The sequence below is a fragment of the Poecilia mexicana genome, unplaced genomic scaffold (assembly GCF_051168715.1).
Source record: "Poecilia mexicana isolate PSO_F unplaced genomic scaffold, ASM5116871v1 scaffold_9, whole genome shotgun sequence".
NCBI lineage: Eukaryota > Metazoa > Chordata > Actinopteri > Cyprinodontiformes > Poeciliidae > Poecilia > Poecilia mexicana.
This window is the reverse complement of record NW_028263378.1, coordinates 22,219,336-22,662,107: the sequence shown is the minus strand read 5'-3', so window position 1 is coordinate 22,662,107 and position 442,772 is coordinate 22,219,336. Positions and strand designations below refer to the sequence as shown.

Genomic DNA, 442,772 nt, shown 5'->3' with positions numbered 1-442,772 from the left:
CACAATACCGATACCCTACAAGGTCTGTAGAGTAGTGAAAGAAAAAACAAGACCACATAATAATAAGAAAAACCCTCCGCACTTAACAGTAGGCAGAGGGATGTTTTCACTCATTTCAATCTCACTCTCACATGATCAAACATACCGTTATTTGCAAATTTACAAATCTTCACATTTTTACATTTGTGAAGTTAAGAAATAAAACATTCAACTTTTCATACCTCCTAAATCAAATGGCATGAACATAGTGTGTAACTTTATTGTAGAGACTTGGGAACTGAAAGACACCAGATTTATTTTATCCTTTCTTCATCCTCCTCATGGTATGTGGTGGCAAGATAAGTGTGGTTCTTCCTCCAGCCATGCAGACAGTGGCTAGAAGAAATGGTCAAAGTGTCCTGTTATAGCAAACTTTTATTTATTTAAAGTATACATTATTTTCTGTTCACAGCTATAGAAATGAGCTAGTTGCCATCATTTGTGGCTGTGTTACATAATATGAACTGCGCAGTCAGTCTCAGCATCAACAATCACACATTTTATTGAACCTCTAAGTGCATCGTTTTGATTCTGTTCGAAAAAGCAGAAAAAAACAGAGAGCGAAAGGAGATGAGACAAATCTATTCTTCTTGCTACAGCAACTGCATTAGGCAAGTTGGTTCAAAGAATCTCAGCTCTAAACCCAAGAGGAAGCTCATTCTTCCACTTCTTTCACTTTCCCACGATAAAGTAAGTGGTCCACCTGGCCAGCAGCAAAGCGCCGAAGATCACAGTGTAGCTGAGGAGAACGAACTTCAGGAGTTCCTTGAGTGTCCTGAGGAAGCGCACAAACAGGGGCTCCACGTCCAGGCGCTTCATCTTCTCATCTTGATCCATCCTACAACACAAATTTGATCTGGGACATCACATCAAAAAAATATTGATTAGAACAAAATGGAGCTAACAGTAAGATGAAAACACACATGAATTTACAAGAAAACATGATGGTAAAGAGAAAAATACAGCTTGCAGGGATCCTACATATTCTCACTCAAGTTTTCAAACCTCTAGATGTTTTGTGTAGTTTTGAAAACTGTAACATTAAGAAATGCACAAAAACTGACCTTGATTATATTTATTTTTTTTTACAGGAAATGTTCTTTTTACACTTCAATATTCTGATCAAGACTGATTCAAACAACTTCAAGCTGGATTAGTTTGAACTAAGTGATTTTTTTAAAATCTCACATACATTAAGTGACCTGACGCAATACGACAAAGTGTTAAAATAAATATATTTTCACGATGTATCCCTTAGGCACATCTTCAAAAAACAAACTAATGATGGCTGTAATCATTAAAATGCAAATAATGACGCTACCATTTAAATGCACATTTAAATTCAACATTCAACTCATGGCCACTTTAGATTAAAAATAATCTTTTAATTTTCTCTACTGAAAGGAAGAAGCGAATGAAAGTCCCGAGGCGGGTGGCTTGTATGACATGAGCAGCGGATCTGGTAAATTATGGTGAACTGTGATTTAAAAGTAACCAGAACCACATTAAAAACCAATTCTCAGACTCACATACAGCCACACAACACAGAGATGTGAGAACGTGAGTAAAGTGAGCTCTTTTCTCTCCATCAACAGTCTCTCAGCTGAGTTTTGTCATGACTGTAGAGAAGCTATGTTCTTTTTTTAACGCAAGTAAGACCCAGAGAGACAAAAGCATCTATTAAGAGTCTGAACTGCAGGGAGAAATGGTTGAACTCCCTAACCGATCACATTTCGTCTTGGGAACTTTTCACCTGGGAGGTATAAAACATAAATTAGAATAAAAAATAAAACCAAGATTTTTTTCATTTGATCTGAAGGATTAGCTTTCAGAGTTCTGAGCTTTACAGTAAGTTTCTCTGAGGCACAAGGTGTGGTTAATAATTTATGTTTAAATTGCACTCAAGTGGGTCCTATTGATCTGCTATGTTTGTGTGCAGTCATCAACTTGAGCATCGTTCATGTCTTCTTTTCAGATAGTATTAAGAAGAAAAACAAACTACCAAATACGAAGCGTCACAAAATATTTGTAGCCCAATATAAACTGTTAAATTAGCATTTACACAAACATAAATGCAATGTCTTGTACGATAGTTAGTACTGATCAACACTATTACGATGTCGGCCATGAAACATTTTTATTTGCGTCCCAGAAACTGCAGCAAAAGTCAAAGGTTAAATTTGTGTGGCAGAAAAATTCCTACCTTGGTGTTGCTGCAACAGGACAAAAAGCTGATCAGATGCTCCTGAGTCTCTTCTGAAGTTCAAAGTAGGTGTGTGCAATGTTGTGCGTCTTGAGCCCTTCTAGTAGAGGAGGAGCTAAAATCAGAAACTGATCACAAGCATCTAAATCTCCCAGGGTTGATATAGAGCCAGTTTACGTCTTCCATGCACCTGCTCCTCAAACAAAGAGAAGTGTAAGATTTTTTTTTGTGTGTGTGTGGAAAATCTAACCAAAGTAGCTTCCAAGGTTTCCAGCCCATCAACAGGAAGGAAAATTAACATCGACTCGACAAGTTTCCCAAAAATATCTCTCAGCAGGTCTCCCTTGGTGTACAGTGTAAGGCAGGCAGAAGGTATTGACTGATGCAGATATCAAACACCCTCCTGCAGCACAGTTATCCTCTACCGGAACATGGAGCAAATGGCCTCCTAATTAAATCAGCGTCCTGCTCTGTCAAATCACGAGCCGCCATGGGCTGAGCTCTCCAGACAGCGCAGGGCTATTATCGGCTGATCGGCAGGCCTGTTACTGCGCTAATTGCTCCTTCAGAGAGCAGGACCACGCCTGATGGATTCACTGTCTTGTAAAACAAAACAAAAAAATAAAACGATGAAAACAAAACACAAAACAGGACGAATGGCTAAATGCTTATTAATGTAGCAAAACTAATTCTAGTTGATTAAAGTTTTATTTACCCATCTTCATCAGAAAAAAGGAGATTGCAAAAACAAAAAAAACACTCAAGTTTTCTAAGCAAATCAAAGTGACTCTTTATTTGATTCTTTACAAGGCATACAAACATATATATACAGAGTATCTTTAGCTAAGCAGTCATGTAACAGTATAAATCCAGGGTTATCTCTGTTGTCCAGTTGCCATCAGCAAGCAAACTTATTACAGACAGATGTAAATTGCGCTTGAAGCCAAAAGTATTCACACATGACACTCCCTACACGTGGAAGTGGGGGTTGCTGTACGTGTGGGAGGCTCAGGGAATCTGAGATTCAGGTCTGTCCATGAGGGATTTGACCCAAGTGGTGCCGTTGATGAGTTTTGTAGTGGCTATGATGTACTCCATGCCGCTGTCTTCCATCTGAGAGAGGAAACGCAGAGCGGCTATTTCTGCGTACGTCACCCCGCCGAGGAAGAAAACCAGCGTGGTTCGGTTTTCCCCCTGTTGGCCTGCGGGAGGTTAGAAGAGAAGATGAACTCAAAGAGTGGAAAAGGATGGGGGAAAAAAAACTCTTATCAATCAACTTACTTTCAAAAGTGCTCATACCCATAGAAGAAGAATTTTTATGTTATTCTTTTTGCCAGTAAAAATCTTAAAAGTGTGGCGTACATTTGTTTTGAGCCCATTTATTCTGAAGCCCTGTGCAATCAATTGCCACCACCGGTTATCTAGTTAACACTTAAGAGTCCATTTGGAGACACAGTGAAAAGTGTGGAAGAAGATGCTCTGGTCAAATCAGAACAAAACACAACTTCCACCAAAGTACAAAACAAAACAAAAAAAACAGTCAGCAATTAAATTAAGGTTTCCTATTATCACCTCCATAACCAGCTGAAAGCGGGCATGTAGCAATGAGTCAGCCATCTAATTCCCAAACTCACACCTCCAATTAGCTCATTTTAAAGTGTCTAATTAAAATGTATTATTAAGATCTTCTGCTGCCTAAAATAAACCACTGAGAGAAAACACGCATATTTTGTAATCCATCTAGTGATCTGACATTGACGATAACTCGGTTGCATTGTCAGGTCCCAGACATCAATCTTCCACTGTTCAGCGTTCGCCTTCCCTAAAGCAAAGCCTGCGTCTTATCTACGCGGGGCAGACAGACGACTGTTTTCACTCTAGGATGAGCAGCGGCCCGGCAGCAGGATTAGCATTTCAGCACGATAACTCAAAGGTTCAACTCTGGGTGCTCAGTCGGGAAGGCGGTTTGCGTCGTACGAGGGTGAATTACCATGGTTACTTTTACTGAAACCGAAAAATACAGATTGTGTTCAAGATAAGAGACAAATGTGGGCGCAAACACAGCCTCTTGACAAGGTGGAGGTAGAAGAACAGCTCTTAAAGGGGCGGTATTGTGTATTTTTTCAGGCACATAGTGGGATTTTATAGCACAATTAGGTAACTATGTTGCCTTTAGCTATTATAAAAATGCTGTATATATCAAAGATGACTTAAAAAGACATTTGACTCCTTGAATTTGGCCTCTGTCTCTTTAAGAGTCTCCTGCTCTTTCCATCGTCACCTTCAGCACATCGTCACAACAATGCCTTTCTTCTTATGCCTTGTACATCCATTCTTAAGAGCACTGTACTGAGAAGAAACTCATATTATAAGATCAACAGTTCCACCAGATGTTTGCTAATTGCTGCTGCCGCTAGTCTGGAGGAGCCGAGCAGGGGAAACAAAGGGGAGGCGTGATCTCAGCTGGAGACTGCAAGGAGGAGCTTTGGGGAAATATGCAGCACTTTGTGAGCTGATTCAATGATTCTTCAAATGTGGATTAAAGAATCACAAAGACGCTCAAAGTAAATTTTTGATGAGGGAATGACATAATAACATAATGTAAAACTCAAAAAAGCACATTTTGTGTAATACAACCCATCAATGATCCAGACAGCTGGTTTCTCAAATCGGACAGTAAAAAGACACCCAGAGAAAGTTCAACTCCTCTTTAGCACTTACGTTTCTTATGAAGTCCAGATGGGAGCTGTTGTCTCTCCTCAAAGTGCGGGCCCGGGAGCATCTTTAGCACCTCTTCGATGCTGCGCCAGCCCGGCCTCGCCAGCACCTGAGTGAGCCGGATGCTGAGCGGAGCGTAGCCGCTGTACACGTACGAGATGTCGTTTGGGTTCTGTGGACGTAAGCAGAAAAATTGCTCAAGGGAAACCCTTTAAAACGGCATGATTTTAATCTTGAGCACTCGTTCATGGCCGACCTGCTCGTTGGCGTCCTCCATCCACAGCTTGAGGGTCTTTCTAATGGTAGGGTAGTTATTTCTGGAGCCTGTCTGTGGCTTCAGAAGACCCGCCTTCTCCAGGTTGTTCAGCGTTAGTATGTGTTCATAGCCATAAGTCTGAAAGACAAAGAATCATTTTTCTTTTAGCAAAACAGAATAAGGAAGAAAAAAGAAAAAAACAACTCCAAACCTTTTTCTTCTTAACCCCACCTGAAGTATCTCCCTCTTGTAGTAGTCGAGCACCTTCGGCTTGAGGCCGTTGTTGCACACTGACTGCATGGACACCAGGCGCAGAATCTTGATTAGTGGATCCTTCTGGGCGATGCAGTCTTCTATGTATGTGTTCACCTGGAAAGTAAGGGATTTCATTTAATTAAAATGATCGGAGTTAACTTATTTAAAGCATTAGGCTTAAAAACAAGCTCTTTTTTTTTTTTTACCTTGTCTGTGTCGACGCCCGTCATGAACTCCTGCTCCACTGTCAGGTTATCAAAAAAGGCCTCAGATGCTGAAACCAGGAAGTGTTTGATTTTATCATGTGCACACAGAAATTCTCAGAATATAGCATACACACGTTAAAAGATGATAAATAGAGATCATAGTGAGTGAAGTTGATGATACTTGATGGAAACTGGGTATATTTAGGTCGTTGCTTAGCTAGTAGTGGAAAAAGTCATATGTTTTAATGAACCTCCGGAGTAAAATACTCACTGGTTATGTCTTTAATCAGCTCAGCAACGGACGTGTGGTTGGCCAGCGAGCTCCGAGCTGCCTGCATGTGAGGCAGCTGAGACACAAACTGCTTTATCTCGCCCACCGTTTTAGCATTATGGCGCTCCTGGAAGGGAAAGACCACAAGGGAGTTTAAACGTAGAAAAAAATAAACTTTTTTAACAACTTGGTAAATGATTTTAGATAATGGAAGCTACTACCTCCAAAAAGGCAACCAAAACTAGAAGACACACCAAAAGATAAGAACTAAATGTATATATAAACATAAAAGTTCATAAGTTTTTAAAAGCTAGATAAGCAATTTTTTTTAAAGTTAATATTTTAATGCAGATGAATATACTGAAGAGTTGCAATGTTGTGAAATATTTGAAATATATTGTGATTTTTTTTTACTGTTTACTTGATAAGAACTCAGTAAATAGCTGGTATTGTTTTTTATAAGCTTTTGGGAAACTAAAGGAATGCCATCAGTGGTTACTGCATCTTCTTCATGTTAAAATGTCATATTTATACAAACCTCAGTTTACAGATCTTAAAAACACTCAATACTTTATGACTGAAAATCTGAGGATGGGCTAGAGAGTAAAGTTTGGAAATACAAGTATTTTTTTTCATACCATTCCAGATGCAGAGTATACTTAAATCAAATTTCGTACTTTTATAGACACACGTATTTTAGGTGAATTTTAAAACAACTCCAAAATAATAATAATAACAACAATAATAATAAAAACAGTAAAAACGGAAGCTAAAGACCAACCTCGAAGGCTGCAGATATAATTTTGGCCTTTTTGCTGAGCGCTGCGCCAACAGCGTTGAAGTTTTTGTCGCGGATTTCCGCGTACAGTTCCTCAGCGGAGTTCAGCTGCAACTTCTTGGGCTCCGTAGGCAAATCTTTGCTACCTTCACCTTGCTTCTTCTGTGCGAACTTCTCAGGAGGGAGCCTGACGTATCCTGTAAGATTTAGTAGAAAACTGCTATTATATGTAATTAGTCCAAGCTGAGGATGTATATCGCTTTATATTCTCCACAGTTAGGATAAAAAAATTTATATTCTGACCATTATTTATTCCATAGATCTCATCAATAAGTCCCTCGTAGGTGAGCTGCGTAGCGAGGGGGGTCAGCAGGTCAACATTACGGTCCAGGAGAAGAAGAGTATCAAACACCGGTAGAATCTGATTCTGAGTGCCAGCAAACTCCCTCTTCATCCGCAACATCATGTTGGCAACGTGCTGGGGGAAAAAAAAGCAGAGAACACCGTTTGTCAGGAGAAAGCATTCTGACGCACATCTGTCTGTACGCAGTCAGGTGTCTCAGTATCACACGGATCCTCACTTACACGCGCACAGTCTCCTTTCCCGAATATCTGAGGGATGGTACCATAGAGCGCCTGTAAGGTCATGAGGCCTTTGGCCGTGTGGTACAAACTCGTCTGGTCATTTTCCAGATAGCACTCCTAAACAAGAACAAATGCTTTTAAATGAACTTTACATAATCCATCTATTTTTAAGTAATCAGGAAGGTTTTTTTTTGCTGTTTTTTTTTTTTTTTTTTTTTGCTGTGGTTTATTACTGCACTGTGCATTCGGGTTCTACTCACCCTAAAAGCGCTTTCATACTCCATGGAAAGCAGGTCACCATCAAAAGGAATCAGGTCCAGGATATACTCATCGATGTTGACAAAGGAGCCCAGCACTCCCTGCTCCTTCAGCCGCTGTTCACACAGCATGCTCCGCCGGGGCACGAACAGGATGTGGAAGTCTCGTGCCGGATGCAGCTTGTCTTCACTACGGCGACGGAGGACGTAAATGTTGCATGGAGTAAAGTTTGCAACATACTCGAGAGGAAACACTTCAATGTTGTTTTACAAACCAACATGAACTCACCTAAATATATTTTGCGCAATGATGTCCATAAGCTCCAGCCTGGGGCGGACGAAGAAGATTATGTTTTTCACGTCAGCAGAGGGGAGTCTGCCGCTCTTCAGGGTAAACATCTTTTCCACTTCATGTTCCTAAAAACACAAATAGGACAAATTAAAACTGTGGCTGGTTATTAAAAAACGACCATTGTTAGATGGGACTTTTTTGTTGTTGTTTGTGTGTTGAATTTCATAAATTTATTTTGCAGAAGAGCCGCTTACCTTCAGCAGAGAGTACTGAGCTATCAGACCAAAAGGCCCCGTCAGATACTCATCCCAAACTATGGCCTGTAAGGCAAGAGAACAAAATATTACAATCATACGCATGAATATCACATTGTTTTTCATAATGCATTTGAACCCAGCTTTTTTGGGACTGAACTGAAAAATAAGAGATCCAATTTAAAGCAACCTTATAGACAAAACTTTGTCTAAATAAAGGTGCACATTTTTAAATGTTACTGTCAATATACTAAAACCAACACATGGTCAAAATTATATAAACAAGTCCGGTCATGTGCAACAAATATCTAACTTAAACACAAAGTGGCGCCATACTGGCTGGATATTTCCTACAGGAAATCGGAGATTTAATTCACATTGGTTGGATCCAGATTTATGAGTCAATTAATTTTTAATTGGGTCGAGTCATGGCCATTCCACAAGATTAATGTTAGCCTGCTTTGTCCTTTCAAGAGTCAGTTTTGAGACGTGTCTGTGATCATTGTCCTGATGGGACAAAGTAGCACATGTGTTATATGTACAGTGAGAAACTTGTGTCTATGTTGTCAGAGGAACCAATCTCTGTTCTGTTCTGTTTGTAAGCATCTTGGTCGGAAGCTATAGCAGAAAAATGTAACTACCACGTAATGAATTTGAGTGTATTCAGGCGAATTATACGCATGCATGCGAGATTTTTTTTAATTTTTTTTTTACCTTACTTCCTGCACATTTGTCCAAAAATTCTCGAAGCTCTTTTCGTGCCGCTTCTCTCAAAATGTTTAAATTAACTCTGCCGTATGAAAGGTGGGCAGCCATTTTCCCTTCAACAGCAACATGAAGTCAGGTGACGCTAGAGAGGTCACGTGACAAAATGCTTTACGATAACAAGATGGTTCGCACACCTTTCCAACATAGACAAAAATACATATGTACGTATTAATATTTCAATAATAATAATAATAATAATAATAATAATAATAATAATAATAATAATAATAATAATAATAATACAAAAGGTTAAATAGCTTAAATTTCATAGGCTTTCCACTGTAGCTTAATTAAGGATAAGTAAACTTTGTTAGCTTCATGCTGCAAATTTGTGTGACAATTGATAACGCAAAACAACCCCGTCCTTATTACAACTTTGTCACTGCACTACTGATGCAGTTTTACTTGAATTTATTAAGTATCTCAAACAAGAAAGTACGGTGGTGGAATGATCTTGCTACCTCAGTGGTCTTTGGTATTTTCTTTTGTTGTGGGTGTGGCACAGACGATAACCATCGAAAACGGACTCATATTCTATTGGACCCAGTTATTTCAAGTGCAAAAATAATTAATTAAGCGCTATGCTAAATTGTGTTGCGATTTCATTTAATGTGCTATTTAGAAACAGCCTGGATCATAGATTTGATCATTTTGTGATGTAATAAACAATAGGAACACTAGATGGCGTAGTGTGGCCGCTGTTAAATTTGACTAGGTTGTGAATCCTTCGCATTTAAGATTTCCTTATGATTCTAAATTGTTGGAGTAAAATAACATTACCCCAGCTTGTGTGAGCATAAATATGGCTTACAAGCTAATAAAGGAACCAGAAACATTTCAGGACATTTGATACGTGTGAAAATAAACTCAATAGGGTAATTAATACTTCTAAAATAAAACAGATGAACGATTCCTTCAGATAAAGTTCAGAAGAGCATATGTTTTTTTTTGTTTGTTTGTTTTATTTTATTATTTTTTTAAAAAAATATATGTATACATGCAGGACCAGTCCACAGTAAACCCATTTGCCAATGCGCAATGAAACTGACAGTGATTTATCAATAGCGCTGTCTGGATGGGGAGATAAATTTAGACAGTTCTAAAGAAAACTGGATCAGGTGGTGACTGCCCACTTAAGCATCATACTGTTATCACTTCAGATCCAGGGGTTTCCTTCCCACGGTACCAAGGGCTTTCCATCTTCCACGCAGGGTAGCCAGCTCCCCACGCACTGTGTTGATCCCCGGTGCGTGTGTGTGCAGCAGCAGGATAGCGGAACGCATCTCCTCCAAGCGCAGTGTATGACAAATAAACAAACGAAGCACTGGTCTCGGTGAGTGGCAGCATGCGCAATGACTAACAACTCTGTTGTTGGACCCCGGCAGTGCACAGAAATCTAGTCCGCATCATTCCCTGACAGCACTACGAAAGAGAGGGGAGACAGAGAGGCACGGCTGGATTCTCAGGTAGGCTCCACTCCACGATCTCATCGAAACATTGTATTTTCACCTTGTGAATTGCTTTTTTTTTTTTTTTTTTTTTTGGCATCAGAATTTGTTAAACGTGCCAGCTGAATGAATGCACCTCTTCATTCAGAAGAACAGCCAGGGAGAGGAACTGTGTATCACCTCTTAGGACGGAACATATTTCATTGCTTGTGTTAATTTAATAGTGGGGGGGAAAAAATCATTTGAGTAATAGATTTGTGAATGAGTGCGCTGTACTTTGTACTTTGTATGCATGTTGGGCGCCCCTGTTAAATCTGAGGCAGCAGCAGAGTAAATAAAATGAAAGCATCCTTACTCCCGTAGTGGTAGTGATGCTTATTGACTCCTTAATGGTTTGCAGAAGAAGTACTGTGATTTTGGACTAAGCTTATTCATAGCTGACAAGCTATGAACATTACACATGGTGTAGTAGGTTATGTTTTAACTCCATCCTCAGCATTGTTCACAGCAAGTACAGAGTATCCCCCTATCCCCCCCACCCCTCCCAAACAAAACTGCACTTCCTTGTTGCAGATCTAACATAAAAAAGCAGCACCGGTCAGATATTTTGGAGATTGAGTTGTTGCAGTCCCTGGGCGTTGCTGCAGGATTTTTTTTTTTCTTTTCTTTTGAAGCGCATGCTGGGGCTTCATGTGACTGCAGCCTGGAAAGAGAAAACATCTTTGAAGCTTACAAAAAAACAAAACAAAAAGAAAAACATCTGCTAAGAGCAGGGCAGCTCTAAACTCCAGCTGTGCCACTGGACAGGTGATTCTCTTGTTTACAGGTTGTGATCTGTTAGATTTGTAGATGTTTGCACAGCAGGGTCAGAGAGATCCAGTGTGGATTAGTGACACTGATACCATAATGAAAATAAGGTAAAGGGGTGGAGAGGGAAAAAAAATGCAAGTCTGCCTCCTCCACCATCTCCAATGTATAGACCTGAAGTACAGGGATAAATTGGGGGAGGGGAGAAAAGAGTGAATGAACAGTCGGAGACATATCTGCTGCTGCTGCCTTCCCTCACATGAGCAACCACGGTATGGTGAACGGCCGACACCCCTCTCTCCGTGTTTCTTTGTGTTTCTGCTAGGCTTTCGATGTTTTTGTTGGTAGAGGAAGGACTAGAGAACAAAAGAGAAATGTGGAACAAGTGAAAATCAGAGGCAGAGAGCTTCTTGGACACATGAGTGTTTTTTTGGGTAAAACATGAAAAAAGATGGAGGAATGTAGTAAGAACACCAGTGCACACCAACTGCATTATTTAAAGCCGGATGCTGTCGTACCCATAATCCCATGTCTTCAGAATGTCTTCCTCTCTTTTCAACTGTGCCAGCTGCAGCTGTGACCTGCTCTGCTTTGGAGATGTTAAATTTGGTGCAGGTACCATGAAAACACAGAACACAAATGCGCACACACACACACACACACACACACACACACGCACACACACACACACACACACACACACACACACACACACACACACACACGCACACAGACAAAAAAGCATTTCATCACTCCGACTGTCGTCTTTTGATTTTGCCGTTACCATGGTCACAGTTTGTAAAGGTGGGTGACTCTGTGTTCTGCGGCGGTCTTCACAGTCCATGTATGTCCACATCACGTGTCACGCTTTACATTTCTGTAGGTTTTTAATAGCGAACTCGTTAAGACGAGAGACGCATCATTCTGCCATTTGTGTCAGAGCTTCAGAAGGGAGTGGCTTCGCTTTCAAATTGTAATCAGAGACATGGATTGGGATCTATACACTGAGATTTTCTGACGACTAACCGTGCCTTAGCTGTGTGATAGTTTGGTAAAAGCAGAGATAATTGTTATGGGCTTTAAAACAAAATGTCAGCAACACTTGTCAGCTTTTTGCAGCGATTTCAAAATCTTACGGTTTACATTCAGAGTCAATTTTGACCCCCTTTTTTTCTCTAAGCATTTTTTTTAAAGCGTTCAGCAGTCTCCACACCAGAAATATTTACTATTTTCTTTTTTGTTTTACATGCATAATGCCACAAGTGACGGAAAACTAACATATGAGATCACTCCGATTGCCCCTTGTAATAAAGAGGTGACAGCATCATGATGTGGGCATGCACTTGCTGAGCAGGGTCATGGAAAGTGGCCAGCAAGATCCTCGAACCTTTCTCTATTATTTCTAAAGCCCTAGAGTATCACATGAAGTATAAAGTCAGTCTTCCTCATCTTTTTTTTTTTTGTTTAAATCAAAAGCTGTGCCAAACAAAGCATTTGCAATGCATTCTACAGTCTTTGGACCACAATACCGTTTCAACCTTTACCACTTACATGCACAAGAATATGCATTCAAGTATTGCACTGCACATCACTCTGATTGCACCATCTCTCTGTAGAAACATGGAAGTAGCAGCGTCATGCTGTGGGGATGCTTTTCTTCGTCAGAGACGGGGAAGCTGCTCAGAGTTGACGGGGACAATCGCATCCCCGTTGTTGTCCGCAGCTCTGTGTGAGCTGAGGGCTTCCCCTGTAAAAAAAAAAACACAACAAAATTCACAGAATCCTCTCTGCCAGTGCCAAACAACTTATTCTCCTATCAACTCTTTTTTGTTTGTTTCATTTATTGGATGAAACAAATAAATGACTGACGTTTGAAGAAACAAAACACACAATGGCAATCTGGCAAACAATTTATTCACTTAGCTTCAGAGAGAGGACCAGCAGTTTGACACCTTCTCTTCATCCGTTCGGTCACACACTGCTGTGGGGTTGTCTCCCATTTTTCCCAGACAGCCAATGTGGTTGTGTTGCACAGTGGAGTGGAAGTCAGATATGCAGGCACCTTTTTCCATCGTCTCTGCTCTCACATTTTAGCAGTAGACTCTGATCAACTCTGCTCCGTCATGGGCATCGACAGTTTGGAGAGTTCAAAACCCTAAGAGCGTGGAGATGCGGGATTGTTTGCTTAAAATGTCTCTGCCTTGACATTGCTACCAATGATGACATATAGCTTGTTTTTTCCTGTGAGGAAGATGCTGCCTCACACTGCCTCCACAAAAAGCTGCTTGGCAGAGGATTTGCGCTGTTTTTCATGGGTGCAACCCACATGCTCAACGCTGTTGCTCAACCCACAGATGCATTTTCCCTATAAACGTGGCACCATTTAAGAGGAAATAAACAGGCTTTTTTTTTTTTATCTTACGATACTATTGACCTTTATCCATTAACAGCTAGAGAAGAAGAGGTTCAGAGACAAAAGGGCAAGACATTCATTAAATGGTCCAGGGTTTGGATCCGAACCTGAAATAACTTTATCGAGGCTCCACATTTGGTGCACCTGCTCATGGAGTTATGAGAGGCCCCAAGAAATGAAAATGGCTTTCAAACTTAGAAGATGTATGACCAAGAAGCATTGCTGCCTGCAACGAAGAAAAACATCAACCAAAACCCAAATGTCCTTATTGGCAATGCGCCTCATCCTGTTTTGTCCCAAAAGCTGTACCAAAGCTTTTCAAAAGTCTCTAGTCTCTGGACCAGAGCAGTTGCCAACTGGGATGTGCTGAAAATGCCTCGGGGGAATTGTACCTGCTAGTTCATCTGCAGGCCTGGATGGAGAGTCGGATAACCCGCAGATAAAAATGTGCCAGCAGAGAATTCCCAAACCATGTGGAGTATCTCTACTCGGCATGTTGCAGTTTACTGGGGACAGCCGCTGAGTGTCTTTACAAGCAGCCTTTCTGATTTAAAGCTTCTGTCAGGCGCTTGTTTCCCAGAGATGGGAAGGGATCATGGGAGGGAATTAAAGGAGCTTGACTGACCAATGCATCAGCAAAGCAGTTCTCAGAGTCCCACCTCTTACCCCTCGGGGCATACAAGAGTGAATCACCATCAGCCTTGCAAGATGAGACTGGCTGCAGGCTCTTACTGGAGTGCAGTTAATTCACTGCTCCATGTCCTATTGCTTTTTTTTTTTTTTTCAGACATGCTCGAGTTCTAAAGAAAGGCTGCGACACAAGTACTTTGTGAATGACATAAAAACAGTCAAAGAAAATTAGGATCAGGGGACATTTCATCTGAAAAATTCAAGGCAAATCCCTTTGATTGCAGAGTACAGGGTTTGACATGGACTCACTGAGCATCGAATTGCTTCAGGAAAGGAAAACGCAGCACCTGGCCGTTGTGGGTCTGTTGATCAGAGCCAACATTTGTGGCCGGGTGGGTAGCAGCACGGTAGCTTGTCGGTCACTGGACAGTCTTTCCTGTTTGCTCTCCAGCGAGGCAGGTCCTGGAGCCGTGCCTACCTAGCGGATGTATCTGTGTGTATTTAAGCGCTACGGCTCTCTCACATTGTCGAGGTGAAGAGCCCTCACAGATGGTCCCGCAGATGGTTCCCGTCAACGGCATTGTGCGCACAAAACATTGATAATTTGTCAGCGCAAAGATCAAACAGACTACCGTACACACTGTAAAACGGAGTTTCTCAGTCTGCCGCGCTCTGTGACACACGCACACTCTCACACACACACACACACACTCTCACACACACACACACACACACACACACCTCTTTTAACCCGAACCCGCTTTTCGGTGCAGAAGGCTTGTACTAATGCTTTAACGAGGGAACTTACTCAGAGCGAAGGGCCATGTGGTTGAGGGCTGTAAATAATTCAGAAATGCTGAGTGATGTGTTCTTTCTGCAGTGGAGGGCTTTGTGTGGTGCATTACTTTACAGTCTTGCTTAGCACTGAGGCACACCACGTTACCATGTTGGCGTCTCACCATTTTTTTAATGGATGGAGCTTTGCCATGTCATAGGAAGTGGGTGGTTTCCTCGTGTTTTTTTGGCGCTTTCTACCCCGTCGCCTCCATCCCTCTCTCTGAGTGACTGATGTGTAAGCGTTAGACATCATAGGCTGAATCTGTGAAGATGGCTCTGAAGGCCACATTCCCATGACATTTACAGTGGTTATGTTCTGCATGCCCCACAGAAGTTTTGTGACAGATTGTGATTTACATCTAAATCTAACTTTTTTCCATATTTCGCCAGTATTTATAAAGGCAAGAAAAAAACAAAAACAATATTTCACTTTATTTTTTGTGATTCTGTGCCAATTTTCAATACTTATATTCTTTTTTTTGGAGGCAGTTAATTACATTTTGAATTGATGCATATGCCTATCCAACCACCAGTGCAATATAGGCAAATTTCTGAGGACAATTAAATTCTTAATCGTCATTATTTGAATAATAAATAATCTCCCTCTGACATTTTACAATAGGAAGTGTTGTATCCTGGATTGGTGCATCATTAGTCTACAGAAATTACTTAAATAATTTTCAAGTTTCAATTAAACACCCAGCTGACAGGATGTAGGTTTTCATTAAAAGTAAAATGAGTTGTCCATTTTAGCTGTCATTAATCATTGTCTCATGGCTGATCAGGATGTGTGACCTATAGAAACTACGAACAATTTAATATTGGTTTGCCATGTTTTATTAATATACCATAAAATGTCTACTTCCATGCTTTGTTACCAAAAGAGCTAAAGTATTTCACAACAAAACATCTTTTAATGACTTGTAGACATATTGCAAGAGTCATTGCTTTTTGTTAGGCAAATAAAGATGTGTTATGAACGAATTTATAAGAGAGCGAATATAGTACATAATGTTACATTGAGCAGTGCAAGTCTTATAGTAACTAATCTTTAAGAAGTACAGTAACCCTGTACATAACCTTTACTCTTGCAGAACTAAAAGCTGCTTATGTGTTTCTAGGTTGTTGTTTTCTCTTCTAGCGAGGAAAAGACGGCGTTTATCATGCAATGAAACCATAACGTTCACAGCAATTTGAAAAATCTGTTGCAGCACCCAGAATGTTGAATCACATAAAGTAGATATGCTGTGTTGACATGAATAAAAATCCTGGCATCAGTTTAACATCAGAAAACGAGTCGGAAGAAACTGCTGACGCGAACCTGCAGAGACCTTGGGTTTGCCAATTACGAGTGCTGCTGATGAATAATTGGGTTTTTCTGCTACAATGGAGCTTTAAAGTGACTTCAATTATACACAAAGTTTTACACCAGTGCATCAAGATACCAGTGTAGTTCTGGAAAAAGTGAGATTAAAGTGAAACCAATCATTTGAGATGAGTGTTATTCAGTTTTCATTAAGCTGTTCCAGAAACATCGTTGGTGGATGGTGAATTAGTGCTCTGCTGTTGTTATTGTCAAACCAGTTGAATGGTGAGGACTGTTTGCTCTTGGGCTCGCCTGAGTAAAAAGTGAGATGTAACAAGAACAAAAAAAAAAAGCGGGGAAAAAATGAAATGTATATGCCTAAGCCTTGAATGCAAAAAGCCACATGTGATTTTTTTTTTGTTGCTTTTTTGTTTTGATTTAGGTTCTCCAAGATCATTTTTGACTTTGCCACCATTTGATATACTGACAAGATTGTGCAAAGAGAAATTGGTTCTGAGATGGAAAACATGGGCATTAATATCTGAACATCATATGGGTACAGTACCGGAGTAAATAGTCAACAACATCGTTTAAAACATGGATGGGCTTCAGTTTGCTCCTCCAGTTTCAGATTATTTCTCCAACTGTTGTCTTTTTACTGCCTTCATTTCACATTTTCCTCAAACATCTCTTAAGTAAATTGTAGAGGTGTGCCGATCGATCGGCCACCGATCATAATCGGCCGATTTCCGTGAAAAAGTGTATGATCGGTGATCGACGATCACGGTTTCTTGTTAACGATCACACAAACCGATCACCTGCTTCTCATTTCGCAGCCTGCCTGTGCAGCTGGTCTCCTCTTTCCTTCACACTGCGCAAACGCGCAGCAACAAATCCTAAGCGATGTGGAACTATAACGCACTGAGTGAAAGGGGAAGTTTGCGTGTTGCGGTGGAAAATTAAAGCAGGTCAAAATGCATCAACACAACGAATCTAATATGGCATAAAACAATGCCATACTTGGCTACATCGAGGCTCACTGCAGTAAAAAAAAGACATACGGAGGATAGCAGGTAAAGCAGCGCACAGCTACAAACACTCACCCGGATTAGCATGACGGTCAGAAAAATAAACAAATAACCCGCAAAATTATTTAAGTCTTCGAGCTGCGATGTAAGACGCTGGTTCTGCTCTCGCTGTTGAACCGCTGCTACGCTACAGGTAGTAATATTTGACAGACGGAGCTTCGCTTCTGCTCCACCTGGTAGTGACTCTCACACCGACCCTCTGCTTAAAGCTGCAGCATCTAACTTAAAAAAATAAATAAATAAATAAAAAGTTTACATATGTATTAAAACTTTCGCTGTCCTAAAATGAGACAGATAATCTCTGAAAAAGAATCGATGTCCTCTGCCTCCTCCCTGTTCTGCATAATTACTCCGCTCGGTCGGAAACAGCCAATCAGAGCTAGCAGTAATCAGCTAGCCGCCATGCTATCAGGAAGTTTTCATTCAGTAACTCAGGATTGTTTATTGTAATGGATCCAGTATTTGCTTTTGAATGTTAAGTTTTATACTTGAATATTTAGGCAATGTTGAGAGGTTTTATTTTGACTTTTTACATTATTTAGCCTCTTCAGAGCTAAATAGTCTGTTAAAGATAGTATTACCGATAGCAGTACTATTTGCATAATGCCTGTTTTGTTTTGTTTTCTTGGAAAAAGTTATTAAAACAAGTTTTTGTCTAAATTAAGGTGAATTACATTATGTTTTTCCACATAATGTAACCGATAGTGCTTATGATTAAAAAAATAATAATTATGTGATTGGTATCGGTGATCAGCTGTGATCAGCCCTCATGAGTGATCGGAATCGGCAGGAAAAAACCCGATCGGCACATCTCTTGTAAATTGCTATTTCTAGGAGCATTTATTATTTATTGATAACATGAATGCATCCAAGCAGAACTCTTTGTTTTTGTCTTGAGGTGGCGGTTTGTGAAGGTGAGAATGAACGCAGGAGTCCAGTTTATGAAGAAAGTGAGAATGAAGTTAATGATGGAAGTGGCTCAAACAGTCGAGATCAGGCAGCACGGCAGAGACAAAAAGCACACAGCTAAATACCGTCAGCAACTCACACAAAGACTGAACATGGAGCAAAGTAGTCTCAGGACTATACAGTTCGACTGAGAACTACTGACAACAACCGACAAGCTACATATGACTAGGATCTGACAACAGACAAAGACAACAGGTGGACTTAAATGCACTGGGAGGGTGATCAGGGAACGAGACACACCTGGGAAACAATTAACAGAGAGGACAGGACAACACAGAGACCCACAGGGAACAGGATCACAACAAACACAGAAAAAACCCAAAAGTAAACACAGAAAACTCAAATCCTAACAGTTTTAGACAAATGACAGTAGAAAAGAGATGACGTCCCATCCCCCGTAAACCTCTCTGTCCATAATGATCCATGTCAGATCAATCCATCTATTCCCTGCTTCATCGGTGTCACCCTGCCTGATTTTTTCAGATCTCTTTGACTTCAGCAATGTCTCAAAATCGTTACGTTTCCTCTTGAGAAACAGGGAAGGATAATTCTACTCTAAAATGTTAAGCTGTCGCCATTTACATTCTGTTTCACTAATGAGTCATATATGTGCCACTGAGCGCCATATGACAAAATCTGTCTGTGCATGCACCCAACAAGACATAAAGAGGCAGAGCTTCACTTAACCAATCCGTCACAGATTGAATGGCACTCCTGCAGGACATCCACCTGAAGGAGTCATGGAAACAGTAACTATCAGTTCTGCATCCCAAACATCCGACTATACGGATGTTTAGTCAGAAGCACTTTTCCTCAGATCAGATAGACGATAGAGCAAACAAAAAGTGTACTTCTTGGTCAACATGCAAAACATAATGTGTGAAAACTACCTCTGCAAATTATCCTCATGGTGACTCATGGTGGTGACAGCGTCATGTTGTGGGGATGCTTTTCCTTCAGCAGGAACAGAGAGGCTTGACAGGGCTGAGATGAATGGAGCTCAACAGCCCTGAAAGAAAACCTTTTAGATGCTTCAGGACTTTAAAACTTGTGTTCACAGCTGCTATCTTCCTTTCTGACTGAAAGTCACTTTTTGCACCGAGGAACAGAAAAAACTTTCTTTCTGTGGATGCACAAAAGTGTAATTGCAGAGAAATAAAGTACTGAGTTCAGGTGGCTGAATACAAATGCATGCTCCACTTTTCAGAGTTTTCCATCTACTAATCCCTTTCCTTATCAACTATTCGCTTCCTGGGTGCTGGTCTGTCACATCTACTCCCAATAAAATGCATTAAAGTTTGTGGTTGTATATAATCTGGAGAGGTTGTGGGTTTTGAAAGGCACTGTGAATGTTGTAGTAGTTAAATCAGTTAATTTTTGGTGCCTGAAAACAAGACATAACAGGTTTTTAGGTGGCTTAAAAAAAATCATAATAAGACTCAAGCACCACATTGCCGTGGTGTGTATTTTGGGTTTGTTGCACAAGGTTTCATTGACCATTTTCCAAAACAGACATGTCTGAAAGCATCATAAAAAACCCACTGTCATATTTCTGAAAAAAAAAAAGACGGAAATAAACAGGAAAATATCCGCTGCTCTCCAGAGAGGAATCCACCAACAGCCGACTGAGTCATCTGCTACAGGCGGAAAACACGTACAAGATGACTATTAAACTAAGTCAGGATCCCGGATGACGCAGTTTAGCTGCATTTATGGTCTTGGTAGCTCAGGCGACGGAGTCTGAGGGCTGCAGTGATGTCATACCTGGAGAATAACGAGGCCCGATATGACAGCACAGTCAATTATAATTGGTTTTAAACCAATGCACCCTAAGCAGTACCTTCCCTCAATTGAAGCATTACATCTGATAATGATAGCTCTTTGGGGTGTTACAGACATTCAGAGACTTCAAACTGTCCCCTGCAAGCCAACGGGAACGGAAAGTCCACTTAACTAATGCGGAAACATCAACGATCTAAAAGAGAGCTCAAGCTAAGCTCACCTTAACTCTAAAGCGAGTCTCCCATCTGTCTTTCCCTAATTTGATCACATTAGACCACAGTGGGATAATTCATTTTGGCAGAAGAAGAAGAAGGGCCACTCTTGAGAGTCTTTAGTGTACTACAGTATGGTCAGAATAATGTGTCATCTGTCAAGACAGTGCTGGAAAAAATGATGAAAAGACTCAGTGAGTTACAGAGAAAACAGAAGAGGATACAAACAGCTAACTGTAGGTAGGCAGGTTTAAAAGAAATAAGCAAAATTAAGCTTGACACAATGGTAGAAGCAGATGTGAAATAAGACTAAGAAAAGCAAGACCAGACTGGACATTAAAGACTAAAACAGACCACAGAAACTAAGGACCATAATGTGAAGATAACCAGAACTTCACAAAATTTACTACCGGTGCCTCAATCAATAAACAAATGATAAAATCCAAAGTCAATGAAACCCAGATGATTCCCGTTTTACTGTTGACCATGCAGCAGCAGCAGCATCAGATGGAAAAGCCCCCACCCAGTGTCTATTGATAGCACATCTAATTAACTGCTTATCTGTGGGCCCCAGAGGCTGGCAGACGACAGATTACAAGTAAAAAGGTATGTTGCCTTGCATTATGTTAGATAATACAGACAGCTTTAGGAGAGAGACGTTGGCACAACTTCTGTTTTTTTGTTTTGTTTTTTGTTTTCCCCTCTTTTGCATTTTCTCCTGGGTTCAGTTTTAGAGTTTATTGCCTTGTAAAACTTAGGGAAACAGAAATCAATAGACATTTTTTCCCTTTCTCATCATTACATATTCTCTTGCTGTTGCTGTTTCGGTCTTTGCCAGTACGCAGTTTCTCTTATTGAAAAACAAAATTGTTTATATTTTTTGCTGATTGTCTCTAATTACAGAATAAAAAGAAATATGCTCAGGGTGCTCAAATATATGCGTACATCACCACTGACGTTAGGTCGAACCTCTATTGCGGAGAAACGACACACCTTTTACTGACCTCGACAATGCTAGCTGTACATTTGACCGCCCTCTTTTTCAAAAGTGGTAGAAATCATTAAAGTTGATTTGATTAGCACATAAAGCATCCTCCACAAATGTTCAAAATGGTGGAGCGATTTGTCACCTCAGCAGTTTAAAACCTCCCTGCTGTGTGATGTATGTTTGGAACCATTGTCTTGTTAAAACATCCAAGTTTTGCTTTGGGCAACACTTTATTTGACAACTTCTGTTGTCATGAAGTGTCATGTCATTCGGTAAATAATGACACTTTTAATGCAAACTTGACCAGCGTAATGGACTTTTAATGCAACTTTGCATTAAAAGTGTCATTATTTACCGAATGACATGGCAACAGAAGTCGTTCATGAAGACTTCTTCATGTTCACGGCAGGTGTTATGTCATGTTTATGACACTGTCGTGTCAGTCTTATGCACACACCTTCAAATAAAGTGGTACCAACGTTTTGTCCATATTTTGACAATCTAGCTGTTGGTTTGAGGTGATTTCAGCTCTCCGTCCACTTTGTGCAATGCACCTCTACAAATGGCAGCAGAGTAGCCCCTTAGCATGATGCCACCTCCACCATGCTTGATCGTTTTTTGTTTTTTTTTTATTTGCAACCTTTTTATTACTTATTACATACTTCTTATGACCAGAGCCAAATTAAGGAGCATTTTTCTTGTGTCTTACAATAAAGATTTTCTCGGAAGGCATTTGCCGTAACCCATGTGGATGGCCACAGATTTCAGTAGACCTTAAAAGTGTCACCCTCTTGTTCAGTGTTGTTGTTTAACCCAACTTACTTTGAACACCGACACTGCATCTTCCAGTTTAGCAACAGTTCGAATCCCAGGGATTTCTGTGCCGCTCTTAAACATCCTGACTCATTACACTACACCTAATAGTGACAGTTTGAGTCAGATGTCAAATAGTTGGTAGTATGTGTAGTGTGTTTGAAAGCATGTTTCAGTGCTGAGAAAACAGCTACTTAATGCACAATCTACCTTTTCACATGTTGAAAGTGGCCAAGCAGCCGTTCACAACCATGTCAAATTGATTTACGCCACAATGAAAGATTGTCTTCATTGCAACATCAAAAGCCCGAGTGTATGCAAACTTTTAAACAGCACTGTATGAAGAACAGCCTCCGTACCTAAAGAAATCATTAGTTTTTTCTGTACCCGAGGCCCAACAGAGGTTTTGAGTTCATCATGTTGATCTTGTTGGAGTTTGCTGGTCCTCTTTGAGTGTCAGTATTTCCCCTCAGGGCTCTGTCAGGCTGCAGCCTCCCTCTGCACACTGTCTGCCAGAGACTTCAGGCAGGCCTTTCACGAGGGCCACTTGCGCACATGCAGCAGACTTGCCATATTTCTGTTGATGTCTTCATATCATCCTCACTCCACCGCTCTGAGATTGAATTACAGTGCTGGTGTATCAAATGCACAGGCCACTCACTGTCTCCCACTGTAATCATTATAATCATTATCACTCTGCCCAGCCGGGTTTTGCAGCTCAAATAAAACGGCTGCAGCATCACGTTTTCTCATTTTTAGCTTAAATATTCCACCAGCAATTACGCCATTATGGGTGTCCAAACATCCTCTGTCTCCAGCGCTAATGCTCAATCCCAGATCCATATTTCTCATTGAAGAAAAAAAAAAAAAAGAAATTAAATTACAGGAGCTAATAAATATAGCTGTCAGCAACAGGGCTGACTGTATAACAGTGAAATTGAGTCACTCCTACTGTGTCTCTTTCTGTCATAAGCGTGGACTTGCAGACTGGAAGCAATTCTTGGTGTTTCAATTACAGCTGCTCAATTAATTGGCCATACCACGCTAATTTGCTCAACCTTGTCTCCACAGTCCTTACGCAATGCAAATAAATTTGAAAGACTTACACCACCGTCTCCTGTATTCTTTTTCCTTCTCTGGTTACTAATGCATCGTTGAAAGCGCTGCTCTTTTCACTGCATCCACAGCAGCCTGCCTCTGTCACAGCTACCTGAACCAAGCATACATGTAAGCATACCTTGAGCTTGCTGGAAGTAGCAAGTCCAAGATAACCAGCTACTGGGTTTGTAGCTCCCCATCCCCTCTCCGTGTTTTGGCTCAAGTCCTGTATTTCTGAGGAATTAATTTGTTTAAACCAGCTTGGCAGGATGAAATGGTACTAATTAGGCAGTGAATTTGGCAAGAGGAATTGGGCATGTGCTCCCACTGAAAGCTGCAATGTCTCTCGTTCTTGATGTGCAAATTTACAGACAACAAGCAGACTTTTTTTTTTTTTCCCTGAAAGCAGCACTTGATTTGAAGTTTTTGTTGTTGTTGATTTCAGTAGTTATCTGCTGTGGTCATCATGTGCTACCTTTTATGACTCCATCGCCGTTGCCTCTGGAGCGCTGACATTGAGTAAAAAGGGCTGTTTTTATGAGAAAGCATTGAGACGATAGTTAAGCAAAAGCTAAAAAAAAAAAAAAAAAGGTCTCGAGGAGAGTATTGCTTTAATTTGAAATAGTCTCTTTACATCTTCTTCATGAGATCAGTTCTGAATGCAGAACCCATTTATCTTCCCCCCCCCCTTCTCTGCAGTCGAGCAGCATGACCGACACAGTAATGAGCGGCGGTTCGGGTCGCTGGGTGTCCAACGACCGGCAGAGGAGCATGCGTCCGAGGTGATCCTACTTTTCACAATATTTACGCCTCTGTGCCTCCTCTGAGTGGCCACATCATGTTTAACCGTGTCATGCTTTGTTTCACCTGCATCTGTTTCTGCCGTGTGGTGTGTGGCACAGTGATAAAGAGCAGTAAGTAGTCTGGTTTTTCTATGTGCTTTGCACGTTTCCATTGTGTGTGTGTGTGTGTGTGTGTGTTGGGGGGGGGGGGGCTTTTTTATAAAGCAGCTATTTTTAAATATTTCCTGTCAGGGATTGATTTATAAATAGAGCACCCTCTACACTTACTGAAACTCCTGGTCAAGATGCATTACATTATAGAATAAATTATCCTTTTTATGGAAGTTTTCTCTTAGGAATAGCTAAAGTATATTCAGTGAGCAAAATCTCCACCATAAGATAATTAGTTGTTGCAAAATCAACTAATTTACCTTTTGAAGTTTGTCAGTCTGTCTCACAGCGTATAGCATTACGAATCTGGGACTTTATAACAAAGTGGTAAACTGGGTATGTTTATATCCAAAGTTGAGATTGATTAGTTTAATTTCTTTATTTATTACATTTTGTTTTGTCTTGTCTCTTAATGTGCATTTATATCTGTTCCTAGACCTTTTAATTCCCTTTGTGTTAAACTCAACTGTATGAAAAGGCTTCTATTCGAAAGGTTTAATTGATTGTGATTGTAATTCATGTTTTTGTTTCATTTATCTTACATTACGGTAATTTCATTTATACCTGTGTCAATGAATCTTTGGATTATGCTCAGATTGTCCAACATGCATCTGCTGGGCTTCTGTCCTGCTCTTCTAGGTCACACCTTTACCGATTGCTTCTCTGCTCCACAGAGCATTCAGGGTCTGAATTTGAATTTCAGAGTGCTGCATTATGATGCAGCATTGTATATTACAGATTTTGTCCAAGGTCAAGTCACCACCGCGGCCCTGGTCAGGATCTGGTCCGTTGTTGCCCTCAAAGCCTTATAGCCTGTGGGCTCACTGGACTTCTTCAAGAAGCAGCTGAGAAATCATCTGCTTTGACAGGCAGATGTCAAAGCAGATGTCAAAAGATTTTAGCTTTTTAGTTTAATTTTAAGTTTATTTTCATTTCTATATTTGTGTCATTTCTGCTATTTTGCTATAAAGCATAATGTGGTTTTTTTTTATTATCTTGAAAGGCTTATTGTAAATAAATGTTTTCATTTTACTTTCATAACGTTGTTCATGTTCCCTTGAGTATAAATAATAATAAATGATAATTAAGAAGTCAATCAAAATGGGAAAGACCACGGAACATGTCGCACCACTACGACAGGTGTGTGTGGTAACATTCAGATTGAAGGAGGTGTTTCCAAGAAAATAGTAGACTGTCTTGAGAAATTGGTCAAAGTGTTTCCTGTATGTATTCTCCAAAACTGTGAAGTGTTATAGGAGGAGACTCTATGCTGTACTTTTACTAAAAGAAGATATTAACAACAGTTATTTAAGTTAACCAATGTGGGATTTTCCCCAATCAAGAAGTGTACTCACATTGTAGGTTTGATTTTAAAAACTATTTCAGTGTGAGTTTGTGTTCAGGGTTTTTATACACCCTTACCAGAGATGTGTGTAAGTGTGGGGGTTGCTTTGTAAATGTGTGATTTGAACTGTAAAAACCTTAAGCTGAAGTAAACTTTAGATTTTTATGTGGCCAACAGGGGGAATTGGACGATGCAGTCTGGCTCTGGTCCTGGTCCAGACCTAACAGATGAGGAGAAGGAGATTATAAACAACGTGATTGCCCGCGCTGAGAAAATGGAGGCCATGGAGCAGGAGAGAATTGGGTGAGAATTGACAAAACATGCATTTAGTGTTTTTCTTTTCTGTGCCTGTGTTTTTCTTTTAGTCGGGTGCAAAGTTGAATAAAGCCTCAAAATGAGACGAACGAGTCGCATAATTGTAAACCCGGAATAATTACCAGCGGCATTGTGAGTCAGACTTAGCTGTGTTGATGCTGCAGGCGCCTGATAAACCGCCTGGATGACATGAAGAAGACGGTGTGTGGGGACGGTGTTTCTCGCTGCCTGCTGTGTGGGGAGCAGCTGGGCTCACCTGGGGTCAGCTCCGTCGTGTGTGAGGACTGCAAAAAGGTAGCAATTGTAAAAGCATAAATGAGCCAGCAGCTCCTCTCCTGAAATGTTCCGAAGATGAAAAAAATTGCCTAAGCTTTGCAGTCTTTAAATATGCATTCTTAACAGCAATACCTGAAAAAAAAAAAAAAACAAAAAAAACAGAGTAGCTGTCATCAATGTTCCCTTCTTATGTGCAGAACATGTGCACAAAATGTGGCACGCAGTGTGGCAGTCGAACTCGCCCTGTGTGGCTGTGCAAGATCTGCAGAGAACAGCGAGAGGTGAGAGCTGGTCGACAGAAGACAAAAAAACAAAGAAACGCACTGTTGGGCATCCAATGATGCATTGATTATTTTCCCCTGAGTTTTAACAACAAGGTCTCCTCAGGTATGGAAGAGGTCCGGCGCCTGGTTCTTCAAAGGCTTTCCGAAGCAGTTCCTGCCGTCGCCCATGCCGCTGTCTAAACCGAAGGAGACGGCTCCTCAGGAGGCAGCAGAGCCTCAGAAACCAACAGTGTCTGAGCCCAGGGACGCAGCAGCTCAACCCAAACCACCAGGTACAGACCCCTTCAGGGAGCGCCTTGATTATCAAAAGATCACTTATGAGAAATGCAGTTTTTTTTTATTTTATTTTTTTATCTTTTAGGTTCCCATCAGAGTCAGGCTTCAGCCTCTGAGGAGCAAGTTTCAGGCAAGTGTTTTCTTTTCTTTGTGATACTTATATAATGCTCATATACATGCATATAATATTACTTATATGGGGATAACGTTACATGTTATCCCTGTTTACATAAAAAAAGCAAAGACCTCTTATCACCATCTGGCTAAAATGCTCAGATCCTGCTTAAGTCCCCACCTATGAAAGAGTCATCATCTGCTCTGATTGATCGACTGATTGGTCAAATATTGTGGCACTGCTTATTTTATGTTGGAGTGTGAGGAATTATCTAATAGAGAGATAAAATACAAATAATCTGCATAGTCACTGAGAGTTTTTAGAAACCTCTGATTAGTAATCCATGACTTTCTGTTTCCATGGGGCTTAAACCTGCTGTGGCACAGAAGTCCATCTGTTCTACAGACTCAAGGTTGGATTAGGTCCTATATTTATCTTGCCACCACACATTGGCAAGTGGGTGGAATAGGAGAGAAAAATCTCTAAAAATCTTAGTTTTTCCTTAAATAGCCTAAAGAAAACCTATAGTGTTTTTTCGTACGCTGTTAAGCAAAGAGAGCATGAGAAATTGCACTGGGACCGTACAATGTATTCACAACAGGGGTGTCAACAATTTTATTATTTTCGACTTTGGTAAAAAAAAAAAAAAAAAAAAAAAATCTTCTTCTTCTATTTTTAATGCTAAGCAAATGTCCTCCGGTTAAAAGATGAGCTTTCCTAGATTTTTCAGTATATGCTTATGCTGCTGGAGCGAACATTAAACTGATGGAAAATTTTGTGATTGTGCCACATTTGCACAGAATATTTGTCATTATCCTGGTGTTGGGCTGGAAACTGAAGTGAGGTCACCCTCATAATCTAACAACTAAGCTGTTGTTTGGCAGCTGGAAACCTCCATTTTCTACCTGTTTGACTTTACTGAACACACTGTTCTTGTATTACAGCTCTTTTTTTTATTTTTTATTTTAAAAAGAATGGTCTGACCTTTCTGAGTCGCATAGATTTTGAACTAAATATCAGGAAATGTAGTTAAGATTCAATAAAAAAAAAAACAATGAAGTAGTTCTCCAGTTTAGCACTCAGTGGGAAGTTGTCCAATAAAAACCAACTTCAGTTTCATAACCTACCTGCTCTCTCAAGACAAAATGTCTCACAATACTTAAAATGTGCACAGCAATACCCACTCCCACATAACTGCACATGCAAATAAGGAATATAAAACTCAAACTTCGTCAGAAACCTATGTTTCTGACGCCCTCTGAAGTTTGATTCCCTGGGCGATGAGCCATATCGCCCCCATCAAAAACCACCTGCCACCACTTCTAGATCTCCAGTTTCCTCAAACAGATGTGTTGTTTTGCAATTATAATGAACTTCAAGGTGACTGAAAATGCAGCATTGTGCTAAATTAAACAACATATAGTGTTAAAAACTGAAATGATGCTTGCTGGGTTTCACTCAAAAAGGTAAAAAAAAAAAAGCAGCTGCACAGCTTGCCACTTTTATTTTAAGATGTGCTGAGTCATTGATAGATCTCATACATTCTGAGAGAAAACACACACACGCGCGCACACACACACACACACACACACACACACACACACGCACACACACAGAGGCACAAGCAAAGTATTTCTCTGATGCAGTCTGAAACAGAGAAATTTGTTTACAGCTGTAACCTATACTGTTAAGTGCCTGTCAACCAAAATAAATCACCAATCAAATTCCCTAACAACAGCATCCTCAGTGCATTACAAACCAAAAAAGACCAACATAAGGAGTCAAGCCTTTTTTTTTTATTATCGAGTTTCAAATGGCACATTTCTTTTTGCTTTCTTTAATGCACCACCTCTGTAGTGCAGTTGTTTCTACCATTTAACCCCATCTCACAGTGCTCTGTTTCCAATAGCCCAACCTTTTTTCTGATTCCCAAAGGTGGCAGGGCCACCCACTGTTGCTGTCGACAGGGATGAAGTCTTTCAATTAGCCGGTCAGGAGTTGCATGCTGGGATATGGAGCAAGCCTCCGTGTGATGCTGCCCTTACGGGTCAAACAGCTTAATTTCATTCTCAGTGGGATCTACCTGTGTTGTGTGATATACAGCAGAAAGATGAGGGATTGTCTCGCAGGCTGCTCGTTGCCCCTGCGTGTTGTTGTGTATGTAGGTCATCCCCTTTGCAACGTAAACCCTGCGGCATTGAAATCTCCGGGAAGACGTGGCAGTTTTACAGATTGCGCTGCAGCACAGGGATGAGGTGGGGTGAATTTGCATTTTTGGGAGTCTTTCTGTTTTCACTTGTACACACTTACTTCTAGGTGCGCAGATGCAGGCCCGCGCTGGTTACCCACCTGTGGCCCCCAAACCAGCTATGCGTATGGCTGCAGGGGGGGCTGGCCCTGAAGAGGCAGGTCAGGGAAGTCCGGTAGTGATGAAGAAGATGGTTCCGGTGCACAGCTCCAGGGCGCAACCTGCTGCTTCAGCCGCATTGTCCCAGCAGGGTGAGGAACAAAGTATTTATCTGTAGAGTTACAAGAGAATGTGTATTTCTTAGAACTTTTTCTACATTTTGTTGTGTAATTTCCAAAAAGAATAATGTTTTAAATTGTGATTATATGTGAGCGATTGACAAAACTCTCCCAATAGGCAGGGGGTAGGGCTAGGTTGTAACAATATTTGCAAACCTTTTGAATGTATAACTGTGAACCTACCACGACTTGGTCATCTACCTAAACTGACAGGCGAGGCAAGAAAAGCTTTATTAGGAGAAGCAGACAAAACCCCCATGTGGCTGCAGCTGCTGAGCCCAGGTTAGAGATTTATTGACAGGACAACTATTAGTAGTACACTCCATAAATCTGGTCTTCATAGAAGAACAGCAAGACGAAAAGTGATTGTTGAAAGCAAAGTCATATGACATCTGACATACAAGCCAACTGTTGCAGGAAACTAACGCTGCACATTACCCTGAATATGGTATCTTTGGGATATACATAGGGCTGCACAATATGGCTGAAAAATGTATCACGACATCAGGGTTTTGAATCAGTCAATATTGATAACTATTGATTCATTTTTTTGATTTAAAATATACAAATTACTGGAAAGCTGATGAAGTAGCCTCTTCTGTTTCATCAACAGTTTCCTTTCAAGCCCTTCTACTCATTTTCCACACCGCTGTCTTTTATTTTTAAGCAGTAATAAGCCACGGTGGCTCAACAGGTTGTTGCTCGGTAACCAAAGAGCGAATGAGTTAATTGATGCCACCAATCTCATTTAGGGTACGTTCACACTGCAACCTGAAGTGACCCAATTCCGATTTTTTTGACGTAATGCGACCTGTATCTGATCTTTTCACGGCAGTCTGAACAGCACAGGTCGGATTCTTTTTCGAATGTGAACCATATCCGACACATATCCGATTCAAATGCGACCTAATATTCAGGTCGCATTCATCCGAACTGAACGTCACTGATTCTCAACAAATCTCACTATTCTGCGTCCTAATACGCGCAAACGAGAAGAAAAACAACAACCATGACGGACTATATGAGGATTAAGTTGTTAATATGCTGCTCCGGCTGGTCAACAACTTCAAGCTCCACCGTTGGCAACCATGTTTACTTCCGCAAACATTGAGCACTTCTTCTTTTTATGGCGGTTGGCAGAACACTGAGAACGCTGACGCTATTGCGCCCTCTACTGCGCATGCGGGACACTTTTCAGGTTGTTTGCCGGTTCACACTACAGAACACATGAACGACCCCGGCAAAAAAATCGGAATTGCCAAAAAATTGGAATTGGGTCACTTCAGGCTGCAGTGTGAACGCACCTTTAGTCGGCCATGAGAGGCTAAGCAGCTAAAGTCTTTCCTCTGCGTAAATCCCCCCAGAATGCTGTCTGTATATGGGCGGTGATATGAAGTTAAAATTTAATCACAATATTTTGTGGTATTATTGTGACAACAATAAAGGTGACAATAAGAGCTATTTATCACTTTTTTAGGTAACTGAGTAATCACAGCCCCACAAACAGAGATAGTCTTAGGACACCAGGCACACAGAGAAGTGTGGTTTATATCTCTAGAATGTGTACAATAACTTACTCATATTTTCAAATGTATAGACTTTTATTGATACACCATTATTAAGAAAATAAACAAAACAAATAGTAAAAATAACAATCCTGGCAATAAAAAAACCCCTAAAACAGATGTTTTAGGGCTTTTAAAACATCATTAATTGGATTTTATTGTGACAATGACAAATCAAAATCTTATCATGAGAAGAAATTTATCACGATAAACAATAAATGATACGACAAATGCCCACCTTTACCTGTCCAGTTCTCAATTGGAGTTCAGAAAAATGACTAAGCATTCTTTCAGATGTGCTTTCTGTTGATATTGATCACCTGTCTATCACTATATATATATTGTTATTGATTTGCTATTGAGCAGAGAGGCATACGGCCAGCCCTAGCATCATGCTACGGAGACAGCATTGGCAGGGAAGCTGGTAGGAACTGATGTGGAGACGGTTTGACTTGAATTCAGGGCAATCCTGAAGTTTGTGTTTATAACTTGCCAAACTGTGGGGGTTTTGAATACTTTTGCAATGCGCCAGTCGCTGACTTGCTTTAGCTGTAGTGTCATTTCCCTTAATAGGTCCCGTGGCAGGAGATGTAGGTGGCTACGCCTCGGAGCAGAGAGCACCTCCTGCTGTAAGAGAGGACAGGAGGCAGCCGGCTGCCTACAGCACGCCCCCTCCACGACAGCAGCCTCCCCCGGCTGATGAGGAGGAGGAGGCCAACGACTACGACTCTGATGAAGCCAGTGAGTGCACCATCTGCGCCTCATTTCGTACAGCGTGGTGGCAGATGTGTTCAGTTTAGGTTAATTTTCTGTACAGATGACATGTGGGCTTTGCTACAGGTGAATAGGAAATATTTTTATTTATTTATTTTTACTGTAGCTGTAAAGAAGATGTCGTGTGCTGATCTTCTTTTGCTGGCATTATTTCCACGTTCATTGTGAACATCTGTCTTTAAATAATACATTTAATTTTCCTCCTAGTGAACAAATGGGAAATCACAACACAACATGTCGTCATGATATCAAAGAACTAAAGCCAAGGAGAATAATAACAACAACAGCTAAATCAGCAGTGATTCATAAATTATTCAGATATTTTCCATAAGCTCTATTTTAAGGAAAGAGAATGGTGCTAAGCCATCAATGGCTTTAGCCCGAAGCCATGAAAAGACTCCATTCTCTCTCTCTCAGGGGAGTTCTGTTTAATTTATTTTTATTTAGGTCCTGGTCTTTGGAACTGTGCAAATAATTTTGAATTCAACAGGGCTATCGGCTTATAAATCCCCTGAAGCTGGATCCTTTCCCTGGTGTAAAGAGGGAAGATGGCAGAAATAGCAATATTTTTATGGACCTAATCTCTGAGGGAACGGGATGGTTTGAATAGTTGGGTCCCAGGGTTCTGACAGGTTTCTGCAGTTCTCGTAAATATTGGACATAGAAATGTTTTGGTTAAAAAAGCGCAATAAAAGTAATACACATGATTTGGAGTAACAAAAGATGAATTTGCTGGTATTACAACAATCTAATATGTTCATATCTCACAGTTATGTTCTTTTCTAACAGAAGTTTAACAAATAGTTAATCATGGTTGGTATGTTGGGTTTTTGCCTGAGTCTTTGATGAGTCGGTCACTTGGCACCAACAATATCATTTGGATCACTATGACATTTTGTCCAAACAAAGTGGCACACATTACTGTGAAGAACATGGATGATTTCTGTTATTTTCTTATAAAATATAAACTGGGCTTCATACAGTTCTTCAAAGCCTGAAAACAGGACATATGATGACATAATATGATGGCAAAGTGAGAATTTGTCAAAGATCGGAATTATAATACTCAGCAATGCACACTTTCTTTTAATATAAAAGCATTTTCAAAAAACTCACTAATGTTTACCATACTCACTCTGTTGTGGACATAGTAAACAATGCAGTACGTTTAAACGCGTAAGCGTTTCAATTCTTAAATGTGAATTTAAGCATTTTTCCACACTTAACATCTGACACGAGCCACCTCAAGTCCTGCAGAGTTGCAACCAGATAACACAAGCTTGATTCCCTCCTCCAAGTCTCCAGCTCTCTGACAAGAAATAAAAACTCCTCCAAATAAAACCTGTGTGGGCAGCATAGGAATCTCTTATATGACTATATACCTTTTTTTTTTTTCTACTGCGAATCATCTTCTATAGGGGGTGGAGAAAACCCTGTAACTTATCAGGAATTATGAAGTGAAGATTAAAACTGGGTTAGATTTAGTTTTCGTCTTTATTGGTTTATCTTCCCCTTTAATCCACCAGATGAAACCTGTTATTTACACAGGAATGTCTATATTTATACTTTTAACCACTTGTGTGCAGACTTGCTGTCTCCTTCTTGTTTGATGCTATGTGCGGTCTGGGTCTCTTTCAGCAACTCTGGGCTCTCTTGAGTTTGGCCTCCTCTACGATCAGGAAAGCAACAGCCTCCAATGTAGCATCCTCAAAGGAAAGGTACGGTTGGCCTCGTTCTCGTGCACAAAGGGGCAATTTCAGTCAAGTGGTTTATGCTGAAAAGCTCCTGAATGGCACTTTAGCTTAATTGCTCTCTACGATTTGTGATCTGGTGAGCGAAATGCTTCGTTTCTCCTCAGGGCCTGAAGCCCATGGACTCTAATGGGCTCGCAGATCCTTATGTGAAGCTTCATCTGCTTCCTGGGGCTAGTAAGGTAAACGCATCAACTCGAGGCTTTCCCAGACATTCAAGGGCCCTATAAATCCTGGGAAGTCTGGAAAAGTCTGGAATTTGATTAAAGTATTAAGTGTTTGTATTCTCCTCCGATCCGTCCACTTTTGTACAAGTATCTACAGTTTAGCATTAAGCTTTTAAGTTTTAAACAACTGGTAATTTAAGTAGAGAAATATAGAAATTTATCAAGAAAATTATGTAGGAGTTCTGTTTTTCTTTTAAAATTTAGAACCTTAATTTCCTGTTGTTCCTTAATTACACTAAATGGGGGCGGATTTTAGACCTTTTTGCTCTGACAGGACCTATCTATGGTGGCTCAAGCCTGACACCTTGTGGTGGTTTGGGTGTAACAAAACTAAACCTGCAATGTAGATAATCGCTTCAAGAAAGTGTTAATTGCTTTTCTCAATCTACCTGCCATCCATCAGTCCAACAAGCTGCGTACGAAGACCCTGAGAAACACTCGCAACCCTGTGTGGAATGAAACGCTCACCTACCACGGCCTGACCGACGAGGACATGCAACGTAAAACCCTCAGGTGAATTTCTGCTCCCACACAGACACACTTGGGCCCACCGAGCAGCAACCTTCTGCATTAATTTACACGCTTCATCGATTTTCCCAGGCTCTCTGTCTGCGATGAAGACAAGTTTGGGCACAATGAGTTTATTGGCGAGACCCGGGTAGCGCTGAAGAAGTTGAAGATGAATCAGAAGAAGAACTTCAACGTCTGCCTAGAGAGGGTTGTGCCTGTGAGTTGAGCCAAATTTTAAAAGGAAAGACAAAAAGAAAGCTAAAGATTTCCTCTGCTTGTTTGAATCTTTTATCTGGCCTGTCATGATCTTGTTTTTCGACACAGACGAAGAGAACTGCGACTGCCGGAGGAGCAAGAGGGATTGCGCTCTACGAAGATGAGGCAAGGATTGTTCTGAAGCATGTCTAAACATGACCGAATCCCTCAGGAGTTTATGCAGATGTTAATATTCAGTCCTGCTCAACTATGTTCCCCCCACGTCTCCCCATGCTGTGTCTCAGCCAGGGAAGGAGGGCACGGATGCAGAGGAGCGCGGTCGTATTCTGATGTCCCTCATGTACAGCACCCAGCTGAATCGCCTCATCGTGGGGGTTGTACGCTGCGTTCACTTGGCTGCCATGGATGCTAATGGATACTCTGATCCATATGTCAAAATGTAGGTTGAGGCGGTGAAAAAAAATATATGTATATATATTTCTGCACTCTAATTAAACGACTCCAGTAAAGGCATAAATTACTTTGTGCACTATGTGTGTAATTTGCAGATGCCTGAAACCTGACATGGGGAAAAAGGGCAAGTGCAAAACACAAATCAAGAAGAGGACTTTAAACCCAGAGTTTAACGAGGTTAGAAAGCAAGAAAATTAAACGATCTTTTTCATCAAGTGAGTCAATTCATGCCTATTTGTAAAATGTTAAGAACTTTTTTTTTTTTTATGTTTCGATCATATTTTAGGAATTCAGCTTCGACATCAAACACAGTGAACTGGCCAAGAAGACATTAGACATCTCTGTGTGGGATTATGACATTGGGAAGTCCAACGATTACATAGGTGAATATCTGATCTACTTTGAAGGAAAAGTATTCGCACCCCCCTGAATTTCTGCACATTTTTCCTTGTTACAAACACCAGCTTCAATTGTGGCTTTCACTGTATGATTAGGGTTGATGTGCTGCTGGAAGGTGAACACCCAATCCCAGTTTTTGCAAATCTCTAAGCAAGTGTTCTGCACAGATACTCAGCATTTAGCTTCTTCCCATGAACTTTAATCAGTCGTCTTCTGAAGAAAAGCATCACCATATCATGATGCTGCCACTACCAAATTGCACTGGTAGGGGTGGGGAAAATGCAGAATGTTCAGTATTGTTTTGACCTGACCACTGCACCATCTTCCATCTTTTGAAACCTCTGATGCCTATGTAAAACAGCTGGATTTATACCGAGATTAAATTACGCACAGTTGACCTCTGTTTAGTAATTGTAGGACTTTTCAATACAGTTAGTTGCATTAGATTTCATTTAGGGGTATTCGATTAGAAAAGGGTTCTCATGGGTTAAATATCTTATATCATTTTCCTTGTACATCACAAGTACGCGCTCCTTTGTCACAGACTCTTTCACAAAGTAAAATCCAAATAAAATACATGGAAGTTTTTGGTTGTAGCATGGTAAAATGTTAAGGAAAAGGTTGAGGGATATGAACACTTTTGCAAAGCTCTACACATCACTGCTGTGATGCAGTAAAAGCTCTAATTCCTCACTCTCTGACAGGCGGCTGTCAGCTGGGCATCACCGCCAAAGGGGAGAGGCTGAAGCACTGGTACGAGTGTTTGAAGAACAAGGACAAGAGGATCGAGCGCTGGCACACCTTACTGAACGAGAACCACATCGTCAGCGATTAACCATACATACAGCATGGGCTCGCACCTAATCAGTTTGCATTCATGTCTTGTTGCACTTTTACAAATGTAGTTTTATTTATTTATTTTTTTTGCTGTTGTTGTTTTGTTTCCATATAGATTTTAATATAACCAAACACGCAGGCACTGTTTCTTCCTTCTCCCGTATAATCCCCTATTTTTTTATAGTAGCAGTTTGGTCACCTATACACAATTTGCTTCTGGCACAAATCACGTTGTGTAAATGAATCCGAAGTTTCAGTAACGCGACCCAAAGGAACTGTTATGAAAAAATGCTGCAACAACAACAACAACAAAAAAAGGCCTTCAGAAATGCTTCGTAGTGCCACATTCTTCATTGAAGTAAATGAAGCGTGAATTGCACTGGAACACATCAGGAAAAGCAATATGCTATGGCATGAGAACCATCGCCTGAGCCCACGAAGGCTTTCGAACTGGGCCCACAACTCAAATTCATGACGTAATTGCCATGTGAAACATATAGAGCTCTATAAGCATGCCAGGCCACAGCTGCACCTTAAAATAACTCGGCTGTATGGACATATTGTATATTTCCACAAAGAAATGTTTACATAATGATACATTGCTCAGGATAGGATAGACATCTGATACAACAGATGATTCATACGTGAGTGAACCATGAGCTAGAAAAATCTGTAATGAGTTGCTGTTAATTTGTGGTTTTTAAAAAATTAAAAAAAAAAAATATATATATATATATATATTCTAGCACACTTATATAGTTTGACAGGAGTTTTTCTGTAGTGTTATTCAAGACGTGTGTGCTATTTTACGTTTGTAGGGCGTAATAACTATGTGTTAAGAGAAACCGGGGAAAGCGATCCAAGATTCTGATCTTTCATTTAGTTTATTTGGGAAAAAAAAAGAATGAAGAGAAAACGAATAGAATAACGTCCTGCTACCTCTGCTCGCTCAAAGCTCGCGGTTCACTCTGACGCCTCAGAGGGTTTTTTTACTGCACTGTTTACATTGAATACACACGGTCAAGTCTGCTACATGTTTACAGAAGAGAGAAGACGGAGCAAGTCATGTCTAAAGTATGTGCAGTCTATACCTGCATGCACTGTGCTTGTGACTCTCATGTGCCTGGGGCATTCTTAGCCCGCTTTTACCCCGAACATGCCCCCTCTCCCCTCTCCTCCCTGTCTCGCTCTCTTCCACACCCTGATTATCCAAGGCTTAAGTGAGTGTTTGTTCACTAATTAAAGCAAATCAAGGAAAGCACACCTTACACAGTGGAATGACCTCTATTTATACAGTAAATTGTCTGCAAGTTATTCCAGTGTGACAACAAAGACAAAAAAAATTCTATGCATGGAAATGTCTTGTGATTCAAGATGTAAATATATATAGATAGATCACTATCTGTCTATATATACATTTACGCTTTGTTATAAATAACTACTATTGTACCTTCATTAATGTTTACAGTTTTCACCATGATTCCTACTGATGTGGAGGCCATACGCTGCATGACTACGATTACTATGGTTTAATCTGGATGAACCGGCTTGCTAGTACACACAGGATTGACAGAAAGTCAACTGAGCACGTCGACATAAGATGTCTGCGAGTAGCAGACTGACCTTAGCGTTTAACCGAGAGATCTTGTACATGCGCATTCGAAGCTTACCAGTGTCTTGTTTTCTCAGTAAAGAGCAATGCCCAGATATGGCAATGACCTAGTTCTACACTGTGCTACATCAACAACTGTGATCATGATGAGGTGATCATCAATCGCTTGTAAAAACATCGACAAAAAAAAACAAAAAACAAATAAAAGGCTTCTCTCCGAGCTAAAGTTATAGCCACCTCCTACCTGATTCTGACAGTTCTGTGGAATGTTCCTCAATCTCTGTATTTGTACATAGATAGTGCATGAAGTTGAAATCTGTATGTTTGCTAATAACTTTGCATGGAAAGGTTTTGCAGAAAGTTAAGTTTACACAGACAAATAAAACCTTAAGAAAATTGATATGTTCTTTTCTGATGTTTTTTTTTTTTTTTTTGCCTCTGCAAAGAATAGATCCATCAAATCGCAGCAGTTGCTGTAATATAATTATAGTTGCACGTTAAAAAGATTACTTGGATGCTACATAAGTAAATACATTTTCATCACAGTTGGTGTGGCCAAATTATGAAGCAGTTATCGTCAATGTAATGCATTCACAATAACGTTTCAGTGAGTGCTGTAACAGCACAGCTTTATTTGCCATCTTACATATTTAGAGTTTCCATCTAGTTGAGTTCATTCCAAACTCACAGCAATGCAATCTTGGCGTCCTGATACAATTTTGGGCCCCATTTAACTTAAAAGCAAATCAGGTTATGCTGTGTCCCAGTAACAGGACGCATACAAAAATAGTCCCATCTATAGGACTAATTAAGGCCTCGCACACGATTTCATATTTCACGGGAATGTGATCAGATGAGTGTCAAATTTCTCAAAATCCACGAACCAATAAGAACACATTTCATTCCCTGAGTTATGTCAGAGTTATAAGCATTTGCTAAGTAAAAAAAACAAAAAAAAACAAATCCCTCCTCAGATCTCAGTCATTGCAAAAGAATGTATGCATGCAGACGGTAACTTACACCTAAAGAACTTGCTCGCCCACACATTGGGATGGAAAGCGGATGGTTCCTTCGAGCTGTTTTCGTCTTACCATGGCTCGGTTTCTCCAAGACACAACACACACCTGGACCAGGTGTGTCCTGCCTCCGATCGAGTCCAGCCGACGGACACACGCTTCTCACCTTTCTGAGCCACGGCGCCAACGGTGCGCGCTTCTTGTATCTCACCAAATGGTCTGACGACCTGCGGCTGGCAGGCTGCGAAATCTATTCAAATCCAGATGTTGCCGCAGGATATCGGGCCTTTTGCGACAGGAATGAGACCTGGGATCAAGAACTTGTAAAGAAGTTTAGCATCAGTCTGTTGCTGTTCCCGGATGCTCCGTGCGCACTCGTACGTTCCGTGGTTCCCACACCGGAGCTCACCGGGCGGAGAAGGACTGATGAGACAGAGAGGAAAACCCGGAGGAAACGATCCTGGATATTCCCAGGCACGTTGTGGTGTGGCACTGGAAGCAAAGCGGCCGGATACGAACAATTGGGTGAGGATGTTGAATTTATTGATGCATTTAAACTTGGGTTGTTGTTTTTTTTTGTTTTTTAGCTTTTTCTGTTTGAGATATTACAGCTTTGTCTTCTGACTCTGGTCTGCTCTTGTTCCTTCTATGCACCACAAATCTGGAACAAACTTTCAGAAAACTGCAAAACAGCCGAAACATTGAGTTCCTTTAAATCTGCACTGAAACCCCAGCTGTTTAGAGTTACTTTTGAAACATAACCATGAAACATTAATCAATAATCTGATGTGTAAAATGTAATGTTGTTGACTGTGTGTTCTATGATTTAGCATTTTTCTATTTTTATCATAAAAAGCGCTTTAAAATGCCTTGTTGCTGAAACGTACTATACAAATAAAATTTGATTGATTGATGGACTGATTTGTTATGGTATATAGCCTACAGCTACATGTGTTCTGGGAGAATGGAAAAAATCTGGGAAGATTTTCCATTTATTTCATATGACTGCAATGAAGTGAGGAAAAAGAGTGCAAGGCAGCAGCACAGCTATTCTCCCCTTGCATTTTTTAAATTTTATTTCAAAATTTGTCACATTACGAAGGTAAATGGAGCTAAATACAGGGCAGTCCCAGCAGCAAGCCAATAAAAAGCGGCAAAAGACTTTATTCTGGGGTGGAGGTTCACCTTAAGGCATCTGGCCCAGTCAAAGTCCAGATATATGCAAAATTGGGAATCTGTGACAGCACTTGAAAATGAATGTCCACTGTCTCTCCATGTACATTCTTACTGAGCATGAGCTGATTTGAAAATACAAAAAGTAAAAAATTGACAAAATACACATTTTCTAGAGTCGCAGCTGTAATAAGACCACAAGATGGCAATAAGAAGTTCTGATTCAGAGGGTCTGAATACGAATGGACACCATCCATCCATCCATCCATCCATCCATCCATCCATCCATCCATCCATCCATCCATCCATCCATCCATCCATCCATCCATCCATCCATCTTTTAATAAAAGTTTTTAATCCTTAGACAAAAGGATGGGAAAAAATATGCACCAGGTAACATCTATCCTTTTCAAGTCCCAATGTGACAAAATCTGAAAAGGGCGTATGAGTATTTTGCAAGTCATGGTAGATGTTCCAATGTTTTAAAAGAGAAATCAAATATACATTATTGATGCATTTACCTCTGCAATATTTTTCTTTTCACCTTAGACATGTTGGGTTTATTTCAAAACCGCTGCCTCCCACCTCAAAATCAATTTGAATTAAAATCACATTAACTGAGCTTAAATCTTGAACTTTCTTCATGCAAACAGCCTTTGACATCAAGGTCCCGCTCTCGTTCGCAGGCATGTTCGAGAGAGCAGATAAGTGTTGCCGTGAACACGACCACTGCTCAGACATCATCCCAGCTTTCACAGTGAATTATGGAGTCTTCAACCCCAATTTCTTCACAGTCTCACACTGCGAGTGTGACCAAAGGTGAGACTCCGAATGCACCACTTAAAGTGAGTTCTGGATTTCATACATGTGTGCCTTCTGGGAAAACTCCTGCAAGCAGTAAATTACATCCCCTCATACTGCTCTGGCTGCACCTAGGGATGCTTTGAGGCGACATGTTGGAAGTTTTATGGTTTGACATCCTCATATTTCATTCAAAAATTTGAAACACGCTTAAGAAAATCTGGAGATGTTTTTTTTTTTATTATCAATTTAACTTCATGGCAACGTCTTCCAGGCAAAGTGTTTCTTTCAAGAGTGAACATGTTTTCTATAATGTCAGTCATTCAATGGGCATTCCTTTCTTTCCATCCATCCATCCCCCCCCCCCTTTTTTTTTGCAGTGATTGAGAATCCTGTTTTATTCTGAGATCACATATAATATTGAAATCTGCACCACATCATTCCTCTACTTTTTTTCATGTCAGTTTTCAAGATAGTAGATTATTATTCAGCTCAAGCAAGTACAAGCTCAGAAAAATAATAAAACAAGGCAGCGGTACGGAGCTCTTACATGGTATTTGAGTGACTGAATATTTTCTTAACCTTTGCCTGCTCTCCGTTTGTCAGGTTTCGACAGTGCCTTCTGGGCATGAACGACAGCATTTCAAGTATGGTGGGCTACAGCTTCTTCAACATCCTGAAGGTTCCCTGCTTTGAGCTGAAGCAGCTGAAGCACTGCACACAGATGTACTGGTGGGGGATGTAAGCGAGGCAGACACACTGATGCTGTTGCTTGGACTGCATATTTATAGGCAGAACATTTGTTTTTAAGAAAAACAGGAATTTTCTTCATGGAGATGTTGAACTAAGCCACATTTTTCTCTCAAACTTGCTAAATAAACTCTAAATAAAGATTTCAACCATGTTTTTGCTCTGTAGGCTTATCTTGGTGTCAAGGAGAGTAAAAAAAATTACAAATGTTTAACAGTCAAAGAAATAATGGTCAGAAAATGAACTCTTAAGCCTGAAGAATTTATTAGATTCTTTTTAGAATATAAAAAAAAAAATAAATAAATACAATTACATGGATTTCTAAAAATTATTTTGCTTCTTAATTGGTACATCAGGTGTTGGCTTTTAGGTGTCATATATTAATAATGTTTCTATGTTTTCCCAACACTACACACAGCACTATATAGCATTTTCCCCACACCTACTACAATAAATAACCAGAATTTAATTTCTTTTTTCTTTTTTTTTTTTTAGTAATAAAAAAAGGACAAAGATCAAATCTTTACAATGAGGTGGATGGTTGCAATTTCTTGGAAGCAATGTTCTATACTGTGGAACAAAATGTCAAGCAAGTAATTTCAAAAAGTACATTGATATCAGATAAAGGAACACACTGAACCATTTTGAGATACATCTTGTAGCATTACTGTTTTTCAGTAATGCTACTGAAAAACTCACTCTTGGGGTAAAAGTCTTCCTTATTGCCCTTTAATATCAAAACACTGCGGGGTTCTGTAATATTATCTGTCAGAGGCATTAGGAGGCACTGCGAACCACCTAAAGAGCCACAGAGCTGTAGTTTAGACAGAGAGTCTCTTTCCAGTGTGTGCAGTAGACATTTAAGTCATTACTGCCTGAGTTGTGGGTGCATTATCTTATGTTCCTCTGATTGTACTACCTTTCTTTCTCATTTCAAGAAGAACAGTAGAGACTTGTCTTATGTGTGGGTGTATATTGTGTAATGTTTGGTGGATTTTTACCCTTTCTGCTGCTGATATATGAAATAACAACAGAAGCTCCTCCACCAGAGGGCAGAAGAAACGTGGGTGTCAAAAATGCCTCATTTGCGTTGCAGTATGGTGGGTCTAAGTCCATATCCAGAGGTTATTAGTCCTCGAAGCAGCCAGCCCAGGTTTACCGCCTGCTGTTGCTGCATGTCTTCCTCCCTTCTCTCTTGAACATATCCTGTCTAAAAACAGCAAATAAAGACCACTAGAGCAGAAATTTGCATAGCAATCGGTCACTTTCAGAAACTGCAGTTTCCTTTATACATCCCTGACCAGTGATTGTAAGCTGTACACTCTAAAAAGTGTTTTTGGCTGTAGTTCATCTTATGGACTTATTTACATTAATTTAACTTAATTATTTTGCTTTTGCTATGACAACTTACTTTTTTGTGTTCATTTAACTCAAAACTTACAAATCTTTAACCTGAAGGAACTTTTCACTTTGACTTTACTTAAAACAATTGAGTTCAACGCCAGTTTTGTATCCTAAGTCTGACCAACTCAATTTATTATGATCATCCAACTCAATTCACTAAGTTCTTCCAACTCAATTTGCTAAGTTTTTATAACTTAATTCATAAGGGGGTTTAACATGACAAATTTAAGTCATTCTTACTCAAATCATTTATTTTGTTCTAATAAACATTTAAAATCTCTTTGATTTAATTCTACAGAAAGTCAACTCAAACTTTTAAGAAGTTCCAAACTAAATTTAAATAATCTTTTTACAGTGTCATCTAAATACACAAATCTTTTCCTTAAATGACCTTTTTCACTTTGACTTTACTTGAAATAATTCAGTGTCCCACGTCTGACACAATGACTCAAGCTTACAGGGACACATTCCCAGTAAGCGACTGTGGCTCTGTGGATAGAGCAGTCGCTTTGTAGTCAGAAGGTTGACGGTTCGACTCCAGCTTCCTCCTGCCGTATGTTAATGTGTCCCCTGGGTACTTAATCTCAAGTTGCCAACCAATCTGAGCATTAAATAAATGTGTTAATATGTGCTTTCAGTGGTCAAAAGTGCTATTTAAGTTTATTTACCATTTTTGAAGTAAACTAAATGATTTGAGTAAGACTGACTTAACAAATTGAGTTGGGTGATTATAATATATTGAATTGGTTAAACTTAATAAATTTAGTTGGATAAACTTAATTGAATTGCTTGTTACCTACAGAAGCAATTCAATTAAGTTGGTTCAACTTTTTTCTTTTTAGAGTGTATATTTTGATGCGATTTTAATGTTAAGCTGCATCACTGCTGCCGTAAGTTCATATTTTAACCTTAGTTTATTTTTAGTGTGGTGTGATTTGACTAGACATACAAAAATATCTTTGAAAAACAAGTACATTTGGCATTATTAGGATGAAAAAGGGAATTTATCCACCAAAGTGGTTCTGTTTCTAAATAAGTGGTGTTGCTTCTTTAGTTTTTTTTTTATCTGTCTAATTAGAACAATAATCAAATGCCAAATCAGCTCTGCACTAAGATCAACTACAGATTCACTTAAGAACTAGCTCTTGTAAAGCAGTGGAGCTGTTTAATTTGGGAAAACTTTGAAAATAATCAAGAATTTGAGTACCTGTACAGCTTTACCACATTTACATGAATTACTGTACCTTTAAATTAGTCAATTGGTAATAAATATTTTTCTTTGTACTTGAATATGACCAAAAATCCTAATTCATGTTTTTTGTCATTTTCATGCAATCTTTTATTTCATCACTTCACTCTGTGCGTGTTTTCTCTCCGTAGGTGCAAAAAGGCCAGTGAGGCTCCTTATGCCGTCTTCAAAAGCCCCCAACCTTTCAATAGCTCTGATGTTATAGGCAAACATGTTCACACAGACGGCAAGAATTTAACAAGCAGTAAAGATCAGCATTTATCTCAGAGGCCTGTGTCTAACCCTCAGAGGAAGGCGTCGCAATCTAAACATAGATGTGCCCTCAGAGACCCACCTAGAGGAGATACGTTTCACCGCAGAAGGACAAAGGGGAATGGATGCAAAAGGCAAGAAAAGCTCTCTGGAGAAGGACCTTCACAAAAACCCAAAACAGTCAAGAAGGTACATATTTCTACAAGGAAAAGAGGCGACAAAATGAAGAAAAGGAGAAAGGACTTTTCTGATGGTGCACAGAAAAGCAACATTCCACCAGCCATCCCTACAACTACCTCGACACAAATATCACCCAAAGCGATACCTTCGCATTTTCCAGCATTAACAAGGAGGATGAATTTTCAGGAAGACTCAACAAATGTCAAAGGAGTAACCAAACAAGCAAAAGATAAAAAGAAAGCCCCAAAGCACGGTAAATGCTGTGGATCCAGCATGTCTGTGAGTGGGGACATTCCTCGGCTGCACTGTAAAATCTGTGTAAAACAAACAGCAACTCCCACAACAACCGTTATGCCGACAAATACATATGCAGGGGGATTGACAGTCAATCATAAGAGAACACGTTTGAAATATAAAGCAGGAACATCCAGCCAGGAAACTCTAGCAACTGTTTGGAGTGCAGCTACGGTTGCAACCCCCATTACAAGAGAACAAAAGATGATGGCCTCTCTTCATAAAAAGGACAAACCACAAAAGCAGTTGGATTTCCATGTATTGTGGAAGCAGGCAGGTCAGCAGCCCTTGGGTCATACTACCACCCAAAGGATCTGTGGAGAGAACGTCCTGGTAAAAAACGATGAGAAACGTAATATGACAGGTGAGTGAATGCGGTTACCTTTGAAGCAAAAGGATGGCCTGCTCACATGCAGCGATTAGACCAACATCAGCTTCTGCTTCTCTTTGTGGTGAATATAAATATTGTTCAATTCTTATTTCTTTTCGGGAGCTTTTTGCACAATCTTCTTACTAAATCCCCAAATGACTCCTGAAATGCCATTTGACTGGTCGGCTTTTAACAGTCTAGGAAATTCAAATTAACTAGTTCATCTGTGAATATTTTATATTGGATTCAGTTGTGACATTACTATTTTATAAGTTCTGTTTTGACGTTTTCTTGTCTCTGTGGGAATTTTCAGTGAATAATGACATGACAGTTTCAGCTTTTTACTGGCAAATACTCATTTCTGGTTGTTTGGCCGAATGAAAACTACAACTAATATTTATTTCAAATGCTTTACTTTCAAAAATTACTTTCATTCTGACAAACAAGTCTTTTTGTAAATGCATATTCCAATTTACGTGTACATGTACATACATATACCCCCTAGTTTGTTTATTTGTTTAATATTTGTTTAAATGTTCTTGAGCAAGAACCTCTAGAGTTTCTGCAGCCGTCATCAGGCTTCTGGCCTAATTCTGGATAGATATTTGACAACTCTTCTTAGTTCTGCTAAACACTCTTGTCATTGTGAACAAACACCTAATTTTTATCTTTAACCAAATCTGTTATTAAAAATTCTTTGGCGCCATGTGGAAAGTTGCAAATATGTGTAATGCTTTAGGAAGTCACATTTGGAGCAGGCGCTTCTTTCTTGGACAACAACCTTTTCGTACATGCTAACGCTAAACTGGCTTTTCTATGTTCCAACATCATCCATTTTTTTATAAGACTTTGTGGTTTCTAGGCTGTTCCTGAACCTCCTAGGAAATTTCCTTTTGTATAGTTGAGTGAAAGTTTGGCTCAGATGGTCGAAACTTCGTTTAAAGATGTTTGTTCGTTTTGGCGTCGTCAGATAATGAGCTCCTGTGCCGAAGCCTCAAACATCTGGATGATTGTAAATTTAAAATTCCACCTTTGGCGAAGAAATATAATCTGACAAACATGGAGTCCAAGACAGCCTATCACTGTGACTGCACGAGCCGGTAAAAATGTTTCTTTCACATATTGCATGCTTTTATTCACATTCCTAAACTGTGATGTGTGACTTTATTGCTGCTTGTGAATTTGTCAAATCTAATACAAGACGAACAATCCTGCTTGGGTTTTTCTGATCCCGCAGTTTGGCAGTTCAAATCAAAAATGTAAAGAAACCAAGTCCTCCTCGCTCTCTCTTGAGGGAATTTGTCTCTCAAGACTGCTTTACTCTGCCAAAGGAGAATAAATGTAATCGGACGAAGAGGTATCAAGCCTTAAAGTTCTTGTCTAAGCAACGTATCTTGTCGGAAGCCTACACACAGATTGTCTGTACAACTAGTTATAAGACTGATTTCACTTGTTGATATTTTTTTATGTTTCCTTTCTAGATGTTCTGGAGGTTTCACTAAGGCCTCTGAACTACATCAAGCACTTAGGAAGAGAGAAGAAGAAAAAGACTCTGCTGCGATGAGATTTTCAACCAGTGGCAGGAAAAAAAGGATTCCTCTCCGTCTTCATAAGTATTGCCTAAGGCTGCAGATGAGAGCGGATATCATGGCACAGCTCAAATGAATATAGACTGAGCTGTGTGTGGTAACTAGGCTGCTTAAGAGCTTCATCATCTTTCATGGAGAACTACTTTTTGAAGATGATTTCATCTTCCACTACCAAAAGAAACAAGTTTTGACATGAATGTGCTTCATGCATTTCCCTTATTTTTCCCTGCTCACAGAAACGCCTTTTTTGGTTTATCATAAAAATAAATGACCCAATATTGTTGCACAAGTCTGAGAGTGTGCCTCCGGTAAAGGTTGATAATATGGAGGGTTGGAAAACTGCTAGTAGGTTATTTCTTGGTGGTGTGGTGCATCTTGTCAGTTGAAATCTTTAGCATGTTACTGTTCAATTGTGTGAAGTTTTATATGTCAATCCATCAGAATAAAGAGCGGCTTCAAAAACAATTCCTGGTTTCTGTACCTTGGAGAACCCGCTGCTGAGCAGATGTGTCCAGTGTGAATTTGTTAGTAGAAAATATGAAGGGCATACTATCTTTGATTAGCGCCTCTGATGTGTATGGAATGCCAGAGTGGCCTAATGACTTGAATTGGCAAAACATCAATGATTCGCAAACAACACATATTTTAAGCAGGAAAGAAAAAGTTAAAAGTTTTTGACCTCACTGGACATACATAGGCATATTGTCTGTGTTTGTCACATTTACTTATGTGTGGGGCCGTACACAGAGTCAGATACAGGCGACGGAGGAAAAAAAAACAACTCCAAAATATTCGTTTATAAATTAAATCTACAGTGGCGTGAAAAAATGCTTGCCTCCGTGCCTGATTTCCGATTATTCTGGATGTCTGTAAAACTTCCAAAACTCAGAACATTAAACCAATTTATATATTAACCAAAGACAACAAAAGTAAACCAGTTGTACATTCATATAGGAGAAAAAAAATTTCAGACATGGTCCTGCGGGTGGAAAGTAATTGTCCACTAATTCTACTAATTGGTTGGTCCACCCTAAATAGCAACAGTCTGCATTCATCATAATTCACTCTAATTCAGCCACATTGCAGGGTAACACAAGTGAACAAAAAGAAAACCAGGAATGGGGAAAAGAAAATTTTACACCAGTGCGTATTCTTTTCAATTATTTTATGGTTAAATAGGAATTATTAAGCTTTTTTTTCCAGCTTTTTTCACAACTCACGTCTGTTGAAATGTAAAAATCTATAAATTTTTCATTTTCATCAAAAAGTATTTTCTTAATTCAGAAAAAAAAATAAACAAAAATGAAAAGTCTCATACTGAGTCATGTGTATGAATAAGCTCATGAATTTTTGACAGCTAGACAGCTATTCTTCTGGCGCGATGCATGCTGGGAGCCGTCAGTTGGCCTTGGAAACATGGCCTGGTGACTCCCGTTATCTCCTCCAGGCTCTGACACAGCGGCTTGGCCGGGACCGGAGCTGTCTGCGAGGACGTTTTGAACGTGAAATGAGATCGCCAGAGATGCAGTTCGGGCCCTGAATGGACTGTTGTGCAAACAGCGACGCGGTAACTGGCTTTAGCGCGAGTGTCACGCCCACTGTGGTCGGTAACGTTAAAACGGTACCGTACGGTAAGCTAGCTCAGCTCCGGCTAGTTAAGGCAGCCAGGCAAAAGCAGCTGTTAGCTCGGCAGTGATGTAGTGTGGAGCGGGGGCTGCCGGTGCTGGTTGCTCGCTGTCGGGCTGTCGTGTGTTAGGTTCCTCCCAGCACCACAGTCTGCTCCGCCAGACTCCGCCGTCAGATAAGACTGCGACAGTTAAGGCAGTTATGTTGTTGTAGGTGGTTAGCAGGCTGTCTAGGGCGTTTCTGACTTTCTGTCACTGAATTTTTAATGTTTGCCTCTTTCGGCATCACTGTCGGAGGAGAGAGTGATGGGCTCCGGGGCTGTGGACTCGTCCCAGTGGCTTTCGGTGAAGGAGGAGACGATATTTCTCCATGACGGACTCATACGGGTCACGGATCTGGCCGAGCTGCCCAGTGAGATTGGAGTGTCGGAACAGGGAGACACTGAGCAGGAGGTAGGTGAAAGCCGTCTCTCTCAATAGCATGTACCACACACATTTATAAATAGAACCGTTCCCACGCAGAGGGTTTGGGGAGAGATCTTTAAGTTTATTATATTGCAAAATGATTTACGTTTGCTGCAAAACAGTCTCGGGGATCACAGCAGTACCGACGTTTGCAAGTTTTCTGCTTTGCTTGTTATTGATTCGCTGTCAGAGCCCAACTGTTTCCCTGCTGCTTTCAAAGTAAAAGCTTTACCGCAATCGCGAATGTCGTTGTGTAACATTAGTATTAAACTTACCAAGCATCTTACAATTCACTAAATCTTAGGAAGAACGGGTTATTTAGGTGTTAGTTCTTCGTAAAATCTTCAAAGGATTCATATAAAGTTAAAGAATAAATGGTGACTATTGTCTCCTATAAGAATGTAATACACATACAAAACACGTTTTAGCTTCACTTCATGTTTTACATGTTTCCTGTATTCCGCACCTAATACCTATTCAACTTAGTTACTTAGTTGAGAGTAGATGGATAGATGCAGATATTTATTATGTCCGCTAAAATGCCGACTTGATTTTCTTTTGAATCAAACCCGGATATTGTCGTAGGGTTAAATTCGTCTAACTTTGTAATGATGACTATTGAAACTTCTAGCTGCAGTAACAATGTATATTTACAGCCTCGATGTTTCAGTGTTCAAGCTTCTTTATATAAGCGCGAGCTTGTGCTGCCTTTCTTATTGTAAAGGACATGATGTCACATGATTATGAGCTGATGTCTGGTCTTTGTACGCTACCACTGGATTTATGTGGTAACAGGTCCAGCTTGAAATCCATACTTTCATCCATAAATAGATGAAAATATGGGAATGTACAAAGACAGTTGTTAACATGATATGCAACAAATGCTTTATAATTGTGCAATCAATTATCAACTTGCTGTTCAGCCCTTTACATGTTTAGCCTGTCATGTAATCGCCACATATTCTTATTTTTTCCTGAATTGGTCATTTAACTTGTGATTTAATTAACCTGTTTGTCATTTGTTTTCCTTAATTTCAATGTAATTCCAGTGTCATACTGAGCACTGTCTGCACTAACACACAGCTGACAACATGCTGTGATTTTTGTTCAATTTACATGAATGTCAGAACCATAGATGAGCTGTGTACCTGTTTGAAGCTTTCATGCAGATATATAGTTGCAGGTATTGTGGCCTTGTCCCATTGCATCGGTCTAGAACAGTGGTTCTCAAACTGTTAATTAGAAGTACCACTAAGTACCATGATAGTGTCAAGATAGTTTAATAATAGTTCTGTGGTAAAGCTACTTCTTCTGTTTGTTGTGTTTTGTTACAAGGAAGAACAACTTTTATTTCTTCTGCATGTTTTGTATAGAAATTTCCACAAATAGAAATTACAAGTAGGAAATATGAACAAGAAAACATCACAAGTCAGAGTTTATGAAACAGAAGTTTTTTCACCAGCCTGGACCTCAAAATTCACTACGGCGAGTTTAAAATGATGTTGAAAACTGCGATTTAAAGATGTTTTAGCACATTGGTTGAATTGAATCGGAAGCTTGGCCTAAGGTGGATTCTTATTTTAATAGCTGTTTGAGTTTATCTTTCCATTACAGTTCATTTACTTGTGAATAGTTTCTCATCTGAGTTCCACTAAAGCCAGCCCAAAGTAGAGCAGGTGGTACTTGAAAATACATGGGCTTACAACACTGTGCAGATATATTTATGACATCTCTTCTATTAAATTATTCAATATCCATGTAGCATACAACACGGTTTATACATCTGAGGTGGATATATTGGAGACAGAGCATTGTTAAAGGGGCAGTGCAGGATTACGTTTACATCAGAGCCAATTACAATGCATTTGTATGATATTTGATCAGCTCACAGATACAGCAGTTCAAAACTGTTCATGTGTAAGCTACATTCCTGTTCCTTTGTCGTTAAGAGATTGAAACAGGCTGTTCAGTAGGATGTGACTCATGGAGGACAAAAAAAAAAATAATAATATCGGTGGTTCGGTGGTTTATCCGTTTCATTTTATTATTGTGAAATTCACTGCATATCTTGCCCCAGTGTCTATCATTTCTAAGGCTGGCTTAGTAATTTAGTTCCGTTTTCGTAGGTGTTGTAATTCTGACTATTTTTATCTGACGCCTAAAACGAGTGGCAGCAGTGTTTTCCAGACCAGGGTGGAGAAGGGCCAGCATCCAGTGAAAGAGTGTTACTGTAACATAAGAAGCACTGCTGAAATTGAATCAATATAAATTGTGCCTGCTAAATGGTATAAATGGATTTTTTTTTTCTTCTGGCCTATGATTCGTGTGCTGCAGAATGTAATCAATATGTGAAATGCTGCCTAAGTGCACATGAGGCACATTGTTTCACTTTTGATATGTTATACCTAATGATCTTTGCTTTCTCTGACCATTAGACCAAGGGACTGTAGTCACAAGACTTTATTTCCTGGAAATGATTCATCACTTTAGTCTGTACAGGGAAAAAAATGCATTTAGAGATTAATTGTCTTAATTCTACAATGTTACGTTAATTGCGTTTACACCTACATATGAAAGATTTTTGAAACATTTATATAAAAAATAGTTTTGAAGCAAGAAGACGAGGCATACTTTACAACCCCAAAATATGCTGAATTTGTAAATTTGACACATTTATTTACAAATAATTGCTTTTTTTTTTTTTTTTTACTATTTTCCTGTAGGTTCATATGGTCTTTACATCTTCTCATCTTATCTTACTTAAACTCTAATTCTCTTCTTCAGATTCTTACTTTTGAGACAAAGAACCCCGTTGAGCTCGCAGAGCGTCTCCGTGCCGTCTGCGGGAATCAGAGCAATGCATACGCTCGTCTGCTGGAATACCGTCTCAACGCTCTGCGCGGCCTGTGGGCGGCGCAGCGGCAGCTGGCCCTGGAGGAGCAGCAGGACCGTGAGGGGACAGGAGGGGCCGATGAGGAGACCCTGGCCTTGCTCAAAAGGCAAGGTCTCCTCCAGCAACCTGAGCAAGCTCCTTTCACTTCCCGTGTCGCCCTACTGCTGGTCTTCCCCCTGCTGCAGTCCCAGACTCGCAGCGACCCAGCACTCTGCGGCGTGACGGCAGAAGTACTGCTAGCCTGCCTCCGGGATTGCCAGCCGCTCAGCCTCAGCAAAGAGCCTTCAGACTGTCTCAATGGCCTGGAGGGCTTGCTGTGCTCCTGGCTAGAAGATGAGCCCCAGGATTCGGGCCAGGCTCAGCCTAAGGCTCGTTCACAGATTCTTCACACACAGAGACAGCGGGAAAATGCGGCTGCTGCACTTGTGGCCCTTGCATGCGCCAGGTGAGTCAATAACATCTGTCCTCGTGGTCTTGAGGCCACATTTTTTTCCGTCTTCCTGATGGCTCATGTCAACACAGGTAGAACAACACAATCTGAAGGTTTATTTGATGCTATTTGTGTTGCACATTTCACCAATAAGGCAATTCAAAGTCCTTTACACCATAAAGACATAACTCTCCAACAAATTATGAAACTTTAATAGTCATTACATTTTGTCAAATTCCGTAATCAAAATCATCAAATGTATTGGTTGATGTTCCAGTTATTATAAATCAAAGGCAGCTCTAAACAAGAGTGTTTTTAGCCTTGATTTAAAGGGACTCAATGTTTCGACTGTTTTCCAGTTTTCTGGAAGTTTGTTCCAGGTTAGAGGAGCATTAAAACTTAAAGCTGATTCTCGATGAGCACAATTAAATATTACTTAGTAAGTTATTTAAACTTCCTTAGTTGTTTAAATAACAGAAGCTTATCATTAACTTCGCTCTGAAAAAATTTGGTTATTATTAGCAACATTTTCTAAAATTAGCATGTAACTTAATCCGATCAGTTCCTTTCCATTTGCAGATGCTGCATGAACAATAACACTTGATTAAAGTTTAAAAAACAAAACAATTCATATATTTTTCCTTTCTTTTTAAAATATGAGAGGAAATGTTAAATTAACCTTAAACATGTCCTAGTTTACGGTAAGGTATTTTTGGTATAAGCACACTTTTCTGCTCCCTGCAAACACAGCCCAGTGTTCAGAATGAAAGCTCTCTGTATCCTGCAACATGCTCTGTCGGCTGACCTCTAACACTGATTAACACCTAAAATGTTTCTCCCATTGCTGTAGTTTCGATTAGTATTGTATAAAAAACTCCAACAGTAAATGTGATTCGATGTATGTTTTCTTTTTTTTTTTTTTACACTAAAGAACAGAATGCCTGTTTACATTTGTGTCTAAACTCTTAGCAACTGTTGGTGACAACAAACAGAAGCCTGTCAAAACCAGAACGGTCCACTTTTTGTTTAGCCTCAGCTGAGGTTGAGAGCTGTTTAGTGTCTGCTTTTTGTTGTGTGGAACCATCTAGCAATGCTCCCTTTATTTAACCCGAGTTGGAGCTAATCAAAGGACAATCAGCTTTACTTTTCCTGAACTCTGGTTAGGAAGTCACTAATGTGTGAGGTTTAGGTAACCATGTGGGCTTCACTGCTATGTGGTTAATAAACTTTTTGCATTGCAAGATGTGGACATTTTAATTTTGGAAAAAAAAAGTTTGTATGTGAGCTGTGACATAGTTAAACTCGGAATCATAAACATATGCCAGAGTGGATCTTTTTTTTAAGAAGCTGGTTTTGTAGGCGTTTGGCCAAATGCTGTGTTGTTGCACATACAAATCAAATGGTGTAGTTTTGTTCCCAGCTGCTGTACATACATCATAGTAAAGATAATAGTAAAGATAAATGTTATTATAAGATAATACTTGGGGCTGACGTATTTTGTTTATATTAATGTAATGTTGCAGTTGCTACCTTTACACAGATATTCTTATAGTTTGATGAATTCCATGCTTGTGTTCAGTTAGGTTTGTGTAGTTATTGTTAATCACAAAGCATAAAGCAGGTTTATGCATTCAGCACTGATGAAATTCATTGTGGACTATAATATCTTTTTTATATTTGGGAAAAATTACTAAATAAAACAAGATATACAAAGGATTGAAAAGTATTCTGCATTGCTCTTACGCTTGTGTTTCATGTTGGGTCCTGATATTTATATCAAACTACCTCGTAGGGGCTCTTTGAAGACCTTCATTCACACAGTTCATCTGCTGCAAAAACAAAGAGACCTGGGCCATCTTCCTGTGTCAGATGTCCTTTACAGGTAGGGGGAAGCCATTTAGATTATCTGAAAAAAATTATTTATTTATCAAAATGTAACCACTGCATAACCTGTCCTGCCTGCACAAGACTTCTGCTCCTTGAGGGAGGTCCAGGGTCCCCATCCTGCCTCTTAGGGGGTAAGCACAGTGTGTCTTGGGGCTTTGAGGACATGCTGCCCACTCCTGACAATTCCACTGGAGGAGCAGAAAGTAAAGGTAAATATAATTTTGTGGCCATTTTCTGGCCCCTTGTACTTTTGAATTTTTGGGTCTGCCGATACAGATGGTAGCCAATTCCAATTTCTCCTTATATATACTGTAGAATGTTTTTTTTAGTTTTTCTTTCTGTCTGGATAAATCAAAAGTTGAACTGTCTTTACAACATGTTTGTTATAAGAGCTGTGCTTCTCTGCATTACTTGGAAATATGGCGAAATCCTTATATTGGCTTTTGGAAGCCATTCTGTGATTGATAATGATTTTTTTTGCATTAGAACCAGAAGTAACATTACCCAATATGTGTGAAAAAGAGCTGCTAATCGCATAGTTCTTCAGTTTTTAGTATTATTTTAAAAAAAAAAACCCAAAAGACATGACATTTTAAAATGTAGTCTGCATTGCATATTTGTGATATATACACAGATTGATCAATAACGCCCCTTTTCATTCTCGTTGTTTTCCTCTTGTCTTGCAGACACAGACCTAGGGCGCTGTCTAGCCACAGATGGTCTATATCTGTATACCACTAATTCTTCTGGGAGAGGACTAAGCAAGCTTGGCTCTGGTTTACATGGAACCTTGAGGTAATGTGACACTCATTCCACTGAATATTTTAGTAACACTTTATTTGAAGGAGGATGAGTAAGACTGACATGACACTGTCATAAACATGACATAACACCTGTCATGAACATGAATAAGCCTTCATGAATATTTATGACTGTTGTCATGAAGTGTCATTCGGTAAATTATGACACTTTTAATACAAAGTTGACATTATTCAAAATGTCGTTGTTATGACAACTTGACATTAACCAGGAAATCATTACTGATATAAATTTGTTATAAAAGTATTACTGATTGCACTTTAAAAATTAGGTAACTTTGTGTTATTAAAGATAAAGTTTAAACAGTAATGATTTCCTGGTTAATGTCAAGTTGTCATAACAAAGACATTTTGAATAATGTCAACTTTGTATTAAAAGTGTCATAATTTACCGAATGACGCTTTATGACAACAGTCATAAATATTCATGAAGGCTTATTCATGCTCATGACATGTTATGTCATGTTTATGAAAGTGTCTTGACAGTCTTATTCACCCCCCCTTCAAATAAAGTGTTACCCATATTTTCATCTACAGCAACATATTCACTTATCCATCACTGAAGGCAGTGATGTGGCCCGTTTATGTCCTGGATGTTTTATAGACCCCTATGTAAAGTGCACAGTCAAAAGTTGATTAATTTTAATGAGCTTGCTGTTGTAGCAAGCTAAGACTTCTTTCCTCTGGCATGTGTTTGGAACTCAAAGAGCCAGGTTTTCTTGTGTTTGCACAGAAGCTTAAAGAAAATCGGGGAAGCATAAAACAAGCACGTAATCAAATACTATTCTGGAAATACAGAGTGAAGTTGTTGCTTGATTCAGTCTGAGAAAACTAACTTGAGATGCAAAAAGACAAGGCCACAATGTTCCTTTTAAACCTAACAGTAGGGAATAATTGCAATAAACTTCATTGCCGCAGTCTTGCAGCAGGGCTGACAATTATCAACTCATGCTGTTCACTCGTCTATTGTAGCTGTTACCAGCATGATACAGCATGACGGATAGCTCACTGACGCTTTTCTCAAGAGCACAGTCGATACCTCGCCACAATTGGTTCTTATTAAATGAAGTGATTGTCTGTCAAATTAGTCACATTGACTGTACACATAAATAAATTGTGAAGTAAATGTTTTGACTGATTTTTAGTGATTTATTTGTTCATTTTCGGTAAATATTTAATTTTGCAGAGAACTTTTCTGGGATCTGTCACAGCTATCAGCAGGTTAAAAGTAGGATCACAAGTTGCCAGTAATTGCAGAGACACCAATAATTTCAGTTTTTATTTTTGAGTTAACTCTGCTGTCTCTTACACCAAACCGCGTAGAATAAATTAAATTAAAAGTGTGCCGTGCCTGACTCAATGTAGAATTATTAGTTCTCCGTAAGTAATAACAGAAAATAGACTGATGCAGAAGACTTAAATGGCACTTGCCACTGTGACAGAAATACTCTCACATTTGAAGGATGTGAGCTCAATGATGTGGTAGCGATGAAGATAAACTCATTCTATTTGTGGCAACAATGGGGAAAAAAACAACAACAAAAGAACAAGATAGTTTAATTTTAAACTGTAAAGCCATCCTATGTTTCTTTTTTCTAGGTGGGTTCTTGCAAAGCAAAAACATACTAAAACGATAAAAATTACTAATTGTGCAGTAATAAATGTTCAGGATTTTCTTCATAGTGTAGCGATAGAGCGGGTTTCCCACATAAGAAAGTTTTGGTCCTCGAAGTATTTGTCCTGGGTTTGATTTCTGACCCTTACACCATTGTTGCATGTGTTCCCCTCGTTCTCTCTCTGCCCATTTCCTTTCTGGTAGCTGTCACTATTGTTTATAACGTGTATTCAAAAGCCGTGAGATTTTTTTTACTTACTCAAACATTGTATCAGTACGGTGAAATTGTAATAACAACAGTAACATGTTTGCGCAGGGGTTTTGTGTATTGTCGAAATGAAGAGTTGGAGCCTGGCTGGGTTGTGTTCAGCAGCGGTCGTCTCCTCCACCGTCCTTCTTCCTTTGATGCCAAGCCTCATCAGCTGTGCCAGGTTGTTGATCCCTTCACTCTACAGGTACTGCCTACTTTCAGTCTATTGCAAAGCAAATTTCTAAATGTGTTGAACAAATGTTTTGTTTTGCAGTAATAAAAACATGTTAATATAATGTACAGTATCTGTTTGTCATGAATGTATTTTGTGAATGACCACGCTGAAGATAAAAGATGGAGAGTAACATAAGCAAATAGAAAATCGTAGATGTATCTGATACCATTCTATTCTTTTTATGTTCAGGTGTGCCAGATTGTCCCCATGCCAGCCCATCACTTCCCCGTGGGCAGCAGCATGACCACGCTCCATCTCTGCTCAGATGGAACTTATCTGTACTGGGTCTGGTCCCCAGCAAGTCTCAATGAAAAGACGCAGAAAGGCCACTCTGTCTTCATGGATGTTTTTCATCTGTCGGTGAGGTCTATATACCCTGCAGTATAACCTGAGCTGTTTCGTTTTGTTTTTTTCTTCTTCTTCAATTCATGTTGGTGTTCTTTATCCTCTCTGTGGCACAGACGCAGACAGGGTTGTGTGTTGCAGACATCCTGCAAGAGAGAGTTATTCTAACTCGCAAAGAGGGCGAGTCTTCCAAGTGCTTGAATGAACTTCTCTTGAGTCGAATGTCACGCTTCCGGGCCTCCCATTCTGCCACACTGGCTGCTCTCACAGGCTCTGCAATCACCAACACTGTCAAAGAGGAACAGTCTGGTAATAACAGATAATCTACTACAGTTGTCTAATACATAACAAAGGATGTAACATTTAGTTTTAATATTTTTTTCCCCCTATGACATATTGGCATCTAATTCTTCTGCAGCTGTAAACACTAGTTGTGGCCTCCCTCTGAAGACGCTGAGAAAGACCCCGATGTATGTGTGTGGCACCTACCTAGTGATGCTTGTTTCTCCTCCCGGTGTGTCTGGGAGTTCTGCCACTCGTTCCCTATTCGGAGGCACCAGCAGCCTGTCTTCTCTAAAAAGTAAGCACAAAACCTCAATTTGAGTTTTCTTTAGAAATGCAGAGATACTTTAAAAAAAAGTATATTATTATATTCAAACATTCACATAAATACTAATCAGGCATAATGTTATGACATTGGGTGGGACACATTACACACACACACACATTACGCAAAATGTTAGTTGCTTACCTGAGGTACTCATGACTTGACAATACACTATCTGAACAAGGCAGTGTGATTCTGTGGAGAAAGTTCTGCTGGGGAAACTTGGGTCCTGCCGTCCATGTTACTTTGAAATGTACTGCCTACCTAACTACAGCTGCAGGCCATGCACGCCCTTTCATAGTAGTGGTATCCTCGGATTTTTGTAGCCCGGTAGCAGAATGACAGGCCCTGCAGTAAGGCAAAAAAATATTCAGAAATGCTTTTTTACTCAGCAACAAGTTTGAGGTATTGACTTACTGTTAAATTACAGGAATTGAATAACCCACTCCTAGCATCTTGATTCCAGACAGCAGAGCACACATTCAGTGGTCTAGTAGAGACTGTATTTCAAGTTTTTTGATAGAAAAAGGGGACCAACTCACTCCTAGGCAGGTTTTCATAATGTTATGCTTGTTTGGCTTTTGGAGTACTTTTAAGCTTTGCTGCTGCTTGTACATGTTACCTTAAACACTAGCTTGCTTAAACTGTTGTTAGTTAGCATGACATGTTCTGTTTTTCATTTTAGTTTTAGCCTCCAGCCTGGTCTTCAACTTGGCTGACGGCCAGTTCAGCAGTCGTGCTGACCTCATTGATGCTCCTGGCAGTTCTCTTGGCAGGGGAGCCCAGGTAGCAGGGCTAGGTGGGTCCAAACGATGCCATTCATGAGTTGCGTTGTTACATTAGCGTGTCGTTACATCGGTTTCTCTGATGCTTTGTTTTAAAGGCGCATGCTATGATGCATTGAACAACTTGATCTGGACATGCTCCAGTGACTACATAGATCAGTGGTGCAATCCTGGGAACCAAGCCTTTCATCATGTGTGCCATAGGCTCGGTGTTAGCCATGTCATCAAGGAACCCAAAGGTAGACGCAGCGAGAACTGACACCACGTCATCTTTACGAAACCAGTTCAGAATTGTGTTCAATTGCAAAATTTGTTTTTTGACAGAGGAAACGGTGGCCACTGGAGAGGTGATCAACCAGCTACTTCATCATGTCGGTGCTATGTGTATCCACCAGCTGAACCTGCTGGCAGCCAGCAGCAACAGTCTGCCCCTGGAAGCGCTGCTGGGTAAACAGCATCCCATCGAAGCCCGTCACTTTGGCAGCATCTGTGACATTATGGAGAAGGCCATGGTCAATAGAGATACCTGCATTATCCGCTGCATTTTGGTAGTGTTCCAGGTACGCCACGGACCTAGATAGGTTAAGTTACGCAGCAAATGACTGTACATTTTCATTTCATGACAGATAAGAGGACTACCAGTTCTTTGTTTTTTAGCCATTTATCTGTTTGGTTGTCTTATCCAGGTGGTTTTCAGGTTCTTCAATCCCCTGTCGGAGCAGGATAGAGAGAGTGTGCGTCGATCTGGCCGGCTCCTGTGGCAGTTGCTCATGGCTCCAGTGGATCAGATAGGAACTGAGATACAGAGAGAAGTGTGTCTGGCTATCAGGTATGTCACACATGCCTCTTTTCAATGATTATTGTCATCTTTTTTCTTTAACAGTTCTTCTTGTTTTCTGCATATGTAGCTCAGGCCTGAACACTTTGTATCAAGGAGAGACGGAACTGAATAAACTACTGAAACTCGTTTTAACTGAAGGTGATTTTTTTTATTTTTTGGAAAAAATAAATAATTTAGTGGTTTTAATGGTGTATGATGGCATCAAGTCTCATTCTTTACGGGGAATACTCAGGTGAAAGAAACAGTGGCCTGTCTCAACTTCGTGACGTAATTCTCACCAACTTGGCTGAACAACTACAGAAGAATAGGTTTGGGAGTGAAGATGATGACCACTACAGGTAAATGATGGCTCTTACTCAACAAAATGCACTTTTAGTTGCAAGTTACATCTGTATGTTCTCATAGAAATCTTCTCATTCAAAATGTTTCAACTACTTATCTTTTTCAGACTAAACGATGAGCTTCTACATTATGTCCTCAAGACAGTTGTCCGCGAGTCCTGCCTCCTCATCACTAAATGTCAGACTGTTGCCAGAGATGACTTCCAGAAGCTGCTCTCCACTGTACCAGTATGAAAATCTGCTCAGCAGCTCTTAAATATCAACTATGCAGACAAGTCACATTCTGTTAAAGCTTACCATCTCACAATCTACCGATGGTTTTTACTCTTCACTCTCTCTTTTTTTTTTTCTTTTTTTTTTAGGTGGTCTCACCTTGTTTGCGCTACCTCATGGCTGTTCAAAATCACCTCCTCAGTAACACCATTCTTATCCGTCCAGATGAAAGTGATGACAGTGATAGCTCCCTGCAAGGGGAAACAATGAAGGTACAGGTAAACATCCCCTTTAACTACCCCTACCACCGTTCAATCTTTGTGTGTGTCTTTGCGAAATCAAGCAATGACGTAATGCAGTGGACGATTAAACTTGGTATGGATGCTACTTAAAAGGTTGTGCAGTGCACATATTTAATGTAGCATTACATAGTATTCAATGTTAGCTACATTTTGACCCAAATAACCTTTTCTAGAAATAATGGCGTTTTGGTGCACGCCTTCTACTTTACAAGAAGAATTCAGGGGTTCAAAGGAGTTGATAGAAGTGTAGTATTGGGGTGGGGGGAACCCCAATATGGAGAGATTACAATAAACAAAAGTGGATGAAATGTATGGATTTAGGATTTTGTGCTTTATTGAAAAATGTTGAGGCAGTGTTACGTAAGTCTGGGCTTATTCTGTGTTGTCCTCAGGAGCTGCAGAGCAGCATCTTGTCTCTAGCAACCAAAATCCTGGTGGGTTGTGATGAAGTATTGGAGACCCTGCAGCAGGTGACCACTGCTCTGATTAACAGTGACATCTCTGACAGAGAGACCAGGTGAGCTTTTATCTGCATCCTTTTCAATTGAATAGAGATGTACCTATCAGACTTTTTTGGCCAGTACAGATTTGTACTTATTTCTCTTGTAGGAATGTTATAAGAAGAGATAAGAACAGTGTTCAAAGTCGCCTTTCTGTTGTGTGCAGTCATTAATTATTTATAGTAGAAGCATAGTCAACACTTAGCTATGTGGGAGAAATAGCAGCCATTATTAAACAAGGTTGAGTGGAATGGAAAACAGCTAACACTGAATCATTTTACTAAAGTAACAGCTTCCACACAGAAGAATGTTGTTTTCAGTGGAAAATGATCAGGCGTTGTAGTTCACTGGTCAAAAGTCAGTTTCCCAGTGAACCTTAATTTTTGTAGTGTGTAAAGATTAGCACACTTTATCTTTCCACCTTTTTGTTTAGCCATTTAATCACAAAACACATTTTAGTAAAACACGAGTCAAGGTGTTATTTCTTTTCTAAACAAGCCATACTCAATAAATTATCTGTCATAGCAAGTTATAAAAACACCTTTGGGAGATTTTTTGTAAAATGTATATCTTTTTACTTTTTTATGTGATTACATTTTCCCTTCTTTTCCTTCCTTATTCAGGTTGAAGGGATTGGAGCAGGTGACCAAGGCGACCATGCTTGGGCACCTTTTACCAGTGCTACTCACCTCTCTGATGCATCCCACCTTGCAGACGCTCACCCTTGCTGATGCCCTCATGCCCCAGTTGGTGCAGCTAGTGCTTTATACCAGCCAGGTCAGTATGGCCAGTCTTTTAGAAATATTTTGTGACATATGATGAAAGGTCATAAAAATGCTAATTTATTTCTTTCAATTATTTTAGACTGCCTTGTTACTCAAGACTCAGTCTCTCCTTTTCACTGAGGATCCTCTACCTGTCGGTGGCTCTCTCGGGCAGGGAGCTAAAGCATGTACTGCTGATGACAAGTGAGTTTTCCAAAGCGGAACTACTATTAAAATAATAGTAATAATAATAAAACATTGTTTTTCTGTAAATGTTACATAAAATGTATTCATAACCCTTGAACCTCTTTTTATTGTATTTCATTACAGCCACAAATGTCAAAATATTTTAATAGGATTTCAGATGATATACAAACACAAAGTAGTACATAATCATGAAGTCAAAAGAAAATAAAACCTGGTTTTCAACAAAGTATGGATTTGTATTTTCTCTCTAGAGTAACCAGTTATCTTTAGAAGTTATCTAATTAGTAAATGTCTTGACAGGATAGCCAAATACGCCACAAATCTGGCAATTATGAAAGTGTTTCAAGAAAAATAAATAAATTGTTGATGGAAAGTCCTACTTTGTTATGAGCTGTGGCGAAAAGGAAGACGGAAGAATCATCCACTAATTTTGGATCATTTTAATTATTATAAAATGATCATCTGAGTACAAGAAAGGGTAAAACTTCAGTAGAAAACTGGTAGAAACATACTTCAAGCAAATGTAACGGAAGCAAAAGGTGACCTTACAAACTCAAAAAGGGGTGAATACAAAGACTCTATTGTGTAGATTCTTTTTATTTGTGAAAGTTTTGAGTTTGAAAACCATGTTTGATTTTTTTTTTTTTTTTTTCTCCACTTCATAAGTAGTCATTTGTGTTGGGCTGCCACGTAAGCCAACACAACCAACCAACCAAACCAACCAACAATGCAGGGTTGCGGTTGTAATCTTTCAACATGGCAAAACATTCGAGGAGAATGAATGCTTTTGCCATCCACTCTAACTGAATGATACAACTAGTTTACATCATAAAGCTTTCTGAACACCCCTGATTATTTGTGTCATTCAAATAAGAATTCTCGATGAGCGAGAAGAGGCCGGGTTCTTGACTGGACTGAAGATCCCTGCTCCGTGGGCTGCTGGGAAAACGGTCGAGACGATGCACCCTGTGAGGGATAATTACAAGTTCAAGGAGACGGTGCACATCCCGGGAGCTCGCTGCCTGTACCTGCGCTTCGATGCCCGCTGCTCCTCGCAGTACGACTATGACAAGGTAATAACTCTGTCAACTGTAAGTACAAGTAATCCTCATTCTTTGAGACTTCTGCACATATTCTGTGCAGTTAATTGTAACAGCCGTGCCTGTTTACACATTCAGTATGTTGTGTATTTTAGCTGGTTATCTATGCTGGTCCCAACACCAACAGTCGTAAAGTAACAGAGTATGGAGGAAACACTCTTGGGTATGGAAGTCGCAGTGTCTTAGGAACGGGTTGGCCTAAAGATCTTGTAAAGGTAATCTGAAATCTGAATCACAGATGTATAGTGAGCCTGTATTAGCCATTGTGTTTTAATAGGTTTTTTTTCTGTTTATCCTATTCAGGTTGAAGGCGATACTGTTACATTTTCCTTTGAAATGAGAAGTGGCCGTGAACACAACACTCCTGATAAAGCCATGTGGGGGTTCGCCTGTACAGTCAGAGCTCAGGTAACAAGTGGAAGTACTTCCACCTCCATATCCCCAGCTGATTATTCACACCCGCAGTGCGAACGTCACCCCTGAACACACCGTTTGTTCTTGTTCGACAGGAGTCCTCTGAGGATGTCTCTGGAGGCCTCCCCTTCCTTGCAGACCTCGCACTGGGTCTGTCAGTGCTGGCCTGCTCAATGCTCCGCATTCTTTACAACGGGCCAGAAGTGACGAGAGAAGAAGAAGCCTGCCAGGATTTGTTGTGCTCAAAGCTTTTGCAAAGGTGACGCAGCTACGCGGAAATGTTTCTCAAAATGTCCTCCGCTTACCGATTGAAGTGATACTGCAAAAGAACGTTTGGTGGAGATATGCGATACTTACAGACTTTTCTTGTTTTATTTTAGATGCCAATGGCAGGTGGAAGCAAACGGTGCCATTTCTCCAGCTCTCACGCCCAGCCCCTCACCACTGCCACTCACTATTGAGGAGGACCGGGAGTTTACCTACCCCTCTGATGTTCTCATCCCGCCTCCGGGCCTCATGCCCGGGTCCTACTTTGACCTGCCTCGTATCCGCCTTCCTCCAGGCATCATGAGCAGGCTGAGGGAAGTGTCTGGAAGGGCTCGACCACAGTTCCGCCCCAGCATCAAGTAAGGGAATCGTTCCATCACATGGAAAAGACGTATTGCCTCAGATTAAGCACCGAGCGGGAATTATTATGTTTTATTGTGGAAGCATTTTTTTCTAAAACACAGATTTTTTTCTCCTTCATGTTGTTTTGCGCCAGGGAGGTGATCCGTCCAGACGTCTTAGAAGAGGTTATTGTTTCCTGTGTCATTAAACATCTGAGTCTGGTGGATGCTCTCCAGTCACTTGTGAACTATCAGTACAGAGAAGATCACACAGAGGAATATGACCTAGTCTGCAAGATTATGGCTGAGACATTTAAAAAGATCAATGCAATGGAGCGTCAGCTGCAAGTGAGTCTGTAATTTGAAATTACTCACCGTGCTTTTGAGAAAATCCTCAAATATTTTCTTATGTCCTGCTTTGCTTTCAGAGTGTTGCAGAATTGGAACAGAAGTGGCAAAATGAGGTAGAAGAGGCTCAGCAAGGAAAACTGGAGAACAACACTCCTTTTTTTCACGACTATCACTTCTTTGAGGTATCATTCAGCTGTCCTGTCTACATTATGTTTAAGAGATTAGAAAATAGAAAACACCATAGTTGTTTTATTGCCATTGAAATTGTTTTTTTTTTCTTGCCAGAACAAAATGAAGGAACTGGAATTACTATGTTCCCTGAAGGAGGTTCCATTCGATTTCAGTGATTTAGAGAATGTTGTTCTAGCACTGAGGTACCTGGAACTGGTGCTTTTAAAATGCTTTAATCTTTTCATGTACAACCCATTGTGTTGATATTGTATAATTTGTTCTATTTTGCCTTTAATTTTTAAAAACTGTTTTTTTTACTGCATTAACTTTACACTTGCATGCAAAAAAAGTCAATTTATTCAAATGTGCTTGTAAAAAGTATTTACAATCATCGGAAGAGTTAACGGTGGTCTAGTCATGATGATTGCTCTGAAGTGAGCTTACTGTGCGGTATGATCAACAGACGTGATATTAGGGTACATTTATCCTACTAAATACCAAAATAACTGTTAATAATATACTGTTATACTACATTATATTACAGCTGTTAAGAATATGATATTTTGTTATGCTGTACTTCAGCGAATGAACGTTTAAATATCTTGACAAATACTGAAACCTTTGCATCTGATTCCAACACACAATGAGGAAAAAATCCCAATGAGTTTCATATTTATTTTTATATTTATTGGATATACTAAAATAATGGCCATTTTATAATGGCAGTTTTGGTAGTCATCACTAACTTTTCATGTATTCTCAAACAGGGAGAAGTTCTTCCAGGAAGTAAACACCACACTCATCAGAGGCATCGTCCCACTGGCTAAAACCAAAATGCTTGTAAAAAGTTTGATGAACCGCTCTGAGCTTCTTCTCCACGTTACCATCGCTCCACACTGCAGAAGCCTAACCACCACACCAGCTGGGACTCCAGGTCCAGGTATTCACTCATTTAATAAAAAAAACAAAAAAAAAAACAAAAAAAAACATATTTACAGAAAAGCAATTGGTGACATTTTCCTCAATCAAGCAACATTTTTCTCAAACTAAGTGTTTTTTTGTTTTTTTTGTTTGCATTTTGTTTGTGACAGCCTCCAAGTCGGTGTCAGATGCCAAGACAGTGATCCCCTTGGTCAAGCAGCCAGTCTTCTTACGCAGCATGTCTGCACCCTCCGACCTGGAGATGATTGCGAACCAAGATTTAGAGTTTACACATGCTCCACAAAGGTATCTAGTTTATTGGTAATTGGATTAGACATAAAGTACCACTAGGACTTCAAGTTGAATGTTTTACTCTTCTTATTTTTAGAAGGCGACACCACCCAACCAGTCATCGCAGCAGCTCATTCACCCTGCTGCAGTCTCTGGCCATTGAGGACGGCAGAGACAAGCCAACATACAGTGTGCTGCTGGGACAGCTATTTGCTTTCATTGGAACCACACCTGATCAGGCTGTAAGTTTTGGAGACATTATTATTGCCTGCCTCTTTGTTGGAAATATTTGTTACCCCCTCCAAGTGAGAAATTCATGTCGTGAATTCTGGTTTGCTCTCTCCGGTTGTGTAGGTGTCGAGCAGCAGCTTCCTGTCGGCTGCGCAGACACGCTGGAGACGAGGCAGCACGCGAAAGCAGGCACTCGTTCATATGAGAGAACTGCTAACTGCTGCTGTCAGAGTGGGTGGGGTAACACATCTGGTGGGACCTGTTACTATGGTGCTACAAGGTGGCCCAAGGTAAGAAAAGATGCCACGAAAATCTTAATGTTGTTTTCTAAGAAGAGTTTGCACAAAAACATGTTTTTCTCTACATATCTGTTTGTCTATCATTTGTTCAGGATCGAGGAGCTGACCTGTGGTGGAATGGTTGAGCAGGTCCAGGAAGCTTTCGGAGAGACCATGACCTCTGTAGTGTCACTATGTGCTCGCTACCCTATTGCTTGTGCCAACAGTATTGGCTTGCTTTGCACAATCCCCTACACCAGGCAAGTCAATCGACTTTGAAGGATCGGTCTGGCAAAACATCACTCGGTACAACGAGTCAGATTAACTTATCTGATCTGTCGCTGTAGGAGTGAGGAGCAGTGCCTTGTTCGAAGTGGACTTGTCCAGCTCATGGATAGACTTTGCAGTCTGAGTGGTCAGAGAGAATGCAGCTCAAATGAGAAGCAGACCAAAAAGCAGAAGGTGGCCACAATGGCTTGGGCTGCATTTCAGGTACTGGCCAACCGGTGCATCGAGTGGGAGAAAGTGGAAGGTTTGTGGTCTGCTCTCAAGTAAAGTATATTTTGTTATTGTGGTATGTTGTTTATTATAGGTCACCTTACTTGGTTTTCTCTTTTACAGGCGGTTCAACAGATGCAGTTCATTCTGGCCTGGCAAGGCAGGTTTCCAGCCTGCTGACCAATCACCTAGCCAGAGCAACAGAATGCTGTGGAAATCAGGCGGCTGGCAATGACGCTCTGCAGGATGTACTCAGTCTGCTCAATGATCTTTCCAGGTAGAGCGAAAGCACTCCATGCCTCTCTGTGTTATTATATATTCCTTCTGTATACTTATACATCCCTTTGTTTTTCATCCCAGGAGCCACATAGGGAAAGCCATCCTGAGCCAACCTGCCTGTGTTTCTAAGCTCTTGTCCTTACTGCTTGACCAGAGACCCTCTCCAAAGCTAGTTCTTATCATCTTGCAGCTATGCCGAGCTGCACTGCCTCTCATGAGTGTTGAGGACTGTGGAAACGTGGCTTTGCCCTCATGGAGTTTCTCAATAAACCCCCTAGACGCTGAGCAGCAGGATGCCAGTGACCCAGCATCACGTATTGCTGCTTTGCTTCTGGCTAAGCTGGCAGACTATGTAGTGCCAGGTTTGTGTCTCCGGCCACGAAGGACTTACTATATGTGCTCCTCCCTTTTCTTAAAACGATTTAAAAGTAATTATGATGTTGCTTTTTCCTTTCACATTTAAGGGTGTCAGACCCTCCTTTCTCCCAGCTCCTCTGAGCCAGACACCAGTCTATCCCGGGCCAGCTCCAAAGGAGCTCTCAAGACGGAGGATATCGGGGAAGAAGCAGAAGCAGTTGATGGCAAGCTGTCAATATTTATCCACAAAAGAGAGGATCAGTCATCCCATGAGGTTTTACAGCCTCTTCTTAGGTACTATTTCTTGTCGTCGACCAATTTCGATTTTTGTTGGCAAAATTAATATCAGTTTTTTCTGACTTGAATATTTTTCCACTCACTCCAAAATGCAGCAGTTCTGAGGGGCGACCTTTTCGACTGGGCACTGGGGCAAACATGGAAAAGGTGGTAAAGATGGACAGAGACATGACAAAGGCAAGAGTTTATATTTGTGTAAAATAAAATAAGTTGCTGTAACCATAAAAAAACAACATTCCTTCCTAAAGTATAAGTTTTCACGTCGCCATTTTATAACCACAAACATAAATGCATCCCTTCAACTTGGACAAGCTTTCATGATGAAGACAAGCATCACCACACTGCCACCACCATTCCATGGTGTTTCCATGGGGATGGTGTTTTAAAGGTGATGTGCTGCGTTATTATTGAAAAAGGAAGACTGGAATTTTTTATTGTTTAATGCTCCATTTTCCTGTCTGGCTTGTCGATTTAGATGGAAAGCAGTGTCTTAGTGGGATCACCATTGTTCCATGCTTTTCCATTTTTAGATGTTTAAAAGTTGTTTCATGTGTTGCTGAAAGGTTGGGATATTAATTTATAATATAAGCCTGCTTTTAGCCCTGCTTCCCTTAATACACACTTTATCTTTGACCAATTTGCTATATTCCTTGGTCCTTATGATGCTATTTGCTCACTAATGTTCTCTAGCAAACATTTTGGGCCTTAACAGGACAGATGGACTAATAAGGAGAGTACATTACAAACAGGTGGTGCTTATTTACTAATGAGAGGCTTGCACTGGATTTTATTAAGAGGTTTTAGAGTGAAGAGGGCTGAATACAAATGTAAGCCACACTTTTAATAGTTTTGTTTGCTGTAAAAAGGTAAAAACTATGCATAATTTTCCTTCTACTTTCCAGTAATGTTTCATTGTTTTGCTCCATCACAAACTCCCATTAAACTACATTGAAGTTTTTGATTGTAATATGACAAAATGTGTTCAAGAAGTATAAAAACCTATGCAAAGTACTGTACATACCTAAAACATGTCCATGCCTTCTATCAAAGCAAGTTTTCTAGTTGCTTCCTAAACTTTGTATTCGTACAATTTTTATTGCCGTAGAGTGGAAGCTGTGAGGTGATCACTGAAGAGGCATCGGCTGCCCTGAGGAAGGCCAACAAGTGGGCTCAGTCTGGACTGATAGTGAGCGTCGGTCCACCTGTGGAGACGATGGCTCAGGAGGCGGCAGGGGGCATTACAGCTGGCGACAAAAAGAAAACGGCACAGACCGCCGTTTGTAGGGACAGGAACGCTGAATTGGCCAGGTGCTACTTGTTTGATATGGTGATGAGATGTTCAAAAGAGCTCAGCTTTTACAATGTACAAAAGCAGGAAATATTATTTATATCGAATTTGTGACGGTTGGAGATTTTGTCCGTGGTTTAACATTTCTTTTTACAATCGCCGCACGACAGGTCCGACCCAGTCCGGCCATTCATCAGCGGTCACGTTGCAAACAGTATGGCTGCTGAGGTTATTGCCCTGCTGCACAGTCTGCTCACTGCTCCAGAATCCAACACTGCACAGATCTGGACAAGCACCGTCGAAAAAGTAGGACATAATCATTCTTTTCTATTTCACAGTTTCTATGCTTCATAGCGGTGCTGAACACTGTTCTTTCCAGCAACTGCTAACATAATGCTAGACCTTTACATATTATTGCAGTTTAAAGCTTTTTTATTTCTAAATAATGTTTTCCTTGTTTTTTTAGGTGCTTTCCAGAGCTCTGATGTTTATTCCTCAGCTGGGAAAGTATGCTGAGAGCATCTTGGAAAATGGTAGCAGCAGTGGCAGAAAACTAGCCAAACTGCAGGCCATCGGCAGACAAGCTGTTGCTGCTCTTTGTGCACTTGGGGGCTTCAAGGAGACGATTAAGATTGGTTCTGAAGTCCAGGTCAGTAAAACAAGACAAGTATTTTTCTTCATTATATCTATCTTGTGCTGTTCTGCTTCTTATTATATATCACCGTTAATAGTCAAATATGATTGTCAGCATTGTTACAGTCATTCATCTGGTTCACAGGTGGTAGGTAAAGGAGTTCTGGGTAGTGTGGGCATAGTAATGTCCATAAATGAGCAGGAGGGCATTGCTACTGTCAAATTTCCATCCTGTGAGTACAGAAGAGCTTGCAAAGCCTCAGACGTCCTTACAGTACCAATATCACGCCTCTGCACTCCCAGATCTGAGGTGAGAATTCCAGTCACATTACAGTTCTTATTACTATGCAAAATAAGAAAATGAAAGAAAATCTCTTATCCTCTTTTCTCCCTTTTCTGATCTCTACTAGGCTCTTCCCATCTATAAGCTCTCAATTACAGAAAAGGTGGTTCAAGCTGTGCAGTCTATGCTTCTGCCACAGGAGGGCAGTCTCTCCATTCATACGTCCCTACCAGCTACTGGAGATGGGTCCAGCCCAGTAATGGCTGCAGTGCGCCTGCTGGCTGAAATCAGAACTAGGTTAGGGAGCGCTATGATGGATATATTTGACTTGTTTTGGGAATTGTGACTGATGGAGCTCTGCTAACAGGCAGAAAGAGCTCTAAGAATTTGGAAAAATATGAATTATTTTCAAAATCTGCAAAGTTTATTATAGACATAAAAATAATAAATATTGGACAGAAAGTTCTTTTTAAAAAAATTGAATTTCATGTATTTCACCTTTAAAGTTTGCACTGTGAGATTGGTTCTCGAGTACATGGTATTTTGAAATATTTGCATATGAATATTTCATATTTTTTGTGTAAATATTTAATTAGCAAATGCAATAACATCTGCCCAACATCTATTTAGTGGAGAGTAATAAACACATCAATTTTATTTGAACTAAAGTAAGTGCTCCTACTATCATAAGGAAATTGGGAAACCCTATTTTGTTTAGATTGAAGTCTTATCCTTTAATGGTAATTGAGTAATTGAGGTCTTAATGCCTCTGACTTCACTTAAGAACTCTTTTTTTATTGCTTTTTGTGCAATAAAAATGTATATTAATTAAAGCTATTATTGATGTAACAATTAAATGACTTTTCATAGACAGTGATACCAACTATTTACACAAAAGATTTTTGTAAAAAAACAATTCTACCTATTTAAGCATCTGGATTATAAATATTTATATAAACCCTATTGCATTTAATTTTGTGTTTATCCTGTTGTTTTTTTTTGGTTTTGTATAAATTACCTTGAATTAAAAGAAACCCTTTTAATTTCCTTTCCCTTTCACCTTCAGTTTTGAACAAATATAAGAAAAAAATGAAACTTACTTGATGGTATTTGGCCTAAGCGTTTCCTATTTACAGCAGAATGATAGACGCAGTATCTGCAGCCAGATTCCTTTTCTGAGCATCCTAAATGGAGGAAAATGTATCTACTTGTAGACTTAAATTTTCATATAAAATATGACTGTTAAACAAGTTTATGTTTTTTCCTAGGGCATGTCTGGTGATGGCACAGCTCTTGGAGGATAGCTCCTTCTGTGAGGAGTTCATTCAGCAGTGTCCAGCTGCTGTGGAGGTTCTAAACCTAGTTGCCCAGGAGTGCAGCCCTGGTGAGCATATGAGGAGCATGTTAAAGAAAGCTTCTCACCACTGGTCTGTATTTGTCTGACAGGTGGCCTCTTTTCATCTCGTGCAGGAGAGCGTCTTTGTATGGTTGAGGCTCAGTGTGAGAGAGTAAGAATGCTGTACCGGGACTGTGCTCGGCCACCGCCTCCACCACTGCAGACAGACAGACGGCAGGTAGTTGGCAGTAACTTCCTACTTCATCTTTTTTTTTTTTTCCACAAGTAAGAGCACTTAACACATAAAAGATGTCACCTCTCACGTAACATGTCTCTGTTGTTGTTTTTGGATAGTCGACAATATATATGACTGCAGGAGAAAAAAAAATCTTATATTATTGTCAAAGAAAGTTTTATTACAACTTTAATTCATTTAATTTTTTTCCTTTTTGAGGAAAAAAAGGAACACAGTGAATGATGTTCATGTATTACGTATGTTTGGATATTATTTGTGATTTAGTAGCTCTACTTTTGACTGCCTAAATGATTTTGCTCCTTTCTTCTTTAATCTGCTCATTATGCTAGCCCAAGGAGATCACTTGGTGTCCATCCAGAGTGTTTCCTCCAGTCCGTGCTTGCTTGTTCTCCTCCCGGCTGACCTCCGTCACCTTCCTGGCTGATCCGAGCGCCGGAGGTGGTCTGCCCCGAGGAACTTTTATCTATGCCACCTCTCCTGTACCAGTTCAGGTATGAAGGTCTTAATAAAGTCAGATTGTCTTGCAGTTATTTTTGCCATGACAGAAGTATTGATAAAATTACTTATTACCATGCAAGTTAAGGATGTCAACAGTGTTGTTTTTTTCCTCTTTCTGTTGCTGTAGGCACCATCCTTTTACTGGGAGATAGAAGTTGTCTCCTATGGAGACTCTGAGGAGGACAGTGGGCCAATAGTGTCCTTTGGTTTTGCCACAGAGGCAGAGAAGAGAGACGGAGCATGGACCAACCCTGTAGGCACATGTCTGTTTCACAAGTAAGTGCAGCTATATATTACTTTTTTTTTTTATCACATAGTGTTCTGTAGGACTTGATTGCTGACTAACGTTTTTGCCTGTGTGTCTGTCTCCTGTCTGCGTGCAATGCGTCAGTAATGGTAGGGCGGTGCATTACAATGGCTCCAGTCTGCTACAGTGGAAAAGTGTCAGACTTGATGTGGTCCTACTTCCTGGTAAATATGTTTCTCATAATGTTTGAATTAAAGTCTCTGTTTTGTTGACATAAAGTTGCATACATTGCTTTTCCAAAAGTATTTTTTTACAAGCAAAATGTTAAAACATTCCCAATGTGTGGTTTTGATTTGGCTGTAATGTCAATGATAATCTTTAATTTGGGTAAATACAGGCGATGTGGCAGGAATTGGCTGGGAGCGCTCAGAGGGCACACCGCCCCCTCCTGGCCAGGCCCCTAAAGGAAGAGTCTACTTTACTTACTGTGGACAGCGGCTAAATCCTAGTCTTGAAGATGTAGCAGGTGGAATGTGGCCTCTTGTCCACATTCAGAAGAAGGTAAATCTATGCTAAGATTAAATTAAAAGCTGCTTCTCTAGTTTGATCTTATGCAGTATACATTTTTGATTCTCTCCATTTTTTTGCAGAATGCAAAGATCCGTGCCAACTTTGGAAGCCGGCCTTTTGCATATGCAGAAGGCCAAGCACACCGGAATGCAGCTGACTTATGTGTAGACCTAGCAGAGGAAATAAGTGCAAATTTTGAAGCGCTTCCCTTTGCCATGGCCTCAGACAGTGATAACGATGCAGGTGCAAGTGTCACTTCCGACTCTGGCTCTCATGGCCCCCCCTGTCGGATTGCAGCTGTTGCAGTTCCTCAGCAGCGTATGTCTCTTCCGATCGTTTCAGTGTTTTATCGAAAACGCACAGACTTCCATTTTTGTTTACATGTTGCTCCTGCTAATAATCAAGTTTTCTCTTTTGACTTTTTCTGTTTTTACAGAGTACAACAGTGATCTGTCGTGCCATTACAAGGTGGAGCTGAGCTATGAAAACCTGTTCACCTCTGGGCCTGACTCACACCCCCCACCTATTGCTGATGATGAGAGTGATGACGAGGATGATGACGATGTTCCAAGAGTGAGATTAGTCCTCAGCACCTTTATGCTGCGTTTTTCTCCTTTGTTTCTTCTTTTTTGTATTAAATTTGATTTGGGTTTGACTTTAGGAGGATCACTATGCTCTTCTGGTGAAGGCTTGGGAGACGAAAGTATTCCCTACTATTCGTAGGCGGTTCCGTAACGAGGCTGAGAGGAAATCGGGCTTGGATCAAATCAAGGGAGCCCTTCAGCTGGGTAAAGAAGATAAAGAGATTTAACTTAATTGGCACTTATGACTTAAATCACTGAATGCAGTATTTTAAATATACATATATATTTTACTGAACAGAAATGGAGAAATTGAGAATTTGACGGTAAATCACTGTCTTAAAATCCCATAAGGTTATTAGTTTTAGGTACATTAAATGGAACAGATTCTTTCTACTCAAACTAAATGCAAACAGTATTGTGTTTAACTAATTTTACGTATACGAATATATAATGTTTAATGAAAGTATGTTTTTCTGCTTCAATAACACAAATACACAAAAACACAACACCACTTTTTCCACCTGAGAAAAGGAGGGCAGACAGGAAGTACACACAAAATGAGAGCAATTCTTAGCAGTTCTTGTTGAATATCTACTCTCTCCTACCTTAGACATTGTTTGTGTAATTGACAATATTTCTGTGCGTTTCCCTGGAAACAGGCATGGTTGACATTGCAAGACAGACAGTGGAGTTCCTGTATGAGGAGAATGGTGGTATTCCTCGTGACCTCTACCTTCCTACTATTGAGGACATCAAAGATGAGGCCAACAAGTTCACTATTGACAAAGTCCGAAAAGGTACCGCATTACGTATTTAAAGATTTTTTAGCATCGCACAGTGGGACTAAACATCCTCGTAGTACTTCATCGCTTGTTTTGAGATGTAATGAAGCATTTACTGTTACTCACATTTGGTAAATGATTGTAATGTTATGTGACTAACATAACATACTTTATCCACAAAGGGTTGACTGTGGTGATCCGCTGTCCTGACAGCAATAACACCAACAGCACAACCGGAGGAACAGCGCTGCCCAAGTTCGCTATCCGTGGAATGTTGAAAACGTTCGGTTTGCACGGGGTTGTGCTGGATGTGGACTCCGTAAGTCTAATCATTTGTGGTGGGCTTTCTTGTTTTGGCCTCACAACAGATTTATTTGTAAACTAAAGCGTTTCATGCGTTTGTTCAGGTGAATGAACTGGTGCAGGTGGAGACGTACCTCCGCAGCGAAGGTGTGCTCGTCAGATACTGGTACCCCATTGAGATGCTCGAGCGTCCGCCAGCAGGTTCTCGACGCACTGCGGCTAACGGCCTGGTGTCTTTGGACAGCAGTAACATTCAGATTCATAGGTAACATAAATGCAAAGGGAATAAGTGTGATGCATCTGAATCAAAGATCTGGGTTTAATATCGGTGTCGCCACTTTTCTTTAGGGAACTCCTTCGATGCGAAAGCGCGCTCGCTCGGTTATACTGTCGCATGGCTCTGCTCAACATCTTCGCCCCCAAGAATCCCCACACTTTCACTCGTCTCTTCCACATCCCTGCGATCCGTGACATAACTCTGGAACACTTGCAGCTTCTGTCTAATCAGCTGCTGGCTCCACCTCTCCCTGGTGAGTGGAAGAATACATTTTAAAGAACCGTATTTCTTTGTTTGTCATGGGAATTTTTTAAGCTATGCTAAATTCTCTCTTCCTGCAGATGGCACCATCAGCTCCAGCTCCATTCTCTTGGCTCAGTCGGTGCTTCACAACCTCGAAGGTCAAAGTTGCTCTCCCACAGACCTGTTTTATCAGGGCAATGCTCAGCCCATCCGGGAGTGGTTGACCGTGGCCATCACTCGTGCCTTGCATCAAGGAGAAGAAAGTTTGCTGGAACTCACAAAACAGATTTGCTGTTTCCTGCAGGTCAGCTCTACAGCTGGTGAAATTATTAACTCATCTTCAACTTTCCATGTTTTCTCACATTATAACCACAAACCTAATAATGTACATTTAGCTTGAAGACTAATTGTCCAATTTGGTCTTTTTGATCCACATGTTTCTGTTCCCTAAAGGCTTGTGACAAATTGGTGACAGTAAAGTGAAGAAATGTGAAAAAGACCAAGGAGTATGAATGTTTTTGTAGTGAACTATATGCTTCTGGTTATCTACTCATTACTGCACACAAACTATCTCGTTGTATATTTTTCAGAATGCACCTGAGCAGTTTACATCTGAGGAGTTTCCTGTTCTGGAGTCAAAAGTTAGTATGGATGTTAGTTTTCCCGGAGCGGCGTTTGTGATCGTCTCCTGCAAAGAAAGTCAACTGGGCTGCCGCAAAGAGTGAGCCACATCAAACACACAACAGCAGACACTTACAACTGAGCTTCCTTGGCTTCACTTTTTATGTTTTTGAACTTATTTCTTATCTTGTCAAAACCTTTTAGCTCAAGCTTGTACAAGGCCCCATGGGCTCGAGTCATGGTTTATGGCCTGGGCCACAAAGTGCGAAGAAATGGCCAGCTGAATCTGATGGAGGCAGTGTGTTATCCTCTAGATGCCTCTCCTACCAACACAGGCCTTACGCCCCCTCCCACCACAAACCAGTACCCCTCTGTTATCATTCCCACTGACAAAGTGCACATCAAGCTGGGTGAGTGTTTTCATTACGAGGAAGAAATTCTTAAAGAATAAAAAGAAGCGCTTCTAAGCGAGTTCGACCTTGTTTTGGTTGTAGGAGTGTCACCCCCTCCTGGTGCTGTGCTGGTGCTCCACTCCTTACCACTAGAGTTTCCTCTGGCGATGGCGTTTGCAGAGCAGCTGTTGACGTGGAAGCTGGGGGAGAGCAGTGAGCGATCCGAGGATGAGTTGGACACTGTGCCCTCATCGGTGCTGCTGCAGGTGGTAGAACTGCTCGGTAGGTTTCCCTTTATTTCACCAAAATAAAAGCTACACATTGACCAAGGTAGTACATGCTTTCTTCTGTCATTGGTGACATTATATACTTTATGTGTTTAAAGTATTAATTTGGTAAGTAGCTTTTTTTCCTTTCTTGTTAAAGGGGCACTATTATGTAAACTCTGCTTTTTTGAGATTTACGTTCTAATGTTATTCTCTTATCTAAAACATACCTGGAGTGTTGTTTCGATTCTTTTACGTATGTTTGAGAAATCCTTTAATCTCCCGTGGCAACTATTCAGGGTACCTAAACGCTTGCTCTCACCAAGCTCTGCATTTTCCATGGAGCTTCTCCTTGGATCTGCAGTCTCTAAGCCAAGATTCTGCCTCACAGAGTAGCCCTCTCCTACGCCTACCCCACTCAGCTCCTTCAGACTAGCCAGCAGCAATCAGCAACCACCTGGTGGAACTGCACATCTGCTAAGCTAATCATATGAGCTACTCCTCAGTAGCATTGTCAAAGTTTAATGGAGAAATGTTGTCGTGATGACTTCCTAAAGGTGGAGTGTCGGTAATAGCAGGAGCATCTTAAAGAGACAGAGGCCCAATTTCAAGGCTTGCCAAATCAAATTTCGTTCAAGTCATGTTTGATATAAACAGCATTTCTATAACTACTGAGAGCAACATAGTTAAGTGATTGTGACGTTAAATATCACTGTGTGCCTGGAAATGCATAATACTTCGTCTTTAAACATATGCATTAAAATTTTCCAGATCAAATATTGATTCAAAGTTGCTAGACTTTATAAACTCCTCAAACACAAATGTCCTAAGATCGCAGTTTCTAACATTTCTGTCTTGTTTATAGGCGGATTGCTTTGGACTACTGATCTGGCTCCCTCCATCAAGGAGCTCATCTTTCACCTGTTGGCTGAACTTTTGCGGAAGATCCACCACTTGGAGCAGCGCAAGAGCCCCGCTGGCCTTTCCAGCTCCATTGCTCTGCTGCTGAACCCCTGCCTGGCAGTCCTAATGGCCCTGCAGACAGAGCTCCGAAAACTTTACGACAGGGAAACTCAGGGATGGGCGGCTGGATGCGCCGGAGGAGGATCGTCGTCTGGGGGCATAGCGTTGGCGCTGGGGGCAGAGCAGAGCCGGTTCTCCACCTACTTCCATGCCCTATTGGAAGTGTGTTTGGCTGTGGCGGAGGTGACGCTTCCTCTCAATGTCGGCAGCTCTTCGGTGGGACCCCTCTCCTCCACCAGCGCACCGAACCTCAGCGACTCCTCCTCGTCGTCTTCGTCGTCCCCGGGCCAGACGCCACAAAGCCCCAGTTTGCTTTCGAAGCGTAAGAAGGTGAAGATGAAGCGTGAGAGGGCAGCAGCTGCTGTGGCAGCAGCCGCCTCCGGAAAGAGAACAAGCGGAGGTGCGAGGCTGTCAGAAAGCGACAGCGCCCTCCTTAACATGGCGGGCAGCAAACCCGAGGACATGCTGTGGTTCCACCGCTGCCTCACCCTCCTGATGATTCTGAGACATCTCGCCAATAAGGACCCGCAGGGCTTAGGCGTAACCAGCGACGCCGTGACGGACGCTTGCCAAGCTCTAGTTGGTCCCACGTCTCATAGCCGCCTGCTGGTGCTCTCAGGTATTCCCACACACCTCGAGGAGGCGGTTGTTCGAAACGCCATCCGCAGGGCGTGCAACGCACACGGAGGTCTGTTCAAAGATGAAGTCTTCATTCCCGTGCAGGAAGAGGATCCCAAGAAGAAATCAGGAGCAGGGGTTTCAAGCCCACACGACGGCAAAGCTGCTCCAGAACCTGACCGACCTTTTTCTACCAATGGAGGTCCTGAGAGTCCCGACAGCTCCAGCAGTGTCACTCCAGCTTTAAGTGTGAGCGCTTCGGCTTCCACCAGCCAGACCTCCATTTGCAGCTCCTCTCAGGGGGTCTCTCGCACAGTCAGTGAACTTTCTGTTGATCAGGAGCTTTCAGCTGTACCCCCGCTCACGCCCGCAGCCGCTGCTTCGGCAGTGACATACCCCCAGCAGGCTCCTCAGGACTCTCAGACCGTCTCCAGTCAGGAAAGTCTAGACACGTCACTGTGCAGCACGGGAAGCCTGGGGAGTCTCGGCAGTTTGGGGGAGCCTCTGGACAACACAGAAACACCGTCTGCCTCGGATGGAGCCTCTATGCAGACAGTCACTTCCTTTGAGAGCACAACAGCTACAGCCAGGCCTATCAAGGGCTATGCTGTCATTGAGGTGAGGTGATTCTGTTGCAAAAACATTCACACCATTTGAACCAGTGATCTAAAACTTCATTCCTTGAGGGCCAGAGTCCTGCAACGTTTAGATGTGTTCTTTGTCCTGCACACATGGATGCCTCTGCTATAGAGTACATATATTACACTGTAATATTGGAGCAGGGTGTGCTGAGGAAGTCATCTACAAGTTGGAGTGCACCGGCCCTTTAGGATTGGAGTTTTAGCGTGCTGCCTTAAACGTTTTCAAATTTAGTTTCTAGAAATGAAATAAAACTAAATTTGCGTTTGGTTAAATATAGGTCCGCTCTCGAGCGAAGGTGGAAAAGATCCGTGCCAGTCTGTTCAACAGCGGTGACCTGATTGGTTTGTCCAGCCTGGAAGGTGAAGAGGAGCTGATGGAGTTAACCAACGAGGAGATCCTGACCGTTTCCAGTGTTAACCAAAGCCTGTTTGACACACAGGGAAGCTCTGCTCTAGAAGACTACTTTCTGGATAAGTCGATCAAAGGTTAGTGTTAAACATTAAAGTTTCACCGCTTTTATAGATTAACATTGTTTCTGTCAAATCTAATCTACCTCCCTTTTCCCAGGTGAAAAACTCATACCTGGAGCGAGAGACGTCCTGACCGATATTTTTAAAAGCTGTGTGCACTCCGAGCAAATGTTGAGCCTCACACCGGCCAAGCCCGTTAAGGTGTCTGATATTTTCCTCAGCAAAGAGCAGATTAACTCTCAGACTCCAGGGAACCTGCTGCACACTTTCTTTACCAACGTTCGACCTCCTAAAAAAGTGCTTGAAGACCAACTCACTCAGGTACTCAAGGAGAAACTTTACGGTTCTCTGTCATACCTTCAACCATCCAACTTCGTATTTGGCTGTCATAATACTTCAGATCTTAAAATTGCTTCTTTTCTTCACAAGCAGAGTACTGTAAAAAGTCAAAAATAATATTAGATTTATTTATTTTTTTTATTATTCATTCAGATTTTACGAAAGTATGGAACGCCCAAGCCGAATAAGAACAAGTACAACAAAGCAGGAAAAGAACAACATCAGGGTAAGGTTGTGAGCACCAAGAGACCCATCACAAAGCCTCTCACCAAGGAGAAATCAGTCCTCAACAGTGTTAGGTGAGTCATTTTCTTGCAAAACCTCATATGACACGTGTGTAAAAAAAAAAAAATTGACATCAAACTAAATATTTTTTACTTATTTCCAGAACTGCGCTGAGTGAGAAGAAAACTGTCCTAAAGCCAAAATCTCCTGAGAAATCGAGGCCAGATGAGAAAGACGTAGAAAAATCCCCCTCTAAAAAAACTGAAGGTTGGCAAAAAAAATCACATCTGTTGTGACTACACATAAATACATTCAACACATTAGAAAAATGACTCTTACTTCCATATACATAAAGTTTGAGATTATTATTTTTATTTGAATGATGTAATTCAAATGGTCTAAAAAGCTTTTCAGTAGAAATTAGACTTTCATCTAAATCAATTCTGTTTTCCAAACATTGTTTACAACTTCCAAAACCATTATATCTGACTCAGCTGAATGTTTTTTCTCTTTTCATTAGGTTGTAAAAATGTGGGACGGGGTTAAATTATTTTAAAGTAAAAGTAAGTCTGGTTTGACATAGTAGTTTATGAGCTCTTCTATCGTTTTGTTTAGTGCCAGAGGAAAAGTTCCTGACACTGGAAGGCTTCCATAAATTTACAGTCGATCGGGCAAAGCAAGACATCCGCAGTGTGTGGCGAGCCATTTTGGCTTGTGGTTATGACCTTCATTTTGAAAGGTGAGACTTAAAGAATCATCTCGTCCACTCGAAATGCTGTAATTGCCATCACAGCAGGAAAGATGTTCTTCAAAAAGTAGCTGTCAGTTTTGCCATTTGGTCTTCAACAACATTTTATCTTTGCAAACTAACTTTCCATGGGTTAGAAAAGCATCTTGAATGATCAGAATCTTAAAAAAAAAAAAAAAAAAAAGGTAATACAGCTGTTGCTTGTTTTCAGCTCCACATTTCATCAGATCCCATTATAGCAGTACATCTGTCCCAGTTAGAGATGCACCGACCAGAATAAGAATTAGGAGGTTCACATACTGCTAAAGTTTGTATAACTGTCTTAAAGTCTCGTGTTGTAAAAACATGTGTGTCTGGTTTTTTTTATGTAATGCTAAACCTGACTTTATATTGAAGGTGCACGTGTATAGACACTCGCCACGCCCAGAAGGCCTGTAGAAAGTGGAGCTTGGAAATGGATGTGGCGTTGGTGCAATATATCAACCGGTTGTGTCGTCACCTGGCTATCACTCCAGCCAGACTGCACCCCCACGAGGTCTACCTAGATCCCAGTGATGCTGCAGATCCCCGTGTGGCCTGTTTGCTCAGTAAGTCGCTTACTTGCCTTTTTTTTTTTTTCATTCTAAGCTTCTGCAGACGCTGCAGGTTCTTTGATAGAGTTAGCAGTTTTGAATCCCATGGAAAATAGTTTTAAATTATCTGGCTCCATCCTCTTATTAACTTTTCTGCCTTTTTTAACTTTAACTTTCTTTTATTTAAAAAGGCATGGAAGTTAATGTTTTTGTTTATGTACTTTTAGATTTTAGAAAATTGTTGGAGTTCCTAGTTTTGAAGCGCTTGATGCAAAATTTGCGTCAGTTTTCTCAATTTCTGACTTCTGATCGATGAGCAAGTTCATCTCTAAGAATAATTTCTAAAACATTCCTATCTGCCTCACACTTGTGTTTTATCACTCAGCTTTGTCTTTGTGATTCGGTGTTTACAGATGTGCCTGTGGAGAGCTTGCGCCTGCGCTTTGCTTTGCTGCAGTCCCTCAACAACACCCTGGAGAGTTTCTTTCTGCCACTAGTGGAGCTGAGACAGACGCACACATATCAGAACAGCATTGCGGCGCTGTTGTGTGAAGCAAAAGGTGAGCATCAACTCAGAAACAAATCTAGCAGGAATAAAAGCATTTGCACGAGATGCTGTGGTTGTAATATTTGAAGCTTGCTGAGCAAATAATGACCTACAGGCTTCATGCAAATAAACTGTTTCAAGTTGAGGCTGACTGATGTTAGAAATTATTGCAAGCTGAAACTTTTATTTTAGTGCTTGAAAAATGTAATCTTTGTACCTCCATCTGCTTCTGATAGGCCTAGTCTTCTACGACACCAAGGTCACCGTCATGAACCGAGTATTAAATGCTACAGTACAACGTACAGCTGACCATGCTGCTCCAGAGATTACACTGGACCCTCTAGAGATTGTTGGAGGTAGACTTTCCTCCACTTTTCGTCACAGGACATTGTGTTTTAACCTTCTGGATATTGTAACACTTCTCTCCCCCGCCCCTACAGGTGAAATTAGATCATCAGAAAACACCTACTTCTGCCAGGCAGCACGCCAGCTCTCCTGTGTGCCATCGTCTCAGCTCTGTGTGAAGCTGGCCAGCGGAGGAGACCCAACATACGCCTTCAACATCCGCTTCACTGGAGAGGAAGTTCATGGGACAAGTTAGTGTTTCCCTCATCATGCCCCCTTTTTTTTATTTTTCATGCCCCACTTTACTTTCATCTATTTTATTTATCACTGTTATGTTTTGTTTTTTTAAATACCTAACTGCTATTGTGATGACTGTGTCTATCCAGGCGGCTCCTTCAGGCATTTTCTGTGGCAAGTGTGTAAGGAGTTACAGAGCTCAGCACTTTCCCTGCTGCTTCCCTGTCCCAGTGCTGCAGCCAACCGGAACAAGGTATCATTTCATTTCCACATTACATTCATCTTCCCATCAATGCATTACCGTAGCTCTATTCAGTCAGGATTTACGGTACTTTGTGAATGTTTTTAAACCCCTTTTGACCTGTTACAACCACAATTTGTGTTTTATTGAGACCTTGCACTATAGAGAAATGCAGAGCAGTGTGTGATTGGGAAGAGGAATCAAAATGGGTAAAAGTGTCTTTTTCCAGATGTGGAAAGATGGTAGAGGCAATTTAAAAGAAAGCGCTTTGGAAAGCGGTTCTGTTGACTCATGAGGTCGAGTCTTTTGAGGCCACTTTGTGTCAGTCACATAAATTTCCAATAAAATGGACTGAAATTTGCAGCTGCAACGGGACACAATGTGTGAAAGTTAAAGGGCATGAATACAAGGCACCGCATCTTTTGATCTAGTATCATCATTGTCTCAGTTTTATGTAAAACTTATTGTAAAGAATATCATGAGAATGATGTTGTCATTGTGTAAATATTCCTAATCTTTCTTTGTTTGGCTTTTATCTCCAGGGGAAGTACATCCTGACTCCCTGCCCTATCAGCTATGCAGAAGAGCAGTTGTTGCACTTTTTCGGTCAGCTCCTCGGCATTGCCATCCGTGCAGACGTCCCCCTTCCTTTGGACCTGCTGGGATCGTTTTGGAAAGGCCTCGTTGGCGAGCCTCTCGACCCGGAGCAGGACTTGCAGGAAGCCGATGTGCTCACCTACAACTATGTCAAGAAATTTGCAAATGTGCGGAGCGTTTTCAATCACACCCAATCCAGCCAGAGTTCATGCTTGCGGGGATTTTGATTGCCGTTTTCCTTTTTCTTCCTCTCTTCAGGTGACCGATGAGAGCGAGCTGGAGGCCCTGTGCGCTGAGATCTCCTCGCAGCACCACTCAGGAGAAAGCCCGGAGTCGCCCAGCCGGCCCTGCTGCACTTTTACTTACTTCACGATGACGGGTGAAGAGGTGGAGCTTTGTCAGGGAGGACGCAGCCTCACTGTCAGGTACAGAGCAGCTCCTGGAGGTTCTGCCGTAGCTTAAAGTCACAGCCGCAGCACATTTGAGCGAGTTCTCGTTCTGTTTGCCCCGTTAAGCTGGGAGAACAAGGATGTGTACGCCCGGGCGGTGAGGAGCCTCCGCCTGAGGGAGCTGGAGAATGTGGAGTGTATGACAGCAGTGCGGGCAGGACTGGGATCCATCATTCCTATGCAGCTGCTTACCATGCTCAGCCCTCTGGAGATTGAACTGCGCACATGTGGCTTGCCTTACATTAACCTGGAGTTCCTCAAGGTGGTGCATATATATATATGATAGAAAACACTGATATCTTTTCAACCGTGTGAGCATTTTCCAACTTTACAGTCTATGAAAGCGGTGGTTTAATGATTTCCTTCTATCCTTGCTGTATTGTGTTTCTTAACTTTTACCTTAGTAAATCATCCCATTCTTCTGTTTTGTTTAGGCTCACACCATGTACCAAGTCGGTCTGATGGAGACCGACCAGCACATCGAGTTCTTCTGGACCGCCCTGGAGATGTTCACTCAGGAAGAGCTCTGCAAGTTCATCAAGTTCGCCTGCAACCAGGAGCGCATCCCGTTTACTTGCCCGTGCAAAGATGGCGGGCCCGACACAGCCCATGTTCCCCCGTACCCCATGAAAATCGCCCCTCCTGATGGAGCTGCAGGTAAAGGCCGACATGCTCCCTGCAGGGCCCTGACCGGGCTCAGGCGCTCCTACCCCTGCAGCTCTTGCACTGTATCAGATCTGTTGTCGCAGAAACTGCTGATAATGTTGAGAAAACTGTTCATCTTGTTCACTTCAGACAGACTTTGAACACGGACTTGATTTATATAATGAAGGAACATTGAGTATCTCTTTCTCCTTGTTGGATTTCACTTAAAGGGATTTAGATTCGAGTTTATCAAGTCGTGGTTATGATTCCTGATACATAAGATTGCTTCATCTTTTGAGCTTTTATCACTGTGACAGTTTGATTACGGTGCCCTGCAATAGCATTTATATCCCATGAACTTTTCCACGTCTCTTCACTTTACAACCTTAAACCTTTATGTATTTTATGTGATGCACTCACCAGTTTTGTCTTACCCATATTGTCTTTTAAAAATATCTTTCACCGGACTTTGGGGTCTTTCAAAACGTAAATATCCATCAACTCAGGCAGGCTTCTCTATTCCAAGCACAACGATGCTACTATCGTGTTTAACCACGAGGATTGTGTTCAGGATTCTCTAGTATCCGTTTTCCACCTCGTAGGCTGTGAGTAAAATAAAACCCATATCTCTGTTTCCTCTCCAGGTCAGCCAGACTCGCGCTACATTCGAGTGGAAACGTGCATGTTCATGGTGAAACTGCCACAGTACACTTCTTTGGATGTGATGCTGGAGAAGCTGCGCTACGCCATCCACTACCGCGAAGATCCTCTGAGTGGCTGAGGAGACCCTGAGAAGCCGACATTCCCGAGCAGCAGTACCCAACATCTCACCACCACCTCCTGCCCCTCATGGATCTTTCTCTGAGACCGACCGCAGGCCGACACTCGCTGCTTCGCCATTGAGCAGCGAAGCGAAACGCTTTTTATCTCGAAAGGAAACCGACATATTGTTTTCATCGCCATTTGCCTAAATTCTGCGTTTTGTTTCATTCAGGGAGGATGATTTTAATCGGCAGTGATGGCTACAAATACGTCTGATTTACTTTTTGTTGCACTGAGATTGTGGAGGGCATTGAAGTGAAACAGCTGTGAAAGAGTTTTGTTCTTGTATTCATTTTTTTTTTTTCTTGAGCCAGCTATGTAACTTTAACAAAAATCTATTAGCTACCTTCAGAACAGCACTTTACAGTTGCAAATCCTATAGCTGAGCGTTCAGGAAGTGGTTTCTATGGGAGTCGATGAAGCCCTGAAGGCCACAGTGAAAAGCCTCCACTCACAGCTCAATGCTACCTCCCCTCCGTGGGGGTGACGCTCTGACCCTCGCCTGTCGCTGTAGGAGCCTCTGTTGTGTGACAAGAACCAAAAGGGTTTTCGGTGATATGATTACGATCAATTGGAATCTGCTGACTTGTCACCGCGTCGTCTACTGTAGGAGCAGGTGTGAACAAGTGCTGTACAGGGCTTTACGTAGTTTTACTGCCTGTTTTAACAATACGGCCTGCTAATGGACAAACTCATTTATGCCTATGTATCGGAGAACCTCTAATAAAGAGTCTGAAGAGAGGGTTTTTCAGTCATGTAAAAAGTCATGTTAACCTAGTAGTCATATCCAATCTACACATGTATACTGGAGGGGTTGGCAGTGAGTAATCTTCAGTTTTGCCTTTCATTTATTTATTTTTCATGATTGAGGATGAGAGGTTTCTTTTTATTTCACCCATAACCAAATGTTTTTGCTGTGTTTAATAAAAAAAAGAAAAATTTAATAATCATCTAGTAAAATGTAAATAGACTGAGGTAATGTTTGCTGGCAGTTTTTACTCGCTTCTTCTCTTCACCTTCCGATTTCATTTTGAGTTTTGCACTACTCTTCCGAGAAAGGAATCTGAAAAACGCGACGACGTCCGTCTGGGTTTCCGGTTTGTTATGTTGCTGCTTTTTATGAATTTTGGGAATACCAGTAAATCTTGATCACCTTTGTCTTGTGCTCGGATGGTTTGAATTTCTTCTACACATGGTGAAACGCGTTCTCTTGTGTGAGTGAAATCGCCATTTTGCGTGGAGAAAACCACAGGACTGACTGCTGGTGCAGTGAAACTGCTTTTTTTTTTCTTCTTCTTTTTTGTTTGTTTTTACTTTTGCAGGATTTTGGGTTTTGGTTGGGCTCTTTTAAAGGGTGACGTACCGCTGCTAACAGGGTTGCTCTCTCTCTCCTCTTTCTCTCTGACTTCTCCTCTGGAGGGGTAACAATAGGTTACAAAAAGGACATATCCGTACAAAGAAATGTTTCGATGAAATGTGTGCTGTACATTTACTTGATATTTATTACAATTATTTATGGTTGCATTAACTTAACTTTTACTGTCTTACCTCTGCACATGAGAAACGTAACATATCTAAAATGGATTATACAGATGTAAAGAATCAAATGGCATTTGAGATTTCTGTGTCATAATAAAGAAATGTCTTCATGTACAAACAGTGTTTCTAATGTTTTTGTACGTTTAATCCCAGACAGATGCATATTAGGCAGTGATTGTTAATCACAGGTGACCAATATCGGGGCTAATTTTCTGCCTTTAACTTGTGACCCAATGACACAGTCTGGTTGCATCACAGCAGACTAAACCACACACCTGTCCCAGAGCGGCCAGTGCAGGGCCAGGCTGGATCCGACTGGATCCCCATGCGTCTTGTTTATGTCTTTATCAGCCCAAATGTTCTAGTTTCACCTTTTGTCACGTTACAATCACAAAGTTCAGTGTATTTTATTGGGATTTCATCCGACAGGTCAGCACAAAGTAGAGCATAAATCTGAAGTGAAAGAAAGACCATATGTGAATTTTAACAGTGTTGTGTGTGTGTGTGTGTTTGCATTCAGACCCCCGTGAGCCGATACGCTGCAGAACCACCTTCCACTGCACTCACAGTTGCAACTCTTTTTGACATATGTTTGAACAATTTCTTCTTGCAAAGTAGCTCAAGCTCATTCAGATCCAACCGAAATTATTTCTGAAAATCAATTATCAAGTTTTGCCACAGATATTTAGTTTAGTACAAATGTCTAGACTTTGACTAGGCCATTCCCATATGCTTTGATCCAAACCATCTCGCCATAGTTTTGTGTGTATGTTTAGGTCCATTGTCGCTTGAAGGTTAATGTCTGCCTTAGACACAAGCCTATTGCTGCTTTAAACACATTTTCCTCCAATGCCTCGATTCAGCTTCATTAATTCAACCACCAGTAACTCATATCATCGTATAAAAATGTGAACTGTGATTGAAAATTAATTTCTTTATTGATAAATGTTCACGTATTGAGGTTTGATTTTAATTTTTAAAAATTTCTGGAATACTTCAACAAAAAGTAACCTTATTTTTTTTCATTAAGCAAACGGTTTCGACAAAAAAAAAAGTGTTTTCTGGCTGGAGAAAAGCTGAGCACTTCCTTTTGATTGAAGTAACATCAGTGAGACATATTTTTCTATCAGTTCATTTGAATACTTTTTTCCAGACGGCAGAGTGACTCAAAAACTGCTGCAATCTTCTTCCTGAACGTCCCAGACAACTTTTTCAATCTTTCAGTCGTGTTTACACTCACTTTACAAGACGGAGGCAGTGATGGTGTTCTAATGACTGTGCACCTGATGCGATACCCGTGTGTGTGATTTTTAGCTATTTTAGCTAGTCCAAGTTTAATCCTCACCAAAAAAAAAAAACAATGTTCTATGAAATTGTATTTTCCATTAAATTTTAAGTATTTTCATTAGGATGAAAATACGTTACGTTAATTTATTTATTTAACGTAAATAATTTGAAAATCATTTGAAATTGACACCCATGAATATACTATGTTCGGCAACGAACAGGCCACTAGGGGGAGCTCTATTTTATTTTTGTTTTCAAGGTTTTTTTAATTAATCTGTCAATTGACCAATATTTCCCTGCTATTGTATTGTAAGCTAAATAAATAAATAGGACACACACACTCACACACACATGTCTGTCTGTCTATGTTTCATGTGTACTAGCTGAAGCTTATGGTAAGAGGCAGAAAACTGGGCAGTGTTTCACAAGTCTTTCACATTCAAGAACAAGAGGGCAGAGAAATGATAAGACAAAGAAATATAATTTATTAATGTGAGTACAAATAAACAAGCTGAATAACACAGAGGCATTATTACAAGCAAGGAGACAAAACGTATGCAAACTCAATGTGTCAGTTTTCTTTTATCTTATATCCACTAAAGCTGATGTTTATTTGTTTTTTTTATATTCTCACTATCTCATCTCATTTCAGTGTCAGTGCTCCTGAGAGTTTCAGTCTGGAATGATTCGATCTGTGGGGTACATGAATAACAGCATTTAGGGGCTGAGATTGGTGAAAGGATAGAGGGAGAGAGAGACTGAAACAGAAATGTCAGGAAGACCCAGGGTGGTCAGTGACACTAGATCATGCCGAGCTGCTTCTTCAGCCTCTGGAGCTGCTCCATGCTGATGTTGTTACCGCCGCACACAACCACCACCACTGGGCCCAAGTGCTGTGCCAGCTTGCCCTCGACTTGCAGCCTTTTGATAATGTCACTGTACACAGCTGCCAGAGCGGCACCGCAGGCTGGCTCCACCAAGATCTTTTCATCATCTGCAAAGAGAGGAAAAAATAGACAGATCAGTTTCATGGCTGATTTCTGAAGGTAAAGTCAGTATTTTACATGCACTGTACAAACAGACACTGTCTGACCCTACTAGCTGTATCAAGAATAGCGTAGATTCAGAAGTGTGCATACATTTCCTTAGTATTTGTTGGAATTGCTGCATGACTTGGGTCAGATGTTTTGTAGTCACTGACAATTCGGACGACTCGTTGGTATCCAGGTTTTAACTTCCTCCATGATGTTGATTCAATATTTTATCATATTGTTCTTTCCTGGCTGAGTCATCTGTTTTGGAAAGCACATCAGAACCCCCACCCTAGCAAAGCACTCCCACAACATGATACTCCTGTACTTCATGGTTGGGATGTTGTTCTCAGGCTTGCAAATTTCCCCACATCTATGGGGGAATTTTTCTGCCATAATCCAAGAGCACACGTGTTTGATCTGAGAGCGGGATTTCATGTCTTTTGTTCTCAAAACTTGTAACACTTTTGCTTACATGTTCATTTTGAAAGCAGGACTTCACGTGTTTCTTCTCAAAACTTGTAACGTTTGTACTCAAAAACGTCTCCTCGCTGTCTTTTCTGAGCAGTATAATGAGTGGACAAAAGAAAACCTTAAATGTCTTTGTGTGTGGCGTTTGTGGCGTCAGCTGTATGTTTTCCCATCTTCTGCCCAGATGCAGGTTTCACTCACCCAGAAAGTGTTCAACAGCTCTCACAGCCTCCTGGTCAGAGACCACTTCTGAGAAAACCGTGTGTTCCTTCACTAGTTTCATTGTCTGAGCCGACACCCTCAGCAGGCCCAGTGTGGTTGCAACACTGCGGGCGCCAAAAACATTAAATCAGTTGCGTCAGGAGAAGGAAAAAGGACTGGTGAACCAAGTGCGGTACCTTGTGATGGCAGGTAAAGTGACAAGCTCTCCAGCATTCATTGCTGCATTCAGGCTGTGTGCTCCTACGGTTTCCATGGCTACGATTGGCACGTCAGCCCAGTCGGCGCGGCGAAGTCCTTCCACCACTCCGTTCAGCAGGCCTCCGCCTCCCACCGACAGCACGATGGCTCCAGGCTTCTCCTTCAGATCGTGCTCCAGCTCCTTCACCAAAGACGTGTGTCCTTCCCTTCACAAAGCGAAGCTGCGATTTATACTAATGCGGACAATCTGTGGACAGTGCAGCCGGATTTACGCAGTGCAAATCGCTTATGAACTGCTCTAATGTCAAATAGTGTGCGGTGCTGTTTTCACGTATTTGTGGCTGCGTTTGACACCTATCGACATTCTAACTCCTGTCAACAAGAGGTTAATGTTAACTGTTATGGGGTTCCATTTGTGTCAAAAATAAGTAGAAGTCATATGTGAGATGTCGTTGGTCTATGTCGTTGCTATGTGACTTTGGTTGATGTATATGGACTTAGTGCTTTATGGATATGTCGATGTTGCATGTAGATGTTGCATATGTAGGTGATGCATATGTTAGATACTGCATATGTCTATGTTGCATATGTCTACGTTGCATGTCTGTGTTATATATGTCTATGTTGCATATGTCTACGTTGCATATGTCTGTGTTGCATATGTCTGTGTTGCATATTTCTGTGTTGCATATGTCTGTGTTGCATATGTCTGTGTTGCATATGTCTGTGTTGCATATGTCTGTGTTACATATGTCTGTGTTGCATATGTCTACGCAGAGAAACACAAAGTAAGTCAAAGGGAAATGACAGATGGTCTCAAAATTCTTTAACAGTTCTCTAACAGTTTTGCCCATTCTTTTTTGCAATGCGGCACAGGCTCAATCGGGTTGGATGGAGTTCCTACAGACTAGCGTCTTTCAGATCTTGCTATAAATTCTCATTTGGATTAAGTATGATTCCACCTCCTCCATGCTTCACTGTGAGCATGGTGTGTTCAGGACAACTTGGACATATGAATCACCTTCTTTTTATTTATTTATTTATTTGTGAAAATAAAATTTAAAAAAAAACAATGTCTCTTTTTTCCTTCCACTTCAAATATATGCACTGCTTTGTGCTGGGATCTTGCGTCAAATCCCAATAAATGCATTGCATATTTTAGCTTTAAATACTTTTGCTATGCTCAAAGAGCCTGACTGTGTCTCACCATATGAGCGGGTCGTCAAAGGGAGAGACAAATATCCAGCCTGGGTTGTTTGCCACAAGCTGCTGTCCATAACTAATGCTTTCATTCAGAGCCTGAAAGAGACGAGACACAACTCAGTTAAAATTACAAAAGCCTGTCAGGAAAAAAGAAATCTTTATTAATGTTCATAATTTCAACTTGTTTTATCCCCTGCTTTGGTTAGGTGTAATAATATATCCAGACATGATTTTTGAGCAACACTTTTCATCTTCTTCTGATACAAACTGCTTTCCTAAACACTGTTGTGAACAAAATAAAGTTTCAATCGGAACTACATTAGATTTTTACACACCGCTAAAAAAAAAAAATAATAATCTGATGATATTGACATGATCACAGCTGAGTAAACCAACCTCTCCATGAACGACAACAATTGCCCCCTGGTCCTTCAGCCTCTCCACCGTCTGGTTGGGGGTGATACTTGGAACCACGATGGTCGCAGGAACCCCGAGCCGTCGGGCAGAATAAGCAGCTGCCATACCAGCGTTTCCTCCTGTTGAGACCCGAATCCTCAAATATTTTTTTTGCCTCGTTTCTAGTGCAGATATCTTAGTGCACTTGAAGTAAGACAAAAAAAAACTTCAAGTCCTATTTCTCAGCGAGACGTAGGAGGTTGAATTACGTAAATAATTTCTTCATATTAATAAAAAAATATACTTTTTCCCCTGACAGATTATTTTGCTTAAGACATTTCCCCATGTTACAGGTGAAATAATTTGCCAGTGGAACTAATATTTTCATAAAACAAGCTCTTATTTCTTGTTGAAAAGTTGTTTGTAAGTTAATTTTGTCTTATTTCCAGTGTATTGAGATATTTCCACTAAAAACTAGACCCAAAAATACTTGGTGAGTACTTACCTGAACAGCAGACAAATCTCTCACACCCTCGCTCTGCCCACTAAAAAAAAATAAAAAATCAGTCAGCACAAGTTCACAACAAGTCTGTTTGTGCTGCCTGAACTGGTCCACACTGGTTACCTTTGCACTGGTTTCTTTATATATATATATATATATATATATATATATATATATATATAAACAACAACAGAAAATTACTTACTGTCTTACACAGATGACCGATGCCTCTGATCTTAAAGGAGAATGTAGGTTGGGACGAGTCCAGCTTGAGGTAAACGGAGGTACCAGCCGCCTTAGTGAGAGCAATGCTCTGCCTCACCGGAGTGGTCACGTGAAGAGGCTGCTGGTTCTTCATCTCACTGATTACAGACAGGAAGGGAAATGTTTCATCAGGACAAAGATGTGACTTTGTTTGCTATTTAACCCTTTAACTGGCGGGACCAAAATCACCAAACACGGCTGAAAAGGCATACCCAAATTAAATCAGCTGCTGTTCTTGAACAATTTGGAGTACATGCAAAAGCTTGGTCTCTTTATGAAGAAGACAAGCTAAATTTTCCATTTTTGCAGTCAAAAATACTCTAACTGTAAGTAGTTTGTAGCTATTACGTTTGTAACACAAAGAAAATTGAACAATTTTGCTTCAAAAAAATGTTTCATTTTTATTTCTTGTAAATACACATTGAGTGTTGAATACACGGACTGGAAAATACAATAAATCTGTTGAATAAAGTATTCTGCTCGTGGATTTCAAGAATGATCAAAATAGCACAAAAAATGTAATTTTGGACATACTTATTTTTGAGGATGTACAGGTGTTGTCCAAGTGTGCCATTCGGAGTCTCCATCTGGCATCTCCAAACACACAGTTGGACAATCACTGTCACCCCTCAGTGCTTCAACACTGGGGAGTCACAGTCCTCAGTGTGGACTGAGTACTCATTGATGAGCCATTATCGACCCCCCCCCCCCCCATTCTCGCTCTTCGATATGCTAACAACCTCATCAGCCCCCCCCCCCCCCACTTCCTCCTCCCATTCTCGCTCTTCGGTACGCTAACAACCTCATCACCCCCCCCCCACTTCCTCCCCCCATTCTCGCTCTTCGGTACGCTAACAACCTCATCACCCCCCCCCACTTCCTCCCCCCATTCTCGCTCTTCGGTACGCTAACAACCTCATCACCCCCCCCCCCCACTTCCTCCCCCCATTCTCGCTCTTCGGTACGCTAACAACCTCATCACCCCCCCCCACTTCCTCCCCCCATTCTCGCTCTTCGGTACGCTAACAACCTCATCACCCCCCCCCCCACTTCCTCCCCCCATTCTCGCTCTTCGGTACGCTAACAACCTCATCACCCCCCCCCACTTCCTCCCCCCATTCTCGCTCTTCGGTATGCTAACAACCTCCTCCCCCCATTCTCGCTCTTCGGTACGCTAACAACCTCATCACCCCCCCCCCCCCCACTTCCTCCCCCCATTCTCGCTCTTCGGTATGCTAACAACCTCATCACCCTCCCACTTCCTCCCCCCATTCTCGCTCTTCGGTATGCTAACAACCTCCTCCCCCTATTCTCGTTCGCTCTTCGATACGCTAACAACCTCATCACCCTCCCACTTCCTCCCCCCATTCTCGCTCTTCGATACGCTAACAACCGCACCCCCCCCCCACTTCCTCCCCCCATTCTCGCTCTTCGGTATGCTAACAACTTCCTACCCAACGATCCTCCCCCCATTCTCGCTCTTCGGTATGCTAACAACTTCCTACCCAACGTTCCTCCCCCCATTCTCGCTCTTCGGTATGCTCAACCCACCTGCTCCAAGTACACCTCGCTGCAGTAAACAGAAAGGGGCGGGGACGGACAACTGTCAGTCTCATACCTTATTTGGAAATGGGACCATTGCAATCCGGAAGTGAAGGGGGCGCTATTTCCTATACTTCCGTTTTTATTTTCTTTTGAAATCTGTGATATATTTTCACCTTTAGGAAGGAGTTTCACTCTCAGAATGTATTTGAACTTCTCTCTTTTATTTACTTCACGGCAGCTCACAGTTTTTAGCAACTTCTGTAGCTTTCGGTTTACTTCTAAATCTGCTCCTCAGTCGCATCTTTTCGGGCTTGCTACTGCCTCTAGTGGCGTGGGGGAGGTAACACAACTAATATAGTTGCATTACTAAATCAGAATACCACAAAGTCTTTATTACTTATTATTAATTCTGGCATTACTGGAACAGTAAAAGATAAATTATCTTATAAAACAACATATGTTTTTCATTTTCCTAAGGATGTAGAGCTAATTAAATGACAAACAATACTTTTATACATTATAAATAATATCTATATATCTCCATCAATTATAGAAGAAACAAAAGACATAAGGAGACATGAAAGACAACATGATCAACTATAATAAAAATACCATTCACAATGTATACGTAAGAAATTTAATTGAGCAAAAGTCAATAACAAACAAATGAATTAAATACAGCAGAATAACAACTGAGGTTGTTACAAACAGGGTTGTTAAACAGGTAGCAAAAATTCACATTTTTGTTTTTACAGTGCCATGTATATTATTGAGAGACTTTTTGTTGGTAGAGTCTTATTTATAAGAAAAAATAAGATGAAACTATTTAATCAATCAACGAGAAAATTTTCCTTCAACTCTAAAACGATAAATCATATTCAACTCCTCATCGGAGTGAGTTGTGAACTTCACAACTCACTCCCATGAGTTGTGAAGTTCTGCTGAAGAAATACATCCAGTTTTCACACGTTCTAACAACGTGTCGGCTTTCCTGTAAACAATAGTGATGAGTCACAGTCCTCATTGTGGACTGAGTGCTCATTGATGGGCCATTAGCGCCTCATTGATGACTCATTAGCGCCCCTCCCCCTTCTAACAACGTGTCTCTCCATGGCTCTTATTTGAGCCACGGAGAGACTTTTTCTGTCCTGTCTTTACTGGACAGAAAAAGTCCTGTAAACACAGTTACGCATAAGGACGCATGATGGCGCACAGAGCCTGACTTTGACGCAGCACAGGCGCACACATTGCGCATGGTTGCAGCTGGTGGATTCATGTAAAAAAAAAAAAAAAAAAAAAAAAGCCTCATATCCTTATGACAGGACAGATGTTGGCTACACATCGGTGGCTTTAGATTTAGTTTCGGATTTGACCAGTCAGAAATATTCCAGAAAGAATACAGGCATATCAAAATGAGCTCAAGTTGCTTTCTGGATATTATTGGCTCGGAAAAAGCCATTTCATAACCTTATTGCTCCCATCCACCCAAACCACCCTCGTGTCAGTCACTAGGGGGTGCTCTAGGCTAACATATAAAAGCGTCATAAGGGACACCAGCAGAGTTTAAAGAGGAGAAAAAGGCAAGAGAATTCAGACACACTAGATTTGTTCCACAGGTGGAACAAACCCAGTTAAGGGGTTAAGTCCACATGGAAACTTGGATCTTTTGATCCCCCCCACCCCTCCTCATTGCTCTCTGCTTTGAGAGTGCTTCAACTTACCTGAGCAGGACAGGGAATCAAGCAGGGGTTTGGATGTGATTTATCCTCAAAGCTCTTATATCTGGGCTTTGTGTATGTAAAATCAATATATACCTGCTTTAAGAGTGGGCTTACCAAAGGGGACACACCTCCATCCAATCATCTGAAGGCATTCTGAGAAGCGGACCCCTCCCCAGTCACTGCCAGGATGGGATGGGGTGAAGATCAACGAGTTTTCACCCAATGCGTTTTATCCCAGTCTTTTGAGCTGACAAAACCTGCCAATATCAGATGTATTCATTTAGACTTTCAAGCAATTTATTTTGTCCTAGCTTTGTTCACCACCCAAAAGGGGCCAAATGAAAGGACTCCTGCAGCCGGATCTTATTTAAAAAACGCTTTAACTCTTGCGTGAATCAGCATAATCATCATTTCCCCCACCTTTGAAGGGAACAACATGACAGTTTTACGGTTAAGCATTTGCATGTTGTCCCCCCTCTAAAGGAATTGTGCTCACAGCTGGCACTGCCAAAAGAGGCGAGACAATTTTAGCAGCTGCCAAAAGCAGCTTTCTGGGCCGGTCCTGGGTTGAGTGGACGGTTCAAACCTGAATGAGCCGGAGTTTCGGCTGATGAGCCGGACACAGGGCTGTAAAATCTGTCTACTTGGCGGGCTGAAAATATCTGTCCAAGCTGAAAGCAAATTTGTTTTAAACATGATGCAAGCAGTGTTGAGATTTACTCAGCTTTTCAGGGTTTTTTTTTTTTTTTTTTTTGTTGACATGGACTTGCAGTTGCCTTTTATCTGCCAAGGCCGGTTTATTTATCTTAAAGTGGAAAAAAAATATTCTATTTGAACTCTTGTATGTGTTACATAATGAAAAACCTGATTAACGTATGCTATTATTATTTACTTGACCTAATTCAACACATGTATCACTCTGTGTGAAAGAAAGCAACATTATTCTCTAAGCTAGAAACAAATCTAAGGCTTGAAAAAAGTAATTATTCTGGATTCTCTTTCTAAACCTTTTCTTGAAAGAATTGAGAAACCTGGTTCAGTCAAACACATTAAAGAGAAAAAGTGGATTGAGGTCTCAGAACCTGTCTTATCTATTGATCATCAATCAAGAATTCCTCTGATCAAAACTATGCTGCTTATTCAATTCTCTTATTCTTCCTTAAGGTGTGATTTTAACTAAGTTTAAGACATATAGCCTGAAAATTCTCCATTAGAATTTGTGAAATGTTTTCAGTTAATATGTGTATTTATGCATTTTCCTATTTTTAAATCAACAGCTACCATGACTGTCAGTCACCAGGTCGGAGGCTTCCTGGTTAAAGATTCTCACACCACCTCCTGGTGAGGATCTGCACTTGCAAGAAATATATGAATCTGGTTTCATGTACACTTTGGAGCCAGAACTGTGCATGGACTTACTAGCGATTTAACATTAGAGATGGCATCATGGTTAATGTGATGGTCAGCAATGTTTTATAACAAGAGGACATCCAGTCTGACTCATTTGGAGTCGCTCTGCGTGGAAATGTGCCTGTGTTGACTTTCTGATTTATGCACTGGCACAACAACTGAACAATTTTACATAAAATCATTAGGTGCATCTATTCAACAAAAATAGAGACCCAAAATGGCACCTTATTTATAATTTTTCCGGCAGTGTTTCCTGCAAGGCCAAAATGGCCACTTTATGGCCAGATCCTTGAACCACAAACCACAACTATGGTAATATTACTTTAAGTATACTCTATTTCCATGTAAGTAGCTGTAAATAATAATAATAAAAACTGCTTACATGCATCTTAGTGACCTACAGCAGCAATAAAATATCAGCTAGAAGCAAGTAAAACACAGTTATCATCTCGTTCATGCAGTGAGTTGTCTGTCCTCTACGCTGCAGAAAGATGAAGATTCACTACTTTCAGTAACTTAGATGACTGTTGGAAAATATTTGGTGGTGTAGTTGGAGGTGTGGAAGCTAACAATGGGACAGTGACATGTTGAAATGTGAAGTTTATGTATGTTCACGGTAGCGACAATAGCTTACACCCATTCGTTTGCTGAGACGACAGTCAATGTTGTCTGTAAGGCTTCACTTCTGAATAACCTTTTTCATTTTTCTAACTTCAGATTGTTAACAGATAAGCCAGTTGCTTCCCCAGTGCTGTTGCCGAGGTTTTTGTTGAGTTGTAGAAGACAGAGTTGGTAAGACTGTCAAATCATGAAAAAACTACAACAAAAGTCCTAAAACTGCAGATGTTGTTCAGTAGCAAAAAGATATTTACACAAATGTATTGTTTGTTTATCACATGTCATATTGTTACCTTGACATTCACCCACATCATCGCATTTCACATGTTCTCCTGTTATTGTGTCACGATCATAATAATGTATTTGTTGCAAACTAGCAAGCCCACCACAGACTGTGCTCCAGACTTTCTGCAGTGGTGTGTCATGCTTTTATTCCCCCCCTCCACCCCATTAAGTGCAAACTGGTAGCAGCACAAGTGGCAGGCTTGATTGAAATAAAGGGGGATAGTTCAGCTGATAAAAGTCCAACATGTCTGAGACAGAAGATAGAGTCTAGAGACCAAAAATCTCCAACACTGTGGCACTAACTCCTGCTTTTATAGAGGTACTAATGATCAGCTAATCAAATGCTTTTATGAGCAGCTCCTATGCTGCTACATTTCCTCTTGAATCTAATAGAAGCAGAAAGAAGATATTTCCTTACACACATTTTAAATGAATATCTGTTTAATAGTTAATAACAAAGTTCTGCTGTACACTTTAGGTTTCATTTAAAACATTTTTGAACCAACTCAGCTGACTGAAGTTCTGATATGAAAACCCACAGAGTTTTTCTTGTGACATAACAAACTCCTAATATCCAGCGTTATGCATAGCCTAATGGTTCATGCATGGGAACATAAAAGATTTCCCACTGAGCATGGACCAGCTTATGCAGCAAAGTTAGCGTTTGATTTGTTTCTTTCAAACAGCTGCACGTTTGTATATTTTACTAGTAAACTTAATTTCCAGTAATTTTACGTGCAATGCTGTCCAGTTGAATGGACACGTAAAAAAGAAAATGTCCCAGGGGATGATTGGAAAAGAAAATCACAACATAAATTCTGCGCAAAGAAAAAAAAAAGTTTCTCAAACAGTTTACAAAGAGTTGCTCATTCATCTGCACACCTAACCGATGCATTATGGCCTGATTTAGGAACTTTATCCTTCCTCTGTGCGCGCAGCAGATCCGCTGTGGCAAGAGGGGGAGAGAAGGAAGGAGAAAAAAGGAAAGGAAAAAAAAAAAGGAAAAAGATTTGACAACATGGCGCACTTTCCTTGACGAAAGTTTCTCCTGAACAGCGAATGCAGCTCAGTTTTTCGTGGACTTCATTTGGCGCTTATCGACCATCTTCTACGACGCAAAGAAGACTTTCTTTGGACAAACTTTGAAGCACTTCTTGTTGCACACAGACACACGCAAACACACACAAAAAAAACCTCGACACTAAATCTGCAGAGACTGGGATGGGATGAGACCGATAAGCCGTTATACAAACACACGCAGTCAGCCAGGATGGAGAAGCAAGCGACTCTGAAAGAAAAGGTAAACAGCTTTCCAGAACAATGGCTTTGCGCGTTTTTTTTCTCTCTCTCTCACTCTTTTCTTTTGGGTCCGTTTTATTGCTCCGTGTATATTTTTGCTCCGCATCCAGGGGAGAAAAATTCCAAAATGACCTCGTAAAAATCTATCGATTTTCCAGCCGTGCGTCCTGGGCTGCGCAGTGGACGTCTGGGGACTACTGGAGCAGACACTAAACAGCATGAAAGGGTTTTGTTTTATTATTAACAAAAAAAGGGCCAATCGTGCAAAAACACGTATTGTTGTCTTAGAAGCTTGCATTGCTTTCATAGTGTGTAGCAGAAAGTTGGTTCCCTCATAATCCCCTCGATCTGACCTCTCTGTCTGCATGATTAAGTCTGAGTGGAATTGAGTGGATCTCCGTGTGATCACGTTGGAAGTATGTGTGTGTTTTGTGCTCTGATGTGTGTGTGTGTGCATGTGTGTATGTGTGTGTGTGTGTGTGTGTATCCTGTGTTGGTGCAGGCTCTCATTATCTCTCCCATCTCCACCCTTCCTGCCAGTGCTGCCCACATACAGAAGGCAGCCCCCAGTGTGCTGCTGCAGATTCCTCGGGAAGGAGAAAGCTGCATGGGACCTCTGATCTATTATAGATCCCTCTCCTGACACTTCGCTGGGTGCATGTTGGCATGGGTGACGCCTGCAGAGCGGATGCCACTCACCCGCTGCGTATGTGTGTTTGCTCCAAGCCTTAAAGTCCACCATGGAAACAGCACAGAGCTTCCAGGTGACCTGCAGCTCTACTGAGGCGTTCACCAATGTTCACATGCTCGCCGTCCAGATAGACCAGCGAGCCCTTTGAGTAGCACCGATGCCGCATTGTGACTTTGCTTAACGTTGAACTCACTTGATCCACAGAGCTCTCATTTCAGCGGGTCCTCTCTCTCTCTGTGGGCCTCTGGAAGTAATTACCAAGCTTGCCCTATCCCACAATTCAGCTGGAGGAGGTGTGGTGAGAAAAGAGGTGCAGTGGACGCTGGCTCCAGAAATGAGAGGCCGAAGATGGATTTCTGGATTTAGTAACTCTCAGCGAACGTTTTAATGTTAACAACGCTAACCTACATTGTGCAATCAGTCGGTTATTGTGCCGTCGCTGGAGACCTAGAGTCAGGTTAGCTGCTCCTCCTGCTCGGAGAGGGACTGAGGCAGCAGGGATAAACGAAACGCAACAGCACAGGAGGACTCAGGTTGAGCCAGGAAGGAGGAAATTCGTCTGTGTCTTTATTGGGTTCAGTTTTACTCTGCCGATGCCTGTTTGAACAGCTGGGTCCAGATAAATACAGTTTAACAGATGTGAGCAGCAGAAGCACGTTGAAGTGAGCTGCAGTTTCAAGAAATTTTTAAAATGGGTATTTTTATTGCGCTACTATAATCTCACACAACGCTTCTTTTCATGAATCACATGGCAATACAGCATGGCATGGAGGAGATTAACCCATAGCTCTCTGCTGAGGTGTCCAGGAAGCCTGGGCTGCTTTCATGGCAATGTTTAGTTTGACTGCATTGTTAAGATAAGATAGGATAAGATATACTTTATTGTCCCCTAAGGGAAATTCATTGAGAGCAGAAGTGCAAGATACAGACAATAAGATACTGACATAAACGTACAGTACAGATCATAAGAATACAGTTTGGACCGATTTAAACGATTTAAAACATCAGTACCACCTAATAAAAGTGAATATATAAAATAAAAACGACTTGAAGGAGTGCCATAAAAGGCCTTCCCTGCCATCCTCTGAATGCAGCGTTTTGCTGATGGTAATAATTCGTAGTCACCGAACAGGATATGGGATTGTTGACTGGGGTGTCTCTCATGTTCCCCTTAAAAATGGTCTGTAAAGCATCTTAATTATTAGGTCAGGCAAGTTTATGATCCAATCAAGCACAGGGATACTGTGGCCTTCAAAGGAGGAATTTGTATTTTTGGAAAAATGAAACCAATATCTCCATAACCATGAAGTTTCCCACTTAGGGAAGATACTTTGGACATGGTTGAAAAGTGTCTTAAGTCATGAAGGTGACAGTCGTAATCCATGATTCGGATCTGTCTTTATGTGGTTCTGGGATGGACGGTGTCGTGAACTCTTCAAAATGCAGCCTGCGACAGACACCAGAAACTGGCTTGAGTAAACTGCTAGGGGGGAGATACAGAACACGCGCTCAAAGTATCACAGAAATGGTTCACCAGACACAAAATCAGCCTTCTTCATGAACACCGGAGAGAAAGTGCGTTGGTGAACGAAGCGAGCAAAAGAGAGAAACTGGGATGTGATGATCTCAAGAGATTGGACAAAGAAGAGTAGACAAAGACTTTTTTTACTTCAGTTTTGAGAAATGTTTTTTGGTGAAAACGTGTGTGGTGCCCTGACCGCAAAGGGGATTATTCAAATTATTGACCAGGGTGCCAATAATGGTGCTGGCTATGACGTAACGTAAAACAAACAACAAAAATTAAAGGTTTCTTAAATGTTCAGTGAAAGATTGTGCAACTTCAAAATCATGCTTATTGTAGCTTTATGTTTAGACGTTTTGCTAATTTTTACAGTTGATCACAATCAGTTTCTTGGCAACAAAGAGAAATATTTCATAACTAAAGTAATCTTAGACTCTTTTAAAGTCTGTTAAATTTATTTAGAGCAGGACATAACTCATTTGAAAAAAAACCCATTAATTTGTAGATGAAAAATGTCAGAATCTCCATGTTTCTATCAGCAACTTTAGAATGTCAATAGTTAAAATATAGAAACCACTGTTTTGTTTCATTAACACCTGAATATAAGTCTAGAATTTGGCTTTTTTTTTTAAAAATTTAACTGGAGATCTACATTTGATGCGAGACGAAAGGCTTAATTTGTGCGACTCTCTTTGACGCCATCCTTCATTAACATTCCCTCACACTTCAGCTGCTGTTTGTGTGTCAGTGGACAGCAGGCGTTTTGGCAGCCAGAGCTCAGCACTGGAATATCCAGGTTTATTTGGCTGCTTGTTGTGGTTTTACCAGAAGGCTCGTTGGAGCACAGCCTTTGTTAACAAAATTAGTTTCACCTGTGGTCCTGGGAAAGGGAAAAAAAACACAAAACCAAACAAAACAAAAAAAACCCTGCTATGTTCCTTGTTGGCACTTTTTCTAGTCAAGTTAATTCGTCTCTCTTTCTATTTCTCCAGTTTTCTGTCTTTGGTTCTCGGACAGCGGGAAGGCCCATTCGGTGCGTTGCCGTGGACGACGGGTCGAGGAGTGCACTAAGCAAGGCTGAGTTCATGGAGAAAGTGCGGCAGAGTAACGAGGCGTGTCAGAGGGGCGACTTCCAGGAGGCAGTGCATTTGTACGGCGATGCTTTGCAGGCCGACCCACAGAACTGCATCCTGTACAGTAATCGATCAGCAGCGTTCCTCAAGCTGGGCCAGCACCAAGCAGCTCTGGAGGATGCTGAAAAAGCCTGTGGGCTCAATCCCAAGTGGCCAAAGGTAAGGATTCCTGCTTCACTTCCCACCCCCCCAAAAATGTATTAGCAGGGGTGTGACCATACACTTATATCACGGTCCAGGACTAAACCGAGTTATTGGGTCATGGTTCAGTAGAAGTTTGGTACAATAGCAAAATGAAGCAAATGCAACGACCAAGTACTCGGTTTCTTTCACACTTCTAACAGGGAACTCTACGTTAGCAACAGCAAATAATGCCGAATTGTGTGGTACAGTTGATAAGCTGGTAATTTCTTTAAAATTAAAAACTGTCTGAAATTCTTATGCAGTTTAAGTGAAAGAGAAAGTAACAGTCCTGTAGTTGTGTGCACTGTATTATAAGTAACTCTGTTGTTACCTGACTAGCTTTTAGCAGTGCTCAAGAGAAATTCTGCTAAAAATAAAAGTAAACTACAGCCATAAGACTGACTTTAAATACAAACTACACTAAAAATGTGGTGAACAATCTGAGGACTCACTGTGTAACCCGAAGCAGAGAGAACCAAGAACAAGTTTTAGTCGCCATCTTTCTCTGAAGTCAGAACATGGTTCTAATGATGAAACAGAAGCTAACCTTGCTACTCTCTATTTGCTAATCAAACTAGTGGAATATGCTAACTGCTATCCTCAGTGACAAGCTAACTGCTGTTAGCAATTCTAGTTAGTGTAGTTCTGTTCTTATGTGCTAATAAACATATCCACTACCAGTACTACATGTGAAAATTATTTAATGAGATCAAAACCAGGACACAGCTTTACTACTAAAGCTAGCTGTACTTTTTAAATGAGCAGAAGTCATTGGATTTGAGATTGCCACTCAGATGTTCCACTTTTTGTCCAATTTTCACTTCAGTTTGTATCTTGAACATTTGTGATTCCAAATGAAAATTGAATGCAAAATTAAAGTACAACCTTCATCCAAACATGTATGGCCAGTGAGCAAGAACTGACTTTGTTTTCTCCTTTTACAAAAAGATCAAAGTGAAAAGTCACTAATATTTAACACTCACTGACCTGATGTTACAATGTTTGAACACTAGGAGTCACTTGTTAAAAACTAATTAGTATTTATTAAGTGTTTGACAATGCCTTGTAGGGTATTTATTGTTGCTTATTAAACTTTATTTGTAGCCGCAAATATTGCATGACGAGCTCTAAAGTTTAAAAAGTAACTTCAGATTTCAAGGGTTTAAAATAAATACAGAAGCAGCATGTCGTTATATAATTATTTGGCTGCCCATTCACTCTCCCCATATCACAGCTACCACCGTGTCATTGTTCTCTAATGATGAGAAAAAAGAAGATAAATAAAAAAAGTGGTTGATGGGAGTCCAGCCCACATTTCATTACCATCCATTCGTGCACCGTTTTGGCGTGGAGTGCTTTACATGTTAGCTTAATCAACTAATTTTCTGTTGGTTAACAAAATCCAATGAAAAAATATGTGTGAACCCTCTTAATAAGTGATGTACAGACCATAAGGTTCAGTACGACTATATGTACTACTACACCTCTATCTATTAACATTTATTTTCTGGGTGTCGTCTCATTAGAGCATATGTTTCAAGAATAAAAAATCTGTTAAGCTAAGTTAGACCTTTGACCTCCACATCTTTGAAAATTTGAGCTTCCCCACTACTGCTTAACAACCGGATTTCATAATACAAAGTTACGCTTCAAAAGAGTAGCTGATGGTCGTCACTTCTGAAAATCTGACCAACAATCATAGCTCCGCAGTTGCAGTAAATCAGTATTATGCTACAAGCTAATAGGTGTGTTTTCCTCAGAAGATCAAGTCGTTTTGTCTTCAGTTGCCAGTGTTTCAAATTCCAATCACATTTCCACTCCTCAGCTGCCGCTTTGTGACGGCTGATCAATACAAACTTTTCTGGGCTCTTGTCTTTGATCATGTCCGGGCCACGAGCACTAACCTGCCATGGATTTCACATTACTCACCCACAGAGACCACTGGAGCACCGATCCCTCTCAGTGATGGAAATGCATTGATTTCATGATTTAGCATGGAGGGATACTTTTTGTCTTTCAAAAGAGAGATTGATAGTAATGTGGTGGAGTGCTATTGATGATAATTTGTCGCTGCCAGTGATGCGTCGGGGGCCACCTCCTCTTTAAGCCGCCATTGTGTGTCTCCGGGAGCTCCGGTAGGTTTTCCTGTTCTCTGAAAAAGTGTTGAAACTGTTTCACTTTGAGTTAATTGAGAAATGTTGCAAACGCCAATCCAACGCTTTATTTCTGGCTGTGAATTTCTACTCGTGCGCTTAAATAAAATATGTCTCGGATATTTAAGAGAGATTTTATAACCCTCTTTTTTTTTTATTAGAGAGAACAAATTGTAATTGAAAACTGTAGCCAAAACAATTCAACTACTTTTTAAATATGCCATCCAAGTACAAAGAAGCCTTTGTGGTCTGACTGGGGGATGGTTGGCTTAATCTGGGTTGTGTAGCTGTGCTTTTCCTTGGATTTAGTGTCTGACAGCCTCAATGCTCGTTCAGAAGTTCGGATTATCGGGGTTGCTGTCAATGTATACCTTGACCCTCGTGTTTTACACTTTAACATGAGGCAAAGGGATTACCACGTCTCTGGTATTGGCATTTGTGCAGAGAGATGCTTAGGTTTCACAGCATGCGGTTTCTTGCATTAACACTAGGGGTCATTGTTGCACAGGAGAAGCAGTCAAATTAATTTCCTTTTTGTTTTTTTTTGTTTTTTTCCAAAGGTACATAAAACTAAATTGTCAGTGTGGTACAGATTTTATTTTTACTGCAGTAAATATTTTTAACACTTATGATGACTGAGGCAGGGATTTCTACAAGTTTCTAATTTTGACTTTTTCCACATCACTTAAGTCGGTGCTGCTTTTTGAATGATTTGTGCAGTTCTGCAATCTATTTGTCCCCTTAAATGGTTCTTCTGTTTCTGTTTTTTAGGTGATAAAATACAACCTATTGTAAGAAATTATAACCTTAATAAATACAAAAAGCAAATGAGATGATAAAAAACATTTGAATTTGATGGAAGTCCAGTCTTTTTTACACCACATTGCCCACTTATGTGTTTTTGTTTTTAGCCATTTAGAGACTGACTTGCTGTTTTGCTGTGGATCACTATTCTGCATTGCAAGAACTCTAAGGTTATAGTCACAAACTCGCATCATGCTTCCAGGCTTTTCTTGCTGAAGGGTGAATTCATGAATTACATCAAATCGCCTAGACCACAACACTACTACCATGTTTTACTGTATAATGACTTATGACTTTGTTTTTCAGAAATGCTATGTTGTTTTTACACCAAATGTAGTACTACACACTCTCACACACCTTACAAGAAGTTTCACTTTGTCAGTCCACATACTGTAATATTTTGCAAAACTCATGGGGGATCCTCAATGTTTGTTTTTTTTTTCCACAGATGGATCTCCCTGTTTTTTGTTTCTTTTTTGGTCTAAATTGGTTTTGGTCTTGAAGGTTTGTTATGGGCTAAATATCTGACCAGTTTTGTTCTATTGTTAAATCGTGAACACTTACATTAGCAGAGGCATCTGTGGCCTGAACCAGCTAGTAATTTATTGATTCTATAAGTTAGGAAGCACTCAGGCCGGGTGGTACCAAATGAAACTGAAAAATGTGATTAATCACAGGTAATTCATAATCAATCTTAGAGGGGTAATTATATTGTCACATGAGCTTGGTTGGTTCGGATAGGGCTTTTAAATTGAGAATTATGCGGTGCGTTTACTCACATTGTCTCCGTCTTAATTTAAAAAGTATTTTATGATGAAACATTTACGTATGACAAAGCAACAAAAGTCAAATAATTGAGAGCGGTAAATACTTTTTAACTGCGTCACGTCTCTGTGCATTAAGCTACATTCTGCATGAGTCGTCTATGAGAATCAATTAGTAACGTTGGTCTGGCTTGGCCTCTTGGAAAGCAAAGCCTGGATGTTGTGCAGTCCATCTGCTCTGCCTGGATGTTTAATGAAGAAACAGGGATTAAATCACAGGAGTGTGCTGGCATTCAGATCCTGCGCGAGTACATAATATCATCAATCATACCTCCCCGCGACTGCACTCCTGCGCTGGCCCATCAAACAGTGACAGGCGTGGCGCTGCCGCCCCGAGCACGAGCGAGCGGGCCCACCCTCCTGAAGCCCACAGCCAGCCTGTAAAGGAACTCCCCGTCTAATCTGTCACCTCTTTGTGCATTGACTGCCAGAAAACACATTCTGGAAGAAGAAGGAAAATGTGTGGTTAAATGACCCAAGACAGCTTTAGGCCCCTTTTGTGCCTCTCCTTCTGACTGAATATAAAAAGCTTAAATGGAACAAAATAGAGTGCTGTTTCACAGACAAGGGGCGCACACGTCTGTGTCTGCTCACACTCGGCCCTGCGTTGGATGGAAAATCTGTGGCGTATGACCGAGCTTCTCTTCCTGCGCCTGATTCATTTAGAGGTACAAAAGGAATGCTGCTCTTGCAGACTCTTGCACTTCGGCGTTTTGATTGATGTAAGAATCAGCCATTTATCTGTGGCGGCGGTGGCGGTGGCGGTGGTGGGGGGGAAGAAATCTCAGCCTTAGTTTGCTCTGAGTGCTGTGCTCTGTAATTCTTTGGTTTGCCTCAAGTGTCCTTAAGGTTCACATCAGTGATCAGGAGGACTGCGCTCTTTCTAGACTGAATCCCAGCGTCTTCGTCACCTCCGTCTGGTCCCTCCCTCTCGATGCTGCTGTTCCAGTGACAAGTTAAACAAACAGCCCTCTCTGCTATCAGGGCTGAGCATTGACAGGGGAGGTTCAAGGGACGCGGAATAAAAACCTGGCAGCGCGGCGCCAGGGGAAACATCACCATCATCTTCATAGCTTCTGATTATGGCCTATAATGGCGCTTATCAGGGGGCTTTCTGGCTTCTTAAATCTTCCTGCCAGAGTTGCAAATGAAAGCCACTAATAATAAGGGGCGAAACACCATCAGATTCTCAGATGAGGTTCCAACAGATTTTTTCAATGAATGCCATCATCTGGATCAATTTCTGTTTTACCCACCGTAAAATATCCATTTACATCCCAGCGGAGGGGCGCTGGGTTTAGCGGAGACAATGGCTGTTTGCACTGGAAAAGGTCACGGTGTGCGGAGCGTTGAAAGTGGACCTTAATTACATCAGCACCATATCCAGTAATTGTGCAGGGAGTGGGTGCTGACGCCCTGGTGGTGCATAAAGCCTCTGTTTCTTGGTCTGCCAAGTGATGCTGCTGGATATTGTTTTAAATGTAGGTTAAAAGCAGCATCGCTTTCAGTGGTCCTGAAAGTGCAGGACCAAAATTGTCAAGCACTTTCAGGTCACAATTTGCTTTAGTTTTTTTTTTTTTTTTTTTTCAAAAAATGCAAAAATAAACTTACAGTTTCATGTTTTAATACAACAAATAGTCAATTTACTTTGGCAGAGAATTGATAAATTATTGTAGGACCTTATTTTGTGTATTTTGGGTGAGAAAACGTTTATAGTTTGTGCTCAGCAACAAGAACAGGACATGGGACACTCTTCCTCTAAAGCACTTGCTGTGTGTAATCAAGTTTAAGAAACGAGCTCACTCAAATCTACTTTTCAGTAAAAGTTGATTGATTTCTGGGCTTCTGCTTATTATTACTAACTTAAAATGTAAAAAATGTGGTTAATACAATAGTAATACTTAGTGTTTAACATTTTAGGAAGATTTTGACGTTGGAAAAGTTTGTCTTTGGAAAAAGTGTCCATCTGCTTGTGGTGGGTGAGCCACATTTGTACAGTTCATGAACTGGGGCCATAAGCCTCATGAAATCATGAAAAGCGCTGCAAATGTCCCCACAGGCCACACTTCACACCGCTGATATGAGGAACCAGAAACAAACTGCATGTGTTTGACTGGACAAGCTTGTGTTTTAGCTGCTGTTGCCGGTTTTCTTCTTTCTACCCTCTGAGGTATAATGTCCGTCAGAGAACTAAAACATTTATCATCTCATCTCAGCATGTCTAAATAACACAACAGCTTTATGTCATTGATCACCCATCTGCATTTTTAAACATGTATTGAATATATCCTGCAAAAATATTTATATCTCTTGATCTCTTCCACATTTTCTAACGGTAACATTTCACATTTTGTGTTTATTGTATTCGCTGCATATTTTTAGATAGCTTTTCCACGTGTACGTTTATGTTTAGTCACCTTACTGCTGATTCCCCTAGAATAATATCCAGTGCAATCTTTTGCCTTCAGAAGTGATGTAATTAGAAAAGAGTCCAAATGTGTGTAATTTCATATCAGGATAAATACAGCTGCTCTCTAAAGGCCTCAGAGCTTTGCTATAAACATTTGTTGTAAACTGAAGACAAGGCAGGTTTATTTGCTTAACACCATCCATATCCAAGGCAGTCCAACGTATTTTACAGGGCAGGCAGGTGATGTTTTAGAGCTGCAGTATGCAACGTTTATAAACAATTTTATTGTATTTTTTTGCATAATTATTAAAACTGGCACTATGTTGTTAATGCATTGTATGTAGGGATGAGTATTAATATTTTTCCCTCCATTGCTCTCCCGTTGTAACTTTGAATTTTGACTTAAGTTTCAGAATTAAATCTGCATGTTTTGCATGTATGCATAGCCATAACTAATGCATGCATAAATATTGCAAGTACTTTAGGCAAATGTAGTCTGTCTTGGTGAATTATTTTGAAAATACGGATGTTGAACTCATACAGTTTCCTACGGTTGGAGCGGTGTGATTTCTGAAGATTGACTTTGGCGTCCGGCAAAAAGGCTGTATAATTTCTAATTTTGGCAGAAGGCTTTGCAGACGTGAGCCACACTGCGTTGCTCACATGTTTACATATTTACTGCAGAGGCTGCATCGTGGCATTAAAATGGGACTGACTAAGCATAGCAATGTTTTGGATGTAAAGTGAAAGCAAAAAGTGTGAAAATCTGGACCATACCTTAATATTAAAAACAACCTGGATTGCCTCAAGTGAAGGAGCTTAGGTAATTACAATCTTGTCCATCAATGGTAATTATGGTGCTTCCTGGGCATGCGGGAGTAAAAAAAGCTTAGTGAAAAAGCAGTCCGTTTACTGTTCGGTCCTCATCTGTGGTCATGGTTTAAGTCTTACGGACAATAGAACAGGGTGCCGAATACAAGCACCAATTTATTTCCTGTTAGAACTTAAACATATAGAAAAGACGAGGGTTCATGAGGAAGGTGAACGTTGAGCTACTAGTTCTCTGCATTAAAAGGAATTAGCCATCTTGGTTCATCCTACGGAGGAGAAGACTTGGAAAAACAATGCATCCCCTTTTTCTCCTGGAGATTCTTTGGATTCCCAGAATGAACTGGAGTGTTGCCTGGGAGAACGGCACCTGGATTTCCTTCCTGTGCCTGTTGCCCAATCTCAGATAACTGGAATATGATAGTAGACTTATTGGATAACTATCTATCATAGTTTTGAATTTTTTTAAAGGATTTTCTGGCACTTGTGACCTTTTATTGAACGATAATTTGACAAGAAAGACGTTGGAGAGAGGCGGGAAGACCAAATGAGCCAAGACCAGGAACTGAACCCAGCACAGAGTGTCTTAAAGGATTTAGCCTTTGTATAAGATGCACCTTCACCTTATCTGTAATGTAACATTTTTTGGGGGTGGAAATAACTAACACAAACTATGTTTCCCTTGTCTGGATGATATTGACGAAGTGGAGCCATTTTCAGATGTAGGAGAACAAACAGCCCTTCAGAGGAGGGCAGCACCTGCTGCTCCCTTAGTTGACATTAATGGCTGTCCAACAATCCGCTTTCAGTTTCCAATGTAACCATTTGCCACTTTAGTCAATTGGAGGTGAAAGTCCCGCTGTTTTAAAATTAGACACTCGTTACAGCATCAAGATATCTTGCAGCGCAACAACCACTTTGTCTAGACAGAAGGATATTACCTGCCAACGTTACTTCAAGCTGGATTGACACACATCTGTGGAGACAGAAACACAGCAGTGTCTTTCTTCTAGATGTATATGCTGCTTAAAGCAGTGAATAATACATCCTGTTACCCAAGGGACAGAGGTTTGTTCCTCCATGTGTCCTCAGCCTTTCCTCCACAACAAGTTGTTTACAGTGCATCACGAAAGGTTAGCCTCATCAAAACTTAAGAAAATGCTAATTTGTCGTGTATATTTAGCCAAAAAGAAAAAATAAAGTTTCCTGAAGGAAATATACTATTAACCAATCCTGAGTAAATTTTTTTCTGCACTTCAACTTATTCTGCAACAGTTTGCAACTGTTGCTCGAGGCAGAGCCACAACTCTGTTGCAAAGTTATTTACGTATTTGTAGCCACTTCAAAGTGCATCTCGTAGTGTGTGTGTCGAGAACCTGAGCAGCAGGAATTCTCACAAATCTACTCCTGGATAAACTTCATTACAGTCCTGTAATTAAAAAAAGAAGCTAAGGAATGACAACGCAAAGGCAAAAATCTCTATCTAAATCATCCTGTGGCACTGAAATGGGAAGAAATGAGACGAGCTTGACAGAGGTGGAGTGAAAATGATAGACTCATTATGATTTTATAGCTTAAAGAAATATGTTGGGCTTCAATAGCCTAGAAATTCCAGCATAAAGTCCCAGATTTAAATCCTTCCCTGCTGCGCGTGATAATGAAACTGCATATTATATTCTGTGATTAAAGTCATGTTCGAATTTAAGAGTGCAGAGAAGGAGAAAAGTCAGCTTACAACGTGCATGGAAAAATAAATCACCTTGGCCAAAAAATGTTATGGTATTCTATAATTTTCTGGTTCCATGTTTGACATTTTGAAAATACACTGTTATTCCCCACCGCCTCTCCTCTTGAAGAGGTGGGCTCTGGGATTTTTTTTTTTCTTCTTCTTCCTTTTTTTTTTTTTTTTTTTTAAAAAGAGGGAAAATCTTTCTGACAGCTTCAGTTTCCCACTGCTGCTCGGCTGTTTTTCACCAGAGCTTCCAGCGCTCACCATGGAGAGAGTGGAGTCATGAACCACTAATAAGAGGGTTCCGTTTTGCTGCAACCCAGCCGAGGCTTGACCTAATGAACAAATCAAATGAATGCCATTTAATTATAGGCCAGACGGACGAAGGGTTGGCGCTAGTGGGCACAAACCTGATATTATTTGTCTGGAAAATCTGTGAAATGAGCGGGAGCAGTTAAGTTCTGGCTTCCCCCCCCCCACTTCCCTCTACTTGCTAAGCAGTGCAGCACATGTGCGCTGGCCATGATGGAGGGAAAATGGCCACACACACACACACACACACACACACACACACACACACACACACGCACACACACACACACACTTGCGCACACGCAGAAGTCTGCTGTTTTGATTTGGACACCACTTCCTTCCAGCTCTGTCGGTCTTTACGCAGATGAGATGGAACTAATCCTGAGCTGAAGTTGTCAGTTTGCTCGGCCTTTCTGCGCTCCTCTCTCACATCAGAGCTCATCTTCTTTCCCTTTCCTTTTCCTGATCTGGTAGCATTTTGAGTTCTACAAAATGTAGAAATAATAATGCAGTACAAATAATAAACCTTTTATTATTTGAGCCTTGTAACTCCCTCTGTGTGAATCTTCCATGCAAGTTAAATTAATGTACATTCAATATTTCGGCTTCTGTGTTTTCATCACATTTTCACTTAAGCTCTAAATGCAAATATTAGCACACCAATGTGGTCCAAGTATCTATCTAGACAGTTTTGGTTAATTGTTTTTGGGGGAATTTTATCCAGTGGACCAACACAAAGTCTGGGATGTTGTGCAGCAGAAGATGAATGATCCAAAGTTTTACATTTAAGAGACTTGTATAAAACTACTTTTATAAGCCACTTAAACTGTAAATGGACTCAAACTGTATGTAATTACATTTTTGTAAATGCAACTGGTCTGTAAAGGCGTTGGAGGTAGAGTGGGGAACAAAGTAAGTCATGAGTGCCAGAGACTCAGCAGACAGTAAGGGGTAACGTGGAGAAGTTTAAAACAGAGTTAGATTATAACACAATCTCCCAAAGCTTTAACTCTCTGGAAAATACAAGAAGTTCTCTCTAAGACGTGGTCGCCCACCTAATCTGACAGGAACTAAGAGGCAATAAAGTTTTGCCTTGGAAACAAACACACACCACACTTTTTGGTTGAAATCTTTTTTTTTTTTTTTTTTTTTTTTTTTTTTTTGGTATTTTGAGCTAGTTCCCTTCCACTTTTATTAATCGCTACTTTGTGTCGGTCTGTCACCTAAAATCCCCCCCAAAAAACACAATGTGGTTGACGCTTGACAAAATGTGGAAAAGTTAACTGATTATGATTACTGCAGAGAGGAACTGTGTACAGGCTCTAATGTTTAGTCTGCAGACCAGGCTCAATATGTTACTAATGTTTGATGGAATTTCTTTTTTTCTTTTTTTCTTTTTTTTTGCTGTTTGAAAGGCTGATTTAAAATCCATCTTACCCAGGTTGTTGTTACAGAGGCCAAGTGGTTTTCCTCTCTGCCACCCAGGCGCCTCAGTAAATTGTAGTGTTTAGTAAAATGAAACTGGCTCTTGAGAAACGCCAGACGCGCAGGCAAAAAAAAAAAAAGGAAAATTAGCCTGTTGCATACCATCAGCTTTGTACAGTATATTTTCTTCATTGCTGAATTTTTAGGGTTGTTGTCAAACTGGCTTTTAGTTCTCACTGCAATTCTTCACATGATGTAATTTGATTGGATGTTTAGGTGACCTTTCTCTCACCGCACAGCAGTCTGTCTCCAGCTCGGTGGGAATGAGTCAGCGCTGATGTCATTGTGTTTATAATCTGTTAGGCTTCTCAGCACTCCATTAATACCTACCAGTTACCCCACACATTATTTCTGATAATCCCAACTCCCCCCCTAAGAATATTTGAGCCTGACTAATTTCGTAATATTTGCTCGCATTTAATGCACTCATTAAGTGCGTTAGCTTTGCGCAATCCTGTTTTTATTGTTGGACAATTGTGCAAGACCTGCTTCTGAGCATATTGAACGAGACGATTTCTTTGCCCCAAAAGAAACGAAGCGTGCAAAAGACGAAGCGAGTGGTCCAAACGAGAAACTTTCAATCATGTTTTTTTGAGCGTCGGCAACCACAAAGTGCTTTTTCTTCCAGAACAGCCAAATTGATTACCAGCCTAATAGCTTTTCTTCTGACTATTACACGGGCCGAAATGTCAAAAGACCCAGAGAAAGCGGCCTCATTGCCATGCTCATGGCATAACAGTCTGCTGCTGATAGTGGATCAGCTTTACAAGCTTGAGGAAATGAGGAAAACAATTACACTCTGCTCCTAGCACATGACCTCCTGGGTTATACACATGCTCCTTTTTTTTTTTTTTTTTTTTTTTCTTACAGGGCTTCATCTTGCTGTCAGCCTCATATTGTGTTGCCCCCTTCCACCTGGGAGCTAAGCGAGTCTCGGGCCCAGAGACCTGGATGTCTCCAGATTTAGCAGAGCCTGGCTCTGCTGCAGGGAGCCGCAGCATTCCCATTGGGGGAGACGAGGAAAGCAGTGCCCATTAGTATACGCTGCACAAAGCGTGATAAAATGAACAGCAGAGCTGAGATTTATTTTTGTGATCTCCTTCCATGGGCCTTTTGTCTTCACCTCTGAGCCCTGGGTGACTAGCACACCAGTGTCACTACTGGCAGCTGTGACTTTGACTTTTATTTCATTCCAGACACAGCATGCCCGAGATATCCATGTTTTCTGTATTGTAAATGTCCTTCTGTTTGGTAATATACAGTCGTTCCTGCAGTTCAGTTTGGCTGCACGTTGCCAAGACTTTTGCGCAGCGAGTTTTTTTTTTTTTTTTGGTTCTAGACTTTGATTCGAACCTCACAAACAAAGACTTGAGACATGTCTTGCTCTCGAGGTCCGGGAGTTCAGATTCTTGTAAAATGCTGTGATTATGTCACGAAGGAGACTGGTTCTGTATCCCTGAGGTATTTTAGTGCAAAATGTGCACATCAATAACAGAACAAAAGCATAAGACCTGGTTTAGGTCTTATGCTTTTTCTGCTTGGTCTTTAAATAAATGTTTTGAAGTCGTTTTGGTTAAATTACCTGTGATCTATTTTGCGTCTTTAATTTTTAACTGGTTGGAAAAGCTTTAAAGGACGGAGTTTAACTGGTAATATTATCATAAGATTACCAAGACCATAAATAAATAAATAAATAAATAAATAAATAAATAAATAAATAAACTGGGTTTCCCCAAAAACTAAAGTGCGGGTGTGTGTCTCTGTAATTCTTATTAGGGTTTTCCATACAGTCCTCCACTTCTTCTGATCGCGGGTTGTATATCTCTCACCTCCTTGAAGAGGTGTGAGGTTCGGTCTGGATTTACGCTTTAGTGGAAAGTAGTCCTGTCTTAGTTTGTGGTCTGGTTCGTTCGGCCCCTGTTCGTGATATAAATCCCCTTTGTGAATGAGTCATTTGCTCTGTCCCTCCCAGAGGAATGAAACAGTAAGGATGTAGGTGCCATTAATTTTGCTCCCAGGCGGCTGACCTTAGTAGCAACGCGGCAGTCTGAGTAATCGCCAAATAAATTCTCACTTTCAACAAATGAACAGATGGAAATAAATATATATATTTCAACCTCTTGTGTTGCAGTTTTAATTTTCTCTTTTAATATTGTGTTTATGTCTCACCTCGATATTTTTTGCTGCTTTGCTGCAGTTCAACTTTCCTAACGATGACTTTTTTAAAATTTAATTTAACTACAATGATCTCACTTTCCATGCAGGATGAAAAATCTGTTTCGTTACTTAAACAGAACAACCGCAGGCAAAAGTGTTTTACAAGAAATAAATTATTATCAGCATAAATGTGTTTAGGCGCTTGTGTTCAGCACCGCTAGACTTTTTCAAAACTCTGCAGGACGCCCATAAACAACGTAAGAGAGCAAAAAGGAAATGTCTCTTTATTATTGCGAGCAGTCGGCCCCACACTACGCTTCACGTCGGCGTACGCCAGATGTAAAATGTCAGTGTGGATTAACATAATTATATGTCTTTAAAAATTCCTAAGTGCTTTATTCAGAAGCAATCACTAGTCTGTCACTGGAAACAAAGGAATGTTTGTTAGTGTTACTCATATGGAACCAAAACATGAAACCTAATCAAGCTTTAGTTTAAGCATGACCTAATATTTGCCCTGTACTTGAATGCGACTTCATTTTTTCCCCCCCCTGCAATTATGGACTTAACTGGCATGTTGTATATGATTAATGATAGATGATTGCTTACACATAATGGATGTTTGGGAAGGCAGTTGAGGGCAAACAAAGCAATATGCACAATATTATGTTAACTTGCTTTGGTGATGATCGCAGATTCTGTCATGAGACGGTAAGCGGGAGCATTTAATATTCAAATCTCGCCTAGAAAATTATCATTTTTTTTTTTTTTATTTGTCTGAATTTCCTGCCGTGTAATGGCCAGCAGCCCGACGCTCCTTCACGTGAAGCGCTTCTTCAGAATCTCAAGGTTTGCTTTCAAGATCCCAAATTACTCACCGTGCCGGGTTATTGCAATTAGATGTTTCTGAATGTTTGCATCGCCATGTCTTACCTGGATACTTACCCCTAATTCTCCCTCCCCATAATGAGTTAGACAAGTAAACAACAGCAGCAGCAGCAGACGCTCCAGCAAGATTGAAATGCCCGGGGAGATGAATTAGCTACAAAACGTGGAATGCAGGTGGAGTATTTATGTGTGCAAAGCTGACAAATGACGGCGGGGTTTTGGATACAATCTCTGCTTTTTGACTAGAGGCTTAGCTGTTCCAGTCAGGTGATAAAATTGACTTGCACACACATTGAAATGGTTTGTTGTTTTTAATGGCTTGGCCAATTAAATGCACTGAGACTTGCTGATTTTGTTCCAGATTTTAGCATGAAGATGACCGCTAAGCCTTGTTGGATTGTTTTTGTCCTTTAAAATAATGCAAACACAAAAACAACAGTATGATATTTGCTCCATTTCAGATTTGTTTTGTTTGTGCTTGTCACACTTAAGTGTCTCAGATCCTTAAACCACCTTTATTTTATAGAAATAAAGGTTAAAACAGTTTTAACATGATGATTAGATTGATTATTACTTTTGGCAGTCCCAATTCCTAGTCCAATATTTCTTTAAAATCAATAAAATTAATGCCAGTTTTAGCTTTGAAAGCTGGGTAATTTTAAAGTGTAGTAATAATTATCTGTAAATACATTTGAAATAAGTATGTTGTTTAAAGCATTCCAGGTCCAGTGCAGTGTTGAGGGATCGAATGATGAGATTTTCTAACCAATTTTTTTTAGAAGATTTTTGCTACAAATTCCTTCTGCTGGTCACATTATTCCCTTGGCATGTAAAAGGCATAATTGACAGTGTTGTGATGTAGACAAAAGTTATTGTAAATTCAATGTGTTTTATTGCATTTGTGTAATGCTGCTGCATTTGAGAGGAATAGCAAACGGCAGCCTTTGCTTTGTTCAACCCCTGGAATCATAAACTCCACAATAATGTCATCTTCAAAGTCAGCAGGAGAAGGAATTAAGCCCCTTTTTTGTTAACCTATTTAGATGCAAAACTCACCTTATTATGTAGCGATACATATGCAAATGGTAAGCACCACTCAAGCTGAAATGGTTGCTTTTCCTGATTTCTCAGACATTAATTTTTATAGGTATGTGTTGACAGGAAACCCCCAAAATTTAAAAGGATTCTTCAAATGATATTTTTATATTTGCCATCATTTGCATAATCCAGTAACAATTCAGGCTTTTTTATTTATTTATTTATTTTTTACCGAGATATGGGTTTGAACAGATGGGGAATAGGATGCATTTCTGACTTCTTCTTTTAAAAAGGCAAATTGAACAAACCCAGATGCTAACTCACCAGGCCGTTCATTTTACTGGCAAATGACATCAAGAAAGTCAGAAGAAAAGACAACATTTCCATAATCATAATGAATTTATCAAGGCCTTATTACACCAATCAGCCTGTCACCATGGGCAACAAAAGTTAAACTGCAGTCTGCCACTTCACTGGATTTGCATCCCTTCTGAAAAACAAACTTTTGTTTAAAAAAAAATAGGGTTACTCAGTCTTTAATGTGTTCCTTTGAAAAGCAAAATGAAGAAAAAGTCAATAACTCTGAAAAAATCCATATTCCCATCAAAAATGAGAGAAAAACAGAAAGTGTTTTACCATTTGTTGCTAAACTCAAAACCTCTGCTATGCAACCTGCCTCTACTGGAGGCCAATGCCTCCTATTAGTACCACCAAAATAACATTTAACTTTTCTTTTTTTTTTTAGCATTTCATGTTACTCATGTGAAAATGTACAGTTGAAATCAGATATTTACACATATGATCATTATGTGAAAAGGAAGACACACTTTCTGACATTAAAAAGGAACAAGTGTTTCCAGTCAGCTAGGGATACCAAACATAATTTTTGTTTGATAAATGTAAAAATAATTAGACAAGTTTTACTTACTTCAAATTCCAAGATTCGTCTTTTCTCATATATAAAAGTACGTGCGTCATCAGGTTTGTAGCGGATCTGTTTTGGACTGAAGGGTTTACAATTTTCAGTGTGTGACTTCATCAGGGTGGGATGCATAACTCTTCCTGTGATATTACCTTGTTTTTTTTTCCTTCCTTTTCTAGATAATAATCAAATGAAGGGAAAGTTCAGTACTCGATACAGAGGCTGCAGCCGTCCCCCAGTGGGTCAAGTCATTATGAGCCAAATTAACAAGAAAAGAAATCCAACTTTTCTAATGTAAGCAGCCAGTAAATTAATCTTCATCAGCGTAGACAGAGCATCAGGATAGCATAGCATAAATTAGTGTAGTTATTGCATGTCATTTGCATAAGGACTGGTGTGACTTTCCAAGCTGTCACACACACACACACGCACACGCACACCCCCCCCCACACACACACACACACACACACACACACACACACACACACACACACACACACACACACACACACACACGTGGGATACATTCGACATCTTTACATTGTGATACTCATGCAACTTCGGTTTTGTCCAAAAAGTGTTTGTGGTAGCTTGGCTGAGCTAGAGATCATAAGAATATCAGATTGGGAGAAAGGTGATAAACAAGGCTTATTTACTAAAAGCTGCCAATCTTCATGCAGCATAGACCACAGCATGCAGTGCTAGACACAGTAGGTCTTGTGTGGACTAAAGCATCGTCTTAATGTGACGTAAAGTAAAATAAGGGCATGATATCTTCCAAACGAGAGCACCATGCATTGAGGCTTTACAAACAGAAAGATAAGCACTATCAAGAAGAGCCCTGCAATTTGTGTTGCACTGAAAATCACAGCATGCTGAAAGCCAGCAACACATTAGCAGCAAATGTCATAATAATGCTATTTAACTTAGAAGACCTATATTACTTAGAAAATAGCAATAGGGTTATTTTTAAAATGTTAGCCGGAGAGGAGAAAGACATATTTTAATTAGAACCATATTGAGGTTCACCAAAATATAAAAGCGCTGCTCCGATAAGCTCCAGGGCTACGGTGTTGTAAAACCACAGAAATGTCCACCTGGAATTTAGATTGAGTTATTTTTAATTTACACAGAAATTGCTGTTCAGCGTTGATTCTCTACACTTCACTATTAACTTTCTTTTGGCTCATTAGTGTTAAATCAGTTGTACTCATATTTTATATTCTATATATATATATATATATATATATATATATATATATATATATATATGACTGTTTTACTTTGTTTCACCTTCAGACATGCACTGCAGTGCTCATACAGGGCTTGTTGTGATATATATGGCTGTCAACTGGGGGCCCTTGGGCTAAAACCAGCCCACAAGCTCATTCTATCCGGCTAGTAAAGCGTTAAAATATTAATAGATTATGCTCCATCTGATAAAGGAATTGGTTACAGCCAGCTTAGACTCCAGTGCCTTAGCCAATCAGAACAACCGTTAATAACATGCAATTAGGTCCAACACAGACTCTGACATGCTGCAGCAAAAAGATTTAGTTGATGTATCAACTATTGAAATAATCTCTGTTTTTGGACTAAGTTACTTAATTAAAAGCAAAACGCCGTCTGGATGGTGGCAGTAAAATACCGTTTGTTTGTTTCTTCAATGAACAATGAGAACGAATGAATAAAAACTGTTTCAAGTTCTCAGTTATTTTCATTAAATATTTTGGGCATTTTATGGAGATGTTTCGGTTTAGCTTTCTGATCTGCTGAACAACAGATGGTTTTAGATTCTCACCAATAATAACATGAACAAGATCATCTTTTCTACTACCTAAATTAAAGTCCATCTGTCTTAATAATGCATCTTTTTATCATAAAATTAAACAATGATTTTGTGAAAACAGCCCATTTTTACAGAGCTTTTTCTCTCCCTCTCTGAAAATGTATTTATATCTGTATAAATAAAACCCAGTTAAAAAGAAATTCAGCATCTTTTACTCGTTTAGACAAATTCTTTCTTACCTCCGGTCTGTGTTTGGTTTCTCAACAACCTCAACTTATATTTAACTGTTATTTCAACGAGACTGAATAATTACTGGTGCGACATCTTATTTTCTGTTAGCATAAGAGGCTCTACTGCAAGCATCCATCTCTGTGCGTATTCTGTAGAGTAGATCCTTCACCCTAATTATTGGAGTTTGAAAAAATTGCCAACCTGTCAAAGACAGAACATGTTCTACTTTGCTCATGCAGCAAAGTTGCATAATGTCTCAATGCAGTTTTAATGATGAAGATTCTTCCAACACTCCTGTATCTTGTATTGGTTGCAGTAAGAGTCTGACTAAGTGGCCAAATATATTTTTGACATGTCGGATGTAGAGCCAGTCAAAGAGGGTCTTTGCAATATTGCTGTTGATACATTGATATTGCCCTCAAAATGAATTTTCATTATAATTTGCTTCGTTATTGAGCATCTCTTTTACTGTGGCATACATGATAATAATAATAATAATAATAATAATAAAGATTATCTTTAGATTTTTTTTCCACATTTCAGCCATTCACAGCTTTCTAAGACCTTGTCTGAAGGACACATGAAGTGCATCTAAGAAACAAAGCGGTGAAAATGCCCTCATCCATAATTGTGTACTGCTGAGCTGCAGAGCCTCGGTTTATTATTGATTCATTCGTTCCAATTAGCGGTCGGCACCTAACAATGTCGGTTAAATAATGCAAGTTTGTAAAAGCTAATATGAAATCTGTAAAAGGCGTATTCAGAGTGGACATTGTGGCGCAGCTGACTGCTGAGCATAACACGTTTGTTTGTTTGTTTGTAGTTTTATTTTCAGTTTAACTTTCTCTTCAGTACTGCAGTCAACCAAAGATGGCATGAATTACCTGCTCAGCTCTACTAAGAGGAAAAATAAAATAAAACCAAAAATGGAATGGAATTGCATAGAGGACAGCTCAGTCACACGCTGGACAATTATTTCTGTCCACTGAACATGAAGCCACAGCCATAATTAAATGAATATGACCAAAAAGTAAAATGGTTCAGTCAAAGCATATAGTTCCAAAACCAATTGACAAACTGGGAAAAATGAAATCTCTGATACATTACCCATCCAATCTGACTGAGCTTATGCTATTTTACAATTAAGACTGTGTCGAAATTTTAGTCTCCAGCTGTGCAAAGTGTGTGCAGACATTCTCTAAAACTTCTTTGTAGAACCTTAAAAAGCAAATGCTTACCACCCTTAAACGATTTTTAGTTTTGAAAATGCTGTAAAACAAGGTATCTTTTTAAATTTTAGTGAAATACATTAAAGTTTGAGTCTTAAACTTTCAAAATCCGTAGTAAAAGAAAAAGGATCTTTGAATTCTCTTGCTTATAATTATAATCGATGCATTTCTGATGTGGTTGCTTTCATAAGGTTCCCCATGTTTCCCTCCTGAATTATGTAACATCTTGCATGGCTCCATGGTGTAAAACCAGCTTTTTTTTATTCACTACTGCTAGTACAACATTTAATCTTGTTCATCCAGGATGTTTCTTTGATAAGATAAAGGGCACGGGCCTTTTCTTATTTGAATGGAGCATGAATTCTCTCGTGTGCCGTGTTGAAGTACTCGTGTAGAACGACCCGTTCGAAAATAAGGTCAGTACCTTCACGGTGTGCGCAGTCCTTGGGAAATTCATGTCCAACAATGAGCAGAAAACAGGAAAGTGGCCGGGAAGTTTGTCAACAAAGCTCGGAAATGACCTCCCCGGCGAGCCGGGGTCACGGTTGTAACTGCAAAAATAAAATTGCCTTGAGGAAGTTTTTCTTTTCATTTGATTATTTAAACCGAGAGCATTGTAGTTTAAGGATAAGCGCAGACTATCACTGGCAATTTGTAGCCCAGGATTTGTAGCCCGGGTCATTCAAGAATCATTTTAATCATTTTAAAATTCCACCTCGTTATAGGAACGTAAAGCTCCTTATCTCATGTTACATCACTTTGCGTCGCAGCTTTATTGAAACGTATTTACAAATAAAAACGCATATTGAGGATGAGAATATGCCTAATTACTTCCACAGTTTTGATGTAGTTGTAAATAGAATAAATTATGCATTGAGACTCAAGCATGTTTATTTATGATGCAATTTTCTTTTAATGTTATCCGTGTGCTTCAAATAATTGCGTATTTGCATCTGCGGTGGCACCACGACGACTGTCTCTTCCCAAGTAACACTCCTGGTGGCGCGCATTCGCTCATGCCACATGGGATTCAGCAGTCTCTCAGTCGGAGGAGTTGCACCTTGTTTGGGGCTATTTGTGGAAATGCTACGTTTTCATTTCAGGAAAAAAATAGGTCAGCAAATCTTTAGACTGTTCCTTTGTTTTTAAAACACCTTAGTCAGAATTCACGATTAAAAACAATCATTGCTAACGATCATTTACCGCCATTCATTTCTCTGAATGAGCCGTCTGCGTTTTGTGGCGCAGCGTTTGACTTTCAGCCACCAGATTACTGAAGCAACAAAGTCAGTAACTCTTCAAAGCAATTGACATTTATAGTGAGGCATAATTAAAGAGGATGCATTTGTGACTGTGCAGAGCCTCCGGGGAATAAAAATGCCTTTCTGGTGACATGTTTGATTAATAAATAGCCACGTTTAGAAACGGATGAGATCTGCAGAGGTCAGCAGCCTCTCATCCGGGTTGAAGGCAGTAGCCACATGAGATGAGCAAGACATTTGCTTTTACATTCGCGGATTTTGTTGCCCTTAACCAATATTCCATTATATTGTGTTGTAGAAATCAACGAGAATCTACACATGGATGTTGAACCAACAAGGCCTGGTTGCCCTTCATTAGGCAACAGGGCTAATTGTTCAACATTTCCAAAAATGATAGTCGTATTTTATGTTTTCATTGCTTTTTACTTTACAAAAATTCAATATGGTTTTTATGCTAAAAAATTGCAACTATTTTCCTACAGTTCCTGGTTAAAAAGCCTTGAGAATATGCTAGAGTAACCTGTGTTTCCTCTCGAGTTCCTGTGTCCCTCACTAGTGTCTGTGTACTGCACCTTTCCATTTCCAACAAGAAATACAAATTGTTCAGGTTTGCGGTATAGTTTTGGTGTTGAAACTAAAGGGGCATCATCCATTTCACAGTCTAAGGATTACAACTGGCAAGCTACAAACAACATGTCAATAAAGCTATAAATACTGCATGTTGGCTACCTTAGCAGATACCCTGACTAATTGTCCAGTTAATATTGCTTGCCATCCTCTAAACCAAACTGCGGTTCTCAAGGATCGGTGTTCTGCAACTTTTGTGTGTCCCGTGTCATACTGACTGAAATTAAATGGGCAGATTGCCTCACTAGCATGCAGTAAAGCTCTGCTGTGCTCTGCTAATGAGCTAATATTGGAGCCAGGTGTGCAGAAGCAGAGAGACATCTAAGAATTGCAGGAGATCGTCCTTAAAGAGTGGACTGATCTACACTAGAATGGCCAAAAAATTAAAAATTATTTCTTGTGGCTAAAGAAAATTTAAAATAGCCAAGTTTGTCATCCCTGGAGAAAGCTTAGTAGCCTATCTTCATCCAGTTTACCTGTAGTGTACAGCAAGAGGTAAGGGAAGCAGCATCTTACTCTAGGCTTTATATAGCCCAAAAAAACTCCAGTCACACTATTAACACCTCTTAAAAAGACTTAAAAGGGGCATCTGCCAGAAAATAGTGTTATTTTATAGCATAATCAAGTAACTGTAACCTCCAGTTGTTATAAAAATGACATAACTTAAAACAGGTTTGACTTGGCAATCCGACACCCTGAAAATGGCCTCTGTACCTTTAAGAAGCTCCTGTTCTTTCCGACACTCTGCCTTCAGCACGTCGTCACAGCAGTGCTTCTCATGACGCCGTTTACACTCCTCATCAGGAGCGATGGACTGAGAAACTCAGTATGATAAACTCAGCAGATGCACCGTTCCACCGTTGCTGATTGATTTTGTAATGGTATATTTACCTTCATGCCTTGAGTAACACACATACGAACACAATAATTGTTTCAAGTAAAAGCAGTGTATGCCAAACACTTTAGTTTTACATTTTTATTGCAATTAAGCTACTGTATTTTTTATCACACCTTGATAATCACTTACCAGCCCAATGCAATATTCAAATAACGACCAATGGTTATAGTGGCATGTAATCAGGAATGACCTGTACTTGTTCGGCAGGGCGAGGGGTGGTGGAGTTGTATTTTCAGTGCTCACGAAGCACTGCTGTGGACTATTGGATATTTTGATAGAAAATTGATTCCCTTTTATTGTCTTGCTGCACCCAGACATGCCCATCCTGCTGTCCATCCTTGCAATAAAAAGGATAAAAGCTTTTTATTGCATTCCTTTCACTCTGGACATTGTTGATGAATTGCAGCTCTGTGTTTTATTGCTCTGCCGTTTCTCATCTTTATCTCCGCTGCTGTGTTCTGGTCAGTTCTCTGAACCATTCACTACCATCTCAGAGAGATGATTCCATTATGACAGGCAGAATTTAATCCATCTGCGTTCTGTCTGTCTGTCTGTGTATGTGTGGGAGTTTGTGTGTTTGTTTGTTTTCTCTAAGCTGAGGAGGAAAAAATAAAACCCAGACAGACGTGGACAACACAGGTTTGCTTTAAGGTGAGCTTAATAGATGTCATTTTTCTCCCCTCACAGCAAATACCCTGTGGGAAGTCACCTTTTTGAAGCAGACATTTTCACTCTGTGATTGCTGCTGGCATTTTCTTGGGGGGGGGGGATCAGATGTTTATCTGTCTGTGTTGGTGGTTTGCCTGTTAATTTGTTTTACTGTCTGAAATGACTCAGCTGCTTTTATATGGATTATAAAAATGTGCAGTGATGATTGCTGAACTGGCTGACAGTTTATTGAGCCCATTCTTCTCTCTGTCATTTTTATGCGACTGTTTCAGAATCCGTAAACCGTAGTGGAACAGATAAATGAGGCTACGCGGTCTGAAAATACAAAACCAAAGATGAAAAGCTTGGCGCAGACGACGGTCACGACAAACCGACTCCGAAACATCTCCGCTTCCGCGAGACTCTGGTTTAAAAAAAATAAAAAGCACAAGCTTCTCATGAAAGCCTCCCATAAAAGTCACTGAATGTTTCCACTAAATCGTTATGGTGTCATTAGCGGGAATAACCCGCTTGTGGTTGTTCCCAAAATAATTCAAGAATTAATAAGGCATCGGGAATAACTCTCCAGTGTCAATATTTTTCCCCCAAGTATGGTCACCTCTGGCTCCAAAAAAATGCCAGAAATGACAACAACTAAATTACAAACTCAAGGCTTCTAAACAGAAGTCCACAAATCAATAGACCACATCAAACCGTCTAAAAGGACAACCTAGCCACCTTGCAACAGCTGGAGAGATTTACAAGACTCGAGAGACTTCAGAGTCCGATCAATCTCATGAAGGCCTCATGTTGTCATACTGGGTGCTTTAATTTAGCGTTTTAAGACTCTCTTAGATGCCAGATTTATTCAACCTCCCGTTTTTATTGAGGAAACGCCCATTACCCATAACTATATCAATATAAAGGACCTCCATATTTTAGCAGACCCAATGATGGTTTATAGCAGGGTAAAGTTTTCAATATAAAATTTCTTTAAAATGTTCTCTCTCTCTCTCTTAATATATATATATATATATATATATATATATATATATATATATATATATATATATATATATATATATATATATATATATATATATATTATATTCTGAGTTTGCATGTCCCACCATTTCTTAAAACAAAGGCAGATCTTCTTCACACATACCGTCTCTGCATTGGTGCAGTTTGCTGACATTTATATAAGGCATTATGTGTGCATTTCTGGGAAGGTCATTTTAACATGGAAAAAAAGAAAAAAGCAACCTATTATGCTGCTGACTTTACAAAGAAAAAAACAAAAACAAAAAACAAAAACCGTCGTGTCACCGGGAGTGAAGTCATTTCGTCTCTTCTGATTACGTCTGCCTAATATTGTTGTTCTAATCCAAGAAATTGTGATTTAAAAGCCCATTGCAACTTAATAATATAGATTACTTGTGACTCTAACATGTTCCAACAGATCATGTGATTTGTCAAACTCTCATGATTGATTTCTTTAAAGAAGAGTCGTCCCTATTGCTGAGGCACACTGAGAAATCTGTCTGCTCCCAGTCTCCTTCATCTAATTAAAATATATATGAAAAACCCTCTTTTCTTTTTATTCTGATGTGTTTTGGTAAAGAATATGTGAATTATCATCTGAAACATTTTTATCTCCAGTCAGTCCTCCTGTTTTTTCTTTTTTTTTTATCTCAGAAGGAATCGTGGTGCCAGTCTGCAGCGTAATTAGCTTATTTTAGCAAAGCCATTCTGACATGATTCCTCCACTCAGATGTTTTTCTCAGTGTTTTGTAAAGTCTCGCTCTGACATTTTCATTGGGATTTTAATTAACACAAATGTTATCACGGAGTGTAAAATGTATATAGTTCAATCTCTACTGTGTGCGTGTGTGTTTGTACTGAGAACACTATGCATTATGAAGCAAACATAGGTCCAATTCTCAATCGTCATGCGTATGTAGTTTGTATATACTTTGTGTACTTTCTGTATAAACATGAGGTACAAAAAGGGTTGCCATGATCTTCACAGTTGAAAACATCATAAAGTTCCTTCTGATCCTTCCTAATGTGATACCAGAGAGTAAAAAAGTGATGCATGCTCCATAAATTGAGAGAAAACACCAATCACTTGTCTGCATTTTGCTGCACACTGTCAATCAGCTGACTAAAAGAAGGCAGCTAAATGTTTTACTAGCTTACAAGAAGGAGACATTTGGCAAGAAAATATATTTAGTTACTAAAAGAATTCCCACCCATCAGCTTTATTAGGGTGATGCTGCATTAAAACCATAGTTGGCTCAAAACGGGATAAACAGCAAACTGCTGGCTGGTTGCCTACGCGGATAGCCCGGCTCATTAGCCTGCTAATGTCAGCTTGTTGTTTTACTCCAAATAGCAGAACAGCATCTGGTGATAGTCTTCTGAGCAACACGAATTGACCAACTATCAAAATAAAAAAAGACAATAAATAAATGTTCTAGATAACAGCATGTTGTAATTACTATGCTACGAGGATTTAGCTTCAATATAGGGTTAAGTGTTCAATCAATTTTAAATCCTGATACTTTAAGTTCAAGTTTTCCCTCAGATTAGAGGATTTGCCACACTTCAAGTGATAAGAGATTTTATTTCTTGTCTAATTCACCCTATACGTGCATCTTGACGGGCTGTAATAAGTAAAAAGGAAAAATGTCTGATACAGCTGTCTGAACCTCTTCTTTGATCCTTCCACCAGAAGAAGGGAAGGTGGGTTTCATTGTCTTATACAAGGAGGATTTTATTGGATGTGGCAGACTAATAAAGAGCCTGACTTTAGAGTTGAGGTGAGGGGTCAAAGCCAGCGATAAGGGGGTAGAAGAGGAGGCATGAGGTTGTTTACGTGTGCCTGTCTGCGTGAGGAAGTAGGGGATGCAGGATCTGTCTCATATTCCACAAATCCTCAAGGGACCGAAGGGAGAACCAGACTGGGATTAGAGCAGCCCAGCGCTGTGTTCCTGTCACTCACCAAGAAAGGCATCTCGTGTTGGAAGTGTCTAAGATGGATGTGCAGTGTACTGGAAGACCAAGGGTGATGATGAAAAAGACACAGCACTGTTATCACTGAGGAGAAATCATTTACAGATGACACATTATAAGAACGACGGAGCGAACCATAACATTTTACAGAGCAACATCAGTCTGCTGTGACACGAGTGAACTGGAAATAAAATCAAAGTGTCACTTTATGAATTCGGCATGCATCAAAATGCATCACATTTTAGTTAAATATTACAAAACCAGCATTATTTGAAGAGAGGCTGTGTGTTTACTTGACAGCTTGCTTAAATATGTTCTGGTTGTCGGTAAATTCTAATATAATATTAAACAGCTCTGAAATTGTTTAATGTCTGAATTGCATTAGCATTTTTCTGCTCATCCATTATGCACACGACTTTTTAATAGTGATTCAAGGCTATCATCCCACTCTCATTAAATCACATTAGTACCGTTGCATTGACAAGATCTGAGTTTCGAAAAACAGCCGCAGCTACAATTGACCCAGAAGAGCTCATTTTCCTTTCAAGAGAAGGGGGGAAATGAATCTCTTTGTTACTCTATTGTGTGGTAACCCACTTTTTAAAAAAAGAAAAAGAAAATCCTTTTTGGAAATTCATGTACATCTATTCAAATGGGCGGTAGGTATCATTAAACTTGACCACTAATGTACACTCGGTGTAGCAGCTGAAAAAGGTTGGTAGAAGTGACGACGTTGTGTTTGACAGCGGATAGCATAACAAGACACTTAAGACAAAGTTACTGATAGTTTGCAGTGAAAGTCTGGAGCCCTAACGTGAGCACATGGAGTGAGTCACAGTTTGAACACTTAAGAAACAAGGAGGCCACCCAGGGGTTTTAAAGTGCTCTGTGGTGAGCGACCAGTCTGTCTGTAATTTACTAGCATGATAAATGACCAATTGTGAGACAAACTGCAAATGGAAACAATAAAATTCTTGAAACATTTCAGTAGATGTTTTCCAGGCACACAGTGCCAGCTATTGCACAATCACGCAACTAGGTTACTTTAAGTTGACATAAAAATGCTGTGTATGTATACATGTATAACATGATTTAAAAGAAATTTGGCTTGAAATCGGGCCTCTGTCTCTTCCCAACACTCTGCCTTCAGCACGTCATCACAACAACATTTCTACTTTAAACCATCAACATCGTCCTCAGGAGCGTTACACTTAGAAATAGTTTGAATGATGAGCTCATCAGATGCACAGTTCCACCAGGTGTTTGCTAATTGCTGCTGCCACTAGTCTGAAGGAGCTGAGCGGAGGATTTGCAGAGGAGGGGGGGATGCTCTGTAATAATGTGCAAACTTGGCTTGGAGACATGCATGCTTCAAGGAGGAGCTGTGTGGAAAAGGTGGTGCTTGGTGAGACCAAGCGTTTAGGTGCCCCAAAAATGGCTGCCGCAGGAGATTAAAGGACTCTTCAACCATGCATGAAAGAATTGGAGCAATATTCCAAGTATGTCTTTGATGAAGGAACAACATAATAATAACATGTGAAGATCAACAAAAGTTGATTTTACGTAATACTTTTCCCCTTTCATTTCTCGTCTGCTTCTGACCAGCATTGTCACTCTGCATATGTGTATCAGCGTCACTCCTATTTGTCCCAGCAAGACACACAGTGGTTGTGCAAATCTCTTTTTTTCTAAACATAATTTATTTGAAGGTTGAACTGTTGCTGCAGACATTTTATTTTTTACTTATGATGCCTTTTTTGACCCTGAATAGTAACTTCAAGCTATTGACACATGCAGTGGATGAAAGGGAATTTAAAATACTTTATTTTAAAATATTGATACATATGATGATGTCTGATGTTTTTTTTTCTTTTCTCCCAAACCACTGTAAAATAAAGTATTGATGAATTTTATGCTCACAAACTACACCAATGGTTATCTCTGTGGTCAGACTTTTTCCTCCTTGCTTAAGCTATCTAACTTCATCTGACAGGTTTGGTTTCCTCCTTCCCTGCAATGCAAGATTCCAATTATTATAAGCAATTGGCAATAAGTGTTTCCAATGGAATAGCAGATGAGGAGAAATCCATCCTCTAAATAGTTGATCTCCATTGCAGAAATGCTCTCTATGTTGCTTTTTGCACAAGTGGTCACACATCCACTCAACTGTATTAAACATTGCAAAATAGCTTTTTTTTAATTTTTTTTTTTTTATCGGAAATATTCTCTGTGTACACACACATAGCAACAAGCGTTAAAATAAAAAAGAATGATGGGCTTTAAATTTACGAAGCCCTAAAATGAGTTTCCCATTTATACAAGCATGTATTTTTTTTTATGTTTGTTGGAAGACACAGTCCTTATTGGCCTTATATGAGACTCATTTTAATAGCATTTAAAGGCATTAACCGCACCGCTCCGTCTCCAGCGTTGGCAATATATATATATATTATCAGTCCCTTGTGGTATGAGGGCTGCTGCTGGTTCGGCGGGCTACGGCCATGTGTTGGGTTACACTAATTGCAATTCCTCTCCAGGTTTTGTGACATTTTCATTCGAGCGGCTCTCCCATGACGGCCTCTTTATTTTGAAAAAGTAGTTTTACATTGCCATGCATTATTCACAACACAGGTGTAGCTCTGACCTTCAGCGACATCGGCTCGCGTGGCGTGCTCCATCACACGGCCCGCTGGATGTAGTCAGATACGTGGCGGTAGGAGCGCAAACAGATCCTCTGGGATTGGGAGCTTTCTCCTGTTTACGCTGTTGTTTTGGATCCAAATCCTCCCGTCTGGATCCCGTCTACTCAAACGAGGTTTCATTGCCGTACGCATGCAGTCGTATTTATTAGGTGAAGCGTTGTCTGTATTCATGGTGAATTTCACCGTTGTTGTTGCGTCTTTCTGTGAACTCCCACCCAGGGACATGGCCATCAGTGTCACAGCTGCCCACCCAATTAGCGGCATTTGTTCTGTAATTGCTTGTTTTGTTATCTGGTAATGAATATCAGCGAACAAATGAGAAGTGTCATCATTTTTGGGTCTGTTTGGAAGATTTATTAAACGTAATTTCTTCTGGCATGGAGGAGGACTGTCTGCTTCCTCGCTCAGGAGCCTCTTCAGTCAGATGGAGGTCCCAGGGGATATTGTTTACCTCAATAAACACCTCACTATATTTGTTTGTTTATTTTATTTTTTTATTGTTGTTATTCTGTGTGGAAGGAGAACTACCAAGTGGTGGACTAAGAGCCATTTTTCTCTAAAGACTCATTTCTGTTTGTGGAAAAGGGACATGAGAAGGGCGTAATCATTAATGTTTCATAACCTAATCTTGCTTCCTTATCCGTGTTTTGCTATGCGGCGATATTAGCTCTGTGCCTCCTGGCCTGCATTCACGCAGTTCTCTGAAGGAAGGTGTGGCGGTGAAAGTCAATGATGCCGGTCAGAAGATAAATTTGAGTACTCCTGCAATTTAAGATCTTATTTGTCATATCTTCCCCGACCAACAAAGTCACCTCCCTCTGCCCCGAGCAACATTGAATCAGTTCTCCTGAACCATCCATCACCACAGTGTTGCATCCTGGTCAATAGGGGTCGCTTCCAAGCAGTTACCTGTTAACAGAGCTAATGGGGGGGGTCTGTATTTGCATAAGACTGAGTAAAGAGCTGGATCGCGTACAAGCAGGGCGGAGTCTCGCTCTCGTCGAACAAATGAGACCATTCATCACAGCTTTGTTTGGCTGTATGCTCCCTCTCATGAACAATTAATGTGCTGCAGACGTTTGAGTGCTTTTCTGCTCCCCCTTTATCTTAGCTTCTTCCTCCCTTTGTCTCACTTTTGGGGTCTGTCTCTCTTAATCGCTAACTGTGCCATGAATTGTTACGACGAGTACGTTAAGTCGGTGTTTTTCAACCCTGGTCTTCAGGGCACACACTGCCCTGTACGACTCAGATGTTTCCCTAATTTCAGACATCTAATTCAGATGATTGCAGTTCAACAAAAGCCTGTTAATTAGCCATAAATTAAAATGATGTGTGGGAAACATCTAACACATGCAGGGCAATGTGCCTTAAGGACCAAGGTAGGGAAACACTGCCTTAAGTAGTTTTGACCTCTGTTACCTTTGGTTTGAAACTGCAGTTTTTCTTTTAGAATCAAGAGGTTTCACCACGTAAGGCCTTTTGATTTCTTTTTCTCTGTCTTGGAGGTTTGAAAAGATAGTTTTCTGACTTTTCAAAACAAAAACAGATTCTTTTTTTTCAATCCCTTTATGTCTTTGAGTGACAGAAACCGCAACATACCTCAACTTTTTTGCTTTGTTTCAGCCACCTTGGTCTGAAGCTGTCAGTGAGTCTTTCACATTTTCAGTGCACTGTCATCGGACCAGTTCACATTCCAATTGTCCCGTCTCAACCAGAAAATTCACATTTTGATGGATTCCGTCTGCATTTGAGGTTTACTTTGCTTTTTATTGCTGTTGATGTGCAAGCTAAAAGAAACAACTAGAAGCTACTTGCATACTTTTACTCTATTTTCTACAGTTTGGTTAGATCGGGATTAGTCAGTCAATGGGACAACAGCTGAAGAACTACTTCCTGTCTTAGTTCAAAATAAGACTCTTGAGGAAAGAGGAAAATATAATTCAAGCAAAAAGGCAACTAGTTAGTATTTGCACAGAGACAGTTTGCTGAGTAATATTGCATTTTATTTTTATACAGTACAAAATTTTTTACACCTGTTCCAGCTGTAAAAGAGTTTCAATGATTTTCACAAATATGACGTCTTCCTCGGCTAGCAAGTGTTTAGGGGAGACAGATGTAAATAATAATAATAAAATAAAGGCTCATGTCACAAAATAAAAATATTTAAAGATAAAAATGTAATGATTTTGTTGCATATATTAGCATTTTTAAATTTCTTTAAAAGTGTAACTGTAACGACTTAAGATATATGCCTATAAAGATTAGTGCTTGGATGTATCAGACAAAGCGCTTTATGGAGGCCATTTAAGCTGACATTTAAGTGTAATATCATATTTGCTGTAGAGTGCAGGAAGAATTATTTGCATAAAACAAATTCCAGAAAAAAATACATAATGATTGATATTGGTCTATTTAAAAAACTATTTTGCCCTAAATGTTCTCATACAGCGGACCCCCACTTTATTTGTGTTTCTTTATTAGCGGATACATTTTTCTTGGTGCTGATTGGCTGGACCCCTAAAGGCAGGGATGAGGATGACTGTAGGCACAGTGTTAGCCTCTAAGGTAGCGCCAAAATGTTTTCCACTGTGCGCATTAGTGAAGATTTAGGCGTATTTGGTGTTTGAGCTGTTAAAATAGACAATTTTGAGCATTTATAGTTGGCAAACACAGACACGTGCAAATAGCAAGCACACCAGATAGAACATTATGTTAAGCCTGATTCATGCCTGCTAGTCTGTTTTGTTCATGATATCAAAAGGTTATCAAGATTAGCATTTCATAAAAAAACTAAAGCTTTTAGGCCATTTTTCCAGTGAATCTTTTATTTCTCTATTTCTTAGACTTTTTTTATTTTTATGTCTGATCAATATATATGGTTGGATATTTACTGAAGCAATTTGGTTTAAGTGCCTGGTTGTCTTAGGATCCACATAGCCTGAAGACCACCTGGGAATAGATGCCAATAAGGATGTCCGTATAAACCAGGCAACACTTCATGTTAACAAAACGCATCCATTAGGACGTTTGCAGTCTTTTGTATAAGAGACTATCTAATGTTAAGGGCTTTTACTCTGGAGACCTTTTTGTCTGTTCACATATTAAATAGCAGACATAAGTCTGAGTAAATGGTGGCCATGTTTTCATTCCCCATCTTGGCTAAGATCTGACAAACAGTCCTATAAATAATAAATTACAGCAGGAATAAACAAACATTTTTACTTGAGTTTTTCTTTCTGACTCAAATAATCCATATTATGTAGCTATGAGATATACCCCAAGCTTTATTTCAAAGGAACTGACAATTGGGTATTTTGTTTTATGATGTAAATTGCTCTAGAATATATCTAGAAATATTAGTGAATAGTAAAAATAATAAAACTATTATTTACAGCATACAACCTGCAGGTGCTTCTCAGTAATTTAGAAAACCACAGAACGATCCAAATGATTCATTACACAGATTTAGCTTCTTAGAAAATGTTCATATTACATAATAGTGCTAATAAAAGCTCATTTTATGTTACGGTCAGCACCACCCATGTACATGTTCAAAAATATAGTACCAAAAATGGTTTGTTTTGTCAACATATGGTTTCTGTTTGTTTAATTAGACTCCTGCAAGTAATGCAAGTAACTACTTATCATTTATTTTAATATGCACTTCTAAATTAACTCCAAACGTACAGTAAAAAATCAACACAATAGAATTAGCCTTTTCTGGTTATCTTGATGTTTCTCTCTTTCTCTTTTTTTTTAAGACTTTGGCCCCCACCTTCCCCTTCTAAACCTCTTCAAGGCAGAGTGGTGAAACATGCATTCAGAGACCTTGGGAATTCACACACATCTGTGCCTTTTCTTTTGCACACATGGTTAAACACATTGTGCAGATACAGATCAGAGAACGAAGCGTTTAACAAACAACCGACACCAGGCGTTTGAGTTCAACCGTTTCAATTTTGGCACAAGGAGCATTACAGCATTAAGCTTTATTGATATTTAGACAACGTTTTATAGCGTCTGAGCTTCAGTTCCACTACAGGTACTGAGAGACTATTAGGAGTTGCTACAGTGGGAGGGAAAAAAAAAAAAGTGTGTTACTTGAGGCGTTGCAGCGAGAATCTCACTGCAATAATAAAAAAAAAAAAAGATAAAAAAAAATCCTAGATTTGTTTCACAAAAGAAAGCAATTGATTTAAATGTCAGGGTGCATCTCGCCCCTCCCCCTGTTCGGCTTTATTGGATATTGTCGCCGAGATTGTGTGCGGCGAGTGTTCCTAGGAGACTCAGTCAAGCTTGGAGATCCTTGCAGAAGGCTGGCGTAAGGGACTGTGGGAGGAAGGGAGACATGGTGCTAACATCAATAATTCACACAGCGATTGCTAGGGAAACAGGATGTGAAGGTATACAAGTAAGACCGATGCGAAAAAATGAGCCGCTGCAACATCATGCAAATGAATCAAATCCAAGCTCTGCCAACCATTTGCAAAGCCTTTCTACTACAGCGTGAATGCATTGAGGCCATCAGAATGTCTAATGATTACATTGATTTCTATGAAGCCGTTTTCCCCACTTGAGTCCCGCAAGAAGAGATTTTAATTTACTGGTGGTGCCGAGGCTCCTGGCGTTATAAACCTCACGGTCTGGAGAGGAATAGAAAGGCGCAGCTCGGCTGAAAGAGCACCGGACTATTTCCCAAGTCCGCTTATTAGATTTCCAATCATAGCCTGTGGTGCAGTGGCATTACCACCATAAAACACCTCTTTGCAATGTAGCCATCTGGGCAGAAATTGCTAGTGCTCAGTGGAAACTTAAGTGTTTCCCTAACATTGATTTCTGTTGAGATGGGAGTGAGAGAAATGGAGTTTAGACTATTATTAAAACAGAGGCACAGAGGAATTCATACGAAGTGCACACATTAGCTGCAGCTTCTGCAGCCGCCACCACAGGTGCTGAGTGGGCTTTATGAAGCATTCCCTGTTGTGTTTTTGGCTGTTCATTTTCACCGCCAGGAGCTGGTCCCTGTTATGGATATAGGCTTAATCCATTATTCCGCTGATTGCCAACGTGATTTCTGTGACACCCTTCCCCAGGCTTGGGTCAATTACAAATCAAGCCTACAAACGCATTGGTTATTTATGGAGAGTCCGTGATCAGATGAAGAGCAATAAGTCGGATGATTACCTTTTCGATAACCGGCATATCTGATTAACACCCGATTCAATATTGTGGTGATGAAAGCGAGATTTCTTATATTTTTTTTTATTTTATTTCATAGTGTAACATTAGATTACCTTTATCTGACATTCGGTGCAGCAGTGTCTGGCTGCTTTTTCATCTCATCCCCACTCCCTCGTGGTCCTCTCCCTCCCCTCCAGCCCCGCCACAATTTTCTCATTAGTGATTTAGAGCAGAGTTTCCATTTCCAGCCTATTGACTGTGCCGTTGGAAGCGGAGAGCCCATTACATAAGTTGCTCCCACTAATTGTTTCCAGTCATAATGAAGTTCCTTACAGTGGAGGACCGGTACTTAAGGAGCATAAGGTCATTGGCACATACAGTGAATTGCTGTGAGTACAACACATCTAATGTTTCCTCACAGTCCCTCACCTCGTGATTCTGTTGTTGTGTTCTTGCGTTGGTGAAAGATTTTAGCAGCCGTCCGTGGTTGTATTAATTAAACATACATTCGCTCAGCAAAGCCAAATTTAATTAGTTTTTTTTTTCCTTTCTTACATTTCTGTCTGTAGCCCAGATCCAACAGGGGAAGTATGTAATATCGATGCAGGATGTTTGTTAGAGCCCAAAGCTCAGAGTCGATGATTAGATTAGAGTCGGCCTGCGTGACACGAGTTCCATTTTCTGTCCGTCCTATTAGAGGAGTTAAAGTATTACCAGTCAATCACAGCCTTTTTCTTGCTCCGGACGGCTTCTCCTCAACTCCAAAAAGAAAATAGCCCAGCGTATCATTAATCGTACATCTGTCTGTATTTATGAACAGCCAGTTGTTTATTACCATGTCCCCAAATTTAGATTTTTATCCCGTGTGTGGCATCGGAACAACTGCACACTTTTTTTAATTAGGGATATCCTGATTAAGATTTCTTTTCTCTCCCTGATGGCGTTCCGAGTCATTTAAGATTAGGCATTTGCCTGTAATGATTCCTATTCTGAAGCTACAATGAATAAAATCAATGTAATCGCTGCCAATTTAGATTTTCTTCCAACTAGAGTTGTCAAAGTTATCAATATAATCCATACTTTTTTTTTGACACTGGTGGCCTTTATTGATGGTTACCAAACAGGAAATGGGAGGAGAGCAGAAAAGACATTCAGCAAAGGTCTCCAGGTCAAGAATCAAATCCAAGATGGGAGCATTGAGAAGTATTGCTGCTAGAGTTGGGGCACCCACTCTGCAGCTAACACAGGCAACATCCCATAAAAAGTATATTTAAAATTCTCCTTTGTGTGAAAATAATTTGAAAACAGTTAAGTAAATTGCAATACAGTTTTTGCAGCAGTGCTGCAGACGTCCACATGCTTGGCCCCTCCTCTCCATTGGTGAGGTTCCCCCAGCATGACAATCAAACGTTTTACATTTGAAACTTCTGTAAAACAGAAAGCACATCTGGAAGAGAGCAACATTACTTAGTCAAATAACAAACTAACTACTTCTGGCATTCTGAGTATCCAGAAGACAACGCTGCGAGGAGATCCTTTTAAGTCCACCTCTATGGATCCGGCTTGTTTTTCTAGCACGTCCCCTGGTGGCTCGTTTGTTTTGAGAGCTGGAAAATGTGGAGGTTAAGTAAACTCCTTAAACTTGCTCAATCCTGAACAGTTTTTGCTTGTGGGGAAGGCGCATCATTCCGCAGGAAGAGACCACGGTCATCAGGGAATACCATTTCACGTTTGAATGGTCCTCAGCTTTGGCAGCACAATATGCTACAGAGTGCAATGCTCTGTATTCTGACACCTTTGTGCCACAAACACCATTACCTTCTGCAGCACTTTGAGTCGCTTGTCCGTTGAACAAGACCACACAGTCACAGTGATGCTGTCACTGGTTCTGCACGGTTACTTGGACCATTTTGATACATACATTGTAACCCAGGAAAATCTAAAGGTTTTTGAGGAGTTCTGACCCAGACATCTACCCATCATCCATCTTATCCATGGACCATAATAAACTTACTAAAAATTTTCTCAGTGTCTCCTCAGCTTATGAAATGCTTCGACTTCGAGGCCCAAATTCTTATGTGCTGCCTAATTTATCCTGTCAGTGGTCATAATGTTGCGCCTGGTTGGTGTAGAGCCAACATCAGCTAACATGATGATGATGTTACTACAGTGGTGCCAAGGTATTCCTCAGCAACAGTGTGCTAATATTTTAAATAAGCAATGACAAGATCAATGCACTGTGAAAATTTTTTAATTTAGAAGTAGTTTAGCGTGACTTCACATAAAGCATGAAGTTAATTGATTTTTTTTAAGGATTACACAGAGCTGCAAATCAAGATGGACAAAAATACAGCCAGTCTTTTTCAGAGCTCTTAGAGATGAGTTTAGATTTAATTATATTTTTTTATGTTCTATTGCGATTACTTGTTAAATCCTATTAATTCACACATTTAAATTTGATTTTTTGCTAACAAAGGATTATTCCTGTTTTATTACCAAATATACCACCAATGTGTGTAAATTCATGCTGACACATCCTGTTGTTATGGGTGCTCTCATAATTTTTTTGCTTTATTTTAGTGGACACCAACGTGTAGGAGGTCGTTAAGCAGCAGTCCTCGCCACAGAGAGGGTCTTGAATGAACAATAACTGCAATTTGAATTACCAACATTAAGCCTTTTAAAATGGCAGTAAGAGCAGAATGATGTACTTGGTTGTACATCTCTGGTTTTTCAGAAAATATCTGAATAAATACTCTTAGCCATCTTTAGATTTGGTAGTATAGGAAAATATTCCTGCTGGAATCAGGTTTAGCACCTTATTCAAAAATGCGGGCGGGCAACACATAGACGATCAATCCTCCATTTAGCAGCGTTACACTGGAGCCCAGCAAGCCCTCGTACAGTACACTGTCTTTTCATTTGACATGCATGAGTGCCACATGATCAACCACTTACAACATTAGCCTCTGTGTTGTTTCAAACACAAAGCCGCTGCAGTGTGAAATGGAGAGGAATGACACAGGTAGGAGGCAGAGTTCTGACTAAAATGACTCTTAAACATGGCAAAACACACTTGGCTCAAGTCAGCTGTTAAGTATAAGCTTATTCTACTTTATCTTATTGTGGGTAATGAATCTCCACCACAGAGCTCAGGGTGTAACCTGCTTCATTATTGATGCACTCTCTCTCTCGCCACTACATTTGCCCACGCGGAGCAAGACATGTCATATGACTATTGATATATGATTGAAATCATACACCATGTTATGGTCTAAGGACCTCATAATATTATAATGCATATATCAGCATGCCATTTCTAATCTCAGCATGGCCACAGGCTGGAAGCTGGCAAGCCGCAGTGCTCCGCTTAGAAGATGCAGTGCTTCAACGTCCTTCTGCAGCGATTAAATCCAGCTTTTTGTCTTAGAAATGGACAGGGTCATAGTTTCATCCATCCTGCACCCTCCTCTGGTTCTCTTCATTCCTTCTCCTTCCTTTACATACAGCCTTATCCATTTCTGCAAAAATGATAAAACTGCACTTGCACCCCTGCACGAGTAAATAACCAAGCCGATGAATTATTGATGAACCGCTGGCCCCTCTCCCCCAGAAACCCTTTTCCATTCTTTTATTTAAGGCTCTCAGTTGCAGATTTCCTTGCAGTGTGTGCACCAGTACTTGTGGACGCGTTTTCACGTTTCCTGTGCTCCGCATGTGCACAGAAACTGAAGCCATGACGTGAAGACGTTAACCTCTAGTGCAGGGGTCGGCAACCTTTTCCATTTAAAGAGTCACTTTTGCCTCCGCTGCTACAGAGTGACGCTAACCTAGAGCCACAGAAAACTATTTTATAAACGTATACAACATAAAATGTCTTATGAAAGCGAACAAAATGAAACTAAAAATTATGTCTATTTTCAGATTTTAAACAAAATTAATCCTCACAGAAGAAAAAAATCATTTTCTATAAAAATGGAAAATGAAGAAAGATAGGTAGCATAGCTGAAAGCTACTTATTTTAAAAGTTTGCTATAGATATTTTATGCAGACTTTGTATAAGAACTTACAGAAAAACTAAAACAGCTGTTTATTCTTGCGTCCATAATCAAAAACATTTCCCGTTTGTTTTTGTAGAAGCCATGTGTGTCTTTGGAGCTGCAGGTTGCAGAGTCCAGCTCTAGTCTTTCTCTATCTGTGTATAAAACTTGTATGATTGATTTGAATTGAAATGTGCTGTGAGACATTTTGCCTGCTTATAGATTTCTGCTTCTTTTGCTTTCGTGCTTCACTTAAATGTTTCGAATTTTAATTTTAGACAAATTAGAAGGCGCTTGTCTTGTTACATATGGCATAAAACTAACAAAGCACACCACCAGTCAAGCCTTTGCTGCGGATGTGGTGACCTTGGGTTGCCTTGACAACTTCCCTAAACAATAAAACTATAATTTCTGCTAAACACCAGAAAATATTGAAGGAGAATATCTGGCCATCAGTCATTGTGACCTTAAGCTCAAAGTCACACAGGTTATTCAGTAACTTGATTCCATTCATTTCAGCTCATATAAGTACTTTATTCATCCCAAAGGCAAATTTTAATACTCATACTTGTTCTCAATTTAAATCTGATGAAGATGTGTCGAGCCATCCATGTTCAAACCTTTACGATGTTACTGAAATAGGATTTGCAGCAACGTAATAGACCCCTCAAACACTTTATGGCAGTCATTGTTTCCAAAGGGTGATGCAACCAGTTAGGTTTAAGAGAATTTACTTTCTCACATAGGATTCTGTTGGTTTGGATAGATTAATCCTTTAATTAATAAAACTCATTTAAAATTTTTGGGGAGGCTGTAGTCCTGAACTCGATTCTCGTTATCAGACCATTTGCTGCGTGTCTTCCCTTCTTTCTCCTCCCAATTTTGTGTCAATTTACGGTTACATAATGCCACCAGAGCCTAGAAAAAAAAAAACTGACACCAAAGCAAAACCCAAAAAATCTGAGGGTATGTACTTTTTTACAGCCCTGTAACTGTGATTAAAAAAAACTTCTATCGTAGTTTTCCAGAATACAAAGATTTTAATTGAAGTTTGTTTTGCACTGTTACTCACTTTGACTGTTAACAGGAAGCCAAGATTAACTTTAGTTTTGGCTCCACTTAGTGCTTTCCCTTTGTGCACAAATGCTTTGATGGCAAATAATTTGCCAGTTTTGCAGAATGCAGTGTTAAAATGCTGGCTTTTTGGCTTTAAGCATCATTTACAGATAAAGTAGTTTTGACAGGATGTTTTGGAGGCTTTTTGCAGCCTCGTCTTATGCGTGTGCACCCTTTCACTGGAAGCAGAACTGAACAAAAATAGAGGGCAGCATGCTGAGAAAGATGATCAAAAAGCTGATGCAAATGCTGACTGTAATTTAGGACGATGAAAGAGCAGCATTGTGTTGAGTAATTCTCTGAGGCTGATATCAGTGCGGGCCGTTTTGCTCGCCTGGTGATGCAACTGCAGAACTGTTTCAGCAACATCTTTACACTCTCTAGCATATGTGCATGGAGAATCACGTGGACTGCTCACTGTACATCCTATGGATTCAAGATGTTGCCCTCTGTTTATGTAACTTTTATATGTTGAATTGTGTTGATAAATCCATTCAAAAAATTAGCTTTTATAGATTAATCAAGCAACGTGTAGACTCCAGAATGTATTTTGATTGGGTTTTTTACAGGCTGTTGTGGACTCTGATGTCAGTGCTCTGAAATTTTTCTGCTGGTGTTTCTGCCACTTCTTAACTTGCTTTATGGTGATAAATTTTCCAAAGCCTTACTATGTTCTGGATTGTGATCCAGAAACCCAAATCGGTTTAAAAGACAAATTCAGAGTAAAGAGTTGGAAGTTTGTTCAGTTTCGCATGGGATAAATTTAATAAGCATCTTACTTTACTGTCTGGAACCGGGTTGTTTGCTCACTCAGAACTGAATTGGACTTCAGTGAATGGAGTTACCGAAGACCCATTCTTTACCGCAGCTAGAGCAAATCTTAGCAGACAGACAGTCGTTGGTTCTGGCCAGCAAGGTTCCTGTAAGGTTGGAAAGGTCTTGGGTCGGTCCATTTTCGACGATTTCTCACTCTTGATTCAAAAGTCAAACTATTATCAGGCCAAAAAGGGTCATGATTTGTATGGTTATGGTGGTGAGGATGAACGCTGAGACCCAGATGATGTTTTAATAAGGAGAAGCTCAAAACAGTCCAATGCAGGCGGCCTGGCAGAGAGAATAGCACACAGCTAATTACCGGTAGCAACCGATAGAGGACTGAAAAACGAGAGCTGACGCCGACACAGGACTTAACCAGTTCTACTGTGACGACAGACAGACTGACGCTGACAAAGACGAGGACCCGACAAAAGACAGAGACAACAGGTGGACTTAAATACACACGGGGGTAATCAGGTAACTAGACACACCTGGGACTCAATCAACGGGGAAGACGCAGAAACAGCAGAGACTCAGGACAGAAACTGAACACAGAAAAACCGTAAAATAAATACACAGAAACACGGATCATGACAACAAAAAGTTAACTTGCTGAGTTAAGCTTGAGCTTCTCCCAGACATTTCACATCTTTTGATGCAACACAATAACGGCACACGCTAGACTGGAGCCAGGAGATTATGAGCAAGAGTGAATGTGTAACTGTGGGAGTCTGGTCGGGGCGTTTGCAAGGTACTGAAAGAAACCAGTAAAAAGTGTATGAAAGTCGAGATCTGAAGCATTAGTATGCACTAGAGGCATATGCTTTGATGCATAAACGAGGACGATGTGATTCCTTCACTTTTTGCTTGATTCTCAGCTGCTGCCTCCACCAACGAGCACAAGACTTAGTTTTTCTTTTATGGTAATTTTTTTAGTGACATTTAATTGATACTTAAATTAAAGTTTACACCAATGAGTTTTTAAGCATAACGAGGGAATAATAATGAATAATTCAGCAGGTCAGACCTAAAGAAAATCGGTATTGGCCAGCAAAAGAATGATAGGTGCATCGTTATCCTCGTGGTGTCGCAAACACAAAAGCTGCAGTTATTCAGATTAACAAACGTGGAGCAGAAGCTCACGGCATCAGAAATCCTTTTCTACCTGAATTTGACAAAGCCTGTCCAGACAGAGACTGCAAACAGAGCAATAAGAGGAAAGAAGGAAAGCTTGTGCTTCTTGCTAACATTATAATAATCTCACACTGGATATGTTAAAGTAGCCGCTCTGCATCCTTATCATATTCTCCTCATATCAACTTGTGGCATTTAGGACGCAGCTTAAATATCATCTTTAGGCTCTGCTAAAGACTGTGTGACATCATCAGCTCAATTGTTGCCAGGATACTAACCTAACACCCAGTGCAATCATGGTGATCTCGAGGGATATGAGCCCCACCTCTCTGTCGCTTTGCTGCACTTCCAGCTTCTCAGCAGTTTGTCAGCTGCTTCCACTTGAGAAGATAAAACACTGGACCTGTTCCATTATATATTACAGAGACAAACAGCTATTACTTCCTTTCTCCATTAGAATACGACATGATTTAGCAGAAACTGGTAGAAAGACAGTGGAAGCTTAAGACGGGATGCTTAGAGGCAAATGACTGATACACAATCTAAGAAACACAGCAACAGAGCGTGATGAACTACATAAATGTAGTACTTTAGAAATCGTCACGAACAGAACCTTCAAGGAGGGAAGCATAGCGAAGAGTTTCTAGAGAGATCTTCAGTCAAAGACAAATAGTTGCAGAGACTAAACTGGAGACATTTAACTTGTATCTGCCTCAGGGTCCAGTTGTATTCTGCAATGACTTTTAAACTTCAGGATTTTGACATTTTTTGTATCTTTTGTAGGGTGATGCTTTATAAACACATATATATGCTATATATGCAGCATTTGATGTGTAGGCTCAGTTTTCTGCTGGCTTAATTACTGCTGTAGTGAATGGATATGGAAAATGATCTTGAAATGTCTTATTGAACTTTACAATTCAACAAGATATTACATTTGGCCATATGAAGAGCCACCACGATCTAAGCATTTTTATATGTAATATTAACTTATTTACTATATAAACTTGATTTTCAGTATTTTATGTTTATGCTGAAGCATAAATGGGTTTTAGTACATTGCTGTATCTCCAGTTAAGAATGTTTTGTTTTTTTATTTATTTATGATTTATATTGTCCAACAGGATTAAAGGCATTAAGCCATTTGTTTAAATTAATCTCATTAGTTATTAATACTTGTTTCAGTTTGAAATGTAATTATTAATTTGTGATAATTTTCCAAATTGTACACATTATTTTGTCTATATTTCCTGACCTGTCTACTGTTCTTCTAAAGGCAGATGGCTGCAACATATTTTATCTAAAAGATTGCTGAAAACAAATGGATGCTACAGTTTTTTTTTTTTTTGAAAACAGTTTATTTTAAACTCCACAATCATGCACTATTTTGTGTCGGTCTGCTGCATAAACACCTAATAAAATCCATTTGAAAAAGTTCAAATGACATTAATATGTTTGCCTGACACAGTAATGGTTGACTCCGCTGCACTTCTCTATTGTGGGAAGAATAATGTTGAACAAACTGCTTAAGATGATGGATATTATCTAAGAAAGTAAAGATCTTTACTGCAACAACCACTATAATGAATCCTTTATGATTAAATCAATGCATAAACTAGCTTTTCACATTATACAATTTAAGTTCTGTGATTTTTTTTTTTTTTTCACTTAATTTTTAAAGCTTTCTTAAGAGTGTGGTCACTGTGTAGCAAATGTTTTCCCCAGGCTAAAAGAACGTTTTTACAATTAAATAAACTGAACCATTTTCTCTTAGTTGGTATTTTTCTCTTGATTAAGCTTTGCTGGAATTAGGAACAAATTTATTTAAACTTATCTCAAAACGGCAACGATGGAGTACTCCAGGGCTATAATAATATCTCTACGTTTGTGGTATTCATATTCGTAATTGAATTTTCCTTCTCTACCAATAATGCATTTCAGAGTAATGCATAGCGACAGCATTTGAAATTCATTATCTCCACGATAAACACATTTTTATTTTTTGCATACATATTAAACTATTGTGCACCAAACGGCGCGCTGCCTACCCGAGGTCCTCTCTGCGCTTTGCTTCATTTGCATGTTGCCTGGTATTTGTTTTAGCCTGAGAGAGCGTTGACGTGGGATAATGCGATGCACATGAAGACAGACACCCTCACGCCTGGCAGCTCCTCCGTATCCATCCGTCTGTCATGTTAACAACTTTAAATGCTGGCGCTTAGAATCTCTTTCATGAAGGGTAAAGAGTCCTGTGCTGGTTCCCCCGTGGTGCTGTGGCTGAGAGCGGTGAACCAGAATGTCTGTTTAATTATTTAAAATATCAGCGAATTAAATCACTTTTTTTTATTATTTTTTTTAATGTAGCTTTTGATTTGGATTGGCTCGTCCTGTAACGTATTGGCCTTTATGCCCTGCAGACTGCCTTGTGCTGCAGCATTTTGATTAGTCATTAAGTTTTATTACTCTGATAATTTATTCAAACTTCTGCTTCTGCACACTGACAGAATATTCCTCTTCACATGTGCTCTGAGCAGCTCATTTATCATTTTCCTTTCACTTCCTTTCATTTCTTTTCATTTCCCACTCTGTCACAAACTCCCATAGTTTCTGGCTTCCTGTAACTTCCTGGAGGTGTGTTTGCCACCAGGTTCACACACTGTGTTTTTGTCTTTTCAGTTCTCTTCCACTTGTTCATTTCAAGCCGCTTCTCACCTTCCTCCCCTTTTCCACTCATTGTTCCTCATCTGAATGTCTTGGCTACCTTTCCCTTCATCCTCCTGCTCTTTTACCAGCTGGTATAAAAATAAACAGTGGGTGGTGAAGGGGGAGGGGGATGTTTGGCAACGCGGCTCTGTTTTAGTAGCTTGTAGACAGCGCAGCGCTGCCTGCCTCTCCAGATGCTCCGAATCACGCCGTCCGCGCTCCCCTTGCTTGTTCAGACCGCTCGCAGCTGCCACTGAAAGGCTGGGACTTCGCAGACGCTCGGTCGGCATTTCTTGCACAAAATTATGCTGCATTACTGCCGTTTCAGCACACAAGGCTCCTGCTCAGCACACTCTTTTAAAGGCTGCACTTGACACATTTGAATGAGATAATGAATGAAGCAAAAGTAGGAGCACAGATGGGGCCTTTAATGTTTCAGTGCTTCACAAACACGACTCAGTCTCTAAAAACGCAGATAAGTTGCAAAGGATCCTCTCACTTTGACGTTTGTTCAACCATATGGTCCTTACTTTGGGTCCAGAGAGAGCTCCTTTGAGGGAGGGGGCGGGTCAGTTTAGCACACCAATTAATCCTGCCACTCATCAGGAACTTTATGGTGGATTTTACTGTGCGCTAATTGGTCTTTAGCAGTGACAGTGCCAAGGAAACATGGTGAACTGTAGCATTAGCATGTCACGGTGTTGGACAGAATAGAAGTTGCTAATGCAGTCTTTTCAGCAGCGGGAGAGGCGTGCTGTCAATACCGTCTCAGCCGATTCTATTAAATTTATTCATTCATACTTTCTTCTTTACAAATTTCCTCTTTCCCGGGTGCCTTTCTTCATCCCCTTCTCCTCCGCCCTCTCTTTTATTGTCACCCAGCCAGCCCTCTGGCTGTGCGCCTCACAGTTGCCATGGTAATGATATAGTTTCTCATCTCTGTAATGTGATGTCTTATTAGCTTTCATTGGGACGTGTGTCACTGTTTTATTTCACGCATCATTTGGTGAGTCTTGCGGTGGAAGTTGAAGTGAGCAGCGAGCGCGTGCCGAAACGACGACGGCACGCAATGTGTGAGCGAGGGCCTGGGAGGAGAGGAGGGAGACAAAACCGGGCGAGGGGAGAGTGAGGGAGATATGTGGGGCAGCGCCTCTCTAGCTGCGTTACAGTTTTATTCCTGGTTCGCGCTACAAAGAGAAGATAAGTTGCGGTATGAGTCGGACTGTGAAAGGCGTCGTCGTCCCAGGAGATCTCTGCACGTCTCTCTGTGCTCTCTGAGGCTGGATTTTCAGGGAGGGGTTTTCAGCTGTTACCCAGCAGGAGGCACTGTGTGTGCTTTCAAGCTTCCACTCAGAGACCACTGTCGTCGTAATGCAGTGCTTTTTCTATCTTCTTGTGTCTTGAAAGGCTTCTTTGACCATGTTTCAGATGATGTAGAATACAGATTTTTTTTTTTTTTGGGCGGGAGGTGGAGGGGTTCAGAAGTCAGTGTGGCAGATCCGCTATAAAGTGCATTGAAAGAGTATTTCCTAAGTCCCTTTGAACCTTTTTTTTTTTTTTTTTTTTTTTACATTTTGTCACAAACAACTACAGATTTCGATGTATTTCATAGAAAACGTATGTAGTAGACCGACAGAGTAGTGAAGTGGAAACAAAAGAATGAATGGTTTTGGAAATAAAAATCTGAAAGGGGAAAGTGTGTGTTGAAAGCCCCCGGTTCAATACAACAGCAACAGCTTTGCACATCTACAAACATCCAGTTTTACACGTTGCATTATTGGGAAAACACTCCCAAGCTTTAATTTAGGTCTGAACTTTAGCAGATCATCATAACTTGTCTCGAAAGTTAAGACCTTTGTTGTTAGAAAACGGATTAATTTGCCTCTAGTGTTGGTGCTATTTGCAAAGAAAAGGGAAAACGTCATACCAGAAAAAGAACATATTTTGCTCCATCATTTAATCACTGATACTGTGTTTCTTATTGAAAAATAGATATTTTATAGCATGAGTGCCAGTATTTTAAAGTGGTACAATCAGAAATGTTTATAAGTTGTTTATATCAACTTTACTACGTTCTACATGCACACAGCCAGATTGGATGCAACATTCTGAGAGAATGATCTTATTTCTTTTGACAAGAGAACTTGGAAAATCTGGCCTCCGCCATTAATTATGGTCATGGGGTTTTTGTCACAGATTTCTGTCACATCTAGAGTTCTACTTTAAATCAATAATACATATTTAAGTTTGAATCTACAACATGACAAAAGTTGCATGAATACTTTTGCATGGCAAAGTAATAAAGTGTTCCATGTTTGTTGCTTTTCTAAATTTGCACAGACTGACAGCTGAAGCTTGATAATCCCTTGCATTTGCAGGGAAGGTCTGTGTATTTGTTGAGATGGGCACTTATATGTTGCCATTGTGCTCTGTGTTTACTTCCCCGCTCTCTCTCTCTTTTTTCTCCTCTGTGTACATTTATAAACCATGCTTTGAATGCGTGTGATAGAAAGCTTTGGGAAGGGTGCTGCGATCGATAGTTGATCAATATTAGCCCAGATGCTACTGTCAAACACATCAATAGAGTTTCTCCAACGGTACTTTGTATCCCTCAGTGTATATTAGCTGCCTTATGTCAGCCCGAAGGGCTTCAAAAATGACCTTTTGTGCTTCATCTGTCCCTTCTGTGCAGATGTGACCCACCGACAGTGGCTTTGTTTTAAGATGTGGCAGTGGTGACCTGTACGATTGTGAATATTGAACCATCTATTGAGATGGTAATCCCACGTCAGCGGTTGCCCTGATTTGCACAGAATTGCTCCATTTGGTGAATTTTTTTTCCTCTCCTTTTATTCATACAAAAGTGGGTCCTGAGTGTTAAATAAAGGGAGCTCATGACACCATTTGGTTTCAATAAATCCAGTCTATATTGTAAAGAATACGTCAACAGTGTGGGATAATTCAGCCCATGTTTGAAAAGTCCATATATTATGGTTTTTATGTTTGTTTAATTTTAAGGGTGGTCTAAATGCCAAAAAAAGCACAGAATATGTTTTGTTCTGTGTGTTTTGAGAATTAGAAAAAAGGTTTCATTTATTTCAAACAATGTCCTAAAGAACATGTCAGATTTTTGGGTGAACTAGACATGATCATATCCAGTCCAGACTCATTAAACACTGTAAAAGAGCCCTTTTTAAAAATTTTTTTAAGCTATTAGGAAGCTTTGAAGCAAATGCCAACATTTTTTAAGTTTTAAATTAGCCATGGTGTTAACTAATATTAACAACACAAAATGGTGATAATGCATTTCTCCGTTTTATTCAGTCAAAAATGACTGCAGTGTTTTTGCACATTGCTATTGTATAGTTTGTTGGACTAGTTTAATAAGATAGAAACTGTCAAATGTGCTAATGAACAGTTTGTACTTGTTACTTTACATGAGTTTTTATGCTAAGCGGCCATATTGGATCTTCAGCTTGTCTTTGGAAAGTCAGTGGTCTTTCCAATGTGCGACTCTGACTTCAGGGTTTCTAAACCTCTGCGTTTCCATTAGTCATGTCCATCTACTCAAAATAACAACTGAATAGCTACTTCCTTCATTATTTCAAAATAAGAGTCTCATACATAGATGGTGTCAAGTTTAAAACTTACCCATTCACGATAGCAGCTAACATTACATGCTGATATTTAATAGATCGTCTCATGCTTGATAAGACGAGCATAAGACGTACGGCACAAGATTGTGTCACAACTATCGTGATAACGGAAATTGATATGAAAAATTTAAGTTTTCTGTTGCAGGTGCTAAAGCTGGCTTTCTATCACACCACTTTTATTGCAAAAATAATTTGAAACATTCACTTATCAATGTTGAACCAAACATAAAGATTAATTTGATGACGTGCACGAGAACGGTCGGGGAAAATAAACTCGAGCGTCTCGTCTTCCCAGCTCGTCTTTCCAGTTGAGTATCTGAACAAATGTCTCAATGACGGTAAAGTCTATCACCAAAAGGAATCACTTCACCTTTTCAACTTTGTGCATCTTCCCAAGAATCACAACAGAAGGTATAATTTACAGCATCTCGACCCACCAGCCAGCTGTGACGAAGAACCGCTTTGAAGTTTCCTTCGAGTGTCTCCTAATAACGCTCTTAGAAACCTTCTTTCGGCTCCGTCTGTGAGGACGCAGGTGACAGAAATATTAATGCCTACCACATGTGTTTTTGATCAGACCCAAAACACACAAAAAAGGTTAAACCTGTCTGTGCAGCGCCGCGTGAGCCAGGTGAAGGCTTGAGTCTCTGCTCTGGAGGTGTGCTCCTTTTTTGATGTATCCTCAGCAGGCTCATTGAGGAGGGATGATGTGCTTTGGATGGCATCTGTTGTGTTTCCTTCTCCTCCGGGCTCCAAGCCAGGCATGTGTTTGTCAGACGCCAGCGCTGCTAAGATGGAGGCTTCTAATATGTCTTGACATGCGCTCTGCTCACTCCTCCTCACCGGACCATTTGTAGTATTTTGAGACGTCGACAGGTTATAATTTGGATCTATGGTCATCACAGTACAAATTAAATGTTGCCATACTCAATGAATCATATTTAAGATTTTTTTTGTTTTTTTTGTTTTCCAATTTCACAGCCAAAGACCTTATCAGCAGAACTACATCATTTGGGTTATTATGTTTTTTTATTCAAAAGATATTTTAGAAATTGACTTTTATAAATGTAAAAATATTTTGATAATATTGGCTGTGATATTGCAAATTTGAGTTTCTTCAAGAATCCATAAAGACCTTCTGGTTTTTTTTTATGTTACTGTAAATTCATAAAACTTCATTCTTTGGCATTTTCTAAGACATCTGACACTTTCATGTAACAGCTAAAGAAATAGAGTAAACTAAAATATATAAAAAAAATAGCAATATGAAAAGCAAGTTCACTAGTAAGCCATCATTTACAAGTCCAAAGATATATTTTTTGTTAAAAAACCAAAACAAAACAACTGAAAATGTATACCAAATAGAAGAAGAACTAACTCAACAACAAGCTTTTGTTTCTACACGTCGCAGGATTTTGTGGAGTTTGTTACACATCTCAGGAGCTTGAACACTATTTCTTCCTTTAGGTTCGTTTCTACCAAGTTAGTCTCCTGCGACACTGAGAGCTTTAGATGTTCATGCCTGATAAGTAACTCTAACTCTGGAAACTTTTCTGAAAGACGATGAACTGTTTTGGGCCGAGTACTCAGACTCAGACAGTACTCAAGCAGCTAGATTTTTATTTTTTTACAGATTGGTAAAAGCACCACGACAATATGTGTGTGTGTGTGTGTGTGTGTGTATGTATGTATGTATATCAGTGATTCTTGAGAATAGGGACAAAACAGGTCCTATGGATAAAGCACCAAATTTGAATAAAATATACACAAAATATTTTTTTTTCTAATATCTGACTAAACTAACCTGGGTCATGTGAGCACAACAATGTATATTTTTCTCGTGTTTGCTGAATATTTTTTTATTTTAAACATGGTAGTCGGTGGATGATGCCTGTAAAATCCCTTGTCCAGGAGCAGAATTCAACACATTATAACAATTAATGTTTAAAATTAAAATTAATGAATTTTTAAAACAATTAAAGAAATACTAAAATTATATATTATGACAATTAAGTATAAGTAGTCATATAAATAATTATAAAAGTATCGATAAATTGAATTAAAAATAATTTTTATATATTTTCCAACTCCGTTGAAATTTGTCCCTAGTTTTTGTCAACACCGTCAGACATGAAAAGAATGTAAAAAAAAAAATCAGGCATTATTGGGGGGCACCAGAACTTCTGAGGACCCCATAACGTCATCTTTTCTCTTCCTTTGCTAAGAGGGCTAGTTAGCTTTGGTTAGCTTATGTTATTCTTTAGTTTTTTCTTCTGATCCATAACTGACAATTTACAAAACTTTGATGAAATTTTGTGAAATAAAAGCTTAATTTTAGTATACTGTAAAGATTTCATGGACCTGATGAGCTACAATATGGCCTTCTTCAGAATAATATCATATAAATTGAGGTAGTTTGGCATTTTGTCAGCTCCGTCAGATGTCAACTCCATCAGAGTTTTTGTGATTCTTTCAGTGAAATTGTTATCAAATCTCACTTAATTGTGCAACTAATTCATTTTAATGTATTTTACATGAATTGCATTACTTCACATGTATCAAGTTTTTCATTTTACTCACTAGTTTGTCACCACCTTCAGTTCTGTGTCAACTCCGTCATGCACTGTCAACTCCGTCAGATGGACATTTTGTTGTTTTTTGTTTTAAATAATATTTATTTTGTTTCTTGAGAAGCATTTGTCTGTAAAATGAGTAAAAATATCACTAATGGGATATTTTAAAAATCATTTTATATTTATTTTTGTCAGATGGTGATGACAAAGTTCTGGGTCAGGTCTCTTAAAAATGTAATTTTTTTTTTAAAATTGCAACTGGGAGCCTGCACCATATCAGCTTTACATTTCCTAAACATTATTTGTCATATTTGCATACATAAGGTTGAGAAATAATTAAAAAAAAATATGGGAAAATTAAAATCCATTTTGTCCCTATTCTCAAGAATCACTGATGTATATGTGTGTATATATGTATAAAAAAGTACATTTTGACATGTGGTGACACTTATTTAAGGGTATTTAGGGTTTGAAAAAAAACAAAACAAGAAAAACAAGAACGTCCTGGATTCAAATCCAGGTTGGGACCTTCATCATCTGCAAAGCCTGCTAGTTGTTATGCATCCAGATGAATGACTTCACAAAAGCAAAAAAGACAAGTTTTTCCGAGCAAAAACAACTCCAGTGAGTTATTTAGAGGACAGAAATTATAAGCATCAAACCTAAAACCAAATCTGTACACCTTGTACTAGGGTTGACACCTTTCAGAAATCAAAATAAGGGACGACCCCCCACGATGCGTGTCCCCCGACTCTCATGGGGTGGATCGTCCGTTGCAGTGATAGACATTCTTTTATGGCGGTGTTTTTTGTCTTTAAGAAGTGATCCATAGAGCAATCATTCATGCATCGTTGGTTAGAGTACCCCAAAATTGTACGCCAATCAGAGTAGTATACTTTAAATATGCTTAATTAAGCCAGTGTAAAAAGTATTTAGTAAACCACTGAGTAACTGATCATAACACCTGATTTAATATTCAAAATGTGTCCTCAGACAACTAAAAGTATAAAAGTTATGTGAACATTCTGATATTTTACAGAGTATTACCAAAATATTTATATAAATAAGGAGTTGGATTTGGAGGCTGGTTCTAGACCAGATTTACCACAAGGGCCAGGTTAGTCAGTGTTTTTTCATGGCAACACTTGAAAAAGAATAAAACGAAAAACAAAACAGAGCAATATTTCATCATTTGATATAATAAGTAAGCCAAAGAGCCACTTTGTCTCCAGATTCCAGACTCCAACTTTTACAAAGTAAACTTGCCAGCTCCTTAAAATCTTACATTTAAATGTTAAACAATTTAAATAGTTTAATTTATGTGTGCTGAAAACATTAAATCAAATTTAGTGGCATTGATAATCTCAATAAACAAATACTACATTTAAATATCTGTGGTCAGTGTTAAAATATCAGCATTTATGGGGCCCCTAGGGGCCTTCTGGAGCCACTGACTTATTTTGGATTAAACAGAAGTGCAAATAATTTATATTCATTTTAATTGTATTTTTTGATGAGTTGTTTTTAAGACTATATTGTGGATTTAAATAGCATTTCACTGACGCTGTTTTCCTGTAACATATAATTACCGAGTAATATTTTTATTTTTCCTGTCTACTTAGCATGTTTAATACAAAAACACGGTGGACCACCTCAGCGCCCCGACCACCTTAGCAAGTTTTCTGGGGGAAACCCTGCTGTATTACTGCTGTATTATAAATGGACCCAAGTGCACCAGGTGAGAGACATGAAAAAACGAATAATCAAACTTACAAAAATGGAGAAAAAAAATCCAGGGAACAAATAAAATGAAAAACAAAGGCAAACTGGAGACACGGAAAGATCACAAGGAAACCAGGGAGAAATGAGAAAAGTGACGAGATGAACCAGCAACTAACGACTAACAATGAGGTGCTTAAATACTGGAGAGGTTGTGAACTTGACAAAAGACCTGGGATGATCAATCAATCCATTTTCTTACACCACTGTCCCTAGTGGGGTCAGGAGAGGTGCTGGTGCCTATCTCTAGCAGGAGGCGGGGTACACCCTGGACACGTCGCCAGCAACACAGAGACAGACAGGACAAAACAACCATGCATGCACACATCCATACCTAAGAATGGGTTTACAGAAATCAATTAACCCAACAGTCATGCTTTTGGACTTTGGGAGGAAGCCGGAGTACCCGGAGAGAACCTATGCATGCATTGGGAGAACATGTAAACTCCATGCAGAAAGACCTGGGGCTGGGAATTGAAGCCAGGACCTTCTTGCTGCAAGGCAACAGGGCTACCAAGTGCACCACTGTGCAGGACCTGGGCTGATGAGCAGGTGTGAGTGGAGGGAGTGGAAGCCGACTGTGAAGGGATAGAGAAAGTGGCAAAGGAAAGGGGGGTAGATTACACAAGGGGAAACAACCAATATACAAACACAAAGGAGTAAGGAGACTAAAGGAACCTAATTAAACTAAAATAAAGGAAAATAACTAGAAACAAGAAATAAACATAATTAGAATTACCAATGAAGAACAGATGTGGTTTTCCACAGAAACGGAATTAAATGGAAACAACTAAGGAACACCAAAAGAATCTGAGGAGGATGCTGGCGAACAGCAGCCTTGAAGGGTGCTGGAAGCGGAGCAAGTATCATGGTGGACGTTGGCGGCAGAGCGGGAACCTTGGGGATGCTGGAGATGTGTCCCATCCTGACCGAGCTTCTGAACCTTGTAGCAGGTCCTGTCGACCTCCCAGCCGACCTCCTGAGCCTGGCTGGGAGGCCGATGGGACCTGCGACACTGGCAGTCGAGCAAATACCTGCCGGCGGCAGAGCAGGAACCGGAAGTCCAATGGGACCCAAGACAAGATTCCGGAGGCCGACAGGACACGCAACAAAACCCTGGGAGACCAACAAGACTCACCACGAAGCCCTGGAAGTCAGTCGGGAAACCGACAGGACTCACCACGAAGCCCTGGAAGTCAGTCGGGAAACCGACAGGACTCACCACGAAGCCCTGGAAGTCAGTCGGGAAACCGACAGGACTCACCACGAAGCCCTGGAAGTCAGTCGGGAAACCGACAGGACTCACCACGAAGCCCTGGAAGTCAGTCGGGAAACCGACAGGACTCACCACGAAGCCCTGGAAGTCAGTCGGGAAACCGACAGGACTCACCACGAAGCCCTGGAAGTCAGTCGGGAAACCGACAGGACTCACCACGAAGCCCTGGAAGTCAGTCGGGAAACCGACAGGACTCACCACGAAGCCCTGGAAGTCAGTCGGGAAACCGACAGGACTCACCACGAAGCCCTGGAAGTCAGTCGGGAAACCGACAGGACTCACCACGAAGCCCTGGAAGTCAGTCGGGAAACCGACAGGACTCACCACGAAGCCCTGGAAGTCAGTCGGGAAACCGACAGGACTCACCACGAAGCCCTGGAAGTCAGTCGGGAAACCGACAGGACTCACCACGAAGCCCTGGAAGTCAGTCGGGAAACCGACAGGACTCACAACGAAGCTCTGGAAGTCAGTCGGGAAACCGACAGGACTCACCACGAAGCCCTGGAAGTCAGTCGGGAAACCGACAGGACTCACCACGAAGCTCTGGAAGTCAGTCGGGAAACCGACAGGACTCACCACGAAGCCCTGGAAGTCAGTCGGGAAACCGACAGGACTCACCACGAAGCTCTGGAAGTCAGTCGGGAAACCGACAGGACTCACCACGAAGCCCTGGAAGTCAGTCGGGAAACCGACAGGACTCACAACAAATCTCTGGAGATCAGCCCCCAAGTGTGAAGCTCCCCTGACACCGCAGTCCTGCTGTCCTCAAAGCTTTTCTGCCACCGACAATCAAGCATAAAGTGTGGAGGCCTCATGACACTTCTTTATTTAGAAGTATCATAGTTCAATCCAGTACCTGAGATTGTCAGTTTTGTACATTTTCACCAGTGTATTGGAGAAGCCTCTGACCGCACGTCTGAAAACAGATGGCTGCTCCTCTGGCTGGTCTGAAACCGACTCTGGCTGGTCTGAAACCGAGTCTGGCTGGTCTGAAACTGACTGGCTGTCTTCATGGGTTTCCTCTTCAGATGGCTGCTGGTTCTGCTGCTCCTGTCTGTTCCTCAGCCTATGATTCAGCTTTTTCACTTGAAGCTCCAGGTCAGTGTTTATACGCTCCAAGACGGTTTTTTCCTGCTCAAAGGTGATGCTTCTCTGCTGCAGGATGACCTTCAGGGAGTTGTTTTCCTCCTCCAAGATGTTGTTTGCCTGGCTGAGGTAGTTGTTTTCCTCCGCCAGTTGGGTGTGCATCCGCTCCAAGATGGTGTTGTTCCGCCCCAGGGTGGTGTTGTTCCGCTCCAGGGTGGTGTTGTTCCGCTCCAGGGCGATGCTTCTCAGCTCCAAGGTGATGCTTCTCTCCTCCAAGGCGGTACTTCTCTGCTCCAGGGTGGCGTTCTCCCGCTCCAGGGCAGCATTTGTCAGCTCCAAGGCGGCCTTTAATTGCTCCAAGATGGTGTTTCTCTCTTCCAAGGCAGTGTTTCTCTGTTCCAGGGCCGTCTTCTCCTGGTCCAGGGTGGCGTTTGTCAGCTCAAAGGCAGCATTCTCCAGCTCTAGGTCGGTGTTTTTCTGCTCCAGAGAAGTGCTTACCAGCTTCAGGGTGGCATTCTCCTCCTCCAGGGTGGTGTTTTTCTTTTCCACAGTAATCCATTTCTTCTCCAGGGTGGTGTTCTCCCGCTCCAGAGTGGCATTATCCTGCTCCAGGGCAGCATTTGTCAGCTCCAAGGCAGTCTTTATTTGCTCCAAGGTGGTGTTTCTCTGCTCTAAGGCAGTGTTTCTCTCTTCCAGGGCGGTACTTTTCTGTTCCAGGTCGGTCTTCTCCTGCTCCAGGGTGGCGTTTGTCAGCTCAAAGGCAGCATTCTCCAGCTCTAGGGTGGTGTTTCTCTGCTCCAGAGAATTCCTTACCATCTTCAGGGTGGCATTCTCCTTCAGTGTGGTGTTTTTCTTTTCCACAGTAATCCATTTCTGCTCCAGGGCGGTGTTCTCCCGCTCCAGAGCGGCATTATCCTGCTCCAGGGCAGCATTTGTCAGCTCCAAGGCGGTCTTTATTTGCTCCAAGGTGGTGTTTCTCTGCTCTAAGGCAGTGTTTCTCTCTTCCAGGGCGGTACTTCTCTGTTCCAGGTCGGTCTTCTCCTGCTCCAGTGTGGCGTTTGTCAGCTCAAAGGCAGCATTGAGCTGCTCTAGGTCGGTGTTTTTCTGCTCCAGAGCAGTGCTTTCCAGCTTCAGGGTAGCGTTCTCCTCCTCCAGGGTGGTGTTTTTATTTTCCACAGTAATCCATTTTTGCTCCAGGCTGGCGTTCTCCATCTTCAGGGAAGCATTCTCCTGCTCTAGGTCGATGTTTTTCTGCTCCAAGGCAGTATTTTCCTGTCCCAGGGTGGTGCATTTCTGCTGCAGGGTGGTGTTTATCTGCTCCAGGGTGGTATTTTTCTGCTGCAGGGTGGCGTTTTTCTGCTCCATGGTGGTGTTTTTCTGCCTCAGGACAGTGCATTTCTGCTCCAGGACAGCGCTCATCTGCTCCAAGGACGTCTTTTCCTTCTCCAGGGCGGTGGTTTTCTGCTCCAGGATAGCATTTGCTTTGATCAGAGTCGCTCTCTCAACTGACATCCTACTGACTTCTTTCAAGATGTCTTCGAGCTTCTGTGTATGTTTATACAACGTTTGTTGTGGTGCCTCCTTCTGGGAATCAGAAGATGACCCCAGACTGCTCTGACTCATTGTTATTCTTTGTCTAGCCAGATCCAAAAGCTGCTCGATGTTATATTTTTTTGTCTGTTAGAATTTGCCTTTGTATCTTGAAAAGGTTTCGCATTGAATCTCTTCTTGGGAGACAATCCTTCTACTTGCTCTCAATACTCTTTGTGACATCAATTTGTGTGATGTCACAAAATGATGTCACAACCTCAGCAGAACAACTAGAAAACTGCTGAAGTTTGAATAAAAACAAACTTTATGGCTGAATGTTAGTCTATGGGCCAGAGGCCAAAATTTGACATTTTTGTCCATTTCAGGGTGGCAAAGTCTATCGATATTTTTTGAAAAGATACATATATCTAGTTAATATTTTGGTATGATAGCCCTTCCAAAATGGTAGCTGAGTCATAGTTATCAGCTCATGAAGTACTAACCCCTTTGGAAAAATTCTGCTTCTTGAGACTGGTGTATGTCTGGTTTAGGCTCATGGTATGGGCATTTGTCAAAGGTCTATAATATGGTATGTGGCATCTTCTTAAAGGGGACACTCTTGGCTTTCATTTAAACCAGGTTTTGAGTCTCTCTGACCAACACAGAGGTCACTAGAGCTCGTTAAACCAAAAATAATACACATTTTCCACACCTTTTGACCAAACTAGATGCATTTCTTTTATCCCAGTGGTATCCAGGGACATCAGGGACACATCTGTACTTAGCTTCACCCATCTTCTCATTAAATCTGACTCCAGCTTTTCAACTGAAGTTAAAAAAAAACTTAAAATGGTTGAACTTTATTTATTTTGGAGCATCATAGTTAGGTAGGGTGATAACAAATATAAATGCAACACTTTCCTGAACTTTGCAAGATTTGTGAAATTTGTGTATTCTTATACTTCAACTGTTGCATCTATCTTAAGGAAAGCTAATAAAATGTAGAAACAGTAAGTACTGGATTCGTTAGGACAGGTTTATAGGAACTGTTTGATGTAGAAAAATCAGGCATATTTGAAATAAAATTCCTCATTTACATTTATTGTTTACTCTATAGCGCCCTCCAGAGGCCTTTTTTCACCTCCTTCACCATCCTGGTCTAAGGTAATGCTCAGGTTCTCGACTGTTCATATTTGCAGGTTTATCTCATGATCCCTTGGTGACTTGTACCCAATTACAATGAGCATGAGCTAGCATTAGCATTGCAGCACGGTTCTGAAGCTAATAGCTACTACAGAATGTTCGAAAAGTAGCAATTAGGACTTCTGTTTCCATCGTTGTGGGATTTTATGATCCACCTCCTCCCTGTTCTGCATAATTACTCCGCTCAGTCAGAAACAGCCAATCAGAGCTAGCAGTAATCAGCTAGCCGCCATGCTATCAGGAAGTTTTCATTCAGTAAATCTGGATTGTTTATTGTAATGGAACCTGTTTTTGCCTTTGAATGTTAAGTTTTATACTTGAACTTCTTGGCAATGTTGAGATGTTTTATTTTGGCTCTTTGTATTATTTAGCCTCTTCAGAGCCTTCATATGTTATCAGTCTGTTAAAGATAGTATTATCAATAGCCGTACAATTTGCACAATGCCTCTTTTGTTTAGTTTTCTTCTTGGAAAAAGTTATTAAAAACAAGTTTTTGTCTAAATTAAGGTGAATTCATGGTTCCTTTTTCCATATAATGTAACCGGTAGGGTTTATGATAAAAAAAAAAAAAAATAATTATGTGATCGGTATCGGTGATTGGTATCGGTGATCGGCCCTCATGGGTGATCGGTATCGGCAGGAAAAAACCTGATCGGCACATCTCTATAAATAACCCATCGAATGTAAAAAATGTTTTAAAATGTTATGTGGTATATCGTGAAAGAAAGTATTTTAGATGTGAAGCATTTAGTCACCAATAAATGTAGATCTGAATCTGTTGCTACACTTGGGTTTCTGATATGATCTATGAAAACAATAACTTCAGTTTTTCTTTTTACATTAATCTGATCTGGCGCTCTGGTCCATAAATCATTTTGACAATATATGAACATAATGCAACAAAACGTGTTGGTGTTGTGTGACGCAAGTACAAAATGTTGGTAAGAGGTGGGATGTGATTAATATGGTTACCGAATTATTTAGAGGCTATGTAATAAATCGTCATTTGAAACCTTTCTAAATTTGGTGTCAGTGCTGAGATGTGGCTAAAACCTTGCTCGTTGCTGAAGTAACCATTTTTCCCAATGATTGTTGCAAAAGATTTCGGGCTGGGCATGGACCTGTAGTGACCTATTGCCAGGCATACACTTTGGGCTGATTTAAAGGTCACTGTAGTTTCTCAGGCTCGAGGAAAATTGATTTTCAGTCATGATCAATTTCCTTCAGACACACAACCAAGTTAAGATCAAATTAAAATCTAAAATAGAAAACAATCAAAAGGCAAACTGCAAGATGAGGCCTTTATAGCTGAGTAAAGTAAGCTTAATAAACAACATATGTCTTGAGATGTTTTTAGATGAGTTTGTAGATCCAGAGAATACAATTTTCTAACTTAGTTAAAATGTGACATGTTCCATTAAAGCAACAACATGAGGTAAATGTGAGCTCAGCTTTGACCTGCCTTTTTAAATGACCTCCTGTTCTAATGATCCACAATAATTTTTGACTAAGAATTATATGTTCCAAGCGTAGTCTTTCTGTCATGTGACATAAAACCATTTATTATTCCTCAAACCCTTCTATAGAAGAACTCTCGTTTGGACCGAGCCCCCTCTGGCCGCTTGGAGAACTGCACCCCGAACCTTGCTGCTTGGCCACGAAACAAAACTGCAACATCAAGATAATTTCTGCGTGTTTTCATGCTGAGCAGAAATTAATTGAGCCGTGTGTGTCCACCGCCGAGCTCTCCTCTCCGCTCTGCTCCGAAGAAGCAGATTTAGGTCAGGGAGATTTGGGTTGGTGGAGAAGCTGGAGAGCTTGTTCGAGAGCATAAAAGCTGCCCTGAACACCAGCTGGATGGACTGATAGCGCCACAGAGCCATTTATCCTCTTTAGAGTACTTTGTGGATCTGCATAGCAAGAAGCACCTCTGCCTCTGCTGCTCCTTCTGAGGTGACCGTGGTACACATCTACTCCACTGTTTACTTCTTTCAGCCACAATCACATCATAAGAACAGTAAATGTCTTGCAGTCAGGGCTTTTGGTCATAAAGGTGCGTCAAAACAAATTAGAATAATGTATTAAGTTATGTTATTATGATTAAACTTATCTTATTAAGTGTGCCTTGTAAAATTTTGATATTCATTACACAGAGTGATACAGGGAATTTTATTTCTGTCGACTGCGATATAGCTTGGAGCTAATGAGATGGATACAGAAATGTTATGACAGGCTTTTGGCGCTCTCGGCAGGGAGGGAAGCACACCGGAGGTGAAGAACTGCAGCCCTGTAAAACGAAGCCCATTCAAGATTTTAAGGGAGATTTACAAGGTGTGGACTGCTGCTGCAGTCAGAGTTTCAAGAGTTTCATTCCTTACGTCGGGGCGATTCTTGATTTTATTTTTAAAGTTCAAATTGTCCGAGAGACAAATTTCGATGTTTTCATTTACTGCAAGCCATAATCATTCAGATAAACATGGAATTGCAATCAGTCCATTTAATATATGGCTTTCAGTTTTTTAATCCAAATCACTTGAATACATTTTTTTATTGATGTTCTACTTTATTGAGATGCAACGCACCTTTATAAGATTTAGGGTTTTTTTTCTCTCTCTCTAAGTAGCTCAGCAGTCCCTTTGCTCTAACCTTTCTGTGTCTGTGCAGTCTAGACGTTTTCCACTGCGTGATCCAGGTTTCGTGCTCAGAAACAGAACCCTTACGCTTCACTAGCAGCTCGTTGGTGTGAACCGATGAAGCCAGTGAAGTTCGTATTGGCAGCTCTTTGCAGCCGTAATTCCCCTGCCAGATTTGCGAAGAGAAAGGCACCTTTTCTTTTTCACATCGGTATCTGCCACACAGTAAACGCTGAGAAGTCCTGGCTTTGTTACCTTGCGGCTATTTTTGCTCAAATTTGCCCGGTTAGTTTTCAGCATTTCCGATAAAGCCAACTAAATAGAAATGCACGAGTCCTTAAAAAGAATAACATTGATGAGAAAATCCCCCTCTTTATTCCTAAATCCTCTTTTTGTTAAGATGTCATTTACTGTAGTAATCGTGCCTCAAGCACCACTTCTGATTATCCTGTTGTGGAGCCCTCTTTCTGAGTGGAAGGTGAAAATGAACATTCCCACCTCTCAATTAAAGCTGTGGCACCAAACGGTGCATTTGATTTTTATCGCAGAGCGTTAATAAGTTTTGTGTCTGTGATAATGAGCGCATAATCCACGCTTAGTGCAGAAAGCTGACCGGCAGTGTTTCACTGTGGATTATGAAGCCCAGACAGTGATTTACACTCGATTGTTAGGGTGGCACTTTTATCTTGGCAGCGTAACTCGCAACAGAAGCCAACGACTTCATCATAAACTGAAGTTTCCTGTGTATTGTCGGACCTAAATATGCACTTTTTCTATCAGGCTTATTCAGGATTCAGCTAATTCTGAAAACCCACAAACTTAGCTAAGTTTGTTTTTTTGTTTTTTTTTTTACTTTGTATGGGTGTTTTGATCATTGTCTTGTTTTGAACAGTTTTCATTTAGTTTATGAAGGATGGGATTGTTTGCTCTTGTGCATTATGTCAATTTGCTCATCTCCAAATGGACCGCACACCGTGTGTAGTCGGTGTGATGAAACACAATGGATGATTGATCCACGCGGAGGATTCGCACATCTGCTGTACTCCACAGGGGGAGTTTTTTTTTTTTTTTTTTGTGGGACGCCCAGCTCCTTTCAGCAGCTCTGAGATGTGGGAAGCTGCAGTCGGGTCACAGTTTGGAAACGGCAATTCTCAAACACAGCTTTCTGCGGCATTGCGTCATATCTGGGCCTTTTTCTCAAACCACATCAAACGTTTCTAAAGGGGGAGGCCTTCTGTGTGGTAAACGCTGGTTGTTCACATGGCCTCCGGTTGATCCAAATCATCGTTTTCCCTGCCTTGATGTTTCCTGGCACCTGCGGACTCCACATGTGACCTAAATTAGATGCGATGATTGAAAGTTTAACACGTTTTTTTTTTTTTTTAAAGTGAGAAGCTGGAGCGCTGGTTAAGAAGAACCAAATAAACAACAGCCCTGCAGCACAATGGTGCAGCTTTGATGGCAGAACAGAAGTCCCGGCATGGAGGGGCTCATAGCAAACAAACAAGCAAACAGAGGAATCTGGTTCAGCTGCTGGTGCAGCTCAGTACAAATTCACACTGTGCCCTATAGACAGATGCCCATTCAGAGTGTTGTATTTGCAATTATATGCTTCGGATTCACACTAATGTTGCTGTGATCCACCATAAGTCATCGCTATAGGCTGGAAGGTGACCTCCATCACACTATTGTGGACCTGCTTTGTCTTTCAGTGACATACGACAAACTGCGTCAGGTGGCCAAAGCTCCTGCGTCAGCTTGCTCTGTGTCACAACATATTGAGTTTGATCAGAAAGAATGTGGCAGTTGTTTATTTTTTTTTTTTGTAGAAATTTGCAGAAACACCATTTGCATTTGTGTAATACGGATGTGAAATGACATACATTTGTACCGCAAATTTTCTTTTTCCATTCGTCAAGCACACGTACCACACAAATGCAGCGTTTTAAACTTGGAACACATGAAAAGCGTTTGTGCTGAACTTCGAGTAACAACACCAACGCAAACGAGAGGATGAGGACTCAAGACTGCGCTTGAAGTCTACCAACTGAAAACATTAAGCGTTAAAATTTTGGTTATGTTTCTGCAATAACGGAGCAAAAATGCGCATCAAGCAAAAGCTTAATCTCAACACTTATTCAGCTCGCCTTAATGAAGTCGAGCCGAAAGTAAACATGATCAGTACTGCAGAAAAACCGGCTCAAGTCTAAATCCAGATGCCTGAAGCATTTGACCATAAAAGTCTTAATAGCAGCAGACATGTGACCACACACTGCTACCGAGAGGAATACCTTAGTCCCACCGGATTCACTTGTGTGGTGCATTTAAGAACAAATCGTACAATGAATTCTCTACATTCATCTAAGACTTGTCGGCAGCGTTATGATACATTGACCATTTGTGAATGGCTTTGTTGTTCCATAATTGTCTTATTTAAAAATCAAATTTAGTCTTTCCCACTTTTTAAAATGTCAGAACATCTTGATGAACATCATGAGTTATTGACTGAAACTTTATTTTGTTGAATAGAAATGTCCTCTTTTTTTTTTTCTTTTTTTTTTTGAGTGGAACGCTGCGGTGCTTCTGAGCCAAAACTAGTGAAGATAAAGCCACGTTCTTTCAGAGCAATCATGGACGTGGTTGATATAAATCTTAATTTCTTCACAACCTACTGATCGCAAACCACCTCTGCATCTATGAGTGTTTTTAGTTCAACCTGTTGCTGCTGAGGTTTGGTGCATTCGGTTTTTGGTTTGATCACCAGCTGATTTCTTCGTGCACCTCAAAGTCACAAACAAACTAAAGCAGTGAAGGAAAGATATGGATGCCGGTTCCAGTGTCCGTCCTTTGGACATCATCTGATTGCAACAGGCCTAAACCGACGGGCTCAGTTTTAGACGGACTGAGGCATCAGTAAGGATCTCGGATTCCCTCCCTTCTGACTTTCATCATCAGCAGCTTGACTGCTTCACTTTTGAGAGCAGCCTGACAGTAAACGCTCTAATCATCTTTTTCTTCAGCCGTTACATCATTTCTGCACAACAAAAAGCAGAGACGTTCAACAGCCGCAGACCCCTGGAGAGGAGATCAGTGTGGCAGGGTAATGAGTGTGACCGTTCCCTCTGTACATTTTTGTCTTTAGATGTGACAGGCTGACACATCCACCGACAAATTCGTTTTTTGGGGGAGGGAAACTTGCTAACCATTAGACAGCCTTGAGTGTTTTCAGCAACATTCTGAGCAGCAATTGATCTACGACACTTTTTAATCACTATGTGCATCCTTATATTACTTTCCTTTGAGTTATATGTCGCAGGAAAGCTGCATGAAGTGATCAAAAAGAAGGGTTTTTTTTTTATCTCGTGCTCTAGTCAGCTGGTGATAGAGCTGTTGCGATGTGATGAATGCTAAGCCAATTCAGACAAACTGTTGAGTCACAGAGGAGTGTGTCAGCACCGAGGCCTTCTATCTGTTTCTGGCCAAGATGTAATTCATACCAGAGGGAGGGTGTGGGAAATGGGGGGCGGTGATGGATGAGGGCCGTGCAAGAGAAGGACGAGGCATGAAATAGAATGAGGATGAAGGACAGAGAAGTCCTGGCCAGCCCGAGGAGGGGAGAGGAGAGGGTGAGACAGAGATGGAGAGACTGGGAGTGTGGCGAGAATGAGGGTCAGAGAGTCACTAACCCGCTCTCAAAATTTGCTGATGTTTGCTGCTCGGCGCAGCACTGTGATATCTCGCTTAAATTTACATTTACTCAGACAATATGAGGTGAGAGTCTTCTTTCTCAGCTGTTTGACCTGTCAAGGCCAATGTGTCAGGGAAGGACAGAATGTGGGGGGGAGAAAAAGACAACAACAACAACCTTCTGATAAAATCACAACAGTCTGGTTGCAGAGTCTGTTTGAGTTTATAACACAGCGCCTTAGGAAAGTAGTCAAAGCCTTGGGTTTGATGTGAAAGAACAGCATGAACTGTGGCTTGCGTTTGCCTTCTCAACCTCTTTACTCTGTCACCCTCATATAAAATGCATTGTAATCAGCTGCCTTCAGAAGTACAAAGAGTAAGCCAGTGTGTAATTTAACCCCTGTGTGTTCCAGCTGTTTGAAGGCTTTTGTTAGAGAACATTAGTGTATCATGAAGATTGAGAAACAAAAGAGACGGAGCAGAAGCAGGTATCCCTACTTTTATCATCTTTTAACATCTCATGGATCAATGTTCAAGTCATCTGAAAATTATAGGAGTATAAAATCTGTGATCCACCCAAGGCAAGGCTGTCCATCTGAATCAACTGGCCAGGCAAGGGGAGCATTAGTTCAGGTGCAACAAAAAGCCCTTTTGAAACTCCGGAAAAGCTACAGAGAGCCACAACTCTGTCTTTTTATAGGGCAGCTGTCGCTCTTGCACGCATCAAGTTTGATTTTATTGAAAAATGGCAAGAAAAAAAAAACCTTTTGAGCGTTTGAGGTTATAAGGCAAAGCAAACGTGTCGCAAAAGTTGCTCCGGTCAGGCAAAATTGTTTTTGAGCCGTTTCTCTTATAAAGAAAAAAAAAACATTTCCGGGGGAATATTGTACAAAAGCCTCCCTTTTATACAATATTTAATACTTGCTACAAATTTAAGTATTTCCGCCCGCACTGTGCTCTGCCATGCTGCAGAAGAACGTCTGCGACGGTGGATGAAGAGGTTGCCACCACGCTGAGATAGAAAAACCCAGCAGGTGGCTTGATTAGCAATTATTTATTTTCCATCTTATTTCGAGACTTTAGCTCAATCAGATCCTCTGCAGCGTTATAGTAATGTAAATGTAATTACTTCACCGTTCATATTTAAGCCTCAGAAGAACCCTCCATCCGCTGTGTGGCTTTTCAGCTTCGTTCCTAATGACCTTCCAAATGGTTATCTGTACTGGGAGCCCTGCTGCGGAGCTGCGATTTACTGCTGAATTGTGAATAAATGAAGCTTTCGTTCCGGCTGCGAGCTGTCATGATGTGTTTGAGAAATGCGGGATTGTATTCACGCTTGCACACATGCTTTCATACAGTACTCTGTGCCACCCCGCTATCTCACACACACACACACACACACACACACACACACACACACGCACACACGCACACACACACACGGAGTGAAGAGAACAACAAACAGACTCATCCGTCATTGGGTCATGATGATGGAGGCAGCTTAAAGGTGTCCTTCCTATACCTTACTGTCCATTTGTTGCTTTCTTTCTTGTCCATTAGTTTTGCTTCCCCCCCCTCTCCTCCCTCCTCTGTGCGTCCACTGCTGTCTCTCTTCCGGACCGTTCTGGTGTGGCCTGACCTTCTTTGGGTCATCTTCCTGTCTGCAGCGGGCCGGTAGGGGAGAGGGGCCGGCTGTTCTCGGGGCCAGCCAGATGGCCGGGTCTAGTCCAGGACCGGGGCAAAGCCCACCGGCCAAACTGGTAGCAGACAGGAGCCCTGCGGGGAGCAGTTTCCCCAACGCTGCTGCGCCTCAACATGGTCAAAAACTGCTAATTATCCTCTGGCAGACAGGTGAAGGAAGGGTCCTGGATTTAATGTTAAGGTTCTGGCATAAATTTCGAGTCGCGGGCGATGATGATTGCTTCCGATGTTCTTTTGTTAGCGGGTCTTGTCTGACAGGAGGCTTCCCTGGAAACGGGTGAAGATGATTCGAGTAGAAAAGTCAAACCGATGACAAGGAGGTTTGACAGCAGGGGAGAAGAGCTGGTGGGGTTGAGAGGCAGCATGTGTGAAGAGTTTGATAGGAAATGACTGGAGTGGCTCCTATTCTTGGAGTGGAGTCAAACCTCACCCCACCACTCCCCCTACATCTTCCTGCTTCTGCTACATCAGCTGCTGAGTTTCAGCGTGATGCGCATCAGTAGCAGGAGCGCCATTTATTCCTTAAAGAACTCCCTGTAACTTGTGGATGTTCACCCAGCGATCCATTCATCTGCCGTACCGTGTAAAAGCTTCTCACCCCTTAAGCAATTTGTCATGTTACATCTACAAACACCAGTGTATTCTATTGACCTTTTATGTGATAGACCGTCACAAATTAGCACATAATGGAGAACTGGCAATTTGAACTTTAAAAAAAAAAAAAAAGTGAAAAATGTTCTTGGGAATGAATTAACGCTCCTCTACTTGGTTACCTCTAAAAAAAACCCCATTGCGACAAATTGACTTCAGATGTCACATAGTTAGTGGATAAGATACAGATGTTAAAAGTAATTCTGTGCACATAAATACAGTGGCAAATGCTTTACAATTTTGTCAGAGGCCATTAGAGGAACAAACCACATTATGAAAACGACAGAGCAAGTGGGTAAAAGGTTTTTGAGGAGTTTAAATCAGCGTTTCATTACAAATCTATATGACAATGTAAAGTGCACAAGTCGTGTAGGGGAAACGTCAAACATGTGGAAAAATCATGTTTGAGTCCAAAATGTAGCTCTTGACCAAAGTTTAAAACGCTGTTTGGTAGAAAATGAACACGATGATCCCTGTTACACCGTTCCCAAGGTAATACATGGTGGTGGTGGGATCGTGCTTTGGGACTGCTGACCCTCAGCAGGAAGCTGGTCAGAGTTGTTAAGACGGGAAACCTATGAGGGGATTCAGTGGACATGAGACGTTTTAGCTGCAACGAAGTAGTTCAGATTAGAGTACATGTCAGAATGGCCCAGTCAAAGTCCAGACTTAAACACAGCTCAGAATCTGTGATAACACATACGATTTTGGTGTTCAGAGACATTTTCCATCTAACCTAGCTGAGTTTAGGATATTTAGCCAAAAATGGGTAAAGACATAACAACTAAGCACGCCCCTGTTTAGCTCTATCATGAAATAGTCCATACAATACCGTAAGGTTTGCGGTTTTAATATGAAGAAACGAGTCAAAGGGGCGTTAATACTTTTGCGGTTCATTGTATCATCCTGTAAGGTAACCCTAGTGCTGCTTGACTCGGCCGCTCTCCAATCACCGCCTGCATTCAAATGAGCTCATCTTGCTGACAAGTTACAGCGGCGGCCGTTATCTGAGTGGTCATGTTGAGGGAGACCAATTAATCCTGGCGGGGCAACAAACGACGCTGCTCTCCTGCAGCGCAGCTCCCCGCATTTCTGCCCCATACGTCAGGCGCCGAGATGAAAGAAAGGTCTGCCTGTGCGACATTGCTAATTTAAGGGATTATCACCTGTTCCACCAAAGGCACATTAATCCTAATCCTGTTTTAACCCCTTTGATCTGAAGTCAGAGTGATTTAAGGGGTGGACTGACCTAATCCCCCTCACAACATCCACCAGAAACGTACAGGTGCCTGATTTGCTTTGTGAAAAGTCCAACCGTTCTCCCGTTGCTTCCTTTAGCATTCTGTTTGTTAGCCCGCACAGGGACTGAGTTATTAGCAAATCCTTTTGTGCATCACTTCTTTCATGCCACTTCAAGAGTTGTAAATTCTTAGTTGATGTGCTCTCTAAGGATTAGATTAGTATGGGTAGGAAAAGCTGTCATTGACATAATAAGCCTCGAGTATTAAAGTATTATAGTGTGGTAACTGATGAGAAAAAAAAAATTACTGAAGCAAATTCAGGCAGCCTCTGCTGCAGTCTGGTTTTAGTTAAGCTTTGCTTATTTTTTCTTTTCGTAATCAGTATTTTTTTTTTCCTTCCTTTAATTACTGCACCGAACGGAAAAGAGAAGCTTACAGAAGACCTTTAAAGGAAGATAAATATTTGCAGTTATTTGCTGTTAATTGTTGTCTGTTCGGGAGATAATCTGTCATAAATTGTCCTTTTAATGCTTTAATGTGCTTGTTATGATTACCAGATTGTGGCGTGCGACTCGAGTGTGCGTGTGCATATGTGAGGGGGTGTAACACATGGAGACGTTTGATACGAGAGGGAAAGCAAACAGAGACTGTGGGAGAATGTTAGATAGACTTGGTGTGGTGATGACGGTGGGAAGAAAGGTAATTGAAAAAAGAGAGGAGTACGTTTGGTTTTGGGGCTTTTTCTAAATGAGGGACTGGAGATGGGTGGGTCAGACCGCAGTGTGTGTGCGTGCGTGTGTGTGTGTTTGTGTGTGTGTGCATTTGTGAAATCAGATAGACACAAACACATGCGAATTCATTGTCCTGTTTCCATCTTTGTGTTTAGCGTATAGAGCTCGGAAGGACCACACAGGATCTGTGCCTCATGCGTCGGAGTATGTGGCAACGCTATCATTATTGATCCTGCCGCAGACGTCAAACCCCAGCGCCTATGTAGCTGCCTCTCTGATTGAAACAGCATGCTGGAGCCCGTTTCATCCGTGTCCAAAACCGCTGAATTATTAAACACAACTCTGAAGCAGAGGTCCCTCGCTTTGCCTAATGTCGTAACACAAATCTACTGTAAAGCGCCTCAAGGGGATAAACAGGCCTTTCTTCATTAGTGTGATTGGGAGAAGAAAAGGAAAGAGGCGAAAATTAGGGGGGGAGAGGACTTAAGAGAATGAGGGGATTTTAATCATCTGTCTTAATCACTCACGGTGGTGTGAAGAGTTGCTGATTAAACTGCGAGAAAAAGGACTTTCAGAGATGTTTCTTATATTCGGATCCTTTCCTTTGATACATAATATCAAAATGGGAGATGAAGTGGGCTGTTTAGATAGTCCAGATAGTGTGGAGAGAGAAACTCTCCAGAGCCAGTGACCTATTCACAACTGTTCATCATGTTGTTTCTCTTGTCATTTTTTTAACCCAAGCATTACATAGTACTACTACCTTTTTTGTATTTTCTACTTATAATAACACAAGACGTTTTACTGTCGCTTCTCTTTATTCTGAAGATTGAATATTCAGTTCCCAGTATGGCTGCTGGTCATATAGCATGTAGTGACCGTGGCTGATTCACCGATCTGTTTGTATACATGGTGGTAAACATCTCTTAAGGGAGTTAGGCCCATGAAGATACCTGTAGCAGAAGTAAATTACAATTTATTATTGATCAAACAAGAAGTTTGTTTCTGTCAGGAAATAAAACAAATAATGCAAAAGGAGCATCTTTTTTATTTTTTATTTTTAAAGACTAGTTTTCATTAGATAATGGTTTATTGGAAATTATTTATGCCCTGCTCAATAACCAATGGAAATCTTTTTTTTTGCCCACATTACAATAATTAAATCTTTCTTATCCTTGCTGAGCAGCTTTCTGCATGTTTCCACTGGTATTTTGATTATTTATCTTTGACAATTATCCATCACCTTAATCTTCAGCTCTCTCTGCAACACAGATGCACAATGTTCACTAAAACTCTGTATTAACACACACACTGAGGAAAATTAAAACATTTTTTTTCCTGTAACCGCTTTCTTATTTGCTGTGTATCATCCATATTGGATTTTGAAATCATTAGCCATGAGAAATCTGACTTTACGACTCTCAGTTTCAACTTCAGGTGGCATTCGTTGATTTTTTTTTTTTCATCTTGAGTAATTTGGATTAATAACTTGTAAGTGGAAACATGTTTGTTTGTACCAAAGGGTAAGATCTGAATACAGCTAGTCTTAGATTTGTGTTGACTACAGGAAAGTCAAATATGAAAGTCATTGGGATTACCTCTCCATTTAAAAAAAAAAATGATATATTGAATTGAAATTAAACTCATATTGCTCCCAGCCTGAGCTGTCAGAATCAATTATACATGTTACTCTCACTATTACAGTGATTACATTACTTGTTCTGGACAAGAACAAATAACATATTTCCTAAGAAAGACGATGAAGCTAACAGAACTGAAAATAACATCTGTCTGCTGCACATTAAGTGCCAAACCTGAAACAGCTGATGTCTAAACAGGTTTTTTTTTGCAGAGCATTGGTTTTCAAAATTGGGTTTGCAATCCCACTGTGGTTTGTGTGTGAGGTCAATGTAATATTATCCTCCGAAGTTAAATTAGATAAAAAGTCACTGTGACTTGTTTAGGCTGTAAATGTCAGATTTTAAACAAAGCTTAAGGTCGAGCCTGTCGCACCGTCATTTTACCTTTGTTTAATGCTTGTTGTTAAACTAGCCTCTGTTATTTTGTAGCTCAGAAGCCAGACTTTTACCTCCTTCAGGCCTTTCAGGCTCAAATGGTTCCTGTTTCTGGGATCTTTTTGGATTTTAACATGACCCAACAACTTTCTTTCTGACCTTTCCTTCCTCTTCTTCTCCTGCTCTTCGCTTGTTCCGAAGCTTCTTGCTCAGACTTTTTCTGTGTCAGATGTAGATGTTTGGTGAAACACATGGTAGCGTGTTTATGGGCCTAGCTGTGCGCCGAGTCCTGCGACTTCACCGTTTCAAAAACAGAATCTCTCATATGGTTAGAACTGCATAAACATCCCGGTGCTGCTTGTATTTCTTCGTGTTTTATCTGATACTCTCTATATGGAAGCCGCACAGTTGGCAGTCAGGAGGGAGGATGAAGACAACTTTGTTGTCATGGTTACAGTAATAAGGGCTGCTTTAAGACAGCCACTGCGGTGCACGTTCCAATGACCCATCCAGCCCTTTCGCTCCGTAACGTCACACAACTTCCTACTTGGTTCCCAACAGGCGAAACTCATAATTACTGCAGTTACCGCAGGGCTTTGTCACACTAACGTAAACACACACTGTTTTTCATTTTACTGGAAGGAATTATGCTGTTTTTCCTTTTTTTATTATTATTATTTTTTTTTTTTTCGTTGAGGGACCTTTCCATTTTCCTCTTTCTGTATTTATTTGGAAACATTTTTTGGGGACATTTCTCTTTTAGTGAGATTGAGAGAATGGCAAATTCCCACTTGGGGGAAGCTGCGAATTGCATTTACAAAAAAAAAAAAAATATATATATATATATATTTTGGGCTTGAGCACAAGGACCACTGCCAGGTTTTGTGCTCTGGTGAGCAAATGTTTAGCTTTGCTCGATCTGTGTCCCTGCTGTAATGTGATTTCTTCCCAGTTTGTGATCTTGAATGTGATGCGACATGAAATGAGAGGTTGCTGCTCATATTGCTGAGCATGCACTCTGCTGATCAATGGGGGGCCAAACAGAGAGCGCTGTGAAGGTGTTAAAAGCATATATTCTTTACACAAACAGCTTCTGTCATTCAGTCCAAATTCATCCCACAGTTTGGATATGTTTGTTTAACGGGCAGGACTCTCCTGTGAACGGCTCAGTTCAGCCTGAGTGGGTGTTTTGCCTTCACTCTGCCCCGACATTAGTCGACTCTTAAGATGAATTATTCTGCTCCCCGTGGACAAAACCCAGAAAACAAATACCGTTTTGAATAGTTTTTCCGAGCCTCTAACATCAACCTTTGCTCGGGGCACGTTGGGTGGCCCGCGCATGTGACCTTCTCATAGTGTGGCCCCGTAACCCCCATCCATCCCTATTAGAGGGCACTCATCAGGGACAGCAGCCAGAGTGACACACTCCCAGCTGGGTTTCCCAGGAGAAAATAATGTGGAGGGCAGGGAACGATCCCAGCGGTGCGCTGAGGTTTGTGTGTGTGCGTGTTTGTTCTCTGCAGATAGGACTCTGTGACTCTGAGATATGCACAGGCTCATTAATTAGAAGCTCTCATTATCCCCCCTCAGGCTCCAGACACTTAATCAACACCAAGCTCCCGCTAAGACACAAACATACATGCACACACACACACACACACACACACACACACACACACACACACACCCCCACACACACACACACACACACACACACAAAGAGTCGTCCATCTCGCATATTCCACAGCAGGCTAAATTCTGACACAACATCATCCACCAAAACAGCTTTGTTAAAAGAGGTGAATGAATGAATGCTGATGAGGGTTATTTGTTTTCAGTGATGTACAGAAACAGAGTGGTGGGTGTCATTGCTGTTTAACACTTTTATTGTTACGGTGTTGTTAAGCGCTTCAAAACAGATTCATCCAGCTGCCATGTCTTTTTATGGATGTAATCTATCAAATATTCTAAATTACATTCCCGTGTTATAAATGTTTCGCCTGACAAAAATGTTTATTAGTGTTTAAAGCATACTAATTTATTACTCGTGGCCTTCGTGATGTTTTTTTTTTTTTTTTTTACTGTTTTTGCCATACCTGTTAAAGAACAAATATGAAGTTTTACAGTCATGTTATTGTTGTCCTGCTGGCGGCTCCACCTGCACTGCACAGCCGCGTGCACACAGACTTGGCAGGAGTTTTGCGCTGGACACCTTTCCTAATGCAACCCCATAAAAATGTGAAATACAGTGTATCCCAGACATCCTATAAAAACGCCTATGTACCTAATTTAATAGTTCAAACACCAGATATGCCATAATATGCATTAATACAAACAGTGGAAACAATCTTTGCAATAAAGCAGGAGCTAACATCAATGGTCTTCCTTAGCTCTGCTCTTTGGGGTAAAGTTAATCAGCGCCAAGGGAAATGAATGGTGCTCCTGGATCGGCTGCTTTGCAAACATCAGTTAGTATGTCAAGTACCAATCCCGTTCGAACATTTTAGACATGCTGTAAAATAACAAATTCACACATAGTCAAATTTTTTGCTACACTCCACAGAAAAAGCCACAAAAACCAAACCGCAAACAGGTGGAGGCCCACTGGATGAATAAATAGCAATCTGGTATTCCATTTGTTTTCATAGCAGATAGCTAATTTTTTAAAAAACATTTCTCTAAAACCGAAAAGCTCTGGCATTTGGACGGTGATCCAACGTGTAACTGCAGAGCACATGCACAAATATTTTACACAATCTCAACAGTACTGCAGCGACACAGTTGTTGAGTGATACAGGTATGCTGGTGCCAGAACTCTGTTCTTTGAAAGAGATTTTTGTCCCACTATAGTCAGTGCCCAGAGTGATCAGAGTGAAGAGTTTACCCTTGGTTGGGTCCTGGTTTGCTAGGTCTCCATCCTGCTGCTTTCAGAAAGTAATTCCCCTAATCTTTGCTAAACAAAATGGCATTCAGATCTTCATAGGACGTCAAGTCTTTAACTATGCTTTGGAGCGTATGTCGGCGTTTTACTGTGTGAACGTAACCATCCAATTTTAAGTGAGGACACGGGTGTAGATGTTTCTGCTGTGAAATTTATTGCCTTGAAACTCCAGTGCTTGTAATTAAAAGGCCATTGTTTATTCTAACAGAGGACAGATAGCACACAAAGACACCCCAGTGTCATGACTTCGAAAGCGAGGGCCTGTGTAGTAATTAATTATGCCTCCAACATTCACGAGAGCAACTAGAGTGAGCTGCTCTTCAGTCAGGTTTTTAAAAGCGTTGAGTATTTATTTATTTATTTATTTATTTTCCCCCTCACGAACATCCTCTGTCGTCGCACACAGTTTTCCTTGACGTTTATCCTTTTGGTCAACTGTGCTGTACTGGATTTATGCAAGCTCCCAAACAAGGACATGCTCTGCAGGTGGAAGAAGCATTACGTGGCGACGGGCCTTACACGGCTCCGGCTTTTGTAATATTGCAGCTGCTCGGCGCACAGCAAAGCCGCCTTCAAAGAGCGGCTCACTCATCAGGCTCCGATCAGAACCTTCGGAGGAGACATTTTTGAGGGCGTGATTGGCACGAACAAGAAAAGGAAGCACAAACTCTCGAACGGCTCCAACTTGTGGGAAATGAAAGAGGCCGTTTTTTGTTTCCCTCTGAAGGCTGGAGTCTGATTTCCTGTGCGGCTGTGATTGGGAAAGCAGAGGCACGCACAGGGAGCCCGCTGCTGTATGGAGATGCCAGATGACAGGCTTCGCTACGAAGAGAGGCTGTTGCTTAACGGCGGCGCTGAAGTGGCCCGTGATTGGCCCTCTAAACGCCTTCTACGAAGCAACTTCTTGTGTAAACCTATTTTAGACGTTAGCAGTGTGTGGTTAAAAGAAAATTGTAGTGAGATGCTTTGCATGTCGTGAGAGCCCTTTTTTTTTGTTTTTTACATTAACTTTTAGATAAAATAGCATTTTAAGAGAATAAAAAAGCTGTGAAGCTACTGTAACATTAACCCCGCCCCTCCCCTCCCTCTGTGCGCTTTAAGCACCGTGTCAGCTGTGTGTGCATAGGTGTTGTCAAACATTTGTTCCTGTTCATCCATGTGGATCACCAAGTGGACACTCTGTGCACAGCAGGAGTTTGTCCATAAGGCCATATGGCATCCTGCCCCCTCCTCCCACTCATTTTTTGTCATCCGCCTGACCCCAGTGTGCACTGTGGGACCACGCTGACCCCTGAGATAGTCAAGCTTATTGACCAGCCCACAGCTCCATAGAGTCCATTACCTAAACCAATTTAAATCACAAGCCCATTGTTGAAGCTTCTGTATCGACCATTTCCCTAATTCACTTTAATATAGAGTATAAGCTCTTATGAATAGAAACGTTCTGTTTCCTGAAAATATCCTGAACTTTCCCACCTTTTGTCATATTATCACTGTAAATATTTTTTAAATGATTTTTTTTTTATTGTGATATACTAATACAAACTTAACCCATGCATGTTTTCGTTTTTGTTTTTTCAGAAAAATAAATATGCAATCTGTGTAGATGTTTTGCTTTGAAAAAAAAATTAAAAAAACATCTAGCAGTGCAATTGAGACTGCGGGTATTTTGGTTTACACGTCGACCAGTTTTGCGCATCTAGAGATTGAAGATTTTTCCCAATCTTCTTCACAGAATATCTCAAGCGCCATCAGATCAGGTAGAGAGCGTCTGTAAACGTCAGCTCGCATCATGATGCAGATATGATCAAGCTTAGGGATATGTGGAGCCGGTGCTAGTTTTGAACCAGACGTAGCGTTTTGCAACAATTCTACCGCATGTTTCTACATCTGTACTCCATGAACTTGGTACTTTCTCTTGCATGTTTATAACGTGGCCCTGCTCCAGCCCACCTGACTCATGGTGGAATGCTGCCTATGACTTTTCTTTAAACAATAGGTTTCCTGTTCCCGCCTTTTCATAGATACCAGATTTGCAGAGTTGGAGCTGAATAGTTGTTCTCTAAGCAGATCCTCACTGTGGATCTTCGCAGCTTTTCCAGAATTCCCACGCACCTTTATTCATGTTCTCTGTAAGCTCAGCTGGATGACCATGTATTGGACGGTGTACAGCTGTGTCATACTCTGTCCTTGTCCAAATGATACGTTGAACAGTGCTTTATGAAATAGACTACATTTTTATTTTTTGCCAGGTTAAAGTTCTTCACAACTTTCTCCCAGACCTGTGCGTTCCTTGGTCTCCATGATGCTTTGTTCACCATGTTCTCCAACAAGGCCTTCGCAGAACCATTGTGAAGGTGCCTTCTACCAATTTATGTCAGTGATTCATAAATTCTCTCTGACAATTTATGAATCGGGTTCCGAAAGCTTGAGGTGCACTTAATTTGATTTAGGGATACTAGCGTAAGGTTTGATTTAATACGTTATGCGTGCCTTTAAAAAGTGATCTTGAGGGTTGAGTGTATATTATTACTTGCAAAAATAAAAATTTAAAACCCTTTCTCACTCTTTAGTTCACTTTATGGCTTTGCATCACTTTATTTTCATTGCCCTTGAAAATATTCAAAGAAAATACATTTAAGTTTGTGGTTGCAATGTGTCAAAGTGATGGGTTATGAATACCTTTTCAGGGCGCTGTATGCAACGCAGCTATTTATTTCCAGTAACTGAGGTCCCGACCACTTGACGTAAAAACTAATGAAAACTATTTTCACTCTGTAACTGTGGTATCGATCTTGGCCAACAGGCTCTTTCCAGATCAACCTTGTGCTCTGTTTTCAATTCTGTTCAGCCCGCAAAAAAAAAAAAAAAGTTTCTTTTTAAGCGTGTCAGAGCTTTGCTCTCTCCAGCCAAACAATGTCTAATAAAAATCCCTGGCAACGTTTTGCATCTGATGGCAGTGTACGGTAAAATATTGCACTGTAAACTGAGTGTGACAGCAGCTCTCAGCAGAAAGAAACGGGAGAAAAAAAAAACTGCATGTTTTTTTTTTTTATGCGTGTCTTCAGCATCCAAGGTTCTCCCTCTTGTGTGAGTTGTGCTTTTTGTGCATGAATTCAATCAGTTTTCACAAAAAGTAACCAAGGGCAGTAGCTTCCATTGATGGAGACCATGGCAGTGTTGCAGTGCAGCATGGGAGATCAGCCCTGTGTATATATTTTAAGTTACTTATACTGGAAATGGGCATTGCAGTATATAGAGCAGATTCCACTTCTACATTTGTCTGCTTGTTTTTTGACTGTGATAGTCCAACTCATGAACCTCCACATGAAACAGAAACTCAAAGCTACTAGCAACAGCAGCAATTCTCCATCATGTTTACCTTGATAGAAGGAAGACACTTCATTGGATACAAAATACAATGAAGTACTTGCAGTAAGGTGGACTGTAGAAAAAACAGCAGACTACTAAAAGGGACCCTCTTTAGAAATATTGTTGCTTAAAATAAGAATCTCAAGTTAAGAGGTCGATAGTTAATTGATTGAATTGAATTCATGCACTAACCATCGACCTCTTAACTTGAGATTCTTATTTTAAGCATCACTTGAAAATCTCAAGTGGTGTTTAAAATAAAAATAGTGCAGAACTCTGGATTGTTATGGATTTTCTCTAATCCAGTGACTCAGCTGTACCTTTATGTTTCTTTGTTGGCCAGAGCTGCACAAGTTTGTCTTAATTTTCAACGGTAATACATTTTACATACAAGTGTCTTTCACAGCACTCAAGATCACTTTGCAAAGAGAGTTCAACTCGCTTTGTTTCATGCTGTGACACTGGGGTTTGAGCATTTTCCAGTTTATAATCACCTTCAGCCTCGGTGGGTTCTGGGTTGAACATCCAAACCAGATTAATTTTCCCTGACGGTTGCACTTTGAGTCGGGTTAAAATTTGGACACAAGTGGGCAGAATATGTAAAACAGATGAACACTAAGGTAGTGAACTGGAACCTGCTTTCAACCTTTACATTTATGAACTTTGGTATTTGCATATGATCTCTGTATCAAGACTAATATTAAATATAACCAAATATTAGGCCAAAATTTTTTGCCAGCGGTTCATTGATGACAAAAAACAAAAATCAAGTCGAGTCAATTCATTTATTGGTAAATGTGATAAATATCACCTGTAATTTAGCTTGACATGGAGCTCAAAAGGGACAAGACAATTAATACACAAACATAAAAAGTGTTCTCAAAAAAAGTAACCAATTACATAAATGAATAAACAGATAAAATATGCATCAATAAAGACCCTGAATAAGATCAAACTTACTAAGGAAAGCAGATAATGAGGGTTTATAAGTGTTCAGGGCTCCCACCGCCTGAGGATATGTACCACTTAGGAATGGATTTGATCTGAACCCAATGTTTTTTAAACTTTTGTGCTTGATGGAAATAAAATAAAAAAATATTGGCAGAGGTAGATGGGCCTTTTGCTATATTTAAGCCATTTCTTTGGAAGACGTGTTGTATTTGTCATGTTTGGAAGATCTTGGTCTATAATTTTGATGCCCTTTTGTTAACTCTTTTGCAAAATTACGAGTTGGTACATGGTTTCCAAAGCCAGAAATCAGCTTTCTTCACAGAGCGGTTCATTTTTTTTTTTTTTTTTTTACAATTTGAAAGACACTAATTTTATTATTATTTTTAGAAAAGTCAGCAAACATCTCCTTGGTCTTAAAGATGTTGATACTTTTAAGTATTTTTTTTTACACTCAACGTTGATTTATCCCCATGATGAGTATTAGTAAACCTCGGTCCAACACTATAAATGCCTTGTGGATTTAATGTCATACAAGGTGTTCATTTAAAAGCACATAGAACAAACTCCAACTGGACTAAACCAAGTTTTAAGCTGAAGTTTTTTTTTTTACGACATTGTACGCATCTACACACCATTCCTTTGTCAGTCTGCTGTAATCCACAGCCAGTCTCCAGCCTGGGCGGCTCCATCAGCACATTGCGTAAACGTAAGGCGCACTTTTTGGCAACTTAGGATGCCGTCGGCGCTATGACCCTGCTTCCTTCCATCTCCACAGCTCGGCTCCTCTGCTCAAAGTCTGTAAACTGCGAGGCTGGAGGAGCTCAGGGGAGGAAGTCACCAAATAGCTGTAGTTCCAATTTGTTACTGTTGCAGGAATCAGGGTTTCCTTCCAGTAGAGCCTCACAGAAATTCCAGGGATTTTTTGTTTTTTTTCTTTTTCTTCTTCTCGTGTGTGAGGCTGTACAATCTCCTTCCCTTGAATCTCACCGCCTGTCTCCACCGGGCTCAGTTTTAACTCTTCCTCCACTTCTACTTCCAAAAGTGTGCATCTACAGCCGGCGGGGGAACGGAATTTGATCACTGTGATGAATATTTCTGCATTTTACGCACGCGTGTCGTCTTCCCATCGTTTTCCTTGGATCGGGCAGGAAGATTCCACTTTATGCGAGCGGCGTTGGACTGACTGTGCAGCCTAGTTTGACGGAACAACCTCGTTTTGAAAAGTTGAAGAATAATCACTCTCTACACACCGTCTGGATCGGTTCTAGGGGGCGCCGAACCCGAGCGCGGCTGAGGAGGGGAGTGGGTTTAACGCGCCGCTCCACTTTGGATTTACGCGTAGAAACCTTTCACCTAAATATCACCAGTCCACTCTAACCGGGTCTGTGATTTACATTTTCTCAAGTGTGGATGTAACCCGAGGTGTGATTTGTGTTGACTGTGCTGTCGCCCAACCTGAGATAAAAAAAGAAGGGGAAAAAAAGAGAGAGAAAACTGCCGCAAAGCTGAGACTCGTTCACACACCATCATGCACCACTTCTTGGGAAAAATTTGCTGCAAAATCGAGGGAAGTGGAGCGGCAGCATGACTTGCGCTCTGGATTTCTCTGAGCCTACATTCCGTTCTCACACAGCCTGATATCTTAATGCTGTTCCATTTTGGTTTACAAATATGATGAAATGGCAGCCCCGGAAGAAGGTGAGTGATGCTGTTTCTAGTTCTGGTCGTAGATAATCTTCCTCAGGTTAATCACAAGTTGGAAAGACAAGGATCAGAGCAGAAACCAGAGCGCTGCTTCTCTAAACTCCTCCTCACCGTATGGAAAGCAGTTTATAGAATAAGTTTCAGTTTAACATTTTTTTTAAACCAATTAGTGTTGCCACAGGGTGAAATGCTTTTTTCCCTCTTCACCTAATTTGATACCTAAAATTAATTGCCCATAACATGTGGTTTGAAATTGATGATCCTGTTTTATTGAATGTGTTCGCCCTTTACACTCTGACCTGTACGCAAATGTTTTGTCTGTCCTGCACCGCTGTTTATCACCGGAGAGCCAGTCTAATCTGTGCTAATCAAGCCATCAGTGATTAATGCGTTTGGAAGGGAGCTTGTGGCACTGTTGGCATACAGCCTGCACTGAGGAAACCAATGTCCAAATTGAAGAATAACTTAAGAAGTTATAGAAATAAGAAATAAGCTGAAGAAGTCCCGCCATTTTCACACCTAAAAGTTTTACAACGAGCTGACACCCACTCTTTATTTTAATTCCTCGACAGCTTATTATTATTGCGTGCCTTGGCCTCACTGTTACCTATGGTTTGGCTTCTCCCCCCCCACCTTTCAAGTGTTCTTGTTTTTGCTGTCTTCTGTTTCTCGACTTTTTTTTAAAGCCCTAGAGTATTACAGCATGGAAAATATCTGAAAATCATCTGGGGTCTGTAAAAGGGGGGTGGGATAGTAGCACAAAAATGCTTATGTTCTGCCTTTCTACCACTAGGGGGCACCTGTCTGACAAGGAATAGTCCTCAGCTTAAAAGGGAGGAAGCACTAAACTGGTCACAAGAGGAAAAAAAATACATGCATGAGTAACTCCTTTTGTTCATTTGTCAGCCCGTTTATGTATTATTGTAACTCCTCTTGTTACCAAGCTCTGTGTTAAGCACCAAGTATAAACACTGGCCCAGTTTTTCTTTTCTCTTTTACTGCTCAGCAGTAGCATGATGGTGATGGTCTGACTTTTTTAAAGCGTGGGGCAACAAAAATAGACCACTATTAACTTATTACAGAAACAGAGCAGTCACTTTTGAACTACAGTACTCCGCTGTTTCTCCCAAAATAATCTCTTTACGTTGCATGTTCAACATCAAGCGTGATTAACGCACATAATCTGATCCTAAAGAGATGAGATAAAAGCCAGTTATTAGAAACCGAGCTTCTCCATGCCACATTATCAACAGAGAAAGTATAACTGTGAGCGTGTCTTAATAATTTCTCCAGCTGTGCTCTTCCAGAGTCATCCATGAGACCCCCCTTTGAGGGCTAAATGCCTTTCCTCGCTGCAGGAGCTGGGTTTTTTTCTTAAGCCTCGCTGCAGTGTGCTCAACTTGAAAATATCTTGAAAGTAACACAGTGTTTTATCCACGGAGCATTTCTGATCAACTTTACTGAACAGAGCTTATCAGAAAGCGCATATTGGTGGCTGTCGTCTAGGCAGGGACAGGACTGTGAAAATTTATCACAGAATTTTTTGATTTCTGTTTATGTTTATTGTTGCATTTAAATGTTTCGCATCAAACACTTTTAATGCCAAACAAATATACCCGGTGTAAGTATAAAAAACAGATTAATATGAGGATTTCAAATAAGAATTGAATTTATTAAGGTGAGAAACACAACCCAAACCAAGTTGGTTGGGGTTTAATGAAGTTAAGGGGTTTTCAGGCAAGAGTGAACTGTTGTAGGTCACGCTTCAGCTTCGCAGTCAGATTTATTTCTGGACTTTGACTAGACCACTTGAGTCATTGAGAGGTCAGATCTGCTAATTTGCTTCAGATAATTCTCTTGCTGCTTAACTCAAAGGTTCTTCAGCTTTAATCAACAAACTCCTGGCTGGATATTTTCCTTAGGTAGAGGGAGCCAATTATTGCGATTTATCCAGATCTTGAAGCCCCGTTGCTCCAGATCATCACTCTACCATCACTATGTTTGAATTAGTGATGCTCTTTTTTGTGAAACTCTTTGTATTTGGGGTTATTAAGATGTCTTTGGCAAATGTGAGATGGACCTTTGTGGTTATTTGTGGTTAGCAATGTGTGTTTTTTTTATGATGGAACTCCGACAGATTTCCTTTTTCTCCAGTCATTTTCTTATTGCTGCATCTTATCTGAGGAAAATGAGGCCTGCAGTGCACTTCTGTGCACCGCAACCCAATGCTAGTATAAGTATAAGCACAAATGCAAAAAAATATGGCCAGGCAACAATCAATATTTGAAATTGTTTGTCGTGCAAATTGTGTTTGCATGCATATTTGTGTACATCTGACCTTGTCACTTAGTCCTGATATCTTGTTCATAGCCATGGATGCTGAATAGAAACATTTTCCTCAAGCCTGAAATAAAAAGAAAAATACCCATTGTGCTCCACATTCTAAATAAGCCATTCTTTTAAAGCCCTGGGCTCCAGGTACAAAATGCACAAAATAACAATTCACAAAAGATCTTTGATTTTTTTTTTTCCTATTGTTACTTCTTCTTTATTAGCTTTTTAATATGTCTCCACACTGCACTTGTGGACTGGTCTGAATCGATAGGAGGTGTTGGAGAATCATATTGATTCAGCCTGAGTGTCCAGTCCACCTCCTCATAATGGATTACACAAATGAGTCAAAATTCCAATTGTCGAACGTCAAACAGATGAGAGCAATTCTCCTAATGCTGCTGGCAGAAGCCTTGTCTGTTCTGGAAGTAGAACAAGAATTAAAGTGTATGATTTACCGACTTTTCAATAAATTCTAAGCAGCTGTGATTACCAAGAAAGGCAGTTTCTTGGGGTAAAACTGTAGAGGAGAGGCTGTGTGCTGTTGCCATAGACAGAGGTTTGGGAGAGATTATGCTCAGTGTTCCTGTTTTTGAGCTTTGTACAACTCACTTAAACTGTTCTGTTTTAAGAGGTGTGCATTGCTTTGCAAAAGCATTCAAGCCCCTTGCACATGGACAAATGGATAAATGTCCATGAATTTCACTGGAATTTATGATGAACCAGCAAAAAGTAATGTGTAATTGTTGATGGGAACAAAAAGGATGTATAGTTTGTAACATATTTTGCTATTCAAAATATGTAAGTGTGCCATGCATTTTTATCTACTCTTCTGTTCTCCTGATTACTAACTCAGTGTCTTGTTGAACCACTTCTCTTTACTAGTACAGGCCCAGATCTTTGATTATTTTTCCATTAGCTGTTCACATCTTTAACCATCTTTCCTTGCAAATGTAATGCAAGCTCAGTCAAACTGGACTGAGTTTGACTCAGTCCAGTCAATGCACAGACATTTGTCTGTGCATTTAGACACAGACAAATGTCTGTGTCTAAATGCACAGACATTTAGAATGCCCTAAATGTCTGTGCATTTAGGGCATTCTAAGACTTAAATATGCTTTCATCCAAACCAGTGATGTCCAAAGTCAGTCCTCTAGACACGGTGCTCTGGATGTTTTAGATACTTCCATGGCTCCACGCACATTGAATAAGTTGTTTGCAGTCTTCTGTAGAACTTAGTAACATGCTAAGGAGCTAATTTAACCAATGAAATCAGATACGTCTAAAACATGGAGGGCACCAGACCATGAGAATCGTAACTCTGGCTGTAAGAACCCCCCCCCCCTCCAGTGCATGATACCACCACCATTTTCCCCTGTATGGATGGGATGTTCAGGATTGATGTCCACAACATAAGACTGTAATTTTGAGCCTCTGAGTTGATTCTCAGATTATTTATCTCATCAAATACAAATGCATGGCACACTTTTAATGTTTTTTTTTTCTTTGTCTTTTTTTACAAAAAAAACTTTTAAAACCTTGCATTCTTTTTTTTGTCCACTTCAATGATAAGTACTTTAAGTTGGACTGTTGAATAATATCTAAATTGAATATTTGAAGCTTGTGGTTGTAACAACATAAAATGTAAATTATTGGAAGGGGTTTACATACTTTTTCAAAGCATTGTATATGTTATTAGGACACTTAAGTATGTATTTAGTTGCAGTAGAAAATTCCTCGTCTGCGTACCCGAAGCTGTCCTGACTAAAGTTAATTTCTGGCTTCGTCTGTTTTCATTTTGTCAGTGGAAATCATTGCAAGCTGCTTTTTCTCTGCTGTTTGAAATCTTAAGATTGAGGTTTACCGTGTTTTCAAATCCTTACCTCAATGCTATGATGAGGCAAATTGCTAAAAAGCCATTTATGCATGGAGCGATCTCGTATTACAAATTCAGTCTCTGTCTTCGCTTTGGGGTTCCATGCAAGCCACTCAAAAGAAAGTTTGCTTTTTTTTGTGGTCATGCCAGATGTTTTTGTTGACACAATTGACATAGCATCTTCTCACCTGAGAGAAACAGGATGGACAACTCGGGTTTCTCTAGCCAGACTTTCTGGGAATGTTTTACCATCAGTGGTTGCATACTTATATCTCTGAGAGCGTTCACTGGCATATTACCTTAGGATTTTTATTATTTTTTTTAACGCCGCTTCTCTTTGATTTTTTTTTCTTTTTTTTTTTTACTATGAAGGGGGGTTTATCACTACCTCCGATGCTCCATCAGTCCCTGTGACGTCTTACTGCTAGCAGCAGCACAACAGGTTTTGGAATGCATTTACAACAGGAAGAGAGAGCTGACTGTGAAGCGCGTTGCTGGAGGAAACACATCTGAGGAAAGGAGAATGCTGGCAAAGCTGTCCCCTGAGGGAGGGAGGACAAACCAACGGGAAGCTAAGAGAGTTCTGTCCAAAGAGTGAGATGTGTCGGGTAACAAATTAATGGGGGCCTAGATTGTAGGATTGCAGGAAATGGGGAGTTAGTTAGGTGGATATTGCAGAGAAGAAATGGGATTGCCGTAAAGCTGGAGAGACTGATAGAATTTGAGATGGTTGGACTTCTAGTAAGGGAAAATGGAGAAGTGTTTGAGGCTCAGGGAGTAAGATGGTGCAGGTGATAGAGATTTGGATTTCAGGAGTGAGGGACCCTAGAGGGATGCAGTCGGGATAATTAATGATGGGGAGTGATAGCACCTGCTGTTCCTGATGCTGCACAGTATTTACGGCCCGGCGTGCCAAGTGGAACGGGATTGTGGACGCGTAGCCGCCCCCCTGGGCCACTCTCTCCGGGCATGAAGCGGTAGGGCGGTGGGAGGGCGGAGGATTGGGTCAGGTAAAGAGGGCAGTAAGGTGGGGTGGGGTGGCAGCATGGGGAACATTAACTCAGCAATTCAGCAAAAAAAAATAAAAAAAAATTATGTGCTGTACTGTTAATCCCACACCATTGGCTCCCTGTGGGAAAGCTGGACAGGGATGTAGGACAAAAAGAAGAGCTTCCTGTAAAGCTAGGCTTCTCTCTCTCTCTCTCTGTATTGTTCACATTCAGTCATATGCCCACCAAAACACTCCTGGGAGCCCGCTGTCAAAATACAGCAGGACAGACTGTAGTGACTAGGCCATTCTGTGCTCATTTATCCTTATTCGTGGTGCTTGCACTGTACAGGTTGAAATGGATTTTTGGAAAGAAGATAAATACAAAAATTGATTTATGCGCATAGTCGTTTTCTTTGTGATGTTCTCCACCAGGCCTATATGCTCAGATTTTTTTATTTGCTACATATTTCCTTTTCCTCTGAGTGCTTTTCTTTCAGCAAATGAACCCGAGCTGGAGTTTATTGAGGTCACTGTTCCAGAGGTATGGTCAGCTTCTCCTGAGGCTTGGGAGGTGCCGGCCCTTAGGTGTTTCTGGATTGAATGTAGCAAACCTGACTTGACGGACCACATGAATTGGAACACATTTCCTTGTTCCATGAGGTGGAAAAGTCGTCTTTAAGATTTAAGCACTGTTCTTTTTTTTTTTTTCTGGTTAAGCTTCTGTATTATGTACTCAGTCTTCCATACAGCGAGGAGAAGCAGCGTGTCAGACTGAAGATGGATATAGCATGTATGGAATGAGGATTGCCAGCGGCAATAAAGCCACATCTCTTCAGCATATGGTCTGAAAAACATGCATACTTTTCCTTGTTTCACAACATTTATCAGCGTCCAGCTGCCAAAACCGCACTTCCTACATTCCTGTGTAACTCCACACTGGACTGTTTCCAGTGGCCCAGACGTTGTATCAGCTCTGGCCCGGCAGCTGTTTCTCCAGCCAAGGCCAGAGCGTTTTGTGACAGACGCTCATCTCTGGTGTGCTCTGAAGACGGACTCTGATCCAGCCTGGGTGGAGTCGTGAAGAGCACCACTAATACCCCCCCCCCCCACCCCCGCCTTACTCTGATGCTTCCAAATCCCACTAATGCCGTCTATTCTTTTGTCAGAGATGGGATTCAAAAGCCCTTCTTTGAAGGATCAATTTTCCAGGAGTGTGTCCATAGATAGCTGTTGCCAGGACTGACTGTTCCTTTCCACGGATTGATGCTCAGATGGGACACCCACGTGGTGAGCGTCTTGTCACGGAGGAAATTAGTTATGATTGTCAAGCAAACATTAACACACTGCTACATTAAGTGTGGCGCCTTCTTGCGTTAAGATGATGTTTCTCTTTTTTGCTATCTTGTGATAAATATATAGAAAAGGTTTAAATATGGAGCTATGAAAATCATGTCTTAGAAGAACACGCGTCACTTTCCACTCCTTTCTATATAGGCTGTGTGTGTTGGGATCAAGAGTCTGGAATACACAGTTTTGTGATGCAACAGGATCAGGTTACCGTACTTTTCATATAAAAGGATTGTCTGACCATCTAATAGGGATGGCCAATCGTTGTACGTTTATTGCTATGGTGAATTTTTGTTAAATCATTTTAAGATTTTTTTTTTGTGACAACAATAAGTCTACATCAGAGGTCCACAAATCCAGACCTCGAGGGCCGGTGCCCTGCAACGTTTAGTTATTAATCCAACGCACTAAAAGTATTATTGGGGGTTATGTTTGCTGTTTACTCAATTGCAGGTTTCACGTGACCTACAATAAGTATTATTCAAAAATATGATTGAAATCAATATAGTATTTATCCAGTGTTTGTGTTTGCCTGGCTCTGTCTACAGAGATGCTCAGTAGCAAATGCTGAGGTCCTTGGAACTTGGAACAGATTATTTTAGTCCTTCTCAATATCGCTGTGGCCCAGCTGGCTCTACTTCGCTTCACCTTTTTTTTTTTTTTTTTTTTTTTTTTTTGCCACACTGAACATGATGTGGGTAGAAAACTGCTTGCTGTAAAATCCAGCACAAAGGAATGAGAAGCATCCCAGAGTACAACTATAGACTTGTGAGATGGGGTGAATTTCTGTCAGGCTTATTCTGTGATGTTTATGGTATCCATATGTTCGTAGCTGCCAAGCTGTGCCCACCAGGAGTGTTTTCTTATCCACAGCGGGCCTGTTTCCTGGGGGAGATTCATGATTTCATCATACTTAACAAGTCATACAGACAAGTGGTGACTGACAGGCACACTTAGATGGATTCAATAATGAGAACTGCAACAACAACCCGCTCTGGTCCAACCCCCACATCCCTCATTCACAAATGAGTGCATGCCTCATAGATTTTATATATTTAACCAATATTTGTGCTGTAGGATAATAGAGATCAGCATTACTGTGGGCCCTCAGTTCAAACCAACCATGTTCCCTGCTGTAGAGCACGTTTTGGCTCATTGTGCTTAAAAACGCATCCTCTAATACGTTTAAAATTGTCCTTTTTTTTTTTTCCCCTGAGTTGCTGTTTTATCCCCTGAAGTCATCTCTATTCTAGTGTCAGGCTGAACATAATTGATGGAAGCAGTCAGCGATAGTGAAACGCTTCCTCCTCTGTCCATCAGCCGACCCTCTTCCCTCCTCCACCGCTCTTATCTTCCTGTGAGTGGGGTCAGAGGTCACATTAGAGCATGTAGAGAGTTCTCCAGTTGACTCTGGGAAATTTTAATGCTCGGTCCCTCTCTTTCCAGTTTGAGGTTGAAGGATGTTACAAGGGCCATCCAGACAAGTACAACACAAAGCCTTTAATTGACGTTTTCCACTCGCCACAGTGACGGGTGATGCTTACGTTAAAATGTAGGAGCACCAGTTTAAAATACAGTGAAAAACTTACATTTTCTTCCATTTTAAATACAAGAATCATTCATATTTTAATAAGATTATTTAAATAAGTATATCCCGTCGTTGATAAAGTTCACCTAAACGGTTATTTGTAATCAGAAGTGGCCTTTGTGTTGACTCTGAGGGTCCATTGGCACCAGCCCTGAGTAGTCCGCTTTGATCGAAAGTTAGTTTGTCTAGGAAGTCTGGTTCGTTTGGTGGAGTGAGAATGTGCAATCAAAATCTGATGCAGAATAAAGAGGTGAACTCGGATCGGCCTTAAAACCAAGGTCTTGATTCGTGAAGGTGGACAGTCTGATGAAAGAGTTTGGTTCATTTGACACAATTTCAGTGTGAAAGTGAACCGCACCAGCTGAAAATGCACAAAATATGAATATTTAGGTCCCTAAATGTAAGAAAAAGTACTGAACTGTCAGGTGTGAAAGCACACACTCAGTTGCACACACTCAAGCAGCTGCGTTCATCAATTGTGATCATCGACGAGATAAATGAGCACGTTTCTGCTATGAATATTATTCTTTCCTCTGGAATAAAAACAAAATCAATATATGATTTTGTTTCAGCTTCAAAGACAAGTATAAAGAAATGGCGGCACATAATCACTCCTTAGAACAACTTGGCAGAACGTTGCCGCTGTGCTGCGGCAACGTTGCAAAATTATCCTCGCCTTTTTTGCACTGGGCAGTAGATTTCAGCTTTATCTTCTTTGTCTTTCTCTGAACTATGTTATCTCATTGAGTTGCTGAAAAAGGCTCCAGCTATTATAGCAGTGTTCGCCAAGCACAACACGGCCTTGTTTTCTCTGTAATAATAGAATTTAGTTGTCCTATCAAGTATGGGATCAAGTTCTGGTTCAGCTCAGATCCGAGAGTACTGAACCAGCGAACTGGAGCTTGGACATGTTGTATTTTACACATACAAAATGTTTCTGGTTTGTAGCTGCTGAGCTGCACAGGTTTCCCAGCAGTGCCCCGGAGACATCATTGTAGCACAGCTACGCTGGCTGGCATGCGGACATGCGAGATTCTCCTCGCCTGGTTCTCTCCACGAACATGACTGTGAGTGTCTATCAGGCTCCGACCAGCTGCCTCAGCCTTAACATACGTGCCTTCATCCAATCCTTTAAGCACTGCAGCTGAACTTCCACAACAACTTCCTACCTTGAAGGAATTGGGTTTCATTTTCTCCCAGACAACTGGGACGGAGTAATATTTATAGCATTGCAGAGCACACAAGCTTCAACGGTGATCATGAGATTCACGTTACCTCCTCGAGTGCTCTGCAGCAGAACCGGTGCTGGTTCGAGCTAAGCTGTTGACACTTATCGGCATCAGATCTATTTCCTCGGCTCCTGCCACCCAGTTCCCTCATTACTCCGCGCTATGGATTGTGTTGCTGCTCCGAGCTAACAGAGCTTGGGCCCCAGGCGGAGCAGGTGCTGGCTGCCGTGATGGCAGCACACAGCACATGGGCACACTCTTGGGAGAAGGGTTGGCTGCGTGCGACTCTCGGGGAAATGGCAGACCGGTGTTGTTTGATGGAGAAAGAAAAGCTGTTGTGCTGGTTGTCCTCTGTGGTTGAGCAAGCAGGTATTCAAAATTAAAGCATGCCTGTGTGTGTCGGTGTGTTCGCAGTCCTGAAGGAACAATTTAAAGCTGTTAAGTTCTTGTTGACTTCCAGCCTCTTCACAACGCTGGAGTTTTTTTTTTTTTTCCCCTGCCATTTAATCCTTTGAAGTGCATCTTTAGGCACTGGAGTTGAATTCCCATTGCTGTTTCTGTTTCATATTTAAATAAAAAAAATATATAAATAAAAATAGGCAACAAAAATCTAGCTTCCATACAAAAACTGCAAAAGTTTTCGAAATAGCCATATTTAACTCTATATGGGAATGAAACCATGATTGGGATCTTACCAGACATCTGAAAAAAAAGAACTGAACTGAATCAAGTTATTTTCTAGTCACACCGGCTTTTCAAAGCAGTATAAACATATTCCTACAGTCAGATGTGCAGTATGACTGGAGACATAACTCCCAGCCTGATGATTACCAGTCGATTCCAGAGATTAATGTAATAGTTAAAGAACTCTGAATATCACCAACTCAGAAAAATGTTTCTCATAAAGTACAATAAGATGTTTTAATCCATAACTTTTTATGTTTTAAGCTCATTTGGATAATATGGACATTCCTTTCCAGGAAAGTGAAAATAAGAATATGGAAAAATATTTTTATTTTTAGACTTTATTCCAACTTCCATTGTCTAAATGTTGTGTCCTTAAATCCTTCATCATGTGCCTACTTCTGTTGTCCCTTCCTTCCTACCCTTTTCTCTCCTTTTGTCCTTCCTTTCTTCTGCCATCTTTCCTTTTCTCTCCATCTTTTGTACTTCATATTCTGTTTCTTGTCATCGTTCTGTGCGCCCTCATGTCATTCCTTCCTAACTTGTACCAGTACTTCTTTCCGTCCTTTCTGTTTCCAACTTATTACATCGTTCTGTTCCTGTCCAACTTTCCTTTTTCCTATTATTCTTTCCTTGTTTGCTCCCTTATCTCCATCTTCTCTGCCATCTCTTCTTCCTTGACTTCTTTCTTGTGAGCTCACTGCCTTCCCACTTTACTTACGTCATGTCCTTTCTTCCTACTTTCTTTTCCATTAATACCTTATATTTTATCCTCTTTCTTCTGTTTCCTAAGTTCTTTCCTCCCGTCGTCTTAGTGCCTTTTTTCCCAAGTGCCTTTTCTTCCTCTTCTGTCCTGTCATTCTTGTTTTCCATTTTTTTCTGTTTCATTTCTGTCTTCGGTTCCTTCCTTGTCTCCTACCTATTTCCCATCTGTTCTTTCTTTTTCTAAATACATTGACATAAAACCCCAACAACTTATAGAACAAAAAACCTTATACTTTAGGCATCTTATAGGAATGTTTGTCCTAAAAACCTTACAGGTGATTTGGAAATCCATATTTAAAGTCTGCATCGTTCAGAAAAATAATTTTGTTGTGAACATTAGCATCCTCTCCCAGAAATTTTACATGGAAAATGTCAGGGCATTTTAAACATATTAAACAGCTTTAAGTAAATATAATGATTGCTTCATTGAAATCCTCAAAACATAAACAACTACACAGGTTTGTTCTCAGCCCAAATGTTACAGTCCTGAATCTATCCTGTTGATAAATGTGTTTCTTATTAATAACTCTGCGTTTACCAGTGTGGTCTGACCCAATCAATATTCATCCCTTTATAAAGCAAAAAATAGCAAATAGCAGATGCATAGATGACGACCCTTTTCTCCCCCCACTGTTTGTTGAGGAAAATACAACTGACTTGGCATTTGTCATGTTTTTTTTTATTTTTTTATCAGAGTTGCAGTCAAATCTACACAGTGTTTTGATGGTGCTCTTGTTATTCCACAAGAAAAAAAAGAACGTTGAACAATAGCAGAAATTGTCTACACTATTTTCGGGGGGCGCTGCTGCTGTGCGCTGCAAACATACACAACAGAAATTTTTTATTGAAAATGTAGTTTGCTAATCTTCTGAGCCATGTGTGGCAAACAGACAGATGGACTGGCGGCTTGACAGATAATAGAGCTGTGAATGTGGCAGACTATTCTCCTTCTGCGACACCTCTTTGACTGCTATCACAGCCACTTGTCCCAGTTCCCATAAAAAAAGAGCTCCAGTCGGTTCCCCGTCCCCGTTTCCTGTAGTGACGGAAATTGTCGCACCAGTGCTGGACCCGTTCCACCCAGACTTTCTCAAAACAACCTTGCACGGGATATTTTTCCACACCTCCTCCCGCCATTCACATGCCAAGTTGTTGCAATCAGACAGCATCTCTAAGGAGTGCCCTGTTTAGGAAATTAGGGTCAAGCGGTCCTGTTGGAGGGTCTGCCTCTTTTCTCGGCTTGTGTGGCTGTGAATCCTGGGGGATTTGCCATCGGATTTTAATCGGAGGTTCTTGAGATGACAGGCTGTCTTGAAAGCTGATTAGAATATGGCTCGAGATAATTAACCAAAGCTCCCCCCCCCCCCCCCCCGTTCCATCTATCTTTGTGTAATCTAATTACAGATGGTAGTTTTCCAGTTCATATTAAATGAAATGTAACTGTTCCCATGAGGCGTTGCTGCACACCTTCCTCCTCCTCCTGGTCCCATCATCGTCACAAAGCTGTGCCAGAGCTAACAGATGGACCATTAGGGCCAGTCGAGGAGTTTTATCTGTGTTTGTGGCTTATTTCATCTGGTGCCGTAAAATTTCTCAAGTGTTTGTTAAATGTGCTGAAAATAGTGTTTCATGTGATTTCCTTCTGTAGGGGTTTTGGTGCTTGCATGCAACAGTCAAGAGTTTGACTATGGCCGGTGTCCATAACCGGATTTAGAAAAGCTTGACTCTTTACTAATTTTGGCTGATTCCAACTTCCTTTATTTTTTATCCTGCCTTCTTACTGTGTACGTTCATTAATTATTTACAATAGGAGCAGAGACAGTGTCGACGAGTAGCTGCGAAGCAGGTTTTGCATATAAACAAAGACGAAACGATCGCAGAGTTCACATTTTATACGCCTTATTGTCTTGAGTTCACTTGCAAAGGTATAAAAATAAAATTCCCGGGGACACATGCAGTGCTAACTGAGTGTTGGGAGAGTGGGCACACCGTGTCGACTCCCGGTCTCAGGAGATTCGCTGCATGTCTTCCCCTTCTCTGTCCACCCTCTTTCCTGTCAAACCACAGTTCATTAAAGGTCACTGGTGCCAAAAATTCTTAAAAAATAAAATCGTGTGTATCCCTGGTCCGAGCCACTTCTACTGGCTCTGGTCGATGTGCAGAAGCAGTGGCTCTGCTCTGAGTCCCTCCTGTATGACCAAGTTTCTCACCCGACTTTTTAAAGTCGCAATGTTACAAAATGAACGTCTTCCTTTCACCAAGCTTCGCATAGCTCTCTGCTACTCTGACGTCATTTTAATAACTTCTCTGCCGCTGAAAAAAGCTTCCGTCAGTAACGACTTCCGCACCGAAGAGTGGTGTTATTAATGCAATATAGTGCCACTTGCATATCATACTGTACGGTGTGCTTACCAATCGGAAATAGATTGTATTTTTAATTTGTGTCTGGTTGTACACACATCAGGCCAAAAATCATCCCACAACAGACGGCAGTCGTACTCAGTGTTCATGTGTAAATAACCCTTCCTCTATGCTTTAATTATCCTGGACAGACAAGTCCACTGTTGCTACATCTTGTAACTGAGCCATGTTATTACCCTAAGAAAGCACAAGCTCCAGACCGTTTTAGTTAGAGAAAGGACTTGAATCATAATTATGAACAGATGGTAACCCTCTGTTACTTTTTACTGTCGCCCGGCTTTCCACTGGCCTTATTCTTCTGGCTTCTTTCCAAATCCCTTCTATCTTTGTTCCAAACTTCCCGGAACGAAGCAAACTTCTTCATGCTGACGTGCCCTTTTGTTTCTGCTTGTTGAATATCTGAGCAGCTCTTGTCGTGCAGGCTGATTGGAAAGATCAAGAGCTGCTCCTCGATGCAGTCTCTTTGTATAAGAGAAGTTAAAGGCCAAAAATGCAATTCAAGCACTTCTTTCCATCATCAGAGATGACACTCATATTGGCGCCAACATCATGCTTCCCCCGTCATCTCGCCTCCCCACCCCCCTTCTTTTCTCTCTGCTGAAATTCAAACCCTCATCTGTCTTTGCACATCCTCTGTTCTCCATCTCTACGTCTCTGTCTCTTAGGAAGAAACAGCCCTTAGCTGTAAATTGGCCCATTTCTCACTTTTCATTTGCGAAAGTTGCGGCAGGTAAAAAGTGAGTGGTGCAGGGGGGGAGAAGGTGCTAGCCAAGCACGCTGGTTGAAGTGTGAATTCATTAGCGTTCCTGGTTCGCTGAAACAAAGCAGAGAGGTTCCTCATTCTGCACCGCATTTCACTGTCAACCCGTCGGTTCGCGTACAGCAGCATCTCCTATACAGGGCCATGAAATTAAACAGAAGCAGGAATTTAACACTGAACACTCGGCAGCACAGCAGGCTCAACAGTTTCCCAAGTGAAGAAAAATATCAGGACATTTCCATTATCCCGCGCTGGTGTAAGCCCGTAAAAGCATAAAATTAGATATCTGTGGAGCATAAAATTAATTCTGAGACCTCCTCAAAAGGTCAAATGATATTTTCAAACTAAAGCCACGATTAGCTCCTTGTTTGACATACAGTGTTAATACTCGGTAATAAGTTAGCCTGTGTGGAATTGCTATGGCCACTCACTCTAATCCAGCTTTGAAGTCTTTTAATTCTGTTGTGACCTACTAAGGATTACTGATGAATTTTCCATATTGTTCTGACGCATGCACGTAACATTTGAAACATGGCTGGATATGCCACTTTGGGAGTCTGGGTGTTTTCTCCCCAGTTCCCACTTTCTAATGTCACAGATTAGAAAATTCAGCCCTTATCAGCCATTTACAGTTATGTCCTTGTCCTTCCTGCTGTCTGGGCATGAGACAGCAGTCACTGCAAAGCCAAGATTTTACAGCGACTTTAGATTGTCTTCAGTGTCTGATATTACCAAATAGCGGGGTAAGCACTGCTAGCATTATTTGAACAACTGTCTGGGTGTATTTACAAGAAAAATTCAGATTCTTTCCTTAGTTCTGTTTTCCAAAAGGCTGCTTCCGTTTCCAAATCTAGTACATGATGAGAGATGGGCCATGGCAGAGGATGTAAACTCAAAAGGATAAAACAGAGCAAATACAGGGTAACATTGTAAGTCTTCCTGTTAGCTGCTTTTAGTCTTGCTCTCTCCCACACCCCTCATGTCTTACATGATGTAGAAAATAGTTTCCTGTAAAATGACCTCAATGATGCTGAACAACCTTGAATCCTCTTGATTCAAGGTTGGAAAGCAAAAGAAGATTCAAATACTTTTGGTGCACCATGACTATTTGTTGTCTTCTGTACTGACAATTCCCCTCCGTGTTTCCGTCACTTCACTTTCTGATTTGCTACATGTTCTTATTTGGGGACACCACACACTCCACAATATTGGACCGAGACAATCCAACGAGTCGAATATCCCCGATAAGTATGGCTAACTTGACTACCAATAAGTAGATCGTTACCCTAACTATGAAATTTCCACAAGGATTTGATCATTTCCAAATCCAGGATGATCCACAAAAAGACAGAGTTTGAAAGCCCAAAAGGGGTAAAAAGAGAGCAACTCTGCGTTCTCTTTGCTTTCCTGTTATCTGCTTGAAAAATGACTCTCTGTCGCTCTCAGGCAGCCTGGATGAATTGTCTTGATAGGGTGTATAAAGTAGTTTTTTATTTTCTTCCACAAATATAGTCATGACGTGCTTCCTTTGACTTTGTTTTAAATACCTCACTGATACTGAGAGCTTGATTATTTTTAACATAGAAAGAGCATCTAGACTGAAGGCTATTGCTGGCAATTGAGTTGTTATGGCGCCTTGACCAGAGCAACGTTGGATTCTTTTGCTTTCCAAGATAATATGTTTAAATATTATGATGATGATTTGATATTCCGGTTTGGCAGTATGCGTGGTTTCCCTCCAGTCATCTCTTTCCGTGCTCAAAGATTAAAAAAAGGAAAGTGCATCAGCCAATTGCAGTTATATCTCTGTCCTGCCACAGACTCCCCGCTGTCTGTCTGCAGCCCTCCCCTCAGCCAAAAGCAACACACCCTCCCTTCTTCTGGCAGCCCAATTTGTCAAGATCACTCATTCAGATTGGTGTCGTTTCGAGTGGGAGCCGCTGTCTGCCTTTACAGAGGGATGATTATGGTAAAAGCAGATGAAAAGGCAAAATGCAGATCATCCTTAATCTCTTTCTGAGGAGTTGTACCTCCTTTAGCTTTTCTTCAAGGTCCCTTCTATTTCCTACTGACCTCCCATTGATTTCTTTCAGGCTCGATCCCTTTCCTACACGCTCGTCTTTTATTTCTGACCACGTGGGTAGCCGTCTCCTTCAGATGACGCAGCACTGACCCCATGTTAATATTCATGCTAATAGAAGCTTTCATGAATTTGTGTACATGAATATTGCATGACTGGTTTTCATCTACAAGCTCCCACCAATTTAGTCTCTTTCCTCTGCTTAATTGAAAACCATTATTACTAACTGCAGTCAGGATTTGTTCTTCAGAAAGCGTTTTTTTTTCTTTCTTTTTTTTCTTTCTCAGATTGTGCCGTTCTGATCTATCAAACTCACTGTGCCCCTGCAGCCAAGTCCAAAGCCCGCTTTTCAAATGGACACCAATCAAAAGGATTCTGAAATAGGCAGAGCGCAGGGTTGGGAAATGAGGTTAAGTGTGCTGACTGACCGACCTTCAACACTGCAACGCCCTCCATATCAGAACCTGACAGCCCGTGAGAGCATGGAAGGAGAAAGCTCGGTGGGATGACTTGTAATTGGACTGGGAGACTAGAGGCTAGATGAAGCATTTAAGGCTCTGACTTGTCTATTTGCAGGGCCTGAAGCGTGTGAAATGACAGGTTCACCTCTGCGGTTTCTAACAACTGCTTACTTTTGACCACAATAAAGAACACGCATGTCTGAGAGTGTCTCCGTGTTAACGTGCATATTTCACAAAGCAGACTTGTTCTGCTGCATTTGCACCTGTCATCCATCCATGTGCATGTGATGCTTTTGGTTAAAAGAGAAAAGAAAAGGAAAGAAAAGAGAAGAAAAGGAAAGAGATGTTTGAAAACTCTTCCAAAACTGAAGATTCTTTTAAAGAGTCTTTGTGTGTCCTTGACAGAGTTTTAGAAAGACTGTGGCACCACATTATTATTTTATGACATGAAGATTTGCAGAAACCACAAGAAGGATCTATTTTATTATTGTTATTTCTTTTTTACATACATTCCTTCTTCTGCCAAGATTTTTCCCTGAACCTGGGGCCATTTAATGTTAGCCATGTGCTCTAGCAAGTAATCAGTCAGAGTAAAGGGTAAAAAAAAAATGAAGAAAACAAAACAAGCTCTTGTTATTTTAGGTGAATCTCTTGCTGTTCACAGATTGATTGTCTTGGCTGTGGGTCAGTTTGGCTTTTTACCAGTCTATATTCCCATACACTTTGCTTTTTTGTCCCAAACTACTTCCATTATGCACCCTTACATTTTGGATACATACACAATGCTGTACATCTGCAGTAAAATCATTGTGGATTTGTTTATCTTTGTGGCTGGGTGTTTTATATTGAATTATTGAGATGGAAAGACATAAAATGCTCAAATATTATTTGATTGGGTTCTTATTATTACTGATATTTATTGTTGTTTGTTACAAGGGTGCACCAATTGCAGTCTTTTTATAAAACGTGATTTGCCGAGTCCGACTTTGCCCAACAATTTTTCGTTTTCCTGAAATGTCGCTAAACATAGCAAGAATGTCGCTGAGTTTGCAACAGTGAAGTGGGAAGATGACCCAACATTTTGTTTCTTTTTCTTGTCACTGTAGGGTTTAAAGTGGGGGGGGGGAGAAAGGTTTGCAGAAACCAGGGGTCAGAAATTGACCACAAATCTCTCATCTGTGCATCTCTTAAAAAAAGTGAATTAAAAATAACTCGAGTAATAGTATTAATTTTGGTGGTAGAGGATTGTAAAACAGAGATTTTAGGCAGAAAATATCAACGCTGAGTTAATCATTTCACACTCTGCATTTTTTATTTTTCCTTTTTTTTTTTTTTCTGCTGCTGCTGATGAAAAATTCAGTGCAGTGTCTTTGGGGTGCTATTTTAAACAGCCCTCTCCCTTTCTATCTGATCTTTTGCTGCTACTTGGGGACGTGGGGGATTGAGCGGAGTGTGCCGAGACTCTTTGGAAACAAGGTCCTCCATGTTGCCCCTGGTCACAGTCTCCCTTTCAAGCAGCTAATTTTATGCACCCCTCATCATGACTGTGGAGCAGAGAATGAGAGAGACAGAGAGATAGTATCTCCAGGATGGTGCCAAAATAAGAAGAGGAAATTGAGTGGAAACTTTTGCTATGCATGAAAATCATCAGGGGAAAGTGTTTTCTCCCGCTCTATCTTCTTTCCACAGTTTATTATTTTCCCCAATTCTCACTGTTGTCACTTTGCCTCTCTGCTTCACATTTTAAGTGCTGGGGCTTGTGCATGTAGATACATTCATCGGATGAGGTAGATAGACGATGCATGATATGTGGATAAAATACAGTCACCTCAATGTGACCGCAGTGACTTTCTGTTTGGATTACCAAATTATTATGACAGGAAAAAAATATTATTAGTTTGTTTGTTTGCTCTTTTTAAGGTCAGACGTTGTCATAAACTTCTGTAGTGTTTGGTACGCCTCTAAAACTGTATTACCCGACTTGCTTAGGTGTTTTGGGTATCCTTCCAGAATCTTCCCACAATAGTTTGATGTAATTTTGGCCAATTTCTTTTCACAGAAATGGTGTAACTGAGTTAGGTTTGTTCACTTTCCCCTCTAAGCCGCTAACTTCGAATTTTATGAGAGATGAAGATCAAGATTGTTACGGTGACTCCAAATCATTGACTCTGATGTCCTTAAGCCACTTTGTGACTAATTTGATGGAAGATCTAGGGTCACTGTTTATTTGAAAGAGCTTTCTGCAGCCAAGCTTTGGCTTCCTGACTGACGTATTAAAATGTCGCAATGATATTTCTACATAATGTGCTTTTCCTCATGCTACAATCTATTTTGTGAAGTACACCATTCCCTCCTGTGGCAGCTGCCTCCACCACACTTCAAAGTTGAGGGTCAGTGTTAGTTTCAACCTGCAGGAGAAGTCTCCAACGATAAATGTTTTTATCATTAAGTTTATGTTTGAACTGTAGTCTTGCTCTCTAAATTGCTTTTGGAGTGATGCATAATTTAACTGATGTACAAATGAATATAGCATCTTCAAGGATCTTGACATTGGACCAGATTTGTTGAAGTGCACAATTTTTTTTTCCTGATTTATTCACTGATTTCTTTTGCTTTTCCTTTGATGCCAGGCTGTAGCTAAGCTTAAAATACATCCACAGGTGTTCTTCCAGTTTCTCAAATGATGCGAATTAAAATACCATAAGCTCTCAAAGCCATAACACTGTCAACTAGACTTTCCTGAACTGACACAGAGAGAAAAGGGTTATGTCTTCTTATACAGAGGAGGTAAATGTCAAGTTTCAGCTATCTGTGCAAATGTAAATGTGCTTCACATATGTATATTGATTTCCTGAGTGTGAAAGCACATGTCTTTCACGGTTTCCTGAAATATCAGAGGTTTAATTTAATTAGCGTTTCTCTGTTACAAACCCGTCATCTTATTTTCAAACTCCTCATGCTCGGATGCCACAATTTCTTTGTCAAAAGTGACATGTTTTTATTTCCTACATTGACCTTGAGTATGTTCTCATAAAATATTTACACTTGCACAGTATTTTTCAGGCTGAAAGTTCTGAGCAAATTATTTTACACGAGATTAAAAAAAAGTACATTCACCTTGCTCCCTCGCCCTTTTACCTCATCTCCCTATTTCTCTTCCTTCTGTTTTCTCCCACATAACACTGCAGTGCTGGCAGATTTGTAGTCAGGCCTCAGGAATAGAAATGAGATGCATGGTGGCACTGTGTCAAAGAGCAGCAGATTGAACATTAGCCTGAATCGTCGAGCAAATGTTTTCAGATTTTTTTTTATTTTTTTCTAATTCAAATTAGCCTGGGATATTGGCTTGGGAGCCAAGAGGGTGCAGTGAGAGCTCTGCAGTGGACACCTGCTCTATTAACCTCACATGATGTGTTTGGGTGTGATTGCATGAATTATCTCAAGACTGAGAGCATTCTCTCTCTCTCTCTGTGTGTGTGTGTGTGTGTGTGCTACTTGTGCTTTCCTCTGTGTTTGCATTTGTGACCCAAGAGAGCATGGAAATAGAGAACAGAAAGTTAGATTTAGCTGCCTTTAGCAACTTATTAGTTGCTAAACGAAGGATGTCTGCTTGGTGTTTGTTTTCCCATAAGCCGCACTTCCCCCCCCCCCTCCTCCTTTTCTTTTCAGTCTCACACTTAGTCACACAGAGACTCAGAACCTGTGTGGAGGGAGGGGTCTTCCACTCTGAAATCAGACAGGGTTATTTATGGTGCATGTGCCTGGAGTTGGTGTTTGACTTATTGCAGGGGTCACAGGATGTGGGTGGATTTAGATGCTGCTTTATCACTCTCACATCGCCATTCTTAAGCAAGTCACGTCCAACCCTGTCACGGTGCTGGGTCACCTCCAGTATCTGCATCTGTATCTATGTGTGTTTACTTGTGCATGTATACCTTACACTGTATACTGTGTATACTCCATGATACCACTGGATAGTATTGACTGGGACCACGCACACGCGCGCGCGCGCACACACGCACACACACAACCTTTATTTTGATGTTGAGGGCACGCAAAGTTAGTGTCCCAATAATTCAGTCTCAGCAAGTTTCTGACAGTTGATTAATTGCGGAACAAATAAGGGGTCATTGCTCACATTTAAAGCACATTTTAGTTTTCAGCTGATTTAGGTTGATGGTACACAATAACAAAAAACGGCATCAAAACATACAGAGATGTCAATAATTCATAATTCCCTTCATTTTGGTTAAATATAACTACAGGCCTGAGACAGATGCATTAGAGAGGTTTCCCATTATTTGTGCTATTAACTTTTTTTCTACATATGCAATTGTAACATATTCTCAAGACACACATATTAGAAAATTGTTTTTTTCCTGTATGTGACAAACTTTGTTTTTATTGCCTCCTATTCCCTGATTGCAATCCATGTTTGTTTTTCCTGATGACATCACCATGAATGTCTGTTTTCCTATTCGACATCCCAACAGAAACAAATACAGTGAAACGAAAGTCTGAGTCCAGCTCCATGTTGACAAGGATGTCAAGAGTCAATGTAGACATCTCCCACAGATTTTTCAGACATCTTGTTGAATTTGTGCTACAAAGAGATAAGGGTGTTTTAAAAGCCAAAAAGTTACTAGCAAGTAATAAAGTGGCTTGTTTCCAGTGCACGTATATAAAACTAATATGCTTTTCTTTTGCCTGGATGATATCGATGAACCAAAGTCGATGCTGGAGGAAGCTATTTTCTGGAGGGCGACTGTAGATGTTATATCTATTCACAGTAAAGCAATGAAATGACTAAGAAATGGGAAGCATCTTCCTCATCAGCGCCTCTCCACCGGCCTACATCGTCGTGGTAACCTGTTTTCCGTACGGGTTGAATGGGTGGTGGTATCTCCACCAGCACCATCAGTACTTTTAAATCAGATATACAGCTTAACATCTAAATATCAGTTTCACATTAGAGCCAGTGCTTTGTCAGATGGATTGTTTGCTGCTACCGCAACTTTTGCATCCATCTGTATTTGGAGAGGTTGCTCTGAAGGTGGCCAAAAACAAAACACAAGTCTCTTATTTTCAGATGTACATCCCTCATATGTACTTTGAGCTTTAAATAAACGATCCCACCGACTGTCTTCCCCGAGAGACGGACATTCGGGACATTGTAGTTTACTTCAGGTCAGTGCTAAGATTTAGCTTTTGCCCAGCCTGCCTCTCCAAGCACAAAACATACCTTGTGCTATTACTTGGTGCCTTCTCAGTATCTGACCATGAAGCTCTTCTTTCAATATCAGCAATCCGTTTTCTTTCACACATCATTAAAGGTTATCTGATATCCACTGAAAACCAGAATAATAATAAAAAAATGCATTCTCTGGCGCAAGAGAGAGAGAGGCTAATGCCCAGATGTTGTCCAGTAGAAGAATTTTAGAAAAGAAAATAAAGCATCTTTTTAAGGAAATTTATTCTTTAGCAAGGAAAACAGCATAGTGGCGTTTTGTACCAACAACTGTATCCTAACTACTTCATTGCACATCTGCTGTTGTGCAGACTGTGTTCAATTTTTCCAGTGTACAGCATGTTGGCTCCAGCCTCTCTCTACGTCCTTGGCTGTGCTGACAGTGGCTGCCCTGTTCTGCTTTTAACCTCAATCTAAAGCCATGACTGATGGGACTCGGCAACCTCCTGCCTGCATCACCTCTCACAGATGATATATGTTTGTAGAGAGATTTACCTTTTCTACCCTGTGTGTTTGTGGGAGGGTTTTTTTCGTTTTTGTCTGTCAGAGTGTGGGCGTGTTGGATCCTTGATTTTGACCTACACTTGAGCATAGAGTGTCGTGACCTGTATTTCTTGCGGTGGGATTTGTCTTTGTGTAAATTAACCAGGGAAGAACAAGTGTCCTCGGCTTTCTACTGCACGCGTCTCCTCACTAAGTCTCGGCTGACTAGCTATCATGCCAGCCGGGTATTAAATGTTTAATGCTTGTGGATGTAGGAGATTGCCTTCTACTTGTCCTGATTAAATATTTAGAAGTGTCTGAACAGAAAGTAAGCCAACATTGGTAAGGGACCCCAAATGTGGTGTCAGAACATAACTGACTGCCAGCTGTCTATTCTGTGACGACTGTGAAACGACCGGGACCTCCTCCGAGGAACACTGGTGGCAAAACGCAGAATTGGAGGTGAGAGGGGAGGTTATATTTATCTCTCTCCTCCCTCATGTATAGTGAGCCACATTTGTTCCCTGTGCAGCTCTGTGCCCGTTCATATTGAGAGCATTTCTTTGTCCTCCTTGAATATCGGGGTGAGTGGACAAGGATAAAGTTTAGATGCCATATTTAGAAGTCAGCAGACATCTGTGTACTATGCATATGTTCGTTTACCATAATGGGAAAACACAAATGTTTCCCCGTTTAATAATTATGAAACAGATTAAAAAATGAGCATCAAAAAAAAAAAAATGTTTCTTATAGGAAAGTCCTCCAAAGAAAATAGACAGAGTTTATGTCAGTTTCCATCTGGAAAAGTCTGCAAGGCAGAAGTACAAAGACGGTCTTTTGGATTAATGTTGTAGAATCAAGGAGCTTTTTAAAAAGTCTGATTCGTTTACCTGACATTATGTCCACTCTTGAAGTGAACTGAAGTGAGTTTTCCCCATGTACTGATAATGTCTTGCAGTAAATGTTGAGCTCACTATATAAATAAATTAGGACCGAATGTTTGAAAGCCCAGTTATGGTTCCTTGGCTCTTTAGAAGATCAAGCACATCCAACCCCTCCCCAAATAAATTATTTGTTACTCAGTTTGCTTTTTAAAGTATTTTCTGTAAAAAAAAAAAAAAAAAAAAATACAGAAAATACATGTGTTCTTTTCTCAAGCTGATCTTTCATGTGTTTAAATTATTTTTGATATATACTGATTAAACCAAATTTTTCTTTGTAAGCTTTTATTTTCAGCGTGACACACCCAGTACAATGCTTTGCAAAGGTTTTCATGTCATAATGATTTTGCAAGCTGTTGTATGTTCTCACTCAACAAGATCTTCAGCTTTTGTCACGTTGCTCACTTTGCACTCTTTGCAACCAGCTTCTGTTGTAGAACAAAATCTGTGGGAGCCTCTCAGATTTTCCGGTGAGTTGTTTGTCACGTCCTCCAACCACGTCCTTGAGCGGTGAAGGACAACAGAATCCAATCTTGACATTGGGATCGTCCACGGAGACACCTGGTTGCACCACAAACCACTTCGTAACGCTGGCTCACTGCGATTTCATTGTTCTTAGAGGCTCACATCAAAACATGGACTCTGAAAATTACTCTGAAGGGAAGACATGAAGCATTCTTTTGAGGTTACAATGCACTGATCTCGCTGGCACGTTCCCCAGTTTACACTCCCATTCACATGTCCACAAGGCAAGGAGAATCCAATGGCATGTCACCCAACACAGCTAAAAGTCTGCAGCTGGGGAGATAAAAGGGAGGGAGGCAAATCCCGTCCAACTGGAGCGCATTCTTCCTGGTCAAGAGAGAAAGACAAAACTTCAAGAACAGTATGTCTGACTTAGCCTGTCTTCTTGCCTGGCTTGTTGGAAGAGCCACAAAGAGACAGAGGATTGATCAGAGGCGGGAGAAAACCTTCACATTAGCAGCCTGAAGGCAGGGGAGCAACCTTCTGCTCCACAGTCAGATCTACTTCTCTCAGAGGATGAAAGCAGACTCTGATAAAATGATGGCTGCATGAGTTCAATAAGGCCACATGGTGAAAGCTGGGCTCACAGTTTGGCATACACTTGAGCAATCACCGCTACATTGGTGGTTGCATGGTCCCATATTTACTGGCCCCACACTAAGTCGTTGCTCAGCAAATAGCTGTAGTTTATGGACAGACATGCCTTTGGCCCCACTGCGTGTTTGCTAAAAAGCAGATGTGACTTTAATTGGCTGCATAAAAACAGAACTTTGGAGATTTTAAGGAGTAACTTGTTGTGGTGTGACAAAATAAGCACATTTTACAACTGTCTGCACCCACTGTCTATTCTTTACAGTATTCCAGAGGTTTGCGGTGAGGCTGTAATGCTATTTTCATTGTATGGTTCTGGTCTTGCTCTGGTACTTGTGAGTTTGTTGTGTTAGTCCTCTCAGGAATGTTTCTGCTTTTCATTAGCCGGACTGCATCAGAGAGTCTGACCCGTGATTTAAGGAGTCACGGGCATCTGCAGCTCTGTTGCAGCTCTCTAATTATACTGTTCTGTATCACAGATCATTAGCTATCCTGTGATACTTAGTCATCCACTGAAGAATTTCGGCTTAGGTCAGCAGCACATGTGTCTGTTCAGCAGGAGTCGATTTAAGAGTGAGGATACCGTTGTCAAGGCATAAAAAGATTTCAAAACTGATCAACTTTCTCATCATTTTGTTTCTAAGATTTAAATTCCTTTTTAAAGAAGAAGCTGGCAGAGCTGTTCTTGATCTTTTGAAGCAGTCGTGCAGTTCCCTTCCCCCACCTGTTGCTGCTGGTCAATGCTACACTTTTAGCTCGTGGTCATAAGATCGGTGTTTACTTCTCCCGGTAGGAATTTTGGATTTGAAGGAATGGATGGATGGAAAGTTTACTTTAAAAAAGTGCAGAAGAATAATCTTGATTGACTGTTGCTATGAGTATTTTAGTTGGATTCATTTGCAAATACATCTGGCGCATTAAATGCGCAGGATGCATTCAATTATCTGTGAATGCGGCCTGGATTTCACCAAATATGTATTGAAAGGTTGTTAGCGGTGGTGATCTTCTCAACAGGAGGAGGGGCCACCAATCTGCTTTAGGCTCTGTACAACCTTGGGCCATCCCTGCTCTCTCTATCTCTCTCCATATGTGTTGGCGTATATAAAACTAATTACCAATTCATAAGTATCACAGATCGTTCTCTAACCGTAACATTCAAAATGTTATCGTAGCAGCAGTAGGACACTTGGGTGTTTTAACTCAAGGTCATTGTACCGTTAGAATCCCATAGAAGCTCAGCTGCTTCTGAAGATGGGGGAGATTTTTCCTGTGGCAAATCAGTTTAAACCTACAAATGTGGGTTTTAAATTTTTCACATAAAAAAAAAAAAAAAAAAAAAACACCAATAAGATAATTTTATACTTTTTCGTGGCAACACATCTGATTTCTTCACACATGGAGCCAAACAGGGACATTGTTCCCAGTGCTGATGGAACCATGCTGGGCAGATCGGTGGTTGAGGTATGAAGAAGCTCTAACAGACCCTGTTATGGCTGAATGATTTACCTATAATCCGATTGAGGAAGACGGGATGGGGGGGTGGAGAGAGGAGCTTGATGGGTGGTATCAAGACCTAACAACCACACACCCAGTGTGCACACACCTGCCGCTCCACTGTATCCGAGTGTTATAGCTGATTAGCAGCAGTAATTACAATTTCTAAATATATCAGATTCACTATCTCGCAGGATTTGTAGAAATGCAGATTATAAAATGTTTTTTTTTTTGTTGTCGTTCTGGCTCTACTATCCAACGTGGGCCGTAGCTGGAAATCCAGAGATGAGCTGTACCAGCCCTTTAAGTCCACCAGATTTATGTCTTAACACTCGCAAACGTTTTCAGCTTGTCTGCTTCACAGTCGGGCTTATTATGTGTTGTTGAAGAGGTAGAACAAGGTGTATGCCTGTATTGAGAAGACCACATTCATGTTCAGTGATAAATGTTTAATATAAATCAACAAAAGAGCTATTCAGAGCTTGAAATTCAGCCAAAAACCACACACACACACACACGCACACACACACACACACACACACACCCACACACACACACACACACACAAAACCCCAGCATGTTCAGGACTCCCAGATGGTGAAACGAGGAGAAAGCGGCTTCTCCCGATTAAATGCAAGGAACCACCGGTGGAAAACATGAGTGGCAGAAGCAATCCGCTAAAGCAATCTGCAGCAGCCCGTCCAACCTTGAAGGAAGCGTACAATAGCTTGAGCCGTTCCCTTAGCATTAGCAGTCTTGTGTGGGATGCTGTATAATCTACCTGCCAGATTAAGATGACATGGTCATTGTCTAGAAGGGGGAATTGAATTATGGTGTGTGAAAGGGGTTTAAATGTGATTATGCAGGGAGAACTCTTCCAGCATGTGTGAGATGTGCAAAGTCAGAGCCTCGGTGCACCGACTGCTCCCAACTCCTTTTCGTGCACACCTTCCCGCTCGTGCGCGCACACACAGTGGGAGCTACTTTGCATACCCGCGAACACAAAAATATGCAAATCATGACGGCTACACATGCAAATGTCCACAAGAACGCACTTGGCCTACATTCATACACCAGTCTGCATCGCCTCCATGCTGCCTTCATTTATGAAGAGATCATGCTTTTCCTCTTGTTTTATAAGCAGTTCATCTTCTCTCCAAGACTGTGTTTACTGCCCTGGAATGTGTTCACGACGCTGGAGCCTGGCCTCGCTTGTGTTCCTCTGACATGATATTGTAGTTTAATCCGTAGCACGATTGGCTTAACCACACCGTAGCGCGTTCAGAAGATGTATCTGCACAGTTTAACCACTGCTAATCTCCTTCTGACCGCCCAGTTCTCTTAATGCTCACTCCTAAACTGCATCATCTTTGTTTCATCTTGTTCCTCGGGCGCTGGGCATGCGTGGGTGTACCTGTACGTCCCCGTGTTCTGAAGTGTTGTGTTTATGGGTCACAGGTGGCTAATGTGGCTAATGACTGTACATGAGTTTGTGTGCGGGAGTGGGTTCTCATCCCCCGTGACGTTTTTACTCGGGACGTTGCTGCGCATGTGCCGAACCTGCCCGACAAGACGAGGAGCAGCAGCCGCAGCCTGCCATTTATCTTCATTGATCATCAGGTGATAGGATGCAGAAAGGTTTCATGACAATGCTGATGGGATCGATTAATCATATTTTTCGGGATGTGGTCTCAACATTCAGAGCTTGTCTCATATGCCCATATGTACACTGGCTCTCTGACATGTACGCTCCCAGGGGATGGTTGTGGTGTAAAAAAAAAAAAAAAAAGTGATAAATCATTTCAAATCTTTTTCTACATGATGGGAGATATAACGACAAACAAATCGGTTAGACTGGGAAGAAGGTGCAATAATTTCTTTACATTATGTCCTCACTCTTAAACTATGGTAATAATGAGTGGATTTCGATTCAGTTTTACTGCCGTCTTTAGCTGGAGTCGACCAGTTCAAGAGCATCTTGCCTTTGCAAAATTTGCCCTTTCTGTTTTTCAAAAATCTTTGAAATCTTTCACGCTGTGTGAACACATCGTTTGTCCACTGCTCCGTTCAGGCAATCCTACAGATTTTCTCTGTCAAGATGTAGGTCTGGACTGTGACCAGGCCATTCAATAACATTAATTTCCTTTTCATTAAGTCATTCTTATGTGGATTTAGACACATGCCTGCACCCAAAGTGGAGGTAAAAATTGAAATCCTTCTTCATTTTGATTTTTTTTTTTTTCCAGAAACGCCTTAAGGTTTTGGGTGAAAATGGACTAGTTTTGAGGTTGTCCATCATTTCATCAATCCTCTTTGATAACAATCCATATTCTATCAGAGGAAAAGTAACCCTACGGCATGACGCTGCCTCTACCATAAGGTACATAGATGTGACGTTCTTTTAATGATGTTCAATGTCGTAAACTTACTGCAACCTTACTACTTCTACTGTGATGCCTTTATATGATGAGATCCCTCTGATCCATTGTGACCTCTTTGCAAAGACTTAAGTCAAATGAGGCAAATGTGGAGAAGTCAGGATAATCCATCAATGATATTTTTCTGTCGTCTGAATCAATATAATTTATGATTGGTATGAATGTAAGGACACTTGAATACCTCGAAAGGTATTAGCTTCATGGTTTGCGCACTAATGCAACCATGTCATTGCACTAACCAAACACCTGTAGATTTATGTGTAACAATAAAGGTGGAAAAACGCTTAGAAGGATTTACTCTGATTTCCATTAAAAAAAAAAACACAGTATTTTAGCAAGTACTTGAACTCTTTGGAGGGCAACTCTATACGTGCTTACATATCAGTTGATGCAGGGTGGATTAGAGTTAGCAGATGGACTGCACTTGCATTAGCCAACAGGGTGCTAGCACAGACGGAGTCAATCTGTTGTGCAGGGCTGAGACCAGGTTGTTGCTCACTGGGGTAGAGCCAGACCAGGACACACTGTCTGGGCCTCGGCAGCAGCAGGGGGTCCGAGAGGGGGGCCGCTCTCCTGAAGGCTGACGAGAAATAAAGCACAGGTGGGAATATAAAAAAAAATATCTGGTGTCCGGTTACTGGCTTTTTCGCTACTCCTGTGTCAAATGTTGGGTTGGGGTGAAATGCGGCTGAAATTGGATGATACACTGCAGCGTTCTCCTCTGCTGATGTTGGGGAAGAGGATATGACTAAAACATAAAAAGCGTTGGAGGAGGCAGAAGTGGAGTGAGTAGAGAGAGGGCACACTGAGTGAGCTTACTAATCAAAAATTGCTTTTGAGTGTTTTGGATTCAATTAGCGCTCCTGATGTAGCCGCGTTTTTTTCTTTTTCTCTTTGTTCTCTGCCTTCTTGCTTGGTTATCACAGCCCCGTGCTCTCTGCAGGGGGTCTGGCTGCAGGGGTTTCCTTGATAATATGTGTTTGTCAGCCAATCATCAGATTACCTGCTGAAATAGACTGCTCAATGTTTTGTGGAGATTTTTCTTTACTTCTCTACTAATCCTTTGAAAATTGGTACATCAAAGGGAATATTTAGAACCAGTAGCAATTGAACTAAAGTTATTATACTACAATGTTTCTTTTATCTGCTTTTTTTTTTCTTTTTTATGAATCCAAATCCCATCTGCATTATCCATTCTCTTGTGTTCCTTTGAATTTGTACTAGGAAGTTGTATTTTTATAGTTCTCAGTGAGAAACGCAGCAAGGAAGCCTCCTGAAGTCGAAATTCTGACTCATGAAGTCAGATTTCTCCAAGCAGCCCTGCAAAATCAATGCAACACAGACAAAACATGATAAAATGTTATTAGTTATAACTTATAACAGCCTCTCTGAGGATGTTTTTGTAGTATTTAAACACAAAAATGGAGCAAAACACTTTGTATTGCTACTTGTTGTTAGCAACACAACAATTAGCCAATCCGACTGCTTCTCCAGTTAGCATCTGGAACATGCTGTATTTCAATTTTATGTCATTTCTAAATTTGAGCTCTGATTTATTTTGAGGCAAATCATACAAATTAGACTGACATGTTGCTCACAGGATGTGTGAACAGGTTGGTTGAACCGTCAACATCTAAATGTAAATGTCGATCAGTTGATGTGTGGCAGGATCTGTTTCGTGATCTCCAAAATGTTTTAGTTCTTTACCTACATGGTTTTATTTTACTTTGTATGTCTTTAAAACGAAAAAAAAAATAAATAAAAAATTGGTAGTGGTCATTGGTGCGACTAGTCTCTACTGTTTTTCAGGCTTTGAAGCAGGACACTGTTATAACAAGAACTCCTCTGAGAGAAAACATAAGTTAAAAGATGGAGAGTCAAGGAGGCATATTTTTCCTCTTTTTTTTCTTTTCCTGCCCCCATTACATGTCATCACCCCAAACTAATCATGTCCTGGAAATTGAGCCTGAGAAATACTGCTGAGCTTGGCTTTAACTCCGTTTCTCTCCCCCTCCCCCTTTTCGTCGGTCCTCTCTGTTTCATTCTTTCTCCCTCCCTCTCATCGTTTCCCCTCTTTATCTCAGTGAGATCTGTAATTCCCTCTCACTCCATCCATATCTGTGCCTACCTCTAACACTCTGCTCCTCTTTACTTTATTTTTTTTTTCATTCCTTTTGCCCCGTCTCGCTTTTCTTGCCTCCTTTAGTTTTTATCTCTTTTTTTCCCCCTGTTAACCACTGAGGCAGGGAACGGGGTCCTCTGCTTCTCGACACCGAATTGGTTGCTCTCCAACAAAGAAGTGGATTTTTCAATTAAACTGTCTGTCATTAGAAAGACAGCTATGGTACACCTCTCTTGTTCCTTGGTTTTTTTTCCCCTGATCCTACCTAAAGTTACTCGCACACGGTGCCTCGCCAAACTATTCAGACTAAGCCTGGGCCAGTTACTGGTATTAAGATTAACCTACGGTGGATTCAGAACTGATAGTCTTTGTGTTTCTCCCACAGTTTAAAGTTCATTCACCAAGATGCTGGAGGAAATCCTTTTTCGGAAATATTTGTGTCAAATCTTTGGGTTTTACACATCAACAGCAATATGTAAAGCTACATATAAGAATTTCACTATGCCAAATTCACACCATTTGAACCTTTTCAAGGTTTATGTTGCAGGCATTTGTCTATTTTTTCTGTTTTTATGTGATATACCAACCCAAAGTAGTAAATAATTGTGCCATTGAAGGAAATTTGTATGTTGAGAAGGATATGTTGTAAAAACAAAAATATGGAGAAAGAAAAGGATGACCAAAGAAACTAACTTGGGTCCACTGATTGCAGGATGACAATTCTAGATTTCCACCTAGAGCAGGAAGTAAAGTTAACCAAATTCCAAAGATAGCTAAATATAAATGTGAATCTGTGCCAAGTATTTGAAATTCCTGTTCACATATCTACTTCACATCGGATCTGACCAAGGTCCAGCTGTTTTGCAAAGAGTGGGAAAACTATATCACTTTCTGAATGCGAGAAACTTCTAAAGACTTTTGATTGTAATAGTTTCAGAAAAGGTGCAAAATATCCACCATTCAGAGGGGGATTTATGAACATAAAAGCTTACTGCTCCTCTCAGATTTTATTTCTGAAACAATGTGTAAAAAAAAACAAAAAACAAACAAAATCCAATAAATTGTGTTGAGCTTTGAGGTGTTAACCAGATGCAAAGCTCCGTTGTCGGAGAGCAGGGCGCCAGCAAACCTCCTTATATTGACTTTCACAGTCACATGGTGAGAGTCTGCGGCGCTAAGATGCTTACTGAACTGGGGGAACCCCTCTCTGGTAATTACATTGGTTTAATAGTACCAAGAATGCTATCTCCTCATGACAGGTGGTCACAAGATGTGTGGTGGGATAAATCACTGCATGAATTACTTAAGGTGGTGGGTTGGCCTTTTGGCTAAATCAGGAAGCGCAGCCCCGTTTTTTTAAGGGCAGGAGTGATAAGCAACTGAAATGTGACAGGATGGAGTACAAATGATTTAACCGTGATACAGCTGTGAGGGGAGGAGTCCTCCAATCATTGTGTTTGGTTGTTATCTTTCAGGGAAAAAACACAAATCAGTCATGTCTCACGCGGATGACTTTAAACATATGGGCCCTGGGGATAGACATCACAGAGATTGCGTATCTGGACTATCCCCCAGGGGTGAGAGAAAAAAATATGCTTTTACCCTATAACACAGTAGTTTCATACATATTTGATCCTCTCTTGGTTGTGATTACCACCATCTCTCTCCACTTTCAGCCCGTGTTGCAGTGGAAGCGTCTGTTGTGGTTGTTTGTGTGCGTTTATATGCACGGTTTGTTGTAAGAAGGGGGCCGGCTTTATTAGATTTGGAAGAGGCAGCACAATTTGTCTGACATGTTGAGGCAGAAGATTATGGAGAGGGTGGGGGGGTGGACACAAAATGTATTCACTATTACATCCTCCTCTCACAGCTGTAGCAATTGATTTTTTTTTTTTTTTTATAAGTACACAGTGAAGCCAGCGGAGCAACGGTCGCTGGGAAAGGGAGGTGTGGAGAAGTGCCATTATCAGGCAGGAGAGCCGAGTGCACGAATGTAAAAAAAAAAAAAAACTGCGAATGAAAAGAGGATAAACAGCAATAATCTGTTTTTATGGATGGAAGTGTGTCTAAAGTCATTTGGGGGGGGGGGGAGAAGCCGCTGTGTATGAGTTTCTCCGCTGCTCGAGCTCATTGTCCTTCACCACATTGCTCGGCCTAAGCCTGGCCTCGGGGTCAGATTACTCGCAAAATGCCTCCTAGCATTCCCAGGATTCCCTCAGTCTGGGCTTATCGTTCTCGCACACATTCAGCAGCGACAGCGGTGAGCACGGCCAATGTCTTGGCACTGGAGAGTCCGTGTGTGACGCCTGCCAGTTGACAGCGTGGAGGGGAAACTGCGCTCATGCCGTATGGATCGGCTACCTTAAAAACCTCCGCAGCACTGCAATAAACATCCTGAGCAAAATGGATTGAAAATATTTAATTATTCCTCTCCTTGATGAGCAGGGCGCACGTCAGTGCCGCTCCTCCTCGTTGGCCATTGATGAGGGTGAACTTTAAATGAAAGCGCCGGTCAATGTCAGCTCGTTAATGTCGTCCGCTGGCAATAAATGGTTTTTTAATGGTTAGTCAATTTTCCCACTTTTGCGTGCAGTCCTCGTATGAAATGATTAGCGACGCATGGCTGTGTTAGGAGACAGAACATCAATCAAACCCGAGGCAAAGACGGGCTGGTGCCACATGTGTCTGACAGGGTGGTAGGCGGCGATGATGGTAGCTTGCAGGAAGACGTCAGCCAATAGGAAGAAGCTGAACGTTCTGGAAAGTCCAGACTTGTCTCGATGAGGAACATGCAATATGGAAATGTTGATGTATATTTTTCGAAATGATCCAAATCCGTTTACAGATGCCAATTTTACCTATCGATGAGACAAGATAGAGAAGTCGATTTAAAAGGTCATCTCTGCGTTCGTTTTGTCCTTGTTTTATAACATATTGGTGAAATCCTGTTTTGTCTGCACAGCTTACAAACTCGGTGATTGTGAAGCGATTATGATGTGATCAGTGCGTCTCGAAGAACGCTGATCAATAAGTGATCCACCAAGACGTCTGCGGTCACACCGCTGGTTGAGCGAGGCTGGGGATTTGTGATTTACTTAATATATTTTTGAATCTTTATTTTCTTTGTAAGCAAGAAAGTTGCCAGCTTTTAAAGGTGTAATGTAGATACATGCACATAATGTGAAATGAAATATGAGAATCTAGCAAGAGGCTCAGCCAGCTAATCAGTGGATGAGATGTGTGCAAATTTGTATTGTTTTTTCTTTTATAAATAGTTGTGAATAAATATTACAAATATCTCCGTGGCATAAAAAACAATAACAACTAAGCCTTGAGTAGCTGGCAGAGTCAATTTGAGAAGATGAAGTCCCTTATAGTCCCCTTGTGGCACTGGGCCTGCTGAAATTCTTAATCTTTGCGAAATATTCTGAACTCACTCATCTCTGTTCCTTTTATCTGAAAGTTGACAGGGTTTCTTTTAGGCCACATTATCCTCCCTCAGGTTTTATGCCATCACAGCACAGGGCCACGTAAACACATGTGCCACAAAGCATGTGTCAGGCCTTTAACGGTTGATGTAACGCCTGTGTTGTGGTCCCTCCCGCCCCCTCTTCCTGCATGGGCAAAGTCCCTCAGATGTCAACCTGTGGCTCTCTGTGAACCGTGAAGCCTATCATGTGAGTGTAAGAACAGAAGAAAACCCCTCTCTCAGCTCTCGCTTTGATCTGCCTGGAAAACTCAAACCGGCTCCTGTCATACAGCGCCAGAGTGTGTGTGACTTTCACACAGTGTGCCTACCTTGACGGGGAATTGAAACTGACTCGGTAAAGGAACGTGACCCTCCCGGGCTTCAGAACAAAGCACCCGTGTTAGTAAACACATGCATAAACTGCATTCTTTGGAGCAGGGGGTAACAGATCCCACACATTCGCAGCCTGTGAGCGAGGGCAAATATTTTCAGCATCCCACAAGCTTTACAAGGCTTTGGAGAAACATTCCCGAAATACCATCTTTCCAATCTATCCATGGCAACAAGTGGCTCCCTGCTTCCTGTTTTTAGGCCTTGTGAAACTCTTCCTACTGTGTGTGTGTGTGTGTGTGTGTGTGTGTGTGTGTGTGTGTGTGTGTGCGTGGGTGTCCATGTGTATATGTGTGCATGCATATATACATATATGCATGCATATATGTATATATATATATATATATATATATATATATAAAATGAAAAACAGTTTTTACACACACCTGCAGTTTGTGTTAGTTTCATATGTTTTATATTGAAAGAAACTGATGTTATTTTTTGTAAATATTATGAATAATTGTCATTTTGGTCCGTCTGATGTCATTTTCAAATATTAAATAATTCATCATTCATTCAGCTGCTTAGTACCTCAGTAGACTTTTTACCATATACGTTTTTACTCTAGTAAAACGGATAGCTACTTTTTACTTTTATTTGATTACAAATATGTTCAACTATCACTACTATTACTTGAGTACAATTATTGGTAATAATTGGAAATAAAAGGAGTTGTTGGTGAAAAAAAATAATTAAACACAAAAGCATCCACAAGGAAAATGAAAAACAACATATATTTTTAAAAACAGTAAAATTTAAATTACGTGCTTAAAAATATAATTTGTTGGAAGTAGGCTGGAAAAATTAAAATGAATATCAAATAAATAAAACATGAGGTAAAGTTTTCCTTTTTTAAATTAATTGGCACATTTGAAGTGTATGGATTTATTTATAAGGCCATTTATATATTTCTTTTTTTTAAATTATGTCAGTTTTGGGCTTCCATACATTACATTCGTAGTACTGTTTGTTTAATGGGTTTAATGGTGTTAAATTCACCTGTATGGTTAAATTGCAAATATTAACCACATAGTGTTCGACAACAGTATCAGTCTTGACGAATACGATTTGCCTCACCTTTACAGAATTCGGCGTGTGTAAAGGTCAGAGGTCAGATCATGGGTGGACAGTTCGATGTCGCACTTTGTGTGCCTCCATAGGAATAGCGTTACCTTAATGCGTTCTCAATTACAGCCCTTCCCTCCTCCGAGCCCTCAGCTTAACCTTATCTGAGATAGCCATGAACCATAACTGATATAATCATAGCAGCCCCTGTGTGGATGTGTTACCAGCACATTATCAGACATAGTAAATCAGTTTATGGATTAATCAAATTTAGCCTCCCCATCCTTAAACGGCGCTCCCCATCCTCCCTCCACCCGATGCGCCTTGGTGTCCCTCCTGCAGAGGAATCAGCTGAGCGCTCTGCCTATTTCCCAGGCACTCAGGTGTGGGTACGCGTCTGCTCTCAGTTAATAAGGAAGTAATGGCTTCATATCTGCTCCCATGCTAATTGAATTAAATCAGTTTCATGCTGTTATTATTAGGTACGTAGAGCCCCGGTGTCCGAATAGAGCCTCCGCTTTTTCCCGTAGACAGAAACGTCGGTATTCCGGGAGAGATGTTTGTCCATCTGCGCTTGACGCTGGAAATGCTCATCTCGGACGATCAAAAGTTCCTGGAGAGAGGCTTTTATTGTTAAATATTGAGGAATATGGAACTGATTTATTTATTTTTTCTGCTCTATTAATAATGTGGAAAACGTGAACTGAAGGCTTTGCTGTTAAAATGTTGAGGTAATTACAGATTTTTCTTTAATAGGGACATGAATTTTTCACACAGATGTAATTAGAAGCCAGAATTAAAACCAGCCATCGCCTCTCATCTTTTTGTGTTTTAATGATAAAGCAGCGATAGACATGAAGAACAATGGAGGCAGACAGCAATAGCACACAACCAGGCGCCTAATTAGGTATTTCTGTAGCCAGCAGCCGTGGATAATGAAGGAAACAGTGGTTGGTGGGACTGACAGTGTTTTTGCTGTTTTTCTCCCTTTAACACGGCAATCCTCTTGGTCTAAATACCACTGAGATAAATTAGACCAAGTAAATGATGGTAATTGCCTTTTTCAGATTACATTTCTAACCTGTGCACCTTCTTTCCTCCTCCTCTCTGGAAACGTCAGTTCTCCTCGCCGCAGCTGCTGTCGGCTGACAAGTTGTGTTACTCAAATGCACTTTTACTTTATTGAACTTAAGCAATCTCTCTATTTTGCCATTGAATGGTTGTCATTTCACCAACTCCCCTTGATAGAAGAAGTCATCATTCTCTGTCAGAGCACAACTGCAAAGTGGCCCAAAGTGACACCTTTGGTGCTGTGCGCTCCTCCGTGAACTGCACGTTTCTGTGCTCCACGTCTAATATTTTACGCCTTCGAGACATTGGCTGGCATTTTGTCGCTTTTAAACCACAAACTTTGATTTAACTCTTAAGGACTTCATGTTATTAAAAGAAATAAAAAAATATATTAATTATAAAAAAAATCAGTTAGGTCATTTTTTCCCCCTCTGATATTCCTTAATAAAATTCCAGCTGCCTTTAAAAGTCACCTGCTTTTGAGTCCAGGATTATTTAGACATTTTTTCATATGTACATCAATAATAATTTTTTCTGGTCCTGATAGAAAACAAGATTTTCGTCTCTGAAAAAAGAGCAATGAAAAAGTATTGGATATAAAACATTTTTACCTATTTGTGTCAAAAAAGTATGTGCCAAAACGTCAAACACCTCATATAATTGCTGACCAAAATGTTTGCATGTGTGCATACGTCCACTGTTGTTTCAGAGGTGATCTCCATGTCTTTGAGGTTGGGAAGCCTCTCTGCCATCACCCTAATTTTAGCTCCTTGCACCGATTCTCCATCAGTTTAAGTCGTTACTCTGACTGGCCCGCTCTTAAGTGTTGCCAAAGGTTTACTGTGACAACACTCATACACGCTATTTGAAATATCTATAAGAGTTTCTCGCATATAAGATGGCAAAATAAACACCATTTAGCTTGTGGCTGTAACTTAACAAAATATAAAGAGGCTTAAGACGAACAAGTACCGCAAGGCGCTATATCTGTGTATGGTGTTGCATCTGTAACACCCACACCGTCGTGATGATATTTTCCTTCTTTTTGAGGCAAACAAAGCTACAGAGGCGCTCGCGAAGACAAAGCGAAGTGATGGATACAGTAAAGAACAGAGATGTAATGCTGGATGAAAATATAAGCAAAACGTGAGAGCAGGGAGGAACTGAGAGAGACGAGAGAGGCAGGGATGAATAACAGCTTGACAGGTGGAATAAAAAAGAAAAAAAATAAGCCGCAGAGGGCGTTTGGAGCTGTACGTTAGGAGTGTGTGCAGGGTGGTGCAGCACTGCGTTTGGGTCATACATCACACTAATACAGCAGGAGGACATAGCCTAGCGCAGCGCTATGCAGAGCAGGGGGGAGAATAATGTGCTGCGCTTGCACCCGCTCAATCTGATTGAAACACACAGCACAAGACGATACATTTACTCCCCCCCCCACGGACACTTTATAAATCTACTCTTGGCCCGTATATTCTGCTAGATAATCCCCGAAAATAGAAATGGAAGACAGACATAGGGTCTCCATCACGGCGAGGCCAGCGTCTCTCATCAGCGTGTGGCGGATAGTTTTGTGTTGAGGCGCAGAGCCGCTCTGTCGAGCCAAGATGCATTTCAGGTAGGTGTGCAATTAAAAGATGATTAGGCCATTACAGAAACTGAATTTGGCTTGTTGGAACACATTAATAAGGCAGGTTTATTAATTCATAAAGCAAAAGAAGGAGAGATTAATAACCCAAGAGAGCGTCCTTATTTTCTTCCGCGTGTTGTAAATGCCAAGCTAATTTTTGTCAGCAGATCTTTGCCCGACTTTATTTTCCACTTGAAGCTTGACGTATGGATACGAGGGCTCAAAATTAAGGGTGTGAAGCCTTAAAAGCTACTGAAAAGGAACTAAATGTAATTATTGTACGTGGCAGTGATCTTCAGTGTTCTTGCTCTCTGCATGAAATAATCTTGAATTATTTAGGTGATAATAACTGGGGCCTGGCTCTGTGCTCCTCTCTCTGTGCGTGCTTTTGATCACTGAAGCAAGATTCAAAGCAATCCTGAGGAGAGCCCAGAGTCTCTCCTTCAAGCATCTGACATTTACATTACCCGCCGTGGTCTTTCCTCAGCCTTTATAATTAGCACCATTGCTGCAGTGCTGCAAAGCGGGTGGGAAAATACACCGCTGCAAAGACGGTGTAACAGGAGCTATGTGCTATCAGGTATGCTGTCACTCTTGGCGCCTATGCAAGGCAGGTGAAACATAACGACATGCATCTGATAAGCAGTGTTGTTGTGACATTCATGCATTGAGTGCGAGATCGCAATCCCATCTGGGGTGTATCTAATTGGCCGGTGGTGGAGGTCTTGAAGCATGCCAAGTGCTTACATTATCATTAGGATAGAGCCGGGACGTTTTAGAGTCCTCACCTCTCGCCTTCTTCTGGGACCTGGTGTGTGGGCTGAGCGAAGCGTGAACCCTCTGTTGCTGTGCCAGTTGGACTTTACAAGGTGATTTAATTAAGAGGCTCAGTTCTGGGTTTTTGAACTGAAGTTCTGCTAAGTGACTATAAACAGTGAATTGTTTACTTGAAGTAGGTAACTCCTCTCTTCGTCTCGTGAGAGTTTGATTTTACGAGTTCCAAATTGGAAAAACAAACTAGGACTCTCCGTGTGAAGCCAGGATCCCGGCCGCGGAGCTGACAGAGCAATCCCAGGTTTGGTATCCAACCTGGCTGTCTGGATGCAGTCAGACTTTCCACTTTACTAAACTTTTAGCACTTCCTGGTTTAACTAGTGGCACGTAAAATGCTGTTAAACATAGTGAAGATGTTCCTCTTTTGTACGAAACGGGGGGAAATGCTTCGTTATCAGCATGTATTGCTCATGGTAGAAATAGAAAGTCATGCCGTTTTCCAGCTTGCAACTTGAACATTCACAAGGTGGGTGTGGCACGATTCCAAGCTCTGTCTGCAAAGACGAATCAGACAGAATACAATTTAGGATTATAAAATAGTATGGAATAAGTCGTAGCAATTGGTTGATGTTGTAGGTAGTTCTTTTTAATTTATTTAGAAATTTATTGGAGTTGATAAAAATGTCTTTTGCATGGGAAATTGTACACCTGGAATAAAGATATTAAATGAACGAACATGCATTAAATTAGGGTTATGTCCCACAATCAGTGTTTAAGGCGAGGAAGACAGAATGTATCTTATATAAATGTCAGTAGAAACTAAAGAATTGATTTGGTCTTTTGTGGGGGGGAAATAGTTGCAAACATCTCTAGTTAAAGTCTGCCTTGACTAGAGACTTTGAGTAGGTTTGGATTCAGACAAGATAATGGTCCAATAAGAATTATGGGTCTGCATGTGAGATAGCAACTGCTTATGGCCTTTTAACACAACCCATTCATAAATCTAGAGGAAGCCTTTAATGCTGGAAACCAACCAGATGATGCCAAACTCATTAAGAGGGGGGGATGCTTTGAAGGACTCTGAGCTTTGTGTGGAAGGCCTTTTAAGACCAAGAGGTCACTGTTGAGAGAGAATCCCCTCCACAAATAGGGATCCAGTCACCATGGAGTTCACTATGGCTGTTGTCTTTAAAGGGAGTTGGAGGGCTTGAGGTCGAGGAAGGGGTTAATAGGCTGAGGTATAGATGTGGAGCCTAGTGTTTACCTGGAAACTATTTTCATTCGCATCCCGGTCTGGTTTTCGACTGCGTAAGTTCAAGGGCCTAGTGTGAGCAAACTTTCACAGGGGTCGAAATTCGGCTTCAGGAGACATGAGAGGGTCCCCGAGGCAGTGAACTGGTACTTCAGAACATTGAAGTGTTTGACAGGGCAGCTGTAATTGCTCCCCGGAGACCAAAAAGAGTCAGTGTCGTCAAATTGAGCACGTTTGAAAGGGATTCTCTCCTTATAATAGGGAATGAGATGCTTCGTGGGAGACGAGAGAGACAGGAAAAGATACGTATTCATTTGTATTGACAAACAAACATGTGGAGAGATTGGCTCAGATGTCTTTGTGGGTCATCTGGGGTGTAAGACTCCATTTACTGATTCAGCTGTTTCCTATTCGAATCCTCATTTATATCAGTGGTTGTGCATTGAAAAACATGAGCATGACGGCAGGCTTGGGGGACCCCTGGGGCCGGCCCTGACGCTCCGTTAGCAGCATGTGGTGTGATGTTCAAAGGATCCTCCAGTTATGAGTCCCGTTGAAAGACAAGTGCTTGGGCTGATTCCCGGGGATGGCTGTCTGCTAGGTCATGAAGGCAGCTTTTGTCGTCAGCAAACGGGAGAATATGGGACTCGCCGTTTTTGAGGATAACTCTCCATCAGTTGTTCTTCAAGACGATTATGGTTATATTGTAGCACTTGCAATGATTCCTTCTGTGTGCGGTTTTGCCTGGAGGCGGTGATGGATGCACCTCTGTAATAGACAAGTGTGTTGCAAAGCACTTACTCCTGTTTGTCTGGTTTCACTGCATGTTTCTTTATGACTGACAGGCAGAGGCAGCTGCAGAAACCGGGTTCCAGCATCTGCTGTTGTAAAATTGAGCCTGTGTGTGTGTGTGTGTGTGTGTGTGTGTGTGTGTTTGTGTGTGTGTGTTTTTGTTGAAGGGTTATGGTGTCCAGGTCAGAGAGGTCAACACTTGTGCACAGGATGCGTCTCTGATGCCTGAGTTTGTTTTTTTTTTTCACTCTTACATATTTCATTAAGCACAATATAGTAGCTTTACAACCATTGCAATTAGTCAACCAACTCTTGCTGTGTATTAGATATATTCTGCATTAATATGACCAGACCTTCATGGGTGACTGCATGCAAAAAAAAAAAAAAAAAAAAAGATCCCTCTCTATAAACAAAGCCGGTGTCCCCATGGGAGGAACCCAGCTGTTGACCCATGATGAACTCCTGACCAGAACTGCCACATCCTCCTGACTTGGTTCAGTGACACCCCGGATTGGGACGGACAGACAACAAATGTCAGAGACAAACCGACAGTATGACCCAGACAGGCTGGAATGCAAAGCGGGGGATCCACGAAGCTTATGCTGCCTGTCAGAGAAGTCTGGTCAAAGAGATACGCGTCGGTTTCCTTTTCATGTTTCAGACCGCGCTGCCGCTGGAACGGATTTGATGTCGCAAGCAAATAATTTACTTATTGTATAGAATGTAGGTAAATAAATAAAAATATTTTTCAGGTATTGATTTTAGTTCGGCTCAGAGAGAGCGCAGAGTGATAGACTGCCGGTGCTAATCTCATTCCGTGTGTCGTTCTGAGCTGGCTCCCTCTGAACTAGCTTTGTGGTTTATCCTTTCATTCTCCCTCGTACTTTAAAACGAACACACGTAATATTATTCAGAAACGGAGGCAAATTAAAAATCCAAGGTTCCCTGAATTTTTTTTATTTTTTATTTTTTTGTCAGTAAGCAACTGTGCAGACGCTAAAGCAGACGCTGCATCAAGGCCATTTGATGTTTACCTATAAATTAAACGTTTTGGGATCATTTTAATGGATTTTGTTTTCCCTCTGCAAATCATTTCCAATTTAACTTATTGCAAACTGGATAAATCAGATCATCTTTGGCCATGTGTTCTCACAACATTTTTCTTTAATGTTTAAAGCTCCGTTGCGATACTAGCACTACTTGCTATGACAAATAAATAGAAATTTTTACTAGAACTAAAAACTTTCTTCCTCAGTTTGTCTGTCTCAGAAGCTTAATGCCGAAGCTTAACTTTCACTTGTGTGGTGAACACTCCTCTTTCTGAATAACACTGCATCTATTCCAGGAAATTTGGATCTGTACCTTCACATTGACCAGAACCAGATCCTGCATGTTTTATGACTAACAAAGGTTAAAAGCTGAAAGGATAAAACAGAGCAGCTTTGCTGTACTCCGTTTAGCCTTACTGTTTTTTAAGTCTTACTCTCTTACAGGCTTCATGAAATATAAATCTGTCAACATGTCATAGAAAATACTGTTTCCTTTTAAACAAACCTCTTATGTCATTGTGCTTCTTCTGACCTAATTTCCAACACCTTACTGATCCTGAAATCTTCATCCTTGTCCCTCAGCAACAACTCCCCCTCTGAAGAGTGGTGCATTCAGTGATATGAAAAGACGGAGACCCCGACCGGCCAATTCCCAGTCAGGGATGATCAAGAAAATAAATCTCTTGATTCTATACATACTTTCAAAACATTTTGTTTTTTAAATGATGGACAGTGCAATAAAAGCATTGCGTATATACTTGTTAACAACCAGAAAAAAGCTGGCTAACTTCCAAATGATTATTTTGACTACCATTTCATTTGGTGTTTTTGAGTATTACTGGTGTCGTAAGGCCTTACAGTTCCTGTACACCCCCCACCTGGTTAACTTTGTTCCTGTTCAATCACAGGTAGCAGTGCTTCAAGGGTTGTCTCTGGAAGCCTTCACCCTCCCAGGAACTCTAGACAGCTGTGGGGGCATTCATCTTCCTTTCCCCTTCACTTACCTCTTTTGTTTGTCCTGGTTTCCATAGATGAGTACCCCTTCTCCCCCCTCCCCCACCCTCTTCTCATGTGAAGCTAAGTGCCACCGCTTCTTTCGACCTGCCAGCTCCAAATTGGCAGCCTGACCTTCTTTTTCTTCCTCGGGGCGTCTGCACAAAGCCATACCTCTACCAGGGGGGGAAATGCAATTAAGAAGTGACATAAACACTGAGCGCTCGTTGTAGCTGTTCTCAGGAAGAAGGAGAGAGTAAGGCAGCTGCCACTGTGACATGTTTGCATAGAAAGTGCTCTATTAATTGGACTTCGTGCATTGCAAAGTGACACGAGGGTGAGCTGCCCCGATAGAGACGGGATATGACTTGATGTCACTGGATGAGCCAATCGACAGAAAAGAGGTGTCGTACTTTATGGATGGTCTCTGGCCTTATTTTTTGATTTGTTGTTGGCAGATTGTTGCGTTGCTGAACAACAGGCGCTACCAAGCAACGTAAAGTTTAATTCTGCATTCAATTTGTCTTCGAACCAGAACTTTGCATGTGGGAATAATGATGTAGTCAAGTTGTTGAGTGCATTCTAGTTAAAAGTTGGAAACCCAGTGGATAATTTACTGTGCTCCTAACTACTAGGGCTCATGGCCTTGTGCCACGAGATCTCATGGTGACAAAACCCATCACAAATTAAAGTCTGACTCGTGAAGTTATATCCAGCTGACGTCAACGTTCAACTTTGTTTGGTGAGTTGAGGGTAAGGTGTCATTATGATCTCCAGCCATAGAGACATGAGTTTAAATTTGACACTCTGAATCCGTGTTTGAGAATCCTACTATTAAGAAAGGAAGGAAATACTTCCTGTGTTGACCAAAGTTTTGTTGATCAAATCGAAGCATTTGGATGCGAAAAACCAGAACAGTGACAGACAAGATACATTTTCTTAGTGCACTTAGGCTAACTGTTAGCCACCAGTTATGCTAAAGGTGGCAGACAAGATATTTGCAACAATCAATTAACGTTACATAAAATTGGAAGGCAGGATGTGAAAGATGAGTTTAACGGAGAATACTAAAGGGATATTTCACAGCTTTACGTAGGCTGAAATATTTACTCTTCCACACCCGAACCTCATATTTCTCCATTGAGCAAAGTTTCTTTAAAATCTGTTTTAGATTTGTCAAACGTTTACTGTATTTGCGGAAACATGAAAGGAATATATGTTGACTGTTTGACATTAAAGCCACTCAATGTATAGAGGTAATAATTAGATCATTTTTCCTGGCGTAACCATAAAAAAATTGATTCTGTTTGGCAATACAAACCAAAATGCCAATTTTTCTCTCAAATCCATGAATGCAGAAACGAATGAAAAATGTTTACCAAAAAAGACTGGAAAGTGCAATGTACATCTCTGGTTTTATGTAAACAATGAGCATTTATTGGACCCAAGTTTCAGTGCATCATATGTCCAGCAGCCATATTGAATCAGAGCTTGAGTTTAGCTGTGGATCTCTGACTTCCCACTATAGTCTTTCTATATGTATAACATGGAACCACAACATAGTTTCCCAATACAACATCAGTACAGCATTTACATTATTTATCTACAATATTCAGCTTTTGTCTCTTGAAAGGGCAGAGTTTCAATTGAAACTGACTGCCTTCCAAACTATGGCATCTTCTGACTAGCACATACTACAAACTAGCTTTAAATTGTTTTCTTCACAAGACGCTTTTGTTAATTGTGTGTGTGTGATATGGAAAACATTGCTCACTTGTGAAAACTGCTTTGTCATATGATGTCATATTTTCCTGTCAGTGTGTTATTGTTTTGTTTCCTGACATATTGTCGTCTCTGGTGTTTCTGTATTGTTTTTTTTCCCTGAGCCACCAATTGGCTGAAACCTGTGATTAAAGGCATTTAGAACAATACAAAATCCTCTCACACCACAGCAAATGTGGTGAAGCTTATGTAAGTCAGAGAGTAGCTTGCTGTGTAAGTGGAAGTAGCATGAATCTGCCGCTTGTTTTCATTACACCTCATACTATTCATTAGGCACGACATTCATGGTTTATCTGACCTGAGCAGCTGGTAAATACCTGTAGATGAATATATAAATTATGTTCCAAGGTTTATAGTCTCTGTTTTTTTTTCCAATTTGAACTGTCCGTGCCTTGCAGCTTTTATTTTTATTTATTTTTTTACTATGGCAAGCCCATTAAACCAACTACAGAGGGAAGAATGTTGCTTAATTGTCAGCTGAGGTGTGTGACATTTGGAGCAGCACATCAGATTTGGTCCAAAGTATAAAAGGTGTTGTGAGAGACTGAGTAATTACTCTGGTTTCTCCCGGCAACCGGTTTAATAAGACGGCTTGGTGATTGAGGCGCATCACATAATTGGGCAGAAAAACGGCCACGTATCAAAGCATGTGTGCGGTGGGGGGGGAGCACAAAGTTTCACACCACTTACACATTTATGATATCGCATCTTTTTTGTGATGTTTGCATTAGAATGGCTATTGCTCTCTAACATTGCTTCAGGGTGGGCTTTATATTTGGTGTTTAAGTCCAGCGATTATAACCATGTCTTACAGATAAGCTCAAATATATTCATACCCCTGGCTGTCTTAACTTGGTTAAGACAGCCAGAGCTGAAGAGAGAATCTTCAGCTCTCTCTTCAGAGAGAGCTGAAGATTAGGGTGATGGCAGAGAGGCTTTTCAACCTCAAAGAGTGGGAGCTCATCGTCACATAGATCATCAGAACATTAGTGGAAAGATGCAAAAGGTTACTCAAGAAGAGTTTGATTGCTGTAAAGCCAGCACATTTTTTTGTCCAGTAATAATTTAGGCATATGTAAAATGTATAATTTGTAAGTTCTTTATTTCTACCTTTTATAAAACGGTTACAAAAACTAACCGCTTCTTTTGATTTTCTATCAGAAACAAAGTTCTTAGTTGAATAAAACTAATTTCATATCCATAGCTGCCAGAAGCATGAATAATCTAAGATTAAACTGAACTTGTAATATTAGGGTTTATAGCCAACGTGGAAAAGTCTGGAATATGGAAAATGTATCTGTGTCCAGGTTTTATTCCCTAATACGACATTAAAAAGTTATATCTGGCCCTCCATCTGCTTGTTCATCCATTCCTTTCACTATTCATCTGTGTGGCCGTCCATTTTTCTTCCTGTCATGTCCTTTTTTTTTTTTTTCCAGTTTTAAAATTCATAGCTTCACTGGTTTAGAAACTTACCCAAATAAATTCCCAAGAACTCTGCATAAATCTGGAATCTCAAGTTGAAAGTAGGAATCCTGAAGAAACAACTTTAAAGCAGGAACTGCGAGTCACACAGTTTGGTGTCGCGATTTTAGCTCCGATTCTAAAAATAAGTCATTATTAGTCCATGAGATTCGGTGAGTCATTATCAGGAGTGATCTACGTGTTTGCTTAGCCTTGTAAACAGCCAGATGCTCCATCCTGCCTGTGCTTACCATGTTTGTACAGTAGATGAGTGGGCTCCCTGGCCCTCTTCTCGAGGTTGTTTAGCTTTCAGACCCCTGACAGGAGGGGCAGGGGAGTAGGGAAATACCCTTGGGGCAACATGAAGCACGACAGGTTGAATGAAATTCTCTCTGAACACTCCAAAGCTCTCTTCATCTCTGCAAGCTCTGGGGAAAAAAAAAAAAAAGCAGCTGAAAGAGGGTTAAAACAGGATGCTTAATCTAGTAGCATTGAAAGCAGGAGCAGTGGACTTTTTTTTTTTTCCCCTTTTCTACCCGAGAGAAAAAACACTTTAAAAGAAGCCTAACGTGATAGGTCAACATAATGAGCCATCTCTGGCTGATATTAGGAAGTTTATTCATAGAGGAGCACCAGGAGATGAGTAAGAGCAGGATGTTATCTTAATGCCACAACTTGATAAATGATTCAAGGGAATCGGTGTTAGAAAACAGTTTAGAAAATATGTGCTGTGGCAACATTTTGTTTTCTTTATTTTTTTGCGCAAGGATGTGCAGAAAGAAACATATTTTACAGAAAAGTGAGGTGCCATCTAGTTATGGGCTGAGTGAAGCCAACCAGCGGGTATCATGCTCTTAAATGAACATTATTGTTAAGTAAAATTCACACAGAGCCATCTGATGGTGAATGGTGAAACGGTGTCCTGAATATTAGTTGGAAGCCCAGAGGGTCCGCTCGAGCTTAAGTTATGGTCCGGGTTTCCTCACAGGGGGCTTCTGCCTCTAAATGATGATGGTAGCAGTGGCTACATCAACTGGGGTCATAGCTTCAGGGCTAACCTGCTAATTCCCCCACCTCAGCCATATGGAAGAACGAAGTAGGGTGGTGGGGATGCTGGGCTTTCTCCCCGTCTTTTTTTTTTGGATTTATCACACCACCCCTATTTCAAATAACACCGCCCACTGCTGCTTAGGCTGCATGAGCTAATTGTTGTTGTGAAGAAATGCTGAGTTTGTGTCTTCACTGACCAAATGGGTGTCCTCCAGGTTTCGCACGGCAAGGCTGCGAGTGTCGATCAGCGGGCGCGGACAATGTGCTAATTTGAAATTGCAGGTTTCCTGATGTTCATTTGCAAACGAGTGTTGCACTCCCGCTCCATGCTCGGGGTGATCATTAGCACAAGAGAGGAGGGATTTAGTATTCAGCTCAGCTGTGGCACTGACACTGAAGGGTCCCTGGTTTCTGTTTCTATTAGAGCCCAAGCCCGCGGCTGCACAGCCAACACTTCAATGAGAGCTTTCTCTGCGCATGGCCATTCAGCGCTGCAGCTGCTGCCCTTCTAACTCAACCCCTCTCTCCCTCTCTCTTATGGATAGAAATATGACTCTAAAGAACGCCCCCCTGTTTTCTCCTGCCCCACCCCTTCATCTTTTCTCCTCAGCTACCCTCACGTTTTCACATCTAATTCTCCCGTCGCCCAGTGACACCCATTCCCTCAAGACCCCTGAGACGCAGCGAGATCTCTGCCGCCCCTCCCTGTCCCCCTCTGTGGTCCTGAGTGTTGTGTGTTTGCCGTGTTATTGATCAGAGTTGTGTCTTTGTGGCTCTGGGCTCCTGCTGCTGTTATCACTGCAGTGTGGAGGGTGGGGAGGTGCGACCGTGGTTCACAGCACCGACAGCTTCAGGGCAGTTCATGTTACCTATAGGGACTTACAAGACTTTAACTTGGTCTGCTTTTGTTGTTTTGCGCCATGCTTCAGTGATGTACGCAGTTAAAAGGAGATAAATCATGTTTGGTTTGTTCTGACAGCTGTCCAGCAGGTATAATGTAACAAATCTTATCTATGACTTATCTGTCGCTGTAATCACATGTAGCAGGAAGATGTCTGCAGGTATTAAAAACGGCCAGATTTGTCTGCAGATTCAATATCTTTAAGCTAACGTCTGATACAAAGCATCTTTTCATATTTTTGACTGATGTTCTAGTATATGGTCCCGATATGTCTCAGATCAAATGCTTGGATGTCCTTCCAGAAGCTTCTCACAATAGTTTGGCCCACTTCTCCTGACAGAACCAATATATCTGGGTCATGTTTATAGGTCACTTTGCTCGCAAATACCTGTTCTTCTCTGCTTATAAACTTTCAGTGGGACTCAGATCAAGGGTTTGTGATGGACACACCCAAACATGAACTTTGCCCCTAAGTAACTAATTTGGTGGTGTCACTAAAGCCAGACTCGAGTGCAAAAAATCTCAGTTTTTTTCAACTGCACATAGATATAAATGTGTAATTGTCCTTTTAAAGCCAGAGCTAGATAACGTGATGATAAGGACCCATCTGTATTTTCTCCCGACTTTACCTCCCTAAGCCACGGTTCCCCTTTCTGTACTCAGTAAGTGTATATAGGGCTCTTATGATGGATGGCGTTACTGGTTCTCATGAGTGCATGCATAAGGATGAATGGTCGCCATGTTAATGTTCATCTCTTTCCTCCCTCCTTCCTCCTCCATCTGCCAGCGTTCCTTTTCCTTAAGTTTTCTCCACCATCCTGCCCCATTCTTCTTCTCTGACTTCTCCTGACCTGTGTCCAGAAATGTATGCCGGGACATGCGTATGCGTATGCACACACGCGGTCATGCTGACTCACTCGGTAGAATTGTTGTAGCACTCAAGGCAGCAGTCCTCTGTGGCCGCAGTGATTAATTACTTTTAACAAAGCAAACAGAGTCTTGCTTGTCCGGATCAATCTTTTCTCTGTCGTGGTGCAAACTGCTGTCACTAGTAATTGCCCAAACTCAGTGTTGTATGAAAAGGAAGGCAACTTTCCCCCCCTCACCCCCACCCCATGCCCTCTTCATGTTCCCAAGCAAACTAAGGTCTCAGTTAACTCTGTTTTTCCCCTTCCGTGTTTTTTTCCCAATGTTACCCCTCCATAAACCCCTTCCTCTTCTCCGTCTTTGGAACTATGCCTATGGAAAAAAGAAAAAAGAAAAAAAAAGAGAGAGAGAAAAAGCAGTAAGGCGGGTTGTCATGTCATCTCATTTTAACCTAACCATTTATAGTAGCTGCCGAAAGCTTTTAGAACAGCACATAAAATGAAACATCCTGCCTCTCCCCATCCATGCATACTAATTGGCATTGCTCCGCCAAGTTGATCAAACACCATTAATCTATTTGCAGTTTATATTTGTTTCCAAATGAGAAAATTAATACATTCCGCTGCTACAGCCAGCTGGGTGCGGCGAGCCCCATTGATTGTTGGCATCCACAGTATGACTCATAGCTTCGAGCAAGTGTTTTTATTTTGGCTTACTGTGTGCGTGTCTGTGTGTGTGTGTGTTTTCACATGTGTGATTTCGGGCGGGAGATTACGCTTAACGTCGAGAGCATTTGCCAGAGAAGTTATAGATGTGCGCTTTCATCATATATGAACTGTCTACAGGTAGGTAAGGCGACCTGCTCAGTTGATCTCATCTCTGGACACGCCACTGAGTATCCATGGAGACAGACATCAAAGCCAGGGGAGGAAAAAAAATGTAGTGATCGTTATAAGCAGGTGGGCACAATTAATGATGCACAGTGATGGCCAATGTACGCTGAGAGAACTTGCCGTTTTAATGAGCAAACACAAAGACCGTGCAGATGTGTTGTAGGGCAGTGCGGTGTTATCAGAGGCAGATAGCTCCTTTTCTGTAGAGCTACTCCAATTAGTCCTCCTATGGGAGCTGGCTGTCAGGATTTCAGTCCAAATGAAAGAGTACTCGTTGATAAAAAAATGTGCATTAGCTGCGATGTGGAGAACTGAACATTTTCCTTTTTTCTTCGTGTGCGTGTCCGCTGTGAAATGACTGAAGACGCACAAATCCAAAGTTTGCTGTGGATTTTCTCGGTGGTGCCACCTAGGAGGGGCCGGGGGGAAGCAGTGATCTCTGTGTGTTTTCCCTGAACACGCTAACCATCTCTCTAAAGGTTTCTGTCATACATTGGGCCCCTATGGTATGGGATCACAGCCACCCATGAATAGCTAAACTCCACAAACACTAAAAATGCGTATAACTGACTACTTTGAGTTCAAACACCAAATATACCTTGATGTGCGTTAATGAGCACAACATTCAAGGTACTACAATGTGGACCTGTCTGATTTCTGAGCCAGATGTGGATTCCACAAAGCGATTTCTGCCAGCTGGTTGGCTAACCTGCTTGTGATAAAACAGCTCCACGCTCTCTTTACGTATGTTTTTCTACATTCTTTGTGTTTCATTTGCATCAAAGGCTGAAGCATCATTTTGCGCATTACTTTTTGCGCAATTTGTTGCAGTCTTGTTGCAACTCCTTTTGGAGTAGCCATTATCTGCCAAAGAAAAAATATGGTAGAGCTGTGCAAACGCAAGCTGATAGTGTGTCAACTAGCATTGCACTCATCAGTTTCCCAAGCTGCATTTTCTTTAGAATACCTTATATGTGCTCTTAAAAAAATTGCGATCAGGTAGATTTCTGCAAGTAATTGGAGTTTGGTCCACAGAGAAATCGGCGAACAGGTGAATCTTGCAGGTAAGATTTGAAAACATGTGGTCAACAGAACCTTTTTGTTCCTGAAAAAGTTGGGTATAAATGTTTCAAACCTGTACAAATATAAAATAACCTTTGCCATAGAAGCCTGAATGAATAGTTGACATGACTCGGTAAAAAGATGGCTTCCTTAAATAACTTCTTACGCTGTTGCTGTTTTTGAAGCAACTTATACTGATACTGAAAATCCATACTTGTAATTCTTGATTCCTTCAGTAACAACATCGACGCTGCAGAGTGGCCTTGTTGTCGGGACCTGATGGAGTTTCATCGTGGTGCATTAAGTGATCAGGAAGCGAAAAAGAAAAAAAATCTTAGACTTTCTGCCCAGCTGGTCTTTTTCAGGGCCTGTCATTTCTCTGTGCATCTCTTGGAAACACTGTTCAGCTCAACTGCATCTAAGATTGACCAATAACTCTCCATAGGAAGCTCGTCTCGTCATTAATCATTGATAAAGCCAAACTGCTCCTCTCATAATCCTACATTTGTCAGCTTCTGGTGTTTTTTTTTTCCTCTGGCCCAGCTTTGTCATATATATGATAAGTAGCGGAGCCTGTCCGCGCGGGACTCATCACACACTTAAATTGGTACAGCATGGAGTTCATATTGCATTGTGGCCAGAGGGGAATTAGCGAGTCTATATATAAACCTCAGCTGCATGTGTTGTGAATTAAAGTGCATTTATCTGATAATCACTGGGGAGATCTCTGTGTGTGCACAAGCATGATGGCAGAGCTGTGGGAGCTGCAGCCACAACAGCACCAGTATACAGATGCTGTTCTGGAAAGAAGGGAAGGAGAAATAGGTCATTCACAATAAAGAGCTGTGATAGCTGGGATGGAGGAAGACGTGTACAGTTGACGAGGAAGGAATAACAAGAGGCCTCCCTGTGCCTCCTTCATGTGCTAACCTTTTTCTCCCCCTGGCGCTCTCTCCTTGCCTTCTGTCCACCTACTTGATGTTTTTGTCTCACCCTCTGGACCACATTACCATAGTCTTTCCTTGCCCTGCTCTCTGCCCAGCCTCTCAGTGCCTTATCAATGATTAAGCCTGCCTTTATTCTATGATGAATATAGCGGAATCAAAAGCAGGCGGAGCCCATGCTACGCTTTCATTACACCTCGATGGCTGACTGCGACTCGTTTGAAGTGTTGCAGGGCTCCTCTGGAGAAGCCATGCTGTCGGGCAGCCTGCTGCTGACTCTTGTTTGAAGAGGCAACTTTCCACTCAAGCCAGAAGGCTCTAATGAAGTGCTGACTCTGGCAAAGTGCCTTGCCTACTGCGTGTCACACTCGGAGAGCGTAACGACTTGGTGGACTTTGTTTCTCGCTTTGGCATCTTCAGTGACAAACAACAAAAGCTACAGCCGCAGAAATCTGAAGATCTTTATTTACTTTCCAGACCAGAAATATTGTGGATATTGCAATTTGATGTAAAACGCACGCCTCCTGCTGCAAAGTGAATACATGAGTGTGACGCTTTGAAGAGTTGGTAGGACAGAGTCAGTTGGAGCTGTCATGGCGATTGGGTCTTATATTGAGCATTTGTTTCTTAGCCAGTGTTTAACAGAGGAACGTTTTCTTTCAGCCATGCTTGAGTTCACCGTCAGAGACAATTAAGGGAGCACAAATAGAGATGGATGACATGGTCGTTGGGCCAACTGGGTGCAGAACCTGGTCCAGGTAGTCTCCCTTTCTGTCCCTGCAAAGCTAAACAAAATTATTTTTTACCTCTGGAACTTCACATTGTCATGTAACAGCCACAAACTTCTTTGTATTTTGTTGGTATTTTATGTGACAGAAGGTATTGCATAAATGTGAAGTGAAATAAAAAATACACATGGCTTTCAATCTTTTTTTTTCCTACATATTTGAATCAGTAAATTGCCACTGGTATTTATATCATTGACCCTTCACTCCGACAGTCCCTGGATAAAATCAAATGCAACTCATTGCCTTCAGAAGCTATACAATTAGTGAACAGAATTCATATGTGTGTACTTTAATCACAATATAAATGCAATTGTTCTCTGAAGGCCTTGTGTGAAAGGCGTAAATGGAAAATGCAAAGAGCTCATCTTTGAGCTCTTTGCATTTTCTTTGCCCAGCTCTTTCCAGACACCTAAACCGAAAATCTGGACAACAATAGTATTCCTTAAAATGTAGATATCAACTAAGGAGGTATCTGTCATTAGGAAACCTATTAGCTATTTTACAAATCTGCCCTTTATGGCACAAAGGAAGTCTTTTATTTTTAAAAAGAAGGCAATAACCACCTGTATTTATAGATTACCAAAAACCATGTTGGTTAATCAGAACACAAATGTCGCTGCAGCTTTGGTTAGATGAGACCAAAATGAAACTTTTTGACCTGAATGCAAAACAGTGTGTGACGAAAGTCTTGCAGTAATCATGGTGGTGGCAGCATCATGCCCTGGGAATGTTTTTCTTTTTCTTTTTTTTTTTTCCCATCAGGGACAGGGAAGCTGGTCAGAGTTAATGAATCTCGCAGTGGACCCAGGTTGTATTGCAAAAATGAATATTTAATGGTGATCCACAAAGCGAACAAAGTCCAGGAAGCACAGGTGAGCAAAAGGCTAGGAGCTCAGACACTGGTAGCAACTGGAATAACAACTGGAATAACCTACACGAATGGAACAGAGGCAAGGTGACAAGACACGACTCATGACAAACCACGACAAGTATCCAACAGGGAGCAGGGGACACAGGCAAGGTTAGATGCACAGGGAGTAATCAGGGAACACAAGACACAGCTGGGAGCAGTCAAAACACAGGGACTAAATGAACCAAAAAGCAAGACAGAAACCTAAATTCTCACTGTTAAACATTCATTCAGAGCTGCAAAAGAATGACTTGGACCAAAGCAAGTTCCTGTGGAAGAGTGGTCCAGTCAAAGTGCAGAAAATAGATCCAAAAATCTGTGGCAAACTTGATATCGTTAGTTCACAGACACTCTTAATACATTCAATAGATTTTATTGTTTCGCGAAGAAGAAAGAGCAAAGTGTCTAAATTTGCAAGCTGATCAAACAAAAAGATTTGGACGGTGTTTTAAAATAATTATTGAAGATTAGAGATTTTGACGCGAAGGCAGGACAAAAAAAAATACATCCTATGGTTTTTGCGTTAAAGATCTTTATGGCCACCTTTCAGTCTGGGTGGTTTCGAAGGCCCTCCTGCTGCCTGGTTTTTGCTCCCTTGTTCAGGTTCACCATCTGCCCTTGATTGATTAAAGCTCCTTTAAGTAATTAATGCCTACTTTAATTGAGAGTCAGCCCTTGTGGCTGCAGGGATCGTGTGCTGAGTGAAGCCAAGGATCTAGTCGAGAGGGGCATGGAAATCTGTATAGCACCCCGAACCTCTCAGCCACTCATCTAAAGGCTCTTTAAGATGTTAATAGGAATGCAAGTATGCAAGCCGCATCCATGTGACAAATCGAGCTATAAATCACGGCGGCAGTGTGACATGACTTTTCCAACATTGGGATTAACGTGCTGGGAATGAGCTGCAGGCGTTTCGCGATTTTATTTGCTGGTTTATCACTTTCCATTGGTCTGTTTCCTTTGTGAAAATGGTCTGTTATGGCGGACATGCATGGAGCAGAAAGAAAATTGAATTTCTTCTGCCAAACAGCGCATTGTGACAGCATGTCACTGCATGATGCCACGGCTTGCCACCATTGTGCCGTTTCATCTGCTGCTGATGAATGAACAATATTAGCTTTTTCCCTTGTGCTTCACTTTTACTGCCACAATAGACGCACGTTGCAAGCCCTGACCTTTTTTTTTTCCTTTTGTTGAAGGTTCTCTTTGTCTTTTGGTAATTGTTTTTAGTAAACATTAAACCATCCTCCAGTCAGATAATGTGAGACACGGTGAATACAGAGTGGTCAGCATTGATTCCACATACCGGACTATGACCTTTTCCAATCTAAAGTCCTGCGCTGCCTGCCAGTTTGATGTGAGCCGGCTAATCGATTCCTCGCAGTCTTGAGAGACTCTCCCACTGAAATCTCTTCCAGGCCACCTGGAGTTTACCTAGATTTCATTGCCGCCACTCACTAAATAATGAAACATTTACCCTTCAATTGCCAGCTCCACAAAGAATAATTAATTTGCTCTCATTAAAGCCATCTAATGTAATGGCCTCATTAAGGGCTTTGGATGGAACAGCAGTCAACAGAGTCTGCAGCGCCCATTAGGAGAGAGATACATCAATGGATCATAAATATTTTACTACCACTACCTGAATGTAGATTGTGAGGGACCTCAGTTTGACTTGCATGGGTATTTAACATGCACCTTTGATTTGGGTTACAGGACTAACAAATAATGAGGTTAAGTAAGGCTCTTCTGCCAAAGCCAGTGCAGTCAGCGTTTTGGTTAGGAACAAAATGCTGAGAAAAAAGCAGCATTTTTCATCGACTAGCTGTATTAATAAAGAAAAGGCTCACTCAGTGGGAGGAAAAACTGGTTTGTCAATGATTTTTTATTTTTTTTTCTGCAAGTTGCAACACACACACTGACGGACACACTTGATCGATGCGGGTCAGTGCTGTTCTCTGGTTTAGGGTTCAGTCTTATTAGATTGGGTAGATGGTAATAGACAGGGAGCTGTATCATGCTTCTCTGTGTGACCTCAGGGGTTAAAGGTCTATGTTTGACCCAAGGCAGCAATTGTAGTGCCTTGGGTCAGTACATCACAGGCCAGGATAGATCTCAGACCTCTTTCCTACTGGAAAACAAAGAGCTATATCTAAGGAGTTGTGTTGAGATGCATAGAAATTTGATATTAAATAGAAGTTTAATATGTTTTTTGTATAGTTGCGTGTCCAAAACAGTCTCTATTCCATTTCTCTTTTGGCAGCAGATCTTCAAGCTAATTCGCCATGATCAACAGCTATCTGTGATTGCTAAATTAAGCAGCTGATCTTTGGTAAATCCTGTGAGTTGGCTTTTGACTATAATTGCAAGTACACTCATTGCCCAGTTCTTTAGGTGCACTTGTGCAACTACTGGATAACATGAATATCTAAGCCATCATTCAGGCATCTAGACGTGGTGAAGACAACTAGTAAAAGTTCAAACAGAATAGAGAGAAAGAGGCACTTAGGGACTTTCAACCTGTCTTGGTTCTTGATGAAGATGATTATTATTTCAAAAGCTGCTGATCTGCCACAATTTCCAGTACATAGAATGGCCTGCAAAAGAGGCAATATCCAGTCAGCTGTGTTTCTATGGACAGAAATGTCTTTCTGATGTCTGGGGTCAGAGGGGAATTGCCAGAGCATTTTGAGATGATTTAGAGGCAACAGTAGCTCAACAATAAACAGCTCATCAGAACCATTTCAGCTACAATAAAATGGTAGGGGCAGAGATTAGTACAAAACACCAAAAAATAGATGCAGGCCGCCTTGTATCAACAGTTCAGACTGCTGCTGTGGGTCTAATTTACACGGTAAATGTGCATAGTGTTGTTGATCGCTATGTTCATTATTCAGCATGCCCACTACTTCACTTCTTGAGGCAGGATAACCTCAAGCTGGTTTCTAGAGCAAGATAATGAGCCCATTGTACTTTAATGGGCTCCACAGTTACCAGATTTTGATTCAAAAGAACCTTTTGGACGTAGTGAACAGAGGGTTTGCATAATTGATTTTGCAGGTGATGACCGTCTGATGCTGCTGTGCCATTAAGAACTGAGACGGTTCTGAGAAAAAAACTGGTTAAACTCGATAAAGCGTGAACCAAATGTTCTAAACTAATACTGAAAACCTGGACAGTTTTAGATTAAGATGTAAAAGGAGATGCAGTAAAGGAGAAAGGAAACAGAAGGGAAAATGCAACAATTTATCTGTTGGTGCCATTGGTTCTAATATTATGCTGACATTCCAGGCCTGAGTCCAAAGCTGATTTCAAGTACTTGTTTGTTGGAGACCAATAGGTGGTTTTCTGTGGGGGATATCGACATACCCATCTTCAGTTTGTATTTGTGTGTGTGTGCAGTGTATTTGCAGCCTGCTGTCCCTATTTGATCCACTGATTTGGGTTCTTTTTTGTTGGCGGTAGGGGCTCTGCTCAAAAGCAGTGTTTGAGAACCGCTTGCCCTGTCGGCGATCAGAAATCTTCTGCAGCTGGTGTGCCCTGAACGCCACAGCAGCGAAGGGTGTGGCGCGCTCTCAGACAAGGTTACAAGGCTTGCATTGATTTCTACATTCAAGTGTATCTTTATTATTGCTGATCACCGATCAGGGCACAGCAAGTGGCACAAAGCTGTAGGCTACAAAGGAACAGCTGCCTTTGTGTGAAAGGTATTAGGGATTTTTTTAGAGAAGCATGGATGAAGTCCTGAATATATTGTGAATTTAGAAACCTTATCTGTGATAATCAGTGTTCATAAACTTGTTCGGGAGTTCGCTCTTTGACAAAAAAAAAAAGAGTAAGAGATCAAAGGGAAACAGGCTGAACAACCAGATCTGACAGGATTTTACCTTTGAAACAGTTAAATGACAGTCATCACCAGCAGGGGGGAACATTTTCTCTCCTGCCGATGTGTAAGACACCTGTCCAATAGCTAAAATCTAACTTTACTTCTCCAGGTTTTAGGTTGAGGTGCAGTTATGGTGAGAATTCAAAAAATCATCAGCACAATGAAAGTAATTTTGTTGTTGGCCTTTAAAGATTTTTTAGCCTTCCTTTTACTTTGTTTATTTATATTTACTTTTACGCTCTGTTACATGACTTTTAGCAATTTACAAGCACATCTTTCATACAATAAGCTTCTGCTATGATTCTTGCTGGATAATGGATACTGTTTTGATGTGTGTTTTGATATCACTGTTCTATTGAAGTCCACATCTATGTCCAACTTTCCACCATACATGTGTTGTTGATAAATTTTGAGGTAGTCCTTCGTAACCATTTTTGACCCCCACCAGCACCACCAGTAATAAATAGCCCCACATCATGATGCTACCACCACTGTGCTTCACAGTTTTTCTTAAGCATGTAAGCCTTAGCTTTGATCCTCCATACATATTTTCTTGTAGTTGTGGCCAAATAGCTCAATGTAGCCATCCAGTTGTCTCATTTGATCATTAAGCTTTTCTCTAGAAACACTCAGCTTGTTAATGTGAAGCACTGAAAATGTTAGTCGTGCATGAAAATGTTCATTTTGGAACAGGTGGGTCTTTTCTGGTTGCCGTCCTCTCAACCCATGGAGACGTTAATCTTGATGTTTCATCAATCCACCTTGGAGGCAAAATGATTCAAATAAACTTTTAAAATCCCCAAATGCCATAATATTTATTAATCAATAAATTGGCATATACATTCCAATGAGTTTTGTTTGTCAGATTAAAAATGCCTTTTTGAAAATCACAGTCTTTAAGCGGGTATTAAACATACGTACTTCTCACTAAGCCCTCATTTCTGTTTTTAAAAACATTTTTTTATTTATCTGAGGTAATATTCTTATTTTAAATGTTGTGTTTTCATTAGGTATAAATGAAGAATTGTCATAATTAACAAAAGTAAAGGCTTTCAAACATCCATCTGTATGTAATTAATCTGTCATGTGTTTCACTTCGTGATAAAGCTTCTAAACTAAATGGGCTTTTCAATAACATTCAATCTTATTGAACAGGTTTGTCTTCCTGTTGATATAAAAACTTCTCACTGGAACTGTACATCCAATAGTACAACCAGCAGAATATATATATATATATATATATATATATATATATATATATATATATATATATATATATATATATATATATATAATATATTTTTGCAGTTGCCTTTGGTTTGGAAAGTTTTCATTGGGAGAAACAAAAGTCATCCTTGTTTAAGAGAGTAGAATAACTTCGTACAAACAGTAAATCTCACTCGCATTAAACTAAGCCGTACTCCTGTCCTGCTCGTGTTTTTCGCAGCCATTTAAAGTAACAACATCACTAGTCGAGATATTGAATTCCTTCCTTTAAGCCTGTTAGGTCCAAAGCTCGAACGGGGACAGACAAGTGCAAACACAGACGTGTTCCCTGGGGCCAAGGACGCCCGTGGGGTTACGGAGTGCTGAAGAGGAGCCTAAGGAAGGGGCAAGGACATATGCCGAGACATTAATCTGCTAATACAAAGAAAGAGCCCGAAACAGCTGGTGTTGTGCCAAACTCGCAATCTTAATCTTGTCAACTTTCTGTTCAGCTGCGCCAACTGTGAGCCTTATTGTGAACAACAGAGCTGTCACTGGAAGAAATTTGTCCATGCTTCATTGTAAGTGTCTTGTTAGTGCGAAACAGAGTGCATGGAGAAGTGCGCGTGAGCTGTTTTGTGTGTGTGTGTGTGTGTGTGTGTGTGGGTGTGTGTGTGTGTGTGTGTGTGTGTGTGTGTATGTGAGCGTTGGTTCCCCGCAGTGTGCATCACAGTATATTAGGGAAAAATTTTTTTGCATCATTTCCCCTCTTCCTCCAAAGCATAAAAACATGAATATTTAAAACTACATCAAACAAGCATTCATGAAATATTAAAATGTTCAAGTCAGAAGAAAAGCTTTTATCCTCGCTCATTCTTAAGTATTTTGTAGCTTCTTATGCACACACACCACACACTCATTAACACACATGTGCACCCGGACAGGCGTGTTAGTCCTCTGCGAATTTACCCACGGGTAAGAATGACAAGTCTTCCTGCTGGATCCACTCTTCTGTGACATCAGCACTTTGCTGCATTAAATAAAAAAAAATAAAAAAAGGAAGGATACAGGAAGGTTTTAGTCCATATTTAAATTTAGGCAGAATACATGATGAAAAGTCTTGTTTTGTGGATGTCGTGTTGCAGCAGATATGGAGGCATGCATGTGTTGTGTGAGAAGTACCAATAGGGGCTTCCTGTTTGTGGCTGAAAGATTAAGCAGTCATTTATGTCATTTAAGTTTAATCTCCGCTGTATGTTGACGAGGCAAAGTTGATCCGTTCCGTGCTCGCTCTTTTTTTGCCTCCTGTTTATCAATCCCTTTCACCCAGTTTGTCTCTGTGTACAGCTCAGAGCTAGACGCTGCTGTAATTACTCCAGCAGCGGCTCTGAGCGGACGCTGCTGTGTTTTTAGAGAAGATCCTGTTAAGCATGAATTGAGGAAAAAAAAAAACACGTGTAGGAGTAAAATCTTGTTCTCACTTCACTTGTAGGGCCTCACGGCCAAAAGCGGCGAACTCGTCTGTGCTATCGCACTCTGCCGTAATCTGGATTTACGTTAAATGAAGGTGCTATGAGAGTTATGTGCTGCGGGTAAGATATTGGCCCTCTGTAATGTTTTTAACAGAACCTGGCCTAATGAATTCTGAACTGTCCCTTTGAGGCTTGAACTTAAATTTATCAGTTTCACTTGAGCTTCTCTCTGTGGTATGAGTGCATTTCATTAGCATTAAGCCTCTGTGATGTAAATTTTTTTTTTTCTTAGATGAATCCTCTCTGTTAAATTGACTTATTGGATTATAAGGCTAAGGGTATAGTCAGTGTGCTTTTTATTCTTTAGTCACATGATGTCATTTAAAGGAAGGAGGAGATTAATGACAAAAAATCCCTTATAAGGCCCTCGGGAGCATTAATGTTGTCATTTCTGACCATGTTAGCTTATTTTTTCATTTATTTGTGCATGGTTTTACTTTACTTTAATACTTAATCTACCAAATTTTGGGGTACAATGACGCTAGTAGCTGATGCTACTTTTTTGATGGAAGGAACGCCTCGGTTTATCCATCTATTTTCTCTACTTCTTCTCCTAGTCGCTTCCATCGGGGCCCTTAAGGGAATGACAGGAGGGCAGGGCATATTGTAGGGTAAATCTAATCAACGAGAGAAGTGCTTTTAAATGTCTTCTTTTCCCTTGGGCAAAATGTTTTGGAGGAGCGCTCAGTTCTCACCGGCGTGTCGTGCCCAAACTCCACCGTTTCAAAATGCAATTAACATCGAGCAGGTACCCGGGCCTGCGGTCCCCATCATATAATAACAATGTTAGAACAAAGGTTAATGCTTTGAATTTAATCTCTGTCCTCGTCATTTTTAGTGAAGTTGCGTTGCAAGTAAAGGGACGTGGGCAGAGGGGTTCGGAGAGTGATTTGTAGTCTGCGTGCAGCTCAGACGGAAGCGAAATTAATTACTGGTCTCTATAAATTCAATGTCATGTCTCATTTTGTTTAATCCCCCCCCACCTCCCTTCTCGCTTCGTAGTGGTTCTAGTAGAGAGGCTCGGAAAGACTAATGAAAAGGCCTCTTAGATGCTAATGGCAAATTAGCCTTGGTGTCACTTTTGGAGGCTGTGAGTGGAATGACTGCCTACTCACTCAGGATATGGTCAAGTGGCAGCCGGGGCTGCAGCTCCACTTGCATAAACACACACACGAAAACACCAAAAGGCTTCTAAAGATGACAGCTTCCCTACAAAGTCTTTAGTTCTTCCTTTTTCCCATGCTTTGCAGACGCAGTTGTCTCTCAGAACAGTCGCATCTCCGGCTTTTATCTCAGAAGTGCTCAGTTTGCCTTTTTCCTTGGAGGATTTTGTGGTTTGGATCGTGAATACTGAGTTGAGTCGAGTTCTTTAAGTCTTTGTGGTTGGTTCTAAACTGGACCAGAGTCAGATTTATCAATTTACTTGGATTATTGTATGATCAAGCCTCAAATATAAAAATATTTTTGAATTACACGTCTGCACGGAACCTAATTATTTTTCTCTCGGGAGTCCAAACAGACATAAAAAGCAGACTTATTGATGGGGGCTTTAGATCTCAGAGACGGCATCTGTTTTAGGTTTCTCTCTGCTAAATGTTCCAAAACACTTTATTCTCTTATGGAAAGAAATAATCTGACACAAGCTGCATGCAGTTTGTGACAAGTTTATGTGTGTTTCTCAGCTTTATAAATAAATGATTGAATGACAAATCTGTCTCATTTTTGCCTTGTTGAAGGACCATTCTGTATCTGCTGCCAGATGTTTGACTTTTACAACTACATCCTGTCACAGTCAATTGTGTACAAATGGATGTTGTGTCTGGAGCTATAGAAAGTCTTTGAATTATATGTGGATAAATACGAGGTAGTCCATATATGTGGCGTGAAGGGAGACATGGTTTTCATTTAGTTTCCAAATAAAAGAAAAAGCTGAACTGTGGCATGCATTTTCTTTACTCTGATACCCAAAATAAAATTCATTGCAACATGCAGCTTTTAGAAGTCACCCAATTTTTAAATAGGACCTACCGAAGTCCACCGCTGCTCTGCCAGTGGCACATTCATTAGTTTTTCAAGAAATCTGGCTTTTATGGATTAGTGGCGCAAACAAATTTATTGTTGGAGGAAATACATAAGAAGTCTAATTTGTTGTTTCTGCCTCGGGCCACGTGGGGGGATTCAGTAAACATGTGGAAGAGGTTGCTCGGGTGTAATGAGCAACAAACGTGAATAGTTTGGCAAATACTTGGAACGTCATGTGGTGGAAAATAACACTTCACAGCTCCCTGAATGTGCACACCGTGTTGGTGGCAGCAGCATCCGGTGGGGATGCTTTTCTTCTGCAGAAACAGGAAAGGTAGCAAGAGCTGATAGCAAGGTGGTGGAAGAAAATCCTAAACCTACTGGCTGAGCCACAATGAAATGATTTCGATCAGTGTCAGGTGTTAGAAGGGCCTAGTCAAAGTCCAGATTTGGTAGAGACACATCCTAAAACACCTGCACCCCGTAGCTGGAATCCTACAAAGTATTGACTCACTTGGCTTACTGCATGCAACCACATATTTTAAATTTTGTTTTTTTAAAAAAGAGAATGGAAGAAAGAAAACAATGAATCCCAACTTCACATCGTATTTTATTGGTCTGTCCCAAATAAAACATTTTGTAGTTTGATTATAAATTTAGAAAAATATATTTTCTTCAAATTGAAACTGCATGAGTGCTTTTGCTTATTTTCTCTGTACTTATCACAAACACACAAATTCCCAGCGCTCTACTGTGCCTTTAACTCCAGCAGCAAACGGAGAAAGAGGAAAAAAAAAAAAGCCAAACAAGTTGCTCCTGAGGAGGCAGCCATCCAGAGCGTAACACGTGCATTTATGTAAAACTTATAATCCAATTAACAAGCACAAAAAACCCTGCTGATCATTCTATAATGGGGGTACAAAGCAAAGAGGTGCCATGTTTGGGGAAACCGCTCGTGTGGAAGAAATGCAAATGGCGTAAAATGAGTGTGTCTGGTAATGTGTTTGATTAAAGCCCCATGCTGTGGTAAACGACCGGATCCCTGATAACTCTTTCCGCTCCCCTGTCGTTTGTTTTTCCAGGCATACTTCCGACAGGGTGTTGCCCTTCAGTACCTTGGTCGCCATGCGGACGCACTGGCCGCCTTCGCCTCTGGGCTGGCCCAGGACCCCAAGAGCCTTCAGCTGCTTGTGGGGATGGTGGAAGCCGCCATGAAGTCACCGCTACGAGGTGAGATCTGTCGACGCTCAATCCACATTTCGGTTCAGCATGCCTGTTTCAGTAGATATTCATGTACATTTCACTCTCTTCGTTGCTTCACGTATTTTGTCCTACCGCCTTCTAAATGACTTTCCTCACAGATAATCCTTGTTCTGTCAGTCAGTACGTTTTTTTTGGGGTGACTTTATCTGTCATTTCTTTTTTTCAGCTTTGCAGCAAGCGGGGCCGTCTTTCCGTCTGTCTATCTTCTTTTTTCTTTGTTACCGACTGTTTGTGTCGAGTACTTACACCTTCGGGCTCAGAGGCATGATGCCTGCCGCTTCAGCATATCTTATTGTCGCTCAACCTGATCGCACACACAGATAGCCTGTTATCTAAATGAGCATCCAACATTAATGCCATTGTGTTCGCCTGGCCTCGTGTAAGCTCTTTTTCCTAAAGCTGAGTGGATCTTTAGCACTGCGGCGAAACCAAGGTTGTGACTGTGGGACTGATGATGTTGCTGGGCCTCATTACCTGTTGTTTGTCACTGAGTGGGATGCTATCACTGCGGAGCCGATCCGACAGCTTTTCCTCTGATAATCCAGGGGATATATTCAAACCGACTGCCAATTTCACATGAAGTGGATCTGATTGGTGTTTTACTTTGTCATCATTCATAAAATCCAACAGAACTAATAATTTCCACAATGTTCTCTCTGTAGGTCTAAATAAAAATGGAAATTAAGTTCAGTTGTGCCTCACACAATGTATGTTCTGTGATAAAGACACAGAATATACAGCCTTTAATATACATTTCTGTGTTAAAAATACTTTTGTATTGCTCCAAAAGATCTTAGATTCCTCAGTAGGTAGAGTTTGCAATGACCATTCCTGGAAAGCATGTCAAATTTTTTTCTTTGTATATTTAAACAAATGTAAAGCTTTGCTTTTTTAACAAAGTTCCTACTATAAGTTAACATTTTGATTATATTCTACGCACCTGTTTTACTTGTTTACTTCATGTTTTAATTTGTCATTACCCTCATCTTTTTGCCAAACTATCGTGAAACGGGTCCCTGAATAAATATGATCTGATTTTATGTAAACTAAAACAAAATGTGTCGTGAGATTCGATCAATGAGAAATTGAATGCAAGAGTCCTCTGAAAATGTGGGTGCAGATTCAAAGAGGAAAAAAATGGCTTAGAGAGTGGAGAATGAAGCGCCCATCTTAGCCACCGTGAGCTTTTCAGGCCTCAATTGGAACCAAAACAAAAACAAACCAAATTTGGGTCTGAGCCCAGACCAGTCCATTGTGGACTAGAATGGGTGTTCTCTGTAGGAGAAGAGCAATATTTAGGCCAAGCCACTTAATCCCCTAATTGTTTACCCTACTTCCCCGAGCGCCAGGCAGCCATGGGAAGACCTAATCCAAGGTGTGTTAAGGAGAGGTAGCTAGGTCAAAGGATTAAAAACAATGATCCTCTCAGAGGGGCTGTTGGCACATGGTGGCAATAATCAATATTACGCCGGCAAACAGGGAGGATAATCTGTGTTACACAGCTAAAGTCCCTGTAGAAGTGAAAGGTAGGCGTGTTCTGCTTTCTCTCCTTAAAGGGAGGAAATTCATACCCAGATTCAGTTGTTCATCTGGCAGTAAACAGAGTTATAGAAAATGTTGGGCAACAGCAAAAGTAAAGAATGGGATGTTTTAATCAGGTGATGAATTTTTACATGCAGTTTTCCCACTCATTGCACTGATAGGTGATAAAAATGTAACTTAGTAAAAAACAAAAACCTAATATTTTTTTGTGGTATCATCCTTCATATTACTATGTAATCTGTGTAAAATAGTAAGTAATATTTTCTTTTGTGTATTTACAGTATAGCTGTGTTATATTGCCATGTTGCCAGATTAAATATGATTGCAGTGCATCTTTATATCACAGATAAATCATAGCTCAGTGCATCTTTAATGAAACCACTTTTAATTTGATTACATCTACCAAACCAGACAACTGAAAAACAAAATTAGAGAACGACAAACAATAAAAATGTTACTTAAAGAAAGCAATGTGTGTCTTGAGGACACAGTCAGTTGTCTATTAAAAAACAGGGAAATGTAGTTTTTAAGTTTTTAATGTTATGGATGTTTTATTCTTGATTCCTATTTCAAGGTTCCCAAGCGGACTATAATCCAAAACTGTACTCAAATGAAGTCCTACTTTGATCAGGAATGTTTTTTGTTTGTTTAGAGCTGTTATATTTTCTTGCATTTACGATGAACCAGTTTATGTTGCGTAACTTTTTTTTAATTTTTCTTTGTTTTTTAGCATTGCTATTTGCAGTAATACTGAAGGAGTCCACAGGCTTCCTATTGGTTTGTTGAGATCAGTCAACCCTTAGAAAAAGAAGAATGAGTCTTAAAAGTCCATCAAACATATTATCACACTGAGTTTTTTTTTCTTTTTAATCAGAAACAGATGTCAAACCTGACGATGTGAAGCATTACTTTGACATTAAACACAAATCATTGGAGGAATCATTAACATTTAAATCTAAAGAAAAAACACAAAATGCTTATCTAAGAATCTTAAACACCAGATGCAGCAGAAAACACAGAAGTCACTTACCGTTCAGCAATATGACCGATTATCTAACTGAAGAGGAGTCATAGCAGTGACTTCATATTTGCAGACGTGATTTACTTTTGCAAAAATAACGAGCATTAAATCGAAGCAACACATTTTTCCATTTGGTATTTTTGTAATCATTGGATATATAGACATATATGAATATGTATTTGATTGGAAAAAAGTTGAACTCTCACATTTAAGATCACGTTGGCAAAATGGTAAATGAGTTAATGAGACAGGAAAAGCCGACGCGCTTGATTTAAATATTCGATATCAAACAGGACAACGTCTTGATGTGAAGGAGGAAGAGCCTGACGGCTGAATATGCCCAGAGAAAAAGAATGAGAAATACTTTAATACATTCTTAATACAGTCTTCTTACGGCATAGTAACGAGTTTCATTGAAAATCTTGCAGCGAAAAGTACAGCATCTCATGGAGACATGTGATGAGAATGTTCTTCTTTGCACCCATCAAAAGGTGGACAGTACAAACCTCATCTGCCTTTCTCCTTTGCTGCCTCGTTATTAATCCTTAACTTTATCTCTCTAGTGTGGATATCATATGTCAATATCGTACCATGATAGTTACCTCATATCTCCATTATTTTTTCCACAGTAATAGAAACACAAAAGGAAAGTTAACCAGACAAAATCAGACATAAAGAAATGCCAGCTTGACAGCTTTAATTTTAAATCTGAAAAAGAGATTTTACTGCTTGCTGTTTAGATTATCAGAGTTCCTCTGTACTGACCAGCTAATTAACTACTATATATTATTTTTGCAGCTGTTAATGCACTATATTTCCCCTTTATGCTTTCTCATCTTTCTAAGGTGTAAGAACCTTTGCGATTAGATCATATTGATGCCGAAAAAGAGGTGTGTTCAACATCTGACCTGCCAGCAGCAGAGACAGGCTGCAAGAAGTGGTACAAGGAAATAATCTAATGACCATGAACCGTCACAATATAAAGAAGACTCACTAGTTAGAAGCATAAGATTGAAAAGGTATTTTGAAAAGCAAATCAGGAGAAATGTTTTTTTTTTGTTTTTTTTTAGAATTACCTCGTCGATTGCTGTGTGCATCCCAATGACATCTCGGATCTTGTGTGTCTCATAGCGTGGTTGAATCCAGATCCTCCATCTATTTCTGTGCCGGTGTTGTGTGTAGGGAACAGTGCTCTCCAGTGTCATAACGACCTGTTTATGAACACAACAGCCATGACACCTTTTTAAAAAAGCTTTTTTTTTTTTTCCATCGTTTGATTTATGACTCAGCTCTCGGTGTCACTCTGAAGGCAATTACAAGGTGTGAATGGATATAATATGCATGCACTGTCTCCGTAACTACGGAGACAGTGGAGATGCTCTTTCAAGAGCTCTTGAAAGAGCATCATCAGTTATGCTTTTGTGTGCTTTTACGGGGATGCGGCTCATATTGAATATGTGTGTGTGTGTGTGTGTGTGTGTGTACAAAAATGTATAAGCATTTTGTGAGGGTGTAAGATTTACTCCATTTGTTCAGATGTTGCTGTGTTTAAATGTTTGCAAGTAAATTCTTAGCAGTTCCTTAAACTTTGATCTGATGATAAAAAGTAAATCAGACATCGCATAGATAGAGATTATCTGAAGTGTGCAACGCTTTGATCTAGTTGGAAGCAACTGAACCATATATGTTTGCACATTTTTTTCAAGTGTGGTGTGTATTTCAGCTTTCCTGAGAAATTACTTATAGAACCACCTTTTGCCACAGTCGCTACTGCGAGTGCTTCTACCAGCTTTTGCACATCTGGTGATTGAAAAACGCTTCTCCGCTGTTCACTGAAAAAGTACAAAGTCTCTGTCAGATTGGAGTGAAAGCATTTGTGCAGTTATCTAGTCTTTTCCACAGATCCACAATTCGGTTTATGTTTAGGCTTTTAGTGGTCCACTCCAACATTTTACCACATTTCATTGTAGCTCTCACTGTGCGACTTTAGACTCATGCTGTTGGTTTTAAAAGCAAATCTCGCCTTAATCCTTCTCCATGACTTTCTCCCCCTTCTGTCTGCTGTGTTCCTCCGTCTTCATGACGCTGTTTATTCTCTAATGTTTTCTAACAAACCTATAAGGCCTTCGCAAGCAGCTGGATTTATACTGAGAATAAATTACGCTCAAATACTTTGAAAATCTACTGTTGTCACCGAATGTGTTTTCAGGTATCAGAGTAAAGGGGACCGAGTACCAACGCATAAAACGCTTTTACTTTTATTCGTGACACATTTATAAAACAATGTCTTTAGTTTTATTCCACTTTAAGGCAATGTTCTACTTTTGTGTTCCGATGCAACACGCTGTTCGTGGTTATGTAGCAAAATGTTGAAAGGTTTAGGGGGTGTAAATATTTTTGGTATGCATTTAGAAATACATGCACAAAGGAGCACATTAGACACAAAGACCTACATCCACTTGGTCAGGTCAGGACGTCCGATGTTGCTGTCTGCCACAGGGCTTTATAATCTGAAAAGGCTCTAGATCCCCAATCCCATGTGGTCCACCATTGATTTATGTCATTGTGTGAGTTTTCAGCCTCTTCAGAGGTCACCTTGTACATCTCCTTTGGTCTTTGTTTCTCCATTACATCTCCGCTACATACTGGCATGAGCTGCTTTTGTTCCCCCGTCATCCTGTCATTTTAAAGTGAATAACCTGCTGTAGCTTTCTCAAACAGTAACCTGGAAAAAAAAAAGGCAGAAATATTGGCGCAATCTTGTTATGTGGTTTGTGAGAACGATCGCTAGCGATTGTCTAAACATTTGTCACTTCATGCAGTGAAAATAACCAAGTCAAAGAGTAAGAATAAAAAAAAAAGGATCATACAGTGCATTGACTTATTGTTAAATTGTCGAGGACAGCCGTCTGAGCAACAGGCTGTGATTATGGACTCTGGGAAAAGCTGTTATTTAAAGAAAGTAAAGTCAGAGTGGAGATAAATCCCACCTTTACACAGAATTTACAAATCCGCAACTCATTTCTCATAATCTTTCTCATTTTATTGTTACTCAGCATGGCAGCAGAATGTTTTTTTTTTTTTTGCTTTGGCACCCTTCATAGTCTGTGCCTAACACGTTTTTTTTTTTTTTTTTGCTCTGCACAGATTCTCTGGAGCCCACCTATCAGCAGCTGCAAAAGATGAAGCTGGACAAAAGTCCCTTTGTGGTGGTGTCTGTGATTGGCCAGGAGCTACTGACAGCGGGGCACCACACGGCCTCCGTGGTGGTGCTGGAAGCCGCTTTGAAGATCGGAACGTGCAGCCTCAAGCTACGCGGCTCCGTCTTCTCCGCCCTCAGCAGCGCCCACTGGTCCCTGGGCAACACAGAGAAGAGCCTCGGACACATGCAGCAGGACTTGGAGGTGGCCAAGACCTTAGGTATGTCAGCTGGGAACGGGCTGTCAATTATTTCCGTTAGCTACGTTTTGAAATTCGCAGGAATGACACAAATGTTTAAATGGAAAAAAATATTAAAAGAAATATTATATAGTAATAGTAGTAATAATGACAAAACACTGAACTGCTACAAAGCATAAAAGTCAACCAACTTTTGAGACAGAGGTATAGATTGCACAAGGGGCATTTACTGACTGAAATAAAATCAGATTTTTAGAAGTTGTATTGTTTTGGTCAACAGCAGATTTCTTGATGCATGTCAGATGGTAATAAATACGAATATTTTGCCTCTAATGGCGACAATTTTTGCATATGTCATCACTGGTGTTTACACTGAAGTCTTAAAAAACTCGCAGCTACTGCACATCCTTGTAATTGCTTCTCTTTTTATCCCCCCTCCAACAATCAAGTGATATGTTTTGATGAATACATCAAAATGACACTTTGCATAATATGAACTCAAAATGTCACCGCATCTTCCATTATTAAGATTCGAATGCTCATTCTTCATAGTTTCATCCTCATGTTTTATTACTGACTGAGTGTTCCTCGGCATGGAGAAAATCAGTGCCGCATACATTTCCTCAGAGATGTTCTGTCATTCTTCAAAAGAAATTTTGCTTTCTGCTGGAAGGGTTGTGTTTTGCTAAGTTTCTCTTTAAAACACCCCCAAGGTGTAGGAAGTCATTCAGCAAACCTGGCAGTGTCAGGGCTCTCACTTTGTTCTTCACTCAAAACTGTTTGGAAATTATTCGAAAAACTCATTGGGTAGTTAACATGAAGTTTTCTAATCAAGGTGGGATATGTATATATATTTAGATATATGTATATATTTATAAGTGCATCTGCCTTGTAGATATCCAGATATGTATTAAAGTCCTACCTCCAGTCTTTTCTGTCATTGTTTTGCAATCATGAGGGATCCTGGCAAAGTGAACCCAAATTTATTTTTGATCTGATCTGACTAATGAGTGAACTTTCAATATTCATTAGTCTCTTTTTGTTGTTCTTCAGTAAAGTTTAATGTGTGCCAACAAGCAGGACATTTATTTCTTGGATGTCATCCATTTGTACTGATATATGACGGTGCCCTTTTAAATTAAATGAAATGCTATGCAAACTCATTTTCACAGATACATTCTCTGTCAAATATGTTTTCAGAGATAATTTGTAGAAGTAGTAAGCTATTTTTGTTATTCTGGGACTATTTCTGGGTACAATGCAATTTTCTTTTAGCTTTCTTTTATGCAGTGTCCCTGTATCATTTTTTAGTCTTTGAGAGTGACGACAGTATTTAATGAGTAAAGTTGTACAGCTTGTATGATTAGATGAATACCTTTTTAGTCTAGTCAATAGCTACTTTGCTATTGTTTAAAAAACTTGCGGCGAATATCCAGCCTTCGGTTTCTATAAAACTTTGAGTAGGCAATAGTATTTTTTTGCCAACTCCAAATTCTCTTCTTTGAGTTTTTTTAAAAACTGTCAACATTTCCAAATCATTTTATGTTCCAACAGAGGTTGAAAGCTTAAAAATTGCAGCTTTTCTGTCCTCCATTCAAGCTTCCAGTTATGTACTAAAAGTCTTGTTGTCTCTAGCTGTCGTGCAGCTTGAATGAAGCACAGGCACTCCTCAAACATGACTTTCTACATCTCTTTTTTTTAAATTATTATTTTGACACATTCTGACAAGAAGTCTCCGGTTTGGTTACTGTGTGAAGACGACTGAAAACGCCTCGATTCCGATAACCACTCAATTTCTTGGCCAATCTCTAATATTGAGAATTGATTACATTTTTGTAACATTAATGTGACACTGCCTAACATGACACAGCTTTACTGACGATTAGGTGGATAAACAGGGTAACTGCAGTGATTTCAGGTCACTCTTGTCTATTAGACTTTCTCAGTAATAAATGTGATTCATGTTTAGCCTTTGTTTAGATTACAACATTTCTATTCACTGCAAAACCCTGTTAGCTAACTGTAAACCAATTAATTACCAAGTGACTTCCTCCTACTTTTTAAAAATGTTAGCACATTCATATGCTTTAAGCGAAGATAAAAGACCACTAGCTTAGCTGCTGCCTCTTCTCTCGTTTATCTCAGTGAATTATAGCATAATTTTGAGTAAATCTTGTAGTTAGGCTCATTTTCTTGTCTTCAATCAATTTTCTCGAATGTTTAAGGTGATCTGAAACATTTTTAAAAGAAAAAAAAGCCACTTGCTGTGGAAACTTTACAAAATGAAGAAAAAAAAAACCCCAAGCTAAAACCATAAAAAAAAAAAAAAAAAAGAAGCATGCAGCACTGACTGGCTCCACTCGTCTCACCCCCACACATTTGACACATGAGTGGGCAGAGCAGCTGGAGATAAGAAGCGGAGGTTCTCAGGTGGAGCGCAGAGACTTGAGCTTTACTTTGGCCCTTACTGTGAGGCCTCGCTGTCAGGCAGAAATAATAAGGCTTTCCCCTTTTACCCTCCGGAGCTTTAAGATCAGCACTACCAGCTGTCAGAGAAGCTGTTCTTGCAGAGAAGAACGCCGAACGGCCACTTTACCTTTTAAGGGTGCAGTGGCATGCAAGTGGCAATACACGTGTTTCATTGCACAGAAGGCTGATATGAAATAAACACCACTTGGCTCCTAATTGTGTCCAGCAGATAGCCGCGGTGCGTGTCAGGGTGTCGGTTTTTGTGTTTCATGTCTTTTGTTCTACCTCTTCAGGTGACCAAACTGGGGAATGCCGTGCTCATGGGAATCTGGGCTCTGCATTCTTCTCCAAGGGGAACTATCGTGAAGCATTAACCAACCATCGCAACCAGCTGGTACTGGCCATGAAGTTAAAGGACAGAGAGGTAAGTAGTAGTGTGTTATATGTGTTACAGCGACCCTGAAATGGGTAGAGCAGGCCAACTGTCACTGTGGAGGATAATAAATTGACTTTTGGTGGACTTTTTTTCTTTCTTTCCTTGAGTCTCTTATCATATTGAAAGTGCAGGATTGTGCTGTGCCTGGAAATCCTTCTGTTCTCCTGGTTTGGAGGACATGTGAAGGGGAAATATGAAGGACACAGAAATGCGGCTGCTCTTTCTCACTTCAGGAAAAAAAATGAGTGTGAAATTGGTGCGGGGCATACATAGAGGGGATGGTGGATGAGAAATAAGAGTTCCAGCAACAGACTCAGATAATGGGAAGCTTTAGCTGCTGCTATTATCGGTGCTAACTGTTAATGCAGATGCTAATCAGGTGAATACCTGACTGCGTGGCCTTCAAGCATTCACAGTTTTTGAACTGTAATTTGCAGGAAATAATTTGATTTGGAAGGAAGGAAACGATTTGGCCGGCCAGATCCACTTTTCATCCTGTGCTGCCCTCTTTCTCTTCTTTCTGTCTCTCAGCTCTCTCTGTCTCTCTGCCCGACCTTTGTGGTCATTGTTGTGGGGTGACAGGTGCTTGTTCCTACACAATTCCCGTCACACAAAGAGAAGAATGGCCTCCTGTTTCCCCTTCCTTATCCTTCCTACCAGACTGGCAGGCCTGCTTGTTTTTGTTACTTCATATCGGGAGGCATTTAAGGAGTCAAGTCAAGTGCAGCACAATACACCAGGACGGAACTGACCATTGAGGAATGAGGACAGAGGTGTCTTTGACGTCTCTTGCTTTCAAAGATCACAAGTGTGACTTTGTGGTCAAACTTTGCCTTACAGAGGCATTGATGGCCCTTGAACCTTGTCACGTTTAGTCATGCAAACAGCTAAATTTATTAATGTGTCTTGAAGGGGGGTTTTAAGTAACAAGCAAACGCAAAGTAGTTCGTACTGTCCATGTGTTCCAAAAGGAAATGTGTGCATTGTTTCGTACAAATAATTCTGAAACTGTGGCATGCATTTATTTTGTATCTCGATACTTTGCAGAACTCCCTTTCACAGCAGGTACCACTGCAAGTTTTTGGGGTTATGTCTCTATTTGCTTTGCAGATCAAGAGACTGAAAGACTCCAATCTTTCTTGCAAAATAATTCAAGCTTTGTTAAACTGTCTTTGAAGATCAGTTTCAAGTCTGGCTACAAATCAGATTCTCAATGATATATTTATATATATATTTTTTACCATTAATCTACACAGTTTTATTGCAGTTCTGGCTGTAGGTTTAGGGAAGGTGAACATCGACCTTAATCTCAAGGGGTCTTCTTGGGTTTCTGCTAAAGAAAACGATCCTTACAATATGATGCTGCCCCCACTATGTTTAGTACTAGTGAGATTTTGTTTTGAGTTTTAGTTTTCCACCACACATGATTCATTTTGATCTCATCAGACTAAAGTTGTATCAAACTTTGAAGGGGATTCCTTATAGCTTTCCCTCTACAATACCAAGTGAGGGATGCCGCTTTCCCCCCATTTTTCCCCTCCCACTTTGTTTATTTACAACTTCTTATTGGTTTATCACAGAAATGCATATAACATCTATTAAGCTATATTGAAATAAGTTGTTATACTATGAAAATGACATAAACCTATAAAGTAGATCATTTTACTGGTAAGATTCAGCTCTAAAGTTCATGTTTGGCTTTTGTCTCTTGGAGGGAAACAATAAGTCATCTGTCCCACCTCCGTCTACACACAAACTCATTTTCAAAGTAAACTGTTCTCTTGTGAGAACAGCATGATGCCTGGGCCCAGCTGAGGACAATGAACTCCACAAATGGTTGCATCATATACAAAACCTTGTGATTGGCTCCTAACAGCCCACCCTACGTTCCTCCCCGGCTCTCCTCTCGTTCATCCCAAGGCCCCCTAATCAGAATCATATGTGTGTCACACCACCTGGTCTCCTTCAGAACACACTGGAGCCTGGTGCGCCGCTCATTACGGCCAGCCGGGTGTTTTTGTGTTTCTGATGTGGACTTTTTTATCTGGCCTCTCTGAAGCTGAGGTCACTTCCTAGGGGCCCTGGGACAGGATGTTGGTTCTGACGGGATTTCCCATGTGTAGTCTACGGTCGACGAGCATTGAGAAGGTCCAACGGACTCTTGATGTGTACATTTTTTTTAAAAAAGCAACGATTCCAGTCTTTTGTGAATTATAATGTTGCGTTCAAAATACATCCAAAAATGACTAAATGGTTTTTGGATGTATTTTGGGAAATCTTACGGTAAAGTGATTAAGATGATAAAGTTCCCTAGTAGACCATCCTGGTATGATGCTAATGATGTAAAACTTTAAATAAGTTTTCTTTATAGATTATACAGTTCATGTCTTTGTGTATAAATATTCCTTAATCTATGTTTTTTCCTCCAATTCTTAATAAAAAAAAGAAAAAAAAACGGTAATTCAACACGGACATTATTAAAGCTTCAGATTAGAATTGTATTGCACTTATCAACTCAATTGCTAACATCTGGGCATGTGGTGACATCATTAAATAAAACCAGATAAGTCACTGAGGTCAAGTAGCCACATGATCATTGGTTTAAATATAAAGAGGTGGAGGTTGGTCCTCATCAGGCCCAAATGGGACTTTTATATAATACAAAAGGTCCAGAACAACTATTAGTCAATAAATGTGTTTTATTAGATTTGTTCACAGCCGAGAAGCAAATGGCTGCTTACAACATTTTCTTGTTTTTGTACCACTGTAACTTTTAAAATCAAAGCGTGATCAGAAGAGGACTTTTAACTTTCTGACCTTTACGAATGTTGTGCATTTCTTTCTGTAGTCCTTCTATTAGCTCACATTTGTTTTATTTTCCTCCTTTTTTCCTCTCAATTTACATTTTTCAGAACAAATTCTGCATCATATGGTTAATGTATGAAACTTCAGTACTCCACTAGAAGATTAACCAACATTTAATGAGACTCATTGAAGCCCTATATTTGTTCGTTATCTGTAAATATTTTTAGTGTTCCATATCATGGGCATCAGAGTGCCATAGATTTGGACGGGGCCGCATCGCCTCTGTTTTCATTCTGTATCTGAGAATCTCTGGCCTACAGCATACTTTACATTGCCCTTTCCTTTTGTAGATCTACCAAGAGAGATACAGATGGTACAAATAATGCCAAGTAATGTAACTGTCAACCTACAAAAACGCTGCATGTCCGAACTAAAATTGCCTGTTTATGGTGAAGGATCAGAGCGAGAAATAGAGCAGGATATCAGATAAGTTGTTCCTTATACATCAAGCAGCACTCCAGCACTTGTTCTGTCAGGTCTTGATTTGTCTCGTGGTAATTGGGACGATTTCTTTGTGCATCTGTACAAAGAAGTCAAACATAGTGTTGAGCGTTTTTCTGTGGATGGCCAGTGGACTTTGTGACACTAATAGATTTTTATAACTCTATCTAGGACACTATGAAGATGAAAAGCTGAGAAAAAAAAAGAAAAGCAAACAGAGAAGCAGGCGGAGTGGTGGAGAGACTCAAACAGAGAGCGCTCTGTCATCCACAATCCTCCTCTGGCAAGCCGAGCCAGTGAGGTCACGGGCTAGTATGAAGTTAGTGTCGTATGTTAGACTCACTGACTTGTGGCTATATCTTTTGCAGATTTTCCACAGTCACGTGTACTGTGGCTATAACATAAACACGGCGGCTTTTCTTTGTAGGTGTGTGACTTTAAAAGCTTTTGTTTTTGTCCCACTTTGAACACCTGGCTACATCCAAGGGATCTGCCAGTAACTATTTTTTACAAAAACTCTGTAATTGTGAAACAAGGTTGTTTAACTAGGGCTTTCCTCTGGGTGCTCTCTTACTCCTTCCTTTTTGTTTGTGACTTTCTTTTTGTTATAATGGTAGGGTTAGATAGAAGGAGGTTACCCCTAATTTAGGGTGAGTTTTTTAGGTGAAACTAAGGTGGGCTGGCAGACGTTCACACTGTAATTATATCATGTGTGATTCTAAAAAGATTCTCTAGCAATGACACCCACCAACCTCAAACCCAAGAAAAGAGAAGCTTAAATGCTTTCTGGAGTTTTGCTTTTGTTCATCTTAACTGGCTTTCTTCCACTGTATATGTTGCTAAGATTTCAGTAAGCTTTGCCCTTTATTTTGAAATTGATAGCGGTGTATTTTCGGGACCGCATGTTAGGTCGTGCCGGTGTCTCATTCACACTGCAAGAAAGCGAGAGAGAGAAAGATTTTCAGTAGGAAACAGGTAGGCTGAATGGATTATAGAAAAGGTGATTTGTTTTTTTTCCCTTTACATAAGGAGATTGCTTTTTCAGTTGCACTAGCCAAACTGACCTCAAACTAATCTCACTAATCTCTAAGATGCTACAGATTAAAATGTAAACCTCGTACCGTACTTCACTATAAGCCACACCTACAAATGTTTTGAAAAAAACAAAACAAAACAAACAAACAAAATAAAAAAAAAAAACTGGAAACATACATACAGTATATAAGCCGCACCGGGCTATAAGCCGCTGGTATCTCTGCTCTCAGTTTTCTGCAGCAGAGGGCTGCGTCCTAATAAATCTGCTGGATTTATTAAGGCAGCCCTCCGTCTCCAACTCCGTACCATGGACTCGTTTACGTGCAGCGGCTCTATTTCCCTCCTGTACTGCCAGATCGATAGCCCTCAACTTAAAGCTGCATCATATGAGTTTGAAGAAATTTCTTCGTTGTGCTTGCTGCTAGCATGTGCTTGTTCTAAATGAAAATTAGCATTTTCTTCTTTGATTTTGACTTCCAATGATTCATTTCCTGCTGAAGAGCCCCCTGGTGGCTGAAGAAAAATCCACAGAAAAGCCACACGGTTCAAAGCATAGGAAAAAACACTGATAAATTAGTATTTAGAAACTCTTTTTATACCGTCTTTCTTTGTTCTTAGAGAGATATTTTAGTTTAGATAAATAATTAGTATCATCTAAGGGTCGAGATATTGGAAATTGGCACAAAACTCTGACAGGAAAACCTTTTATCTGAGGTAGGGGATGTTTGGCTTAGCTTCATGGATCCTTCGAGGATGTAGCTGGTGTGATAAGGCCAATGGCTGAAAGATGAGCCTCTAAATAAGGGGTGAGGTCAGGAGCTAAATGTGGGTGTTCAGTTGTCAGGGTGAGGGTTTGTCAGTGTTTGTCAGCACTCCAGCCGAGTCGGGGATCATTAAGGAGTCATTAGTGTATGGACGTGTGCCTCTGGCGAATCTCCTGGGGGTTTCGCTGATTGAGGATGGCAGAGGTGGGTGTGCTGGAGTGTTACTTGGCACCCATGTCTCTCTTCTTTAGCCTCCACTGATTTTGTGATTAGAAAGGAGTCTTTTGGAATGATTAGCTAATTTAGCTGAAATATCTGGTGGGGTGGGGGGGGGGGGCAAGAAGAGATAGATGCCCAACTAAATAAAAAGCATCACATATCTTGCTTAGAGTGCGCTTCATAAGGCTGGGTAGTTTGTGAGGGCATTCAGGTGTTTTTATTACTTTTCCAACAGAACCAATATGATCTGTGCCTGCTTCCTCACCTCTTCTGGTGCTAGTTTGAAGAGCAAGAGCTTGCTCTAGTGCGGCAGCTCCAGCAGCATGTCCAGCCCGCTGCGCCTTAATGGCGCGCAGGCTTTCCTCGGCCCAGTGGTTCAGAACTGCTCCACAGCAGCCAGCTAAGCCATGAATCATGAGAGATGGACGGCAGGCGTCAGCCAATGGGCCATGACCAGAACTGGGAAACAGGGTTTGTGTGTGTGTGTAAGTGTGTTTTTCTTTTGAGCACACATCTGCGTTCCCATATTCCAGTGTCATGTGAATGTGTCATGTCCGTTTAATGCGCATGTTTGTCTTGGAACGTTTGCCTGTGCAAACACATATGGAGGACGTTTTTTTTTTTTTTTTTTTTCATGAGGAGGTAGGGTTGTAAAAGACGAGGAGAAATTTAGAACGGCTTTACAATCTATAGCTGTTTTCTAAGTGCTTCTGAGATTTAGGCTTGTGCAGCTTGCAGTTTAATGATGCACTTGCTTGCTTTCTGCGTATGCACACCAAATTCAAGGTTGACAAACAAACATTTCCTCTGTCACCGTGCGTGTATGCATATAAGCATGCTATGAGTGCATTGCTGTGCATTAGCTGCATCCAAGGTGACGCAGCTTTGTGTCTCCCCCAGCAGTGCACTTGGAAGGCTGTCAGAGAGATGAATGGCTGCCGTTATATCGACTACTGCTTTCTGCTGGCTCTTCTCTCTCTCTCTTATTCTTTCTCTCTCTCTCTTCTTCTGCAGCATCCGATGTTCTGTGTCTCCACTATTCCTCATCACTTTCCCTTCCTTTGTTATCTCATCTTCCATTTTACGCCACGCTCCATTTATACTTTGCATTTAATTTCATTTTCTTTATTTGTACTTTTGAGTACTTTTTATTTTGACTTTAATTTTGATAAAATGGCTATGCCAAAACGTTTTGGTATAGATATCCCTTAGTAAAACAGACACAAACCATGTTTGAATGGTTATTTGCTTTTACTTCTTGGATCGATACATCGACTCCAAAAAGTCAAGGTATTGGACTCTTGGATGTCTGATTATGGATGTCGATGAACAAGCAGCTTCTAGTGATGCTTTATATGCATCAATCAGAACTTTAGGACAAACTTTGATATCAGTTTTCCTTTAAATAGATTTTGGAAGATCCTGACTATCCTTCACGACTATACGATACAGAGCAATACTTAGGAAGGTAAATATTCAGCCTTGTGGTTGTCTGATTTAAGTTTCACTCTCTTGTGCCCTGAATGAACAAAAGATGTATTTAAATATGTCATCAAGAAATAGTTTTCTTTCAAAAAGTGTTATTTTCAACACCTAAGTCCCACTAAAAGTGGCTAACTTCAACTCTGAAGAGAGCTGTTGTTTGTAGAAGACCCTGGTAAACTTACTGTGACGCACCGAGTTTACCATTCTGTCACAATTTACTGCTGATAAAGCTGAAAATAGATTCTGGTAACCAGCCAATTTTTCTGTGCACCTTTAACCGAATGCTGCAGCGGGCTGTATTTACTAGATCCATAGGGAATAAGATAATTTATCTCGAATATTACCTCTATTCTGCCTTTTTCACATTTGCTGCCCAAATGAATAGCACCATCCTGGGTTAGATTAGATAAATAAGTCACATGGTCTGTCTACATGAGATTCCCTTCCTGTCTGATCTCTTTTGATGTCCAATATGATTAGAAATGTCGGCCGGGGCATATTTAGATTGTGTTCATCAAAGGTTTGTGCTTCCTTGAGGTTTTCATTGCGCCGCAGGGAAATTCTAATCACTTCGAAAATCAAATGTTCAATCATTAATCTTGGCAGAAAGATTTGATGTCAAATGGAGAGAAGTTTGAAGTCAGAATGTGCCAACCCATCTTCTCTAGATAATAGGTGGGAGATAAGAGATGGAGCCAGCCAGTGTAACGTTGCTGCACAAGCTTTGATTGAAGGGAATTACATGTGAAGCTCCCAAAGTACTCGAGCCGCCATTCACCAATATTTCACACCGCCTTTCACAGTTATTGGTATCCCTGGGAAAGATGTTTGAAAGCATTAAAATTACTTTAGTGATGTGGGACATTCTGACAATTTTAGAAAATGTATTCAGTCAGATTTTCAGTTTTGTGGTATTTTGCTTTTCTATTTAAATGTTCTAGCTTTTTTTTTTTTTTTAAGAATTTGATTCCATGCAAACTCCAACGATGTTTCCTTGGCCTTTGGAAAAGAAACTGGTCCAGATTTTCTACTGTACTTAACTATGAGATACCATTTGAACATTTTGAGCTTTTCAGTGTTTATACCTGAAAAGCTATAAACACTGGTCCGATATAGGTCTGATATGCCCCCAAAAAAACAATCCCATTGAAAGTTTCAATGGAGTAAAGCACCACCCAAACAACGAGTCTTACTACTTGTTGGCATTTAGTGGTTGTTATGGAGATCAACGAGACGAATCTTCTCTCTGGGTCTTTAATGGTGATCTTTGGGGATTCTGATTTCCATCTTTACCATCATCGTCCTTGACAGTCTGATCTTAAAAATATGAATTGTCACCAGTAATTTGGCAAAAAAAAAAAATGTCTTAATGTTGGAATTTTTCTAACATTTTCATTTTGAGGTTACGCTACAGCAGCAAAGGACTAATTTATTTACATTTTTTTTCCCACTAAATCTTTATCAGAGGTGCCAATTATTGTGGATAACATTGTTTTTTTTTTCCTGTTGTTCTCATGGAGAGCTTGCAAGTGTTCCACAGAGGCAGGATAATGTGTTTGTTAGGTCCGCTTGATTAATTTGTTATCTGATCTCATCAGAGTAATCCGTATTACAGAGATGGTGAGTCATTTTCATGTAAATTCTGATCTCTGCTAGAGGGCCAGACTAAGTGTTAGTCACCACTGAGCAAAAAAATAAAAAATAAAATCAGGGGCCACACTTGGGGCAGACCTCCTGGTTAAATCTGTCACTCCCTGCTCCTCCTCCCTCCCCATCCAAGCTGAGTCCAGTCCAACCCTTGATCAGACTGGCCACAGAGCCATTTAAAGCCTCTGGAACTGCATCCCTTTCGCTTGCCCGATCGATCGCTGAGCTGTCAGCAAGACGAATGGAGGCTTTAGGAAGTCCATTTTAATGAAGGAGAAGTAAAGAGAGGTAGTTGGGAAAAATGGGAGCAGAAGGAGAGGGGAAGGTCCACTGGAAGTAGTTATGAAGGAAGAAAGAGGGACAAAAAAAGAGATTAAATGCATGCTTGTGTTTAGTGAACGTGCGTGTGTGCTTTTTAAAATGATATCTACTGTGTAATACTGTCCAAAGGTTGGAGAAAGGCTTGATGTTTAGCTACAATAAGTCCTTACTTCTAACCCAGCAGTGTGAAATGGCTCCTTAGTACCAGTAAGATGAAAAGCAGGCCAAAACACAGAAACCTATATTAAGTGGGCTGAGGGGATTTCATCTGGCCGGCAAAACAAAACCACATCAACTCCACTGGCTCATGAATCATGTCAGCAGCTCTGTAGCAAAAAGACATTGTTGTGACAAGGGAAAGGCTGCCAGTTGAAGGCAACTCCCCGCACAGCTGCCCTCATCTCGCATACCAGCTTGCACCAACAGATTTATGTACATTCGCATTGAAAGAATATCCGGTGGAGCGGGTATTTGTTTGTTTTTTAACCTGTCTAGTTTACATTCTGACGTGGTACTCTTTGCCTTGCATCAATGTGTAGAAAAGACTGCATGTTAATTGGTGATTAGGGCTGGAGGTCAGAGGTCAGGCAGAGCAAGTGATGAGGACCAGCGATCGTTCTCCCGTCCACCAGGCAGTGGTCCAACCAAACTTACTGAAACAATCAGGGTCCTGAATTAGTTTTGTACACCTGAGGGAAATGATTATCGATTCGTGCATATGGGGATATATCTTCTTATAGATATCCAGAGCTGTTGGTATTTCGGAATAACTACTGACATCCCAAGCAGGTAAAGGTTTGGGGCTTTGAGGTATTGTAGAAAAGTTAGGATTCAATAATATTTCGACTCCACTGCTAATTATTTTATCAATGTAAAGTCACTTGATTCTTTACATTATTTATGGCACTGCAATGGCAAGTTTAAATTAAAGCTAAATGTTAACCTTTACTTTCCTTAACACAGTAAGAAATAACAAACAGCCTTCACACAGTTAGTAAAGCAGATTATAACTATGAGGCTCTTTCCTGACGCACAAGAAAAAACATTTAACAAACACAGTTTATGAATGATGTGTAGTATTTCACTGCAGTTTGGCTGATGCTGTTTTAAGGTGGATTGTTTTCTCAACAAAACTGAAAAAAGCTGTTCTAACAATTGTACATGGAATCATGGATGTGCGGCTGCTAATAGGCAACACAGGAACCAGGATTGAGATTTACTGAGGGTGAAGGTGGTGACTTTTTTCTTTCTTCTTTAAGCATCAAAAACAGATTTTTTTTTTTTTTTTATGTTTGAATTTCAGCTTGTGTCACAAATCCTCCTTTACAACGGTGATGAATTACAGGCAATCCAAACTTGCCACAGATTGCTTCTAAATATCTGAGCATAAGATGCAAGTTTATTTCTCACCGAGCTATTGCCTGTCAGACAACATTTCTCTTGAATTCCTCCTCCTTCCTGGTAGGAATGGGCTTATAAATCATCGGCTGCTGAAATCAAATAGGAGCAGCAGATTTTTCCATCAGTTCTTTTGCATTGTGTGAAGCACCGATGCTCCCCTTTCAGTGTCCCGCACATAACATCGTCACTCTTGACAACTTTTGGCTTCTTACCTTCATTTTCAATTATTTCTTAACTATGAATTACACGCAACTGAGAAGGAACAGTTGTAAAATTTATTACACCTGCCCTTCAGGCAAAAGCAAGCCAGACATTATCTAATGGATAAGTGGTCTATGTGTTTATAATTCCTGTTAGATGTAATAGTTAATATGTGAAAAGTTGGCTGCGTGTCCAGACACCTCGTGCACTGGAGGAAAGAAAGAAGTGTGCGTTTTTACGTTCTCTTGTTGGAATATAGTTTTTCCTTTCATCTTGTTCTAAAAGAGGCTACATTAAGCAGCGACGCCCCGACCCTTCCGTGCTTTACTCCTCAAGATAAAAAAGCAAAGTCAAAGACAGGGATCAAATGAGCCGTCAGCACTCAGCCATCTGTGAGGTGCAGGAGAGCTTGTCCTTACAGATAAGCTGAAATTCAGATGGTACGGCGAGTCTTTTGGAAAAGTTTTTTTTTTTTCTATTACAAGGTAACATGAAGTCTCCCATGAAGGGAGAGGTCATCATAGCACCGAGCATTCAATGTTTGCATTATATATAACTTATGCACACTTTAGGATGGAGTCTACATTTTTGTAGAGTGAAGAAATGGTATTTTGCCAAAAATAGAGTTTACAGCTCCTTGGTGTAGCTCAGCTCAGGCCTCCTAGCTGCTCCCGTACACTGAGATTTTCTCCCTTTCTCACTTCGTCTCAGCTCTCCCTCCCACCACTCCCCTCTCATCTGCAGCTTTTGTCCGGCGTTACAGCAGTGTCAGCATTCTTGTCCTTGTGGCACAGTATCCAGACGTTCCCCGGTCTTTCTTGGATGGACGCCCCGTGTCTGTGTGAAGGAGGTGGAATGTTTCTTTGTGCACAGCGCTAGGAGAAAGCAATAAAATGGAGAGAAATACGAGGCCCCAAGTGAGTGAAATGAAAGCACTCGATCTTAGGAGGGGACGGAGGCCTGCGGGTTCTGCCTATACTTGACCTTCCAGCACACACTATGCTCTCTAAATAACTGTCAAGACCGACTGGCTACACTTCAGCCTCAGAAAAAAAAAAAAAAACTTCAATTTGCTGTCTGAAACATAGAAAGAGACCAAGTGAAGTCAGTGTTGTAAAATATTTAGTACAGGGCCCAAAGCTAAACAGTGCACTCATACATTTCATTGTAGCCCTTCTCATTTTGGACTTTTAGCTGCTGTTTTAGGCGCTTGGCAGCAGATTTATTTGTACCAAGTGGCTTTGGGCAAGACTCGGGTCTTTCTCTTGAGGTGCCATGCACACAAATATACATAAGTCCCATAAAGGGAAACAATGCCATTTAGCAATTGTATATCAGTTTTACTAGCTAATATGTTATTGTGTGTTACCAAGGGGAATAATCTTAACAGTTATAAAAATATGTTAAAATTTACAGCCTAGGAAAACTGGGATAGTTTCTGTTGCGTTGCAACAAGAAGGTCCTTGGTTCAAATCTTTAGCCCCATGCATGTGTGAGTTCCTCCCCACAGTTTAAAGACATGCATGGTAAATTAGTTGGTCTCTTTAATTGTCCACTAGGTGTGTGTGTATGTGTGTGTGTTTGCATTTATGGTTGTCCTGTGTGCCTTTCTGTTGCCCTGTGACGGTCTGGTTATCTGTCCAGAGTTTACCCTGCAGTGATTGGTGGAGATATCCCACAGCCTCTGTCATCCAGCCTTTCATGCTACATTCCCACTTGTTTCAGTTTTTTTTTTTTTTACTATACATAAGCATAGGTTTAGGTGAGTAATTATTTTCTTGAAGCCATTTTCTGACTTTTAGCAATGAACACACATAGATGATGTTTATTCTTTTCCCATTATGAGAGCTGGTGGAAAGGGACATCTTTGTCACAGTTTATCAGAAAATTGTTTGTTTCAGCTATTCAGTTGAAAACTCGTGGATTTACTATATTGTGCTATATTTGGTCATGCATTTCTGTAACGTTTAACAACAAATGTGTAACCGACATTTTAATTTCTCAAAATCTCAAAAAGGTTTGAGAGCAGCGCTCTCAAACTGCCTTTCTCCTGCAAGTTTTAGATGTGTCCCTTGTCCTACACACTTGAGTTAAGTGCCAAAACTGCCTTTCTAGCATGCAGTCTAGCTCTGCAGAGCTCTGCTAATGAACCAATAATGGAACCAGGTGTGCTGAAGCAGAGAATTGCCTAAGAGTTTCAGGGCACTGGCTCTTGAGGACTGGAGTTTGAGACCACTGCCTTAAATGGTCTTTTAAGCTGGTTGAGCAGGCCACACAATCCTATACGCAAACCTGCTGACTTTACAGTTGTCCTTTGACAAGGCAAAAAGGCTTGAAAGAAGGCAAATAGGCCTTCAGAAGAAGAAACTGGCATTAATGAAAGGAGAAACTGGCGTTGCTGAAGAAACTGGCATTAATGAGAAGTTGAATAAAAGAAAAACTTGACAGAAAGAGGTGCAAAAGCAACAGGCACAACATTGACAGCTTTGAAAGCAAAGTAATTTAATAGAAACTTTTTTGGGGTGCCAATTATGGGAAAAATAATATATTTTTTAAATATGAAATTGCATTTTACTAAATAAATGTTATCAAGGAAAAAGAAGCCAACCATCTCCAGTGATAAAAAATGTTCTTATCCTTTTATTAGAAAAGTGCTACCCACCTGTTAAAAACAGCAGAAAAGTGTGCATGGTATCAATCAGAGGTGGCTGGGATAAAGAAACATTTTGTCAGCTGAACAGTGATGTGACACGTTTCAGATCTCTTACCGACTTAATTAAACTGAAAATCTCAAACCTGGTTTGTAAAAAAAAAAAAAAAAAAAAGGGAGAACATATTGTTTCCACAATTAACTGCAGAAGTGACTCTTAGATTTTTTAATTCCTTGCAAATTGGCCATAATTGGTGCGTATTGTGATTGCTATCAGACCTGCTTTTACAGGCTGCACACAGCTGCTCATGTCGCTGTGATTGTGGAGATGAAGAGGCCATCACGCACATGCGTGAGTGTGCTGCAGACGTAATAAGCAGGACATCTGTGAATAAGTGCATAGGCACGTTTTTGACTTCATCGCCATTCAGAGAGGCTTAGCGTGATTAGAGCAGTGTGATCCTCTGAAGAGTTAATGATGAGAGAAGCAGTAGCTCCACAGAGGCCAATCACGCAGCAGCCTCCGACTGCGCGCAGAGGCTTATCTTGCTCGATGTGTTGTGTGTCTGTCTGACCGAGGACGTGCAGCTGTGTGTGCACAGCCAGCTTGTTAATGCGTGGGAACATATACGATGGGATTTCAGCTATCATTTCTCACGTGATAATGCTTATTATTCACTGTACGGCATTCAAACACGCATGATTTCTCTGTCTGGATGTTTGGCAATTTGGGGTGGGGGGCTTATGGGTATGCAAAGCAGAATCCATAATCATATAGCTTCATTATGCGGCTGTCAGACCGATCCAGCTCTAGCACAGGAGGGACTCTTGGTTCCTCTGGGTCTCGTTCAGGGCTGCCCACCACACCAAATATGGCCGCTGGCGTTTTTTCCCCCTTCCCCACTCTCCGTGGAACTGACTGACAGGCTTAATGACACTGTCGAGGCTGCAGCATGTCTTCAACTCATTTTCGGGTGTGATTGAAGTACGCAGTGGGTAGCTTTTCATCAGTGTTGAGCAGACAAAAGGGACCTTTTCATTGTTGTCTCTGTATGTGTGTTCAGTTTGGGTGTTTGCACATCTCTGCCTGCAGCCCAGAACAGATGCACAGGAGAAAAATTACTCCATGCTTGTTATTAGGGCTGAGCGAGAATCTCCCAGAGATGATAAGTTTTGCAAGGACCTGTCTCATGAGTGCAATCTGCGTCTTTATTGCAAGCCACATATACAGACCTTGTGCTTTGTCAGACAAAATGAACAGTACACAATTAACATTTTATGTTTGGGTCAGTGGGTCATTAAACCAGGTTGCTTGTGTTTAGTTCCCAGAATGTACAAGATGTTTAACAGACACAAACATAAACGGAAGATCATTTGATCCAGCCCAATATTGAATAAATTAATGATAGAGTACAAAAGCTCTGAAGCAGCCATCTTTATGAAAGGGGACTGGAAAGTCTGTTCCAGTTATTGAGGGACAACAATTCTCACCTTCTCTGGGAAAGTTTACTTCAAAGTATTGGGAAGGTATCTCTGATGATTGAAGAACCCCAAATACAAGAAGAGCAGTTTTGCTTTTGTTTTGGTCTTGGAACAGCAGTCCAGATTTTTATCCCCATGGAACTGCTGAGGGAGTCAAGGGTGTGTGGTTGTTCAGTCCATATGTGATCTGGGGATTTGGAGAAAGCTTATGGCCGTTACCCCGAGGCATTTTCTGGGGGGCGGCGGGGTACAGCAGGAGAATGGGGCGCCTGAGATGGTTTTACTCAAACAGCCATAGTGAAAGTTGTGTTTACATCCTCAGCACAAGTCGAGTTGTGGAAAGTAGGGCATCTGGTCTGGGGACCATGGGGCTTCATTTTTGCTTTTTGCAAATAACATAGTTATGTTGACATCTTAAGCCATGACCTTCAGCAGGCGGTAAATCAGTTTGCAGCATTGTGTTAAGCAGCCAGTATGAGCCTCACCTCCTATATGTCTGAGTAAAGGGTTTCCAATCAGTGAAAAGGGGAATTTTCCCCCATGGATTTGGGGTCAATCTCTGACTCCAAACCCATGAGGCTTGGGGTCGGAGTACACCTTGTATCTTGGTGTCTTCTTCAGCAGTTATATTATAATATTGTAGCTCACCTTCATCAGTGTTTGAATGTGTATGTGAATGATTAACTGCAGTGTGTAGGTCTTTTGGGGTCCTCTGGACTAGATAAAGCGCTATACATTTACCATTTTTAGTGCAGGAGATAACTAGAGGGATTAAAGGGTGGGTTGGGGACTTTTCTACTCTGTACTGGGCTGTTTTGCTGCCTAGGGGTGGGCAGGCTCTGGGGCACTAGGGTAACCGGGTTCTGTGCTTGGCCTGAGGCAGGTATGGGATGCCGCTTACCTCTATATCTATATGCATGCACACATACACAGACTTCTATTCCAACTATGTGACTTCTCTACTTTAATGCCAGACACAGTCTTGACTTAACAAAGTCAATGAAGCAGTCGTGATTCCATATTAAGATATCCTTCTTGTAGAGCAAAACTTTCCTGGCAAATGTAGGCAACCAGTTTCTCAAGATGGTATGCCTGACATGCCAAAATGGAACAAATAAAAAGAAAGGATCCATTGTTGCTTCTTCTCTGCAGTTTGATGTAACCAAATAAATAGACTAAATAAACCCCTTTGTTTGAAGCCACCCCGGTGTTTCATAGTCATTCTTTGAGTTAGTCAAGTTAAAATGTAATTCCATTGGTGCTTATGTTACTTTTCTGAGTCAGAGTCTTTTATGGGTTGGGTATTGTGCGAGAGTCGAAGTCCCCTTTCCCACCCGTGCCCACCCACCCCCCCAACCCTCATCCTCTCCACTTGCAGCAAGCGTCTCTTAGTTTCAGCTTGTCACCAGAGGGGAGACTTCAGCGAGGCCAAGTATTCCTCCTACGCTGGCATATTCCCCTCTGTTACATTGCGTGACCTGAACACAACAAGCATTCCAGCAAAATCAGGCCTTAAAATTCCAACTCAGTCCCTGCAGAGTTTTTGGTAAACATTTTTCTCTCCCCACTATGCATCTCTTTCCAGCTCTCTCTCTCTTCATTCCACTGAACTCCCCTTCCCCTATCTATCTTTCTTCATTAAGATTGGTTTTCCCTTGTTACCCCCCCACCCTGCTTCTGGTTATGTAGCAAAGGAAGAGAGGTGTTCTTACTTCTTTTTCTGTTGTTTGTTTGTATGGAGGATGGGTTGGAGATGCAGAAATCAGAGCTCACAGCAAACGCATGGCTCTGGTGGCATGATTGAGATGCCAACTTAATTTGTGGCTGAAGGGCCGTAACAAAAGCCAATCACTCATCCACCTTCTCCGCTATTCTGCCAGAGGCGAGAGATACAATCAGGGCCCCTGCTAGCAACTATTTACCCTCTCTGTCAATCAGAGTCTGGAGGCATGTGCTCACAGCTGGAGGCATTACTGGCAGGTGGCCTTGGGTTTCTCCCTGACAACAGGCCTTCAAAGGGAACAATTATTTCCAGATCATTTCTTCCTCCCACATCAGCACCACAGGCCGACATGTCCTTGCGATCATCTTCTTTGCTGTCTATCTGTTTTGTAAAGGCCCGTAATACCTGGAAATCTACTGCATTAGTAGATCTCTGTTGTGTTGTCTGGGGAAATTTTTGATTTAGGGAAACTAATTGGGTTATTTGGGATTCGGTCCCTCTGCCTCAGCAGACAAAGGAACTCCGTTGCTCAAGGAGACAGATGTGTGTCACAGGGGGACGAGAGGAATGTTCCTGGGATTTTTTTCCGTCTTGTCGCGCACACAGAGAGCTTAGCATTGTCTTAAATGTGTGTTTCAAAGGGACGCACTGTGTTCGCTCATGTTATTTGAGGATGTGTGCTCATGTGTCCATAATGTGTTTTTAAATGTTTTATACGGGCCACTGCTAAAATCCTCCTGCTAGTCTTTATCAGACATAGCAGCTCCGTCCACCTGCAGCTAAATCGTACTGTAAAGCCCATCAGCGCCAACCGCATGGGGTTAGTGAAGGAGCAACAGTCTAAGGAGCAGTAAGGAGTGTTGGAAGAAAAAAGCTCCCGTGTTTCGATCCCACTAAGGGCTGGTGCTGTGTTGTGCAGGCCACCCAGGCCCAAGCAGCTTCCCTCACCAGGCTTGTAATTACATTTTGGGAATGGAGGCGCAGAGGGAGGAAGGAAGGGATTTAAATGGCTGTTATGGTGGACTGGAGGTAGAACAGGGCCCTTTTACTCGCTCAGCTGTGTGTCACCTCTGATTTATTTGCACCACACTGCTGAGCATAATGACGAGACTCATCTTTAAGGTGTGAAGTAGCGAGCTAAATTAACTTGCAGGTTGCTTTAATGGGCACAAGGCTTTCAGCAGCTGTCGGTATGTCTTTTTCAAGATGGGAATTTAATTTAGGAAAATACTGAACTGGAGATACCAAAGCTCAGGTATCCCATGTCTCCCAATAAGAGGTACAGATGTGGACTTGAGTGACGTAACTTTGAATTATGTAATACTTGAGTCACACATTTTATCTCGACTTTGGAAAAAAAAAAAAAAAATCACAAAAGGCTTTTGAGATGCACTTTGGACTTAGACATCAATAAGTTGTGACTTTACTTGGAATTGAGTTGTTTGACTTGATCTCTAACACTAAATAAAATATCCATTACAATGGATCCTTACCTGGGGCACAATGTCGCCCGCTGCACACCTCTGGTCATCTGGCAATATATGTTCCTGTTTTTGCCGCAACATTCACACTCCATCTACTGTGTTGTTTTCCTGCTCTTCTTCTTTTTTGCATTGTACAGAGTTAGCAGTAAAACTCTGCACAATGTACCTTATAGTAACAATTTATATGCAGTCAAGAGGAAGTGATTTAGAACCAGTCCTTTCAGGCTAGTTAAAAGTTACTAGCCAACAAAATAACACACCACATCAGTATTATATGGTCTATTCAAGTGTTGTGATGGTGTCCCACTTCAATAACAAATATATTTTAAATTGCAACATATAATTTGTCCTGAAACCAGAGTTTCTACAGGACTGCCTTAAAATGCTGCCTAAACACAGTGTTGTAAGAATCTACACTTAAAATGCACAAAGTTTTATTATTTAAACAAGATATTTCAGACGTCACCCATGCAGCTGCAGTATTCATTAAACTTGCATTTTGCTCAAACTGACATGTTCTGAGCTAAAGCTAGCATGTTTTACCTTTATTTTGTTTGACTTCTTGTTAACTTGAGTCTTAACATATAACATACATATTTCCATTCAGGTTCCAGTTAATTTTGTGTGGCTAAATGTTCTTCGTCTGTACGACAGCATATAAGGGCTAAGAAAATTTAAGAAATAAAATTGTGAGAATAAAGTCATTAAATTATAAGAATAAAGTCAAAATATTACCTGAATAAATTTATACAAGAATTAAGTCATAATATTATCACTTTATTATCTTGTTATTTCGTCTTCATTCTCACTTTTTTTTTTTTACTTTATTCTCATAATTCTATTTTTTTTTTCTTAGTATGGCCTTAAAAGGTGGTGGTTTTCTTTACGCATTGTAAAATTTAATGACTAGTGTCTGAGTTTCTCTCCTCCACGCCCACAAATATATGAGGTAACATTACACTGACGCACCAAGAAGCTGAAACAGCCGATTAGCCTTACTACTGTCAGTATTGTGATAAAACATTTACAGCAAACCCACATTCAACAGCTCAGCACAAGAGTCGCACATGAACATAAATGTGAATTTTCAAAAGCTGGACATGGAAGTGGTGCCGTTTGGCTTGGCAGCTCCTGCTGCGGATGCACCTGGCACACACAGTACAGCAATAACACAGATTGAGAGCTAAGTTTAGTCAGGAACGTTGAGATCTTGTTCTCCATAAGTCATTTATAGCTGCCTCAACAATATTTTAGGTTGAATTGGGACATTTCTTCTGACGGGTAATGATGTTTGCAGGAGCAAAAGAAGAAGGAGCAATTATCTTTAAACTTAGAGATGAGTTTAAGATGAGCTGAAGTGAGTCTAGAAAGATGAGTTTAGGCATCTTTTACAACTCATTTGTTTAGTTTACTTTTTGTTGTTCTGTTTTTTTTTGTTTTTTTTTTTTTTACATGAAGAGTTGGTATTTGACAGGAGAGATTAAAAAAACAGTTAGAGAGAAGACCATGTCATACAAGACAGGGTTATGATAAGACCTCAAACCTGTGGCATCTGCTAATAAAGGGTAAAAACCATCTGCGTTGTTAATTTGTCATGCAAGAAATGACATCATCTGCAAACCTCAAAGCCTACTAGCTGGTAAAGTTTAGCTTCCAGCTTTTTATTTGCTTGGCTGAGCATTTAGTGTACAGTTGGTTTCTCAGATTGTATCTGTGAACAGCAGCTGCTTTCTGGTGCAGGAAACAGGTGTTATGAAAGGAGTGTTAAAAGCTGAAGAGCTTTGTCTTCCAGTGTGCGTAATGTCTTTCATGCAGACACTCAATCCTCTAATCAACACGAGTTTAAGCATCTTTATAGAAATTGGATGAAACATTTTCTCACGCAAAGCACAACAGCTGTCTTGGATTTCTATAAAGCTTAATTTAACTCATAAAGCAATACCCCAACAAAAAGGTTCTCTGTTCTGGAACATCAGCAAGTTCATTATGTTAACCAGTAATGCCTTTTTCACTGGCTTCGATTTGAGAAGGCCTGGGAAGGTGGGAGTTTTTTTTTTGTTTGTTTTTTTTTTTTGTCAGCATATTTTGATTGACTTTGGGAGGATAAAACAGAATGCATGCATACATAATTGTAGGAAAGTAGGAGTTCAATAAGCTAAGACATCTTCACTTTGCGCCTCTGGGTTATGGAAAACTACAGCTTTCTTGTATATAAAAAAATAAAACTTCAGATGATAATGTTAGGAAACTACAGCGCCTTCTGTGAAGGCCTTAGAGGTATGTTAGAAAACATCAGTGAACAAACAAATAGCATCACGAAGAACAAGGAACCCAGCAGACAGGCCAGGGATAAAGATGAAAAGTTTAATTCAGGGATGGCTATAAAATGTTGGCAAACACGCTGCACCAGTTTGGTCCAACTGTAAATAACGAAGAGATGTAAAGATGATTGCAGGATAGCCCAATCTAGAGGTGATTAAAGCATGAAGACGTTTTTCAAGGTCCTACTACTAAAGAACTGAAGAAAAGGTTTTGCTTTACCAACATGTGGTTCTTAATCTGAACTGACAAGCGGGGCAAAGAGAGCATTGTTCAGAGAAACAGCCATCAGGCTCTTAACCCATAACTCTGGAGGAGCTGCAACTGTTTATAGTCAGAATGGCGGACGCTTAGATTTGAACTCTACAAATATGACTGAAGATATCCTTTCTGCAGAGGATGGAAAAAAAACATGTTGTGGTTAAAAAAAGACTTAAAGTCAACTTTTTGGCCAACAGGAAAACAGTATAGGTGGCAAAAAATGACACTCTACATCACCCTCTACACTCATAACTGTGAGAGATTGTGGTCGCGGCGTCATATTGTGGGGAAACATTGCATTTCGGCAAGGACAGGTCAGAGTTGATAGGAAGATGGATGGAGGTAAACGCAAGGCAATGCTTGAGGAAAACCTGAGGCTGAAAACGAATTGAAACTGGGGACAAAGGTTTACATTGCAGCAGGGAAACTATACTAGACACACACACCGCTTAGCAATGCGGGGTCACAGGGCGGACATCGTGGGCATGCTGCCAGTCCATCACAGTGCAACCCAGAGACACCGCTCAATTTAGTGGAACCCGTCAAGCCAACATTCATGCTTTTGGACTTTAGCAGAAAGCTGGAGTACCTGGAGAGTCTCCCGTGCCTGCACTGGGAGACTGTGCAAACTCAATGCACAAAGTCCCAGCCAAAGACTTTAAAAAACAAAACAGGACTTTACCACTGAAAGGCAACAGTTCCTACACTTTTTAGGTTCAGCAGGGAAACTTAATCACATTAATTATCAACACTTGTGTTTTACATTTGACAAAAATACTAAAAGTTGACTTTAAAAATTTGATTTTATGACTCTCTTTTTCATATCACAAGCTAAATCCCCACATCATTCCGAAAAAGTAAAAAAAAAAAAAAATAAAATAAAAAAAATTCCATTTTCCTTTCATTTCACAGAAATCTGGTGTGGTCTAAACCCATTAGGCACGAGTGGCTCACTGGTTTAGAGGGGTTGGGGGGGGGGCGCCAGAGGCCCTGTCACCTTTCTTGGAGAAAACCGTGACGCGCGGAGAGCCAGGACACTTGGTTGTCACTCTTCATTTCATTCATTGTGTCGGGCTGCTCCAAGCAACAACTCTGGCCAGCTCATATCGATCCAGGTCCTCAGACCTTAACCTGTGTGTTCTTTAATCTCTCCTCCCCTCCCCCTTTTTGTGTACCATTAAAAAGATGGAACTCTGTCTGTCAGGCCTGATTTGTCCAGCTGCGCGCCCTGACAGGTACTCTGCCTTCCACCCTTCAGCTCGCAGCGCGCCTCTTAATAACCTCGGATGGTTGCGTCCTTGGATTGACTGCTGGGCGCCCTGCTGAACGCTCTCTGACGGACACACTGGCCTAAGAGCTCGCACTATATTTGGCAGTTTGTCCTCAGACCCAGCGGGAAGCACTGATAACAGCTAATTAGCTTTTAATGGAAGCACTTTAAAAATGATCATCGGTCGTTCCATCTACCTGTATTAGTGGAGTGGTGTTGTTATGCTAAAGACGGAGGTTTCCTCTTTACCCCTCGCCTGAGGCTTTGCAAAGTGGCAAATGTTGATGTACGCCTCGCTCCCACATCTCAAATGACTTTGAAACACCAATGTGATTTCCCTTTCTGTCACAGCAAAGCCTCTCCAGAATTGATTCCTTACACCAGCAGGCATCACACGTTTTTTTTTTTCTTTCTTTTTTTCTTCCTGTGGTGATTTGACTTTAGTAAAGAAACAAACAGCAGCACCGTATATAACCCTTCGAGGCCCCGCTCTGATTTGGAGTGCATTAAGATTCATTCACTGTGCCACACAGCCCCCTGTGTGTTACCTCTTCAATTTCCTGCTCGCACAGACCTTAGATTCACGTGTTTATATCAGATGGCAGCAGAGCTGTTTTTGCATTTGAACAATGCTGACATCCTGTCACAGGGGACGGCCACTCCAAGACAGGCGCTACAGGGAAGCCCGGTCGCTCCGCCTTGGTCCCCTTTGCTTTCCTGTCTTACCATTAGGCCAGTTCTGTAAACAGTGTTTTGTCTAGCACATTGCAGGAGAGAGAGGCAGCTTGAAATATCAAACCCCCACAGCCACGTAAAGGGAACAGTCAAATATTCCACTAATGCCAGAGGAGTCTGTCAGGTTACATTTTTCTCTCTGCCTCTGGTGTGTCTTCCCCTCTCCCTTGTTGCTTGTTTACAGCCAACTCAGAATATATGCTCAACAAAACGACGTAGGCAACACAATTATTGCCGGACGATGTATGTCCTTCGTGCACGAATCCAAGCAGTAAAAAGAAGCACGTGGGCATGATCCAGGGAATATATGTGGCATAATTTTGTGTTTCTGTCAACGGCTCTTTACCTCTATGGATTCTGTTGCTCTGACATAACGAGAAAAAAAAAATCCACTATTTGTTTATTGTGACAGCATACCAGAAAATAACTACTTTTTCACATGCAAAAGAAGGAACTATTTGGTTATGTAAACGCCTTGATTTGATGCATCAAAAATATATTACATTACATGTTTATTTGTGAGTGTCAGTTCTGTGTGGGCGTGTCCTATAGCGCGTCGCCGTTAATCCATCAAACCGGGTGCGCGGGTTGGTCAAAGAACGTATGTACGTGGAAATTGTTTTACTTATGCTTCGAGTGAAACAAACGCTTGAAAACTGCTCTTCCGAATTGTGAAAATGTGAAAGGTGTGTCAGTTGAGTCGAGCTGGACAATTCAGTTCGGTTTATTTATGTAGCGCCAATTCACAACAAGCGTCGAGAAAATTTAGCACGGAAGAGCGAAGTAAAACAATCATGGAGGAAACGGGGAGTTCTGTGTTGTGGAGCTCCTGTAATTCCTCCTTGTTGACTTTCCTTTTTCTCATTGTTCATAAAGACTCTCGGCTTTAACTCACTTGCCGCATAGCTAAATAAAGATTTGCTGCAAGGCGCGTACAGTAAAGGGTAGGGCTTAAAGTAACATTAGGGATAAGAAATGTATTATTAAATGGCTGGGGAAAAATAAAATAGTGGTACATTTTCATTCATTTTGTGTTACCAAATGCAGATAAGAGTACTTAAGAAGCCATGATTAGAGAAATTTGGTTATGTTTGGTGGGGTGGGGGTGGGAGCTTCATGGTCGTGTAGGCACATCCACGTTATGCCTTCTGGAGCGATAAAATTACAGCTGTGTGTGCATGTGAGTGTCCATGTTTGCCTGCGAGTGTGCGCGGAGGAGAGCAGTCAGGCGCAGCTGTACCTGCCCTCGCTTGGCAGAGCACAGCTTTTGCCAGCTTAAAAAAGCAGAAGGTTTTGATATGGCAGAGAAGCAGTCATTTGGCTGATCTAATGGTGGCTCCCCTGGGGTCCGTATTTCTTTGCAAACACAGAGCGGGGGGACAGCGAATGGAGTATAGACCCATAAAACCACAGGAATATTTTGTCAAATCCCGCCCCGCCCACACTACCCCCAGCCTCTCTCCGCTGATATTACCATCATATCTCCTGTAAATTCCCCCTCTTTTACTCCCATCTATTCAGACGTCATTTGCACACACACTCACGCGGATAACGGCAAATGGACCGGAGAGCGTCTTTTTGTATGAGACCATCACTGGCCTGTTCTGTTTTACTTGATTGCAGCTCAGATGCCTCCCTTTTTTTTTTTTTTTGTCAACGTGCGTTGCTGCAGGTGAATGCAGATCTAAAGAAAATGTTCACCTTAGGGATGTCTTCAATGTTCTCCTCTCTCATCTTGCTAAGACAATTTCTCCCGAAGCCTTTCATTCATGCTCCCCCCCCGCCCCCCCTCGCCTCCCGCGCTGCTCCACCCTCACACCCTTTTCATTTTAAAGTGGGACTCGGTTCCCTGCCAGCTTGTCCCCCAGCCCAGCTTGTTAAGAGAGACACTGGTGCATGGTCTTCCTCACCTTCCCACTCCAGTTCCTTTTAATTAGACCTCTGTTCTTTTGTGCATGTGTTTACAATAGTGTATATTAGTGTGTGTGCGTGTGTGTGCGTGTGTGTGCGTGTGTGTGTGTGTGTGTGTGTGTGTGTGTGTGTGTGTGCGTGAACTGTAAGAATAGCTGTTGACATCACAGCGGCTTTGTTTGTTGTTCTTTTGGTAAACCAAAGCATTTAACAACAGCGTATGCTTCAAACCAGTCTGTAAAACCTAAATTAAGAATAAATTGAGTTGGACCATAATATCTTGTTTTATTTGTTTTTTTTGTTTTATAAAAGAAGCTTCCTTGCTTCTGTTTTTCTTTGTTGTGTAGATGCTAATTTTATGTGACCTTTGTTAAGACTTACAAAAAGATAGAGGATTTCCAGCTTTTGGGGGGGGAGATTTCAGAATGAACCTTTGCAGGTGAATTTAGTGTAAACTTTAAACTTTTGAAAGGACATGTCCAAAAACTAACCTGTGCACTTATTAATACTTCACAGCTTTTTTTTTAGAATGACAATTAAATATCGATGGACAACTTTAAAAGTTGTATGTTGTTTCTCTTGCCGACGTATGCTTTTTCTCTATTACCTTCTATAAAGAAAGAGGTTATTTCTTGATCTTTCAAACTTCTCACTCCTGGATCTCTGCGTCCCAACTGCTCCTGTTGATTACATGGGGAACTGTAACACCCCCGGCTGAAGGCTTAACATCCATGCTGGTGGAGCGAACAGAGAGGTTGTTGTCACCTTTGTGGTAATAGAATCAAACCTGCCATCTGTCTCCTCTTTACAAGAGAGAGCAGCTCTTCTCCTCTTTCATATAATCCCATTAACAGCACTTTGCCGAAATAAGGTCTGCCCTGATTTTTCCTGCAGCCTGCCGTTTGGACAGAGGGCAGGCTGCAGGGTTTTTAACACCATGATCTCCCGACCCTCTCTGCAAGATGTCTCTTTCACCCTCTTTCTGATTTTTTGGCAGAAATATGGGGCTATCGTTCATTTTCGTCAATGAAGTGATGGAATATTTTTTGCTTTGCGATGCAAAAATATTCCAGCCCCTCCAAAGTTTGTTACGTTTGCAATGATACAAACAGAAGCTGTACTGTATTGTACTTGAATTTTATGCGATGACAAATAAAGCAAATCCATAATTGTGGGGTGGAATTGAAATTGACACTTGGTTTTCAAAGTAGTTTACAAATCTACAAAGTGCAGTTTGCGTTTGCATTAAAACTGTGGCAACTGTCCCCCGTGGCTCACAGTTTAGTGGAGTTAGCTGCTTTCAGAAGCCCAAAGATGCCCAATTTCCAGTTTGGCAAAAGCCATTTGGAGGATACAAAATAATATTTTATCCTAGATTGAAAATTCTTTTGCTGATTAAAGCTAGAATTATGCTTTTCTTCAGTAGGAAAGGTGTGCATCTTCCCAATACATTTAAGTTTGTGGTTGTAATGTGACAAAAATAATCAAAAAAAAACACACAACTGTCTTTGTAGTTTTAAAATAACTCGGTCTACGTTTACATTTTACAATGTCTTAAGGTTCGACTTTTAAACTTTTGTGATACTTATTAAGCTGTACTGGCAGTTTACTCAGTCATAACTTTTTTATTTTCATATCAAATTTGTTTAAAGGAATGAATGACCTTCTAGCCAGTAATCCTGTCAAAGCAGTCGGTGCTTGTTTGTACACCTGGCGATGTTCGTGTTTGCTCGCTTTCGCTGATTCAAAGGGAGGTTCCACACCCATGTTTTGAGCTTTCTTCAAAGCAGACTGTCTTACAAGTGCAACCATGATCCAACCACTAAGATCTCATGGCAGCCGGGGTTGTCCCCGTAGCCCGAGCCAGGCTCTGATGATAGCCTTGGCTGTTTGGAGTTCGTCTGACCTCAAAGGTCCAAAGTGAAATAAGGAGGATTTTCAAAGACGTGGTCACACAGCTGTGAGGTGAGGTATAACCACAGACAGCAGTAAAGCTGTGGGCTCCACTCTGTTCCAGGATGAGAAAGAGAAACACCCGCGGAGCTCAGAGCCATAAAGTCACACCGAACCATCAAATTTGGCCACCAGAGAGAACTCTGCTGCAGGCTGTGAGGATCTAATCATCACAGGTTAATTTATTTTTCCCTCCAGAGGTATGGGTTAAAAACGCCTAACTTAAGCGTACTTGCAAAAGTATAACATTTTCTTTTATACATTGCAACTACAAACTTCAATGTATTTTGATAAGATTTCAAATGGCAGATCTGCACACAAAGTAGTTATGATGTGAATACATGGTTTTCATCATCGCTTTCGACGCAGAAAAGCATCACCCTGATACGCAGCGTCCAGTTGACGCAAGGCTTCATCGTTTGGTTCCACATAGTATTCACTCATGGGATCTAGATAAAAAATGTCTGCCACATCTTTCACTTTTATTTGTAAAAAACATTCAAATCATGTGTCGTTCTATTTCACAAATATCTCCACTTTGTGTTAGTTTATCATAAAATCTCCCCCCATCCCCCACAAAAAAAAAAGACATTGAAGATTGTGCTTGCAATGTAACAAAAAGGCATAAAGTTCAAAAGTATTTTTGCAACGAGGGACAAGATGACTAATGACACAGAAGCCAAGCATTTCTGAATCTGCTGCCTCGTCCATCGTTGTCTGCGGCCCTTCAGTTTGCCTTTCAGTTCGGCGAGCTTTGCTACAGAACGTGTTGGCTGATTAGAGCCGGTGGTCTATCAACTGTTTATAATGGAGGGCGGTAGGATTAATCAAATCCCCACACATCCGGAGAAAGGCTGGACTCTGTAAACACAATCAGAACTGACTTTGTAAAGGAGAAGTGCGAGTGGGTGGGTGTGATTATATGTGACCGGGAGGAGGAGGTCGGAGCAGAAGACGGAGGAGCGATAAGTGCAGGAAAGAAAACTGAATGAAATTAGAAACGGGTCTGATTTGAAATAGGTCAAATCAGGGATTGTGTGGAATTATATTTCCTCCAGGCCAAAAACGTTGCCTTGCGTTGGGGCAGACAGACACAGATGGTCTCGGTCTACCTTCCCGGAGACCAAACACAGTCTGTCCTCTGTTACTGGAACGGCTGGCTCCTCATTATCTGCCTATCTCGGCTCCCATCCGAGGAGAAAATGCAGCGCTGCACTATCACTTTAGAGGGACACTGATCACAAGAGCAACTCATCTCCACCGAAGTAGATTGCACCCTCCCCCCTTTTTTCGCGTCCCCACCTTCGTCTCCCGCTGTGCTCGGCTGACGACGGACGAAGATGAGGAATCTTCTGTGTTTTCTGCTCAGAAAAGTGGAAGTTTGAGCCAGAGAGATGGAGCGAAGCTTCAAAAGGCACATGTAATTGAGCAGCTCTAGATAGGCTATCTGGGAACATGAAACAGCAACAGTTGTGACGGAGGGTAATTGCCTCCCCGGGCTCATATAATGCCTTGTCGAGTCTTTAAACTTGAGCAAACTGCTGGAAGTTCTTATGTCAGCAGGTAATTGGTTCCAGCATCAGCAGCTATGTGGAATGAAGGAAAGATTGGATTTTGTGTATTTGTGCATTTGGATTAAAAAAAAGGTTGCCAAAAAAGATCCTCAGAAAAGAGAATATCTTTATAAGGGCTTGTCGGAGAGTCCAAACTAGAGGCGCTCCGATCAATATTTTGTGGTCAATTGCCAATCTCCAGTTTTATTGGTACAACATATAAAAGCTATTAAAACACCAATTTTGAAGAATTGTGTCGAAATAGATAAAAGGTAAATATTACACCCTGACAATGTCACTAACAGGGAGCTAGTAAATAGACAAATTCAATTCTTGGCATGTTCATGTTCAAACTTTGAATCCCTGTTCTAAGTAAAAAAAAAAAAAAGAAGTTTTTTTATGAAGACAGTGAAGCCAGTAGCATAATCACTAACCCGTTGAGTCGAGCAAAAAACGGCACTTTCACACTGTCTAAAGCCTGAGCATCTGGGAATGTATGTCCTTTCCTTACTGTACCTCTTACCCAGGATCTGCTCTGAAGAATACAGCAGGGCTTGTTTTAAGTTCTTTGTGTCGTCTCTGCTAAATGCAGTTGCTGACTTTAGAGTCTTCTCTCAGTAACAGCTTCCACACATGTTGTGCATGAGATTATATACATACCTGTGGATAAAAAAAGTTTTTTTTTTCATATTTCAACTGGCAAGATTTATGCTTTCTACAAAACTGCTGATATATATATATATATATATATATATATATATATATATATATATATATATTTCTGTATCCCAATAACGCTGATTAATAGCAAGACGCCAAATTACGTCCTCGTCGCTGACTTTCTGTCTTGTGAAAAATCGGTTCAATCTGCTCCCTTTGCTGTCTAACATGAGCATCGCTGGGAAGTTTTAAACTGATTGGCTTTGAATGGTGTTTCATGAACATTTATGTCTGCAGTAAATGTATCCCTCGCTGTTGCTGACTTTAGAGTTGTCAGAGTCCTAAGCTGTGCGGGAAGAGCACCAATATGGCCTTAACTGTCAGGATGGTGGTTCACCTCTTCGCTGGCCTCTTTCCAAACCCTTTCCTGGCTGGAGATTGCAAAGTGGGACATTGGAAAGGATATGCTTTATTATCTGCCTCCTGCATGATTAATTGAACATCTGTTCACTTCACGACAACTGACCCCAATTCCCCACTGTTTATCCTCTGTATATACAGTTAATAAGCCTGCAGTGAAAGTGTCACATAAGAGGTCAAGACTTCACTTTTGGCAGCCATCTATATTTCACTGCTGCGATGTCAGCTTTGGGGTCTAGTTTGACGGTTTGCCTTTTCGCTGACGAACCCTGGCGGAGAGAGTTAAAGTCTGAGCGGAGATCCGAAATGAATCCTGGATGATTTTTTTTTTTTTTCTGCTAGAGAGGTCTTGTCACCAGTTGGCTGGCCCCCCCACAGATGTGGTGTGAAGCTGAAACCTTCCTCCTCCTCTCCCTCCTGATTAGCAGAGTCTTTGTTCCGTTGGTGGTGGCACGCCATGAGGCATGATTGCAGTGGGCAAACTGGCAGCTTTAAAGAAAGCCTGCCGCTGTGCTGATCTGCATCACACTCTACCCCCCTCCTCTCTCAGCATAGGGGAAATCAAATCAGGTTTTGTTTGTTGTTTGGTCTCTGAGCATTAGGCCTCTTTTTAAGACTCAGGTATTGTGATTTTTTTTTTTTTTCAGCTCGATCCACGTACAATTTTCTAGACAAAGGGATGTTTTAGTGCCGGTGAGGAATTTGTGAAGCAGAGCCAAAAAATTACTTTCTGTTAATGAAGTATTGATATAATTAAAGTTTTTGATTAATTTTTTTTCTTTTTCGTGTGCCTACAGCATAAAACATTTCTGACTCACCGATTGTTATTCGTCTTTTTGCAGGCTGCTTCGATGGCGCTGAGCAGCTTGGGCCATGTATATACCGCCATAGGGGACTATCCGAACGCCCTCGCCAGCCACAAGCAGTGCGTCCTGCTGGCCAAGCAGTCCAAGGATCAGCTGTCTGAGGCTCGCGAGCTGGGAAACATGGGAGCCGTCTACATCGCCATGGGAGACTTCGATAATGCCGTTCAATGTCACGAGCAACACTTGGGCATCGCTAAGGCCCTGGAAAATAAAAGAGAAGAGGCCCGCGCTTACAGCAACCTTGGCAGTGCTTACCACTACCATCGTAACTTTGACAAGGCCATGTCCTACCATACCCACGTCCTGGAGCTTGCGCAGGAGCTGGAGGAAAAGTCCATCGAGATGAGGGCGTACGCAGGGCTGGGTCACGCTGCTCGCTGTATGCAGGACTTGGAGAGAGCCAAGCAGTACCATGAACAGCAGCTGTCAATCGCTGAAGGACTGAAGGACAGGGCTGCAGAAGGAAGGGCATCCTCCAACTTGGGTATGTATGTCAAACGTTTCAGTTGATTGATGAGTGACAACAGGATGCATATCAACTTCAGTGTTAAGGAGATGGGAAATAGATTTAACTTCCTTAAGGTTAATTTACATGGCACTTTTCCAGTGATACAAACCTCGTAAGGCACTAGAGCCACATTGGTAGGTAATTATTTTTTTTAATTTAGAAGTAGCAGTCAATCAAATCAATCAGTTGCTGTGGTCCACTCCAGTTATTTGAGAGGTTAATCATTATTTATATTAGAAAAGCACTGAGATGTTGTCACAGTGGTTTGTGAGAAAGACGTTACTGCAAAACAGGTTTTTACCACTTCTACTTTAACAAAACGACAAAATGATAGCAAAGTTAGGTAACACTTTATTTGAAGGGGGTGAATAAGACTGTCATGACACCGTCATAAACATGACATAACACCTGTCAGGAACATGAATAAGTCTTCATGAATATTTATGACTGTTGTCATAAAGCGTCATTCGGTAAATTATGACACTTTTAATACAAAGTTGACATTATTCAAAATGTCTTTGTTATAACAACTTGACATTAACCAATAAATCATTACTGTTTAAACTTTACCTTTAATAACACAAAGTTACCTAATTTTTAAAGTGAAATCAGTAATTATTTTATAACAAATTTATATCAGTAATGATTTCTTGGTTAATGTCAAGTTGTCATAACAAGGACATTTTGAATAATGTCAACTTTGTATTAAAAGTGTCATAATTTACCGAATGACGCTTTATGACAACAGTCATAAATATTCATGAAGGCTTATTCATGTTCATGACAGTGTCATGTCAGTCTTATTCAACCCCCTTCAAATAAAGTGTTACCCAAAGTTAATATTTTAATCTGTATTTAGCATTTAATAATAGCATTTAGTGCTTATACCATTTAGTGCTTATAGTAATAACAGAGAGAGAGGATATTTTTACCTTACCGCTGACATTTGTGAAAGACTGGCAACATTTCCAAATCTTGCATGCGGCATGTTAAACAGACGATGGCAGCTGAAAAACATTACACAGGGCAACTTCACTGTGATATTTTTATCCTTTATGCCGTCTGCTGAAAGTTTCACGCTCTCTCACTCTCTAGTTGAACGAACCACTTAAATGTCTCGACATGTTACAGAAAATAGTTTCCCTTTAGATTCCTACATCCCTGTGCTTCCTCTGACTTTAAACACCTTACTGACACTGAACATAGTTAACATGAGGTCTTCTTCACTCACTAACAGCTTTCACATGAAAGAGTTTTCGTGGTCAGCTTTCCCTGGTCACCAGTCAGGTCAGACCAAGAAAAAACAAACGACAACAAAAAAAAAACAAAAAAAACAAAAGAAAAAAAACATCCACTTCTGGTCACCACTTGACTTCTTATTGCATCTCTGTTTAGAGTAACCTTTTGCACGACTGCAGGCGTTTCCAGGAAGATAACCCAGTCAGCCACAGAGCAAGCTACCGAATGCCACACAGAAAGGCCCAGTTTGTACAAAATCCCATTTTTAAAATGTGACCCAAAATGCTGTATGTTCAAAATACCACAGTGTGGCTTGCTATGTGAGACATCAAGGCAGCTAACATGGTAGATGGTGCTATTTCTAAAACTCTGGGAAGTTATTAAATCAAGATCGCACTGTCTTCTGTCTCAGTCACAAGGAGACACACAGTTCAATACACCTGCTCAGCTATGAGTATAATGCAACTTAACATTCATATGCAAATCAAACAGTGAAGAAGAAACAACATATATTTAAAAAGATGATGGAACAGAAAATCCACATGGACATTAAGGACAACAGTGATGTAGTAATAACACAATTTATTACTTGTGTTATATGTAATAACACAAGTAATAAGTAATAACTTATAACTTATAAGTAATAAGTAATAACTTGTTGGCATTAAAAACAAGCCAACAAACCTCAACTCACCTACAGTAAAAACATTTCATCAATACTTAGATGTTCAACGGTCAGAAAGAAATCAGAGATAAGTCAAACTACTTCTGCAGGCTGCCAGATGTGCTTTCTTCTCTCCTCCATGTCTACTAAGCAGACTCCATGAAGAGGGCACTGTCTGAAACCTCTGTTAAGGCACCACTCAGCTGTCAGCTTTGATGACTGAAGTCGTGCATCTTCACTGTTTGCAGTTGAGTTTAAAACAAAGATTTGCATTTGATTAGTTAATATGACGTGGCCTAGTTTGGTCCTTCAGGTGTGAAACTATCCATGCAGGTTAATGGTGCAAAAAGTGTTTCTGACTTCTGTCTACAATCCACACATTTAATACTATTTCCTCAGGTTGTACCAGACATATAATATTTTTTGCAGTTCATACAGTGTGAGATTACAGACATGTCAACTGTATGAGTTAGAAATGACAGAGTACAAAAACCTTTTGGGTAAGGAGACTTTGGGGATGTTTGTCGTAGTTGTGTCTGTTTTAAACTTTGAAATTGTTGCTCTGACTTTGCAGCTAATAGTAATAATCAGTAATATCCAGTTAGAAGTAAAATGTTGGTATAGTAAGGAGACATATCTACTATTAACCATTTCGTCAAGTCATATTTCTAGTCCAGAGAAACAGAAAGTCCTGCAGTAAAAGTTTCCAGACACCCTGACCACCTTAAAAGTGAAGCAAAGTGAAGTTATTTTTCTGTTAAAGGAACTTTAAAGCATCCCAGTAATTTGTGATATTATTGCATTGAAAGCAATGATTCCTGAAAATGTCTTTTCTTTAATTGAATAAATGTACTCAGGCTGAATGTTGGATTTATTTACTTTTGTTTGAAAAATACGTTCCTGTAATAAATGCTGAAAATAGGTATTTTATGTGATCTTATGTGATTTCTCTTTTGAATATGAATTGAAATTGAGTAAAACTGCTTCACTGCAGATGGGCGTCCAATCCAAACCTGCACAGTGGAGTAGATTTATGTCGTCATACAGAACCTCCTTAGAGATGATCAGGCTTCATTCTTAGGTACCAAACTTTTTGTTTTCGGTGCAATCTGGGCACTTCTAGAATGATTCCAACTTTTGTCCAGTTCGATTAGAGTGAGTGAGGACAGGAAAAGTGAACTCCTCAGAATGAATGTTAATGTTCAGTAAAAAAAAAAAAAACATAAAAAACCTCTAACTTTTCTAAAAGTTAATTATTCTGGACAAGTAAGCTTGTTTTGTTTTCTGTTGAGTTTACAGCGTGAGGGTCTTCATTTCCTGTTTGCATTTCCACAATGCCTCGGGCTACATTCCTTTATATTCATTTAAATGAGTTGTTTACTTTTTTCCCCAAGATATTTATGGTCCGTATGTCAGCGATGTTTATGCTGCTTTTAAGAGAGACAATCAGTATGTCGAATGCGGTGCCATTATTTAATTTCCAGCTGTTGTGCTGTATGCAGAGGATGTGAGGGTTACATTTAATTCCTGTTGTTGAAAGAGCCTCAGATTGTGCAAGATTAGATAACAGAGAAACAGCAGAGTAAGCTGAAAAGTTTTGTTAAAATCAAACGTAAACTATAACACATCCTGTCAAGTCAGAAATAAAGCTAAAATCCTAAAAGAAATATGTGTTTTTAGCCATATTAACACTGCAGAAAATATCCTGCAATTTGGCCTGAATTATATCTAAAATAAAAATGTATAAAATTTTTTTAAAAAGTCACACATTTCAAGTTTGCTTGAATTTAGAAATCCCTAGTGTAGCACTGTAGGACTTGGTGATATGGAAAACATATTAAACAAATAAACAAGTAAATGAATAAATATGACGAAATTTACACATTTAAGAAGATTCATTACATTTAAGATTTTATTACAAAACACTGTGCTCTGCTTTCTTTTATTACATACTTTAATATATATCCCAATATTTACTTGATTTTTACTATTTAAATGTGTGAATTTAAATAATTATATATAAATGGATGGGCTTGGACCACAACCACCCACTCGTGATTGCATTAGGAAATGATAACAAATCATCCAGAGCTTCTTCAAGTCCCACTTTGTAAACATCCTCTGATCAGTCAGAGGAAGAAACCACTAGAGTACATCACCTGCTCATTTGAAATCTGTTGTATATCTCAATCTTTTAAGAAATCTATGACGTCGTGATTGGTTTGGCAAACATGTCCACACGTGTAGTTTTAAATGCTTTGTTTTTTTGTTTTGTTGCTGCATTTGTTTTTCGTAATGTCCTTGATGCAGTCGTAGCATTTGTTTACTGCGATATAAGTCAGTCCACACGTTTGTAAGTGGAAGAGATTTCTCTCTCTCTGTTTTTAAGCTTTATTACTTAATTTAAAGCTCTTTTTTTTTAAATGCCTCTTTAAACAAAAAACCCAAAGAGGGCCTGGATCAATTAAGCTGATGGCTACATGTCACTTACCTTTAATATGTGCTGGTTCTGATCAAATAACCATGAATAAATAAATGTAGTGCTAGCAAGATTCTACATGCTAGTACTACATTTACCACGGCAAGCTGGGAATCCAGCTAATGTGTCATCACTCCTGCATGAGAAGCCAGATAAAGAAAAACCGACACGTCTGAGCGAGAGCATAGAACTTCAATGCACAGAATGTGATTTGTCCCGCTGTCTCACTGCTTTGGTTGAACACTTTCTAATCTCCTCGATGACATAATGTCGTCAAACAATCCACCTTTAATCTACCTAATCAAGTGCCAGCGCCTTAATATGCCAAAAAATTTAATTAATAGCAGGGGAACCCTTCGCAGTCGACTAATATGCATACAGCAGGAGCCTCAGGGTGTAAAACTGTCCTTTTGGCTTTTTAGTATCCTAGTAGATATATTAGATCAGCAGCTCCTCGATATTTAGGCCAGCAATTACAACCAGACCTGGATGACTTATGATGGCCATTAAGGTGATGGTAAATCAGACTCTAATGGACAACTAAGAGCTACGATAATTCCTTCCAAATGAATTATTCCTTAACCTAACATCTAAAATCACGGAGGCAGACAGTAGGGTTAATCGGGCAAACATAAATTGAAGCCGTGCTCTGCTCTGCTTCGCCACACCTGATGGTTACACATACACACACACACACACACATACACACATACACGCACACGCACCGTCTGGGCCGCTTTTAGCTTCAGCGCCAGCCTAAATTTAACCCAGGGACCTGGGAACAGGTTGACATAAATTAGATGCTTCAGCGAGAGCATTTTATGATTCTTCTCTACATGTGAGCTTTATTACGAGTGGGCACTCTGTGTCAGGCGGAAAATTTATTCCTCTGCTGCATGCGGCGTGATTACATGAGAGAGTGTGAGAGCACTTTTATTCATCATAAACTGCGATATTACAGTTCGCCCGGTTACGACGGCGCAATGATAATCCAGCTGATTTAGTGTTGGGAGGCCACGGAGCACGTGTTGAGCGAGCGGGGCGGTGGCGGCGATGCCTGTTGCTCCGCGGGCGCCGAGCGGACGGAGTTGGACGGTGATGTGGACGAAGCAACACTTGACATCCAGGAGCGAGAGAGAGAGAGAAAGAGAGAGAGAGCCTGTTGTCTGGCTCTTAAGCGCTACCTAAACTGTTAGCACTTCTCGCCTGCTTTCTGCCTCTTTACTTTTTCCACGCTTCCTCCTCTCACTCTGCCTCTCTTCTCACCCCCACTGATTCCAATCTGCAGCTGTCAAGCTCCCAGTAATTGAAACTGACTTGATGAATCGCTTAATTACCTTTAATAGCTGATTCGAGAGGAACTGAATAATGAAGATAACGGAGAATGAAGTGGAGGTTGCGAAGCGTCGGTCTGTAATTGCCCCATTGTTGTTGTTTTTTTGTTTATGGCAGGAGGGCGTGCATTGTTTTTTCCGCCATCGGTGCCCGCGAGCCTGCTTAGCACAAGAAGATATGGGGCTAAAACTAACGGGATGTTGTTTCCTCGCTTCAAAAAAACCAAAAGCAAAAAAAAGAAAAAAGAAAAAAGAAAGGAGCAGATGATCGCGAGAAGATTAACAAGTGAAGATGAAAGCTGTAAACATTGTGCTGGTAATGGGAAGGAGAAATCGCAGAAGCAGAAATGAGCAAACGCTTATTATAATTGCATGTGGGGTGGGTGACATAGCTCTGAGGGACGGTTGTGTAAAGATTGCAGCTCTTTAATATCTAACCATGATGCCCAGCGGTACCAACAGCATAGGCTCAGCACACTATGACCCATAAAGGATATGGAAATTTTGCATTCCAGTCCTATTTATAATTCATCAATCGGCTAACTTACCCTTCAGTCAGCAATATTTCATGTCTGAGACAGGACATAAGCTTCAGGCTGCCACGCACTGTGCTCTGGAAAAGCGTTCCCCCGTTTACAGACATCTGATCCGTTATTGCCACAAAAATTCCAGAAAATCAAAAAATTGTCGGTATTGAAAAAAAAAATTATGTGTATTTAATACAAAAACATGGTTTAAGGTTATGGTTGTTTATTCAGAGGAAAAAGTTACCAAGACCAGTCCTGTCTTGTGATCACATGGGCCAAAAGATTTCAAAAAGCAACACACCATTCACTGATTTAAAGAAATGTGAAAACAGATGATAAAGTCATTGGCATCTACCAGTCTGGAGATGATTACAGAATCAACCAAAGTTGCTTCAAGAATTCATCGACTGCTCATCCAGGAGGTCCCAAAAGGACCCAGAACAAAATGTAAATTAAATCATTTCATATGAGATGAGGTCTCCTTTTGATGAATTTCAATATCTATCTACTTGGGGAAGAAAAATAATTATTTCCCTCTCATAAAGATAGTTTTATAGAAAATCTTGCATTGGAACAACTTAATGTTAGTCCCATAGTGACTTTACTTGAGCACCTGAATGCCTTCTTGAAAACATTTTCTGCAGCATTGAACAGCAAACATTACCACATATATAGCTGGAACAGCAAGGCTAAATGCATAGTATAATTAAGCCTCTCCCTGCTATAAAACACTGCAGCCTCACTTGCCTCAGTTAAGGTCAGTGTTTATAGGTCTGACTGGGCAAAAGGGCCAACAAAGAACACAGAGGGTCGTTTTACCTTTGCCAAAAACATCATGATGTTTTGTTAAATTTGCTGACTCTTCAGAAAAAGAGCATCATGTAAACATGATGGTGGTAGTGTGAGGGTTTGGGGCTACTTTGCTGCATTTCAGTCCTGCGTGTCTTGCCATAACTGATGGAGCCACGAATCTGCTCTCATCCAGACGATCCTGAAAGAGAATGGCCCCGCATTCATTTTGTGAGCTTAAGCACAAAACTTTGGTTATCCTTAGCAACCCAGTGGAGATTCTTTGGAATCACCTTAAAGAGGCCATTCATGCTGGGGAATCTTGTAATGCGGTTGAATTAAAGTAATTCTGCAAATTAAAGTGGGACAAAATTCCTCCACAGTGATGTAGAAGAATCGCTGTAAGTGCTAGATGTGCGCTTTTACAGCACAGCACACAGCAGCCCCACAGCTTACGACCTGTCTCCGATTACAAATATTTTCTGCTATAATTGACATGTGTGTTTTTCTCCAAACCAAAGTGTGGTTCCCCCTTCCCCCCACTTTCTGTTTAGCTTCAAATACACATTTAACAAGCTGTTTGGAATGGCTTGTTGTTGTAGCTTTGCCATTATGTCCTTGTTGTCCTGGAATCGTACCTCCTTATTTAGCCGCGTGTCTCGAAGAAGTCGCATGGAGGCTTGACACCATCAGCTGGAAGGGCCAGAGCCAAAAGTCCTAATTAAGCCTCTCTTCCCTCCCTTTTCTTCTTATCCAGCCTCCTCGGGGATCGGTTTCTGCTGATCTGCACAAAAAACAAAAAAAAAAAAAAAAAAAAACACCCAAAAGCAACAGAGGGAGGAAAACAACAGTGGAGGAGAGGACACAAACACATTCAGAATCAGAGTTTTGTACTGAAATGCTCCGTAGTTTGGATATTTTTCTCTGGTGTCGGGAAAACAGAAAACAACTTCCAGTTGACGTTAAAGTACTTTGTGACCTTGGTTGACAAACTCCTTGGGCTTATAAACTTTTCCCAATAAAAGCTTCTGCTGTTTTGCAAGGCATGAGAGGATAAGCTTTGGGAAGGCAGCCAGAACATCAGTTGCATAACGCTGCTCTGACCAGACATCTGATCTAGGCTTTACAGCATGTCTGACAATGAGGCTGTTGCATAGCCGATGCTGAGCTATGTGTTTTTATTGGCAGTGCTTAATGCAGGTTACATTTAATGCAGTTAACACTGCTCTTGAGATCGGTAAAACCCCGCATTTTGAAATGGAAAGCTTGTTAAATTTTGTAAATGAACACAATATGATGAAATACAAAAAAAATAAAATAAAATAAAACTCATTTTGGGGTATGGTACAAAGAAATAAACTGAGTTCTGTTCATCTCGATAGAAAATGAACTAATGTTGCTCTTTTCTGGTCATATTGACGACTCACAGCACTTGATGCTTCAGCGTCGTTCTCCCATTCGCTCTCGCATAAACATGTCTTTGTACAGATGTAATTCTGCTTCTGTTCTGTGCGATAGTTTTCCACACATACTGTATGCATTTTTGCATCCAGGCCAAAGAGTTCAACTGCTCTCACATGTTTGCTGTGACAAATTTCTACCCTTTCTAAAACCTCCCCTTTACACACCGCTTATTGCTGGTTCGTCACATAAAAAGCACCGTAGAACACATAAATGTTTGTGGTTGTAATGTGACAAATTATTTAAAAAAAATATAAAAAATGAGGTATGAATGCTTTGTCAAAGCACTGTAGCCTTTTCCGTCGAAATAACCAAAATAATGAGGAGAAAACAAGTGTCCAAGTGTATCGCGCCGTGTAGCAGCAGCTGCTGCTGTGTCATCATCGCTGCTTTGTGGTTGTTTGGACATAAATCTAGTACTTTTCTAGCCTTTATTTTCCCTTTCAACTGCCCACAGCTGGAGCAGACCACAACAGGGACCAGACTCGCCTGGAGCACTGAAGAATAGAGATTATTCTGTTTTGTTCCTAAGCCTCTGGAAACAGCAAGCGAGTCTAGATGTATTATTAGTCTGACGAGGACGGGGAGTATGAGAGGCCTGAGTTTCCAGTGGAATTTGGAGAGCTTAATTGCTCAGACAGGATGAATGAGGGAACCTTGTGAGGAGAGAGAGACGGTAAAAGTAGTTAGGAGCTCCACACACAAAAGGCCCCTTTCCAAGGTGCTAGTGACAACCTCCACTCTCTATTAATTCTCATGTAAATGCCAGCGGGCCAAAATACAGGAAGCAAATGGAACCGTGGTCGGAAAGGTGGCGCGACGCTGGAGTTACGACTATGCCGCTCCCGTGTTGTTCTGCTTGAGAGATTTGTGCTTGTGAAGCTTTCTAGCCAGGCCTCAAATATCGGTTTGCTGAAAAACACCAGCACCAAATCGCCCCCCCACCCTTCCCCTTCCTATGACTATGCACTGAACTAGAGAAGTTCTGTGAAGCACACTCTCAGTCTTTGTCCTCACTAATGTGTTGTTCACCATGTGCAGCTACTAATATTCCACTCGCTGCAGTGTTATTAAATGTAACAAAAGAGCTACGGCATCCTTCTGAGCTAAGCAACTGTGCCCTTTTCCAGGAGCATCTGCAAATTCAGCATGAAATGCAATCTGTAGGAGATGGTGCAGTGCAACAAAACAAAGTTCATTTTGAACAGTATACTTATAAGCAGTTCTTGGAATCAGATGTGTATGCGTGTTCGTGTGTGTGTGTATATGTGCAAACAGGTCAGGGATTGTGTGCTTAGAGAGCAGAAGGAGGGGTGAAGGTCAGTCAGAGTCGAAAGGATGGCGGATCAGCTGGAAGACTCTGCATGTTGTTGTTGGAAGACCACCTACAGTGCAATCAGCCTCTTGTCTATTTTCTCCTTTTTTATATATATATTTCTCATGTCTGTGTATCAGTCAGATCACAGGGAATCTCTTATCACATAAGTAAGGATTTAGTACCTTAAACCAAACTCACTTCAGTTCGACCCATTTCTGTGGATTCAAGGAGGCTCTTCGGTCTGCTACTTCTAGTTCACACCGCAGGTCGTTAAATGCTCTGTTGTACTGCCGATTTCTTTATGAAGCAAATTTAGGCTCTTAAATACCAGCAACGAAAATGTTTTACGGCTAAAAAGAACTCTCTTTTCAATCCTTTTTTTAAATGATGTAATCACTGCCTACAGAGCTTTGCAGAAGTATTTATGCTTCTTACAGTTGTTCAGATTTTGTGACATTACAACCATAAGCTTTAGTGTATTTTACTGGAACTTCATGGTGGTACCTCATTGGTAAGTGGGAAAGAAATGGTTCTTGGTTTTCACAAACAAAAGATGCTTTTTGAGAAGAGTGGCGTGTGTCCCCGCAGTGACACACGGTAGTGGCGACGTCATGCTGCGGGGATGTTTTTCAACAGTAGGGCCAAAAGTTTGTTCAGAGCTTTACATTGTAATCTCTCAAGTGTTTAAGAGTGTTCCTCTCCCAGCAGAACAACAATCATATTATGTTCCTCTTTTTGCATATTGGGATGTCCTAGTCAAAGTACAGACACCGAATCAACTGAGAATTTGTGTCAAGAGAGATGAGTGAACTATTTTCCTGAGACTTTAGTCTGTAGTTGTGCAGAACAGGTAGAAGTACCAGAAGATTTGGTAAAGTAAAAAGTATTGAATCGGGGGATGTGAATATAGAAGTATGAAAAAATGGGAAAAACATGGAAAAACATTCACCATATTCCCTCTGATTCTCCATTATGCACTACTTTTGTACTCTATTCTGCAAAATATTGATAAAACACTGTGAAGTTTGTGGTTGTAATGTGACAAAATGTAAGAGAGAAAGAGTCTAGGTACTAATTATCTCTGCAAGTGGCTCGTACTGTTTGTGTTTCTGCTTCTGCATAGATCTGCTGAAGGAAATAATGGCTTAAATACAATATTTCTTTGATTTCACAATGAAAACCCCAGAGTATAAAAATAAGTTAAGACAGAGCATCTCATTTCGCATTTATAATTGGAATATAATCAGAATAGAAGAAAAAAGGAATTAATGTTGAAGATTTTTGTAGTTTTACATTCAGGAACTGAAGCGAGATCTACCCTACTTAACATTCTCTTCTAAATTGTTTCATATTTTTACATTTATTTTTTTATCTGCATTTCTCAACGTCAGTGTGGAGTGCCGTTAATAAACCATAGTCGAGGTTTGTCAAACATTCTTTGTCATTACTTATAAAATAAACTGGAGCTTCTTGACTTTTTAATGTCAACACTGTCCTACGTCATTGGGATTTTACTTACATGCTTAGCAATTTAATATTTACACATATCAGCCTCTTTCAATTAAGATTCAAGCAATGTTGTAGATTTTCTCTAATTGTTTCAGGCTGATGGTCTTTCCTTTATTCTCAATATGCCCCCCTAGTAACAGTGGGCCTTCTTCAATGCAGTAAAACTGACAAAGTGATTTACTCAGAATATAGCACCATATCTCAAAGTCATCAGTGCAGCCATGCTTTTATGTAAAAGTTAGTTGAATAATGAACAGTGACAAGGCATTGCCAAGTTTTTAATGTCCCTGGTTACAGGGTTCTGATATACCACTGTGTAAATGGATGTGAATGAAGTGCACCTGTTTAGTCAAGTGTATTTACAACACACATTACACACTAAATCATAGATCTGACTCAATCAGAGGACTGATATATTTTCAGGTCTTGGCTGGTTATGGCAGGATGCTATTATGGCCACATTAGTTATCTGTATTTACTGTTTGGAATGGTTTTATTTACCATTCTACAGGATTCGATTCCCTCAGGGCTCCATAATCTTCTTACCATATAGGGGACATAGAAATATTTCCTGGCTTCGAGTGTGGCTCCAGGCATAGCCTGGGGCTTATGGCGTTTTTTTTTTTTTTTTTTTGCCAGCAGCTTCCAAGTCCCCAACCTGAAACCTGCTCATGCTTCCCCAGCCTCCAGCCCGCCCGCCTGCTTTAGCCCTGCGTCCATCACCAAGACCTGGATCCATTTTTAGCCTGCAGCAGGAACATGTTAGCTGGTAATACATCAGTAGACATTATGTCCTCGGTAACATCAGTATCCGTTGGGGGAAAGCATAACCTTGGGAGTGACTTTGTGGCTGTCGGTGCTCCTTCACCCAGCCAGCTGTGACGCCTAACATGACTCCAAAGTTAGGTAAAGCTGAGGATTTTGTCCAAGGAGGTAAAATGTTTGAGCCCTTGATGTGGGAACAAAAGCTACTGTTTTTATGCAAAACAAAAAAAAACTTAAATTCACTTTATTAATGCTAAACTTGCTAGTCTATTATGAGTGTTTAGACATACATAACATGTTTTTTCATGAGCCAACAAACATGTGAAAGTAGAAACTAGTAAGAAAGAAACTTTGGTCAAACTCTGTGATTTATAAATCAGATTTTTTCTCTCTTTTTTTTGCTGCTGTCTGTGTTTTGTGCCGCCATACACTTTGCATGCTAATTCTAAAGTACCACAACCTGATGTTTACTGGGTCACTTCATGTTTTTTTTTTCCTCTTTCATCCAGAGAATGCAAGCAAGCACATAAACAGCAGATCAGATATGATTTGTCAGCAAGTCTTTGCGACATGCTGAACAATTATCCTAAGTGGCTTTGATTATATTTTCTCCAACAAAGACATCCAGTTGAGACATGTTTAATTAATCGTCTCCTTTACACATGAATGAAAGACTGATGATGCAGATTTCACTCATGCTGATGAACAAGTTCTTGCAAATTCAGAGTACCTGAGTCTGAATTGAACTGTGACTGTTGGAGAAAAATCCTACAATCTTCCAAACGTTTCATTGCTTTGACATTATTGTCTGGAATCTGTGTTACTGACATTTTGAATTAGTCATATATAATCCAGCAGTTCGCAGGGTATGAACCATATGATAACCTTTATAGGCAGATCTCACCTAAAAGCTATTTTCATTCTCGAGCAAACAATCAACTGCTAACAAGAGCAGACCTGCATCTGAAAATGATCATCAATCTGACAGGAAGGAGGATTTTGCCTTCAAACTCCATGAAAACACTGTTTAGCTAACAATAGTTTGGAAGTGGTAAATAATTCAACAGGTTGTTGTATTAAATATGTTTGGAAAGATATGAGACATGGCTAATTTCTAATTTCGTTTAAAAAGTGTACAGTCACAGTATTTCCTTCCTGCTGAGAGCTATTAGGTAGGAAATATTAATAAAAAAATATAGTCTTTTGGCCCCTGTGGGGCCAAAACAATAACAGGTCTGATCTTGAGTAAATGAACATTCAGAGCTTGGAACTCACTAGAAAAAGATTTTGACAGAGGAAATACTAATCAACAACCACTTACCTGGTGAGCTCCCAAAAGATTCCTTCGTGTGATGAACATGATGCTGAAGTTAGCATCTGATTCAAAGTTTTCATGTCTGTAATTTAAATAGTAAGGTGATCCCTCACCAACCTAAAAGTGATTAGGTTTATGCACTTATTTAGCCACTTTGTTAAAAATGCAATTGACAACAGCGGGAAGTTAAAGTAATGACAAGGTTGTTATTCTCTTGTATAGCCTGTTTTATTGGGGTAAGACAGGTAAAAATGTTTTGTCAACTTATTTTTTATCTATTTTTGTGGTCCAATCCCCCTTTTCACACTGTGTGACACACACCGTAGGAATGTACGAATATATCGATCTTTTTTCAAAACCATTACCGTAAAGGCAGCTCATGTATTTTCTCTGTTGTTATTGGCTCTGTTAAATCTGGGCAGCACAAAAACACACGTCCACCATCACATGCGACTTACTCGGTCACGAGACCCGCCTGTTTGGGTCCCGTTCAAGTGTTTATGTTTCCTATTTTCAAGCCCGTAATGTGGCAGGTTTCGGATGAAATAAATAGGAAAACACTCGTGGTGGTAACTAATCCCAACGCCACCATCACCGTCACCGCAAGCCACAGGGTTTCTCTCCATCCCCGACTCTTCCCACTCGGGCTCCAAAACTGTTCTCCTTCCGTGTGTGCCGTCAGTGGCTGCTTCCCACATCCTACGAGGCCATTACTCAACGCCGAAGCAGCAAAGCGACGATGATCATTCTGTATACTGTACGAAAATAGAGCGCTTTTTTCTATAGCGCGCAACTTGGCTTCTCTATCCATCAACAAACAGCCATATTCAAGGTTTTCACACAATTTGGAAATGTCAGAGAAAGCATAAGATTTGATATACGCATTTTCTAAGTGTGCATAAGTACAGAAGAAAGTGAAATTGAATGGAAAAGATATTTGCATTTCAACACTTCATGTCTCGTTCCGTTATTTAAAGTAGTTTCCATCCTACTCTCTATGTGTTTGTTCATGCATTCCTCTCTTAATCTTCTTTCATAGTCTCAGAGGTCTTTTTCAGGTTGCCTATTTAAATCCTGGCCTCTGAAAATATATCTGTCACAAAGCATGGTGAGCTTTCATATTTAATCCTTCAAAAATTGTCTGAGAAGGGACTAATAGGCACGGCATTTAGAAATGAGAAACACATGTAGGATCCCTGCGTGTTGTCCGGTATTTTTAGTAAACTTTTCTATTGTTCGTGTCGGATGACGGATTCAAAGATGAGTTATACAGACGAACATCTCGGAAAGAAAAAGAGCCCCAGCAGATACGCTTTGATGTCTCTTTACTGCTTGCTATGTATTTGTCAGTCTCCATTAGTATACAGGTGTGGGCACACATTTGTTTGCTTAGTGAGAGGATGTATGAGAATATGCCAGACGGCTGCCTGGTTGCGGAGTAAAGCTATTATTTTTCAAAGTATAGTATTTTATCAGAAAAAAATACGCTCACTGCACCGGCTACTCCATTATTTATAGCTTCTCCACATTTATCTCTTTTTTTTTTTTTTTCTAAAGTTGTTTGCTGAGCTTTCCGACCGCTCTTCTCCTACTCCCTCATTTTCACTCCCTCCGTCTTTAGCTCTGATTCTCTTCCGTACTTCCATCCACTCATGTGGAAAAGTTGTTGATTTTGGTAAAATCCCTAGAAGACACAGTCATCAAAGAGTGTTTAGACCATCAAAAGATTTAATTTCGATGTTGTAGCAACTCTGTTTGATTGCACTACATTTTAATGACCATAATTCTGTGGGCGATTGTGTTGTGTAAGCAGAGAACAGATGGCTCAGAGAGCATATTTTAACAACCGAATGACTTGTTTTTAACATGAAGAGCTGACAATGCACTTGAGTTTTATGTGGTTCCAGCTTTCCCTTGTGTCGGTCCTTGACTTGATTTTTTTCTCCTCTCTCCTCTTTCCTTAGGCATCATTCACCAGATGAAGGGGGACTACGAGACTGCACTGAAACTACACAAAACACACCTGGCCATTGCTCAGGAGCTGAATGACTATGCCGCCCAAGGCAGGGCCTATGGCAACATGGGTAATGCCTACAATGCTCTCGGAGCGTTCGACCAAGCAGTTCGTTACCATCGCCAGGAGCTGCAGATCTCCATGGAGGTTAATGACCGTGCCTCACAGGCCTCCACCCACGGCAACCTGGCTGTGGCGTACCAAGCCCTCGGTGCCCATGACCGTGCTCTGCAGCATTACCAGAACCACCTCAACATCGCTCGAGAACTGAGGGACGTCCAGAGCGAAGCGCGGGCTCTGGGAAACTTGGGAAACTTCCACTGCTCTCGAGGGGAGTTTCCACAGGCCGTGCCCTACTATGAGCAGTACCTCAGATTGTCCCCAGAACTTCAGGACATGGAGAGCGAAGGGAAAGTTTGTCACAATCTGGGTTATGCTCACTACTGCCTGGGCAACTACCAGGATGCTGTTAAGTACTATGAGCAGGATCTTGCGCTGGCCAAGGACCTTCATGACAAACTCAGTCAGGCCAAGGCGTATTGCAACCTTGGTTTGGCTTTTAAGGCCCTAGGAGACTTTACTAAGGCGGAGGAGTGCCAGAAGTATTTGCTGTCACTAGCGCAGTCCCTGAACAATGCACAGGCTCGCTTTAGAGCACTAGGGAACTTAGGAGACATCTTTGTCTGTAAAAAGGACGTGACAGGAGCCATTCAGTTTTACGAGCAGCAGCTGGCCTTAGCTCACCAGGTAAGGCTGTTTTACATTCAGTGAGTTCAGCAGAATAATTTTTTCACTGAAAAAGAAACATATGGGCGTATTCATGAAGGTATCTGTGGGCGCTAAATATGTGCAAAACTAAGTTGTGCATCTCCTTTAAGTCCCTAAACTGGACACAAACACATCTGCCACTGTAGGAAGCTCCACGCAGCACCTCTCTGCTCTGACGCAGTTTGCCCATAATGAGAGAACGCACTGTGCACCTTTTTGCAGATAGTCCACCGATATTTGTTTGTCTTAATTGCACCCAGACTAGATGAGGTATTTGCAATCTGTTAAAAGCTTACAAAATAAGATAAAAAAAAGTAAAAAGCAAACTATTGTAGTGCTGAATTTATAAAAAAAAAAAAAACAAAAAAAAAACAGGGGATGTAACTGAAGGTAGGGCTCAGGCTTGCATTCCATTTGAAAATAGGTTTTCCAGCAAGAGCACAGCCAGTACCCTGCAATTGGAACAATATATATTTTTTTCCATTTACAAAAAAAAAAAAAAAACATCCGATCACACCCTGTGTTGCTTCTTTGCTCTGAGATAACATTGTGGTGTATTGTTTGCAAAAGACTACATGTAACGTTTGAGTAGTCTGATACAATAGAACTTTATTCCACTGTTTTTAATAGTTTTCAGGATCAGTAATGGATGTAGAAAGGCCTTTCTGATGTAAATTCCCCAGTTCGATTTAGTTCTTAATAAGGGAATGTTCTGTCTTGTCAGGAACCTGGAGTTCCTTGACTAAAATACTTTTTTTTTCTCTACCTCTTTGATCACTTCAGTGCATATGCTGTGTATATGTGCCAGAAGAGGGACTAACTGTGACCTGATGCAAAAATAGGTGCAAATTGCTTCCATGTGCTGAATTTAAGGCACATGTTACTGACATCTCTTTAGTTCATTCTACTCCAGAAAAAAAAATCCCATGCAAGAAAAAGTCTCACATCAATGGAGAAGATCATTGAATAACATAACAATAATTAACCTTTGTTTTGCTTTCAACCTAAGGTTAAGGAGCGCAGGATGGAAGCCTGTGCTTATGCTGCCCTGGGGGCCACCTACAGACTAGTGCAGAAATATGACAAAGCTCTGGGCTACCACACCCAGGAGCTGGAGGTATACCAAGAGCTTGGTGACGTCTCAGGAGAGTGCAAAGCCCATGGCCACCTGGCAGCTGTCTACATGGCCCTCGGGAAGTACGCCATGGCCTTCAAGAGCTACGAGGAGCAGTTGGAGCTCGGACGGAGGTTAAAGGATCCCGTTGTGGAGGCTCAGGTCTACGGCAACATGGGCATCACAAAAATGAATGTCGGGGTGATGGAGGAGGCTATTGGCTACCTGGAGCAGCAGTTGGCTACCTTGCAGCAGCTGAGTGGAAACGAAGCAGTGATGGACCGGGGCAGGGCCTACGGAAACCTCGGGGACTGCTACGAGGCTTTGGGAGACTTTGAGGAAGCGATCAAGTATTACGACCAGTACTTGTCAGTGGCACAGAGCCTAAATCGCATGCAGGACCAGGAGAAAGCCTACAGAGGCCTGGGCAATGGGCACAGGTGAGTCCGGAGTCCCTTTCATTTCGCCAAGTGTTTATGTGGCTACAACTCGACTTTTACTAAGAAACCAAGCAGTTTGAATGTCATTTATCTCTATATGTGCTCACTATAAAGAACCATATAGCTAGAAATGGCTGTGATGAACAGTGCCTGAATGGGAATCTGGTATGAGCTGTGTCAGCAGAAGCCTGGTGCTGCTGGTATTAAATATATGCAAAGTAGTTTGGTGAGCAGATGTCTCCGAATGGGGGAAGCTCTTAGTATTTCAAAACAACTTCTAGCGTCTTCTGTCTCTTTTCCCCGCTGTTTCTCCTCATGCCTTAGAGAGCTGATAGAAACATGGGAAGCTACACAGCAGCACAAAATACAAACAGCTTTTCCCCCAAAATCCTCATTTCGGAGGTGATTTTCTTCTTATTGTGCAGCACCAGCTTGGCACTGCAGCAGTCACACACACACACACAGCTGTATTTGCCATGCATGAGTTCAGAAGGGAATAATAGACATCATATGCAAACCCTTCTCATCTTCCTGCAGCTTTCAGTCAAGCAGATACGTTATCACACGACGTTAATTAAGCTGAAGGCTTTTTTTCTTGTAATGCTTCGTTTCAACGGGCTTCCAGCGCCCGACAGTGCATTTGAGATCGTGAATAAAGTCTTTTGGAATACAGTAAAGATGAACAAAATATCAAGTAGAGGAAATTGATGCCCTTAGGCCTCAAACTCGAGGCCTAAGGACCAAATGTGGCCCTCTGTGGCTTTTTATGTAGCCATCTAGACTCTGGGCCGCATAAATAGATTCTACCAAATTACATCATTGTAATGCAGAAGCTGCTATTTATTATGAATTTTAGTAGGTACTTTTATAAATGCGTTCTGCACAAATGGAATTTAAATGCTCAAAAGGATAAAATATGGAGCAACTTTACTGAACTAAATTTAGCCTTCCTATTACTAGTGAGCTTGCTCTCTCTCTCAGCCTGAATGAACTACGGGTACGTCTTTGCATGTTCTAGATACTAAAAAGAGCTAACTTTTAGTCCTCCTCACTGAATAATTTACACACAGATGAATGCTGTTGTTTCCCCCCACAAACTGGTAGCGCTGAGTTATGGTGCCTTCACTGATTGGAGTTTTGGTTTTCTGACCAGTCAAAGTGGATCGGGCTGAAAAATCAGTAGGTTTTTGTCCCCTGACAATATCTCTGTGCATCTCCAGTCATATTAGGCCTAAAATATTTTACATAAATACTTGTGCTGTTATTTTTAATCAATTTATGAACAGCGGGTGAATTTTTAATGTGCGTGTTTTGTGCTTCATTATACTCAACGTTGACTCTTTACTTTCACCCACAGGGCAATGGGCAATCTGCAGCAGTCGTTGGTTTGTTTCGAAAAACGGCTGGTCGTGGCACATGAACTCGGGGAGTGCGGTGGCAAGGCGCAGGCCTACGGCGAGCTTGGTGCGCTCCACAGCCAGCTAGGCAACTACGAGCAGGCCATTTCCTGCCTGGAGCGTCAGCTGGCCATCGCTCGCGACACCCAGGACAGACTACTGGAGGGCGACGCCAGCTGCGGCTTGGGTGCTGTGTACCAAGCCATGGGAGAGTATGAGACAGCCTTGCGATGCCACCAGAGTGACCTGGAGATCGCAGAAGAAGCAGGCAGCACCACACGTCAGGCCCGGGCCTACGGCAACTTGGGTCTCACCTATGAGTCACTCGGAAACTATGAGCGAGCGGTGGTGTTCCAAGAACAGCACCTTAGTGTGGCGGCTCAGACTAATGACTTGGCTGCCAAGACGCTGGCCTATGGCAGCTTGGGGAGAACACACCATGCGCTGCAGAACTACTCACAAGCTGTCATGTACCTGCAGGAAGGTGAGTGAGCAGAGGGGAGCATGGAGAGGGTTGCCTTTGTTGCCTGGGCTGATAGGCTTAGAGTTTGTGAATTCATGAATATGAAATTCTGAGCCTATTTATTGCTAAGCCTTTGCCACACTTTTATTAAGCTGTGCGCATGTGTTTGTTTGTGTGCGTGTGTGTGCGTGTGTGTGCGTGTGTGTGTGTGTGTGTGTGTGTGTGTGTGTGTGTGTGTGTGTGTGTGTGTGTGTGTGTGTGTGATGCATGTGCGTGTTTTTTGTGCTTTTGTATTAATGTGATATATGTGCACAAGGGGATTTTGTGTGAGCATTGTGCATCTGTGTTTGTCTTCAGAGCCGCATAGGTATAGCATTTGAGTAAGTCTGTCTGTGCAAACCTACCCAAATGCTCTCAAAGTATTTCTCCTGTTTACTGCTAGATGTTTTTTTTTTTTTTTTTTTTTTCCCACACTCACTTCTCTATCTTCCTTCTCAGACCTGCCAAAATAACGTTGTCACACACGGGCTGACAGAATCCTGCTTCTCATGCTTCACTGTTGCCTTTTAGATTATAAAGGGAAGGATAAAAAACTGCAGCTCGACCTCTCAAAAGTTACTTATTTTAGAGACGGCGCGTGAAGTTTTCATTCCTGAGGTTCAGTTCGGTGGAAGAGTTTGTGTATGTCCACACTGGGCATTAGGAATGGGTGATGTGGACTTAAAATGTTATCACGATCTTTTCTGGTGTTCATCAGAATGATGACAGAAGTAAAGCTTGTACTGTCAAAAAAATAATGTCTATCAAGCAGATGCTAAATTCAAAAGAAATTAATAAAACATATTTTTTTCTATCAGGTGTGTAGATTATTCAGTTGATTCTGCTTTTGCTAGACAGGAACTACTGATTTACAACCTGGTCCACATTATTTCAGACACAGGCTGCTGAAGTTTCACTGTTAGCACACTGACAACTGGATGTTAGTCTTATGCTCCATACAGCTATAAATAGCAGAACGCTTTACTCTCTTTCTGCTGGCGTCTCATTAAAATGTCTTTAACTGAACGAAACCTCTTGATAACACTAACAACTCCATGCCTTGTCCGCCCAGCCGTGTTCAAGGGTAAGCTTTCTGCTCACGTCCTGTGAAAACCCCAACCAGTGCTTGTTGAAACCGAGAAAACCGGAGCCTCTCTAAAAACAGATTCCTACATTTCACCCCGCACAGAGAAAATGCAGGACGACAAACCCCCTTCCATCCCATACCCATCTTTTCTTAGAGTTAGCCGAGTTTGCTGTGGCCCACACACGCTCACTGCAGGCCCGCTTGTTGAGCTTTAATAGAAACAAAGACGACAGGCCATTCTGTCTCCACCCAGTCCCAGTGTTGTCCCCCCACGCTGTCCTTGTATTTTTTCCTCATTTTGGCTTTGAACAAGAACAGCGCCTTCACTATCCTTGACAGCCAATTATTTCTGGCCAACCTACCCAAGCAGAAAAGTTGCCTTATTTTTTCTCTCAGTAACCAGTGCTTTTTTTTCTTTTCTTTTCTTTTTTTTACTTTTCCTGCTTGTTTTTGTGTTTTGGAGTAGAGCTGGAGAGAAGCTTCTCTGCAGCTACAGTTGAAATTATTTGACCTTCAACTCGCTGAGTGTTTGTGTATGTGCAATGGTTATTCTGTGTTCTCCTATAACGACTAACCTTCAGTAGGCAGCATAAAACATAGAAAGCTGCCAAGGGGTTATAGAGCTGCTTTGGTGTTTTTCTTGTAATGACATGATATGTTAAACAGTGAGAGGTCTTTCACACCACGATGCACTTAGTGATTAACATGATCAATATTGTCATTAACACAGCTCGGTCATTGTGCCAACTTGTAACTGTTTTACATACAGTTTCCTCATCGTTTCTTTATCAAATACCTAAAAAAACATCTATATTCAGCAACAAACCGTGATAAAAAGCGCTTTTATGTTAAAAAGTAGAAACTAAATTCATATAACGCATCAATATAATTACGATCCAGGCCCTAATATATAAATTCAACTTTTGGTTTGATGTTGAAATCAGTTTGATCTATCAGATTATGTCTAATCTGATCAAAGAAAAAAGACTAAGAAAGTTCTTACCTTTCTTAGTCAAGAACTTTAGTGTGTTTGCATGCAGTTGTCAAAACCTTTATTAAACCTTATCCTTCAAATCTGTTTGCTAAATTCAGTTTCTTTGATTTCTCGCAGTTTTAGGAACAGGAACGCATCATAAACCCTGTTTACTGCTGCCTGTCTTGGCCAGGACACTCCTCGTAAAACGATTGTAAATCTCAACGGGATTCTACTGGTAAATTAAAGATTAAGTCAATGAGTTTTAAAAAAAAAGGCAAAGTAGAGTGCAATGACCCAAAAAGTTGGGATTTTGACATAAAAAGTTGGCTAATGTGAAAGTTATAGAAATAAAACGGTTTTCAGTGAGGTGCAGTGATCAGAATATTTTGTAAAACTGTGATCTGGTAGTTTCTAAACTTATACCTCATCACCTTAGTGATACACAGAGTAATGTGCATCTACTTGTGAACATATTAGTCTTGATTGATGCATTGTCACCAGCTTGTATTGGTTGTACGTTTGGAAAGTGGTTTTCCAATAAGACTCAAACATGGTAGAAACGGTGTGATGTTACTTCCAATCTGAGTTGCAGTTGTAAAGGCAAATTAAAACCGCATTATCCGGATTGTTGTTGAAACCTCGAACTGTTCTACCAAACAGGCAAAAGTTCACAATTATGCTATCCTAACCAGAAGATCCCATAGGTAAGGTTTGCAAGTAAACATTTAGTTTTCCACAACTAAGACAAGTTAGAAACAAGAAGCTGGATGTTTGGCTGCTGTGGCTGAAGGAAAGGTCCAGACATAAAGCGTTAAAAATTCAATGAGAACATTATCCCTGCGATGGTTAAGCTCAGGTTTGGATCAATACTGCTCTGGACCTCTGTTGCAGCCAGGAAAAATTCCACTATTAGAGGGAAAAATGTGAAGAATAGCAACTTAACCACTCCTAACATCATCAAATATCCACAGAAAGACCTTTTTTACAATCTAGTAATACGACTGAACATGACATCTTGTTCGGAAACAACACGGAGAAATCTCCCAAATACACAGAACCGCTGCAAAAACCGTTAAAAATCGGGTGCCCACATTTTTCTTTAGGCCCTGTTCCTTTCTGCATGGGAGTTTGGAGTTTCAAAAAAAAAAAAAAAAAAAACGATCTTGCTTGAAAATTTAAAGAAAGTTTTATCTTTAATTTCACGGATTTCAGAAATCAGGTCATTTTCTAACTATCCTCAGTACTTCTGAGCAGCAGTCCTCAAACGTTTTAGGTCCCTACATTTTGAAGATTACAGCTTAAACAACTGAAGAACAAATTGCCCTGAGTTAACACTGTTTCATGTTTGGTCTAGGTAATGAGCAACGTTGACAGAGCCTTGCAAAAGTTTTCAGAACCCTGGAATGTTTTCACATTGGGTAGCATTACAGCCATGAACTTCAGAGCTTTTTACTGGGATTTTCTTTGGTAGGCCAATACGAGCTAGTGCAGATTGATCTCTGGAATAAAAGTGATGCATGTTTTTCAGATATGTTTTCAGCCATCTTTCTTCTGATACACGTAAATGAAATCTAGTGCAACTAAATGCCTTCAGAAGCCACTTTATTAGCAGATGGCGACCGCTTGTGTGTGATTAATCTCAGCGGTCAGCTTCATGAAGACCAAAGAACATGGCAAACAGAGCAGAGATAAAGTTGTGGAGATGCTTAGAGACTGCTTAGATTATTTACCAATACTCTAAGCTTTGAAATCTCAGAGTCCTGTTTAAGCGATCCTCTAAAAAGTGGAAAGAGTGTGCCACACATCTCCATCCGTCTAAACTCAAGACCAAGTTTAGGCAAGGCAAGCCTCAATGAGAAACAACCAAAAGGCCTAGTGTAACTTTGGAGGAGATGCAGAGATCAACGTCTCGACATTTCACATCATTCTGAGCACAGTAAACCTCTTGTGAAACGGACTGTGGAGTGCTTTTATTTTGAAGGAACAGTTAAACTATTCCTGAATTAAAAAGGACTGAAGTTTGTGGTTAACGCTTTGGAAAAAATATGAAAAGGTTTTCAGGGTTTTGAATACTTTTCAACTCTAGGTCTCTATGTGATGACCAGCAAACCTGTACGTGAGAATCAGGCGAGGTATTGTGCGTCCCACTGTAGCGTTCTGTATTTCGCCTCGCTCGCAGCCGTTTGCAGCACTTTTTTTCATCCCCACAGTCCACAGCACAACAGAAGCAGTGCTTCATCCTAGTGGAAATTGTGTGTGCTGTTATCCCCCATTTTTCAACAATAACCCCGCCACTGTTCGCTGTTCCACGTGTGGTCATGATCAAAGAGCAGTTTGTCGCCATGTGTGTCGAGTGCGTGCTCGCTGCAGGTTATTTCTCAGTGGCGCCGTGCATGCGCATGACATGTGCGTGTGGAAAAGACCCTGAGGTGTGCATGTGTGTGTGTGCGTGTGTGTGTGAGAGCCCTGGGGCAACCACAGTGGATCTCTCTCCCCCAGCTGTCAGGCAGCCTTTAAAGTGTTCTCCAGTTGCTCTTCAGGGTGCAGCCAGCCACGGCCACATCCTCGTGTCAGCCGCCGCTACGTGACTGTGCCTGCCGGGCGCTCCAAAGGCACGCGTCGTGACAGTGACAGACACAAAGCGGGAGAAGAGAGAGGGAACGTGGGAGCAATAGGCAGAAAAAGAAGACGGCTTTGGAAAAATAAAAGACGGATGGCAGGAAGACGGAGGGAAAAGACAGAGATCACTATGAGTCATAATTCACATGTATTATTTCACTGTCAGCTGGAGAATAAAGAAAACATAGAGTTGGTTGACATTCAGGCTTGATCATAAAGAAACTATCACAGAACTGCTCCAAGAAAGAAGGATTTGGTTTTTTTTGGTGTGCGCTGTAGGATGTATGTGCGTGTGTGTGTGTGTGTGTGTAGATGAAAGGCTCAGAAATGGAGTTGAGAAGAGCGAGAGGTGATGCTGTCAGAGAATAAAAAGGATAATTTAGATCTGCTTCCTCTCTCTTGCTCCAGCGCCTAATGAGCCCTAAGCAGTGCAGAGTCACTGCTAGCAGTGCCACCACAGGGAAGATGAAACAGGTAGAGGGTGGAGGGGGCGGTGTTGGGGGGGTAAGGAGGGGTGGCTGGGACAGAAGCTCAGAGATGAGAGGAGTAGGTACAGGAGCACAGCAGATGCATGGGGGAAGAGGGCATGCAGTCAGACTGAGGGAGGGTGTGTGCAGAGATAAGGAGAGAGGAAAGACCGTTGCAGGCTCGCCTTCAAAGGCTGCCGACTTGCACGGCCATGAAGGAGCCATGAAGGAGCCATGAAGTCTACGCCCGCTTGGTGTGCTGGACTCGCAGAATAGGCTGCCATTTTCAGGTCACACTCTCTGTTCTCGGCTTATCTGGTCCAGCCACAGGCGGGTTTTTTTTTTTTCCGGGAAAACGGAGTAAAGCGGACTCGGGACTAGGCCGGCTTGGCCTACTCCCCCCCCCTCGCCCCCCACTCCTCTCCTCCTCCTCTCTTTGACCGAAAGCGCGTTTCGACCTCTCTGTCACACAGCCGGGCGGAGAGAATGGACTTCCAGATACAGAAACCGTGTTAACCAGGAATGTGCATGAGAAATGGCTTGTAAACTGTAGCAGGCTTGCTGAGCTTTTAGCACCTTGCGGGTGATGTGTGGCTCAGGCGCTGCCATTTTTTTTTTTTTTTTTTTCCCCCCCATCATTTTCCTGCACAGAGGGGCATTTTCATCTCTGTAATTGGGCAGAACCGGGTTCTCGGCAGGCAGAGCGAGAACACATGCAAAGATGTGATATCGGCCTCGCTGCTTGACGAATTAAGAGTGAAAAAACAAACTGTGTGCTCTGCAGATGATTTCACTCGGCACAAATACCGAACAGTCACACCTGGGCGTACAACGCCGATCAGCAGCTTACAAACAGAACAGATATAATGGGTTTAAGTGTCATAATGATTGAAATATTTTAGTGGTTTATTTGAACTGTTCTTTTCTGGACATATTAATAATACAATATGTAAGCTTAGTTAGTAATAATTTAAAAAAAAACAAGATTGGGTGAGATTTCCTCATCTGACAGTATGTTTTTTTTTTCCCATATAAGGCATTCCGCTTATTAAATTTGACAGGTTTTTCCATGCTTAGATAATCAGTTATTATCAAATCTACATTTTTCCAGTTCTTTGTGATTCTAATGATTAAAGGAACACCATTCAACCAAGGATGACCAGTGAAGAAGCGATGGGGTTGTATGTGTATGTTTGATCCTGTTTAAAGTTTCTACCATTTGTGGATTAATGAAAATCCATTATATGTTAAAGCATCTTCTTGTTTTAAAGGTTTTGTTGTAAATTTAATGCACCTTAGAAAAACAAGCAGCATTGGGGCGTCATTAAAAACAAAAAAAATGTGTACTTCTGACTGTGCTTGTGGATATATATACTCCCCTGTCTTCCTAACACTAACAATCTCTCAGAGCATCCCAAAGTAGACTTCTGCTGTGTTTGCATAAAGCCCATTATTCGCCCATCAATGTGCTTGCAAATATTTGTCGACGCCTTTTGTGATACCCTTCAAGCAAGCATTACACGCGTATTTGTGTTTGCTCAGCCACTCAATCCTTCGCATTGATTACCACGCAGTCCGATTAGCGCTACCGACGCTCTTCCCCCTTCGCCCAGAGGCGGGCGCATGCTTAAAACCCGCTGCACGAGCCGTTTCTTACAACCGAGGCCAAATCTCCAAACCTGTTCGCTGTCAGAACAGCAGCACCACGCCACGCTTACATCTGTTGCACACAAAGACGCACAAGAGTCAGTCTGCTCTGAATATTTTCTGCTCCGTCTTCTCATCTGCCGCCGTTTCCTCCCCTCCTGACAGGCCTGCGGCTCGCGGAGCAGCTGGCTCGGCGCGAGGACGAGGCGAAGATCCGCCATCGTCTCGGCCTCTCCCTGTGGGCCAGTGGGAATCTGGAGGAGGCCCAGCATCAGGTAAAGCATCTCTCTCTCTCTCTCTCTCTCTCTCTCTGCTTCCTCTGAGTCACCTTGACTCATTTCCTCCTCACATCTCCTCTACCTGGACTCCTTCCAGCAAATCCACCCCCATGTAGTTAAAACTGACCTCCAATAAGCCCACATCTGTCGACTTAGAGGTTGGCTATGCTTACAAATGAGAGGTGGAGGTAGATGTCCAAACACATAAAAGGTGGGAAATAAGCTCTCAGTAATAACCTTATGGTGATGGAAGGAGCCCAGAAGAGAGGAAAGGGGCGCACCAACGCGGCTTGCTGGCGGTACGCTGAGGAGTCTGTAGAGCTGGTAAATGCTGTCATCTCAGCAGCAGACAGGCGACAAATGAGTGAAGATTTTTTTTTTTTATTATTTTATTCTTTTAGATCAGTGTGCATTGTCACAGGAGGCCCCAAACCTCTGTATCACGCACACATTCACTCCTCTTCAGCCCACTGCCCAACTGGCAGGCATGGAATATCCCCTTAAACATCTCTCTCTCTCTCTCTCTCTCTCTCTCTCTCTCTCTCTCTCACTCCTTCTCTCTGTAGTCTGTCCACACAGTGCAGCTCAAGATTTAATTTTTTCCTCTTGGCTCGCGTATCCACACACAAGCCTGACAGCGAGCCAGCCAGCCGCGGTGGCTGTCACATGTGTCTGCAGGGATGTTTTTCAGCTGCTTTCATTTTCAAAGATCTAGTCCCAAACACTCTTGTTATGATACACGTGCGCAAATACCATCATAGTGACCCAGATAGCTTTACTTTCTTTTTCTTTTTTTTTTTTTTTTTTGCTTCCCAGTCCCTGCATCATAGTTTTCAAAAAAAAAAAAGGAAGTTTGTCTGTTTGCAATTATCTGAAACAAGAGCCGGGAAAGGGAGACCGAACTAACGTGGCGACTCATGTGTGAGTCATATTGAGGAATTTGTGTTCAATTAAAGCAAAATATTATTCTAACAAGCCAGTGCAACATATTTTCCATTGCACGTATCCTTCCCACTTTTTACCACCTCAAAACTTAAATGTATTTGAATAGGTTTGCATGCGACGGATCAACAAAAGAGTGTTGCATATTTGTGCAGTGAAAGGAGGATGATGATGCATGGGTTTCATATTGTATATTTGTACTCGGCCCCTCTGTGTCAGTAATTTGCAGAACCACCTTTGGCTGCAGTTACAGCCTCGAACCTGTCGGATTATGTCTGACATCAGTTTTTAAGCTTTGCCACAGATTTTTCTTTAGATTTATCCTGGACTCATAGATCCAATCCAGATTCCCTCTTTATGTTGAAGTTAGGCATCCCTTTAGCTTGATACAGCCACTACCGTAGTGGGATTGGATGTTCAGGGTATTAGTTACTTCTTAGTTACTTGCCACTCTACCTTACAGAGCTGGTTTGGGGAGTGCTTTACCAGATTTGCAGATTTCCATGAGTCGGTTGAAAATTGTTCTGTTTGATATTCTGACTTTGGCATATTAGGGTTAAGGTTAAATTACACGTCAGGATTCTGTTTACTGATTTTGCGACTTTTGCTGAAGGCAGCTGGTTGCAGTAATTCTCATTTAGGGTTGCCAGTGTTAAAGGGGCGGAATACAAATGCACACTTTTCCAGATTATTATTCATAAAAGCATCGTTTTCTGTCCACTTTACCAGCCTGTCCTACTTTCACATGTAGCTCTTCAGTCTGTTGTCCTTGTTGGATCTAAAATCCTTTCCCTCCATATATATTTCAAGTTTTTTTTTTTTTTTTTCTTCTGTTGCCTATCGGTTTGTACCGCTTGAGGTGAATCAGTGGTGGAAGAGGACGCTTCTGTCCTCAGAGTATAAATCAACTGATTATTCATGAGCTGGACTGTCGGCACATATAACCTTGGTAAATGACCCGTTTTTTATACCACAGCTGTAAACGCCATGCACTTGGATTCCTGATTCGAACCACAGGTGTAGATTGGGAGTACTTGAACTCGTGTTGCTTATCCTGGATATATTTAAAGTCTATTGTACGCTATCGCCCGATCTGTGAGCCTACTGTTCACCGTGCCTCTGTGATTGACATGTCCTGATTTACATCAGCTATTTCCACAGCACCTATTCCCTCTGAGATGGGCTCCTCACATTCGTATCCCTGCGAGTTTGAATCAATAAATTTGTGCTTCCTTTAATATCACAGGACTACTGTAGATTAAGCCAGTGTGTCTGAATTTATCTGCTACAGAGGATGAGACCTCCCTAGAGAGCTTATTTTAGAAAGGAAAAAAAAAAAATCATTAGAGATACGCGTGTTGCAAGCTCTGCTTACATTACTGATTCAGCATGACATTGACATTCACTCTACATGTCAGATAAAAGCCACGTCGTGTCACTGACAGTAAAATAAGAGAGAGCAATCTGAATAAATAGTAGCACTTTGGCAAGCTGATTTATCATATAATATATATGAATATCAGTAAAATTCCCGATGGTTCGGAGCTTTCCTGTGAAATTTAAAATTTGATATGTCAAGAAACCCTGGTTTCTTTTTACTATATTCCAAACACCATTTTTCCTAGGGAAAATTACATAATTCCCCCCATTCCTGATCTCCAAGCCCTAGCTTTAGTGTAAATTATATTTATGTATATATAATTTATATAATATATATATATATATATATATATATATATATGGTTCACCATTTACTTTACATTTTAAGTTACTAGCTGTGCTGTTATTTTAATGTACTTTTGCTGTTTAAAATCTTAGTTGCACAGATCTTGAAATGTAACGCATCTTATTTCTAGGACAAAAGGTTTTTTTAAATTTCAGTTGTAACTGGTGTTGTAGCGAGTGCTTTCGGTCTTACTATGTCGATGCAGTTTTTGCAGTATGATGCCTGCACAAGACCCTCCTGCTGCTTTTCCCCAAACACCATCAGCTTTTTTTGTGTGTGTGTTGTTAACATTCATTGAATTAAGATTTCTTAAAGCTCAAAATATGTTTTAAAGAGAATCTGTGTGCTATAAAACGACAGATAAAGTTTATTTATATAGCACTTTTTACAGATGATAAAATCACAAAAACAACAGTTTAAAATAAGGAACCGTGGACAATGCAGGTGACGCTCTCTCGTCACTAAATGGACATGCAGTAACTCATCCGGGGCGCAACTGGCAGCTAACTTTTCTGTCTGATGACTTTTGGTGTCCCCTGGGTGGTCAGCCATATTTCCCATATCAACATACCTACTAGATCCAAGACTGTTGTTTCAATATGTTAAACTAAAGTTTTTAAATCAATGATCTTTTTAAAACCAGTTGTTGATTTAACATGTTTCTGTTTCATTTGGAAGAGAACGAATACAGGATATTATGACATTAAAGTTGGAGAAAGAGATGTCAAATTCAAAATTCTGAGACCACATCAAGCAAAAGAGAACCAAACATAACTTACATTAATAAAAGCCATCATAGCACATTAGCTAAATCAGCAATAACTTTACATGTACAACTTTGCATTTTTAAATCTTGAAACTGTATTTACTAGCAGACACAATCAGAGCAACAAGCCTTTAAGTCACCATGCACAACCTAGAGTATGTGGAAATAGAAAAGTGTGATGGTTCTGAGAACAATCAAAAATGTCTGAGAAGAAATTGAATTCCATTTTAATAAAACTATTGAATTTATAGGAAAATAAGTAACTGATAGACTTCTGCATGTCCTGTGTGGAATATCAATGAGAAGCTTGTCTCCAAATTTTCAAAAGGATGATGAAAGGATTTCGGTACTTTCCTTAGTCACAACGGAGCCGTAAGGTATTCTCTCCTTACAAACTAAAAAGAGGCTTCAGCATCTTGTTGAAGTAAACCAAAGCCTTGGATGCTGCAGAGAACCTGACAAGTCATCTCCAGGCAAAGTTATTTAACACTGAGGTGGCTCTTTCTTTTTATTAAAGGCAAAGAAAGAAAGAAAAAATCAGATTAAAAAAAAAAAATCTCACACATGTAAATGATAAATGACAGTAGATGGTGCATGCCACAGACTTGGGCGTTAGAGCGTTCACAGCTCTGATGGAGAGAAGAGGAGGCAGAGCTCTTATTGTACATTGAAGAAGGGCTTTAAGGAAAAAAAAAGTTGAGAACTCCTACAGTGCCGCATGTATATGCGATTGTTCGGTTATGTGAGAGATTATTTGATAAAGTATTCAACCCTACATTTTGGGCCACAATGGTCTTCCATACAGTTCTCAGTAATAGAGATTGTACTCGCACTCCAACCTTCTCACATTGCTGCGAATGTGGCGCATCTGGGCTTGTTTCCTCGTCATTTGTGATAGAATGGATCAGGCTGGAGAAAAGATGCTGTAGGGAATTAGTTTGATTCACAGGCGAACGTTCACATCCCTAACAGATTGACGAGCTACAATCAGCCCAGAGCCCCATCAGTGAAATCAGCCTGAGACGAGCCGCTCTGAGCCCAGCACTAATGCAGCAGAACTCTCCGGTTCCTCGCCGTTCCCCTCCCTCCCCCTCTTATTCTCTCTGACATACTTTCCTGCATGACCTTGGCATACGCCACATCAGCTAGAGTGAATCCATGTACAAGTGCTCAGAATAAAAGCGCCCTCGCTGGGTGTGCATCACACACGGCCAGAGTGATCCTAAAAAAAAAAAAAAAAAAACATGTCGACTACTTAGCAGTAACCTTTTCCTGTTTTGCAGCTTTTTGTGTTGCGTAAACTGTGGTCAAGAGATGTTTTTTTCTTTATCTCTCTGCTTGCTCTGGTCTCCCGTAGAGCTGCCCTGTAGCACTACCAGCCATCCAACAGGGCTGCTATAAGTGCAGAAATAGGAAATCAATAACGGCTCACATGAATCAGCACTCCTGATCAGCTCTGCTGGGCTATGCTGCCTTGATGCCCCGCCTGTCTATTGTCACCCTCCTTCCCTCAACCTCACAGCCAAGTCCTGGGTGGAAACATTTAGTGACACACACACAGAGCTTTTAAACTCTCAAAGCATTACAACAATGCTTGTTCTTCATTGCCAAATTAAGGTAATAAAAGATGATGAACAGATTTATGTGTGTTTAGCAGTCATTCACCAGCTACTCCACTGTGCTTTACATGGTTGAGAAGGGAAGGAGAACTGGAGAAAAAACAAAAAAGACTCATTAGGATGACCTGTGAGGTAGGATGCTGCCATCTAGTGGCCAAACACTATCCTTTGCTTGAAAAATTCATTCCCTCCTCAGACTAGCCTAAAGACATGATGCTAAAATGCTTAAATGCCTATTGAAGAGTTGATGTAGCTGCTCACACGAAGAGAGGGTTGTACTAAGTTTGGATTAAACAGACAGCGACAGGACTCTTGGTTGTACCTGACATCCTTCTGCATCAGTGGTATGAACACTGACATTTCTTAACTGTACGGTTTTAAAGTGTAAAAAATATACCCTGTCGCTGTTCGTCCTCAGCTCTACCGGGCGTCTGCACTGTTCGAGACCATCCGCCACGAGGCCCAGCACAGCACCGACTATAAACTCTCGCTGTTTGACCTGCAAACCTCCTGTTACCAGGCTCTCCAAAGGGTCCTCGTCAGCCTCGGTGAGCCGACGAGACGTCCTCCTTCCTTGACGTCTCCTACATTCATGTTTAGCTTCTTATTTATTTCTAACCGTTGTTATACGCCTCAGGCCACCATGACGAGGCCTTGGCCGTGGCGGAGCGCGGTCGCACGCGGGCCTTCGCCGATCTCTTGGTGGAGCGACAGACGGGCCAACAGGACTCGGACCCCTACACGCCCGTGACGGTGGAGCACATCTTGGACACAGTCAACAGCCAGAGAGCCTTGGTGCTGTACTTCTCGATGGCAGCAGGCTACCTCTACAGCTGGCTACTGGCTCCAGGGGCAGGTAAGGTTACACTCGGACTTGAACTTTTCCACATTTTGCAATGTTACAGCTTTGGTTGGATTTTCTGTGACAATGATGCTGTATGTAATATGTGATGTGTGGTGGAAAATTGATATTCCACAGCACTCTAAACACTTGGTGGTGATGCTGCCAACACTACCATGGGAGTCTGATTGGGAGATGGGTGGAACTAAATGCAGGACAGCCCCGAAGAAAACCAGTCAAAGGCCGCAAAAGATTTAAAACGTGGATGGAGGCTCACTTACAGTACAGGCAGGGCTTAAACGCTGCATCAACAAACCTGAGTTCAGAGACGTTCTCCATCCAATCTGACTGAGAATGAGCTGATTGGAAATGAACATTTGGCAAAAAACAAATGAATAAAAATCCAATGCCACAAGACTTACAGCTGAAGGTTTTTCTACAAACTATTAACTTTCCAAAATTTCCCTTCCACTACACAATTATACATTGGTCTAGCTCATAAAATCCTACAACTGTGTTTTACATTGTTTAACTAATGTGCTGAAATACTTTAGTATCTTGATAGTACGACATTTTTTATTTTTATTTTTGCAGTGGCAAGTAGACCCACACAAATGTAACGTCCTCAAATCGAAGCAGAAAAAAGGGTCTGGAGGCTGGAGGCTTCACTGCAGCTGACAGAGGGGCAGCAGATCAGATCTGACACCATGTGGCAGTGCCACCTGCCTCTCCACTGTTAGGATTTGCCCCCCCCCTGCCTTGCTCTTCACCCTAGAAATCATCTGCAAACGAAGCGTACTAACTGATAGTGACACAGATTGCGACATAGCCAAACTCTAGGAACAACTTCCCACAAATGTAACATTTGCTTTTATTTAAAATTTCTTCCCAAATAAAAGTGGACATTGCATCTTTGCATACCTCCTCCCTCTGTCTATTTTTGGTAGAACAAATGCGGTTTTCCAGGTGAAGCCCCCACCCGTCCCCTCTTGTAAACATGACTAGTGAAATTCCTGTTTAATTAAGGGAACGGAGAAAGCTCCGGGTTAATTACAATTCATGTCACTCGCCTCCCGTGGCTGCCGTACTGTTAGCTCTACTTCAGGCCGCTTTTGCTGCCGTTGTGAGGAAAGGAAATGAGAGCAGTGACTCACGTCCCATGCCACAGGCCCTCAACATTTGATCAAGATGAACTCCTAGGCAACCAGCTGAACTTGACCCCCGGCGCTAGTCTCCTAAGCAGAAAGAACACCACAGAGAGAAGTGTAGCTCTTCAAAGCGTTAAATATCACCCCAGGCAAAGAGAGTGCCACTTGCTCGCTAATCGCCTGTCTGTCACTTCCTGGCGTTCCCTGGCATCCAGCTGGCACCGAAACACGGCCAGTTCTAGAGAGGTCCGTCGACAGCAAAGGGGGGTTTAAAGCTAACGTTTCTACGTTTGCGTGAATTCTGCACAATTCAGACATGAGTGTGTGTACCGTGTTGTTGGTTCTTGTAAATGTAACGTTATGTTCTCACAAAGTCCTAGAGAAATCACACACATGCAGCATGTAGCCCATGTCGCAGATTCCCTCCCGCTTGAAACAGATCTAGCAGGCACCAGATGGCAGAGAGAGTCTACTCTTATCTTTTATTGAATAAGTGTTTGTTTTATTCATTTGCTTTCACAGATGCACTGCTGCACATGGCCCTACCCACAGCTCTCGGTTTGAATGATTAAATGTTTCCTGGTGTACCAAACAGGTCGCAGAAACAAAGCAGAAATGGATGTCGAGAAACGGAAATAAGTCCAGGTTTTGGTTTTGTTGTGCCTGTTGTCACAGGAATCCTGAAGTTTCATGAGGTTTACCTCGGTGAGGGCGTGTCAGAAGGAGGGTCAGACTTCCAGGATGGAGGTGGTGGTGGGATGGTGAGCAGCTCTTCGCTGGAGCAGCACATTGCCAGCGCTCGGGAGGCCCTGGGAGTCGAGTCGTACTACAGCAGGTAGGACGGGTTGCATCTAAAAGATCACTCAATCCCTCCGTGAGTTCTGAGCCGTATGTTTTGGGCACTTGCTCTCGGGGCTTTGGGTGTCCCAGTTCTCTTTGGGATATGTGGCTGCAGGCCAAAAGTCGCTGGGCTGTCTCTGCTTGCACAAAATTTATGATACGCGCTACATAATAATGCAATGTTCACGTTTTGCTTAAACACGTCTCTCTTCATTGTTCTTCTAAATGCACGTGAAGGTTTCACGACTGAGTTATACCAACTGTAACTTTTTTAGAAGTACAGTCACCAGATTGTAAATCTCCTCAAAGCATCGACAGACAGTCAAATTAATAGTGTAAATCACAGATTAACATGTTGCCAGTCTCTAGCTGGAAAGAGTAAAACTAAGTGATGTTCTGTCTAGGCTATTACCGAAACTTGACGTTTTTATCCCTAGACCTAGCTCGTTTTACCATGCCTCTGTGTGTAAAGGGCATTATTCTGCCCCACTGAACCCTTGGATGACAGCACCACCCCCCACCCACCACCTGTCTGAAAGAGTCCCCTCTCCATTCCTAGGAAATAAATGAGATGGAATAATGGCTCTTTGTATTGCACAGGAATAGTGAGTCCACCTGACAAATAGTGCATCAGAAGTGAAGCAAAAGATAAAGGGGGTTACTCTGAGAATCAGAAGGAGAAGAAGATTGAGAAGAGGCGATAAAATCAATGGGGAGAGTCAAAGGAGCCGAGGTCAGTAAATAAAGACCCAACACACAACAGGGGATGCAGCCAGAGAGACTCTGAAAGAGACGGAAGATGAGCCGACGTAGGAGTGAAAGTTAAACTCGCCCACTGAAATCCATTCTGATGCGTCTCTAGTTGGTTTTTGATCCATGGTGCCCAGCTGTTGCGCCCAGCGTCTGTCTCGAATGCCGCGGCAGCTTGGAACTCCTGACCCATTATCAGCTCATTTACTACTCCAAAGGGAAGTTGCATACACACCACTGCGCCTGGATGGGCACAATATGGCACCACTTACCAGCCCATTCACTATCTGGAGTGCAGACAAAGGGGCTGCAGCACTCTGAAATGACTGGAGACCAAATGAATGAGGTGGAAGTGAAACGGTAAGAGAATGTGTGCGAAACAAAAGCTGACAAAGAGAGGTGAGGATAAACAGTTTTGACAGGAAATCTCATTGTTGCCCCTATCAAATAGCTTCACTGATGCTCATTACGGCCAATAATAATTGGATTCTGCCAGTCCGCCGCAAAGCAGGAGAGCAGAAGTCTTCCTATTTGCACAGATAAGATTTTCCAAAGACCAGGTAGGCTTTTGTGTGCCTTACTTGGATTTCTTCTTGGTCCACATCTGTGCAGTCAAACAACATCCAGTGTTTATTTTCCTATCCACCTTGACGTGTCACCACTAGGAGGGTCAATATTCTTCAGAACGGCCCTGGCAGTGGTTCTTGCAGTCTTTCACACCTCTCACACCATCAGCCATGACAGTTTAGATTTCACTTTTGACTTCCTGTTCACGTCCTGTAAGACTTTCCACAGTGACATCTTGTATTTCTTAGTAGTGCTTTATGCTGTAGCCACAACATCCTGTGTTAGTCATGAATTACCACCAACCAGTTACAGAGCTGCTTCACGATCGTGTAGTCACTTGAACTTTGCTACAGATTCTAAATTGACAATTAATATATTTTTTTGACATTATCTTTCATATAAAATATATGTCCAACATAGAGATATTTTTTATTTTTGCTAAAATGCATGGGTCATTGTGGTATTGTGCTTTGACACACATCTTTACGTTTTCAATGTGAAGAAAGAAGCTGGTAAAGTAAAAGAAAAAATTGGTGAAATCTGAATCTGCCAAGAATTTGAATAATTTTGCATTTAACAGTGTAGCCTGTGGTGATGGACTAAGAAGGTGTTATGGGTTGGGTCTATATGAATATCTCAAAATATCAAAGCTGTTCGTTGACTGACCTTGTTAAAAACGACCACGAAGTTGATGCCTGCTATTCAAGACGTTGCCAAAAGAAAGCAGTGATACGCTGAGACAGTTTAGGTTGTCCACAAAGAATGTCGTTTTTGTGTTTCCAACTTCTTCCTTGCGAGATAGTCCTCCTCCCGATGTTGTGAGTAGAGTTAAAATCTGACATTTGGTTTGTTTTAACTCTTGGTGCATTAGAGGAAAGCTTTCAAACATGGAGACAGAACTAGGCGGGGAGGAGTGGTGTCGAGTAAGAAGAGTGGGGTGGGGGAGGCTGACTCCCCACAGACTAGATCAGCATTACCAGCATTATAATGAAAGGATTTAACTGTGCTTATCATCGGGGTGTCGGCTCAAGGCTGGGAAATTGGGCCAAGTGTGTGGGTTGAATAGTGTGTATTTATGGTGGATCGGGAGCGTGTGGAGTTGATTTAACAACGAAGAAACAATGTACGTCTCTGTATTGTCTGCTGTGCTCGAGAGGCACTTTTTTTTTTCTTTTTTTTTTTCCTCCTGCCAATATTTTTATGGTTATTTCTCTGACTCCATCTCTTTCCATCTCCTCCATCAGGGGGTGTTCTAGCAGTGAGACAGAGAGCGAGGCGGGTGATTTCTTGGACCAACAGTTTGAAGAACTCAACAACAAGCTCAACTCGGTCACCGACCCGACGGGCTTCCTGCGCATGGTGTCGAGAAACAACCTGTTCAACAGGTAGGGGGACGGTTGCACGTCAACGTAACGTACTCAGTCGCCACATTCTACTGAAAACCTCTTCTTTACAAAACAAGAGGATTAAAAATATGTGCTTGGGTAAGGAGATTCATGGGTATTGTGGCTCATCTGTGAAAGGACTTTCTTTGCCATTGTCTTGCCGGCGCAGAGGCAGCATGTGAATCCTCCTTATTAAATAGACGGAGTAAAGCCAAGCTGCTAAAGCCCTTATCAACTCTCTCCTCTGATGGAGCCGTGTGTGTGTGCGTGTGTGTGTGTGTGTGTGTGTTCATCTGCGTTCACACACTCGTGTACGAGTCTTTTCCCCAGACACCAGTAAGGCCCGCGTTTGCGCCGTCCGTGTTTGTTGTGCAGATTTATTAAATGTCCATTATTGGCCTGTTCAGTGTGTGATTATTAGCAAAATCCCAACTATTCTTGTACATTGCAGTGATAGGTAATGCATATCCAAAGAAAGTGTGCGTATGTGTGTGTGTGTGTGTGTGTGTCTGGGTCATATTTTCCTGTCCTAGTCCACAGTTGAGCTGCTCTTTGATGAGGGGGTAATTCCAGCTTTAATTGAGTCTCCGTGCTCATTAAGCCCCTTTAATGGGCTGCTGGTAATAATCCTCTCATTTTTTCTGCCCTCAAAAAAAATTTTGAATTATAAAGCTGAACATGCTAAGGAGCCTGTTTTCTATCATAATACATAAAACGCAGAAAATGAGGGGAAACACTTAAACACCTTTCTCTTGAGGTTTGTCTTCACATCATTAGTGCGCTTTCTTTGCCTCTGCTTGTTTTTTTTTCTTCTCACGTTGACATTTTGTATCAATTTTTTATGCAGTTTGTCGCTATGATGAAGAATACAGAATTAGAAGAACTAGAGGTGCACCAATGTCTTTTCAAAGATTTTTGTCAGTTACAATCTTATTTTTTTTGAAGAACTATAAATGGCAAAATATATTTATTTTTTTTCAACTTTCCCCATACATTGAAAATGTAACTAGCTTTGCAATAAAACGTGTATAGTGAAAGAGTCCACCACTGAAATCTACCTTGTAGATTTCAGTGGTGAAATCTACAAGGTTGCAGTCTTTGGGTGCAATACTTGTAAAGCAAAACATTAAAACATTATCCTAGCAATCAGATTGCAAATAGATTGATTCTTTTCAAGAGGCTTCTTGATATGGGAAAAAAAAGTTGTCTCGTATTCCCTCAACAGCAGCTTCAATACTGAAGAGTGTTATGGACAGTGCTTTGATGTGGTGTGTTCACTAATCTGACGAGAGCCGATTACCAAACGCGGCCAATTCCAGTCACCAGATGATTTCTAGGTGCATCTGTATAATAATTTTCAAATGAATTATATTAGAAGTGGTTCAGGAACAATACCAGTGAGGATTAAAAAGATTTGTCAACGGCTCTCTTTTATCTCTAATCTTTACAGAGACGCTTGAAAGCATTAGTATGGGAAGGTGATGATGAAAGTCTGTCTAATCCGATCAGCGTGTAAAGCATTAGGTCATTACGAACCGTCAACACATAATGAGATTGTTTGATGGTCTTGATGAAGCTGTCAGTAAAACGACAGCAAATCCAAATAAAATACCAAGCCTACTTTAAAAGGGATCATTTCATAAAGAAAAAGCACATTGCTTCATTGTGTGCGGATGAAAATAGGTCAGTTCATACAATGATTTACTTGTTGACATTTTTAGCCTTCTGATCTCTCTCAGCTGTGACTGAGGTAGACAGCCGGCGAATGCAGTCTTCACCTCCAACCTCACCGCCTGCTGTCTTTTAAATTCACTGCTTTGCACTGCACTCTACACCTTCTCTTGGCTTCAATCTTGCCTCCTCTCTCATTCCTCCTGTCAGGCTAACAAACGATTGTTTTGCTTTCCCATGGAGTCTCTTGCCAAGGCCTGGGAGAGAGACAGAGTGTTGAGAAGCTGGAGGGAAGCCTGTGGCCTGAGGCTACCAGAAGGGCAGGATAGATGTCTGTTGGCAGGGGTCCGGAGGAAACTCTAGCTCTTGTGGAGCAGATGGAGTGAAGTGACACGTTCAGACACAAAGCTTGGACCCACAGGGCCAAGCAAAAGGTTTCTAACCCCAGGGCCACCATTAGCACAGTTCTCAGTGTGCTGGGTGATGGTGAGGCCGAGTTTGAGCTGTTAATTCAGTCTCACCACAGATATACCTAAAAAAAAAAAAAAAAGGGGTTTCTCTTTTATCCCACATGCTGCAACCCAGCAAATGTATGACTTTGGGTTTGCACTGCACATAGAAAAGACAATATAGGATGAGATTTGCACTGCGGTTCATTACCTATTGCTTATGTAGGGATTCAGCTAAAAGGTCAGTTATTCTAATCTTAGCTGTACCACAGAAGGGCAATGCTGCCATCTAGTGGGGAACGTTTATAATAGCAGTTTAATATCAGTGGAAGGTTAACAAGCAGGTACATCTAAAAAAAAATATAGAGGGAGTATTGTGAAATTATTGTCACTCATTACAGAAAGTAATCTATTATACACATTAAATATTTCAAACCTTTTTGTTTTTTTTTTTGTTTTTTTTTGTAATTATGATAATTATTTCCTATAGGGGATTAGAAAAGAATTGTCTCCAAAAAAATAGATTACATTGCCAGGCTTCTGTTAAACGCCTTCATTTCTATGCACTCAACACTTTGTTGGGAATCCTTTTGCATGAATTACTGCATCTATGTGACATAGCATGGAGCCGATTACCCTGTTGCTCTGTGGAGGTGTAATAGAAGCCCAAGTTGCATTGATAGCGGATGTTAAGTCATTTACATTTTGGTTCTGGTCTTTCTCATTTTTCCTCTTGACAGTGTTCCATATATTTTCTATGGGGTTCATGTCAGGCCAGTTTGCTGGTCAGTCAGGCAGAGTAACGTCATGGTCATTAACAGCTTCCTCAGTGTGGCCAGGTAATGTTTTTAGACCTGCACACCTGCCTAGAGATGAGCTAAAGCTGGATCATGATGGCAGCATTAAAAAAAATCTGCAGTTGACAATTGAGTTCTTTAGCTCATCTAAATGTCATTTTATACAGAAAAAAGTAAATGAACAGAGACATGATGGTAAAGAAAAACAAGAAGTACTGGTTTCCTTTCTTGCTCACACTGAAATTTAAATAACAAATATTTGGGCTGGTCCTGTATAGTTTAGTCCTTACTCCCCCTTTACAACTCAAGGCTCGCAAGGCATTAGTAGGCAGGAAGGAGTATAGTCCCTCCAGGAAGTTCCGGGTCTGACCCCGGGGTCTAATCTAGAAGAAAACCTCCAAAAGAAGATGCCTAGGAGGCATCTTGAGCAGATGCCAGAACCACCTCTTGTTTGCATTGAACCAGAGGAGCAGTACTTCAAGATCCTCCCAAATGACAGAGCTCCTCACATTATTCCTAATGCTGAGCCCAACAGTTGAAAAGAGGAGGTAGCTTATTTCAGTCATTTGTACCTAGGATATAATTTTCTTGGTCACGATTCATGTTTCATGACTACAGGTGTGGAGTTGAACCAAGAGGAATTACCTGTTACCTTTGCTCTTACTTTACCATGATAGATTGGACCAGTTCCCACATTACTTCCCCAGTTTCTCCATCCATCTTCCGCTTCATCATACCGTCACTCATGGATAAAATGTAAATGGTAAACGTATGGCGGTTTATCGAGTCCATATTAGGTTTCATGGTGGTAAGCTACATTGTAGCCTTAGCTACCGTGGGGCCATCTGGCTGAAGTGAGACTGCCATACAATCGGCACCAGCTGGAGTGGTTCACTGTTCCAAAGCAAAATCCACATTCATTAATTACTGGGAGTCAGCTTTCCAACGCAGTGGTGTACATTTTAAAGGGAGTCTGGCCAATGAAAAACTTTAAGACATTCACTAGCATTAAAATAAATTTAAAAAAAACATAATGAGTTTATATCAAAAATGTGAGAGATTTTCCAAATATCTTTCCTCAGTCTGCAGTGTTGCAGTAAGATGTACAAGATAAAACCTCTGTTTCGTTCTGTGGTGTCTGTGCAGGAGCTGTCAGAGTATGACTAGCCTCTTCAGTAACACTATGTCTCCTGCCAAAGATGGTAACTCCTCACTGCCTCGACGCTCCAGCAACCTTGGCAAACCTCCACTGCGGGCACTTTACGACTTACTCATTGCACCTATGGAGGGGGTGAGTGAGCGCCGCCTCTCTTAGTGGTTGACTGCATCCTACAAATGTTTGTTGAAGAACTGTGCAATGCCTAAGACAAGAAAAATCACAACATACCCACAAAAAGTTTTTGATTATATACACATATTTTTTTCTCATTCCTTTATCTGACAGGGGCTGATGCATTCCAGCGGGCCTGTTGGCAGACATAGACAGCTAGTGATGGTCCTGGAAGGAGAGTTGTACCTCATCCCGTTTGCTTTGCTAAAAGGAAGCTCCTCTAACGAATACCTGTATGAGCGTTTCAGCCTCATCGCTGTGCCCTCCATCCACGGCCTTGGATTCAGCGCAAAGGTTCCACGTCTCATTCGGTTCACTTCCATTAGCATAAGACGTGTCTTAGTCTTTTCATAAATCTTCGAGCATCTACCCCTGGATCGTCGCGCACATTTAAACTGTGTTGCTGTACTCTTAGGCTCACTCTCGGCGTCCTGGACCAGCTCCCTGTGGTGGTGTCTCCATGGCAGCAGTGGTGGGAAATCCTAGACTACCCTCACCTGTGATGGACCGCTGGCTTTGGGGACCCATGCCCACCGCCGAGGAAGAAGCTCTAATGGTGGCAGAGCTACTGGGGTGTCAACCTCTTACCAGCTCATCTGCCACCAAGGAGAGGGTGATGGGTGCCCTTACGCAGGCTGAATGCGCCCATTTTGCCACCCACATCTCCTGGAAGCTGGCGGCTCTGGTGCTCACCCCGAACCCCGAATGCGTGCCCGGCGGGGCAGGTGCCACTGTTGGGGTGGGAACAATAGGCAGAGGCGCGAGCAGTCGGAGAGGCAGCAGCGTTCGAGGCAGAAAGGGCTCCGTTGGCAGCGGCTACACCATCCCAGAGTCTCTCAACATGCAGGATGACGGCAGCGACGTGGAGAGCATCTGCGATAGTCCGCCCCTGCAGGAGTTCCTGCTAACGGCCGCAGATATTTTGGACCTGAGGCTGCCTGTCAAGCTGGTGGTGCTGGGGTAGGTGCAATGGATGGATGTGGAGACGAGTGTCGTTTTGCAAAAGTATTTATACCCCTTGAATTTTTTCACATGTTCTTAGTTTAAACTTGTGCAACTTTTTTTTGAATACATAAACCAACACAATATTTTACGTAATTGTGAATTGGAGGGAATATGATGCATGTTTTTCAATGACTTTGTGACTATTAACGTAAAACGGTTTGGGTACATCTATATTTAAAAATACTTTAAAGCAAGTCTGTTCTTTTTATTAAACACTATTGCACCGTCAAAGCTTTTGAGTACACCCCTGATGTCGAGTCAAAGAGTTCAGTCTTAAACTCATCTGACCAAAACACCGTAGTTTGCATGCTTAGTGTGTCCTTTACGCAGCTTATAGCAAACTGCAAGCATAACTTCTGTTGGCTTTCTTTGACCATGCTTTTCTTTTCTTGCCACTGTTCCATAAAGGCCAGACTTGTGAAGCGTACAACAGTTGTCCTGTCAGCCGATCCTTCTACTCTGAAATGTGTGCTACTTGTGCTGGACAATCACACAAGCGCCTAATTAAATACACTAAGGTTTATGTTTGTAACATGACAACATGTGAAAAATGAGGTGGTTAGAAGACATTGCCTTTAAACAGAGGACATGCTGATTGCAATGTTGTATAAAAAAAGCTAAACCTCACACCAAATCTCTACTTTATCGTGGCTGCAGGTCATACCAAGAGTCTAGCAGCAAGGTGACAGCAGATGGTGTTGTGGGACTAACCAGAGCCTTCCTGGCTGCCGGTGCTCAGTGTGTTCTCGTGTCCTTGTGGCCTGTACCCGTTGCGGCCTCCAAGGTTTTTGTCCATGCTTTCTACTCTGCCCTGCTGAACGGGACCAAGGCTAGTGCAGCGCTAGCAGATGCCATGAAAACCGTGCAGAGCAGCAAACAGTACTCTCATCCGTCCAACTGGGCAGGTTAGATACATTGTTCGTGCCTTAATTCAGTTGAAGTCGAACAGAAATGACAATGAAATGACTTGTTCTCGTTGCTTTATTCTCCCTTCAGGATATATGCTGATTGGCAATGACGTGAAGCTTAACAGCCCGTCTTCCCTCATTGGCCAAGCGCTGGCTGAAATTTTGCAGTATCCAGATCGAGCTCGTGATGCTCTGAGAGTCTTACTTCATCTGGTGAGACGTCAACACAAACAACGCTACATCTGACAACCAGGAGCACACAAACACAACCGACGCATTGCTGCTATTGTCCTTTCAGGTGGAGAAGTCCCTTCAGAGGATACAAAATGGCCAACGTAATTCGATGTATACGTCCCAGCAGAGTGTGGAGAACAAGGTCGGGGGCGTTCCCGGCTGGCAGGCCCTGCTGACAGCCGTGGGCTTCCGCCTCGACTCCGCAGGCACCGGTATTCCTGCCGCAGTTTTCTTTCCCACTGCTGACCCAGGAGACAGGCTCCAGCAGTGCAGCACTACGCTACAGTCACTACTGGGTATGTAAGACACAAGCTGAAGATCACAGGTCAGACAGATTCAGAATCCACAACAAGCTACGTGTTGTTTGTTCTTTGCTTTGATCCTACAGTGAAAGTTCAAGATGCTAAAGGTGAAAATGAAAAGCCTTTTGACAGTAGCACCACTTAAAAAACAAACAAACAGTACAACATTTTGGGTACACTTGCAGGTCTCTTGCTGATTTATTTATTTTGTTTCACTGAAAAATGCAATCTATTGAGTTTATGTTTCTATCATTTCACATTGAGGGCCATCTGCTTAGTGCAGCTTATTTTGAGGTATAAATGCCGTTTCTTGAATGAATAACAACAAGCTTCCTTTGTTCCCAACCCTTAGGTTTGCCGCCGCCAGCTCTCCAGGCTTTGTGCAAACTCATCACTGCTTCAGAGGCAGGAGAGCAGCTCATCAACCGGGTAAGAGCCTGCTGCTTCAAACAAACGCGCAGTATGAAATTGATCTTGGTTTCAAATGACATCTGCCGTTTGAACTAGAAAGTGTTTAGAAGAACGGTACCTTGCAAACCAATCGTATTCTTTGAACTTTTCTGATTTTTTTTTTGTTTGTTTGTTTCTTTGTTTTCACTTTGAATCTTGAAGCTTCCATATTTTTATTGGGTTATTATGTGATAGACCAATATATTTGAGATATAAAAGGAAAATACAAGATTTTACCGTTTTTTGGGGGGGAAGGTGAGGGGGCAGCAAACGTGTGAAAGAAAGCTTCCTGGTTAGATGCGACAAAAGGCCTACAAACAGAACTAGCATTGCTAGCTACAATACTAATTATTTTTCTCTTCCACCCCTGAAATACCAGAGAATTAAGAGTTACACAGCAGAGGTTTATCATTGTACACGTGGCACATGTGGCGATCACATGCTTGGACTCAGAAACCGTGCAGTTAGGTGGTGATTATACAAATTCAGTGGGTATAACATGAACCATGCTCCAACTGGTCTGTGTGTGCTGATTGCACCGAAGTGCGATATTACACACCGGCGCTACCTTTTTGCTTCATTTCTTCTTATGACTGAATCTTTTTAATCTTTATCTGCAAACTGTGTGCATGTATTTAAAAACAGCCTTTTCTCTTTTCCCTGCACCCACCTTGTGGTCTGAAGGCTGTCAAAAATATGGTGGCCATGGTAAGTGACCATTCACCTATCTGCACTGCATTTTACTCTGCTCTGCTTCTCCTCTCTCTACCTATTTAACTTGCTAAAAATAATAATAAAGAAAAAGAATCAGGAAAACGGCACCCTTTGTAAAGAGGCTTTGTGATGGTTTTTATAATCTACTTTGTGATGCTGTTGATCATTTACATGGCTGTAGGAAGCTAACCTACCATTTGTTGTGTATATTTTTGCACTTTCCTATTCCTTTGATTGCTGAAGGATTTCCAGCCTCGGATTATTACGGCTCAAACGAAAGTTTCAGGATAGTTGCAGGGATTAAGCTATGATGTAAAGCTACTACGGCGCAGCCAAAGGCTCTCTTTTACTTTCCACACAGTTACGTCAAGCTGGCAAAGTTTTCTCTCTTGTTAGATATGTAATCCTCAGTCCATGTGAACATTCCCACAAAGGTCCAATTCTTAGCGTTCTAATTCTCTGCAGCTACTTCCCTCCACCCCCAATGTCTCGTTAACTAATACAAAGGATTTAAAACATATTAAGAAAGATTTTCTGTAGTTCATTAAAAGGTTTGTATTTTATTATTTCTAGAAATGATAAAATACAAATTAGAAATTTGTATTTTAGAAATTTCACTATATTAGGGCTGAAACGATTCCTCGAATGATTCGAGTACCTCGATTACTAAAATTCCTCGAGGAAAATTTACCTGCCTCGAAGCTTCGTTAATTTATGTTTTATTAGTTAGCGCACCGTGTTCCGGCCGGGACTTCATTTGCGTTGCGCGGAGCTCTCACTTCCGCCTCTGAGTTGTTGACAAAAGCTAAGTCTCAGCGGCATAAAGTCCAATCTTCAAGATTGGCCCGTGAGGATTTTATTGATTGATGATAATGCCCGACTTTTTATCGTTTTTGGGGAACCAATAAGCATCCTTAAAATGACTGGGGAATGCCTGGAGTACGGCAGCATTTCTCCTCCGGGGCTGCTGGTTGAAAGCGAACGGCGGGAAGAGCGCTGAGGTGAGCGGATAGCCTGAACAGGGCGGGCGGCTGAGTAGCTGATGCTTACCGTGTAAATGTAGCTTTACCGACGAACCGCCAATAAATTTCATATCCCGGTCTGAAGAAACGGGTGGCGGAGCGCATCGTACATGGCTGGTAGATGAGTTTCTGAGTGTGACCAGTGAAGGTGTCGTAAATATCCCGTATTGCTTCCCCCCGTGTTCGTCCCCCGGTCTAACGGTTCGTCAGTCCGCTGGTCTATTTCCTCCCCTCCACCCCATCTTACGTTCGTTCATTCGCCCTCTCCTCCCACTCCAGGCGGCATTTCCCGTATTTTCAAACCCAAAGCGTGACAGGTTAGGTGGCAAGGTGAGTTTAATTAATCTATTAAACTCACTGAAGATGAATACATAAACTAAAAGCTGGATTGTAGACATTTTTTATAAGCATATTTGTGAGCCTGCCTCTTTGTTATTACATTCAATATAATTTCAGATTTTTCTATAACTTTTCTTCTGGTTAACTTAGAAAGTGAGCTATTATTGTTACAGGTTAGTTTTCTAAACTACAAAAAAGCAACTGTTAGGGATGCTCAAATATGAAAAATTGGACTGATATTGATATCTGATAGTAACACCGGTATTATGCCAGATTTACCAATATTTCATTTTATAATTTTTTTTATCCGATTACTCGATTAATCGTAAGAATAATCGATAGATTACTCGATTACTAAAATATTCGTTTACAACAGCCCTACACTATATATATATCCTTAAATTGGTAATTAAATTACTATCAGCAGCACAGAGCTAGTGAACTTGCTCACAGAGTTTTAATTTCATAGTCCTTTCTTCTTTGTCTTCCAGCTTCACCAGGTGCTAGTCCAACTGCAGACAGGAGAGAAGGAGCAGGACTTCTCCCTCCTGCCCATTCAGGTGTCCATCAGTGTGCAACTGTGGAGACTGCCTGGATGCCATGAATTTCTGGCTGCTCTTGGTAAGTTAAATCTTAACAAAATAAGACTGCTTCTTTGTGTCTCCTGTACATCTTGAGTAAATTTGCATGAACATTGTAGAATGATTTCATTTATACAAAATTTCATAATCATCAAAATTAACAGAAATAATAAACACTTGATTTATATCACTCTGTGTATAATATATCTAAATGCAAATTAGATATATTATCTATTCATGCATGCATGGAGTCGAGGTCACATTTAATCGTTTTTAAATTACATTTTGTTGTTTTCTTTGCACAGGATTTGATTTATGTGAGGTAGGACAGGAAGAAGTGGTGCTAAAGACAGGCAAACTGGCTAACCGGCGCACCTTGCACTTTGCCCTTCAGTCTCTGCTGGCACTGTTTGGTAAATTGGTTTATTCTTTTTATCTGTTTTGTACTTTCAGGGTCTCAATTTGTTTTTGGACCGCTACAGATTTCATTTGTTTCGTTTTTTTCACATGCATATGTTTCTTTGCTTTGTTTCCAGACTCCACAGAACTGCCCAAGCGCCTGAGCCTGGACAGCTCATCCTCCCTTGAGTCTCTGGCTTCGGCTCAGTCTGTCTCTAACCCATTGCCAGTGGGATACTCCAGCCTTCCTTTCTCTCCCCCATGCCTGGACAATCAAGCATCAGATGCCATCTCTGTCTACAGCCTCAGCTCTGTAACCTCCTCTATGAGCTTTGCCTCCAAGTCAGACTGCGACTTCCTTAGTCATCGACAACGAGGGGGCGCCACTGCACACTACACTGTTCACAAACACCCACATGTGCCACGCAGTCGCTCGTCCCCGCAAGGAGCTGCTGCTGCAGGTGCGGGAACACGAGGTGACGAAGAGGAGTATGAGGGCTTTTCCATTATCAGCAGCGAGCCACTGGGCAGCCACTGTGACTCTCTGCCTCTACCACCAGGTCACAGTCAGCGACACCACCGAGGAGGCAGGGGGGTTGGTGGGTCCGCGGGAGCAGGGAGAGGCTACACGGTCTCCGTATCGTCACGGGGCAGCGTCAGCACCCCGACGTCTCCTGTCAAAGCATCCCTCGTGCCCAGTCCAAACTCGCCCTTCCAGAAGGTGGGTAAGGTGAGCAGCTCGGACACAGGCGAGTCTGACCAGTCCAGTACTGAGACGGACAGCACTGTCAAGTCGCAGGAAGAAAAACCCGTTCATCTGGACCCCCAAGAGCTGGCCCAGAAGATTCTGGAGGAAACTCACAGCCACTTGCGAGCTGTGAGCAGTCTTCAGCGGGCTGGAGCGGAGGGCGGGACGGGACCGGCTGCGGCCTCAGCTCGCAGCGGTACGTTCCGCTCCTCCGAAACCAGTGCATTCAGTCGTCCCAACAGCAGCGCCAGTGGTCGAGCACAGTCTTCCCCCAAGCCCAAGCCTCCCTCCCGGTCTTCTTCCCTGCAGAAGGTAAGCTCTGGATACAACAGCCCTGCAGTCTCAGAGTCTTCCCAAAAAGATGGTAGCCATCCTTCGCCCACGCTGGACAGCCATGCACAGTTCAAGCTGAAGTACCCAAGCTCTCCATACAGTGGCCACATTTCCCGCTCTCCCAGCAACGTGTCTCCCAGCTCTGGACACCAGTCGCCAGCCGGTAGCGCTCCGTCTCCTGCTCTGTCCTACTCTTCTACAGGCTCTGCCTGTTCTACATCAGCAGATGCCCCAGATCTGGACCGGCTAAGAAGAGGGGTCATTGATGAAAAAGTCCAAGCTATCCACAACCTGAAGACGTTCTGGACTAATGCCGCAGCTCAACAGCAGCAACATCTAGGTCCCGTCAAAGCCATCCACAGCACATCCGGACCTATTGCTTCGGCCAGTAGAGACGTACTGAGCCTTCTAAACCTCTCCCCACGCCACTGCTCCCCTCATGACGCCCAAGACAGCCTGGAGCTGCGGGAGCTGGGACTGCAGTCACTGGATAGCGGTACCAAGAATTCTTCCAATGGACACCATTGTTCCAACCCCAGAAAAGTTGCCCCGTCGCCTACAATTTCCACAAGCAGCAGCCCTGGTGCTCGTTCTATCCGACTGCCTGCTGGCAACGGATACAAATTCCTCTCGCCAGGAAGATTTTTCCCTTCTTCTAAATGCTGAAACGTTGAAAGTGGTTCTGTAATTTACTATCCTGGGTGGCAGAGGATCAGGGCACCTCTTCAGGACCACCACTGGCCCATCAAGCCTAACTCAGTCTGAGGGATTTCTTTGACTTGTGTGTTCCTGCAGAAACAGATGAATAAATGGCTTGGAGACTGTCTTGTCTTTGTGCCCATAACACTGTAAATGGCAATGAGAAATACTCAACGACCTGATACTGTGTTTGTGTGTAACTGTGTCAGGTAGCTCTAAATGCAATTTGATATTTTTTTTCCCCAAAAAAGTTGCTGTTTGTGTGGTCAAAAGATGCAACAAACCTTATTTCCCTCCATTCTACTTTTTGTTTTTAAATTTAATTATTATTGTTATTATTGTTTGCTATTGTTGTTAATATTAAAAACATTATTATTATTATTATTATTGTTATTATTATTATGTTTTGTAAATTTATTTGTGTTTTACAATCAGTATTAACTGTTTTTATAATTAAAAGTGAACAAATCTGTACCTTGTAAAGATGGATAGAGTGAAAAAAAAATCAATTTAATATTTTTTATTGAAATCAAGAGGGCATTTTGCCTGATTTCTTTGTGATCTGAGTGTCTGCTCTGAAGCATGGATTCTCTTGCTATTCAGTGTTAAGTACCATGTATGACTTTTTACCCCCATGATTTTTTTGAGATTGAACATGGCAGTTTCACAGCAACAATCTGTCATTTACCAGTAAACTGTTTCAATAAAAAAACATCATGTTTACGTTCTTGTCTTCCTGACTTGGCAAAGGTTTATCAACTAGAGAGACAAATGGATAAAGAGCTCTGAAAAAAATATATTTCCCTATACTAACGTTTCTGTTGGCTTTTGATCACTTTAATGTACAAAATAACCTGAGCAAATACAAAATGCAGTTTGGAATTCTTTGAATAATTATTTCATTTGTTGAAATCAAAAAGTTATAACCAGCTTGGTTGTGAAAACATAAATGCCTTATAAAAATAACTTATTAGACCATCATGACTAACTAGTTGTAACTAGTTGTGACAACAACTATCAAGCATTTGAAATAACTGGCAATAAGGTTTTTTTTTTTTTTTTTTTTACGTCACTATGGATGATTTGTGGCCCATGTTTTGCAAAATGAAGCCATATTGGAGAGTTTTTCACCATGAAGGGCCCATTTATTTCCACACCATTACAGCTGGTCTAAAGTTTGAGCTTTGACTGGGCCACTACAAAACCTTTACTGTTTTTAGACATTCACAGGGAGACCTGTGGAGGTGCATTGGGTCATTTTGCCTGTTGTATAAACAAAGTGTGCTTTAGCTCGAAGTTCTGATCTGATAGTCAAATATTTTCTGTTAGGATTTTTTAATAGAGAAGGGTTCCACAATTTACAGGATGTCTTCCAGGTTCTAATGCAGCAAAGCAGCCCCGGACTGTCCCACTACAACCATAATTGGGTAGGATCTCTCTGTCTCAAATGCCATTCCCTCAACTTCTCTCTCTCTCTTACCCCCAAATGTTTTGGGGACCCATTCCTTCCTAGGTGTCACTTTGTTCCTCAGCTTTTATTGAAAATTTTTAGATGAAGGCATTATTTTTGTTCCTTTTTGAGACACTTCAGCCTAAGTCCTGTTGTCAAGCAGATTGTATTTAAGGGATTTCTGAATTCTGAAAGTGTGGTTAGTAATACGTGAACTGAGTTTTGAACTACTTCATAAAGTTATTTCATGGTTTTCATGGGGCAATTAATTTGCTACATTTGATTTGATTGCTTTTTGTCATTAAATAAAATAATAGTTTGAAGTTGCATTATGTAATAGTTGTTTCAGGTTAATACCAAGCTATTGGAATGACTCTGAGTTTAATGCTAAAAATGTGTCAATAGTGCTTGAAATCATGGTTGGTGACAGAAAAATATAAAGTTTGGCAGGTCAGAAATTGGCCTAACAATAATCATGTAAGCATCAAGATTTCTTCTTCTCAGGTGAGGTTTTTACAAAAAACATTAAAACAGTGTACAGTCATCTCATGAGGATAGTGTACAATGTTAAGAACATCATTTTGGAAAGGCAAGATTATTTGTGTGGCACATTTCAGAAAAGAGGTAAGTCAAAGTGCTTTATCTGATAAAAGCATAAAACAACAATAAAGAAGATTAAAAAATAGGACACTGAAAGGGGGAGAAAATGCAAAGTTGGAATACAGACTGAAATGAATGATATTTTGGTTATTAATGAAAGACTCCTCTGAACTAATTGGTTGAGTCAAATACATTTTTTAGAAAAGGATGTAATTATTGGGTCTAAAAGACATGATTTCTGTAATAACTGAGATTAAACTTTGCTAGACATTTCGGCATAAAACTTGTTTCCTTATTAACCAACAATGGTGTAATAATATTTCTGCTTTGGCATTGAGAGAAATTATAAGTAATCTTTTCTGTTAGATGGATCGGCACGTATATGGGTTTATGGACAGATTAGTTGCTTTCTACAGCTTGAACAAAATGTGCCAGATAAAGAATAGTTCAAAGTATAAGTTATCCTCTGTAATAGGAGATTACTTTGTCGGCGATGAGATGTAAGAGAGTTTGATTGGTTAATTTTAATTAGTAGGTGTGTCCATCCTCTTTCTACCAATCATAACTGCTGTGGGCGGGACAGGGCACGGCGCTAAGAGCCAATGACGTCAGCAGCACTCGGCAGTCGCTGGGCAGTACCAGCAAAACCGATAGAAGCAAGTTGCTATGGTTGTCATCAAGGAATAGTGAGTTTTTTTCTTCTTTCTATCTCAACTACAACTTTTGCGCCTTATTAAGCCAATATTTAGTGATATAGAAAGGGTTAGGTATTCGGGCGAGTTTTAAGTGCGCCTCTCCCCTTGCTGAAAACTTTTCAGCATATATCGGTAAGGTACACGAGGGGGAGAGTGGGATTGTTCAAGAGCTGGTCTGGCCTACCGGCTTTGACAGCGGCGCGCTATTGTTTGACAGCTGTTGCTTCTTTTAACTTCTAGTGAATCTGCCGTGTCCTAAAGACGCACACTGTGTTTCGTCGGCATTATTAGCACGTATATCCGTGCTATCCGGCTTCAAGGCACTGAAACTAGTACGGTTTGCTAACGCTGTTAGCTAACCGAAAGCGTCACCTGGATGGGGAAGTTGCCCTGTTCTGTTCATTTTAACACAGGCAGCATTGACTCAAGCAGCTCATATGAACCCAAAGCAAGACAAAAGAGTTGATAGAAATTGAACAAAAGTCAAATCAAAGTTTTTAACTAATACTTTACCCTTAGTAAGTATCTAAACGATATCACCGCTTAACCGAGTGATTTAAAGTTCGTGTTAAATACATTATTTTGATATTGACATTGCATTGCAAATCACAACAGCATACGTGGTATTAACTTGTAAACAACCACGTTATTCGTCTCTTTTTGCTTTTGACAATGTTTGTGTAATTCCGTCTCAGAGAGTCTAAAAAAAAAAAGCTCAAGAAGAGAAGTTTGATATAAAAAAAATAATAAAGATGAACGTCAGAAAATTATCTATAGACTGTAATTTGGAGAAGACTGTGGTCATAGATTTACATTTTGAAGCACATGGACAATGTAGTGTGACTTCTACACAATAGTGGGCATCCTCAAAGCTAAGAATTTTCAAAATATTCTGATATTTTTTTTGGATGTGAACTACAAAATCTTAAGTTGCATTATGTAATGGTTGCCTAAAGCAGCTGGTGAGCTGTTGAACTTAAGGTGCTTCATAGATAAAGTCTTAAGAAATCATAATGGTTGAAAATATTACATTAGTTGTCACTTTGAAATGTTAAATATATAAATGTGACTTTCACCAACTTGTAAGCGTAAAGCTGTCGGTCCTGACTGAGGGTTGAAGACGGATATGGCTGTTTGTATATAAAAACAAAGCAATTAATCTATTATGAACTCTGGAATCAACCTTGTGCCCGAACAATATCTTTTGAATACTTGTACTCAGCCAAATCTCTCTGTAAGGCACTTTGGAGGACAAATTGATATGAAATTGGTCAAAATTCCATCAAATTAATCCTGCTTATTCCACTGAAATACGTCACTCTCGTTTCCAATTACATGCGTTTATATTTAGTCCTGGCGATAAGACACTATTGTCGAAGTTAGTTAATCATATAATGTCTGTTGGTTTGAAAAATAATCTGAGAAAACTCATCTAATTACATTGAGGCATTGATTTTTTCCCCACCACCTACAATCCCTCATCCTGAGCAAGCATGTGGCAAATATTGGAAAGGAAAAACTCCCTTTCAACAGGAGGCTCAGTATAAGTAGCCATCTGACCAACTGAATGTTGAGGACATTATTAAATCCAAACGAAACCAATTATATTCAGTGTTTATTATACTAAAATATTTTTTTTATATTATTGCAACCAGAACTAGATATTCTCATTTGCTGCCTTTTTCAGTGTACCTCTGATTATACAAAAGTCATCAAATTTGAACTTGAGCATTCATAAAAATCCCCGTAAACACTTCCTGCTTTCTCCCATTTTATTTATTAAAGAAAATAGAAACTAATGAAATGAAAAAAAGTAGATCTTAAAAACTGACTGTACTTTTTTTTTTTTTACCGTGAATGACCAAACATGGCTGCGTGCATCTACATATCAGCATTGAGTAAAGTCATGAGAAGTCCTTCTGTCAGCACTCTCAACTATTCTGCAACAGTCATTGAAAAACCCATGTTGGGCAACCACACAAGAAGAGATCGGTGACTTAATAGACCCAGAGTTGCTCATGATATGATGCCATTTTAATGCTTATCCAAGCCAAGAATTGTTTTTGTGGTTTATTTCTTTCTTTCTTTCTTTCTTTTTTGTCTTATACACAAAACAAAATTACATGTTTTTCAAGTAAGCACCCTAAAAGTGGATAGCTGTAGAGAGACATGGATGAAAGGATTTTATTTATGGTTTTTGAAAAGGTATTATCCTTTACCCTATAGGTTTTTGTTTAAAGATTGTTACATTTGAAAATGTTGTCCTGGATCGTCTTATTGTTCTCTAGAAACTCTTCAAATACTTGGATTAGTTTTGTAAAATCATGTCAGACTGATTAATAACAGTGTTGTATTCAACATGGATCCCTGCACCATGTTGGTTGAATTCCATCAGCCTTTCAATGTATGAAGAAAGAAAAAAGACCTGCACTAAATCCTCCAGATCAATTATTTCATTTGCTTTGTGAAAGCATTCGGATCTGTGGTTTTCTACTGCAAGATCCTTTCACAATGCACCATCCTTCCACAACTCCTTCCCCCAAACGTTTTAGTACGGTTCAAGGCGTATTTTAACTATAAAATTCACCCTGAAGCTGTTTGCAACCTTGATGATGTCAAAACTCATCGTTTTTCTTTGCAAGGCCAGGCCACACAGTCCTCTCCTGTCTTTTAGCTGCTTGTCTTTGGGTGTCATCTCAGTTCAGCTTCGCACTGTCAGTGGAGGACGAAGCACAAATTTCTCATTGTTTGTCGATGCTGAACGGCTTTAAACGGACTGAATGAACGTTGGAAAAGAATAAAGCTCCGCTTTAGGTTTACGCTGAGAGAGAACTTCCCCTTCCTTGTGCTGTTTTAACATTTTTTTTCCTCTCCACTTGGTCAGTAGTTGGGGAGGAGGAACTTTTCCCCAGTTTCAGTGATGTCATGATGTATTGTATATTTAAATTTGAACAAAACATTGCAATGTATGATTTGGTTTAAGTTGAGAAATAATTTCTGTTTCTGTAATAATTTGAATATTCAGGTATTTTAAATTTACCTCTGCTCTAAAAAATGAATTACCATATTTGCTCTTTGTCTTGAAGATCTTCAAATTAAGCTTACCTGTGTGTTTGTTTTTTTGGGGGGGTTTTTTAAGTACTTGACTCTTCCACTTAATGCCAGTGATGAGTGTCTGTTCTTGCTGTAGTCGGCAGAGTGCAGACCTGACAAGGGCTGGCTCACCTTTTTAGTTATTTTTTTCTTGGCCTTTTTTTCCCTCCCCCTTCAGAAAGTGTGACCCTGATGAGTTTCCTCATTGCCCCATAAGATCACTTTTGTTATTTTTCTGTTTATTTGTCTCCCCCCCCAAAATTCTTCTTTTTCCATCTTTTTCTTAAATTCCACTCTTTTCAATCTAATCCATACCTTTTAACCCAAAAAGTGTTCAGTCATGGAGTGATGGAAAAATAATTCAATTGCCAAAATTTTCACATTTACTGTTTACAGAACTTTCATAAACCTGACAAAATGTTGTTTCAGGAGAAACGCAGCTTTTAGCAAGACATTTTAAAACATTTTGGGGAATTTAAGTATTCGATGCACCTACGATTTCCCTTTTTCTTTTCCAAGTATCACAACTTCCAAAGAATGAACAGGTCTGTAATTTGTTGAGGCATACCTCGACCGAGACAAAAAAAACCCTTTTATTTAAATTTTTTTTTGCTGAACAAGTACACGTCAGTGGTCTTGTGTTTAGCTCTCGTTTCCTTTTCCTGGTTTTTGATGTGACCCTTTCTACTGTAACTGGTTGTCATCTGTATCCTAATACAGTCAGTCATGCATTTGTTGACAAAACTTACCAGGAAAGCTGTTCTCTTGATTCATGAATGTTGCTGCCGTCGGTGTGTACAGCTCCCAAGCACACTTCATAAAGTACTGCCTGGTGCTCTTGCATTGTGGGACATCTCACATGCCCCACACTTTGAAAAAGCTTGTTACGCCACCGTACGGGCCAGTAAAACTTTTTTTTTTTCTTTTCCCTGATATTGACCTTGTTCTTCTACTCTACTGATGTAATGACCTAGAATTATGTCTAAAGCAGAAGTACGGAATACTGAACAGAAAATTTTGTAATACTTTGGCAGTCTCATCCCATTTCATATTTATTTTCTTCTCATTTGCAGCCGAGTGGTCTTGCCCTGTAGCATTGAGGAGGTGAGTCGCCTTTTGATACGTGTAGGCTACCCACTAGGAAACTTTGCCTTTTTTTAATTTTTTTTATGATATTCATGGTCGTTCAGGAAATTTTGTAGAAGGCAACAAAAAGTAAAGATTTTAGTACAGCTTCCAGTGGCTTGTTGAACTTTAGTGTTGTTCCATATTTAACATAATAAACTTTATACACCGTAAATGACAGACATTATACAGTAACGTACAACTTGGGGAAAACGGTACTGTGTTGATCAGAAATGTCGTTTTGGTAAAATGAATGTGTTTGTTTTTCAGTATCAGGTCGGTCAGCTCTTTTCTGTGGCAGAAGCAAGTAAAAATGAAACCGGTGGTGGGGAAGGTATAGAAGTTCTCAAGAATGAACCCTATGAGAAAGATGGCGAGAAAGGACAATATACACACAAAATTTACCACCTAAACAGGTATGTGCCTTTATGTTTTTGAACAGATTGCTTGGCCTCTATGATCTCTGTGATGTAATAGAGCGGTGCTACCAGGTGGTGGCAGTGTTGCTTCATTTGTGAAGCTGTTCCTGCTGTCTGTGCTGTAGACCCCCTGAATCGGTCTTTTCCTCTCCTCTTCCCTGTCTGCTCCTGTCCTCCCCCCATGCTACAGTAAAGTCCCAGGTTTTGTCAGACTCATAGCTCCTGAAGGCTCCTTGGTTTTCCATGAAAAAGCTTGGAATGCCTATCCCTACTGCAGAACCAGTGAGTTCCCCTCTTTACTTCACTTCAGTTTGCGTTGACCAAAAGCCCTTCTCACTCCAAGTTATTGCAGTTTCTGTCATATCAATATTAACATGTAAATAAATACTTTTTCTCTTTCTTCCATCCCCCTCTCTCATGAATAACCTTGATGCAGTTGTGACGGTATGTATTTTCAAATTAACATGTTTAAATACTCCAAGCTAAATTTAAGGTACTTCAGTTTGCTTTATATTCCCCTTATTGCAGTTTTTCTTTTTTCTTCTTTCCAGAATGAATATATGAAAGACAGTTTCTTCATTAAGATTGAGACGTGGCACAAACCGGACATGGGAACACAAGAAAATGTTGGTTCTACCAATTTTTTTTATTAATTTATATATCATCTGAGAACGTCTTACAGAGAAAATGCTAATTATGACAGATAACACTGAGGTTTCTTTTCCTTTTTTTTTTTTTTCCACAGGTGCATAAAGTCGATAGCTCAATATGGAAGAATGTTGCTGTTGTACCCATTGACATTGCAGACAGAAGTCAAGTGTCTGCTTCTGTAAGTAGAAAACAATTGGGTACAAATCTGAAGCATGGTTTATTGTGATTGGGTGCCTCCATGTGGACAAGTGTGGTCATTGCACTTTTAGCATAAATAATAAAAACGCAGCAGATGTATGTTTTTTTTTTTTTTAACATTTAAATTAATCATATTTTTATTGCAGAAGCCTCCTCAAAACTGTTTTGGTTTCTTGTTTGTTCACTTATTGTCTGATCACAAAAAGCAATCTTGGTGTGCTATAGAATAAATCAATGGCAAATTGATTTGCATACAACTTCAGTGCAATTTTATTCCATCACAATTTAATTGAAATGAGTTGATCTCAATCGCATGTTATTCCAGCTCAGAGCAGTCTGGCTGTCAGTGATGTTTCAGTCCAAAATAGTCTGACTAAATAGGTTCATTTCCAGAGGATTATTGTTTATGAAAAGGAAAGTTGTCTTGCTCAGGAAACTGACTTATTGCATCAAACCTTTACATGCAAGCGGTTGCTGCAGCACTGCGGAGGAGACTTTCTATTTAACAGGAAAAGACATCTGCAAACCCTCAAAAACAGTTTGCACCCAAGTGCATCCTTGATGGCTAGCGGCTCATGTGTAGGAAATTATAGCTCTATTTTTAAACAATTGAAAATCAAAGTGTACAGTTAAGAAAAATATGAAACTGAGCTATTTAAGATGAAACTCGTTTTTTTCCCCCCCAATACGGGTAAGGAATTTCCACTTTTTTTTCTCTATTTTACAGAGTTGAAGTCAGATGTTCATGTGAAAAACCTTTGGCCCCTTTCAGATTTTTGCTTTTTCTGCTTCTTTTTTTTTTTTTTTGTCACAAATTTCACATTTCATTTGCACCAAACTTTAAATGTGAAGATGCAATAACTCCTAGGTAATTAAGTAACTATACTTTATCACATATTTGGAATTTTACCAGCCATACCATGGACTGTTTTTACTTTCTGAACTGTAGAATCAAGCAGAACCTGTCTAGCAACATGAAGCATGCCAAAACCAGACGTCATGTATTTGCAGCTGTGAGGAACGACAGCTGACTTATCAGTGTCGCTACCAGATGCAATGACGACTCATCCAGAAGGCCACAAAAGAACCCAGAACATCATCTACAGCACTCCAGGCTTCTCTCGCCTCAGTTAGCACCAGTGCTCATGATGCAGCAGGAAAATCTGGAGACACACTTTTCTCTCATAAAAATATCAAAGCACTATACTCAGTTGACTACCCAGACAAAAGTGGAACTATTTGGGAAGTGTGTAAAACTACCAACATTTTAGAAAAAGAATTTAAGAATTTAAAACCAAAAAAAAAAATGGTTCTGGTGGTGGTGCTTCAGAACCTGCATAACTTGGTGTAATCGAATAAACCAGGAATTGTTTTTCTAGAGTTTCCTGCCACCTCAGCTTTTAACCTCAAGCTCATTTGAGTTATGCAGCAGGTTAGCAGTCTGACGTTCACCAGTAACTCCACTTTTGAATGAGACAAAAAAGATTCTGATGTGGCCTAGTCGAAACATTGCGAAAATCACAGTGACCGCTCCTGCTGGCTGTGGTCGCAAGCGTGGCACAGATATTTTGTTCAGGGGGATGTTACTTATAGGAAGGGTTGTTTTGAACGTCTCTTTTCCTTGTCGGATGAAAACCACTTTTGGAATTTACCAAATTATTTCATCTTTTTTCTGTTTTCATCTGAAACATTCAAATATGACGACTGCAAAAATCTGAGCACTGTATGATTTCCAGAGAACATCCATCAGAAGTTTTACTGCTGCATTGTGGGCTTTGACTGAACTATTTTGACATCAGGACTTTGCCTTCTCTTTTTCTCTTCCAATTAGTAAAACTTTATAAAGCTGAATTTGTGTCTGAAAAACTCGAAGTACACTTGATGCCATAAAGTACTGGAGACCAAAAAATCTTAATATTTCCAAAATAAACATGTATTATCATTCATTAAGGATTGATAAACGTAATGACTCTTCAAAAGATCCTGCTGTTGTTAGTTAATTTGGAAGATTATTCTTCAAGAAATGAGTCTCTTGCCCTGTGAAGTATGAATAATAGAAAACTCCAGTTTGTTCCATCATTACTTTAAAAACTCCCCACTGTTCAGTGATGTAAACCGGAATGTTTCAACATTCCTGCTTGATGAAAGTGATTGATCTCTGATGGCAAACTATGCTTTCTGCTTGATTATTAACAAACTCTCAAGATGATCCTGTCGCATTTTGTGGGAAGGGGTTGCAATGGAAATAAGTACCAGCAACTTTTTGGGTTGCTCCGAGGTGTTTTATAGTTTCGAAATACAAAGAGTAAATTTAGGTTTCTTTTTTTTTTTTTTTTGCGCTTTCTGAAATCTTATTTGAAGATATTGCACATTATTGCTTATATCTGACATCCCATTGCCTCATTTCTGTGCTGCTATCTGCGTGTGCAATTAAATGTGTTGCTACTTGAGCGAGGAACATTGGTTGCTGTGTGTGTACATGTTTGTTTGCTGCGGGTAGTTAACGAGGCGGACGTGTTTGCCTTGCTGAAGGAGTGTGTTGTGTCTCAGGGCCCTATCAGCCCTCAGCCTCGGGCATGACTGCAGGGCCTGGGGCGTACCGCCAGCACAGATGAGTTTGTTAGCGTAATTAAAGCTCACTGTGCAGTGTGCACCGGAACTCCACACACACACACACACACACACACACGCTCGCGCACACGCACGCACGCCGAAGCACACTCTTTTACTTAAGAAGTAGCTCCTCTCCGCGTACCGCGGCACATCGATTCACAGACCTCATTAGTACTGCTGTGTATTGTTATAGCGATGGAGCTCTGAGCATTAAAACAAGCAGATTATTGTGACTGCGTGTGTGCAGCACTGTCAGGCAGGCGCGTTTCCATTTCTCTCTCTGCTTGGCATCCTTCTGTTGGCCAGTAACCCTGAAAAAGAGTCTTTTCGCTGCAGGCGCATCATGATTTATTTAAAATTACTGGGCCCTTGAGCTGTTGATAATCTGAAAGCCATTCCATTTTATGTACACTTTTTCTCGTATTTAATGACGTCAGTTTTGTCATGTTGGTTACGCTCATGGTTTAGATGTGCACTGTGTATCTCTTTATGTATTTTCTGATCCGTCCCATTCTTTTCCAGAGAGCCAGATTCAGCTGTGAGCAGGGCGCTTTTGGTTCATTAGCGAAAGTTTTACTACGAGATCATTTTACCAAATTGAGGGTAAAGCATGTCAGACACTTGATACTCCTTAGGAATCACCGGAAGTCACTCATATTGATGGATACTAATCTGAATGTGCTTTAAATTTTGGGTTATTTTTTTTAATATTTTAATGTTTTTGCTTGTACCAGAAACAATAATTGCTTTTCTAATGCTTTTTGAATCATCGTGCAATAACTGTCATTAACTTGTAAATACACAACATAAGGTTATGTACATAATAGTTGTCTTTTTGGAGGGGGGAGGATTTTTGCCATCCATTAATTATTGAAAAGTAAAAATCTTTCCACAGGACTACAAGCCTGATGAAGATCCAGCCAACTTCAAGTCTGTTAAAACTGGCAGAGGACCTCTAGAGCCAACCTGGAAGGTAATGATGCTGCTCAAACTCGAATCACAACACCTTGCAAGAGCATTCACACCGCTTGAACGTCTTCATATTTTAGCAAATCGCAACACAATACTTGACTGTGTGTTACTGGGCGTTTGTGGGAAAGAGGAAAACAAAGTTGGACATAATTGTGAGGGGGAAGGAACATGATGCATAAATATTTCACCAACAAAAATCTGAAAAGTGTGCTGTGCTTTTCTACCCTGAAATTGAAATCTAGTGCAACAAATTGCCTTCAGAAGTCGCCTAATCCGTGGGGTTGACCTGTTATGTTATTTAAGTACCTGTTTCTCTGCTGTCCTGAGCCTTTAGATGCTGTTTAGGGAACATTTGTGACTAAACGGCTTCATGAAAATCAGTGAACACGGTAGAGAAATGGTGGCTAAAGTTGTGGGAAAATGTAAAATAAACCCACGTTACGAAACAATTTTCCAAGTTTGTCATGTCAGTATGGAAAGACTAATGCAAAGCCGTACACCTGCCAAGCCATGACTTTTGGCGACAGTAGCATCATGCTGTGGGAATGCTTTTGTTCAGCAGAGGCAGAGCAGAGAGTCGGTGGGAGGACGTGTGGAGCTAAATGCAGGTCAATCCTGGTGGGTTTTACTTTCCAATGTTACAGCAACCCTAAAGCATTCAGAGGAGTGGTTTCAATCAAAGCTTATTTTTGCTCACAGTCCAGACCTAAATGCAACTTGGCAAACTAACTAGCTGAACTTGAGCCTTATACCTTGGCCTCAGAGTACCCAGAAGGCATGCTGTAATATTGGCTGCAGCTCTGTAAACTACAGTCTCTTTTCATTATTGCACTAATTTCTCATCTCATTTTAAAGTTACTCCTACTGTCTTACTACTTTGTTGCCAGTGCTCTTTTCTGTCAACCATTGGAACACTTTTATAATTATTTAATTTACTAATTGGATTTTATTCCCTAATTAAATGTTATTTTCACTCTCCATACACCCACAGAAAATAAACATTGCTGTGTAAGCTTGACTTGGCAGAGTATACTGGAGATCAGTAACACATTTAGGGACTAATGCATGACTTTGGTTAGCTGGAGCGAATGGCACTTAGTAGACGAAATGCAGTGAAAGTTGGATTGTATCCTTTGAAACAGCTCTTATGTTCTGGGTAATGGGTACCAGCTCTGAATCGGGTTCAATCCCTCTATTTGACTGTAAATGTATTTTTAGGAGATATTAAGTAGATGAAAAGCAAGAAAAATGTTTTTCTGTTCAACAGGAGACTTTTGTACATAAGGTTGGCATGTTAGACGGAAACTGAACAGAACGTGACATGCAGGCAGAAAGCTCTGTAAATGTTGCTACATGTTTGAATGTATAGTTTCTTGTGGGCATTCGTAACTCTTCAACCTTTGCTTATTTACTATGTTGAGATTTTTTCTTTTGTGGTAGACTAATGCAAAGTAGTGCCTAATTAGCTAAGGGCTTGAAAAAAGAAACAGGGTTTTTATTGTTTGATATTAGATTTTTTTTTCTTCAAAATAAAATCTAAGAGGTTTGTCGTCTGCCTCTTTGTTTCTGGTAGCTCTACATGAAAATCAGTGCAACCAGTTGCCTTTTGAGGTCACCGAATTGGTTTGTTAATGAACATTTAAAGGGAGAAGAACTGTTTCATGAAGACCAGTGAACAGAGTTGTCAGGCCAGGGATAAGATTGTGCAGATGTTTGAAGCAATGCTGACAATTTCTTGTGGATTAAACCTCACTGCGCCCCGTTCTTCCCATCGCAACATGGAAACAACGGCAGAAAGGCAAACCTACCAAAATCTTAATCAAGGGCAGCGATGCGGTTCAGTGTGAAAACAGTCTCCACATTGTAACATGGGGGTGGCAGCATCATGCTGTGGGAATGCAAGAGTGGAGCAAAACCTATCGGATGATGCAACAGATCACATTTCAGCAGGAAAATGTCCCTCAGGCTACAGCCGAAGACTCACTAGTTCATCAGATCACAGCACATCTATTAGAAAACATCTATGAAGAGTTTTCTCTGCTCTGCATCCAGACTGATTGAGTTTGAGCCGAGTTTGTGGCTGTACTTTAAATGACAGGGGTTCCAACATTCACTCCGGGGAGCTGGATGCAAGCTCAGTACTTCTCAAATGTTGGCAAATTTAGTGAAATGTATAATTTTCCTTCCTTTTCACAGCTATGCTCGACTCCATAGTGCCTACAATATATAAAAAATTTGTTTTGTAACATGAAATGTGAAAATTAACAGGGTGTGAATTATATTTATAGATGGCAACGTTAAGGTCAGATTGGAGCAACAGCTCTTTTTTTTTTTTCTCCCTCTCTCCTTTCTTCCACTATGAATTCAAATTAAGCACCAAAAACACAAGAGAGACTGCTGCTCAGCAAAGCTCCAGACGTTTGACAGGCAGTTGTCGAGTCTGTATGAGGCCCCATAGGAGGCTTCAGGCTGTAGTGGCTGAATGGCGAGACTTTATGATAATTATAATAAAAACAAAAACATCTGTCTAAAATAAAACATGAACTTTTGGTGAATACAGTAATTACATGGGCTCTGCATCGCGCGCGCGTTTGTGTGGGTTCGCAGCAATATGTTAAAATAATCTTGCAGCAGGTTTTCTAATGGCACAGAAGCAAAATAAATTAGCTGTGTTTTTATTAATAGATCGAGACTGACGGCTTCAAATGGTTTTTCCAAAGGATCTGTATTACCTTTTCTAGACGTACCAAATTGGATAACGTTGTAAATAATGATTTGCCAAAGCGTCAACCTTCCAGCAGCGCTGCCAGTAATGATTGAGAACGATTATACATTGAAGAAAGTTAAAGTACTTTGCTGCTTGAAAATACATTATGTCTGTTAATTAATGGACATTTCAAGTCTTGGATAAATATCCTCATCTTTGGACTTGAGTCCTTCTGTGGCACAAAGTCAATGTGGAGATGATGGAAGAGTCACTTCGTGGACATTGATCCTAAATTTGAGAGTTCTGTTTGAAAGCTGCCACTTTTGATTAAAAGGTATTTTATAGTCAGAAACGCTGCAGCCTCCCAGACTGGTTGCATTCGCTAATAGAGCGCACTGTTCTGCAGTAGTGCCCTTAAAGTTCACCATGGGGGAAACACTCCTCTGCTGCAAGAATTTTTGCAGAACAAAGGCAGCCTAACTGCTTTAAAAAGTGAGAATAAAGAGGCGTAACTTTTATTTTGTGTTTTTTTAATTAGATCACTCTTCCGTCCGCTGTGGACACGGAAAAAGTGTTTTATTAAAAAGGCGGGGGAGGGATTGGGGGAGGAAGGGAAAAAAATGTAGTTATGTGACAACAGAAGCACAATTTTTTTGCCAGCTTCTCAGAGCAATAAAACTCTTGTCTATCTCTGCATGCACACATGCTTGCATATCGGCACCCCTTTGTATTTCTGAAAACTTGTGCTCCTTTGAGTGGGGCACGGAGAGGGAGAGAAGAAATGTCACCGTAAGTGTTTTGATGTAGAATCCGTTTCATGTGAAGTTCTCCTTTAGCGATGACAACTTTTCTAAACCCACTGCAAATTTAGAAATGTTTCTCATTTCGCCGCTCCTTCATGATCGCGGCATCAAACGGCAGCGGGATGGGGCGCGATTGAGGCGGGTCTGTGGCATTTTCCTCTCGGAACGCCGAGCCGGAATGAAGTGATTAATTAAACAGGTGTTCTCGGAGGGAGAGTGTGTGTTCTGGAGGGAAAGGGAGGGGGGGCGAGCAGGTCTTAGGTGTTAATAATGTAACCGGCTTTGCACCGCGACGCCCTTATCGCTTTATGAGCACCGTTTTATCTGCCTTCTGTGGCCACAAAGGCGCGCCTGTCGGGAGCGGTGTCGCTGTCAGGGCGGAAGCTGGGAAATGGTCCCTTCATCTGGAGTTTATCCACTTTGCTGTGCTTCCACCCCCCTCATACCCCTCCCTCCTCCTCGTCTTCTCTTCTTCAGAGGGAGGCACATTGCAAGCAGCGATGGATGAATTTAGAAAGTGTGTTGATTAGGTCACTTTTATCTCTGCACAGCACAACTTCATATTGATAATTATTTCAGCAAGCTCCAAACCCAAAGCATTATGTATTAATGGCTTTTAGCTGTGCAGTCATCCGAGATGAGTCTGAAACTGTATTCTGTCATAAGTTTGTGTCAAGTTTTCTGTTGCCTTATGTAGTTTTGATACTTTATGAAAAGCAGAGGTTCCAGTCTTTTTTCTTCTTTTTTTTTTTTTTAACTCATCCTTTCCCAACAGCAAGACTTGGCGAGTACAACTGACTGCCCAAAGATGTGTGCCTACAAACTAGTCACAGTCAAGTTTAAGTGGTGGGGGCTTCAAACCAAAGTGGAGAACTTCATCCATGAGGTTAGTGGTTTGTGTTGTTTACACACTTATCACACAGCAGGGCTTCATTTGGGCTCATACTGAGTTGCAGAGGTGTGATGGTTCTCTCCTGTTTGCTACTGTAGTGTTTGACTTCCATTTCTTCTTCCTTTTTATTTTTTTAAAGGGAAGTTTTCTCAAATGTGATTCATGTCGGCAGAACACAAAAGGATGCGCTCATTGTTGGCATGCACATTTGTGATCATTATTATTAACATTACTAATTACTAATATTGCTTTGCACTCCTTCAGCAAGAGAAACGGATCTTCACGAACTTCCATCGCCAGCTCTTCTGTTGGATTGATAAGTGGGTGGACCTGAACATGGACGACATCCGGCGAATGGAGGCCGAGACTCAAAAGGAGCTCGAAGAGGTATGCGTGTGTAATCAGTGCCAGCAGCTGAGGAGAGTTGTGTTTTATGGATTACTTTTATGGCATCACAATAAAATAGGAGGATGACTCAAGTAAAAGACAATCATTTATGGTCTGTTCCAGTACAGCTTAGAAACTTTATGAATCGTGCAAAAGTTTAAGTTCAACCTTAAACTTCTAAAGTTGCATCGCTGCAGGGAGACGATTTAACCGCATTGATGCAGTAAATCATGCAAAAGCAGGCCTATGCAAGTATTCAGTGCGTAGAAATTAACATAATTTTCAAGCGGCTCATATTTCTGTTGGAAGTTTTTTTTTTTTTTGTATTGCTCTCAGGTCTTCTGAATTCTGGGTTTTCATTGTCAAAATTACTAAAAAATAAGGAATTGGAACATTTTACTCTGATTCTGTATAAGAAAATTTGACTTTTTGAAATGAGCGACAAAATAGTATTGAACCTTTTCATGATATTGTATATTTTGAAGATCTACTTGTAGTATTTTCAACACTGCAGAACATTTTTTGTGAAGGCAAAGGTTTGACTATCTAGACGAGGACAAAACAATTTGGTGATGGGCAATTAAGACTATTGAAGTTTGACTTTCTAGTCCTGTAAAACATTAGATCAGGTGATACTTAGCTGAAATGTTAACTTTAACAAGTGCAAGTAATTATGGAAAGCTCTGCAGACAGGAAAAACTCCTCAGTGTACCTTTAAAAGGTTATGCAAGACAACAGTTGCTTTGTGACATGCTACCATAACTAAAAAAATAACTTTATTTGAATATAGTCTTCTCAGCGTATCTCGTGGGCTTCTTAATTACTTCATCTTATGATTTACTCTCCTTTATTTCCATCCAGATGCATAACCAGGGTTCAGCAGGTACAAAGGGTTCAGAGGAGTAGCAGGCCAGGTTTAGGTCTGTGCGTTGCTGTGTGAGTTGTTTTGGGTGCAGGGAAGTCTCTTAATGGGTTTTTCCACTGGGCTGGCTTCTTCAAACCGTGGTGTACAAACTGTTGATGCACTGCAGCCTCTGTGACAGGAGCTAGCTGCTCTGGAACAGGCTGTCCTGGGTGTTGCACGGTGTTTTTAAATCTTTGTTTTTCATTTGTATGTCACTTTAAAGTCATCTACAATGCTTTTTTATCAAATATTTTTTGTCATTTCAGATGAAACCCCCAGACAACATTATCATAACCTTGTTTTAGTCTAGAGTCTTCTGCTATTTAGAATAGTTTCGACAGTACCCCGATGGAGTCTTGGGCTCCTTTTGACATTTCTCAATTTTTTATGCCTTTTTTTTTTTTTTTCAAAACCAGCTGACATGTTGCGTCAGAAGCTACAGCTGTGAGCATCCAAACAAAGAGAGTACAGCTCAGACGTGAACATAGGTTTTTAAAATAATCTGCAACAGGTTGTAGCTCACCGTCTTTTCAACCTTTGCTGCTGGTTTGCTCCCAAATATCACTTTGGGAGCTTTTGAGGACAAGTGAGGAATCTGGACTAGACTGGCCAAAGTGGGCCAGTTTCAAACATTCCTGGCCTACTACCAACATGCTGCATTTTGTGCTTTGCCTCCGCACTCCTTCAGAACATGTCGGCCAGTTCGCCATGTGTTTCCCATTTTCCACTGGAGCAAGTAAACAGGCGGGTGCCATCAAAGAGGGCTGTGGTGAGGAGGGCCAGTCCCGTCCTGAGCCTCTGAGCTCCAGGGTTAGCAGGGTCGCACTTGAACTGCGCTGGATGAAGTGCGACGGCGAAGCCAGGCGCTGCACTTTAACAATATCACCATGACAGAGGCTGCATCTGAGAGACAATGCAGAAGAGATGCTCTTGGTGCGGTGCAGTCGGTGCAGGATGGGGCGCCTTGAGAGCGGGGGACGAGGTGCGATGCTTCGAGGTGGCTCCCTTTTTTCCCTCATTAACATACAAATAGAATTCTGCTGTTGAGAAGGAGTCCGGCCTGTGATTGAGAGACTCGGAGGAAGCGAGGGGAAAAAAGATGGCGAAATGGGAGGGTAAATCCTCCTGCTATTTCATCAGATCTGTCTTTTCCCCTGTTTAGAGCCAATGTTAGTTTGAACCATTTCATTTGAGCTTTTGGGCTATCAGATTCCAACGCTAATTGACTTTCCAAAGCCATCAGCCTGGGGGTGGGAGCATTTGAAAGGGATGCTTTTATCTACCTTGAAGACAAACAGGAGGATTGATAAGTATTGTTGGAGCGCAGTGTTAAGGAAGGCCAAGTTTCAGCTCACAGAAAGCAATTTGTTGCATTTTATTGGTTTTTGTAGAACGTATTAAAACCTGTAGATGTATGTAATGAATTAAAAACAAGTCTGCCTTGAAACTTTCATCAGTAGGCTGGGGCGTAGGTAGAGATTGTACCAATTAATTCTTCAATGCATATTGTGTCTGACCTTTAATTTGATACTTGTTGTTAAAACAACCAAGTGCACAAAGTTTTTGATTCGTTTAACTAGGGCCGAATTGATTAATTGTTTTAATCGTGATGAATCAACTAATTTAGTAGTTTATTAATCATTAACCGTAGAATACAGATTTAAAAAAAGGACCTTTGCTGAAAGACATTGTTCAAAAATATAATACATTTTGCATTTAAGATGATAAAAAAAAAAGTCATTTGTCTGTAAATATATTCCACCAAAAACTCAAGTGGGGTAGTTTTAGCTTCTGCTGGTTCAAACTTTGCAAAAAATAAAATAAAACCTATTAAGACCCTTTGCTGTCTAATTAAAAATTGGTTAGTAGAAAAACAATCAACATTTCAGCTGTAATGATAGATCAAATAGAAGGGGGCAGAGCTTTTCACACGTTAGAAGTATTAGTGATTGTAAAATGAAAACCCCCGTCGAATGTGGCATTTTTTTTTTATCCAGTTAACTTATCGTATGTGTAATCGATAGAAAAATTGATTACTAAGAAAACTGTCACAGTAGCAGCCCTGTGATTAACCTGTTCTTGTTTGTTCTGTATCTGAGTTGCTGATTTCCAGTCACAGCTGAACCAGGAGAAAATCCTTCCTTTCCTGTTGCTTCAATAGTTTAGAAAACTTCGTACGCCTTGATTGCAAAAAAGCCACCCAATGCCACCTCGTCGCGCTCTGTGGAGATTTCAGTTCCTCGCCGGTTTCGTGTACATCTAACCTCTTTTCCTGCGTCTCTTTCCTTTTCCCCACAGCTTCGCAAACAGGGTGAAGTACGAGGAACCAGCGCTGCAGACCAATGAAAAGCAACCGGATTAAAAATGGCCACCGTGTGTGACGCCGTCTGCTAAGAATGCTCCTTTGTTTGCCACTTTTTACCTTAACTGATTTTGGCTGCGGAGGAAGGAGCATGGCTACCTGCGATCAATAGTGCAGATCCCCTGACTTGACCCCAATCATAGACGCTCTGACCAGTGAAAATTGATTTTTTTTTTTTTTTTTTTTTTTTAGAAACCAACATGACCTTTCCTGATGAGACTGGTTAATTTTGATCATCATGTAAACGAGACTTTAAAAAAATGAGAGAAGGTATGTGTTGTATAGAATAATACAAGCGCAAATTACTAATCTAGGTACCACAGTAAAAGGACCAAATGTCTACCTTTTTGTATTTTATATAAATTTTTCACATTCCTGCGGAAGCGATGTCATGTGTGACCCTGTGCTGTCTTAACTGAAAGCTCCCCGTTCGTCAAAACTCATGTTCCTTCCTGCCACAGCCTCCATTAAGTGATTACTAACACCCGTGGCGCTCATGCCCATTATAACCCCCCCCACCACCCCCCACACACACACACACACACCCTCACCTCACCTTAACTACAGCACTGCATCTTATTATCACTGACAATCATGCCTGTACAGGTAGGTATTCACCGTCTCTCCTGTTCAGACTTGGTGGGGGAAAAAAAAAAAACACACACGCACTCATCAGAACCTGAGGATGAACGTGTGAATCGTGTGAACAGGCACAGGTGTGGATGCCTTTGCACTGACTTATCTGTTACAAGCCGAAGCTGGGCAGATCCACACAGGCTCGTTCACCTAAAGGATGTTGGCGGCTTCCCGCAGAAACCCCGCCGCCTCCCGCGTCCTCGCTGTTCTGAAGACATTCGTACATAACGCGGTGCAGCGTTCACCTCCTAGTGCACTGAAAAACACCCACAGATGGTGCTACACCCCTCCAGCCAAACTTCACTGCGTTGAACCGGCCCACCTCCCAAGGCCAGCCATGCTCATCTGGTTTTCTAAGGAGAATTTATATATATATATTTTTTTTTAAACCACACTTTCTTCTCCGGCTTCAATCCGGTCGGTCGTGTTTACAGGTTCACGGTTGCTACATTAGTGCCCCGTCGACACCAGCACCACGCAGCGCTCGCCTAAACCTTTTCTATATTTTACTCCTCTCTCAGCTCTGCCAGCTAGCGCTAGCTACCTCCCTCTTTTCTAACTGGCAGCTTTCCTGATGCCCAAGGATTACCATTAGCCATGAGCTGCTGCTGCTTCCTGGGAGTAAATCTTAGCAGATAGAGCTTTTATGAGTGACAGTGTTTGTGATTAATCTCTACTCCTGTTATTCAGGCGGCACTGCATGTTTGCGTGCCGTCGCAGATAAGCAACTGCAGTGCCTTCGACATGCTAAAAGCAACACAAAAAAAACGTCTTCTGTACTTTGTTACACCAAAATGCAGCAGATTTACACATCAATGTTGAACTGATTTACCATCTGATCAGCATCCATCATGTTTTCTCTTTATAACATGTGGAATAAGCCCACTTTTGTTGTTACACACATAAAATATACTTGGTTTTCTCATTTGATCCTTGCTGAGTTTTATGTTGTAGTTGTATGTTAAATTGTAGCTTTTCAGAACTATTCTTTATTTCTCAAAATAAAAGTAACGGATTATTATGTATCAAGTTATTTTTATTATTTTTTCTGACAATGTTACATCAAGTTCTTTTTGTCCAAAGAGTAAAAGTGCAAATTTGTCATGTTTACATGTTCTCCAATCATTATAGGAAATTTAAAGCCAATAACAATCTGTGTAATACAATACATTTTTCTCAGGTGAATGAAATGACTTGGAGCTTTAAGACAATGTTTCTCTCACTTCCAAATATCATAAGATGATCCTGATATTGATAACCTGTACCTGCCACCGTCTCAAAATATGCAAATAAGGAGGATATGTAGTCTGTACCTATGGTTTCTGACAGTCCCATAAATGTACAGGCTGTGGAGATGGCATAAGAATATGGATGAAGGAACTGGATCTCATAATGTATGAAATCCACAACCATCACAGGCTTTTAAACCGTTTCATTCAGATTGTGAAAATCAGGGGTGAATGTATGAACTATCGTGCCTTTTTCTTCTCTAAAAATCTTGTGTATTAGATATGCATATTTTATCCAGTTATCAATAAATGTGTTTCTAAATTACTCTTTTTTTTTGGGGGGGGGGGGATGTGGGGACATAACAAGAGCAATGCAGCTTTTAAAGTTCTCAATAAAAGGTATTCTCCTCTCCAACAGTGGATGGATTTGATGACTTTCTTTTAATTTGGCCCTTTTAGCATTCACTTGTACTTGAATGCCATCATCATACAGCTTCTTTCTATAAACTACCACTTGTTTTATTCTATTTATATGCTGATCTACTTCTCATACACCACCTATTCAAGTTGCAGCTATTCAGTATTTTTATCCCAATTTCTACTATGTAGCTTTAGCTGATGTACAGATTTTTCTTCCAAAAATTTAAACCAAGTGAAGCATAATAGTTACTTAAATGTATAAAGCTAAACATTTAAGCTTAGCTTGATACAGGTGTTTTGTTTGTGTTAAAAGGTTTCCTCAGAACCTACAACCTTCAACATCAAACCAGTATTCAGCAGAGATGATTGCTTTGTTTTCCCCAAAATAACTTGTGTACAATGTGATCTATAAAACTTTTTTTTAAGTCTAGCTGTTAATGTTTTTCTTAATTTCTTTAACATCAGAAACTATTCATGCTTGCATAAAATCCACAATGTTTGAAAAGACATTGTGTAATTTATACAGTTTAATATTGAATATTGGCCATGAAAAAAAAACCTGCCCCAGTCACAGTTTATAACAAATTCTGCATTTAGGAAAAAAGGAACTTTGAAAAGGACGAGGAGGAAGTAAATGCTTAATTCCTTCCCTTTTTTAATCGTTCACGCATGTGAATTTACAGGATACATTACTAAATATTAATATTTTCAAATACAGATTTTTGAAGAAATAAGAATACAACCAGAAAAGTTAATTTATTTCACTGCTTTAATGCAGAAAATGAATTGTATGTCATTTCTTTAGAGTGAAATATTTTAAGCCTATTCCTGTTTATTTTGATCATTGTTGCTGACTGCTATAGTTGTGTTTGTTGCTAAATCTGAACATTATACACACCCTGTGAAATTTAGAAATAATTTGTGGTCCAAAGAATCCAAGGAAAGAAAACTGACTTCACCATTGACCGGCACAAACCCACAAATGTATCCAAGGTGGAGGTGGAAAGTTGAGTGGAAGGAAAACAGTGATATAAAATGTTTGCAAACAGGAATAACCACGTCCTTCAGAGGAGAGTAAAGTACATCCACTTAAACAGTTTAAGGGAAATTCACATTCATTAAGGTTTATTTACTACACCTAGGCCTTTTACAGTGTTGTATTATTTTTTGTTACATTTTCTCATATATATATTTAGCTTAGAGGTCAAACAACAAACAAGTTTGTCTCAGGCAAAAGTTTTGGCTTTCCATGTTTGTTTCAGGTCTCAGGTGCTTTTAAGATCTTTAGACACATTCACTTTTTATTTCCTACGATCCACAGGCAGCATCAAATCAAAAGTTGCTCTTGAGGAGGAAATCCATCTGAAAGGCCGGTTGAATTCCAATCGTTTTAATTAATACATCATATCATAAATGTGTGTTGTTTTTTTTGGGGGGGGGGGGGTTGGACCATGTTTGAATAAAGCTTTTGCAAAGCATCAGCACGGTTATCTGACTCCCTTACAGACAAAAGTCTGACTGACCCTCAGGTCAGAAGAGTCGCACAATAGCAGCGGAATCTGTGCTAAAGAGCAGGAAAAGCTGTGAGTCTGCTGGCTGAGATAGCTGCCTTTTTTTTTTTTTTTGTCATTGTTTTTGGAGGAATGGTCACATTGGCTTTCTGCAAGGAAACCAGTCATTTCTGCCACTGAGCGCTCACACACACAAATAATGCTGTTTCTAAATGGGGAGATGGGCAGACTCGCCCACACACCTCCTGTTAAGTGGCAGCTCGCAGCAGTCTGCGGTAGGCTTGCATCCATCCAACCATGTGTCTCTCTCGGAGACGAGATGAAGGGACATGTCAGGAGTGAGCCCCCGTCGTTTAAATAGATTCGGCAACAGATGAATAGATGAGACAAATCTCGGAGAGGCTCAAGACTCGACGCAGCGGGGGATCTGGGCGCCATACCAAAAGTGTTTAGAGCTAAAATCATTTTGTGAATGTCGGGCGACCAACTTGCTGCTGCAATACGGGGAAAATTTGTGCCAAATCTGGCAAGAAAAGATAAGACATGCACTAAAGTCGAAATAAAAATAGGTGCTCCTATCTATTCTGCATTAGAGTTTATGAACAAAGTTGCATGGTGAATCTATATATATATATATATATATATATATATATATATATATATATATATATATATATATATATATAGTTTTATTTTGTGTGTGTGTGTGTGTGGTCCCCCCCCCCCTCAGGGGGCCAGATGCGCGGAGGGGCCGCAGGTTTTCTTGGACAGGACGGTTTATTTCTGTCTCTTGGAGGCAGGCAGTGATGTCACCAACGTTTCCACATCCTCCTGGCATGGGTCACATTTAGCTCCTGAGATTCTCCTCAGCCTTTCCTGTTGTGATGTGAGTTTGGTGCAGGGAGGGGAGCGGGATTGTGTGTGTGTGTGTGTGTGGGGGGGGTGTCTGTCACATCTCCCTCCCTTAAATACAATGCTGCTTCTCTAGATGACAGATGCTGCTTAACCTGCCATGACCCAGGGAGTCCTGATGGCTCAGCTGACTGACAGGCCTATAGAGGACACAGCGAGCCCGCTCCTCTCTGCCTGAGCTGCACAGGACGCTGCAGCCCCACCAACAAGGGAAGGAACTGTCTCTTCGTTCAGCCCCCTCACCCCCACCTCCCCCCTCCACCCACCAACCTCCCACCCGGGGTAATAAATGTCTCGCTGAGGAAAAGCTTAACACCATGAATTAAGGCTAAAACGAGGGCGCCCACTTCTGCTACCTTGTCCTATTGAGTAAAATATTGAGACAAATTGAGCTCTAAATCAAAGCAGAGAGGAGTGGGAATGTGACAGCGCTTGAAAGCCTGTAGACCGTCCATTGTCATGAAGTCGCCTCGGCTACAACCACTCTGGGCTGCGTTTGTCATCACCGGAGGCAACGGAGGACTGGACACCGTGCCGTCGGTCTGTCATCATGGCGTCTCCGGGTTTGAAAAGACGCTGCTGACGGAGCCAGTAGGAACCTGATTGTGGAGTTATCAGTTTTACAGTCAAAAGGAAAGGCAGCTTTATTATTTTTCTCCTGTTGAATAGAAACAGAATGAATACAGAATATATTTTGTGATAAAGAGAGCCTTTATCCAGAGAGAACAGGAGTATGTGCATAGGATTTTAGTTATTCTATGTGGAAATCAGAGCTGGGTTACACAGATGTATTCCTCACCTAATAAAATGTATTTTCATTGATTTTTTTTATAGTATAGTTGTATGATTTGAATTTTTCAGAATTGTTAAAGTAGACATCAAATGTGCATATGCCTAAATATGCAATAAGGTGTTTTCAGTTATCCGTGTGTTACGTGAACGTTTTAGATCATAAAAATATCTTATTATGAGATAAAGATAACCTGAGAAGAGGTAAAAAAACAAAACAACAACAAAAAAAGCTGTTTTCAAATGATCGTTTCAGTTATTTGGGGATAAGGTTCTCCGAACTGGTCCAGCCATAAGTGAAGGTAGTCTATCAGTAAGGTGATACTCAGGGAGAGAGTGTGACTCAAACTGGAAAAACTCCCATCGCCTTTAGCACATCCCAACAACTTGACATTCTTCTCCCATCCTCCTCCACCGTCTCTTTCTGGCTAGTTTACTCCACGTCTCTTACAAAACACAAGCACTCTCTGCCCCTGCCTCCTCACTCCGAGCTTCTGTCCTCTCGCCTGGAAGAAGTGCATTTCATTGTCTAGTCCTGACGGGTTTCTGGCTCGGCGGCAGCCTGTTTTCTGGGCACAGAGCTGGACATAACTGCATGCATCTGCACACCGATTGTTTTGTGGTGCTGACTTTTGTGTGTCGTGAATGTTATGAATTTCGATTTGCAAGTAAAGCTGGTCGTCTTTTCTGATTTTTGATTGTGTAAAGTGACGTAAAGAAGCATGTTTTTAGAGGAATATTTTTATTTTGCCGTATCTAAAATGTTACTTAGTAATCACATAAACCATCGTCTTCAACAGTATTATTATAATGTACTTCCACCTAAAAGTAGGACGATTTTTTATGTGATATTAAGACTCTTAACACAGGAACATCATTATCATTCCTCTGAGTGTCACTTACTTTGTATTTGAATAGAATAGAATAGAATAGAATAGAATAGAATAGAATAGAATAGAATAGAATAGAATGATTTTACAAATTTAAAAAAAAAGTCCATCCTGTTTGATTAATTTCCATTTTATGTCTTCTGTTACCAGAAGTTTTCCCAAATGCTTCATTTTAAGTCAATGAACCTGCATCCTCTGTGTAACTTGCCGCTAGGTGGCACTGTGTCTGTTTCATAAAAGCTTCCTCTCTCTCTCTCTCTCTCTCTCTCTCTTTCTTCCCCTCCTCCCTCCCCCAGTAAAGGCTCAGAGCTGACTGCCACCAAATTACACCTCACCCGCCGCCCCACTCACAGAGTCGGGAGAGGACTGTGTGGTGTTCTTTCACCAAAGAAAATAATCAAGGAGATCAATGAAATTGGCCTGTTTACACAAGTAGGCTTTCCCTTTATTTCAGCTAATCAGAGTTTACACAGAAATAAGCCTACGTACACAGCTTTTTAAAAACAATAAACAAGTTTAGTTTCCAAGGGGTCAGAATTTAAAATAACATAAAGATCGCGAGATTAATCACTGATGAATTTGCCAGCTCAGTGCAATGCAAAAAAATAATATTTAATTCACACTAGAATAGCACCAAACTGAAAGTTAGACTATTTGTGACGTGCGAGTTGGATATATTTTTTGAGACAAGTGCTGACTTTGCAGTAGTGGTTCCATTGTCTTCCTCGCTTTTAACAAATATTACATCTTATCTTGGGATTTGGCAGCACTTGACCTCAGATAACCCAGCAATTGTGCAACTGCCGCTAATTAACCTCTTGAATAACCTCTTAAATAACTTATCAAAACGTGCTTTTTTAAAGATAGCGTGTTGATTATTGAAACTGAGGCCCAATATCATTCACATAGTTTACTTAGAATGTTGTTAAAGGTGGATTTTTTCCCCACACTCCACTGAGACCATGTTTCACAGAGCATGTGGTTTTCTGTTTAAAACGTTTCCCTACAACATCAACAGTCAGCGCTGAATAGATTTCTATTTTCAGACAATGACATTTCTTCCATTTTTTGATAAATTCCGTTTAAATCAATAAGCCGCTTGCCGTTCCTTTCCAGTTTGGTGGTAAGATAACATTTTACACCAAATAAACCCCGTGCAAAACACAAGGGTTTACCCATTCCCCATTGACTGAACATGAAAAGCAAAATGAAACTCACCTGAGGTACAACTTAAAAAATGCTTTTTTTTCTGACTTGCTCATGGCTGCCCATTGCTTCCTGGCACCCTGGATGGTATGCCATACCACCCATATTGATCTCTTCATTTGTGGAAAATATATCAATATTTAATTGAATGTTGCATATCCAGGTCTTTATAGGATTTTCGATTATCTACATATTTTCATATCATCATAAACAACCACTTGTGTAGTCACTGTTTTCATGTTAAGGGACGTGAGAGTCAGATATTTTTTTTCCACGTTCTCTTCAAATATGTGGTAGCTTTAAAAAACAACAACAAAATATCCCTTAGAAACGTGAGAGATTCTATCGAACTCAAATCTCAAACTTCGCTTAGATTATTACTTTTCGAGGGAAAGCTTAAAGCTAAAAAAAAAAAAAAAAAAAAAAAAATCTCATTGACTCCACAAGACCACCTTAACGACGTTCGTCCCGCCCCCGGAGCTCCGTTTGGTCTCTGTGATTGGCTGAGACCTCGTGGATGGAAGTGGCTGCAGAAATGCAAAACTTGTTGCTGGCTCTTCTGGACGCGTTGATCTCACACAGCGCCAAGCGGCAGAACGGAGTACGTGAGTGAGTGGATCTGTGAATCGCTCCGGAGCGCGCTCAGACCAGACCAGACCAGACCAGACCTCAGCACAACAGAGCACAGGCAGAGAGCCCAGCAGACCGTACTGGCTGAACCGAGGGACGCGCACGTTTGCAGCCGATCGGAGCGCACCGACCGGGGACTTAAAGCGCGGAGGCTTCTCCACCGAGCGCATGAGCGGCCGCGCGGTGAAGGATGCTGTCAAGCCGCTCCGTGGTTGTGGAGCACCGGGGAGTGCACGCCGCACCGCTCCTGGTTCACTGACGCTCTTGTTGGAGATTCGTGTTTATGGACTTCCATATATAAGCCCTTGGACTTTTGGTTTTCAAGCCTGCTGAAACAGTTTATTTTTCTTTCTGCTTTTTCTTTTTTTTCTTTTTTATTAAAGGACACCGGTGCGCAGAAATTTGTCAGAGAGACGCGCACACCGCTCCACACTGACTTTTATTTCTGTTGTTATTTCCAGTATGGGACCTTACACAAAAAAATCAGTCTGGGACCTTTTATACCGGGCTGGAATAAGGAACTAAACGAGGAAAAACTGTCATATTTTTGTTGATCTCCTCGAATCTTGTGCGCTCTTTTCATTTTCCCCCGGAGCGGTTTTTTTTTTTCATCCAAAGAAAATTGCGCACAAAGAACAATAACTTGTAAAAGTCGCCGCTTTTGTGCAAGTTTTATTTTATTTTTTTTCTATCAAGAAAGACTAAAACTAAAAGGAAGAGCAGACATTTTCACCTATTAATGCGGGAACAGACAAGCAGTTTCCGTGCGTATTTGGCACCGTCTGTCCCCGCTCCACTCCGCGTCCTTGGAGAAGTAAAAACAAAAAACAAACAAACTCCCTTTTGATTCCCAGAAATGAGAACTTATTTGGTGAGTTTTATCGTTTAAAGTCTACTAAACATATTAATCATTAGTTTCATCAACATTGTGTATCATTTTTTTTTTCCCTTTTTGCTTTTGGGGACAGACGGAAAAATACAGAGTGTGCCGATGTCTGGCAAACTGGCCGTCATGTGGGATTGATTGCTGGGGAGTATGTTTGGGCTGGAGCAGTTTGGTTCTCAAATTAATAGCAGAAACCCTGGCCAGTCAGAGAGAAACATAAACCAACAGAGACTGAACATGGGCTCACATTATAAAAGCCCAGGCTTTCATGCTGGAGGCCCACCTGGAGCCGTGGAGTCCGGCATGGGCCCCATGAACGAGTCCCAAATGCTGGGGCTCAATATGAACATGAACGGTGAGCCTTACGCTGGGTTTCACCCTCGGGGACACCCAGACATGCATACAGGGGGCGGACTCCAGCAGCAGCAGCAGCAAGGACCCATGCATGGATTTTTTAACAACCAGCCACCTCATCAAGGACACCCACATGCCCATCAACCTCACCCCCACCAACATCACCCTCATTTCGGTGGGAACTTTGGAGGCCCAGATCCAGGGTCGTCATGCCTACATGGAGGGAGGCTGATGGGCTACAACAGCAACGGCATGGGACCACAGCAGGGCTTTGGAGAGGGTTTTGACCCTCTAGCTGAGGGACAGGCAGGAGAAGGCTTTCCACAGCAGCAGCCACAGCAGCAGAGGCCTGCTAACATACCTGAATTTCAACATCATGGTCCCCCCAGCGGCAATCACCCCGTCCCTGCTCCCTGTCTTCCCCTGGACCAGTCGCCTAACAGAGCAGCATCTTTCCACGGTCTTCCGTCTTCTTCATCTACGTCATCTGAGCCTCACACGATGGAGCCTCGACGGATGCCCAACCAAGGAGCCGTGGAGGGACTAGAGTACAACTTTCCAAGCGATCCACCATCTGGGCATTTTGATGTACCTGTGTTTTCCCCATCAGAGACAGAATCTCAGCTACCACATTTTGGGCCAGGCCGGCCCGTTCCCAGTGGAAATTTTCCAGGGAGCTCTGGCATGCCTCGGACACCAGGCATGCAGGGCATTTCTAAGGGACACCAGCCGCCACCACAGCCCCAGCAACCTCAGCATGGAGTGTTTTTTGAGCGATTTGGAAATGGCCGGAAGATGCCCGTGGGAATGGAGCCGGGGGTCAATGCGAGACATCCCCTCATGCAGCCGCAACAACAGACTGGCTTAATAGCCAGACAGAACTCGTGCCCCCCTGGCCTCCCCCGACCCCCTCAGGCTGAGCCCGGCAACACTAACTCCAACATTCTGGACGGAGGGGTCATGATGCCTGGCCAACATAACCAGTTTGAATATCCCATTCACAGACTGGAAAATAGAGGTTTGCACCCCTATGGGGACCCCATGTTTAATATGCAACAGCCAGCTCCTCCTCCCTCCCAGCAGCCCCCAAATCAGAGGCTGCAACACTTTGACTCTCCTTATATGAACATGGCGAAAAGGCCCAGATTTGATTTTCCTAATTCACATGGTGGCGACGGTTGGTGCGGTAGTATGGATAACCACCTCTCTCCCTCAGCATATCCCGGCCTTCCTGGGGAGTTCACCCCACCTGTCAATGAAGGTTTTGCACCAGGTCCCCTACAACATCCGGGGCCCGAGCCGCAGTCTCTGCAGCAGCGCCAAAACGCCGCCATGATGATAAAACAGATGGCCTCTCGCAACCAGCAGCAGAGGATGAGGCAGCCGAGTCTTCAGCAGCTAGGTCACCATGGGGACGTACCTCCTGTCCCAATGACTCATGGAGGTCCAGTTGGGAACATGCCTCAGCCCAACTTTGACAGGGAGAACAGTGGCAGAATGCCCAGCATTGATGGACAAAATCCTCATGTAACTCAGGAGAACTCCTGGTTTCAGGGGTCCCACCCACCTGGAGAGATCATGTCACGGCGCATGGGTGGGGCTGGCAATGAGTCCGGGCCTAATGAGATGGGGCTGCAACAGAACGGGGCTGGGATGATGTTCAGGCCAGGCATTAGTATGCAGGAGCCAATGAGAATAGCAGGAGACGGACATGTTCAGACCCTTCATTCTCCAGGCATGCACTCACAGTTTAGTGGAAACATGGGTAACCTCTCACAAATGCAGTCGCCAGGAGCTGGAGGAGGACATCCAAATGCACCAGCAGAAAGGCGACCAGCTGATTTTCCTGCACCTCCAATGGGAGCACAGCCAACGTTTCCCTATGGGGGGGCTAACCGCCAGGGGCCGCCTCACAGTGCTCCCCAGGGGGTGAGCACCTCACCAGGGAGCTACCCTCCACAGTCTGAGTTCCCCTCAGGCCAGCGGTCGTCTGTTAGTAAGCTGGGAGCTCTGTCCCTTGGGAACTTCAACAAAACCAGCTCTAAAGACAGTGTTTTCGGTCAGAGCTGTTTAGCGGCCCTGTCCACGGCCTGCCAGAACATGATCGCCAGCCTAGGGGCCCCCAATCTTAACGTAACATTCAACAAGAAGAACCAAAACGAGGGCAAGAGAAAACTAAGTCAGACAGAGCAGGACATTAATAGCAGCACATCTAATGGGACTGGAAGTGCTGGTCCTGAATATTTTCAGAGCAGCGCTTCCCAGAACAGCCAGATGCCTGGCACCGGGAATAGCAACTCTAAGCCTGTAAGTCAAAGCCAGACGGTGCAGGGGGAAGCCAGTGCCCTCTCCCCAAACTACAACATGGACGCTACCCCGTGCAGTGAGGGGAAGGCAACAACAGGGAGTGGGAGAGGGAGAGGGAGGAGAAAAAGAGACAGTGGACATGTGAGCCCTGGAATTTTTTTTTCCTCTGATAACGGTAACCCTGTTGTAAGTCCAGGCCAGCAGACCCCCTCGGCTGGCGTTGGGGAGAGGGGTGGGGGCACACCTCATGAAAAACACCTTCAGTCACCCTCTTGGGGGAAAGGAGGTGACCTAATGTTGGGGGACCAGGCTGACCTCATGTCTTCTTTAGACAGTGGCATTCAAAGTGTTGCTGCCAAGTCTGACAGCAGCTCACCACGAGTGGACTTCCCTGACGATGTCAGCACCCACTATGGCAACGAGGACGAGGTGTCATCCAGCTCAGATGCAGGAGGGGCTTCTGCCACCAAGCCCAATCGCAGCCCTATGATCACAGGCTCACCCAAAATGCAGCGGAGTGATAACAGTTTATTAAATGGACAAAAGCCCCTTGGCATGGGCATAAACAATCATACTACCTCAGCACCAGACAGCTATGGACTGAACTCTGGTGTGAGCACAGGGGCCAGCGGGGTGAGCCACCCGGGCACTCCTGGGGTGGAGCAGGTACGCACCCCGTCCAGCACCTCGGGCCAGGAAGAAATCCACCCGCTGGAGATCCTCCAGGCCCAGATTCAGCTGCAGCGGCAACAGTTCAGTATCTCAGAAGACCAGCCCCTGGCCATGAAGAACGGCAAAAAGAGCAGTGACTGTCCCTCGCAGAACGGAGACAATGAGCTGCCAGGCTGCAGCCCGGATGCAGGGAAGGGCTCAATGGGCACTATTGACCTTGACACCCTCATGGCAGAGCAGCACGCCACCTGGTACGTGCCCAGTGACAAGACCATGATGGATGGGTCAGAGGATGACAAGGCCATGGGACCCTGGGAAAAAAATAAAAGCCAAAACAGCAGTAAAGAAGGTAAATAACTCCTCCTTTTTCGCCTTTAATCTCTAACATACAATTCAGAGTGCTGATAAGTTTTCCTCTTAAAATTTGTACTTTATTTATTTGACCTCGAACATAATTTCAAAAGGTATCCTAATACTTTCACTGTCCTGCTGAAACTGTCATTACAGAAACTTTTGTGCATGTTGTGTGAGCAGCATGCATCCCTGGTTATTCTATTGCTATTCTGAAAACTTAGAGGGTTTATTTAAGATAAGTGAAAAAAAATATGTCGTCAATTTTAATATTTATGTATAAAAATGTTTTTTTTATGTTAAAGTAAAAAACAACAACAATCCATTTTAAACGGTATTTTCTTTAAATCCTTTATTGTTAATTGTAGCTTAAAGCCTCTTCAGAAAGAACAGCTGAAGAAAAGTAAACATTTCTTGTGGCTCTTTATCTCAGTTTTCAGGGTGAACAACTACATTGAGAAGATTAATAGCTTTCTGAGGATATGCGTTTGCGCAGCGGGGGGTTCCCTCGCCTGGTTACGTGTTTGTTTTTGTCATTATCATGGGATAATACCGGCCTGGTCAAAGTGGACAGATTTTTCGACAGGATATTCGGGATTAGTGTCCTCATTTAAAAAAAATAAAGAGCAAAAATAAAAAAATCCGGTCATTCACGTTTAGTATTTTGAAACTAATGTTAAATAGATGACAGGTTTAAAAGCATTCTGTTAATAGACTGATATTTTAATTTGCCTAACTTTGTCTCGGAGCGATTTTTGTAACTCAATTGTGATATGAATAATTGTCACTGTGTTGTTTCTCGAACAAGGTAGAAAATATTTTTGACTAAAATATGCTTTTTAAGCAAGAAGAGACATGCCATAAAATGAAGAGATGGGCTATAGTTACAATTTTATATCTTCAGAGCGCAACGTCTATATGACGTCTTTAAATCTAAATATATTTTTTTATTTTTGTATGAGAATGTTAGTTTTCTCCTTCTTTTATAATAATAATAATAATAATAATAATAATAATAATAATAATAATAATAATAATTAATAATAATAATAATAATTAATTTATTTAAGTGCAATCAATTCTCACTTTATTTTAATTAGTTAGTTTAAAAAAAAATAATTTTCAAAATTCCTTTTCGTGATTATAACTTCATAATTTATCAGGCAAACTTTTCTATATTGTTAAGACCAAGTCTAAAGACAGAGTCGATATTTCATTACATGCGTTCACAGCGCCGTGTCTCTTCTGCAGCGTCTCTTTGTTCTGATCTGTGCGGGTGCAGAGCGCGGCGGGGGCGCGCATGGCGCGGACTCTTTGCGTCCAGGCGCGTCGTTCGTGTGACACGGAGAAGAGGGTGTCGGGTTATAAACAATAATACCATTACACAGATGGAGCACATGTTTCATAGCGCAGCTTTGAGTGGTGAAATCTTTTGTCTTCAGACACTTTAACTGAGAATTTGCTAAGGCTGCTGCGTGCATGCGTTGAATTAGGAATAATCAAAACTTTGACAAATTTAAATAAATATTTTCAATATTAATACAGACATTAAAAAATAGGAAAGAACCCCCCCCTCTCCGCCCCCCCAAATAGAGAGTTAGGTTGTTTTATTTTCCCCAATAATTAGTTCCACGTTTAATATTATGATCGCTCAAAAGTCATAAAGTATTTAAAAGCTTTGTAGTTTCTCCTCTCCTCTCTGCTCTGCTCTCCTCAGCCCTCCCTGCGTGGACGCAAGGCATGCAGCTCTGGAGCGATCGATAGCTAGTTAGCACAAATCACAGCTCCTGACAGTTTCTCATTTGAGTGCCTCAGACAGCAAAGATGGAAAAAAAAAGAAAGAAAAAGGACGGAGGTGTATATATTTATTTTTTGGAGGGAAAGGTGGTTGGGGGAGGCGGGGGGAGGTTGGAGATTGAATCTGATGCGCATAGGCTCCACACTGGGAGCAAAATAACATCATCATTTAAGATAAGTCACATCCCACAGTGTAAGCTCCAAAATCAAGCATCCCACTGACTTTTTTTCCCCCGCCACACACACACACACACGCACACGCACACGCACACACACACACACACACACACACACACACACACACCCCACACACACACACACAAACAAACACACACACTAAAAAGGATCTGCTTTGACCACTAGTTTTAAGTCATCAATCTTGTAAACAAAAAATCCGCCATAGGCAAGAAAATGCCACTGACATAAATTTCAAATAAATCATAACGGTACTTTAGTCAATTAGGTTTCAGTGAAATATTGCTTGATCAAAGAGAGACATCATTTTTAACAGGGAAGAAATTAGATCCTGAAAAATGCACTTTTCTGGCCTCTTTAATGGAAGCTTAGTAACATCCTAATGAAGTTTCTAACTATATCTTTTAAAATAGCTTTTTAGAATTACAGCTGTCTTCTTAGCAGTTTTTATTCAAAATGTTTTTTTTATATATATAAACACATTACTATTATTTTCTGGAAAAAGTGAAATATATTGTAACAAATTTAATTGCTGTAAAAGTCCAAGCAAGAATTGATGAAAATGCTAGTGAGGTTTTTTTTTTTTTTTTTTTTTTTTTTTGGAGGGGGGGGGGACAGGGGGGATTTTTTTCCAATTTAATTTTTCAGCTGAAACATGCATATCATTTAGTACACTTTAATTATCTTTAAAAATGGTTTTTTTTAATTATTATTTATTTTATTTTTATTCACTGTTTTCCCTGTGTCGTAGTGGAGAGTCTCGGAGTGCAGTTTGCACAGACGAGCTGATGGCAGCGAGAGTTAAACCGGGTGAGGTTCTGGGGTCAGGGGTCAGGGTTCAGCTCGGTTCCTGTAGGGACTGTGTGTCGTCACAGTTTCCCTGAAAAAAATAAAAATAAAATAAAATAAATCATGAAACGTACGATAATTCTGTTTATTTTAGCGCTGTGGCCTGTCGGTGGTGGATCAGGAGAGCAGCTCACTTGGGAAACCAAACAAAAAGACAAAGTGCAGATATTCAATAACTTCCTGTGAATGTGTAAATGTGTCGACAGATAGCTGATAAAACTTCGCCCGTTCTTTCAGGAACTGTTCTCTCGGCGCGTCCCTCTCTGTGCTCCCTCTGCAGCCGTTCAAAGTGATGCGTGTGGCAGAGATATTCCCTTCTAGCCTCGTGTCTTTGCGACGTTGCGCTTCTCTGTGTTTCTTTGCAGGGATCTGGTACACTTCATCATCCCAGCGACGTCAGGTCCTCGTCAGCGGCCTGTCGTTCACTCTCAGTTTGTATTTCTCCTTTTTCGAAAACTTTTTGTTTTTCACACCCTCCCTCTTCCTTTCTCATGTACATATCTTAGCCAGTGACTGACCGTTCATGTGGAAACTCATGCACAGTCTTGATAACAGGCAACCAGCAGGCGTAGGAAGTGATTCGGTTATTTTTATTTTTACTTTTCACTTCTTTTTTTTTTTTTTTTTGCCACAAGCTGCTTTTGTAACTTTTTTTCATCTTCTCATCTCAGTTAAAAAAACATTTCGCAGTTGACCTTGTGGAAGAGTTTCACTTTTAGCTCTCCAACCAGTCTTCACACAAGCTCTAATAATAATCAAATCTTTGTCACTCCGACTCTGACAGCTTTGAAACCTGGAGAACTTGCATCCTATCATGCTTACTAGAAAGCACCGAGTTGCAACAGAAGTAGAGGCTTATTGATATTCCACTGTGAAAAGAGAAATCTTGTGAGGCTCACCTGGCTTTGACATTTTTAGCACGACAAAGGTCCCACAAGCAACACCAGTAATTTCTATTTCCCTTTTTTTTTCTTTTTTTCTTTTTCTTTTTTTTTTTTTTTTTTTACAAGAAAGAAGAAAGTGATTGGCACGTGCCGGAATATGCTAGAAACAGCTCCGGGCAGTTTATGTACTTTACTTGTCATTACAAGGTGTTTCATATTGACATCTGTAACAACATTTATCACACTCGTCTGTCCCATAATAATCATGTTTTATTGTTTTAAACAAACATCTCAAAAGAGGAATACGCTGAAGTCAAAGCTTGTTCTGTTACAATCCCAATTCTAGAGATGCACCAATCACTTGAGATCAAAATTGATCTCTCTTTTTTTTCCCCTTTATTGGCTCTGATCAGTAATCAGCAGATGAAATTTAGAATTTTCATTCAAGGCATCAAAGCTAAAAGTGTTCATTTTAAGTTTATAAAACAAATAAGCCAACAACATGCACTTTGAAATGGTTGCAGCTCATATGCTGCAACAAATTTGATGTATAAATGAGAAAATTCTCGTAATTCCTTAATTTTTCTATTGGATTCCAAACCACTACCTCTGCAAAAGAACCCACTGCACATATTTTCTTTTAACTTAGTTATAACCCTTAAGAAAAAAAAAACAAAACAAAAATCAAAAAGAGTCCAAATCAGCATCAGCAGCTCAGAGCCCAAGCTAAATTGGAAATCAATGCCTGGCAAGAAAAGAATAAGCCAGGTCGGTGCATCTTTAATTAAAGCAATTTAAATATTATCAAGTTATTAGGTTTTTTTAAAATTGTTTTTTGAAAACAAGAAATTGAATATTCTTTTGTTAGAGAAGTCAATAAACTAGACTTCTGTATTTAAAAAAAAAAAAGCCTGGGGTGGTTAGAATATTGTTTTAAATTCATAAATCTACAGCTTTGTTTGCATTTTTCTTTTTTTTTTTTTTCGGTGTTGCGGTTGGCATGCACAGTGTGTAACGAAAGGCTGGATTGTTGGTACCGCAGCTTGACAGTATGGATTCGTCATCTGCAGGCATAAAAGTTTGATTTATTTGGACTCGGTGTCAGGCTCCCAGCTACTGACTTCAGTATCAGGTGTCTGCGCGGAGAGGTGCACGTTTAATTCCAACGTGCTGGAAAAATGTAAGCGTATTTACTCGACTTTTAAAAAGATGGAAAACACGTCTGACTCGCCTTTAGTGTTTGGATTTCAAGATGGTCTTTGGAAGTGTTTTCTGCATCTATTTGCATGTTCCTTCGGGTTTTTTTTATTTTTTTTTATGTGAGCATTAGTGACAGTCAAAAGAAGTCTTAAAGAGGCGTGCTTGTGACTGCTACAGGAAGATGTCAAACCTTTAGCTTTGCGAAAAAAAAATGTTTTTTTTTTGTTTTTTTTTAAATATTTAAAATAGAAGTTCCTTCTGCGTTTTGTTTTTCTCTTCCAGAGGGAGGGCGCAGGGATAAAATTAAACCTGTCTCAGCATGTGGTAAATTTTCACCTCGGATGCAGCTGGAAATGCAAACGAGTGTGGATCCAAACTTCAGATGGTGACTAACGTCTGAATGTCCACTGAGTGTGGACAGGGGGCACTGAGCTCCTGAAAGGTGTCCCACGATCCTTAGCTGCCAGTGAAAGTAGTTCAGCTTTTAAACCCTGTGTGCGTGTGTGTGTGTGTGTGTGTTGGGGGGTATACTCTCAGTTTTTAGAGGTGTGAATGTTGTCACGCTGCCAGTAGCGGTTATGTTATTTGGCATACAGGTAGTCGTCAGGCACTGTTTAATTTGTATTGAGGAATTGACAAATGAGTTATGACACTGGGGCTGTTTCTCCTGGGAGACCGAAGTAGAGACTGATGGAGTACGAGAGGAGGTATGAGAGACAGGGAGAAACAAAGAAAGAAGGAATGAAGGAATGAAGGAAAGAAAGAAAGGAAGAAAGAAAAGAAGGACGAAAGCGGCTGATTTTCAGAGGACTTGCTTTTTGCTCCTGAGATGAGTAGGTGGGTATTAGCTGCCATTTGTACTTATGGAAGAACAAAGGGAATTCAAACCATACAATTTTTCTACCAATATTTTTGTGCTCCATTATATTTTTAGTTGTTGCTATGTTTGATTGAGTTTTTAGTTGCACATATTGCTGCAAATGTACTTCCCCAAACGTTCTGCGCTTAAACATGAATTAGAAAGATTTTCCTTCCACTGTTTAAGTTGGTTCCTCTGTGCTAAGAATTAAAAAAAAAGTTATTTTTCTCTCACATACTTCCATATGAGTGGTTTTACAGTTAAACACCTTAAAGAGAAAGTGTTGAAGTAACCACAATGTTTTCCCTAAGCAACGGGTAGTCCTGCCTCCCCTCCCCCCGTCCTTTGCTGCACACTGCCAGTAAGGTGGCTTACGGAAACAGCCTCACTTTTGCCTCGCTCGCAAGAAAGCGAAAATTGGAAACATTTGCACTCATCAGAAATGCGCAGACAGTAATAGAGTGGAAGCCAAAAAATCGCCACACATCAATATGGCCAGGCTTACTATTTTAAAACTTACAGGCTGCGAGCGAAAGCAGTTAACCCGACCATTAAACCGGCTTGTTAAACCTTTGCTTTCTTCCCAAAGAGCAGAAAGGTAGAACAATCCGTGCAATAAACTCTTAAAAACTACTTCTAAATTTAGCAGTGTTTGTTTTAGAGTTTTGTTTTAGTCTCAGAACCGAAACCATAATAAATCTTACAGACGGAATTGTAACAAGTATGTTGGTTTTATGAGTCTCACACCAATCTATGCATCACGCTTCCAAAAAAAATTCCCTGATTAAGCGTCTTACATTTTCAAATGTCACATTTGTTTTGTGATGTGGATCTTTTCCAATAATGCCTGTGCAAAAAGTGAATTTTTCTCAAAGAAAAGAAGAAGGAAAAAAAAAAAACCCAGCATGCCGCAGTGTGCAGAAACAAAATAGAGACAGCGAACTAGATCAATATGTCACTGGTTTGGATGACATGCTGGACAGGTCCTGGACATGGCTGTGAGTTATGTAGGAGGCACTAAATCACTTCCCATGTTCTGATTTGTGTCTGGTTTCCTAAGCACTTCTTGTGGCTGGAGGGGGAGGTGTGTGTTTGTATGAGTGTTAGTGGATGGTAGTGAGTGTGTTGCTGGAGAGAAGGTAACAAATGCTGGGGGCAGTGCCTGTCGAGGCAAGCTTTTCCTTTTTCTTTTTCTTTTTTTTTGTTTCTTTTTCTTTTTTCCATCTTCATGTTGCAGGGCAGAGAACAGAGAGGAAATTCAAACCAAAATAACCCCTGTGCCCTTGCCTGAGAAATGAACCCCCCCCCCCACCCGTCCCTCGTCGCTCCCTCCAGATATCCTCCCTGCTCTGAGGGAAAGGTCATGCTACGGCACTTGGGTGGAGTTAAAGGGGTTGTGGGGAGCCTCACATTCACCCCCCACCCCGAGCCCCCTGCCCCCTATCCCGTCCACCTCAGGGCATGGATAACCGGGACAATACCTCTGTCAGGCCATGTGGACCTCAATCGGGCCCTTAACCATACCTGCAAATTAAGGGCTTTATTAGATTTGCTAATGTGAGTTAGATTTTTTATTTTTTGCAATAATCTGTATTTTCAGGGCAGGCGACAACATATACAATAAACTCCAGGCATGAAAGTTTCCACTAGCTACATCCTGTTGCAGGTTAAACAAACCTTTCCCCATCCTCTTTTCTTCTTTTTTCCTAGGATCAGATTTATTTATTTTTTTGTTTTTCTCTTGGTGGTTTTGAACGGCTGTTTTGTGCCGAGTCCTCACGCAGAACCACAGCTCTAGTTGTTATGCGAAAGGAATCTGACCTGATGTCACACACTGTCACAGGAGTGAAGGCCTTTGGGTGTTTTTGTCAGGGAGCGCAGCGATCTGATTGGTCTGGTTTGTGTTCAGAGGGGACGGGGTCGCGCCCCGGAGAGCCCGAGGTCAAAGGTGAAGTGTCGTCATGGAAGTGTTGGGATGGGGATAGAAGGAGGACGCAGGCCCGCCTGCCGCATGGGACGCCAGGGCCTGGGAAATCACTGTCACAGAGGAAACTCGAAACTCGCCAGCAGACACTCCATTTCCTTCTGCTCTTATTTTAATTTAGCTTCTCTTATTGTCTCTCTGGAATGGAAATGAGCCTGGATTAGATTTTGCCGTCCTGACAACTTGAATAAAAATCAGCACAATCTAAAACCACAGCTTGTTCCTGTTTGTTTGTTTGTTTTTTGTTTCTTTCAAACATAAAACATAATCCAAGAAAAGACTTTTGCTTTTGCTTGGTCAGTGTCCTCTTACAGGTCAGATTGCACTTGGTGCAGTACTTTATAATTTACCAAAAATGTGACTTAATGTTTTAATTCAGACATTGCAGATTAAAATTATTGTCTGTGGCTAAATCTGGCACTTTGCATAGTAGACCTAAATAATGCCCCTTTTAAATAAATTAATTCATTCATACAGCTGCTGAAATAATATATTGATATTTGCTGATTTGGTTCTGATGAATAGAAATAATAAAAAAAGTAACAAATATCTAACATTTATCAGTATAACAAGCTGATAGTGGGTTGTTAATTACTCAGGCTATCTGCTCTAGTAGCTAGCTTGCAATCTGCAGGTGAACAGACTTAGCTGTAGCTTTAGCTTTAAAAAAAAGTGTCTCCATAAGAGAGTGACGGGCGATTCTCCTTGAGTTTCCACTTCACAGCTGTCCACAGTTGAAAAATATTTCAATTTTGTTTTTCTAGAAAGACAGCAAAATGTTTTCTTGACCTGCACTGAGTCAGCTGACTGTGCAACAGGTGGGAGAGAGACACAACTCCTTACCGTCTCAGAAAGTCTGTGATCACCAGCGTTTTCTCTGCTTTCTCATTAAAAGATCTTTCCCTGTAGGATCTGCAAATGAAAAATGCGAAGCAGGCATTTCTCACAACCTCGCACAGAATGGAGATTCAACGCACTTCATCATTTGTTGTTTCTTTTGTAGTCCACACATAGTTGCAGAAGAAACTGCGTTTACTCCCGTTACTTCATCTGGAATCTCGTTAAAAACACTTTCAGCTCCAGGAAATGGTAGCTGATGATGAATCGGAACTTTGGGAATACCTTGACGTCCCCCTCTGACGTCACGAACCACTGACACTTCTTTGTCTCCCTTAAATATTATCAAAGTCCCTTTCGAGTGTGCCGCTGCTTTTTAAGATTAATCTGAAGAAGTAATTGTGCTCCTTAGCAGTTAATATGGAGCTGGCAGGAAAACGGTCTCTGAGCAGCCTTTGTTTACCTTCCTGTGCTGCGGTTTGACATGTAAACCCATGTCAGGCCGTCAGCTCCCAGACACATTGGTGTCATCCAGACAACCGGAGCTGCGCGCTGTGCTCCCTGCCTTCATGGCATTCAAGCTCCACTCATCTCTGTAAATCGTTTCTGGCTGTGTCTGTGAAAACGGCTTCACAACCCTGCTGCTGCTGCTGCTGTGTGTGTGTTTGTGTGTGTGTGTATGAGCATCATCACCAGGCAACAAATAAAAATATACTGCACTTGGGGTGAGAGATATGGCCATATAAATGCATCACTTTGAATTCGGTATTTATTTAACACACGTCTTTGGTAATCCTTTGTGGCTGTAATGTGGTTAAGGATATTAAGGTGTATTTGTGGCTGAGCGCAGCTGCCTGCACTGTTACCGTTGCCCCCTTTTTTTTTTTTTTTATTAGGCATTTTCACTCTCGCTGGTTGGAACTAAGCACTCGTTTCCCTCAGATGAATGGGCCATTATTGAGATATTACCGTGGATATGAATTCTGCGTCAGTCAATGAACAACCGTAGCCAGATAGACTTTATTGAAGAAAATTCCTGCTTGTAAAATGTCATGGTGATTTGGGATTTAGACTTGTGTGATTTTTCAAATTTCACACTGCCGTCTCCACCTTCGAACAAATCTTACCGGCATGGCTAATTTAAGTGTGGTGTGTTGATCTTTTATTTTTTTTTTTTTCCAGTCTTGTATTTCTGAAAGAAAAAAAAAAAAAAAGACACCCATTGAATCCCGCCGGAGGCCCTATGATGTTGAGTTATAGTTAGTTTTTTTCTTTAATGGTCAGGTTTTAGCACTCATTGTTTCTTTAAAATGAACACTATAATTCAGTTTATTTATTTACAACTAAGTTACAACAAATGGCATCTAAAGGCAGTTTACAACAATTCATTATTGCAGTAATGTTCCACTTTGCGTAACAAGCAAAGTAGTCAAACGTGAATTTAGCTACAAGCAGTATGATTTTATACTCTAATTATAGTTCAGTAATGAAAATCAGCCGGTCACATAATTGGTGAAAGCTTTGTCTGTGTGAGGAAGCCCTTCTGACTGCAACAAGGCATTGACTTAGCAATTCCAGCAAATTACAATGACCATATTGCATGTATTGCAGCCATGGGCCTCGATGCTGGTAGCAGGCCCCATATTCATTTACAGTGTCAAGAAATAAAAAGGTTTCAGCCAATGGTCAGCTGGCTGAAAGAAGGTCACTGTCCTTTTTACAGCGAAAACGAATTTGATTTGAACATGTTTTGAGTTGTGTAACTCGTGGGCTGTGGTGGTTTGGAAGCTAAAGGAGTATAACACACAGCTCTTATTAAGGTGTCACAGTTTTAAACCCTCAGCCTGACACTACATGCGGTATTTTGTTAAAAACTAACTGGAGGCCTTTTAAACCAACATGCCAGCGAATATGAGTTTGTGTTAAATGTCCTAATACATATATAGATGTGTTTACCAAACGTGATTATCATTTTAAAATCCTGTAAATTATGTCTCATCGTTTTACCAAGAACAATAAGATTATGTTTACCTCCAAGTGTTTTTTGTTAATAACATGATGCTGTTCTTCTCTTACACTCAAGGTTAACATATCGACCCATGCCCAAATTTCTTCTTCACGAAGACAAAAACAGATGCCTTGAACATGAATACCGGGTTTATTCTAATGACAGCCATGCGTAAGAGTGTGTGATCACAAAAGATAGTGATCATATCTGATGTTTTCACCCATGTGTAGTTTTCCTTCTGTGTATTTTCCACCGCTGTCCTTTGCTTTGAAGCTGAGTAATGCATGTAGCTGTGCTTGTACGTGTGCGCTGTTGTATGCATGTCCTTGCTTTCTGGCCTGTGTGTGTACGCGTGCATGCGTGTGTGTGTGTGTGTGTGTGTGTGCATGCGAAGCAGCAGCTGAAGGCTGGTGTGAGTGTGGCAGTGCTTGGTTGGTTGGTGTGCTCTGTGTTTTTGGCTGTGTGTGTTGTCAGTTTGCTGTGTGTCAGCAGTGAGCCAGGGGAACGCTTGGCTGCCTATTCAGGCCGGTGCGGACCCTGCTGTGCCCAGCTAGCATGAGCTGCTGGCGGGTGCTTGAGGGCACTGCGCTGGGAAGAGGGAGTGTGAGGGGATGTGGGGGTGGGACTGGCAGGGGGTGGGTGTGGGGGATCAGCCATGCTGAGGTGTATGACTGTACCCTCTGGCAAATGTGAGATCTTGTCACAGCCACCACCAACACCGCTCTGAAATCCTCATCTGTCTCCTTGCTCACCGAACCAGCAGCGACAACCGCTCGCTCCCCCATCCCCCCTCCCTCCTCTTCACCCCCGTCGTACATACAGTACGCTTCCATCAGGCACCTGGATTGGGGTTGGGAGATGGAGAGAAATCTTCCAGGGAGCAGAGGTGATAGGACCAGATGAAACGGAGAACAACGGGAGGCTTGGCTGCCTGACCTTTCACCAAATCCCCCCACTTTTCCGTTCCACTGGTCGCAGTCCAGACTGGCTGGGGGGCACGCCTGCCTGTCTGCCTCTTCTGGCCGCCCCGCATTTTAGTCTTGCCATCTTTTTTTTTTTTTTTCCTTCTTGCTTTTATCCCTGTCCCTTTTGAATCAAATTGTATGACTGCTGCCACAAGAAGTGACAAGAATGAGCAAAGAAAGCAAGGGGGAAGAAAAAACCCCCAAAACAGATTAGCTGAAAAAGGAGAAAGTCAGCTTGCAGATGATACAGGCATGCATGAAGGTTTTCTGCAACAGTTCCCACTTCCCTCAGGTGAGCATCACCCTGACTGGAGTGTTGTGATCTTGAGCCGCTCTGCGCCCAAACTGTCGTCTATCACAGCCTCGCCCCCTCCTCCTACCCCCTCCCTGCCGTCTCTGACACATGTAACTCAGCTTGTCAGAGCTGTTTTCCACCTGCCTCCGCTCTCACACACCAACGTGTCCCTGAACCTCAAAGCTTTACGTCTTCACGCGGTTGATCTGGTTTGTTTCAACCATCCACACGGAGCAGGGCGGCGGAGCGTTTTGTGTGGTGAGGAGATGGGAGATTAATCGGACTGATGTAAACCGACGATCGCTAACATCTTCACACGCGGTTTTCTCTGTGCTAAGGGCTTGCTTGGAGGCAAAACCCAAAACCGAAAGATGCTGCATTAGTGGCACACATCGCATAGCCCCACCACTACCTCGGCTCCGTTTTTTTTTTCCATTGTGTCCTGATTTAATCTAATAAATCTGTACTTATTTTTACTTTTTCTTCGCAGATAGATGTGATGAAGTGTGATGCTGCACTCATAAGAAGTTCACACTTCTCTTCATCTTTTCTTTAGCAATATATTCCTTCACATGGCACATAAGGTTTTTTTTTTGTGTCCACATTTGAATCATGCATCTTGGGAGTCCACATTTACTCTGTCTGCTTTTATAGATACAAACATATGCATTTTTTATTAGCGATGTACCGATCAGACATTTCCATGGACATCCTCCCCATGAGGATTTTTTTTTTTCAAAGAATGTAAATAATAAAAACATAAATCTACTACTTTTTTTTGGCATAAATTGTAAGTTTAATTATTCTTAAAGAAGTCTAGCTACACCTCACTATTTTTTTTCACTCTACTTCTGAAATGTAGCAGTATTTAAAAAGCACACATTTTCACTACAATGTCATTTTAAATCAAATAACAGCTACAGCACAGTTGTAATTTACTTTCCACTACCAGTATTTTATTATGAGTCCAGTTGTAGAATTATTTATTTGCGTGACACTCCACAGAGTCAACCCGCCTTTCTTTTTTGACGCTGTGGATGATCGATCATTGAATCTTTTAGCACCAGAGAGGTGTGTGGTTAGGAAAGAGAGAGCAGTATGTATTACGCAGCTCTGCAGCTCAACAGAATTTATCTGCAATTTTATGACAAAGATAAAATGATGAAATAACCAATGTTTTAAACCGTCGTTAGTGTCTTGTGTTGACAATTATCCCAGATACAAACCCTGACTTCCTCTGAGGATTTCCTGTGAAGCTGTGATATTTCCAAAAGATTTCTAACAGATTCCTAATCCAGTGTGTTAGATGACGGATTGGAATTAGAAATAGCAATTCTTCTGCCACGGGTTTAACTTTTTTTTTTTTTCTTTTTTTAATTTGCTGAAGTCTAACTTCCTGTTTACTCATAGCATGCTGAATGCACACCCGACATTCCTCTTTGGAAAATTCTGCTTCCTTTTAAATGGCTTCACACATCCTTTGTGCTTACAACTTTATTCTTAAGCCCTTTATTGATATTAAAAATACAGCTAAAAACCTCTTCCTCGCTCCCTCAGTGACAAATTCGACACTGAAGGGTTGTGACCTGTTGGTGCTTAGGAATGTTGCCTTCCCAGATCAGACTTTTCCTGACCTGCTGATCACAAATCGGGGCCACTCGAGGGTAAAATCAGCCAGTTCCAGCCACCAGCCGATTTCTTGGTGGACCTCTGGGTTTTTCCACATAATGTTTAATCAACCTATGTATGGATTTTTCCTCATCCGTTTAATAGGAGACTTCACACTTTGCTGACACAGGGTCGATACTGTGTCATGGTCATTATGCCCATAAATTGGGCCAAGCAGGATAAAAAGGTCAGTCTCCTTCGGTGCCCTTTGACCCAGCGATGGGAGATCATGCAAGAGTTTCCCAGAGTTGCATGTTTAAATTGTTCTGTGTGTGTGCGCGCGCGTGTGTGTGTGTGTGTGTGTGTGTGTGTGCCTGCTTTCACGTATTTTTTTCAGGCAGTGAGGAGGTGGACTGTGAGAAGAAGAAGCTTTGCTTACAGGCTCCACTTTTGGTCTTATTGATGAAAAAAATGGGAGAGGGGAGGAGAGGGGGATGGAATGGTGTTGAATTAATTTCACAGTGCAGACTGAGAGTGGGATGTGAAAATGACACTGGTTTCATTAAATGTGTATATTTTAAATGATTCATCTGTATCAGAGAATGCCAGCTGCTTGGAATTGTTGGAGCCTTAATTAACCTCCTCCTTCCTGTGCTTCTGTTCAGAATCCGAGCTCTCCCAGAGTAAGACCGGAGCTGTGGCCCCAGGAGCTGGAGGGGGAGGAGGCGGGAGCAGCGGCGGGAACCACCTGCAGTGCCTGTCCGTCCACTGCACAGACGAGCTGGGGGACAGCAAGGGCCGAGGGGGGCCTGTCTCCTCTTGGCGCTCCATCCACTCTGACATCTCGAACCGATTTGGGACGTTTGTGGCAGCTCTGACTTGAGCGACAAAACAGACTTGGATGAAGAAGGATACAAAACCAGAAAAAAAACAAAAAACAAACAAAAAAAAAAACTGAAGGACAACCTCAGAGACAAAAAAAAAAAAAAAAGAAAAAAAAAGCAGAAACGATGACGATGATATGTCAGTGAGACAGCTGTGTGCGGCTCTTGCCTGTTCAGGGAGAGAGACATTCGTGCACATAAACGAGAAAACACGAACGCAAGTTACACCCACACTCACACACAGAATCAAATGCCATGATTTTTTTTCCCCCTTCTTTTTTTAACACAGTCATGCATTAATATTCTGCTGGACAATAAAACGTGGGGCCGACTCGCCGATTCCCCACATCTGGAAAACCTCAAATCCATTTTTTTCCCTTTCCCCTTTGATTTCATTGTTGAAGAGAAATAAAGACATGTTTAAGGAGGAGAAGAGAAAAGCAGAAGAACAGAGGAACAGATGTCAGTTGTCATTGGCTTTGATTGTATACCCGTGTTTAAGTATCGGTGATGTGACCTCGGCTTCATTGCTTATTGCAGTCTGCCTGCTCTTACCTCAGCTATGGCTACACCTCTAAAGTTGACCTGATTCTTCTGGGTGGGGACATGTTTGACCAATGGTGGGCTAATTCCGCCGGTTCACTTGGCAAAGCCAAACGGACCCAGACGAAGGCCAGAAGAGGGACAGTTATGCAGGAATGTACCTCAACATTTTTTTTGGTGGGGGGGGTGGGGGGGGGTGGCGAACTCAGATTTTTTTGTCTATGTCAAAGCATTTTTGAACCATTTTTGAATCGTTTTCGTTTGCTGCTCTCAGTCATTGAACTCATATTTCTCTTTCAGTCAATTTGCTGAGAAAGTGTTTTCTCTCTCTCTCTCTCTTCTCCCCTGCACATCTTGTGAGCTCAACCACTTGTATACAATTCAGCCAATGGGAACTAGAAACAACAGAGGAGGTCAAGGGGTTTGTTTGATAAGGGAAATGAAAAATAATAATTAAAAAAAAGATTATTGGTATTGCACATGTATAATAAGAGAACATTTTGCTGTGTGTTAGGCAATCTTGTAACCTTTAAATAAAAGCTTCTGTTGAATTTGAATTTTTTGAACAATAGATGGAGGACTGTGACGGCAATTTACAAACAGGTTTTTTGTTATTGTTTTCCTTTTTTTAATAATATGTAAAGTGCAGTCGTCTGTTTTCCTGCATATTGTATATATCTGTATATGTTTTATTGAGTAACTAAATAACAATAAATATGATGTTAAAGGTGGCATTTCTGTCTCTTAAGTGTTTTGAAAGTCTGCTGTTTGGTTGTTAATTTGCTATCTTGTACCCTCATTTCGTACTTATGTGTTACTATTTCTTCCATCCTGCTTCCATTTTGGCTCTCCATACGCCATGTCGCTACCATGTCTGAGATCCAGTGGCTCTCTGAAGTCAGTACACTCCTGTTAAAATTCTAGTTTTTTTTTTGTAATTTAGAAAAAAAACAAAAAAAAACAGACATCATTAATTTTCAAACCTTCACTTACCTTTAACTAATACTTTGCTAAAGCACCTTCTTACAGGTTAAAAATCTCTCAACGAGCTACTTCTAGACTTGGCAGTATTTGCATACTTTCCCACTCAAACATTCTCCAATTTTCTTGGACTGTGAGGACATCTAAAGGTCACATCCTGATAAGACCGCTCCAAAACGTTGATTTTTCTATGAGGACACCATTCTTTTGTTGGTCTGGTTTTTGTTGCTTGTGAGCAAATGAAGAAAATGTCTGGAATATTCTTTATCCCTTGTAAAGTAGATCCGTTATAGTAGCTGCGTACTCAAGAGTCAATGTATAAGTTATATGATAAGGTACTTCAACGAAGTATTAGTTAAATGGTGTGCACACTTTTGCAATGAGGTTTTGCATTTTTCCTCCCATTTTTTCCTTTTATAGGTTTCACTTGAACTGTACAAGTGAAATTATTTTTCAGTCTCTTTTTTTGTTTTGTTACATCACAGGACCTGGGTTTATAACTGAGATGTTATTGTAAATTGTAATTCTATTTTTTTATTATCTTAAAGCTGCAGGAGACGGCACCATTTTGTAACTGAAAAAGTCTGGTATGAAACAACCAAAACAGTGAAGACAAGACTGATGTACTTCAGAAGGATGAAAAACCCATAATAAAAATGGGCATTTTGTGGATAAAACACTGTACCACACAGCAATTTTTTTTAATTTAAAAATGGATAGTTTATGCATTTCGAGATAAGATTCTATAAAGTTATTATCAACACTAGTTCTTTTGTCTAGAGCAGAAATATTCCACGACAGAGTGAGCTTGGAGAGGACTGATTAAATCCTTAGAGAGGAATGAAGGCTAATAGCTACTGGGAGGGATGCCGAGTTTAGGCAAATTTTAGCAATTTAAAACAATTCCAACTAAAAGTGTTAATGTCCCCAGGATACAATGCAACATTAAAAGATATTAATTGTTAAACCTTTCACAGAAGACTCTCAGGGTATTTTCTTCGCCGAGCAACATCTTTGTTTCTACACTGAAGGTGTTTCACTGGGGCCTGTATCAGCTGCAGATGTTACAAATTACGTCTTGTGTTAAAGTTTAAATGTTTTTCTCCACTCTTGGTGAACTTAGAGTCTACAGTGTGAACCAGCATAGCTGAAATGCAGCTGATCTCATAAATTGGCTGAAAAACCAAGAGAAAAACCGTACAGGTAGGTAGTAGCTGCTAATATGTTATAGTATGTAAATATACTTTTTTTGTTTGAATGCTATTAGAAAGCTGATATTAGCGAAACAAAGTCACATATGACTTTTTATTAGCCTTCCATTGCTCTTGAGATATTCCACAAACTCACTGATGTAACATCTGTCATATACAGATAATAAAACTACCATTAATAAGAACTTTACAGAACATCAGTTCAAAGAATCCACGTAATCCTTTTAAAGTGTCTTTTACATTGTACAATTTGCTGAGCAGAGCTTCAGGACCATCAATCTCAACATTAGATATCAAATGATAAGACATGACAGAAAAAGTTGTGGACCATTGCACAACACTGACAAGCATGTCGGAACTTGAGAAAACCCGGAGGAGTAACATGAGAAATACCTGAAAATAATATGGCGTCTAGATTCATTTTTGCAAAAAAAAAAAAAAATAAAATAAAAAAATTACTAGATTACTTTATATCTGCTTGCAATTTCCAGTGCCGCTTAAAAAAACAAACAGAAAGATATAACCATATAAACAAAATTAAACCAAAACTGCAATATTTAACAATTTCATATTCTTATTTCACCGCCTCAAACACCATCTTACGTCTACTGCCTTCTAACACACTCTAAACACACACACACACACACACACACGCACACACACACACACACACACACACACACACACACACATGCACACACACCTCCCCTCTTCCTGCTCCCCAGACCCTCTTTGGCTCACGTGCTCTTTATTGGCCATCTGCATGGATGCTTAATGGTAATCAATAACTCCCCAGTGTGCCAGCTCTGAGGTGGAGACGTCAATGCAACCTAACAGGGCTGTGGTGCTCAGCCCTGCATCAGCGCTGTCTAGGATACACACACACTCAGAAGCTCCCTGCAGGAGCCTGTCTGTGTTATTCAGGTGTGTTTATGCTTGCTGCTGTACTCGGTGCCTTGCTGTGTAGGATTGCATGGCCTGTTGTGAGCACAATGCACAGGGAGCTGCAGCTTTAGCAAACAGCAGAGACTGGTTACACCGCAGACTGGCATGTCACTTGGGAGTGTCTCTTTCAGGAAGGGGGATTAGGGAGAAAGTGGAAAATGGTTAGGGGCATAAATGCTGATTATGAGTGCTCTGTGCAAATAAAGCAGAAGATTCTAGCAGAATTCTCTGAGAACTATCACTAAATGGTGACGCTGCTTAGAAATTCCTACTTGCTAAAGTAAGGATATGTCTACAGTTTTCACATGTTAGAAGAAGAAATGCTAATATGTTTTTTTTATTGGTATTGTATGTGATACGTCAACAAAAAGTGCTGCATAATTATGAAATGGAACAACAAGGCAACATGATTTTCAACATTTTTTTCTAAGTAAAATTCTGGACAGTGTGCCAGTGTATTTGGCCCTCATTCGTTAGTGTCCATTCTAGCTAAAGCTCATTTAGAGGGGAAAGACTGTGAACATCTGACTCTTAACTGGATTTTGGTCTTGACGCTGACTAGTCCTTTCTAATGCTTTGTTCTCACGCTAGAAGGTGAATCTTCACCCCAATCTTGAATCTTTAAGCTTCAGCTTTTAGCTTCATGCTTGTTCTCATCAACTCTGAAAAGCATTTCTGTCTCTTCTATAGAAAAGTTTTCTCACAGCATGAAGCTGACACCACTGTGTCTCACAGGTAATGCTATTGGCATTATTATAGTTCAAATGACCAACATTATTATGTTATTTGCAGCTATTATGTTATTCTTCATCATGCTATTGGAGGTTACACATGACAATATCTTGGTAGGCTTGCAATTCTATTTTTATATAATGGGGGTGATACTCTGTTATTCAAAGTCTGGAAGGTTGTTTGTGACCTTTACTTCAATTTAACTGGATTTTATTAAGGTGTATTGGAGAAAAGGGAACTCAATAGAAATGTCACATTGTTGATTTTTACTTGTAAAATGTTTAAAAACTATGCATAATTTCACTTTCCTTTCACTTCACAAAAGTGCGTTAGTTCTATCTTGGTCATAGTTCCTAAAGGTCTGAGCCTTTTTCTTTTTTTTAAGTTTTGTTTTGTGTCACGTGGTCAACAGTCCTTAGCGGTTGGTGGCGGTAATGCTCACCTAACATTTTTTGCCAACCCCCAATAAATTTCACGAAGAAGAAAGAGGGAGGGCGAAGAAGAAGTCTGAACCGGAAGTGATCAGCGGCATCTTTGTAGGCAAGCGCAATGCAATGCAAAACCGGACCCATGACTTCAAGACCAACAAAAAGAAAATGTGGACACGGAATCTTGACCAGTGTGCGAAAGAAAGATACGTGAGCAAAAATCACTGCTGTCGGAATCGACCGGAATGAGACGGAGAAGGAAAATATGTCAGGCGAAGACTGAGTACACCATGGAGGACCTTCGCGGCCTGCAATCTATGGACACATACAACCAGTGTTTAAACAGATGTTTAAGGTATGAATTCTTCGCCTGAATAACACGTTTCTGGTGACTAGCAGAGTAAGTACATTTAGTAACATACACATTGGCTACATGCTTGTCTTAGCTAGTTCGGCAGTAAGTAATGCAGTAAATATCACTGATATTTATCCTGGTATTACACAGAGTTGGGTAGGGTACTAAATGTTATCGAGTAACAGTTGTAATGTATTTATATTGTTTGTAAGTTAGATATCAACAAGGCGAGAGCTAGTTCTAAGCTTGTGCCTTTCTTATTGTCATCAATCCATAGCAACTGCCTACCAAGATGACTATCAGTTACAAAGTTCACAGAAGTGTGACATGACACGAGAACTACCGTGTTTCCCCGATAGTAAGACACCCCCGATTGTAAGACGTATCGGGGGTTTCAGGGGGGTCGGCTAATATAAGCCGTACCCCGAAAGTAAGACATATGTCTTACTTTTCGGGGAAACACCTCTCATCTACCTGCGCGCCGCCTCCTGCCCACGTCCGCACCGTCCCCCTCTCCATACGTCGCCGCGTCTGCCACCTCCCTCTGATCTTAATGAGCGCCGCCTCCTGCCCACGCCTGCGCCGTCCCCCTCTCCATACGTCACCACGCCGTCCCCTGCACTTGTCACTGCCGTTAATTTTATGGTTAAAACAAAAAAATTCGACAATTTTTTTCCAATATAAGACATACCCCGAAAGTAAGACATGGTGGGGCTTTTGGGGATAAAAAGAAAGTAAGACACTGTCTTACTTTCGGGGAAACACGGTATGTAATAGATAAAATCAGAATAAATTATGCTACAGCTTGTAATCTTAATATAACAAAATGCGTAACAGTATGAAAGCATTTTGTATGCCTAGTATAGTTTTCCTTTGTGCTTTTTTGAGGTTTCTAGCACACATTGTCACAACATTATTTTTCAATTGTTTAATGGAACAGCCTGTTGGTAGAAGGATATACCTACCAAAAAACAGCCAGTTTTTACAGTCACTGATAACACTGGTCTGACTGGTATATTGCAAAAGTGCTGTCCTGAAAGTACTGCATCGATGTAAGAGTATGTGTTTGAGGAGTGATTTGATGGATTACATAAATAATACAGAAGCTTTGAGTGCTGGAATGTTGTTGTCTTTGTCCTTTGTATTTGTCCCGGCATACTGCCAAGTTTTCTTCAAGAGAGTTACCTCACTATGTGCCAGGGAACTCCTCGTGCTGTTCGTCTACCTGCCGGTCTAGTTTGACTGACCTCTTAAAGCGAAACTTTGACTTACTTACATGACAGTAAAATCATTTAATGCATAATACTCAAAGCTACGATGACTAGCTTGCCACAGCTTGTGTCAGGCAAGCTGCAGTGTGTGCCCTTCTTTCCCAAACATGTTTGGTGTTCGACTAAATTCCACGCAAGGCATAGCGACAGGAACCTTGAGATACTGGCTCCAGTCAAGATGTATGATGCTGGATGCCGTCCTTCAATGGGCTCCTCTGCAGGGCAGCCATATTGGGAGGGCAAACACTGTGTGGTCGCCTGAGAACTTGCGTGTTTCCCAGCCAACGTCCATCTAAAGAATAACAATTTCACTAGCCATGAAGACTGTCCATGGAGCCTTGGGGGCTGTGGCCAGAAAGCTCGGCCAAACACTCTCCACTCACGCAGCTTTCTATGTACTCCTATAAATACATCTCCTATTTGTATAGAGGCGATATGCATCTTTGGGAAAATACCACAATGTTGACACAGGAACACCCTCATCACCCCCACCCCACCCCCATTTGGGTCCCTCTCCCCATGCTACCAAAACTCTTTCTACCCCTTGCTGAACCTTTCACTGCCCGAGAGAAAAACTGAGGGAGAGAAAGAAAGAGATAGAGAGAAGGAACAGGGAGGCATGGAAGGAGACTGGGAGTAAAAGAAGTGTCTTTTAGAGGCCTCCACGGTCTTTAAGCCACTATGGTATCCACCAGAGCCCTCACATACACTCAGCCTTTAAAGGGCTTTTGTCCTGTAAAGAGGGTGTTTGGCTAAATTGGGGGTGCTTGTGGACTGGCGGGTGGGATTGGGCTGGGTTCAATTTATTTGGCTCCCACGTCTCCATCACTGGAATGGTGAACTTTTTTTTTTTTTTTTTTGTAAGAGGTGGGACATGGAGGGGCGAAAGGGGGATCCTTGTTTCTTCTTCAAAAATTTTTTGAAGGGGGGAGGGTTGGAAATCTTCCAAACGGTGCCTTTTTGCTTTTAAAGAAAGCTCCACTTGTGTAAATGTGCTCTTTGTCCTTTGGCCTATTGTTTGAATAGCATTGTGAACTTTTTTTGTGGGAAGCTCACAGGGGCTTGGGGGCCTGGGGTGGTGGGGGGTGGGCAAAGAGGGACCAACGGGGGGCTAGGCCTGAATGACTCGGTCCTAAGACAACATAGCAGTCCAAGAGGCCAAGGTATGATACACCCCCAGCTTTACAGAAATAAAAACATATGACTTCACATAAGCTTAAAAATACATCTAAACAAAATGATTCTTTGAATTAAGTCAAGACTTGTCTTCTGATGAGTTCAAACGGGGCTTAAAATTTGATCTCAAACGTAAAGGCAAATCTAAAACAGACCCCAGCAAAGCCTTTCATTCTGAGAACCAAACCCATTGTGGCAACCGCTTTGCTCATAGAAACAATATGAAAACAGCCCAGCTCCCGCCCCCTGTAAAGGGATTTCTTAATAGAGCTGAATGTCTGGAGTCCCTCGCTTCAGCCAATTCATGACTTCCATCTGTCTCTGCTCTCAAAATATGCCGGCAGGTGGAAGGGAAGGACAATGCGTTTGCATTTTGGGACCATTTAGTTCACTTTTACAGACTCCAAGGGTGAGTTGTGTAAAAGTTTTTACCTGTGTCGTAAAAAAAGAAGAAAGAAAAAAAGATTTTCCTGTGAGCTCCACGTCCTTTGCAGAAAAGATGTTGTCCGGTATAAGATTCTCAAGGTATAATAACCCTGAGTAATAACTGTAGAAAACCAAGAGTTTCTAGTGCTGATGAAACTATACAATACATTTATTTTAGAGTTATGGGTCACATTATCTGTAATATTTATTTAAAGTTAGTTTGATTTTCACTCATAAACTTTTGCAAAAATAGAAATACCTGCTCCATCTAGTAGTAGTTTTCTAGAGTTTTAACCGAGGTTACCAGTATGAAGAGGTGAGATGTAGGACACCTCACTTGTGTTGAGTTGTTTTATTTTTCTCAGGTGAAATGCATGATGTTGTTGATGGTGTTGCAGTAGGTGCATTTAATTCAACAAACCTACAAGTAGACTTGCTTTAAATCCAATGAGGATAGTCTGGAGAGGATAAAGTAAGGCCAAGAAGATCCGCTGCTTCATTCTAGGACGCTCTGCCTTCCAGGTTTTGTTAGCCGTTGTTCCTAGTAAATCTCTATCTCAGCTGTGTTCCAGGCAGTGAGCGTTTCCATAGTCTGCTCAGCTGGTAGGATACTCAAGTCTCTTTGGAGGTCTCCTCTCCTGTAATCACAAGATATCCCGTGACCTCTCTTTGCTCTGAATCCACCCCCCCCTCCTCCAGAGAAACACACAGGCTTTCTGCTGGAAGGTGATTGAGCATGGCACCCTGCTCCAGGCCTGTCCTGCTTTGTCTGGGGACGTGTGCCTGTGTCAGGAACCACAATTAGTGGGGCGCGTCCCCTATCATTAATCACAGAAAAGTCCCGGATCTCAGTATCACACAGGCACACTCACTGTCAGCCTCCTCAGCATCAGGACCCCACATGGCAGCAGCATCCTCAAATGCAGCGTGGCCATGTACTTTCAAGCGTTAGTCTTCCTCAAAGAGGCATTTTTGTTTCAATTGTTTTGTCCAAACAAATCTGTCGGGCTGTGGGTCAAACAAGGCCAGAATTATATTCACTTTTGACCACAAATATGGTTCTAGTTTAGTTGGTGTATTCTTAGGTAAACTGTAACAGTTTATTTCTGGGTCTAATATCGATTTTGCGATATATATATTGATATTTTCTTTGCTAGAAAAAAAATCGATATTCATCCTTAAGTATCGTAACATCCAATTGTCACCTTGCTCACTCACTGTTTGCTTCACCGGGAGAGTAATTAGGTCATCAGGCTTAGAGTGATTCCTTCAGATGTTAAGTGTCAAGGTTAAAAAGGTATCAAACTATTCAGAGCAGGGTACTTGGTGCACTTTATTTACTTTACAAATGCATGTAAGCTACAGTTTGTACTGTTTCAATTAAAAGAAACATGTTTTCTCACCACTTCTTTGATTCATTTTGTCCAGCTGTCGACTTTAAGTCTGTGTCCATGTCCAACCAGAGCCAGGTATTGTGTAGTTGGTGCTTTTAATCAGTTTTCAGTTCAATTAATTCAATCCAACTCTATAACAGTCACAAAATGTCACCAAAATCACTCTGTCCCTCTAGAATCTTTCAGAAAATCGTAAAAGTGTATTGAATTGCATCGTTTACTGAATATCGCAATATATATCGTATCGTGAGCAGAGTATCGTATCGTGAGATTATTGTATCACTACAGTCCTAATATATATATATATATATATATATATATATATATATATATATATATATATATATATATATATATATAGTTCCTTACTAAGTGTTTGTGCCTTCTGAGCTTTTCCACATTTTATCACATTAGAACCAGTAACTTCAATGTATTTTAATGGAATTTTGCAACATGGACATTTTTGCAACTTTTAACATTTTTCTGGTTTATAACAGGAAATCTCAATAAAACGCATTCACCTTTGTGGTTTCAATGTGGCAAAATGCAAAAAATAAATAAATAAATAAATAACAGATGTATGAAACCTTTTTCCAGACACTGTAATTGGATTCAGATCATGGCTGCAGCACGCTTGCTTTACAGTCAGGGTATGAAATGATACACGCTTTCTGCAGTTTGAACAGCAGACAGAGGGCAAACACAAACCTGACCTCTTGAGAGGAAAACACATCCTCAGTTCCTATTTCACCAACAGTATGCAGATCAATACCGTGGCAGGATGTTAAATATTTGTCATCAGACGATCACACATTGATGAAACAAATCAATGGCTGATAGGAAGGAACTGACACGAGGTTCTGCTTGCTTACCTTCCTCCTAAGGGATGGAGGAGGGACAAAAGAAGGATAGATAAGGGAGGTGGAGATTTGTGGCTCTCAGGTGCTGAGCCTTTTCTCTGGGGTCCTATCTGTTTTCCTTCTCTCCTCTTTCTTTCTCTCTATTTGTTTTCTTCTTTGAGGGATGAGAGATGGCCAGGAGAAAAAGAGATGAGGAAACTTAACCTATCGGTGAAGGTGAGGATCTTACCACGTCAAATTACAGCAGGTCCTCCAAATAAAGAATAGAGTGAGTGGTGCGTTTACCTGCATTCTTTACCAATACATATAATTTAATTTGCAACACACATCATGAAAAAACATACTGAAGGACAGACGCGTTTTGTCTACACACACACACACACACACTACACTGTATATGCTTCCCTCCCTCTCTCTGAGCCCTGAGCCTTTATTTAACACATAATGAATTTTCTGCCCAGACTCTTTCGATCTCTTTTTTTTTTTTTTTTTTTTTGCTCTGTCTCTCTCTGTGCTCTCCTTGCTTTATAAAAACAGAGGAATGAAAAGCAGCCAGATGGTAGCTCAGGCCTAATATAAAATCAATAAGCTGCCTTGAAGAGAAAAGAGGTGGAGGGGTGGGTGAAATGGGGGGTAGAGCTGGAGAAAGAAGAGTTGGTTGGGGGAAAAAAAGAACATTCAAGCACCACAAACACCAAAACATATCTTTGGTCTTCTTTTATCCCTTGCTCCATCCACTTCTTTTCTTTTTCTCTCCATCTTCCGGTGGACTTCTTCACCCTTTCTACCTCATATCACACCACTGCGGCTGACGAAGGGACCGGCGTCGCGTATGTTTGCGTGTGATACGGCGGCAGGCACGCGAGGATGCGGGGACTTCTCACTGGGATGAGGAGGAGGAGGAGGGCAAGATAGAGATAGCCTTTTGAAGAGAGAGAAGACTGAGGGCCATTGAGAAGTCATTAAGGTAATGATAATGGGCGTCGTGAATAAGCAAAGAGACAAAAGGGGAAAGAGAAGCATGTGTATGTGTGTGGGTGTGCTGTGAGGCGAGGGTTAACAGATGCAAAGTGCTAAAGGCTAATTTGATTGACAGCCACATGTTTCATTACGCGAGTGTTCTTGAAGTTTTGATTTATCCTACGTCTGTGCGAAAAAGCTAGAAAGCAAGGTGTGGGGAAAATGTGTGGGTGTGCGTGAGAAACTCCTCTCTTGTGCGAGAAGAGCAGGAAAGCCTGTCCCCTGGTGACTGGGCCTGCTTGCTGGGTGACAGATAGCCCAGGGAGAGAGGGGACACCAGGCTGTTTAGCTGATAATTAAGGGGGTTTTATCTTAATTTGAGCTGTTACTCTCTATCCTCTGCCGTGATTTATGAGTTGCTGGCCAGCCCGGCTGCCCCACTCTGCCCCTCAGCATTGGGAACAAGACAAAGGATCCTCTTCCCCACGTTCATCTCCTACATTCATGGCCGTAAAGTGGATTGAAAAACAATACATGCACCTTGAACTTTTTCCACATCTTGCCACATTATAATCACAAACTTCAATGTGTTTTGTTGGGCTTTCATGTATTGGACCAACGTAAAGTCGCAGATAAGTGTGAAGGGCAAAGGCAAAGCCACATGGGTTTTCAACAATTTTCATATAAATGCGTCTGTTTCTACCTCACTTTACTCTATCACTGAAATAAATGCAAGTGACCTCTGAAGCCAACAAACTGGAGAAAAGAGTGTGCAATTTAATCTCAGCATAAATACTGTATTAATGAGACGAACATTAAGCAAAAAACTAGCCAAGGTGCCTGTAGAGGAGATGCAGAGATTCAAAGCTAGCTGTCCTGCTAATACAGCTGACGTTGTTTCTAAGACTGAAAGAAGGCCAAGAGAAGTCCAGCCTGCGGTGTGCAGCTTATTGTTAATAAACCACCAGTCTTTTTATGTAGACATATCAATGTTCTTTCTCAGTCTGGAATTTGATTTCTGTATTGTGCAGGTCTGGATAAGAACGATGAAAGGTAACAAGAAAATGGAAATAAATCTGTATTTCCAGACTTCCCCTTCATACGGTCCAAATATTTGTTCATTTTTTCTTTCCCTCCTTCCTTCTTGTTCTTTTTCAGGTTCCATATTTAAAGCCTGTCCACTTTTAAAAATATGGGTAATGAATTCTTTAGTAACTTCACCAATTCATATTTCTAAACGAGTGTAAAAGACTAAGGACACTGGAAAACTGAATCAGAAAAGTCTGGTGTGTACATGAAATCTGCATAACAGATCTGTATCTGTATCATTGCTTCAGTATTTTCCTTATATTTCCCAATCATTGTTCTGCTTTGTGCTTTTCTGTCTCGTGAATTCCTAGTTAACACATTGCAGATTGTATTTACAATGTCAGAAAGTGTGGAAAAGTTCAGGGGGTGTGAATACTTCTGCAAAGAATTCCCAAAGAATAAAGTTGCAACTGAGATCTGAAAAAAGTGCAAAGCCCAAAGTGCTCAGTGTTAGTCTTTTCTCAGAACTACAGCAGGTCCCTGTTCAGGGCTTTATTCTCCTCAGTGACCCGTGTGTGGAAATGAATCATATGAGAAACCAGGCTGCAGCTTTAACCTCTCGCCAGCTGGCCAGGACAACACAGAACGGTGTAGGATTGAGTTCCTGCGCAGCGGAGTGACCGCAGGCAAGAGTTAACTTGATCTTTAGCTGGGTGGGGTACGAGTGAAGAGGAGGCAGGGTGGCGGTGGTGGGGGGAGCGGAGCAGAGCGTACCACTCGCTAAACAATGCGAGCCACTGTTCTCAACCTATCACACCCCCCGGGGTCACAGAGGAGAAGACATGCTAGTGCAACCTCATCTCCTCCAGTCGCCTCTCACATAAAGCCTGGGGATTTCTGCAGCTCCCTGGCTCGGATGTTGTTTTTACCCAGTTTGTGGGCAGGACTATTGGACAAGCGTGTTTCGGGCTGCTGTGCTACTATAATCCCATAGGTATTTAGCTGGAGGGAGGGACCTTCGCACCTCCTCACTACCAGTGCAGGGCAAAAGTGTGTGGGCTTGCAGGTGTGCGTCATTTTCTCCATTTTACCGTTGAGCTCTGTTTGTCTTAAACTTTCCAGTTGGTCTACATTCAGGAGATATTTCCAGAAAGTAGTTCACCTGCTCACTTAGTTTCAGCTTTGTCTTTGGTTGTCACTGCAGTTTCCAAAGCAAGTTTAAAATAGAAATTCAAAAGGAGTCCCTCGAAGGAATTTAAAGATGCCTAAGGTCTCTCAAAAAAAAAAAAAAGTTGTATGAAACACTTTGAATTAGATGCACAATAGAGATATACTGGACCTTTTTACTGACCTTCACACACCTGCGTGTGTTTCCAAAAGGGCCCTCCTCCTCCTTTTGCTCTTATCTACTTTTTTGCAAAAGGGCTACAAAGGAAGTCATGGTTTCAGGGTCTTCTCAGGGCATGAAACCTCATCGGTCCCTTCCACCGTCCACACAGGACTCTTAGCTTTCACCCCTGACCCCGTCACACCCTGCTCTGGGTTCCAGCAACAACAAAAGCAGGAGATTAGGGAAATTGACAGGCTAGAGGGGATTACTGTAGCCCTTTTCATCTTTGGCTGTGCACACAGTTGACACAATCTGTTAGCAGTACTTCAAGCTAATCTGAGTGCAGTTTACTTTGCAGTTTGTGTGTTTAGCCTCAGTTTGTACATAGATTTAGCTGTGACAAAGTCCACAGAGCTAACAGAACACCACGAGCGTCACATTTGACCAGCATGTACATTTCATTTAGCAACACTTAGGTTAATAAACACGCACGTCTGCTTGTGATTAACTAGCTTAGCCGAGGCCAGTGTTGATATGTGTTCTGCCCATTTTTGTCACCTTGCGAGAGTGTGTCTCCGTAGAGACATCAAGTCCAGACAGGAAACGTGAAGTCCAACAGGAAATCAGAGGATTATGTGACACCCAGACAAGCCAGGAATAGATCTTGGGTAAGGCAAGCTGTGTTGAAAATGCCATAGCCATCCTTGCCAAGGTGTTTATTTGTACTTACCTCAAAACCATTGTCGGGTGATGCAGGGCAACAGGCGTGAATGCGTTTCAAAGTGAAGTGCACTATTTCTGTTTCTTTACAAGAAATTGGGGCTTTCTAAATTTCTTTGGGCTTTTAAGTGGATCTTGAAAGGCCAAGAAATCGAGTTTCTCTGGTGAAGTTTGAATGCATATGTGAATGACAAGAGGAGAGCACTTCCTCCAAAAGCAGGAAGCGATCTAAAGTGGGGACGGCGTTCTGGGGAAATATAACCAAAACGAATCTGTCTAGTGCTGGAGGGATGAACGGCTAGTTGTCTGTTGCCAAAGACAAAAGAGAAATGCTACAACTGTTAAAATCTCCATTTTTGTTTACATTTCGTGAAGAAGGATGATGCGCTGTGTGTCTCTTTCAGACGTTTCCTTCAGTGGTTCTTGGTTCAGCGCCATCACAGGCGATGGGGTGAACAAGTTTCTCAAAGAGTTTGGTTCACCTGACGCGGGTTCCAGGTCTGTCGGACAGTCAGGTGTTTTCACACCCTGAGACAACTTTTGTAAAAAAAAAAAAAAAAAAGAAGCTAAGTATTGTAAAATATTGATATGCTGGTAAAAGGTGTCCGAAATAAGAGAAACATATTGAAACTATAGAACTTAAATTCAACAGTAAGGTTCTGTAGGTTGCTTTGCCAAATCATCGCAGGGACACCTGTGTCGTTCTGTGTTTCAGTTAATACCTTTTCCATATTCCTCCCCTTTTTTTACTCTCCTTCCACCTCCCCTTTTCCCCCCTTTAGACCATACAGAGCCCCTGAATTGCCTTGGTGTCTCAGGGTCTGGCAGCGAGTCAAAACCGCGTGCTCGACCCTCTAAAAAGCACGTCTGCGCACTGCTAAGCCGTTTAGCCCCTAATACCAACAACAAACACTCTTTCTGCGCCGGCCCTGGGCACAGAGCGCTGTTATCTGCCTGCGAGTGAGGTCAGACAACTCTATAATCGGACTTTACCCATCTGCCCTCTGCTCTCCCACACAGAGCAGCAGGTTGGGCTCCTCGGCAGGGGACTAAGTGGGACATGAGGACACATATGCCCACTGACACTGGACCAGTCATGGAGCTTAAGCTCCAGCGTAGTCGCGCAGTAATCTCACAATGAGCAAGTCAAATGCGTCCCGAGCGAGCCGCAAAATGGTGCGCGGGAGTAAGTGGTGTGCTTGCCATTGTTATTAAAAGGCAAATTAAACCCTGTAGTGTGTGAAAGGTGTGAGTGTTTATGAAATTATGAATTTATCAGACATTTAATTTGCCACAGCCTGGTGAGCACGCGGAGAGGCAGCTCAGTAAACGTGTGCTGTCACCACCCTCTCGGCAGATCCCTGTCTACTGTCACTCCTTCTCCCACACTTGCAATCTCTCTCTCTCTCTCTCTTTCTCCCTCTACTCCATTTCCACACTTGCTCCCTCATCCCCTGCCCCCTCTCCCCTGTTCTAGTACCACATGCTGGGGCTAATTTTAGAACTTCTTCCCTGTGTCCCTGCATCCAGCTGGAGCCGTCTCCCTACCTCTGCCTGGTGGTGGAGCATCTCTCATGCTCCACAGAGTACTCCAGCGCTCCTCCGGGGCATGTTAAAGGTGTGCTTGGAGGGGAGGAAAAGATGGAGCGTTCGGGGAAGTGGGGGTGGAGGTGTATTAGCTCAGAAACCAACTGCTCTTTAACCATGTCAAGGTGCCATGGTAACAATAAATCTACGTCTCTAATAGGTGTTTTTCTTTGTTTTTCTTTTTTTTTTTCTTTTCCTCTCCTCTGCTCACCCCATTCACTGGAAGAGTGCCATTCTCCAGACAGAAGTGTAAGCTCACAGGTGATTGGCTAAGCAGGTTCCCTGGTGATCTATTAGCAGTTAGACAGAACACCACATAGTGTGCTGAACACTGCGAGAGACAGCTTTCTGTCAGACATGGGACACACACAACCGAACAAACACACCTGCAAAAACACAGCATATACACATGCATGGGTGTCTGCATTTATTTGGTCCCAAATTGGATCATTTTACCACACATAAAATGACATGACAGCTGTCATGTGTACAATTCTGGAGATTTATAAATGTGGGAAGGGATCTCCCTCCAAACTGTGTAAAGAATTGCGCAGCGTGGCCCTCGATGGATAGAAATTTCTATCCGAATAAAATTTGGAAATATTTAAAGCTGATACAGCTCGCAGCTTTGTTAACTGTGTCGGTTCATTTAAATAATGAAAGTTAGCATATGCAAAAAGAACACAAATGTATAAAAATATGTTGGAAATGTTAACTTCAGATTTATTTCCAAATCCCAGACGGATACAGAGGAAAAATCCCTGCTAAGTATTACTGATAATAAAGCAGCTATAAAGAAAGCATTGACGCACAGCCTTTACACTTGTTCATGCTTTATTACATTACAACCACAGATTTTAACATAAATTCATGCAACAGACGGCCACAATGTAGTGCATAATTATGAGGAGATAGGAACATATTTATACATTTATTTTTATTTTGAACAAAACTGTGGTATGTATATTTATTCAAACCCCAGAATAAGTATGCTGAGGAATCACCTCTTGTTGGATTGTGTTTCCATCAGCTTTGCAGATTTAGAGACTGAAATGTTGCCCATTCCTTTGGCTGTGACTCACTTGAAAGAGTAGTAGAGTTGTAGAAATGTTCTTTTAACCCTGGCCTGTTAGCTTAGGTGAATAGCAATGTTTTAGTTGTTTTGAAGTTGTGCTTTATTAAACTTCTCCACAACTTCTTCCCTTACCTGTCACCTTGTATTTCATGATGCTCATGTTTTCTGAGGCATTTACAAATGCTGGATTTGTGCAGAGATTAAATTACACACAGGACTCCATTTACTAAATGGTACTGAAGGTAAACTTGTTGCACTAGTTTTTATAGAGAGGTATCATAGAGAGAGTATGTGTGAGGTAGGTGGGGGGAGCATGAGCACAAATCCATGATACAATCATTTAATTTTAACTCTTAGGTTTTATTTGTTGTAGAAAGAATCCTTTTTGTTTTAATTCACATTTACACCGCTTGGGTATAACATCATAAAATGTAAGAGACTTTCATAGACTTTAGTCTAAAAGTCTCTAAGACGGATAATTTATTTCTTCACAGGCACAGAAGAAAAGCAGCATAAGCAAAATCTCTCTATGTCCAGAAGAGTTCTTCTTTTACACCCTCACACTTCTACGTTTAAACAATTAAACTTGTAATAAAAAAGGGAGAAGAAAATGTAAACCTCTGACCCGCAGTGAGCAAGGATCTTGGTGACCACCTTGCTGCCTATAGGGAGCAGCTGCAGAAAGTAGAAAAAAAAAAGAAAGAAAAGAAAAGAAAAAAAAAAACTGGGCAAAGTCTCACTTTGTCGCCTGTCTGCCTAGATTTGCTTTCTTGTTGTTTTTGTCCTAGCTTTTGGGCCCAAATCCTTACATGTAGGCATCCATTCAGCTGCTTTAACAAGCCTAGTGGGGCATGGACTGCACTATCTGTGGGACTTGAATCGGACCTGGCCAAGGGCGCAAATCACAGCTTGAGAAGAAGAAAGGCCCTGACAGCGGCGGGCTGGAGCAGGGCTTTCTCCCTCCTCCCCTATGCTTCTTGGTGAATTTTCTACTTTTCCTGCTCTCTGTACTGCTGTTGAGAGCTCTGACTTGGCTTGTTAAAATTAATCTCCATGCACGACGAGGGAGATGGACAGTTGTTTCTCCTGCCTGGGCTGCTGGGAGCTGTGCAGGGCGGGAGCGCTGGTGTCTCCGTGTGTGTGTGTGTGTGTGTGTGTGTGTGCGCGTGCGTGCGTGCGTGCGTGCGTGCGTGTGTGTCGTTTTCGACAGAGCTGGAACGTGATTCATCATGTGGTGGTCAGGAGGACTCAACAGGCATAACCACAGCCAGCCACACCGAGCCTTCTGAGACCGTGTAGTGTGCGCTACACACAGCATCGTTCCGAACAACCCTTTGGGAACGCTGTGGACCTGGTGTGTAAAAAAAAAAACACACAAAAAGAGTGGCTAGAGGCTGCTTGACTTCAGATAGTCTGTGCATTATGTGCATGCAGGCGTGCGTTTCTGTCGGTGTCCACAAGCGTGCTCTCTTGTGGAGTCGAGGGGGTGCAAAAGCCTAGAACGCGACTCAAGTGAAGAGATATGGGGGGAAAAAACATGTTGTCATGCCTTCTTTACGTCTTTTTTTCCGTGGCTTTGCTGCTGGAGGAAGTTTCCGGACGTGGCTGAGGCCTCGGGTTCCTGTGAGCGGCGGCGGGGGTTAGGGAGGGCGATGGGCTCCGTCCCAGTCTCCTTCACTTTTTTTCTTCTGTCTCCTCGTAGATTCAGCTGAAGGACATGTCACCAGAACAGAGCACTGGATGAGACATGCCCACATCCTCCCCCCCTGCCTCCATTCACCTCCAAACTTCCCTCCCTTCTTCTCTCCTCCTCCTCCTTTTTTATTGTCTTTTATCTTCTGTCCTTACAAACACAAACACATAAACTCAATTAGCTAATGACACTGGCCTGGCCATTGGGTGGTCCTAATTAACGTTTACTGGCTGCCTGATGTCAGCTTTCAGGCTGTGATTAATAACTATAGCTCCCTAAAAATAACAGAAACACACACAGATCATTTATAATCTGTCTGTGTGTTTGTTAGGCTTATATGTCATATCATTTTTTTCCACGATAATAAAGTGTATAATATCTTCTCATTGTCTTTCTCATGTTGACCTCAAACTTTCTGTTCTGCTACAATTTTTGATAGACCAACACAAAGTAGTGCATGGATGCAATATGGAAAGACACATGGTGTTTTCAGTGCATGTTTTACATGTAAGAATCTTTGAATATTGGTGTGGATTTGCATTCATCTGTCCTGAGTCAATGCCTTGCAGTACAACCTTTCTGCAATAGTCCCGGAGGAGGCTTGTTCCTGGTTTTGCCGTGGCCTGTCACAAATATTGTGAGGTATGTCTCTACCAGCTTTGCAAATCTTGAAGCATCTAGAGACGATAATTTTTGTGCCTGTTCTTTGCACAATACCTCAAGCTCAGTGAGACTTAATGGATATTTTTTGTGAACATGATTTTAGTCTCTGTCACATAGTCTCAGTTGGATTGAGGCAGTATAAGTCGTTAATATGCTTTGATCAAAATTTTCCCTTGTAGATTTGGCCGTCTTGTTTCCAGCTGCTGTCCTGCTGGAAGGATGAACCTTTGACACATTCTCACTTGTATACAGGAGAAGTGATGGGTGGGGTTTTCAGTCAAGCATTTTGGTCGATTTTCATCATATCAAAGATGTTCTTCCTCATATTTGTCGTGTCTTGTGACAAACTGGGTACTAGGCTGTTGTTCAACAATGGCTTTCTTTACTGCCATTCCAGAAATTCCAGATTTGTGAAACGCACGACTAATAGTTGTCACGTTGACAGATTCTCCAGTGTGAAGTGTGAATCTCTGCAGCTCCTCCTATGTTATCATTGACATTTTTGACTGATTTGTTCACTTACCTGCTAGTTTAACTACACAGGCAGGTGTTGTTAGTTTTGCATTTATATGGATTTGTTTTCATTCACGGATGATTGAACAGCACTCGCTGAGATGCTCAAAGTTTGGCACGTTGTCCAGTTTTGTAACCTAATTCCTTTTCAGGCTTCTCAACAATTTACTTTCTGATGTGCCAGGTGTGTTCCTTAGTGTCCATCATGCTGTTCGCTCGAATAAACCCGTGAGGCCTTCACACAACAGCTGTATTTTTACTTAAGTGACCTCTGCGGGTAGTTTGTTGCTCTGATTCTCTTTGTTTTAGGTGTAAAGGATTAAAGGTGGTAAAAAAACACCATGTATTATTTTCCTTCTACTCTACAATGATGCACTTTGTGTTTATCTTTGACATAGACAAAAGATTGGTGCAATCGGTGTGCAAAAGTTTACTAAAATACACTGAAGTTTGTGGTTGTGACGTAGCAAACCGAGGTTTGAAATCGGTTTAAGGGGCAAGAATATTTTTGCAAGGCGTTGTATCTATGACTTGACACAGCCATGAACTAAACCTGCTCTCTCTCTCTCTCTTGTTTTTTTTTTTTTTTTTTTTTTAGGGAAACACTCCAGTATAGTAGAAGCCGTAATGTGATCATTAAATTCTCTTTGCTGTAAAAGAGATTAGAGCCTGAGGGGAGTGTTGTGGGGTACCAAGAAGCTCAGTCCAAACACACTGACCCGCTGACAGTGTGTGAACAGGCCCAGTGGAACGCTCCTTACAGGAAAAACTGCTGTTTAGCTTGGAAGGGGTTAACATCTGTCAGGCTCGCAGACTCCCTGTGTGTGACGCACTGTCTCGATGAGGGAAAGTCTAACAGGAAAGGCAGTCTAAAAAAGGTCCCTGTGCAACGAGGGCCCAAGGTACATTTTCTTTGGCCTTCTGTTCACATTTTTTGCACTTGTGTTTTTTGCCTAGCTGTAGTTCAGTGGCTTTTTTATTTTTTTTTTTTTACATTTACAAATAGCTGAACGGTTTCCCTGTCAGCCCGGGTTGTGGCAGTTGCTTCCTCCATCGCTACAGTGGGACTAATTTTGCTTGTTTTGCAAACGTTGTTTCAGGTTTTTGGCATGTGTCCCATTCGCCCCAATCTGGGCCCCACTAACAGTTTTGTTGCCCATCAGTTCACCCTGCTGTTTTCGCACAATCCCACTAAGCCTCCCAGAGATTTCCAGTGATAAAACAGTAGCGCACCTGACCCAAACACTCCGTGTGTGTGTGTGCGTGTGTGTTTGAATGTGAATGAGGTCAGTTGGGAGGGTGAACTCAGCAGTGACAGGGCTTCATATGTTAATATGCCGCACATGTGGCTCAGGCATCGGGAGGGCCGGGGTGGTCAGAGTGACCCCCTACCCGTTTCCATCCCATCCCATTCATCCCGACTGAATGTGGCTCTCCATTCACACTGCTTTCACGGTGGAGGGCGGGTGGTGGAGGATGGAGCGAGGATGGGGGGGAGGAACCATGGCCACAGAGGGAGAGAGGTGGTCTTTCTCTTTTCCTTGGCTCAGAGAGATGGAAAAACAATTGGTGTGCAAATAGATGCGTCTTCTTATTCCTCGAGGAATCCTCCTTTCATTGCTACTCTTCCTCTTTCTCTCTCTTCCTTCCTTCCTTCTCCATCCATCCGTCCCATCATCTCTGGAGGTTCGGGGTGAGGATCATCGCTTCAAAATCCGGATTAATAAAATTACAGGCTGTGCACCTTGTGATTGTTTGTTTGTGTGTGTGTGTGTGTGTGTGTGTGTGTGTGTGTGTGAATGCTTGTTTGTAGACTGACAAAGGAGAAAGCCCCCCCCCCCAAAGTGTCCTCTGTAATTTTCATAGGTCAGAACTGACAATGACCACTTTGATAGAGAAGCTGTAGAGATGTAAATCAGCCAATGGAAGGAGACAAAACAACTGTCCTCCCACTGGCCCCACCACCCAACCAAAAAAAAAAGAGGGGGGGGGGGAATTTAGGTTTAAAAGAGTGAGTGAGAACACAAGAGAGTGAAAAGACAAGAAAGACATCCTCTCCACCTTTTCTGATGATAGTCCTCCTTTCAGATTCTCACTAGAGACGGCGGCAGTGAAGGAAGAAGAGGCAAGGGGTGGGAGAGGGAGGGAGGCTAAAAGTTGATGAAGGTTCTAATTGAACTATTTCAGACCGTCCAGCTCATTCCTGGGAAAGTTTGGAGCATCTTTCCTATTGCCTGGCACCTGGAGTGGGGTCGCTGGGAATCAGAACAATGACAGTGAGGTTGGTGGGTCGCCGGAGTGTTAGTCCAGCTCAGCTCCAGACGTGGACACGCTCCAGGCCTCCCTTAATCCAATCACTACAGCAGCGCCCGGGGCTGAATAGACCCGCTGGAAAAGGGTGGGAAAACCTCCAGCAGCAGCAGTCACATTTACCATATGTGAAAATTCATAAATAGGGTGAAAGAATCAAGTGAACGCACGGGGAGATGCGGTTTGTTTTGACTTTAATACTGAAGGCAAAGACGAGGAAAATAATTTGAAGACTTCAACAAAGCAGGGAGCAAATAACATGCTTATAAATTCGTAAAGCACATATCTAAATTTTAAATACATGCAAAGTAATATATTTGAGTTGTGCCTCGGTGGAGGAGCATGGTGTAATCTGCTAAAAAAGCGTGCAATTTTTACTTTTCCATAGATGTGGTGTAGAGTTTGCCTTCAAAGAGTGTCCATTAGATTGGATTGAACTTTGAGGCCACCGTGCAAAATGGTATTTGTAATAGGAAAGAAAAACACTAGACACACTATCCCCCTTTGAAACAAAGTGGTGGCAGTGTCATACTGTGGGGATGCTTTCTTGGGAAGTGCTGATAAGAGGGAGCTGAATGGAGCTAAATACGAGGAATCCAGGAGGAAAACCTTGAGAGATTTGAGACCGGGGAAGAAGTTAAGCTTTAGTTAAGTTTAGGTCAAAGTATTGCGTAACAACAGTCTAGACAAAGGCCAAAGCTAAATAGAATCTGTGGGAAGACTTGAAAATTGATGTGTACATATATTATTTCAGTAACATTGGAGACAAGAAATGAAAACAAAAATAGTCTGATTTGCAAAGCAGCACTCTTGAAGACTTGTTGCAAAACTTGATACAACTTTACAACACAGGTGGGAGACGACACACACACAGAAAAATCCCACGACTGTATTTTACTTGCAAACGTACCTCTGCTAATGGATGTGTGGTCATTGAGTAGGGTATGTGCGGAGGGAGAGCTGCGGGGCTGTGCAAGGGCCTCCGAGTGTGAATGAGCAGTGAGGCGGTCAGGCAGACAGACAGTGGTCAGAGATAAGCAGATGAAAGCTCGGGGGATGGTTGGTGGGCGAAAGATTGATCCGTCAAAGTCTGCGGACATCCCATGTGACATTTGATACCAAACTCATGAAAAAGAATCCAGTATATATATATAAAAGGAATTTTTTTTTCATTTTTTTCTTTTTAAAGTTAGCACAATATGTCTTACACTTGCTCAGTAATGCAACGTTTAAAAATAGCACTTCTTATTCTAACCTTATCTAATAACTTAAGCAGACTTTTTTTTTTCTCCTTTTACCCGACTCATTAAACAGATGTTGTCGGAGTTTTGTCTTAAGACAAAAGTAAGGAAAACAAAAGAAAACCCGACAGAAAAACAAGCATTCTTGTACCTGCATGAATATTTTGGTAATGGTGTGTAATTGCTTCCCTTTCTGCATTTGTATTCATTTGGAGTTTGTCTGCTTAATGTTTACATGCAGCAATACAGGCTGGGAAATTGCTATTAGATAATGAACTCAGCTCACTTCCACTAGGTGCCAAACAGCCTCGGGCTTCAGAGCAGTCAAGTAACGACAACTCCTGGGTATACAGTGCAGCAGACAACAAGCACAGATCATCCTGGAAAAGGGCAGCACACCTCATTAAAATGTATAACAGGATTTTACAGAGTGATGATGCAGTCGGGGAACTATTCTTTAAATGCTACAGATTTATATAAGGCTGTCACAGGGATGTAATTTTTCACTATTGATTCAATTTATTTATTTTTTTATTTTTTACAAAGACTTTATGGGCCGCAGTAAAACATTGATTTCAGAAATCGGGCATTATGACGGACCGTTTTGGTCAGTAAGTGGCTCACATATTCACTTCCACGGGTCCCAGTGCTGGCGCCGCCTGGAAGATACTCTCTCCTGGCTCCCGTCTGTTGTGTAGTGTAGCTTTACTGGGGGGATGTGAGCCTTGGCTTTTTGGAGAACGATGGGATCCGGTCTACTCGGAACCCTTGCGCTGTGGGAGCTGTGCACCAAGACACAGAGAGGGCTCTGTTTCACATATCTGAAGAAGATGAGCAGGAAAACGATGGCACTGAGGAATCATGAAAAAGTGTCTTTGTGTCAGAGGGTTGAAAAACAGCCCATTTAGAGTGGTCTGCCCATTAGCTGAACAAAGAAAAGGGTCTGTCTCTGAAATCTGCTGCAAAGACTATTTAGTGTGTATACTGTATCAGGGGAAGGCAAACAGGATCTTCTTTTTGCGCCCAGCTCCGGCTTTCCCGAATTTCTTCACAAAGGACTCACCCCTTTCTGTCTTTCTCTTCTGGACCTGCACTTCTCCCTGCCAACCTTTCTCTCCTCTTCATTCACCTTCTCAACTTAAATTCTGTAAAAATATGAGATTTTTTTTTTTCCAAGCGAAATCTTTCACCTGACTGAACTTTTGCTCTCCTCTGTTCACCTTCAGGTCGTTTTACTGCAAATCCCGCTTCTAGTATCGCCTCAATCCATCTCGCAGAGATCCAACATGCCGTTTTTAAATAAGGCAGGAAATACTGGTGATTGAGTCTGTTTTCAGCAGAAAATATTAGAAAAATGGTGTCTGCAGTGGTCTAGGTGCCAATCTAGCAGACTGCAGTAGCTCAACTAAAATGCCTCTGCCAAAGTCCTGATAAACAGTAGGAAAATAGATTATATCAAACCAATCAGTGCTTACGTCATTATTGCATTATGTAATTGGTCTATGCATTTAAGAGTTGCTGGTCAGGTGTGAGCCCCGTAGACCCCTCAGGTTAACAGAGACCTCCACACTCCTGTGTTCACAGTACGAGAACTTAACAAGAAGAGGCAGCATTTTTTTTCTATGCTAATGAGCTATCAAACAAATTCCCAGAAAACCTGAGATTTGGCGATTTCCTTGTTTTTTTTTTTTGTTTTTTTATGTGATGCTTACCTATCTATATCTTGAATTTTGAATGTATTGTGTTTAACTTTTACCTCTGTTCCTTTATTTTTCCCATAAAGCACATTGATTTACCTTGTATGTGAACGGTAGCATTCAAATAAACTTGCCTTGCTTTGTCACGTTTTTGACACAGATGTGTCGTCTTCAAGGCCTCCAGTCGGAGGGACGCAGCTGCGGCCCGGCGCCTCCTTATTCACCACCGGGCAGCTCGGATGCAATCAACATAGTTTATTTGGGCCCATGTGTGGGACAGATCCGCACGTCTGCTCCACGAGGCGTTGCAGCAGTTTTGTCGGCACGTTGGGTGTGTCAAAACTCATCAAGTCACGTAATTGTGAAGAATTTTAAAAATACATTAGTCGCACTTCTGAGGTATTTAAGTATTGTGCAACGTTTAAAGGCACACTTACTAAAAATCGGGTCACAGATGGGAGTGCTTATCACGTCACTGTTTGGTGCTTGAAGCAACAAATCTATCCAGAGGGGAACAAACCAGAGTAGTGCGTAGTGTAGACAGAATTTTGAAAACATGTACTTTAAGTAGATTTTCTTAAAGTAAATGAATAAAATGTAAGTTTATATACTTCAGTTCAGCTGTGATGAACTCTAAAGGTTTCCCTTCAGGGCAAAAACAGAAGAAACCACAGGAAGCTTCCTGGTGGTAAAAGATCATATGAGCTCACCTGTTTTGCTGTTACTTGCACCACTGACTCATGAACACTTGTGTGTCTGATGAACTCTGACCTGCCAGGTACATTGTTTTAAATTCTACTCCTTCACATACAATAACCGATCTGCTAATCACATTTCACCCCTTTCCTTTTTGATGCAAATTGTTTTCTTCCCATCTGAGCAAAACAGATGGAAATGTTTATAGGTGCGTACGGACCACAGAAAAATCTGTGAAAAGAGCCACTTTCATGACCAACATGTAGCATGTTGTTGTGAAATATTCATACCCCTTTAGCTTTTTGCACGTTTTGTTCAATTGTGTGCAAAGATTTCCACATATTTTATTAACATGTTTTGTGATAGACTAATAAATAATTAAGTGGACGTGTGCTAATAATGACACTTATAAATAGATATACACTGTAGAAGAAATTGTCATTTGGGTTGGTGTGGTCTCGAAATTCGTTTTGGTCAGGAATTTTTAAACAGAAAGTTGATCAAACTTTAAGTAACACACTGCTGCCATGGTAACTACTAATGCACAGAAAAACAAAGTTAAATAAATATACACCGATTTTCCGAGCAATTGGTTAAAATCCACCTTTCAAAGCCATTTTATGTGCATTTCCATGTACGAAGCTTAAATCAACGACATTTTAGCTACTATTAATTTAGAACAACTGATTATCACACAAACATTTTGTGTGTGATTTATTTAAAAACTACACTCCCAGTACACCCATCACCGATGTTGTTGATGTTCTGACCAGCTGACTGCAGCGGAGGTATTAAACTAATATCAGCCTAATCCATAAATATTTTAATACTTTTTATATTTTTCCTATATTGCCTTAGAGGGAGCCTCTAGTCAGGAAATAATCATCGTTAGCTGCTACAAGGTATAGGGAATCAATACTGGTACCTGTGCTTGACATGCCAATGTTTTAAAATCCCTTGAAAGAGTTTCCAAGGTCCAGTACTTTTTTGGGAATGCAGGATACACTTCCCCCAGCCCCCTCTGATCTGCCCAACCAATGTTTTTCATTAAAGAGCCGATTCTGTATGGCCCTATGAAAAAGGTTCTCATGTTTTGCTGTAGCTTTAAAGCAGCCAGTACAATGTTTAGACTGTTACGTCTATACATTGTATTGAAATAGGCATTTCGACTAAGTTTGTATTATGTTCAGTCAAGTTTCAGAAGTTAATTTATTTACCCCACACAATTTTGTAAATGTTAATCATCAAATCAAAAAAATAAATAAATAAATAAAAATACAAAATCTTAAGCACAAATGAACTAATTTCATCCCATTTTTATTATGGTAATAATATAAAATATGTTTGGTTAAGAGCTATAGATTGAGCAAATATACATGAAGAAACATGTACATATTTCAACTGTGAATGTAAAGACCACTGTTTTTCATCTGAAGTGTATTTGAATGTTTTTATTTAATTCTACAGGCCGTGCACTTTACAAGGGCTTTCTGGATATTACCGCAGATGAAGTGGAGTTCATTTAAACAAAAGAAGATGGGCAGAGATTCAACAGAAATCATAATATTCAACTGGAATTACTGCATCCTCATGCAGCATCGAGGCCTGTCTACTCTTGTAGTTAACTCAAAATTTCCTAATAATACCAATGATGTAGCTCTGAAAAGATGTTTGAAGGCAAAATTGAACAAAGCGTAACTTGGATTTTCTTAAAAATAAAAGTATGCTCTTAAAGACTAATAAAGGTCCTAATCCTCTATTCCAGCCCATCCCCTGACTTTCTTGTACTTGTGAATTTGTTTTAGCCAAGATTTGTATAGACCATTTGGACATTATTTTAACTAATTAAGCAGCGAGATTTCAATTTTTTATCATCTTCCGTCTGTGTAATTTAGGAAATTCTTCCCTTCAAAGAAAAACTAATTGGTATCGAATGGAAAAAAATGTGTTGATCAATGCACAGTGGAAGTGCATTGGTCAAGAGATTATCTGACTGGGCAAGGGAACAATATGGCATTACGAATTGGTAAGGCCATAGGGTGGATTGAGGTGGATTCATTCATGAATTATTGTGCTTGAGGGAACCAGGTTTCTTACTTTGCAGCATTCCATAGATAAAAGAACCAACATCGATCAGACGAAACATTATTCTAGCTAAAGTGAGAAACTGCTCATCTTTAAATGAAGCAATTGCCATATGCGAAAACCTACCTTTTGACACGAACATCGATGTGACTTTGGCATTTGCCATCTAGATTGACATTTTTTATTGACAAGTTATCCCACCCAACCTAGCAACCAAAGGTCTCAGTCAGTTCTGTACCCAGAACGGGACATTTTCTCCAGAAATGGGACGTTTCATACACGGCTGTGCTCCCTGTTGCATAATGCGGTGTCAGGGAATGTCGCAACCTGCTCAGGATAATCCATATAAAGCCTTTCCTCGCTCCACCAGTGTATTCACTTGCTTTACCTCACTTTTTCAGGCAGGATTTTTATATTAATGAGAATGAGTAGCTGTGTGGTCACGGAGCAAAAACAACGAGAGAAGGTTAAAGTGCGAGTTACCTTCTACAGAGACAATAAAGAACATGATGTGTAGTTATCTGTTTGTACTTCATGGAGCTGCCCTTTATGCTCATGGATTTTCAGATGATGTTGGTGAGGAATCAATGGGACACGGCCAGCACCAGCAATGCAAGTCTTTTGGAGGAACACACAGTTAGATAATATTGGGGAATAGATTTTTCCCCAACAACCGCCCTCCCCCACACCCTTATCCCCTTCACCTTTGCCTTTTCCGTCAATGCTTACCGCAATGAATTTGCAGTCAACGGATAAAGATGGAGACATGGCAAGGGGAATTCGTGTCTGTGTGCGTGTTGACTTGGATAATGTAATTTAGATGCTTTCGAGGGTTTGTGTGTCCAGGTGTTCGCTCCACTCAACATTTACATGGATAACAGCAGCAAAAACCTCCCAGAAACTTCTGTTGTCGCATTCCATACGTGTGCAGGCATGTGGAAATGGACACACACATGCACACACCCTGCTTGTGTTTTATCCCCTCCGGAATCTGGAGGAAGGTGTCAGGTCCGTCTCTGGTCTATCTCTGGCTTTGCACACAAGCTTCCCTCTCCTCCCGTCTTCCCTCAGTCTCCCACTCCTGCTCTTCCTCCTCCAGGCTTCACCATTATCTCTCTCCTTCCTCATCCTCCCTGTCTTCCTCTGTCTCCCCCACCTCCCTCTCTTCCACTCCTCTTGGCCTCCCTCTATCTCCATGCTCCTACTCATTTCTCTCGCTCTCTCCCCCAGACCTCTCTGTCTTCTCTCTCCTCCCTCGTGTTTTTTTCCCCTCTCTTCACTCTCTCCTGTCTTCCTTCAGGTCTCTGTCTTCCCTCTCTGTCGCTAATTTTCCCAGCCTTGTTTTGCTCTCCGCTCACTTCAGCCTGCAACAATAAATTACACACAAACTCAATGTACATCTCTTTGTTCTCCCTGCCAGATAATTCAATTCATTTTAGCCAGGCTCTGCATTCTGAATGATGAATGCATTGACTGTACAATTAAACAGGGCCGTGCATTAAAGCGTTTGTAGTGAGCTCCCGTACATGTCATGCACATATACTGCCCAGGAGAAATATTCAGATGTAGCTGCAGAGGCGCACAAAGAAGAATAATTAACATTCACGTTTTTTTTTGGTTTTTTTTTGTTTTTTTACTTAAGCTTTGTATTAAACTCAAACAACACAAAAAATAATTATGCAAGCTATATACATCAATACATTCATTTGTAAATGTAATATCACACTTTTGGTAGAAACAACAAAATGTTACTATTATCATTTTATGCATTTAATGGATAATAACTGAGTGAACTGGAATTCTCAATCATGTAGTGAGGTGTCATGGTCAGCCTTGTTGTTTTTAAAGTGCTTTAGAAATGAAGTGGTTTGTTATGGTACGGTACGGTATGATGCGATACGATACAATGCAATATGGTATGGTATATTACGGTGTAGTACTCTACGTTATTGTACGTTATGATGTGATGTGGTGCGACATGGTAAGGTATGGTAAAATATGGTATGATACGGTACTGTATTGTAAACTAGGTGAGTTTATGAAAGAAACTGAAGGTGCTTGTATTTTGCACTTTTAATTAAACACTTTAGAGTCTCCAAGCCTTTCCAGTTTTAATCACCTCTATCATACCAGAAATGTCTTCCTTTACCTACATCTCCAGAGACAAAAATTAAGTCTGGGAATGTGAGTTTATCCTCTCCTCTTGCTAAACCTAAAACAGTCAAATAACCAATGCCTCACCTATATATACTTTTTTCATTAAGTCATCTTGAAAAGGGGACAAGCAATAATCCTTAATGATTTCATGCCCTGATGATATTTTTGGTCACCCTAAACTTCTGTTGTTTATGGGTCACTGAAACTGTATTGAGGGATATGTTTCTATTTACTAAACTTAAATATTTTGAATGTTTTGTTAGCCCATGCACAAATTTCTAAAGACTAATATACACTTTATTATGTAGTGCAACGCTACAGGTATACAAATATCCCGAGAAGAGAAGCTCTTTCCAGTCACCACAGACAAGAAATTCTAATGGTTTAGTCTAGTTATGGCATAGACGATATCTGAGCCCAGTTCACTTATAGAAACTGAGAATAAATCTAATTTCAGACTGATACGGAACTCTTTAATAGCTTTTTTTTCATCAATGTGAAGCAGACTGGCTAATAGAGGTTAAATTAACTAACGTGTAATTATAATTTAACAAATATTGTTGAGTAAGGACATAATAAAACTATGTACTTACTCAACAAAAGTAGGTGATTTAACATCGCCTGCTTTTTGGTTCATTTCTAATGGGTTTTATCAGTAAAGGAATGCAGTGAATGTAGTATTATTTCCAACACCTTAAGGAACCAGACTGAACTTTAATGAATGCTGTATAAAAAGACAATCTCCTGTCTTCCATTCTAAGGTGATACATGTGAGGAACAGTCTGTATGCCTCTTAGGTGCCAGGCTTCGGAGTGAGGTGTCTTTCTAGAGGTGACCTAACAGTCCTAGGAGACACTGGAGGTTTCCTCGCTGTGGCTTCCTATAGTGTGATTAATGTTTGCTCAACAGCATCCAGTCTACATACGTTCAACTCTATGTCAAGACAGGACAGGAGTGTCAAGCAGCTCCTGCATTTCAGTGGTACGGGACAGGTTGTGACCACCTTTGCAGAGCTTGGGTGTCATTATTCTTTGGCATGTCTTTTGTATTCTGATTACTAAAATATTTCTTCATTTTTATCTTGCGTTTGGTTTATACCTTTGTTTTGAGTTTTAGGGTTAGTAGGTTTGTGCTCAGTTTTCTTGTTGTTTCCTAGTTCCCTATGTTTCTCTTCACATTATGTGTGTTTTTTGTTGTCCCTGAGTTGCTCCACATTTTCTGCATTTTATTTCCTGTTAAAAATATCTCACTGTTCGAGGTTTGCGCATGTCGAGGTTTGCACATTTACAAAAAATGTAAATGTTGGTACCGTGTTGGAGTGACCTGCCAAGATCAGAATGAGAAGTAAAGTAAAAACTATGGAGACCTGAAGGGGAAGATGGTCACGGTAGTTCGGCGAACCCTCATTTCCGTCCCTAACAGGAGAAGAAAGAGAGATTTACACTGGCACCTGTGCCACACAATGTCCCGAAGACGAGCACCCAGTTTAAATGCTGCGGAATTGTGGGAAGGCAGAAGGTGATTAATGGGGCGTGTGTAAACAAAGCCCTTGAAACAAAAGCGAGAGTGTAAAGAATAGAGATAAGGCTCGACTCCAGTCAAGTTTGGCATCATCCCTCTTCCACTAACGACCTCTACTGTCGCCCAGTGATGGTGGGGGCAGTGAGGAAGAGGGGACCTCAGAATGGAAAGAAAGAGGCTGAAAGAGGACCTGACATGCACATTCATTCTTTAAATGAAAAGAGATAATTGTGAGAGGAACTGACCTGTCTTCATTCTTTGAATAAATAAAAACGCATGACCTGCCTGAAATATGGACAATGCCATTACTGATTTAATTTGAATAGACTACTTGTTATTGTGCCTTCCTGTGCTTGCCATGAATGCTAAAATAGCTGGCATGACTGAAAAACGGCACAGGGAAAATAAACTCGACCGCCATTGTTGGTGGGGGGGGGAAACAACAACAACAACACCTAATTAGAATAAATATATGTGTAAAAGACGTGTCACAATGCTTTCTACTTCATGTCAAGCAATGAATTTTTTTTTTAAGATTTGTCGTTTATCAAATGTTGCCACCCTCGCTGATCCTGCATTATTAGGACTGGGATCATAAAATGAACCACTCTGAAGATGAGTTGTACCAATCGTACCACCTTTTTTTTCTCCCTCTCCTTCATCGTGGTCAAGTGCGGTAAAATGTTTAGTAAGCATGATAAATCACACCAACAAGCTCGGATTCTTAACGGCCTGCAGTTTCATTTGCGCTTTTCAATATAATGCTCTCATACAGGTCTTAATTTAGTATACTTGACAAAAGCTGACCAATTAAACTGATTGATTTCTCACCATGATGTAAGCGTGCAATAATCAACAAAGACTTGTTCTCTTTCGATTTTATGAAATACAGCCTGTCAACCTGTAGCACAGTCTTATGTTTACCTAATGATATAATGGAAGAGAAGGCGTCTGTGTCCTCCCCTCCAAATACTTCAGATAAGTTGAGTTAGCCTCCCCACTGCTCCATCCTGCAACGCTATCAGCAGGGCCGACTGGCTCATTCCAAAGAGCATCTCTCACCACATAGTGAGGAGCCTAAATCATTTAAAACACGTTGCTCAGCTCTTAACGACCTGGATAGTGAGCTCATGGGGATAAACGGGGAATAAAGATGAAATCATTTGGCTTTGGAGTTTAAAATGGAGAAGCGTTTCTCTTAACACACACAAAAAAACACAAACACAATTATTGTATAAGAACCACAATGTGTGTTTTTTTTTTTTTTTTTTTGCAATTATGGCCGTTTGTACCCCAAAATGGAGCCTGGATTGACAAGTGATTAAATCAGTTTTCTGTAATCTACACTTGGTACACTGCAAGAAAATGAGGTCATGTTAAAAATTATATCCACCAGCATGGCATGTACCTGTCAACATATTTTGGTTTAATCAGGGGCTGCGTTTGGTCACGTGTTATAAGATTCGACACCCCGAGCTGGGATCAGAAAAATCAATAATCAAAATTGTTGTAATTCAAAAAAGAATCCATGCAATTTATTTTCCTTCTATAACATTCAATGTAAGATTTCATCATTTTCTGATTATTTGTGCTCAAAAACAGCCTGCATTTCCAGAGAAATAATATATATTAAATACATGGGTGCAAAATGGTTCATTTCAGTAAATTGAGAACTCTTTATAATTCCAAAGGGTAGATCATTTCAGCCCTTTGTCGAGTTTGTTAAAGAAAATAAGTGGCATTAATAGTAAGACAAATGTACACCAAACAACTATCAGTTGATGTACATCAGCATCGATATGCCAGCGGCACAATGTGCAAAATTAGTTAGAGTTTCTATCCAGGGCTAGTTGAAGATTTTTTTTTGTTTTGCAGTTGTCATGTTGAGCACTTAGATGAAACCTATAAACAACAAACATGGCAGATCTAGAAGATAAAAATACAAAATAGCCTAAAAAAAATACAACCTTGGCTTGTGTGTCATTGTATGGAAAAAAACAACAAAAAAACAAAACTGAATGATGACTTTGGCAGCATAATAGTGAGGGGATGCTTTAGGATCAGAGTAAAGCTGGTTAGTATTAACAGAAGATTGATGTAGTTAAATCCTGTGCAATCTTAACCTGTCGGCTTTTCACATAAATTCCCAACAAAAAAACACTGAAATTTCCCAGCATACCTTTTTTTTTTTTTAAAGTTAAAGTGATAGGATTGCTTTTGCGAAGCACTTTACTTGCACTTACGTCATATTTGAGCTTCCTTTCAAATATCACGATGGAGTTTGTATATATTTCTGTGGAAATATATCCAGTGCGTCTGTATAAGCTCCGTCTGACTAAGAACACCGCGCAGCCACTCATCCCGTCCACTGTGCAGTGCTTCCCTGTCTCCTAGCAACTTGCCAAATGCCCGCGGCCGGCTGTTACCTTTCCGTCAGGACCCGTGATTTCTGGAGTGAGGTGACTTTCATGTGTGATGTGTGTTTCAGACCCCTCCTTCTTCCCCTCCTTCTCCTCTCCTCCTCATCCACTCCCTCTCCCCTCTCTCCTCCGCTCCTGCTATTGGGGGGGGGGGGGGTATAACACGCAGGAGCAGCCCTGCTGTCGAAAAGCATTGGTTCAGATTCCTGTTTGCTCTACCCCCGACGGCAATGGCTCTTTGAAAGAGGGAGGACTTGAAAGGATGGCATCGCAGTGAGTGATCACTGGATGTGCTGTAACAAGAGAAAACTCTGAGGGCGCCGTAGGAAGAGGAGACGAGAAGTCGAGAGAATGTGCGGCAGCGAGGAGAGGAAAAATAAAAATAGTATCAAAAAGATGTGAGGTGTTTTAACGGGAGGAAGGGAGAGCAGCAGATTAATGAAATAGGAAGACATTAGTCACCAGCTTGTCTGTTAATGTTCCCGCAGAAATAGGTGTGGAACTGTACTTGTCTGAAGCGACACATGCATTTTAACACACTTTACCGAGAGACTTGCGCAGGATCGTCAGAGTGTTTTGTGGCAATGGACATTTTCAACACTTCATTCACACTAAAGAGCCACTTCAATAATTCATCACTCATTCTCTGCACAGTGCCTCTCCGCGGCTGGCTAATAGTTTTCAACACCCTTTAAACTCTTTCACAAACACACACAAGCTCCTTCTCCCCCACCTCCCCTCTGTCTCACAAACACTCACACATCCTATTTTCTGAGATCGAGGCGGGACAAAACTTAACTGGCTTTGAAAAAAAAAAAAAAAAATCAACAGATATAATATGGTGGGTTTATTTCAAAGAGGAAAACTATTTTTGTATTTTTCACAGCACAGTGAACACATCAAAACTTGCCTCATGTAATTGTATTACCACAAATGTGACGCACATTTTTTTATATGCTTAGGTTGCAGTGATTTACCGGAGTCTAACAGCAGACCACTGCGACCCCATCGTGACCCTTGATGTGGCCACTCAGCAGTGCAGGGCTTGCAGACTGAAAGGGGAGGCCTTGAAGGGATTTCTGGGCTGCACTGCTTTGCAAAGTTTGGGAGGGTGAGGTCATTGGTGGTTTTTTTTTTTTTTGTGGCTGCATGTGAGTGTGCGAGCTAATATAGCCACGTGTGTGATTTTTCATTGTGTCAGGGGGATATGGGTTTGGAAAGGCTAATTTGTGGTTTAGGGCACTGGACCCTTGACGGGCACACCAAACAGGCTCGTATGCCATTTGTTACAGGACAGCCGCAACCTACATGCACAAACATGCTACAAGCCCAACCCTACCCCAGCTTCTGGTCTCGGCTGAGAGTAGTCATTTATTCAGCCGTGACTTCAGCTATGACACACACTGTGCAGCATAACCAGTCCCTGCTTGTGAGCTCTGATGTCAGTCTCTTAACGAACTTATTTACTTTCCATGTTGTACCGTATCCATTACTGTAGTGATTGTCAAATAAACATTCCAATTTAACTTTTCCACATCTCGTCACCTTGCAGCCACAGACCTTAATGTAGTGCTCTGAGATTTTATGACATAGATTGGCGAAATTAAACATTGTTGTCATAATTTCTTATCAATAAAAATATACAAAGTATGCCAAGAACTTGTATTCGACTCCTCGAATACTTTTAAGAACCTCCCTTTTTTTTGCAACTATAACTGCAATGTTTTGGGGTATGTCTCTATTGGCTTTGGAGACATTGAAACCGACATTTCTGTAATTTCTTTTTCGCTTAAAACCCTCAAGCTCAATCATTGTGAAGCAACATGTTCCAGGTTTTGGCAAAAGTTCACATTGGGATTAGGTCTGGACTTTGACTGGCTTCTTTTAGTATGTGTTCATCTTCAGTTCTTCATAGCTGTGCATGTGAGTTTAGGGTTTTTGACCTGGTGCAAGGTGAATGTTCAGCCCAGACTCAAGTCAAACTGGGATGTGTAAATTGACAAGACACACTGATTTCCCAACACATTCTCCCACCTGAGTTATGGATATCTGCAGCTCTTCCAGAGTTACCATGGACATTGGTGAGTTCTACATATGATTCACCATGATTAGATCACTTCTGAAGGCAGTTTGTTGTGCTAGATTTTATTTCAAATTCAAAATTTTAACTTGGGTGTAAAGAAACGGGGTGAAAAAAAATGCATAACACATTTTAGCTTTGATTTTTTTGGGGGAAAAAAATCATCTGCCTTTTTTTCTTCCACAGAAATTATTTTTTGTAAAGTGCCTCAAGACTACATTTGTTATAAATTAGTACTATGTAAATGAATTAAATACGTTGAATTCTCACGTAAAATCCTAATAAAACAAGTTTCTGGTCAGCATAATAGAATGTGAAAAAGTTATGAAAAGGGACTGTATGTAGAGTTTTTCTAAACAGCCTCGGTCTAAAATATGCATAGGCTGTTGGAATAATTTTAATTTTAAGAAAAAAAAAAGTGTGTTTCTTTTTCCCTCGTTAGTTTCCTACCATGGCATCTGAATGTATTTGAATTCACCCAAACCGGCTTTATGCAGATGGTACAGGAGATATGTGTGCTTTGTTTTCATGGTTTTAATCAGCCGAAAGCTCATTTTTCCCTCTCACTGCCCTTCCTCCGTTGTTGTTGAAACAGTTGCTCCTGATTAGAGTTCAGTCATAGGCCTTGAAAAGGTTGGAGGTTTGGTGGAGGAGGGTGAGGGGAGGCGGGGAGGGGGGGTTACAGAGGCATCAGTGACACAAATAGTTTTTCTCTTTTCTCTCCCCCCCCGGTTTCTCTTTCTTTCCCCCTTACTTAGACCCTGATGTTTCCAACCCTCTCCATCTGCAGTCTGACCTCTGCTATTCTTCACTATGATTCCTGTGTGTTCAAAGGCGGCAGGATGTCAGTAATTGGAAGGGATGTGATGGAGTCGGAGACCTCCCCCCACCCCACTCCTCTTCGTTGGAAGGCCCCTAGCACTGAAGAGGTCAGCGAGAGCCAGTTTCACACTGACATGTAGGCCTGGACGGCAGCATCCAGCCACAACATGCCCGAGGCGGCTCGATCAGCAGCAGCAGCTCTGTCAGGACATGAGCATGAAGAGCAGTGAAAGGATCTGCTGCTGCTGCAGTCAGGCTTCCCCTCAAAAATGTTTGCTGCACTGATTCCAGCATACAAACCTAGCTTCATGGAGCTTGGATTTCCAACTCAAGTTTATCCTTGAAGATGCAAAGCCTCCAAACTAATAACTAATACCCTGTTCTTATATTCTCTTCTGTGCTAATCTGCATTCTACCTGTTTGCCTTATAGGCTGTGGGTGCGCCTCTAATCAGCTATGATCAAATTGCCGGGCTTCAGGGAACGCTCCCACGCGTCTCGAGCACAGACATGGCAGGGCAATTAGCACATCTCTTCACACAGGCTTAAACCACAGAAGCGTAAAAAAGGCCGGCTTAAGAGGCTACTTTAACCACGTCGGCTTTAAATAAAGACGTCTGGACTGCATCAACATCAGTAAGACCACTACCGCCACTGGTCCACATCATACAACTCCTCAGTCATGCGCACAGGCAATGCATACACCCAAACGCGCTCCGACAGGGACCCCGACGCTTACACATACAAGCAACGCCTAGATTACACGTGTGTTTACGAGGAAAGAAAAAGTCAGTGCATGCATGTGTGTTTGTGTGTGTGTGTGTGCGTGTGCGAAGGAACGTAAATTACACATTTCACGAGCACACAGAGTCAGTCTCTGCCTTCAGCATATGTCATCTTCAGCGGTCCATTTCGTTTGAGGGCTGTCCTGGTAAGAGTGCAAGGTTGATTTGGGGAAACACCCAGCTGACACACTAACCCTGCCTCGCTGTGACACCGAGTCGCCTCTGCTCTCCCAGAACATTACCTGGGGCTTTCCCTGTGCCATTTGGGATTACGGCTGGAACAAGTTAGTACCACACTGCCCATCCAATGTCATGCAAAAAAAAACACGCACCCACCCCGTCCAGAGGTCCTGATATTGTACAAAGACGTGGCAAAGATGATGCCGCCTAATGTTACCGTCATGCGAACCCCATGGGGCTGTGTCTGCCTGTCATGCCCCGGGGTGTGCCATGGTCGGAAACCTTTCCAGAGGGGGCAGGGCCTCCTGCTGGGCTCACAGGGCAGACCTCATCCAGCGCGTGGGCCCCTCCCGGTTTCTTAGTGCTCCTCTGAAATTCATCCAAATTTCAGTGACTTCTCCTTTCTGTCTGTCTCCTCAAATCTTTTGAGACTGAGGTTATGAATAATGCTTCAAAGTGACATTTTCATTCACACAAAGACATTGCTTTTGGTATTATGCATTTGTTAGGGTTGTAAATCAATTCATTTTTGGTGATTCCTTGTCAATTGATTTAAGAATTCTTGTAAATGTTAAAATGTATGTGTAAAACATAAAAAATATTTTTTGTGAAAATTTTTTTTTATCCCAAATTTTCTGTTTTTCAACTGACTGAGCCCTCGTATCTACTGAGATATTGGGTTTCATTAAAATGTGGATGTGGGAAGATTGAAAGCCTTCACATGATTCCATGTCTGTAGGCGAAATTCATTTTTGCTGTCATGCATGTGCATGTATTTAGACTATTTTTGGGTATACTGTAGCACAGAGTTTGACTCTTATTCTGAACATTCTCAATGAAAAGAAGGAGAAAATAAATTTCTTACCAGGACAGTTTTTTAATTCCTATTTTCCCTGAGTATAAATGCACAGAGAAAAGGATAGAGTGTTAGTCTTAGTTTCACGAAAAGTGAGTGAGATTTGTGAAAGTACAGAGGGTCAGATTTCTGTTCATACACAAAACCATCTCTCGCCAGTAGAGATGCACAGATTCCAGTTTTCTGGCCGATTACCGATCTTTTAACAAACCATCGGCCGATTGTTGACCTCCCAGAATTAAGGAAATTATCTACACGATAAATATCTGCACTCCTGTACAATGAAATAGTGGAAATGTTGGCTTCATGGAAAGGAACAACAAAAAGCTAAAGGATAAACCTATTCCATCTTTAGTGGCCTCTGTGTTATGCCCAAGTTCAGTGTGCCAGATGTCATCCTTCTTTGGCAACTTTGGGCTTCCTTGTGCTCTCTTTCTGTCTGTTTTTCTTTTTTATATGTGTGCACTCAACTGAAAAGCAAAAGTTGCAAAAAAAAAATATAGCCACTTATTGGTAATATACATGTATTAAGTCTTTTTTAAGAACATGACTCTAATCCATGAAAGAAGAGAAGATTCAAGTGTCTTGACAATACCCCTTGAAATCAGCAGCTCTGAAGAAAAAACAGAGAAGATAGCCTTGGGACTGTAATCTTGATCACAGACGTGTCATTTAAACTTTTAGAAATAATGCTAGCTTGTGAGCAGAACATGCCTCACTATGCCTCGCTTAAAGGTAGACCAATATTCTGCATGATTGTCTCAGCTGTAGATTCCTTAGTTTTGGTTCGGAAATCATGACCAACTGTGTAAGTAAAAAGGTAACAGTGCAATGCTCTTTAATTTCCTAAACAAGAAACTATAGTATGCTACAGTCACAATACTTTTATTTAGGTAGGAATTAAATCAGTAACAGAAATAAGAAAAATATACTTCAATATTACTAACAGTTTCAATAATTTTACAACCGATTGTTTATACAAACCAGCAATAATCATCAGCATAACATGTAAACATGCAGTTTAGGTTCAGTAAAGTGGCACAGGAGTGCTATCTACGTTGTCATCTCTTATCTACCAGACTGTTATGCAATGGAATAAGTACATAATAGTCTCAAATTATGCAGCATACTAAAAATAGAGCATGAGTGCAAAGCCTTCCAAACACACCAATGTAATTTATGAATGTGGACTGCTGAATATATTCATTTCAAGCCCAAACTCCTGACCGTTTTTGTGATAAAACATTTGATCAATACAAAAAACTCCTGTATCTTGATTAAGAGTTCAGCACACCTTATAAGAAGTAGTTATGAAGTGAAAATGCTTAAGAACTGATACTTCCTTTTATATATTACCACAGCAATATATAAAAAAACTGCAATATATATATATATATATATATATATAATTTTTTTAGAAACATATTTTGTTTAAGTAGCTAGAAAAAGACGTAATGCCTTTTGGAGTTATTGGGACGTCGTTTTGTTTTTATCTTGTGCTTTTTCATAGCCAGGGTGTCTTTGTCTTTGCATTGGAGCATAAATATCTTCAGTAAACACATATTGTTGTGTGAACAGCTTGAATGCATATTCGAGTTCCTTCACACAGAACTTTCAAGCCATGCCTGAAGTGCCTTCTGGCAGTTTCCACGTCATTTGTGAAACAAATGCAGAGGACTGGCATCTCTGTGTTATATCTGTGAGCCTGCAAGGGAGGTGATAACAGAGCCAAGGTGACACATATGTGTGAAGTGTAACATTACACTCTGACCAGCAGTGGTCCGTTCCTTCTACACCTGCGTGATGCCTCCTTCATTTGTGTAGTTACACATCATTGAGGGACTTGGCTAGTTTTGTAAGAGTTGATGTAGATTGGTCTATACAAACTGTGGTCTGCTTGTCAGGTGTTGATGTTGGTAATTGTTGAGGCCTTCACCATTGTCTTCTGGAGTTTCTGACGAAGCAGATCAGGCTGAATTGTATTCAGTCCACTGGAGAAATTAAAGAATATGATCCTCACAGTTTTGTCCAGATGACATTGCGTTTGTTGAAGCTGGAGTATGATGGCGTCTTCAACTCCAGGGCGATAGTCAAACTGCAGGGGAAACATTGTCTTAATTGTAGAACCGAATGCAAGTGGTAGAAACTGTTATATTACTAATGCTAGTTTCTTGTTATTAGCCTGTTTGGTAGTTGTACCTTCCACTTTGCTGTAAATTTTTCTGGGTAAGATGACTGTGTGCTTTTTGTGGGAGTCAATTCTTACTACTTGCAGTTGGAACTGGAATCTTGCATATGAGGAAACATATTTAAACATGTCATTTAGATTAAATAAGTCTCTGATATATTCTATCACTCATTATTGTGGCATTTAGCAAATTTAGATTATTTTGTTAATTTTGACATAAAGTGAGAGACTTTAGGTGTGAGTTAACTTCAGACAGTAAGAGGAAAAAAAAGCGGATGCGTCTTTTATTAGGTGTACGTAAACTTCTGGTTTTAGCTGCATTGTGCACTTTATGTTTCCACTTGAACTAAAAGTCCTCTGGCTACTTCTGTATGTTGTTACCATAGAAAGACTATATATTCCCAAACCCCCAACCCACACTCAGGAAACAATATACACTGTGGTAATAACAAAAACAGACATTTCGTGTAAATCTGCATGTTTAAAAAAAAAAGATCATTCCTTCAAATTCACAAATTTTAAATCAATTATGTCCATGTAAGTTTAGAAATTAAGAATTTATTATTTGTCCTAAAAACATCTTGCATTTCCATTGAATTTCAATGTTGACAATGAAGTTTGCACATGTCTTGGATAGTTTAAAAAAAAAAAAAAAAAGAAACATTAAAAAGACAGAATTGGTTCCAGCTGGAGTGGGGTAGCAGTGGCTGAATCACAGTGTGTTCCCACCTGCCCGTCTCATTGGAAAGTCAACTTCTATATCTGTGCTTCTGTTTTCTGGCCAGCATGCAGCAGAGAGTTTGGGGGACTTCAGCCGGAACATCACCTGACTGTCAAGCTCTGCCCTTACACTATAATGAACTGGCCCTGAAAATCAATCTGCTGCCTCATGTTCACGCAATATCATCCATTTGATCTTGATTGTGCATCAGTGGAGCAAAACCTTCGAGCGAATGGGCAGCGGCGCATCTGTTTGCAATCCCTCTTTGTTGGCTTGATGAAGACTCAAGAGGTGAATAGTATACATGACCTGAGCACGGCAAAAGTAAAAGAGGCATGTTACAGGAGGTGAAACAGGAGGCGAGAGACCCGGGGAATCCAGGACATCGGAGCCGGCAACTTGAGCCCGAGGGTAAGAAAAAACCTCATCCCAGGGGAGAGTGGTAGGGCTGCAGTCGGCCCAGCCGAGGTATGAGGTGTGGACCAGGTACAGGGACAAGCCAAAGTGCTCCTTTGACAGCAGGATGAGGTTTCACTTCAATGGGATTAACAGGTGAGCCAGGCTAGTGTCTTATTCAGACGTGCCGTGCGCTCCATCTCATTAGCAGAACAGTCAGATATCTGTGTATGGGATGGGCAAGATAAGGTGCGCTGTCCAGTGGCTTCAAGGGCTTCTGTATCCAAACTGCAGGCTGGCATTCAGCGCCTGCCCATTCCTTTGTTATCTCCTCACGGCCCGAGAGCAGTCAGAGAAGTGGAAGGAATGCGAGGCATTTCCAGGGCCTGATTGTGTGTATATGTGAGTGTAAATGTGTGTGGCGCAAGGGGGTTCGGGGAGGTGGTCAGTCAGTGGCTACTCAAAAGGACTGCAGCAGCATGATGCCTCCCGACACGCATAATGGAAGCCTTGTTTGGCGCTCCACCTTCATTCGCCTCGCCTCCCGAAGACACTGGATTTCCACAGCCTTTTCTTGCGACGTCTTTTTCCGAGGCTTGTCTCTCTTATCCCACACACACGAGCTCAAAATCCGGGCACGCACAAACCGACTTAACTAAATAGGCAAAAACTATAATTATATAAATCTTAATTAGTTTCCAGGGATTAAAAGTGTGTAGATTTGGTAAGTGAAGAAAACACTAACAGCTTGAAACCATGATTATCTTACTGCGTAGGTATAAAATTGAGGTTAATACCTGAGATGAAACAAACAGCTTAAAAGTCCCAAACCTCTCTGTGGCTGCCAGGGGATTCTGGCAAGCATCACAATGGCAGGAATTGAAATATAGTTCCATCACGTAGAGAAAACACTGAATTTTTTGCAATTTACTTCACAGGCATATTTCATTTTACTGGGTTTTATGAGGTAGAGTACATCCTCTAAATAAAAAATGATAAATTGATTGTGCAGCTGTGTCTCATACCAAAGGAAAAAAAAAATCTGTGTTGAATGATACATAAGGTTTTCCTGTTTCCCTTTATCTCAAGTATTGTTGCTTCCCTTATCAAGTCTACCCCTTTGTCCGCCCCCCTCCCTCACAACCCGGGTTTACGCCAGTAATGTACACAGCAGTATTGGAAGGATGTGTGCTTAGAGCAGGATTCAGCTATTAGATAGCTCATTTGGTTAACTCATTGACTGCTATCAGATTTCAGGTCAATGACCTTAATGACCAGACAGCAAGCTCAGAGCAGGTATGGAAAGTGGAGAAATGAACACCAGCACGGATGGTATGTAGCTTGGCTTAATTGATGCTTAGACACGGGGGTGGACAGATGGCGGGATAATTCTCCGGTGGAGCTGAGTTGGGTTTCACCACAACACATGTCAACTTGCACGGATGAGGTGCAGAAGCAACAACAAACGCAAGAAAGCTTACGTTGCAACGATAGCAACAATTATTTATAAAAAAAGAAGTCTTTTAAAGACTGCCGAGTTAGGATTGATGCAATTTCTCACAGCCTGTGATGCAGTTCTACGAGCTGTGCACACAAGCCATCAAAATCACAGTATATGCAGTAGATAGTACAACAGCAACACATGTGCAGAGCTGAGTGGTTGATTTTTGTTTAAGATTCAGTTTACATAAGCACAACCTTGAATGATTTGATTTAGCTTCGGTGCTAAGTGCAACTTGTGTTTTGAAGCAAAAATACCACTCGAAAAAACCAATTCCTGCAATTCAGACCCAAATGAAGTCCATCCTGTCGGCTAACAAACACAGGAACTATGAATAATATTTCTTACATCTAAAAGTAACAAAGGCCTCTCAATAATATGTGGTGAAAGGCTAATGCTAGCAAAAAACAGAGACTTCTCTGACATAGCTGAATGAGAATCCAGAGCCGGTGTCTTTGTATGTGCTCAGGTAAAATATTTACACCATTTGAACTTTCTCACATCAAGTTTCGAAGCATTTTATTGAAATTTTATGTAATAGACTAACAAAAACCCACATATTTTCTACAGAATGATGTTGTATGGTTTACAATAGAGATGTTGAGTTCAGGGTTGCATGCAGTGATGAGTCTCTGCAGCTCCTTCAGAGATATAACGAGTCTTTAGTTGATTCTACTTTTAAAATTATATGTGTGTGTGTATATATATATATATATATATATATATATATATATATATATATACATAATATAGTTTAATTTAATTATACCTTTAGGTGTTATATTAAGAGGAAGGCCATCTAATCATGATTTTAGTGTAATTAATATAATTAATTCTTTACTGAATTAATTATTAAATTAATTCAGTAAAGAGAAAGCTTTATGTCCTTACTACAAACCTAGTGGCTGGCAACACACTCCATTATCGGGGGGCGGGGGGGGGGAATAATTTCAAAACAATTCTTTCCACTAAAAACACAAGCTGTCACCTCATCTAGCAAAGTTATTTATAGCACCTTCTTTCTGTGTCTTAATAGTCTCTGTTCTTTAAAGGAGGGAACAATCTATTCTTTCACTGACGCTACACCTTTTCTTCCGTTTGTCTATTTTTCAATTTGCTTCCTTCCTGCCCCCCTCCTCCCCTCCCCCCTTTCAGTCATTAGCATGTTGCTGATGGGGGCCGGTCATCCATTGAGCATCGCAGGGAGGTTTGGCTGCGGCTGCACCGGGCCTGTCAGGGCAGGTCATTAAGAAAACGACGGGTCGTGGAATACACAGACAAGGTTGATTGGTTTCCTGCAGCCGTCAGCAGAGCCCTGCAGCATCTCCTGACCCTCGAACCCCATCTAACCTGCACATCCACATCTATACACAAATATTCACACACCACATGCACCTGCACAACGGAGCAACAGAGAGTATAAATCACTGACTTTACAGAGACTTTCAAAAGTGTTCATGCCCGACATTTCGTCATGCGTCATCTAATTTGAATTTTGTGTGATGGACTAACACTTCACACGTATTTCAAAGTTTTGTTTAGAAATGAAAATGTGTGGCATACAGTTCGATTCAGCACAAATCTGGCTTTTGTGGATAGTGTCAAGAAGAAACCCATTGTTGAAAGAAACCTAAAACAAGTCCTGCACAAGCTTTTGTGGAAGAAGTTGATCTGGTCAAATTGGACCAAAGTTTAACTTTTTGGCCTACCTGTAAATCATGTGTACATAAAAAACACATCATCTTTACTAAAAAAAAACAAATTGGTGGCAGCTGTGCTCTACTTCATTAAGTAAAGAACTGATAAAAAGACAGTTGGATCCACTAGACGGGAATCTGTCCAAAAGAGTTGAGGTTGAGGTTCACCTTCATCACTGACAAAAAGTTAAAGACTAGAAACAACAAAGCAACCTTGACCCTGATCCATAAACAACCAACCTGTTGCCAGTTTTTACATTGTCTGGTTATAGTTGCTGCTAAGGCCTCTTTCCTGCTGTAACTGCTCTAAAAGCCTGGTCCACACAGGGTCCAAAGGAGTACAGAGAAGAAAACCTCAGCTTTCTTTTTTTTTTCTTTTTTTTTGAAAGGTCACGTATGGAATTGAATATGGTCGTTTGCAGGAATGGGTTAAGTCATGCGTGCGCAGACGGTAGGCTACCCAGCATTCGTCTTTGCTGTCTGTTGTGCTGAGAATGTCAAACCCAGAGGCTCTGACATCCACCCCTTGCTTCATGCCCCCTTCCCTGCGTGTCACCCCCCCCCGCCCCAAACCCTTCCCCACCTCTCAACCCCCGGTCTCTTGCAGCCCTGGCCTACCTGATGAACAGAGCCTCCCGCCTGGGGCGTCTGTGGACCAAATGAGTTCTATAATAATGTTACTTCAAATGTCAAAGGCAGGGCTATTAGCGTTGTGTGTGTTCCCGGGTGTTGTGCGTGTTGTTTGGGGGAGCGGAGCCTATTGTGCAGCTGCCACAGCTTTCCCTCCATCCCTCAGTGTAATCCAATGCATTAATGTGTAAAAATGCCATTTAGCACAACACCACTGACTGCAGGCTGGTTAGTAGATGCTGATAGATGGATAGGGTTTGACTGACACATTCTGGCTGTTTCCTGTCTCTGGGTGTTTATGACAAACACACAATATTCCTCAGGCCTTGGCTCAGTTATCCAAACACATCTATAATTTTTTGGAAAAGATACGCACCAATTTAGGGAGGAAATAAAAAAAACGGCGCAACAACACACATTTACACACAGATATTGCACAAGCTCTAGTGTTAACCCAATATAATTGCTAATGGAACCTGTCTTAAAGGTGAAGTGGTGTTAACCTTTGATCAACCATGGGCCTAGCCACTTATAGGCTAGATAGCATCATTACATTTCGCCCACTTAATCATCAGCATCTGACTGAGCAATTTCACACCCATGACACTGAAAAATGCACAAGCAGAGGTGAATTGAAACACAATACCTTTCAGAAAGGTTTAAAAAAAAAAAAAAAAGACCCTGTGCCAAAAACAAACAATCTCTCTTTAAGCATAACTTAATTCCAATAATTCATGGTAACAACACCATGCACATCTGGAGAGTGGATGTTTTGCAGCTTGTGCCAGAGATCCAGTCCAAAGAGTTCCTACTATCCAGTTTAAAGACAGCTGGCTTTCAGAGCTAGAAGTCAGACTTGCTGGAATTGCAACGGCACAACAGAGACAACCAGGCGGCAATTAAGATGTTAATAGATAGCTTCATAAGAACAACAAACTGTGGCGGAGGAGGCGGAGGAAAAGACCCAAACCACAACAGATTTCCGAGACTTCTAATTGATAGCGATGGCAATTAAAGAGTAATTCAGCTCATTTCCTGCTGCAGCTATCGCACTGCTTTCCTCCCTTTTTTTCCCTCTCATTCATTGTTCTTTTAATATGCATGTCCAATTTCACAGTTTTTTACAAAAACCAATGAAAAACGGGAGGAAACGACTGGTTTTCTTCCTCAGCAGTGAGTGAAAGTGCCAAATTACTGGAATTTACAGTGCTACAACCACAGACTTTAATATATTTTAGTGTGATTTTTATAGGACTGACACATAAAAAGTTGCTAATGCTTGTGAAGGTGGAGGAAAAATAATTCTTTTACATGTATTCAGCGACCTCTTTTAAACTGATACCCCAAAATAAAACCCCATGCGCTGAGTTTCTATCAGAGGACACTTAATCATAAAACGGAGTTCACATGTAGATAATCTAATCTAAATATAAATCCAGCTCACAAAACACCCTTCAATCCATCATCCAAAAATGAAAAGACTAAGATACAACTGCAGACCTGCAGTCAGTTAATCAGAGTTGCAGGCAACAGATCTATGGTAACTTTGTAGGAGCTGCAGAGAGCCACTGCTCAGGTGGGAGAATCTGTTGACAGGAAAGTCATTGATCATGCACTCTGCAATTGCGGTTTTATAGATGAATGAAGAACAGAAAGTCAATGTTGAAAGAAAGCCAGCTCTGTTACTGTTTGCAGTTTTCCTCAAAGTTTTTTAGCAAGCATGTGAAAGAAAGTGAAATGAAACAATTGCTGAAGTTTTTGATCTATGCGCTGAAACAGTGAAACTGTGTGTGTGTGTGTGTGTGTGTGGGGGGGGGTGTGTGTGCGTGTGTGTGTGTGTGTGTGTGGTGTAACCTCACACTGAACACACCATGCCCACGATGCAACATAATGGTGGCACATTGAGCTTTTTTCATCAGGGACAGGGAAGCTGGTCAACATTGAAGAATGGACAGAAATCTAAGTATCTAGATATGCAAAATCCATTTACCGTTTACTTTCAACTCTAATTACGTTGAAAGGTGATTCTGCAAAGTATTGACTGAGGTGGGCTGAATACAATTATGCACCACTTTGTGTTGGTTTATCACATAAAAGCCAAATGAAATACAGAAAAACGTGTGGCTGCGTTGTGATAAAACAGAGAAAAGCTTAACTAGTGCAAATAATTTTGTTTCCATTGCTTAGGGATATCATGGATTTTTCTTTTTTTTTTTTTTTTTGCTTTTTTTTGTGGAAACACACTTGCTTTGCATTCATATGCGCCGATACCTTTTTTTGCCTATGTGTAAGAGATAATATGGCTCTGCACCAAGACAGGGGCAGGTAAATGATAGCAGCTCTAATTAACAGGGTGGTGGCTCCTTTGCTGAACTGCTCCGGAGACAAGTCGTCAGGGACGCTGCGGTGCCCTGCTCAGTGGGGAGGACTCAGAAAAACAGCTTTAATTGGTGGCAGTTATTTATAGACAAAGCACCTCTTCCAAGGTTAGTGGGTTAAGTCTGTTAAGTCGTCTGCGGGGACCGTCATGTTAGGTAGGAACAAACAAAACACAGCCAAAAAAAAAAAGTCTGAACTCCTCATAATTATGCACACACACATCAAGAATCATGTGAAATACTCTTAGAACTAGATACTGCAGAACTGTTTTGCACCTTTTCTCGAGCGCTTAGACATGCTGTTGACATCTTTTGCTTTGTGCAGAGCGAGGGAAAGTGAGAGGCAGATGGTGAATAACTGAGAGAATGAGCACAAAACTGGGGAGAGGGATAGAGAAATGTAGGAGGGGAGACAAGGTGGGGAGGTTCGCTCCTGGGTTGAATCCCTCATCGCAGGCGTCTTCATCTGCCGGCCAATCCTCCTGGGGGCCCCCCACTTCTCCATTTCATTAGTTTGTCAGCTTGCACGAAGGATTGTGCATTAGGCCTTTAATTTAGTGGATAGCCAGAGGCTGCATGGCTACGCTGCCTGCTGCAACTCTCAGCTCCAACAGGCTGCAATCTAACTGGGATCAGCTTATCTCAACTTAATGCAGACACGCGCCTGCACAGAACACACTCGCACTCGCATGCTTGCAGATGACCGTGTATGCACACAGCCAACTGAATCCAATGAGTGAGAGAGAGTGAAGGTGGGAAGTGTGTTTAGGATGCATGTGTTTGCATAGCTCTATCATTTCTGAATAAATAAATAAGCAACAGCAGAAAGATATGCATGTTAGGCTCAGTGGGTAATACTTAGGTATGAGTGTGTGGGTGTATGGTTAGCCGTTCATGTCCGTCTCTGTGTTGACCTGTCCAATCTGTCCCCCTCCTCTCACCCATTAAACCACAGGAGGTGGGCACCAACCCCCCCCCCCCCAACTGGTTCTGTTATACAGGGTTATTATAGTACCCTTGTATCAAAAGAGTTTCAAATAATATATTAAGTCTAACACAGCTTTATGTAAGGGTGCTATAAACCATTTTGGCATTAAAAGCATGCTGGCTTTTTTATACTCGCAGCTTCTGGATTTGTCTGCCCAACCTTTTCTCGTTTCCAAGGTGCCAAACACTGCTGCTGGGTTGAAACACTCAAAAGGTTCTGTTGGGCCTCCAAGCTGTGACGATATTTGATGCCAGAAGCAGCCTCTCTTTGATTAATAAGTGACTAACTCCACATAAAGAAGAGGGGAGGGGATTCTGGAATAAGTCGGAGAACATTTGTTAAGTAAACCTTAGTCGTGTATGTGGCTGCTGTTTTTATTTCCTCCTTGAATTTCTAGCTTTGCTCTAGTCTGACTCACCAGAGGTCATCCACAGGGACGGGCCTGCCAGATAAACTCCTTATACTCGTATACTTGCCCACCATTTCCGCCGCATCCTGTGCCCACTTGATATCTTTGTACAGTATCACTGTCACCATGGCTGATGCTCTTGTGATTAGTTTGAAGAGATTTGACTAAATCAGAGCCTTGCCTTGTTCTAGAATATACAATATGTACTCTACGTATGACCACTTAGGGCAGAAAAAGGTTTTTAATACACATTTATTTTCAGAAGGATTTACTCAGATGGTGTCGGCCTGTCCGACAGGCTAATCGTCTGTGTGACTGCTGCACTGACATGTAAGGTGAAAATATAAAAAAATCAATCCAAATGGATTTTAAAACTAATTAAAACTAATTAAAAATATATATTTATACATTTTTACTTTCTGATGATCATTAATACTTTTCAGTAATGCTTGTGTGGTGAAATGAATTATATAGAATCAGATTTATCCAGTTTGTCATGCAGGCAAACTGGATAAATACAGTTTGCCTGTATGACTGCATTTATCCAGTTGTAAAACAAGGAAAGTGTTGTAAAACGCTTTCCTTGTTTTACAAACCTTATTGTCAGAGGGGCTTAGATTAGATTGCTGCTGGATGCTTATGCTGGACATAATGGCCACTTTTCCTCACTCTGATACGTTCTCCTACTACTCTAGTCTTGCGCTATTTGCTGATATCTCAAAATTTAACTTTACGTTTTTTGCACTTCATAGAAGCAACATCTTGCTTGGTGTTTTGTTTTTAAGCTGCGACACCTTCAGGGAGGCGGGGTTCGGCTTGAGTAAAGCTGTTAACAACTTAATATTCTCCTTCTATGGTTAGATACACTTGATACACTAAAACCATGCTCCTTTTCAGGCAAATAAAACTCTTTCTCTAAATATCCCACTTGTTTTTTCCTCATTAAGTAGTGGTCCTTCTTTTCTGTGACCGACAAACTTTTAACCTGGCAACACCCTTCTCTCGCTCTCTCTCTCCATCTCTCTCTTTCTTTGACCTACCCCCCCAATTCCTAGCATGGAAGATGAGACTCAAGAGGGAACTTTGCCTCTTGGTGAGGACTGGGGCCCTCTTTTTGTTTCCTGTTACAACATTCATTTCATGGGGAGCCCTGGCTTCTGACCCTGGAGGGAACACACTGAGCTGCGGCCGGGAGCTCTAAGGGAAAAGCCCATCTGTGGCATCCATCAGGGCTGTGCCCTCCTGCTGAGATACTGTCAGACGTTGGGCTGAGTCTGGTGGAGGGGAGACTTTCAGTGAGATGATGAAGGGAGGTACTGTTGGGGGAGAAAGGTTGCTAGATTGAAAACGGAGATGAAAGTTGGAAAAACCTGACAGAAGTCCCTCTCTAATTTTAGAACTGAGGTGCGCTTTGAGGGATGGGACAGCGTGTGCTGCATAGGGTATGTGTGGCTGTGGAACAAAACAATTTTATAAAGACAAAAACTCGACACAGAGTTCAACACCGAGCGGAGCATGGAGTGAACAGTTAATATTTCAGTGTTTACTGGTAATCCTCCAACTTGAAGCGCATCCAGTGTTGTGCAATATACCTGTAACTTTTCCTTCAGTAACAACCATGAACCACACACACTCCTAGCATGATGGGACCACCGCTGCGTGGGACGTTGTCCTCATGGTGATGCTCAGTGTTGCTTTTCTGTCACATTTACCATTTGGCTTGCAGTCCAAATAGTTCATTCTTTTTTTGTCTCACCTGATCGGAGCACCTTCTTACTCAGGTTCCCTGTGTCCTTTACATGGCTTGGGGAGGAACTACAACTCTCTCCTCTTTCAGAAGTGGCTCTCCTCTTCACATGCTTGATAATGGTTCACAGATTTCCACGTTATTTTTTTCTTTTACCAATAACAGCCCAAATTGTGTGGATGCCTTTCCTCACCAGGGACATAGAAGATGGACTGAATTGATAATATATATAAAATAATAATTGATAATATATGTAAAATGCCTCAAATTTGTCCTCAACACGTAATTAAATGTATCAGAGAATGAGATTGATTGCAAATCTCTATCATTTTACGTCTGACAAAGAACAGACAAAGTAGAACATTTTAAAACAATTGTAATGACAAACATGGCTGCAACTGACAATTATTTTAGTAATTGATTATTCTGTCGATTAATTGGGTAAAAAAAAAACATTGGCAAATTTTGCTGATTTTTCATTGAACTGTTTAAGCCTTTTTTTACTATTAGAAATACATTAAAGTATGCAAATAAATAATTCATTTTTTGAAATTAGAAAAACTTTATTCTGACAGAAATGCAATAACGTAGCGTTCTTTTTGTGCTTGCTCGATTATTTGTAGCAAAGGATACATCTGCTGCTTAAGAAATCTTTTAAAGACATGTGAAATGCTCAGACCTTCTTGCTTGACTTATCTGTTGATTATTTTTTTTTTACTATCTGATTTATAATTGCATAGCAAAAAGTGGCTTAACAGAATTTTTTTTTTTTTTACAGAATTTGAATCAGGTGAAGCTTAAAACTATGCCACTTAGTTTTGAGCAGAATATATTTACAGACAAGGTTTTCTTTTTTCATCTTAAATGCAAACATTTTCTGCACGGTTTAGGGTTAATCACTCCTCCGAGTGTGTTGTTCTTTCAGCGGTCTTTGTAGAGTACATACACCAGTTGATAACTAATCAATTACTAAATTAGTTGATGATTATTTCAGTAATCGGTTCATTGTGATTAATAAGATTATGTGTTTCACCCCCCCAAAAAGAGAATCATAGATATACGAGTTCCTCTGGTATATCATATAGTGATTTGCAGAGGATTTTTAGTAAGTCTGAGGATGAGCTAACACACATGTACGCGTGGATACAGATGAAACAATCATTTGATTTTCTGAGGGCCTGCAAGCGATAAAGGTTTTCAAATACCAAGAGTTCAGGTGAAAGCTGCTGAGGGTGGAACTGAAAGACACCAGATGTTCTTCTCTACTGTTCCTATCTGTCTGAGAGCTCCTGCGCTGTTGCAAATACCTGAGGCGTTACAGGGGGAGAAAAGTGGATTGGTTTGAAGGTCAGTTTAAATAAAAATACTTGAGCAAGTATGACAGGCAGGGTGTGCTCTGTATAAATGCAGCGCTTTCATGCCAGCTCGCTGAGGTTGATTGATTGACTTGTAGGATGTCACAGACAGACCGAGGAGGCAGGGGGAGGCAGGGAGGCGGTGGTAGGGATATAGCTATTGTTGGATGGAAAATTTCTCTCCATCACGGTCTATATGTGTTTGAACGTGTTGGAGGCGAAGAGATGGATCCCCGCAAACAGCTGGCCGGCTTCGCCCGAGTTCTGGTCAGTTGCCCGTGGCCACAGCGAGGCGCAGGAGTCAGCTGTCAGTCAGTGACGGATTGATACAGGCACTTCTCACCCTCCCCAGCACTCCCAGACCTCCACCTCCATCCTTCAATTCCTCCAGATACTCCACCTCCCTCCTTCTCCAGAATCCGGCTCTTGCCTGGTGGGCACGTTTGAGCGGCTTGATCGAAAGGCTTGAAAAAGTGGAAGTGAGCCTCCGTCACGTCTGTGCCCCCCCCGCCCCCCTCACCCTGTATTACAAGCTGCCCCCTTGTCACTCTCTCTCTCTGCTGCTCTTTCGGTTTCATCTGTTTTAGCCACTTTGCCTGTAACGCTGTGATCTCTTCAGCGTATCATCTGGCCCGCGGAAAGTTCCTGTTGGCGGCCCAGGTGAGCCTGTTTTCCTCTCTAATATGTAGTGAAAGTCCTCCTCACCTGGAGCCCTTTATTTCAAGAAAAGTATGCAGCAGAAACAAAGCTTAGCATGAGCAGCAGCATTTTAATTGGCGAGGCATTTTTTTTTTTTTTTTTTTTAAATTGCTTGATATTTAGGTGTTTCCATTTGCTAAAACGGCAGATAATGTTTTTATGCGTGTGAAAAACAAAGTTCTTTCAAACACAGAAAGTCACTTTGATCAAATCACCAGAACTAAGATTAAATGAGAGAAAACTAAAGCAGCACAAAAAACGCTGAAAAATATGACAGCAGTTTAAAAGAAGACTATTTGATCAGATGTTGCCTTATTTTTCTTTGAGGTAATGACTCGGGTTAAACGAGGATGTTGCAATCGTAGTGCATCTTCCACATTGGTGGTGCATCAAATCCGACGTTTTATTTTGTTTATCTTCATTTTCAATGTAAATAACTGCACATATAATGGTTGTTTAAAGGTTTTTGAAAGAAAATATTATAGTACTTTAACAGGGGAAATTGCAGTGACTGTCTGAAACATGACGCCAAGAGAAACGTTCACCACAGGAAAAGATATCAGTTGCTTCTTAGATTTGAACTCCTAAATCCCGAACTGTCCCTTTAATAGAGTTTTGCACAAACTTTTATTCAGTGTGTGTCATTGTCATCAACTTTGTTTGCAAATACATAAAGTGCACCTCAAATTTAACTGTTGTCATCTGTGCTCATCATATTTATTTATTTTTTATCGTAGCCTAAGGTGAATGTTATTTTACAGCCATCCTGGTGATAAAAGGGATTTATTGAGCACTTATTCAGTTGAAACTACAGTTTTCACCTGTTCAAACTCTAGTCTAAATACCCTCTGGAGGGAAGATGGGAAATAATAGAGGAAGCTCAAACAGGAAATATGAGGAGGGATGTTTGCCTATCAGAAACAGAATGGGTTTTTTTTTTGTGTTTTTTTTTTTTTCTTTTTTTTTTCGTTGATTGATTTTATTCGAGGGTTTTTGTCATTGTGGAATTCTTCACATTGCTTCTACAGCCAGGATCATGACTAAAATACTTTTCTATTGGCGGAGAGAAGAAAACGGCATGCTGCTCAAAGCTCGCAAAAGCTTTTTGAAAACCCTTTAAAGTTATTTCCAGGATGTTTTCTGAATACATGTTTATTTCAGTCTTCAGTCCCTTTTATTGTCTCACAGGATTAATAGACAATTTTTATACGTGCCCGCCTTTTAGGTGGCCGCTTTCATGCTTTTGTCTGATGCCTCCCTAACATGTTGTCTAGATCGCAGCTTTTCTTTGACCTTATTTGTCTCTGTCTCCCTCCTTCATCTCTTTCCTCCTCTGTCTCTCTGTCTCTTTCACCCTGGCCAGTGTGAAGTGTAATTGAAGGAGCAGTCTTCACGTGGCCCACAGGCATGGAGGGGACATTGTGTGCGCTGTGGCGGCAAATTGCTCTCTTTGCTCCTTCAAACCTGTACCTCACCTTCACTCCTCCTTCTCTCTTGATCCTTTCCACAACGTCTCTGTTCCTTAATGGCCAGGCCTTTTGTGGCCCATCCGTTCTGTCATGTTCCAATTTTTAGCTTTGCACATTTGCAAAGCTCATATGGAAGATCCTATTTTACAGGCAGGATCTTTAGATGGCCCCTAAAGTTTTTTTTTTTTTTTTAAATATATAATTTAGCACAAACTACAGACATGAGCATATTTTGTTAAATTATATGTGACAGAACAAAAGTTCTGTTAGGAGGTGAGGAGAAAAGAAATGTGTGCAATTTTTTTTTTAAAGGACAAACCTAAAAAAATAATCAAAATATCTGAAAACCATTTCTAGTCTGGCATTTTGTACTCTGACAGCCCACATAAAACTCAGAGCAAATAATTAATTCCAGAATTAACCTAATTAGTAAGTAGAACTCACATCTGTGAAATTTATCTTGAAGAAGCACAGCTGTGGTATATCCAGAACAGCTTTAACCGGAGTCTGATTTTCATTTAGGTTTTAGTTTTGCACATGTAAACATGAATGTTCAATTGTTCCCATAAATTAATCTCTGGACTTTGTACCATTCTAACTCTAATATTATCTGATTTAAGTCATTTTATAGTAGCTGGCTCTACGTTTAGGGTCAGCTGCCGGTTGGAAGGTCAGTCTACTTTTGTGACTTCCAGCAGGTTTTCTTCCAGGATGGCCATGTATTCAGCTCTCTCCATCTCGTCGTCAGCTCCGATCGCCTGCTGGGGAAATGCAACCTCATAGCTTTACACTGCGGGTCACCATGGGGATGTTGTGTTCAGCGTGATGTATAGTGTGTGTTTGCCACCAGCTCTTTCCATTATTAGATGATAGATTGAACAGTGCTCTGTGAGATGTTCACAGCTTAACACTGCTTCAAGCTTGTCCACAAATATCCTCTGACCTGTCTGCTGTGCGTCTTGGTCTCCACAGCGTTGTTGGTTTACTGATGTTCTTGGACACGGATGGACCAGATGATTCTACTCACTGATCAGAAGACGGCCAACTGCACCAGATTTTATTCAGTGGTGTCAGAGTGAAAGGGGATTGAGAGCAACGCACATCACACTTTTCATGTCTTTTTTTTTTTTTTTTTTTCCTTTTTCCAAAAATAATTGGAAAATCTTCCTTACATTTCATAGTCATAAGCTACCATTTAGTGTACTGGTTAATAAAAACATCTTCATTCGTATCCAAGTTGCAACTGTTATCCATATCTTTGGTTAAAGAAGAGTCACACTGGCTTTTAGAGAACCGACACGGTGGTCTCATCAGATGGTGAGCGTGGTCCTCCAACCAGATGATATACTAAACTGACCAGAGGGTTTTGTTTGGAAAGTGGCACATTTTGAGAAGAAGGGAAAAAAAGAGAATCTGTCAAAATGTGAGCTGCAATTGAGCAGGAATTGAGTGTGTGTCTGTTCAAGGAGGACTCTGAAGGGGGAATGAACACACACCCACTTAGGTTAGTGAAAGTGACAGAGCATCTATGATACGGGATGTGAGAAGTCTCCAGTATGAACAGTGATTTAAGGAGCCTGCCTGAAGAGAAGCCCAGAGAACAGGGACGAGCAACGGCGAATGAGTGAGGGAGACAGACAGAGGAGAAAACCTGGGGGAAGGCAAATAGGAAGAGGAGCGAGTGGTATTCGGGCCGAGACGAAGAAGCGCATGCTTCATTAAGTGAGGAAGTAATCCTGGCTAATTAAGGCTCTCCATGACAGCACTGTCAAGGATGACTGATCCTTCAAATGGCACCTCCCTCTCCTGACTGACAGTCAGACTGCTCTCACTGCTTTGAAGGTGAGAACTTTCATACTTATTCCCACAGCTTTTTCTCCCTTTGTCGCTTCTTATCCCCAATTCAAAGTGTTTTTCTTTGTTTTCCGATCTCATTATCATTTTGTAGACAAGTGTGTGATTGCTTCTTTGTGCATTTGTTGGTCCATATGTATGCTTTCCTGCACACGGTGTTCGTGTGTCTGCCGGAGCGCGCGTAGATATTTGGTATATGTGCAGTAACTGCTGTGGTACGTGGACAAAATAGTCAGGGAAATCAGGGTGCAGCGTATTGATTGCTTGACTAATTAATCAGCTGCATCGGCTCCATGTGGATGCAGGCCTATTGAGTGGAGGCTTGGCGCAAAGCCCTTTATGAGCCCTTAATGATTCCTTGGTCTGCAGGGTCAGGGCCTCATCTGGCCTTTAACATAGCTGTGGTTGCACAAAATAACACAAGACCTAAGAAAGCAGCCATTTTTATTTATTTTTATTTTTTTTGGTTGCTGAAATCTCACCCTGTATTTAAATTAAAACATTCCTGTTTTTGTAACATCGACGGCTTGGCTCGGACAGCTCCAGTGTGTTTGACCGGGATCGGACTCTGGCGGAGCGGCATATTTAACTCTTATTTATTGGGCTCATTCGCACAGCGGGGTGCTCTCTCTACTTGATCCATCGCGAGCCCCACTCACAGCGAGCACATGTGCGCACTGACCTATGGCATTCGCAGGGGAGCTATGTTGACAGTTAGTGTCCCCCTGTTGGAGAGTCCACATGAAACGGCAACCTGAGCTGAAACCGGAGAAAGCAGAGGCCACGGCGTATGACCTAGACGCCCAGACAGGGCCGCTCTGTCCCGCCTGCCATCAATCCTGTCCCACCTCCCCTCCTGCTCAGCTCAGCTTGGCTCAGCCCGTCCTAAAACAGGGGACTACGACGAAGTGCTCGTAAACATATCCATAAAAGTCCTGCTGGAGGGCGGCTCAGCCCCAACCCCCCTGGGAACTCACGTGAGCAAGCACCTAAGATGACAGACTATCTTGGGCTTGTGGGAGTCTGAGTGTCCCAACAGGTGTCTCTCTGGGTTATGTGTTGCACAACTTCTACGAACATGAACCCCCGTTATTGTTCTAGGATTTACTTATGACTGAGTTTCTAAGTGTTGCCATGCAGGAGAATAGAGGATACGAGGTTCTGCTGCACACATCTGTGTCTGGTTAAGTGCTGCTATTTGTGTGGATCCGTGATCCCGGAGCTCTTAAATGTGATTATAAGTTTGTGTGCCTATTCTTTCCAAACCACTGGGATTATTAATGGGTGGCCACATGAACCAGAGCTGGCGACTAATGAAACAGAAGATTTAACAAAGAGATGCTTCAGTATCAGATACTGATTATGGATAATAAATCTATCCTAAAACATATAATTGGTCGTAAAAGGAATTTTTTCACATTTTGACAAATTACAACCACTAACTTCAATGTATGTAATGAGATTTTTCATGATATGTACACACAAAGTAGCAAATGATTATGAAATGGAAAGAAGTGAAGGGAAAATGATGTCTAGAAATGTGTTTTGATTCAGCTGGAAGTATTTTTGCGGTATGAATCTACCAGTTCTTGACATCCAGAGAACAAAACACTTGCCTGTTCCTCTTGGCAAAGCGGATCAAGCTCGGTCATTGGACGGATCACTACGTTTTATTTCTTCCCGTGAGTTTATAATTGGATTCAGGTCTGAGCTTTGATTGAGCCAAATTAACACATGAATATGCCTTGAGCTGAACCGTTTGGTTCCCTGGCTTGTATGGTTAGGGTTGTTTTGCTGCAAGGGGAACCTCCACCTCAAGTCTTTTGAAACCTATAATGGATGTTCTTCAAGTATAACTCACTGCTTATCATCGTCTTCTTAGCAACTCAAATTAGGCTCCCTGTCTGGGGATTCCCACAGCATAGTGCTGTCACTGCCGTGCATCAGCACACAGCAATGTATGCAGGGCAAAAGATTTCATTTTCAGGTCTTCTGCCCAAAGCACTTTCCTTTAATCTGAAGAATTGAAATGTGAATCTTTGCAATAGTTTCAAGTGTTTTGCACTCTAACCCTAACCCTTACTTTTAAGAGCTAGTCTATGTTTCACATATAGAGAAGCATTCCCACAGCATTATTCTGCCAACATCGTGTTTTAGTATTTGACATTAGGGTGAAGAGCTTACATGTCGCCTCATCTGTCTAGAGCACCTTCATCCAGATGTTTGCTGTGACCCCTACGTGGCTCCCATCAAACTCTAAAGGAGATTTTTCATTACTTTGTTTCAACAATAATTTCTTCTTGGCACTCATCCATAAAGGAAACTTCATGGATTTTTCTACCTTTGCTAAAGTGCTAAACACGTAATGGCATGTAATATCGCAGTAAAGGTGGGTGAGTAGATTTGCGCAATTCTAACAGAATTGTAATGTTGCAAATTGTGAAAAAGTTCAAGGGGGTGCGAATACCTTTTGCGAGCCACTGAAAAGCGTAGACAGGATGGGCCGAGATGACATCACCAGGTGTAAATGTGTTAATAGCTTGATATAAATATGTGGTGTTGCATTTATGCTTAATTATAACCTCACTGCTCTCGCCTTCACTGTATCTCACCGGCTGCATGGCTGTTTCAGGACGGCTGGTCTGTGCTTTGCTGCTGCTGCTGCTGCTGCTGCCAACATGGGTGATCAGAGCTTTCTTCAGTTCTGTCTCATAAGCTCCTCAGCTCCCTTGGGTAGCAGCCGTTAAAGTGGAGTTGAAGCAGAAAGACCCAGGCAGTTAAAGTTTAAAGTGTCATAAAGAAGAGTCATGAATGCCAGCTCTCTAAAGATAAAGCTAAATACACTGTGATTACGGCATATGGTCAGTGGGCTGGAACTTGGAATCGAAGACGGACGCAGAGACAATTTGCACATTGTGACCGAGCTACTACAGTTTTTCCTGCTTTCACAACACCCTTGCAGCAAATGTCTTTTGCATCGAAACCCACACCCATCTAAGCATAGGCCCCGGTGTCAAGAATGTTATATGAAAAATACGTGATGCTTCTGCTTGTTCCCACCCTTCTGTTTTCTGAAGTTTTGTCTCCTCTGAATGTCTTTGTGCGCATATGTGTGTGTGTGTTTGAGTATCAGTGAGCGCATGGGCCCATTTTTGACCACAGTCACAAGACGGGAGTATAGGGTTAGAACAAGCGATGAGCTCTTGCTCTCAGAATAGCCCCTCAGAGGCTTGAGGCCTCAGCCACTGACCCTGGCCTGCATTCCTTTTGGCAGACACGCAGTTGTTGGGTCAGACACGGCTTCTTTGCTAGTCGTGAGGGACGAGCCGACAACTGCGCTGCATTTGGAGCGCCTGTGCAGCGAGGGAGCAAATAGCCGTCGCAGTTTGCAACTTTGTTTCACTCTCTCTTGCTTCTTTTCTTTAATTCGCTTCTTTGTGTCTAGCAGTGTTCCTCTGTGTCTGAATCCTGCAGTGTAACAAAATCGTATATCTATCCTCCTTCGATGCTTCAACCCCCTACCTCCTTACATCCTGCTCCATAAAGTCTTACCATAAAAATATCCTTGCTTGCATGATGCATGTCGAGAATAGCTTCCACTGGGAATGAAAGGCCTGAATAGAGAAGGACAATTTTAAATGTGTAGGACATCAGGGTCAAGGCAAGGTGAAGGGGTGCAGTTAACATTATCAGAGCGTGCTTCAGGTAACCTTATCACAGCTAAATATATATTACATCATAGCTTGCAATAAAAATAAGTTGCACAAGAGTACAATCCAGTTTTGGTCCTTAACGCTGAGAGGATTAAAAGCCAACGTGAAAATTGATAAAACAATTTCTAAAGTTTTCGCACAAACAGGATTTAGTAACATTAAAAATTTCATCTTGCATTTATTTAAACAGCACCATGCTTTAGATCGACACTGTTCTGATTAAACGCAACGCGCCACAAAATGACTGGAATTTTCTGATACTTGGCTTGAGCAACACTGACTGGTGACTGGTCACTTGGTAACTCAAATTCAAATGTTTTCCAATAGGCAGAAGCACCATTTTTAAGCTCGACTGGGTTGCACTGGCAGCCTTTGTCATGGAGGCTGTTACTGAGGGATGAAGACTCCAAGTTAGCTGCTCTCGGTCTTACTGTGGTGTTTAAAATGAAGTCAGAGGAAGAATAGACAAGTATATATAAGCTATGTAAAAAGCATTGGTATCTTTTATGACAGTTCAGTGATTTATTCAGGCTGCAGGACAGCGAGAGAGAGCAATACTTGCAGAAGCCAACAGGGAGGATGAACAAAGCAGAAGAAAGTGACTCTGTATTATCCTTTTGAGATGTCAACCATTTATTTCTTTAACCTTAATTTAGCCAGGTAAGATGACAGAGAACTAGCTCTCATTTACAATGCCAGTGTGGATATCTCAGAGTTAAGGTGAATATTCACGGTCTTTAGCATATTTATAAAGAGTGATGTTTCCATCTAGTAATCTTACTAATCCTGATAACTCTTCCTGTAAACCAGTTGTTGCCTTCTTTTATTGCTGTTTAGAGCTTAGATTGAGACTGAGGTGTGGGTCAGGGTTGCTTTTAAGAAGTGTTCCTGATTTTCAAATATTCGTTCTGCTTATTACATAGGGTCGCCTGGGTCAGACAGCCCCGACCAGTTGGGAACAAATACCGTCATCTGCAATTATGTGTATGTAGACTTTACACTCTGGTACTCCAAAAGTAGAGGAAAAGCTTACGTCTTACTTAAGAAGAGTGAGAACTTGGAATCCTGAAAGAAGCTAAATGGGGTGACCTCACCGCTGCTTCTAAAATGGATAATTAGTGACTGCTCACAACCATAGGGCTAGCAAACACTGCTGTTCTTTTAGCTTCATATGTTGAAGTTCTTAAAAATTTTAAATTGAGGGTAGCAAAAATCGACATTTTCCAGCTTTAAATTCTGACATCAGTGCGTCTCCTAGTTAAAGTCACAGAGACCTGCAAATGTCACACCACAGCCTCTTGACTCCTCAGCTGGCCAGATGAAACTTGGAGCCTTGTTCGTTTTTTTTTTTTTTTTTTTTTTTTTTGTGGTTACTACTACTTCCAGCCACCGTTTTCTAGCTTGTCTGGCAACTCCGACCGTCAACACTGAAGTCCCAAGCCAGTTCTCCTGACCTCCGGGCTACAGCCGAACCCCCCACCCACTGAGTACAACTGTTACGCAGAGTCAGTTTGGAGGCTGTGTATATGGAGATTGAGCACTGATCTGTCTCCCCCGGTGGGAATGAGTATATGGAGTGGTATAGACATGCTGTATGGACTCTGTCTTTTATTTTCAACACCCTACTCCCAGGTGGTGACAGCCCGGTGCTAAGTGCGGTAATAGCCAATTGATTTTGTTCTCTTTTTTTGTTGGTGGCCAGACATAAATCAAAGTGTCTGTCAAGGCCTCAGTGTAGTTGGGACACTATGTGTGTGCTTGTGCCCATGTGTGTGTGTGTGTGTGTGTATAATGGGGGTAGTGAGGGTTCTGTTTGGACTGGGAGAGTGTCAACAATTAATCCAGCCTCTGATCTGCAGGCAGCTGCTCCTATGACCCTCTGTCACTATCCAATTGGGATAACAGCTACATGTTCAGGCTAAAGTCAACAAAGGGACTTTTACTCCAGCATTCATTTTTACTGCAATTCATTTTTTTTGTTCTTTGGACCTTAATGTAAACATTGAGAGCATTGTGACCCCCTTTAATTGGCAGATTTTAGTGCAGCACAACCGAACATACCGTATCAACAGCAAATAAACATCATTTGGATTATTTTGTGCCCTCTAATTATGTGTTTTTTTAATTACATTAAATCTCACATTCACTTCTCATCTTGCATTTCCTGTGCAGCTGAAAAAACTGCCTATTTTTATTTATTTATTTATTTTTTTTAAGAACGGCAAGACATGAGGAAGGAGCTGGAATCACAGAGAACACAGATGTGAGCAACACTGGAACCATGTTAATCCTTTTAATTCAATTATGGTAAATAGGGATGGCGCTTCCTTCTAAACAAAACACAGTATGCAGCAGTTCACCCAGCAGTGGCATGGGGAGCCTCAGATGTAGGCGGGCTACCCAGCAGGGGGCCTGGTGGTCTCCTGGGATACCTCTCTGCTTCCAAGCACCCTACTGGGGATCTCTCCTTAACCTAGCACTAGCATGTGGAAATTAGGAGGCTGGCCTGGACTATGTGCTTGAGACAAAAGAGCTATGAACCATGCACACGCAGGCACACACACAGCTGCAGCCATTCCTATACAGTTAAGAAAGAAGGGAGAGGGAGCAGAGAGGGTTAGACGGTGCGTAATGTATGGTGCTTGAGTATTAAATCGGGGATCTGTCAAAGAGCTTTGGGGCCCAGTTAGGTTATTCTCCTTGAAATTGTCATGTGGAGCAGTAACCTGCTAACCTAGACCAGACGGACACCGGCAGCTCCTCCACCATGAAAGAGAGAGCCTGTTCCCGGGGATGAACGCAGGACAAAAAGGGGGGCAGCGCGGAGGGGTGGAGGGGAGTGGACTTAGAAAAGGGAGTATGTTTTTGGAACAGTTAGACAATCTGTTTGGATTAGGCCCACTGCCGAGGAGACAGGGAAATGATGGGCAGCTGGGACGAGAGGAGCAGAGGAAGAGGAGGAGGGGGAAGGAGAGGTGAAGGAGGGAGACAGATGGAGAGGAAAGGTAGTATGGAGGGGGACTGGGGGGAGTTAGGGGCTTGAGGAGAGAGAGAGAGCGGTCAGAGGCTGGAATCTCAGGATCTGAGGCTCTTTTGGCTTGATGGCTCCCAGATGTTGGATCCTGAAACCCCCACCACCACCTCCACCCCTCGACCCCTTTTGCTTCTCTGTTTCTCGGCAGCGGTGAATACACAGGAGCCCAGTTAGCCATGCGGGACAGATGGGTCTGCAGTTGTGTGGAGATGGGCCTCCTGTGGACCAGGGGAAATGGGAGGCGAAAGGCGTCCTCGTCTCCAGCAGTCACAGGCCAGAGGGGGGAGACACGGCTATATTTTTTATCCTCTCTGCACCCAAAGCATCAGGTGAGGAATGTGTGAGGGAGTGAGGAAGTGGGCGTCCTTGCATGTTAGCACTGAAGACTCTTTAGAATACAGATGACCTGACTCCACCTACAGCTTTTGTTGAAAATTGAAGCTACCAGAAAAAAAACAAAAAAAAACACCCATGGGAAAAC

At 41.1% G+C, this 442,772-nt stretch overlaps 9 protein-coding genes across 11 annotated transcripts; 6 read left to right on the top strand and 3 right to left on the bottom strand.

Moving 5' to 3' along the window:
• Nucleotides 1–3,007: 3,007 nt before the first annotated feature.
• vps33a (VPS33A core subunit of CORVET and HOPS complexes) lies at nt 3,008–8,979 on the bottom strand. Of its 2 annotated transcripts, none has more exons than XM_014992781.2 (13): nt 8,829–8,979; nt 8,115–8,180; nt 7,858–7,985; nt 7,572–7,758; nt 7,312–7,428; nt 7,030–7,204; nt 6,730–6,923; nt 5,949–6,075; nt 5,678–5,745; nt 5,448–5,585; nt 5,217–5,354; nt 4,964–5,132; nt 3,008–3,444 (listed from the first exon to the last, which is right to left on the bottom strand). In XM_014992781.2, exons 1-13 carry the CDS (start codon nt 8,928–8,930, stop codon nt 3,251–3,253), a joined length of 1,803 nt encoding a protein of 600 aa, XP_014848267.1. In that variant the 5' UTR covers nt 8,931–8,979; the 3' UTR covers nt 3,008–3,250. The 2 variants fall into 2 exon arrangements, with proteins under 2 accessions (XP_014848267.1, XP_087865121.1); XM_088008995.1 differs by having other exon boundaries at nt 8,834–8,935.
• A 376-nt stretch (nt 8,980–9,355) lies between these two features.
• On the top strand, nt 9,356–38,107 carry LOC106921231 (rabphilin-3A). The gene is made up of 19 exons (XM_014992776.2): nt 9,356–10,348; nt 23,973–24,055; nt 24,176–24,187; nt 25,749–25,874; nt 26,051–26,180; nt 26,360–26,443; nt 26,550–26,718; nt 26,808–26,852; nt 29,154–29,336; nt 31,502–31,669; nt 33,341–33,420; nt 33,561–33,635; nt 34,084–34,193; nt 34,281–34,407; nt 34,515–34,571; nt 34,691–34,845; nt 34,955–35,036; nt 35,146–35,242; nt 35,963–38,107. Exons 2-19 carry the CDS (start codon nt 23,982–23,984, stop codon nt 36,091–36,093), a joined length of 1,905 nt encoding a protein of 634 aa, XP_014848262.1. The 5' UTR covers nt 9,356–10,348; nt 23,973–23,981; the 3' UTR covers nt 36,094–38,107.
• A 634-nt stretch (nt 38,108–38,741) lies between these two features.
• On the top strand, nt 38,742–47,232 carry LOC106921230 (uncharacterized). The gene is made up of 7 exons (XM_014992775.2): nt 38,742–39,248; nt 40,583–40,715; nt 41,304–41,438; nt 44,232–45,190; nt 46,167–46,296; nt 46,434–46,553; nt 46,678–47,232. The coding sequence occupies exons 1-7, from the start codon at nt 38,759–38,761 to the stop codon at nt 46,859–46,861; spliced, it is 2,151 nt and encodes a 716-aa protein (XP_014848261.2). The 5' UTR covers nt 38,742–38,758; the 3' UTR covers nt 46,862–47,232.
• A 297-nt stretch (nt 47,233–47,529) lies between these two features.
• hectd4 (HECT domain containing E3 ubiquitin protein ligase 4) lies at nt 47,530–86,460 on the top strand. Of its 2 annotated transcripts, none has more exons than XM_014992774.2 (76): nt 47,530–48,863; nt 51,660–52,213; nt 53,991–54,080; nt 54,167–54,294; nt 54,772–54,880; nt 56,835–56,973; nt 57,193–57,363; nt 57,465–57,657; nt 57,767–57,928; nt 58,641–58,754; nt 58,839–58,979; nt 59,065–59,300; nt 59,427–59,569; nt 59,649–59,719; nt 59,814–59,919; nt 60,030–60,150; nt 60,285–60,407; nt 60,830–60,954; nt 61,561–61,714; nt 61,802–61,905; nt 62,783–62,981; nt 63,104–63,223; nt 63,312–63,416; nt 63,518–63,681; nt 63,803–64,048; nt 64,186–64,378; nt 64,459–64,563; nt 64,667–64,755; nt 65,320–65,492; nt 65,644–65,779; nt 65,862–66,006; nt 66,119–66,285; nt 66,387–66,533; nt 66,621–66,805; nt 66,895–67,048; nt 67,132–67,412; nt 67,515–67,701; nt 67,800–67,881; nt 68,810–69,012; nt 69,163–69,298; nt 69,459–69,641; nt 69,771–69,935; nt 70,036–70,205; nt 71,177–71,292; nt 71,379–71,482; nt 71,830–71,991; nt 72,126–72,274; nt 72,390–72,469; nt 72,643–72,806; nt 72,896–73,133; nt 73,252–73,388; nt 73,477–73,603; nt 74,059–74,196; nt 74,364–74,500; nt 74,589–74,749; nt 74,833–75,014; nt 75,103–75,308; nt 75,595–75,725; nt 75,830–76,035; nt 76,120–76,299; nt 77,149–78,542; nt 78,844–79,051; nt 79,134–79,357; nt 79,529–79,674; nt 79,764–79,867; nt 80,216–80,339; nt 80,745–80,935; nt 81,334–81,480; nt 81,704–81,823; nt 81,908–82,063; nt 82,199–82,302; nt 82,833–83,054; nt 83,146–83,312; nt 83,403–83,598; nt 83,771–83,993; nt 84,626–86,460. In XM_014992774.2, exons 1-76 carry the CDS (start codon nt 48,717–48,719, stop codon nt 84,760–84,762), a joined length of 13,347 nt encoding a protein of 4,448 aa, XP_014848260.2. In that variant the 5' UTR covers nt 47,530–48,716; the 3' UTR covers nt 84,763–86,460. The 2 variants fall into 2 exon arrangements, with proteins under 2 accessions (XP_014848260.2, XP_014848257.2); XM_014992771.2 differs by having other exon boundaries at nt 60,285–60,413.
• A 1,634-nt stretch (nt 86,461–88,094) lies between these two features.
• Nucleotides 88,095–92,035, bottom strand: LOC106921227 (L-serine dehydratase/L-threonine deaminase). Its single transcript, XM_088008501.1, has 7 exons — nt 91,858–92,035; nt 91,656–91,695; nt 91,151–91,290; nt 90,759–90,850; nt 89,530–89,757; nt 89,333–89,457; nt 88,095–88,623 (listed from the first exon to the last, which is right to left on the bottom strand). The coding sequence occupies exons 1-7, from the start codon at nt 92,008–92,010 to the stop codon at nt 88,430–88,432; spliced, it is 972 nt and encodes a 323-aa protein (XP_087864627.1). The 5' UTR covers nt 92,011–92,035; the 3' UTR covers nt 88,095–88,429.
• Nucleotides 92,036–98,119: 6,084 nt separating this feature from the next.
• Nucleotides 98,120–332,465, top strand: LOC106915971 (tetratricopeptide repeat protein 28). Its single transcript, XM_088008994.1, has 24 exons — nt 98,120–98,795; nt 102,000–102,299; nt 243,247–243,394; nt 249,138–249,410; nt 252,152–252,282; nt 281,937–282,444; nt 297,833–298,629; nt 299,660–300,204; nt 301,562–302,085; nt 309,065–309,174; nt 314,649–314,778; nt 314,868–315,086; nt 316,895–317,054; nt 319,621–319,761; nt 323,825–323,969; nt 324,123–324,302; nt 324,424–324,968; nt 325,671–325,918; nt 326,010–326,134; nt 326,220–326,451; nt 326,810–326,886; nt 329,474–329,603; nt 329,869–329,976; nt 330,100–332,465. Exons 1-24 carry the CDS (start codon nt 98,766–98,768, stop codon nt 331,707–331,709), a joined length of 7,416 nt encoding a protein of 2,471 aa, XP_087865120.1. The 5' UTR covers nt 98,120–98,765; the 3' UTR covers nt 331,710–332,465.
• On the bottom strand, nt 155,389–157,266 carry LOC148157717 (uncharacterized). The gene is made up of 4 exons (XM_088008429.1): nt 156,151–157,266; nt 155,899–156,045; nt 155,556–155,655; nt 155,389–155,519 (listed from the first exon to the last, which is right to left on the bottom strand). The coding sequence occupies exons 1-4, from the start codon at nt 157,258–157,260 to the stop codon at nt 155,389–155,391; spliced, it is 1,488 nt and encodes a 495-aa protein (XP_087864555.1). The 5' UTR covers nt 157,261–157,266.
• A 1,978-nt stretch (nt 332,466–334,443) lies between the features above and the next one.
• Nucleotides 334,444–353,893, top strand: LOC106915950 (phosphatidylinositol transfer protein beta isoform). The gene is made up of 11 exons (XM_014983915.2): nt 334,444–334,478; nt 338,654–338,684; nt 338,976–339,121; nt 339,315–339,406; nt 339,561–339,568; nt 339,676–339,750; nt 339,870–339,953; nt 343,482–343,559; nt 347,844–347,954; nt 348,225–348,347; nt 351,550–353,893. The coding sequence occupies exons 1-11, from the start codon at nt 334,459–334,461 to the stop codon at nt 351,595–351,597; spliced, it is 816 nt and encodes a 271-aa protein (XP_014839401.1). The 5' UTR covers nt 334,444–334,458; the 3' UTR covers nt 351,598–353,893.
• Nucleotides 353,894–359,258: 5,365 nt separating this feature from the next.
• Nucleotides 359,259–380,048, top strand: mn1b (MN1 proto-oncogene, transcriptional regulator b). The gene is made up of 3 exons (XM_014983906.2): nt 359,259–360,707; nt 360,805–364,404; nt 378,553–380,048. The coding sequence occupies exons 2-3, from the start codon at nt 360,873–360,875 to the stop codon at nt 378,768–378,770; spliced, it is 3,750 nt and encodes a 1,249-aa protein (XP_014839392.1). The 5' UTR covers nt 359,259–360,707; nt 360,805–360,872; the 3' UTR covers nt 378,771–380,048.
• Nucleotides 380,049–442,772: the final 62,724 nt, after the last annotated feature.

Excerpts from the sequence above, each read along its gene's own strand:
- LOC106921230 (XM_014992775.2), top strand. The coding sequence starts at position 38,759 with ATGGAAAGCGGATGGTTCCTTCGAGCTGTTTTCGTCTTACCATGGCTC. Across the intron at positions 39,249-40,582 it reads GGCCGGATACGAACAATTGG|GCATGTTCGAGAGAGCAGAT; the intron begins GTGAGGATGTTG and ends TCTCGTTCGCAG. Across the intron at positions 45,191-46,166 it reads TGAGAAACGTAATATGACAG|ATAATGAGCTCCTGTGCCGA; the intron begins GTGAGTGAATGC and ends TGGCGTCGTCAG.
- LOC106915971 (XM_088008994.1), top strand. The coding sequence starts at position 98,766 with ATGGAGAAGCAAGCGACTCTGAAAGAAAAG. Across the intron at positions 314,779-314,867 it reads AAGGGTCCTCGTCAGCCTCG|GCCACCATGACGAGGCCTTG; the intron begins GTGAGCCGACGA and ends TATACGCCTCAG. Across the intron at positions 324,303-324,423 it reads GCCTTGGATTCAGCGCAAAG|GCTCACTCTCGGCGTCCTGG; the intron begins GTTCCACGTCTC and ends CTGTACTCTTAG.
- hectd4 (XM_014992771.2), top strand. The coding sequence starts at position 48,717 with ATGGGCTCCGGGGCTGTGGACTCGTCCCAGTGGCTTTCGGTGAAGGAG. Across the intron at positions 62,982-63,103 it reads CGCAGTACGACTATGACAAG|CTGGTTATCTATGCTGGTCC; the intron begins GTAATAACTCTG and ends TGTGTATTTTAG. Across the intron at positions 70,206-71,176 it reads CTGGCTGAAATCAGAACTAG|GGCATGTCTGGTGATGGCAC; the intron begins GTTAGGGAGCGC and ends GTTTTTTCCTAG.
- LOC148157717 (XM_088008429.1), bottom strand. The coding sequence starts at position 157,260 with ATGAGTCAGAGCAGTCTGGGGTCATCTTCTGATTCCCAGAAGGAGGCA. Across the intron at positions 155,656-155,898 it reads CCGCCTTGGAGGAGAGAAGC|ACTGACCTGGAGCTTCAAGT; the intron begins ATCACCTTGGAG and ends GAGCGTATAAAC. Across the intron at positions 155,520-155,555 it reads AGAGGAAACCCATGAAGACA|ACCAGCCAGAGTCGGTTTCA; the intron begins GCCAGTCAGTTT and ends ACTCGGTTTCAG.
- mn1b (XM_014983906.2), top strand. The coding sequence starts at position 360,873 with ATGTTTGGGCTGGAGCAGTTTGGTTCTCAAATTAATAGCAGAAACCCT. Across the intron at positions 364,405-378,552 it reads CCAAAACAGCAGTAAAGAAG|AATCCGAGCTCTCCCAGAGT; the intron begins GTAAATAACTCC and ends GCTTCTGTTCAG.
- LOC106915950 (XM_014983915.2), top strand. The coding sequence starts at position 334,459 with ATGGTTGTCATCAAGGAATA. Across the intron at positions 339,751-339,869 it reads ACATGGGAACACAAGAAAAT|GTGCATAAAGTCGATAGCTC; the intron begins GTTGGTTCTACC and ends TTTTTTCCACAG. Across the intron at positions 343,560-347,843 it reads CTCTAGAGCCAACCTGGAAG|CAAGACTTGGCGAGTACAAC; the intron begins GTAATGATGCTG and ends CTTTCCCAACAG.
- LOC106921231 (XM_014992776.2), top strand. The coding sequence starts at position 23,982 with ATGACCGACACAGTAATGAGCGGCGGTTCGGGTCGCTGGGTGTCCAAC. Across the intron at positions 26,719-26,807 it reads AGCTCAACCCAAACCACCAG|GTTCCCATCAGAGTCAGGCT; the intron begins GTACAGACCCCT and ends TTTATCTTTTAG. Across the intron at positions 34,572-34,690 it reads TTGCGCTCTACGAAGATGAG|CCAGGGAAGGAGGGCACGGA; the intron begins GCAAGGATTGTT and ends GCTGTGTCTCAG.
- vps33a (XM_014992781.2), bottom strand. The coding sequence starts at position 8,930 with ATGGCTGCCCACCTTTCATACGGCAGAGTTAATTTAAACATTTTGAGA. Across the intron at positions 6,076-6,729 it reads TTATATCTGCAGCCTTCGAG|GAGCGCCATAATGCTAAAAC; the intron begins GTTGGTCTTTAG and ends TTTCCCTTCCAG. Across the intron at positions 5,586-5,677 it reads CGGGCGTCGACACAGACAAG|GTGAACACATACATAGAAGA; the intron begins GTAAAAAAAAAA and ends CTTACTTTCCAG.
- LOC106921227 (XM_088008501.1), bottom strand. The coding sequence starts at position 92,010 with ATGAAGAACCAGCAGCCTCTTCACGTGACCACTCCGGTGAGGCAGAGC. Across the intron at positions 89,758-90,758 it reads TTTGACGACCCGCTCATATG|GGAAGGACACACGTCTTTGG; the intron begins GTGAGACACAGT and ends CGCTTTGTGAAG. Across the intron at positions 89,458-89,529 it reads ACTTTACCTGCCATCACAAG|TGTTGCAACCACACTGGGCC; the intron begins GTACCGCACTTG and ends TGGCGCCCGCAG.